The sequence below is a fragment of the Mustela erminea genome, chromosome 3, assembly GCF_009829155.1.
Source record: "Mustela erminea isolate mMusErm1 chromosome 3, mMusErm1.Pri, whole genome shotgun sequence".
NCBI lineage: Eukaryota > Metazoa > Chordata > Mammalia > Carnivora > Mustelidae > Mustela > Mustela erminea.
Genome location: NC_045616.1, coordinates 135,101,860 through 135,678,575, shown reverse-complemented (window position 1 = coordinate 135,678,575; position 576,716 = coordinate 135,101,860). Strand labels below are relative to the sequence as shown.

General features: G+C 37.6%; 3 protein-coding genes and 2 pseudogenes across 16 annotated transcripts; 2 read left to right on the top strand and 3 right to left on the bottom strand.

Moving 5' to 3' along the window:
• The first annotated feature begins 132,114 nt into the window (after nucleotides 1-132,114).
• NIPBL (NIPBL cohesin loading factor) lies at nucleotides 132,115-336,399 on the top strand. Of its 5 annotated transcripts, none has more exons than XM_032337583.1 (47): nucleotides 132,115-132,217; nucleotides 218,646-218,788; nucleotides 220,728-220,893; nucleotides 223,287-223,414; nucleotides 226,744-226,843; nucleotides 227,393-227,544; nucleotides 231,170-231,330; nucleotides 232,664-232,760; nucleotides 236,620-237,246; nucleotides 243,324-244,946; nucleotides 262,170-262,352; nucleotides 266,714-266,911; nucleotides 267,162-267,233; nucleotides 267,322-267,411; nucleotides 269,529-269,632; nucleotides 272,512-272,598; nucleotides 275,773-276,004; nucleotides 276,806-276,957; nucleotides 277,527-277,607; nucleotides 278,312-278,412; nucleotides 279,811-279,949; nucleotides 281,850-281,932; nucleotides 282,511-282,643; nucleotides 283,501-283,644; nucleotides 286,285-286,374; nucleotides 287,441-287,655; nucleotides 287,766-287,868; nucleotides 288,475-288,573; nucleotides 288,675-288,821; nucleotides 291,505-291,639; nucleotides 292,461-292,559; nucleotides 293,901-293,954; nucleotides 311,365-311,473; nucleotides 312,933-313,069; nucleotides 316,878-317,018; nucleotides 317,141-317,234; nucleotides 317,854-318,008; nucleotides 318,536-318,626; nucleotides 320,079-320,252; nucleotides 320,649-320,839; nucleotides 323,623-323,730; nucleotides 324,153-324,353; nucleotides 327,917-328,063; nucleotides 329,828-330,102; nucleotides 331,511-331,685; nucleotides 333,483-333,671; nucleotides 334,234-336,097. In XM_032337583.1, the coding sequence occupies exons 2-47, from the start codon at nucleotides 218,725-218,727 to the stop codon at nucleotides 334,597-334,599; spliced, it is 8,412 nt and encodes a 2,803-aa protein (XP_032193474.1). In that variant the 5' UTR covers nucleotides 132,115-132,217; nucleotides 218,646-218,724; the 3' UTR covers nucleotides 334,600-336,097. The 5 variants fall into 5 exon arrangements, with proteins under 5 accessions (XP_032193474.1, XP_032193476.1, XP_032193478.1 ...); XM_032337585.1 differs by having other exon boundaries at nucleotides 333,483-333,712; nucleotides 334,234-334,421; XM_032337587.1 differs by lacking the exon at nucleotides 243,324-244,946.
• Nucleotides 314,319-314,392, bottom strand: LOC116587449 (annotated as a pseudogene).
• Nucleotides 336,400-344,539: 8,140 nt separating the features above from the next.
• Nucleotides 344,540-345,568, top strand: LOC116586979 (annotated as a pseudogene).
• A 7,704-nt stretch (nucleotides 345,569-353,272) lies between these two features.
• CPLANE1 (ciliogenesis and planar polarity effector 1) lies at nucleotides 353,273-491,990 on the bottom strand. Of its 10 annotated transcripts, none has more exons than XM_032337574.1 (54): nucleotides 491,709-491,980; nucleotides 482,862-482,989; nucleotides 478,707-478,842; nucleotides 478,473-478,592; nucleotides 477,381-477,613; nucleotides 472,782-472,888; nucleotides 471,176-471,332; nucleotides 470,270-470,373; nucleotides 468,960-469,142; nucleotides 466,118-466,367; nucleotides 465,789-465,944; nucleotides 464,846-465,615; nucleotides 463,686-463,894; nucleotides 463,410-463,490; nucleotides 461,699-461,863; nucleotides 457,290-457,463; nucleotides 451,045-451,273; nucleotides 449,770-449,909; nucleotides 445,741-445,955; nucleotides 443,885-444,049; nucleotides 440,163-440,301; nucleotides 439,367-439,476; nucleotides 439,053-439,211; nucleotides 438,826-438,934; nucleotides 436,938-437,238; nucleotides 433,630-434,533; nucleotides 422,354-422,502; nucleotides 421,589-421,755; nucleotides 419,091-419,173; nucleotides 418,277-418,356; nucleotides 414,627-414,819; nucleotides 412,073-412,366; nucleotides 410,938-411,726; nucleotides 409,519-409,685; nucleotides 404,655-404,787; nucleotides 403,585-403,636; nucleotides 400,508-400,612; nucleotides 398,065-398,136; nucleotides 395,612-395,721; nucleotides 395,033-395,228; nucleotides 394,505-394,654; nucleotides 389,146-389,375; nucleotides 380,765-380,849; nucleotides 377,341-377,505; nucleotides 374,697-374,727; nucleotides 374,026-374,157; nucleotides 362,956-363,121; nucleotides 360,571-360,629; nucleotides 359,956-360,123; nucleotides 359,091-359,203; nucleotides 357,062-357,145; nucleotides 355,263-355,346; nucleotides 354,242-354,417; nucleotides 353,273-353,783 (listed from the first exon to the last, which is right to left on the bottom strand). In XM_032337574.1, the coding sequence occupies exons 2-54, from the start codon at nucleotides 482,940-482,942 to the stop codon at nucleotides 353,616-353,618; spliced, it is 9,798 nt and encodes a 3,265-aa protein (XP_032193465.1). In that variant the 5' UTR covers nucleotides 482,943-482,989; nucleotides 491,709-491,980; the 3' UTR covers nucleotides 353,273-353,615. The 10 variants fall into 10 exon arrangements, 9 of the variants coding, with proteins under 9 accessions (XP_032193465.1, XP_032193468.1, XP_032193469.1 ...); XM_032337577.1 differs by having other exon boundaries at nucleotides 421,589-421,752; XM_032337578.1 differs by having other exon boundaries at nucleotides 410,938-411,708; nucleotides 491,709-491,979.
• A 14,981-nt stretch (nucleotides 491,991-506,971) lies between these two features.
• NUP155 (nucleoporin 155) lies at nucleotides 506,972-571,274 on the bottom strand. The gene is made up of 35 exons (XM_032337573.1): nucleotides 570,712-571,274; nucleotides 568,080-568,217; nucleotides 567,431-567,527; nucleotides 564,876-564,946; nucleotides 559,756-559,848; nucleotides 558,814-558,980; nucleotides 558,278-558,383; nucleotides 557,430-557,503; nucleotides 556,801-556,892; nucleotides 554,764-554,861; nucleotides 554,118-554,270; nucleotides 553,288-553,388; nucleotides 550,006-550,176; nucleotides 548,172-548,282; nucleotides 546,516-546,610; nucleotides 545,687-545,775; nucleotides 544,505-544,567; nucleotides 543,831-543,978; nucleotides 542,549-542,615; nucleotides 540,792-540,907; nucleotides 535,160-535,257; nucleotides 532,150-532,280; nucleotides 530,575-530,766; nucleotides 529,769-529,907; nucleotides 528,558-528,693; nucleotides 527,792-527,945; nucleotides 527,480-527,584; nucleotides 526,118-526,272; nucleotides 522,478-522,607; nucleotides 521,018-521,131; nucleotides 520,176-520,296; nucleotides 519,209-519,319; nucleotides 516,424-516,560; nucleotides 507,729-507,835; nucleotides 506,972-507,174 (listed from the first exon to the last, which is right to left on the bottom strand). The coding sequence occupies exons 1-35, from the start codon at nucleotides 570,866-570,868 to the stop codon at nucleotides 507,036-507,038; spliced, it is 4,176 nt and encodes a 1,391-aa protein (XP_032193464.1). The 5' UTR covers nucleotides 570,869-571,274; the 3' UTR covers nucleotides 506,972-507,035.
• Between the last annotated feature and the right edge of the window lie 5,442 nt (nucleotides 571,275-576,716).

The window sequence follows — 576,716 nt, the reverse complement described above, 5'->3', positions numbered from 1 at the left end:
CATACAGAAAGGTGAAGCCAAAGATCCTGCAAGTCTGGACTGGGGGTAGCCAGTGAGCCAGAAATATCCAACTTGATTTCCATCCCTGCAACCTAACCCCACCCTGTCCCCTTGCAGTATGGCCAGATGACTAGTTTCCAAAGACCCTATGTGTAGAGACCGTCCAAGACGCTGGTTAAGGGTGCTTCCCTGCTTTTAAGATCAGATGAGTAAGTGGTAAAAATAAGCATCTTCTGGATAACTGTGGCAAAGCCAGAATTTACTCAAGAGACTGGGTCTACTCTAGCACGGCAACAAAGAAATGCTATGGTTGTAACATTCTATGCAGAGGCTCGTGGCTCTGATGCTCTTGGCATGGACCCTGCCTAAAGCAGGAGTTACCGATCATTTAGCAAGGTCAAAAAGAAAAAAAAAATTCTCAAATACTCTCATGAGCAAAAGCTTCGCAGTGAACCTGGCCGGATAAAGTAGCTGCACAAGGTGTTCCCTAGGGAAACTACGTGAATTAGCCCGCAGCAGCAGTTACCAGATACAGAGCGATAAATTTTGGAGGACATCTGCCAAAAGAATAATTTTCATTTTAGAATGGTTAATGTCAAATGGCTCTTAGAAAGAGAAAAACAATGAGTTCGCAGGACCACCTGTGTGTGGTAGGCCCCTCCTGGTTCCTAACAAGAGGCCACAGATCAGTAAACGGGAAGGTTTGCATGTTTGCATTCTCTTGTTATCTACAGCCAGGCATCTAGGTGATTGCACAGAAGTTTCAAATCATTGAAATATGATTTTGCATCTGGGTGAAAAGTAACAAAACCAAACAATCCCTAATTACTATCTAATTTCTTAGCAATCCATTCTGGCTAACCCCGCTTCTTACAGAAGGATGAATGTACAGGGTACCAGGCTTCCCATCACATCTGAATTAATAGTATGATAGTTTTTGAGTGACTTGGACCCTCCACTTGCCCCTTGATTCAGAAAGTGTAAGAAAGGAATCCCTAGGATGTCTCTTCTCCAGGGTTCTTGTCTTTTGTTATGATAAGCAGAATAAGCAAAGATATCCACATCCTAACATGAGGAACCTGTGAATATGTTGGGTTAAGTAGAAAGGAGGAATTAAGGTTGGAGGTGGAATTAGGAGGCTAATCGACCTTGAGAGGGGAAGACTCATGTGGATTATCTCAGCAGGCGTGATGGAATCACTGGGTCCGGGTCCGGGTCCGTAGAAGTGGAAGAGGAAGATAGTCAAAGCCAGGGAGAGGACAGCATGGGAGCCTTTGCTGGTTTTGAAGATGAAAGGGGGCCCAGAACCAACCAATGCAGACAGTATCTAGAAGCTGGAAAAGGCAAGAAAACAGATTCTCCCTTGGCACCTTCGGGAAGGAAACTGGCCCTACAGATGCCTTGATTTTAGCCCTTTGAGACCTATTTTGGATTTCTGACAGTGAGATGGTAAATTTGCTACTTTGCTAGTATTTTATTTTTCCCCAGCTGCAACTCCTACATAACCTGAAAATTCACCTCTCTCTCTTGAAACTTCCAAAATACTGAGTCCTGAGTCTCACACCCAGAAGTCTGATTTCATTGATCTGGGTACCGCCCAGGAATCGGGAACTTTGAGAATTCCCCGAATGTTTCTTCTGTGCAGGTGAGTTTGGGAACCGCTGTCCCAAAGGCTGGGACATACGTTTCCATTAACCCCTCTATCTCTGCAGTTTTTGGTCTCCTAGTTTACAGACTGTACTGTTTCTTATCAAAATCAAAAGCAGATGAAAGAGGAAGACATAAACTGACATGTAATTCTCTCCAGAATAGATAGGGTGCCTAACCAGCAGTAGTAAAGAAGCCACACCTGACCTTTGCTTGCTCCTCGTGTAAAGCGTTGGCCCAGGACAGTGGCCTCCTAAACCCTTATGCACAGAGATCAGGTTTTACTTGAAAAGAACAGAATCCATTGTAGCTAGTTTAAGCAGGAAAAATACGTATTATAGGCTACTGTGAAGGCCTGTATCATTGGGAAAGCCAAATAAATAGCATCCAAGTTGAGCTTAAGGGAACAAAAAGCCACAAGGCAGGAGTGAGCCTCCAAAGGAGTTTCTGCCTCTGCCATGATCAGGAAGCAGCGGCCATGAGGAGGCCGCCTCATCAGAAAGTTGCAGCAGGCCTGCGCACACACCAGCAAGAAGGGGTCCCCAGTGCTCTGTCTCTTAGTACTCAAACCAACTGAATTACTTGACACTGGTGCCTATGGCAAAGCTGCCACAGGAAAAGAGCAAAAATCTGTTCCCCACCCCCATGACTGTGCTTTTTAGGAAAAAAAAAAAAAAAGAACAAACCCCTCAGAGCATAGCCTCCACTCCACTTCTGTCTTCCAGATCTCGGACAAGTGTGCTTCATTGGCTCGGCCTACATGGCCCCCAAAATCTTAGTTCCAAGAAAGTCTGGGGAAAATGGATGTTTTACTTTCTAACTTGTACAGATCATGAAAGTTCACAGAAGAAAGCCCGAGTGCATACAGAGCACCAGTCCAGCAGAAATGCCACAGGCTCTTTCTCCAGCTCCTCCCCTTCCATACTGCTATTCTCTGCATTGTTAAACCTCAAATGAAAATAACGTAACTGTCTGTCCCTGTACTAAAAAAATGTACTCCCCTGCCCTCAAAAGAGGACACCCAAACTTCCATGAGTCTCTGCTTCTGTCTTTGAGAGATATTCCTTCCTTCTCCAGTTCAGTTTCAATTCCATCTTCATTGTATATAAATTAACTTGGAAAGTTAGCCACCATCGGTAGCCCATACATAAAATTGGTAGGAGGGAGAAGAAGGGAAATGACTAATTACGTAAAAAATATATATATATATATATATATATATGTGTGTGTGTGTGTGTGTGTGTGTGTGTGTCAGAGAAAGGAAGAGATCGTTGGTACTGAAGACAGTCCCAGTTTCAGGGGCAAGCCTTATAACTCTTGTCCCCCAGAGTCTGTTGTAGGTTACTTTTGCCCTCAGTCAGCATCATAGTTGGGTCAAATTATTTAGCTGGTGGAATCACCCAATCTTCCTTCCTGGTGAATCTGAACTCTAGAAGATCCTGAATATACTTGATTTCTGTAGTCTTTCATTAAAGGTATATATTGAAAACACACATTAAATATATAATTTAACTTTTACCACTAGGTATGGCACTCCTATGAAATGTCCCAGAGAATCCTCTCAATTCCAGAAATACTTCTCTCTGCTCCCATCGTATAATGGCAATCCTATTTCCTCTTGATAACCGGGTTCCATCACCCAGCTGACCTGATAATGACCCTTCATTTGCCTGTCGGATCACTTGCCAATGGCGCCCAAATGGTGAGGGGCAGTCTCAAATTTCAGTTTAATGGAACAAATTTATATCCTGGGCCTCCTAGTGTTTTCACTGCAGTTCCAATGTTAGTTATGTGATATTCCTGCCAAAAATGCATCACCTGAATCTAATGATGAGGAAGCACTGTCAGGCTGTGGAAAGAGGGGCTTACAGACATCCACAAAACAGCTCAGTGAGTCCAACTTCTTTTTTCGCAACTAATCCTCAGAACATGCCCTATCAAAATCAAATGTGAAGATAGGTGTGACCGTCCCCATAGCTCAACTCACATACTTCTTTCACAGTCCTTGACACCAGTCCTCCTATCTTTTTCCTTCCAAATTTCTAACCATCCCAGCTATTCCAGTGCCCATTAACTGTAACCGATGTATCTGTGTCAGCCTGGACCTCTGAACTTCTTTATTTTCAGGTCACATTGACAGGTCCTTCCCACTGAGAGATTTTTTTTCCCTACTGTCCTTCAAATTCACCACTGAGTGGGGCTAAGTTGACTTTCAGTCAACACAAATATATCATGTGGAACACATCCATAAGCCAGGCTTGATTCCCCCCCCCTCAATTAATGTGTTCATTGGGACCACCCCAAGAATCTATAGGTATTGATTAAGGGAGAGGATAATGCAACAGTAGGTGATACACTGGGAGTATGAGCTCTTTGTTGAGGCAATGTACTTGCATCTTCAAGACCGCTTAATAATGAAGCGTTGAAGAAGGAAGAATGAGAAGACCCATTTTTATAGCTTAATTAACACCACGCCCATGGACAGCTCAGGTCACATGATCACTTGGTATTCCATGAACAGCCAGGTCTTCTCAAAGGGAGCATTTTTTAATTACATGTATCAAGTGGGATCCTGATAGATCAGCCATCTATTCATTCCTGGAAGCCTCATGATCAGTTAACTACTTATGATCAATCAACTACCTAATTAGTTAGCCCAGCTCTATCACCAGAAGCTGCTTTGACCTCACATCTCCCATTTAAGTTTTGCAACTTGTCCTTGACCACTCCAGGATCTCAACAGATCCACTGCGATCAAAATGCCCATTTCAATAGAGCATCTCTCAGCATCATCCTCTTTACCCCTGATCTAGAAAAGATTCCACTGCAATACTTTTCAAGGATATATGTCTCACAATTTCATTTATCAGTGCCTTGGTGAAGAGCATCCTCTGAGATTCCTGAGTGAGTTACTGGGTTGTATATGAAATACCTACTTCGATAGTCCTTTCTCTTAAGTGTTTAGATTCCTCCCCCTACATTACACCATGGATTTCTGACACCTGAATTTCCTTCCACATAGGCCACCATTGAGTCCCACTTCCAGTCATTCAGCCAGGCCAAGAATTACAACCATTATCAGTTGTACCAACTAGAACAATGAACCCAGAATCTCTACGAAATGCACCCACACCAAAAAATTAAACCAGATTCAAAGTTAAGTTTCTTCCTCTCCGGTCTAGATTCTCATAATCCATTCCCACACCTGCTCCCTAGGTTTTTGCTGATATAAATGAGCAAAGTCTTGCAGTTCCTTGGGTATGTAAACAATTGCCTCATAAGCTAGACATTGTACTTGTCATTCTGGGGACATGGTATTTGACTACTTACAGACCTAGAAAAATGAGTGGTGGGAAATAGGGGCAGGAAGGAAATGGACACCCCCTTGCAAGGAAACTATCTCAGTAAGGTCATTACAGAGTCTCTAAGCAAGGCTGGACCAGCCTCTTCAGACAGGGAAGGACAAGATGTTTTTACTGGAAATGGAGGTTCAGTGGAATTCAGGGGATCTCGGTAGGTTCAACTGAACCCACTAAATAGTCCCAATTCTCAGGGTCCCACTCTTTCCCAATCAATACCCAAAGTTTTACATAAAAGACCTAGTGGTTCTATGAGTTTAGTTTATCTTTTAATCATTGACCCACAGGATCAAATGGTATTTGTTGTTAGAATGCATCAGCCCTGCAACTACATGAAACAAATGATTCTTCTAGAAAGTCAGGGAAGCTTCTCAGTCCTCTGATTATGCCTCATGCCAATAACTTTAAGATCCTGAGCATATCATTTTCTTTCTCGAAGTTCTCCAATATAGGTTAAACAGCCACCAAAATCCACAGACCTTACATTCTAATCTCACCATGATGGTCAGCAGGCATTCTACAAAAATTGTTGCCTTCACTGGGCACTTCATTCCAAGTGATTAATATTTCAAGTCACTATCTCACCACTCCATGTCTTATACTGCCAATATTCCACATTCTGACAGTATCAAAATAATGTCTACTTTCAAATCCCATCAAGTCAGAAAAAACAAATCCAAATTTCCATTTTTTTTAAGAGTCTGTTGCCTACAACCCTCCGGTACCAATCACAGTCATGGACAGGGTTCAGTTCCATAAAACATTCCAGCAAGTTGAAGAATGAAAAAAAAAAAAATTACAGGGCATTAAAAAACTCACTAAATCATCAGGAGAGCCAAGGATTTAAGTTGACATCTCAGAAATGGCTCCCCAAACTACATAGTAGGACTGTAGCACCAAGAGAGCGCTTGGTTCTCCCAAGATTAGGAAACTCTCATCTCCTAAAGATAATGGCTGCCAAAGTCCTGAAGTCACCACAGTTGGTTGGCCCTCATGGACAGGAAGCTGGTGCCACACAAAGCCAGACATCCTTTAATCCTCATTTGCAAAATGAGCTTTCTGTAACTGTTTCTTGACACCCACAAACTTCTGCTAATGCTGCTGCAGAAAATTCAAATACCTCTATGACCAAACTTTTAAAAGAAAAAAATAAAATCAGGAAGAGTATGGCCTTTGCCTAATTTCTACCTTCTAAACATTGCACCAGGACAACACAATGGCAGGACTTAAATCATAGCTGGAGCCCTGAGGGCAGGGTAGTCTGGGAAGTGTGGTGTTTGGCTCCCTGGCCACTACTAGTGCAAGAAGGCCTATTAGAAGGCAGGTGGAGTAGACAGCAGGAGCAGAGCTAGTAGCAAACCCATCACAAACCCCAAATACTAACCTCTAGTCTTAAGTTCTAACAAAGAACTTTTGTAGATGTCACTGTTTACAACCAGTGAGTCTGCTGCTTCCATTTCTTTATATTCTCTACATGCCTCTATAATCCCTCAAGTTATAATCCCTTTAGTTATAGATAAACTAAAATTTCCAATTGATTTAATGATTGATTTAGGATCTATTGTAACAGAGAAAGGTGCTTATTTTTATTTTTCTGACTCATTACTAGAAGTCACTGGATAACCTCTCCCCCACACAGCGCAGCACAAAATATTTGCTGTTTATCTTGATGAGATGTCAGAAGGTTTTCTGAATCATCTGAATAATAATAATAAATTATATTTGGTAGCATTGTAGATGAAGTACATTGTACAATAAACTCATTTCTGGAAACTGATATGGGGAACCAATACACCCCTTTTTTCCCATTCACTTGAGAAAACAGGGAGTTTACTGTCTTAAGGAAAGTCACTTTGTGGCCTCTTTCCTTGAAGTCAATAATATGCCTTACAGAAGAATCCCAGTAGAGATGAACAGTCTATCTTCTCCAAGATATCCCCTTTCTTATCATGCATTCAGTTGTCTTGAAACTCCCAAAGTCTCCGGAGTAATTGTTTTGCCTGAAACAGAGAACGTCTTTGTGTTTCTCAAAGGAACAACTGACCCAGAGAACTAGAGCCCCCTCCTTCAAATTCTGCTCTCAGCACCAAGACCTACTGGTTTGTGGTATATAAATACCCAATTCACACAGTGTGCCAAGTGTTGGCCAGAACCCAAACCCTGTACCGCCCCTGCTCAGAATTTGGGAGGGCAAAAGTCATCCTGTCCTTTCCCCCGGTCTTCAGTCAGGATTATGCAAAATTAATCCCAACCTACAAGAAACTGATCGTAACCTGGGAATGGAAGAAAAATTTGAAAGAAAAAAATCAGCTAATAAAAAGTGGAAAGGTTTCATTTCAGAAGCACCAAGGAGACCTTGACAAGACCCATAGAGTCCCCTAAATGATTTTTTCAATGACTATTGTGTTTTAGTCACGAAGTTAGGGATCTAGGAGGCAGTCTGTTGCAAGCAAGAAGAACAACATGTTGCCATGAGTTGACCAGATCTCTCTGCAAACAAAAATGGAAAGATAGGAAATGGAGCTCATTATTGTAATAATTCCTCCTGAAGTACTAGAATAATTGCCTCAACCTATAGTGGAGACTTATTACAGTTTAGTAGCTGTTCTGGGCATGGACCTTTAGAGCATTTTCAGAGTAGAAGAGTCTTCCATTCCACATCCCTGCTACAAACTTCATGCTCCTCAGCAATGCAGGTGTAAGCCCCTATACTTTCTTTCATTAAAAACAGTCAGATCCAAACTTTTCCTGTTTAACCCTAAAACTCTAAAAACTCTCAAGGCTTTTCTACCAAGGAATGCTAGACACCCTTCCCCTGTCCCCTGAAAGAACTAGAACAGGATGGAGAATAATGGTTCCAAAGGGAGGTGTTTAGTATGGCTTTATTTTTAGAGCAACGATAGATATGGTTTAGTTAATTAATTTGATGTCTTTTATACTCCTTTTTAAGGAGTCAGAGAAGGAGTAAGAATAACCTCTCAGGATCTCTTGCTAGAACCTTATGTGGCCCTCAAGGAAGGCCCAACTATGTCTTGTCCCTTTGTGGCACCAGACTGTCATCGCTAGCAACTCCCTCCCCAACATGCACCAATGGAGGCTTCTGCATATGCCTTCCTTTCTGACCTAATTTGTCCATTGCATTCTCCCTCTTTTAACTGTCCTACTCCCGATACACACACACACACACACACGATCCTTTATCATGACCCCAACATAGTCTTAAAAAGTAACAGCAATGACTTCAGGGGCACCTAGCTGGTCCAGTTGGTTAAACATCCAACTGTTGGTTTCAGCTCAGGGTCAGGAGATTGAGCACTGCATGGATGCTGCGCTGAGCACGGAGTCTGTTTAAGACTTTCTCTCCCTCTCCCTCTGTCCTCTCTCTCTCTCCAAGCCCCTAAACCACTCTCTTAAAAAAAAAAAAAAAAAAAAAAAGCAATGGCTTCAGAGTTAAATTGTGTGGGCTCCAATTATGGCTCCACCATAAGCAAAGTGTTGGAAAAGTCCAATACCTCAACTTCTTAGTCTGTAAAATGAAGATAATAATAGCATCTACCACAAAGAGTTGCTTTTAAAGGTTAAATTATGAATGCTATTCAAGTGCTCAGAAAAATATCTGGCATAAGGTGGTACCCAAAATATATTACCTCTTATTATTATTATGGGACATAGATATTATATTGAGTATTTACATTCCTTTCCTGTCCTAACAAATAGTTAAGTACTACATATTGGCTATGCCCACATCTCCCTTCAGAGGAGAGTGGTCATGGGTAGTTCTTTCTTTATTAAGATACTATAGTTGGCAATCATGGATCCAAAAATGAGTGTCCAGGACTGATGCAACCGCATGCATGTAAGATAACATAAGCAAGACTCATCACCAAGGAGATGACTTGATAGGTCATCATAGATACTATCTAATGGGAGTACTTCATTCATATTGAGTGGTGACAAGCCAGCTCAATCAGAACTTCCCTCTTGGAGAGTTGGAATGCAAAAGCACACAGCAAAAGGAAGCAATAGAGCCCTCTTGGAAAGACATTGAAAAGATGACCAAATCACTAGCTGGGCAACCATATTCTGAATGACAGTTATTTACTGAGTATTCATGAAGACAGCTGAACACTTAAAACTGGGAGGCAGAGGATCCAGTGATGGCATAGGTGCTGGGATAATTGCCCACATTACTTTCCTTCCAGTACATCTGTCTGTTTTAAAACCTATTCCTAACCTGTGCTTTTCAAACTTCAGTGTTAATAGAAGCTTGTGAAATTTGTTAAAATGTGGATTCCTGAGCTGCTTCCCTAGAGATTCTGATTCAGTAGAACTGGAGTGAAGCCTCAGACAGAGAGAGCCACTGTTTGTGGCTACGCAGGTTATCCACTCTACTCCAGGTACACATTCAGCGTGACAATGATGTGAATGCCTCCTGAGAGTTGTGCAGTGCACAACCTGCCTGGCTAAATGTGGCAGCCATCACTAGTCCTCATGTAAGTCGCTCCAAGTTCACATTAAAATATACTGAAGGTAACTTGGATCTGTTCCTTTTTTGCCATCTAAAAGAATCCTAACAAATACTAGTTTCCTGCTGATCTACCCAGGTCCTAGTTGCTATTCATACTTACAAGGTAGCTGCAGCTGGGCAGGACTGAAGCAGAGAGGGAAAAGGATAGGCAGAGAAAGGACCACTACATTTGTGTCTCATTATACACAGAAAGCTTCAACAAGAGGCTTGAAATCTAGTCTAAATATATGTCCCTTCTGAGTGCTCCTGGCTGTGAAGCAATTGGAATGAAATCAAATACAAAGAGTGCAGAATGAATTGCTGATGAAAACCTTACAACACCCTGAGGGCACCGACATTGTGTTCCCAGCTCCTTGCCCCTTGTAGACTTGTTTTCCAAACCTCATTCATTGGTGAGGGTTTCAGTGTAGTTAGAAAGTAGGAAGATGCCATAAGCCCAAAAAAAAAAAAAAAAATAGGTTGTGCTTTGGGAGAAAGGATTTTTTTAAAGTTTTTATTTAAACTCCAGTTAGTTAATATATAGTGTAATATCAGTTTTGAGTGTACAATACAGTCATTCAGCACCTCCAGACATCACCAGCACTCATCACATAAAGTACATTCCTTAATCCCCCTCACCTATTTAACCCATCTCGCACCCACCACCCCTCTGGTAACCATCACTTTGTTCTCTATAATTGAGTCTCTTTCTTGGTTTGCCTCTCTGTTTCCCCCTTTGCTCATTGGTTTTGTTTCTTAAATTCCACATATGAGTGAAATCATGTGGTATTTGTCTTTCTCTGACTTATTTCACCTAGCACAATACTCTCTAGCTCCATCCATGTCATTGTAAATGGTAAGATTTCATTCTTTTTTATGGCTGAGTAATATTCCATTATATATATAGCTTGCCTCTTCTTTATCCATTCTGAGGTCTATGGACACTCGGGCTTTTCCCATAATTTGGCTATTGTAAATAATGCTACAATAAACATCAGGGTGCATGCATCCCTTTGAATTAGTATTTTTGTATTCTTTGGGTAAATACCCAAAAGTATGATTACTGGACTATAGGGTAGTTCTGTTTGTGACTTTTTGAGGAACCGCCATACTGTTTTCCACAGTGGCTGAACCAGTTTACATTTCCACCAATAGTGCGTGAGGGATCCTTTTTCTCCACATCCTCCCCAACACTTGTTGTTTCTTGTGTTGTTGATTTTAGCCATTCTGACAGGTGTGATGTAATATTTCATTGTGGTTTTGATTTGCATTTCCCTGATGATAAATGATGTTTCATGTGTCTGTTGGCCATCTGGATGGTTTCTTTGGAGAAATATTTGTTCATGTCTCTGCTCATTTTTTAACTGGATTATTTGTTTTTTGGATCTTGAGTTTTATAAATTCTTTATATATTTTGGATATTAACCCTTTATCAGATCTGTCAGTTGCCAATAACTTTTCCCATTCCATAAGTTGTCCTTCAGCTTTATTGATTGTTTCCTTTGCTGTGTAGAAGTTTTTTATTTTAATGTAAAGTTTATTTTTTTATTTTGTTTCCCTTGCCTCAGAAGAAATACCTAGAAAGAAGTTGCTATGGCTGATGTCAAAGAAGTTACTGCCTTGTTCACTAAAGAAAGGACTTATCATCTATCAAGTGAGCTCAAGTCAATAGGTTTTGTTGAACACAGTTACATACTGATGGAATGAAAAAAAAAAATTAGAAGACTTCAACCCAAGATATTCAAACAGAGAAGTGTCTCTTGTGAAGAAGAGGGACACTATTAAAACACATAAAGAAACTAGAGGACAACCAAGAGAATATGTCATCAAGTACAAAGTACCAAGACTATACGTGAGTTAGAGTTCAGGAAACCAAGAGACCAATGAGGCTACATAATGCCACATGGAGGCAATTGAAGAATATTCTAGTGACTACTTTTATAAATCATAGAGGTATCTGAGTTTTGGGAGAAACACATTTGCTCATTTTCCTATTGACCAGCATTTCCTTTGATCCCAGCACTGGACTTGGTCATGTCCATTTCCCATCCTCTGAACCTGGTATTTTTTTTTTAAGATTTTACTTATTTTTTTGGCAGTGAGAGAGGTCACAAGTAGGCAGAGAAGCAGGCAGAGAGAGAGAGGGAAGCAGGCTCCTCACTGAGCAGAGAGCCCAACAGGGACTCAATCCCAGGACCCTAAAATCATGCCCTGAACTGAAGGCAGAGGCTTAACCCACTGAGTGACCCAGGCGCCCCTCTGAACATAGTATTTTACTCTGATTTTCCAGAGCACACCTGTTTGCCTCAGCTTCTCAGGCACCTGGTCTGGGACACCTATGGGAACCACCTAAGACTTGCAAGATTCCGGCAAGGTAAGGGAGATAACATGTGAGGGCAATCCTTGACCAGCTGGGGGTGAAAGCCTGCCCCACTTGTGTCCCTTGAGTGGAGGATTGATGAGGCATTTTTTAATGGCTCTCAGTCCCAGAAGGAGCAAGCCCCAGTTTCCCACAGCTGTGACCAAACTTGGTAACACATTTTGTATGAAATGGCTTCCCTCTTGCCCTGTTTTCCCTTTTCCCCATTCCCCACTCCAGTTCTCTGAGCTCACTTCCCAAAGGACCTGCATATAATCTCTTGTCCTAGTTCCTCTTTCTGGAAGGAACCCTGGTTTAAACAATATCCTAGAGAGATAATGGTTTCTGATTTCTGGTATTTTATGTTCAATTTACAGAGAACTCTGACCCAGGCCTTCTCCCCCAAGCACACTAAAATATGGAAGGTCTAAATCAAAATGTACTGTGTACTCTATTTGAGGTTTTGCCAAAGGTTCAGGATATGAGGACAAGTTGCAGAAGGAAGTATTTTATATTTCCCAGATCCCTGTTATGAACCCCTCCTGTACTATATGTGTTTGAATATTATTGATACATAAACCTAACAAGGTAGGTAGAATTTTTTCTTTTTTAAGAAGAAGAAACTTCTTGGAGAGAACAAGCAGTGACAGAATCAGGATACAAATTCAAGTCTAAAGACTCCAAAGTCCATTTTTCGTCCATTTACCTCGTATTTTCTCCCACATACTATTTAACACCTCTTTCTCAAGTGTTTCAGTGATCTTCATATTTTTTTGTTGTTTTTTTTTTAGTTTGGGAACTAGAAATTAGTGATCTGCAGCAATGAGACAGCATTTTAATCTCTCCAGGTTATGGGATGAAGTTGGTCCTTTAAGCAAGAGTGAAAGCTCAGAACGTAGAAAGCTGCTACTGTCTGCATGCAGCAGCCAACGATTTCAAGCCAGCTTCAGTCTGGCTCTGAGAAATACAAAGCAGCTGTCTGACTGGTAACGAACACAGAACGTGAATCAGGCCTATCATGGCTCTGGGCTCAGTGCTGAGCACACAGTAGGTACCCATGAAACATTTGCCAAACTACCCGTAAGCTCAGAGCACCAAGGCTCCACTTCCCTCCAAGTGCCCACTAAAAGTAAACTGTGGGGGCCACGTACCACATTTCTATGCTCTCTGCCCTGAGCCCCACTTGTACCTTTTACAGGTCAGACCCCAGAATAACAGGGATCTAAATATGTTTATGGAAGCCACACAGTAGAATTTTGAGACTGAGAACACCCCCCTCCTTTGTGATCACATTGCTTCTGAAACACAATTCACAGCTCTTTGAGCTGTCACTCTTAATATCGCTCCTACAGAATGAACTAGAGCCCCACTGCTTTATGTCATCCTCTGTGCTCTTCCTGCTTTTGTGTTTATTTACTAATTGGCCAACTCTGGTTGTTTCTTATTGATTCACAAGTCAGCTCAGAAAAAGTGATTCAAGCGTAGGGTATTGAAGGCTTGGATCTATATTCTCACACTGCTACTTTGGTCACTGAGACCAAGTCTTCTCTGGGAATACCCACTCACCTTGCATCGCCCAACCTTAATAAGGAAGAGATCAGAATCATTAAACCTCCTAGAGTAGGCAATGCCACATTCATTCATTCACTTATTGAGACAGAATGACATCATTTCTACACAAAGAAAAGTTGGGGACACCTGGATGGCACAGTTGGCAAAGCATGAGACTCTTAATCTCACGGTCATGAGTTCAAGCCCCATACTGGGTATGGAGTCTACTTAAACATTTTTTTTTAATTTCTTTAAAGTTTAGAACAAAAGAAAAATAGTGACTTTAACAATTCTAATCAATTTTCTAGAGCACTAGGGTGCCATGGAGTTAGAACTCTGTGCAGTGTTTCTCAAACTCCAGTCCTTTCCACCAACTGCAACAGAATTCCCTGGAATGACTATATAGATTCCTGGACTCCATCCCAGACTTACTGTAATAGAATTTGGGTTTTGGTTTTTTACAAGGTTATTGTTAACCAGGAGATTCTCATCCTACTAAAGTTTAAGACCCCAAAGATCTATGGTCCTATGTTGCCAAGCAAAGATTTCATTAGTGGACATCACCTCTGCCTTGTCCAGTTCAGACCCCCCCAGGCCAGTTCTGGCACTGTGGCACCTTATCTTCCTTCAGTACCTGAACTTGAGTCAATGTATGGGTAGGGGTGAAAAGAAACTGAGAAAAGAAGAAAAATCAAGGAATTACAATCCAAGAAATTCACTGCTGAACCCAGGAGGAAAATGCCCTAAGAATAACCCATGACAGTTAAGTCACTGCAAACACATATTTCCAGCTATTTCCCACATCTGTGTACAGCATTTAATAACCTCCTGCAGGTATCCCATTTTGGTTCCAAAACTATAGTTATCCAATTTATACTATGAAGTAGGGAAGAGTTAACCCCAACTGTCTAATTCCTACTAGGAATGTAAGAGACATTTAGCTTTATATCAGAGCTGTGTGTTATAATAACACCATCTTACATTTGCAGAGTGATTTACGGTTTCCAATATCCTTTAAGGATAATACCCCATTTAAACTTTGCATTGTTGGAGATACCAAAATATAATGTATAGACTAATAAGGTTAACAGCAAGCCAGGATTTAGTTATCTCCTCAAACAGTTTCTTTTAAACTCAATGGGGTCTTGAAAATAAGATCAGAAGACACTCTTCAGCAAAGATGGAGAAACGTACAAACTCTGAGTCACAGACTGAGTTTTCCCAGACGTCCTGATCTCCAGGCACGTACTCAATGGCAAAGAAAAAAAAAAATCATGATTTGCCAGAATGAAAATTAGCTTCTCTGATTCACTGGGTTTGAGTGTATGAATTTTGTTAATAAAAGTACCTGCTGTAGATCACATTCCAGGAGACATACCATGTCTTAAATCACTTCCTGAATTTATTCAAATCTGCCTGTTCAAGAAAGGTTCACTCTCATACATAATGCCTTTGACCACAAATAAAGTCTTTGCCATCTGTTTTCACACTAGGAAAACACTATTTGGATTCAGTGATGACATTAAAAAAAATCTTATTCACATAAATCCGAGTTTTGTTCTCTTACCCTGAGATCCCTCCCGCTGAAATTACAAGAAAAAGGACTTTGTTAATTAAAAAGATGAAGTGTGGACATGTGTTATTCAAGAATATTGATACCTTCACCTACATCTCCAAATTATTAACAATCATATAGCCCTTGGTTTTTATTTGCTTATTGGCAATGAAAGCCTTTTTAAAATCAGGGCTTCAGAAATTATATATCTGATCACGCTCCTGTAATACTTCAGAGGGTCGAGGGAGATGCCTCTTTTTTTTTAAGATTTTATTTATTTATTTGACAGAGAGATCACAAGTAGGCAAAGAAGCAGGCAGAGAGAGAGGAGGAAGCAGGCTCCCTGCTGAGCAGAGAGCCTGATGCAGGACTCGATTCCAGGACCCTGAGATCATGACCTGAGCCGAAGGCAGAGACTTAACCCACTGAGCCACCCAGGTGCCCCAATTTTTGTAGCTCTTTTTTAGCTCTTTGAACCAAATATTTCAAGGATATTTATCACCACTGGTATCTTACTGATATAGAAAAACATAAGCAGGTTAGGTCACTAAAGAACTAGAGAGGGAATTTAAACTGGTTAGACAAAGGAAGTATGATTCGCATTGTTGACAAAGATGGATGCACACCCTTCAATCCCACCCCACTGATGGCCTCTCCTCTAGATTATGGAGGACACTGATCAAGGACAAATACACAGTCTTCAATGCAGCCTGGAGTTTCAGTATCAAACTCTTAGCCCTACCTTGGGGAGCTGAGTTTTGAGGACCTTCCCCACCCCCTTTAGGACCAGACCTAGATGTAAGGCAGGCTGACCCCACCATGTTCCTGAGTCTCCCGTCTCACCATTTTCCCTCCAGAGAAGGAAGTATGGGAGTGTGTGAAAACGGGAGCACACCTCTTCTCTGAGCTACTCTCCAGGCATCTTTCCCTTGACCTCACCCACCAGGGAGTTAGAGGATCTCAAGCCTGGAGATGCCTGGAACCTGATCTTCATCATCCTGTGAAAGACAAGGGCTTCAGAGTGGCTCTGTCTATAATCTTTTCTCTCCTCCCAGCAAGAGCCCCACCTTCTAGCATGCTGGCCCCCTTGAGTCTAACTAATCCACATCAGCATCCTCCTTTCAGTGACAGAATATGGGGAGGTGGGAAGATGCTTCATCCCTGCAGCTTGGATACCTTATTAATACCTCAGGGCCATACAAGTCAGAGACCCTTTCTGCCACCTCTATTTCTGACCATGACACCATCATTCTCTCCAGGCAGAACATTCCAGGCCATGCTCTTCCATTTGTGTCCCAAATTAGTTCACATAAATCCTTCATACCATCTCTTACATCTATGGGTTTCCATATTCACTACTTTGAACCTAATTCAGACTTTAATATTTGCGCAGCAGGATATATTAGAAGAGGCTCTTATCAGATTCCTTGACTCATTTATCCATCGCTGTTTCTCTTGTTCCAAAAGTCTCTTCCTGAGCATCACTGTTTTTATGCCATGTCTACTTACCAACCTTCTGTAGCTCCCTATTACCTACAGATTGGGGTATAGGAAAATATAGAGAGGTATGGATACTGATGACAGTCTTTCTGGGCTCCAATCCTGAATCTGCCACTTACTAACTGTCACTTTGGGCAAGTTACTTAACCACTCTCTGCCACAATATCCTCCACCTAAAATAGGAATAATATGATACATAGTTCATAGGATTAATCTGAAGATTAAATGAATTAATACAGAAAAGGGTGTGGTATTTAATAAGCGTCCAATAAGCAGCAGCTATTATTACTATTATTATGGTAGTTAATACAGCTGATACTTCTCCAGCATCCACTGGCCTATACAACCTATACTCTGGAACCACACTCTTAAGACAGTGGATTCTCTCCTGCAGCTCCCTATAGCTTCCAAAAACACATTAGAAACCCACTAAAGGTGATAGGCATGGTGTCCAATGAACAAATATTTAATTTGAGCCAAGAGCCTAGAAGTACAGAAAGCTGGGAAGGAGAAGTGGTTTTCTCCCCTCTGCTGCTCCTGGGGACCCATGGAACGCTCTGAGAAGCCAGAAGGAAGATTTGAGCTGATTATAATCTAATGAGGCTGCCAAATCAGTTTTACTTTCCAATACAGCATAATGACTGGTGAGTCCCGTGGGCCCTGAGCCAGGGTTATTTTAACTGGTAGCATTATCTGGGTCAGAGCGGTCAGCCTCTATGGGGAACACTCTGGGAAATGTCATCTTCCAAGGCAGTGTGGGAGCAGCCCTTACCACTGACTAGATGTTGATAACCATGGAATTGGGAGGGTAATTTCTGAGCTCATGAGATATAACAAGGGAGCACAGGATGGGAAAAAAAGAAAGAAAGAGAAAGAAGAGGGAAGAAGGGTAATGATACAGCTAACAGGGAAAAAGAATAATACAAGAGCAATAGCAGTTAAGGGGTGGGGGGGAGTGATTTTTTTAAAAAAAGAAGAAAATAAAAAACAAAAATACAGATTAAAGGAACTGAGTGCTGGGAGACAGGGGCATTATCTGGAAAAAGAACTAAAACTGGCGGGGGCTTGAGTGCCTGATGGATTCTGAAGACCTAAAATACACAAGACAAGGAATCCAAGCAAAAACAAAACATGGACACACCTTTGCAGCCTAAGCAATGTCATCTGTATTATTTTTTAGTAAGCTTAGTGAAGTGCTAGACGGAAGAAGGATCTGGCAAATTCGAACCAGCCGGTTGGATTCTGAAAGCCTCAGACCTCTCTTCTTCAGCCCTAGCAGGTGGCGTGGGCGAGTTACTGGGGAGTTTCCCCACTGCTCTAGTTCCTTCTACTGCTTGGAAACAAGTCCGGTTCCCTATGCTTCGCACCCCCAGGCAACCCCATGGCTGCTGCTGAGAGGAAGTGGGAGCAGTGTGGGGTTTGCCCCAGGGTTAGCGGCACCAGGGTGGGGCCTCCGCCTCTGTCCCCGTTAACTGCAGAGAAAGGAGGCCTGGGCAGCATCAAATACCCTTTGGGGTAATGACTTAGCCGCCGCAAATTACGGGGTCTCCACAGCATGGTCATTATCTTTTCACACCACATCGTGGAGAGATGGTGAAAGAGCCAGTACTTCTGAGCTATCTTTGTCTCGTATGTAAATAATTTCATGAAAAATACACGTAAAAACCACGGCTACCACTTACAGAATCAGATTCACAGACCAGGTTATGGAGATCCGATTCACACACGAGTTTATCCTTCAGCATACCCCAAGGGAATAAAATAACGGAATATGGGGGAAATGCCAAGGTGTGACATTTATTTAGGCAATATTTTTCAGAAGCCGAGAAACCCTTCTCTATTACAAGTTCCAGACAGCAGATGGACGCGTTGAAACGAAGGAAGGGGGGTGGGGGCATTAAATCTGATGAATCTTTAGACTAGAGGCACTACTTGGTTTTCTTTCGCTTCTCCCGGAGTTTCCTGATGTTCGCCAATGGCAGTGTGGTTTTTGTTTTCCTTTGTTTTGCTCTGTTTTGCTTTTCCGTTTGCTCCAGGGCCGTGACGGGTTCTTGGGAGGGTGAAGTCCTGTTCCAAGGCAAGAGGTCCTTGGAAGGTTTCTGAGTTTTTTCCGCCTTTCTCCAACTCCAGGGTCACCTTCTAAGCAAGCCAGGACCAGCTCTCACCGGCTCTCCTGCAGCGCCTTCCGCTTACCCGCTCTGCACGTGGCGGCCGGCGGGCCGAGCACTGCGTCTACCACGTCCCCTCCACTTACTGCACCCTGTGCTGGCCCATCGTGGCAATGCCCCCGTTTGTAAAGGTGTGGAGATGAAATTATCTCACCAACGACCCTCTCCCACTTGATTGTAAGCCCGGGAGGGTAGGTACGGCGCCCACCATGGCTTCCTCAGGGCCTGCCACATAGGCCCCACCAGCCAGAGCTGTGCTGGTGGGCGGGCTAGGTCAGATCACGTGGGTGTGGGGGAGAAAGGGAATGGAGGAGAAGCTGCCAATCAAAGGCCCTTGAGCATGTGACCTTCGCTGGCCAATAAGAGTTTTTTCCTGAACTAAGAAAAAAAACAGACGCTGTGAGCAGCGTTCTGTGCTGGGTTGGGTTTTCCCAGAAGCTTGCCTGGACTCAGTGATTCAGCTATTAGTGTATTTTTTTTTTAGTATTTTATTTATTTATTTGACAGAGAGAAAGATCACAAGTAGATGGAGAGGCAGGCAGAGAAAGGGAGGAAGCAGGCTCTCTGCCCAGCAGGGAGCCTGATGGGGGACTCGATCCCAGGACCCTGAGATCATGACCTGAGCCAAAGGCAGCAGCTTAACCCACTGAGCCACCCAGGCGCCTCAGCTACTAGTGTATTTTTGAGGCAAGGCTCCCAAGAAGGCTTGGAGAAGAAACTAGTAAGGGAGAGGGGGAGCCAGGTTAGGAAAGAGGCCAAGCATTGGGGCAGGCGTCAGGAAAAAGAGTATGAGGCTACCCTGGAGCCCTCTTTTGGGCTGTTGAGGCGAGGTTAGATGCGACAGGAAGGTTGGTCCAGGTAGCCCTAAGTTTTCCGCTCCCATCTCCTTGTCTCTACCTGGAGCCACGGGTTGATGAAAAGCTAGATGAAAAGCTGCCACAGCCACCTGCCTAGGCTTTGGTTCTGGCTCCCCTTTCATCCACTTTATCCAACTCTTTGTGTCTTGCTTCCCTCAGCTGAGCCCACAGGTTTTGCATTTTGCTATTTTCCATCTGCACTCGTAACCTGGCTCCAGATGTTGAAAGCACGCAAATTCTCTGCTTGGCTCCACGTGCTGCATCCCAGCCATGACTGAGGTGCGTCCTGTTTTCTGTGTACCTCCTGGGAGGGAGATCCGAGGCCCAAAGACATTACTCAACTCCCAGACCCTGTGCTTATTTGGACTTTTTAAAAAATAATAGTAATTTACTTTATTGAAGGAAAAAACTGGAACCTACCAAAAATCTCTTGATATTTTTAAATTAACTAGAAACGTGGTGGGTTTTCCCCCAATATTTTCATCTAAGACAGCTTGAATGACTATGATGGGGGAAACCGCCCTTTTAAAATTCATTGCCCCATTGCTTTTGTCACTGATAACATAAGCTACCACATTTAATGGCACATTTAAGTCCAGGCTTTATGCATTCACACGCAAATTACATTCTCAGGCTTGGAGTCACACAGCTGGTATGTGGAAAGTCATGGGTTCCAGTTTGGGTCTCTTCGATTCCAAACCCATGCTTTTAACTGTTTCAGTCAACTTTCGCCAGCAATCCTATCTCCTGGGCTGAATGCCAAGACCTAAATCCACAGGGATTGGAAAGTGGAAGGAGGAGAAAGAAAGTCGGTCTTTGGAAATGCTTCGGAAATGGTTTCTGCATATCTGGGCAGCATTCCACGACCAAAGGATCCCAAGTCCTTTACCACTTGTACTACAATGTATTCATTCATTCAACAAATACTTACAGAACACTCCTTGTGTTAGGCACTGTTCTAGGCACCAGATGTTTGTCAATAAACAAAACAGACCAAGAAAAAAAAAAAAAACTATACTTGCTCACAGAGTTTACCTTCTGGGATGTAAGAAGGAGACTAAAAAGGGTGGTAGACAATAAATATTAAAAACTAAGTAAATTTTGCAATGATCACTATGAGGGGAGGGAGCAAATTAAAGGAAATTTGGAGTGCAATCTAAAATAGGATGGTCAGGTTAGGCCTCCCTGAGAAAGTGACTTTTGAGCAGCCTTGAAGGAGGTGCAGAAGTGAGGCATGTAGCTATCTTGGGGAAGAGTGGTCCAGGCATAGAGAAGCATCAGTGCAAAGTCTCTGAGGCATGTCCAAGGAACAATGACAAGGCCAGAATGGCTGGAAGTGAGGGTGATTGGAGATGATGACAGAGAAGAACAGTCACCAGAAAGACCAGAAGTTCTGGGCACTATTTCATGTGCTGGACTCTTGAAGTATCAGTTATGTGATGGTTTTTCCAACACTCACTAAGCCCTCAAGGTCTTTATATACTCACCATTTTCAGGATTCCAAATAAAAAGAAAAATTGGGCCTGATGGTAATGTATGGTGTTTTCAGTCGCTCATTAAGCCATTCCTGTCTTACCTACCCATCCAACACCCACACTCAGCTCAGTTTTTTTTTTCAAGAGAACTTTATCAAGAAGCTGGGGTAATTGGAAACCAGAAGAGGCAAAATTCCCCACCTCTCAGGCCATCTGCAGCTGCCACTCCTGCATGCCTTCTCTCCCTACAGAGCCTGAGCCCCTCCTTTCTCTCATACTCAGGGCCAGCCCCAAACCAAGGTCTTACTGACATTGACCTTCTACAAGAAGACTTTAAGAGAACTTCCTCACCCTGTGGCCCATTTGGGGTAACTTCTTTCCTTGTACCTGATTTTCAGCTATTGACCTGATAGCCCACACCTTCCAGGACTCAGATCATGCCTTTGTATTGACAGCCCCCACCCTGGCACATCTTCAAGATGTCCCTAATATCTCCAACCAGCCTGTGAGGAAGTCACAGTGATCTGTCAACCTATGGGGACCAGGCTTTCTCTAGGGACTGGGGCTCCCACATGAGGTCTGGGGAACCTTCAGAAGCTTCTTCCAGTTGGCCGAACTGGTCGTCCACCATGCTTTCTTATTGATTACTGCATTTATCCAGGCCATATCAGTTCCCTTCCTCACTGTGAATGCCTATTTGTGATGACAAACCTGACAGGCCTACAGCAAAGGAGGAGGGGTGCAAAGTACAGCAGAGAGCGGCTGCTTGCCAACCCTGCCCACTGTCCAGCTGTCACACACTTGGGTGCTGGGGTCCACCTCTGGTAAAGTCGGGGGCCTTGGCCAAGGTAAATCTGAGATGTGTGAGTGGAATAGGGAGTCCTGGGAGTACTAGATCAAATGGGCCTCAGATGTTACATGTGGTCTCCATCTGTGGTAGAATTTTCCTTCAATTTTTACTACAATTAATATATTAAAAGTATTAGCTTCTTAATTCTGAAACTCAGATATGTTTATTTTAAAAAATGCAAATAACCTTGAATTTTATAAGTAGAAAATAGATACTCCTGCCACCCTCTTCCGCTCCTTCTTCATTCCTGACCCCACTCCCCAGGGATTACCTTTGTAATTGTTAGCAGTTTGGTGTATATCATTCCATATATTTTTCCTATGAAGATGCAAAGTCATATAATTTCTCTGTATTTAGTAGAGAAATATAAACAACTTGTCTTTGTTTTTTAAATTAAACAGTACATTGTAGAACCACTTCTAGCCATATCTCTGGGGAACATTAACACATATATCCATGTCATTTTTTTAACAGCTGCTTGATTATAGTATAAACATACTATGGAATTGAGTGGTCTTTATTTGTTTAATTAGTATCCTGTTGATGGATATTAGAGGGTTTTTCCATTTATTTATTTAATTTTTTTGCTTTTACAAACAATACTGCCATGCACATTCTTATAAATGTATCTTTGAACATATGCATGAGTCGCTATATAGAATGAATTCCTAGTAGTGAAATTACGGGATAGCTACTGCCAAACTGCCTTCCAAAGAGTCTATTTACCCTCCTGCCAACAGCGTATCAGTGAGTGAGAAGATTAGGATTGTAAATATTTTTTACAAAGTACTTTTTCCAAGAAAGGGAGGCAGAATTGCTGTTGGGAGCTAACGTCATTAAGCAGGAAAGCACCAAAGTGTAGCAAATCTCAGGGACAGGATTAGCCCATGATGAGCAAATGAGTAGCAAAGTCAGAGGCCAAGAGAGATACCAGGTTAGGTGCGAGTTTGGGCTGGGTCTAGTTTCTTGGCAATGGGAAATTCCAGCTTGCACCATAGAAGTAGCTGCTGTGTTTGCAGAGTCTTGCCAGGCTGGACAGATGGAGCTCTGTGCAAGTCTCACCATACTGAGTGCAGGTCCTCGACCTTTTTTATCTTAACTTACTGGTAGGGGCAAGGCAGAGGTCGGAGATCTGAGGTTGAATCCCAGATCTGTCACTTAACAGCTGGGCGGCAAGTTACCTAAGTTCTCTGAGTCCCTTTCTTCTAGAAGATGAGGCTATAATCAGACCTCAAAGGAGCGCAAAGCTTAAACAGGATGTAAAGCACCTGACACCATGGCTGGCCAGTAGCACCTGCTCACATCACCTGTTTTGGAGGAACACTGTTCAGGATATCCTTTAGACCACAGAATCAGATGCCACATCTGAGAACCTCAGAGAAAATACGGACATTTCAGTGATACTCTCCATGATTTACTTTCAACTCCAACCTTCGAATCCTGACCATCTGAGGAAAAGTAGAATATTCAACCTCTAACCAAGGGCTTTGGAACCATGACTCCAAACAAACCCAAGCAAAATCTGACTCGGGTGTCTGGTTTGCTTGTTTGTTCTAGTGGATTTTATGGAGAAAAAGATATAAATAAATGAAGAGCTTATGCCAGTACAACATTCTCTAAAATGACTCTGTGGAAAAGGCAGCAAGTAAAAATCTTTAGGCAATATTTACTTTCCTTGACATTAATTCACCTAACATGAAATAGCCGATTTCAAAATATTTTCCCAATTATTTACCTAAAATAATTAAAGGCAAACACAACCAACGTTTGTGTAAAAGTCACCTCTTCTCTTACATTTTTGGACCTCTATAAAGATATTTTATACAAAAATAAAGATTCTAGGGTTAACTGCCTAATATATTAGCCAGAGAGTCAGAAAGATTGAGCTTTAAAGTCAGGAATTTTTTTTCCCCTTTAGTTCTGGTTCTGCAAGTAAATGATTTCCAAGATTTACCACCAGAGGGCACTGATGCAAAAGTGAGTCACAAAGTACCATACAGTGTGTTTGGTCTTGTATCACCAAAATGTTGCCCTTTGAACAAAATGCCCCTTTTATTTGAGCAAAACTTTGAATACAAATATCTCATGCTAGCATATACTGAGAGCAGAGTATCTAAGAACATGCAAACACTGGTATAAACACAAATGATTCCAGAATGGAATTCTTAAGTGTCGTTATTGTCTTGTTAAAAGTAGAAGTGCCTAACATAAAAAAAAATAGGGTGGAAGCAAGCACATGTTCAGAATAACCAGGCACTCATCTCTTGGGCTCATTTCTGCATTCCTCGAGTTCTCACCATATATACCACTCCCTTGGGCTTAGTGCCTAATGAGCTCCATTGTAGCATCTATCCAAGATCTGTGTTTGACTCCCAGCTTTACCACATAATAGCTTTTGTGACATTAAGAATGTCTCTAGGCCTCAGTTTTCTCCCCTGTAAAATAGGAATAGTAATACTTAGCTTGCAGAGCTGTGGTAAGGTGGACATCATACCTATACTTCAGTCCCTACCACATTCTGGAGGCCTAATTCTTTTACTAGGATTATATATGAGATTCACGCACACGAATAAATACTACTCTTATTCCTATATTATAGGCATGAAAACTAAGGCTGAATAACATGACAAAGGTCACGGAGCTTGTAAGTAGCAAACAGACGGACAAAGCTCATCTTACCGTTACTTTCTACACTGTTTCCCCTTGGAGGGTAGAGGATGGGTGGGCGGGTATGGCATATTCGGTTTCTTTGTCCCTCCAAGGCTGACAAACCTCGTTGGTATCACATGCCTAGTGGAGATGATGAATATGCGTATGTAGCAGCTTCTTTTAAAAATGAGATAGAGCTCCTGGGTGGCTCAGTGGGTTAAAGCCTCTGCCTTCAGCTCAGGTCATGATCCAGGGTCCTGGAATCTAGTCCCCCATTGGGTTCTCTGCTTGGCAGGGAGCCTGCTTCCTCCTCTCTCTGCCTGCCTCTCTGCCTACTTGTGATCTCTGTCTGTCAAATAAATAAATAAAATCTTTAAAAAATAAAAAAATAAAAATAAAAATGAGATAAAAATACGATTTGCTCTGAAAAAATCAGAAGAACTTTACCAAAGCAATGTATGGTGACCATTACCATTACCATCATTATCCTTACGATTAAATGTAATTCAGTTAGACTGTAATTCAGTCTAAAAGATGCTACATTTCCAGGAAAGAGAAGGAAAGGGAGGCCAGGCTGGGACCAGGTAGTTCAGAGACTCACAGGTGAGCCGGTCCGGGGCCCAGCAGGTAGCCACACCTGGCTCACCTCCCCCAGCAAGACCCAAAGAACAGGGTGAACCCAGAGTGGCTTCATGTTTTGCTCCTGATCTGTGTGTGCCCCACCCTGCCCCCACCCCATCACGTTCCTTGCAACCAAAGACCATGTCTAGCCCATCTTATATTCCCAATGCTAAGCCTAATAGCTCGCTCAGGAACTCTCTAAGCCTGAAAAATTAAAGGCCCCACACTCACCACCACCACAGGAAGAGCCTTTTGCCAGCATCCGTCCTGAAGCATCAGCATCAAGTGCTTTTAGCCACAGCACCCTCAGAGCTCTGGGACCAGACTTTTCTTGCAGCGAGAAGCACGGGCCTGCTGCTGCTACAGCAAGCCAGACAGAAGCTAATTACAGCAACTTGAACATGCCATGACTAACGTGCTTCTTTGATTTCAAATGAGTATTTGTTGACCTACAGAAATCAAATACAGCAGCCTCACAGGCCAGGCCACCCTCGGGGCGCTTGGGGCCACGTCTGTGGGCACAGCAATTACATAGGCCCACCTGGGCAGGGATTGACTTGCCTGGTGACACTCAGAACAGAATCTGCTCCAGGAAGATGTCAGTTCTGCAGGGAATGTCGCTCAACCTCAGCAGCAAAGGAAAGGCAGGAAGTTGGTCACGGAAGGCCTTTGGTCAGTGAAGGCTCTCCAGCATGAAGGCTAATTTGTGGAAATAATAAAATAGCTAATTCGTTTATCAGGATTCTACTGTGCATCATGTCCTTTATGCACAGTATCTCATCTTTATAAGACAGATATAACTTTTCCAATCTTACAGGTGAAAAAATTGAGTCCCTGAGAGATTAAATGGCTTACCCATGGCCATATGTGAAAATATCACCAGCAACAAATTATTTACTGGGTACTCCCTATAATTCTGAGGCAAGCTCTTCATGTAGCACCATTTAGCCCTCATACTAATCCTACAAGGTAAAGATCATCATTAACCCCATTTTTCAGATGAGGAAACTGAGGCTCAGGGAGATTAAGTAGCTCATCTAGGGAATAAGGATTTCAACATACACAGTCCTACCATATGACTCAAGCCTGAAATCGCTGTTCTATGCCGGCTCCTTGGGCTAGACTTCCTCAGATCATAAGATGTGAAACTAAGATTCAAACTCCTTATATCTGGCTTCAAAGCCCTTCTGGCTCATGATTACACAATTCTCCAAATGAGGCTCTTGTCTAAGAAGCAGCAATGGCCATTTAAATCCAAACAAATCAGTACAGGCTACTCCTATCCAAGGGCAGTCAATGAGAATTGAAAGTGCAGGGATCTAGAAGCAGACTAGAATGGAAAGAGGACTGAAGCTGGATGTTAAAGCCCAGGGCCCAGATCAGCAGCCCCCCCTCCAGGCTGTAGCCAGAGGCAGGTGTGGTCAACATGGGCAGTGAGACTCCCGCTGTGCATGGGGATCTGGAGTAGGCTTGTAACGATGCTAATGACCACTGACATTTACTGAGCCCCAGCTAGGTAGGAGACATGGTCTAGGCCCTACATACATTCTCTCATCTATTATAGCCCCATTTTACATACGAGGTCACTGAGGCTCAGAACGAGAAGACCTGCCCAAGATGAACCAAGTAGGAAGGGACAGAGCCAGCACGTGGACCGGGATCTCACCGTAGAGCCCCCAACCAGAGCTCTTTCTGCCACTAACATCACTAGGGGGAGAGCTAACTTAATGCCTGTTAATTAGGTTTTATCATCTACAAAATGAGCTCAGAAGTTCCTCTCTTCTTTTAATAGAGAGGGAATGTTTTAAGGCCGTTAAAAAAAAAAAAAAATCTGCCAAAGGCTTTAAAATTTTCCAAGCTGTCACTAAATGAATATACCTGTCACAGAAAGGATGCAAAACCCTTAAAAAAGACAGTAGCGACATCAAAACAGGATCCGTTTCCAGCGTTTACTGTGGTCAGTTACACCCACAAAGCTGGAAATGGAACTGCATCACATCTCATTAAAATACTAGTTACACACACACACACACACACACACACACACACACACACTTCTATTAGCCTATAATCAGTGGCAATTCCTTTCTGCAAGGAGTGGGCAGGACTGTATGGACTGAGCAGTGTGAGGTTCAATTCCAAGGTGTGATTAGTGCATTATAAGTCTCCTGTCTCCATAAGCTGTTTCTGCCCAGTATATTAGAGAGTTTCTAAGGAAATCCCTAAAGGATTCAGCAAGACTAGGAACAGATTTCACTGCTTTGTTGAGTATCTCAACACAGTCATTAGTCATGAGTCACCCAGAACAATGTAGAAGTCATCCTAGAAGTTCCCCATCACGAGATGGACTCTTTTCCCCCAGTAGCCTCTCTCCCATCGTAAGAAAAACCACAAAAGGTTCATGTGGATTTGATACTTTCACTTGAACTCGAGCAACCCATTTTACTCATGTTTGCCTCACTCAGAGTCACAGTATCAAGACCAAAATACGCTACCAAGTGTGTCTTCAAAAAGATCTACCAGGTGTGTCTTCAAAAAGATTCATTTCTGCATGTTTTCATATACCACTAGAATCTTACTGTAATTGTCACCGTTGGCACTGAAGCCCACATATTTAGCAATTCTGTGTGATGGGTTTATTACTCTATATACTGCTAAATCCCTAGAGAGTGTCATTTAATTAAATGCAGAGAAGTCTTCATGGATAGATTTCTAATTTACCGTTTCTATGCCAAGTCTCAGAGGTCTCATTTCCTTTCAGAAAACTCTACTGCCACAAAAAGAGACATTAATGAAATCTAATCGCTATTATGTCTCCTAAGACTGAGACCTGCCTGTATCTGAACTCTGGATTTAGGGCATAGGTCAAAAGAACACGCTGTCAGAAGGGAAAACCCCTTTCTTCCATTGACTTGGTCACCTCTCACATGCCAGTAATTGCCCCACCTGTGAGCATTCTTGGATTTGAAAATTCCCTATAGATATTGCAGGACTATTGGAACTGCTGGATTTAAAATTTAACACATTTCTCCCCTTTGGCCACCATCTTAGCAGAAATTCTCAAAAAACTGATTTAAAAAGTCAGTGTTTAGGGCATTTGGGTGGCTCAGTGGGTTAAGCCTCTGCCTTTAGCTCAGGTCATGATCCCAGGGTCCTGGGATCGAGCCCCGCATCAGGCTCTCTGCTCAGCAGGGAGCCTGCTTCCTCCTCTCTCTCTCTCTCTCTCTCTGCCTGCATCTCTGCCTACTTGCAATCTCTCTGTCAAATAAATAAAATCTTTGAAAAAAAAATTTTTTTTTTAAAGTCAGTGTCAAGACCTTGTGAAAACATGAAGGCTTGTCATGGAAGAATCTATGTGACATGGTTAGGTCGCGGGGACAGTTCCAGCTCTGGTCCTCCTGTTGGGTTTCCTCTTCTGAACAAACTAACGAGAATGTCTAATGTCTGGGATGCGGTGTTGGGCAACTCAAAACAGAACATGAACCCTGTTCCCTGTCTCACCTATATCCATCCTGCCCCAGACACAGCTTACCTTAGTCTGAGGAAATGAAAGATTTAGCTTTTGAAAAGACATCTTTAATAGAACAAAAGTTAGTCTCTTGAGCCTTCTATCGTCAGAGAGCTTTACAAGACAACTAGCCTGTCTACAAATATATAATTACTATTACTATTTAAATTGACAATTGTGGGGTGGCTGGGTGGCTCAGTCTGTTGGGCGCCTGCCTTCTGCTCAGGTCATGATCCCAGGGTCCTAAGATGGAGTCCCATGGTGGGCTCCCTGCTCAACGGGGAGTCTGCTGCTTCCTCTCCACTGCTTGTGCTCTCTCACTTTCTCTCTCTCTCTCAAATAAATAAAATATTTAAAATAATAAATAAACAATAAAATGACAGTTCTGAGGTCCTGTGGTCCTGCTGCATCAGCCAGCAGTCACTCAGTGTCTGTGTCCTGTGGAGTCTGTCCCCACAGGAACTCTGACTCCTCATTCACTCTGTTCTCACTGCCCTTCCTCAGAGGAGGGCTTCATCCCCTCTCGTCGGGTCGGTCATCATCATCTCCCAGCGGAGGTTCTCACCCATCTGTCCCACACATCACACGTTATTATTCATCCTAAAGAACAGGTCCAGTTTTTGTCATTCCTCTGCTCAAAAGCCCCCAGGAGCCCCCTGTTGCCCACCACTCTGCCATCTGCCATCGAGTCCTCTCCACAATAGTCCCCAACATCCGCCTTTCCAAACTTACCCTCCAGTGCCCCCTTTTATGTAGCTCCCTGTTATTTCCTATCTTCCACTGTTGACTCCTGAGATTTCCAATCACCTTCCTGCTCTGGTGTCTGCCTGTCCGAGTCCTACCCCCCCACCACCACCACCAAATACACACCGGATGAGATGATCTCATCCTCCTCTGAATCCGCATTGCCCTTTGCCCTTTTCTAAAGATGACACACCCTGCCCACGATGGGAGCTGGTAGTGAACTTGCCCTAACCACAAGGACCCCACAGCATCCCATGCAAATGTGTATTCTTGTAAGTTGTAGCACAGTGCACTGAGCACACACCAACTATTCAGGAAATATCGGTGGGAGCTATGGATTGATAATATGTCCCCCACCATCCATTCGTTGAAGCCTTAATCACCGGTGTGATGATACTTGGAGGTGGGACCTTTGGGAGGTGATTAGGTCATGAGGGTGGAGCCCTGAGGAACGGAATTACTGCTCTTATAAGAAGAGATACCACAAGAGAGATGATCGCTCTCTGCCCACCATGTGAAGACACAGCAAGAAAGCCAACCAGGAAGAAAGTTCTTACCACACACCATATCAGCTGGTGTCTTGATCTTGGACTTTTAGACTCTAGAACTGTGAGAAATAAATTTCTGTTGTTTGAGCCACACTAAATCTATGGCATTTTGCTATAGCAGCCCAAACTGACTAAGATGGTGGGCGGAGCCACGCAAGCGAACAATATACATTCATTTCGCTTTCAAAAATATTTAGATTTTTTAATTTTCATGCTTGTTAATAATTTAAAAACAAAGCGTTTGTGTTAAACGACTTAATAGTATATGACACCATGCAAAATAAATACAGTGTTTTGATCAACTGAGACACCTTGCCCATAAGTGATCCCGTGGATTGGTCAGTTCTGGATGTATAATATTGTGAATACTGATATTTAATATATCCCAATGATCCAAGGCCAGCCTTATGCCTCCATCTCCAATCCTTGTCCTTTTCCTCTGTGTAGTTTTTTTACAGGCTTTTTTTTTTTTTTAAACACAAGTTGGTACTGAATTTTTGGCACTTACAAACCTATCACTTTAAAAAGGGAGCTCAAAAAGTAATAAGCAGGCCCAGCTTTGGGTTCAGCGCCCAAAATAAAATGCAATTTCTCCACTTTAATCAGATCCAACCAAATGGCCAGTCCAATATGCAACATATGTCCAGCCAACTGGTTGGAGTCCATGCGTTTGGTTCCTTCTGCAGATTAATGAGATTATGGCATTGTTTAAAAGAGGCAGAAAATGCTAATTTGACATCTACCATGATATACTTTACAGTTTGGGGGGTTTCTGCATTTTAAGACATTTTTAATTACTTTGGTGTGCCGTGCCAATGAGGACCATATGCCCGTTCGTGGGCCTCCACGGCTGTCTCCATAGTCACCTGCACATTCCCAGGCAGTGCGCACTGTTGAGCGTTTGTTTAACGCAGGCTCTATCTAGAACAATCAAAGGGCAGCCTTCTCCTTCCACTAATGCACGCCCTTTCTAGTTAAAGCTGTTGCTGAAGAAAAGAAAAGTCACTTCATTTTCGGAGCTAAAGAATTAACTGACCTGTAACGAAAACTTTGTTCAAAACAATAGGAGTTCACCTGGTTTTAAAAGAACAAGCCACATAGAGAGAGAGGCACTCTCCCAAGGTACATTCCTCAGTGACTTGGAAAAACTTCAGAATTTTACTCATACAATGAACATTATCTGCATTTAAAAAAAAAAAAATCATGTGTGGTTCTGCAATTTGTTCCTGGGCGGTGTGCTATATGCCTGCCCCAGAAGTTTGCTGGGAATGATTGATGTGACATGTGTTAACATATAGGATATTATTTCATCCTTTGCAAATGCTTCTGAGTACTCTCAGAAGCTTTAGCACAGCCGAATTGTCCCTCTCTCTTTCAAGCTTCAGGGAAGCCTCATCCCATAATCATCCTCTTGTATACTGACGGGCTTCACATGGAGAGGGTGTTCAGAATGAAGGTCAACACTATTTAGCTCTCAAAGCTTTCCTAAAGCATATTTGGATCTGAGGACTAGAATAAAAAATTATGCAAACTAATTAATAAATAATAATGGTAGCTTGACACTATGAAGAACCTACTATGTACCAAATATTCTAATTAACTCATCTAATCCTCATAGTCATACTGTGATGCGGATCCCCTCATTATTTCCTTCTCACACATAAGGAATGGAAGACCCAGAAATGTTAAGTAATTTGCCCAAGGTCGCCTAGCCAGAAAGTGTTAGATTCAGAATTCAGACTCTGGGAAGAGCCTGCACCTTTATCCACTACACTACACTAAAAGAAAAAAAATGAACAAAGGCAGGCATCCTGCTGAAAAGATAAAGATGGAGAGAACAAGCTTACTTTTCCAAATTCACTTGAGCAATTGTTGAAAACATTTTGTTTACCATGAAAGCATTTTAACATTTTGGGGTTCCAAAATATGAAATAATGGCATGCAGATTTAGTTAAACATTGGCAAGATGGCAGTCCTCCACTGAGGAGATATGCAGAAAAACAATGCAAAACAATGCACAAGCATATGCACCTCGAATCCACCCGACAAGAACACAAATGGCGATGGAGAGCACGTGAGCCTCTTATCTTTGCATCCCACCCAACAACCGCTCCTCTTGCAAGCTGGGAGCCTGGTTCTTTCTCTTCTCGTGTTTTAGGAAGGCAGCAAAAGCTTCCCAGATGCAGCTTCCCCACTCTCTGGAGGCATCCTGCTGGTTTCTTGCACTGATGTGCAAGTGAACAGAAATGTCAACCCCAGGAAGAGAGGTGAAAAGCAGTCAAGAGACAGGAAGGCTGTCATAGAACGTTCCGGGGAGCCAGCGTCTCCCACCTGTTCTCAGGCTGAGACACACCCTCCCTGGGCTATCGCAGGCTACTGCAGCCCAGCTGTGGGGCTGGGGTAGGGAGAAGAGGTTGGTAGAAAACCACAAGTGAGTTTCCACCTCTTCTTCCCAGTGTGTAGACGGTTTTCTGGCAATGTGGGCCAGTGGTCATGGGATGAGCTTCCAAATTACATAGAACTTCATTTCCAATCCCAAGTTCCCACTTTCTGGTTGTGAGACATTGGACAAGTCACTTAGCCTGCTCGTGCTTTATTCAGGTCCCCAGCACCTTCACCTGCTCTCTGGTTGCCTTAAAATCAAGTCCAGGGTTTTTATGCTAATGCTTAATATCTGGCCACTGCTTACCCCTCCAGCCTTATTTCTAGCTCCCAATCCACATTCCAACCAGAATTAACTTTCTAGGGTCATGGTAGTTCTCACCTTTGGCCTGTGCATATTCTGTTCCCTAGAAACACTTTTCTTCCCCTTCCCCCACCCCTGCATTTTTTTAACCTGGCCAACTCCTATGCACTTTCAGGATGTCACTTCCTCTAAGATGCCTCTCTGACTGTCTTCTGTGGGCACACTTAGCACCTAGTGCTGACTCTGAGGCACACCTGTAACCAAGCCCACTATAATGGGTTTTTTGCTCCCCCGTATCTCCCTCCACAAGGAGCTCCTAATGGACACCCTCCTGCTATAAACGTCAACAGCGCCCTTTGAACAATCTCTCTTCCCTCTTTTCGTTTCTTTCTTGCTAGACTGTGAACTCTATAGAGGAAGGACTCTGTCTCATCAATGTTGTATCCTGGAGCCCAGCACAGTGCTCAGCACATAGCACAAAAGCAATAAATGTGGCTGACTAAGTGAATAAACAAACCTCTCTGAGCCTCTATTTCCCCTTCTGTAAAATTGGGGGGAGCAATATTCATCTCAAGAAGTGCGTGAAAGGGGCACCTGGGTGGCTAAGTGGGTTAAAGCCTCTGCCTTCAGCTCAGGTCATGGTCCTAGAGTCCTGGGATCAAGCCCCGCATCGGGCTTTCTGCTCTATGGGGAGCCTGCTTTCCCCTCTCTCTCTGCCTGCCTCTCTACAAACTTGTGATCTCTGTCTGTCAAGTAAATAAATAAAATCTTTAAAAAAAAGAAAAGAAAGAAAGAAAGAAAAGAAGTGCGTGAAAATTCAGTGAAGTAGCAGCATACAAAGCACTCGACACATGGTAGGAGTCGGTAAGTGGGCGCTAAATACTGACCACCCCGTATAGAGCCTCCCAGTGCGACTCACCTTGTAGGTCTAGGGGGAAAAGAAACGGGCACTCAGCAGGTTGCTCACACCCCATCTCAGAAATATCACTATGGTTATCCTTAAAGAGCTCTAGAGAGGAAGCCACACCTCTCCCTCTAGCCAGTACCTGTTTGTCAGCCTTCTGCTAGCCGATCTGCCAATAGGAATGTCTTCGTGGTCGGTATAGGCTAGATATTCAGCTTCACTATTACACACGTATTTGATATCCAGGGTAACAAACCATTTCCAAGGCCATTCGTGGTCTTTTTCACCTGTTCTTTCTTGGGCTCTCTTGCTCTCTGTCTCTGTCTCTATTTCTGTCTCTGTCTCTCTCTCTCTCTCTCTCTCTCTCTCACACACACACACACACACACACACACACAGCCTCTAGGACACTACGAAGTTTTTGAGGGCAGAGTTAGTCGCCCATTGACCCATCACCCAGGGCGCACTAGGAGCTGAGGCGGACGGAAAAAGATGGAAGAGACAGGAGCCATGCTCCCTGCGAGTTCCCGGTCTTCTGAGCGCACCCCGCACCTAAATAAGTGAACTCCACAACCTAGTACACAGACCTTGGGAAATGCAGGGTAATACTAAGGGAGTCCAGAGGAGGGAGCTAGAGCACAACCTAGTCAGACCTTAAAAATGGCCTTAGAACCAGGCTATTTCTGACAGAATGACTATTGGCTACAGCGTACTTCAGCCCACTTGCTCTCATTCTATCCTCTGTGAAGATGGAGAACATTTCCTCAGCATCTTCCTCATAATAACGGTCTTAATCCATCATAAAGGCCAGCTCTAATGAACACAGAAGTCACTAAGGACATGGTCCTGGTCTGAATATTTCACTGTCACAAGCCTACAACACAGGACTTGGAATCTGTCCAGTTGAATTAACAGGAGCTTTCTGGACACTTGCTATTCTAGCCTTTCACAGATAAGCTCTTTGTAGGTGGTTGTGCGAATATATCACTGTTTGTTTCCCTTGAGGGCTACTTTAAGAGCTAACTTGGGTTTCAGTGCCCATGTCCTTTATTTTGTGTTTTGAAAAACAAGACCCATCCAAGATTCAGAATCATTATTAAATGAAAAGGGAAAAAAGTATGAATTTGAAGTGCAGTAAAAGTCATTTTTCTGTTTTACTAATGAAGAAGGACACATTTTTTTTTCTGTTCTGAGCATGCTTTCAGAGGAAGGCACATGGAGGAATCCATTGCCAGAGACAGCCTTGGGAACAGGTGGCAGAACAGTTCTGGAACAGCTGTGAGCTGGGTGCTCAGAAAGGCTTCTTTGACCAACTCCCTCTTCCACAAGCTCTGCTCTGAACACCAGAGTCCCCACATGGGGAACCTCCCAAGACACAGAGCACTGCTATCAAGGAAGGATAACCTTGTTTTTAGTTTGCAGGGAACCACACTTCTGATAACCACTAAATACCACACACAATATATCCAGATAAGGAGGGGCTGGGATACAGCCTGTTAAAATATAAGCAGAGGGCTATGTTGGCAGCATGGGGTGCCCTTAGCTCCCACGGGCCAGTGGTACAAGGACACTGGTCCCTGGGGAGTGCATTCGTTCATGAGGGCAGCCATCAGAAGATGCCACAGACTGATAGGCTTAAACAACAGAGATTTTTTTTTTCCCCCCACAAATCTAGAGGCTCTAAGTTGGAGATCAAGGTGCCTTCAGGGTTGGTTTCTTCAGGGCCCTTTCTTGGTTTGTAGATGGCCGTCTTCTCCCTGTGCCTTCGCATGGTCCTTTTCCTCTGTATGTGTCTTTGTCTGAAACTCCTCTTCCTATAAAGACACCAGTCAATGGCCTCATTTGATCTTAATCACCCTTTTAAAGACACTGTCTCCAAATATAGTCACAGAGTGAGGTACTGGGGAATAGTATACGATGTATGAATTTTGGGGAGACATAATTCAGCCCATAACAAGGAGGTAGAGAGGGATGGGGCTAGAAATCCACCAGTGTGGACGCTAAAGCAAGTTTGATCGCGAAAGCCTGGGGGCAGGCGTGAGGGATTTCAGCCACTGCTGCTCGGCTAATGATTTCCAAACCTCATCATCTGGCTATGACTTCCCTCTCTCTCTTCCAGTTCCACATTTCCAATAGCCTACTGGACATGTGCCACCTGATGACCTGCCAACATCTTCCACACGGGAACACTCAATGTGAACTCATTTCTGATTTCTATTATTTCTATTACTAAACTTCCAGGAATTTTTTATCCTTTCCCTCTATCTCACTAAGGCCTCTCTTTGTTCTTGCTTTGTCATGTCTCTTGCATCCATTCCCTTTCCTGGGGCTGATGGCTATCACATCTCCTCCAGCCATTATTATCTGGACCACTGAAAACATCTCCCAACAGCTCTCCCTCCCTGCAGGCTCTCTTCCCACCAACCTACCCACACAGACTACTCTGGGATCAACCTTTCTAAACACTGCTTTCACTGGGAATCTACCTCTGCTCTAAAACTTTCCATGGCTCCCTGCTATCCCAGGGAAAAAATCTTAACTATACAACCTAGTATTCAAGCCCTTCCGGTCCAGCCTCTGTGAGTCTGATAGTCCACTCCTTCCCTAAACATTCTAGAAAAAAAAAAAATGGAAATGAATGAACACCCTGACACAAACCTTCCATTCCATAAGATGACATGTAAATCACCTTATTTACTGTCACCTTGCAATCTGTCATGTATAGGCTTATGTGCCCAACATTTATTTCCCCCTCTACCTGGTCTACATTTAACCTTTCTTTTAGTCCCAACATCAATCCTGTTTCCTTCATTCCTACATTTCCTGCTTACTGTAAATATCTTACTTCACTCAATAGCGCTTACTGTCTGTTATACCCCATTTAGCACAAAAGCATGATACTGTTCTATATCTTGCACTATCCCCGTGTATTACCTAACTTCAGGATTGCATGGGTCTTATTCTCCATGCTCCACAAGGGCAGGCACCATGCCTTATGCCTCTTTGCAATCTTTATGCAAATTGATAATAAATAAAATGTTCATTGAGGATTTACCATGTGCCAGGCTCTGTGCCAAGTGTCTTCTAGCATTATCTCATTTAATTCAAACAACAAAGCAACAAGGCACGTACTATTACTATCTCCATTTACAGATGAAGAGATTGAGGGCCAGAAACGTTGTGTAACTGACCTAAAATAATGTAACTAGTAAGTGGCAAAACAAGGACTCAGGTCTACGGGACGCAAAGTCCTTCTTAATGGCACCTTTCATGGAGGAAGTGTCGAGCATAGGTTTATGAATTGATTAAGATTATGCCTGCCACCAAAGCAACTGGGATGTGTGGCAGGCAGAATTATGGCCCCCAAAGATGTCCATGTCTTGAACCTCAGAGTCCACGAATATGTTACCTTACATGGCAAAGGGGAATTCAGGTGACACATGGAATTAAATCGCTCATCAGAGGACCTTAAAATAGGGAGGTTATCCTGGATTATCTAGGTGGGCCCAATGTAACCACAAGGGTACTTAAAAGTGGAAGAGGAAAGCAAAAGAGAGTCAGAAGTGATGCAGTGTCGGAAGAGTTTCACCTGCCCTTGCTGGCTTTGAAGATGGATGAAGGGGCCATAAACCAAGGAATATGGGCAGCCTCCAGAAGCTAAAAAAGGCAAGGAAAAAAATTCTCCCCTACAGTCTCCAAGAAGGGGTGCAAATCTTGCTTACTGATACCCAGGGAGACTTGTATCCGCTTTCTAACCTACCAAACTATTAGATGATGAATTTGATTGTTTTAAGCCACCGGATTTGTGGTAATGTGGTGTAGAGATTCCCAGGTAACCCCACATTGTCCTGATGAATGGGCAATGGTCTGGTGAAAGGTAAAACAGTCAGCTCTCTATAGAACCCAAATACCTGCCTTCCTCCCCCATGGCAATTCTTTACAGGCAGAAATTGTACCACTTCCAAAATCACCTGTTTCCTCTCCTTTCCCACCTTATCTGTGCACTATTCTGAAAATGGCCTTATCAAGAAGGAAGGACATGAAACTCTGAGTGAAAGCCACTGTTAGTGACAAAATTCTCCCAGGAAGCTTATTATTACAATCAAAACATGTATGAGATCCTTTTAAAATATCATTATCTAGTGCATTTACTCCGAGTCACTTCTCATATATTATCTCAGACATCTGTGCCAGCCCTTAAGTGTGCATAGATGACAGTTTCAAGTGCACACCATGGTTTTTGGATTACATTTTTTGTCATTTCCAAGAATTTTATTCTTAAGAGGCCCAAATAGCACTGTAGGGGGGAAAAAAAGTATTTTTCAAAATAGCAGGACCGCCAACAGTTTAGGATTTTTTTTGGTGCTGTTTTAAGTAAATGATATGCAGCTGGTAGGCGGCTTCAGTACAGACTCACGGACTCAGGCCCGTTTTCACGGGGCTGCCCTGACACCGTGGCTTCTGTTTTTCTAGGGTCTTTAATCATGTCTGGGCTGTGGACACACCTGGCAAGGTGCAGGAGATGGGACGCCTACGACAGACACACTGATGGGCTTGGCCTGGCATCCACGTTCCTATTCCCCAACCGCTGTTCAGCGGCCTCGGATGGATTTTCCATAACCACTGGACCCTCCCCCCGCGTTACTCCCCTTGTAAATCAGTAATGGGTCCACTGCACCTTAGCGAGGATCGGTTTCATGATTATGTCCCCGGCTCTTTTCCAGGGATTTCGCATACACAGTCTGATTTAACATGCCGTTTAGCATCGTGGTGAGAGCACAGACTTTGGACCTAGACCACCTCATTTCCAATCCCAGCCTGCCACTCCTCCCCTCTGTGGCCCTGGGCGCATTGGTTTAACGTGTCTAGGACTCACTTTTCCCGTCGGTGGAAAGGCAATTTGAAATTGTGTTGTGAGGACGGAACGCTTAGAAGAGTCCCGCCACGTAGCCGATATCACACGAAAAACGAGCGCAGTTCAGAGAAGTATCAAGTTGCCCAAGGACACATAAATTTAATGAGGGGCAGAGACAGGATTCGGGAGCCAAGTCATTCTGCCTGCAAGGCCCTGTACTTCCCACCCCGCCGCACTCTCCGACTTCTGTCCCTGGTTCCTGCTGAACCAGGCGCGCGCCCCCGCATGCTGCCCACCCAGAGGTGAGCCAGGAGGTCTCCCGCGCCCGACCGCACTCCGGGAGCCCCCCGGGACGCTTAGAGAAAAGCCGCGGATGAGCAGCGCGCCCTCCCGCCAGCCTCAGGCGTGCCCCGAGGCGAAGCCGGCGGCTCCGCCCGCTCCGGCCTCCCCGGCCCGGGCGGCGGCGAGCGAGTCCCCGTCCGCGAGCGCACCCGGGAGCCCGCGGTGAGAGGCGCGCGGCGCTGCGGGCCCACGGCGCGCACCCGGGCTGCCTGCTGCCCGGGGGCTGCCTGGTGGGAATCCCTCCCCAGCTGGGGAGAAAGGCAGTTGTTTTCCTCCTGGTGGAACGTTGCGCTTGAAACGGTTCCACGAGGGCTGTTCTCGCCTCCGACTCGGGGAAGAGCTGTAATTAACACAGCAACAAACGCCCACGACGCTAACTGGCAAAGGGAGTGTAACACGAGCCGCTTCTCCAACCGAACGGGGCCAATTGCTTTCCCTTCTTGCCTCCCCATTCGGTCTGTGTTGGTTCCGCAGTCATCCAACTGTGGCGTTTCTTAAAACATGTCAGTGGCTGGTGTTTGTGTTTGGGGTTGAGCAGTTTCGCACACGTCGCGGGAGACGGTGCTCAAGCAGCTGCCGCGCGGGGTTCCCGGCTTTCCGCGGCTCCGGGAGCGTCAGGTAGAAAAAGGAAGCGACTCGAAGGAGGGGGTGGAGACGAGAAAGGACGCCCGCCTCCTCCGACTGCCTGCCGAGGGGTCGGGAAGCCTCCTCCAGACGCGGACAGGTAAAACCGGTCTGCCCGGTTTCCGGGAGGGGCGGCTGGAGACGTCCCACGTGAGTCGCGTCGTGGGCTGGCGGCGGTGGCGCTCACCTGGCGGCTGCGCTCGGGCTGCGGCCGGGAGAGTAGGGAGAGGCGAGCCGTGCACCCCGGAGCCCAGCCGGGCGCGACTACAGGCGGGCTAACTCGGGGTGCTGAGCGGGCTGGGGGCGCGGCCAGGGTTGCGGGAAGCGCTCTCTCTGGCTTCTTTTCGGAGGTTATCAGGGTCCGGTCCCTGATGTGGCCACTACCTATAACCTTGCATCAGCCAAGCGTGATGATCCAGGGACCAGCAGCCCCGGCATCACGTGGGAGCTTGTTACAAGCACAGTGTCGGGCCCTGCCCCAAGCCTACTGATTCACAATCTACTCTTTAACGAGATCCCTAGGTGATTTCCAGGTGCACGGAAAGTGTGTGTTATGTATATACTTTTCTCTAAGGTCAGTTTGTGTTATGTATATACTTTTCTCTAAGGCCTTTTCGTCTGCGTCCTGTAGTGTCAACACGTCACCTTCAAAATGTGCGGGAAAGGCCTGGCTTTTGGAGAAATGGAGCCCTGCCCCCAGCAGAAAGTCTGCGCCCGGTTTGATGTTAGTAGACGCTCTCCTCTAGTTAACTGCTGAGGAGTAATGTAGAGGAAAGCAGAGCCTGCTCTACAGTCCCACCCAGAAGAGCTAAGAGATTGGGTGGGGAACCAAAACCCAAATAAGAACTAAGTAATTATGCAAGGTAATAATTCAAGAGGTTACACAAGGCAGAGTAGCTCATAGGAGCACTACATACTTAGTAAATTGTGCTAATTAGCTACCACCCATTTTGTATGTGTGTGTTCTCTCTAGATACAGAGTCATATATGTAAGCAAATACATGTGTATGTGTGTATTAGAGAGAGAGAGGATGTATCCTAACATGCTGCCCAAGGCAGAGCCGGTGATTAGTATTTACTGCAGGAGCTGGACCCTGTTACAACACATTCTTCTGGAAAAAGAAGAATGTTGTGTTTTAATCCAAACCAACGTGGATCTGTTCCAAAATAAAACGTGCTACCAATAAACCAACAGTCCATTTAATGTATCTTTTAAAACATTAACAACCCGCATATCACCAGAGATACATGGTCCCTATTTGGTAGGAGCCCAGAAGGGCCCAAGCTGGCTTCTTCAAGAATCCTGCTAAGTCTTTCCTGTCAGAGTAACCCAGTATACCTTCTACATGTCCATTCAGGCCTCCCAGACCTCAGTACCCTCACAGATCATAGACGAACTTTTTTCAGAGCCATTTCTGTCTTTTGAGTTATTGATCTGCAAGCCAAACATTTTCAAAGTGAGGCTTCACTAAATGGCCTGTAATAGCTCCAATTTATTCTGTCAAGTACTCGAAGTTTCCTAACTAGGCACTTAATCATATGGGTTGTACCTCGTGAATATCAGTGAGAAGCAGGGGTAGAACATCCCTCAGGTCTTGGTGATTAGAAAGACCTTTACAATTTTTAAAATTCATTTATTCTTTTTTCCTGCAATGTTTTGTTGGTATTAGCCCACCAGGACATGAGGGTAAAGAAGGGAAATTATGCTTCTGTCTAACACAGTTAGGACAGCAATTGGAAAACAAAAACCATCTGTAATATTTTTACCCCAACCAAATGAAGGCTTTCAGTTTTACAAGTCACATTTGATTCATGAGGAAAGTTTAGTAGAGCCCATCCTAACAAATACTGTTGAGGAAAGATGGAGTGTCAAATGCTAATGAATGAACATGTATTACGAAGCAGTTGATATCTAGAGTGTCTACATTCTGAAAGCTTTCTTTGCCTCCACCATTATATTAAAACAAAACCAAAAATTCTTCCCAAAACTTCCAGGATAACCAAGAAGCAAATGTTCAAACGGAAGGAGAGTAATCCATCTTTGATGGCAAGCCACATGGCTCCTGGTCCAGTACCACTACCATTTATTTTAAAATATTGGGAATCTTGACAATGAAAGTATGGGAGGTGTGCTTTAGATGGGAACTCTGAGATTTGAAGAGAATGCCTCAGGGAATTCTGTCGGTAAACTGTGCAAATCGCATTATTGGTTTGCAAAAGTCACCAACATATTGTCCCGGTTTTGGTAGAGCTAGGCACTGTACGCGGAAAAAAGAAAAGAAGGGGAAAAAAAGCTTTCGTCATCAGTGATGTTGAGAACCATAAAATGGGTAATTAGATTTAGAGAAAAGCCAATGGGAGTTAAAACCGTAGTGATGCAGTCAACGAATCCAGAGCTGGTTAAAGTTCTGTAATGGTAAAAGCACCAGTTGCTATCTTTTGCTGACACAAACTGAAGGAATAAAAAACAAACACAAATGCCTATTTATAATAATAAAGAAAAATGGGAAAAATATAATAATAAAGAAGCCCATTGTCACTTCCTACTGGCTTTTATGATTATCATTTTCCAAATATGCCAGGAAGAGGATTTTTAATGCTATATTAACAGGAAATATTCTGTAGGAAATATGTATGAAAAATATCTGTGAGGACAGTCACTAAAGAGCACAGAGATTAATAATGGAATTTTTTTATTCCAAGCAGAATTTAATTTTTATAAGCAGAAAAAGTAAAAATACATCTTTAAAACTAAAAACAGCTACATAGTTATTCCAGGGGAAGTCTAAGGAATCCAATGCACATATTTAGAGACTACAGGCCTGTTATTGTTATACATGGATGTTTGTCATTCCTCTTGGCCACTCAGCATCTGCACCTCTTCCCAGTGTTTGCAGAACACCCCTCCTGCATCCATCTGCACTCCTGAGGCCAAGCCCCTTTCCCGCTATAGAAATTGGAAATGTGGGGCCCAGGATTTCTGAGCCTTCCTGTGGCTCCATTCATTAGACTCCTCCCCCTCAGAGTTTAATTAAAAGAGGAAGGGCTGGGGCACCTGGGTGGCTCAGACAGTTAAGCCTCTGCCCTCGCTCAGGTCATGATCCTGAGGGTCCTGGGATCCAGCCCTGTGTCCAGCACCCTGCTGTGCTGGGAGTCTGCTTCTCCCTCTCCCTCTGCTTGTGCTCTCTTTGTCAGATAAATGAATAAAATCTTTAAAAAAAAAAGGGGGGGGGTGCTGCCCAAAATTATTGTGGAGATGGGTGTTGATGGTGGCGGCAGCAACATCTGATTTTTCAGAGGCAGCAGTGACCATTATGGTGGCAGCAGCTGGTGGTACCCATGTCAGGGATAGAAACAGTACAAGCTATAGGATTTGGTTTCCAGAGAAGGCACTTCTGCAACGTGATTTGGGCATCGTTTGGGGCCTTTGGCTTCCCCTCAGATTCTGTGAGCTGCCTGATAGCCTTTACATGAACTCTTCAGCTTCTGAAATAATCTGGGTTCTTTAACCGACAAAATTGTCGTTCACGATACATTGGAAAACAGCAAAACAATTTGGAGCAATTGTATCCACTGGAAAGAAGTGAAATGAAATTTCATCAAATCCCCTTAAGGATAAGGATATTTATTCTAAAGGTAGTTCCTTTTGCCTTCAAGAAAATTAAAAGAAGAAAACAGGAGGCGAAGCCTGTATATTTACAAATTTAAGTATGGAAAATAGAAGTGGCGACTTCTATTTTTAAGCAAATCCTATTTCTTAGTAAATAAATAAATAAATGGTCATTTCCCCCTCCTCCCAAAATCTTAATTTTTTTGGAATTGGTGAAAAAATGTTCAGAGAAGTAAAGGAATTAGAGAATTGTAAATCCATCACTAAGCACAATATTTCAAGGGGACCATGAAAGAGAGGCTTGAATGAGAACATCTAGGAAGCTGTGAGTGACATGACAAAAGTTTAGTTGAATGACCTTGGACATTTTATTTTTTATTGTTTTTAAAAAGATTTTCTGTACTTATTTAACACACAGAGAGAGATTACAAGTAGGCAGAGAGGCAGACAGAGAGAGAGAGAGGGGGAAGCAGGCTCCCCGCTGAGCAGAGAGCCCTATGCGGGTCTCAATTCCAGGACCCTGAGATCTCGACCTGAGCTGAAGGTAGAGGCTTAACCCACTGAGCCCAAGACTAACCAAGGCGCCTAACCGAAGGCGCCGCGACCTTGGACATTTTACAAAGTGAAATCGATTTGATCTCTCCAAGAAAAATTATCAAAATTCTGTGTGGAAACAGTTAAAAACAGGCCAGACGTGACACTTAACTATCCAGCAAATTATGGCACAAAATAATAGTTAACACGAAAATAGCAACAAGAGAAACACCTTTCATTAGAGGATCAAGGTTCAAGCAAACATTCCCTAATTAATCCTTTCAACTGCATCAGGAAGTCAGTATTTAGCATCTTCATAGATAGCATTCGATGTTTTTAAAGTGTTTTACCAACAGTAATTAGTTGTTCTCACCAACCTTTTGAAGTAGGTCAATATCATTTTCTCCATTTTAAAGAAAAGGGAGGCATTGAATAAATATGTTGAGACCACTAACATAGCCCTCATTGATCAATTCCCATTTTTCTATCACTTCTATCTTTAACATAGGTAAAAGCACCTTCTTAAAATGGCCTTATTTTGACTCCCATCAAAAACCCAATGAAGTAGGCAGCATTGCCCCCATTCTGCGGATGAAAAAACTGAGGTTCACACACAGTCCTCACATCAGAGAGCTGGCTGCCTATTTAGGTCTGCATGTAAGTCCTAACTCAACCATGTTCCCAGAGTCCAAGAGGACTGAAGTGGCTCAGACAACCTTCAACTTCTGCAGTTTCCTTTGAAACGGGAAGAAGTCCCCAAGCATCAGTGTCACACAGGATAACGGATTTTGCACATCTCTTCTCATCACGAACAATCCTGAGCTTATTTTATTAATAGCAGATCTGCGGCCCAGCAATCCCCTCAAGCAACTACAGAACAGAAAAATGACACTTGTTATATATGAAGAACAAAGCAAAACTTCCACATTCTTTCATGGCTTTTGGAAAAGCAGTCTTGTTGAGAATAGTATAAACGGATTGTTCTATGAAAGGGTTGTCTTTAAGAAGAGTAATTCAAAGCTGGGCCATCAGATTTGAGAAGAGTTTTGACCAAAAGAGAAACAACTTAACCCTATTTGCAAAGGTTTTTATAAATACAGTATTTCTTTGCAAAAAATACAAAAATTAACCATACAAGTATGTCTTTATTTTAATTCTCTGTAATGATACTGGACTTCACATTTTCTTTTTATGAGAAGAAATTGCAGCTGTGTATTTTATTTGTAATTTAGTTGGACTGTTTGCTAAATGTTAGCAATTATAGCAAAATATGAATAATAAAAAAGAAAAAGTTGTCCTATCAGAATCTGACCTCCCTTTTTATCCCTGCTGCATAAATCTTGACTATATCAAAGCAAGATAAATTGGAATTAGTAACGTGCTATTTTCCATTCATCTAACTGACAATTAAGCTAAGTGAAGCAAATTTGGCCTTGAAGTATATAGAATTAGTCTACATTAAACAGAAAAGAGCTAGAGCCAGTCAGTGTATCTTCAGTCACTACTCAGCAAATGATGTTTTGTTATTTTGGAAAAGCTACTTTAGGAAACTTAAGTTTTAATATACACCATTTTTTAAAACTCTCCTTTCATTATCAGCACATTATAGTAATTCTAGTCAAATGTTTATTTTCTTTAGTTATATCTTACTGAATGCTTCATCTAAGGAAAGCACCAGTTGGAGAAGCCAAACCTGAGCTGTGACAGAATTCTACAAATAGAAAATGCCTTAAAAGTTTACACTGGAGAAATTCCAAAAGAAAGGACAGGCCAAAACCCAGCAAATCAACATGAGGAATTTCCCTTTAATACCTTCCATGAGTTCTTGTTATTTACTTCACTTAGAAATTGAAGCCAAAGTCCTTCCATGATCCCTTGTTTAATGATTTCTTTTCCTAACTCAAGTACTCCAACTTTGAGCCGCAGTGTAACTGGAAATGTCTCCCTTCGAGAGAGTTCTGAGAGCAATGCCATTCTGTCTTCATCAGATGACCTTCTGTGGGCAGCTTGGTATATTGAGCACCATTTGGGAACACCATGAAAGAGCTTGGAAAGGGACACAATCCCCAAGAATGACGAGCAGTAGAAAGCAACAAGAATAAGGGGCCCAAGGTAGCTGAATCTGCGGCATGTGTAGCGGGTTAATCAAACTGTTACCTTTGCCTTTCTTCTCATTATACTGTCTACACTCAGCAGGCCATCTGCAAGGGCACTCTCCCTGTGTCCCAGTGTCTTCACCTTATATGGGCACCAGTCATATAGATTTAAGGGCCCACCCTTCTCTAGGAGGACCGTATCTTAACTAATTACATCTGCAAAGGCCCTATCTCCGAATAAGTTCACATTCTGAGACAATGAGGGTTAGGACTCCAACATTTCTCTTCTGGGAGGACACAATTCAACTCATAACACCTCTTAAGGGAACAAGGGTGCAGAATAGGGCAGGGAAAAAGTTTGGCGAAGGTATAGGTTCAGCTCAATTCCACCTGCAGCCTGATCCCACAAGAAGCTCTGAAGGCTGAATGGCATCACGAAGTTGTCCCCTATGAAGGGAAGGGACTAGCAGTCTTTCGTACTTCCTGAATCACTCAGCCTTTGTCTGCAGATAACCCCTGAAAGGAAGACATGCACTCACTCTAAGGTAGTGGTGGACCAACTTTAGTGGGCATCAGAAACAGAAGGTTGGACCCCAATCTCAAGTTTCTTACTCAATAGGCCAAGGGTGGGGCCTGAGAATTTGCATTTTTAACAAATGATCAGATGGTGCTGATGCTGCTGGTCCAGGGACCACACTTTGAGACCAACTGATATAGGGCAGTTCTCAGAAGGGAACAGCTTTTTTAAAAAAAAATCTTACTTTTATTTTTGAATTCCAGTATAATTAGCATATAGTGTTGTATTAGTTTCAATTGTACAATATAGTCACTCAACAATTTTTTACATTACTCAGTGCTCGTCAAGACAAGTGTACTCTTTTTTTAAAGAACTTTATAATCTCCACACCCAACATGCGGCTTGAACTCATAACCTCGAGATCAAGAGTCAGAGGCTCCACCGACTGAGCCGGCCAGGTGTCCCAAGATCAGTGTACTCTTAATCCCCTTCACCTATTTTACCCAACCTCCTCCCCCCTGGTAACCACCAGTTTATTAAGAGTCTGGGTTTCTTGTCTTGTTTTATTTTCCTTTCTTTCTTTTTTAATTTGCTTTGTTTCTTAAATTCCACACATGAGTGAAATCATTTTTGTCATTCTCTCACTGACTTATTGCACTTAGCATTATACCCTCTAGCTCCATGTTGTTGAAAATAGCAAGATCTCGTTCTTTTTTATGGCTGAGTAATATTCTATTTTTTGTATCTACCAAATCTTCTTCACCACTTCATCTACTGATGGACACTTGGGATGCTTCCATCATTTGGCTGTTGTAAATAATGCTGCAATAAACATAGGGGAGCATATATCTTTTTGGATCAGTGTTTTTGTATTCTTTGTGAAAATGTCCAGTGGTGAAATTACTGAATCATGGTAATTCTATTTCTAATTTTTTGAGGATCCTCCATACTGTTTTCCACAATGGCTGTACCAGTTTGCATGCCTACCAATAGTGCAAGACCTTTGCTTTTTCTCCACATCCTTACCAACACTTGTTGTTTCTTACGGTTCTTCTATTTGACACAGAGAGAGAGGGGGCACAGGAGCAGCAGAAAGAGAGGGAGAAGCAGGCTCCCTGCTGAGCAAGAAGCACTGCGGGGCTTAATCCCAGGACCCTAGGATCATGACTGAGCCCAAGGCAGACACTAAAGGTGCCCCAGTTTCTTATGTTTTTAATTTTAGTCTTCCTGACAGGAGTGAAGTGGTAACTTGTGGTTTGATTTGCATTTCCCTGATGATTACTGATGTTGAGCAACTTTTCATGTGTTTGTTGGCCAGCTCTATGTCTTCTTTGGAGAAACATCTGTTTATGTCTTCTGCCCATTGTTTAATTGGATTCTTTGGGTTTTTGTTGAAAGATTTATTTACTTATTTTAGAGAGAGATTGCACAGTGGGGCTGGGACACAGGAGGGGAGAGTCTCAAGGAGACTCTGAGCTAAGCAGGGAGCCCACTATAGGGCTCCATCTCACAATCCTGAAATCATGAACTGAGCCAAAACCAAGAGTTGGACACCCAACTGACTGTATCACCCAGGCACCCTTATTTTTTTTTGTTTTGTTTTGTTTTGTTTTGAGTTATATAAGTTCTTTATGTATTTTGGATACTAACCTTATCAGATATATCATTTGTAAATATCTCCTCCCATTCTGTAGGTTGCCTTTTTGATTTGCTGATTTTCTTCCTTTGCTGTGCAGAAGCTTTGTATTTTGGTGTAGCTCGCATAGGTTTTTTGCTTCTGTTCCCCTTGGCTTAGGAGACATGTCTAGAGAGATGTTGCTACAGAGAAGGAAGCAGCTTTGCATAGTCAGCGCCCCGACTTAGAGCAGCCAGCAGATGGGATGCGTGCATGAGAGGAAGGGGAATCTGGGCAGAGCAGCAATAGCGTAAGAACCGCACCATCTTTCTTGACAAGCCTAAGGTATGTGGAGAGCAGGAAAATAAACCCAAAAGGGACACAGGAGAATCAGAGTCCTTAGGAGAGAGCCAGGTTTTTGCTATAGTGAAGAAAAGGAGAAACATCTCAGAAAGAGAGACAATACCACCATAGACTGCCAAATTGTCTGGATAAAAAACCAGCAAAAGAAGTCTCTATTTTTCAAACAATCGGTGAGACAAGTGGGGTCCACAGTAATGATGCAGGTGATTTTAAAGTGAAAGAATCATTCTTGGATCTCCCCTGCGTGCCCTGTGACCAAATTGGCTGCTGCAAATTCACTCCTTTTTTCAATCTCTGAATCATTGGGTGGCCGTCAGCTATGCAGCAACAGCACTTAGTCACTCGGGAGGCCTGAAGAATCCCATCAAGTGTGCTCCAGTCTGGTTATTTAACTGGTAGAGACAAAGCTTTATGGCAGCTTTGAGCTGCAGCGGAATCTTACTTAAGGCTCCTCTAGTAAGAGTTATTGAAGATTGTATAAAATTGCAGCAATTTCACTGGACCCAAGAAAATGTTCTGTGGTTAGGAAGGGAAAAGGACTTGCTTCAAATGCATTATATGAAAGACAAATTAAAATAGGTTTTGCTTATTTGTGGAGCATAAAGAATAACACGGAGGACATGGGGGCCTGGAGAGGAGAAGGGAGTGGGGGGAAATTGGAGGGAGAGACGAACCATGAGAGACTGTGGACTCTGAAGAACTGAGGGTTTTGAAGGGGATGAGAGTTGGAGGTTGGGTGAGCCTAGTGGTGGGTATTAAGGAGGGCATATATTGCATGGAGCACTGGGTGTGGTGCGTGAACAATGAATTCTGGGACACTGAAAATTTAAAAAAAGAATGGGGAGCCTTGAAACTGATGCTAAATAAATCATGTGCAATTTATCTACTTCATTTAAAAAATAAAGTAGGCAATTTTTTTTAAATGGACTAAAACTAAGTAAAGGAAACACAGAGTAGATTAGCTTTGATATCTGCACAGGTTGCTGGAAAAAGAATTTGGAAATAAAGTGTGTATTAATTTAGCAGCATTAGCCTGAATTATGAAAATAAATGTTTGGAAAATAGAAGAATGTCTTCAGGTTGATAGGAAAGAAGGGAAAAGTTCTCTAAAAACATCTTTGCATTTCAAGCCGAATGGAGAGTAGATGAGAAAATCCACATAAAACAAGAGGGGAGCTACCTTCAGGAATAGCCTGCTTTAAAAGGGTCCATAGGTTCTGAAATTGAGACCCACATCTTATTAGGCAGCTCCCCAAAAAAACCTTATGGCACAAAAAGTTGGGATTTTCGAACATCTTTAATTTTGTATTGGAAGATTATTTAAATGAACAAATAAGAAAAATCCATTTGAGTCAAGTTATTACCTCTCTGCACCTCAGCTTATGGCTTGAAATGAGTTAATTTAAGCAATTAGAAAAGAACCGAGCATGTAGGGAGTCTTTATACTGGTTAGTTCCTATTATTTATCTTACACAAACTCAACCTTGGTAGAGAAGGAAAGAGCAATTTGAAACACATGAGCATTGTTCCATGCAGAGACCCTTGACTGAGAGTGAAATGGGAGATATGCATCTGCCATCTTGGATGCCAGGTACTTTTGTGAGAAGTCTAATGTTTAAAGATAAATATTTTCCCCAGAACATAGCCTCTAAACACAAGCCAACTACTTCACCTGGCAGCTCAAGTCGAGAGGCAGCCCTCTGTTCCACTGTGTGCTGGGGACAAAACTTGCCATATCGTTCTCCAGTGGGCTGTGTTCTGAAGTGATTTGCAGGAGTCAACAATTTATCTCTACATGATTTTTGCCTTAAATTCGGATAGCTAAGATGTCCCCCCACTATATTTCTGTATTCGTGTCTTTCTGCTGCTGGAAAAAATTGCCGCAAACTTGTCGGCTTACAACAGAAATGCATCCTCTCGTAGTTCTGGAAGCCAGAAGTCCGAAATCAGCTTCCCTGGGCCACAACCAAGGTCTCCACAGGCCCCCACTCCCTCCAGCGGCTCTAAGGGAGAGTCCAGTCGTTGCCTCTTCTGGTTCCTGGCAGCTGCTCACATTCCTGGGCTTGTGAGGCATCAGTACTATCTTTGCCCCTGTGGCCAGATCTCCCCCTGCCTCTTAGAAGAATCCTTTTATAAGAATACTTGCCATTGCATTTAGGCCCTCCCCCTTGGTAATCAAGGATATTCTCCCCATCTCAAGACCTTTAATAAGTTAATCACATCTGCAAGTCTCTCTTGCCATGTAAGTACCACTCAAGGATTTCAAGAATTAGAATATGAACATATTTGGGACCATTATTCAACCTACCCAAATACCCATTCCCATTTAAACTTTCTCTGTGTGTGTGTGAGAGAGAGAGAGACAGAGAGGAGAGGGAGAGACATCATGGGTGAAACCAAAGCTGTGGCCTGATTTGATTTGAGTATCACAGGGCCAACCCAGCTATGTTCGTAGGTACAAACCAATCTCCAGAAAAATTGTTGCTGCTCAACAGGCTTTATAATCTGCTTTGAACACACCAGGTGGATCTTCAATTACAATATTTCCCAAGCTTTAGCTTAACAAAGCAAGTTCTAGCTCCCATCCTCTCCATGTGTTGTTTTCAGTAAATACACATTTGGTCTTGTGTGAATAAAGAAGATTTCTCAAGCCCTGTTTCAGGATCTATATATCCTCTTGCATTTTCTGATTCTACCACCCTCTCCCCGCCCTTGCCGGTTTTTCAAATGCTTTCAGGAATGATAAGTTTTGCTGACACATGAAATCCAATTTTCTAAATTCTCTAATGAGATTAAATCGAGCCAGTAGAAGCCAGAAACTGCCTTTCATCAGAAGACAAGGATTGCATGTCTTCAGGCATAGTGTCAATTTTTTTGTGTTTTTTTTTTTTTTAAAGAAAATGGGAAGGTGAAAAACTGATTCTCATGCACATAACAATTAACCCATTTGTTTCACTCTTCTCTCGATTAAAATGAACAGATGTTTAAGAATTGGTGCTAAATAAGGGGCGCCTGTGTGGCTCAGTGGGTTAAGCCGCTGCCTTCCGCTCAGGTCATGATCTCAGGGTCCTGGGATCGAGTCCCGCATCGGGCTCTCTGCTCAGCAGGGAGCCTGCTTCCCTCTCTCTCTCTCTCTCTCTGCCTGCCTCTCTGCCTACTTGTGATCTCTCTCTGTCAAATAAATAAATAAAACCTTAAAAAAAAAAAAAAAAGAATTGGTGCTAAATAAATAAAATAATAGTACATTTGGAGAATTATATCCAGAATTTATACATGGAAAAGATCAAAAGATCAGAAGGTGCTAACATTTCCCTGTTCATACAAGGCAGATCTAATAGTTGGAGATAGTTCAAGAGACTACAGGTCATGTTCCCATTTGTTGTCAGTGGAATGAACAATAATATGAAAGACTACAGATATTGCAAAACTTCTAACTTGTATTCATTTTAATTCAGAATTTGTTGTTTTGGAAGTAGCTAGATCGAGGTCAAGATTACTTGAGGAAGGGCGCCTGGGTGGCTCAGTGGATCAAGCCGCTGCCTTCGGCTCAGGTCATGATCTCGGGGTCCTGGGATCGAGTCCCGCATCGGGCTCTCTGCTCGGCAGGGAGCCTGCTTCCCTCTCTCTCTGCCTGCCTCTCTGCCTACTTGTGATCTCTGTCAAATAAATAAATAAAATCTTTAAAAAAAAAAAAAAGATTACTTGAGGAAACTGAGTGGCAGGAAAGTAATGGTTGAAGATGGGTAGCTCACGGTATTCCCAGGAAACCCACCACAATAAACTTAACAGTCAATATAAACAGAAAACAGGAGGCTTCAAATAATATAGATAGATTAATCATGGATTTATCTAAACTACTTATACACTTGGGAATATAACTATACTCCCTCCTCTGACGGCCCTCACCTCCCTACTTTGAGACACATTAATATTAAAGACCCCTCACCCAGGAAAACTCACTCCTTTTTTTGTCTCCATTGGCTAAAAGCTACCCATAGTTTTAACTCTACTTCTTGTTTAAAATCTTCCTAAATCAGGGGCGCCTGGGTGGCTCAGTGGGTTAAGCCGCTGCCTTTGGCTCAGGTCATGATCTCAGGGTCCTGGGATCGAGTCCCGCATCGGGCTCTCTGCTTCCTTCTCTCTCTCTCTCTGCCTGCCTCTCAGTGTACTTGTAATTTCTCTCTGTCAAATAAATAAATAAAATCTTTAAAAAAAAAAATAAATAAAATCTTCCTAAATCATCCAGCTTATTTTGATTAATACACACACATGCACATCATTATACCTGATAAAAATCTATCAATTGTTTTTATATGTATCATACACTTCTTTGCATTATTTAATTACAAGGATCCCTGAATAGGTGATGAAGAAAAGGAAGTAACTTGTTGCCACCATCTCTGGTTGGGTTGGGATCCCATTCCTAAGCCAGTTGTCTGAGAGCTGTTTCTGTCTCTGGAAACTGCTGTAAAGAGGGGATGGATAGAGAAAGTGTACGCTCTGCGGCTGAAACTTGAGTCTATTCAAATCTTGACAGGAAGTATGGGAGCTGGAAAACTGCCATGTCAAAGCATCTCGCAGTTTGGTTTTATACAAGAAGTAGGGAGTTGCACACACTTTTCTTTGTTCTGGAAAGAAACCACCTGGATGGTATATTTACAAATGTAAAGACCACAGTCTGAAAAAATAAAAAAGAAGTTTGACTCTGGCTCCAAATGGTGAGGGGCTCAAGCTACAGTGGATGATAATATCTCTGTGGTCAGCAGTTATAGCTCAATAGAGCGATGTTCCATTGACAGAATATTTTCTTTCCAAGCGTGCATTTTACACGGATCCATTGCTGGAAAACTGTGGCACACCGTCTAGAAAGGATGTGAGTGTGTGTTAGGAAGATGCCGTCAAGGGCTCAGAAACTAAGTGTTAGAAGCTAAAGCAGCTCTTTGCGTGAGAGAAGTTCTGAGACTCTGGACCTGGATTGAGTCGCTTTGAAGCCGAGATCTCTTTACTGTCATTAGCATTGCTCTAGCCCATCAGGAAAGATGGCTTTGGGGAGATAGTATCCCTGGAAAATACTGCTAGAAAACTACACAAGAGAAGCACCCTCCCTTCTTCTCTGCCAACAGAACCTTGAACTAATTTGAGGTATCAATGAGTGCAGCCCAAGGAGATGAATCCTAATCGAGTAAGCCAGTTATATTTCTCCCATCCCCCTTTCCCAAGCAATCTCTTTCTCAGACTCCTTTACGGCAGTTCCTAAGACCTCGTCCTGGCCAATGAGATGTAACAGGGAATCTTCTGGGGGTGTTTATTTGGAGGTGGGAAGCTGACATATACTGCTGCTACTGCTGGAAAGGGTTTTCTTGTATGAATAAAAGAAAAGAAAGTCTCAGCTTTAGACCATTGTCTAAAATTGTGAAGGCCCCCCCCTGTAGCCACTAAGTGACTTATCCAAGGACAAGAAGCCAACATGCGGACAATGACACCGGGGAAAGATGCGGAGAGCCTGAGCTACAGATAATTGTTGAGCTGATTTCAAACCTAGAATTGCTTTCCTCCAGACTTTTTATTAGGTGAAAAAATTAAATATCTATATTACTAAAGATATGGTGGATAAAGATAAAGGAAAGTATTCCATTACTTACAGCCAAATGTATCTTAAAGAATAGAGCACTTCAGTCTTGTCATTGAAAATGGCAGCAGCAGAGGCCATGCTGGGATGACTTGGCTAACAAACCAAAGCGAAAGAACTGGAGTAAATTTTTCCTGAATAAATATGAGAGAGTTTTCTAGAGACTCACAGAAGCATGGCCAAGTTCTTATTCAGATAGTTGGAGCTCAAAGTCATCACAGTCTAGATCTAATATAAATATGATTTTAATTGGACTCTCATCCTTGTAAGTCACAGAGAACAGACACACACAGCTTTATCTCCCATCGTGATGAGCCGATTATACCCAAGTTATCCATCTCTGTGCTACTCACCATGCGAAACTGCAATGAGATGGGAAGCTAGTACCAGAATGTAAACCAGCTTACTGCTTCCTTCATCAAGAAGTCTTGCCACCAGGGGCACCTGGGTGGCTCAGTGGGTTAAAGCCTCTGCCTTCAGCTCAGGTCATGATCCCAGGACCCTGGGATCGAGCCCCGCATCAGGCTCTCTGCTCCGCAACGAAGCCTGCTTCCCTTCCTCTCTCTCTGCCTGCCTCTCTGCCTGCTTGTGACTTCTGTCTGTCAAATAAATAATAAAATCTTTAAAAAAAAAAAAAAAAGAAGAAGAAGTCTTGCCACCAAAAACTAAGTAAAGTAAGTAAGCTGAACTAAATAGTGTGCTCGGTGATGTACATTTGGTGACAGTTTCCTTATCGCCCTATCTCTTTGCTAAGTGATAATGTTTACAGACCCACAGCTGGTTCACAGACCACACAGGCTAATGAGCCAGAGGTCAGGCACCTGGGTAGCTACATGTGATAATTTACAAGGAAAAATACAAGGAATCGCATTATGCTTCCCTGAAAACTACTCCAATGATCAGAGTGGTAGATGTATTTACCTTAAAGGTGCTGGCTAACAAGTTATTGCTCCTTTGAAATTTTCTTGAATACTGAATAAGTACATTTGTAGGCATCATTGCCCAATTTGAATAAAAATTCAGAATCTCTCTGTTTAATTATCTCATTTAAAATTTGCTCACAAATGAGAAGGTGGGATCTGTGTAGCTAAGCAGATGGTTGGAAGTAAATAAATTCATGTTCCAGGTAATTTCCAATTAGACCTTTCACCTATACCCAATATAGCACAATTCTCTTTTTCATTACGTTAAAAATATGTAGGTACTAAATATCTGGGATATCATTTAGGAATTGCATTCAGCTACATGAGATAGAAACTTGAAAGGGAAAAAAGTAGCTAAACACATGAAATGTTTTTTCTCACCTAAAAGCTCCTGGAGTTAGGTGGCTCCAGGTTGGTACAATGACTCTGTGAGGCCATCAGGTCTCTTTTGTCTTTCCACTTGGCCATTCTTGGCTGTTGCTTCATGGCCCCAGGTTGGCTACTCTATTGTCAGATTTATGTTCCCATTCCAGGCAGGATGAAAGGAAAGGTCAAAGAGCAAAAGGCACATGGGAGCTAATTCTGATGTCTTCTAGACAGTTTTAGCAAAGGGTCAACCAAGGAATTTCTGCTTGTATATCTCCTTGGCCAGAATGCTGAGCCATGGCCACCCATGTTTGCAAGAAAACTGGAAAAAATAAATAAATAAAAAATAAAAGGTTTTGTTTACCCTTTATTTTGGTTTGCTAGGGGTGCCATAACAAAGTACACACAAAGTGGTTGGCCTAAACAACAGAACTTAATTTTCTCACAGTTCTGGAGACTAGAAGTCCAAGATCAAGGTGTCGGAGGGTTGGTTTCTTCTGAGGCCTTTCTCCTTGGTCTGTAGGTAGGTGCTGCCTTTTCTCTGTGTGTAATCTATATCCAAATGTCCTCTTATTAGGACACCAGTCATATGGGATTAGGGGCCATCCTAGTGACTTTATTTAACCTAATCACCTCTTTAATTATCCTATCTCTAAATACAGTTACACTGTGAGGTACTGGCAGTTATAACTTCAAATATGAATCTTAAAAGGACACAATTCATAGGACACATGAGTGGCTCCGTTGGTTGAACATCTGGCTCTAGGTTTTGGCCCAGGCCGCAATCTCTTGGGTTGCGGGATCAAGCCCTATGTCAGGCTCTCTGCTCAGCTAGGAGTCTGCATGGAGATTCTTTCCCTCTGTCCCTCACCCCTCTTTCTTCCTCTCTCTCAAATAAATAAATCTTAAAAAAAAAAAAAAAAGGACATGATTCAGCCCACAACACCCTTCCAAACATAATCAGGGCTCGGTTAGTAAGAAACAGGGGGAAATTGATATAGGACACTCCAACAACCACCAAACCTACTACATTGCCTGATTTTCTTCAAACAAATGAACAAAAAAAGCTTTAAAATTGCCCCAAATTCAGTTTAGTTATATATATGATGCATGATGAGGCCTCCCCACCCATAACAAAACACCTATTTGTTTATTTAAGATAATCTATTTGTCTTATAGTAAGACTTTACCCAGTTGCCCAGAGCTTACATTGGGAATGCTCTGGAAGGCACCAACAGGTGTCCATTATGGCTAGCAATTACCACAAATAAAGGAGAATTTGCTTCCTTGAGGATCATTATTCCTTATATTTGCTGAAGCTTTTATAATTCAATTTATGATCCAATGGGGAAAACTGTTTTGTTTTGTTTTGTTTTGTTTAGTATCAGAGGAGTTTTATGTCTCCTGACCATTAACTAAATTAAGTAAAAATCTTTGATTTTGTTGGTGATATTTTTCTTTTCCCTTTTATTAGATTATCCATCATATTAATTAAATGACCATGAAAAGAAACTACCTGCAATATTACTACAGAGGCCTGTCCTTCAAAGGCTTACAGATAGAAAGTTCGAGAAATGATTTGTTTGGCAAATTCTTTTGATATCTTGCTTTGATTTTTTAAAATAAATATACCAGTTCTGTTGAAATATAATTCCACCTATCAAAAAATTCCTACTTTTAAACTGTAAACTCAGTGATTTTTGGTATAATCACAGAGTTGTGCAATCATCATCACTATCTAATTCCAGAACATTTTTATTACCCCAAAAGGAAGTTCCATGCCCATTAGTAATCACCCAGCCACCCACCTCCCCTTTGCCCTTCTCCAGCGCTGGCAACCGCTGATCTACTTTCTGTCTATAGATTTGCCTATTCTGGGCATTTCATATACATAAAATCATACAACATGTGGTCCTTTGTGTCTGGGTTCTTTCATTTGACATAATGTTTTTGTTTCAACCATATTGTCACATCTATCAAAATTTCATCCTGGTTTTTGATTGTTTTTATTGTTTTGTTTTTCTTTGTTTGTTTTTAATGGCAATAGCTTTTATCTAGTCTTCCTGGCTCTTTCTTCTCCACTCCATTCTCTACAAGGCAACCAATGTGGTATTTCTCTAACATATCTCTTTTATCCCCCTTCTAATTTAGTTCCTATTACTCTTTCCTTCTTAGTTCTCCTGGAAATTATCCATTGAAGGATAAATATTCCAAGCACCTGGCTGTGTCTGTCAAATGAAGAAAGAGGATATTGCTCTGTATTACACTCCTCAGCTCTTAATGAGGGAAGACTTCATTCATCCAAACATACACGCAGTAAATGTGTGGCACTTCTATTTGTGAGCACATCTGGCTCAGAAATAGAAGGATCTTGTAGTCAGACCCACCTGCAAATTTCCCAAATACTAAAGAAAAAATATAAAAAAGACCAACTGTACCAATTCTTTCTGCATCTGGTTTAACTGAACTTTAAGAAGGATGCCTGTTATCATATTGTGCATTCTCATTCCAGAATGTCCTCTTTCATTCAATTCACAGGGGACACTGTGGGTGGGAATGGACGTCAGCATTGATTAACCCACCACTGTTTATTTTATTGTGAGGAAAAGAGGAAGAGACCCTGGGTGAGAAGTAAATACATGTGGAATTTCTGTATATATAAATAAAAATAAAGGGGTTTGAGAGAATATAGAGCAAATGGCTATTTGGGATGGAATGCTTTAGTCAGGGCACAAACGTGGCAGAGAAATTCAGGGACCTGCTACTTTAGAGAAGTTTCTGGGAGCCCAATAGAGGGAACATCTCAGAACATCTCCTCAAAAGAATGAAAGAAGAGGTGCCATGCTTTGTCACATCTTCCCACCAAGAAAGATACTTGATACACCTTCTGGGATTTGGAGATGATATATACCACATGTCAGTACATGGCTCCTGGCCATTCACTAAATGACCCTCAAGGCAACCTGTTTTACATGGGGGCAGAGAGAAAGAGAAAGTTCTCCAACTGGTCTAGGCTAGCATGCGTCCCTTACAACAACATATTCAATAAAGTTTGAAATGTCTATGGCAGATCTGAAAAGCTGCATTCACAGAACCACTGTCTAGGCTCCTAGGGATTCCTAAGGAAGCCATGCTCTCATTAAAAATAACTATTTTCCTTCTGAGAAACAGCTTTTGGCTTGCTACTGTACCCTAATAGAGACTTAGTACCTGCCTGTATTGTTTGCTGCTGTAACAAATTACCGCAAACTTGGTTGTAGTAGGCTAAATGGTGAACCACCAAAGATATCAAGTCCTAATTCCGATACTTTATAGGAAAAGGGGTCTTTGCAAATGTAATTAAGTTCAAGATCTTGAAATAGGTTGATTATCCTGGATTATCAGGGTGGGCCCAATGTAGTCACACATGGCCTCATAAGACAGAGATAAAGGACAATTTGAAGACAGAAGAGAAGACACACAGAGAGATGACAACATGAAGAGAAAAGCAGAGATTGGAGGGATGTGGCCACAAGAGACATGCCAGCAGCCACCAGAAGCTAGAAGAAGCAAGGCACTCCCTAGATCCTTCAGATGGAGTGCAGGCCTGCCAACACCTTGATTATAACCCAATGATAATGATCCAAGACTTTGGGGCTCCAGAATTGTGAGAGAGCACATTTCTGTTTTAAGCTACCAAGTTTGTGGTAATTTGTTACAGCAGTCACAGGAAGCTAATATAGCCTAAAACAATGCAAATTTATTCTCTTTACAATCCTGGAAATCAGAAGTCTCAAATCAATTTCCCTGAATTAAAGTCAAGGTGTTGGCAGGAGGACCAGTTATTTCCAGTAGCTCTGAGGGGAGAATCTATCTTCTTGCCTTTTTGGTTTCTGGTGACTGTGGCCCTTGGCTTCTGGCCCCTTCCTCCTTCTTCCCAAGGCATCACTCCAGTCTCTGTTTCCTCATCACACTGCTCTTTCCTCTAACTCTGCCTCAGGTTCCTTTTGCATTCCTCTTTTAGGGAATGTTATGATTACATTGGTCCCACTCAGATCATCTTGGGTAATCATCTCAAGATTCTTAATCACATATGCAAAGTCTCTTTTGCCACATAAGGCACCATGACGGGGTTCTAGAGATTAGGATGTAAATATACTGGGGAGCCATTATTTAGCCTACCACATTACCTAACCATGGATTTCAAGTGACTATGAAACCTGATCTTCCTGTCATGAACTGAAGTGTTATCTGATCCATCAAACACTAATGTTGTGTGCAACTGTACTCTCTCCTCAAGGAAAAAGATTAGGCTCAAGCAGGTTCTAAAGACACCAGATTTTCCACAAACATGTAGCTTACAATCTTAGTATTCCTACCTCTGATGTACTGCCATGTCCCCTCATCTCATCCATGACAATTGCTAGGGAATAAGAAAATTAAAGTTTTCAGATCATTCTGCATAACATGATGGCACCTTCCATTAATGGACTCCCTCAGCATTACAGTGCAAGTCACAGTGGTTATGAAGGACAATGAGGCAGATACATTCATTGACAAGAACTTTGAGCAGTACATATATTTTTCTTCTGCCTAGAAGCAGACATGCCCAGATATGTAGATCAGTATGAATCCATGTTCAAGGGCTACCAATTTGGCTATATGGTGTGGATCTTGGAAGCAACAAAAATGAGAAATTAGTGATGAGGAAGACTATAAAAGAAGTTGATGGTGGGGCAGATTTTTATTTTCCAAATATGGCCACACCAGTATATCTCATCCCATATGTACTCCTTAGAGCAGGACATTCCCCCATTGAAAGATGAGGTCTGTAATCCCTCTCCTTGAGTTTGGCAGGTCTATGACTATGGTAGAAGCAATGTTATGTGATCTCTAAGACTTTCATAAAAGGCCATACAGCTTTCTTCTACTCTTCTTGGGATGCTTACCTTTGGAACTCGGTAACTGTGTTGTGAGGAAACTAAGCACCCACATGGAAAAGCCACATGTTGATGTTCTAGCCCAATCCCAGCTGAAGATATAGCCAATAGCAGCATCAACCTTCAGATATGTGAGTGACCAAGCCTTTAGAATAATCCAGCCCCATCCTTCAAGCCACTTCTAGTGACACTAAGTACAGCAGAGATGTACAATCTCTGCAAGATTTGCCTAAATAGATTCATGAGCAAAGCAAATGTTTTCTTCAGCCATTAAATTTGGGATGATTTTTTAAACAGCAATAGATAATTGACAAATCTCTCAGAATTGGTCTAAAGTATAAAATTATTTGTGTCTTTGTGAATGCTAACTACAAGTCAACCCACTACAGATGAGGCACTTAAAAGTCTGGAGGACAGGTAGAACTCTTCATGGATGTAAGTCAGTCTCTTTCCCCAGCCACCTAGTACTTGCTGAATAGGCTTATGAACAGGTAGCAGTGGTGGTAGGGATGGACTTACCCTCACCCAGATTGATCTGGCTACTTCTATTGCAGAGCAATTTAATTTGCCAGTAGCAAAAGCCACCAATGACCTCATTATAGAGTACTATAAATTAGTACCTGGTGGTGGGTTGACCACCTTGGAAACCTTCCATCATAAGGAAGCAGAAATTGTCCTAATGGAATAGAAATGTGTTCCAGATATGTATTATCTTTCTATTTGCCATATATGTGCCAGTACTACCATCCATAGACTTACTAAAAGCCTTGTTCACTCAACTACTGACCAAAGTACTAAATGTACAGAAAAAAAGGTATGTGATGAATCAGTGCCTGTGGCAAACAATGATCTTGCCATGTATCCCAGCACACAAAAGCAATCAGTCTTATAAAACAGCAGAATGTCTTATTGAAGTAGACACTTATGGTGTCACCTGGGAAATAATACCATGTTATGTTGGAATGCTTTCCTGCAGGATGTGATACAGGCTCTGATCAAAAAATCAATAAGGGACCAAGATGTAATAATAGTGGCAGATTTATGCTATCGTCTGTAACAACAACAACAAAAGGAGAAAGTGGTTGAAAAAACAGTTTTGAAGACACTAGACATCAGGCAAGGAAGGACAGTGACCCCTGAGGAACAGGAAACAAATGAGGTGAACCCTATGATTACCCTTGTATACTGGTTTAAGAAAGTTTCTAGGCTCTAGTGTAGGGAGGAGAAACCCAGAGAGAACCAGATGGACTTCTGAGTTAAGGAGAAGGAACGAAAAGTGTAGAGAGGAAAAAGCGACAGAATTCACATGACAATATCAAAGAGAAGAGAGCCATACATAAATAGCACCCCAGGGATTCACAAAGGCTATTCCTTCAATGTTGAGTAATGATTATCCTGTGTGCGTGAGGAAAGTATCTTAGGAAATGGAAAGAATTAGAAAAACAACAGTGCCTGGCATCCACATTGGATGTGGTGCCCACAAACTAGATTGGAAGACCTCATAATCCACAGGGCACTGAGTAGAGTACTTGGAAGGTTTTTGCCTCAGTCATGAGAAAAAATTAGCCCTAGACTAAGCACAGCTTAACAAATCCTAAAAGCAAGACCTAAAGGGATCAATGTGTTCAAGCACATTGTTGAAGAACACAACTCAAGAATATTTATAGAAATACAAAAGTATCCAACACCCATGATGTGCCTTCCTGTGCTACAAGAAGCTAGAAAGCTATAATAGACATTGCTCAGATCTTCTTACATCTCGGATCCTAGAGGCAAGTTTTTTTTTTTTTATAAGATTTTTAATTTATTTATTTGACAGAGACAGAGATCACAAGTAGTTAGAGAGGCTGGCAGAGAGAGAGAGAGAGAGAAGCAGGCTCCCCACCCAGCAGAGAGCCCGATGTGGGACTCGATCCCAGGACCCTGAGATCATGACCCGAGCCGAAGGCAGCGGCTTAACCCACTGAGCCACCCAGGTGCCCTAGAGGCAAGTTTTTAATTTGGTTTTTGTTTTGTGTTATATTTTTCCCAACCAGGTGTATTTTCATACAACTTGGAAGGCAGAAGTAAAGCAGAAGCAATTTTTCCTGAAGCTTTGGTTGATTCTAGAGATACACATACTGCTTTTATTCTGCAGCAGCATTTCCATATCCAGGTAGGAGCCTTGTGGGTCTTGGAGCAGTGGCAATAGCAGCAGAGGCTTCCTGATTCATTTAGCAGAGCTCATTGAAGTCAGCAGTTTCAGGGGGAGCCTCTCAATTTTCAATTTCCTCATAGTGGCAGAGGTAGCAGCTCCCCTTACAGGTGAAAATGGTGGTATGATTCTGCAGATGTGGACTAAATACCAATTCTCCAGTCCTTCCAACTTCTTATATAATACCTCTTCTAGATCAAAACAGCTGGAATTAATTCAATTTCTTGAAAATAAATCTTATTATGGGACTCTATAATCGTTATCTATTGCTGTGTAACAAATCCCTTCCTCCCCAGTTTAGTGGCTTAAAATAACAAATAGTTATTATCTCATAGCTTCTGTGGGCCAGGAATTCAGGAGCAGATTTCCTTGGTGCTTCTGGTTCAGGGAGACTCTCATGTGGTTGCAGTAAGATAGCAGTTAGGGCTGCAATCACCTGAAGGCTGGACTGGGGCAGGAGGCTCCACGTCCAAGATGGTTCACCAACAAGGTTATTGACAATATGCTTCAGAATCCTAACTTGTTATTAGCAGGAGGCCTCACTTCCTCACTGTCTGGGTCTCTCTACCAAGCTGCCCGTGTGTCCTTAAAATATAGCATCTGGCTTCCCCCCAGAGCAAGCAATCCAAGAGAGAACAAAGAGGAAGCTGCAGTGCCCTTCATGACCTTGTCTCCTAAGTTGCATGCCATCACTTCTGCTTTATTTTGTTTGTTAAAAAGCAAATCCCAAAAGTCCAGCCCACACTCAGGGAGAGGGAATTTAGACTCCGCTTCTTGAAGGGAGGTGTGTCAAAGAATTTGTGGACTTATTTAAAAAGGCCACATAATTCTCCACAGGTGTGAGAGTATATGATTTTTGTCTGTAAATATCCATGCCATTTTTGTGTAATATTTAACATTTATAAAATACCTCTCATCATTAATAATAATTCCAGCAGCCCCAAATTAGGCTTTCTCATCTCTTTTGGCAACTGGTCACATTTCTTTAATTTTTCTTCTATCATCCTAATTTTTCTTCTTCAAGGCAAGTTTTCATGAAGGTTAATGTGCCTCTCCTTACTCAAACTAATGTAAAGATAAGATTTGCCCCTCTAGTCACTATGGATACCATGATTTTTCATACTAAATAATTATCAGCGACCACAGACCTATTTTATTGATGAGCAAAAAATAAAATTCTATAATTGTTTCAAGGCAGGAGGCCCCAAGTGTAATTAAAATATAGGTAGATCAGTTTTAAAGTGTCAGCGTGGGAGATACCTGGTGAATCTTGATCTCAGGAGTTGTGAGTTCAAGTTCATGTTGGGTGTAGAGATTACTAAAAATAAATAAATATTAAATAAATAAACCTTTAAAAAATAAATAAAAGTATCAGGGTAAGGGAGTAAGAAGGCATTGGGTTATCTTACTGAATTCATTGAAGAGGTGAATTCAAATATTTATGAATAATTTTAAGTCATTACACAATATTTTTTAAAAGAGCAGTGAAATTATTTTTAAGGGAGTCCCACTGAAAAATAGAAGCCACCCTCGCACAGCAGTATCATTTAGCAAAGTATTTCAGAAGTGTTTTGACAATATGAAAGAGACGTTCCTGATGAAGCTATGGCTATGTCACAAAAATTAAGAAATTGTATTAACCATTCATATTTGTTTTAATGTCCCAAACCATAACTTTGAAATTTAAAGAAGTTATGTATGTTTATGTATGTATATTTCCTAAACCCTATCGGTACAAGTGATACAGCACTTGGCATAGTGTTCAGCAAGAAGACTAGTTATAAGGGTGCCTGGGTGGCTCAGTGGGTTAAACCTCTGCCTTCAGCTTAGGTCATGATCTCAGAGTCCTGGAATCGATCTTGGCAGGGGCGCCTGCTTCCCCCTCTCTCTCTGCCTGCCTCTCTGCCCAGCTGTGATCTCTCTCTGTCAAATAAATAAATAAAATCTAAAAAAAAAAAAAGAAAAGAAGAAGAAGAAGAAGACTAGTTATAGATGTAGAGTTAGTGCCCACCATATTTCCTTGTATTAATTGATGGTTTCATGTGGCTAATGAGTGAGATTCAGTCACCTCAAGAAGAGTAGTATCAGCCTGGCTGGCAATCATTTCAAAGTTCATTAAAAATCTTCCAGCTCAGGGTGCCCGGGTGGCACAGTCAGTTGACTGTCTGACTGTTGGTTTCAGCTCAAGTCTGATATCAGGGTCATGAGATCAAGCCCCATGTGGAGCCCCGAGTCAGGCTCCATACTCAGCATGGAGTCTATTTGTGTTTCTTTCTCCCTATCCCTTTGCCACTTCCCTCTGTACTTCCTCTCTCCAAAATTAATAAAATAAATATGTTTTTTAAGATTTTATTTATTTATTTGTCAGAGAGAGAGAGTGAGAGAGCAGCAGGCAGAGGGAAAAGCAGCTTCCCTGCTGAGCAGAGATCCCGATGCAGGACTCAATTCCAGGACCTTGAGGTCATGGCCTGAGCTGAAAGCAGACACTTAACCAACTGAGCCACCCAGGCACCCAAAATAAATCTTTAAAAAATATATTCCAGCTCATTTCACTTGACTTGACTTCTTTTCTTTTATGCCCCATTTGTTAAATCCATAACAATTTTCAAGACTAATATGCGGGATACCACAAGACACAGCTCATATCCCCACCACCAACCTGTCAAATGAATGGAAAATATGAGAACAAGAAAGGTAATAGTGAATGAAGTAGGGATCCTGAATTCTAAAGATAAATTCCTAGCCCAGGTAACATCAAATTCTTATTACTGATTGTCTTTTCAAAGTATTTCATGTGGTCTGCCTGTACCTGGTGGGCTTCTTGTCAAGCTGTTCTCAACTCTTATTTACTCTAACTACATATATATAGTTTCCATTTCAAGAGTTAAGATAAGCTGGCCTATAATGAAAAGCATTGAATGAGATATGAGTGCGTTTGACATGACTTTAAAGGATAAAATTGACCTCAACAGATATATAGGAACAACAGATGGCATCTACTATAGACTATAGAAGGGTGAGGATAAGGAAACTGATGGAGACTAGAAAGTGCAAAGCATTTTCAGCACTTGAATACACTTTGATCCCAAGTAAAGAATGTTACCAGTTGTGAAAAGAGGCATATCAAAACACAATATGTAGGTACACACCTGCTAATTTGGAGAATGCTGTAACCCTGACTTACATAAGCCACCCGCCAACCAAGAAAAGGAACACCCAAGGAATGAGTCATGGCCTTTTCTTGACTCTTTGGCTGTATTGGTCACGCCTATTGCTTAAGAAACACACACCAACACACACCCCAATAATAAAAAATAGTCATTTGCTTTTTTGACAAAAGACACTTGTCAGGACATAGAAATTCTGAGGAATCTCTAGTAATCATACTATGAATACCACTAATACCTGGAGAAGATATGATGACCATAGCCACAATGTTCTCACCAAAGGCCTTCTAGAATCTAGTCTTCCCAGTAGGATGAAGCAAAATGATGCACTTAACCCTAACTATATGGAAGCTTGGAAATAGTCTAGTGTCCAAGAACAGTTGTGACAGAAATTCCTCTTGTAGCATTAAGTAATGACTAGTCGCACAGGCCTCTAATTGTATGTATAGTCCTCAGAAAAATGAAAAATATGTTTTTAGGTCTGACAAGCTTAATAAAGGATGTCTGTAATTCAGATTAGAATGTTTAGCTCACACATAAAATACACATGTTGATGTATTCAAAAACTGTTTATACACCTATTATTGTGTATCTGCTAGGTGATAGAGGCAGAAAGTGGAATAAAAAAGAAGAATAAGACTGAATTCCTCCCTGTACAACTGTAGAAATCTACAGTTGTATAAGGGAAGAAGAAAACATGGGAAGAAAAGTTCACATTGTCCTCCCTGTCTCTCTAATATATATTTTTTATTTTTATGTATACTTGATTCTTTGAACGAGTAGTTCTACAAGATTTCCCCTATGTCCTTTCACCTTCCACTTAATAAAGGTAGATGTGTCCTTCTTCCAGAAGGGCTCATGAAAGAAGCAGCACAGATTTTTTTTTTAGTTTTTTATTTTAATTCCAGTATCGTTAATATACAATGTTATATAAGTTTCAGGTGTACAATATAGTGAGTCAACAGTTCTATACATTACTCATGTATATTACACATGTATATTACTCATGATAAGTGTACTCTTAATCCCCCTCACCTATTTCATCCATCCCCCTACCCACCTCCCCTCTGGTAACCATCAGTTTGTTCTCTATAGTTAAGAGTCTATTTCTTGATTTGTCCTCTCTGTCTTTTTTTCCTTCACTCATTTGTTTTGTTTCTTAAATTCCATGTAAGAGTGAAATCATAAGGTATTTGTCTTTCTCTGACTTATTTCACTTAGCATTATACTCTCTAGCTCTGTCCATGTTGTTGCAAATAGCAAGATTTCATTCCCTTTTATGCCTGATATATAGATATCTCACATCTTCTTTATCCATTTATCTATCAACGGACAGAGTTTCCTTTCATAATTTGGCTATTGTAAATAATGCAGCAATAAACATAGGGATCCCTGTCTCCCTTTGAATTAGAGTTTTTGCATTTTGGAGGTAAATAGCCAGTAGTGCAATTCCTGGATCATAGGGCAGTTCTATTTTTAACTTTTTGAGGAACCTCCCTACTGTCCACTGCACCAAGTTGCATTCCACCAACAGGAGGCAGCACAAATTTCTAACATAGGGTTGGTATGGAAAGAGATTATCTATTTATAGACTCCTAAATAGGAGGGTTTGCTTGGGAATCACCATCTGGTCTAGATTTCACTAACAGAAAGATAAATAAATAAATAAATAAACAAACAAACAAACAAACATTAATTGACACCATACCAAACAGCAGAAGCTTTTTTTGTTTTCTGGACATCATCTGGAAGGCACTGATAATCAAATAGGCAGAAAATCCCCATGTGATAATCAAGAACTGGCTGCAAATGTATTGACATGTTTCCTACAAACGATTGTGATTTTTCCTGATTCTCCTGACTCACCTGAAAAGATCACAGTTCAGGAAATAAATGAGCAGTCAATCTTAAGTTAATGGTCCATCAACCACCACCCGCCTTCTTCGCACCAAGTACTGTGCACTTTGCAAACATCAATCCACTATATTGTCCTAGAACTCTTCAAATTAGGTATACATGGGTCCATTTTGTTACTCAAAAACTGAGGGTTGGTCTTCTGGGATATGATATAAGATTAGAACTTCCTCAAAGAACTTCTATCCTATTTCACCTAACAGAATGATCCAAAAATTTACTTGCAACCAGCAAACAAGAAAACATGTTTAAACTAGTGCTACAAGCCTCAAAAGTGGGCATTCAAAGAAAGAAACAGAAGATTCTGGACTTGAGCTGTGGAGCAAGTGGCTCAGCTCCTAACATCACCTCCACCATCCAGACATCGTAATGCATTTGAAAAATTCTCATTAATCTCAAGTCCGGAGAAAAGCAAACTGGATAATCACTCTCATCTTTCTCTCTCCTCCTCCTCCTCCTTTTTTTCTTCCTCTTCATCCTTTTCACAAAGCAATAATGGAAACTAGAAAAGAAGAGGATAAAATTAGGAGAGTGAAGGGCAAATCTGTTTGTTTGTTTGTTTGTTTGTTTTTTAAACAGAAGTGAAGATTTCAATGCTATACATGGTATGGCCCATTGGAATGGTGGGGTGAAGCTTGGTATTCGACAAAATCTCCACATACACAGACACACATTCGCACTCCATGCTACATTTCCTCAGGCTATAAAGGAGTAAATAAGGAAGCAAGCGCCCAGCACCACATTATCTTTCAGAGGGGTAAGTGGTCTCAGTTACAGCAGAATTAAGTCAAGAAATCACTTACATTGTCTCACAGCCAGTAGAATGTATTCCTGGACAGAACATGAAAGCATGAAAAAGAATACAGTAACAACCATGAAAACTTAATCTGGACATTTTTAAAAAGAAAGAAGGAAAGACTGAAAATCAAAAGAGAGAGACACATGGAAGAAGGAAACAATGAAGAAAAAAGACAAAGGGCTCAAACCAGAAGAAAATCTAATTCAAGGAAAGAAGGAAACTCCCAGAACTTGCATCACTGAATAAAAAATGAATAAGAATATCAACTAAAGAAAGCAAGAGATCAAATAAAAGATCAAAATAAAAATAAAAAGAGGAATTGAAGGGAAAATGGAGGACTAAAATAATATCATAAAAAGCAAATAAACATGTAAAGAAATAGTATTTACTTTAAAAATTGTGTTATTGAAATAGAGGAAAGCCCTGAGATAATCACAACATATATTGATGAAAATGAAAAGAAGTGAACATAGAGAGAAACTGAGATGGAAAATAAAGTCAGTCAAATATAAGGATAATTGTTGGCTCTTATTTAGAGAATCAATAAAGAGTTCATGAAAATATATCACTCAGATCTCCTCACTTGGGGAGTATGACTACTAACGCTTTTTCTTCTGCTCGAAATGTAGACAAAAGCATAGTTATAGTTGCTTTGCCTGTGACTTTGTTACCAATAGAATTAAATATGCTCGTACAACATTCCAGTTAGTACAGTTTTGTGAAATATCTTCAAAGTTCATTACAAGTTCAAAATTATGGTAGGTTTTAGTCTGATCACTAGATTTGATTGTTTAATGTGTAATAAAGAAGCATATAGATATTTCTATATCACAAAATTTTTTTAAGGTTTTGTTTATGTATTCGAGAGAGTTGTAGAGAGGCAGGAATAGAGGCAGAGGGAGGAAAAGGGAGAAAGAACCTGGAGCAGACTTCCTTCTGAGCATGGAGCCCCACGTGGGGCCCAGTCTCACAACCCATGAGATCATGACCTGAGCCAAAACCAAAAGTTGGGTGCTCAACCTACTGAGGCACCCAGACACCCCACTATATCACAAAAGTTTTAAAATATTTTGATGATTGATTTTTAATATAATTGACTTCCTTTTTAATCCTATGTATGATACTTTAACCTTTTAAAAAACATTATTCTGAAAAGGGGTCCATAGACTTCACCAAACTGCCAAAGAGGTCTGTGATACAAAAAGTGTCCCTACAGTCATTTCTCAGAAAAGCCTGCAGCCCCTCCAACATTGCATACCACTTGGGAAGGACCCTTGCAAGTGAAGGATCCTGAAGCTGAATCTTCATTATTTTTACAATAAACTGGTCACTGGTCGTAGCTCAAACAGCCATTTCAAACAAGGAATTAAAACCTAAGTGTTGATAATGTCAGAGTAACAAGAGAGTGTTCCTGACACCATGACATGGTCATACTGTCGCCAGAATGCCTCTCCAGACTTCTATGTGGGAGACAAATAATCTGTCTTGCTTACGTTACTGTATTTTGGGGTTTCTTTATAGCAACTAAACTCTTCCCTAACTAATACATTATATTTTCATTACATTACATTTTCAAACATGACTTCCAAAAGATAAAATAATTCCCCTTCATTGGCAATAAAAAGGTGGAGGAAGAAGAAGAAAGGAAATAGTGTTTGGGGCCAGAAAGGACCTTACTAACTACAGTAACCCAAAATGTAACTCAACTCACAAACTCCTAATAAATCGTAGAACTGGGGAGAGTTATGTATTCATTATTAGTTATTTTTCTTCACAGTACTTAATCTCCTAAAAATATCTAATGTCTTACAAATATCCAAGTGAAAATTTTTTCATTCAACGATAATAAGTACAAGGAAAAACAGTCCTAGATTTATAATCGTTTCCATCAAAAAATAAAGGAAGGGGGTCCCCAGTATATGTTTAGCTGTGCAATGAAAGTAACCCCATCACCCCCTTCTCTAAATTCTCCAAAACTTTCATTTTGCAGTGATGCTTTAAAAGAGGAAATGACTTCATAGATAATCCAGTATTTTTAGATGAATAATCAGGGCCTCAGCTGATATCTTGCCTAAACCTGTTTGATAATTACTTTTGGAATTTGAACCCTAGGTATTCCCTCCCTTTCATCAAAAAGCAATATACACATCAAGTTGATTTTGAACTTGTGCTTTGACCTCACTAATGTTTCCTGTGGGTACTAATTTCAACTTATTTGATTTATCCATTAAAGTTCTCAATTCATAAGAAATAAATGCCTGCATTCTTAGAAGCTACACATCAGAGGGGATTTCTCAGAAGAGTAAATTTTTAAAAAAAATTATTTTCTCAAAATGCTAACTTTCCAAATGGATTTTCTTCGCCCCAATAGCTGTTAAGGAACATAAGGGACCAATGCACTTTCGAGTTCGCCACCAGCCCCAGGATCCCAAGAATCACACAAATAAGAGAAGGCATGTTGATCCTTTCGTCTGAAATGTCTCTGCAGTACTTCCCAGCTTGGAAATCTTCTCTTCATCTCTCAAGACCTTTTACTCCATCTATCTTCAATGGCACCAGCTAGAATTAGCAGCTTTCTGTCCTGTTTCCATAACATGTAAGTTTTGTCCCTATTTTAGCACTTACTACCTACTATTTCAATCTGATTGTATGGCTGTCTTCTCAACCACATTATGAACTTCTCAAAGTTAGGGCCAGAGTTATCAGTCCTCTGAGTGCTACAGGGATAATGTGGGTATGGATTCAATAAGACAGACACAAGGGAGAACAAAGTTTGATAGGGAAGGTAAGAGGTGGAGTCTGGAGTAACTCCTCAAGCCAACCTTCATCTGCCGTGACTTTTCCTTTAAATGTATTCAATTTTAATTCAGAAGGTGAATGAGTAGGGTTCAGGGGCAAAGAATCTTACTAACTCTACTAAAATGATTTTTGTGTGGGAAAAAAAAAAAAAAAAAACAAGGTCCTTTAAGTTTTCCCTCCAATTGTGCCTTAATCAGTCTGGTTTATCATACACTCTATAACCAACTCGAGTGTTCACAAGTGAAAACTAGGTCCCAGGTTTTCTCTTCTAGCAATTATCTTCCACCCTTTTGCTTTGCTTTTCCCACATTGCTTCTTTGCTCCCACCATCTAGCCTATACCCATCTCAGTTTATCCCTCTAAAACTGGAAATCACTGGGAGGGAATTCAGATCCATTTTCGGGCTTCATAAGGCAGCTCTGAAAACTCAAATCTGAGATCCCAGTGATTTAGAGGAAAGCTGAAGAGGCAGCATTGTTCTTCTCCTACACAATAGAAGAGGCCAGGATGGATAGACTTACATGGAACATAGAGTCCCACCAGGGAGATCCCATGAGTTTCCTGGTCTTACTTTGTGTTAGGTATCATACTCTCACTCAAGTAGACACAGTTATCTCGCTCTTCAGTTGCAGAGGCAGGTACCAAGTGCCGGGACTCCCAGGAGACTTAAGGAACAAAGCTCCCATGGTGTCTTCATTGGAATACTACCTACACACAAGCATTTGAGTACAAGTGGTTTGTTTGGAAAATGAAGGTAACCCAAGTAAAGAATTGGGGATGTGATACAAAGAAAGGAAAGGAGGGTAGGCAGTTGCCACAATGGGTGGGAACTCTTAGAAATGGTACAAGACAAATGTCTCAGAATTATCTTAGCTTCAAGGTGAGGGAGCTGGAGTATTTATACATAAAATCTCAAGAGTCAATGATTGAGGACTACTCAAGTGAGGGGGCAAAGTGTTTACTCTTCTTCCCACTACTAGCCTACTCTATATGGGCAAAATGGGTTTCCATGGTTGTAGCTGGGGTTATGGGTGGAAGAAAGAACCTTCGGGCAAAGGTACTGGCAAACAGAAGATACCGGCAGATACTGGCAAACAGAAGTTCAGGAAAGGACACTGAATTCTCTAGGGACACAGTTAGGACCCTGACAGCATTCATTACACTTTGTCTACTAGGGGCTAAACTAATATCCTTTTTCTCATAGGGGAAATCCAGCCATTTTGTGCTAGTTCATTATTCAGACTATTACATGGATGGTAATGGGAGTAAACAACACTCTTGGCCCTACACCGTATTATTCTGATCCCAAAATGAGCCAGAGAGTGGAGGGTAGCCAGAGTATACCTATACTTTCTGTCTTTATGAATTTGATTACTCTAGGTAACTCACATTAATTTAATTTTGTGACTGGCTTATTTCACTTAACATGATGCCTTCAAGGTTCATTCATGTTGCACCAGGTGTCAGGATTTCCTTCCTTTTTAAAGCTGAATGTATGTACCACAGTTTATCTCTTTATCTATCAATGAACACATAGGCTGCTCCCACCTCTTGGTTATTGTGAATAATGCTACTATAAACATGGGTGTACAAATATTTTTTCAAGTCTGCTTTCAAGTCTTTTGAGTGTATACCTAAAAGTGGAATTGCTGGACCCATAATTCTATTTTTAAATTTTGATGAACTGCCCTAGTGTTTTCTATAGCAGCTGTACGATTTTTTTTATTCCCACTAACGGCGCAGAAGTGTTTCAATACTTTCATACCCTCACCAACACTCTCAATTTCTGTTTGTTTTTCTGTAGTAGCCATCTGAGGTGGTATAGTCATCTTAAGCAGAAAAAGAAATAGATCATTAAAAACTGTCTGAAGCACTGGAGCAGCAAACTCTAGACCAGTTTTCCAGAATGATCCCCAGACCACCATAAACTAATTCACCCGGGGAGCTATTACATGGGGCACAACCACAAAAGAGGGACTCAAAAGCTACTATTGGAACTACTGAGTTCAATAATAAACTACTGGTATTGTTGTAGCAGTTGACTATGGCTGCAACCATGAGACTTAACAAACAATCACAAATTTTCATTATCCTTACAATAGGTATTTATTTAGCCCATGAGCTCTTGGTTGGCTGATGAAGGCTGTGTCTGTTAGGGACAGTTTGACTGAGGCAGCTCTGCTCCATGTGTCTCTTCTCCACCTCCTGACACCAATGGGCTTACAGAGCATGTTCATCTCATGGTGATGTCAGAAGAGTGAGTGGAACTTAAAGAAAAGCGCCAAAACTTAAAAGACCGATGTCGAGGGGCCGGATGGTTCAGTGAGTTTAAACTTCAGACTCTTGGTTTTGGCTCAGGTCATGGTGTCTGGGTCATGAGATCCAGCCCTGGGCTCCACGCTCAGTGCAGAGTCTGCTCAAGATTCTCTCTCCCTCTGCCCCTCTCTCTCCTTTTGTCCCTACCCCCATGTGTGCTCTCTCTCTCTCATTCTCAAATAAATACATAAAATCTTTTCTAAAAAGACAGATGTCAACAACAATGCAATGCAAAGCAATAAATATCAGCACAGTACATTAACAAAAGGATTTATGTAATCAGCTTGAAACCTGCCATAACACATGCAAATATTGTGTCCGGAAAATACTCTTTGTTTTCAAAAACACAACTTCCATTAGAATTCTAAATATTGGTGAAGCTGATCACTATCTTTTAGAAACTTCGTAACAGGGACTTTCCTCTGGGAGCATATTTCACATTTCTATTCACATTCCTTTTCGTACATTGACATTTTCACATGGATATTAAAAACCAGATGCCAGCCTGTCTTCGAATGCAACCAGTCGATCAACACAGGAATGTTCATCTCAGTAGCTAGATTCTTCTGGGCAGGGGATGAATGACAGCAGAACACCTAATAGCAAGACAAAGCAACACACAAAAACTGTGTTGTGTCTGGTAGTTAAGATCCATTAAGTGCCCTGAGTTTCAGAAATTTATCTTTAAGAAATTACAAATGTATAGTTTCCAGAGAGAGCCCCTTCTTTACTGCATTTTTCTCCCTGAACCAGTTTTGCAGACACCTGGTGGCATGACCTTCAGGGCATGGAGGAAACATATTACTTATAAATCTAGTTTTTAATATATTTTTATGTAATGATTATTGCTCTGTTTTGAATGTTATAATTATGTAATTTTAAATCAGGCTTCAGGGAACACCAAGGTTATTAGTTAACTGTGTAAAGTAAGGGCTATAAAATTCCAACTATATTTAACTTAAAAACAATTTGCCTTCAGACATATTGGTAAACTCTATGTTAGTTAAAACAAGCAGAGACATCAACCAGATCTTTTATTTATTTATTTATTTATTTTAAAGATTTTATTTATTTATTTGACAGAGAACACAAGTAGGCAGACAGGCAGGCAGAGAGAGAGAGAGAGAGAAGCAGGCTCTGCACTGAGTAGAGAGCCCGATGCGGGGCTCGATCCCAGGACCATGGAATCATGACCTGGGCCGAAGGCAGAGGCTTCAACCCGCTGAGCCACCCAGGCGCCCCTCAACCAGATCTTTTAGAGTCTCGTCTTTCTCAACTATGAATTTTGCTGATGTTGTTCATCCTAAACAGAATTCCATATAAATGTCTCTTTGCCTAATTACAAGCTAACTAGTTTTAAAGACAGCTCAAAGTCTGCAGAAGTGTGTGTGCGTGTGTGTGTATGTGTGCGTACACAGATGCACAGGGTGTGCTAGTCAAGGATTCAAAAACACAGATAACAGATACCCAAAGAAGCTAGCCCCAGTGAAGATACCCTTATGGAAAGCATTTAAAGAATCTCCTGAAATGTGAGAGTAGAAATACAAAGTCTGGTCAAAACTGATACTGGGGAGTTGAAAGTTGTCTGGAACAAAGGCTATACTCTCTAATTCTCAAGAGCCATGTGACCTACTCTTTGGTCCTGTCTCTCAATGAGATTATTTTTTATTTACCAGAACATGGTCATGAACTTCATAGCTTGACTTCTCAGCCCCAGTGACAACCACTAGCTAGGATGTCCCTCTTTGTCCCTTAGTTCCAGTTTCTGAGAGAAGGATTGTGATTAGGTCAACACTGCCCTACGATGAGCCCCCTTTGGGTCCTCTAGAATAACCTGTTAGATCAAAGAAGACATGTCACAAGCACGGTCTCTCAGGCATTGTTGGGATGGGCAAAGACAGATACTTGTAGAATGACATCTGTGTATATACTCATATGGCATGTTACAGCTTCACAATGTTCCATTTTAAGATTTACTCATTGTCTTAGTCAACATTCAACCAGACAACATACTTACATATTTATACTAGAGGGAAGTTAATCCAGGAAACTGATAACACAGGTGATGGGAGAGCTGACAGTAATGAAGTAGGAGCAGAAAGGCAACCCTGAGATTAAAGCAACTCGGCAAGCAACCCAAGTCTTGAAAGACAAAAGGAAGAGGAGCTGGTGCTACTGGGATTTAAGGACCAGACATCCCCAACAGAAACTGGAAGCCAGATTAGCCTAAACACGGGGAGTTGAGGTGGCAAGAGGCTGGAGAGGCTGCTGAAGCAGAAAGGAGAGATGGACTCTGGCTTTTCCCTTCCTCCCACTTTTTACTCTTCTCCTGTATCTTCCATGGACCTGACCCTCCTGACTTGGAAACCCACTCTAGGAGTCCGCTCTGGCTGCCATAAGAAAATGCTACAGACTGGGGTCGGCTTAAACAGAAATGTATTTCTCAGAGTTCTGGAATCTGGAACGTCCAAGATCAAGGTGCTAGCATGGTCTGTTTCTGGTGCGGATTCTCTTCCTGCATTCTTGCTGTGATCTCCTCACATAGAGGAGAGAGACAGAGAGCTCTCTCTTCCCCTCTTCTAAGGCCACAGCCCTATTGGATTAGAGGCCCACTCTTACGCTCCCCTTTAACTTCAGTTATCGCCTAAGGAACCTAGCTCCAGATCCAGCCATCTTGGTGCTTGAGGAGCCCCAGTCTATGCATCTGGCAGGACTCTCGGCTCAGGGCGGAGCACTCTGGAAATGCAGCTTCTTGCCACCCCCATTCGACAGATAGATACAGAAAGGACAAGAAACAACAGGATCTGAGGACAACAGGACAGGGACCGGCACACTCGTTACAGTGCTGCAAGGTGTGTGCAGTCACTCCTACTTTACAAATTAAGAAACAGGCAAGTTCAATAAACTTGTTTGAAGTCACAAGTTAGTAAAGGACAGCAGCAGATTCTAACCTGGGCCTTCCGGTTCCGAACGCAGCTCTTCGTAACTTCCACTAAGCCCTCAACATATATTTCAACTACCCTGAGCTCACGTTTCTCTGAATTTTTATGCCACTTTCATTCTTTACCTTGCGGTTCATCAGGGGTTACTATCTTGTTTTATTTCCAGCATGTTTGTGAGGAATATTCCATTATTCTACATCTCTCCAAATGAACCAAAAGTACCTTAAAATCAGGGATCACATAGCTCTTCAGACAGCACCCTGTCCAAGCACACAGTAAGTGCTCAACAACTACTGTGACTGATTAATTTTCTCCCACAACATTTGCTGCAGTATCTTTGACAGTGGTCCTACTTATTATTTCATGTTTATAAAATCCTCCATCTATTTCCCAAAATGCCATCATTCTCTACTCACTAAGAAAAATGTTCTGCAACTCAAGGAAATCATCTGTATAAATATTGTTTATTATTTTAGATTCAATCCCATAGAATGGCTTATTGGAATGAATCGGGATCCTTAAATATTTTCCAATTTCCCCCTTAACTGAGTTCTCTGTCAAGGTCATCTTTTATCTTGTCCATTATTCATCCTTATTGTGAAATTGCCATCCTTTTCTGTCATAATTGTCCCGCAAATATCCAGCTTGGTCACTATCGATCAGCAATACGTTATACCATTCTTTGCAGATAAAACTTAGCAGAGAAGTCATAAATGTCTTTGCAAAAGCTCTTGGAGGAAAATAATGAAGATTTCTCTCATTGTCACCATCTATGTTATGAAATATGAAATGTATTTTGAAATCACTCAGAATATTATAAGCATAATGAGGTCTCAAACAAGGCCAAATTTTATAGGAGTTGCATTAAAATATCAAAACCATGCTACCTTTCTCTTTACCCTACCTCGATTGCCAGTTCTCATACCTCGTCGTAACTAGTAAAATTTTTTCCTCAGGTGTCTAACTCCCCAATCATGAGCACCTCTTTCTTAACATTACTTCTTCTGGCACCACAGTGTAAACCCCTTTCAGAACTCCAGTGCAATACCCCCACTACTTTCTCCCCATCCACGACCACAAACCCCACTCCTTCCTGTCTTGACGGCCTTTCTTGTCTGAAACGTTCTTTTTCTGCATCTTTATTCAAGCTGCTGAACATTCTGGGAGAAAATAAAATAATCTGACTAAATGATCTCTGTGCTTTTGTCTTTTGGTGGTAGAGGGAGTTTTTTTATCTTTTGTTTTTGTTGTGGGAGATATGGACTATACCTTCACCTAAGTTTTAGGGAAAGTTGATGGTTCTTGTCTAACCCAAACTGTACTTAACATTAAAGATTTTTTAATGATTTATTTATTATTTGAGAGAGAGCATGAGCAGGGGGAGAGGCAGACAGAGACAGAGAATATCAAGTTGACTCCCAGCTGAGCGTGGAGCCTCACATGGGGCTCGAACCCATGACCCTGAGATCACGATCTGAGCCAAAATTAAAAGTCAGATGCCCAACTGACTGAGTCATCCTGGCACCCCCCAAAATTTTTTAAAAGATTTTTTAAATTTATTTGACAGGGATCAAGGGTAGGCAGAGATGCAGGCAGAGAGAGAGGGGGAAGCAGGCTCCCTGGAGAGCAGACAGCCCGATGTGGGGCTCAATCCCAGGACCCGGAGACCATGACCTGAGCCCAAGACAGAGGCTTAACCCACTGAGCCACCCAGGCACCCCAACCCCCAGAATTTTTTAATTAAAAAAATTAACTTACATTGGAGTTTAAAGATTCAAGTAACACAAAAAGATAAAGAGAACAAAATAATTCTTGCTCCCACCCCTGACTCTAGGTTCCCTGGTTTTCCTCCCTCGGAGCAACTAGGGCTTTCATTTTTCTGTCTCCTTTACAGAATCAGATGATACTAGCCCAAGTAGGCTGGGTTATGCGGCAGTAGCAAGTTTAACCCGGTATCTCAGTGACTAGACACAGCAAAGGTTTTTGATTTTGCATCAGACTACATGTTTAAGCTACATCACCTTATGACGCAGCTGCCCCAGCGTGTGCCTTCCAGGAAGAGGGAGCTGGAAGGTTGCACAGGGGCTCTTCTCTCCTGCTCGGACTCACCCTGGCCAGAGCTAATCACACGGTCCGCTTCACTGCAAAAAGCAATCTTCTGTGTGCCCAGGAAGCAGAAGAAAGCCAGCATTTGGTAAACACTAATAATCTGTATTGCGTATGTACTTATATGTGCTTTTTACACAAATAGGAGCACAAACTAGACACTCTTTTCTATTCTTGGCTTTGGGTTTTTTTGTTTTGTTTTGGTTTGGTTTTTTTCACTTACAGCGTATGTTGCATATGATATTTTCCTGTGTATGGCTGTACTGTAATTTTTTACCTAGTATTTAGCTTGTTTCTCATCTTTTGTCACTATAAACAGTAGCTTTAACCAATATCCTTGTTAAGAGTAATATTAATAATAACTGGTAGGCATAGAGACCTTACTATGGGCAAAGCACTGTTCAAAGCCGATTGTGTGGTTTAATTTATTTAATACTCTCAGCAACCTTTAATACTCTCATATAGCAACCATATGTGAGACATGACAGATTGACGGGGGCCCCATTTACAGGGACAGAACCTGACCTTAAACCCAGGCAGTTGGCCCCAGAGCCTGTCACATTCACACAGGTATTTGCATCTTTAAGCACAAATTTCTGGAGTATAAATTTCTGTAAGTGAACTTTGTGGATTATAAAGTGCTCATGTTTTAAATTCTGCCAGGTATTTCCAGAAGTACTAGATAGCTTTGGTAGAGCCTTTCAATTCCACCCTGTTCTGAGGTTAACCCGTTCCATCCTGGGTTCTACAAGCTTCTTACAAATGTAACCTGACAGCAGCTTTTCTTGGCCTTCTCAGCACTCCTGCCCAGGAAACCCAGAACCACGGGGAGGCTGAATGGCTTTACCCTTGACCAATGAGAGCCAACTGATAAAAGCTCCTCTCTTGTTTCCCCAGGTAGAAACTTCTGGGATGCGTTTCTGACAGCCCCCTCAGAAGATTTCACAAAACGGAGGGGCAGTCTTCTAAACCAGCAGCCAGCTGACTAGCACATCTTTGCACTGGTTCTCCTTTCTCCTTTTTCACTCTCCTGTCGTGCCCTGAGATCACTGCCCAAATAGAGTATCTGCTACAAGGCACTTGCCTGAACTCTGCTTTCGCGTTAAGTGCACTAAGAGCAGCACACCCTCCAGATCTGCCCTGGGCCCCCACCATTCTCTGCCCCCCGCTGGGGCTGGCGACGGCTGGAGCTTCACCGCGGAGCACCTTTCGGGGTGTGGCCAGTGGTCAGAGGGAGGGGCTTTTCGCAGAGGACAGCCCCTCCCACAATCTAACCCAAGAATGGAAACAAAGTAGCCTTGCCTTGATTTGAGACGTCTCTAAAGGGGAAGGAGCGTCAGAGGTTTCCACGCACCTGCCGAACCCTTTGTGTTATAACTGCACCCCAGTCTGAACTTCTCCCTCTGCTCGAGCCTGCCTTCCTTACTCCCTCACCGGTGGTGTTCTCGAGAACACTCCCCAGTAAACTCCCTGCATTTCAGTACCCACATCAGAGCACATTTCCGAGGAAACATGATCTAAGACACTAAACCCAGACCACTGGGTCTGCTTTCTGGGAGCCCTACAAAACAGGAACATAAGATGGGATTTGGCAACTGGATCCATCACAGACAGCAAGAAGGCCCCACTGCAACGGCTGAGACTCTGAGTTGTGAAAAGACTGAGATGCGGGCCAAAGCCAAGTGTTGGAATATGCGGTAGCTATGGTATTTAATGGTGGTAATGATCGTGGTGGTCGCTTGACAGTTTTTGGAGGACCTGAACAAGTGGGTTGCACAGGGATATTATGGAGATGTCTAGTCCTGAATTCTTTAAGTATCGTGGGAGGTACTAGACACTGCATTTTCTCTGGACTGTGGTATTACTTCTGATTCACTATGTTGGCTGAGCTGGGAGGGGCGACAGTTTCAGAGGCTTCTAGAATGACTGCTCTATCAGCACAGCAAGTGACCCATTACCTCTAATGAAGGGACCCATCTTATGGCCAAAGTGATGTGTCAGAGAGCACATGAGCACGAGATATACTAGTTTTCTCACATACCTCTTGACTCCAGAGCATCTAACTTATTAGATTTCTAACTTATTAGATGCTTGAATAAACTTTTATAGGCTGAAGCAACTCTCCAATTCAAGGACAACATTCTGGGAAGGAGGGTGGGGGAGAGCACAGTCCCCAAAATGTAGTGAAAGTTTTAAATCAGTGATCTGTAAATGGTACTATCTTCCCCCATGGTTGGAATACATAGATCCAGAAAACAAGAAGTGAGATTAAACTCTTTCACCATCATTATCAGTGACACAGTTTCAGAATTCTGTGTTTGCTTCTCTGAAACTCTAGATTTTGCCAGATTAAATTCTCATTCTCAAGAGAACCCTTTTACCAGGGAACACAGTAAGAATTTCACCAAACTAGAAATTCTGACTACCAACCCATCTCTCTTTATTTAAAGATTTTATTTATTTATTTATTTATTTATTTATTTATTTATTTATGAGAAAGAGAGAGCACCAACCAGGGGGGAGCAGCAAAGGAAGAAGCAGACTCCCTGCTCGGGGAAGCTCCATCCCAGGGCTCCATCCCAGGACCCCAGGATCATGACCTGAGCCTAGGGCAGATGCTTAACAGACTGAGCCACCCAGGTGCCTCCCCACCTGTCTCTTTGGGCTCCTCATGCCCGTGGACCAAGTCAAAGAAAGAAGATGCTCTATTGTTAGAGAAAATAAACCCTGATTACCATGAGAAGCTAGGCAGGATTATGTTTATAACTCAAAGGATCCATGAGGGCATCTTTTGGTGTCTCCACGCCTAGAAATAATGATGAACAGGTGATTGTAGCAATCGTAGCTCAGTGGCCGATCACGGCTCAGGCCTCTCAGCTTGAAGACCTGAGTCCCCTCTATCCTCTAACCCAGTCAAGCAAACTGCATTAGCTGGAGATCTACAAACGGCCAACACACACACAAAAAGATGCTCAACATCACTAGTCATGAGGGATATTCAAATCAAAGCCACAGTGAGATGCTGCTCACCCACTTAAATATTTAAAAATGGAAAATAACAAGTGTTGGCAAAGGATACGGAGAAATTTGACACTTGTGCATTGCTGATAGGAATATTTATTTATTTTAAAGATTTTATTTATTTATTTGAGAGAGAGAGATAGCAAGAGAGAACATGACGAGGGAGGTGAGGGAGAAGCAGTCTCCCCATGAGTGCGGAGCCTGATGCTGGGCTCCATCCCAGAAGCTGGGATCGTGACCCGAGCCGAAGGCAGACCGACGCTTAACCAACTGAGCCACCCAGGCACCCTGCTGACAGGAATTTTAAATTGTGCAGCCACTGTGGAAAATGGTATGATGATTTCTCAAAAGTTAAACAGAATTACCATATGACCTAGCAATTCTATTCCCAGATATGTAAATGAGAGAATTGAAAGCAGGCACTCACACAGATTTTTCCACACCAATGTTAATAGTAGCATTGTTCACAACAGCTGAAAGGTAGAAACAACTCAACTGTTCACTAGTAGATGAATGAGTAAACACAATGGTGTATGTGTTTATTTTGTATATTTATATTATATTGAATACATTAAATTATTAATATTTAATATTACATATACTTATATTTATCTACTTATATATTTAATATACAGAATATTAAATATACTGGAATATATTCCATTAATAAATAATGGCATATTATTCAGCCTTAAAAAGGAATGAAATTCTGATACATGCTATAACATGAATGAACCCACAAAGGATTATGCTAAGTGAAATAAGCCAGACACACAAGGGCAAATAGCATATGATTTCTCTTATAGGTGGTACTTAAAATAGGCACGTTCATAGAGATGGAAAGGATAATAGAGGTAATCAGGGGCTAGGAACATGAGGAAATGGGGAGTTATTATTTGAATGGATAGAAAGTTTCTGTTAGGGATGATGAAAAGGTTCTGGACATGGGTAGCAGTGGAGGTTGAACAACATTGTGAATATACATAATGCCACCAAATTTGCACTTCAAAATAGTTAAAATGATGACTTTTATGTTATGTACATTTTACCACAATAAAAGAAAAGAGTTTTAAAAAGTAATACACCTAGATAAAAAATTCTAATCTAGGGATGTTTTATCTACATGTTACCAAGGATTCAATTAGGTAGGAAGTTAGACAAAACAAAAACAACTGAAGATTTCCGTTTTATTCAATATTGAGTGGCATAGTTTTCTGGAAGAGCAGTTAGAATATAGATAAAAGGATTCCAATTTTTCTTGTTTATCCCTTCATGTGAACATACTTTGGGCTATTAGAATAAGTAATTGTGCAGTTACAGTAGGAAGAGATAGCAACATTAGTCACTGAACCAATGTGTATTTTATACTCACTAATCCAGCTGTGGAAATTACACATGCCTAATAAATATTTATTTTACCAGTTTTACACGTTTTAGGGCACGCAGTCTTCTAAGAAATTTCCATGGGTAGTTAGTTCTCTTCTGTAATCATATCCCATATAGTAAATTCATAGTCTAAGTGCATAATTATATTTCCTAGGAACACCCTCAGAGGTTGATAAAAATGATAAATTAGCTACTGATGCAAGATCTGCCATTTTTCTTTTGTGTAATTCCACAGGAAATTCCAAAGATAAAACCCTGCCATATAACCTGCCATAGAAAATGTAACAGTAGAAAATACAAATGTAGCCATAAACTGGTGCAGAAAATGTGAAACTAGATGAAGTGGAAGAACTGAGAAGCAATATAAAAAGCATGTTTTTGTTTTTATGACTTACCTGAAATAGTCATAGGGACATAATCATTGCTTTATGAAAGTTATTGTTTCTGTATTTAGAATTTGGGTCTGGAACTTTGACTATTATTTCCCCATGATCATATAAACCTTCCCAAAATGCTGATGTGGTTAATATTTCACTAATGTAATACGTTTTTCACAGTTATAATTCAAGTACATCACTTATTCTAGCATGTTGCTTTATCTTCTTATTCTGTGCATTTTACTTAAAAATTACTTTTCTGTGATTATATGATCTTTTCTTTTGAATTTACCTTTTACACAAAATACATGGAATACAAAATTAAAGTATTCCAGATAAATTCTCTAAACGAGAGCTTAAAGGTAAAACATATTTGCCTGATAGTCCAAAGGCTCTGAATGCTCAAGGTTAGGAAACCTGTTCTACAGGGAGTTTCGTGCTACCCAAGAAGGAGCTATTTATCCTCAAGTCTGTTGATGTCCGTTGTACTAATTATTATAATTTTATAATGCATATATTTCATAAAATGAGAAATACAAGTGCAAGGAAATTAGGCTCTGATTCTATGAAAATTAACTCAAATGTTTAAAAGATGAGCTGCTAGGGGTGCCTGGGTGGCTCAGTCTGCTAAGTGTCTGATTCTTGGTTTTGATTCAGGGCATGATCTCAGGGTCATGAGATCAAGCCCCAGGTGGGGCTTGGCAGTCAGTGTCTGCTTGTCCCTCTCCCTCCCACTATGGTCCTCCCCCTGCTCTCTCTTTCTCTTAAATAATCTTTTTAAAGAAGTAAGTTGTTAAATAATTTTACCAAGGGGACGCCTGGGTGGCTCAGTGGGTTAAAGCCTCTGCCTTCAGCTCAGGTCATGATCCCAGGGTCCTGGGATCGAGCCCCACATCGGGCTCTCTGCTCAGTGGGGAGCCTGCTTCCTCCTCTCTCTCTCTCTCTCTCTGCCTGCCTCTCTGCCTACTTGTGACCTCTCTCTGTCTCTGTGTCAAAATAAATAAATAAAATCTTTAAAAAAATTTTATCAAATTACATCAAGTAAGGCAATTGTAAAAAAAAAGAAAGAAAGAAAGAAAGAAAATTAATTGTAAAAATCCAGAAAGATTCAGCACTCAGACGATTCTGCAATGTCTTTGTATTCTATTTCCATGTTAATGAAAACAACTATGTTCCATAGTTGCGTTATGTTTAAAAGACTTGTTTGCTAGTTTGTAACCACATTATGTAACGTTATTCCTGTGGGAAGATATATTCTAAACTCCAGTCATTTGGGTTTTTTGGTTTTTTTTACAAATCTCAAGGCTACAAACTGTTAATAAATTGGCAACTACCTACAGATTAATACACTTCCATAAATAAATATGGAATTTCTGAGTGTGTCTTAATAATAAAATATTTATTAAGTACACATGAATTAAAGCTCATCAATGACGCTCAGACCAAGCCATTTATAGACAATATAAAGGGTGTTTTCCTTCTCACTGGGTTATTTTGGGAGAGGAAGAAATGATAAGTATATGAAAGCACATTTAATAAAACAAAAACCCCATAATCCAAAAGGGGTCAAAAAGTGAGGCTCTTAGGTAGTCAACAAAAGAAAAAAAAAAGGAGGGAGATAATATATTACCTCATTTTAGGAAGACTTAGAACCTTCCTGTCATTTATGTGCTCACCTGAAACGTGTGTCAAGTTACCTCACTTCTATAAATGTCTGTTTCCCACTATTTTTCCTCAAAAACCAAATGAGCATCTATTAAGACTCTTAGTTACAAATAACAAGAGCCCAACATAAAGCAAAAAGGAAATTTATCCCCTCATTAGACTTGGAAGTTCAAAGAGTGAACTTCAGGCCCAGCCAAATCTAAGAATTCCAAGATAACGCCTGAATTCTGCCTTGCTCCAATCTTTCAGTTCTATTTTCTCCCATGTTGACTTAGGTTCTTTTCAAGAGGTGTCCAAGTTGGCTACCAGCAGCCCCAGGAGACAGAGCACCCCATTCTCTAAAAAGCTAAAGAGCTCATTCTCAGATGTTAAGATGGGCTCATGAAAGGTCACGTAGCCATCACCAATAATTCAGCGTGGTAGGATGGAGTGCTCTGCTTCAGTCTGCGGTCCAACCACACACAGGGCAAAAGCAAGGTGCTATTACCAAAAGAAGAAGAGAAAAATTCTGGGCAGGCAAATGATAGATGTCCACTACTAAACTTCTTTTTTTTCCCCCCATTATTCATTTTTATCCCTCCTCTCATTTTCCTTTCTGAGAAGGGACTTGAATTAAGTCCTCTGTGAACTTTTTCAAGTGGGCTCACTGTTAACTTGATAGTAATGAAAAGTAAGTTCTCTGTTGTTATAATTGCTTCTATCCAAATTTAAATGTTGAAGTCCCAACGTCTAGTACCTCAGAATGTGACCTTATTTGGGGATAGAGTCTTTACAGATTTTAATCAAGTTAAAATGAGGTCATTACAGAGGGCCTCAATCTAGTATGACTAGTGTCCTTATAAAAAGGAGAAGTTTGGAGATGCACACATACAGAAAGAAGACAGCGTATACCTGGGGGAGGGAGATTGGCAGGGAACTGGAATAAGGGAAGAGTCTTTAGGTAGATGTAAATTCTTGGTAGTACTTTGGGTCTTGGCTTGGCGGACTATCCCTCATAGCTTTTTGTGGGGAGGAGTGGTAAGTAAAAGTAAACTAAAAATATAAAATTAAAGGGTGCTTGAATAGCTCAGGTGGTTAAATGTCCAACTCTTGATTTCAGCTCCGGTTATGATCATGGGATCATAGAGGTTGTGGGATCAAGCCACACATTCTCTCTCCCTCTGCTCTGCCCGCCCCCACCCACCCCCTCAACTGGCTTGCACTCTCTCTGTCTCTCCAGATAAATAAATTAAATTAAATATATAAATATATAAATTAAAAGTAAAATAAAGAAAATAAAGATCATTTATGGATCAATGATGACAATGTATTGTAATTAATTCTGTTTACTGTCATCCAAATGAAATACAGGCTGTATATAAAATCAATAAAAGAACAGGATCAATGACTTCCAAATTACAAGGAAAACCAAGTAGCAGTTAAGAGGGGAAAGGGAAAAAGTACTCCCCAAATCCATTACTTTTGGGGGGTTCTTTATATTATTTTTTCTTCATTGCAGACTAGAGAAAATTTCTTTATGTACCAATTACTGGAAACCAGTAACCTAGACTAAGCCCCCCCTCCAGAGTCCCAATAGGGTTAGAATCTCATCACTCAACTCCACATACTGTCTTTGGAAACGAGCCAGAGGGTTTTGGGGGTTTTGGGGGGGGTTGACAGGTTGTTTTTGTCCCGTCTGAGTCCATATTCTTGAAAATGAAAATTCCAGTGACCATAAGTGTTAACGCAATTGCACCTCAGAAACACATGGCTTAAGATGTATGTTAGCAGAAAACAGTCTGAAGATGTCACTCAACAAAAAACATTTCCAGAAGCTTAACACTTAATTGGTCTTATTAGCACCATCTGCTCATCAATGCTGCTTGTGGAAAAGTGTTTTCATCAGATAGCAACAAGTTGAAAACAAGGCAGATCACCACACTTTGTTTTGAATTTGACACCACATTTTGCCCGCCTCTTATCACAGTTTTCAATTGTCAAATTAAATAAGTGAGTGAATCATAGCATTTGCAGTACTTGTTAGACTCTGGTTTTCTCTGATCCCTTGGGCATACACTTGGGGCCAGAAGTCCCCTTCTCTCCAGACCGTCAGACTGCTCAGCCAGATATTTGGAGAAGTCTTTGAGTAGTAGCATTCAAGCAAATTTCTTCACAAGCTCCATTTTTTTATCCTAAAAATCTGGTTGTTCCTACACATCAGGTGTAGAGGATCATGCTGAAATGGAGATCAGACACTGGGTGAAGATGAATTTTTATCTAAAATTACTAAATATACTCCTATTACGAAGGCATTTTGACAGCAAAGCGCTAAGGATAAGAGAGTTCACTGGATTTCCTGCCTTCAGTGTTTACTTTAATGTAACAGATTCAACCACAGTTTATTTTAAAGATTTTTATAGGGGCGCCTGGGTGGGTCAGTCGTTGGGCATCTGCCTTTGGCTCAGGTCCTGATTCTGGTGTCCTGGGATCAATCCCCACATCAGGCTCCCTGCTTGGCTGGAAGCCTGCTTCTCCCTCTCACCGCTCCCCCTGCTTGTGTTCCCTCTCTCGCCATCTCTCTCTCTCTCTCTCTCTGTCTACTAGATACATGAAAACCTTTAAAAAATAAAAAATGAAGATATTTATATAATAAACTAAAAAATGTATAATCGTTACAATGTTCATTTCAGAATTTGACTAAAAAATTAGAAGTTAACACTACGTCCTTCTTTCTTTAGACTTATACATCACTTTTACACGGACAAGTGTAAAAAAAAAAAATGGTCATTTGCCAAAGTGGCAATTTAGCCAAAGCAAACATAACACTTATTAAGAAAGAGAATGTAAACAGCAGCTTTCTTTCTTAGCCATCTTGGCTGTTGGTATAACAGTTCATATTACACCAAATTGATACTTTTTATTTTTATTCAAAAATAAAATGATAAACAAGAAAAATAAGACTATCCTCAGAGCTCTATTCAGGACATAAAAGACTACCAGGGAAAACAGCAAAAAACGAGTCATACAAAGACATAAATTTAAGTTTATTCTTCTCTTTTTTCATAACAAACACACACAGGTATACATAAACACACCTACCCTGGAGTTTAGCATATACCTTGGCATCAGTCAGTTTTTAAAAATTTGCATCTTGCTTTTATTTTTGTATTACAATATAACATCTTTCCAAATCACTAAAATTGTTTGAAAACATTTTTATTATTCTTTTATTGTGTGGATGATATTTTACTATTATTTCTCTTCATATTTATATATTTCTGTATTTATATTTATTATTGCTATGTGAATAACAATATTTCCCATATTATTAGACAGGTTTTTTTTCCTGTTTTTTTTTTTTAATTATCTAAACACTGAGAAGAAAGTCTGCACAAAAGTTTTGCCAGCATTTCTGATGTCCTTAATATAGCATTTTATTATGTGTAGTTAGGACTCTAACAGATCCTATGAATGAAGAGATGTGAACAAACTAAACCCCTCTGAATATGTTAGTGGATTACTTTCCTCAACAGCTGACCATCCTTATTAACATGTACTAGTTAAATTTAAAAAGAGGGAGACATTATTTTAAATTTTTTTTTTAAAGATTTTATTTATTTATTTGACAGAGAGAAATCACAAGTAGATGGAGAGGCAGGCAGAGAGAGAGAGAGGGAAGCAGGCTCCCTGCTGAGCAGAGAGCCCGATGCGGGACTCGATCCCAGGACCCTGAGATCATGACCTGAGCCGAAGGCAGCGGCTTAACCCACTGAGCCACCCAGGCGCCCCTAAATTTGTTTTTATGATCAAGAAAATGGAATTTTTTTCCAATGCTAATTAGTAACTTGTTATTGTTCTTTTGTAAAAAGCTGCATTTCCCTGTCCCACTTCTTGATAAATCCTCCCATCTTTTAGGATCTCTTCAGTGTACTGATCTTATCCCTTGTCTTATTTTTCCATTTACTTTTTATTTGATTTATACACTTTGCAAAACACAGATCTTTCGAGAACTCTCTTTAAAAAAAATCTCTTCACCTTTTCTTTCTTGGTTTAGTTCATTGCTTTTAGACTGACAAATACCTTCACAGAGCAGATTCCCCTATGTTTTAGCTCTTTTTACTCCATTCACCTGTGCCCCGCCCCTCTCCCCGCTCAGAAGCTTCTCATTGTCTCAGATCCCGACATACAGCGTCAATCTCCTGGCCTGGAAGCTGCCTCCTCCCCAACACAGACATTCTCAAGAGCCAGGGTCCTGTCGGGGGGTCAGCAGCAAACAAAGCAGATGCAAATCTTCATCCTCCCAGAGCTCCCATCCCCTTTCTGGGGCATCACTGTTTCCCCAGTGCCCAGCTTTTTTTTTATCACTGTAATTTTGCTAGAGTGCCCCTGCTTGGTTGTCCCCTCCTCTTCAAGCGCCCCAGTGTGACACCTCATCCAAGGGCCAGCTATCCCAAGAAGTCATTTCTGAGGAGCCACCTATATGACAATTCCCTTAGCTTGCAGGCCCTTGGATTACTGTGTTCTACTCTCCACAATGAGTTCTTTTGTACTATTCTCCACCGGTAACAATAACATGGCCACCAAGAGGATGTGTCCCCCAGGTGCCACTTTGCATAAGTAGTACTCTTTTTTAAAATTTTTTTGAAGATTCATTTATTTAACTGAAGGGGGAGAGAGAGAAAGAGAGAGAGAGCATGGGGGGTGTAATGGGCAGGGGGAGAAGCAGACTCCCCGCTGAGCAGGGTGCCAGATGTAATGGGGGGCTCCATCCCCCAACTCCAGGATCATGACCTGAGCCCAAGGCAGATGCTTAACCAACTGAGCCACCCGGGTGCCCCTTCTTTATTTTATTTTTACATCTAATTCTAAACCATGCCAAGTGTATTTTGGTTTATAGTGATGGGTTAGAAACAAGACTGATTATTTTTCAATGTCAGTCCACAGTTAGAGCACCAGTAAAAATAATATCCTTTGCCCATTGATTTGTGACACTTCTTTTATCACGAGTATTAATCCTTTCTCGAATACTAGGTTTCCGATTCTGTTTTAGTGATCTTTCTGTTTTACATCACAACAACAGTACAGGCTAGCCTTATTACATACTTTTTGATGTAAAGCAATATGGTTTGTTTACCTTAATCTCATACTATGGGTATTCCTAGTTATTTTATGTTTTTTATTGCTATTCTGAATGAAATTTTTTCTGTTCTGTTTTCTTACTTGACTTTACTGATTTATTGGAAGGGTATTTTAAAATATACGTTCATCTCTTGGGCACCTGGGTGGCTCAGTCAGTAAGCAGCTGCTTTGGGCTCAGGTCGTGTTCTCAAGGTCCTGGAGCCCCGTATCCGACTCCCTGCTGAGCCGACTGCCTGCTTCTCCCTCTCCCTCTGCCTGCTGCTACCCTTGCTTGTGCTCTCTCTGTGTCAAATAAATAAAATCTTGAAATACATATATATGTTTATCTCAAATCTAAGATTTCATTTTCAATAACTATTTGTTGATTTTATAGATTTCACCAATACCTAATCATAGTATCTGTAGATAATGAAAATTTACTTCTCCTTCCTAAGGGTTATGTCTGTGTCAACTGGTAATTCCAGAATAATATTAATTAATAATGTTAATAGTGGGTATTCTTGCCACAGAAAAACTAAATTCATGGCTAAGGAGAAACTATGGTCAATGTTCTATTAAAACCAAAGTAATGGTTGAAAACAAATTGTGCTTAATTACCCTAGCTTAGATGATCCGCTTTGCAAAATTTACTACAGATAAGGTACATCAGGATCCTGGGGAAATATTCATTTCTCCAGCAGGAGCACAACATCTGACTGACACTTCAAAAGGTAGCTTGGAAAGGAAAGGAGCTTCAGATCTAGGTTGCAGTTAGGAGGAGGAAGGCCAGAGGGAAGTTGGATGAGTTAGTCTCTAGAATCTCCTACTTCCTTTCCTTAAGAGAACTTTCTGGAACGGTGGCAAGGGGAGTCAGTCTCTTTCCAGGAGGACTATAACAGAGAGATGGAAGTGATCATCACTTAAGCATCCTGTAAGGCAAAGTATTTTTGTAGATGATAAAACTAAAAGGACTTAGTATGATGACTAAAAGTTGTTTTGTTTCTAACTTACAAGACGTAAATAATTACATCTCCCTCTGCAGGTTGTGTGCTAATTACAGGAGATACATGTGAAAGATGATAAACAACAACCATTATTATTGCAGAGCACATGTTAAATTTTTGTTAACAAATATTGAGCTATTTCAGTAATTTTTCTCTATTTCCTATTTCTACAACTCATTATTATGGCATTTCCTATCAAACACCTTGTTAGTTTTACTCCACATTGTAGCAAAGTCTTATTAAGACTTCTGTAACAGGGCGCCTAGGTGGCTCAGTGGATTAAGCCTCTGCCTTCCCAGGGTCCTGGGATCAAGCCCCGAATTTGGCTCTCTGTTCAGCGGGGAGTCTGCTTCCCACACCCCCGACCCCCGCCCCTCCCTGCCTGCCTCTCTGCCTACTTGTGATCTCTGTCTGTCAAATAAATAAATAAAATCTTAAAAAAAAAAAAAGACTTCTATAAAGGGTTCATATTACTGGAAATTCATTATCACCAGGACAAAATAGTATTGTGCATTTATTAGTCTTGTACACAGTAAATACATAAATGCTTTTTAATTTAAATTCAATAGCCAACAGATAGAACATCATGAGTTTTTGATGTAGTGTTCAATGATTCATTAGTAGCATATAAATATTTTAAACCAATTACATTCACACATTTTATGTTGCATTCATCTTTTTCTATATGAGATTTTATTTATTTATTTGTCAGAGAGAGAGAGAGATAGTGAGCACAAGTGGGGGGAGTGGCAGGCAGAGAGAGAGACACAGGCTCCCCGCTGAGCAAAGAATCTGAGGCAGGACTCAATCCCAGAACCCTGGGATCATGACCTGAGCCTAAGGCACATGTTTAACTGACTGAGGGACCCAGGCATCTCTGCTTCATTCATTCTTAATTTTAAAATTTGTCAAGGGGGCACCTGGCTGGCTCAGTCTATAGAGCATGTGACTCTTGGTCTCAGAATTGTGAGTTCAAGCCCCATGTTGTGTGTAGAACTTACTTTAAAATATATATATATATTAAGGTCTAAAATATTTCACTGAAAATACGTAATTTGCTAATCTGCAAAGAAATTCCTATTCGTGACAGTAGAATGCATCTCATCTCATTTAAGATTTAAGCAAAATCACATCATAAGCAAAGAAAAGAAATATTTAAAATGTACATATAGATCACTGAAGCAAAACATAGTTATAGATAATACATTTATTAAGAAAATCTTAATGTGTGTTAACATTCATCTTATTATCTATGCAGTGCTACCATCAAAAAATGTTTTTTGCGAATCTACTCATAAGAGAAAAAAATTAGAGTAATCCAAATTGAGAAACAGTCAGCAAAACAACTAGCTTAGACTCTTCTGTGAGGTCAATGTCATGAAAGACAAGAAAGGCTGAGAAAGGGTTCTAGATTAAGGGAAGCTCACAGGACACCTGAGTGGCTCAGTGGGTTAAAGCCTCTGCCTTCAGCTCAGGTCATGATCCCAGGGTCGTGAGATTGAGCCCTGCATCAGGCTTTCTGCTCTGCAGGGAGCCTGCTTCCCCCACTCTCTCTGCCTGCCTCTCTGCCTACTTGTGATCTCTGTCTGTCAAATAAATAAATAAAATCTTTTAAAAAAATAAAAGAAACTCAGAAGACTTAACAACTAAATGCAGTACCCTTGGGACTAATACAGTATATGTTTATCAAAAAAATTAAAAAATTAAAAAAAAAAACTAAATGCAGTGTAGGATCTGTGATTGGGTTCTGAAGCAGCGTTTAAAATGATTTGTGCTCAATAATATTGGAACAATGGGAGAATTTGAAAATAAACCACATAGTAGATAATAATGGATTCAGGTTAAATTTATTAAGTGTGATTATTTGGCTGTTATTATGTAGACTAGTCTTATTCCTGAGCACTACCTGCCGAAGACTCAGGATGTCTGCAACTAACTTACTTCTAAAATAAAGAAAAAATATAAATATTTGAAGAGAAGCAAATATGGCAAAATGTTCATTTTGGAACCTACCTTAACAGTATACAGTCATTCATCGGACTCTTCTTTCAACTTTGTTACAGGTTCAAAAAAACTTTTCATATAAAATTGAGAGGAGAAAAAGCTAAACTCCCTAATTTAGAAAGCATATTGTAGCTGACAATAAGTGGGCACTCCCTCTTCCTTTCTCATCCATGGCCTCCTCCCTACATACCCCTAAAGCTACCAGTTGTCTGTTGGCTAAATTGTCCTGTCATTGCCTGGGGTTTCTGGTGTCCTGCAGAAACCACTCACACAATAAATCCACTGTAGTCATTGACGTGTTCTCTTTCATAAGACGGAGTTCATTCTCAAGTGCACATGATTTATTTAGCTCAGACCATCTGCATGCATACTTTTTCTTGTGTTTGACTAGTCAAAGAATTTGTATGTTACCCTAATTAAAATTAAAATTTTATAAAACTCATTGGGAGGGCCTTTATTAAAAACACACAAAAAAATCTTTTTGTTGCTCAGTTGTCTTCCTGTAACTTAAGGAAGTCTACCTGCCTCACAGGATTGCTGTGAGGATTAAATGGATAATTGGATGAAAACACTCAACTGAGAACCTGGTAATCCGTCCGTTTACTGATGTTCAATAAATTGTGGCCTTAATTATGGAGCAGTGTCTTATCTGTTGTTTGTAAGGAAAATTGCCCAATACTATACATAAGAACTCTGAACAGAGTTCAAATTTATCATTTCTGGTGAGAGAAAATGTGGGAAGTCTCATAAAATAGCCTGTTCTGAGCAAAATGACTTCTATTACATATGTTACCTGAGCAATAGAAAGCTGGTATTATGGAAATTTACAGGTAATATTAAAGTACAGTAACTCATTATATCTACAGTCTTTAATTCTAAAATCTTTCTTAGCAAGTTCTAACTTTGGTCTGTAGGGGTAGTATGCAATGATTTTTTTTTTTTTTCTTTTTTCCATTCCTCCAGCCCTGGTAGATGCAAATGCTAAATGCTCAATAAACCTTTCCAGGGGTCCCTGGATTATTCAGTCTGTTAAGTGTCTGACCCTTGATCTCAGCTCAGGGCATGACCTCCGCTCAGGTCTTAATCTCAGGGTAGTAAGTTCAAGCCCCGCGTTGGGCTCCACGCTGGGCATGAGCCTACTTTAAAAATATATGTATATATAAGCCTTTCCAGATTGAAGTAAAGTTGAGAGAACAAAATGGAATGTTTGTATGCTCATGGGAATGACCTTGAAGAGAGGGAGGAAAAAATGACAGTGTAAGAAAGAGAGGGAAGAACTGCAAGTGGTGCATCTTAATAGACAAGAGATGATGAGATTGGTCTTTAAGGGGAGCCCATGCTATTCATCCAAAAGTTGTACTTGACTTGATTGATGATGTGAGAGGAGATGCTGGGGGTTTGAAGGTAATCAATTGTTATGTAAGAGAGTGAATGGACTGGGAGAATACAGGACATCTCTCAGAAATCGCTAAAGGCCCAATGAAGTTAATGATCATAGATTTAGGGACACCTGGGTGGCTCACTCTGTTAAGTATCTGTCTTAGGCTCAGGTTGTGATCCCAGGACCTTGGGATTGAGCCCTGCATCAGGCTCTCTGCTCGGCGGGGAGCCTGCTTCTCCTTCTCCCAAATAAATAAATAAATAAAATCTTTTAAAAAAATGATTGTAGATTTAAAATGAAACCAAAAGTAGGCAATAGCTGGGTTAACCAGGTTGTGCTTCTGTTAAGGCAGTATGATCTAGTAAGAGAGAGGGACATGGGATTTGCAGATGAATACAAGTGAGTGATTACAGTGCTTGTCTATGGAATTTGTACTGGGTAAGGAGGGAAAAGCGGTCAACAGGAAGCGGGGAGATGGCTAAAAAACGGTAGGGTCAATGGACTGTCGGTTCCGGTTTGACCCGAGCCTTGTTAGAGTTATAGGATAAAGAGAGGAGTTAGAAAAGTGGTTACCCGAGAAGAGTATGCTGTTGCAATTGTTGTAATGAAAAAGTCTAGGATATAATATAGTATATATTATATATATATAAATACTATATATTATACTATATATTAATATATATCAATTTTTATATATCAATATAGTATATATTAAATATATACTATATGATATCTATATATAGATATAATAATAGACATGGGGTGCTAAGGCAGGACAGAAGTCGAGATTATTAGAAGAGAGATGCGAAGGAACTAAGTAACCAGAGTGTTGGAGGGATCACCCATGCGCTGCACATTACCAAGAACTAAAACACAGGTCGCATGCAGAGGAATAAATAAAAGGAAATAAAATAACAGGAAATAAATAACAGGAAATATAACCAAGAAATCAGAGTAACCCAGAGAGCCAGTAGACAGATGCAAAATGGAGATAAGTGAAGACAGTCTAATGATATGAAACTCATACCTGAGTATCTTTTTAAATGTTTTATTTATTTGACAGAGAGCAAGCAAGCACAAGCAAGGGGAACAATGGGCAGAGTGGGAGGGAGAAACCGGCTCCTTGCTGAGCAGGGACCCTGATTCAGTTCTCAATCCCAGGATCCCGGGATCATGACATGAGCTGAAGGCAGCTGCTTAACCAACTGAGCCACCCAGGCATCCCCACATCTGAGTATTTTTTTAGGAAAGAGGGAGTGAGAACACTCTGAAAGTGATAACGGAACAGGGAGGACACCTACTCCCACCACAACCCCAATCCAGGTAATGTCTTACAACTTGATAGTGTAATAGTAGGCTCAGGAGAGAGCCAGGTTTTGATTAGAACAAGTAAGTAAAGGGAACTTTCAAAGAAGGTTAAAGGTATAGAAAAGTTTATTGATGATACATCACAAGTTCCAAAGGAAATGTTAAAGATTTCAGAAGTCACGGAAAAGTGAGGGAAAGGAATAAAAAAGGTGATATGAACAGTGTAGGAATTAGATGGGACTGAGAAGTACAGCTACTTAGAGTTTTAATATGAGATTAATTTTAGTGGGCTCAAGACAGATAAGGTGGGAGGGTGTGATCAGGGAGTAGTGGGTTTCCAGGGCATCCTCCTGACCCTACAGATGGAAGCAAAGACACCTAAGAAGGGGCAGTCTTACTGCAAGTACAAAGAATGCCTTTTTGGTTTCTGACCTGAGTTGACATTTAGTGTCCTTGGAATTGCATTATATCTATAAAATGGCTTGGAGAGAATACTAGATGGCTCAATAAATGCTCACTGAATAAACGAATAAAATGTGAATGATGGCTTCCTTTCCAGCATCTTAGCGGTATGAGCACATTCACACCATCAGACATTTCAGTGAATTCCCCAAAGCTACCCCTCTGTTCTTTTTTTTTTTTTTAAGATTTTATTTATTTATTTGACAGATAGAGATCACAAGTAGGCAGAGAGGAAGGCAGAGAGAGAGGAGGAAACAGGCTCCCTGCTGAGCAGAGAGCCCGATGCGGGGCTCGATCCCAGGACCCTGGGATCATGCCCTGAGCCTAAGGCAGAGGCTTTAACCCACTGAGCCACCCAGGTGCCCTTACCCCTCTGTTCTTAACACCCTTACGCTCTCTTTCTCTCTCCCTGTTGAATTTAAAGACTTGGAGTCCGGGTAACAGGCCTTAATTTTACATACAGATGTCCCCTTTAAGTAAAACATAACTCCGGAAGGAAAGGAGGAAGAGGAGGGGAAATTTTGTGACTACCCAGTTCTTCTTCTGAGAAAGTTAGATATTAGTCACCATTCTTTCTGCTTTATTTGTCCACCAGCAGCCCTTGGTCAGAAACTAAGAACCAAGCCATCTGTCGAGTTTTCACTCATCAGGGAGGATGCATTATTTATGCTGCTTTGAGTTCCTGCATGTGGGAATAAGCCCATTAGCCAGAATTTCCCAAAACCCCTGACCATAGGCAATCCTTGCAGCAGGAGGTAGTCACATGCAGCACTCCAGATGCCATGGGAGTCTTCTAGCGCTCTCAGCAGAACTTCCTGCACTGCTCAATCTCCCCTCACAGACCCAACCTCTTTCCTGTCCACCTCCTTCCAGTCCCTTCCCCATCCACCTCCATTAACCCAGCCCAGTCTGCATAAAATGAATAATGGTTCAGATATCCATTTTTGTGATCACATGACTCCTGTTGCTTAAGGACCAAGTGGCAAAGTACAATTATGGCTATTATTACATATATATCAGATGGACTTTGAAAGAATGTGATTACAGTACTAAGCTTTGAGTGTAAACTGCCCTTGCAATACACCTGACTCAGTCATGTCAAACATTATTAGTCAGGACAATAGTAAAACTAGGCCGAGCAAACCCCTCTTAACAATTATTATCTTATTCTGTTTCCCAAGTGTTTTTCTTTATTTCCTTAAAGTATGGCATTGTCTAGGAACTGTAATAGAGTGCTGCTCTTTGGTAACAGTGATATTACTATCATCAACAATGTTCAAGGTGTTTATTCATAACTGAATGATTCGGAGAATCGAATCTGCAGATCGTTCTGCTGCCCCAATTAACCCATCATATTCATTTCCAACAAGTACTTACTGAGCATCTACTATATGTCAATCACAATTGTCTTTTTACCTTAGGTCTATTTACCTGCGAAACACGTTAGATTGTAAATTTTCCAGTCCTTTTTTCCCTTTCCAAAATATAACTTCTTATAAAATACCTATATTCCCACAACACTGCTAAGTGAAATGATAAATATAAGGCACATAAAATAAATTTTGAAGAAAACAAGTATGTGGTACACTTTAGCGTACTTCTCCTTCTCATTAATATTTAACTCTCAACAGTCACTCCCTAATCTAATCTACATTTACCCACACTTGATTAGAATGCTCTTTTTAAACTCAACCTCTATAGAGTAACTTTTTATGCTATTTGATTTATGTGTTTCATTTTGCCAATCACGAGGCTAAAAAATTTAAAAAGTCCTTGAATGAATGTTAATTAGATAGTTATTTCAATTAATTCACTTTTCAGTTCCTCAAAATCATTTTAAATGAGTATGACAAGTTTTTCAGATCATATACATGTATATAGTTGGGGGGGAAAAAGCCCATTACTATAATTTAAGTTGAGTTTGTTTTCCATTATGAAGTCTGCGATGAAGAAAAAATCTTATATTCTAACTATTTTGAATTACTTAAGGTTAGAATTTTAAAGCCATTAACACAGATGGGATGGTTTTCATTTTTGAAGGAAAAGGACATGAAAATCTTTACTGTTGTTTAAATGAAAAAAAAATTTCAGATAAATCCCTATTTTAGGGCCATTTTCCAGCATTTATTTTCTAAAGGTAAGGCTTTAGTCAGTTTGGTTTTTTTCTTATAACACTTTTTCACTGAAACATTTTCCTCAGTTTGGAAAACTGTGTCCCTACGGGTGGACACTTGGTAAGGCTTTATTGTCAAAAGGCAATATTACACACTGCTGTCTATTTCTTTCATATTTTAAGAAAGGAAGATATTGTTAAAACAGTTACTAAAGTTGAAGAGCATAGCATTGCACTGATTATTTTGAAGCAACAGCAATTTCCAATTAAATGAAATTCAACTTCCTCATAAAAGGCTAACATATATCTGTTAAGATATTATGATGTTAGATGAACCAATACCTATTTCTTCATTATTCACATCAATAGAGCTTTTAAATGTTTAAAATGTCAATAGTTATTAAATATAAACTCTACTTCTGAAATAGAAATTCAATTTTTACAAAATAAAAATTTAAGTACCATTAAGTGTATTGACATGTATATTAATGTTCTAGTTTATTGCTCTGAAATTCTTACAAAAGAAATATTCCCTTGTTTGAAACAACTCTAATGAGAACAAGTTGAAAGCAAAGACTTCCCATTACAATAATTTTTTAAAAGATTTATTTATTTATTTGGGGACTGGGGCAGAGGGAGAGAGAGAGAGAGAGAGAGAGAGAGTGAATCCCAAGCACTCTCCATGCTGAGCGTGGAGCCCGACGGGGGGGAGCTCCATCTCACAACCTGAGCTGAATCATCACGACCTGAGCTGAAATCAAGAGTCAGATGCCTAACCAACGGGGCCATGTAGGCACCCCTACAGGAATTTCAATTTTAATTTTGAAATAATAATCCTTGAAAGTCTAACATTAGTCTCAGAAAAGGTAAAGTTCATTCTCGTCATTTTGCATTATATATAATTTTAAAACAGTAACCTTGTCCTACTTAGGTGTTAGGCTGACATTACCACTTATTGTTACTTGTTTGTATTAGGCACGTTCTTTTAGCCACTTCAAGTGTTTTGGAATAGAGCAAAACAGAGTATAAACAAAAGCATTACATCTATGGCTGACATTATTTTCCAACATGTCTAAATATCTTGTGTGATCTCCAGAGTTGAAGATAAAAGCAAACACTATGCAGTACTATTTACCATTGTCTTTCATAAGAGTTGTAAGAAGCTGAACTAATACTCTGTTTTATATTTAAATGGAAGGTGGTAAAATACTAGATTATAGCAATAAACAAACTGACAAGTAGGTTCTGGAAATAACCAAAAGTTATTAGTTTACAGAATGTTACAAGCTTATAGTCATTTTAAATTTATTATTCCTTATGGCAACACAAGCTTTACAAAGACTTCTAGTTCTTACAAAGGCATCTTCAACCAGGGCATGACTGACCAAAAGATCGAAAAAGAAAGACAACTCTTTCTCCAGGTCATCTCCACATACTTACTCCCCTCTCACCCCATCTACCATCCTCAGAAGCAGTTCTGACCAACCTCTCCCTCCCACTCTACCCCATCTCAATGCATTTCTAGGATTCTGCAACCACCAAAATCCAAGGAATATTTTAAAACCAAGGAAGATATGATTGGTTGCCTATCTATTGTTATTTCTGCATTTTTTTTAGTACACTATATATCAATTCAAAGAACCTTGAGTTTTTTCTAGCAACAGTGTATTCAGAGAAGGTAGACTCTCTCTCCAGATCAGGGCATGAGCCATAACTGGTATAAATCAAGAATAAAATTTCATTCTCCTTTGTTAATGTTTGGTGTGACCCACCTCTGGCTAGTTCTGATCAATGAGACAGGAGGGAAAGTCTGGTAGGTACACTTTTGGGAAGGATTTTGCTCAAAATAAGATGATCCTTCTTTTCCCCCTCAAATATTTGAAGATGTAGCCATCATGTAACAATGACATGATGAGTCTGGAACAACAGGCCAACATTCTGAGGATGGCAAAGAACAGGGTCATTGAACTCCATATCTAGAACTTCCATCTGTAAGCTTCTTGTTTGGTTAGATGATCAAATGTCTTTATGGGTTATATAATTGATGTTTGGGTAATCTGTTACTTGCAGCAGAAAATCTTCCTAACTGATATTCTGAAAATGAAAAGATGATACCTTGCCTATTCCCCTTATCTTCAAGCAGAATCTAAAGCCTTTTAATGATAACCCTTTTTAAAGAGAAATGTGTTCATCTCCCATTCTTATTCCTCTCTTGTGTTGTGCCTCTATTCTCATTTCTGAGATTTTATTCCTATAAAGGAAGCTTTATGAAATTATAAAGAATTAAGTACCCACAAAGTCCCCATCTTAAGTACCATTTCCCTACCACTGTGATGTGCCAACTTTTAAAGTACACAATCTCCTCCCAAATCCCACTATCAACACTAGAATGCGTTTTCAGGAAGGGATATTATATAATTATATCTTTAGTATGATTTTCAAATCAAGACGCTAGATGCCCTTATGCAGAGATTTTCCAATGGGTATACACAAATCACCTGCATCAGAATTACCTGCGAGCTTGTTAGAAATGCATACAACTTCAGCCCCAACCCAGAATGGTGAAAGCAGTCCCTCACGGAGGGACCCAAGAACATCTACCGTAACAAGCACTCCCACTAAAGATTGAGAGCCACCGGCTTAAGGTGAATTATTTTGAATGGAACTGGAGAAAGGAAAGGAGAGTTTGAGATCGAGATGTCCAAGATCCTTATACAATCCTGAAGAAGTGAACCAGCTGCCAGCTTTCTTGACCATTTGCCATGCTACAATGCTTCCTTTCCAGTGAACACATGAACTTCTATATTTTTAACAGGAGTGTATGGTCCAGTAAGACTTCTAGTGAAATTATTTACATAAATAGCACAGAAATAATGTAGTTCATGGACTACTAATTTTTTTGGCTTACATTGAGTCATTTCTTATAGAAAATCTCTGATAGAAGCTACCTTCCAATGTTCCACATGAGGAAAGTAAAACTATTAAGTTGATGACATTTTAGTGAATTAAAGAAAAAATGAATCATAAACAAATCAAATTTATTCACATGAACACATTTTAGGACAATGTTACATAATAACAAGGAAACAAAAATATGAATTCAGTGAAAGTCCGGGTTATTAAGCTGAATACCAAAGTGTTTATTTTGGCTAGCTAACTACAAAGGTTCTAAAGCAAATTGCAAAGAATACAAGTTTCGCTTAGAATCACTTTATTTATTTATATTTGTTTATATCTCATCTCATGCTACAAATTTTATTTAAAGCAGAAATGTGCCTTATATTTTAAAAGTCTGCCAATGGGAGAGAAAACTGTTGTATTTATGAGTTAGTGTTTCTGCAGATAAGGAAGACATTTATAGGTGCTTTCTTTGACCAAAAAGTCATGGTAAAATAATTACTCATGAAATACTAAATCCTTTATTACTTAGTATTTCTCATCAACAGAACAGTAGAAAAAAGTATGGTTCTCTTCGACGTAGGCATGAAAGAAATTTACTATGTTTTACAAATAGCATATGCCTTTAAAATGGTTATAGCTGTGTTTGGGTAACTCAGTTGAGCATCTGGCTCTTGATTTTGGCCCAGGTCATGATCTTGGGGTCGTGAGATAGAGCCCCAGGAAGGACTCTGCTGAATGTAGAGCCTACTTGGGATTCTTTTCTCTCCCTCTGCCCCTCCCCCATCTTGCAAACATGCACTTGATCTCCCTATTTACAAAAAAAAAAAAAAAAAAAAAAAAAAAGGTTAGGGGCGCCTGGGTGGCTCAGTGGGTTAAAGCCTCTGCCTTTGGCTCAGGTCATGGTCCCAGGGTCCTGAGATTGAGTCCCAGAGTGAGCTCTCTGCTCAGCAGGGAGCCTGCTTCCCTTCCTCTCTCTCTGCCTGCCTCTCTGCCTAACTGTGATCTCTGACAAATAAATAAATAAAATCTAAAAAAAAAAAAAAAAGGTTATATCTGTGTGGCAATTTCCTCCTGCAGGTAGTCTAATAGAGGAAGTGTCCTGTGCTTTCAAGAGCCCCAGAACAGATGAGCTGCAGGATTAAACATCGTGCATTCTTAAAGGGCTCTCTGTTGCCACTGATGCTAATAGCTGTTTCTCACCATTTCTGTATTCCTAACCTCTGCTACTTCTGTAGTTACTGCCTTCACTTTCTACTACTCTTGTTCTTTTTTTCCTCTTCCAGCTCTTTTCACTAAGCCTCTGCTTCATGCATTTAACTAACTAACTAACTAACTAAATAAATAAATAAAATTAACATGATGGCTTTAATAGGCAGGATTAATCAATTGGACCACTGGTGGTTTTCCTTTGTCTGTTGGTTGGTTGGTGTGATACCCAATCATCACGATACAGAAGGCTTGCGCTTTTGGTTTGACACTTTTCTCTGAAATGTTCCTTTTGTTGAGTTATGGGTTCAGAGTTGTTCTTGAAGAGTCAGAGTTGCTGAAGGATAGATGTTGGATAAGGCAAGGACTTACAGGAATTTTATTAGGATAACAAAATAATTCCAGGTAAATTATTTTGCTTAAAATAGAAAAAGTTGCACAAGTCCTAATGAAAAAGTTAATGATTTGAACACGTCCCCAATATTAATTGCCCTAAAACACATATAAAAATAATGCACAAAATAATCAGAAGCATGACAGGCATACATTATAAGCCTAAATCCATCTTTTTCTCCCTGAGTTGATATCAGAAAATAACCCTTCATTGATAAGTACAGACCAGTGGCAAGAATAAGAGACAATTTATTTTTTTAAAGATTTTATTAATTTATTTATTTGTGAGAGAGAGCACGAGCAGGAGGGAGGGGCAAAGGCGAATCAGACTCCCCGCTGAGCAGGGAGCCCAGAGACATGGTGCTCTGAACCCAGGATCATGACCCCAGATGAAGGCAGACGCTTAACAGACTGATTCACGCAGGTGCCCCCGATAGTTTTTTTTTTTTTTAAATCAGTTCATTAAAAATATATGTTGACTTATCTCTGTAATTTGGTAAAATAAGCTAAAATTGGACCTGAGTTTATAACAATTAGCTAAGTGGTACTAACAGAAACTTTCACTTAGGTATCACACAATTCTTAGAAAAAGAGAGCCAGTAATGATATTCTAGACAGGATAAAAAGAATGAAACTGAGGAAATATTTCTTTAAAAATACTGTGTAGTATTGTCATAAAGAGATACACTCTGGGGCACCTGGGTGGCTCAGTGGGTTAAAGCCTCTGCCTTCGGCTCGGGTCGTGATCCCAGGGTCCTGGGATCGAGCCCACATTGGGCTCTCTGCTCAGCGGGGAGCCTGCTTCCTCCTCTCTCTCTCTGCCTGCCTCTCTGCCTGCTTGTGATCTCTCTGTCAAATACATGAATAAAATCTTAAAAAAAAAAAAAAAAGAGATATACTCTGAAAAGGTAGTACAACATTCACTAGATGAATTAAGAATGTTTCCAAAAGAATCAGACAAAAATTCTGGCTTGGTAGTAATAATAAATGGATTCTTCAAATAGTTTTCCTCTGGCCAGTGAAGAAAAAACCTAAATCAAGCATAATTAAATTGAATCAAATGTACACAAACACTCCTTGGTCATATGGCTCATTATTACCTTACATGATTTTAAATCAATCTCCATTCCAAGAAAATTAAAACAATTTACAAATAAAGGCCACAACCACTAAGTCAGCCTAGAGGGAAGACCTATTTCCCAAAATCAACATTATAATAGGGACCACTTTTATTTTTGAAAATACATTGTGATATTATGTAACATTATGTCACAGATATTAGCAAGAATATTAATGTCAGAGTATCTGCTTAAAAATGTAATTTTTTAAAAGATTTTATTTATTTATTTGACAGAGAGAGAGAGAGCTCACAGGGAGGTAGAGAAGCAGGCAGAGAGAGAGAGAGAAGCAGGCTCCCTACTGAGCAGAAAGCCTGATGCGGGGCTAGATCCCAGGACCCTGAGATCATGACCTGAGCTGAAGGCAGAGGCTTAACCCACTGAGCCACTCAGGAGCCCCTAAAGATAGTAATTTTGAAGATTAAATATGATTTCAGACCAGCACCTTCTTGATCACACGTCCTCAAATCTTTGTATAGCGCCAAGCTTAACAAGTATTTGGTGAATTTGTTGCCAAGTGGTTGAATTAGAAGTATTGTTTTTATGAGCCAGATGCTAAATAAAAAGCAAAAACAAGAGAATTCTTTCTCACATTTCAATCAGAATTTTACATTTAAAAGAGCTTAGTTGAATGGATTGATCAAATCTGTATTTGTGTGATTAACATGTCTTTGAATAATAAAATGTACATCTTTCAAATTGAATTGCATTTATAAATACATAATTCTGCCTGGATTTTTGCAAGTGCTGTCCAGCTGGTACTTATTTTCTCACACCCCACAGCTAATCATTCTTCGATCCTGTCAGCTCTACCTTCAAAATATATCCAGACTCTGACCCCTTTCCACCACCTCCACTAATCCAAACACCTTTGTCTCTCACCTAGATTACCCACATGACTTCCTAATTCTCTCCCTGCTTCCACCCTTGTTCCCAAACAAAGCAGTGGGAATGAGCCTTCTAAAATGTAAATCATACCATGCTACTCCTCTGCTCATAACCACCCACGGGCACCCCATCTCTCTCGGGATAAATCTGAAGACCTCCAAATTCCAACCAATGCTGCCGCTGGCTGCAAATCCAACCTCACCTCCTACCATTTTTTCCTCTTGGCAAACTTTCCTCCACACTCTTTGCTTTTCTCTAAACATCTCAGGGCTTTTGCACTCATGGTTCTCCTGCGTTTATCTCTTCCTTGGATATCGGTGTGGTTCACTCCTCCTCTTCAGTGAAGGTTCTCCTTAAATATTATCTCCACTCAGGAGCCTTTTCTCACCACCACCCCCAACCACACCCGCCCCCCACCCATCTAAAACAGCACTTCTCTCTTTCTCCTTCCCCTTCTGATCTGCTCTTTCCTTCACACCACTTGTCACCACCCAACATATACTTAGGTGATGGTGTATTCATTGTGTCTCTCTCCCTCTGGTATGACATAAGTTCCAGGAGAATAGGGATCTGTCTTTCGGTTCATTCTTTCAGAAACTCTACTCTTCCAGAAACAAAATAGCCTTCTTGCTGTTCCTGCAACGTGCCAAGTTGTTACTCATCTTGTACATCTTACTCATCTTTACTCTTATTCTCCTCTGCTTGGAAGACTGTTCCCCAGACATTCACATGGCTCACCTCTCATTTCATTCACATCTCTCCTCCAGTGTTATCTCTATAGACGGCCTTGCCCTGACCATCTGCCATCATTCCCTATCCTCTTTATTTTTCTTCACAATACTTATTACACTTGTATATTCAATATTTATTTGTTCTTTTATTGATTGATTGTTTTTACACACTAGAAATCAAACTTTCTTGTTTACCACTGTATCCCTAGCATTTAAAATGATTCCTCAGTAAATATCTGTTAGGTGTTCAATAAGTATTTGCTAACTGAATGAATGAATAACTATGAGAAATACTTTGAATATAACTTTTTAAATTATAGGCATAATATATATTTAAATACTTAAAAATTCTTACGATGAATATCTATTATAGATTTGTTTTACTTTGAACTACAAAAAATTAGAATAAACTTTCATTTGCATATAAGTAAAGCAATTGAAAAGTAAAATAATAAAAATATTTCCTAACAGTATAGAAAAATGATACTCATCATTATGCCTGTTTGTCCCAAGCTAGTCCAAAAGCAGACTGCAAGGTCGGTGGAGTTTGTCTTCAACCTCGTCTCTCTCTCTTCTCCAAGAGACTGTCTTCCTGCCCTCTACTCAGCACACTGTCCTCTGGCCCCTTCTTCTCTACCACTTATCAACTGAATCTCTTTTTACAAGTACATGTTGTACTGAAAATCTAACAACTAACCAGTAACTGTCATTGACCAGAAAATCAGTCTCACCAACATTTCTCATATTGAATCATTTAACTTCTCTTCTTGGAGGATGCCCCAGGCTCATCAAAATATGTGTTTTTAAGAGCAACTACTCGCCTGAGAATGCCTGACTGGCACAGATCAAGCATGCAACTCACCATCTCTGAGCTGTGAGTTCAAGCCCCACATTGGGTGTAGAAACTACTAAAAAAATAAGCAAATAAAATAAAATGAATGCAACTAGTAGCCTTAAGGAAAAATATATCAATTCAAGCGAAATGTATTTGCTGTGGCTGATTCGTGCCCAATATAGACAGGCTAACATCCCCTAAAGAATAGAGTAGCTCAAAAATTAAATGATTAAACGATTAGGTCCATTTGTCAACCTAGGTAAAAATGTATCGATTCATTGAGATTAAATCTTTATCATTGCTCTTATAAAAATAAAGAGAATAGTCACTGTGTACTGCTTTAAATTTCAGGTTTTTTTCTGGATAGTGTTCTCTCTTTTGATCATCATGACCTTGTAATAGAAGTAAGACAGGTATTACACCCAGAGGTGAATTTACTGTGAAATCTAAAATTCACGGTGCCTCATTTGCATGAGGTTTCCTGGAGAAGCCCTAACTATGTGTTTCTGTATTATTTTTCTTAACCTGATCTCTGTGTAATTGTCCTTTAAAAGGAATTATTTCTTGATCACCTGCACCAAACTACACAATGTTCCAAGAGTCCCCTGAAGAACAAAGGTAGAAGACGGTACGGTAAAAGCTTTTAGGCTGAGGGAAGAGTGTCCTGGGTACTTAGAACAAGAGGTTTCCTCAACTAATATAACACACAGCCAATATTGAAAGGGAGGGTCACATACTGAAATTGAAAGGGTGAACAGAGGTCGGATCATGGAGAGGTTGAGAAGCAACGTTCCACATTGGTGATTTTTATTTAAGTGGGTTAAAGCCTGTATTTCTACAAGAAAATTCTATCTGCAGTGTGGAAAATACATCTTAGGCCCAATTCTAAATTTGATTACACATGTGAAATGACTTCAAAGATTAGAGGAAAGTGAATCCAGGGATTAAGGACAGAATTATTGTTTTGTATTTTTATTTCTTTTTCTGTTCAAAAAGTACATTTTCTTCCCTTTTAAAATGGAATTATTCCAGCTCTTCCTACCTATTTTGAATCTCTAGATAAAGACGAATTTATTCATGCTTTTTAAAAATTAATACAGGGGCGCCTGGATGGGTCAATCAGTTAAATGTCTACCTTGGGCTCTGGTCATGACCCCAGGGTCCTGGGATTGAGCCATGCAGTGGGTTCCTTCCCTGCTCAGCAGCGAATCTCCTTATCCCTCTTTCTCTCCCTCTATGCTCTCTCTCAAACAAATAAATAAAATCTTTAAAAATAAATACATAAATAAAAATTAATACAATATATAAAAGAAAATGGAAACCTAAGGTATGTGGAAAAATCAAAGAAATATGAACTAAAACTACAATGTACTTCTCTTAAGCTTAGTAAACTAACAAAAATAATTGTTAACAACACTCAGAACCATTAAAGTTGAAAAGGAACAAAAACACAATTTTAGGGGTATTTTCCACTTGATAGAAATTACTAGAGCTATATAAATATTTATTTCCTTTGACCCAATAATCCCACTTTTGTCATTTTTTTCCAGGACAACTTAAAAGAAGAAAAAGTTTTTCATAAAACAATGTTCATGGAGGTGTTATCTAAAACAACAGCGGTTGCGGTGCCTGGGTGGCTCAGTGGGTTAAAGCCTCTGCCTTCAGTTCAGGTCATGATCTCAGGGTCCTGGGATCAAGCCCTGTATCGGGCTTTCTGCTCAGCAGGGAGCCTGCTTCCTCCTCTCTCTCTGTGCCTGCCTCTCTGCCTATTTGTGATCTCTGTCTGTCAAATGAATAAATAAAATCTTTAAAATAAAATAACAGTGGTTGATAGTGACAATTAATGTCCTGAGAAAATGAGGCATAGACTTCATGCTGTTTATCAGGGTATAAAAGGTAACAGGGTCTAGATTTTGGTCTAGACTTTGGTATGATTTTCTTGGGCTGGGTCTTTGGAAGTGGAATGCTTTCGTCTAGAGTTTGGGTGAATGTTGTGGATACCTGGGAAAGATGGAGGTATGTGAAAATGAACCGTCTCTTATTGTATGTGAGCTACCCCTAGGTTAGGATTGCTTTCAGGTTACAGTATTGATTAGGTTGTGACACTGTAATGAAATTTTTATGGGTAGACTTTTGTAAAACGACTTTTTGGAGGACAGAGGATAAGTCAAGCAAATGAACCACCGGGACATATCTCAGAAATTGGTGGACAACTGGAGGAAGAGTATCTACTTTATGATTTTTTATATTCTCACACTTTAAAATTCTTTAATCAAGTAGTAAGGGTAATAAAAATATAGATTTGACAACTTTAAATATATGTCTAAAATACATGTAGGCAAGTTACAAGGTAACTCAGAAAAACATTTATATTTGTTAATATAAACAAGAGGTTAACATAATATATACAGTTCTTAGAAATAATTTAGATGGTTGCCATAATAGAATAATATGTAAGTAACATGAAAAATGTCAGAAGATGAAATTTAAATGAACAAATATAAGAAAAGATATTCAGCTTAATTAATAATAAAAATGCAAAAAAAGAGAAACATTCGGGATTATCAAAGTTTAAAAGGACTTATAATACTTGCTGATGTTGAGAAATGGACATTCTCTTGTACTGTTTGGGATTGTAAACTGATCTATTTTTTTTTACCAAATTTTTAAATGAATATAATTTTCTTTTGCTCCAACAACTCTACTTCTAGAAGTTTATTCTAAGGAGATAACCCAAAAAGAACCCAACAATTATAGATAATATAGATATTCTCTATAGTGTTATTATATGTTATAAAAAATATTGAAAACAATTTAGTTGTCCTTCAACAAAAGTTGAGTAAACAACCTGTTGTTCAATCATACCACCCAGTTGTTAAATGACATAAGACGTACACAACATAGTAATTTATCAGAAAGCAGTGTACAAGGCAGCATGCATATAGAATGTCCAGTTACATAAGATTATAGTAAATATGTATATATGTGTGTATGTGTATACATCATAAGATGACTAAAAAATTGTTTAATGAAATTTTAGTAGTGCTTATCTGAATGGTGAGATTTCAGGTGATTTTACTTTCTGCTCGTATGACTTTGTGCATTGTTTTGCCTTTTAAACCAATGATCATGTATTAAAATTAAGGTCAGAAAAATATAAATCAATTCTTATTTGAAAAAATATACTTCACATTTCATTTTTCACAAACTTTAAACCATATTTAATGAATTATATTTAGAAAGTATTCAAAGCAACCCACTTAATTTATAACATTGTCAATTATGTAAAAAGGAAAAATAAACGTTTCATTTGCAGTTTAAGTATCGTATTGTCTATGCAATTCTTTGAGTATTTTCCTTTTTTTCATTATATATATTCTCTAAAATCTCTTTTAGCGTTGACTTTAAATAAGAGAATTGTCCTCTCTGTGCTATAATTTACAGCCCCTTGATCTCCTCCCCAATACACACACACAACCATCCACAAGGCCAAATACAGAACCAAATAGAGCCACCGAGGTACACGGTGAGCCACTAGCTGAGCGGAGAGTGGACCACACGGAGCGCCAGTGGACGATTCCATTTTCCCGGAGCGGTGGGGGAAGATTTTCTTACAAATATTACTTCTTTCGTCCGTGCTGAATAAGAGAACTTCACCCTCAGCAATGAAATCAATAGAACAAGTTGCAATCAACAAACTTGTACAATAAAGTAAGTGTAGCTGATTTGAGAATTTGAAGTTGTATCCTCCTTCTTTCCCAAATAGGAACTCACTGGGAAGAATGGTTTAATCCGAGGCTTTCGGCGCAGGTAAGTGGCTTCACAGCTTTTCTCCTAATTACTAATTAGATGATACTCTAACACCGTGGCTCCGTTACTGAGTCTCCTTCCACAAATACAAACACTCACCGGGCACTCTTCATGGATCCCCCCAAAACTACCAATCGCTAATACAAATGCTTAGTTCTGGACCTCTTCCTCCAGGTGCCTAAAAGGTCAGGGCTGGGAGGGCAAGTGGGTTGTGCTCAAATACTATAAATAGAATCAGCAGTTAAACTTAACACCTGAAATATTTGAGACTCCTGAGAAGCTGGCTGTGTACAGTAAGAGGAGGAAAACTGTACGACTTGGATTTACCAGAACAGCTCTGGTTTCCTGCAAATGCATCATTTTCAATGAAGTTAGCTCATGATGTGTGTAATTACATTAAATGTCATTTGATTTTTGTGATTTTTAGTGCTTAAAATAAATAAAAATATCCACGTGCCCAGATATTTGGTTACTGGCTGAAATCAGTCCAAAGAAGAAGGCAAGGTTCTGTAAGAACGAGGGAAGTGTAGATTTGATGGAGAGATAGTAACTTTTCTTCAGCACCTACCTGGAACTTTACAGGATTTACTTCATTTACTTTTTACTGAAAAAAACGAATGAGCTTTCGTTTGGGGAATTTTCTGAAAGATACAAACTAGTAAGAATTACTATAATGCAAGGATAAAAACCCGGATGTGCTTTTTTTTTTTTTTTAAAGGATTTTATTTATTTATTTGACCCAGAGAGAGAACTCACAAGTAGGCAGAGAGCAGGAAAAGCAGTCACCCTGCATAGGGGAAAGCCCGACCCGGGCTTCGATTCCAGGACCCTGAGATCATGACCCCATCCAAAGGTAGAGGCTCAACCCACTGAGCCACCTAGGTGCCCCCAGACCTACCTTCTAATGCCATGCCCTCACCACAGATGCATCCTGCCTTTAAGTAAAAACGAACAGTTCCTTAAGTTATCTTCCTTATTTTAAGCTGAAAACAGTTTAGCCACAAAGATTCATTTAAAGTGGTCACATTACTAGGTCGTGGTAGAGCCAAATTAAGAATGTAGACATGGGATTCAGGTTGCTCTCCCACAATAGTGTACATATATAGTGATTACATCACTTTTTCTTTGGCTTTTAAACAAAGCAGAATTGAAGAGGTAGAAGGTTTTTTTCTTTTGTTTTGTTATTTTGGTTTTTCTTTAAATTTTACTTAGTTAACATACAGTACAAGGTGGTTTCTGGAGTAGAATTCAGTGATTCATCACTTACATACAATACCCGGTGTTCTTCACAGGTGCTCTCTTTAATACCCATCACCCACCTAGTCCATCTCCCCCCCCATCAACTCCCAGTTTTTTCTCTGTCATAAAGAGTCTAAAATGTGTGAAGTATTTTTTAATCATTTCTTTTAAACCAATTAAATCCTTAAGAACATTAATAATTTTTTTCTGGAACATGTAATAAGCAATAATTAATGATGTTGTAGTACATACACAATTTCTGTGATAACCTGAGTATAAGTAGTTGTATTATAGCCTGGGCTTTTATTACATGTGGTGATGAATTGAGTATTGGGACTTGCACAGCTTATTTTTGCCTTTTCCATAAATTCTCTGTGACTTGGGCCAACTGTTTTCAAACAGTTTATTTATCAATGAAATTGAAACAATCTTATGATATCATAGTCACAGCATATTCATTTCTAGTAAAGCCAAAGATGTTTCTTGGTTTATAATTTTAGTAACATAGGGAGTTTCAGAAAAATCTGTGAAAAGTTAATTGGTGATCCTCATTTTTTGGTAGAGGAGAGAAATTAAAGAGAAAGCATTTTTAAATTCTCAAGAGGAATTTGGGGATTTTTAAAAAAATATTTTCATTACAAAATATTTACATGAGCTCTATGAGCTAGATAGTATTTTAAAAATACAAAACTGGGTTGGGGCGTCTGGGTGACTTCCTGGGTTAAAGCCTCTGCCTTCTGCTCAGGTCATGATCTTAGGGTCTTGGGGTGGAGCCCTGCATCTGGCTCTCTGCTCAGCAGGGAGCCTGCTTCCCCGAGTGCTCTCTCTCTGCCTCCCTCTCTGCCTACTTCTGATCTCTGTCTGTCAAATAAATAAATAAATAAACCTTAAAAAAATACAAAACTTGGTTATTTGGGATAATTTGCCTAATATCAGAGTTAGAATTACACATTAAATAATCACATTTATTTAAAATTGATTATATGCTATGCATATTGCTAAAACATTACAAGTGTATCGCCTTTAATTCTTACCCTTAGCCATATTAGTTGGCCACAATAATGTCTAGCTTATAGATGAGAGAATAAGGGTTTAGAGAGTTAAGCAACTTAGTCGTAAGAGTTAAGTGATTAATCGAAGGTCTATTAATTAATTATTTAAATCTAAGTGTTTAAGGTGTGTGCTTGATGAAATTCTCTATTTCATATAGAAATGAAATTTCAACTTAACAACAAAGGTTAGACATAAAAATACAAGATTTGGGGATGTAATTTTGGCTTCTAATTTTATGAAAATAGGCTAAAAATTGACCCATTCTTGCTAAACTGCATTTCTTCTTCCATATAAATCCTGATCCTTTAAATTTTTAAAAATATCTTACTGATTATACCTTAGTAAATTACTTTATATTTTCACAAGTTACTTTTAAAACCTGGTTCAAATTGTTAAAAGTATTAGAAATGATGAAGTCCCAGAACCCAAGTCAGGTTCGGTGGGGTGAGGTTCGGAGCTGACGACTAAAGAAAGAATTCTTAAGACATCTTTGGTGCAAAATGGTGGTTTATTAAAGCACGGGGACAGGACCCGTGGGCAGGAAGAGCTGCTGCCCCAGGTTGTGAGGAGTGGCTGGTTATATACACAGGAATTGGGTAGGTGAGGACAAAGGGGTGTCCAGAAGGGCTATTGGGGCAAAGATAAAGGTAAATGTGAATATGTGTTGACTTACATACCAAACTTATTTTATAACAAAAACCCAGAAGCTCCAAGAATATGTAATTAAGAGACCGGCCCTGTTTTAACCATGTGGGCCTATTTGGTTTAGTTAGGAAACAAACTCTGAACAATGTCTATTCCTTCCATTTCCAAAATGTTTGCATAATTATCACTTGAATTTGGAATGAGGTAATGTGGTTTTCCACAGAAAAGTATTTTAATATTAGAGACAGTAATAGGGGTTTATGATAAAAAGGTTTCATAATCAAAAACATTGAATTAAATGTAATTTACTAGGTCTCTTGACTGAGGAACTTTTCAGAACATTCAACATGTTGACATGCATGATAAATTGTCAAGAGGGGAATATGGCCAAAGAATTTTTATTTCTGGATCATTTTGCAGAACTAATGTTCTGTGAAATATTTGGGTAATAGTGGTATAGTGACTCAGTGTAATTAATTAATGTTAAAATAGACTTGGTACAGACAATATCGTCAACCTAAAAAGTTAAGTGACTTGACAAAATGTGTAATATAAGTCCTATCCGAATTTACAGTCCATGGAGTTTCTCCCTAGATTTTATTCCAGGCTGTAGGATATTCCTTGCCCAGATAATGTATCAGTAGAGAGGGCAACCCAGATACATTTAAATTTTAATTAAAATTTGATCGTTTGTGGGTCATTTATTCAATAAATATGTACAACATGCTAGCCAAGCAGTGTGTTGCTGCTGTAACTGCAAGATTTGTTGGAGGGAAAGATACGTTTTTAAAAAGAATAGATTCTAGGCACCTGGGTGGCTCAGTCGTTAAGCCTCTGCCTTCGGCTCAGGTCATGATCTGGGGTCCTGGGATCCAGCCCCACATCTGCTCTCTGCTCAACAGGGAGCCTGTCCACCCCCTGCCCCCCGCGCCACACGCCCCCACCCCGCCTGCCTCTCTGCCTACTTGTTTTTTGTTTTTTGTTTTTAAAGATTTTGTTTACTTATTTGACAGACAGAGATCACAAATAGGCAGAGAAGCAGGCAGAGAGAGGAGGAAGCAGGCTCCCTGCTGAGCAGAGAGCCCAATGTGGGGCTCTATCCCAGGACCCTGGGATCATGACCTGAGCCGAAGGCAGAGGCTTTAACCCACTGAGCCACCCAGGCGCCCCTCTCTGCCTACTTGTGATCTCTCTCTCTGTCAAATAAATAAATAAAATCTTTTTAAAAAATAAATAAATAAATAAAAATAAAAAGAATAGATTCCATTAAGAATATATTATTATATGCGTGTTAAGTCCTGTGCAAACTACTAAAGAACAAATGAAGTCTCTGACTTATCACTTACTGTGAAAGTCTGCTTAGCTTATACCACTAGGATGAACTTTCCATTTAAAATTTAGATTGTGTTCACATTTAGATTTAAAATTTAAGTTGATCACTAATCCAAGAAATGTTGGATTGTTTAAATCAATTTAAAATTTAAATTGATCACTAGTCCAAGAAATGTTGGATTGTTAATAATAATTGTGAATAGTATATCTTAAAAGTTTTTTCTTTTTAAAAGTTTTTCAATACTTTCCTAAGCTTTGAAATCCTCAGTCAAAAATTTGGTAGAAATCACTTAAGTGCTGCTTGATTTTTAATTCTGCCTGTTTCAAGTAGATAGAATTATGAATGAGTCACTAAATACATTTTTGCTAATGTCCAGATTTCACATTGCTATTTATTGAATAATTTCCCATCCCCACTGTTTTGCTTTCTAAGAGAGCTTACATATGATGGATGTTGAATACCTTTTATGCATCTATTAATATGATCATATATATTTTTTCTGACTTAACCGATGTGATGAACTATATGTTATATTGATAAGTTCACATCTTTGCAGTCCTGTTATGAACATTATTATGGTGGATTCTCTTAATTACTATTGAATTAATATTTTTGTTATTTAATTGAGATTTTCTTTAGCTTCTGTTTCAAGATTTTTTTGGTTATATTTTTAGCTTCAGGATACTATTAGTCTAATAAAGATAAACTGGATAATTTTCAATCACGTTTAAGTTCTGAATAGATTATACATAACATGTATAGTTCTCCATTCCATGAAAGTTTAGTAAAATATTCTGTCTATACTCAGCAATATTCAGAGTAATTCTTTAATAACATTGTTTAGTTGTTCTTGGTCAGTAATAAAAAGTTTGGATTAAAGAAAGGTAAGTATGGAAAAGAAATCTACTTTTCAGAGATAATTTCTTGGTATACTTTCTAACCAATTTTTAAATTATAGAATTGGGGTCATTTTATACACACACACATACACACTCTCTCTCTCTCTCTCTGATTCTTATGCTCTATTATGTGTTTATTTTCCTATAATCTAATATTCTCTAAAACACGAGATATATAGATATATGTATATATTTTTTAAAAAAACTTCAATTGGAAGACATTTAAGTCTTTCTTTGATATTATGAAGTGTTGTTTCTTTCAAAATATTTATTTAAAAAATTTGTTCACATCCTTTACCAAGTAATCTTGTATTTAACAAGTAATCTATAATTTTTAAAAATTAATTTATTTTGTTTTAGAATATAAAATTTATAATTTCATCTGTAATTTATTTTAGTGAATATAATATGGAATCTAGTTTATTTTTTATTCATTGTTTATTCAGTTATACATTCAATGAATATTTATCACACATGTATTCTGTTAGGTGCTAGTAAACGAGACATGGTCTCTACTCTAGTCAAACTTGCAGTTTATATAGTAAAGACAGACATAAATCAAATAGTCAAACGAATGAATGTATAAATGCAAAGTGATATAAAAACCCTAAAGGAAAGGAATTGCAGAGTCCTTGGCAGCAGGATGCATGGTACCATTCTGAGCACTGGGAAGAGAGCCAGTGTCTGGAACATGAACTGCAAGGTAGAGATTAATGTGAGATGAGACTAGAGAAGTGGGCAGGGACGCACTATGCAGAGCCTTGCACAATGTTAAGAATTTTAAGCTTTATCTTGAGAGTAATGAAAACCAGTTAAGAGTTTTAAGAGGAGGTTTATATGGTCTAATTTATGTTTTCAAAATATCACTGTGGCTGCAGGAAAAAGAACTGGAGGGAGACTTTGTGGATGCCGGAAGCCCAGTAAGTAGACTATTGTAGTAATAGTTGAGCAATGATGGCGGCCAATTCTGGTTGCCAGTGTTGACTGACGACTCAGTCGTCACTGGAGACAGAGAAGGGAACAGATTCAATAGATATTTTGAAGACAGAATGAAGAAGATTTTGTGATTGATTAAACTGACTGGGTAAGGGGACCTAAAGGAGGGAGATGTTACGGAAGATTGCTAGGTTTCTGGCTTGAACAAAACTCCATTACATTTACAAAAAGACATTTCCCAGCATCAGTCATTAAATAGTCTATCCTTCCCCTTTGTGTTATGACATACTGGAATTTCCTCCAACTATCTGTAAATTCTATGAGTTGTGCTCCTGTTATTTTTAGCTTTATAACGTGTTTTTAATATTTAGGAAGAAGAGTTTTTTCCACCAATAACTATTTTTTTTTAAAGATTTTATTTATTTATTTGACAGAGATCACAAGTAGGCAGAGAGGCAGGCAGAGAGAGAGGAGAAAGCAGGCTCCCCAAGGAGTGGAGAGCCCGACGTGGGGCTCGATCCCAGGACCCTGGGATCATGACCTGAGCAGAAGGCAGAGGCTTTAACCCACTGAGCCACCCAGGTGCCCCATACTAATAATTTTTTTTTTTTTTTAAGTAAGCTCTATGCCCAGCGTGGGGCTTGAACTTAGAACTCCAAGGTCAAGAGTTGCATGCTTCACCAACCGAGCCAGCCAGATACCCCAATAACTCTTTTTAAAAATGTCTTTGTCCATTTTTCATCATTATTCCATATGAATTTTAGAATCATTTTTTCAAGGTCTAAAAAAGCCTATAATTAATTAACTTAAGGACAATTCTCTTCTTCCAGCTTTTTATAGTTCTGGGTATAAAATTTTATACATTTTTTCTTTAGATGTCTCATATTTCTTATTCAGATTACTCTAAGTATTTTGTTATTACAGTTATCATGGATTAATTTTAATGCAGTAAAATGGCTAGATTGCAGAAACTTGTTGAAGAGAGCTATACTAATGCTACTCCAGATCTAAAACTTTTTGTAATAAACGGGACCCAACTTTATCTGAGCCTGTCTTAGCCATCTTGGGCTGTTGTAACAAAATACCATAGACTAGGTAGGTTAAGGAACAAACACCTATTTCTCCCAGTCCTGGAGCCTGGGAAGTTCAAGACACAGTGCTAGGTCTTTGGTTCTTGGTAAGGGCTCTTTTCCTGACTGCTTTCTTGCTATATCCTCACATAGAGGCGAGAGGAGTCTTTGGTATCCCTTCCTCTTCTCCTAAGGGCACAAATCCTATCAGGGGGCTGTACCCTCATGACCTCATCTAAAGCTGCTTATCTTTCAAAGGCCCTTTCTCCAAATGGCATCATATTGAGAGGTAGTGCTTCCACATACGAATTTTAGCAGAGGACACAAATGTTTAGCCCATAGCAACACAAATAGCTTACATGATTATAACTCCTGTTTGGTGTTGTAAGCAAGATATTTGACTAAAGTGAACTTGAGACTGACTGCAGAGAAAAGAAAAAACAACTGCTGAGTCAGCGAAGGAACTATGATTATTAACACTGAAGCCAGAACATGGGGAATGGGTAGTTGTGACATGGAGTGTGCATTCGTGTCCCATATCAGAACTGCCTTGTGCTAAGTGGAATCATAGAATGTGAAGAACTGCCAAGCTATTTGGTAGAAATAAAGTCAGGATTTCTAACGAAATTCACAAATTTTCATAAGCATGAATTATGCTTTAAGTTTCTGCAGCTGACGTTAGAATGATGTATTTGAATATTTTAAGCATCTGCCTTGTCGAAATGGCTCTACTTAAGAGGAACTGATTGAGCTGAAGGCAAACTACACCTACCAAGAAACCTACGGTATCTCTAGTAAGTTGAAGATGGATGTATACATCACATATTGCTATTCTGGAATTTCTGGCTCTGTGGCCAAATTCTTGCAATATGAGTTTTCCAACTCCACTACTGTATGTTATATTCTCTTTCCCAAAACCATGGAAATTGAATCGGAGGGCCACTTTCAGTAATATAAACCTGGAGTGACAATTGAGATGTGCCCTGCCAAGATAGAGTCTTTTTGTTTTAACAGCTTTACTGATACAGAATTCATATATACCATACAATTCACTCATTTAAAGTGTACATACAAATGGTTTTTAGTCTACTTACAGATGCATGCAAACATTACCACAGTCAATTTTAGAACGTTTTCATTACCACAGAAAGAAACCTGGTACCCTTTAGCTATCACCCCCCCAAACTCACCCCCACAGAGTCCCAGCTTTAAGCAACTACTAATTTATTTTATATCTCTATAGCTTTCCCTATTCTGGAATTCAAATGAATAGAATCATATAGTATGAGGTCTATGGTGATTGACTTAGCGTAATGATTTCAGGATTCATTCATGTTGCAGCAAGTATCTGTACGTCATTCTGTTTTATGGACAAATAATGTACCATTGTGTAGATATACTACATTTTGTTTACACTTTTGTCAGTTGGTGGACATTTAGGTTGTTTCCACTTTTTGGTGATTCCGAATAATGCCACTGTAAATATTTGTGTACAAATTTCTGTGTGGACATATGTTTTCATTTTCCTTGGGTATATACCCAGGAGTAGAGTTGTTGCATAATATGACAACTAGATGTTTAATTATTTTGGGAACTGCCGGACTGTTTCCCAAAGTGGCTACACTATTTTATATTCCTACCAGAAGTGTATTAGGGTTCCAATATTTTATACAGCTTTGCCAATATTTGATGTCTGATTTTTTTTGTTCTAGCCATCCCAGTGGGTATGAGGTATCTCATTGTGATTTGCATTTTTCTGGTGACTAATGATGTTGAACATATTTTTACATGTTCAGTGGCTATTTGTATTTCTTCTTTGGAGAAATATATGTTTAGATCTTTTGTCCATTTTTAAATTGGGTTGTTACTTAACTTATTGATTTATAAGTTTTCTTTATATATTCTAGATATAGATCCTTAGATAAGGTCAGATATGTGATTTGCATATTTTCTTCCCATTCTGTAGGGGTTTCTTTTCATTTTCTTTTTTTGTGTGTCCTTTGAAGCACAAGAGTTTTTAATTCTGAAATCCAATTTATTTATTAATTTTTTGGTTCCTCGAGCTTTCGGTATCTAAGTATCCTCCCCCCTATGGGTGGTTTTTTTTTTTTTCCCTAATAGTTTTATAGTTTTTGCTTTTACATTTAGGTCATTTATCCATTTTGAATTAACTTTTGCATATGGTATGAAAAGTTAGGATTCAGCTTCATTTTTTTGCATGTGGTCATCCAGATGTCCCAGTACCTTTGCTGAACAGCCCTTCATTCTTCAGCATTGTTAGTCTGAATACCAACAATATCCTCTTTGATTTTTCAAAATTGGTTATAAATTGTACACCTTTTTATGAATAAAGCTGATTAAGCTATTTGGATACTATGAAACAATACTTTGAATAGTTTACAGACTATAATCCCATTATTGTTATTTTTTAAAAGGTTCTATTTATTTGAGAGAGCGAGCACAAGTGGGAGGAGGGGCAAAGAGAGAGGGAGAAGCAGACTCCCCGCTGAGCAGGGAGCTGGAAGCAGGGCTAGATCTCAGAACCCTGAGATCAGGACCTGAGCCGAAGGCAGATGCTTAATTGACTGAGCCACCCAGGCGTCCTATAATTCTCTTATTGTTGTGACTTAAACTGTGTGTGGCCCACATAGATTTCTAACTATTGTGGTTCACTCTTGAAAAATATGGATATCTCGGAATATGTTATGTTTTGCATAATTTTCATTTCCATGCTATGTCAGTTTCTACCTTACTTCTGGGTGACCGGAACAATGAAGACTGTGATATCACCCTTGACTTTTAAAGGAATCAGAATGTGTGGGGATACTGGAAACCCATGGTGACTGGGTAGATTTTATTAGAGGGTTAGTAGTAAGAGAAATGGGGGTTAAGAAGGAATGATTTAAGTGAAGCAGCAAGAACAATCAGGTAGAAGTGTGGATTGGATTGGAGTGGCATGTGGACTAGTATAGACAGAAATTACTTGGAAAGTTTAAAAGCTGTGACTAAACTTTCTAGATCTGAGTTGTAAGTATTATGTGATGTTAAGAAGAATTTGATGCTTTGGGGCACTTGGCTGGCTCAACCAGAAAAGCATGCAACTCTTGATTTTGGGGTTGTGAGTTCAAACCCCATGTTGGGTGTAGAGATTACTTAAAAAAAATAAAATCTTAAAAACGAATTTGTTGCTTAAAAGTAAAATGTCATTAACCTTTTCCATTATTCTCTTAGGAAATCCACCTCTGTTCCATTACTCTTCCATTTTTGAGTAAAAGATAAGAGAGAAAATAATTGAATAACTTCCAAAATTAGATAAAGTAACATTTTATGGCCTATTGATTTTAGAGCCAAGTATTTGTTATAATATTTAACTAAAGGTCTTGTACATAAAAAGGGTCCTTCTCAGATATTTTAGGGGGAAAGTGGTGCATTATTAAACCATAGCAAACTTGGGTAGCTTGCTTTTTCCTTAGTGGTCCTTATAATTCTTTGGCTCCTTTTCATTTCATAGATTCTCCCTGGTCTTCACCCTGTGTCTTCAACTATCATATATATGAAGATGACTCTCATATCTTTATCTCCAGCTCTGTCTCCTAATTATCATACGTATTTTCAGCTGCCTTCTGTGTATTTCTAATGGGAAGTCTAATAGGCAACCCAAATTTAATTGATCTCAAACTGATTTATTTGTACTCCTCTCCGCTTTCAGTCTACACTTTCTCCTGTATGTCTATCTCATTTAATGACACCAAAGTCCATCTAGAGACCTACACCTGAATTGCCAGAGTCCTCCCCACCCCACTTTCTCTTACCTTGCATCTCCATTGGTTCAACAAGTCCTAGATTCTGCTTTATCTTTAAAGTTTTCTTCCCCCTCTCCAGCCAGGCTACCATAGCTCAGCCCTCACATCTCACTTGAACAACTCCATTAGCTTTCTTTTTGATTCACATTTCTCCAGCCTCATTCACATTCCATTCTTCATTCAGTTGCCTATGCTTCTTCCTGTTTTGATTGAAATTACAAAAGTAATACAGCTACATGAGGAGGGCAGATGAGAACGTATTGTGTCAGAGTATGAATAGTCAGCTGGATACGCATTTTTAAATTGCATGAAACTTGCAGGTTAACCACGCTTTCACTAAGTATTTTGTGTTTTTCCCCCCATGTAATAGGTACTTCTTTTTAATGTGAATTTGCAGAGTTATTCTAAAATGCAAGTTTTATCTTGTATTTTATCTTGGATGTATCTATTATCTTGGATGTAAAATTATTTAATGCTTCCCTGTTGAGTGTGAGGTAATATCCCCATGCTTTCTGCCAGAGGACGGGATCCCATCGTCCTGACATCATCTGCACTCTAACCAAACCAATTTCCAGATTGTGAAATACAAGGAACTTTCTCATGCACCTATTTATTTTTATGTGTTCCTTTCTTTCTTTAGAATGGTTTGATTTCTTTTCTTCCTTTCTTTTTCTGCCTGGAAAATTGTTTATCCTTCACTGATGTTCAAATTTTACCTATTCTGTGAAACTTTTCTCAAGCCCTCCAGGTATCTCTGGTACTTTCTTTTCTTTTTTAAGAGTTTACTTATTTGACAGAGAGACAGAGACAGCGAGAAAGGGAACACAAGCAGGGGGAGTGGGAGCAGCAGGCTTCCCGCTCAGCAGGGAGCTCATTGTGGGGCTCCATCCCAGAACCCTGGGATCATGACCTGAGCCACCGGGCCCCCACTCTCTAGTACTTTCGTAGCACTTTTGATACAACTCTTGGTTATTTATCTCACTGTTTTAAATGTACTTGATTTAGTCTTCCTCTGTGCCAAGTTACAAGAGGAAAGAGACTGGTTATTCATTTGTATTCAGTTTACACTACACAGGTGCTGGGCAAATGCTTATTGAATGACTGATCTAGTTTATAATAATAAAAATGTGCATTCGTTAGTAAAGAAAACTTACCCCTCAATTCTGGATATACAAATTCAAACTTTCTTTAAGACACTGTGTATCGGGGCACCTGGGTGGCTCAGTTGGTTAAGCAATTGCCTTCAGCCCAGGTCATGATCCTGGAGTCCTGGGATCGAGTCCCGCATCGGGCTCCCGGCTCGGCAGGGAGTTCGCTTCTCCCTCTGACGCTCTCCCCTCTCATGCTCCCTCACTCTCTCTCTCCTCTCTCAAGTAAATAAATAAAATATTAAAAAAAAAAAAAAAGACACTGTGTATCAACTACACCTCAGTTGAAAAAAAAATAAGAAGTAAAATCTCTGTTTAGATGGTGAGACTAACAAATACTACCCTGTGATAGAACCTGGGGCTCCTGACCGGAGCTGAGAGTCACGGAAGGTTAACATAGGGTGGTGTGAATGGAGAACTACAGACCCACCACAGCACTTGTGTGACCTTGCTTGCTTGTCCAATACCCCAGCAGCTCCACACAGTCACAGTTCTGGACTTGCCCAGAATTTTATTAACACCTGCCAATCCAAGGCTCTGGAAATGCCTTCTGGTACTCTCACTATTTCATGTTAATTAAAACTAGATCTAGAAAAAAGCAGCCCCTTGTCTTCTGATACTCTGAGAAAACAATAATATTCTAAAATTACAGAGAATTAGAGACTCATTTATTCAGATGTCATACTTTTATTATATTAAATATAGCAGTTACATCATAGTTAGAATAGTTTCAAACCAGTTTTCTGGTGAGCATTTCTTAAAGAGCCAGATTTCACAGCTATGATGTCTTTACAGCAGTACTGTAGGTACAGTTAAAACCCACAAAATTTAATGTAAGCACAAGACTCCACTTTATCAATTCTAAGCTCCTAGCACAACACAGATATTCCACATTTTTCACAGAAAGCCTGTAAGATGTAAGTTCTTCAAATTAAAAATACTTTTGTATATCTGAAGTATTATCAAGTATTACTAGCTCTTTTAAATTCATAATGAAGTTATTTCCCCTTACATCAAGCAAAAGTTACATAGTTTGGACATGATTGTGAGGGATCATCTGCATATATTTGAGAAAGCTACTGTATGTTGATGATAGAATTAGGAAGGCAGCACTGAAAAAGTGCCATTAGAGAGGTGCCTCAGGAGAGCCGACAGAATTCAACAGTCTAAGATGGAAAGGGACTAATGAATGAGAAACCACACCACTAAACCATCTTGGGTTTTGGTACCGTTTTTTTCAAAGAGAAAATAAAATATTTCAGAAGTCCAAAAAGCAGTGTTAAAAAACAGTATTGAAAGTGGCTTTAAATTCCTGATTAAGATTTATATTTAATTTTTTAGGGAGAGCGACATCCTTTACTCAACCCTTTTTGTTCATTGGAAGTTGCTTTCTTGCTTTTACTCATCTGTCGTCATTCCCTACTCTGGAATAAGACAAGGATTGAGCTGTTTTCTTTTTCTTCCTTGCTTGGTTTTATCATTACAGTCAGAGACCTAGATTATTAAATAAAAATTAGGTAAAAAAAGGTTTTTTTTTTAAAAATTAGGTAAAAAGGAAAAACTTATCCTACGTATATATTTTTTTAAGGATTTTATTTATTCATTTAACAGAGAGATAGCAGGCTGAGTAGTAGCCTGAGAGAGAGAGAGAGTAGGCTGAGCTGCAAAGGAGAAGCAGGCTCCCTGATGAACAAGGAGCCTGATGCGGTACTCAATGTGGGGATGTGGGCTCCAGGCAGGGCTTGATCCCAGGACCCTGGGATCGTGACCTGAGCCAAGGGCAGATGCTTAACCAACTAAGCCACCCAGGTGCCCCTTATCCTACATAATTTCGACTGTACAATATTGACTTTGGTGACAATGTTCATAGTTTTTATTGGAATTTGATATGAGTTAACCTACTATTATGTTCATCAATAAAGAAATGGTTCAAGGCAATGCCACTTACTAATGTAATTTTTAAAAAACAGTATTTTTCCATGGGTGGAAACATTAACAGAATTTAAAATATAATTAGAAAGATCAGGCTTGGGGGGCCTGGGTGGTTGTTGGGGGAGCATTTGCCTTCAGGTCAGGTCATGATCACAGGGTCCTGGGATTGAGTCCTGCATTGGACTCCCTGCTCAGCAGAGTCTGCTTATCCCTCGTCCTCTTACCCTCCACCCACACCCAACTACCTCCCTACCCAGTTTGTGCTCTCTCAAATAAATAAATAAAATCTTTAAAGAAAAAAGTAATACTGATTGAATTGCTTTTTTGGCATTAGAATGTTTCTAAGGCTGATATGAGATGAATTAATATCATTGCCGGTGATTAACTGATTTGATACCAGATGCCAATAAATAGGTCAGTGTATTATACTGACCTAACCTATAAAGAACTGACCTACAGAGGTTTACGATCTACCTTTTAGTACTCAATATTAAATGATTTTCTTCTACATAATGTTTTCCACATACTCTACATACTTCTACATACCCCTTGGATTCAATGGGTATGTATTGAATATGTTCACATATTTTAATGAAATTAAATCTTTCAACAAGAATTCTGTCCAGTTCATACTGAAGGTAAGTTCCAGGTCTTTCTGGAGATTGTAAGTGTTCAAGAAGTATATTTTTTAGAATGAATAAACACATAATACGTGTACCTATAGCTAAAATTTGCCTGAATCCATTGTCCTTCTGTGCTTCAGACAGTAAGTTTCCACAAACATGCAATTAGTAAGTGGATAGGCTAGCATTTATTTGACTAAAATTGCTAGGGTTTTTTAAGCTTTTTATTTTGACGCAGTTAGCTAACACCCAGCTTTTACAGTTTTACCTTCCGATAATCATTGTATCAGGCACTTTGAGGTTCTTAGAAAATATTAAATAAGCTGACAGTACAATTATCATTTAGCAACTACATTCCTCCATACTTCTGTCATAAAACAGATATTGCTTTTATTGTATTATAAAGGGTAGTGGAAACAATTCTATTTTCTAAAGTGAAAAACCATCTCATTATATTACTTTGCTGTAATTATTTTTAATCAAAATTTATCCCTTTATCAAAGTGAACAGAAATTTAATGTAAGGTCAATTTGCTTATCTGTACCAACTTTATAATTTTTAAATGTGTCTATTTAGAGCCTAATTTCGGCTTTTGATAAAAGTAGGTTTATTAAAAAATGGTTCATGGTTTTATCTGACTGGTAATTCATCATCATCCTAAGGTAATGTTTTCTATGGTTTGCCATCTTAGGGGGCAATACTGAGACAGTTCCACTTTTATATTTCTCCTTGACTTTCCTCTGCTTAATTGCTTTGTTCTGATCCACATTAATTTCATCACCTGTATTAGAAAGAAAATCAGTATCTTACTGTTTGCATATTTTATTCAACTTTTAATGTCTGGTTTTTAAAGAATTCTCTTTTATGCTGCAAATTCCTCCCTGGGTTGTCCTTAATTTAAGCAGAAGTATGTTTTCTCTATTTGCTTCATGCAAGGCAATTTTGACAGTTAAAATTGTCACCCTGTCCACATCTGATACACTGGTAGCCTTTCTATCCTTTTACTTGGGTTTCGGTAGACTAAACTCAAAAAGAGAACAGCTGCCAAACAGTCAAACAAACAAACAGGAAGTCATGTGGTCTCCCTTTGTAATCCTACCCTTTCAGGACTGACTTGGCTCCCTCTGCTGGTTAGTAATATAATTGCTGTCTTAGTTCTATAGAGTATGTCTTGCGTTGGTGAAATACTTGGGGTATGTAAGTTTTGGTTCAATAACTGAATTAGAGATTCTTATGCTCTCTCAATTTTGTGTTAAGGTTTTAAACAAACTAGGTCTTAAATATCTATAATCGAAAGGAAACTGGAAGCATACGTCTGAAAAGAAACTTATTAATACTCTTAGACCTGTCAAGCTACAGTATTGAAATCTTTATTGAAATTAGGCCAAACAGTATGTAATGTTTAAATTTTATTGAAATGTCTAAATCCTATTAAGACATTCCAGTGTAACATAATCCTTATTTTCTGTTTGATAGTTATTTTCATTTTATACAGCATATTGCCTCCGTTTAAAACTCTATACACAATACTCTCCTTTAAAATTTCCCCCCTTAAATTCTAGTACACAATGTTAAGCACATTAAAATACACAGAGTAAGTTGGATGGCAAATGAAGGTTAACTATTTACTTAAAGAAATTATTTACCTGGGCTAGAGAGAAAGCCTTATTGACAGTTTGTTACTTTTGGGGGAAAGAGGAGTTTCTATCATTTTCAGAGAATAACCTGTTCTTGTAATTGCTCATGAAGGTAACATTTTTCTTTGCATTCCTATCGCTAGTTAATAAACACTTGCTTTAAGACTGAAGAGAGGGAGGGAAGAAATAGAAATAAACCCTTCTTTTGCCTTATATTTATTATTTTGCTGCTTTAGCATTTGAGATTAGAAAAATGTACTACAAAAAATAAGAATAGTCATAGATCTAAACATACCAAATTTAGCTCTACTAGGAAATTCTTTCTTACAACTTCAATTATATTTAACATTTCTACAGTTTATTACCTTTTACACCTTAAAAATCACCTTTCTGAATCACTGTCAAACCTCTTCTAAAATACCCTAAAATGTTTCCTCTAAAACGCCTCACTACATAGGCAATCAGAACTTTTTAACATTCTTCTTCATTTCTGAGGGGAAGTAAAGGTAGGTTTTAAAAAAAATGTACTTATTTGGGCCTATATCCCATAGTAAGAAATAGATTTTACATGTTAATTCAGCACATGCACACACAAAAATGGAATGTTTACTTAAAAATACACTTTACCATGTGTGATGTACTTAACTATTATAGAATCCAGATTCTATTCTTTTCTTTGTTTTAAATAAAAAATGCCAGTTATAACCCACTAAATTTCATGACCCATAATGGTATATGACCAAGTTTTAAAGCACTAGTCTCGTGGAGATGCTTTTAAGAGCATCATAAGCACTCCTTTCATAACTATTTTAGATGTTAAGGTTTTTTTGTTGTTTTTTGGTTTTTTTTAAGATTTTGTTTATTTATTTGACAGAGAGAGATCACAAGTAGGCAGAGAGGAAGGCAGAGAGAGACAGAGAGGGAAGCAGGCTACCTGCTGAGCAGAGAGCCCGATGTGGGACTCGATCCCAGGACCCTGTGATCATGACCTGAGCTGAAGGCAGCAGCTTAACCCACTGAGCCATCCAGGCGCCCAGATGTTAAGTTTTTAATGGATTTTGTATTTTTCCTTCCCAGATAAAGTCATTTTTAATCTGTTATTCCAGATTGATTAGGATTAAAATACATGTATAGTTTAACTATCTGGTTCACATTCAGCATATGTGTAAGTTCCATTAAGATTAGGCTTTAATGGGACGCCTGGGTGGCTCAGTTGGTTGGACTGCCTTCAGCTCAGGTCATGATCCTGGAGTCCTGGGATGAGTCCCGAATCAGGCTCCCAGCTCCATGGGGAGTCTGCTTCTCTCTCTGACCTTCTCCTCGTTAATGCTCTCTCTCACTGTCTCTCTCAAGTAAATAAATAAAATCTTTAAAAAAAAAAAAATTAGGTTTTAATGAAGATGACCCTAAATAATTAAAATGAAGTATTTTACAAATGTCTTTTTTAAGGGCCTTACCCTATGTAATGCAGTGAAATTTGTAATGTAGTATAAGCAGTTGCTTTTATTTGGGAGTATAAAGTACAGATACACAAAAATGTAAACACAGTAAAGTCATAGGATAAGTGGATGGCATGAATAATAAAATCCATGAATTTCGAGAAAATGAAGGATTAATGCAAGGACAAAACTTGTTCTTGAAGGCCAAGATCAAGAAAGTCTTTGAGCAGGGAAAACCCATTAATTTCTATCATCTTAAAATATAGATACTATCATAGATACTATCTATAGATACTTATAGATACTATCACAAATTTGATTAGGTATTCACTTTGAAAACTTGAAACAGGAACATATTTATAGACTGTTGATATTTTTGTAGTTCACCCTCAAATCAACATCTCTAATGAACTCTTTCTTCATCAAAGTTTCTTAAGATCAAAATCATCCTAACAGTTACTTAATTTCCTAAATATGAAATTTCAGTAGCGTATGAAATAGTCTACAAAACATACATACACATGTTCTTTACTTTTTTTCTATAAGACTTAATTATATCACTAACAAAGAATAGAACTAGTAGGCATAAAATAGTGTGATGATTTTCCAAAATTTTCATTTCTATTGTTTTATGGCAAACTGTATTTATCTTAAAGATATAAAAAAATTCGTAATTTGTGAACTGTACCAATTGCTGCTGACATTCGATATTTAATCCTTGAAATTTATTTAAAAATATTTTATTAAATGTTATGCAATTTACTGATCAAGAATACATATGGGAATATCCAGGAATATAAAATAAATATAATTAGTGCAACTCAGTACTTAAAGCAAGGGGGCAATATTAGGTCAGAGTAAGGGCTATCTACAAATTATTGACAAATCAAGGATATAACAATGAAATATAAAGCCACCATAAGTCGACTGATTTGGGACATAAATATTTAAAAATGTAAAAGCAAAATAAAATGGATGGTGATGATCAAAATAAGCAACCCCTTCCCCTCCCCCCAAAAAACCCCCCAAGAAACAAGACAAATCAAGAAAATACTAAAATTAGATTAAGCGATTCTACACAAGATCTCAACTTGGATACTTAAATGTAGGCAAGCAAAACACTAACGGATTTAATAGAAAAATATTCTGTCCGGATTGAAACAATTTCTTTAATTCTGTAACCTGGGAAAAAATTGATACAAACTATATAAATGTTAAAACTCTTAAAGGTACAGACCTTGTCTATTTTCTTTCCCTAATATATATGAGATGCTTATCATAAAGCTAATTAGCATCTAGACTTCAATAAATGAGGGAAGTGAAAAATAACAACTCTAAAATTATAAAGTAAATGCTACAATAATGCCAAGACTTTTGTTACCTAGACATGCAAAATTACTAGTTTACCAATAACATTTAAGAAAGTATAAAGGAAGATAATTGTGTTTCCTTAAGCAAACTGACATAATACTATTTTGAAACTAAGTGAAAAAACATATTCTGAGCCATCTGTATATTACTTAAAGCTATTCTTAAGATTAATGGGTAAACTTACAATGAACAGACTGTTGGATTTACTGAAGATCTAACTATTCGTATTAATGGTTTTAAAGACTGTCTTTTCTTCTCCAAAAAATTCAATACATGAAGTATGATGTGAAGTATCATGGCCAAAAGGTTATTGCATAGTTTCTAGTTTACCAGTATACATCCTCATTTTCAAACGCCTATTTTTTCAGGCAATAATAGAAAATAAATATTCTCAATTTGTTTGTTTTGAAAAATCATTGTCAATTAACTTACAGGTAAGTAAATGTAATAAACAGCAAACTAAAAGGTGAATTAAAATAACCACTCAGCTTTCACTGAGTCTTTTCTTATGGAGGAAACTGTAAAAATAAATCTCACTAGTATTTGCTTTGCTTGACAGCATAACTGAATAGTAACCAAAGTAGCCATATGTGGCCCTTTATATAAAGCCTCAGAAACAGGCACTTTTTGAATAATTGTGCTTGGCACACATATTTTTGCCCAATAAATGCTGAATGAACTTTTCCAGTAATGCTGGATTTAGACTAGGCCAACCAAATTCTCACAGACTTTAATTTAGCCTGTATTTTACAAGAAAAGAGGGGAGATGGGATAAAGAATGTAGTCTGTGGTTCACAAGAGAGCACAGCTAATTCGCCCCGTATGAAAATGATCATGTGACTACTAATCAACTGTCCTCTATCAAGCCCATTTACAGAAACCTAAAAACAATTATCACTAGTCTGTGGACTTCTGGTATTGTGGAGAGTGAATGTCTAGAAGTAGTGCCCTTTTCTAGAACTCTGTAACAAACTCGGTTTTCCCCCACTTTTTTTCCCCCCAGTTTTCACAAATCTTTCGTAAGGTTTTCTGTGGCATGTAAGTGCATATATTAAGGTCTAGAGTTCAGAAATTGCTGTGGCAGGGGGAGCTCAGGGCCCTTATAATTGTCACTTATTCATTAACCAAATATTAAGCATCCACTGTGTATGTCAGGCATTAGTCTAGACATTATTTTCTCCACAAAGACCAGTGAAGAAAAAACAAAACTTCTCGCCCTCCTGGGGCTTAACATTCTCCAGGGCGAAAACAGATACTAAGATCAACACGTAAGATACGTAAAATGCCTGAAGGATAAAATGGGAAAGGGGGACAGGGAACATGCAGTTTCGAGAGGGGGCCATGGAAGTCCCGAGCTGACATCAGAGCAAAATCCTGAAGGTGAGGGAGCAAGCCCTATGGATTCTTGGGCAAAAGAGTATACGGCACCTGGAATAGCCAGGGCAGAGGTCCAGCTCGCAAGAATGTTAAGGGCAGGTTCTCCCCCAACCGCGCGCAGTATTTAGGCCACGGTCAAGACTTTGGCTTTTCCTCTCGGCTAGATGCGATGCCATTACAGGGTCTCGAGTAAACGAGTTAACAAGACCCGATTTAGTCTCTCGAGTGATTTTTGAGGCAAATGGAATAACCTGAGTGCAAATTCCCCCCATTTACTTTAGCGTATTGGAAAACACACACGAATACATAAACAACACAATTCACGTATAACCTAAATTCATGAAACTAGAACACACATCTCGTCCCGCTTGAATAAAATTCGCTTACCTACTGCATTTTAAAAGAACAAAGCCCCCCCCCCTCCTTTAATTTCCACCAACTCAACAGAGAACTGCGCCAAGGTAAAAGTTTGTTAGAACAGGAGACCACGAGAAGCATGGCACTGGACACACAATCACATCTGTGCTCCAGCCTCGTGCAGTACCTCACTGTTTCACATGCAAAGAGGGCAGCGACGTTGGAAACCGGCTGGCCGCAGCCCCCGCCCCGGCAGCCCACGGTCGGCCGGTGGCCCGCGTCGCGGCGGGCGGCTCTCCCCCGGCGCCCGGCTCCACCCACACCTAGAGGGGGGCGCGGACCCGCGCGCTCCCGGCCCGCCGCCGGCCGGCTCCTCGCTCGCACAGCGTCGCCTACAGGCCTTCATCCCGACAGTTAGGGAAGAGCCAAAACCACCGCCAACAAAAAGACCGCATATTTCCAGAAACCAGAGCATCACAAACACGATCCCAATTCAATCCAGCGGGGAATCTTCTTCGCCTCCAAGGGTTGCGTTGTCACTCCGCAGACATAATGCAGACACGGGCGTAGAGCGCAGCCTCTCCGGGCGAGAGAAGGTGTACGATACATCCCATCCGCCAGACTGCAGAGACACCATTTAAAAAATGCACCGTCGCCGTCGAATCGCGGGCGTCCTCTACGCGGCCGCCCCGAGCTCGGCTCCCTAAGCTAACGACCACCAGCTGGGTTAGCGAGCCGGGCCTGCGAGCCGGGCCGGGCCTGAGCGCCCCTCACGCCCACGACCACCACCGAACTCGGGCCCCGCTCCGGTCGGCCTCCGGGAAAATAAGGACCGGGGAGAGCCGGTGCCGCCCGTGCCGCAGCGAAAACGCCGCTCCGCAGGATCGACAATAAAAGGCACCATCCGCAGCCGCTCTGACGAGGAGAAGGGCGCCAAGGAGAGCCGCCACCGCCTGCCGCCGGCCCCGGCCAGCCCGGGCGCGGGGTGGTGCGGCGCGGCCGAGGACGCGAGCCCAAGTGGCGGCGGCAGCGGCGGTGGCGGAAGTGGAGTGGGGAAGAGGGGGTGGTTGTTAGTGTTTGGCGCCGGCGGAGGGAGTCATTCCTGCAGCTGCACTTCCGGTCGGCATTTTGTTCTGAGAGGGAGAGACGGAACGAGAGAGAGACACACACAGGGCTCCTTCCCCCCCCGCCCTCCCCCCCCTCCCTCCGTCGGTACCGACTCACCCGACACCACCAAGCCGCAGGGAGGGACGCCCCCGCCGACAGGAGGATTGGTTCCCGGGCCGGCGGCGATGCCCCCCCGGTAGCTCGGGCCCCCGGTCGGGTGTTTGTGAGTGTTTCTATGTGGGAGAAGGAGGAGGAGGAGGAAGAAGAAGCAGCGATTTGTCTTCTCGGCTGGTCTCCCCCCGGCTCTACATGTTCCCCGCACTGAGGAGACGGAAGAGGAGCCGTAGCCACCCCCCCTCCCGGCCCGGATTATAGTCTCTCGCCACAGCGGCCTCGGCCTCCCCTTGGATTCAGACGCCGATTCGCCCAGGTAAATTCCTGCTCTTTATTTCGGCGGCGGCGGCGGCGGCGGCGCCAGGTCCTCAGCGTCTCTCCTCCTCGCTCCCCTCCCCGCCGTTTCCTTAGCGGCCCCAGGTCTCCTCCACGGGCGAGTCTAGAGTTCGCTCCTCTCTGGTGGCAGCCGCCCTGGGTGGCGGTGGTTTTGTACTCTCTCCCGGCCGGCTCCGGTGGCGGGGACTGGGCTCCTGCCGGGCGGCCGGGGAGGCGTAGGCCCGGCGGAGAGTGCAGGCCGCGGGCCAGCGGAATCTACTTGAGCTCGGGGATTAGGAGAGCTCCGGGCTGAGCGGAGCTACTGCTGGTCGGTGACAGGCCTCGCCCGGGAGAAGAGCCGTAGCTAGCGAGGAGGCGGAAACAATACAACTAACAGCAAATGTGCCCTGATCGTCCCATATTTACAACTTTTCCTGGTCCGGGAGTGGGGAACGTCCCAGTGAAACAAACACCCCCCTTCTTCCCCCTGTGACCCCATGAAGGGAGGAAGTAGTTTCAGTTAGTGAGACAAATGTAAATACTCAGACACGGATCCAGTGGTAATTCTTGCCCTGTGTAAAACTTGTTTGGACATTAGAAAGTTAATAAAGACTCGTTTTCTTTTTTGAAAGAATTAAATTGCCCACATGAATATTTAATACAGAAAACCATAGTGTGGTAGACACTGCATATGCCTCCCCCCCGCTTCACCAGAGCTTTTATGTTGTTGTTTGACAGTGTGTGTTGCACATGGACTTTTATTCAAAGGCGAGTGTAAGTACTTGACAGGTTTACCCTGCCACTTTAGATTTGTGTGCGTTATATAAGGGACAATTTTAAACGACTATACATGAAATACTCAGGTACTTCCTGATCGAAGCGTGTGCAAGCATGAGAAGAATATTGTTTTGAGAATTGTACCGAGGTACAGATAAAACCCATTTTCTCTAAAAGTATAGAAATGAAGTTATGCTTAAAATCCCAGGGAGGTTAAAAAAAAAAAAAAAAAAAACGTAGAAGGTGCCATCCTTTCATGTCAGGGCAGATCTTCTTGAGGTCCCAGGATTGTCATTGGCTGTTTGTGCCCATGATGTTTGACTGTGTAATGAGAGAGGTGTCATTTTAATAGGTCAAATGTATCTGTAAATGCTAGAGAAAAATATCAGTTCTGCCTTAACAAATTCTAGTTCACGAGTAAGTAAAGTGTTCAGAGGTTGTTTATTGAGGTGGTGGAAGGGTAGGTTGGTAAAAGGCAAAAACAATCAGCTTAAAAGTGCTCAGCCATACAAATTGCATAGAAAAAATAAATGTACCTGGCATTAGACTTTTTTGATACTTTGTCTCACATTCACTGAAGGAAAACTTTCACTGGTTAGAATGAAGCAACACTGATCAACAAAGTCCCTTGTTTTACTAATGGGTGTTACGTTAGTTCGGATTTTTTGTGTCTCATCAAATTATTATTGTCATTGTAGAATAAGTAACTTTTCTGAAGGTTATTTTTGAGGTTAGCCCTCTGCTTAAAATAAATTGTTGTACATTTCCAGCAAACGTATGGGTAAATGTTAAAAAGAGTGAAGTTAATATAGCTGTCACGTACTAGGCATGTTTTTAATGCTATAAATCCGTGTAGTAGTCAGTAGCGTGTCCGTGATTTGTATTGGTCAGGGAGCAGTTTGAATTTTAAAAAGCCTGAAGCTCCTGCTGAGCCCCAATCCCGGCCTCCCTCCCTCCCACTAATCTCCCATTCCTGTCTTTGTGCTGCCTGCTCCTGTTAGACACTGTTTGCTACAGGGCCTCAGGCCTACACTGGGTGGGGGGCAGGCGAATGGGGGCTTGCTGGGGGGGGGGGAATACAGAAGGGAGGAACACTTCACATCTTAAGCAGAGGGTTTGGGACTTGGCGGGGGCGGGTCGGTAAGGGTTTCAGTATGAATGTTTGAAAGGCCCTTAAATGAACCTGTGATGCCTTTACAACTTTTATTTAAATAAAATACGGAGATGTATGTCAAAGGATGAACGTGTTTCTACTAAAGGTAATGGAAAAGAGGAGTTCTGCTTGCTTAGTTTTCAACAACAGAAGCAACTTACTTTTAGAGTTTTATAGTTAAAGGGAGCTTTCTTACACAGATGTTTGAATCAATGTGTTAGATATGTTTCTGTGATTGATTTTTTTCTTGTGACTTTGATTAAAGTGAATTAGTTCTTACCAGATCTTATTTTCCCAATTCTACATATTTAGTGTTTTGTAAGTAATACAGGTTGTGTGATAGCTTTCATTAAGTTAGTGTAAACATTTTAAAGTAAATTGAAAATATTTTTTGTTTGATCCAAACCAATTATATGGGTTATTTTTAAAGGAGGAAACATTATAAAGCTCAAAAAAAAAAAAAAAACCCTAAACTTGAACTTTAAAATTTTTGACAACTTAGTTGGAAGGAATAATTTGTATTTCCCTAGAGATTATAAATACTCTGCTCTACCTCCCCTGTATTGGTTATATGGATAGTCAACAGTGGCTATTTTTGTATTTCTACTGTTATTTTTTTTAGTTTAGTGAAAGAAGACCCTGTAAGTGTTCCAGTAATCTTGTAATGTTAGTTGTATTATTTGGAGAAATAATTTCTAGTATTATTCAACAGTGTGGTTTATTGTTTCTCTCGAGTCTGCAGAGATACCAATAACTTATAATAATTACTTGAAAAGAAAGTAGCTTTAAAGTAGTAAAAGCCTAATATATCAAATTAAAATTGAATATTAAATACTTAATTATTTTTAGTGTTTTGTGAAGAGTATGTAGGATGCTTCTTCTTGGAACCATTCAGCAATTTGTTTACTAAAGTTATTGGAAAGCATTTTGAACCTGTGCTAGGGATCATTATAATACTGTCCCCTTTAAGAAGAAAGAAATTGTATTTGAAGAAAAACTGTCTATTTCAGATTATCTTTGGTGATGGAAAGTGAAAGTTTTTAGTATGGTAGTAAACCAGGTTTTGTTTTTGCATAGCAGTCATTATTAAATTTCAGAAATACTATGAGCAAAGCTATACCAATTTAAATATGAAGTCTTTTTTATTTGGAGCCAGACTAACCAACTCAAACATGTATTTTCTAAAACTATTATGTTAATTTAATGTTTAATATTTTGGTACTAACCCATCATCAAACTGCTATAGAAACATTTGAACCCACCATATTTTGGCATATCCTGTATTTATGTGAAAATCAATACAAGAGTAGATAAAGTTTGATTTTGATATAATTTCATTTAACTTTCCCCACCCATTGCTTATTAGGAAAAGGATAATTTGTGAGTAATTCTGGAATTTTAAAATATGATTTTAGCTTTATATGAAGTGATTGTGAATACTGGGGTAAATAAAAATTCCTTTTAGAAAAATGTGACTTCAATGCTGTTGATCACATTTATTTGCTATAAAATGAGTAGGAAATTACTGACTGGGAACTTTATAGAAACCTGGTAATGAACTGTTTAGATGCAGATACTTATTTTAATATCCTGAGCATATTAAGTTGACTTTGGTGGTAATTTATGGTACTACATAGCCTTTAAAAATAATTTCAAAATATACTTTTTAAGCACAGCTTTTTCTGTTTTTAGCAGTTGTCATTTATAATTATTCTTTGAGTTTTTAAAATAGTTCTTTTTCAAGGTGACCTGAGTTTATTTTTAAATATTCCCATTTCCCTATGAGAGAAGTGACCAGCATGATTTCCATTTTTGATGAAAAACTTGATACTCAGAGGCCATATGATTTGTGTCAATTCATGTAGTGAATGCCAATAAGAGATTTTCTTGCTCTTACTAGTTTTTTATTAGATTATTTACTTTAAGGAAAGTGTCAGCCCTGCCCATGAAGCTAGGTATTGCTGTTGCTCAGTGCTGACTCTGATACCTTATGTGACTTTTTCAATGTTCAGAGTCCAATGTGCTTTTTTCTCGTCTTTTTTTTTTTTTTTTTGAAGATTTTATTTATTTATTTGACAGACAGAGATCACAAGTAGGCAGAGAGGCAGGCAGAGAGAGAGGAGGAATCAGGCTCCCTGCTGAGCAGAGAGCCCGACATCGGGGCTTGATCCCAGGACTCTGGGATCAGGGCCTGAGCCCAAGGCAGAGGCTTTAACCCACTGAGCCACCCAGGCGCCTCGCTTTTTCCTTTTTTTAGGGAGATATGATACCTGTCTCTTCATTGTATTTTCCTGGTATGAAGATTGTGCTTTTACATTAGAAATCCTGACCTTGTATGCATGTTTGGTGTTTGAATGATTGAATTTATTTACATTTTGTTCCTCTTTAAGAATTTGTATCAATTAACTATATTTGTAATAAATATATAATGACTCATGCAAGTGTTTTTATGGAGTGGAATTTTAGTGTTTCTAGTTGATAAATACCATGTCTTGGGGCACCTGGGTAGCTCAGTCGGTTAAGCATCTGCCTTGGGCTCAGGTCATGATTCCAGGGTTCTGGGATAGAGTTCTGCATCTGGTTCCTTGATCAGGGAGTCTGTTTCTCCCTCTGCCTGTCACTTCCCCTGCTTGTGTGTGTGTGTGCCCATGCTCTCTTTCTCTTTCTTTCTCTCTCTGACAAATCTTTAAAAAGAAATAATAAGTAAAAATAAAAGTACTGTGTTTCTACTTGGTCGTTATTGTAATTTTAAAAAGTATTTTATGTGCTCAGAATTTTTTACCCAAGTAAGTAATAAAAATGATTTAGATATTTAGCTTACATATTATTTTGTTTGGCGTAAATCTGGGGTCAGTTTTAATGAATTGAGTTTTGTCAGAATGCATATGTTTTAAGGCATCTTTCTTTCTATTTCCAAAGTGATACTATTAGGAGAGATTATTTCTTAATATAGCATTGCCAGCTAGATAAGATTTTGAGGGCTTACTATGTGCCAGGAACTGTGTTAAGTATGCCCCGATAATATTATCTCATTTAAAATAAGTTCAGGAAATAGAAACAGTAATCCACAATCTACAGATGAAGAAACTGTGGCTGGAAAGGTTAGATTAGTAAATGATCAGTCTGATTTATATTTTTTCTTAAGGATTTAGGATTCTACATTTCTAGTTTTAATAAAATCTTCATTTTTTTTTGTTGCTCAGTTAATTCAGTACTTACAAGTCATGTAGTCAAGGAACCTGTGTACTTTGGGCAATGAACTAAAATAGAAGTCAGAGTGTATATTTTATATAATATTTTTGAAGTCACCAAATCTTTACTACCTTGTATTTTAGTGTTAAGCAATTTGTGTAATTTTTACTGTTTAAATTTTTTATTTTTATTGTTGAAATTTTCAAAGCAGTGATTTCTAGAAAGGGAAAATTCAGCTTCAGAGAGTGATTTCATTCATAGAAATGTATGTGACCAATTGTAATATAGTAGATTAATCTATAAATTAGTATAATTTAAAAAAATTTAGTGTTTCTATAGCCAAAGAATGTTAATCCTTTCAAAATCATCAACTTGGGAAGTTGTGCGCTTATTTTAGAACTTTTGCCATGCAATCTTACAGGGATTCCTTTAGTGAATACCTTTAAAGCCTTTGAGGTAGTCTTTTTTTTTTTTTTTTTTTGTCCTTAATGGCAAATCTTTATCTTCAGGGGTGATTTTGAGTTTTAGAGACAGTAAAAAGCAATTTAGAACTTCGTTTAAGAAAACTGAGATTTAATAAGATCTTTTTTGTGTGTGTCAGATACTGTATTGAGTGGTTTACATTTGTAATATGTAATTTTTAAAAAATATATTTTATGTATTTACTTGACACAGAGAGAGAGCACAAGCAGGGGGAGCTGCAGACAGAGGGAGAGGGAGAAAAAGGCTCCTCTCTGAGCAGGGAGCCCTTTGTGGGGCTTGATCCCAGGACCCTGGGATGGTGACCTGAGCCGAAGGCAGGCACTTTAACGGACTAAACCACACAGGCACCTCTGTAATATGTAATGTTATTGAGTGATTTCCATCTACCATGAGTCTTCAGGGTATATGAATCTGATTGTGTTTATTATTCTGAGGTATTTGAGAAAACTGAAGTATAGAATGATTAAACGACTAGCCGAAGGTCCCATAGCTAACAAGTGGAGGAAAGTAGAGGAAGGACTCCAGAGTTGATGCTTTACCTATCAGCCTTACCCACTACACTCTTTATCATGTTTTGAACCTCTTAGCTACCCAGTGAGGTTAGTGATGTGTTCTTTTTTTTATAGACAAGGAAGTTGAGGCTCTTCATGTTTAAGAACCTAGACCAGGGTGGCAAATCTAGTAACTTAGAGGTAGGACTGCAACCCAATATATCTAATTCTAAAATGTCTTTCCATTCTAGCACCCTGCCTCTTCAAGATACATAATACACTTTTTGATGAAAAGTGTAAGCTTCGCTATAAAGCAGTGAAACTTTTTATGTTGTATAAAGAGGAATTCTAAAATATTTTGGTTAGTTATAAATGATTATTTGATGACAGTCTTTTATGTAAAATACCTTAGTTTATACCTCATATAATATACAAAATGTATACACAAATATGCATTTAAGTAGGATATTTATTTTTAAATATATGCATATTGTATTTATGAAAATTGGCAAAATGTGGAAAAGCCACTTTCTTTTTCATGATATTGTATGATTCAGTTATAAAAATGTCAAGAATTAAAAACTATTTTAAAGAATACATTAAACTTCCAACATAGTTTATGTAGGTAAATTGTTTTGCTATCTTACATGTGTGTAACATCAGTTAACAAGAATGTACCAAACTCTTAACGTGTTCTTTTATATATGTTCTTTTATATATGTTTGGCCAGAAAGGAAAAACATTTTCAGTGTACAGAAACATGGAATTAGCATTAATTAGTTTACTAAAATAATTTTTTATCCCTGGTCTGTGAGTGGACGTTTTGAGAAGTAACACAGGTACGATTTTTATATCTCCTGAAAAATTCAGAAGCCGTGACATAATTTTGAAATACTCAATTCCTTTTTGTTGCATTTATTTGGGTCATTTGTACTTCTCAGTCCTTTGGTCTTATGCTGATGAAATGTATACTAGTTTTAATAGGAGTACTTTTTTTTTTTTTTTTAAGATTTTATTTATTTGACAGAGATCACAAGGAGGCAGAGAGGCAGGCAGAGAGAGAGGAAGGGAAGCAGGCTCCCCGCTGAGCACAGAGCCCGATGCGGGGCTTGATTTCAGGACCCTGGGATCATGACCTGAGCCAAAGGCAGAGGCTTTAACCCACTGAGCCGCCCAGGTACCCCAGGAGTACTGTTTTTTAACAAGTTATTGATTCTAGGTACCTGAAGAACTTACAGTGCTTAAAACACTAATGAATTATTAAAACTTAAAATATAGTTTACTCTAAAAATTTTAATCTTTGATTTTATATTTAATCTTTTAATTTGCAAAACAAAAATGTCTTTGAAATTAATCCTAATAAGGAAAATAGATCACTGACTTTTCTGAACACTTCTACTTCGCAACCTTTTCGAGAATTTTAAACTGGCTTTGAGTTGTCTTTATCTGATAGAATTGTAGGTTGCCAATTTCCCTCTAAAGAAATTGATCGTCTGAGTTAGGCTATATGTAATTTAGTTTTTCCTTGGTAAAGACCAAGTTGAAATTTTATGAGACTGAAAATTGTGCATAGCTCCACCTCCCTTTTTAAAATACCATTCTTAAAAAATTGATGCACATGGCACGTCACCCCCACCCCCGCATTTCTATGTCTCAGAAAACTCCAAAGTTTAAAGTTGACATGTAATGCCCTAAAAGATACTGTTATCATTCTTTCCCATTTGAGAAAAGAGTTAAGAAACCAGTATTCATGCCATAACCTACCTTCAGACATACATAACATATGCTTTTAATTTAACTCTATTATTCATTTTAATTTTTCCTTTTTCCCTTTCTTAAGTGTTTCCTCCTATCTCTTTCACTTTGTCCTAAGTGAAAATTTTTTATAGCACAGTGAATACAGTTGGTGGTGTTAATGTGGATGTTTCTGTAATGTATTATTTTCCTTCATGAAACATTGAGCATTTTGAAAGTCCTCAAATTCTGAGATCTTTGTAAGTTCAATATGCTAGTGAGAAAGTATTGATTATTAACTGTGAAAACATATTTTTGTGTACCAGTCCTGCTTTCTTACATAGACATGTATTACTTCTTGAAACGTCTACTCACAGATGAGAAATTTATTTTAAGGAGAAAGAGAAAGCATGGCCTTTTTTTGTGAAAGTTTCTCTGGTTATTCCATGTCATAACATTTGTTAGTTTATTACTTGTATCTCTTTGATAAAATAATTTGTTTCTGTGTCTGGAAGCCATACTAAGCCACCAGCTATCTGAGAGCAAGGAGACCTGCATTTCGTCTTTATGTCTGTAATATTATCACAGTGCTTTTCCTGTTTTGCTAGTATTCAGTACGTTTTTGTTGAACTGATTGATTAGTTGAGCTATATGATATTTACTAAAGATACATTTCTAAACCTAAGCTTAGTAAGTGGCAAGTATATGTGCTTATTTTGAAATATAATAGTCTTAGATATATATGTGTTCTTAACGCTTCTTCCTTCTTGGATAAGACCACTTTGTTTACATACATCTCAACAATGGACACATACAACTTGTGTGTAAAAATAAAAACTCAAAACAGAGTTCCTTTTTGAGTTGTTAGCAAGGACTGCAAAGTATACGAAGGGATTTTTGTTTGTTTGGGTCCCTTGGGTGATAGAATTTGGAATAAGATACTGAGGGAAGGTATCCAAATACTCTCGTTTTAAGCTCAATATTGATTTATTATAGTTTTAATCTTCTTTGCTAATTTATGTTTTGTGCATAGTAACAGTGTGGATAAGTTAACTATGATGAGACATACATTACAGTACATTAAAAATGCTATTCATGGATGCCTAGGATGCACAGTAAGCATCTGCCTTCGGCTCAGGTCATGATTCCGGGGTCCTGGGATCAACCCCTGCCTGCATTGACCTCTGCATCAGGCTCCCTACTCAGTGGGAAGTCTGCTTCCTTCTCTCCCTCTGCCTCTCCCCCTGGCTTGTGCTCTCTCTCTCTCTATCTCATTCACTCTCTCTCAAAATCTTTTTAAAAAATGCTATCCATATAAAATAGTGCTATTCATATAAAATTTTAGGTGACTGAAATTTGAAAGTTAAAGTGAAGCTTATTGAACTGTACTTTACACAGTAAAAGTCACTGTTTGAGGTACACAGTTTGATAAGTTTTGACAAACATGTTCAGTCTCGCAACCTCCACCACAATCAAAACATAGAATGTTTTCATCACCCCAAAAAGTTGCCTTATGTCCTTTTGCAATCAGTTTCCTACCTCTGTTCCAGCCCCAGCAACCACATGTAATTTCTGTCTTTATAGTTCTGTCTTTTCTAGAATGTCCTATAAATGGAATTGTACAGTATGTAGGCTTCTGTGGTGAGTTTCTTTTGCTTAGCAGAAGGCTTTTGAGATTCCATGTTGTTGCATGTATTAGTAGTTTGTTGGTGACTGCATTTTGAAATTGAATTAGAATACCTTTTAACTTTGGTACTACTGTCAAAAACTGTACGGCTTTGGATATTTCTCTCATCTTGTGGCTGTTTTACATATATACTGAACTTATGGATGTTTTTATGTATGCATTATGTATGTATGTATTGGACATAATGTTACTTGCTCATTTTTACCCCTCACCTCCAAAAAATTTGTAATTGTGTGTTATTAGTGACATTTATTTATATTAGTTAATTCTGTCAAGTTAGTGCTCCACCAACCAGGTAAAATAGACATTGCCCTCTTTTTCATCACAATTAAAATAGGTAGCATCACGTATTTTGAACATCTAGTACACAGAAACTGGAATAAGAAATGAGGGATGGTACAAGAATAACTTGTCAAAAATTGAGTTCATGTTTTAAGTTTAATGTTTGTTATTTATTCTAAAAATAGAGCATCAGTTATAGTGAAGAGCAGTTAATGCCTCTCTTTTAATGCTTAAAGTGAGAGAAGCAGTGCTGTTTACTGAAAGTTGGGGCAGATAATGAGTAAAGGACCATTTTCTGGTCATTTTATTTGACCACCTTTTTTGTTTCTTTGCCGCTCCCTTTTTGAAACCCCTTTCTCCCTTGGGTCCAGGGATATCTGTCTTCTATTTTTCTTCCCCTTTGTATTTGACCTCTCATTTGTAGACTCTTGATAGTTCTTCCTCTTCTCCTCACCCCTTAAATATTGGTATTCATTCCCAAGGTGGTTTGTAAGCTTTCGTTCTGTTCTCCCTTCCTGTTAATCTCATTTAGTCATACAACTTTTTATGTGTTTGTTACCTGGATGCTGATGACCGATAAATTTATCTCCAGAATGATATATTTCTCTCTGAGACAGATCCATCTGTCTACCAGGCACCTCCTGATGTCCTGTAAATACTGTGAATTCAAAAGTATATAAGTCTGCACTTATCCCTCAGTTGTTCCCTACTCTTACCACTATCCCCCCCAAAAAGAAAGAAGCCTATTCTTAGAACAGTGTGAAGTAGGTGAATGCTTCTACCGTCACCTCAGCTCCCTAAACTGAAAACTTGGTGATAATGCTTGACCCTTTTCCTTTACTGTACCTTTAACCCAGTTGTTCACCCAGTGCTGATGTTTGTTAGCATCTCTGAGTACCACTTCAATCCATCCCTCCTCTGCTGTTTTTGATTCATAGAGTGGGTGTATATATATAGCTTGTCAGTTGGAATAACTTCTAGCATTCTAAGAAGACAGCAGTTATGAAAGATGTGTTTAGTGTTGGGATTTTTTTTTTATATGCTTGGGCTCTGGTATTTAAAATTAAGGTATATACACGAAGCCTGGGGGACTCAGGTGGAAGAATATGTGACGAGCCCCATGTTTGGTATAGAAGTTCCTAAAAATTTTTTTAAAACTAAAATTAAGGTCTAATCCTTATTAACATTCATGCTTTATAGCCTAAATGAGACTGTTTTCTGTACACATTTCCACTAAATCAAATTTTTGGGGCTTCTGACTTATAGTCCAGTATATCGACTAGAGTAGTTTGCTGCCTCTGTCCTTTTAGAGTACTATAATTCATAAATGTGTACATTCATTTCAATACTGTGTTCACATATTAAGGAGCAAAATCTGAGAGGAAAATGGGAATGTTGGAGGAAAGAGTAAAGGAAGGGCTTTTAAATTAACTTTCCTAAAATAAATAAATAAACAAACAAACTTTCCTATACTATGGAAACAAGTTCACTTGATTAACTTTCACTTTTATTGCAGATAACAAAATTAAAGAAACAAATGCAGTGGGATATGATACCGTTCAGTTGCTAGGCATTCAAACATTTTTCGTGGCAAGAGTCAGATATATTATAACTGTATTACTTGTTAGTGAAGTTATTGCTGGTGGTTTTGTATAACCTTAAAATGTTTCCTCCTTAGAATGAGAAGTTACTCCCTTCACTCCCTATTTGAACAAAAGGGTCTGCTTAGAGTTACTGGTTTAAATGATCCTGAATATCTTTTGTGAAGGACACATTACAGTGTGATGCTAGCTTGAAAAAGTAAACCTGTCTTCATATATCTAGAGTTTATAACTTAAATAATAGGTGCTATATTTCACTCCAGTACTAATTAACATGTTTTTGAGAAAATGGGATCAATCTAAAGGCAGTTTATAAAGGCTGATGGGAGAACCCTGTCTTTATTGAGTCTTTGGTACCTTGTACATAGCAACCACTCAACAAGCAATTGTTGAATAAATGAATTTAAATTATGTTTCAGTTTTGGGGCTCAGGACTAATTGGACTGACAGAAGATAGGTGGGGCATGTTAAACATTAAGTAAGTTTAATGGAAGGAAGAAAGAAAGCATAAAGCCCAGAAAGGTCATACAACATTTAAATTAAAGAACTAGTATAATTTAGTTAATTGCTTGTATTTGGACAATTACATTTGCTTAGCTGGATAAAAGAAAAATCTGTATACACGTGTTTTGGATTCTTTCTATTCTTTTATTCCTGCTTCATCTTTGCTTCTGGTTTCATGTATTGTCTCTGTACTTCCATCTTCACTGCTAAGGGAGAGATTTGTAGATTCAAAGCTAAAATGACCTGCAAAATCCAGGTATACCTATTCAGAACCGGGAGTTGGCGGGAAAGGGAGTGAAGTGTAGTTTTTCAGTCTTTTCCAGTTACTCAAGGTTTGTAGTGTATGTCAGAGTGCCATTGCAGGTCTTCAGTATTCAGATGAAGAGGCCTAAAAACTAGAATTTAAAATGACTTACAATTTGCAACAAGTTTGTTTGTGATTGTCCTAGGCTGTAGTTTAGTATCTGAATCTCTGATATGCTGTCCATCTGTGGAGCCACGCTGCCACCTACATGAGTTATCATACGATTTTCGTGATTCTGATTGTTTTCAACTAGAAGATGGCCACCAGAATTTTAGTGTTTTTTATAAAGACTTCATAGTACATCAGTTCTCCGTTTCCTTAGTTTTTTTTGTTTTTTTTTTTTTTAACGTAAAACTACTTACGGTTTTCTGGTATGCTAAGTAAGGCTAAATTGTGGGATTTATAACTTAGAATCTTTTAAGAAGTTCAGAGTTAAAGACTTTTTTTTAAATATAAGTATGGTGTTTGGAAAATAAGAAAAATGTCTATAATCTCATATTTTACGTTTTTCCTACTAAGTTTTTAATAAAAATATTTATATGAATATAATTTTAGTTAAATATGTATTCATGGTATAAATTATACATACATTGTCCTGTTTTCTCAAGGTTGTCTCATGAAGGTTTTTTCCTTTCCTCTGTAGTGTTCATAATTATTTAAAATGTTACCCCAGGGCACCTGTCTAGCTCAGTCAGAGGACATGTGACTCTCTTTTTTTTTTTTTTTTTTTAAGATTTTATTTATTTATTTGAGAGAGAGAAAGAGAGAGAGCATGAGAAGGGGGAGGGTCAAAGGGAGAAGCAGACTCCCTGCAGAACAGGGAGCTCAATGTGGGACCAATCCTGGGATTCCAGAATCATGACCTGAGCCATGAGCCAAAGGCAGGCTTAACCAACTGAGCCACCTAGACACCCAGAGGACATGTGACTCTTGATCTTGGGGTTATGAGTTTGAGCTCCATGTGGCGTGAAGAGATTACTTAAATAATAATTTTTTAAAAAACTTAAATAAGTAACACAATAGTTTTGTCAGAGGATGAACCATAATTTCCTTAGTCATTCTGTTGGACATTTTATTTGCTCTCACTTTTTTCTGTATAAAAATAAGGCATTGGAACATCTTTACATGTACTGTTTTCCCCCTTTGGAGGTTCCCATAAGTGGAAGCTAGACCGAAAGTTTGAACATTTTTATGGCTCTTAATGTGTATTTCCAAAAATAGTATTAATATGTATTTCCGTAATCTGGACTTTTATTCATGTTTTAATTCATTCAGTAAATCCACTTTTTTCCCCATATAGATGCAGATTCCCTGCTAAGATTATTCTTAGGTTGTTTAACTGCTCCTCTTTCCCATTGTTGTGGGAACTTCTTGATGATGAAAATCATAGACTTTTTCAAACTGGGTATATCATTTGGAGATATGTAGTGAAATTAACATAGAATCTAATTTAAGCTAGCTACTGCCCAGGTGACATTTAGGCCAGTCATTAAGCTCATTTCTTCAACTGTAAACTGAAGGAGTCCTCAGGTATTCTCAGGTTTTAGGATTTTTATGGGCAAAGCAAAAGGAAAGAAAGGATTTAGATAAATGAAAGAAGGGGGTAGTCTCTAGAAGTAAAGTTGCAGTTAAAGGATCATCCATCTTTTATTAGCAGAAAATAAAACAAAACAAAATGGTAAGGAGATTTCTAGATCAGAACATACTAAAAAGAAAGGTAAATTTTTAGGTAGGTACTAGTACTTACTCCTAATATCTGAGGCATGAAATATCTAGTATAGTGTGGACATGGCCATGATCTCACACCATTCTCTTATTCATCAAACATTGATTGTTACCTATGTCTCAGAACATGTAAGATATTAGAGATGGTGAACTAAAAGACTCTGGCCTTGCCTTCAAAGATTTTTTTTTTCTTTTAAGATTTTATTTATTTATTTAACAGAGAGAGTCATAGTGAGAGAGGGAATACAAGCAGGGTGAATGGGAGAAGGAGAAGCAGGCTTCCCACTGAGCAGGGAGGCCAGTGTGGGCCTAGATCCCAGGATCCTGGGATCATGACTTAAGCCAAAGGCTTAACGACTGAGCCACCCAGGCACCCCAAGGATCTTTTTTTTTTTTTTTTTTTTTTTTTTTTGTAAGGAGAGAGAGCATTGGGGGAAGGGGGCAGAGGGTGAGGAAGAGAGAGGATCTTAAGCAGGCTCCAAGGCCAACATGAAGTGTGATGCAGGGCTCCATGCCAGGACCCTGAGATGGTGACCTGAGCGAAAATCAAGAGTCAGATGCCTAACCAACTGAGCCACCCAGGTCCCCTCTGGGATCTTAAAGTCTAATATAGACAGATAAAGATTATATTACAGTATTAAGATTGACTAAAAGGAGCGCTAAGAGAAGTCACCTAATTTGGACTAAAGATGAGGTGTAAACTAAGCTTTGAAAGCCATTAATTAGATTTCGGAGCCTAGGGGGCTGGGGCAACAGTTTGATTTTGGAAACTGCAGATGCTCAGATTCTTGGAACACGGGGCTAAAAAAGGAGCATGCCATAATATTTGAAGCTGCAGAGAGGGATAGAATTCATATTATGAAGGAATGTATATGCCTTTACAAACTGCATTTTACTTTAAAAGCATGGGGAACCAAGAAATTATTTAGTAATGAAGTATGTTTTGTATTTGAAAAGTATTTTTTTGGCAGCGATGCAGAGATTAGATAGTAGGCAGAGAAAAGAAGGCTAGGGAACCTGATTACAAATGGATGAGGTCCTTAGTTAAGACGGTGAGAATGTGGAGGAGGATGCTAAGGAAATAGCCTGGATGCAGTTTGGAATTTTTATGTAGGTAGATTGGGTAATGGAGAATGAAAGGAGTCAAGGATGCTTCCTTGATTCTCAGGTTTCATACTTGTGGGGCTTGGAATGTGGAAGTTTCATACACTAATATCAGGAATATAGGAGAAAGTTTTAAGAATTGTACAGTGGTAATGTGGAAGAAGGGAGGGAGGTGATACTACAAGTTTAAGCATGTCAAGTTTAACCAGCCTGTGGGACATTCATGAGTCAGGTGGATCTGGGAGTCTAAGTACTTCAGGTCTTTAGAACTCAGAAGAGATTAGGCTTTTCTTTGGCAAAGTACATAATTATGAATTGGTCTAGTAGAGGATTATTTTCATGAGGAAAACATTTCTAAATCTATGTAGACTCTTTAAAAAGGACATGTAAAATTTAACTTTAAAACCATGTTGAAATCCTAGGATTCCTTTGTTTTCTCATTTGAGAATATCCAGTATAATAATCATTTTGTTATTATAGTTCTGATATAGATATACACATTAGAATTAGCACATGGCTTTTAAAGCCAGCATAAGTTAAATGATATTTGACTGCCTATGAATAAGAATATAGTCCACCCAGAGAAAGACAAATACTGTATGATTTCACTTTTATGTGGCATCTAAAAAACAAAACAAATGAATAAACAAACAAAAAAGCAGGAACAAACCCACAAATATGGAGGACAACTTGTGGTTGCCGGAGGGGAGGGGAGTTGGGGGGATGGACAAAATGAGTGAACGTGAGTGAGAAATACAAGCTTCTGGTTATGGAATGAATAAGTCACGGGAATAAAAGGTAGAGCATTGGGAATACAGTCCATGGTATTATATTAGTGTTGTATGGTGACAGATGGTAGCTACACTTGTGGTGAGCATAGCATAATATATAAACTTGTCGAATATGTTGTATATCTGAAACTAATGTAACATTGTATATCAACTATACTTCAATACAAAACAATTTTTTTAAGAGTTTATTTATTTATTTGACAGACAGAGATCACAAGTAGGCAGAGAGGCAGGCAGAGAGTGAGAGGGAAGCAGGCTCCCCGCTGAGCAGAGAGCCCGATGTGGGGCTCCATCCCAGGACCCTGAGATCATGACCCAAGCTGAAGGCAGAGACTTTAACCCACTGAGCCACGCAGGTGCCCCACAGAAAACAAGTTTTTGTTTAAAAAGATACAAAAAAGAATACAGCCTAAGAAGCATTGTATCACTTTTCACATTTTAGACAGAATAGACAGTGAAAAATTCAGTGGCTTGGTCAAATTGTTGTACACACTAATGGTTATTAGAAAATGACTTTCGAGGCTGACCTAGATCTCTCTAATCTTACTTAAATCAGGGTAAAAAGTAGTTTGGGTGATATACCATGTGTTTTTGTTTTTATTTCTTAAATCTTACTTGGTTTAAATTACCAGAAGAGAACAATAATACCATTTCTTTTTGAGGTTTTGCTTTTCAGTTTATGGGTCATACATTACTATGAACTGAGCATAACAAAATGACTGTTTTCTATTGTACAAGGCTCTTCCGAGGGCCTTCCTTTTAGCTTAATCAGAAGACTACTGCTTTGGTTAGTTTTATACTGAATCCATATACATAATGAGACCTTTTAGTGAGAACTATGTTACTTTCTCATGGAGGGATTATCTTGACAAATATAATTAAGAATCTACTTTTAGAATAATTAAATGGCAGTGGCTTTTTATTTAAAGTTATTATCTGCAAGAATAAAGGAATGTGTGTGTGTGTATAATATATATATTATAAAGGAATCAAACTGATATATCAAAAATAATTGACCACATGTCATAATGTCAAAATGGAAATTATGCTTCCTAGAGCCTAAGTACATTTAAGCAAATGTACTTTTGTTTTGTTTGGTTTGGTTAAAGAGGTGGCATACCAGAATCATCTAGGAAATTTTTCAAACTGTAATCCTATTCTGGAGATTTAAAGTAAGTTTCTCTGTTAGTTCTTCCCTTAAGCTTTTTAACCATCCCACAAGAATTAATTGAACACTGTATGCTTAGCAATGAATTCTAGGCATGTGATATTAAGATTTTTTTTTCAGCCTCCGTCCCAAATTTTTTGTGGCTGCCTAAAAGATCCCTCTTTTGTTCTGTTCTGTAAAAGCATTATTTGTGAAGCATAAAGGAGCAAGAAACTGGTGAGTGGAATTATTAGTAAGTTAGAATGACAAATAGAATGGAGAGATGTGTTGAATCCTGAAGAATGGAGGGGAGTTGCTGGATACTAGAGAGAACATAGAATTGAGGAAAGAAGTTAGCTAGCAGATACTATAAATGAATTTGGCAGAAGAATTGTTAAGAAATTGAAGTAAAAATTTTAAGATTGTATTTATTTGAAAGAGTGAGAAAGCGCGCGTTCACACGTGCAAGCACAAGTGGGAGGAGGGGTGGAGGAGGAGCAGACTCTCTGCTAAGTGCAGGATCCCAGGACCCAGAGATCATGATCCAGTGGAAGTCAGATGCCCAACCCACTGAGCCACCCAGGCGCCACTAAAGTAGAAACTTTAAAATACATATTTGTAACAGTACTTAAAATACGGCAAAAAAGTATGAACTAACTGGTCTGTTCTTAAAGGTGGCTTATGTTTAAAAAGTTTTCTAAAAAGTCAAATGTTGGATACATACTGCTTCAGAGTAACATGTAGAATGCTTAGAAATAGTTATGTCCTCAGCAAATATTTCTTACTTTTATTAGTTGACAGCTACCTTTCTCTGTGATTTGATGAAAAATATATCCATGTCAAGTATATTCTTAAATGAGAATCAACTAATTTGTGACATGTATAATTATTAGGAAGGAAGATATTTGATAAGCAAAGAAAAAGTAATCAGATTGGCTCAAGTTCATATGATATTGAAATATGAATACTTCTTCCTAATATAACTTTGCTGTATACCCCAGATCAAGTGAGATATCCCAGATAATAACTTCCTATACAAGGAACTTGATTTAACTCATCTCTAATATCTAATATCTATCTAATATCTAAAGTTCATTATGCCTCCACAGGTGGTGTTACACTATTATGCATGACAGTATACATATATGTATAATATATAGATGTGTATCCACTATATTTTGATAACTCATTTTGTATTTTCTTGCTTTGTATCTTTTAACCAGAACATTTATCTCTTTTCTTCATCTATCCAAATCCTGCCTTCTTTCTGTTGAGATCTTACAGGTTTTTTGGTGGTGATAGAGGGAGGGTAGCATAACAGAATTACCTAGGCTTTTTTTTCTCCCCAAGCTTATAATACTTTCCCCCTTTTCTCTGCCCCCCAATTCATATGATCTCTTTCTTTTCTAATACATACTTGTGTGGCAGAGTTAATTATTTAAAGTTATATGTTGACTTCTTACATTTTCTTATTATATATCAAGCTACAGTTTGTTTTGTTTCATTTTACATAGTTTGTATTATCTTCTCAATTAGATGTAAATTTTTTTAGGGCAGGATCTGCCTTTGTTACCTGGTAAAGTGTTGTGCCTGGGGCAGCCCTTAGCTAGTGTTTGCTGATAATGTATGTGGCTCATCTGAACTAGATTTAGAAGATTTGGAAAATATCTCACATTCTCACAAACATAAAATTCACTCTTTTAAATTGTGCAGTGGTAAAAATTCAGTGGTTTTAGTTTATTCATAAAGTTGTGCAACCATCATCACTGTCTAGTTTCCAGAATATTTCCTCGACCAAAAAAGAAACCCCATACCCATTAGGAGTCAGTCCCCATTCTTCCCTTTCCCAGCCGTTGGCTACCAGTATTCTACCTTCTGTTGCTATAGATTTCCTTATGCATAAGTGGAATCACACAGTTTGGCCTATTTGTATTTGGCTTCTTTCATTTGGTCTTCTATATTGTAGCATGTATCAGTACGTCATTTTTTATAGTCAAATAATATTCCATTGTGGGAATATACAATATTTTGCTTAACCTTTTTTAGTTGATGGACGTTTGGGTTGTTTTTACCTTTTGGTTATTATGAGTAATGCTGCTATAAACATTCATATACAGGTTTCTGTATGGGCATATGTTTTCACTTCCCCTGTGTAGATACATAGGAGTGAAGTTTCTAAGGCATGTGCTAACCCTATAACTCTTTGCAGAACTGCCAGACTGTTTTCCAAAGAGGCTATATGATGTTAACAGTTCCGTTTTCAGTGTTTGAGATTCACATTTTTTCTCCATCCTCACCAATACTTGTTATTCTGTTTTTGAGTGTAGCTGTCCTAGTGGGTGTGCAGTAGTATCTCATTGTGGCTTTGATGTGCTAATGATATAGGAGCATCGTTTCACTTGCATATTGGTCATTTCTGTATCTTGTTTGGAGAAGTGTTTCTTCTTATCTTTTGCCCATTTTTAAATTGGATTTTCTGTGTTTTTATCATTCATTAAAAAGTTTTAATATATTCTGGGCCCAAGTCCCTTGTTAGACATATGATTTATAAATATTTTCTTTCATTTTGTGGGTTATTTTGCCACTTTCTTGATAGTGTCCTTGGAATCACAAAAGTTTTTTATTTTGATGATGTCCAATTTATCTGGGTTTTTTTTTGTTGTTGGTTTTTGGCGTGTGTGTGTTTTGTTTTGGTTTTTGGTTGGCTGTGCTTTTGATGTCCTATTTAAGACATTTTAAGACCTATTTAAGTCCTTTTTTTTTTTTTTAAGATTTTATTTTTATTTGTCAGAGAGAGTGGGAGAAAGAGCGAGCACAGGCAGACAGAATGGCGGCAGAAACAGAGGGAGAAGCAGGCTCCCTGCCGAGCAAGGAGCCCAATGTGGGACTCCATCCCAGGACGCTGGGATCATGACCTGAGCCAGAGGCAGCTGCTTAACCAACTGAGCCACCCAGACGTCCCAAGACCTATTTAAGTCTTGTTTAAAACCCTGTCTAACCCAAGATCATGAAAATTTACATCTATGTTTAGTTTTAGCTCTTACATTTAAGTCTCTGACCATTCAAGTTAATTTTTTGCATGTGGTATCAGGTAGGGGTATAACATCCTTCTTATACATGTGACTATTCAGTTATGCCATCACTATTGAAAAAACTATTCTTTTACCTTCACATAGTCTTGGCACCCTTTACCATAAGAGTTTATTTCTGGACTGTCAGTTTTATTCCATCCCATCCACTATAAGGGGTCTAACCTTATACAAGTATCATAGTGTCTTAGTTCCTGTAGCTTTGTAGTAAGGTTTGAAGATAGGAAGTATGAATCCTCTTGTTCTTTTTCAATTTTTTTTTTTTTTTATTTTTGGATATCTTGCATTTTCATATGAATTTTAGCATCAGCTCGTTCATTTCTGCAAAATAGGCAGCTGCAAGGGGTACCTGGGTGGCTCAGATGGTTGGGTATCTGCCTTCGGCTCAGGTCTTGATCGCCAGGTCCTGGGATCGAGCCCCACATATGGCTCCCGGCTCAGCAGGGAGTCTGCTTCTCCCTCTCCCTCCCCCTGCTCATGCTCTATCTCTCTGTCTCAAATGAATAAATAAAATCTTTTTTAAAAATAGGCAGTTGGTAGGGGCGCCTGGGTGGCTCAGTGGGTTAAGCCTCTGCCTTTGGCTCAGGTCATGATCCCAGGGTCCTGGGATCGAGCCCCACATGGGGCTCTCTGCTCAGCAGGGAACCTGCTTCCCTTCCTCTCTCTGCCTCTCTGCCTACTTGTGATCTCTGTCTGTCAAATAAATAAATAAAATCTTAAAAAAAAAATAGGCAGTTGCAATTTTGTAAGGGATTAATCTGTCTGTAGATTAATTTGGGGAATATTGCCATTTTAATTATATTAAGTCTTCCCATCCATAAGTTTGGGGTGCTTTCTCATTTTTTTAGGCCTTGATTTCTTTCACTGAAAATGTGTTGTAGCTTTCAGTGTACACGTGTTGCACTTCTTTTGTTAAATCTATTCCTAGATATTTTTTTCTTTTTAATGCTATTATAAATGGATTTTTTAAAAGAATTTCATTTTGAGATTATTTATTGGTAGTGTATGGCAGTACAATTGATTTTTTTGTATAATGATCTTGCATCCTGTAAGAATTCCTTTATTAGTTCTAATTCATGCCCCTTTTTCTAAGGAGAATTTATGCTTGTTCTTTAGTATTGCTCATTTTGCCCTTCTCCAACCTTCCAAATACTACTATGTTCCACAAGTAGCTACAAGGTAGAATTTTTACTATTTGTCTAATCTGGTGCCTTTGTGACTTGGAAAAACTTGTGCACATATGAAAAGTAAGATTAGATAGCTCAGAGGAAAATTTGTGGTCATATTTTGTCAGAATTTTCATTTTGTGGTATAGGATTAAAAATTGAGGAATTGTGGGCGCCTGGGTGGCTCAGTGGGTTAAGCCACTGCCTTCGGCTCAGGTCATGATCTCAGGGTCCTGGGATCGAGTCCCACATCGGGCTCTCTGCACAGCAGGGGGCCTGCTTCCCTTCCTCTCTATCTGCCTGCCTCTATCTACTTGTGTTCTCTGTCTGTCAAATAAATAAATAAAATCTTTAAAAAAAAAAATTGAGGAATTGTGGTTTAGTATTTGAAACAATTTGTTTCACCTGTAGTAAGGGCCAGCTTAAATGTATGTTGCAGAATAAATGTCTATCTTAGCAATATGTATAGATGGATGCAAAATAAATCTTCTTGATCCGTAATTTCTAAAGTCTTCATCTTCCACTAGTGATTTTCAGTAGTGTGTCTGGAAAGTTTAAGTTGTACAGGAAAAAAAGGAAAGAGTGACTAGGCAAAGAGGGTAATGTGACTAGGGAAAGGGGAGAGAGGCAGAGAGGCAAGATTAATAACTTGATTTTTGTTAATACAATATTAGGATTTAAATAGATATCTGCTGATTGGAAACAAAAGAGGAAACAGTGATAATGGATTATTCCTCAAATTCAAACTGCCGTTTTTTAGTCTGAGTCAGAGTTGAACCTAAATGGTAAATACATACATAAAAAGATGTTCAACCCCACTAACAGAAAAATGAAGAGGTATACACTAGTTCACTTTATGATGTGTTCTTTTGATCGAAAAAAGATTAAGTGCAGAAGTACTTTAAAAGTGTGCTTTATTTAATAAGTTTTAGCTCCCTTTCTCATTAATGTTGGTCTTATCACTAAGCTTTAGGTGTTATAATAGATATAAAGATGGGTAGTTCTTTCTCTTTTTTAAAATAAACATTCTGAAGAGCTTTCTATATATTATCGTATTTAATACTCCCAGAAAAAAAATCTTGGGATAGATTTTATTTGCTTTTCATAGGTGAGGAAATTGAAGCTTAGGAAGTCAAAGTTACACAGCTTGAAATAGGAAGAAGGCAAATTTTAACCCAAATTTTGTGATTCTAAGACCTGGGCTTGAACTCTTAATTGCTGTACTAATACTACTTGTCCACTCCCTTGAGGAGCTTACACCCAGGTTAATAATATTATGCATAATACTAACATGATCCTTAAACTATTAGTAACTATTACCCAATTTTAAAAGTGAATTTTTATTTTACTTCAGAAAATGTCATCTTTGCTTTTGGAAATCAAATCAAGTATTTGCCTATTCTTTTAATGTTGTATTAGTCAGTTGTTGTGGTTTCAGTAATTTCCTTGGTGTCCTCGCCTTGAAAAGTTGGTTCTTGAAACTTGTGGAGTAGGCCTTTGAGTCCAGAAGGTGATTGACAGATTCAGTAAAAGAGGAAGTCATGGGAGAGCTCCTTGAATAATTTTAGGACAAGAAGTTACAGCTTAAGGGCACCTGGTTGGCTCAGTTGGTTAACCATGGGACTCTTGATTTTGGCTCAGGTCATGAGCTTGAGCACCCGAGTGAAGCTCTGCACCGCCCTCCCCTTGCCCCTTGCCCCTCCCACCCCCAGCCATGGAATCTGCTTGAGATTCTCTCTCTGTCCCTTTCTCTTTCTGCAGTTCCCCCTGCGCATGCTCTCTCTCTCTCTAAATTAATTAAAAAAAAAAAAGTTATACCTTAAAGAGAGGGGGGGCAAAAGTTGAGACGAGAAGAGTAAATTAACTCGAGTTGTTTTGTCTATGTTGAAGATTTTTGTTTTATCCTCGATCTTATCAATTTAGAAGAATAACAGGTATAATGTGATTGCCTTATGGGTAGTTAAAAATGAATTGTTTATTGTATTTCTTTTTGATTGAACCTATATGGAAGTTTTATATAATTTTTTTATGTGTGTTACACCTTTTTGGGGGAATCTTGTATTCAGTGCAAACCTTTTGTATCAAGTTTGTATCAGATCAACTTTGAACAGTAGGATTTTATAGAAGGAAATTCAGTTTTTAAAAAATTATCTAAAACTTTGGATAGTGTTGTGCCCTTTTAAAATAAACTTTTAAATAGGTTTAAAATAACCACTAATAGACTATTTCCAAAGGATTGCTTCTGACGTCTTGGGTCAGAGACAAGGTTAGGTCCTAGTTCTGTGAACTTTTTCAATTTTAAACCTCAGTCACCCCTTCTGTGATCATTTGTTTATTCATTTCAGACCACCTCTTTTTTCCTTTCTTCTTACAACAATAACTGCAAATCTCTTTCTTCATGCCCTTCAGACATCCCTTCCTGTGTATATCAGCTTACTATTTTTAGTTCTTATTTTTCATATTTTAGAACCAAAGTGAATTAAGGCTTTTTGCCCGAGTTACTGAATGTACACATATATAGCACAGAGTTTAAAATCCTGCTAGTACTCCAGATCAATCCTGGATTATATCATCAGAGACCTTCTGCTTATAGATCACATTTTCAGTATTCTTTTTTGGGGAGGGCATTATGGCAGACTAGGGTACTTGATGCCCTACTTGATAATAAAATCACTTATACTGTGTTTATAGAATCTAAAAGGAGCTAAACAGAAAGGAGAAAGGAGTCCTTCTTTATGGTTTAGAAAACAGAAGAATTCTTCACTAAAACCTCTAATTGCCTTATTCTTAGCAATGATTTTGATGGTGATAGTAATGGGAACACCTAATATTTATTGAGCCCAGTGCTTTGAATATTTCAGTTGGTGTTATTTAATCCTCACTACATCCTTTAAGGTCTACATGTAATATCCCCACTCTGCAAAGTAGGAAACTGAAGCTTACAAACAATGTGACTCACCCATGGGCTAATCTAGGGAAATCCCATAAGTAGTTCAGAGTTGGCATAGTTAAAATGAATGTGTGTTTCCCCTAATTTCAATTAGACTGTAAGCTCCCTGAGGTCAGGAATTTAATATATTAATTAATTAATTTTTATTTCTGCTATTTAATAAAGGATTTGAATATTGCAAAAGTGCCAGGCATATGGTATATGCTTAGTTTTTTAAAATGAACAAATGTGGTTGGAGAGGCTGATTGATTAGCCTTAGCCATGAACCTCTTGGAGAATCCATACTAATCTCATTTGCATTGCATGACTTACTCTTTTTCCTTGGGCTACCATTTTTACTATCTCTGGCATGGTACCTGGCAAGTTACTATTCATTTTTCAAGTTCCAGCATAATTTCATCTTTTCTGTGATGCCTTCTTGCCTCTTTTAGACAGGGTTTGTTCTCTTTTCTACCCTCCCACTTTTTTTCCTTTAAAGTTTATTGTAATGCCTACTATATCATATTATAATTATCTTCTTTCCCTAGTCTGGGAATCCTTGATAGGTCAGGAGAGGGGGTGGTGGTGGACTGTGTCTTACTTATCTCAAATGCAACATTAAATCCAGTTTTTGGCACTTTAAGTGCTCACTAAATGTTGGACTGAATGAATTCATACAAACAAGCTAAAAATAGACTTTTAGGTGAGTGTCGAGGCATTTTATTTCAGTGTTGTCCTCTGATTTACAGTCATTTGCTTTGTGATTTTAGGATACTCCTTAGATTATGAAAGATCATTCCTCTAGGCCACTGTCTTTCAGAAATATTAATAATTGAGAAGATCCAGGATGCCTACGTGCCTCAGTCATTAAGCATCTGCCTTTGGCTTAGGTCCTGATCCCACCCCAGGTCCGGATCCTTGCTCAGCAAAAGGCCTGCTTCTCCTTCTCCCGCTCCCCCAACTTGGACTTTCTGTCTGTCTGTCTGTCTCTCTCTCTCTCTCTGTCAAATAAATAAATATATAAAATTTAAAAAATTACTGAGATTCTGTAGCATCTCATGTTTGCTAGTAGGGTTTTCTGTGGAGTTCCCTGACATCCTTATCCTTTGGGGAAAAATTTTTTAAGAAAGGAAGAAAAAGCTTAATAAAAGATGTGATCATAGATAAGCCAAATGTCTAAGAAAGAACCTGTTATTTAAGAATTTGAGTATAGTTGGGGGCGCCTGGGTGGCTCAGTGGGTTAAGCCGCTGCCTTCGGCTCAGGTCATGATCTCAGGGTCCTGGGATCGAGTCCCGCATCGGGCTCTCTGCTCAGCGGGGAGCCTGCTTCCTTCTCTCTCTCTCTCTGCCTGCCTCTCAGTGTACTTGTAATTTCTCTCTGTCAAATAAATAAATAAAATCTTTAAAAAAAAAAGAATTTGAGTATAGAAAGAAGCATATTAGATTAAATTCTAATATGATCCTAGGGCGCCTGCCTGACTCAGTTGAAAGAGCATATGACTTGATCTTGGGGTCAAAAGTTTGAGCCCCTTGGGACGCCTGGGTGGCTCAGTTGGTTAAGCAACTGCCTTCGGCTCAGGTCATGATCCCGGCATGGTGGGATCGAGTCCCACATTGGGCTCCTTGCTCCGCAGGGAGCCTGCTTCTCCCTCTGACTCTGCCTTCCACTCTGTCTGCCTGTGCTCGCTCTCGCTCGCTCTCTGACAAATTAAAAAAAAAAAAAAAAAAAAGTTTGAGCCCCACTTTAGGTGTAGAGATTACTAAAAAAATTAACTTTCAAAACAAAATTCTAGGATCCTTAAATACAGAGTATAAGTCAGAATTGTATGTGCTCTTACATGTATACTACATACTGTATAGGATTGCTCATGAGGTACAGTAGAGGCGATAGGAATAGATGTGCTTATACATAGGATAGTACATATGTTAGTTTCTGCAAAAGGAATTTGCTAAACTATTAGTATACTGTAAATTAAATGATTCTTAAGAATCTTTTCAAATACTGTGTTATCTTTGTTATATAACAGCTTACCCCAACATGCAGCAGCTTAGAACAGTAAGCATTTATTATCTCACTATTCTTGTGGGCTGGGAATCTGGGTGCAGCATAGCTGGTTGCCCTCTAAACTCTTGTCTCTTAAGGCTACAGTCTTCCTTTAGTCAGGTTATCAGTGAGGGCTGCAGTTATCACACACTGGAATTTGAATAAGGATTTGAGTATTGCAAAAGTTAAAAAGTTCAGCAAAAGTAAGCAGGATACAAGTTGAGTTTTGTGGGTTTTGGGTTTTGTTTTGTTTTTACATTTAATACTTAAAGGGTTAAGTTGTGTAAAAATTATTAGTCAAGAATGTGAGTATGTAGTTTCTCAGGACTTAGTTGGAAAAGGTATTCAAAGTGCAAATTTGAATAACCATGAAGAGACAGTGTTACTACAAAGTGTGTCTTCATGGGATAAGGTCATCTCTTGCTACATATTTCTTACTTGTATGTTGGTTCTGATGTGGAAGTCTTTTCCTGTTTGAGGGAGATCCACTAATGGAGCATACTGTTTGAAAATTTAGCACTATGAGATTGAACCGAAAAACTGACAATTTGCTTGTAAGGTCAGGATTGGACTGAATATGGAATGACTTCTTTAAATTTAGTTTTTCATGTTAATAAAGGGCAGTTCCCCTGTACTTTTCTCTGTCCTGAATCTTTCTCCTCCCCTCTGCCTCTGCCCTTCCCCATGGTGGTGACAGAGGGAGAGAGAAAGAATCTCAAGCAGGCTCCATGCTGCATGGAGCCCATTATGGGACTCAGATCTTATGGCCCTGAGATCAGGACAGCTAAAATCAAGAGTCGTATGTTTTAACCCTCTGAGCCCAAACATTTAACCCAGAGGTGCCCCTTTCCTGAGTCAGTTGTTTTTGTTTATTTTTGTTGTTGTTGTTTTATTTGTTTGAGAGAGAGCAAGCATGAAAGTGGGGAAAGATAGAGGGAGAAGGAGAAGCAGACTCTCCACTGAGCAGGGAGCCTGACATGGGGCTCATTTCCAGCACCCTGGGATCATGACCTAAGCCCAAGTCAGACATTGAACCAACTGAGCCACCCACTTTTGTCTCCTGATTCAGTCTTAATGAAGAATAAATATGACATATAAAGAAAACTTCAAAACTTCTAGAACAGCAAATAGAGAAAATATTTTGAAGATGTCCATTCCTAAATTATTTATTGGTTTAGTATATGTTCATCAAAATTTCAATTTTGAAACTTGAAATAATGTTTCTGTAATTTATTCAGAAAATAAATAAGAAATTTATGAAAAATAGGAGTTAATGAGGAGGGAAAAACAGACATGCCTTACTGTATGTTAAAATACATAAATATAAATATATAGTAGCTAAAACATCACTATACAGTCTATTGTGATAAATAAGTCAGTGAAACAGACCAAACCTTAAATAAATCCTACTTTCAACCTGTCTCTCCAAGTTAAAAATATACTCAATATCATAATATATAATGTGTAATGAATAATATATATAAAAAGTATAAAGAAATTGCGAATTTTTAGACCTCCCAAAACAATTTTGAATAGTGACCATTATGCTAATAATATATTTTGGGATTCTTTGTTGTAAGATTAATTTGAATAAGAGTGTGATCTGCTTACATACTTCTTCATCTTGTTAAAATTTTTGTGTTGGTTTTATTAGCCTTTTCTTTAAGAATGACTGTTTTTTCTGTCAAACTACTAATGCACTGGCTTTTAAAAAAATTATTTCTTCCTGTGCCCTTTGAGTAAATCAATAAAAATAATTAGTCCTGGTGTTCTGAAGTCTTCAGTGTACCGTTTGCTGTGATTCCATCTCCACTAACTTAAGTTATCCAGTAAATGATTTCTTTGGCAAAATGAGATATTCAGGTTCTTCCTGATGCTGCTCCATTCAGCTCCAGGTTCTGCTTCAGTGGGGAATCTGTATATATTAGTAAAGTGATTCAGGGCTTAAGACTTAAAGGTCTCCGCTCTGGCGCACAGCCCTTAAGGATGCCCAGTACACACTACATGGTGATATAGATTCATCAGTGGTCTTAAAATGATCTTAGGAGGTTCACTCTGTTAAGTGTCCAGCTCTTGATTTCAGCTCAAGTTGTGATTTCATGGTCGTCAGATCCAGCCCTGGGTTGGACTCTACGTTCAGTGCTTAGTCGTCCTGTCCCTCTCCCTCTGCTCCTTCCCCCAGTTGTGCTCTCTCTCTCAGAAAAAAAAAAAAAAAAAAAAAAAAGATTATCTTAGAAGCTGAAGCAAAGCCCTCCGAGTTAGTCTTTCTTTTAATATAATCTCAGACCTGGTTTTCTCCTTTCTTAAAAAAAATTGTTACCTGAACAGATTTTGTTTTACTTGTTGATAGCTTAAAATTGGTGATTTTCAGAAGGAAATGAGCTGAAAATTTGATTATAATCTATGGACTTTCTTCTCCACCTAATAATTTTCGTTAAAAGTAGCCACCTACATCAGTCAAATAAAACAATTGACTTTTTGTTGCATCCTGAGCTTTTATTTTGTCAAAATGTCAGTGTTCTCATTAAGTCTTCAGTCAAAGGTATAATTAATACTTAATGATTTCTAAGTCTGTTGGTTGGAGAAAAGGACACAAATTTCAAAAGTACTGGATTTTGAATATTTTCTAGAAGTTTAACCTTTATGTTCTCTGAGGAAATGATAGCTTCTTAAGCACGATGGTGGTGTAGGAAAATTGATCCACAAGAAATATGAATGAGTTTCAAAGTAGTGCTAAAAATGCTGTGGTATATTTCTTTGCACAGGTAGTGACAGGTAAGATGTGGATTTCACATATTTTATTTTGTCACTTTAGGTGTCTGCATTCTGAAACAGCAGTTTTTAAAACTTACTGCATATTAAAATCATCTGGAGGATGACTGTTAAAATCTTGATTCCTAGCTCTTATTCTTGACACTGCGTTCACTGTTTCCATGGATGGCACCCAAAGCATAAATAAAGTTTTCCAGGTGATTCCAGTATGTAGTCAAGTTTAAGAAGCACTGCTGTGAGGTGTTCACTGAGCATCTTTTTTAATGCAGATTGTGATTCACTATATCTAGAATGGGGTCTGAGAGTCTGCATTTCTAATAAACTCCCAGGTTGTATGATACTCCTGGTCTGTTTTCCAAGCTTTAGAGTAGCAAGATTCTAGAATACTTACTTAGTATGCTATTTGCCTAGATAGATTTTAGTTGTCGTGATGTCTTTAGTCAAAACAAAAACAAAAACAACCCAACTTTATTCTGTTCTTGGTCTCATAATTGCTAGATACTCTGTTAGGTGAGTCTTACATACTTTTTCTCATTTAACCCTCTCAACACCCTGCAAGAGTGTAATATGCGTTCTTTAAGGAAGATTCATGTAAGTGATAAGAAAAATAAAATTATGTACCCATCAGTAATTAAAGTAATATTTATGGTTTTTCATAAGACTCCAAGTGAAAGTTAAAACTTTAAGAAGTGTTTTCTCATATCCATTATCCCACCTTACTTAAGTAAAGAAAACAAAATACTGTGGGAGCAATAGAACTAGAACTAAGATGCGTTTGCTCAGAAAAGACCAGAAGAAAATACGCTAAAATGTACTGTAGTTGCATTAGAGTGACAGGATTATAGACATTTTTCTGCTTTTATCTGTATCCTAAAAATATTTGTAATGTGCATATATTACCTTTAGAATAAAAAGGAAAAAAGCCTTAGACTTCTCAAAAATGCCTCTGAAGAAAGGCCTGAAAGGTAAAAACTAAAATAAAGACTTGACAAATATGAAAATCAAGATTTCAGTAGAAAGATTGGCAAAGAACAATTCACACAAATGAAAGTGGGAATTATAAATGAGCAGTGGGAAAATACTTTGTAAAATCTAAAAGTTTGATAAGACATTTTTCATGTGGCCAGATAGGTACCTACCTTCCCCAAAAAGATGTGCTTCAGAGCTAATACCCAGTGCTGACATGGCACAGCAAAACCCATATATTCATTCAATTCCAGTGGCATTATGCGACCTTTTGAAAGGAAGTATGGCTAACACAAAGAAAGATTATATTTAATATAATGGTAGTAGAATACAAAATTATTATACACCCTCCAACTGCCAGTATGTAGGATGTGTACATGCTGAAAGACAGTAAAATAAAAGTCCTTATTTGAGTGTAAAGAGATGAGATCACAGAATGCTATAAGTATTTGCTTAGAAGTTCTTTAATTTTGCGAACTGTCTTTTCAATGAAAAAAAAAAAATCCAGTATGTCTGAGTTAACTTTACATATGATAGCTCTCTGACTAGGGGGAGAACAAACCATATTTCATATATTATTGATGTTTAGGCTTTATTCGTTTTCATGTTTTTGGCCCTTTTCAGATCATGTCCTGTCGAAGATTCTTAAGTCAGAAACCAGTCTTCATTGAGATTTGTTTTTAAAATTTCCTAGTTTTAAGCCAACCTTGTATTCAGAATTTATTGACCTGACCTTGTATATTGCATAGTTAGTTATTGTCCAGGTACTCTGTAGGGAACATGGAATTACAACCACAAAGAAATTACGATTTTAAGAAATAAAATGGTATTAAAGAGACTACTTTAGAAATAACTGAGGAACTTCAGACATCTTCTAATAAATAATCTGTAAATTCTATTTCCATTTTCCTCTTTTCAGTGTCCAGGGTTGCATCAAAATAGCACAGCAATTGCCAGGCCTGTGTATTTAATCTTAGAGAGCAAGAAAGAAACAATGTATACCAGTAAACCACAATATTAAACAGTTTTAGTACCGAATTTCAGAAGTAATCAGTCAGATACAGGCTCTTAAGAAACCTGATGTTTTACCTAAGAAATGAGTTAAAGGAAAATAAATTTGTAATATTCTAAATACTTCACAGAACTACTACTTAATGTGTATCCCATCTTGAAATTGTTACCATATTCCTGCATCAGCCTTGTTGACCATCTTTCCAGACTTTACAGGCAAAACTGAGCGGCATACCCCAGTTGTCTAGTTTCCCAACCAGAGGTGGGTGAGTGCTATTGCCATTTTGGGCAAAACATTCATTGTGCTGGAATATGGTTAAGTGTCCCTTTCACTTCTAAGTCACCCACTCACAACTGCCAGTTAGGTCTTTCAGGTATTATGAATACAAAAATGCTGTCAAAGTTTTCTGCAGTTGATGAGTGAGTACCACCGAATTGAGAATTTGTTGGTCTACTCTAGAGGAATGCCAGTTAGCTCTTTTAAAAATAGGTTAATTTCATGTCGTAGTGTTTAGATTGAAACTTCACATTGGACATGAGTGAAGAGGATTAGGGTTTGATGTTATTAGGGAAACAAATGGGAAGGATTTGGGTCTTTTTCATTCCAACAATTGATGGCTTGTAAATGCAGGAGAGGACTTGCTACAAACCTTTTTGAAGGGTAATTTTGCACTACTGTGTCAATCAGGATTTAAAATGCTCATGCCTATTCCTCATTAACTCCACTTCAAGGAATCTAGCCAATAGAAATCTTGGAGGGCATACAGATTCATCTTTTAGGATGTATATTTGCAGTGTTATTGGTAGTAGCCAAGAATAAAACAACCAAGAACAAAAACCCCATCCACTGAAGCGGTTATAAATGATGGTTAAATAGTTAATGAAGCATACCATAAATCTATTTTTAAAAAGAAAGGACTTTGTTTACTGGGTAAATTGTTAACAAACAATATATCATTAAGGAAAAAAAAGCAATTTAGAATAGTATGATTAGTATGATCCCAGTTTGGCAATAAAAATATGTGTGTACATGCTTGTGTGTATGTGTAAGTGAGGCCTGGAACGTGATATTTTAAAGGAATAAATTAAAAAGTAGAACCAAGACTTTCAAAGGTTGAGAAAGAAATAATGCTTTCTTTGTTCTTCTAGCATATAGTTTGTTCCCCCACCATTTACCTTTATTTCTTCCTCTAGACCTCCCAGTTGTGCTGAATAGAAAGCCTGCCTCTTGAATCTCTACCCAGAAAGACTTTTAAAAAGGCCTAGTAATTAATGGGGCAATAAGCCATACTATCTTCATGGGTACCCTAGTCTCAAATGTTTTGACTGTTTCTCTTTTCTCCTGTTTTGTTTTTTTGGTTTTGTTTTTATTTTTTTCACTTCAGTGGTAGGACCTAACCTGCAAAACATCTTTCCCATATATACCTTTGTTGTTCTTATGCTTTTACAATAGTTCATATCCTCATTACTTTAGGCTCAGATTATTACAGTACCCTATGAAACTGGTCTCCTTTTGTCAGCTTCAGCCCGTTCCATTTCCATGCTAAACAATGTCTTCTGAGTATATGATAGTGTTAGTGCTGTTATCTTAAATATGCTCACAGAAGGAGTTTTGTGTTTATAAATTTCCAGCTGTAGACAGTTTACTCCAGTAATTTGCACTTTGTGCTCTTCACTCTGTAAAGAAATAAACTTTTATTTTAACTTTTTTAAAAGAAAAGGGAAATATAGGAGCTATTACTGCTGTGTTTTAGCACTTTGGCTAGCCCTGAAAAATTATTATGTAAGTTGTACACTGACTCAACTCTTCCAGGAGGGAGGATGTTACTATAGCCATTATTTAAAATGGATTTATGGGACGAACTTGTGTGGTGAGTTGTGTTTTAGGATAGGAATTCTATAATGAATAAACATGTCTGCTCTTTTAATATCTGTAAATTCTTGGTTTGTTTATTCTTTTGTTGTCATTCATCTTCCTTTTGAGAAGTTCTTCACTGAACGAGGAGGAAAAAATATTTTGTTATTTTGATTCATATCTAGACTAGCACTGTATGAAGACTATAGGAATCTGGAGAAACTTGCTAGAATTTGGTCAGGTGTCCTCTTAAGAGCAGAGATTCCCCCATTTAGAGGAAGTAGCTTGGAGGCCAGAGCACCATGAGAGCTTTTTCCCAGAGGATATTCATGAGATTCTGAGAACCAATCCACTTATTACTGCTCTCCCTTTGAGAATCAGTTATTTTCTTAAGATTTCATTTTAAGTACTCTCTATACCCAATGCAGGGCTCAAACTTACAACCCCGAGATTAAGAGCCACATGCTCTACTGACTGAGCCAGCCAGGCGCCCCAAGAATCAGTTTTAATGTGCCTTTACTATTACAGGAACGTGTCATATTCCTTATGTGTGTAGGGGCAGAAAACTAATTTAGAATAGTTGCCTTTCAGAAAGTAAGTTGGCAGTAGCTATGATTATTTTGTTTACACTCATATCCAAACCTTTCAAAATCTTCAAGGTACCAGCTGCCACCTCCTCTAGGAAATCTTCCCTGATTTCCTTCTAGCTTTTTCTAGTCAAATAATATCTCCTTTCTTTGAACTTACTTGGATCTTGTTTATGACCTTTGTGCTTTTCTATTTACCTGTAATTATATATGTATCTTTTTTAGAAAAACCTATATTCTATACTGGAAACTTTCCAGAACAGGGTACATGCCTGACTTTTCTTGTATCTCTCCTAGTACTTTACGCAACACCCTATTATAGAGACTCCTGATCAAGCTATTTTTATGAAATTTACATAGGAAAAAGTTAATGAACTTTAAATGTTACTGTTCCTCTACCCCCATGAAATATCTTTTACTCCAGAGGAAAATTGGCAAAAATTATAAAAATGATATCCAGGGACGCCTGGGTGGCTCAGTTGGTTGAGCGGCTGCCTTCAGCTCAGGTCATGGTCCCGGCGTCCTGGGATCGAGTCCCACATCGGGCTCCTTGCTCCGCAGGGAGCCTGCTTCTCCCTCTGACTCTGCCTTCCACTCTGTCTGCCTATGCTCGCTCTTGCTCGCTCTCTCTCTGACAAATAAATAAATAAAATCTTTGAAAAAAAAAAAATGATATCCAGTGACTACAGTTAGGAAACCAGTGTAACTGAATAAAAACACCAAGAGTATGTCAAGAAGGAACTGGAGATATAGGTGGCCAATCAGTTTTATAAAGCCTTGTAGGGTGTGTTGAGTTTGAACTTAATTCTGTTTCTGAGAGGGGAGCCACTGAAAGATTTTAAGAGGTGAACTATTTGATTAAATTGTGTTTTAAGTATTAGTCTGGTACAGTGAGAAGGCTACATCTAAACATTCTAAGACTGGAAGATGGGATCCAGTTAGGTCATTCCAAGAGTCTGGGAAACAAACAAACAAAAAATCCTAAAATATTAGAACAAAGACAGTGTAGTAGGATAGAAGAAAATGGTTCTTAGAAGTACAGATTAAATTCATAGGTCTTTTTGGTGTCTTATTTCATATGGGATAAGGCAGAGGGAAGTGTTTTTTTTTTTAATTAATTTATTTATTTGACAGACAGAGATCACAAGTAGGCAGAGAGGCAGGCAGAGAGAGAAGAAGGGAAGCAGGCTCCCTGCTGAGCAGAGAGCCCGAGCCCGATATGGGGCTCGATCCCCAGGACCCTGGGATCATGACCTGAGCTGAAGGCAGAGGCTCAACCCTCTGAGCCACCCAGGCCCCCTGAGGGAAGTGTTTTGACTAGGCTTCAGAGATTGGTTGAAGTGCTGATACTTAATTTAGAAAAGGAATATGGGAAGAAGGAGAGTAGCATTAAGTTTTGTGGCTGAGGTGAGTTTTGAATATCTTCAATTTGAATTGTCTGTAGGATAGCCAGTTGAAGATGTCCAGCAGTCAGCTGAGGATATAAGCTTCAGATTTAGGGAGAAGTCAGGAATGAGAGTTCTCAGCATGCAGGTTCTAAGAGTGGTTAAATGTTTGCCCCAAAGACTATGTCTTACTCACAAGACTTCTAATGATGTCCCCACTAGCCAATATTTGTTGTGGTTTACTTTCTATAATTTTTTTAATTATTAAAAACACAATTTCTTTTAATCAGAATCATGAGGGAAAAAAATCAAAACAATTAAAATTGAGGAATACTCTGCAAAACAATTGGCAGTAACTCTTCAAAGTACCAGTGCCCTGAAAGATTAAAAATATACATATGGGGGGCACCTGGTTGGCTCAGTCAGTTAAGCATCCAACTCTTGATTTTGTCTCCATTCACGATCTCAGGGTTGTGAGCTTGGTGTCTAGTTCCATACATGCTGGGTATGGAGCCTGTTTGAGATTCTCTCTCTCTCTGCCTCCCCCTGCTTGCATATGCACTCTCTTTCTCTCTTTAAATAAAATTTAAAAATAAAAAATAAAAGGAAAAGGAAAACATAGGTTGGGAACTATTCTAAAAGTTATACGATAATTAAATACAGTGTGATCCTTGATCAGTTGATTGAGTGATCCTGTATTGCCCCTTTTGAGGATATTATTGGGATAATTGCATATGGCATGTATATTAGATAATTCTATCCAAGTTAAATTTAAGTGTGACAGTTTATTATTGTGGAGGAGAATGTCCTTTTTCTTCGAGTGTGTGTTAAAATGTAATTAGTTCAAGTGGTTTAGCGCACAAAAAGTGAGTATATGTTAAGAGAGAAAAGGATAAAACAAACATAGAGTATAAAACAAATGTGAGTTTGTATTACAGAGTTTTTCAGTTATGTGAAAATGTATTTTTATAAGTGTCTAATGTTCTTAATGTACTTTTTAGTACGGTTGCATATTAGAAGTTGAAAAAGATGGTATATATTATATGTTTGTTTTTGATCCATTGATTATGGGAAATAGTTAACGACATTAAAGCAACTGGCTTATCTGGCGTTCTTTGAAGCCAGGCCTGCTAAATAAAGTAGACCAGATTATTATGATCTATTATTAACAAATCTTGTAATAGTCAAAATAGCATAGGTTTATAGTACAGTCCACAATCAAAGTTTATTTTTGCTCATATTACTTAGCTGACACAATTTATCAGCAGGAAGAGACCTGCTCCACCTAGTAGCTCAAGAAGCCAGACTGATGGGAGTTTCTGACGACGTGTAATGGCACATCTGGAACATTAGACCCTACAGTGACAACCACAGGGAAAGAAAGAGCTAGAGGGTTCTCCCATTGGCTCTTCAATATTTTGGCTGTCATTTCTACTCATGGTATATTAGCCAGAACCAGTGACATGGGCTCTGCCCTTGTTGGTAAGGGTCTAGGATATGTGGAGAGCACATGGTATTTGGTGAGCATTAAATGTCTGTCACATTTTGTAGTTCACCTCAAGAAATAGTGTTAATAGTCTTAAAACTTTAAGTATGGGTATTGGCCATTGTTGCCATAATTCTGCTTATTAAAGTGTAGGAAAAACTACTAGTACCAGGAAATGGCTTACTGCTTTTGTATTGACTATTTCTCATAAAACCCATATTTATGTATTACCTTCAAAACTGTATAGTAAATATAAACTGAATTTGAGGAAAGTTTAGTGATTTGCTTGGTTATAGAGTGCTATCTTTTGGACAACGTTTACGTGGTTTCGAGATTTTTGTTTTGCTATTTTAATTTTAATGATAGCTCCTTTTTTAAAAAAGATTTTATTTATTTATTTGACAGAGAGAGACAACAAGAGTGGGAGCGCAAACGGGGAGTGTGAGAGGGAGAAACAGGCTTCCTGCTGAGCAGGGAGCCCCATGCAGTACGAGATCCCAAGGACCCTGGGTTCATGACCTGAGCTAAAGGCAGACACTTAACAACTGAGCCACCCAGGTGCCCCTAATGATAGCTACTTTTAAATAGTATTTTAAACTAAAAAATCTTTTGAGATTTTTAAAAAGGAGTTTCCTCAGAAAGTTTTTATATTTTACTTTTTAAAATTTATATGAATTACCTTTAAAATAACATTAGGTAGTGTTTTTCAGAGTGTAGTCTATCAAATACTTGTATATGTAACATTTCCTTATTTATTTATTTTGACATTTTTCTGGGGTATAAATTCTAATGTATTTGAAACAAATATTCAAAAATTTTTGTTTATCTTAAACATCCTTGAAATCTACATAGAGGGGTGTGTGGGTGACTCAGTCAGTTAAGCATCTGCCTTCTGCCTTCAGTTCAGGTCATAATCCCAGGGTCCTGGGATTAAGCCTATTCAGTGGGGAGCCTGATTCTCCCTCTCCTCCCCACTCATGTTCTTTCTCTTTGTCTCTGTGGCTATCTCTGTTTCTGTCTTTCAAATGAATAAATAAAATCTTAAAATAAACTTACATAAACTGTGTAGTATCATTTATATTTCTAAGGTATGGCTCAAAATTAGTTTCTAATAAAATGTTGGCTAGAACTACAAATAATAGCTTCATTTTGAATAATCTTAGGATGAAATCTATTAGACAAAATCAGCCAAATTCCTCAAATTGATTTGATTCCTATACAGACCCTTCCTACGTACTTCTTTTTATCAAATTTGGTAAATTATAGTCTAAAAGCTCTTATTAGATGAAGTTCTGAGGTCAGTACAGACAGATTCAGTATAATTTTTTTGCTCCAGTAACTCTTGATGGGAATTTTCTCAAAAACAATACCCTTATGAAGAAAACACTGAAGTTATATCCTAACTGTAGAATCAAAGGAAGAGGATTACATTTTATTTATGTTTTTCTTTCTTTTTAAGTTTAATTTTTAATTCAGTGTGGTTAGCATACAGTGTTGTATTTTTAGGTGTAAAATGTAGTGATTCAGCACTTCTATGTATTACTCAGAGCTCATCAAGATAGGTGTAGTCTTAATACTGTTCACTTATTTCACCCATCCCCCTGGTAACCATCAGTTTGTTCTCTATGGTCAAGAGTCTGGTTTTTGCAGTATGGAGGTTCCTCAAAAAGTTAAAAATAGAGCTACCCTACAATGGAGCAATTGCACTACTTGGTATTCATCCAGAGGATACAAAATTAGTAATTCAAAGGGGTTATGTGCACCACAATGTTTATAGCAATGTCCACAATAGCCAAAATATGGAAAGAGGCCAGATGTCCATCTACAGATAAATGGATAAAGAAGATGTGTATATATACAATGGACTATTACTCGGCCGTCAAAAAGAATGAACTCTTGGCATTTGCAGTGACATGAATCGGAGTTGGAACGTGTTATTGCTAAGCAAGTGAGTCACTCAGAGAAAGACAAATGCTTTATAATTTCACTTATATGGGATTTAAGAAATAAAACAGATGAGCAAAGGGGAAGGGAGGAAAAATAAGATAAAAACAGAGAGGTAGACACAGCATAAAAGACTTTTTTTTTTTTAAGATTTCATTTATTATTTGACAGAGACACAGCAAGAGAGGGAATACAAGCAGGGGGAGAAGCAGATTTTCTGCTGAGTAGGAAGCCTAACTCAGGGCTTAGTCCCAGGACCCTGGGATCATGACCTTAGCCAAAGATAGACACTGGATGACTAAGCCATCCAGGCGCCGCAACAGACTTTTTTTTTTTTTTAAGATTTTATTTATTTATTTATTTGACAGACAGAGATTACAAGTAGGCAGAGAGGCAGGCAAAGAGAGGAGGAAGCAGGCTCCCCGCTGAGCAGAGAGCCCGATGTGGGGCTTGATCCCAGGACCTTGATCCCAGTACCCTGGATCATGACCTGAGCCGAAGGCAGAGGCTTTAACCCACTGAGCCACCCAAGCGCCCCAGCCGCAAAAGACTCTAAACTATAGGAGCAAACTGAAGGTTGCTGGTGGATAGGTGCATGGAGGGATGGGATAGTTGGGTGATAGGCATAAAGGAGGGCACTGGCTGTTATATGCAACTGGTGAATTGCTAAATTCTACCCCAAAACTTACATATTAGCTAAATTGAGTTTAAGTTAAATTTTTTTTAGAAAGTCTGGTTTTTAGTTTGTCTTTTTTTTTTTTTCTTTGTTTTGTTGCTTAAAATCCACATAAGATTGAAGCATTGGTATCTGTCTTTCTGACTGGCTTATTTCACTTAGTGTTATACTGTCTAGATCCATCCATATTGTTAAATGGCAAGAATTCATTCATTTTTATGGCTGAATAATATTCCATAGTGTATATATTCCACATCTTCTTTATGCATTCATCTATTGATAACACTTGGGTTGCTTCCATAATTTGTATATTGTAAATAATGCTGCAGTAAACATAAGGGTGCATATATCCCTTTGAATTAGTGTTTTTATATTCTTTGGGTAATGCCCAGTGGTGCAATTCCTAGATCATAGGGTAGTTCTATTTTTAATTTTTTGAAGAACCTCCATTGTTTTCCACAATAGCTTTACCAATTTGCATCCCCACCAATAGTGTATGAGGGTTCTTTTTCTCCTCATCTTCACCAACACCACAGTTCCTTGAGTTCAGCCATTCTGACAGGTGTGAGGTGATATCTCATTGTGGTTTTGATTTGTATTTCCCTGATGATGCGTGATGTTAAGCATCTTTTCACATGTCTGTCAGCCTTCTGTCTGTAGGTCTTTGAAGAAATGTCTGTTCATGCCTTTGCCCGTTTTTAATTGGATTATTTGGCTTTTAGGTGTTAAGTTGTAGAATTTTTTAAAAATTTATTTATTTGAGAGGGAGAGCACACACAGGGAGGGCAGAGGGAGAAGAAGAGGTAGAGGATCTCCAGCTGACTCCCCGTTGAGCAGGGTGCCAGACAAGGGGCTTGATCCCATAACCCTGGACCATGTCCTGAGCTGAAATCAAGAATCAGAAGTTCAACTGACTGAGCCACTCACACACCCCAAGTTGTGTAAGTTCTTTATGTATTTTGGATACCAACCCCTTTATTGGGTTATGTCTTTTGCAAATACCTTCTCCCATTAGGTAAGTTATCTTTTAGTTTCCTTAGTTGTTTCCTTTGCTGTATAGAAGCATTGTTACTTTGTATAGTTTCAGTAGTTTATTTTTACATTTGTTTCACTTGCCTTAGGAGACATATGAAGAAAGATGTTGCTATGACCAATGTGAGAGAAATTACTATCTGTGCTCTCTTCTGTGATTTTGTTTTTAGGTCTCACCTTTAGGCCCTTAATTCATTTTGAGGGTTTTGTGTGTGTGTGGTATAAAAAGTAGTCCAGTTTCATACTTTTGCATGTAGCCTCCCAGTTTTCCCAACATCCATTTATTGAAGAGAGTGTCTTTTTCCCATTGCATATTCTTGCCTCCTTTGTCGAGGATTAATTGACCATATATTGATGGGTTTATTTCCAGGCTTTTATTCTGTTCCATTGATCTATGTGTCTGTGTTCGTGCTAGTACCATACTCTTTTGGTTACTGCAACTTTGTAATATAACTTGAAATCTGGAACTGTTATACCTCCAATTTTGTTTTTCTTTTTCAAGATTCTTTGTCTATTTGGAGTCTTTTGTGGTTTCATACAAATTTTAGGATTGTTTGTTCTAGCCCTGTGAAAAATGCTGTTGGTATTTTGGCAGGGTTTGCATTATATCTGTAGATTGTTTGGGGTAGTACAGACTTTTTTTTTTCCCCCTCTTAGGATTTTATTTATTTATTTGTCAGAGAGGAAGAGGGTAGTTTCCCACAAGCAGTGGGAGGGGCAAGCAGAGGGAGAAGCAGGCTCCCGGCTGAGCAAGGAGCCGGGTATGGACTTCACAGGGCCTTGGGATCCTGAGCTGAGCTAAAGGCAGATGCTTAACCATCTGAGCCACCCAGGCATTCCCAGGTTAGACATTTTAATAATATTTCCAATAATAGTCCTTCCAATACATGAGCATAGAATGTCTTTCCATTTCTTTTTTTTTTTTTTTAAGATTTTATTTATTTATTTGACAGAGATCACAAGTAGGCAGAGAAGCAGGCAGAGAGAGAGAGGAGGAAGCAGGCTCCCTGCTGAGCAGAGAGCCCAATGTGGGGGCTGGATCCCAGACCCTGGGATCATGACCTGAGCCGAAGGCAGAGGCTTTAACCCACTGAGCCACCCAGATGCCCCAATGTCTTTCCATTTCTTTGTGTCATCTTTAGTTTGTCTTCCTTTCTTTCTTTCTTTCTTTCTTTCTTTCTTTCTTCTTTTTTTAATAGTTTTCAGAGTACAGGTCTTTCACCTCTTTGGTTAAGTTTATTCCTAGGTATTTTATTATTTTGGGGATTGTTTTTTTAATTTCTTTTTCTGATGCTTCATTATTAGTATATAGAAATGCAGTGGATTTCTATATATTGATTTTATCCTGCAACCTTACTGATTTCATTTATTAGTTCTAGTAGTTTTTGTTTTTGTTTTTTTTTTTTTTTGGGTGTGTGTGTGTGGAGTTTTTAAGGTTTTCTATAGATAGTATCATGATATCTTCAAATAGTGAAAGTTTTTCCTCTGAAGTCAGGAATAAGACAAGGATGTCTAGTCTCACTACTTTTATTCAACATAGTACCAGAAGTTCTAGCTGTCAGACAACAAAAAGAAATAAAAGGCATTCATACTGGTAAGGAAGAAGTAAAACTTCCAGTATTTGCAGGATTACACTTTAATATTAAGAATGTATAAAGGTTTACTTATTTGAAATAGTTATTAGCTTAGTAACTTTCTTTAACCTTTCTTCAGTTGAAATCAAAAGAGGATTCTTAAAATATAGCCAACTCCTGTTCATCACTCTCGGTTAAGTGGTTTCTGACCTTTGTTTTGACATATAAAGACAATATAAATCTTATCACAGAGTAGTATGTGGTTAACACTTGCCTGAGGAGCTCCAGAGCTGCCTTCATCTTTTGTGGAATTGATGCTAATTGAACCACAGAAATTCTTTGCACAGTTATCAAATTCCCTAAGGATCTGGCTGTTAGCTTATAAGTCAGTGAAATCATATTTCATCATTTATTATCATTAGTAGAGCAAAGACTTAAAGGAAATGCATCTGGTATCCATTTCTTTACCACATTATTATCTCCCATGGAAAAATATGTGTGGAATGACTGCACTCAGTTGTTGCAAATGAATTGTTGTTGTCATTTCATTTATGGTAATTTCCTTTCTTTTTTTCCCAAACCATCTATTTCCTGATGAAAAAGAAAATTAGTGAAATTTCTTTTCTCAGTATACTTTATCTAGGTAAGAGGTTTCTATAGTAAAGGTAGAGTATTGCCTTCCGGAAGGTTTCTTCTTTTATTACAAGTTCCTTTAGATGTTAGGATTTGTTTTTTTGATAAGTTAGAGGATAACCCCTGTTCCAAAGTTATTTACTAAATTAATTGATTTAATTTGGAAGAAACTGACAGCTTTCTCTGAAATTTTCAAAAATATAACTAAGCATTTGGCCAAAATAAAGCCATATCTTCGTTTTTGTATTGGAAATGCCAGTGAGTTAAGTACCAATGTTTCACCAAAAGTGATTTTGTTTTTTAAGTGAATTTTACCAACCAGGTAAGTTTTACTGTTGGATTAGCAGCTTTTTATGCTGCTAAGAGGGGACATTTTAACACTTCAAAAGGTAAAGTAGGGGGCGTCTGGGTGGCTCAGTGGGTCAAAGCCTCTGCCTTCAGCTCAGGTCATGATCCCAGGGTCCTGGGATCGAGCCCTGCATCAGGCTCTCTGTTCAGCAGGGAGTCTGCTTCCCCCCCCTCTCTCTCCACCTTGTGATCTCTCTGCCTACTTGTGATCTCTGTCTGTTAAATAACTTTTTTTTTAAAAAGGGTAAAGTAGGAAAGATAACTTCAGAATAAAAGGTAGTCTTTCCATATGTCAGTTAACAGTATGACATTAATGTATTTATGTCTTGTATTATCTCTATTTCTCTTGTTTCACCATGTGCTACTGTAAACTTTATATTCATCCTTTATTGAAAAGCATGATTTTGAACATACCTTGTGATGAAGTTTACAGTATTTATTGCAATAAAAAAGGAGCTTTTGGGGGTGCCAGGATGGCTCATCTCTTGGGCAACTGAATCTTGATTTTGGCTCAGGTGATGATCTCAGGGGATTGAGCCCCACTTCACGCTCCATTTTCAGCAGGGAGTCTGCTTGAGTTTCTTTCTCTCCCTCTGCCCCTCCCCTCCACTCATGTGCACACACACTCTCTCTCAAATAAATCTTTAAAAAAAAAAAGATGCTTTTGATTTTGTGGCAGTCTTTATTGGCATGTGCATGATTGAGAAACAAGATACTTTCATCTGAATGTAAATTTTCATTTACATAAGCAAAGAATCCTCAACTTTTTCCTAACAATAGGAAGTTAATCCATATGCATGGTGAAGAGGCCTCTTCATGACCCTGCCATACAGATTCTTGTTAATTGCAGTGTTCACAGGAATAGATTTTTTTAAACAATTTTTATTTTTAATAACCATATAATGTGTTACTAGCCCAGGGGTACAGGTCTGTGAATCGCCAGTTTAGACACTTCATAGCACTCACCCTCCCCAATATCCATAACCCCATCACCCGCTCCCTGCCCCCCCCACCCCTGCAACCCTCAGTTTATTTTGTGAGATTAAGAGTCTCTCATGGTTTGTCTTCCTCCCGATCCTATCTCGTTTCATTTATTCTTTTCCTACCCCCAAACCCCCTATGTTGCATCTCTTCTTCCTCTATCAGGGAGATCATATGATAGTTGTCTTTCTCCGATTGACTTATTTCCCTAAGCATAATACCCTCTAGTTCCATCCACGTCATTGCAGATGGCAAGATTTCATTTCTTTTGATGGCTGCATAGTAAGGAATAGAATTTTTTTGAGTACCACACAAACAGGTATCTGTAGCCCTTAAGCCCAATATAGACTTAACCAGAACTGTCTTGGATATTTTCTAAAAACTTTTGTCAGTTATTCTGGTTTATCTTATAAATCCCAAAAATGGATTATGGTAGGAGTCTGCATAGTATTACGGTTAATGACTTGGACCCTGAAGCCAGGTTTCCTGGGTTTGAATCCCAGCTCTGCCACCTACTAATTGGGAAAGTTTGTGAAGATGGCTTGTTGTATTTGGAACTCAGTAAAGTTTCTTTTGTACATTTGATATTACTTTGCCATTTCCAGGGTACAGGTTCTCATTTTTTTAGTTATTACATCAAGTAGCTTTTCTGTGAGGGATAGGGGCTACAAATACAAGAAAAATATAACTACTATGCATTACACCCGTGATTTCATGGTGAAAAGGGGGAGTTTGAAAAAGAAATAAAAAGTTTCTTAAGTGACAGAAATGCAAATGTTTTCAAAAACTAGGATGGCATAAATTGATGATAGCAGAACTGAAGGGCATATAGGGTTGTATCACTTGAGAAGCTCTTGTTACAAGCATCCTGTTTTATCAAAGCATTTCAGTAAGTAGCCATTATAAAGAAAAAGATTAAGTAAATGATACACAGATGATACCCGGATATGGTGAAATCATACAAGCAGACCTTGAATGAGTCATAATCAAATTGTTAGGGCATATATGACACTCAACTTTTCATACTTGACTAAGTTTAGAGTTGATGCCTTATATTGAGTAGGCTGAACTTGGAAATTTGCTCTCTGGTATTCTTTACATAATAAGGAATATGTTACTACAGAATAAGAAGTGTTCTTAAATGATAATTACAAGGCTTTTTCATATATATTCTGAAAAATGGACACAGCAAAATTATTTTTTGCTGCTAGTGGCTATTAAAATTGTCTCATTTTGTAATTGATCTCCAGCAAAGAAAAGTGTCCTTGTTTCCATGACCAGTTCCAGCACTGCACTCTTCATTCATCTCAATAGCTTGGCTGCCTTACATACTTTCACTGGCATCTTTAACCTGTGTCAGGGACGTTACATATCTTTTTGTTAGTTTCTGATAATTTATTTCAGAGACTGTCTGAGCTTATTGTCTCATCTTAAAATACTTTATTGACTAGTTTTCAGCAGCTTTTGTAAACATTTAAATCCTAATATTTAACAAGGGTTTAACTATAATATTTAATGTTATGCTTAAATCACACTTGGAAGATGTTTATCATACCTAAACTCAGAAATAGAAATCTGTATTCCCCAACTTCTTCTATGTCACCTTAGCTGCTTTGCTCTCCATTCCATTTCTTTGCTCTGACTGCTGTAAAATTTTTGCTCTTGCTATTTTGACTTAGTCATTCAGGACCTATAAATTCCATTGTATAGTGGGTCATTTTTATCTCCTCTTTAAGAAGCTTTAAGATTACTGGGGTGCCTCGGTGGCTCCGTTGGTTAGGCACCTGTCTGCTTGAGGATTCTTTACCTCTCCCTCTGCCCCCCCCAAAATAAGTAAATCTTTCATGTATATATGAAATCTTTCATATATATATCTCATATATATATATTTATATATATATATAAACTTTCAGATTACTTTATTCTTTCCTCACTACCAACTGAGGTACTCTAATTCTAATTCCTCTAATTCCTAATTCTAATTCTAATTCCTCTAATTCTCTAGCTAATTTTTTAGTGCCTCCCTACCCCTTCACACCCAACAAAAGGAAGTCATTCCATATTACATTTTACCCCTGGGCCTAAAGTGCATTTACATGTACCTTCAAAAGTAAAATTTCATCCCCTGTAAAAACCATTACTAAAGGTTCCATGAGTACATACTGCTTTTGGTTTGAGCACTATTTTGAAAATGGAGTGAGAGATGTAACAGTCTTAAAAACTGTAGCAAAGTTGCCATTAGAAGCATAATGGTCTGATGACATTTATCTTGTTACAAGAGTCATACCAAAGCGAAGTAAAAAGGACTTTCTTTTTTTTTTATTTTTATTTTTTTTAAAGATTTTATTTATTTATTTGACAGAAATCACAAGTAGTCAGAGAGGCAGGCAGAGAGAGAGAGGGAAGCAGGCTCCCTGCTGAGCAGAGAGCCCAATGCGGGACTCGATCCCAGGACCTTGAGATCATGACCTGAGCCGAAGGCAGTGGTTTAAGCCACTGAGCCACCCAGGCGCCCTTCTCTTGGAACTATCTTGCAACACCATGCCTGCCTTCTTCCTTACCGTGGAATGAACATAATCATTCCACTGAGGATTATTTTTCTTTACATTTTTGCCAAGTCAGAATCAAAATGATGATTTAGGACTTGAGAACTTAGAGAAGTCCACACTGTCACTGACTCTTCCCAGTTTTCCAGCTTACACACACAAAATAGCAAAGATTTTAGTTTGCCTTCAGTTAAGTAAAGGAGAACTAGTTTACTCAGGAGTAAAATCCTATTATTTATAAGGTCATTTTATGAAATTTCCAGCTTTCCAAAATGAATGTGATTAGTACAAAATTGACTAATGCCTTAAAACTTTGTATTGAATATTGTTTTGATAAAGTGTAATTTATTAATAAAGGGAAATAAATGATTATTGTTGAAATACAGTGTTATCCTCAGTATGGTTCTTTAAAAGTATATTACATGTTTCTTTTACTGCCTATTTCTTACTCCCTTGTGTTTCAAATAATGACCTTGGCTTTTGACCCATTTCTTAAAAATTGGGTCTATATTATAATTTCTGTACTCTTGTCTCTTGTCCTGAGCATAACTGTTAATTTGGTATTTGAATAAGGAAAATCATGCTATTCATAGTGTAGGTTAAATCTCATTTTGAGGTTGCCCAGGTTAGGAGGATAGTCTTTTTTTTTTTTTTTTTTTAAAGTAAGCTCCGTGCCCAATGTGGAGCTAGAACTGAGGATCCTGAGATCAAGAGTTGCATACTCTACCGACTGAGCTAGCCAGGTACCCCAGGACTATATTCTTAGAAAGAAATTTTTGAGTCCATAAGATCTGTGTGCAAAAAAAAACTGTGGTTAGATTTTCCTTTAGTTATTAGTATGTATTTTACTTTTAACCTAGTATGTACTGTGGAAAGTATCAAGCACACATCTATCTAATATCTCTGGGATCAGTTTGGCTTTTTAACTGTGATGTTTGGGATTATTATACCTATATTAGGTTTTATTCCAGAAAGTCCTGGATTTGACTTTCCTACTTATTTTATGAAGTTAGGCAAATAACAACCTCTCTGAGGTCAACTTCTTTGTCTGATTCATATATCACCTGATTTATCTAGTAGTGTTGTTATGCCTAGACTTGATAATTTTATGTACTGTGGCAATTTTGTCAGGAGGATATATGACATGTCAAAAAGCAAACTCTTGTGAATTGGTTTACCTTTCCTTACCTTACTTTTGATAAGCGGAATTTTAAAGTGCAAATGATGATAGGTCAGGCAGTATATTTGTAGATTTGAACTACAGCTTCCTATTCTGCCACCTGGAAGTATTTTTAGGTACTTTCCAGTAATATCTCTGTAGACCAAGGTAAAGAAAAAATACATTTTAAAGAAAATATTTGTTGTAGCTAATCCAGTGAAACTGGCTTCTGTGAGCCAGTGATGCTACTCTCTCAGGTAGAAAGTTTACATTTCTTTTTCTTTCCCTGCATGAATAAAGTGAGGGTATTATCTTTACTGATTTCTCTTCATTTGGTAACTAGTGTAATCTTTAAATTCCTTAAATCTTTGGGGCACCTAGGTGGCTCAGTCATTAAGCGTCTGCTTTTGGCTCAAGTCATGATCGCAGGGTTCTGGGATTGAGCCCTGGCTCCTTGCTCAGCAGGAAGCCTGCTTCTTCCTTTCCCGCTCCCCCTGCTTGTGTCTGCTTGTGTTCCCTCTCTCACTGTGTCTCTCTCTGTCAAATAAATGAATAAAAACCTTTAAAAAAAAGTTTTAAATTTCTTAAATCTTTAAATTTTTAAATCTTCACATTTTAAAAAAATTTTTGTTAAAAACTACTACTTTACTACTTACTAAGATCCTTTGCAGAAATTAGCCAGTTTCATACATTCATATTCATTCTTTTTTCAGTGACCTGAAACATAATCAGTATTTGGCTATATTACTTTACATCTTAAGTATTCTGATAAATACTGTTTTGAAATTTTATTTTCTGGAGAAATTTTTTCTGAAACCATGGAAGTTACTTATAACTTAGTTTAGTCTTGACATGTTTTGGCTTTCTGTGTAATGTTTGTATTAGATACTAACTTTTTGGCTTGAATATGATTTAAGGGGTTGTATATTATGAAGCGATAAAACCCGACTAGCACTGGTGGGTGTGAAAGTGTTCACTACTATTTATAGAAGCTCACATATAATAGTATATAAGAATTAAAAATTGAGTTTCTAGTCTTATCATGTGTAGGATAAGATCAGTTTTTAGGGTTGTACTGATGAATAATTTTCATTCTATAAGTTCATAATGAAGATAGTTAAGAATTGTTTGCAAGTTCCAGTTAGTTATCTGCATTCTACTATTTGTCCTATAGATGGCATTGTTATAATTTTTCGGTGATTTCCAAGATTTGTTGTTTTTTTCTTTAGGATTTTTTGATTTGTTAATAGGAACACTTAAGTAATCAAACAGACTAGATCAAATAATGTTAACTTTGGATAACAGCTATTTTCCTCTTGAACTAATATCCAAGTTTTTAATCTTTTTTAAGTATTGTAGCTGCATTTAGTGTAGAATATTGAATTAAAACTAATAAAATTAATTATTCATAAATTATTAAATACAGTAATGTGATAGTTTTTATTTTTCTTGAAGAAATTTTATATCACTTCATATAGTTTTGTAGTGTGACATTACAGAGTTTATATTTTTATAGTGTTGAGGCAGTAAGTGTAGTTGATAAGAGCATGGGTTTTAGGTTTGAGTCCATATCTTCACTCTGTTCGTTATTAGTTATGTGAATTTAGGCAAACTGCTTAACGTCTTTGAAGGATTTTCAGTTTCTAACAATCTACAAGCTGTGAACAGGGCAAGGAAACTGTTTTCTTGTGATCAGTTGTTAACAATGCCTGACACCCAGTAAGTATTCAATAAATTTTTGATGAATGAATAATATTTACAATGCAAGATTGCCATGAAAGTTAAATTTTATTAATATAAAGCAGCAAGTAACATGCATAGCAGGCATTAGCTACTATTATTATTAATAATAGAAAAATCCCCAGTCTAGCTAATACATGAAATACTTTTTTCTTAAACTCTCATTTCTCAAATTCCCTTTCATGATTTTCTTTTCCTATCCCAAACGTTTTCATTTTGCTTCAGTTTTCTGTGATATTTCTCAAAGGGAACTCTCTGCAAAAGGCCTTTTTTCTTTGACTGTTTACAGCCATTATACCAGTAGCTTTGTTAATGTAATTTTATATACCTTTTGTCCTTAATATAATCAGGTCAAGACACAACACTTGCGTTTCTAACTGAAAATATTTTACAGTGTTATTAAGCAGCTATTTTGTCTACTTACATAGGTATTTCATAAACATAGAGAAGCTGGTATCTTTCTGGCAAGAATGTAGTGAAAATTAAAATTTTATATAAAGTAAACTAGCAAATGCCTAGCATATAGAAAGTATTCAGTGAATGATGCTATTCATTATTAATATTGAAATTAATATTTTAAAAACTTTGTTATACTATATAATGGGGCATCTCAAAACGTCTTTATTAAAGATTTTATTTATTTGACACAGAGAGAGCACAAGCAGGGGGAGCAGCAGGAAGAGGGAGAGGGAGAAGCTGGCTTCTTGATGAGCAAAAGACCCCCCCTGCCCCCATGTGGGTCTCGATCCCAGGACCCTCAGATCATGACCTGAGCCAAAGGCAGACACTAACTGACTAAGCCACCCAGATGCCCTCGATCTCAAAACTATAAATAATTTTTATTTATTGAGTATTTTCTATGTTGATTTTTATGTACACTATCTCATTTAATATTTAAAATAACTATGGGGGCACCTGCAGGACCATGATCTTATGGTGCTGGGATTGAGCCCCCTCTCGGGCTTCCTGCTTAGGGGGAGTCTGCTTCTCCCTCCTACCCTTCCCCTCCTCAAATAAATAAAAATCTTAAAAAAAATAAAAATAACTATGATTTGGGCACTATTATCCTCACTTCATATTTGGGGAAACCTTTAAAGAGGCCAAGTAAATAACCCAGAGTCATTCACTAGGAAGTGGCAGAATTATAATTAAACTCCATTCTTACCACTTCTCAGTATTGTTTGAAGGCCTTTTCTTCTTGAGGCTGAGCTAAGACAAAGTTTATAATCCTATATAACTTTGATTCTTCTTGTCTGTTCGTTTTCTTACATTCCACTTTCATATTTCCTGCTTTTTTCCTTTTGTCCAAATAGACCAAAACATAGTATTTCGTACTCTCTCTCCCAGACTTCTAAGTCATAAATTTGTTTTTAATCTCCTGCTTTGCTTGTTTTGCTAGGTATCATTTATGAATATTGTCTTTTCATTCTCATACCCATTCCTAAGTCCAGTTCATTGACTTATTTCAGTAATTTTCTCATCCCCTTGGCCTAACTTCCTGGTTGTGAGAATAAACGTCTTTCCTGACTTAATCCCTTTGACTCATTTCAATACACCTTATCACTTTTGAGCACTTCTTCAGTGCATCTTTGCTGATGTTTTAGTACTCAGTTTTGGAGATGAGAGTTTATTCTTTTGTTTAAAATTATTAGGATTTTATGTTGATTTTAGTTAACTGTACTTCTCCTTCTCAAGACTTCATTTTTGTCAGTGATAGAGCTGCTTCTGTAATCATCTATCATATGTTTAACCTGTACTAAAATTGAGTTTAGCCTAAAATGCTTCTGTCAGTTTACACCTTTCTTATGGTCCATATGGTAGTATAGCAGGTGTTTAATACTAGTTAACTAAATGTGACAGCTATAGCATTTCATTTAGTTACACTTTAAAGAAATACAATTTAATTGCCTGGTAACTCTGGTTTTGTTGTTGTTGTTGTTGTTGTTGTTGTTCTTAACTTTTTAAAATTAACATATATTATTTGCCCCAGGGGTACAGGTCTGTGAATCATCAGGCTTACACATTTCATAGCACTCCCCATACCACATACCTTCCCCAATGTTCATAACCCAGCCACCCTACCTCTATTCTCCCACCCCCCAGCAACCCTAAATTTGTTTTGTGAGATTAAGAGTCTCTTATAACTCTGTTTTCATTATTTGGTTGCTGTAAGTTTTATATATTATTTTATGCCTTTTTCTAATAATAATAGTAGTGATTCTAAAGCCATACTTACTGAACTTTCATCCACCTCTGTGGCCTATCTGTGCAAGATGCTTTGTGTATGTTGTCTCTAAATCTCAAGTGACTATATAAAGTTGTGGGACTGTCTTCATTTTTTAAATAGAGAAATGGACCTCAAAAGAGTTCCTTGACTTGCATAAGTAATATGTGTATTACATTTGTATTCTTTGGTCTCCAACCCCTCAAGTTCACCAATGTTGATGTCACTTTTTAAAATTCCCATATTTAGTTGTTAAATCAAGTAATTTTTAAAGACTTTCTTAGAGCAGTTTTAGATTTACAGCAAAATTGAGGGACAGAGATTTCCCATATACCCCCTGTCCCCACACATGTATAGCTTCCCTATTATCAACATCACTCACCAGAACACTTTTTTTTTTTTTAACCATGGATGAACCTACATTGACACATGGTCACCCAGAGTCCACAATTTACCTTAGGGTTCACTCTTGTTTTTTTAATATTTTATGGGTTTGGACAACTATATAATAAACCTCATTATAAAATCATAAAGAGTATTTTCAGTTCTGTATAAATAAATAGATGTGGTTTCCAGAAAAAAGGAAAAGAAAATATAAATAGTATTAAATATGAAAATTTTTTGTTGCCACTTAATAAAAACGTTCCTGAATGTTCTACTTACCTGTTACTCTTAACAAAGTACCCCATAATTAAATGTGGCTTAAATTAACGATTTCTTACCTTGTGGTTTTGTGGGTGAAGAATTCAAATAGGGCTCATCTTTATGCATGTGGTCTTGACAGAGATTACTTGGAGATATTCATTTGGCTGGTCTGTACAGTCCAAGATGGCTTCATTAAATGAGTGCCACCTTAGGAGATGGCTAGGAGCTGGAACATCAGTCAGAGCACAGAATCACAGAACACAGAATTACCTGTGTGGCTGTGTTGTGGTAGTCTGACATTTGGCATGGTGAATCAGGGCTCCCAGACAGTGTAATACGACTGAGTGAAAGCTGCAGTTTCTTATGACTTAACTTTGGGAATCCCAGGGCATTTCTCCTGTATTTTATTTACTATTAAAGTGAATATAAGTATAGGGAGTTCAGCCCAGATTCAAAGGTAGGGAAATAGACTTTACCTTAGTGTGAGGACTAGCAAAGAATTTGTGCCTGCTTTAAATCTGCCACAGTGAATTACACCAGTTGTTCTAGATAGTGTGAATTCAAGTGAAAAATGAATTGGTGGTAGAGTGGGCAAATGGGTTTCATGTATTTTCTACCATGAACAGATTTAAACAATTATTGTTAGAATCAGGGCAGCTCTAACTGAAGATGATCTTTTCCTGGAACTCAAGCAAAATGTTTATTGGTTTGATTTGGAAGGAGGAGTTGGTCTTGTTAACATTAGAACTATAAATGTTTTTTTCCTCTAAATATATATATTCTCCCTCTAATATTTTTGTGATTAACAATATAAAACCATATGCTTTCATCTGACATTTCTTGAGTTCAGATATATGAATTGTAGATGTATGAGATCTGAGGAAAGACAAAGAATCCTCTGCTTCATTTCTTAGCTTCTGAGCCAACATTACATCTTTTCTTACCAACTTATATAATGCTTAAATTATATAAATAATGTTTTCTAAAATAAGATACTGCTTGTATTTTACTGAGAAAAGAATACTGAAGTAAATTTCTGCTTAAGAAATATAATTCATATATAAAACCTGTAGATCATTTTAAGGATTTTTGCTTTTATTCTGAATGAGAAGAGAATGTATAAGAAAGGAATGTATTGAAGGATTTTGATCAGAGAGGAGTGACATGATCTGGCCTATATTTAACAGAATCTCTGGCTGCTGTGTTAAGTTGCCAAGGAGTGGCAACGGTAGAAAAGACCAGTTATGAGACTATAAGGAAGTTTGCTTGGCAATGGTTGAATTCCAGATATATTTTGAAGACAGAGGTTCATGATCCAAAAGAGGAGGGTGAGGGGCACCTGGGTGGCTCAGCTGGTTAGGCATCTGACTCTTGGTTTCAGCTCAAGTTTGTGACCTCATAGGTGCTAAGATGGAGCCCTGTGTCATGCTACGCACTCAGCAGGGAGTCTGCTTGAATATTCTCTCTTCTGCCTCTCCCCTACTCTCTCTCTCTCTCAAATATATCTTAAAAGGGGGGAGGTGAGAAATAAATTAAGGAAAATACCAAGATTTTGAGCGAAAGCAGCTGGAAAAATGAATTGCCTTTAACTAAAATAGGGAATGTTGTGGAAGGAGCTGGTGTGAAGAACAATGTAAAGAAAAAGTTTTGAAAATATTCAAGTTTGAGGGGTGCCTGGGTGGTTCAGTTGGTTAAGCATCTTTCTTTGGCTCAGGTCATAATCCCAGGGTCCAAGGATCAACCCCTCATCAGGCTCCTTGTTCACTGGGGAGCCTGCTTCTCCCTCTCCCTGCTGCTCCCCGTGCTTGTGTTCTCTGTGTGTCAAATAAATAAATAAAATCTTAAAAGAAAAGAAAATATTCAAGATTGAAATAGTTGTTAGATATCCAAATGGAGATGTCACATAAACAGTTGGACATACCAGTCGGGAGTTCAGGCGAGAGGTCTGGGTTCCGGCTGGAGTCATTGCATATATAATGTTTAAAATCCGTGAGGCAGAGAAATCACCAAAGGAGAGTAAAGAAATAAAATGGTTGAGGATATGCAAATAATGAGTTGGGCTAAGGATGTGAAAGAAAGTGAAAAAAGAAGACAAGAATGCCAGTATTAATACCAGGCAGGTTGGAATTTAAAGTTAAAATACTAAATCAGATAAAAAAAGACACTGGAAAAATGGGTAGATAAAAGCCTGTCAAGAAAATACGATGGGCAAAAACTTTTATAAGTTCAACAAATAACAAAATAAATAAAGCAAAAAATATTTGGAAATGGAAAGACAACTTGACAGAATACAGTTGTATTGTGTGTATTTGAGAGATTTAATACAACATTTTTTAGTTTTAGATCTAGTAGACACAGTAGGGAGATTAGAGGTATTGAATAGCATAGTGAAGCTAAATAAAGAGATATATATAAGCTCAAATAAAGAATATACTTTTTTTTTTAAGATTTTATTTATTTACTTGAGAGAGAGACAGTGAGAGAGAGCATGAGCGAGGAGGTCAGAGAGAGAAGCAGACTCCCCATGGAGCTGGGAGCCCGATGCGGGACTCGATCCCGGGACTCCAGGATCATGACCTGAGCCGAAGGCAGTCGTCCAACCAACTGAGCCACCCAGGCGTCCCAAGAATATACTTATTTATTTATTATTATTTTTTTAAAGATTTTATTTATTTATTTGACAGAGAGAGATCACAGTAGGAGAGAGGAAGGGAAGAGATCACAGAGAGAGAGGAAGGGAAGCAGGCCCCCTGCTGAGCAGAGAGCCCGATGTGGGACTCGATCCCAGGACCCTGAGATCATGACCTGAGCCGAAGGCAGCGGCTTAACCCACTGAGCCACCCAGGCGCCCCAAGAATATACTTTTTTAAAGTGAAAATATCCCCTTTTGTCTCAGGGGAAAGTTAAAATTTTGCTGCCTTTTAATTCCATTTCTTTCTATATGATGCTAAGAAATGACCCTTTATTCCTTCCTTCAAATATTGATGCATGTCGTGTGCCATGCTTGATCAGCATACAGTGATGAACAAGAGATACCCAGTCACTAAGTCCGGTGCAGTTTTCAATCTCTCTCTCTCTCTCTCTTTTTTTTTTTTTTTTTTTGTTGTTGTTGTTGTTGGGATGCCTACCCTGACCAACTCCTTTTCTTCCAACTTTGCTTTTGCTCTTTTATGTTTTAAAAATATTGTAGGAACTCATTCAGGAACGTAGTTTCTCTTGGGTAATAGAAATATAATTTCTTTATCTACAGTTTGTCAAGTTATTTATAAAATCGGTCCTTGTACAATATAATATAAAGTTTTGTGAAAGATATTTTAGAACATGTGTTCTCAGTGGGGTCATTGCCACTCCCAAGGGAAGGAAATACTGGTTGGGAATGGGGAATCTTAAGCATTTGAGAAACATTGGTTTATAATGAAGTGGGTATATGTCACTTTTTAAGGGAACAGTTTTGATTAGGAGGAAGATTCTAACATCTGGAAGGAATTGGACAATAAAAACTGAATTTGAGAAGCAAGATTTTATTTCATATTGAATTATATGTCCTATTGGTAAAAGGCAATCCAATACCAAATCTATTTAAGCATCTTAAACTAGAAATATTTTACAGCACACTTCTAATGAATCATATTGTAGAGTCATTGAATTCTAATGAAGTATATACTGAACCTGATCACTACCATCATCATTTCTTATAACAACAATCAGCAATTGTCTAAGTGAATTTTATTTAGCTTAGAAAACAAATTTTACTTTTTGTGAGATTTAGAGATTGCTTGCTGCTTTTATTAAAAAGCCAGTGTTGGAGTGCCTGAGTGGCTCAGTCAGATGAGTGTCTGGCTCTTGGTTTTGGCTCAGGTCATGATGTCAGGGTCGTGAGATCTAGACCCTGCATAGGGCTCTGCACTCAGCTGGGAATCTGCCTGAGATTCTCTCTCTTCCTCTTCCCAGTTGCATGTGTGCTTTTTCTCAAGTCATACATAAATAATACATACCAGTTTTAGTATTATGGAAGTAACTCCTTTTTCCTCACCTAAGTCTTTTTTTCTGACCTAAACATTGTAAACCTTTTGGCAGAAAACATCCAATCTTTCAGAAACATTATAGTTTCCAGTTCTTCATATAGTTTTTTTCTTAGTCATTATAAACTGTAATTTTAAGTAACAATGCTTAGCTTCATTAAATGGAGCTATTTGAGGCACCTGGTTGGCTCAGTCGGTTAAGTGGCTGCCTTATTAGCTCAGGTCATGATCCCAGGGTCCTGGGATCGAGCCCCAAACTCTCTGCTTCTGTCCCTTCTCCCCGCTTGTTCTCTCTCTCTTTCAAATAAATAAAATCTTTTTTTTTTTAAATGGAGCTATTTGAGATTTTAAGTAGATGTATTTCCAATTTCAAGAGCCAGAAATACAAGAGAATAAGAATAGAAAAACAAAAGTTTAATAGAGGAATTAAATTAGATACAGGTATTAAAACTTTTAAATGAGGATAAAGTGTCAAGAACAGAAGAAAATTTCAAAGGAGGATCTTATTCAATTCTGGGAAGATTCAGTAATAGCTAGAATGGTGGTTTCCAAAGTAGTATATGTATATTGGAAAAGATGTAGTAAGATAAAATGGGTGTGTGCAAGTTCGTTTAGCTCATTGCCCAAAGGAAATTAAAACCTCTAGACATATTTCTTTTTTTTTTTTGAGAGAGAGAGAGAGAGAGAGAAAGAGAAAGCGTGCGCATATGTGCAGTGGTGGGGGGAGGGAGAGGGAGAGAGAGAATCCCAGCCAGGCTCCACACCTAGCCAGAGCTGAACTGTAGGGCTCCATTTCATGACCCCAAGATTATGACCTGAGCTGAAGTCAAGAATCAGATGCTTAACCAACTGAGTCACCAGGCATCCCTCTAGACATACTTTTAAAATCTTACCCTTTTTAAATGCCTGTTTTGTGACTTTTCTAATAAAATTCGTATATATAAGACACAAATAATAGTTATTGAAAGGGGTTGTTTTGGGGGTCACTGCTGTAAGTATCTCAAAGAACTGGGAAAATGAGCCTTTGAAATCAAATAAATAGATAGTTTTTATATTCTGGCTTTATCATTTACAAGCTTTCTACCTATGGCAAATGAGAGATTAGTTCTTTTGAATCTTTAGCTTTATCTCTGATTATTAAATAAGTTAGTGAAGATTTTTTTCATGAGGATGTTTTAAGTACTAAATGAGGTAACATATGTAAAAGGCTCTGTAAACTTTTCTTCCTTTTTTGTAGAATATAAAAAGAACCAACAATTTAGGGTTAGAAGAGATTTGTTCATATGATGAAAAATTAATCAACTGTTTAGCTGTTAACAGGATATTTCCCTGTGGTTATTTTTTATAATCTATCATTTTCTTTTTTAAAAAAAATATTTTTAAAAATTTTATTTATTTACTTACTTATTTCACACAGAGAATGTGCACAAGAGAACACAAGCAAGGGGAGTGGCAGAAGGAGATAGAAGCAGGCTCCCCATTGAACATTGGAGCCTGATGTGGGTCTCCATCCCAGGGTCCTGGGATTGTCACATGATCCCAGGGCAAATCCTTAACCGACTGAGCCACCCAAGTGCCCCATTTATCATTTTCTTCTTTCTGTAAAACCATAGTCATTGAACAGAGAAAGGAAAGTCAGAAGATTGGGAAGGACTGGGAAGCTTTGCAATTAACTCTGAAAGTGTGCTCCTGAACACATCATTTCATTTCTTTGCTTCCTCTCATTCCTTTTGCTTTCTACTCTTATATATCAGTCATTCTGTTCAAAACAAGTAATTATATTGAATGTAACTGCCATACTAGGGTAGTAAAATAGTCTTTACATACAGGTGACAGTGTGTGAACTTGTTTAAATATTATAATTGCTTTCTTTATTCCTCACAGGAAATTTTAGTCAAGTCCAAATTAGAGCTCATTAATACCACCAAATCATAGTGTTTGTGTTTGAATTCTCAGATATTTTTAGTATATGAGTAATATGTACAATAAGTTTTTTATTATATATGATTATCTTTTTTAAGAAAAAATATTGAACTATGGAAAAATGTTAGTTATTAAGCGAGGGTAATATCTCCAATTGCATTTTTTTCAGTTTCATTAAGGTGCAGTTTACATATAGTAAAATTACCTATTGTAATTGTATAATTCAGTGGCTTTTAGTAAATTTATAGAGTCATGCAAATCCAGTTTTAGAACTTTCCCATCTCCCCCAAAATTTTCCTCAAGACTGGTCAGCCGTCCGCTCCTACGTCCTTTCATCAGCCTCAGGTAACTACTGATCTGGTTTCTCTTTCTATAAGTTTTTTTTGTTATTTCATCCAAAAAGAATCATACTATATGTGGTCTTTTGCATCTGGCTTCTTTGACTTAGCGTAATGTTTTTGAAGTTCATCCGTAGAATAGCATGTATCAGTATTTCATTTCTTTTTATTGCTGAGTGTTATTTCATTGTATTGATACACCATATTTGTTTACTCTTTCACTCCTTATCCACTTGGATCATTTCCAGTTTTTTACTATTATGAATAAGATTCCTTTAAACATTCATGGAGAAGTCTTCGAGTGATAAATATTTTCATTTTTCTTAGGTAGGTTCCTAAGAATGGAATTGCTGGATTGTATGATAAATTAACCTTTTTTCAAGAAACTGCCCAACTGTGTTCAGAAGTGGCTGTACCATTTTACATTTCTGCCAGCAATGTATGAGGGTTCCAGTTTGTGTGACTTCGTCAGTTGGGTGTCTGCCTTTGGCTCAGGTAGTGGTCCCGGGGTCCTGGGATGAGTCCTGCATGGAGCGCTGTGCTTGGTAGGGAGCCTACTTCTCCCTTTCTCTCTGCCTGCCACTCTGACTACATGTGATATCTCTCTCTCTCCCTTTCTCTCTCTCTGTCAAATAAATAAATAAAATCTTAAAAAAAAAAAAAAAAGATGGGGGTTCCAGTTTCTTTGCATTCTCACCAACACTTGATATGTGTCTTTTTTTTTAATAGCCAGTTTAGTGGGTATGTCTTGGTGTCCCATGTGGTTTTAATTAGCATTGTCCTAATGACTAGTGATGTTGAGCACTTTCTTGTGGTTATAAATCATTCATATGTCTTCTTTGGTGAAATGTCTCTTCAAGTCTTTTGTCCATTTTTGAAATTGGATTTTTTTCTTAATCAGTCATGAGAGTTCATCTATATTCTGAATACAAGTGCATTGTCAGATAATGTGATTTGTTAATATTTTCTCCCAGTCTGTGGCTTGTCTTTCTATTTTCTTGTTGGTGTTTTTTAAAGTGCAAAAGTTTTTTGAAGTCCAGTTTATCAGTTTTATCTTTATGGCTCATGCTTTTGTCGTCTGAGAACTCTTTGCCTCACTGAAGGCCAAAAAGACTTTCTACTGTATTTTCGTTTAGATGGTTTATCATTTAAGCTTGTACATTTAATCTCTGACCCATTTGAATTAATTTTTTGTATGGTGTAAGAAGGGCCTTAATTCATTTTTTTACTTATGGTATCGAATGGTCCCAAAACCATTTGTTGAAAGAATATTCTTTCGGGGTGCCTGGGTGGCTCAGTGGGTTAAAGCATCTGCCTTTGGCTCAGTTCATGATCCCAGGATCCTGGGATCGAGCCCCACATCGGGCTCTCTGCTCAGTGGGGAGCCTGCTTCCCCCTCTCTCTCTGCCTGCCTCTCTGCCTACTTGTGATCTCTGTCTGTCAAATAAATAAATAAAATCTTAAAGAAGAAAGAAAGAATATCTCCCATTGAATTACTTGATGGCTTTATGAAAATCATTTCTACTATAAATATAAAAATTTATTTTTGGATTCCCAGGTCTCTTTGTTGATCTTATCCTTACACCTAGACTTTTGCTAGTAACATACTGTTTTGATTACTGTTAACTTCTTACCAGGTTTTATGTTGGTATTATCAAGTCCCCTAACTTCATTGTTCTTTTTCATATTGTTTTGGCTGTACTGGGTCTTTTGATTTCCATGCAAAATTAGAATCAGATTATTTCTGTTTTCTTAAAATGCCAGCTGGGATTTTGAAAAGGATTGTTTTGAATCTGTAGATTAATTTGAGGAAAACTTCCATATTAACAAGATTGAGTCTGCCAGTCCATGAGCATGGAATGTTTTCCTTTTCCTGTTTATTTAGATGTTTTACTCTGAGCATTGTTTTGTAACATTGTACAAATATTCTACTTCTTTGAAAAAAATTTTTTTCCTAAGTATTCTTTGTGGTACTATTTTGAATGGAATTGTTTTCTTAATTTCATTTTCACAAGAGTATAAAAATGCAATTGATTTTTGTATATTAATCTTACACCGTATGACCTTATTAACCTTGTTTATTGGTTCTAGTAATTTTTAGTGGTTCCTTAGGGTTTTCCACATATAGGGTAATGTCATCTGGTAATAAACAGTTTCACTTCTTTTCTAATCTAAATGCATGTAATATCTTTTGAATTTCTTAAATTTTAAAGTAATTTGTTTTTTTTGTTTTTTTGTTTTTAATTACTAGAGCCAGTAGAAGTAGTAGAACCAGTAGAAGTAGTAGAAATAAACATCTTTGTTCTGGTATTTGGCGGAAGACTTCACCATTGAGTATGATATTACCTATAGACTTTTCATAGGTGCCTTATAATAAATTGAAGACATTCCCTTCTATTGCTAGTGTTTTGAGCATTTTTATAATGAATAGGTATTGGATTTTTGTCATGTGCTTTTTTTGCATCTGTTGAAATAATCATGTGGGTTTTATTTTCATTCTTTGAACATAGTGTTTTACATTAGTTAATTTTCAGGTGGTTAACCTATCTTGCATTCTGGGGATAAATCTCACTTTGTGATAATGTATAATACTTTTTTTTTATATGTGCTGAATTTCTATGTTGCTGAATTTAGGTTTCTAAAATTTTTTTTAAGATTTAAAGATTTTTTAAAGATTTTAAAATAAAGATTTTATTTTAAAGATTTTAAAGATTATTTTTTATTTCCTTGAGAGAGAGAGCCTGTGTGGGGGTGGTAGGGGAAAGTGTAGAGGGGGAGGGAGAGGAAGAGGGAAAGAATCCCAAGCGGACTCCTGAATGCGGAGCCAGCTCAGTCTCAGGATCCTGACATAGTAACCTCAGCCTAACCAACTGAGCCACCCAGGCACCCTTAAGCTGCTAATTTTTTTAAAAGGATTTTTGTATCTATGTTCATGAGGGATGTTGATCTATAGTTTTCTTGTGTTGTCTAGATCTGGCTTTGGTATCAGGGTAATAAATAATCTCATAGAATAAATTGTTTCTTATATATTTCATAAGCTTCATCAGTGAAACCATGTCTTCCTAAGCTTGTCTTAGTTGAAGATTTTTATATGTAGTTCAGTGACCTTATTTGTTACAGGTTTATATTTCTTATAGTCAGTTCTGGTAATTTGTGTCTTTCTAGGATTTTCTTGATTTTAATAGAAGTTCGCATAATTTGTTGGTTTAAACTTGTTCGTAATACTCTGTTACGATCCCTTTAATTTCTAGGGTCAGTAGTGATGTCCTCTTTCCTGGTTTTGGTAATTTGTTTCTGCTTTTCTATCTTATTTTCTTGGTCATTCTGTCTAAGGGTTTGTCAATTTTATTTTTTTATTTTTTTTTAATTTTTTGAATAAAATGAATTCATTGATATTTTTCTTTGTTTTGTTCTTGTTTCATATATTTTTACTCTTCTTGCTTTGGATTTAATTTGCCTTTTCTAATTTCTTAAGGTGAGAAACTTAGGCTATTCATTTGAGACTTTTCTGATCTAGGCATTTAAATTATAAATTTTCAATAAACACTGCTATAGTAATTGATATATTTTTATTCTTACTGAGTTCAAAATATTTAATTTCCCTTTGATACCATCCTTAACCCATGGATTTCCCCCAGATTTCTTTCTGTTACAGATTTTTAAATTTTATTCTGTTATTGTCAGGAAACATCCTTTTTTATTTTAAACTTAAATAGATTGTTTGTGGCCCAGCATGTGGTCAATTCTGGAAAAACTTCTATGCGTGGTTAAAAGCAAAGTGTATTCTGAACAGTCTTTGGGTGGAATGTTCTATAAATGTAAGGTGAGGTCAAGTTAGTAGTGTTTTTCAAATCTTTTACATCCTTGCTGATTTTCTGTTTCTTCCTTCAGTTCTGCCAGTTTTCCTTCATGTATTTGGTGGCTCTGTTTTATAAATGTTATGCATTGCTGACATTTTATTGACTCTTATGTTTATGAAATAATCCCTCTTTGTCTTCAGTACTATTTATTTTAAAGTCTATTTGATCTGCTATTCTGTAACCACTTTAGAGTTCTCATTGTTACTATGTGTTTGGAATACATTTTCATTCTTTTATTTCAACCTGTTTGTATCTTTGGATCTGAAATGTTGTCTTTTGTAGAAGTAATGTCCTTGGGTCAGTATGATAATCTCTGCTTCTTGAGTGGCATGTTTATTCCTATTTAATATGATTATTGATATAATTGGATTTATGCCTTCCTCATCATCTTTTACTGACTTCTGTGTTAAATGTTCTTTTTCTGTACCATTTAAATTTCTCTGTTGATTTTCTTTCTTTGGTTTTTTGTGTGCCATTTTTAAGAGTTATTTTCTAAAGAGTTTGCCTTAGAGATTACAATACAATATACATCGCAGTTTATCACAAACTACTTTTTAAATTGAATTTTTATCCCAAGATAGCATATTTTTAAGCTATGATATCGTTGGTTCTAGTTACATTTTCTATGGTGGTTAACTGTCCAGGTCAGTATTTAGTAGAATTTTTATCTAACTAAATGTGGTGTGAGAACCAAAATTGAGTTTTGTTATTATGTGAATTTCATACTTATAATAAATTCCCAGTTTCTTTATTACACTAGCTGTAGTGATGATATTTTTCCCCACTACTGATCCCCAAAAGCTTTATAAACATGAAGCATTCCTGTTTCTCATGTAAAATAGACAAGTTGAACTAGTAACTATAAATTTTCTTCTGCCTTTAAAATACTGTGATTCTATTTGGCCAAAAGTGTCTGGAAATTATAATATTTAATTGTATATGTTTGCATAGTGGCTATTTAAAACTTACCTTTTTCTTTAAATTATTTTTTTATTAACATAAAATGTATTACTAGCTCCAGGGGTACAGGTCTGTGAATCACCAGGTTTAAACACTTTACAGCACTCACCATGGCATACACCCTCCCCAATGTCTATAACCCAACCACCCTCTCTCCCCCACCCCCAGGTCTCAGTTTGTTTTGTGAGATTAAGAGTCTCTTATGGTAAAACTTACCTATTTTGACTGACATTTGATTAGATAGCAGTAGAGACATTTTTCATTTCTGGGCTTTGGTATTAGAGGAATGAGAATCTAATAGATTTCAAGAAGGAAAACTTAAGAGTCATAACATGTTGAAAGCAGAAGTTTGTTTTTAATATCAACTTAATGGTAAATAAAAGAAATTATTTTTTAATGTAAAATAAATAATTTTAATGTTAAATAATTATTTAATAATTAAAGCTAGGCAAGTTTTTAGTTATGGTTTCAGAAATTAATAGTAAAAATTACCAGATTCTATTTTATTTAGCAAAAACAAGATACCAACTGGATTTTATTATTTCACTTCTCTTGTTCCCGCAGCATTTCTTTCTGGTAAGTGAGAAGTTAGTAACACTACCAGCTTTTTATGGATATGTTTTGGGTTTTAATCTAGATTTCTCCAAAAATTTTGAATTACCTGTCCATGTACCAGTTCAACTCTAATTTTTTTTTCATCTCTGATTTTTTAATTCTTCTTAATAGGAGTGCTGAAAAGGAGGAAGAAGGGAGTTCTAGAATGTAATTGATACAGGTCTCTGTTAAGATATGGTTCTCTTTCTAATAAAAACAAACATGAGGGGCTCCTAGGTGACTCAGTGGGTTGAGCCTCTGCCTTCAACTCAGGTCATGATCTCAGGGTCCTGGGATCCAGGCCCACATTGCCCTGCACTAGGCTCTCTGCTCAGTGGGGAGCCTGCTTTCCTGCCCCTCTCTGCCTGCTTCTCCGCCTTCCTGTGATCTCTGTCTGACAAATAAGTAAATAAAATAAAAAATAAATAAAAACTTAAAAACAAACAAACATGAGGCCGTTCATATAAGCTTAACATGTAAAGATTGTAGTTTTAAGATCACCTGGTTATGTTTGATTATGACTTACTGATCTCATTTTAAAAATATGAACTTGCTCAGCATTCATATTACAAACTCTTCTTACTTAGTGCTTGTATAGGCCTTGAGTTTTTCATCTGATACCATCTTCTAACAGTTTCTTATTGTTTTCATTTCAGTTTAACCTACTAAGCATATGCCATCATTGTGCTAAGTATTATAGGGGGCAAAAAAAATTAATGAGACAAGATTTTGCCAGTAAAGTGCTAATGAAATGATTAGAGAAAACAGAATTATACATGGTCAGATCCTGACTTGTTGTGTACAGGTGACTCAGGAGTTTATTAAAAGATTGTGAGGGGGCTCCTAGGTGGCTCAGTGGGTTAAAGCCTCTGCCTTCGGCTCAGGTCATGATCCCGGGGTCCTGGGATTGAGTCCCACATCAGGCTCCCCTGCTCAGTGGGGAGCCTGCTTCCCCCTCTCTGCCTACCTCTCTGCCTACTTGTGATTGCTGACTGTCAAATAAATAAATAAAATCTTTAAAAAAAATTTTTTTTTTTTTTTTTTTTAAAAAGATTGTGAGGTGGGGCGCCTGGGTGGCTCAGTGAGTTAAGCCGCTGCCTTCGGCTCAGGTCATGATCTCAGGGTCCTGGGATCGAGCCCCGAGTCGGGCTCTCTGCTCAGCAGGGAGCCTGCTTCCTCCTCTCTCTCTCTCTCTCTGCCTGCCTCTCTGCCTGCTTGTGGTCTCTCTCTGTCAAATAAATAAATAAAATCTTTAAAAAATAAATAAATAAATAAATAAATAAATAAAATAAAAATAAAAAAGATTGTGAGGTACAGTAGTGAGGAGGTTTTCAAAGACTTGGATTTTGACAGGCAGGTAGAATTGGTTTAGGTATAGAAAGAAAAAAACATTGTAAGGAAATTTATTGGTGCAAGATTTGAGGATAGCATGTTTGCAGAAAAGACCAATCTGGAAAGACTGGGGAGTTTATGTTGAAAGCAGGGAAAATATAATTGAAGTGGTAAATTATGGAGGAGACAGAATGTGAAAATAAGAACTTTAGAATTAAGTTTGTAGATGTTTTTATTGTAGTTAATTATGGAAGTAAATAATAAAAAGTTTAGAGGCAGTTCATTGCATACATGAAGGACAGCTGAAAGAAGTTTTTTTAAAAAAATTAATTAATTGGTCATTTTAATAATCCAGGTGCTTGATAGTGAGATTTTTAAGATCAGAATTAGAATAGAATGGGAAAGAATTGACTAATCATATAGATAACAGGATTTTTTTTTTTTTTATATAACCTGAGAGTTTGGATTACTAATGAATGGGAACAGTGATAGAAATTGAAGAGTACAGGAAGTGATTTCCATTTTAGAAATGTTATTTGAGGTGCCAGCACTTTGAAGGAAATGATTGTTGAATGTCAGGCATATTGATACACTGGTACTGTAAGAGTTTGTATTGTCAATGAAGATCATGAATTAATTCTCACATAATGAAGTCATACAGGTCTCTCAGAAGCCATGAGAATAAATGAGTTTTGGGGAGATATATAGAGGGCCAAGTAGCTGGACCTTGAAAAATGATGGAAGAGGGCGCCTGTGTGGCTCAGTGGGCTAAGCCTCTCTGCCTTTGGCTCAGGTCATGATCTCAAGGTCCTAGGATTCAGTTCTGGATTGGGGGCTTCTGCTCAGCAGGAAGCCTGTCCTCCCTTCTCTCTTTCTCTGCCTGCCTCTCTGCCTACTTGTGATCTCTCTCTCTCAAATAAATAAATAAATTCTTAAAAAAACAAAAAGAAATGATGAAAGATAATAAACCATTGGAGAAAGTGGAGTCAGTGGAGTCTGTCATTAGGTTACAGGAGAGAAGATAGAGCTGCAGAAGCTACAAGATTAAATTGTTGCTGGGTAGAAGGTCTTATTCACAAGTATTGGATGTCACAGTACTGGTTTTCTTCACCCCTGCACCCTTATTTTCTTTCCTTATACCTGGAATTCATAGGCCAATCATAATCACTCCCTTGCATATATCTTCAGTTCCTCTGCCCCTCTCTGTCTTACATGGTTCAGACTCAAATGATACTAGGAAGGTATGGTCAGAAGTCTTAAAATTCTATTCAAACCTCCTCCGTGGATAAATATTTCATTACTTTCATCTTTTCTGATTTCTTTTTGTGATTAAGCAATACCTATGTATCTTCCTGTTTCTCCTTCATTAAAGGAAGGTTGTACTCTGTATACATTTTTTTTTGCACTTTGCGTTTTTCACTTAGTATATCCTGGGAATTAATCCATATCAGCTCATAGTCATTTCTCATTCTTCTTAACTGCTGCACAATATTCCATAATGTGGATATACTATAGTTTATTCAGTTTCCTTTACTTAGACATTAGATTGTTCACAGAATTTTTCTGTTGCTAATAAATGCTGTAATGGTTAACGTTACATGATGCATATGGTCTACATATATGTGGAAGGTAAATTCCTAGAAGTAGGATTATGAGGTCAAAAATTTACATTAATGCATATATAATTTTATTAGATATTCCTAAATTCAACTACATTTTACATTCTAACCAGGAATGTAGGAGAGTGCCTATTTCTCTATAGCTATAAGAACAGTGTCTTTTTTTTTTTTTAAGATTTTATTTATTTATTTGACAGACAGAGATCACAAGTAGGCTGAGATGCAGGCAGAGAGAGAGGAGGAAGCAGGCTCCCTGCTGAGCAGAGAGCCTGATGTGGGGCTCGATCCCAGAACCCTGAGATCATGACCTGAGCTGAAAGCAGAGGCTTTAACCCACTGAGCCACCCAGGTGCCCACATAAGAACAGTATCTTAATATTTCTCATTTATCTGCTTGGCCAGAATTGAAAAGCTTGCTATCCCAGTGTAGTTTTGTAATTGTTTTTTAGGATTTTTATTTATTTCACAGAGCGGGTGGGAAGAGAGGGAGAGAGGAGAGAGCAAGCACAGGCAAGGGGACTCCCTGCTCAGCAAGGAGCCAAATGTGGGGCTCAATCCCAGGACCCAGGGATCATGCCCTGAGCTGAACACAGCTGCCTAAACAACTGAGTCACCCAGCGCCCCACTCCCTCACCCCGGTCAGTGTAGTTTTAGTTCGCAGTGGAGCATATATTTTTTCTCTTTGAGAGTTATTTTATAATTTTTGGTTCTGAGTGATGACAAATTGGTTGGGAGCCCTGATTTCACATCTTAACTAATTATTATACTTGAAGCAGTTCACTAATGTTTGTTCTCTTCCCATCTTTAAAATGAAAATAACGAGCCTTACTCACTGGGTTATTAGGAAGATTAAATGAAAAAAAATACATACAAAGCAGCTAACACAGTGCCTGGCACATAGCTGGCATGTAGTGGATACAAATTCCTTTCTCCCCACTTTCACCTCAGAATATAGGCAACACACTGCCTGCAATTAGGCAGCCTAATAAAATTATATATACATAGTCTTTTCTATGAAGGGGGATTTGTGGTATGTTAAATAATATAGGCAGTACAAAGTTTTGCCTAGAGTAAGATGTTTTATCAACTTTTGGACTTGCACGTTGTGAAAATTGCAGTAGATAACGTTTATCTGCAGTTAGTAGCACTGGTTTTGAATTTTGAGACTGTGATCCACTCACTCATCCTTTATAGTAAATTCAGACTTTGTGGAAGAAGATTCTAACCTGCCTGAGTCTTCTTTGTAGAAGTGGAACAAATTTTAGGTAGGTTTCTTTAAACTTCATAAAATTATCTTCTCTTCATTTGCCTTACCTTGATTGATTGATTCATTGATTGAAAAAAATATATTTCTTCTCTTAGTAATACCAGATGTTTTATTCAACCACGTATCCTTGGCCATCTCAATTTTTCAGAAGCCCAGTTAGGAGAAGAGACATTAAAGGAGGACTGACTATTGGCTCCCATTCTGTCCATTCCTACTGCATATTCGATATTTTACTCTGAGGTTAAACCATACCATTAGAGATTTGTGTGCTTAGATTGCATGATTTTGGCCCCTTTTAGGCTTGCTTTTACTGAATTATGTATTTAGGATGCAGTTTTTAAAAAAAGTAAAGAGTGACCCCAAATAGATTTGGTTTCTTAGGAATGCTTTCAGCAACTTTCTCCATAACCTGTATCATCCACAATTTTCTTTATAAGAACTCACTGGGGAAATTTCTCTCAGATTACAGTATCTTGGAAAAGCTGTACTTCTAAACAACTGATTTACTCTTATTTTACAGACACTGTGTATTTTCTCCCTTTCTCTTGCTAACTAGGAAACTTAAGCCACATTTGATGGCCAGTTCTTGGGGTTTTGGAGAGCAATATAATGTGCTTTTTTTATTTGTCTGAATGTATCCCTCGCCCTGAATCCTTCACCTGTTTGTTTTGTATCCTGTATTTTTCTGGTAAACTGCCTCATATCCTTATGGATTGAAGCAGGATTTAATATGTATGCTTGATTTCGCATGTGTATACGTGTATTACACCGTTAGTTGCCCAAGCCACATTTAGTTGCCCAAGCCAGAACCTGAAAGTTGTCCTAGATTCTTGCCCTTCACATCCAAGTTGTCACCAAGTTTCTTTCTTTTATTCTTGTATATCTCTTTCTTACTATTAACCTTGTTCTGTTTTGCTTCAGGGTCTCATTGCTTCATCGATATATTTTCTGCCTTATTGTTCTTCCTACCTACAGTCTTGCACCTTCTGCTCCTCCACTGCTGCAGGATCTGTTCATTTCATTTTCTCAATATAAAATTCTTCGTGGTGCGCACGATGCCTGGGTAGCTCAGTCATTAAGTGTCTGCCTTTGGCTCAGGTCACGATCCTGGGGTCCTGAAATCTAGCCCTGTGTTGGGCTCCCTGCTCAACAGGAAGCCTGCTTCTTCCTCTCCCACTCCCCCTGCTTGTGTTCCCTCTCTCACTTTCTATGTCAAAAGAACAAATAAAATCTTTTAAAAAAATAATATAAAATCCTTCCATGGTCATTGTAGCAATGAGGCATATTTGGACTCCTTAACACTGAAGGCTTTTTCATGATCTGCCTTCTGCCTGTTTAGCCTCCTATTTAACCTCCACACCTTCATTGTATTCATGCTGAAGTACTTGGAATTTCTTAAAATCCATCATGCATTTTTTACACCTTTCTACTGTTTTTCCTTCTGCCCAGAACACCCATACCGCTCCTCTTCATTTGACAATTCCTGCCAAGCTTTCCAAAATTCATTATAGGAGACATTTTCCTTAGAAGCCTTCCGTATCTCCTATCCCAGTATTTACTATATGATCCCTGGATCAGTAGCATTTGCAGCATTTCAAGAAAATTGTTAAAAATGTCAAATTCTTGGGTATTACTCAAGACCTACTGAATTAGAAACTTAGCAATCTGTGGAACCCATTTTCAAACTTTAGCATGCATCAAGATCACCTGGAGGACTTGTTAAACTACCAACTTCCATTCCTGAAAACTTGGGTTAAGTGGGATAATAGATTGCATTACTAGTTCCAGTTTTTGCCCCTTCCTGTATCCATCCAAGTTATCCCATGTGATTGCTTAGATTTTCCCACTCCTAAAAAGACAGAAGAGACTATTTCCTTATCACTGGACTTTGTGTTTGTCTATAGGACTTGCTTTGACCATTGGGATCAGTGGGTATGACAGGACCAAGGGCTTGCAGAATTGTGAGATTGGGCTTGCACTTTTGTGCCTCTGGCATCTCTAAGAGATCAGCATGTCCAGCCTGGCCCACTGGTTCTAGGAGGATGTTGAGAGACTATTGTTTTAAGTCACTGAATTTTCTATTGGATATATGTACCTAGGACGTATAGATAATGTCAGTTACCCAAAGCAATTATACCAATTTTGTATACTTCTGTCAGCATTGTATCAGAGTTCCTGTTGTTTACAGAGTTGCTGTCTTTTGAACAGTTGAAATGATTTTTAATTTTAATGTAGTCGTATCTCATTGTGGTTGTAATTTGCATTTCCCTAAAGGCAGAAGAAATGAAGCAATTGATCCAGTTTCCCATGTTATGATCTAAGTTCTGTGAGGACACAGAGATTATTGTCTTTTTTGTTCACTGCTCTATCTGTAGCCACAACAATGCATATTTTTGTATAAATACCAGTAAATAGTTTTGAATAAATAGTATAAGAGCAGAACTTGATGAACATAGAATTGAGTCTTTGGCTAGTAATTACTTTTGTGATTTCAGTCAGGATACCTAACATCTCTAGGTCTTGGTTTTCTTGTTTGTAAAGTAAGAGAGTTTATCTGTATTATCCCTAAGATAATTTTCAACTATAAATTGTGTGATTCTGGAATTTATACATGGCTATTCACATGTTTATATTATTTTGAGACACGCACTTTAACACACTTACTTGCTCCTGATTCTCCACTTTTCATTTAATGTTCTCATTTCATTTTCATTTAACTTTATTTTCTTTTCAAAATAAAACCGTCTGTAGTCAGATACCAGTAGCAGAGAGCAGAACTGGCACTAGCTCTAAATATGATTCACCACTAAATAGAACCAGAGCTCCTCCCTTAAGAAAGGGCTGATGTACACTACTCGGGTAGGAAAGGTATGAGATGAGATTGGAGCATTTTATTGCCTTGAAAGTAAGGAATTGCTTAAACGATGACGTAACAGAAGGATACAGAAGTCAGTTTGTAGGAGCTGCTACTGTCCAAATCTGGGACCAGAAATTTGACCATCAAAATAAATAATGATAATAAAGGATTGTAACCCATTGAATAAGAAAGAAATCCTGAGTCCATACTGATGGGAATGAAAGGGGAAGATGGGAAATGCTATATTTCAATAGAATGCTAATTAATAAATATAACAGATTGATAGAAAATCATTAATGATGTTAAAATTAGGGAGTAAAAGTTTGATTACAGTCAGATGTTTAGGGGTTTCTGGATTTCTTAGTTGGTTAAGCATCTGCCTTCAGCTCAGGTCATAATCTTGGGATCCTGGGATTGAGCCCTCCATTGGGCTCCTTGCTCAGCAGGAAGTCTGCTTCTCCCTCACCCTCGGCCTCTGCCCCCACTCATGCTTGTTTTCTCTCTCTCTCAAATAAATAAAATCTTAAAAAAAAAAATTAGATGTTTATATAGTCTCAAACTATCTCTCCACAAATTACTTATTAACTAACCCAATGGGTAACTTTACAGTGGTGATCATGGCCCAGGCCACCTTAAATGATCAAAGTTAACATCAGCAGTATCAGGAGAAAACTGATAATCAGATGCTTCCTTAAGTAATGCTCTAAGAAGGACATAAAGGGGTGTCTGGGTGGCTCATTGGGTTAAGCCTCTGCCTTCGGCTCAGGTCATGATCCCAGGGTCCTGGGATAGAGCCCTGCATCGGGCTCTCTGCTCAGCAGGGAGCCTGCTTCCCTCTCTGTGCCTGCCTCTCTGCCTACTTGTGATCTCTGTCTGTCAAATAAATAAATTAAATATTTTAAGAAGGACATAAAATCCACCTTTTTGGTATTCCTACCAAGAGCGTATCACCTGAAACTAATAATAACATCAGATAAACCCAAATTAGTGGATTCTTTAGTAGTTTTCCCATACTTTCAAAAGATATCAAGGTCAATAAAGAAAGTCCAAAGAAGTACTCTAGAATCAAGAAATCTTAGGAGACATGAAAACTGAATGCAATATGTGATCCTGGATTGGTTCCTGAACCAAGAAAAAGGAGATGATGAGACAATAAAATAGGGACTATAGATTAGATATTTTAGATTATTTAAAATTTTAGATTATTTTAGATTTTAAGATTGTTTATTTAGATTATATCTACTTATATTTGATATGGTTAGACTTTACAAAAGTTAAATTTTCCCAGTTTTGTTCACTGTCATGTGATTTCCTAAGAAAATGTTCTTGTTCTTAGGAAATACATACCAAAGCATTTAGAAGAATGGACCATATCTTCTGTTTGCTCTCGGATAGTTCATGGGGATACACACACACACACACACACACACACACACACACACACACAGTGGCAGGGAAGAAGGAAGGATTGTGAATGTTAAAGCAGATTGGGCAAAATGTAAGCAATTGGTTTGTGTGGGTAAAGGTTAATGACACCTACTTGTACTTGTGTGGCAGTTTTGTATTAACTTTTTGTAAGTTTGAAATTATTTCAAAATTTAAAGTTATCTTCCCAACCTAAAAATGTAAAGCTGGGGTGCCTGGATGGCTCAGTGGGTTAAAGCCTCTGCCTTTGGCTCGGGTCATGATCCCACGGTCCTGGGATCTGAGCCCCACTCTGTCTCTTCCTCCTCTCTCTCTGCTTGCCTCTCTGCCTACTTGTGATTTCTATCAAATAAATAAAATTGTTTTTAAAAAGTAAATAAAAAATGTAAAGCTGTCAGCACAAATTTTTAAGTAACTTTTAAAAGTTTTTAAAAATAAAAATTTAAGGGACGCCTGGGTGGCTCAGTCAGTTAAGCTGCTGCCTTCAGCTCAGGTCATGATGGATCAAGTTCTGCATCCAGCTCCTGCTCGGCAGGGAGCCTGCTTCTCTCTCTGGTTCTGCCTGCCACTCTGCCTGCTTGTGCGTGCTTTCTCTTGCTCTCTCTCTGACAAATAAATAAAATCTTTAAAATTAAAAAAAAATTTTTAAGAAAAAATATTCTGCCTATAAATTGTTCTATAGTTCTAAATCAACTTTAACTTTGTTCTATAATAAAAGCCAGTAATGTGAATGAACTAGATACTATATAGAACACACAGACTCTAATTGCTTTTTAAATAATTTTTTATTGTGGAGTGATTGTAGATTCATAGGAAGTTGAAAAAAAAAAAGTTTTAAGTATAGGGACCTGAGGTGAACCCTTAACTCAGCCACCCCCAACAGTAACATTGTATATAATTCTAGTATAGTTTCAGAGTCAGGAAAGTGACATTTGTGCAATTGAAGAGTTACTCAGATTTAGCCAGTTATGCATACACTGTGTGGTTCTGTAAAGTTTTATCATACGTGTTGTTACATGTATCCACCACCACACTCTGCATATAAAACTGTTAATTATCATAAGCACCACTCCCTTGTACTATCACTTCATAGCCACACGTGCACTCCTCATCTAATCCCTGGCAACTACTGATCTCTTCATTTCTGTAATGTTGGTATTTCAAGAATGTTACATAAATGAAATCATGTAGTTTTTGAGATTGGCAATTTTCACTTAGTATTAAATTTCCTTGAGATTCATCCAGCTTTTATGTATCAATACTTTTTTTTTTTTTAAGTCAGTGGTGTTCCATGGTATAGATCTACCACAGTTTGCGTAATCATTCATGCATTGAAAGATATCTGAATTGTTTCCAGTTTTTAGCCATTACAGAGAAAGTTGTATGAACATCCAGGTGCAAGATTTTGCATGAAAATAAGTTTTCATTTTCAAATACTTGAGTTAATTTTTTTTTTTCTTAGCACTTAGGTTTATCTTTTAAAGTTTATTCTGAAGCAGTTCTTTTTTTTTTTTTTTTTTTAAGATTTTATATATTTGAGAGAGAGAGAGTGCAAGCAGGGGGCAGAGGGAAAGGGAAAGGAATCCCAGACAGACTCCCCACTGAGTGCAGAGCCCAGTGCGGGTCTCAATTTAGGGCTTGATCTCATGATCCTGAGATCACAACCTGAGCTGAAACCGAGTCAACCGCTCAACCGATTGAGCTACCCAGGCTCCCCAAAGCAGTTATTTTCATACTTTGTGACAAATCATTGTTTCTTCTCGTATTTTAAAACTGTGACGAATTATACAAAAATAGTGATTTTAAATTCAAGTTAATATTTTTAAGGAATATATATATAGGCTGTGTGAAAAGGGAGAAATAGTTTCAAAATTAAGCAACTATAGTTGCCATGCTCAGTAGCTAAGATATATATATCAGTGGCTAGTATATTACTTTTTTTTTTAAAGTGGCATGAAATGAAATCAAAAGGCCCTTGACAGTCCCTCATTAAGTACCAGCCACATATAGGTTTTGTCACTCTTAAGGGACTAGAATATACTAATCATTCCTTGTCCCCAATTCTAACCCCTTTGCCTAACTCTTACTCGTGAGATTTCCTTAATGAAATACTCTGTGACTGTCTACACCCCCAACATAAACTTAGTCACCATCGTTTTTTCTTTGAAAACGCCCTGTTTTCATTTAGAAAAGAGCATTGACTCTGGAATGTTTAGAACAGAAATTCTGGAATCAGACATCTGCCAAGTTACTTAACCTTTATATGCCTCAGTTTTTATTATCTTAAGATGAAGGAGGGTAATAGTAGTGCCTGTTTAATAGGATAAGGATTAAATGAACTGAAGTATATAAATAAGAATTAAATGAACTCAATATAAATTAATATGAAATTAGATACGTAAATTCTTTAGAACAATTCCAGACATATATTAGGGGCTAAATATTATTTATTATTGCTGTTGTTGTGGGATTTATCATTATGTGTAATTATATGTTACATGGTGATTATTCATAATATCACTCCTACTTGACTCTATAAGCTTCATGAGGATTTTTTACCACTGTATGGATGGTAACCACTGTCAGGTCCTGTTCTTGGTGTTGGGTGCTAAGTGCATAATTGCGAATACACAAAATATTACTTTCTTTAAAAAAATGAGAAATCAGATAAGTAAGAAAATGGAAATTAGTCACTTACAAATTTCTTTACCCAGTGACAAGCATACTTAATATTATCAAGCACTGGTAAAGAGAAGCTGAACTACTTCCTTAAGTCCTGGCAATTCAGTATTCTAATCAAAATTGAAAGTGTTTTATTTCCATTTTAATAGTTTGCTTTTGAGCTTATATGTAATAGTTAATGGTGTTTAAAACATTATTTGAGAAACCTTTTTATACCCCTCTTTTCTGTATACTGCCTCCCAGTTTTACTTAGATTTCTTAAGCAGCAATAAAAGTCCCCTGAACATGAGGTAAGTTTTCTCTTCATCATTTCTTGTAGGTACTTTAAAAATCGGTAAGCTGTAAAATATTCTGGTCATAGGAAATCACTATCTAGTTAAAAGCCCAAGACTTTCTAAACCAAGGAACAAAACAAAGAAAGAAAGAAAACATTGAAATGTTGTTTTGAGAGTTTAAGATTTAAAGAGTTCAAGTGCTTTTGCTGTTTAACATCTTTATCTTGGAGATTATAATATAACACACAAAGTCACTTGATTCTGCATTTTATTAACCTTCTATCTCAGTATGTATTGCTCTTATTTTCTTTTAGTATTCTAAGTTTCATAGAAAGTTTACTTTTGTGTAACTGTGATTATTAAATAAATTTAAAACCTCACTTAAAATTTTAAAATCCGGTGGCTCAGTTGATTGAACCTGTCACCCCCACTCACACATATGCTCCCTCTCATTCATTCATTCATTTCCTTGAGACAGAGAGAGAGAGAGAGAAAGAGAATGAGCATGAGCAGGAGAGGCAGAGAGAGGGGGAGAAAGAATATGAAGCAGGTTCTGCTCGAAACGCAGAGCCCATCCTGGGGTTTGATCTCACAACCCTGAGATCTCAAGCCAAAATCAACAGTCTGACACAGGGGCGCCTGGGTGGCTCAGTGGGTTAAAGCCTCTGCCTTCAGCTCAGGTCATGATCCCAGGGTCCTGGAATCAAGCCCCGCATCGGGCTCTCTGCTCAGCGGGGAGCCTGCTTCCTCCTCTCTCTCTGCCTGCCTCTCTGCCTAGTTGTGATTTCTCTCTGTCAAATAAATAAAATATTAAAAAAAAAAAAAGAGTCTGACACTTAACCAAATGTACTACCCAGGTGCCCCGCTTTGTAAAATAAATTAATCTTTCTAAAAAAAACTATTTAAAATCCACTTCTCCTAATGAAAGATTGACTGGTAGTGACAGAATTTAAAGAACTTTTTTTCATTTTATATACAGAAAGAATATGGCATTTGATGTTATAAAAACCTGCATTTTATGATTAGTTCATTGAACATGAGCTTATAAATTTAGAAACATATACATCCTTAATTTACATATTTGTATCTTATAAAATAGTAGAGGGACTCAGTGGAAATCATGAAAAGGTTACTGTGGATAATGTGAATGAGAAATCACTTCTGTTTAGTGCTCCTTTCCATGTAAATCAATTTAAAATAATTTTGAAATGTAACTCCTTAGTCAGGAGCTGTTAATGATTTAAATTAACTTTTTAAAAGTTTATCTTCCCTGAAAAGCTGCCCCAATATCTTTTTCCACATTCATTGATCATATTATTTAATGGTTATGTTTGGGTCTCTTGGATTCTTTTATGAGTTTTTAAAATCAATTACAGAAATAGATATTGAAGGGATATAGTGTCTCAGTCCATTCAGGCTCTGATAACAGATTGCCATAGACTAGGTGGCTTATAAACAACAGAAATTTATTTCTTACAGTGCTGGAAGCTGGGATGGCCGATATCAGGATGCTGGTAGATTGATGTCTTCTGAGAACACACTTCCTGGTTCATAAACTGTCTTCTTGCTGTGTCTATATAAGGCAGAAGGGGCAAGGGAGCTCTCTGGAGTCCCTCTTATGAGGGCATTAATCCCATTCATGAGAGCTCCACTCTCATGACCTAATCACCTCTTAGAGGCCCCACTTCCAGATACCTTCACCCTGGAGAGTAGGTTTCAACATAAGAATTTGGGGGCAGGGGCACAAACATTTAGTATATAGCACATTGTTTAGCAGTAATAAAACTGGAAAAAATAAGGCTTTAATTAATACTGATCTCATATAAGACAGTGATATTTTGCATCTAATACAAAAAGTTCCCTTAATTTAAAAAAAAAAGTTTATTTTGAAAAACTTGAGTATGTGCTACATAAGTAGAAGAGTATAATGAATGCCCAGTACCCATCACCTAACGTAATCAACATGTTGTCATTTTAATTTCATCTCTAGTTCTGCCTATTCTCCACTGCTTAGTTATTATTACTTTTACAGTTTTCTGGAATTTGGTAATACTTACATATACTGAAAAACAGAATTCTTAGCTTCATAATTTTCACAAGTGGGGACACTCATGTAACCAGTATCCCTTCATGATACAGAACATTTCGGGGTGGCTGGTGGCTCAGTTTGGTGTCCCGACTCGATTTTAGCTCAGGTCATATAATCTCACCGTTTTGAGATGGAGCCCACGTCAGGCTCTGTGCTGGGTGTGGAGCTTTCTTAAGATTCTCTCTCTTTCTCACTGACGTTCCCCTGGGGCCTGCTTGTGTGTGGGTGCACGTGCGTACATACACACATACACTCTCTCTCTCTCTTTCAAGGAAAAAAAAAATTTCATCACCCCGGAACATTTCTACATACCCTTTTGCAGTCAAATGCTACCACTAACTACCCACCACCGCCCCCATAAAGAACAAATTGATACACTGGACATCATCAAAATGTATTAAGAGAATGAAAAGACAAGCAAACAACTGGAATAACACATTTGCAAAATACATACCTAATAAAGAATTTTTATCTAGCACATACAATTCATATTCTTAAAAGTCAAGATTTTACCTGTGCTCTCTAGACGTGTGCTTGCTTACTAGACATCAAAGCAGAGATCTTGACTAGGCAGTTGGATATGTGAGTCTACTATACAGTGGAGAAATCAAAGCAGCAGATAAAAACTGGGAGTCATCAGCACACAGGTGCTATTTTAAAATCATGATGTTGGGGCACCTGGGTGGCTCAGTGGCTTAAAGCCTCTGCCTTTGGCTCAGGTCATGATCTCAGGGTCCAGGGATTGAGGCCTGAGTCGGGCTCTCTGCTCAGCGGGGAGCCTGCTTCCTCCTCTCTCTCTCTCTGCCTGCCTCTCTGCCTACTTGTGATCTCTGTCAAATAAATAAATAAAATCTTTAAAAAAAAATAAAATCATGATGTTGGATGAGATTAAAAACAGAGTAAGGATAGGAAGATAAGAAGGAAGCCGTACAAGATTTAAGAGTGGCCAATGTGGTATGAGGAAAAACCAGGAGGATGTGCTGGAAAACAAAAGAATTGTTCAAACTGGAGAGTGATCAACTGTGTTGAATGCTAGGTCAAATCAGATGAGACCTGAGGCTGTCCATTGTATTTATTTAGCAGTATGGATGCTGTTACTCACGGGGCAAGACACCTGGTGGAACCATGAGAATAAAAGCACAGGTAATATAGTTTCAAGAGAAAGGATGAATGGTTAGGACAGAAAATGGATCAACAATGCAGATTGTGTATAAGTGATCATGATTTTTTTTTTCATATCTTCCTCTGCTCTTTCTTGATTACTCTTTTGGGTATTCTAAGTAATGTTCTGTTGAATAAGAAAAATTTCCTGAATAAAACATTTCATTTGGTCTCCTTCTAAGTTGTTTTAAAGAATTTGTTGTTCCTAGGGACTGTGTCACTTAATGAGATCATAAATCAAGGTAGCTAGAGTTTGTTGAAAAGATTTTTAGGGCAGCCAAATTCAAATAGTTAACAGAACCAATATGACTGATAAGACTGTTACATACTTTTGTAATTTAATGTTAATATAGAAGTTTTGATGTAAGGAGGGATTTCTTATATTCATCCAAAAAAAAAAAAAAAGTTTCTTTGTGTGTGTTTAAACAAAAAACTGCAAACTTCAGGATCTGTTGCTTTCTAATGGTGTTGAATAATCAGTTTAGAAGAACTTGGCCAACCTTTGACGGGCTTGGTAAAAAAAAATGTGAATTTTATAAAAATAGAACTAGCATATAGTCCAGTAATTACACTACTTGGTATTTATCCAAAGAATATGAAAACACTAATTTGAAAAGATGTATGCGTCCCTGTGTCTGATGTTTATTGCAGCATTATTTGCAATAGCCAAATTATGGAAGCAGCCCAAGTGTCCAGTGATACATTGGTAAAGAAGAAGTGGGGTGTGTGTGTACATGTGTGTATATACACACACTTACACATCACACATACACACCATAGACTATTACTCGGCCATAAGAAAGAATGAAATCTTTGTTTTCTTCTCTTACAGATTTTGTTTATTTTTAGAGAGAGCATATCCATGCACAAGTGGGAGGGGGGCAGAGGGAGAGGGAGAAGCAGAATTACGCTGAGCAGGAAGTGCGATGAGGGACTCAGTCCCAGGACGTTGGGATCATGACCTGAGCAGAAGGCAGATGCTTAACTGACTGAGCCACCCAGACACCCCCCAAAAGAGTGAACTCTAAAAAAGAACGAAACTTGCCATTTACAGTAGCATGATGAATGGATCTAGAGAATATAATGCTAAACCCAGAGAAAAACAAATCCATATGATTTCATTTATATGTGGAATTTAAGAAACAAAGCAAATGAACAAATAAAAAAAGAGAAAAACAAAAAATAGTCTCTTAACTATAGAGAACAAAGTGATGGCTACCAGAGGGGAGGTGGGTGGAGGATGGGTGAAATAATTGAAGGGGATTAAAAGTACACTTATCTTGATGAGTACTGAGTAAGGTATGGAATTGTTGGATCACTATATTGTAAACTAATATAACACTGAATGTTAACCATACTGGAAATAAAATTTAAAAAAATAAGCGATCTTTTTAGGAAAAAAAGTGAATTTTAAATTTTTGTAGTTGAAAGTGTGCCCTCTTGTGGGCCATTCAGTGATTTCACATAAAAGTATTTTCTCTTATATTTTAGATTGAATCAATCATGTGTCATCAAGAGTTATTTGAGACCTGCATCTGAATGTCATAGTTCTTTAAGACCTAAACCTCGTTTAGAAAGAAATAAAATCTCCATTGTTTGATTTTTCATTTCTAATACCTTTGTATAAAAAATAGTCTCATGGTATTATAAGGTACAGTCTCAACCTCTATTAGGGGCTTAAAATAGACTGTTTCTTTTGCAGTGGAGAAGAAGGTGAGAAATAATTTTTGGTGTGGGGACATGGATTAGTAACCCAAATCATAGCAGCACTTGGAAATTTTTTCTACGGCCTTTCTGTAAAAGAAAAGGAGAGAGAAAAGAAAAAAAAAATAACTTCAGGACTATTTTTTACTGATGCAGCTTGTATTTTTGCATATTTTGTTAAGATTAAACATTGTATACCTACTCAGCAGGCCTCTGTAGTCAATTTAACTATAATAATCAGCTTGGGCCTTTTAAAGTAATATGAGCTTTTGTTAAAGTTGGTTTGTATAAAAATGCATGTAAAATAAATTGATAAGAACAAGGAAGAAAACTGACTACAGAAGTACATAAAGTTTTACTAATCATTATACTTCTCAGTGAACATACGCATACTCTTTAAAATGAGTTTCGAGAGACTCTAAAATTTCAGCCTGATTTGTGACTTCTCTTTCTAATAGTACTTAATAATGTAACGATATTCTTCTATTACATATTATATACATTAGGATATAGCTACATTATGGGAATGCACAGAGGAATAATACACATTTATTGGTAAGCAGCATGGTGGCTGCAGGGAGCTCAGAATTACAGAAGCAAAGCATGTGTCCAAAGAGAACATAAGAGCTGTACTGTGCTTTTTGCTTTTGTTTGCATTTCTCTTATTTAATGGGGATAACTTAGAACTATAGAAAAATAGAAACATTTTAAAGAAGTGAGCATATTATCAGTGTGGCTGATTGGAAGCTGTTTTTGAGCTAGGATTTGAGGATCGTCTTTTGGAAGTATCTTAAACAGAATGTGAAAATTTTGTTCTTGAATACATTTTAGGCAGTGGAAAGGATTCTGAAGGTAGCTTGACTAAAGTGAAAGAATTCTGCTAGAGAGGTGCCACCCTCAAGAGAGTCACTGTTACCGGTTTAATATAGTATGTAGTACAACATAGATTTATTTATTTACTTATTTGGCTATTTAGGATTTACATTCCACTTGTTTCCCAAAATAATTTGAAGTGGCTTATATTGTTCAATGTAATATAAACTGAGATAAATAAAAATATGCTAGTTTTAAAGCCCTCCATCCCTCCCCACCCAAAAATAATAAAATAATAACATTAGCAAGGAACAGTGGTGTTCATTAGCTAAAGATTCCACATGTATAGAATTTTGGTTCATTCAAATGTTATAATCCTGCCAGATGACAATATAGTGTAAAAAATACTGAACTAGAAATCCAAACATTTGTATTCTGGTCTTGACTCAGTCAGTTACTAGCTATGAGACCTTAAACACACATTTAGTTTCTCTGAGGGACTGTTTCCTTACCTTTTATTGGTTTATCTTTCTGCCATAGCAATGTAGATATTTCTTAGTTTTATGTTCTTCGGATATACATGAGAATATAAGATTTGGTTAGAAATATCTGTATAACCACAGACAAAGCACTTAGGCTCTGAGTCTTCATTTTTGCATCTGTGAAGTAGAGATAAACTTCATAAACCTGTCACTGTGATAATGATTAAGGAAATGTATATGTTGGGACACCTGGGTGGCCTATTCATTTAGCCTCTGCCTTTGGTTTGGTCATGATCCCAGGGTCCTGGGCTCAAGCCCCACTTTGGGCTCCCTGCTCGTTGAGAGGTCTGCTTCAGGCCTCCTTCTCTCTTTGCCACTCCTCCTGCTTGTGTTCCCACTCTTGCTGTCTCTCTCTGTCAAACAGATAAATAAAATCTTTTTTTTTTTTTAAAGGAAAGTTCTATATTAATGTCTCATACATAAAAAGTGCTAAAAAAAAGTCTCCCCCAACAATGTTACCTTGCATCTTGCCTGTCTCCTGTTATTACAACTTAACTGTTATCAATCCTCTGTGGATCATTTTCATAACTATAGCTATAATTCTGACTGCTTTTGTCAGTTCAAAAATTTCCAACTTTCTATTTTATAGACTTCTCCAACTAGATGCTCAATAAATGCTATCATTTCTAGTGTTTTTCACTAGTAAAGTCTTCAGACAAGATTGTACACATTTCTTGGTTATGAGTTACTTACACTGGCTGTCCGGGAAGTTTATCTACCATCAAATTCTGAGAGCACCTTTTATTCCAGATCCATCCCAATTTGAATATTATTATTATAACTTCTACCAATAATTTTATATTTGCATTTCTTTTGTTTATATACAGAAACCATAAATTTTAAGTGAAATTAAATGAGCAAAGAACCAGGGCCTTTAAAAATCTTGTCAGGCGCTAAGGTGTCCACATCAGATTCATTATAATGGGTTGAAATGAGAATTTACCATATCTTCTACTAATTAAGAATTATTTTAATTAACCCACTCTAAAATAAACTAAATGATTTCTTAGTTTGCGTTTTATTTAGTTCTTGGTATTACAAAGATTAGGTTTTTTCCTTACTCTTCACTGCCAGTATTTACTTCAGGTACCTTATCATTTAAGTAATTGTGGGTGTGTATGCCTACAGCTGGTATACATGTTTGTAATACTATGTGAAATATATACTGAAATTTCAAATGATTTATAATCTTTCTGAAAGTAAGGATTTATGTATATTATTGGAAAGATACCTTCTTCCTAATTAACCCCTGTTTCTCCTCTGTTTTCCCAGATGTGTGTTTTTCAGTTTGTAATACTGCTAACTTTCTGGATAACTTATTATATGCCAGGTAGCGCATCAAATGATTTACATGAATTATTTTGTTGCATTCTCATCAGCGCTTAGGAGGTGGGCTTCACGGTAACTCTTCCATTTCTTTAGTTGGCAGCTTTGAAACTGCTTTTTCTTGGTGACCCACAATTAGACATTTTACCTGGAGTCACAAATCAGTGTGCAATGTAAATTTATATTTCTGTTCCTACCATCCCTCTCAGTGTTGATCTCAATCCACTAATTTTATTTTATAATTCACTAATTGGACACCATTCACAGATTTTAAGTATGTAAATAAAGCACTGCCTTAAGCGACAGTTCTTCAGCACTCATTATAGTCTCCTTTCCCAGTTGGTTACCATTTCCTTCTGAGCACATTGTTCCCCAAAGATAATGACTTTCAGCTTCAGTTTCAGCAGTTTCATGAAAGACAGTGTACTTTCACAGAGCCAGGTAGACCAAACATTGCCCAATCCAGAGCTAGAAGTGTCATGACTAATTAGTTAGAGTTCTGCATATTCATTTTTAGAATTCTAGGAATGCTCTTTCTTGATGTACTCTGGTCACTTTCCAGTATAGGCAGCAGCATTTTCACAAATTACTCATATTCATCAACATCTGTGACTTTAGTGAAAATTATGAGTCCATTTCTACCAAAGTCTTCTGCTGTCCTTCAGAAGCTTGGCTTCCAATGAAATCAGCATAGTTCAGCAGTGAGGTATAAATATATTTGTCAGTAGTCCCCTACTCAGTCTATACAAGCACTTTAAACCAAACAAGCATTGTTGCTCTCCTTTCTCTCCCCACTTCCAGTTTTCAGTTGACACCACAGTATTAACATGCTTTGTTATATCAATAAGAAAAGCACAACAATCTTTTGGTTTGATTTATTGATCTCCTAATTTGTACATGGTAACTAATTATATCATTTTTGTACTAAAATATTCCTTGTTAGCGTTGGGTCTGCTTTACTTGTTACCTGAGGGAAAACAGAATGAAGTTGGTTAGCTCACAATAGACTGTGGCAGATTGTTCTCTATTGGTTCCCATCCTCCGAATTTAATAAATAACATGGTTACTTGTTAATCTGCTTGAGTATGGCAATTTACATTTATAACAGTCATACAGGAATAACAAGATGTTTTTGTTTGTGCTGTTCTGTACATAATTTGCACGCAGTTGTTTTTTCCCATTAATTACTAAGCATCAACTGTAACTTTTTTATTAGCCTAAACTTAGAAAAAAAGCCTGGGGGCACCTGGATGGCTCAGTGGGTTAAAGCTTCTTTAGCTCAGGTCATGATCCCAGGGTCCTGGGATTGAGCCCCACATCAGGCTCTCTGCTCCGTGGGGAGCCTGCTTCCTGCTTCCTCCTCTCTCTCTGCCTGCCTCTCTGCCTACTTGTGATCCCTGTCAAATAAATAAATAAAATCTTAAAAAAAAAAAAAAAAAGAAAGAGAAAAGTCTGTTGCGTTTTGCATTTTGATGACTTCTGTCAGGTTTTAAATTCTTTTTTTTTTTTAAGTGCTTGATACAGCTGATAAATTTACAGTGTTTACTTAAATTTATTTAGTGTTGTTAAAAAATCAAATTGATAACTTCAAAGAGTAAAGTCCACAGTGTAGCAAGGACAGTTGTAAGATAGCCAGTCATAATTATATTTTTCCTATACCTTCTCCTGTGCTATTTCCTATACTGTTTCCTTTTAGCAGGCTCCTACTAACAAACTTTATGTCATTCATTCCTCAAAAGAAAGCAGTGTTGTTTCCTGGGCTGGCTATTAGAAAAGAACGTACATATAAAGGACATAACTTTAAGGGGGGGAAAAAAAGGAAATAATTATCAAATAGACAAGGTGGTTGTTACCTGTAGAAGGAACTAGGATGATTACTTTTCAGATGGTTGTTGTATGGATGTTTACTTTATAACTCTGTTAAACCGTGCATACATGTTTTATGAACTTCGGTCAACATGTATCAATAATAAAAGTGAGGAAAAAGAAAACTCCTGAGTTTAGCTGCCTATATACTTCTACTTTTTAAAATTGTTCTAAGATTTGTTTATTTGAGAGAGAGAGAGTAGGGGGAAGGGCAGTGGGAGAAACTCTTTCAAGCAGACTACCCACTAAGTGTGGAGCCTGTCACGGGGCTTTATCCCACAACCCATGAGATCATGACCTGAGCTGAAACCAAAGGTTGGACACTTCAGTGACTGAGCCACCCAGGTGCTCATGTATATTTCGACTTTAAAAAAAAAAAATTTATTTGCAAAGCTGCATTAAGATAGATGAGTAAGGGGAATTATTAGTGTTTTGAAGTTTACAACTCAAAAATCTTTTTTTAATTTTTTTTAAATTTTTTTTAAAAGATTTTATTTATTTATTTGACAGAGAGAGATCACAAGTAGGCAGAGAGGCAGGCAGAGAGAGAGGAGGAAGCAGGCTCCCCGCTGAGCAGAGAGCCCAATGTGGGACTCGATCCCAGGATCCTGAGATCATGACCTGAGCCGAAGGCAGCGGCTTAACCCACTGAGCCACCCAGGCGCCCCCCAACTCAAAAATCTTAAAGGGTTCTTTTAAATAACAAGAAAATAGAGCCTCAAAAAAATGTTTAAACTGCAAAATTATAATTCAGTTTTCTGTTGTAGCACTATCTCTCAGTTGACATGCAGTAGCCTTGTATTTACTGATGAACTTATTTATTTATTTATTTATTTATTTATTTATTATTTAATAAAGGCATATCCTTGATTAATGTGCATATTATTAAAAATTGTATATTTCCAAAAAGGTTGTTTAGCTGGTACACTGTTAAAGGAAAGATAAAGTTTCCAGAAAGCCACATGTTGAAATTAAGATGAGAAAAATTTGGGAACATTGAACAGAATGGAAAACGTGTTTAGGAGTTTTACAGAATGTCTGTATACACAGTCAGACACAGAATTACATTATAAAAACTGAATTTTTAAGTCAACTAAGTCATAAAGCAACACTCAGATGTTAACACATTTCTCTGTCCTTCCTGTGGTTATATATTAATTATGTGATTGGTTGATATTAAGAAGCTTGCAGTGGTAATTGGGAAGACAAGGTAAGTATAGTAACATTATAGAAGAACAAAACACAACTTTCAAAAAATGTCACAAAGGACTATGTATTTACATATATTACATATTTTATTAATATATTGTGTAATATATTAAATATATTGAAAATATTCAATTTATTTTATATATTTATATATTTTTTATGTTATATATTTTTTTTAATCTGCGGTTTCATGAAGTACTAGGAACTTGCCCTAGATCTTGAAGAATTAAAGGATTTGAACTAAAGTAAGGGTGGGCTATCGAGGTAGGGAGATACATAAGGAAATAAATAAAAATGTGAAAACACAAGGTAGATTCAAGATAATCTGTTCAGCTTTGTTGAAAAGGATGGTTTATGTAGAGAGTAGTGAGAGACATAGCAAGGCAAGTTAAAGCTGGGTTTTAATGTGTCTGTGATATGGACTATTATAGTGCTTGTCAAAATTGAGTATCCCAGTTTAGTAATACAGCCTACTGGTTACACAGACTCTTGAGCCAGATTGCTTGGGTTCTACTCTTTCCTCCACAAGTTACTTTAAACTCTCTGTAAATTAATTCCCTCATTAGTAAAATTCAGAAAATAATAGTACCTGCCTTACATTGTTGTGAGAACTAAATGAGTAAATACATGCAAAGCACTTTGCAGCACCTCATATGTTGGAAGTGTATATGAATGGTAGCTATTATTGTTATATAGGTTAACAAACAAGAAAATCAGAAAATCTTATTTTTTGTAGGCATTTCCCCAATGGTATTATATTTGACATATTTTTACAAATAATTGTCTGTTTTTGTTGCAGTGTTTGGGAAATGGGAAGTAATGACAGCTGGCACCTGAACTAAGTACTTTTATAGGCAACACCATTCCAGAACTTCAGGATGAATGGGGATATGCCCCATGTCCCCATTACTACTCTTGCGGGGATTGCTAGTCTCACAGACCGTAAGTTTGTTAATTTATCTAATTTATGTTCTATTCTGTGTTAACAAGGATTTTAAGAGAGACTGTGGAAAAAATTATTTGTAGTTGTCATAAATAACAAATTATTTCAGATACTAGATTTTGAATGACAAGCATCATTACTTTCTTTGGTTTATTGGCATACATGTGAATGAAAATAACAAAGTGTAGTCAGCTAATAGGTAATCAGACCTTCATTTCTGTTTCATCCTAAAGATGCATTAAGAAATGGTGGCATTTGTTTGTTTAAAGGTCTTAACACAATGAAGGGATAAATGCAAAAGTAAAGACCAAAGATGAGACAAAGCAGTAAAGAAAAATCAAAACTGAAGAAGCATGGATTTATATATAGGAGCAAATACAGACTTTTTAAAAAGCATTTCTAGAAATGGTAACTGAAACTGTCCTTTCTAGAAGAAGGTTTGATAGCCCAAGTTAATCTAATTTCTTAGCAATGTTCATTTTGGATGTCCTCTTCAGTAATCTGTTGGAGTGTGCTATAGATATCAGCAGCCCATTTTACTCTGATCATTTAAGTTTAAAGAATTTTGTCATTCTTTTGAGATTTACTTGGTGTAACACAGTTTTTTAGGGACTCTATCTTATGGTAGCCAACTCTAACTTTAATTCTTAGTCCCTGGGTAATGGCACAAAAAGCAACCCCAATGTTAGTCCCTGTGTCATCCTATCTGAGTAAATAAAGAGAAAAAGAGATACAAGAGGGAAAAGTAGAAAGTGAGAACATGACATTATGCAAACTTTGGGGCTTTATAGTAAAGGAACTATGAGAAAATAACTTTAAGAAGTGTTTTTATCTGTGTTCATTAGTCTTTACTGAATAAGAAAATAGCTGGTGGAGTTAGGATAATACAGGTAAGAAAACTTCTGAAACTGTCTTTAGTTTTTGTTGTCATTTTGTTACAGGTAAGACACAAATTCATAAAATATGTAAGAGTGCCAAATCAGATATACTACCAGGAATTTACTTTTGGTTATCCTCCCCATTATCTCAACTCTACCTTATATTTTAAAAGTTAGCCCAATAAACACTACTTATTAAGTAATAATCTGTTTCCTGTATTTTTATTAATAAAAAACCTGTTCTATTAGCCACTGGGATGAGCAGCCTGTAGCACTGTGTATAGGTGATTAGAAATTAAGCCAAAAACAAAGGTACGTTAGTTAACTTTCTTAACTTTTACTTTAGACAGATGAATAGATTTCCATTATTTGAAGACAAATAGCTGAATTTAAACTACTATTTAAACATTTATGTCCTTTTGTTTTCTGTTAGACTAGAATGAAGAGAGGAGAGAACTATTTAGGAATTTATAACTGAAAGCATAATTCCTTAGTTATTTGGCTTCCACTAGAACCCCTATTCTATAATGAATGTTCTTCTGCTGAAGTGATCTATTTATTTTTTTATATATACTTAAGCTTTTTAAAAACTTATTACTTGTCTAAATATCAGGTGAGGAGTTGGGTGTAGTTACTTGGTTTATTTGTATGGGATTACTAATGATTCTGATAAATCTCAGAAGCAAAAGTAAATGAGATCAATGAATGTATTCTTAATTCTTAGAAGTTACCTTTTAACCCTACCTTTTTGGCTATTCGTTTTTTAAGTGAATAAAGATTTAAGGTACGAAAAGTCATGCATATAAGGAGTTGAGTTTTATTCTTAGGGAGTAATAAACTCTGTTATTGCCCAAGTGATGATTCGGGGTTTTACAGAGTTGATTGGGGTTTGGGGGGGATGGGTGGAGAGGTAGAATGCCTTTTAATAATTTGTCCCATTGATATTTATAACTTATTTTTAGTCCCAAAGTATTTGTAAATAAGTATTTTATAAGCAAATATTATAAAAAGTCTTCTTATAGCCACTCAATTTCTAATAATGTGATTTTATTCCAAATAGTCCTGAACCAGCTGCCTCTTCCATCCCCTTTACCTGCTACAACTACAAAGAGCCTTCTCTTTAATGCACGAATAGCAGAAGAGGTGAACTGCCTTTTGGCCTGTAGGGATGATAATTTGGTTTCACAACTTGTCCATAGCCTCAACCAGGTATCAACAGATCACATGTAAGTATAATTTAAAAGTGAAAGGTTTGGTCTAAGAGAGTCTGTATTCCTGTTTTTTTTCTTTATTTCAGAAAATTAACAAACACTATTTTATTTTAAAATATATGAATAGGGACGCCTGCATGACTCAGTGGGGTTAAGCATCTGCCTTCTGCTCCGGGCATGATCTCGGGGTCCTGGGATTAAGTTCCCGCATCCGGCTCTCTGCTGAGCAGGGAGTTTGCTTCTCCCTGGCCCTCTGCAGCTCCCCAAGTGTGTGTTCTCTTGCTCTCTCTAAACAAATAAATAGTAATAATAATAAAATTGTAAAAGGTAATAAAAAAAGGTAAACCCTTTATTTAAAAATAATATAAAATATATGAATCTAAGTGAACCTTACAATGAGATTTAAATAGGCCATAGTTATTTTGAGACAATAGTGCTGACCCATGTAGCTATATGAAGGTCTTTTCAACTCTTTTTGAATAGCTTTGGGGTTAATCAAGGTAGATCTGTGCAAGGGGCTCTAAAGTTGCTCAAGAAGCTATCTCCTCCTTGGTATTGCTAGAGTGGTTAGAATTCCCAAGTACCAGGGACTGTACTGCTAGTTTTATTTGGAATAGGCTCACATGCATTCCATGGGAACCTAACCAGAACTCAATGACGGACTCCATGGATGGCTACTACAAAATTGGGAGTAATTTTCCCCAAGATTTATCATACCATCTGAACATAAGTGTGTATTTTCACACAATAGATTTTTTTAAATAATATAAATTATATAGCTTATTTATAAAATTTTTGCATATGAATATACTTTGAAAAATTTTTACTACAGAACTAGTACATACTTATAATATCTTAACAATACAGAAATATAAAAAAGTTAAATCTCTCAGGATGCCTGGTTGGCTCAGTCGGTAGAGCATGTGACTCTTGATCTCAGAGTTTTAAGTTCCAAGCCCCACACTGGGTGTAGGATTATTTAAAAATAAAATCTTTAAAAAAAAAGTTAAAACTCCTATTCCTATCCCTTCACATCTCATTATACAGTGGTACTCATGTATCCTTTCTTTAGTTTTTGCTTTTTATTTATTTATTTTTTTAAGATTGATTGATTGATTGATTGATTTGAGAGACAGTATGTGAAGTGGAGGGGGAGGCATAGGGAGAAAAAGAATCTTGAAGCAGGCTGCCTGCTAAGCATGGAGCCTAACACGGGGCCCAGTCCCAGGACCCTGAAATCATGACTGAGCCAAATCAAGAGCTCAACTGACTGAGCCACCCAGATGCCTCTAATTTTTGCTTTTTAATTTAAAGATTCATTATTTAAAGGAATGAGGATAAAGCACATTATAATGGAGATGTGATAACTTGTCACAGTAATATACTAAATTTGAATTTTCTGATGGAGAAAAAGAAATAATTAGTAAAAATCAGAAGGAAATGTAATACTAATACTTTGTCCCTCCAGAAATTCATCAGTGTCTAAATATTGTATCAACAATTATCACCAAATATTTAAAATATTTAAAAAGGGAAGTAGCACATACACATTTGTGATTTATTTTATGGAAAGCTGCTTTAAGACTGCCCCCAGAAATTTATTGAAATTTATCATTGGACACCATTTTTATAAATCTTTCTTATTAGATTTAATTAGTGGAACAGAGACATGTAGAATATAAAATTAAAAACACTATGTATATTTAATTTTATCATTTATGTTCCATTGTTGTAAATTTAATTTGCTACTTACTTTTAAGTTCATTGAAAATTACAACTATGCTTGACTAGTTGCGTGGGGTTTTTTTTTGCTCCCAGATGACTTTATTTGAGAAAAGAATATTAGATGGAAAAATTGCGTAACCTCTGGGTCTTGTCTTAACCAATGTGGCAGCATTATTTTATTCAGAGGACATACTCAAAAATGCAGACTCATATTCAAATGTAAGAGAGAAAATATATTCTAAGCCCAAACCTCAGCTTCTATGCATAATTATCATCTCTGTACCCTTTCATTATTTTAAATAGTTTAGAGTTGATTCTATTTTCTACTTTGAAACTAATGTGAACATTCTTAAATAAACTCATAGTTCATAAAATAATGTTTGAGGCTTTTTTTTTCCTTTTTAGGGGGGCTTTTTTCCTCTTTTTAAAATAAAATGGGGGAAAAAGTTTTCCTTAGAAGAATTCCTAACATTTTTGATAATTCTGTTCCAGGAATAACATCTTCAAAAATCCATGAAGTTTTTGGACATCTTTTGTGATTTTTTTTTTTTAATGCCATAGATTTTTTATTTTCTACTTAAATCTTTTCTGAATTTCACTAGTGAATTGCTATCTAACTAATATAGAATAGGGAATTCTTATTCACTATTCTGATTTTTGATGTTTATCTTTTTTAATTCCAGAGAGTTAAAAGATAACCTTGGCAGTGATGATCCAGAAGGCGACATACCAGTCTTGTTGCAGGCCGTCCTGGCAAGGAGTCCTAATGTTTTCAGGGAGAAAAGTATGCAGAACAGATATGTACAAAGTGGTGAGGTTTTTCATTGAATTTCATATTATATTTTTTTGTGGGTCTCTTGTCAGAGCTTGCTTCGTATGTAATTAAATTCAGGTGTCTCCTTTAATAAGGTAGCCTATCATCTATGAAGTTGATAACTTGAATCCAGCCAAGAATAAGAAGGAAACTAAATGGCTGTTAATATTCTTACAGTTTAATATGTAACTAAATTCCTTGGGAATTAGACAAAGCTAAAGTATATTTTGTTAGATATTTCAGAATGCATTCATTCACTTAATCAAAGAGCTTTAGAAGTCTTTTTATTTTAGAAAATCATGGAATTGGTATGAAAGAAGTCTTTTCATTAATCATATAATAAAAATATTTGCAGAGCTTTTCAACATGCAGTACTTGTATAATTGTACCAAGTTTTAGTTTTAGTACTGATGATTAATCACATTCATAGTTAAATAGTAAATTGGTGTAACACTTCTGTTGCCTTAGCAACAGAAAAGTAGGTTATAAGTATTATTGTTATTAAGGAAAAAAACCTATTTATAATAAATACCATAAAAAGCATAAAAATATGATATTCAATATAGATATGATTTTTATGTAGTCAGGGAGTACCCATGAGCATTTGTACTGAATCTCTCAAGCCCACGTACTTATTTGGCTCTCAAGATTAAAATAGTCAGAAGGGAATAGTTCAGACAATTCAAGTCCAACTTAGTTAACAGACAAATTATATTCAAGAATATTGCCAGATTGGGGCACCTGGGTGGCTCGGTGGGTTAAGCCTCTGCCTTCGGCTCAGCTCATGATCCCAGGGTCCTGGGATCGAGCCCCACATCCTGCTCTCTGCACAGCAGGAAGCCTGCTCCTCCCCCACCCCACCCCCCATAGCTCTGCCTGCTTGTGGTCTCTGTCAAATGAATAAATAAAATATATTAAAAAAAAAGAATATTGCCAGATTTATTGGCAGTACCTCTGTGAAGCCCTCCATTCCATTTCCTAATCTTGTATTTGAGTGTGAGTTGTGTTTTTAAAGCAATTGCATAGTTAACTCTTCATTCTCCAAAGTGGGTCTGTGGAAGTTCTTCTGCCCAAACCCCCGTCTGCAAATCGAAGGCAGATTTGCAGGACACTGTTTATTCACCAGAACCAACAAGATAGATTGCAGTAGGAGGAGACAGATAGGAATGGTGAAAGTAAATAGAGAATTACTTTGATAATTGATTCTTCACCAGAACCAACAAGCTAGATTGCAGTAAGAGGAGACAGATAGGAATGGTGAAAGTAAATCTAGAATTAAAGGCTCTGGAAGAATGTTGCAATGAAAGAAAATATGGAGAGATCATTGATTGGAAGAGAAACTTACAGGATAGGAGCATTAAGTATAAGATAATGAGTAGATATAAAATTGAATAAAGGGGACACCTGGGTGGCTCAGTTGTTAAGCGTCTGCCTTCAGCTCCTCATAATCCCAGGATCCTAAGATCGAGTTCCACATCGGGCTCCCTGCTAGGCGGGGAGCCTGCTTCTCCCTCTCCCAAGCCTTCTGCTTGTGTTCCCTCTTTCACTGTGTCTCTCTCTTTCAAATAAATAAATAAAATCTTTAAAAAAATAAAATAAAATTCAATAAGGAAAGTCTTCCGAAATTATTTACAATACATTTTATAACATTTTAAAATATTTAATTTGGGTAGTAAATCACCCTAATAAAAAACATTTTGTAACATTTTAAAATATTTAATTTGGGTAGTAAATCACCCTAATAAAAAACATTTAGAGTATTTACCTTTCAGTCACACATTTTGTATTTTATACTACATGTACTTATATCTTAGTCAAAAACATTGACTTCTTCATATCATACTTCGTGAAAACATAAACTTAGCATTAAAAAATGAATTGATACATTGCATATTACGATTTTTTTTCTAAGCGTTTCCCTGGTGATATTTGGCTTTAAAACTTGAAAAGGTGATTCTTGGTTGCTAAATGTAAATGTGAGTCACACATATGGAGCATATTTAATAATATGCAAATCACTTTATTCATAGTTCTTTGGAACTTTGAGATAATCAGAAAGGACTATTAGAAATTCCATTTGCCCCCTTTTTAAATAAAGCCATTGCTGTCAAACTAGTAATTCCAGCTTGTTCCAGACTGTTAATTCAGGGGAAACATTTTTTAACTCTCATCTCCTAGAGGATTGCCCTCCTTCTCAAAAAAAAAAAAAAAATCAATAATTATAGTAATTAAATTATTAAGCTGTGGAACGTATGATTTACTACTGAATTTGAGTTGGAAGAGAAAGCTTAGAAGTTAATTTTGACTGCATGTAAAAGAAAACACATTATTAGTGATAAATTCTGAGGTGATTTTGAGCCCTCATCTCATTCAACTGCTGTTTCAGAACTAGAATCCCTACTGCAGTATTACTGGCAAATGAACATGTAACTTCTGTTTGAATGTTTTTGGTGAAAGGCAATTTTCATATCAATAGCAGGAAATGGAATTTAAGAATATAATGTGATGCTTAAAGCTCCCCAAAAGATAAGCTATACATAAGAAAGTTCAGGGTCACTGATTTTTTATTTGATTTTAAAATGTCTAAATAACTGAATTTTTCTGTATCTCCTGTATAACAAAATGTCATTTGTGTAATAAATGAACAGTGTCTACCTTAAAAAGAAATATGAGAATCTTAAAGCTATCCTCACAATTTTATTCTTTAATCAAATATTCATTTAATCCTTACTGTGTGGCAAAGAATTATTGTGGAAGAGGGAATAGGAGCATTCTGTTTCACATCAAAACATTCAGATGGAAATTGCAGCAACTCAAAACTTTGGGCCCCTCAATAAAATAGTATTTTTTAAAACTGAAATCTGTGAAATGAGTGAAACAAGTGGTTCTTTGAAATAAAGCCTTAAAGACTGGAGATGTCTGTAATAAAGTAGTTCATGTAATGGAAAAAACACCTAAGGACCAACTGTAGGAGGAATTGTGTAGTATTTGTTTACAGGTTAGATAAAGTGACTTCTAAAGGTTCTTTTCAATTGTAAGGCTAAATGATCAGACATTAAGTAATCAAGTAAAAAAAATTTTTTTTATTAAATCTCTGTCTCTGGTCCTGGATTAGTTACATGGTAAAAAGATGTTTTGGTAAAATTGGTTGTTCTTGAAACTTAATTTCTCTATTTTGCTCTTCAAAATGAATATGCGGGTCAAAAAAGGGAAAGAACAGAAAGAACTTTTGAATGTTTGTGATAGAGCAGTTGCTTTAAATTATTTAAAAGATATTTTACCATTAAAAGAAAATAACATGCTTTTCATTTTTATGTGATATGTAGGAATGATGATGTCTCAGTATAAACTTTCTCAGAATTCCATGCACAGTAGTCCTGCATCTTCCAATTATCAACAAACCACTATCTCACATAGTCCCTCCAGGTAATATATGCATCATTTTATGAAGTATTATTTTCTGTGATGAATATGCTTTTGAATGTACACTGTATACATACCTTTAGGTAATGGTGAATTATATTTAGTTGAAAAATTAAGATGCTTTGCTTCTTAAGTAGTAATTCACATGAACATTTGTCTTAAAATGTCAGATGCAGAAATGTTCTAATATACTAATTGAACTATCATCTTAGTAACTTAAACTCATACAGACAAAGAATGTATTAAAATAATGTGTTTGAGATAATAAGAAAATTTATAGAGTAGAATTTAGGGAGAATGACTTTATCTTAAACAAATGGATGCTTTTATGCAAGTAAAATAAATGAATTACCTGTTTTTACAAATTGTTCAGTGTAACTCTTAAATTATGAATCAAGAATAATTTTTATATTCTCTGTTTTTCAAAATTCACTGTTTGCATATTTTGTTTTATACAAATCAGAGTTTGGAAAATTTTATGGCTGTGAAATTTCAAGGAATAACGTATTTATTTCATTTCCTAATATTGTTTATTTGGATTTGGGGTTTTAGCCGGTTTGTGCCACCACAGACAAGCTCTGGGAACAGATTTATGCCACAACAAAATAGCCCAGTGCCTAGTCCATATGCCCCACAAAGCCCTGCAGGATACATGCCATATTCCCATCCTTCAAGTTACACAACACATCCACAGATGCAACAAGGTAAGAAGTTCGTTGTTTGTTTATAGGGAATGCCTGTTATTTCAGCAAATTTATTTTTTGTTTTTATGATTTTTAAAATACAAACTAAAACACTATCCTGAAATTCATCATTTGGGAGGTAAAAGGATCCCTGTTTTATGATTCTTTGGATTAGGTTATTATACAACTGAGATACAACTAGATACCTAGTTATGAAAATAGGAAATATTCTTATTTTTCTTAATTAGGCTTTCTTCTTACATAGCACTAAAGCTGAAGAAGAATTATGTTTTAAATGGTAGAGGATATATAACGTGAAAATTTTACTATAGACTAAATACAGTCTATAGTATATATATAATATATACTATATCTATATATAATATATACTATAAATGCTGATAGAGAAAATAATCTTAGATGTAAATATTTATAGAATTAGATTACTAGTTCTCAGTTGAAATCAGTTGGTAATGTCTTTTTAAGGTTAAATTGCTTTGGGACATATGTCATGGCTTCTAAAATAATTTTTTATTGGTAATGTAAATAAAGTATATACTTAAATTTTTTTTAAAGTATGCACTTTTTGGAAAATTAAGTACAAAAGGGAATACAAAAATTTGTGTGTTTTGTCCCCCATAATTAACAGCAAAATTTTTTTTTTCTAAAGATTTTATTTATTTATTTGACAGACAGAGATCCAAGTAGGCAGAGAGGCAGGCAGAGAGAGGAGGAAGCAGGCTCCCCACTGAGCAGAGAACCCGATGCGGGGCTCGATCCCAGGACCCCGAGATCATGACCTGAGCTGAAGGCAGAGGCATTAACCCACTGAGCCACCCAGGCGCCCCTTAACAGCAAATTTTTAACATTTTCATTCAGTTTTTAGTTTCTGAGTGTATTCTTTTCTATATTGCATGGAGTCAAATGTTCTTTACATAAACGTTTTAACTAACAGACTTCTAATTTAGTCATCAATCAAAACCGCCATCTTCTGGTTTCCCAAAACTAGTTAATGAAATATGAGGTTGAGACTATTTTATACACTAATTTAAGGGAAAATTAGGAGGCAGGTCACACATTTGACCTCCAACATTATAGAATTTAGAGTGCCGAACATGAGTATGTATGTATTTTGTATGTTCTTGTTACTTTTGAAGTATTAGTATACTCTGGCACACAAAGGTGTAAGGAACATTTTAACTGTAATGAAAGAAAAATGTTAAAAGGACACATTTGTTTCTTAAGGAAATATCCACATACACATTCATACATCTAGGAAAGAACGTCAACTTTTACTCTGATTGTTGTTTTTTCAACAAGATAAACCTAGCTTTTCCAGAAGTTGAAATCACAAAATCAAAAGAGAAATATTAGTTTGAACATTTACCTGTTCAGTAATGAAACAGAATTATTGGAAATTCACTGATACTTGAGAAACTAAAAATGTTACTCAGGGATTAGCTCCACCTAGATACTAAGGTTATCATAAGTAAGAAAATATAATGTGGAAGGAACAAGTGGATAGGTAAATGGGACAGAAAAGAATCCAGAAATAAAGCAAATATATATATGGAAATTTAGAGTATGTGGAAGGTAACATTTAAAACTTTTTTCAACTTAATGTTACAAAAATTTTAGCTGTGTAGAAAAGTTGAAAGATGAGCTCAGTGAACCCCTTCATCAACAGGCATCATAACTCTTTGCCATTAAATACATCTGCTAAGAAGAAGGAAGTTATATAAACACCAAATGTAATAATTCACCTCTAAAAAAAATAAGAACAGTTCTGTACAATCATTTAATATGCAATCTATATTCATTTATCACCAGTTGTCCCACATATGTCTCTCTTATCCCTTTTTTCTCTTCAAAACATTATCTGATTAGAGATGTGAATCAAAATTAAAATGAAATAAAATTTTATATTAACTCTATTAGTAAACATTTTTTAGTTGTGTGATACCTTAGTATCAACAAATGTGCAGGGAAATTTGCACTTCCTACATTCTTCATAGGGATATAAATTGGTACAATCTTTTTAGAGAGTATTTTGACAATATCATAATTCAAAATGTATATGCATCCTTTAGTAGTTCAGATTCTCTCTCCCTTAAGAAAAGGGAAGAAGATAAAACATACCCAGTTGTTTTTTTTTTTAATATTTTATTTATTTATTTGACAGAGATCACAAGTAGGCAGAACAACAGGCAGAGAGAGGGAGAAGCAGACTCTCTGCTGAGCAGAGAGCCCGATGTGGGGCTTGATCCCAGGACCCTGGGATCATGACCTGAGCCGAAGGCAGAGGCTTTAACCCACTGAGCCAACCAGGTGCCCCAAACATACCCAGTTTTATCTGTAAGTTCTACCATGTGCTGAGACAATTAGTTATCCATATGGAAAAAAGTAAAATTGAATTCCTGTCTCAACTACACAGAAAGATAAGCTGGATTAAAGACCTAAGTTGACAAAAACAAAACTGAAAATTTTTAAAAAGAAAATGTAGAAGACTGTCTTCTTATGACTTGTGTTAAGGAGGAAATCTGAGTGGCTAGTAGACCATGAAAAGATGTGTGGCTTCACTATTAATCAAGGAAATGTAACAGTTAAAGTGACAATCAGACACTTTCCCATTCTCAGGTTGGCAAGGATATAAAGCAGTAAGATCTCTGATATACTGCCAGTGGAGTACAAATGGACATAAGTAATTTGGAAAGCTATTTGTTAATATTTAGTAAGGTTTAAAAATGGACATATCCAGGGGTACCTGGGTGGCTCAGTCAGTTAAGAGTCTGCCTTCAGCTCGGGTCATGATCTCAGGGTCCTGGGATTGAGCCCCAAGTTAGTCTCCCACCTCAGTGGGGAGCCTGCTTCTCCCTCTCTCTCTCCCTCTGCTGCTCCTGGTGCTTGTGCTCTCTCACTCTCTATGTCAAATAAATAAATAAAATCTTCTAAAAAAAATTAAAATGGGCGTATCCAGCAGTTTCACTCCTAGACACAGTTGTAAAAAAGTCATGTATAAGAATACAATACAGGTACATATATACATGTACAAGAATATGCATTGTTTATGACAGCAGAAATACTGAAGCAATTAAAACATTGAATGTAAGAATGGAATATTCATTTTTTATGTAATATTTACATTATGCAGCAGAATATATCTGTTTACTTAAAATATGTGAATTTAATACTACATATAAAAATGGATAAAAAGCAAGTTAGAGAAGGATATATACATACATATAGTATACCATTTATATAAAGTTATATGTGAAACAGCGCTCTGAATTATTTAGGAAGATATTCATTTATAGTAAAGGCATAAAAATATTCATAGAGTAAACTGAATTCAGTATGGTGGTTACTTTTTTATGAAGTAAGGGGAAGGGAACAGAGGATAGGAATATGCATGTATATGAATATGATGCTCTCCATAAAGCATCAACCTTATCTGATGTTTTCTTTTCAAAAATGGATCGGAATGATGTGTTACAGTGTTAAGATTTGATCAAGCATTAGAGAGTACGTGAGTGCTCAATATATTATTTTTTCTTTAATTTCTGTATGCTTAAATATTTTGTGAACAATCATTATTTTAACAGTTTATTTTTATAAAGCTTTTTGTTTTTATTCTTATTAATTTCAGCATCAGTATCAAGTCCCATTGTTGCAGGTGGTTTGAGAAACATACATGATAATAAAGTTTCTGGCCCGTTGTCTGGCAATTCAGCTAATCATCATGCTGATAATCCTAGACATGGCTCAAGTGACGACTACCTACACATGGTGCACAGGCTAAGTAGTGACGTATGTAATATATTAGTTGTCATTGAGGTAATAAAATAGTGCTAATATTTGTTTCATAACCTATTTTGTGTTTTTTGGGGGTTTTGCTTTTTTTTGGGGGGGGGGATTTACCTGGTCTTTATTTGGCACTTAGTATGTCTTTAATAAATGTATTCTTGAGGCTTAATCCCTCAAACTGCAAGTAACATATCTATCTAAGGGTTTCACAGAACAGGATTTTTTAAAATTATTTTTATTAATGTGTTATTATTTGCCCCAGGGGCACACGTATGTGAATCCTCAGGCTTACACACTTCACCGCACTCACCATATCACATACCCTCTCCAATGTCCATAATGCAACCACCTTCTCCAAACCACCCTGCCACCAGCAACCCTCAGTTTGTTTTGTGAGATTAAGAGTCTCTTATGGTTTGTCTGCCTCCCAATCCCAACTCGTTTCATAACCTATTTTGATTCCATGGTTTAAATGGTATCTACTGTATTTCAAGGGTGATACCAGGTCTGAGAATCTAGCAATGAACAATGTGGTTCCTATGTTCACAGAGCTTAGTCTCTAGTGAGGTTGGTAAACTGGCCAGTAGTTTGACCTACAACTAAGAATGGCTTTTACATTTTTAAACAACAACAAAGAACAGTATGTGACAGAAATTACATGTGGCTCACAAAGCCTAAAATATTTATTGTCTGTCCCTTTACAGAAGACGTTTGCCAGTCCTTGGCTGTAGACATGTAGACATTTTGGTTCTTAATGAAATACAGTTTCATTTTTAAATACTTGTTCACACAAAAATGTTCCTTTAAATAATGAACCTTTATATATTAATACATAGTTCTTCTTACCTCTAAGACTTGCACAAAACTTTATTCCCTGAAATTTAAGGTTGCTTTGATGTTTTAAGATAGTCCATATACTGGAATTGGTTTTGTGGTATTATCAGATAAGTTATATGTTATAGGTTTGGTGGTATTATCAGATAAGTTATATGTATATAAGGATAACAAAGATGACCGTGCACTCTGCCCTCTAGACGTTTATAGTCTGGTAGGGTGTTCACAGCTCCTTATGTAGAAAATAGTTAAAAAAAAAAAATGGAGCATAGTAGTAATACCAGTTTTCTTATTCATTGCCACGCATAGGCTGTTGATTCTTTTGGATACAGTTTCAATTCTTCTAAGATTTACCATGAAGAAAACAGGAAAGTGCAGAAGAATTATGCTTTTGAATACCAACACTTTACTTGTCAGTAGTTTATGTCTTTTATTGGTCTGTTTAAGATTTCTCTAAAGCCTCTCCTATCGTTTGGGTATAAATTTTATACTCTGTTCTTAGGATGGAGATTCTTCAACAATGAGGAATGCTGCATCTTTTCCCTTGAGGTCTCCACAACCAGTATGCTCCCCTGCTGGAAGTGATGGAACTCCTAAAGGTATTATTGTAACTAAAATTTCCATCATCATTTCATATGCACATATATATATATCTATATACATATATATAGATATATATATATATATTTTTTTTTTTTAATTGGGGTGGCAGAGAGAGAATCTTAGCAGGCTTTGCGCCCAGTGTGGAGCCCAACACAGGGCTCAGTCTCACAACATTGAGATTGTGACCTGAACTGAAATCAAAATTCAGGCACTTAATCAACTAAGCCCTACAGGCACCCTAGCATTTCCTATTTCAAGTTGAGTGAAGAACTCAAACTTCTTAGTTGCAGATACTGAAAACTATTCTTTATTTTTCCATTTATTAAGGAAAGAAACAAACCTGTAGTTATCCCTGTAAACTATTGATAGTGTTTTCAGATATATATACAGTATTGTTGTCACTGATAAATCCAATGGTCTTTTCAAACAGCAGCCTACTTATCCTCTCTTAAACATTTGAAATTATTGATCTGCTTTCCCCATCATCCACCTTCCTGAAAAAAACTTTTTTCATATCAAGTCCATTGGTTTTCCTCATACTTCTTTCATTTTTGTTTTTTTTTTCACTAGCTCTTCTATCTGTTCTCTCATTCCTCAAGATTTCTGTTGTTGAACTTTTAATCTCCCATTGTACCTTTCTCCTTCGCTCTTTCACTTTCAGTTTTGGTAATAGCATTGATTACTTTTGTGAACAGATTGCCAAATCAATGTCTTTGGCTCCAGCCCTGTGTCCCAAGTTGTAATTTTTGGTTCAATTTCTTCATGTCTAGCTGGTATTTCAGATTCATTTTCAAGATTGTTCCCCCAGTTCTTTTTGCCATTCCAATTTAGTTTAATGACTTTATAGTCCTGAGCCATTGTTAAGTTGTCACTAATCTCCGGTGCCTGGCTGGCTCAGTTGGTTGAGCAACTGCCTTCAGCTCAGGTCATGATCCTGGAGTCCCCTGATAGAGTCCCGCCCACATCCAGATCCCTGGCTCAGCTCAGCAGGGGGTCTGCTTCTCCTCTGACCTTACCCCTCATACTTGCTCTTTCTTATTCTCTGTCAAATAAATAAATAAAATCTTTTTTAAAAAAGGGAGAGAGGGGGGAAAAAACGTTGTCTTTCACCTCTCATGTAGCCACTTGTCAAAATCAAGACCATTCTATTTTACCTCTCTAAATCTCTTAGATTTAGAAAAAATCTAAAGATAGATTTAGAAAAAAATCTAAAGATAAAAAATCCTATCTTTTCAAGTTCTAAGTTAAATGGGTGATCTTCCGTGGATCCTTCTCCCATAATCTTCTTAAACCATTCATTAGTTTATATTTTTTCTAATAACTTATGCTGTCTTATGGACATGAATTTTATCTTCAATTTTCCAAAGAACCTTGTGTGGACTTTGGTGTATACTAGACTCATAAAATTTTGAATTTAAGTCCAAGTTTGGGCTTTTTTTAGAAGTACTTAAAATTAAAGTATGATAATTTGAATTACCAGAGTTACTGGAAGAGAATATTGTATTCCATGTTAAAGAATTAGCTTTGTAATTAATTGCGATATAGCTAATAATAAATTTTCTCTATTCCTGAGAATTTCTAATTATAGCCTTCTAAATCATGGACTGGTGTGCCTCTTATTATAAAGATTTTTTTTTTTCACAGATTGTCTCTAATCAAAGAGTTGGAACACATTCTTCCTGGGGTGAAAGTTGAACTTTTATGAGCCATTCTTATTCTAGAATTCTATGAATTTTCAGGGATAAAAATAACTCAGCTTGTAAAAGAGAGAGCAACTTTCAGAATAACTCTATTTTAGGGTAGGCATCAAAGTTAGGTACATATCTCACAAGTATTGTCAGGTGTGAGAAATTATTCAGACTGCCAGGGAGGAGTAACAGTGGGATAGCTGGTTGATCTAGATAATCAGCCTATTTTTCCAACTAACTCTTGAGAATGGATGGATGGATGGATGGATGGTTGGTTGGATAACTTTAGATAGAAAGAAAAAACTTGAGAACAACTTCTTGAGCACATTATTCATCAGAAACCTCTACTACTGTTCATGAGGTTGTTTTCCAACTAGTTTTTAAATGCATTGTCAGTCTAATTTGATTTTTTTGGTGAACTCCTGGAATTTTAAGTCTGTTCTAAAATATATATGATTTGTCACAAAAATTTTAAATACAAAGGCAATGTGGTGTATTGTAATTCAGATGTTAGAAAAATGTGGGTTTAAATTTTTCAGATTTGCCAGCTATATAACCTTGGGCAGGTTTCTTAACCTCTGTAAGCTTCATGTTTCTTTCTGCACAACAGTGATGATAATACAAATCAAGGTTCTTGTAAATTATTTAAGTGACTTGATATACAAAGCACCTTGCACAAGCTCTGACAAAATAGATTGTCCAAAAATGCCCTTTTCATTTCTTTTTAACTTCCCATATAAGCTGTCTAAGAACACCATCTGTTGACATAACTTCAAACTAACATTTCTAGTAAATTGCTTCAGCTACGTCTGGGTGGCTTAGTCGGTTAAGCATCTGCTTTCAGCTCAGGTCATGATACCAGGGTCCTTGTTCAGTGGGGAACCTGCTTTCTCCCTCTGCCTGTTGCTCCCCTGCTTGTGCTCTCGCTCACTCTCACCCTCTGACAAATAAATCAAATCTTAAAAAAAAAAAGAATTGCGTCAGTTGCTTCGTTTGCATGTTTTATCTAATATGTTCTCTAAAAAGTTATTTTTCTGTATCACACTTCAAATATATTAACATTGCTGATTGAAAAGGGCAGATTTACATATCATGGAAAAATTTTATGTATGCAAGCACACACTCACATATATATGACCTTAATTTAAGTCTAGGTTTAAGTTCTTTCTAATAAAGCACTTTCATCCTGACTGATTTTATAATATCCTATGGGTTTTTAAACATTTTGCCTCTCTGCCTGCTTGTGATCTCTGTCAAATAAATAAAATATTTTAAAAGGGGGGGGGCGCCTGGAGGTGGCTCAGTGGGTTTAAACATTTTATAGTCTAAACAATAAGAAATGTAATAGTTATATTTCTGAAGCATAGCAATGCATTTTCTTCATTTAATAGCTTGTATCTATGGAGAATTTTTCCATTTGATTAGCTTATTTTTACCACTTCCTTGTATCATATAGCATTTTTTAAATTAATGGGATCTGGGCTGGAAGATATTTTATGAGCCTTGATATTTGCTGGACATGCATATTTTTCTAATAAAAGGAGGATTAGCAGGCTGAAGAGAGTATGTGAACTGATGTTAAGTGGAGGGAGAAAGAGAACACCACATAAGGTATAAATCAGTATTTAACCACCACTTTGTAAAGTAAGTGAAGATTCTAAAAATTGTAACTGTTCCCACTTTCTTTTTCTTATACCAGTAAATATTCATTTGAGTGTAGTTTCTGGCATTAATTTGCTATTTTTTAAGTTGACAGACTTATTCTTACTTTAGTCTTGTCAGTTTTCCTAGATAATAAGTGAAAAAATAGAGAGTATTTGCTCGAAATATTTGTGTTGTGTCATCTTTAGAAACAATGAACTCTTTTCTGTTTTCAAGCTAAATATATTTTATAGGGACAGAAATAGAAATAACATAATACTGATTTGGAAGATGGAATATTCATACTTAAATTTAAACCTGGATTCTCAATGAGCAAACTAAAAGATTATGGGGGACAAGTCTTTAGACTTTCTTTTTGTATTTTGTAAATAAGGTGCTGAGATTAGATAATTTCCTAATTTTTTTTCTTGCATTACGATGTTGTCACTTATTTAATATTTCTAGCACAGTGTAAGAAAATGTAAAACTAGTACAGTTGTTCATTCCTGTTGAATTGCTTTTCTAGGATCAAGACCACCTTTAATCCTTCAGTCTCAGCCTCTACCTTGTTCATCACCTCGAGATGTTCCACCGGACATCTTGCTAGATTCTCCAGAAAGAAAACAAAAGAAGCAAAAGAAAATGAAATTAGGCAAGGATGAAAAAGACCAGAGTGAGAAAGCTGCAATGTATGATATCATTAGTTCTCCATCCAAGGACTCTACTAAACTTACATTAAGACTTTCTCGTGTAAGGTCTTCAGACATGGACCAGCAAGAGGATATGCTTTCTGGTATGGAAAATAGCAATGTTTCAGAAAATGATATTCCTTTTAATGTGCAGTACCCAGGACAGACTTCAAAAACACCCATTACTCCACAGGATGTAAACCGCCCACTAAATGCTGCTCAGTGTTTGTCGCAGCAAGAACAAACAGCATTCCTTCCAGCAAATCAAGTGCCTGTTTTACAACAGAACACTTCAATTGCTACAAAACAGCCTCAGACTTCTGTGGTACAGAATCAGCAACAGGTATCACAACAGGGACCTATATATGATGAAGTGGAATTGGATGCATTAGCTGAAATTGAACGAATAGAGAGAGAATCAGCTATTGAAAGGGAGCGCTTTTCAAAAGAAGTTCAAGACAAAGGTAAACTAACCTCATTACTACCACTTCCACATATTTACTCTGGGCAAATATGTAATTATAATGTGAAAAAGTTTTTTGGTTTTTTATTTCAGTTACTCTCTTTTTCCCATTATTTTTCCATTATATTTTATAATGTATTATGTCTTTCAGGTGTATTTTTATTACTAATGCTTATACCTCAGAAGTTAAAATCTTGCTTTCATTTTTTATTTGAAACAATTATCTGAGATTTGATAATTCTGTATCACAGGTCTACCGCCTATTATGTATCAAATGATATTATCTGTGCTTGTCACTAAAATGAACGTTAGTGTTTCTATCACATGTATTTTCCATTAGTTGTGTTAGTACAGTTTTGCATCTTCACTTTTTTTTCCTGTCAAAATAAGGGTAACTGATACAGAATTATTTTGAATAGTACATTTAAGAAAAGTTTATTCAGTTAGATTTTTCACTTTGTTCCCAATCCCGCCATCTCCTAATAATACAGTTTAGGTTTGGTTTTTTGTTTTGTTTTGGTTTGTTTTAGTAAAAAAATTTGTGGAAAGAATTTTAAATTAATATTAAATAGCAATCTTTAAAGATCAAGGATCCTTTTGTTTTTGGTGATTAGAGTTAAGTATCCCTTTTTTATTTGAGTAGTGTGTTAGGATGGAGTGTCACACCTTCTATGAATTCATGGGCTTCTTCTGTGCTCTATAAAAAATTATAATCAGATGAAAGTAACTCCCTAAAATTATTGATTATTTGGTGAATATTATGTACAAAACTCTTGAAAATCTTGACAGCCTGATGAATCAGTGATTGAAATTAGTAATGTAATTTATGGATTTGATGTCTTTACTGATTTATATACACATTTGAGTACCCAATCCAAAGCATACTTTATGCTTTAATTCTATAGTTAAATATTCCAGATTGATACATAGTTCTGATACTTTCTTTTTGGTAATTATAAAACAAAACTTTGTAAAGTTGGATAGAACCCTCTGTATATGGTCTTGTTCATTATGTGACAGGATCATTTCTAGATTAATTGTGTTTCTAGGCTAAGAAGCATGTTGAAGATTTGTATTATGTTTCCTATCATGATAGATCTTTTTAACATTACTGAAAAAACATTATTTAGTAATTGTTGTATGATGATGTTTGCTAAGTGCTTAGATCATAGGTTGGTGCAAATAAAGTCTTTATTTTACTGGCTAGGGAACTGGAATTTTTTTTAACTATTGATGTTAAGAATGATACACAGTAAGGCTTCAAGAAAAAAAAAAAGAATGATACATAGTGTTCTTATTTGGTTTAGTAATGTGGGGTTCAGGAAATAATAACTATATGGGTTCCAAAATGTATCTCCTTCTCTAATCTCTTATAAAAGTATATGCATGTCAAATGAAGAGAGCAGTATTATTTAACTTCTCTTGGTGGTATTAATCCCAAATTCCTGAGTCCTATGACAGTTTTGCAAGAAACATAAAATTGTAATTTCTTTCTTTTTTTTTTTTAATTGTAATTTCTTGACTGAGAAATATTAGTTGCCTTGAGAACTGAATTTTTGCATGACATTTTAATCTGTGTTTTGGAAATTTTGTTCTCAAAAAGGGGCTTAATTTTGTAAATGCTTTTTTAATAGTTGGTAGGAACAAAAACAGGATATGGTGAACTTTTCTTTTCTTTTTACTTTCCTGAAGTTTTATTGTATCATATTTGTTGAAGCCGAATTTTTACTTTTAAAAGTTGCAAGAAAATAAAGGTAGTAAATGAAGTTAATTATATAATAGCAAACTTATTTTAGGCTACTTTTTTAGGAGAAATAAAACAAATTTAGCAAACAGCATACTGTTCTTTCAGAAACTTGTAGTATATATTTTACTTTTAACTCTCTCTTCAGTTTTCTCTGTAATGTATGATAATGTGGCTCTACAAAGGTTAATTGAAAAGTTGAGAGCAGAATTGACTTAAAATTTTGAATTCTCTAAGTTGACTTACAGAGGTATCTGGTACTATAAGGATTAAAGGAATAAATATTCATTGGAACTACCTGATTTTTAGTTTGATTTAGATGATTTAGTATGTGTATTTTCCCAAATTCTTAATGCTGGTTTTGCAGATCTCATATTAGTACTCATTTCTAACTTGTTTGCTGAAAGCTATGCTCCCATTATTTTGTGGCTTTATTTGAATACCTTTGGAATTTAGGTGCCACTTAACACTTGTGATTGGAAACTTCTCATTTTGTATTCAGTTTCTGCACCGTGTGATGGGATAGTGTTTTATATTATAAGCAATTATATTAAGATTTTGGAACGATTAAAGGTCTGGTGTGTTGCTCTAAGACCCTAGGTGAGGTCATAAATAAAAGCAACACTTTCTGAAGTGGTTGTTTTATAGTCAGCCCTTGCAAATTGAAATATTTCCTTGAAATGAATTTATTACTAGTTAACCACTGCACTTTAGGACTAAATTATGATATTGACATTTACTGCATTCTAAGGTATGGCCCTGAGAACTTTTTTATAATTATTGGCAACTATTGGTCGTGGTAAGGAACAAAAAAAGACTACTTGTTTTACTAAGAGCTCTTTTATAGGCTCTGAGCTTGTTTCGTATTATATTTGTTTTGAGAGAGGCTTCCTTTCAATAGACCAGAAATGAAAAAATTATGCCTTATAAGTAAAATTACAAAGTTTAACAAACATAGTTGTTTAATCATTATGCAGCTTAAGAAAAGGGATAGAATACTTTTAAGTATTTTACTTAGGTTATGGCAGAATGTAACATAACCTCTATTCCACACATAGAGGACACTTTTCGGGCAGCTAGGTAATTATGTCCCTTGGCCTGTTCTCCCTTCTTTGGGTAGTTTCATATACACTGGTATTTAAATCTCTGTAACCTGATATTTTATTATATTCTTAAAGGACCTTTTTGCTCAACCTTTGCTCATATTTTCAGTGTCTAATTACATAAATTAATTTTAAAAGGCTGTTCATTTTTGCTTCTGGGTTGACCTATCATAGACATTAATATCTTCTCCATGTGCTGAAAATTCCTGCTTTCTTTTGTCAAAGAGGGGGTTTCTTTGTTCATCTTTGCCTATTTCATCTTTTCTTAAGGTCCACTTTCCATGTTAGTAAGTATGAGGAATGGCCTAGACTAGCTACTAATGTCTTTTATAATGTTATGATATTCTTAAACTATAACCCTTATAAAAAGTAAATTACCTACTGTCATTTGGAATAAGAGACTAGATGGAAATAGGACAGTTAACCACTTAGTTTATACTGCAGTTTAGGGGTAGGATGTTTTCATTTTTCATAATTGGCTACAGTTGTGTTGTTTTAAGTGTTTTCAGTTATCACTGGTAAATTTAAGCAAGTGATACAGTTTTTTTTCTCAGCAGAATAATGAAGTTCAGAATTTCTTTAACAGCTGGATCTTATTTTCGTATCAGCATCTAGATGACAAGTATTGTTGGTTTTGAAACTGTGGTATCTTTTTGTATGCATTTTCTTCAGGACAAAATGCACTCTGATAGCTAAACTTATAGCACCCAGTGCTGAAAAGGGCTTAACGATAATCAGTGTCCCAAATATTGAAATTATTCTTTATAGAGATGGCTTTCCATCATTAGGTGAAGGTTATGATGTAATGAAGACTGATAACAAAAGTGGATAGACAAAAGTGACGTGCAGATTCAGAACCACTTTACAGGAATAAGTTCATGGTGGAACTGAATCAGATCAAGTGAATCAGACCTGCGTGCTCTTAACATATTCAAGAATCCTTGCAGCAATAATGGAATTTTTCCCGGTTTTACAGAAGAGGTGACGTACTTTTCAATAGTTGAAAAATTAAAACTTTGTATTTAGCAATATATTGTGCATAACAGAAAAAAATTACAAAATCTTTCCTAATTTTAATATATTACTCATGTGCAAATGCTTTCATACATTTTTATTACAAATAATCATTGCATCATAGTGGAAGATAACTAAATCAAACATAACATTTCCTTTGAAATTAACTATGTTAAATTTCCATTTTAATGATAAACGATAATTTGAAATGAGGTTAATTATCTGTAAATTCCTAAGTATTTTGTAATCCTTTAAATTTAGCCTTCAAGATATTTTGATGTTACTGTTCAGAAGAAAGACTGATTGCTCATATTAATAAAAGGATGAGCCACAGATTTCTTAAGAGAAATCTTTGAGATGCCAGAGATTTGTGATGTCATTATGGTTCTTAAGTACACTTAGGTTACCAATTTAATGACTTTCACAAGCATGTTTCGTTGAAAAATACAAAAATCTTCAACTAGATTATACTCTTTCGATTTCTAGATTCTTGTCCTAAAGGTTTAAAGATATAAGGTGATAAAACATCCCATTTATGAGGTAATAATTATTTGGTGTGCCCTATGACAAGATATAAAGATTATTTTATGTGGCAGAACATTACAGAATAAAACTGAGACAAATTTAATATTCTGAGTGCTTTCTTAAGTATTGAGGCAGAAAGTTTCATGTAAGTTTTGGCAGGGTAGTTTTAACTAGGGAAAATGGTTAGATGTTAAGATACTTTATTATCATGTAGTTATTTTACAAATGGAACATATATGACAGTAGACTTGACTTCTGAAAAACTAAGAAGCAGAATGACTTACTTCTACAAAAAATTACTAGCAAATATTTGAGTTAAATTTTAGTAAAATATTTTACTAGATTTTAAGCTGGAATGGACTGCTGCTTCTCACTCTGAAAAGAAAATGACGCAACTTTGGTGTATAAAAGCAACATTACCATTAAGGTTTTTTGTTTGTTTGTTTGTTTGTTTGTTTGTTTAATTCCTAACTTGGTTTTCAGCAATAAGAGGTTATTTTTTAGTGGTCATTTTGACTTTTAACCTTCTTTTCCTTAAATTATATTCTATCACATTAATGACTATCATAAGGGTATCTAGAGATTCACTATAAAAATTATATAAAATGAGCTTTAAAACTAAAGCCAGGCAATTCAGAAGTAAGTATTAAAGCAGACAGAACCTTAAGGTGCTATAATATAACTATTCCCAAAAACTAACTAGAGATTCGGTTTGTAGAAAATGACCTAGCAGCCTCTTGAGTCAAGTGGAATCATGCACAGAAATACATAACTTAAAAATACCTTGACATTTTATTGTGGTGGTAGATTTGTGTTTCTGTGTCTTTACATTTTAGAATACCATAAATTATTTCTTACTGAGACCAATTTATAGATCCCTAGAACTTTACATTGAAGAACCAAAACATTTTCTTAAGTGGAGGTTGCTTTTAAGACAGGATTTATCTAAAAAGTCCTTTTATGCGTCTCATTTTTATATTTATGTTAATGTTCCCTTATTTTAAATATACTTCTAATATGTGTTAGCTTTTAAATTCCATTTGTGCTGTTGACACCTTGAAGGATTTGAATCCTGGATCAAAGGTTAATGACAAACTATTAAACTGTCTTTTTTTCCCCCCTTGTTCTCCTCATTTACCTTTTTTTCAGTGGCATCATTTCTGCTTTCTTTTGGGTTTTATTCCTTTTCATACTAGTTTTACATGTTGTAAAAGCTTATGTTTCCTGTTTAGTATGGTAGCAGATATGGGGCACTTAGTTTTTGGTTAATGGTTAAATGATCTTAAATGAGAACATGTAATTTGTAACTGGTTGCCTTATTCTTATGTAAAGAATCTGGTTTATCCTTTACATATACAAACATAAATATATTTTTGTATTTAATGTATTATAAGTTCTATTTATTTTCTATTTGGGCTTATATTTATATAATCAAGAGATATGCTGTTAAATTCTTGTTACTATAGTTACTAATATTTATTGAGGTACAGCAAGCATGAGTATTTCCTTAAACCTTGGTTTAAAAGTATTCTGTGATTCATGCCTGCTATTTTATACATGCATATTGACATTTGAATTCACCACATTTCAAAAAACATTGTGATTTAAAGAAATATCAAAGTCCATATGGCTTTTAGTAAGATAAGAATATATGTCTATTACTGATACTGAATATTTATCTTTAAATTTCAGATAAGCCTTTGAAAAAAAGAAAACAAGATTCTTACCCACAGGAGGCTGGGGGTGCTACAGGAGGTAATAGACCAGCTTCTCAGGAGACGGGTTCTACGGGAAATGGGTCAAGGCCAGCATTAATGGTTAGCATTGATCTTCATCAGGCAGGAAGAGTGGACTCTCAGGCTTCTGTAACTCAGGATTCAGACTCCATAAAAAAGCCTGAAGAAATCAAACAGTGTAATGATGCACCTATTTCTGTTCTTCAGGAAGATATTATTGGAAATCTTAAAGCTACACCAGAAAACCATCCTGAGACTCCTAAAAAAAAGTCTGATTCTGAGCTTTCAAAGAGTGATATGAAGCAAAATGAAAGACTGGCAGAATCTAAACCAAATGAAAACAGATTGGTGGAGACAAAATCAAGTGAAAGTAAGTTAGAAACTAAAACTGAGACTCAAACAGAAGAACCTAAACAGAATGAGAGCAGAACAACTGAATCCAAACAAAATGAGAGCACCACGGCCGAACCTAAACAGAATGAAAACAGACTGTCTGACATAAAACCAAATGACAACAAACAAAATAATGGCAGATCAGAAACAACAAAGTCAAGACCTGAAACCCCAAAGCAGAAGGGTGAAAGTCGACCTGAAACTCCAAAACAAAAGAGTGATGGGCGTCCTGAAACCCCAAAACAGAAGGGTGATGGACGACCTGAAACTCCAAAGCAGAAAGGTGAGGGCCGACCTGAAACTCCAAAGCAAAAAAATGAAGGTCGGCCTGAAACACCAAAACATAGGCATGAAAATAGGAGGGATTCTGGAAAGCCATCAACAGAGAAAAAACCTGAAGTGTCTAAACATAAACAGGATATTAAATCTGATTCACCTCGGTTAAAATCAGAACGAGCTGAAGCCTTAAAGCAGAGACCTGATGGGCGATCTATTTCTGAGTCATTAAGACGTGACCATGATAGTAAACAAAAATCAGATGACCGGAATGAATCAGAGCGACATCGCGGGGATCAATCGAGAGTTCGAAGGCCAGAAACATTGAGATCCTCTAATAGAAATGAACATGGCGTTAAATCTGATGGTTCAAAACCTGATAAACTAGAAAGAAAACATAGACATGAATCAGGGGACTCAAGGGAAAGACCATCTTCTGGGGAGCAAAAATCAAGGCCTGACAGTCCTCGTGTTAAACAAGGTGATTCTAATAAATCAAGACCTGATAAACCCGGTTTTAAATCACCAAATAGTAAAGATGAGAAAAGGACAGAGGGTAATAAGACTAAAGTAGACAGTAATAAAGCGCACCCTGACAATAAGGCAGAATTTCCAAGTTATTTGTTGGGGGGCAGGTCTGGTGCATTGAAAAATTTTGTCATTCCAAAAATCAAGAGGGATAAAGATGGTAATATTACTCAGGAGACAAAGAAAATGGAAATGAAAGGAGAACAGAAAGACAAAGTAGAAAAAATGGGACTAGTTGAAGATCTGAATAAAGGAGCTAAGCCTGTAGTTGTCCTGCAAAAACTGTCTTTGGATGATGTTCAGAAACTTATTAAAGATAGAGAAGATAAATCACGAAGTTCCCTTAAACCTATCAAGAATAAACCATCAAAGTCAAACAAAGGTAAGAATACTTATACTGAAGTCATTTTTATTCTAATGAGTTTTTGCTTAAGTTATAGGGTTAATAAGGATTAAAAAAATGGAAATTTACAAAGATTGAAACACTGCTATAGGAAAATATAACATTTATATAAAACAATAATGAATTATTTTCAGTAATATAGATTAAAAAGTTGTTGCTGAAAATTCTTTGTCTTCCACCCCTAGTTGCACAATTCACTGTAGTCATGATTTTTACTTTGGTATACAGATAAGATCTTTGGTTGATTAGTTATTTCAGGTATTTTTGGAAGTTGTTTATTAATCAAATGAGTGGTTAGAATGAATATATGTAACAACTTTGTTGAAAGTTAGACTAAAGAGGTGTCCCAGTCTACAAGGAGGTAGTAAATTGAATTTTAATTTCTAACATCTCAGTAAAGCTAAATGGTGTACAAAAATCAGTGTTATAAGCTCTTAAGACTATTGGGTCTTACATTATTTTCTTACATACCTATCTCTGAGTTAATTATTGATACATAGTTTAAATTTATATAATTTAGAAAGTTATAGAAAGGTTATTTCCCTTCTTGTGGGATAGGTGGTCAGTTATAGATACTTTATTTAAAAAATACAAAGCTTTGCCCTTTGGTCTTAAGGAATAGTATTCACCTCTTAAATCAGGTTAAGTCATTAGTGGGGTTTGAGGATGATTTTTTTGTTTTGTTTATTGTATAGTTGCTGAGTTAAATTCTGTGGCTATTTGAGTAGTAGTATTTCCAGGAAAAAGTCTTAAGTGTTAAATATAGTGGCAGTCTGTGCACAAAATACAGTTTTGTGTTCCTTTATATACTCCTTTAAAAATATCTAAGACATACATAATTTGATGGTATGTGGCAAGACGTATCTAGTCCATGCAGTATAAATACATGAAGATACTGATTTCAAGGCAATAGAGGTGAAAGTATGATTTTTAAGTTCTCATTCTGTGAGAGATTCATTAAGAACTTAGGTTTATATTTACTTATTAAATATATGAAACTCTTGAATTGTGCTATTCTGTGGGATAGTCACTAGCCTCTTTAGCTATTTAAATGGAAATTAATTTAAATAAAATTAAGAATTCATGTCCTCAATAGCCATATGTGGCAACTGGCTTCCTTATTAAAACAGAGAACATTTGCATCATCACAAAAAGTTGTATTGCATGGTATCTATAGTGTTTTAGGAAATCCAGAAGATGTAATGATTATTATTATTTTTGTAAAATGTTATGTCTTGTCTACCAAAAAAAGGTCAATGAAAACATAGTGTCATTATGAAGAACTGTATTCAAAGAAGTGACTTGTCATAATCTTTTTTATTATTACTTGGTTATCAAATGTTTGCTTTTTTACTTTTTTGGTTTTATTTTTTAAAAATAAAAAAAATTGTCTTTATCACTAATACTCGTACTTCTTTAGTGAAGCTTTCAGATCTTAAATTGTAGCAGTCAGACTTAACAAAAAATTAAGACTTCAGCTTTAACTAATAGTCTTTACTATTTAACTTGAATGCATCTCTTTGGAATCACTTGTGTACATAAAAGAAGTTAATAGAATGTAGTGGCCAGTGCTAGAATTGTTTTCTTTTAGATATTGTTTTTAAAACTTTCACTGAAACTTTGGGAGTGGCTTATATACAGTATAAACTAGAGAGTATAGGTATACAATTTTAGAAGAGTCAGATGGAAAGATGGAAAGTGGTACCCTTTTGTCCCTTGATCTGGACCATCTTTTTCTCCTCTTCCTTCTGTCAGCTTACGCTAGCCTTGCTTTCTAAGCTCTGTCCTAACAAAGAATCTTTACAACTGAACATCAAGAAATGAGTATAGCTCCTAATATAGTACTCCTAATAGTAATTGCTATACTCTTTCCCATGTTTTTCTGATTGCCTATGAATATAAACTTTTTAATACTTATCCTTGTTTCTCCTAAATGTACTTTTAACACAAATGTATATACTTGATATGTTCATGTTAGTAAGTAGGCTATCTGGGTGTGTCTCTCTGTTAGAGTAGAGTGTGTGTAGTGTGTGTGTGGGTGTGTACATGTGCAGGTATGTATATATACACACATGTATTATTACTAGATCTGCAATTACAATTAAGTGGGCATTTTCATCAAAAATATTACTTTAATGCTTAGATTTACTTCAAGACTCCATGTAGATAATCATTTGGCTTTATTTATACCTTAGAATTCCTATCGGTTATTTTTTAATGTACTAATTTTGGTTTTGTTTTAGGTCTCTGCTACTAAGTTAGCAATAGCAGAGTTACATAATAGTAAGTTTTTTAAATTACAAGCATGGGAAGCACAGTTGTAGATTATTGGCCCTTTGTAAAATACACATTACTTGGGATTTTCTTTTCGAGAGAGTCACAGAATCACATATTCTGACATGCTGGTGGTGTATTTCTGAGTAAAGGAATTAAATTGAATATTATTGAGATACTTTTGTGGTTGATTTCTCAAGCCAAAATTCTTGGTAGGTTTTCCTTTCTTGGAAGAGCCATGAAATTCCATCTTTTTAAATAATTTACCTGATGTCCATATTTAAAATATTCATTCTTTAGGATTGTTTAAAATTCCTTGAGTATGCTTTAAGCTAATTTAGAATGGTAGGGATATAGATTTATGACTCAATATATATTTCTTATTTTTGTCATTTGTGTGAACATGTTAAATGTAAAAGTCACATAGTCACATTTTATTTGATTTCTATGGGGACATGTGTATGTACCTAGCATAATACCTAGTACATAATTAGAGTACATTAAATAGCTGTTGAATGACTATTGACACCATGTTTTAGAAAAGGCTTTGTATGCAGATTAAAATTGTGTATTCATCTTTTATGCTTCCACCAAAAGACCCTAATGTAAGAGCTACACAATTTACAACTTTCTGTTCACTCAACTTTGTAATAACTGTCAACTATGTACTTTTTGTTAAGTTTCCAAGGAGATTTACCCTTTCTTATGTTTGTTTAGTTATCCTTTCCCTTTATTTTTCTGTTACAGATTGGCTCATTATCACTTCTATTCTCACTCTGCTTCTGTCATCTTCTGTCTTCTTACCATTCTTGTTTTTTCCTTTTCAAGCAGGGGATGGTTATGGAGAACCAACATAATCTTTGTAAAACCTTTTAAATTTTTTAAATTTCTTCTATTACAATATACTTCTGTCAGTATTTTAAATGCCAGGAATATTATCTTTATTGAAATATTTTTATTCAGAATATTATCCTTATATCCCCTAATGTTCAGTATGTCTCCAATTTAAAAAATATAAAATTACAAGGTCTTTAAGACAGGCATGTTATGTGTTGGTAACAGCTTAGTAATTACAAACATTAGCAATCTGATCTGGGTTATTTTCTGTTCCAGGGTGTCTCACAGTATTTTACCTTTATATCCAAGGAAATAATTTTTGTTTTTTCTCCACCTACTTCCTTCCAACTAGTTTATTGTTTTATATCATTTGCACTCAGTACTTTTAGGAAATATCCCATAGCACCCATATTTCAGATCATGGCCTTTTAAACAGTTAAGCAGTTACTGAAAATGGTTTTCACTGGGTATGTGTACTAATGTAGCAGCTCAAGTAGTCAATAGTGTTTAAAACTGTAGTGTTCATTTGCTTAGGATTAGGTAATAGTTGCAATCACATTTGGGCCAGTTATTCTCCCTCAGTTATTACTGTACCAGTTACACTACTCAGTGTTGATCACAGAAGTATTAACTGGTTGCCTTTTATGTGGCACTGATTGTGTTTAGGATTCCAGGCTTCTGTAAGTTTGAGAGAAACTACTGTCTCTGAGTGAATTTTTGGCATAGTTGATGATATTTAAGTTGAGGAACTTTTAGTAAAGTGGATATGATTGTAATATTCAGAATTTTTAATAGTGCTGCGGTGGGAATTTAATTTGGCTCATTTGAATAGTTTTATAAAATGCTTTTCAAAAAATTAAAATATTCAGTTTCTGCAAAGACCTTACTATCATTGGTATCTTTGGGAAACATTGGGAGAATATTTACTGCAGAAGTTGGCATAATCTATACCTAACTGTTATTGGGTATGATTTTTTACAGCAGTATTTTGGAAGTTTTTGTCCATGATTTCTGTTCATAGAAAATTTTTGATTCACATTTTGCTTAATAGATAATTGATAGTGATTTAAAGAGATTAAGTAGAGTTTTTTTAAATAAGAATTAAAGTATTAAAACTTACTAGTGGTATTTTTGTTCCTTCTCATTCCATTTCTCAAGCCAGCCCAAGAACATAGCTTCTATAAGGTGTTCCTGTATATTAAAAATAGGCGTATGGTTGAGGAGTAAATAAGGTAAATAAATAATGTGGAAGAACCTCCTATTTATGAAGAAATAGTCATTACTCTTACATACTGAATTCCTTCTTACTCTAAAAGAAAGTTTCTGAAATCCTCCTTTACAAAAGCCTGATACCTGTGCTAAGATAATGAATATCTATTTGATAGATGATAGTATAATATTATGTCATTAACATAATATTGTAATATGTCAATATTATTATATAGTATTATTAATACTATGTTAATATATAGTACATATTATTATATATATTATTATTATTATATAGTCTAATGTATCGTTGACATAGAGGTTAGGGGCACTGACTCTCCCACACTTGAAAATCGACATGTAACTTTTGACTTTTGTTGGCATTGGGGAGGGTATGTGCTATGGTGAGTGCTGTAAATTGTGTAAGACTGATGATTCACAGACCTGTACCCTTGAAGTAAATAATACATTATATATTAATTTTAAAAAAAATTAACTACCAGTGGCCTACTATTGACCAGAAGCCTTACTGATAACATAAATAATTGATTAACACATATTTTGTATTTGTATGTATTATATATTGTATTCTTACAATAAAGTATGCTAGAGAAAACATTATTATAATCATAAGGAAGAGAAAGTATATTTATAGTGCCATACTGTATTTATTGGGAAAAAAATCTGTGTGTACCTACACAGTTGTAGGTCGTACCCATGTTATTCAAGGTCAACTGTATATTATAATACATAGCATAATTTAGTATAGTATAATATCAGGTAGGTATTTATTTTCTTAATAGCTATATGAGCCTCTTATAGAGAAAGGTTTCAGTAACTTTTTTGTTTTTTTAGAATAAGAGAGTTCACTATATTCGGATAGTAGAGGGAGCGCTTGGGTGTCTTAGTGGGTTGAGCCTCTGCCTTTGGCTCAGGTCATAGTCTCAGGTCCTGGGTTCTCTGCTCCGGGAGGGAGCCTGCATACCGCTTTCTCTCTGCCTGCCTCTCTGCCTGCCTCTCTGCCTACTTGTCATCTCTGTCTGTCAAATAAGTAAATAAAATCTTTAAAAACAACAACAAAAAAAGAATACTAGGGGACGCCTGGGTGGCTCAGTTGGTTAAGCAGCTGCCTTTGGCTCAGGTCATGATCCCGGCATGCTGGGATCGAGTCCCACATCCGGCTCCTTGCTCGGCAGGGAGCCTGCTTCTCCCTCTGCCTCTGCCTGCCATTCTGTCTGCCTGTGCTCGCTCTCTCCCCTCCCCCTCTGATAAATAAATAAAATCTTTAAAAAAAAAAAAAAAAAGAATACTAGAGTAACAGTATATAAAACACTGTAATATAGTACACTATAATATGGAATTTTGAATCTGGATCCCCTCCTCTGCTCACAGAAAATTTAGCTTTCTCTGGCTTCTGATGTTGAAAATTGAAAATTCTCTATTAAGTCCATTATAAATGTTAGTACAAAGAGCACTAGTATCAGAATCTTGAATAAATTGTAGCCTTACAAAGCTTTGGTTCATTCATTTTTGAAAATGGAGAAACCAGTTTTCCTCCTATCTTTATTTAGTTATGAGGACCAAAATCAATATTACAGTAAGAGCCAAAATCTGTCCAGTTTTTTAATATGAAGAAATCCAACACGCCATTTTTAACTGAATTTATCTAATGAAGAGAGTAATTTTTTAAAATCTTTATATGTATATATACTTTATAATCAGTATATTTGGAGACATTGCTGCCAGAATTTCTTTCTTTCTTTGCTTTTTTTTTTTTAAGATTTTATTTATTTGTCAGAGAGGGAGAGAGAGCAAAGCAGGGGGAGCCACAGGCAGAGGGAGAAGTAGGCTCCATGCTGAGCAAGGAGCCAGATGTGGAACTTGATCCCAGGATCCTGGGATAATGACATGAGCTGAAGGCAGACGCTTAACCAATTGAGTCACCCAGGTGTCTCCATTTCTTTATTTCTTGAAATATATTTAACATAACATTTTATTAAAGTGTAAAAAATAATGATTTTCTCTATGTTTATAATGTGAAATGATTACTACAGTAAGTTTAGTTAACATTCATCACCTGACATAGTTCTTTTTTTTCCTTGTGATTGAAACTTTTAAGATCTACTATTGTAGCAACTTTCAAATATATAATATAGTATTGTTAACGACAGTCACCATGGTGTACATTACATCTCCAGAAGTTATCGTGTAACTGGAAGTTTTTACCTTTTGACTACCTATACCCATTTCACCCACCAGTCACCTCCCACCCCTGTCTCTGGCAGCCACCAATCTGTTTCCTGTTTCTGTGAGTTGTTTTTTTAGATTCCACATATAAGTAAAGATCATACAGTATTTGTCTTTCACTGTCTGACTTCTCTTAGCATAATGCCCTCAGGGTACATCCTTGTTGTTGCAAATGATATGATCTCCTCCTTTTTGGGGTAAATAATACTGTGCACACAAATACACTCATTTTCTTTATTCATTTGTCAGTAGACTAAACAACTTAAGGTTATTTCCATGTCTTGGCTTTGGTAAATAATGCTTCAGTGATCTTGGGTCAGGCAAGCTATGGAGATAACTCTTTGAGATAGTGATTTTATTTCCTTTGGATATATACCCAGAAGTGGATATTGCTGGATCATATGGTAGTTCTATTTTCAATTTTTTGAGGAACCTCCCTACTGCTTTTCATAGTGGCTACACCACAATTTACATTCCCACCAATAGTACACAAGGTTACATTTTCTCCAAATACTCACCAACACTTGCTATTTATTGTCTTTTTGCCATTATAACAGGTGTAGCTCCTTACGGCTTTTGATTTGCATTATCTTGATGATTAGTGATACTGAGCATCTTTTCATATACTTATTGGCCATCTGTATGTCATCTTTAGAAAAATGTTTATTCAGATCTCTGCTCATTTTTTAATCAGATTGTTGTTTTGGTTTGCTATTAAGTTGTAAGTTCTTTATAGATTTTTGGATATTAACCTCTTACCAGATACATGGTTTACATATACATATTTTCTCCCATTCAGTAGTTGCCTTTTCATTTTATTGATCAGTTTCTTTGCTGTGTAGAAGCTTTTTAGTGTGATATAGTCCCACTTGTTTATTTTTGCTTTTGTTGCTTTTGCCTTGGTATCAAATCTAAAACAATCATTACAAAAACCAGTGTCCAGGAGCTTACCACCTATGTTTTCTTCTAGGAGTTTTGTGGTTCCAAGTCATATGTTCAAATCTTTAATTCATTTTGAGTTGATTTTTGTGTATAATGTGAGATAGTGGTCCAGTTTCATTCTTTTGCATGTAGCTGTCCAGTTTTTCAGCACCATTTATTAAAATGACTATCCTTTCTTCGTTGAGTATTCTTGGCTCCTTCTTCATAAATTAATTGACGATATATGCATGAATTTATTTCTGGGCTCTCTCTTCCATTAATATATGTATCTGTTTTTATGCCAGTATTATACTGTTTTGAATGCTGTAGCTTTACAACACAGTTTAAGATCAGGAAGCATGGTGCCCCAAGGTTTGTTCATCTTTATTAAGATTGCTTTGCCTATTTGACTACTTCATGGTTCTGTACAAATTTTAGGGTTGTTTTTGTTGTTCTTTTTCTATAGGTTATTGTTCTTTTTTTATAAAAAATATTGGAATTTTGATAGAGATTGCATTGAATGTGTAGATGGCTTTGGGTAGTATGGACATTTTTACAGCATTAATTCTTCTAATCCACAAGCATAGAAATTTGTTAGCATTTATTTTCCTCTTCAATTCCTTTCATCAATGTTTTTTAGTTTTCAGTATATAGATCTTTCACCTCCTATTTTTTTGGATGCAACTATAAATGTTTTCTTAATTTCTCTTTTGATAGTTGTTGTGTATCAGAATTCAACTGATTTTTGTATATTGATCTTATATCCAACCTTATTTAATTTGTTTAATGTTTTTTTGGTAGAGTCTTCAGGGTTTTCTATATGTAATATCATGTAATCTGCCAATAGAGACAATTTACTTTTTCCTTTCTGGTTTTGGAGGTCTTTTCTTTTCTTTTCTTTTCTTTCTTTTTTCTTTCCTTCCTTCTTTCTTTCTTTTCTTGCCTAATTGCTCGCTCCGGCTTGGACTTCCAGTACTATGTTGAATATAAGGGTGAGATTGGGCATCTTTATCTTGTTCCTTATCTTGGAAAGCTTTTTAGCTTTGAGTATGATAATAGTTGTGGGCATGTTATATATGGCCATTAGTATGTTAAGGTATATTTCCTCTGTATATAGTTTGTTGAGAGTTTTTTGGGTTTTTTTGTTTTGTTCTATCATGAATGAATGTTGAATTTTCTAAAATGCATTTCTGTATCTATTAAGATGATAATGTCATTTTTATCATTCATTTTGTTAATGTATATCACATTGATTGGCAGGTTTTGAACCATTCTGCAATAAATTCCACTTAATTATGGTATATAATCCTGATTCTTTTAATGCATTGTTGAATTCTGTGTGCTGATACTTAGTTGAGGACTTTGAATCTATGTTTATCACGAGTACAAGAGGATTGGCTTGTAATTTTTTTTTTTCAACATATGCTCCATGCCCAGTGTGGAGCCCAATGTGGGGCTTAAACTCAGGACCCTGAGATCAAGACCTGAGCTGAGATCAAGTCAGACGCTTAACTGATTCAGCCACCCCCAGGCATCCCTTGGCCTGTAGTTTTCATTTCTTGTAGTGTCGTTTTCTGGTTTTGGTATCAGGGTAGTGCTGCCTTTGGATGTTCTCTTCTTTCCTTCCTCTTCTGGAAGGAAACATTTACTAGAATGCTCCAGAGAAGTTATCTGGTCCTGGGCTTTTCTTTGTTGGGAAGATGTCTCTTCAGATTTTCTGTTTTTTCATAAGTCCATCTTAGCAGGTTATATGTTTCTCGGAATATAAATATATATTTATTTTAGGATCCTTTGTGTGGTATCCATTTGATGTCTCTTCTTTTGCTTTTAATGTTATTTATTTGAGTCCTCTTCCCTTTTTTTTGGTAAGTATAACTAAAGGTTTGTCTATTTTGTTTATCTTTTCAGAAATTCAGCTCTTGGTTTCATTGATATTTTCTATTATTAGTCTATTTCATTTATTTCTGCTTTAGTATTTAGTATCTCCTTCTATTAAATTTTGGCTTTGTTTGTTTTCCTTTTCTAGTTCATTGAAATATAGTTAGGTTGTACTTCTGCCCTCTGTATATACATATCAAGGAAAGGATCATTTGATCCCTGTTTCTTCCTGTAGTTCTTCCCCATAGTAATACAATATAATGCATGTTGATGAAATCTTTTTATTACCAGTGTCAATATCAAAACTATGGTACTTAAAACCAGATTTTTCTTAGAATCTTTTCTTCTGTCTGCTTCATTCATAGTAGTGTTTTTCAGTTGCTATAAACTAAATCCTTGGTTTTTGTCGTCATTAAATAAATTAATTTTCAATGACCTAAAATGTACAGAACACAACTATAGTGTCTATACTGGCAAGGTGGGTACTTTGTTCCAATTTGGATTAAAGTATGACATGATACAGATGAGGGGTCAGCAGACTTTCTCTAAAGGCCCAGATCATAAATATTTTAGGCTGTGTGGGCCACTTACCTTTAATATTGTAATACAAAAGCAATCATAGACAGCATATAAATAATTGTGTGTCAGTGTATTCTAATAAAACTTTATATAAAACATGTGGTGGGCAAACTTGACCCCAGACGCTATAGTTTGCTAAGCCTACTATCAATATGAAATTGAAATTTTAATGTACGTGAATCTGATAACTAGATTATTTATTCTATAGCAAATGAGACCTAAAATTTGGATTTTACACTGCCATTTGAGTATTTGTATGTGTATATAAAAGGACTCATCTAGAATGAGTTTTGAAGTAGTTTTTCTAGTTCTTTTCCAGTACTTATGAATATAGTATGGAATTTACCAAATATAATATTTTAAGGAGGATATTTAAGATCTGAGAGTACTTCATTTATTGGGGTTATAGGTATATTATTAATATGTTAATATAATTAATATATAAAATATAAATATATAGCAAGTATATACAGACTTAAATTGCTTTTAAAATATTTTATACTTGTCACATGTCAGTTATTAAATCTTTTCACTTTGTGGGTAACCTTCTCTATAATTATCAATATAGAACACCTAAGAACTGCTTTCAGGATTTAGAAAAGAATTTTCAGCTGGGAAAAGATGTTACAATAGATAAAACTATCTAAACATCTTTCTTCATAGAATTTTTTGTTGTATTAATTTTCTTGAAAGAAATTTTCATGAATAGTATAAAAGGGTTAAAGGATTTTGACCCCATTTGCTGTGTGTTATATATTCTATGCAAGGTAGCTGATTCTGAGTATGTACATTTCAGCAAACTGTAAGCAGACCTACAGAACTCAGAATCAAAGCCTGAATCAATTCATATCATCTCAAACACTTTATGCATAGCAGTTAACTCCTAAAGGCATTGCTGTGTAAAGCATTGTGGAAAATTGATCTTTTCAATAATCATGAGTCAAGAAGTTGTCTTGCTGTTTTTCTTGGGGGATGGTTGGGGAGTTTGGGTTTTTGTGGATTTTTTTTTTTCTAAAGATTTATTTATTTATTGGAGAGTGTGAGTGGAGGAGCAGAGGGAGAGAATCTTTAAGCCGACTCCCTGCTGAGTGCAGAGCCCAGTGCTGGGGAAGGTGGGGCCGGTTGTCAGACTCAAAACCCCAGAGATCAAGACCTGAGCCAAAACCAGGAGTCCGACTCCTCATTAATGGAGTCACCCAGATGCCCCAAGAAGTTGTCTTATTAAAAAAGGGATGAATACAGGACTTATTAGAAAGATTTACATGAAAAACAGAAGAAGAATTTCTGAGTAATCCAAGATTTTATTACAATGACTTCAAAAACGAAACAGCAACTTTTATATCAGAATTATAGGTATAGATAATTAAGCTCTCTGATACAAGATAGTCACTATCCTGGGGCACCTGGGTGACTCCGTTGGTTAAGCATATGCCTTCTGAGGTCATGATCCTCGGGTTCTGGGATCAAGCCCTGCGTTGGGCTCCCTGCTCAGGAGGGAGTCTGCTTTTCCCTCTTCTCCTTCTGAGCTCTCACTCTCTCTCTCTCAAATGAATAAATAAAATCTTTTTTTAAAAAACCACAGTAGTCACTGTCCCATCAACTTATAATGAATAAAATCAGTTTAATTTTGAATGTTTTATTCAAATTATTCTTTATCTTTAATCAAACCTATAGGTTAAGAAACCATGGGCAGAGTCCACAGACTGAATTTGAGTAACCTAGAAGGGCCTTTTCAATCCAAATGGACTCAGCTATTTTGAAAGAAGTGGCAACCATAAAACTTGAAAGACTTTAAAAATTTTGTGATTATGCCCTAAGAAATAAAATGCATGTTGTGGCCTAATGCACACAGACAGGCACATATTAACAATCCCATTTTCACTTTCATTTTAAAACAACTACTAGTCAAGACCCACAAAACTGATTTCACAATGTACGAATGGGCCATAATCTGCAACTTAAAAATTGCTGCTTAACATTGTAAAGGAGATTACCTGTTCTTAGGTTGTAACGTTCCTTGTGTAGTGATTATATAATGGTTCTTTGCATTCGTTTCAGTATTCCTCAAAGACCAATGGAAAGAAAAGAGCTGCAGATTTGAACCTGACCACTCCTCCCTAGCCAAAGATGAATAACTACTAGTCTTCCCTTAAAAAAAACCTTTTTTTAAATAATCCTGACTAAGCATTATTAGGCCTCCAGCCAGTACCTGAGGTCTCTCTGTCTCTTTATCAAAATCAAGGCAACTTTATACCAGATTATCTCATTATACATGACTTTCACTTATCCTAAAACATTACCAAAAAAGCAGACCTATTTCCTGACTCTTCTCTTCTAGAGGAGGTAGTCTGCCTGATGCTCTCCTCCCTTAAATTTAGACTTCATCCTCAGTTACAAACAGATCCTCCCTTCTTATTACCCTAACGAGTATTAACTCTGGTAGAAATCTCTGTGTTCACTTCCCTCATTTTCACTCAGTGAAGGAATCTTTGTACTAAAAAGTACAGTCTAACTTCTCCTAGTTTGCTATTTCTCCTTCCAAGTACAGCTGATACTTGGAACAACTTGAAGTCTAGGGGCACTCACCCCCCAACACAGTCAGAAATCCATATATAACTCTTGACTCCTCTCAAATTTACTGATAGCCTAAAGTTGACCAAGAAGCCCTAAAAATAATACAAAGTTGACTAATACATATTTTGTATATTACATATATACTATACCCTTACAATGAAGTAAGCTAGAGGGAAAAAAAAAAAACGTTATTAAGAAAATCATAAGGAGGGGCGCTTGGGTGGCTCAGTAGGTTGAGCCTCTGCCTTTTGCTCAGGTCATGATCTCAGGGTCCTGGGATCAACCCCTGCATTGGGCTCACTTCTCCGTGGAGAGCCTGCTCCCCACCCCACCCCCCGCCTGCCTCTCTGCCTACTTGTGATCTCTCTCTGTCAAATTATATAAAATCTTTAAAAAAAAAAAAAAGGCATAGAAATGGACCCATGCATTTCAAACTGAGGATTTGCCACAGGTTTCCTCTTTACCCATACATAGTACTGCCATCAGGCTATAACCTTGAAGTCCTCGTGAAAGGAACATTCAGTGTCCTAGTCTCATAGTTGAACCACTTTTTTTTTTTTTTCCTAGTTTCTCTTCAGGTGCTGCTTTTTGTTTCTACCTCCCAACTGTTACCATATTTCAGGGCTATATAATCTGCAATTTATGCTCCTTGAATTTACTTCTTCTTAACAGTGATTTCAAATAAAGACGTAGGCTTGCATTTAGGAACCATTTCCACCAAAAAATATGTATCTTCAAACCATATTAACCCATTTAGGGTCACAAGATGGGCCGATTGACAACATACACAACTAAATTTTTATTTTCTTTTGCCTCTCATTAAATTTAAAGATCCATTTGATGCTACTACCCTGTAATTGGTATAGGTTGTTCTAAGAATTGTCACTGAATTACATTATACCTAAGATGTTTTTTATGACTTACATAATTGGCAAGTTTATGTGAGTTTCATGGTTTCTGAATATGACTGGTTTCCACTGTCTGAATCTTCAGTCCTAAAGAGTTCATTAATTGAGATGGTTTATTTTAATCTTGGTGTGGTTTTTCACTTAAAAAAAAATACACATTGTCAGTTATCAGATTAGTGACTCTGAGATTTAGTAGTTCCAGTTTTAGTAATCTGTTCCATGTGCTAATATGAGTGATTTATAGTTGAAATCCAAGATTACGAAAATGTAACACATCTAGAAGTAAATGTATTCTTCTAGCTTTAGGACGGCTAGGAGATAGAGGTGCGTCTATCTATATATCTACAAAAGCTGAAAGTGTAGTACTTCAAAAAATTCATGACTAAATGACATTATCCCCTCAAGCCAGTAACTTAAAATTTATGGTAATTCAAACACACGATTTAAAGAATAAAGTAATTGGGATGGGAGAAATGAGGTGAGAAAGATAATCATAAAGTACTAGCATTCTGAAGTTTTTAAGAAAAAATAACTCCACGAACAACAATAATTTATAAAATCATTGTGATGAGAAGTAGACATTATTTTTGCATTTAGAAGATTATTTCCTAATTCAGGGAAAAGAATATAATCAAATACGTCATAAGCATCATTTGAATTACTCACTGTTTATTCAGATCTGTTGAGGCTGAGTCAGTTATTCAGTCCTTGGTAATGTATTAAATATGCTGATTGTGAGTACAGGAAAGTCAAATATTTTCTCTTAACCTTTGTAATCAAGGACCTGGCTGAATCAATTTGTAAAGTGTTTTACTAAAAGGAAGAAAGGATGTTTAATTCAGAAAATGCATAAACCTGTGGAGTAAGTATTTCTATTCGAAATGAAACAGGGTTTACTTTTGGAAGATGGTACATTGAAAGATTTACCCATTACTGGATTTTTTTTTCTTAAGTTGGATTATCTTCAGAAATGAAACATTTGGTCTTTGAATTATGTTGCTATAACTTTGAGAGTTATACAGATGTAAAAATCATCTACAGAATACAAAAGCTCTTAAATTAGATAGCATTCTTCTTAATTTAGGGAATAAGAGACAGTAAATTACAGGGAATAAACTTAGATGCCTGCTCTATCAAATATATGACATAAGTTTTCTATGTCTGGCTATTGTAAGGATTTTTTTTTTTTTTTTTTTTTTTTTTTTTAAGAGAAAGACGAGAGCAGACTCCTTGCTCTGGGGATCTGATAAACCATTGTAAAGAGAGTACAAGCATCAGTACATATATTGACCCTTCATTGTTTTTGTATATTTATCTGCAGGATAATTTTAATTCTAGGATATTATTATCAGGTTGGTGTATGCCTCTGAGAATGGGAATTTAGTCTAAGCAGAACATAATCAGGGAAATTTGTTTTTAAAAAATTTCATGATGGACTAAAGGCCAAATACTTTGGGCTGCCTATAAATACCCAAAACATTTTAGGTAGTACGAAAAAGAAAGCATTCCCATTTTTTAAAATTTGAGAAACGTCTTCATTTGCCTATAAAATATAGCAACTCAGAAACTATACGGGGAGCATACTTCTAAGTGATCATAGGAAATTATGAAAGGTAATCAAAAAGCATTTAATGACCATTAATATATACATACTTAATATTATAGGTCATTAGGGGCACCTGGGTGGCTCAGTCGTTGGACGTCTGCCTTCGGCTTGGGCCGTGATCCCAAGGTCCTGGGATCAAGCCCCGCATCTAGCTCTCTGCTCGGCGGCAAGCCTGCTTTGCTTCTTCCTCTTCCACTCCCCCTGCTTGTGTTCCGTCTCTCACTGTGTCTCTCTCTCTGTCAAATAAATAAATCTTTAAAAAAAAAATTTTTTTAATATTATAGGTCATCTGGAAAGGGGAAGATAAATACTAGAAAACATAATCCTTCATTCAAAAAAAAAAAAAAACCCACACACATTTAATTATAAGTGTTCAAGACATTGAGGAACGTGTTGTTGTTGATGTTGTTGTTGTTGTTGCTGCTGCTAGAGAAAGGGAGGGGCATAGGGAGAGAGAGAATCCCAAGCAGGCTCCACAATTAGTGTGGAGCCCATTGCAGGGCTCAATCTCAGGACCCTGAGATCATGACCTGATTCTAAATCAAGAGTCGGATGCTTAGCCAACAGAGACATCCAGGCACCCCAAGACATTAAGGACTTTTAAATGAGATGCATAGTGTGTTTACCTTCGGGCTGAGGACAATCCAAAGCTAAAGTTGGTTTCTTTTACCTGTATTAATATTCTAAAAAGTGTACCTCACTATAAAATACAGTTGAATTAAGAAAGCCAGCACAAAGTAGTGTCGCATGATTTGAAAGTGACATAGATAAGTATACTCAACATTAGTATGTCAGGATTCTCAGCAATGAAGTCTTTGGAATATTACCAGTCACAAGTATTACATCTTTGTTAGGTGAAATTTTTGCTGTATGTGTCCTTAGAAGTATAAAAGACTAAAAGTTAACTGAAATAACTCCTTCATGATGTTGAATAAAAGTTGCACAAAGAATAAAAAGGGATTATTCTTCCATCAAGATTAATAATTTATGTTTTATATTCTTAAATTATTGGGATTGTGTATTGATACTTTGAAATTGTCTTAATCAGTACCCACTCATTTTGTCATGATTTACTTCATCCTTCACGTTAAGTATTATTATCATTTGAATGTTGTAGTGGAAGGTTGCTTATAGTTACTAATATTCCCTGCTGTACACCACTAAGATACTCTTTGCTCCCAATTTCTAAAATTTAGCAGGTAAGGCATCATTTTTAATACTTCCACTCAAAGATTTACAAGGGTAAGTAATTTAAAATTGTCATCTTTCATAGTCGTCAAGGACAAATTATCCTGAATGGATAGCTTTTGCTACCTCTTCATTTTTAAGCTCTCAGTAAGATGTTAAGAATTTATTTATTTTACGACAGCTGTTATTTGTGTATGTGTGTAGGATTAAATAATAAATGTTATGTTAATGTTACTATGTTGATACATTTTTTATCCTGTCTTAGTCTTTCATGGAAAAATACAAATTTTATTTCATAACAGACTTGAATTTACTATTTTGGTTATAGACACTTACATTTTAATATGTTTTTATTTATACTGCCTTTCATGTTTTTATTTTCTTCAGTTTAATGTATATATTGGTTTATCTCTTCGAGGAAATTTTTTGTATTACTAAAGGCATTACTATACTTCTCAAATAGATGAATGATAGGTAAAAGCATATAAAACTCTTGTCCCAGCCACAGTTCACGAGCGTAGAGGAAGAGAAGGGTATATAAGTGTCTTCCAACTCTTCATATTTGCACTGAGAGAAGTATACTTTCAGACTAAGTGATCCAGCCCTCTGTAAAATAAATTTGGGTGCTACCAAGAATGCGAGATGAATCCCTTACTACATATGGACTGAGTAATGCCAGTGAATCTCTTGTTTTAGAAAGTTTTTAGTCTATACAGACACATGAAGGCATTGTGTCAAAAATTGATGAGGTAACTAGCCTTTTTATGTTTTTTAAGTTATTACATAATGATATATGTATAAAAAATACATTACCAGTTTGGGGTGAAGCCTATTAGAGTTTTAAATATGTGTTTTATCAAAATACAAAGCTGGCTTAGAAAACTTATATAAATACTAGTATTTCATTTTTATTGTGCTAATTAAGTTAAAAATTCCCTTTTATCTTCAGATTTAAATTATTTTCTTACCTTTCATTAATAGGTAGTATAGATCAATCAGTGTTAAAAGAATTACCCCCTGAACTTCTGGCAGAAATTGAATCCACCATGCCACTTTGTGAACGTGTGAAAATGAATAAACGCAAGCGTAGCACAGTTAATGAAAAGCCAAAATATGCTGAAATCAGTTCAGATGAAGATAATGATAGTGATGAAGCTTTTGAATGTAAGTATCACATAACTTTATTATTACTTTAGAATTAAGCAGATTGATGTGTTTGTCTCATTCATAATTTGGGGGGTTAGGAAGAGGACAGTGATCTTAATTCATAAAAACATAGTATAGCAAGCTTTTTTTCTTTATACTTAAAAAAATGCAGAAGATGAGATCAGTTGGCACCAAGAAAAAAAATTTAATGAGCTATTATTAGTGTCAAATAACACAGGTATGTGTCTATATTTAGCAAACATTTATTGAGCTCCTACTAGATATGCTAGGCACTGAGAATAAAAATACAAATAAGATATGGCCCCTGTCTTTGAAAAGCCTTCAGTCTAATGGGGGAAATATGTAAACAGTTGTAGCAGTGAGAAAAGGACAGTGATAATAAGTAAATCCAGGGTGCTATGGGAGCACATTGGATTGGCATCAGAATTATACTTGGGGGTTCAGGGAATGCTTACTGGAAGAGGTGACACTTGAGTTGAGTCTTGAAGGACACATAGGAGATAGCCAGGTAAAGAAATACTTAAAACCATACTATCACTAAATTATGAATGGATTAGCCACATTGCCAGTTATCTGTGTGGTTTGGACCTGGCTTCTCCTTTTTGCCCAGCTGTGTCCTGGAATTCCTCCCTTGTTTCACTGTTTTCCAGAGCTGGCTTCTTCACTACACAGCTACCTCTCTACAACACTGTGATCACCTGTCTTTGCACTAGACTTGCTATACCTCGCCTGTCTTCCTACTGGTCCACTGAAAAAGTTCTTCTCTTTTATCCCTATCTTCCTTCTTCTGGAGCAAGAGAATTGAGCCTAGCCAAGAGGGGTCAGCAACCTTGTTTGACTTAAACGACATTCAGTGGAAACAGACTATGGGAGATCTTCACTTGTGTGCCAACTGACTTAGTCATTATGACCAAAAGAAGTGGGAAGACAACCAGTGTGTTCTACCTTTTCCACCTAGTTTCCGTAGATAGAGGTGTGACAAGCAAGGGCAGGAAGGACAGATGCATGCTGCCAATTTTAAATGTATATTGCTGATGGAAATCCTTTACCTCCTCCAAAGTTTTCAATGTTCATTTATTCTGATCTTCTTTAAATTGTGAGCTCTTGAGCTATGAGGAGTAGACTATGAATACTGAACAAATATGAACAAAGTTTTAAAATTGAAATAAAATATATAGCAAAGTTAATCTGACATTTAATTATATGTATAATTGTCATAACTTGTTATTATCATGAGATGTATTTACATGCAATATATTTTAATGGCTAAAGTTAATACTCTTTTATTATAATCAAACATTTTGGTCATATGGGAACATATGCTCTGGAAAGGGAGAGAAGAAAGGAGATCTGGTGGCCCTGAAACTCATTCCCCTTTATATATACATGCCTCTCCTTCACTCCTCCTCCTCCCCCATCCCCCAAACATCACCCATTTCTAAAGGGAATAGTTAAGGAGTTCCTTAATTGCAGATTGATTTCAAATCACACTTCAACTCCATTTAACTGAGAGTGGCTCTCTGCATTGCTAAACTGATGAGAATTTTGAAGCTACCTTACAGTTCAGTAGAAAGGATAGCATAATCAGAAATTCCCACCAAGTTTAAAACAGGGGAGAGAGCCAGCCACACATGCCTTATGTTTGTCTTCAATGCAGTCACTATTCTTTTCCTTGCCATTATGAGAGCTGTTGTTTCATTTTATGGGACCACATAGTGTCATCTTAAAGCCATGGATCCTGTTACAGCTATTCCCAAATACGTTGAAAGCGGATATTAATTAGAGAACCTCAGCTTCAACCTGATAGGTGCAAGAAGTTTCTCTGGATTTTTCAAGAGACCTCAGAGTAGCTTCCAGTTTTTCTAAGTTTATTTCTATACAAGTAACTAGAGAAAAAGTGACTCTGGAGACACTGGAGAGATGAAATAATTTCAGTTGGTTGTTGACAGAAACAACCACATTGTCATTATACCATGACAAAAACAATGTAGTGAAAATATAGTGAAGTACAAAATGTAGAAGTATTATGAGAACATAAGCACAAACCTTATGCTGCTTTCAGAGACTTTTTGAAACTTAAGGTTTTGCTGCAGTTTAATCAAATCGGTTTCCTAAAAATCTTAAACTAGGGCAATTGTTTTGTTGAAGAATGGGAGAAGGGTTGAGGGATAACTTTGAAAGTCAGGCCACATAGATCTGGGTAGCCATAACGTAAATACAACATCATTGGGTTGCTGGAGAAAGGAAGGAAGATGTAAGCTAAGGAACGATGTTGATAAAATTTAGAAAGGAAAAGTGGAAAACACTGAAGGCATATTTTACCTACCTGTCTGCTGAGCTCCTCCCCTAGTTCTTTAGGGCTATGAGGGCAATAAAGAACAAACTAGTAACAGTGAATTGGGATCCTGAGAGCCTTATTACAAACACACTGTATCATAGAAATTGGGTGGGTTTTTTTTTAATTTGCCATCCTATTTTTATCCAAATTTCCTAAAGCTTAATGAATGTGAAATAAAAATCTTGAAGGCCTCTAAAATTTTTCACAAATACAGTATATTGTAAGTTCTTGCTAACAATTGTAAGATTTTTTTCAAGTGTTTCTAATCAAAGAATTAAATGCTTGAAATGGATTTCTTCTGAAATTAGAATTCAGAAGGACTAAGTCATATTTGAGGTCACAGAATACTACTTTCTGCACATTTCTGAAGAAGCTTATTAGTTGTTTTTCCTCATATCTGGTAGGTATTTTAGTACTTGTTGAAAAAAATATTTAGTGAATGCTACATAAATTACCTGTTTCTCTGATACACACATGCATGCACACACACAGACACACCTTATATTAGTTTATAAGGCAGCCTCTCACAGAATGTACTGGGGCATACACTAATTGTAAAGGGGGGGTCCTTCATCCTCATATGTCAAATTTATGCACAGTTACAAAGAAAATCATTGAAGATTTAAATATATGCACTCATGTTTGTCTTTTTACGAACTATCTTGCTATGCCAATCCTATGACCAAAAAGAAGAGGAAACAAATTTATCTTTCTCTACTATGCTGTCAGTAGATTGGACAGTAGGGTCCAAAACCAGAAACCAAACTAGATTCTTGAATAGGTATAGCTAAGGCAGCATGTAACGGTAGTATTAGCCAAAGTACAGACATTGCTTATGCACACCTAAAGGCACCAACACAAGCATAGATAGAGAGCATTGGCCAGAGGGTTGGCATCCTTAAATTTTAGGATTTAAGGGGACTTAAGTAAGAGTTTTGTCTTAAGTATTTGGGTATTGATCATAGTTGGGAATTCAAAATACAAGCCAGTTCAAAGAAAGCAAGAGAGTCAGACTTAGTTCAGCAGACTAGAAAGTATTTCATTGTCACCAACAAGTGGTCAAAACAACAGGATGCCTAGATAATGGGACACATTAGTTCTCTATCTTAGTTTTAAGTTGATGTTGCTACATCCTAGAGCAGGTATGGTAAATATTTGTCACTTGTACTGCCCTCCAGCTCTCACAGGACAGACATTTCTATTGAGTCTTTCTTGCTGAAATATGATGCTTTCTCAGGGAAATACAAAGCTCTAGGCAGCTATTACCAGTTGATCAGAGTTGATGTGTCAGATGAAATCTGTTTGCCAGTTCTTCCTAGAATTTCCTGTCATTACTGGTGTTTTTAATGGAATGCTTAGACCCTTGGAAGGTTGGGGAAGGGACTGAAGGTAACATATATAAATATGTTCATGAAGCATGTATATGCTTAAAAGCTTTTCTCCTTGGGTTTAAGCAAGTACATTGTTGGAGAACCGAATTCAGTATATGAGTATTTACAACTGTACAGATTTATTCTATCTCTGTAGGTCTGTGATTTTAGATTATCAGAGTCTATTGAATTTATACCCAAGTTTTGGGCTTAATTTGGCTTTTCATTGTTGGTATACATGGTTACTCCATATGCTATAGCACTTTCTCAAAGGTTTACTTTTCCTCCAAACCCTGCTCCCTATCAATAATCCAAATGCTTTAAAGTGTTTCTGTTTTTCATCCAAATCCTAGATTAAAGATTGTTTTACATGCCTTAATTAAACCTGATGGTTAGATATTATCTTTACCAACTCACTGAATACCTTCCAAATTCATGTAGAAATCTTTTTAAATCTAAAATAATATGATAATGCTAAAATAAGTGATACCATTTCTATACCATAATTAATGTGTCTGATTAAATACAACGGCTCAGTTTTTTAGACCCACACAATGATTTTCCTTCCCCTCATGTGGTTCATTTGTGAAATACAAGTTTTAGGTCTTTTTAAATGAGGTAAATTATTTGTCATGGGGATTTGCTTCTAGCCTCTAGGAAACGACATAAAAAAGATGATGATAAAGCTTGGGAATATGAAGAGCGTGACAGAAGAAGCTCTGGGGATCATAGGAGAAGTGGCCACTCTCATGAAGGAAGAAGGAGTTCGGGTGGTGGTCGTTACCGAAACCGAAGCCCATCAGATTCTGACATGGAAGATTATTCTCCTCCTCCCAGCCTTAGTGAGGGTAATTCATCAGTGTCAACAGATTTCTTACATAAGCTGCTTTAAATTTAGGTCTTTAACTTTGAAGAATATTTGATACCTTTTTATGAGTTAATTAACCACTCCTAATTGTTAAGACAGAAGTATATATTTAGTTTGGAATGGTAGTGGTTATTGTTTAAGAATTTAAAGTTCTGGAGGAAACTAGAAGCAAAAATGGAAATATTTTAAATTGTCATTCCTGTATTTCAATATTCCTTTGTTTATTTTAGTTGCCAGAAAAATGAAGAAAAAAGAAAAACAGAAGAAGAGGAAAGCTTATGAGCCAAAACTAACACCTGAAGGTAACTTTTTAGTTTGTCTTTTTTCATAGTCTTCAGCTTCAGTTTTCTACATGTAATGTGATAAGCTCTTATTTTTTCTTTCTTATAGAAATGATGGATTCTTCAACTTTTAAAAGATTCACAGCCTCAATAGAAAATATTTTGGATAATTTAGAAGATATGGATTTTACTGCATTTGGTAAAATCATTTTAAGATATATTTATTTACCTCTAAATACAGTGTCCGCTTTAAATATATTTATTTACCTATGTGTCTATGTTTCTGCCAGTTCTCTAGTGCAGATAGAGGCATTGTCTGTGCTCTGAAGAAACTTAAAATCTAGTTGTAGAGTCAAGTGCAGTCTATGTTTTTTTGTTTTCTTTTCTTTTGTTTTGAAGATTATTTATTTATTTATTTATTTGAGAGAAAGAGAGACAGACTCCCCACTGAGCAGGGAGCCTAATGTGGGACTCGATCCCAGGACCCTGGGATTATGACCTCAACCAAAGGCAGGCACTTAATTGACTGAGCCACCCGGGCTCCCCCCAAGTGAAGTCTGTATTATTAAGAAATTGAAAACTTTAGTGTAATAATCAAGTATTATTGATACTGTCTTTGGAATCCTGAGAATGCAGCTACCAAAGTAGGTGATAATAATTTATTTTATTTTATTAACATATAATGTATTATTTGTTTCAGGGGTACAGGTCTGTGAATCATCAGTCTTACACAATTCACAGCACTCACCATAGCACATACCCTCCCCAGTGTATGACAGTAGTAAAAGAAACCTTTTTTAGATGAGACATGAGTAGGTGCTAGATAAGGAGAATACTAATATGACCAAGGATGCAGAAATAGGAACCTATTCATCTGCTCATTTATTCTTACAGCCAATATTTATTGAGTACTTACTCTTTGTCAGCAATATTTTAAGTGCTAGAGATGCAAAGGTAAATACCCTAGCCACTGGCTTTAAGTAATACAGAATCTAATATGGAAAACAAAACCAATTAGAATATAGTAGGATTAATATATTCATATATTTCTTTTATGATAATATGTAAAGATCATAACTTTAAATAAAGAAATGTGGGACGCCTGGGTGGCTCAGTTGGTTAAGCAGCTGCCTTCGGCTCAGGTCATGATCCCAGCGTCCTGGGATCGAGTCCCACATCAGGCTCCTTGCTCCGCAGGGAGCCTGCTTCTCCCTCTGACTCTGCCTTCCACTCTGTCTGCCTGTGCTCGCTCTCGCTCGCTCTCTCTCTGACAAATAAATAAATAAAATCTTTAAAAAAAAAAAATGGGGATAACTTATAAAAAAATAAAGAAAGAAAGAAAGAAAGAAATGTAACACTGCTTACAGTATTTAGAGCTACTCAACAATTCCGTACCACCTGTAGCTGGTATAAACACTAGTGCCTAATTTATACAAAAGCCATATAATATACAATGATTCTTATAGGAGTCCACCTATTTGAAAATGTCTTAAAAGGTATATTGCCCTTTATATTATATTAACCTTTATTTTAAAAGTATTTGTTTTGGGAAAGTTACTTGCCTAAGTATCATTAATGCATGTCTCCATTATTTGGCATACCAATTGTGTGCTGAGAAACCGTCTTCCATGTCATCTAAGGTCCCAACAGGAGGACAGATGGCAGTCTCAAATTAGGATAATTTGAGTGGGACTTACTTACAAAGACACCAGTTACAGAGTTGGGGACAGAATAGTACCAGAATCTAGGATTAACAGCCATGGAATTATTACCATCCCTACTCCAAAAGGAACAAGGGTAAATATAAGTTACCAGAACTCAATTCTGTAGGGAAAATAATGTCATAGACTTACTTGGAAAAAAAAGCACTAACCTTTTGGTCAGAGAACATGGGCAGCCTGAGACCTTACAAGGAAGGAGTCAGAGATATAAATACCCTGACCTCACTCTCCTCTTTGATCTTCTGACAGGGCACCCCACTAGCTGAACCCAAACAGAAGCTGGAGGGGATAGGAGACTATTGATGTAGTCCATACAGGTCAGCCTTCTAGGGCAGAGAGCTTGGCTGAGAAGGGTCAACAGTATATCTAGAGTAGTAAAGATAAGAGATCTAACTCCTCCTCCCATCTTCATCAAAATCCCATTTTAATCCCTGTCCTTTCATTCAGGGTTTCCTTCAGGTTTACATAGGCCTCTTAGGTTGTTATTTGTTTAGTTTGTTTGTTTTTGTTTGTGTGTCCCTAGATTTTATTTAAAAATTAAGCTTACTGTTTTAAGCTATTTATTGTACCTAAACTATCTGGTTTGATTTTTCAGGTGATGATGATGAAATTCCTCAGGAACTTCTTTTAGGAAAACATCAGCTTAATGAACTCGGCAGTGAATCTGCTAAAATTAAAGCAATGGGTATAATGGATAAGGTATCTCACTAAAGAAAAATTTTTATATTTACTATGTACGGTATAATGTTTGAAATTAAAGTTTTCACGATAAATTACAAAGATTGCATAAATAATAATGAAAACAATTTATGGTTGCCTTCTGAGAGTCTAAATTAATTATTTTTTATTTAAAAACAAGACTCAAGTATTCTGTAAATTATTCTAAAGAAAATCATATCCCATTGAAAGTAGCATGGGCCTGGATTTTTTTTTCCACTGTTTTTATTTTTCATTGTCTCAGGTATTTATATTATTTAAATGTAAAAATACACTAAAAAATTTTTTTGGCATTTGCTTTAGTCTTTAAGAGTGGTGAAAGTAAAGCTACAGTCTCAACACATAGTAAATACATTGTAGTAAATACATAGCCTCGTTACTATAGGCTTTATAGTAATTTTTGTGAGTTGACTTTCTTGTGAGCTCTCTGTTGCTGAATAGTCTCCTTCTATTCTAATGGAATGGCAGAGTATTTTTTCATTGATAATGACTTCTTATAGTGACAGCATCAAGGGATGGCTTCCTATAATCTTTATGAGCCACCATTTACTCCCTAAACTACTGTGTGATTGCTGTGCAAATACAGTTTCAAGATGAATCCTCCCTCCTCTTCTAAGCAGGGCAGGCTCCCTATTGTTTAGATTTAGCTACTCTAAGTCTCCTAATTTCCTATTCTATAATATGGAGGTAATGTGGTGTTCTTTAAGAATAAGTAGAATAATGAATCTAAGATTATTTACCTACAGTTTATTCTAAACATTTCTAAACTTATTTCATTTATTCAATTTTATAATTTTAAAGTAGACTAGAAAATATTTTGATGTTTTTACCAAGTTAGAACATATTTTTTGTTTATATATTGCCTGTATTCTAAGTAATAAATGTGCTATGAATTTTGATTTTTTATTGAGATATAATTGACATTATGCTAATATCATGTTAATCACATAACCAGTCGATATTTGTATATACAGCAAAATGATCACAACAGTAAATCTAGTTAACTAAATCCATTATCATACATGGTTATAATTTTTTTTCTGTGATGAGACCTTTTAAGTTCTACTCTCTTAGGAACTTTCAAACATGCAGGATAGTTTTAACTACAGTCACCATGCTATATATTACATCCTGAGGATTTATTTAATTTATAACAGGAAATTTGTACATTTTGACCATCTTCACCTACCTTAGCCCTTATCTCCAACCCCTGTGGCAACCACCCATCTGTTCTCTGTGTCTGTGTGTTTGGTTGATTGTTTTTTTGGTAGTGGTTTTAGACTCCACATGTTAGTGAGGTTATCTGGCATTTGTCTTTTTCTGACTTATCACACTTAGCATAATGCCCTCAAGGACTAATCATGTTGTCACAAATGGCAAGATTTCCTTTTTTATGGCAAGATATTTCATTGACATTGTGTGTGTGTGTGTGTGTGTGTGTCGATATCTACACACACACATTGTACTTTCTTTGTCCATTCATCCATCAGTGGATACTTTGGATGCTTTCATGTCTTGGCTGTTGTAAATAATCATGCAGTGAACATGGGAATGCATATATCTTTTTAAGTTAGTGTTTTCTTATCCTTCAAATATATTCCCAGAAGTGGAATTGATAGCTCTTATGGTGGTTCTATTTTTAGTTTTTTGAGAACCCGCCATACTGTTTTCCATAGTGGGTGCACCATTTTACATTCTCACCAACAGTGCACAAAGGTTTCCATGAATTTGATTTTTTAAGCCAGTTGTATCACATTGTTAACCAATCATTGATGTGCTGTTAGTTCACAGTGGTATGCAGTGAGGGATATATTGATTTATTTTTTATTTAGGAAAATGGCATCAGTTTTCTGAAATGACACTGCCAGTCTGAGCTTCTATTTCATAAATTCCATAATTGCATATAGCTAAAATGATTTCATTTTCACCAGGTGAATTTGCTGAGTATTTTCAAAATATGGAAAGTTTAGCAAAAGTCTGAGTATTTTAATCTGTTATGAAATTATCTAAAGTAGCATTTGGCGGAACATGTTTCTGTACTCTGGCAAAATGATCAAAATGTACTTAATGTCAGTTACTCTAGTGATCCTTCCATTTGACTCTTCTGGATGATTTGGTTGAGAGTCCTAGTTGCATGCTAGGAGTCTAAAAAGAGACCTGTTCAGTCAGAAGAGTATGAGTAACAGTTGCCTCCTTACAGAACCTTTAAATCGGCTACTAATATTTTAGGTAGAGAAAGCGTCCTTTCTAAAGAAATGAAATAGGAGATAATTTTTAAAATAAGAAAGATTTCTTCTGGGAAAAATGTTACTTTACACTTGTAACTTTTACCATTTACAGTTTTATGCTTTATTCATAATACCACCTTGAATTTTAAGACACCTGCTGAATAACACTGTAGTGTAGAAACCATATTATAATTAAATCAACAGATGAAAACTTAAGAGAGAGAGAGAGAGAGTGTGTGTGTGTGTATGTGTGTGTGTGTGTTCATATATGTGTGTGTGTTCATATGTGTGTTCAGTATCACTGCCACAAGTACAGGCAGCCAGGCATCAGAACAGACTAAATCTTGACTAGCTATATGGTAAGAGTTTAGTTAGTAGTGTGCATATGTGTCCATTCTGTGTTTACTTTTCTGTCTTTCAGAAATAAGTGATTAATTCTACATAATTCAGATTTAAGTAGAGTCTGGGAAAATTTTCTTTTTCCACTCTTTAAGCATGTGGTAATTTTGTATGTTCCATAGCCCAAAGGTGATAATTGTACAATATGTTTCTTGACTAATTTATCACTTTTACCAATGATTGATTTAAAAAAATAATATATATGTATATATGTAATATATGTTGCTGTTTTAGCTTTCTACTGACAAAACTGTGAAAGTCCTAAATATCTTGGAGAAGAATATTCAAGATGGGTCAAAGCTTTCCACTTTGTTAAATCATGTAAGTACAAAATCTGTATTGTTAATTTTACCTTTGCTATGGTTAAGATACAGGTCTTTCTCAAAAGAACTCTGATTTACAGAGGAAATCTCAAATGTCATTTATTTGAGCTTTTTACATTCATTAGTAATGCTACTAAATTATATTTTAAGGAATTCAGAATTACAATGTTGATTCACAGCTTTGACATAAACAGACAACAGATGTAAATTCATTTCACTTTACAGGACTGTTCTTTAATTTTACATTATGCTCTTCCTTGTGTTTGATTGTATTTAAAAAATTTTTTCACTTATGAAATGATAGTAGTTCTTTTTCTTGACCTCCCTGGAGAATTAAAGAGAAACCTTATACTGCTTTCCTGATGTATCCTAAAACAGTAATCCTTACATACCTTTTCTTTCTTTCTTTCTTTCTTTTTTAAGGTTTTATTTATTTATTTATTTATTTATTTATGAGAGAGAGGGAGAGGGAGAGGGAGGGAACGCACGCACATGAATGGAATGGAGGGGCAGAGAGAGAGGGAGAAGCAGACTCCCTGCTGAGTAGTGAGCCTACCTTGGGGCTTGATCCCCAGATACTAAGATTATGACCTGAGCAGAAGGCAGACGCTTAACCAGTTGAGCCACCCAGGCACTCTTGTACCATTTTTATTCCTAGTTCAAATTATCATTGAAAGGATTAAATAAATTAATTAATGTAAAGTGCTTAACAGTGTCTCCACATATTAAGTTCTCAATAAATGTTAACAGCAACTGTTAATATATTTGAGTACCTTTATGTCAAACAGCAACATAATGTAATGGTTTATATACTGATCAAAGTAAGTTGCCTGGAATCTACCTTCTTAGAATTGTAGCAGACTTTCAAAATCACGTGTATGTTCAAATTGATCCTGATAGCTCTACCATTATTGAATGCAAACATTAATATGTATAGACATTTAATATGAGTTAAGAATTTGGGAAAGTATTAAGTTGCTGAATTTTCCTTATTGCATAAAATTTCCAAAACACAAACTCAAAAACGTCCATATTCTCATCTAGCAATAACCACTATTAACACTTTTGATATATTTTTCCATTATCATATTTGCATATATATATATTTAGTGTATCCACTGGATCTTATGAGAGAAATGTTCTTGAGTTTGCCCAGGCCACAGGATTGCTAAGTGATCTACGTGGAATAAGAAATGTAGAAAAAGGGGCGCCTGGGTGGCTCAGTGGGTTAAAGCCTCTGCCTTTGGCTCAGGTCATGATCCCAGAGTCCTGGGATCGAGCCCCGAGTCGTGTCAGGCTCTCTGCTCTGCAGGGAGCCTGCTTACTCCCCTCTGTCTCTGCCTGCCTCTCTGCCTACTTGTGATCTCTGTCAAATAAATAAAATCTTAAAAAAAAAAAAAAAGAAAAAGAAATGTAGAAAAATAAACTCAGATGGTATTTCTGTGGTTTCTTAAATATGTCTATATTTTTCCAGTGCCCTTTTTAAACTAGTTCTTGAATCGGAAACAAAGGGCTTAGAGAAACCCATAGTGGCAATCTACTACATCCTTAGTCTACAAATTTTATTTGAAAGACTTGACAGGAAATTGTAATAGAGCTCAAGAATCTAGAGTTCTGGAGAGCTGGCTGACTCAGCCTTAATGAAATTATTCTAATTCCTGAAGACATAGCATTATTTAAAGTTTTTCATTCAATGACTCTTTCATACAGCAATTTTAATATTAAAGAAAAGCTACTTTATCATATTTTTTTGAATAGGTATGCAAGCAGTAAAATGGAAGAAAGCTTAGAGAGTTAGGAAAAAAGTAATTGAGTTTGTAGGCATTAGTGCCCTTCTCTGCTATACATATATTGTGCTTTTACTTGCTTCATTTCCCAGTGTATATGCTTTGCATAGCATGCATTTGAAAATATTCCTAGAGTTACTATTTCCTGGGGCCCCTGGGTGGCTCAGTGGGTTAAGCCTCTACCTTGGGCTTAAGTCATGATCTTGGGGTCCTGCATCAAGCCCCGCATCGGGCTCTCTGCTCAGCGGGGAGCCTGCTTCTCTCTCTCTCTCTCTCTCTCTCTCTCTCTCTCTGCCTGCTTGTGATCTCTGTCAAGTAAATAAATGGAATCTTCTTTAAAAAAAAAAAAAAAGTTACTATTCCCTAAGTAAACATGTGAGGGAAGGATTTTCATTCTCAAAAAATTAAAAGCATGCCTTCCGGGTGCCTGGGTGGCTCAGTCAGTTATAAGCATCTGCCTTCCGCTCAGGTCATGACCCCAGGGTCCTGAGATCAAGTCCCACATTGAGCTCCCTGCTCAGCAGATTTCTCCCTGTACCCCTTCCCCCTGCTCATGCTTGTTCTCTCTCTCTCTCTCAAATAAATAAATAAAATCTTTAAAAATAAAAATAAAAAAGTAAAAGCATTCCTTCCCATTTGTAATGTAAGTTGCCAGTGTATAAATTAAGATGCAATCTTCTGTCAGTTGTCGAATTATCCATTTTAGAAAATAAATTATGTTTTCAGTAGTCTGCATAATAACTACTTTTTAACCTCTGTTTCAAAAATACTGTTTCTGAAAAACAAATATGGGAATGATTGAGTGAATAACATTTTACTACTTTTTTTTTTTTACGTTTTACTACTTTCAAATGTAGCTCTACCATTCGTCATTTAAATTTTTACTTTGTTCTCAGCAACAGGCAGAATTTGCAAAGTTTTGACTATAGTGTTCATACTCCAAGCATAAAATTATTTATATACAATTATAGTTGTTAGCTAGAATCTTAGGTTTGGATAAAGTACATTGAAGATACTATAGTTTTGTTATTGGAGTGTCATCTAGTGGTGAAATCAGGAGATAGAGTGTGTTATGTTTGAAAACTTTGAAAGAAAAATCTTAAAGTAATATCAGTATTTGTACTTCATTCTTGATGTTCCTGAACATCCATGAACAAGCATCAGAACACCTGGCTGGCTCAGTAGAGTACTCAGTAGAGTATATGACTGTTGATCTCAGGCTCATGAGTTCAGGCACCACATTGGGTGTAGAGCTTACTTAAAAAAAAAAAAAAATGTACATACATTAAAACATTTACCATGAAAATCGAACATACCATAATTTCTTAATATTTCACCTATAAATGCATTTATTTCCATTTCATTAACAATGTGCTATCTTATAGAATAACGATACTGAAGATGAAGAAAGATTATGGAGAGACCTTATTATGGAGAGAGTTACAAAATCAGCAGATGCCTGTCTTACAACTATCAACATTATGACATCCCCTAATATGCCAAAAGCTGTATATATTGAGGATGTAATTGAAAGAGTTATACAATACACTAAATTTCATTTGCAGAATACACTTTATCCTCAGTATGATCCTGTTTACAGATTAGATCCTCATGGAGGTTAGTTTGCCTTTTTATATTAAAGTTTTGAGTATTATGTCAAAATTACCTGTTAAATAATGTTCTTATGTTGGGTCAGAATGCAGTAACTTAAAATAGCACAAAAATTACTAGATCATGAAGATGGTAATAAATATTGACTTTTGATTTGACTAGAGTATAGAACTTTTAGTTAATCCAGTACTTGTTCAGGTATAATTTCTTTAGCAAATATTTACATATAATGGAAGTAATTTCTACTGGTTAGGAAAATCCCAGATAATTTTAGCTTCTAGTTCTCTTTATCACTTCACCCTAATTTTATGCAGAATATTAGTTATTTACAAGGTGGATTGATTCAAGATGTTTAATCTTTCCCTCATTTATTACCTTTATAAATAAATGAACTGTGAAATAGTTAATGTGTACATTTAATGAGAGGGGGACACACTTGGTTTATAAATAATCTATAGTTAATTACTTATTTTTTAATAATTGCAAGTTAATTTAAAGGGAAGTAAATCTTACTCTTCCTGCATCAATGAGAAAAAAATAGAAATAAAGATACATATTTTACGAGAATTTTATAGCCTCTGGAATGTGCCATAGATTATCTGTTACAAGAATGATTACTTGCTATCTAAATATCCCTAGAGAATAATTTTCTGTTTCAATAAATAACCAGCTTTATTTGCCAGGTTATATTTTTATGTAGCACCCATCACCTTCCCAAAAATGTGTTCTCTTAATGCAGAATACTGTTTTATTACTGTTTATTGAAAGTTGATAAATTACTTGTTTGAAATTTTTCTTTCATTTTAGGAGGCTTGTTAAGTTCAAAGGCAAAACGGGCTAAATGTTCTACCCATAAGCAGAGAGTAATAGTAATGCTTTATAATAAAGTTTGTGACATTGTTAGCAGCTTATCAGAATTGCTAGAGATACAGCTTCTTACAGACACAACAATTCTTCAGGTAAGGTTTTTTTTTTTTTTTAAGCATTTTGTTATATTTCTAGACCAAATGATGTAAGAATAGAGAGGCTAGGTGAGTTCAGCATAACCTAGCTCACTCAGTAATAATGCCAGCATGATGTTAATTTTTTCCATTCAGAAGATGTATATAAAATGAAGAAATACAAGTCCAGGGAAGTTTTAAAAAGAAACATTGAGGATAAAAGGTGAATGTATTATAAACTCTAAACTCTTAAGTTCTTTGAAAGGTAAATGATTACTTCCTTTGAAATATGTCATAATATTTTCATCCAGAGTAGCAAAATATATTGTTTTTTTAATTGTGACATTTATTAACTCAAAATGTGGAGTTCAGAGGAATGGTGGCTATGAAAAGAAAGTATGTACTAATGTGCTTGAGGGTGAAAGGAGCAGAGAAAAAACCCAGATCAATACTAATGATTAATGAGAGGAAAGAAAATGTCCTCTCAGTTTCTTTCAGTAAGTTTATGAATATTTTGGAATTTAGTTAAGGTAGAATGTTACTGAAATCAACTAGAGATGTATACTGATTACTTTTTATGTGTGCAGGTATCATCAATGGGAATTACACCATTTTTCGTGGAAAATGTCAGTGAACTACAATTATGTGCCATTAAGTTAGTCACTGCAGTAAGTATAAAGTCATACTTTTAGTTATTCCACCAGAAAAATAATATTGATATCATTTAATTCAAATTTGTAAAAATGAAGATTGAAGTTTTCCGTAGATTTATTTCAGCATAAGGACTATTTTTTGTGTGCCTTCTATTTTAAATTCTTCTAAATTTTTATTTTATTCAATATAGTATATTAATAGTTTCAGAGGTAGAGTTCAGTAATTCATCAGTCTTATATAATACCCAGTGCTCATTACATCACATGCCTCCTTAATGTCCATCATCACCCAGTTATACCATACCTCCACCTTCCTCCCCTCCAGCAACCCTTAGTCTATTTCCTAAAATAAAGAGTCTCTTATGGTTTGTCTCCTTCTCTGATTTTGTCTTTGTTTTATTTTTCCCCTCTAAATTTTAAAGAAATAGTTAATAATTCCTTAATATCTATAATTAAATCAGAATTATTTAAAATCATTTAAATTTTGTTTTTCCATCTCCAAGATAGTATAATCCTCTAACTAAAACTAGTATATGCTAATTCTACAAGAATGTTATAATTAAGGATGGAAAAGTACTGTAAATTAAGTTTATTGTCATTGAAGATGTTGAAAACATTTTCATTATAAATGACATAATATTTTTTATCGTGTGATACAGTATTTTTGTTTTCAAATAATTATAATAAACTAAATTTGAGATCTTATAATTACTAAACAGGTATTCTCAAGATATGAAAAACATAGGCAATTAATTTTGGAAGAAATTTTTACTTCACTTGCAAGATTACCAACCAGCAAGAGGAGTTTGAGGAACTTCAGGTAACTAATTATAGCAAAGGCTAATAAGTACAATGAAGAATTACATTATATTGTAGTCCTTATAAATTTATTCCTAATCATCTGTGATTTTTATTTTAATGATCAAATAAAAGAGAGGCAATTCAGTAAGAGCAGCATGAAGAATAGCTTAGATATGTGAAAAAGCAGTGCATATATGGGGGACTTAAGGAAGTTCATTGATTCTCATGTGTAAAGATCTGTGACAGGGTTTTTCAGTCATGATGCTATGGACATTTTGGGCAGTTAATACTTTGTTGTGAAAGGCTGTTCTGTACATGGTAAGATGCTTAGCAGCATCCCTGACCTATAACTTCTAGATGATAAGAGAACCACCCACCTACTCCCTTCAATTGTGACAACCAGAATTTTCTCCAGACACTGGCAGATATCCCTTGAGGGGCAAAATCATCCCTGATTAAGCCATGATAGGAAATACGGCTTGAAAAAGTCAAAGGCAGTTCAAGTGTTTTATACGCCATACTAAGGAACTTGGACTTAATCCTTTATACAGTAGGAAGTCATCAAATATTATTTTTAAAAGCTGGAAGATTACTCTGGCAGCAAGATGGAGAATAGACATGGAGATTAAATGTTCTTAAGTCACTAAGCACAGGGTAACTAAGAAATGTTATCCACTGCTGTAGTCAGCAGTGGATTATTGTCTTTGTTGTCATAGGGAATCATCATCATTATCATAACTATTATAATTTCCTAAGTGATTAAGTGTGTTGACCTGGCACATAGAACCCTAAATGCCAGGTATTTAGATTGTTTTGAAGGTTGTCTTATGTAAAATAGTTGTTCTTACCTTAATTTTTTGGACTAATTGTGTATAGTCTATTAAACCTGAAGAAAAGCTATGAGCATATACGAGAATTCTTACACCTTTATAGTATCTTTAGACTTAAATATTTAAATTTGTTTTTTTATGTTCCGTTCCTCTGCCTGCACACCCTAGCACAAACAATCAAGAGCTGACTGTGTAGCAGATTTTAATAAGAAAATAAGTACCAGAATGTATGGGCATTTGGAAATCTTGAAGACTTTTCTCATTTTAAAAATCATTTTGAGAAGTATTTGATATTTTTCGTGTATAAATCTTTGCAGTGGATTTAGAGTATAGAAATTTGTGTTAAATGTGTGTTAAATATTGCATTTTCCTTTGACTAATTTTAATTATCTAAATATGTATAGATATTAAAGTGGTACTTTTTCTAATTTAATAAAAATAATTAGACTTAAAGACACTATTACAAGCACTAAAATAATGTCTGGACATATTAGTAAAGCACCTGAAATTTTCAGATGATAGATGACATATAGAGTGAAATTCTCTTCATTCTTTGTATGATTTAAATATTTTCTTCTCCATTAAAGGTTAAATAGTAGTGATATGGATGGAGAGCCTATGTATATTCAGATGGTTACAGCCTTGGTTTTACAACTAATTCAGTGTGTGGTACACTTACCATCATCAGAGAAGGACTCTAATTCAGAAGAGGACTCAAATAAAAAAGTAAGGAATCTTTTATAACTTTGTACTTTTATAGGAAGAAGCACCTGAATTCTCTGCCATTCTTATAAACCTGAAGTTCTTAATTAGAGCTTTATGGCTGGACTTTAGGATCCTTGTAGAGCACTAGACTAATTTTTAAGAAAGATTAGTTCTGATACTGACTACTTTGTCTGCCAGTCACAAGACATGTGGATCTTTTAAGCCAAGTTTGTTTCTTTAGGTATAAAATGAGCATGATAATAGCTAACAGGCTTTTCATTCCAACCACTAAGTCTGAAGTTAGATAAGTCATTGTGCAAGCGAATATTATTATATATAATATCTGTACTGCTACATAATATATAATTGTAATATAATTAATGTAATTCTCATGCAGAAGATGAATTTATACCTCATCGTTGAGTAACTGTAGCTAAGATTTGCTTTTGGTTTTGTAGCTTTTACCCATTAAAGCTTACAGTTTTTCTAGGTTCTTATAGTACTGTAAAAGCTTAAAAAGAAACAGGGGTGATTTTGTTTCTTTTGTTATTTTCAGAATTTTGCATATGTATATAATTAAGGAAGTAAGTAAGTGAAAAATGCCTATCAAAAAAGTTGAGGTCGCTCTCCCAATCTGGTTGTTTTCTTTCCAATCTTTCTTTCCTTGTCTTTGGTGACAGGTATCAGGAGAATATTTATGTCCCTCCATTTATTTATTTAGTTAGTTAGTTCTCTGCATATAATTTTTTAAACTTACGTAAATGATACAGTGACATCATAGCTGTTTTCTTCAGTCAACATTGTTTTTAATACATAATAACTAATAACAGATTCTCGTGACTTGGGTTAAACATACACAACTGTATCACAATTTAAGAGTTTCTCTAGGTATACTTAGAAGTAGAATATTAAATCATAGTATACATTTATTTTTTTACAAGTATTTTCAACTTTACTAAAACTTGTCAGTTTACTCAGAAAAGTAGTACTCTAGCTTAGTTTGTTTAGATTTTGCCTAGTCTAGTCAGTCTGCGATGATACCATGTAATTTTGCATTTTCTTGGTAACTAGTGAGCTTTTTCATGTATTTTTCACCTTTGGGTTTCCAAAACTTTGAATTGACTATATATCTTAATCTTGAAATTTCCCATGAAGGATTTGAGTTTTGCTTTGTATTGTATTGCAGCATTTCCTAAACTTTGAACTTTAAATGCCTTTTTCTAAATTCTTTTTTCTGGGGCGCCTGGGTGGCTCAGTGGGTTAAAGCCTCTGCCTTCGGCTCAGGTCATGATCCCAGGGTCCTGAGATCGAGCCCCGCATCAGGCTCTCTGCTCAGCAGGGAGCCTGCTTCCTCCTCTCTCTCTGCCTGCCTCTCTGCCTCCTTGTGATCTCTGTCAAATAAATAAATAAAATCTTTAAAAAAAAAATAAATTCTTTTTTCTAAATTCTTTTTCTAAAGTCAATTTCTTCTGACCTAGATCAGTAAGAAATTAGTGATACTGCATTTGCTAACCACATTTGTTACTCTTTTATATTTTAATAAACTAAAATGAACTGTATTTAGTTTTTATAAAGTATTGAAACGTGTTTACCAATTGTAGCTTTTGTCTGTATACATAAAAGAATAGTTTAAGCTTCTTTTTTTTAGAGAGGAAAGAGGGGGAGAGGCAGTGGGAGGGAGAAAGAGAAACTTAAACAGGCTCCATGTCCATAGAAGGGCTCAGTCTCATGACCCTGAGATCATGATTTGAGTTGAATTCAAGAGTCGATGCTTAACCATCTGAGCCACCCAGATCCCCATAAGCTTCTTACTGTTTAAATGTATTTCCCCTATTCAGTAATAACATGACAGTAGCAACTGAACAAACTTATGTTTTTGATTATTTCTTGTATTCATGTAAATTCACTTTTCTCAATCTAGGTTGACCAAGATGTTGTCATTACCAACTCTTACGAAACAGCCATGAGAACAGCCCAAAACTTCCTTTCCATCTTCCTTAAAAAGTGAGCAAAACTAATGTAATCTGATTTTTATTTCCCCAGCATAGAAAATAAGTTTATTTATTTTAGGCAAATGGTTAATCCAATTACCTACCATAACCTGAACCTTGAATATGTCACTGTGGTCCTTGGTCTCCTGATCTTTAAAATGGGGCATTTGAAATATTAAAACCTTCTTGGGAACTTACGTATTTGACTCCACAATTTAAAGTACTGGATTGAAATTCTGTAGTTTTTCTTCAGTAAATTTTGGAGAATTCTAATTGAATAGGAAAATTTGTAGAGAGAAATTTAGTTAGGCCTTCATAAGAATTTATGGTAATTTCAGAGAAAGGGATTTTTAAAAATGTGGTGTACTTGCTGGAAAGTAATGTTTATATGAGGCAATAAATGAATTCGCTAGCAAGGGGAAGAGTGAAATTCGAGAAATAGAGTCATTTTATGCCATATTATATTTAATGTACTCTCTTATACCTTGTTATTACATATGGGGAAAAGAAAACTTAGTTAACAAAATTGCAGTCATATTGGTGGACATGTCACCTAAATTCACAGCCTTTTCACTATTTATTTTCAAACAGATGTGGTAGTAAGCAAGGTGAAGAAGATTACAGACCACTATTTGAAAATTTTGTTCAAGACCTTCTTTCAACAGTCAATAAGCCTGAATGGCCAGCTGCTGAACTACTCCTTAGTTTGTTAGGGAGATTGTTGGTAAGAGTATAGCATTTAAAGATTATTAGATTACTAGAAGACAACATAATGAGGATGTACTCTGATTCACAGATGATGAATTCTTTAAAAATGTGTAAGGAAATATGACCATTGCATCTTTATTTTTGCATGTGCATAACTGTACACAGTGTTGTCAGTACTTTGTAGAAAACTTTGAAATCTTGTGATTTTGGTGCCTTCATTTCATTACTTGAGATAGCAGTGCTTTAAAAAGTTTTTTCTTTGGTTTGGAAGTGCTGTATTGTTAGTTAAAAGCACCTCAACACTGAGTTGTAAGTTAGTGCCATAAACTCGTTTCAAAGCATGAAACTGATGAATATGAACACTTTGTCATCATTAAGAGTATTTCTAAAAACATGACACTTCTAGTTCTCATGTAATATAATAGGACAATGCAAAGAAATATTATGATATCTCTTTTTATTTTTAATGTATATTTAAACTTGTGCAATGCAAATTGTTACAAAGTTTTGGGGACCTTATGTTTTGTGAACCAGAAAAATGTATTAATACTATTCTGAAACCAAGATAACATTTCATAGGCATTAGAATTCCAGCATAAGAAATTCTTACTCAGTAATACCCCATTTTTCACAAGTAAGCAGTTGAGCCTGCATTTAGAGAAAATAACTATGTTCTTAAGGAGGATTAGTCTATACTTTTTTAATGAAAATGTTCAGATTCCAGAAACTCTCAGAAGGCAGTCACTTATGAAACAGTATCACAAGAAAAAAAAGTTTACATTTCAGATAATACAACATAGATTTGGTATTTTTGTGATAAATTGCTATTAAAAATTTATAAATTGATTAAATAAAAATTGTTTTTATGTTTAGGTCCATCAGTTCAGTAACAAGTCAACAGAGATGGCTTTAAGAGTGGCGTCTCTTGATTACCTTGGAACCGTTGCTGCACGATTAAGGAAAGATGCTGTTACAAGCAAAATGGATCAGGGGTCTATAGAACGAATTTTAAAACAGGTATTGAGATAAAAGATTAAAATTATGGAGATAAATATTAGATATTAAGTACTTCTTTAGGTATTCTTATATTGGTGTTATATTGCATTTTATAGATTCAAAGTAAGATCTAACATTTACTTTGTTTCTGCAAACTGCTTCTACGAATGTATGATGCTGTTTTCTGTTTTGTTTTACTAAATTTTATTTAAATCTTTAGTTTACTAAGATTATTTAACATTCCCAATCAAGTCATTTTATACCTTTTAATTTTGATCATTTTTTTATATTGGGGAAAGGTGAGGAGGACTTCCTTTCATTTTATTAGATAGTTACAGCATGTCTGGCAGAAAAAGTGTTTTATTGCTTCACTTTTTAAGTGTGGGTGAGGTGGTAGTAATGCTAAAAGTTACTTAAGAACATGGTAGGTAAATGACCTCTAATCCTACCATATACAACTTTTTTTCATTTTCTTTCTATCTTTTTTTTTTTTTTAACATTCATAGCCATATTTATTCTGACCATTAGAAATGCCTCTTGTATTTTTTAATATACTTTGTATTTTGAAATTATTTATATTCATAATATAATAATTTATATATTAAACTTGCAAAAAGTTAGAGGAATAGTACAAAGAATTCCCACAAACCTTTCACCCAAATTCCTTAACTGTTGATAATTTATAACGTTTGCGGGGCGCCTGGGTGGCTCAGTTGGTAAAGCTGCTGCCTTCGGCTCAGGTCATGATCTCCGGGTCCTGGGATCGAGTCCCGCATCGGGCTCTCTGCTCAGCGGGGAGCCTGCTTCCTCCTCTCTCTCTCTCTGCCTCTCTGCCTACTTGTGATCTCTCTCTGTCAAATAAATAAATAAAATCTTTAAAAAAATATATATAACGTTTGCTTTATCTTTGCACAACATTTACATGCATGCCTATCTGTGTGTTCATTTTTTTTTCTGAACTATATGAGCAAGCTTAATGCCTTCATTACCCTTGAATTTCAAAGTATGATTCCCTGGACAAGAAGCACTAATATTAACATCACTTAGAAACTTGCTAGAAGCGCACATTTTTAGGACTCTTCTGCTGAATTGGAAATTCCTGAGGGTGGAGCCCAGCATTGTTTTTTGATAGACCCTCCAGGTGATTCGAATGAATGCTAAAGTTTGAGAACCGTGCTTAGTGTATATTTTCTATGAATAAGAACTCTTGCTTAAATATCCCAGTACACTTCTCAAAAGCAGAAAATTACCAATAATATGACACTCCCATCTAATATAAATGTTGCCATTCCTATTCTATTTCATAGGTTTTAATTTGTTGCTATCATTATTTTAATGCTCAGATTGTCCTAACTATAACCAGTGAGAGCCTATTATAGCTGGCTTTTGTATCTTTCTGATACATTCCCATATTTCTTTGAGAACTTTGTGGCACAAGATGTTTCAGGATCCTCCATCCTCTTTTACTTTCCTTGCCTCAGCCCTGGAATCTGCCATTTCACCAGTTGCTACTGGATCTTTTTATTTGAGAATGGTAATTTAGAAACCAAGATCTAGGTGCCAAGTTTCGGTATTTCTTAGAGTAGACCTAGGAGTTCTTTGTTATACATGACTGTGTAGGTTGTACACAGTAAAACTTGAGGGGAGGGGTCATTTGTAAATATTTTTTTGGTTCTTGACATACCTCTACCTTGCTTTTGGGCATTTACAGTGCCCTAATTTACAGTGTTATGATGAATTTCTCCATGTATCCATTTCGCCATACTCTTACAACATGGTTTATTCTGATCTTTGTTTTTCTGCTTAGAGATACCCTAAATTATATTGGCATTTTGTGTGGTAAAGCTAGAATATATGTAGGCATGAATGTCAGCTCACAGTTTCTGGCTGTGTATTGTTCTTGACAAGACCTAAAGATTCAGTATCTTTCTGTTCCTAGATGAAGGGAACACCCCACATATTATATATTTAATATCCTACATGAAATAAAGTACTGTTTTGTATTGTAAATAAAATAAAAATATTTATCTTCCAGAATGTTTTTAAATATCCCAAAGACACTTATAACACCATGGCAAGACAGATAATAACAGTTTCCATTTTTGAAGATTTTACTTATTGTCTCATAGGGAGAGTACACAAGCAAGGGGAACAACAGGTACAGGGAGAAGCAGACTCCCTGCTGAGCAAGGAGCCCCTTGCGGAACTCAGTTCGAAGACCTTGGGATCATGACCTGAGTTGAAGGCAGATGCTTAAACAACTGAACCAACCAGGCATCCCAATAGTTTCCATTTTAAGATTAAAAGTTTGGAATTGAAAAAAAAAAAAAAGTTTGGCCTCTTTTTTTCCATACAGAAAACCAATGCTGGGACCTTCCTATCTCGGAATACTTAACACACTATTCTGATAATTTTTATGCCTACTAACTGCCCCTCTTTCAAATAAAGATGACATGCAGTTCATAAAAATAAAGGCCAGTCTGATCAATTAATAGTATGGTTTTCAAAAATAGCATTTTTTTCCCTTTAAGTTGCTATACTTATATTTTCAGTTTTTATCGTTTATCAGGTTTTTTTCCACTCAGATTTGTGTCTACAACTAGATAAATTATTAAGTATACTAGTAATATCTTTTTTCTTCTTACTTGCTTTATTCTGTAGGTTTCAGGAGGAGAAGATGAAATACAACAACTGCAGAAAGCATTGCTTGATTACTTGGATGAAAACACTGAGACTGATCCTTCACTAGTGGTACGTATCTTTTCTCCCTTTTTTGGAAATAACACATCAAATTCAAATTGGGTCTAAAAGAAAATCGGGAAGTATCCTGAAAAGGAGAGTTATTGGGAATACTGATTTTTGAAACAAAAGGATAATTTGATGATCTTTAAAAAAAAAGAATGATTATAGATTCATTTGTCTTATATGAAATTCTGGTACAGGTATTATATTACACTAAAATGGTGTGATGACATGGGAAATAGACATCTTTTCATAGTTACCTTTGAGACTGAGCTAGATCATTGCTTCTCATGGTGGACATGGCCCAGGTTGTGCTTGAGGTGATCTATTAGCATATGAAAAGAAGGTATTAGAATTCCATATGTTTGATTATATTTAAATATAATCCTTAATTATATTTTTATGTACATTATATATCCAAATTATTAGTATAATAGGTTCATGTATAAAATTTATAAACTCTATTACGAAACAGTGTGCATGTATTTGGGTACTTTTTTAAATTTTTTGCTGATAGGATATGCAGCCTAAAGAGAGAACTAAACTTTTCAGTCAACTACTGCTGGTTTTCAGTCTGCATTGAAAGAAACAGATTATAGGTGTGCCTCCGTGTTAAAATATTTTGGTAATAACTGGCTGTATATTTCTTGAAGAAGTAAGGTGGTATTTTGAAAGTAACTAGAGTTTTTACCTTTAGCTTTATATCCTATTGTTCTAAACTCTCCCTGTTGACCTATCATCTAATTTTACTGGCCTATGAGTAATACTGTCCTTTGTTAGGTAATTGATAGTAGTAGTCTAGATTTAATACAACTATATTTATCAAATTATCTTTTGACATCGTTAATATAAGTGCTAAGACAAAGTAAAATAGTAAGCTTTATATCATTCGATAGTCAAACCTTCCAGCTTTCTCAAAATCTCTTTTTATCTGCTGGAGTTTGCTTTGAGGTACACCTTAGTATTTATTCCTGATAGTAAGCACTTTATCAATAGATTGGAAATTTTGTTACTAATTCATTTTGAAATTTTGTTAATTTCATCAACCTCAAGTCTTAATCTATTTTCTCTTCAGTTTTCTCGCAAATTCTATATAGCCCAGTGGTTCCGTGACACAACTCTGGAAACAGAAAAAGCAATGAAATCACAAAAAGATGAAGAATCATCTGAAGGAACACATCATGCAAAGGAAGTTGAGACAACTGGTCAAATCATGCATCGAGCTGAAAACCGGAAAAAGTTTCTAAGAAGCATTATCAAAACCACACCTTCTCAGTTCAGCACATTAAAGTAAGATCTAGAGAAAAAGCATTTTACATGTTTAGTCAGTTATGTCTCTGATATCTATTTTATCTACTTTGCAAAAAATTAAATGTAAATTTAATGACTTTTTGTTGTAGGATGAACTCTGATACCGTGGACTATGATGATGCTTGTTTGATTGTTCGATACTTGGCCTCTATGAGGCCGTTTGCCCAGAGCTTTGATATTTATTTGACACAGGTAAACTGGACCAGATTTCCTTATACAATGATACTGATTTTGGGGATTATGGATATTTGTGGGGTAGTTTATGTCTGTTCACTGTTGGAAACAGATATTTTAAAAGATAATGAAAGTAGCATTTGTTTCTGTGTTCCATATATGTTAAAGGTCTTTTTTTTTTGCATGCTTTTTACATATTGATTGTTGTTTTACAGAGAAATGGGTATATATCTATATGAATATACATACAGTATAGGTAGAATGATGTTATAAAAACATTCGATTACCAAATTATTACTTAAATGATACTAAATATCCTGAATTAGTTACTCATAGCAAGGTTTTAGTAGGGCTGTGTGTCCTTGCAAATGAAGCATAGCTATAAAAGACAGGTTTAATCGAGAATGCCAAGATAAAAGAAGGACCCTAAAGTATAGAATGCCTCACTTACTGTACTGAACTTCAAGTTAAAACTTTGGATCAGTAAGATAACATCTTTTCCTCATATAAAAGTTAAAGGGATGTAAATATAGTATTTATTTTCATTTATTTGCATGTTTTCATGCTATTTTGTTAAATGTTCCATGTTCTAAAATTTTGAAAATATCAATGTTTGCTTGGCAGATCCTTCGAGTTCTTGGTGAAAATGCAATTGCCGTTCGAACAAAAGCAATGAAGTGTTTATCTGAGGTTGTTGCTGTAGACCCCAGTATTCTAGCAAGGGTAAAGAAGAGTACAAATGATTCTTCTTATTTGCCTACTGCATTCAAGTTAAAGTATTAGCTCTACTTAGTATAAATTATATTTTCTTCATTTCCCTTTAGCTTGATATGCAACGAGGAGTTCATGGACGTTTAATGGATAATTCCACTAGTGTTCGAGAAGCAGCAGTAGAATTATTAGGTCGATTTGTTCTTTGTCGACCTCAGCTTGCTGAGCAGTATTATGATATGCTGATTGAAAGAATATTGGTATGTTTGTTTTGTCATTTTTATTATGATTCATAGTACCTGTGATTTCTAGTATCACATTTTTTGTTAAACTAGAAAAGTTAGAAAAGTAGATATCAATCATATATTGCCTAATCTCCGTACTATAGCAACTTCCTAAAGGGGGACATGTTTCTTCCACCCCCCACCCAGCCCCCCCAAGAAAACCTGTCAGTGTCTATTTTACATAGCCACCTTAAAGACAGTTTAAACCAGATTAAATATTAAAAGCTGTGGTTTGTGACTCTATAGTGCTGATGAGTCAGTGGGTTTGAAGGCAGGGGAAGCTAATAGGTACTTCTGGTGCCAAGAACTGAATCCAGAAAGGGGTGGCTGGACAGCAGCAAATTCTAATCTCCAGTCTCCCAGATTTAGAAAGCAGAAAAAAGGTCCTCCTTTCCTACCTTAACCTTGAGCTGAGAGCTAAAAGTCCTAATGATTGGACAGAGTGCCAACAAGGGCAGGAGACACCGATTTCAGGCCCACTCATCCCCAGACCCAAACAAAACTGTAGAAGAACATGTTTACTGCTTGATACAGTAAAACAAATCATTGTCGAAAATTGGATTCCTTTTTTCAGTTACTACTGCCTTTTAATGGTGCAAGTTTACATTAAGTAAATGATAGGAACTACAATGGCATAAATATTTTGGACAGGAATCTAGAATAAATTTGTATGTATGTATGAACAGGAGGAACTATTTCATTGAGAGGTAAGTGCAGAATTTTGGTATCTGACCATATTTTTGGATCCTTTGTATATATCTGCCTGTTTCCTTAAAGCTGAATTACGACAAGTTTTAGGTAAAATGAAATGAGAAAGCCATTTGAGTCTTAAGAACAAACTTAAGAAATGCTATCCTAAGATCATCTTTTTTTGTATGTCATGGAATTCTCTGGCTCTGAAGCCTTTTTCTTGGAAAATAAAAAGAAACAGGAGGGGCGCCTGGGTGGCTCAGTGGGTTAAAGCCTCTGCCTTCAGCTCAGGTCGTGATCCCAGGGTTCTGGGATCAAGCCCCGCATCAGGCTCTCTGCCTAGCGGTGAGCCTGCTTCCCCCCTCTCTCTTTCTGTCTGCCTCTTTGCCTACTTGTGATCTCTGTCTGTCAAGTAAATAAATAAAATCTTTAAAAAAAGAAAGAAAGAAACAGGAAGCATTGGCATTACAGAATATCTGTGGAATTTCCACATCACCCACTGCAGGCATACTGACTTCTGTTAGCAGAAGTCTATCAGGCACCGGATTGGGTATTCCCCACAGTGATAAGAGTTTATCTACCTTTAGTTTGCTCTCAGAATATTATGTGACTGGGAGTTCAAGAATTTCAGCTTCCACTAGCATAAAATCTTGATTGAAACAAAGAATTTAAGGAGAGAGTGGAAGAAATTTTTTCATTTTAGTGAATTAGTCTTTTCAAGAGTGAAAGGCACAATCAGTAAGATTCTCAAAGCTAAAGAACTGACAGCACCTACCCAAGTAGTATATCCTAAAACATTTTCATGGTTGTCAGACTGCATAATGGAAATAATTTTGTACATTAAGTGTCCAGTGCTTTTTATTTCTTTTTAAAACTCTTTAATTATGAAAATTTGTGAACTTAAGAGTAATAGTGCAGTGAACACTCAAGTATCTAGCACCATATTTCATCTATATTTTTTGCTAAATTAGTTTAAATTAAATAAAACATTTGTCTACTTCTTCTGTGGATACTTCAGCCTACCTATCCAAAAAAAATGTGGGTACTGCTCTTATAAACAAAAACTACTGTCTCATCCAACCAAATTAACAGTCTGTAAATATCATCTAATAACCAGTTTATATTCAGATTCTACAATAGTCCTAAAAACTGGTGGAAAAAACTTATTTTCTAGCGCTTTTTTTTTTTTTTTTTTTAAACAGAATCCAGTCAAAGAGCATACTTTGCATTTGGTAATCATGTTTTAAAATTTAGAGTATTCTCTTTTTTATATACTGCCCCCATGACAGTGACTCATTTAAAAAGACCAGGGTCAGTCTTGTTATTTCCTCAAGGTTTTATTTAATTTGTTCTTTTGTTTCTTGTATTTCTTATTAACTATAAGATGATAGGGACAGTGGTTCAGTGGGATTTAGGTTTAACACTTCTGCTAAAAATACTTCATATAAAAAAAAATACTTCAGGGGCGCCTGGGTGGCTCAGAGGGTTAAGCCTTTGCCTTCGGCTCAGGTCATGGGATCGAGCCCTACTTCGGGCTCTCTGCTCAGCAGGGAGCCTGTTTCCCCCTCTCTCTCTGCCTGCCTCTCTGCCTACTTGTGATTTCTCTCTGTCAAATAAATAAATAAAATCTTTAAAAAAAAAATATTTCATATGCTGTTTAAGTGCCACTATTCTAAAAGCTTCATGTTTATTATTCCACTTAATTTTGGTGAGCTTATGTTCTAGTCTTGTGTTCAGTGCTGTTTAATATTTTTTTATGTCTTGGATTTCATATTTTAAAAGTAAAACAACATAATAACCCATATTTATAGTACCGTTAGTAAGAAAGCATAGAGGGAGGAAATATATAGACCATCTTTATCATGTTAGTAGTTAATAGACTGCCTGATAGTGTTTATTCTTTAATTTTATTTTATCATATTTCATCCATCAAGCATTCTGATATTTAAAAATACTTTTCTGTTCTTAGGATACAGGTATCAGTGTCAGGAAAAGGGTAATAAAGATTCTAAGAGACATCTGTATTGAACAGCCAACATTTCCAAAAATTACGGAAATGTGTGTAAAAATGATTCGCAGAGTCAATGATGAAGAGGGCATTAAGGTAAGATGAAATGGTGACTTCTTTAAAATTTTTTCTTTTGTGTTTTAAGTAATTTAAGTGTTCATTGTGTCTAAATTTTGTTGATGTATATGTAAAATATGACTTATAAAACCTTTATAAGCGAATCAACATTTTTAGATTATAAATTCAAAAAAGGCATACTTTCTTACGTTTTTATTTCTAGATCTTATGTTAATAAAATCTGATCTTTCTCAATCAGTTGAATTATAATATTTAATGTCATCATAGTGATTACATTATATGCAGGAAGTTTATTATCGAATTAATTTTCACATGGTATGTATTTGGTGTTCTAAGTTAAGAAATACTTCTTTGAAAGTTCAATCTTATTCATTAATTTATTTATATATTATTGTCCCCTGTATTTGTTCTTGTGTTTGTTTTTAACAACTTTTCCCCAAAAATAGTAAAAATATTTTTTAGTTTGATCAAAAACATTTGAGTGTATACTATGCAGATTCCGTAGGCTAGGCATAATATCACCTATTTAAAATTTTTAACAATTGTAAAAGATTATAAATTTAAGAAATTAATTGATGAATGTTTCTAAACTGAGAAATTCATGCCAAAAATTCCTGGTGGTTTATGTTTTGATTAGTTATTTATAGCTTTGGGACAGGTTTTTTTGTTTGTTTGTTTTGTTTTAATAAATTCTTTTCTCACCATGGGGCTTGAACTTATGACCCAGAGATCAGGAGTTGTATGCTCTACTGACTTTGTTTTGGGTTTTAATAAGAATTTGGGATTGATAATTTTGCCGTTTGTTTTAGTTGTGTAGTTTGAAATTTTCTTTCTTCTAGAAATTAGTAAATGAAACATTCCAAAAACTCTGGTTTACTCCAACTCCGCACAATGACAAAGAAGCAATGACAAGGAAAATTTTAAACATCACTGATGTGGTAAGGACTGGAACAAAGGTGTGGTCCCTGTGGTTGCAAACCTAGTTTAGGCCTACCCACTCTTACGAATATAGAGACAATGATGAGATATTTGGTTAATCTTGACATTTAATACTATGGTTGACCCTTCAGCTGTACAGGTCCACTTATACACGGATTTATTTCAGTAAATACAATATAGTACTATAAGTTGTATTTTCTGTTCCTTAGGATTATTTTTTACTACTATTTCCTTTCTTCTAGCTTACTCCATTACTGTAAAAGATACATATATCATACAACATGTGTGTTAATCACCTGTTTGTTATTGATAAGGCTTCTGGTCAGCAGTAAGCTATTAAAAGTTAAGTTTGGGGGAAATTAAAGTTATACATAGATTTTCCTATGTGCAGGGGGTTAGCATCCCTAAACCCTGCATTGTTCAGGGTCAGCTGAACTTCCCTTTACATTTCTGGAGATACTCAGGGGATGCAAAGAAGATGAGATTGGTATTTCTACATAATCACTTCTTGGCATTCATTCACTTAAGCACTGATACTGAAATTCGCTGTATTCCTCCACTGATTGAAAACAGAGAGGGGGAAGAAGGAAAAGTGGATGAGGAGTAACAGTAGCCCAGGGATAGCCACCTAAAATGGGATAGTACTTTTTCAGACACCATGAGTTAAGATAAGTCTCATTACTTTTAATTATATGCACAAGCTCCAAACCTTTTCAACCCAAAGTACTTTTTGTTTTGAACATACATTTTGTATTATCATTTACAGGTTCAACTTTGTTTCACTCATGTCTTTCTATCTTCTATCTAGAAGGAAAATAATAAGCAAACATTTCTATTTGTATTGTTTTAAATCTTACAGGTTTTTCTGACTAATTGAAGTTATTATTCAAAATGTGATATCCTATATTTTTTAAAGTTTTTATTTAACTTTAGTTAGTTAACATACAGTGTAATATGAATTTCAGGTGTACAGTATACTGATTCAGCACTTCCATACATCATCCAGGGTTCATCACAACAAATGCTCTCCTTAATCCCCCTCACCTATTTCACGCATCTTCCCATCCACCTTTCCTCTAATACCTTATTTAATTTCAATATATTCAACCAATTTGTGGAATATCTTCTAAAGTGTTTTTAAAATAAAATTGTTTAGCATTGGTAAATTACTGGTCTACTAAAAGAATAGTTTACTTTAAAACTAATTTTTTAAATGAGAACATTGAGACATTAATATACTTCAAGCTAAAACATAGCAAAGATTTGGTTTTTGTTTTTGTTTTTTCAGATTTTTAAGTAAATTTCTAATTTTGATAGTTTCACCATATTTTCCCGCTTAGGTTGCTGCATGCAGAGATACTGGATATGACTGGTTTGAGCAACTCCTTCAAAACGTGAGTGTTATTTTGACTCCTGATAACAAATATCATGAAATTTAATAGAAGGTTAGTTCTTTATAAGCTTTATGATTTAAAAGAATCTTTTCATTTATTTTTTAAGAATTTTTCTTTTGAGGGAGAACATTTATTTCAGTATATTAGGCTGAATGTGCTGGTTAATATCCCTATTTAATAAATTATTTGATGCCTGATGTAAGTAAGTTTTCTAAATCAGTAATTGAAATTCTGTCTTCTCTGCCTTCCAGATAATTATTTTTTTCTTATCCCTTTAATTTGTATGTTAGACATGAAATCTACAGATTTACTGATTGCATTAAATATATATTTACATTAATAGTGCAGAATTAAACTACAGTTGTTCTTAAAAATTTCATTTGTAAAAATGTTTATCTCCCTATGAATTTTTTTATTTCAGAAATTTTAAATCGTTAGAAATACTCATCACCCAGCTTCAAAGTTATCAGCATTTTCCCAATCTTATTTTACTCTAATCCTTCGCTTATATATTTTTTTTAATTATTTTTTCTTGGCTGTAGTACTTTAAAGCAAACCCCATACTTTATATCATTTCACCATAAACATTTTAGTGTCTAAAGAATTTCTTTAACAGAAATTACTTTTAAAAAATAACCAGAATATCATTATCATCTATATCAAAATAAATATTAATAAGTTTTCCTTAATATTTAATTCCTATTTAATGTTCATGTTTCCCTGATTGTCTCAAAAATGTATTTCTGTATTTGGTTTGAGGTTGCTTTGGTTGGTAAGGCTTTTAAGTCTCTTCTCTTAATCTACGATAGTCAACCCCTTACCCCTCTTTTTTTTCATGTCACTTATATGTTTTCCTATAGAATGTCCGACGTTCTAGATTTCATAGATCTTTTCCTTCTGGTGTCATTTAAGTTATTCCTCTATTCACCATATTTTTTTCCTTAAACTCTTAGATCTAGAGCCTTAATAATATTGAAGTTCAGTTTTGGGAGTAGGAGACCAGGATGATGCTGGATGTTAGTGATCACATTAGGAGGCACATAATGTTTGTTTATCCCACTTTCAATTTAGATGTTGTCAACCTAGTACACTTATTATAACGAGTTTGTTCATTTTTTTAATGTCAGCATGAATGAATAGATTTGTATCTCTTTATATTTTATTTTATTTATGTTTTCAGCAGGGGAGGGGGCAGAAGGAGAGGGAGGTAGAGAACCCTTACCAGGCTCAATGCCCAGCATCAGCCTGTTGCAGGGCTCAATCACATAGCCATGAGATCATGACCTGAACCGAAATCAAGTCAGACACTTAATCAACTGAGCCACCCAACTGCCCTGTCTTTGTATTTTAAATGTTATAATCATAATTTTTTTGAAGTTAAGATTGTCTCATCTTTGGCCAGTGGTAGTCCCTTCAGGTTGGTCTTTTATACTTTTGATATAACCTTATTACTCTTTTGTAACCTGATCACTTTTTGGCCTCTACAAGATGCCCTAGACTCAACTTGTACATTTTCTGTCCCAAACCTGAAATCAGCCATTTTTCCAAAGAGCCCTAATTCCCTTTGCAGAGAAAAATTTAGATGCTGCAGATGTTCTTTGCTAATAGGTTATTATAGCTTTGGGCCTTTTCCAGAGGATAGAGCTATAAAATATGTATTTTTTAGAAAGGCAAAAATAAATCAAGAATTAATATTGATAGTTTTATTCAAGTTTTGTATTATGAAAGTCTATTTCTTTGGTTTTATTCTTTCCTTTAGGCTAAAAGTCTTGGTTCCCAAGGAAAGGAACATAATTTACTTGCTTTGTCCTCCTATATTAACAAAAACATTGAATACAGTTTATAAGATTTCTTTGCATTTCTTTTTATCTATAATTCACTAAAGATATATTACTAAAAGTCCATTTTTTTTTTTTTAAAGGGGGGTGGAGGGCCAAAGGGAGTGGGAGAAAGAGAATCTTAAGCAGGCTCCATTGTGGGCTCCATCTCACAACCCTGAGATCGTGACCACCAAAATCAAGAGTCACACACTCAACCGACTGAGCCATCCAGGCACCTCATTAAAAGCCCTTCTTGAAATAAATTTTTTCTGTTTGATTATATCAACAAGCTCCTGTCTAGTTAAGTCCGTTTATTTCTGTCTACTATTGTATGTTTAGCAATATTTTTAATAGTCAACCAGAATTGTGTTCTTGAGGCACAATCAAGATCTAGAGTATCCTTCAAACTTCTTTGCATCTCTTTATAGTTGGTACTCTTTCCTTGGTCCCAGGAAACAACCAATCTACTTTTCGTCACTTTTTGACCTTTTGTAGGATTTCATATCAGTGGATCATACAGCATGTAGTTTTTTTATGTTCGACTTCTTTTAATTAGCAGAATATTGCTGGTATATTAATATTTTATTCATTTTTATTGCTCTCAATTGTCAGTAGTACATACTTATGGTAATTTCTTTATGAACTCACTAATTTATGGATTTGTGTTTCCACTTTAGACTTTCCTGAATAATGCTGCCATGAATATTTGTGTGCAAGTGTTTGTGTGGATGAGTGTTTTTATTTTTCTTGGGTAAATTCATATAAATGTGATTGCTGGGTCATGTGTTGAATGAGAAACGGCCAGACTCTTTCCAAAATGGCTGAACCATTTTGAATTTCTACCAGCAATGTTCCAGTTGTTCTACATTCTCACCAATACTTGGTTTTGTCATTCTTTTTAACTTTAGCCATCTGATGGTGTGCAGTAATACGTTGCTTTTAAAAAAAATTTTTAAGATGCCTTTTTTAAAATCTTCATGGTATTTTCATATGTTCTTCAGTCTGTAATATCTTAGGTTCTCTTCCTAAATCATGTTCTGTATATTATCTTTTATTTCATAAGTTTACATAATATATTTGGTATCATTTCCCTCCTAAGTCAAATAATTAGCTCTATGTTACAATGCATTGTGACCATCTTACTTATATTTATGTCAGTCATCCCAGATGGGACATAATAATTTCAAAAAGGCTTTACAACCACATGTTTCATCTGATAATTACAATAAGTGAGTAAGAATTAATTGTAGCTATCAGAACTATCATTTAGTATTACCAAAAAGGACCCAAGATAATATCCATATGTATAAGTTTACATAATATATTTGGTATCATTTCCCTCCTAAGTCAAATAATTAGCTCTATGTTACAATGCATTGTGACCATCTTACTTATATTTATGTCAGTCATCCCAGATGGGACATAATAATTTCAAAAAGGCTTTACAACCACATGTTTCATCTGATAATTACAATAAGTGAGTAAGAATTAATTGTAGCTATCAGAACTATCATTTAGTATTACCAAAAAGGACCCAAGATAATATCCATATGTATTATTGGCAAGTTAGAAGCAGAAAGGAGATGACTAGATTTGTAATCTCTTAGCAGTAAATTCTATGTTCTTATATCTTTACTTTCTAGTCCTCTTTGGCTACTTGTTCATTCAGTCCTTTTTCCCCATTGTGTATTTTACTTTAGTTTCTGAAAACAGTTTATCAGTGACACTGTGACCTCGTGATACAGTCATTAGATTAACAGAATTTAATTTATTGAAAGAAATAAGGCTTACAAATATTTATTATAGGGGCACCTGGGTGGCTCAGTGGGTTAAAGCCTCTGCCTTCAGCTCAGGTCATTATCTCAGGGTCCTTGGATCAAGCCCCGCATCGGGCTCTCTGCTCAGCAGGAACCTACTTTCCCCACACCCACCGCCTGCCTCTCTGCCTACTTGTGATCTCTGTCTGTCAAATAAATAAAATCTTTAAAAAAAAAAAATTATTGGGACGCCTGGGTGGCTCAGTCGGTTAAGCTGCTGCCTTCGGCTCGGGTCATGATCCCAGAATCCTGAGATCGAGTCCCACATGGGGCTCCTTGCTTGGCAGGGAGCCTTCTCTCCGCCTCTGCCTGCTTGTGCGCGCTCTCTCATCCTCTCTCTCTCTCTCTGACAAATAAATAAATAAGTAAAATCTTTAAAAAAAAAAATTATTAAGGGGTGCCTGGGTGGCTCAGTGGGTTAAAGCCTCTCCCTTCGGCTCAGGTCATGATCCCAGGATCCTGGGATCGAGCCCCACGTTGGGCTCTCTGCTCAGTGGGGAGCCTGCTTCCCTCTCTCTCTGCCTGCCTCTCTGCCTACTTGTGATCTCTGTCAAATAAATAAAGTCTTTTTAAACAATTTATTATAGATGCATTTAAAGAGACAAAACCACTTTTAGCAGTTACAACAACATGTATGCATAATAAGAGAGCTTAGGAAGGATATAGAGAATAGACTGCCAGAATCATTGGAAATTCTTGAGTCAAGAATAATTAATGTACATGGGTGCACCAGGCTGGCTCAGTCGGTTAGAGCATATAGCTCTGGATCTTGGAACTGTGAGTTTGAGCCCACACTGGGGGTAGAGTTTAAAAAAAAAAAAAAAAAGATTTTTTTTTTTAATTCCCAACACTTGGGTGCCTAGATTGCCCAGTTGGTTAAGTGTCTGCCTTCGTCTTGGGTCATGATCCCAGTGTCCTGGGATTGAGCCCCATATCAGGCTCCCTGCTCAGTGAGGAGCCTGCTTCTCATTCTCCTCCCCCTGCTGTGCATGCTCTCTCTCTCTCAAGTAAATAAAATCAAGAAAAAAGAATTAGCACACTTCAGCTATTTCCACTTGATCTCATATACACATTCTACTCGATCTACTTTCCATTACTTCTCATTCTTATTATTTTTGTGTTGAGTTTCTTATGGATTAGTGATTCTCAACATATGGAATGTAGTCATCTTTTAGGGAAACTTATAGTACTATAGCTTCAAATTCAGACATGCATCAAACTGTCAAAATAAATAATTTTGTTAGTATATATACACACACACACTTCAAATGTATGAAGATTCACTGCCTTCATAACCTTTAATGAATTCATAGTTTTATAACTTTAAATGAATTCATAGTTTTTTTGCCATTTTTCAGTAGTGCATGAAAGAGAAATTTCTATCATGAAAGTCCTTCTATTTTTTAATTTCTATAAAGTAGTCTAATTAGTTTAAAGAACTGTCAAATCACTATGATAGGTACACAAAAATTGAATTGATTGTTTTAGTGCCACTCATTTTCATTGCTTATGAACCAAGAGTATGATCCTTTTTAGTTTATAAGAAAATACTGGTGGGGTGCTTGAGTGACTCGGTTGGTTAAGCATCTGCCTTTGGCTCAAGTAAATGATCCCAGGGTCCCGAGACAAACCCCACATCTGTCGTACTCCATGCTCAGGTGGGAGTCTACTACTCCCTCTACTCTGCCCCTCCCCGACATGTGCTCTCTCTTGAGTGTGCCTGCTCACTCTCTCTCAAATAAATGAATAAAATCTTTCAAATTATTTTTAAAAAAAGAAAATGCAGACAGTGAAAAAAACTTGAATAACATATATTTCATATGTTCCTGGCCTAGTACTCTAAAACAATATCTCCTTGAAGTTTACAGTCAAATACTTTATCAACCAATGAATGAACAGGAAAATTAATATACTCGTGTAATTTAATAGTACCCCACATCTTAAAGGAGGAGACTATTGAAACATAGAGCAACATAGATGAATAATAAAAACATTACAAAGAGTTAAGAAGACTTACACAGTAGAGTACATATTCTGATTCCATTTATATAAAGTTCTAAGAGAGTCAGAAACTAGTCTATATTGGAAAAATTCAGAAGAGTGTTTGCAGGGGGCCAGGGATTGATATGGAAGGGACATGTACTAGGGTTCTCCAGAGGAACAGAACCAACAGAATACTGAGAGGAGAGAGAAAAGGATCTATTATAAGGAATTGGCTCATGGAGTTGTGGTGCCTCTTAAATCCCCAAATCTGCTGTCTGCAAGCTAGAAGTCCAGAGAATCTACTGGTGTAGTTTAGTCTTTGTCTGAAGATCTGAACCAGGGTACACAATGGTATAAATTCCAGTTGAAGTCAAGAGAAACCTGATGTCCCAGCTCAGACAGAGAATAGTCGGTTTCTTCCTTCCTCCACCTTTTGTTCTTTTCAGGCCCTCAGTGGCTTCTATGATACCCACCCAAATTAGAGAGGATAATCTGCTTTACTCAGTCCACCATTTCTGGGTTTTTTGTTTCTGGTTTTTTTTTTTTTTTTAAGATTTTGTTTATTTATTTGACAGAGAGAGGGAGAGATCACAAGCAGGCAGAGCAGCGGGGGTGGGGGGGGCGGAATGCAGGCTCCCTGTTGAGCAGAGAGCCCCATGTGGGGCTCGATCTCAGGACCCTGAGATCATGACCTGAGTTGAAGGCAGAGGCTTTTAACCCACAGAGCCACCCAGGCGCCCCTCAGTCCACCATTTCAAATGTGAATCTCATCCAGAAACATCCTCAGCAATACCCAGAAGTAATATTTAGCCGAGTAACTGGGTATTCTGTGGCCCAGTCAAGCTGACACATAAAATTAACCATGACAAGTCCACTTTGTCAACTTGGCACATATGTATATCTCTTTAAACCATACTTCATGGGCACCTGGGTGACTCAGTGGGTTATGCCTCTGCCTTCGGCTCAGGTCATGATCTCAGGGTTCTGGGATTGAGCCCCGCATCAGGCTCTCTGCTCAGCAGGGAGCCTGATTCCCCCCTCTCTCTCTCTGCCTGCCTCCTCTCTGCCTACTTGTGATCTCTATCAAATAAATAAATAAATCTTTAAAAAAGAACAAAACATACTTCATCTCCAAAAACAATAACAAGGTCATAGTTCCACCTAACATGATAACAGCTATCCTGCATACAACCAAAAATGCACTAATCTCTTTCCCAGGAGAAAAAAATGAAGCTCTTGAGTGATAGTTACTCTTCTTTTTGATATCCCATAACTTAAATATACTGTGATATGAAGTCAATACATCTTGTGTTCTATGGTAAGGGAATAAGAGGGGAAAAAATTATTCGCTCTTTCCTCTCTCCCTCCTTCTCCCTCTTACTATCCCTCCCTACATACACACATAAATACACAAACACACACACACACACTAATGTATTCATAGCAAAATAAGTAGAAAATGCTCATGGCAACTTTTTTTTTTTTCCTATATCTTGTAATGTGGTCATGGCTGCCTTCTTCTGCCCACTGTCCATTCCCCTTTGCCTTCAACAAGGAGCTCAGCTGGTCTTGGTTCATGGTGGAATGACTCATAACTTCACTCTTTTTTTTTTTTTTTTTAAAGATTTTATTTATTTATTTATTTGTCAGAGAGAGAGAGAGAGGGAGAGCACAAGCAGGCAGAGCGGCAGGCAGAGGCAGAGAGAGAAGCAGGCTTCCCACCAAGTAAGGAGCCCGATGCGGGACCCTGGGATCATGACCTGAGCCTAAGGCAGCGGCTTAACCAACTGAGCCACCCAGTCGTCCCTCATAACTTCTTTCTTGAAGGGTCTTTACCACTAGTAGTCCTGCCTAGCTTGGGTTGATACAGTTTTACATTGACCTTAATCACAGGAGATGGTGATACTAAGAGTTGCCATAAGGGATCTCCTATATTCCAGACATACTCTTCCTTATCTCCATTGTAGAGCAGAATTCCAGTCTCTCTCTGGTAGTCAGGATCAGTCACTCCAGCCAGTACCCTAATTCCCTTCTTTGCCTGTTGATTTAGAGGCATGAGGAGCCCAAAGTAGTTGGGTCATCACCTTAACTTCCAGTTCAGTGGGACAGTTGTGTCTCCAGGTGGGAGCTCCTTCTGGAACTAAGACCTCTAGGTCAGCAAAGCATAAAGTTGCCAGAAGTAAAAATTTTGCTAGCAGGTTGCTAGAGGTAATAGTGAGTGATGCCACTCCCATTTCCACCCCTTGCAAATTTCTGGATTGTGAATCCTCGTTGTGGGCTCAACAGCACCAAATACTAGATACTAATTCAGAGCATATAGAGCCTTCTGGAGAATCTTGCCTCAGCCGTGCAGGATATTGCCACCTATCTGGTGCTATATGTAACCCTTCAAAAGTCCATTCCATGTTCTATCAAACCACTTGGATTCATTGATCAAAAGTAATTCTGTGTAGAATACCATGACAGTAAATAAGGCATTCTATAAATCTACAGGTGGTAGTTTTGGCAGAAGCACTGCATGCAGTGAGCAAGTCTGTATCCAGAGGGTCTGTTCCAGTAAGAATATTATGAAAATGGTCCTGTGTAATCAACCTGCCCATGAGATAGCTGACTATTCACCTAGGGATTGGTTCTATGTCAGGGACTCAGTGTTGGTCTCTGCTGCTGGGAGATTAGTCACTCAGCAGTGGCCATAGCCACACTGGCCTTCATGAATAGAAGTCTGGGTCACTGAGCCCATGTATAACCTCCTTCCCTGCCACCATGGACAGTTTGTTCATCAGCCCATTGAGCAATAAGGGTAGTTGGGAAAGAGGCTGATATCCTCCAAGAAGATACCTACAAAAATGAGTCTTCTTATCCACTTGATTACTTAATTATTCCTCTGCTGACATCATCCTTCGGTGAACATTCATGTGAGACACAAGTATCCTCATGTTTTTTGCCCAATCGGAGATGTCTATCCACATGCCTATTTTCTAAATTTCCTTGTCCCCAGCTTTCTAATCCTCTTCCTTCCAAGTCCCTAGCCATCCAGCCAAACTGTTGGCCACAGCCCATGAATCAGTGTAATACAAAGTCACATTTCTGGTCGTTCCTTCTTCCAAACAAAGTGAACAGCCAGGTACACTGCTCAGAAGTTCTGCCTGGTGGAAGAATTTCCCTTCACCACTGTCCTTCAGGGATGTTCCAGTCAGGAGCTATAGTGCTGCAGGTGTCTACTTTGGAATGGTCCTGTGTATCGTGCAGACCCAGATGCAAACCAGGCTGAAGTCTTCCTCTCCTCTGCTGGTTGATCATAGGGGATGATCGTAAGGATCTCCGCATGAGTCCATAGGTACAGGCTGAAGAGAGACCCTATAGCAGGAATGAGAACCATAGGCATTTGGGCTGCTCTCACCCAGTCACATCTATACCACTTACATTCGATGATGACTGCTGCTGTGCATACCCAGCTTTATATCTTGAGTTGGAGGGGTCAGGTAACACCCAGTTCATCACAGGTAGCTCAGATTGCATGGTAGTGTGGTGACCCATAGCTAGGCATTTAGTATCTACTAAGCCCCAGTAGCATGCCAGGAGCTCTCTTTAAAAAGAGAGTAGTTATCTGCAGAGGACAACAAGGCTTTGCTCCAAAATCCTAAGGATTTGTACTGCATGCAGTCCCCCTATGGGATCCTTCCAAAGGCTCCAAACCTGCTGCTGACACTTCAGACACCTGTGGATCATCTGACCCATGGTGCAGAGCAGCTTGCCCAGCAGCCTGGATCTTGTGCACGGCCTTCTTCTCTTCTAGGCCCTACTCTAGCACAGGCAGCATCTCAGGTCACTCAGCAAATGAGCGAGAGTAATACATTCAGAAAAAGAATTTGTTGCCTCTAAAATCAAAAGCCCACTAGGCATTGTGCCTCTCTTTTTGATTATATATAGGAAAGGCCAGATGGAACAGTTTATCCTTTACCTTAGAAGGGTTATCTCAACATACCCCACACCACTAAGACACTAGTAATTTCACTGAAGTAGAAGACCCCTGAATTTTTGTTGGATGTATTTCCCCACCTTTTGACACACACAAGTCTTACCAGTAAGTCTAGAGTGGTTGCTACTTTTTGCTCACTAGGTACAGTCAGCATCGTACCATCAGTGTAATGAACCAGTGTGATAATCTTACTAAAGGAAGAGGTAATCAGCTGGCCTTGCCTGCTGACAGCAGACTGCTTCTGGTAGGCCTTTGACAGGGATGGAGAAAAAGACATCTGCCAGAAGGTCCCAGGCAACCAGGGAATGTATTAATTCACTCAAGTAATACCTTATCTGGTACAGCAGCTAGAGTTGAAGTCACCACATGGTTAAGCTTATGCTAATCCACTGTCATTCCCCAAGATCCATCTGTCTACTGCATAGGCCAAATAAGTAGGTTTAATGAGAAGGTGGTATGAATTACCATCTCTGCATCCTTCAAGTCTCTGATGATACCACTAATCATGACAGCCCCTCCAGTAGTGTAGTATTGCTTTTAGTGTACTATTTTCCTGGGTAGAAGCATTCCTCATGGCTCCCACTTGACCTTCCCACCATAATAGCCCTCACTGCATGGATCAGAGAACCAACGTGAGGATTCTGTCAGCTGCTGAGTATATCTATTCCAATTTTGCATTTTTGTACTAGGAAATAATCACAAGGTGTATTTGGGGACCCACTGGACTCAGCGTGAAACAGACCAGAGTTATACCTCCACTGACCACCTGACCTCCAAACCCCACCCCTACTCTGACTTATGGGCTACAGCAACCTTTAGGGTCTCCTGGAATTAGTGCCAGTTCAGAACCAACATCTAATAATCCCTAAAAGGTCTGATCAATTTCCTTTTCTTCAGTGTACAGTTAACCTGATAAAAGACCATAGGTCCCTTTGGGCAAGGTTAGGTAAAGAAGAACACAGGCAGCAACCTCTTTGACCTCAGCCGCAGCAATATCTTCCTAGGAACAACGCCAAAGGCAAGGGAAGCAAGGGCAAAAATGAACTATTGGGATTTCATCAAGATCAAAAGCTTTTGCACAGCAAAGGAAACAGTTAACAAAATCAAAAGACAACTGACAGAATGGGAGAAGATATTTGCAAACGACATATCAGATAAAGGACTAGTGTCCAGAATCTATAAAGAACTTAGCAAACTCAACACCCAAAGAACAAATAATCCAATCAAGAAATGGGCAGAGGACATGAACAGACATTTCTGCAAAGAAGACATCCAGATGGCCAACAGACACATGAAAAAGTGCTCCATATCACTCAGCATCAGGGAAATACAAATCAAAACCACAATGAGATATCACCTCACACCAGTCAGAATGGCTAAAATCAACAAGTCAGGAAATGACAGATGCTGGCGAGGATGTGGAGAAAGGGGAACTCTCCTACACTGTTGGTGGAAATGCAAGCTGGTGCAGCCACTCTGGAAAACAGCATGGAGGTTCCTCAAAATGTTGAAAATAGAACTGCCCTATGACCCAGCAATTGCACTATTGGGTATTTACCCTAAAGATACAAACGTAGTGATCCAAAGGGGCACGTGCACCCGAATGTTTATAGCAGCAATGTCCACAATAGCCAAGCTATGGAAAGAACCTAGATGTCCATCAACAGATGAATGGATCAAGAAGATGTGGTATATATACACAATGGAATACTATGCAGCCATCAAAAGAAATGAAATCTTGCCATTTGCGACAACATGGATGGAACTAGAGCGTATCATGCTTAGCGAAATAAGTCAAGCAGAGAAAGACAACTATCATATGATCTCCCTGATATGAGGAAGTGGTGATGCAACATGGGGGCTTAAGTGGGTAGGAGAAGAATCAATGAAACAAGATGGGATTGGGAGGGAGACAAACCATAAGTGACTCTTAATCTCACAAAACAAACTGAGGGTTGCTGGGGGGAGGGGGTTTGGGAGAAGGGGGTGGGATTATGGACATTGGGGAGGGTATGTGCTTTGGTGAGTGCTGTGAAGTGTGTAAACCTGGTGATTCACAGACCTGTACCCCTGGGGATAAAAACATATGTTTATAAAAAATTAAAAATTAAAAAAAAAAGAATTAACAGTATATTTTCCATAGAGTATGGGACTCCTTCCATACTTAAGGAATCAAGAGGATTCCTCAGAGAATGACAGAATGTGTGTGTCACCAAAATTCATATGTTGAAGCCTAATCCCTAGTGTGATACTAGGAGGTGGGGCTTTGGGGGCATGATTAGATCATGAGGGTGGAGCCCTTGTGAATCAGATTAATGCTCTTCTAAGAAGAAACACAGAGAGATGATCTCTCTATTCTCTGCCACATAAGGATATAACAAGAAGACCATCATCTGCAAGCTAGGAAAAGAATCTTCACCAGAAGATGCTGGCACCTTTGTCTCAGATTTCCCAGCTTCCAGAACTATGAGAAATAAATCTCTAAGCCACCTAGTCTATGGTATTTATTATAGCAGCCCAAGCTAAGACAGAAATTGGTACCAAAAAGTAGGATACAGCTGAAAACAATGTGAAAGTGGCTTTGGAGCTGGGTAATAGGTAGAGACTAGAACAGTTTTGATGTGCTAATACTAGAAAAAGCTGATATTTTGAGGGACCTTGAAAGGCAGTTCTGGTGAGGGCTCAGAGAGAAAAGAAGCTATAGAGAAAGTTTTTGTCTTCTTAGAGAATACTTATATTCATGTACAGTATGTTGGTAGAAATACTGACAGACCCCATTCTGATGGGGTCTCAGACGGAACTGAGAAACATGCTATTGGACAGCGGAAAAAGCAGTCTTTGTTACAAAGGGGAAAGAACTTGGCTGATATATCCACACAGTTTCATAGTATTCCACATCATAAAGGAACAAACTGTTGATACATACAACTTAGGTGAATAATGAAAACATTATGCAGAGTGAAGGAAGCCCTACACAGAAGAGTACATGTTCTGATTTATATGAAGTTCTAGGAGAGGCAAAATTAGTCTGTATTGGAAAGACTCAGAAGAATGATTGCAGGGGGTCAGGGATTGACTGGGAAGTAACGTGAGGGAACTTTCAAGGATGATGGTAATATTCTCTACCAGTGGTTCTAAGAGTTAAAGTTACTGAGAGTACCTGCAAGTTGTTAGATACACGAATTCTAAGGCTTTACCCCAGTAACTCAGGGTGGGCCCCCATTCTATATTTTATAGCCTCTCCAGATGATTCTGATATGAGCTAAAGATGTAGATCACTGTTCTGTATCTTGATAGGAGTTTGAGTTCTAATGGTGAATGCACTTAACAAAACTGAGGAAATGAGCACTGAAGATTTGAACATTTGATTTTGTGTAAATTTTATCTCAAAGGGGAAAAAAAGTATACTGTTTACAGTTTACTTTGAAATACATCAAAAATAAGACAGATAAAGATGTATGTGTATGTGTACATATGTATATGTATATACATGCGCTTATGCATATATAAGCATAAGGCTGGTTTAACATCAGTGTTTGTGTATGATTTAACATCAAAGTAGAAGAAATAAGTAATCACTCCAGGGAGCACAGGACAAATTTTTGATAAAATTTAATAACTTTGAATGGTAACTTCTTTTTTTTTTTTTTTCTTTTTTTTTTTTCTTTTTTTGAATGGTAACTTCTAATAAAGTAGGAACAGGGGCGCCTGGGTGGCTCAGTGGGTTAAGCCGCTGCCTTCGGCTCGGGTCATGATCTGAAGGTCCTGGGATCGAGTCCCGCGTCGGGCTCTCTGCTCAGCAGGGAGCCTGCTTCCTCCTCTCTCTCTCTGCCTGCCTCTCTGCCTACTTGTAATCTCTCTCTGTCAAATAAATAAATAATTTTTTTTAAAAAGTAGGAACAAATTCTTTTTTCTTTTTTTTAAAGATTTTATTCATTCATTTGACAGAGATTACAAGTAGGCAGAGAGGCAGTCAGAGAGAGGAGGAACCAGGCTCCCTGCTGAGCAGAGAGCCCAATGCGGGGCTCGATTGCAGGACCCTGGGATCATGACTTGAGCTGAAGGCAGAGGCTTTAACCCACTGAGCCATCAGGCACCCCAAGTAGGAACAAAGTCTAACAAAATAACTATAAACCTAAAATGAAAATCATGTAAAATGGGAATAAGTTCAGAGATCTCATCAAAATAAAAAATAATCGGCAAGGGGCACCTGGCTGGCTCAATTGGTAGAGCATGTATTTTTGAGCTCAGGGTCTTGAGTTCAAGCTTCATGCTGGGTGTGGAGCCTGCTTAAAAATAAAAGAAGAGGGTGCCTGGGTGGCTCAGTGGGTTAAGCCTCTGCCTTCAGCTCAAATCATGTTCTCAGGGACCTGGGATCGAGTCCCGCATCGGGCTCTCTGCTCAGCATGGGGCCTGCTTCTCCCCCCATCTCTCTCTGCCTGCCTCTCTGCCTACTTGCAATCTCTCTCTGTCAAATAAATAAGTAAAGTCTTTTAAAAAAAAATTTTTTTAATAAAAGAAAAAATACAGTCATCAGATATGTTGAGATGATTGTAAAATGTATGTGGAAAAGCAGAGAACTAAAAATAATTGTCATTTTTAAAATGCAGGAGAACTGGGGCGCCTGGGTGGCTCAGTGGGTTAAGCCGCTGCCTTCGGCTCAGGTCATGATCTCAGGGTCCTGGGATCGAGTCCTGCATCGGGCTCTCTGCTCAGCAGGGAGCCTGCTTCCTCCTCTCTCTCTCTGCCTGCCTCTCTGCCTACTTGTAATCTCTCCCTGTCAAATAAATAAAAATAAAATCTTTAAAATAAAATAAAATAAAATGCAGGAGAACTGACTTGCCTTACCAAATATAGGACTTATTTTAAAGATACGGTAGATAGTGTGGTACTAAATAGACCAAGAGAACAAGATGGAGAGCCCAAAAATAAGCCTCCATGTATTTAGGATATACTTTTAAAATAGAAGTGGCACTGCAGCTAATGAGGAAAGAACAGAGTTCTTAGTAAATGGGGCTGGGACGATTGGCTATCAAAAAAGAATTTTTCTCTTCTTTTTTCTTTTTTCCTTTTTTAAGATTTGCTTCCTACTCTGGGGCCCCTCAGTGGCTCATTTGGCTAGGTGTCCAACTCTTGGTTTCTGCTCAGGTCATGATCTCGGGGTAATGAGATCAAGCCCCACGTCAGGCTCCGTGGTCAGAGACTGCTTGAGATTGTTTCTCCCTCTCCCTCTGCCCTCCCACCACTCCAGCACACACATGCATGCTCTCTTTCTCTCTCTCAGATAAGTAAATCTTTAAAAAAATAAAATAAAATTGATTCTTACTTCCAACTGAGTAATCACCTCCATATAAAGAAAATCTTTAAATCCTTTAGAAGATAATATATGTGAATATATTTTTGACCTTTCTGTAGGGAAAGATTTCTTAAACGAGTTCCAAAGCCATTAACCTTAAAAGATTGATAAATTTCAGTGTATTGAAAGGAAGTACAAGAGAACAAGATGGAGAGCCCAAAATCTTTTTAATTTTAAATCTTTTAATTTAAAGATATCTTAAGGCAAAAACACAAGTCACAAACTGGGAAATGATATTTGACACACATGTGACATGGAAAAAAGGATCATTATTAAGAATATGTGAAGAACTCCTCTTCTATAAACCAACATAAGGCAAGAGTCCCAGTAGGAAAATAAGTAAAAGGCATGAATAGGCATTTCATACAAGAAATAGCACATATAGCCTATACAGTGTTCAACTTCATTAATAATATGGAAATTACAAATCAAAACTGTGTTTTACATTCATTTGATTAGTGGAAATTGAGAAGTCAGATGATAACAAATGATGGAAAAGAGATGAATTAAACAGTATCTCTTAAACTATTAATTGAGAAAATACTACAGCAGTTTGAAAAAATATAGCATTGGGATGCCTGGGTGGCTCAGTCGGTTAGGCTGCTGCCTTTGGCTCAGGTCATGATCCCGGGATCCTGGGATCGAGTCCTGCATCGGGCTCCTTGTCCAGCAGGGAGCCTGCTTCTCTCTCTGCCTCTGCCTGCCACTCTGCCTGCGTGTCCTCTCTCTCTGACAAATAAATAAATAAAATTAAAAAAAAAATATATATATATATAGCATTATTTCATAAAGTTGAACAATTACATAATCTGTGACCTAGTATTTCCACAAAAAGGTACTTCCACTTAAAGGTATATACCCAAGAAAGTCTTGCATATGTGTGCAAGGAGACAAAAGAATTTTCATTATGCCATTAAAAATGTCTAATTCTATCTAAATTAATTGCAGTATATCTAAACTAATAGCAGTATTAACACAGTAGCCTGTTGCTTATCAGTTAAAATGAATAAAATACAGTCATTTGCAACACCCTGGATTACAAGTATTAGGGACATAATGCTGAGTGAACAAGGCAAGTCCCAGAAGCCAACATCTAGCATGATACGTTTTAGAAAGTTGAAAATCAGGCAAAACTATAAGCAGTATACAGCTTACACGATTTTTTTAAGCAAAGAAATTAGAAAATTCCTGATAATGGTTACCTTGAAGTGACACAGAAGATGAAATAAGGGAAGGAGCACATTGGGAAAATAAAAGTCCATGGACATATTCTTGTTCTTGAGAACCAAAATACAGGATTTATACTTTTGTGTATACTTAATCTCTTGGAAAGGAAAAAGAGAAAATAAGGAAGAGAGGATTGTTTTCTGCTCCTTCCTGGAAAAGACTAGTATGTGATTTTAGTAGCTGCTTAAAGAATCGAGTTGTGGATCAGGACAAGTAGAATTTGCTGTACAGAGTTGAAACTGAAAATTGAAGTTTTCTTTGATTTATTTCTTTAAGTTGAAGAGGATGTGGGCAACATACATGTTATGTTATACTGATTGCTGTCAATTGTTTTAATCATTTGTGCATCTTGTAGTGAAAGTTTAAACTTGAGCTATCCCAAACTAGCCACATGTGTTTTTGGTTTTGTTTTTGTTTTTGTTTTTTAACTTAATTTGAATTTTTGTTTTTATTTGATTTTAATTCTTCGGTCATGCTAGCAACATTTCACATATTTAGTAGCTGCACATGTCTTTTGGCAACCATATTGGACAGCACAGATAAAGAATATTTCCATCATTGCAGGAAGTTATATTGGACAGCACTAGAACTCTTCATGAAAATCAAATACACATTTCAACTTCCTTAATATCTCCAGAGTTGTATTAGCTAGTCTGTATTAACAAAAATATACCAAAGATGACTTTACAACTGACCTATGATTATAAAAGTTTGAATTTGTATAGTTAGACTGATCTTTTCTCCTCATCTCCTCATTCCTAATACTTTTCTTGCATTGTTGATTAATAATTTGGCAAAGGATAATACAAAAAAGAAATCTAGGCTTGTGTTTTGTAATTTTAAAAATTGAAGGTGCAATTCAGATGAAGTTATATTAAAAATGTAATTAACTTACACTTTTTTGAGCTATCAAAGGCCTTGAAATAAGGAAGAATAGAAATTCTTTAAAATAATCCAGCTAGCACTGAGCATTAAGTAAAGTTACCGTTCTCATTTCTCTCAGGTCCTACATACAGCAGTTAAAATACTTCATACTAACATTGTTTGAAAGTGTTTATTAGATATTTTAAAACATTTGCTATAGATTTTTTATTTATTTGCATTTTCCATATTAATTGTTAATGACAAATTGAAAGCTTTTTATGGACACATTTAATGCATTTATATTCCTATTGCCTAATGAATAATTATACCGGGATTTTTTTTTTTTATATATATACATATATAGTTGTTGAAGTCCGAAGAGGATTCCTCATATAAACCTGTGAAGAAAGCTTGTACTCAACTTGTTGATAACCTAGTTGAGCACATTCTTAAATATGAGGAATCTCTAGCTGGTAAGACATTTTATATATTGGTAATTAAGTTGATTTTATAAGATATTTTAAAATACTTTGGGCACATTTCTCAATTTTGCTTCTGGTTCTACTTAGCCTAATAATTAATGACACTTTTAAATGAAGGGGGTTTTTTTGTTTGATGTTGCATCCTAGATTGTATTGTTTAGGTTGACTAAGATTATCTAGAGCAGTATAATAAAAGCATAGGTCTCATCTCTTCTACATCTTTCAGTAGCATAATTTTAAATGTTATATTGAACAGACATCAAAGTCCAGGTGCTAATACGGGTTTAGCTAGTTGCACTCATCCAAAAACCGCTTGATATCTTTTAAATGATACAGAATTTTCTCTCAAAAATGAAATTGTTTTAACTATGATAAAAATGTTTTTAAAAGATTTGTAGTACATTCCTAATATCATTTATAATTGTTATATAAAATGTGTTTAATCTTGAGCTACATAAAACGGTTAATATTTTTTAAGTTGACAAATTCCTTAAATACTTAATATTTTATATTATCTGTTTCATTATTTACCAGTCACAGATTTGAAGTTTATAAATAATTATATAAAACTATAAAAGTAATTGATAATCTATTGCTTAAAGCGCCCAAGACTAACATTACTTCCCATATCCTAATGTACATTGATGAGGAACAATAGTCAGCCTTGGTCATTCTCCAGAATTGGGAGCCTTATAGAGGTACCATTATGGCACCCAAGGAAATTGTTGCTATCCTTTATATTTTATATGCAGTTTATTTTCTTTAATTTTTTTTTCATTTTCCATGTGTACCTCTTTTTCTTTTTATCTCCTAGTTCTGTTTCCCCTGTTTTAGCCTATCCTAGATTTTAAGGGTGATACTGTTGTCAGTGTTGAAAAATTGCTGATCTCTTCTAAACACTAATTTGCCTCCTGAGAAGCACTATATCTCCAAACCAGCAGCATTTTCCTCCCACTGGAGCATAGTTTACTTTTCTGAGGTGGCACTGGTCCAGCTTCTTAATTTGTCATGCCAGTCTTTTAACATTCTTCTACCATGGTAGCATCTCTCTTTTCCCAGTACCCTCAAACACAGTATCACCACAGCTAATTTGTTGTTGTCCCCCTTTGCTCACTTTCCCTTACTTACTTCCATCCTTTACAGATACCAGCAACACCATGTTTATTCCCAAAACCCCATCCCTAAACTTAGCTTCCATTCTACTTATTAACTTCAACCCTATACCCCTTAGTGTAAAATTTGTCTTCCATAGCACAGCCTCTTTGTCTTCTTAATATATGTAATATGTATAATAAAAGAAAAAATGTAGAAAGTCTAGTATCATAAGAAATGCTAATCTTTTATTGAAGCATGTATTAAATCAGTTGAGGGGGTGATATTGACTAACTTAAATAATTGTATAATTTCCACTGCCTTGTCATATTTTAGTATCTTATTTCTGTTTTTCCAGACTCTGACAATAAAGGTGTGAATTCTGGAAGATTGGTAGCTTGCATAACCACTTTGTTCTTATTCAGCAAGATAAGACCTCAGCTCATGGTTAAACACGCCATGACTATGCAGCCATACCTTACCACTAAATGTAGTGTAAGTATAGAGCTGTCCTACTTTTCTGTCTTACCATGTAGTATTTTCAATTTAGAATTCACATGATGTCATCCACACTTTCACTGACCAGCTGTGTCTTGTACTCAAATATATATTCTAATATTTGTGGCAAGTTATCTACAGACATTTTCCTGATGTATTATAAATGAAGTTCAGGCTTCATTTCCTTTATAAGCTCCTCAGTTCAAACCCTCAGTAAATGCTTACTAAATGTTGTAACTACTGCTAAGACTTCAAAGAAGAATGAGGCAGAGTTCCTCTCATTGAGAAATTTACTGTCTTTTGGATTCTAAATTTGCTTTTCATTTGTTATTTCAGTATATTTTCTTATATTGTATTTATTTTCTAATACATCAGTATATTGAATATGGAAAACCTAGTCTATCAGAGATATTAGGTACTTGTTTTAAGTTAATCTTGCACATACTCTGTTTTTCTAAGGTTAAATGTGAAAATCAAATAAAACATTGCTTATGTAAAATCATCCATCAATTTATATGACAGCATGGTGAGTTAAGTGGCTTATTACAAACACTAAATTTTGAAGTAGTCCAAAAACTTTAAAATGTAAATAGTTTTTTTACTTGCTATGTTTCCAGTGTTCCTAAAGAACTAATTTTAACTGTTTTCTCTACTAGATTTGCTTTGCTGCTATGGTCTCGTTTTTTGGTGATCTAAAATTAACAAGTTCTAGATGAAAAACCTGAGAAATTTTAACTACGGAAAGTACCAGAAGATAAATATATAAAAACAACATATAATATTTCTGAGATCCTCATTCTATCTTTAGGGCTTGTATTTGATCCAGAAATAAATTGATTAAACATAATCTATGGCCAGTAGTAATAGCTAATATTTATTGAGCACAGTGCCAAGTACTATGAAAAATTTTACATGCATTATCTCATTTACCTTTTGAAGTAGGTATCATTATTATCTCAGTTTTACAAATAAGAAACTAAAGCCTTGAGAATATAAATAGCTTGCCCAGTGTATCACAGCTGAGACACTGTGAGGACTTTGGGACTTTGCCCAGTCCCAAAGCTAGAATTCAACCCCATATCTGTCTGCTTCTAAGAACTGGTCTATAATGTAACTTGCATGAATAGGCCATGCTTGAACCAATATTTTTGTAGCAAGATTACTTTGAAAACATTTTATACAGTTTTTATATATCTGTTTGTGTGTGTGTATATACATATGTGCGTATTTATGTATTTTTTTATCATGTCAGATGGGTAATGTGCCAAGGTTATAACAGGGTGTAAGGGAGGCACATGTCCCATAAGAGTGTGAACACCCGGGGCGCCTGGGTGGCTCAGTGGGTTAAAGCCTCTGCCTTCAGCTCAGGTCATGATCCCAGGGTCCTGGGATCGAGCCCCACGTCCGGCTTTCTGCTCGGCCGGGAGCCTGCTTCCCCCTCTCTCTCTGTCTGCCTCTCTGCCTACTTATGATCTCTGTCTGTCAAATGAATAAAAAAAAAAAAAATTTAAAAAAGAGTGTGAACACCCTCTCAACATGCTTATGAACTAGAAAAGGATCTATAAATATATTTTTTATTGAATCCTGTGGGTATGCTAAAAGGAAGGATGAATGTTGGAAAGTTTTATACACATACACGCAGAGTTTTATATAAATGAGGCCATCTCCTATATATTAGACACATTTAAATTTTTTTGTTTTCTTTATCCTGCCTCCCTCCATCTTTATTGTTCTTCATCTCGGGATGAACAACCTGGAGTATCCTTACATACTGTATCCATACTTCTGTAATTGTGCACATATACGTACATATATAACTGGTTGACCAGTTTTTTTAAAATCAAGTTATATGCATATCATATTAATATATATGTATTATATATGTACACAGTATCCATCTTATAAGTGTTCTATGATTTATTTAACCATTTTCCATTTTGGCAGGTTTTTACATTGTTTCCTATTGATAGGCACTACAAACAGTTTCTTAATAAACATTCCTACTCATATACCTTTAAATTGGGGTGCTTTTTTTTCTTTGGGATGGATCCTAAGAAATGGACTTGTTAGATTAAGGGAATGTTCTTTTGGGTTTGGGTTTTTTAATAGATTTTTCCAAATTGCTGATGGACATGTTTTATAGCTCTATGGAAACCAGTATATGACAATCTATGTCATTTTTACACTCTTTGCCAGTAGGGTATAAAGGAATAGTTCATTCTTGCTTCATTTTACCTTCCCTGATGTCCAAGAAGGTTGAATGTCTTTTTTATGATATTAACCAGTTGCACTTGATTCTCTGTGATTTGACTATATCATTTGACCATTTTACCTTTGAATTGTGGAGCTTTTTTTTTCTTTTTTAAAAATTCTTTACTCTTAAATTTTTTAGATTTGAAGCATCTTATGTTATAGTCATTTCAAGTATTTTTCTTAGTATTACATTCTTCTGCTCTTTTCCTTCACGATTTCTGCCTTTAAATTTTTCTTTTAGATTTAAGTTAATTCTTTTACTTGACTTTTTAGGTGAGAAATGTTAAGAGTAGTTTCAAAAATTTTAACTATGATTCTCAGGTGAATTTATCTTAACAAAAATTCTTCATGCCCAGTCTACTTTACTCCATGCACCTATTATTTAAAGCAGGTGGGAGTGGGAAAGGGCTGGAAATGACAGGATTTCTATGTTACTTAGACTATTCTTCTTACTTATGTTTTATTTAATCCTCTGGGTGTGCTGAAAGGATGGATGAATGTAAGATGGGGATTTTTTTTAAGTGAGAAATAATAAGCTCAGTGTCCAAAACGAGTGTTAGTAACCTGTTGCTAACACTAAAGAGTGATAATCTGACTAGATAAAAACATGTTGAATGCCTTGCTTCACAAAAATAGCTAGTAACTTTGGTTGCCGTAGGGCAGAGGAACTGGGTGACTGGAGGATACTGGATAGAAAGAAACTTTTTTTTTTTTTTGAAAGAGACTTGATTATAAATTCTACACTAACCTTTTAGGTGTTGTTGTTGTTGTTGTTGTTGTTGTTGTTGTTGTTTTTAATGTTCTACCTATTTTTTTAAAACTGCTTCATTTTTAATCAAAGTTCTAAACTTTTTAAAAATTAAAGACCTAATATTTCAAATTTTAAAATAAGGAAGTCTTATAATTAGCTTTGGGATTCTCTATTTGCATCTGTCAAAAAAAGCAGTAACACAAGGCTTCTCAACCTCAGCACGATTGACAGGGCCAGATTATTCTTTGTTGTATAGAACTATTCTGAGCATTGTAGGATGCTTGACAGTATTCCTGGCCTTTATCCACTGGACAGTAGCATCCCCCCAACTCCCCTAATGTGACAACCAAGAATTTCTCCATATATTGCTAAGTATCCTGTGGGAACAGACTTACCCCTCCAGTTGAGAACTACTAGATTAACATACACAGTTTGAAAAATACTAACCTTAAAACAGTATCAATCTTAGTAAAGTACTTAATAAAGTACTTAGTAAAGTAAAGGGTATTTAAATACCCTTGTTCAGAATTGGCTTATGTTGCATTTTAGGGGGGAAAAAATAACTGTAGCATTGTGACTAAGTGATCCAAAAGTTACATGATAAATTGGTGGCAGAGCTAAAATCCAGGTTCCTGACACTGTCTGATGTTCTTCCTTCCATATCTTAAAAAAGCTCTTTTCTAATTTTTTTTTTCAACTGAAACTTTACATAGGTAATACCTCAACCCCTAAATACATAAGGGTATATATAGTTTCTTGTTAGATTTTGATATTCATAAAGCACTGATTTTATCATTGTAGACACAAAATGATTTCATGGTTATCTGCAATGTTGCAAAAATCCTGGAACTGGTTGTACCACTGATGGAGCATCCAAGTGAAACTTTCCTTGCCACTATTGAAGAAGATCTAATGAAGCTTATCATCAAATATGGCATGACTGTAAGCATTCAGTTTACATTCAGTCTGCATTGATTAGTATAACATTCATAAATGCTAACTAAATCATGTTTTTACCTTTGTCTTCAGCTTTTATGTAAACTAACATTTTCTGTATCTTTTAGGTGGTGCAACATTGTGTGAGCTGTCTTGGGGCAGTTGTAAATAAAGTGACTCAAAATTTTAAATTCGTATGGGCATGTTTCAATAGATACTATGGTAAGTTCAGTGCCTGGGCTTTAAAATTATCCTTCTACATCCTGTACTAGCTCCTCCTTAAAAACACATCTGATAGGGGCGCCTGGGTGGCTCAGTCATTGAGTGTCTGCCTTCAGTTCAGATCCTGCTGCTCAGTGAGAAGCCTGCTTCTCCCTCTCCCACTCCCCCTGCTTGTGTTCCCTCTTTCCCTGTCTTTCTTTGTCAAGTAAATAAATAAAATATTAAACACACACACACACACAACACACACACACACACACACCTCTGATAAAGACAGCATTAAGTGAATTTTAAGAGGTGTGATTGTCCTCTATTGCATTCTCAGAAGCAATATTTTCTAGTATCTTATATTTCCTTAAGAATTCAGTATAATTACTTCAGGAATTTACCTCATATTAAATGTTGGTAGGTTTTTTTGCCTTCTATGTAAAATAAAATTTAAATATCTTTTTTTTTCTTATATTCGTTCAGCTGTAAGTTATGCCCTCATAATTCTAGATGTGTGTGATACTTAGAAACATTAGTAAAATTTAATTCTAACAACCTAGCAGTAATTATTTAAAGATAATAATTCAAGGATAAAAGGTTTCTTGTAAATAAATATTACTTATCTTAATAGGTGCCATTTCAAAATTAAAAAGTCAGCACCAGGAAGACCCAAATAACACCTCACTTCTAACAAACAAACCAGCACTTCTCAGATCCCTTTTCACTGTTGGAGCTCTATGTCGGCATTTTGATTTTGATCTAGAGGATTTTAAAGGCAACAGTAAGGTAAAGATTCTAATATTAATTACTTAGTATGCTATAAAAAATAGGACTCTGTGACTCTGTGAACTGAAAATTACTAATGACCCAGGATAAAAGCAGCATTAGAGTAGTCTGGTTTAATGAGAATTCTGAAGCAGTGCAACCCAAAACATGGTTCTCAGACTAGCCTCTGATCTACACACTGTTTGTTACTGGTTCATAACAAGAAGTCACACAAGCTCTATCAGCTCTGTAACAGAAGACATGCTGGGTAAGCAGCTGACTTTATTTACTTATTTATTTTTAATTTTCTCAGTGATGGAACAATCTGTTAATTTGTGTTCTTACACAAACTTGTTTGTCACAGACTTTTATTTTTAATTCACTGTTCTAAAATCTATGGATTTATAAAGATTATGGATGATTTATTCCTTAGTAAAGTTTACATGTGGAAATTCTCACTGTTTGCTTTTAGGTTTTTTCCTTTATGATTGAAAGCTGATTGAAGTTACTCTTCTTCATTTGCTTGAATGTGTTTTTTTCCCCCTTAGGTTAATATAAAGGATAAAGTACTTGAACTATTAATGTATTTTACAAAACATTCAGATGAAGAAGTACAAACAAAAGCCATCATTGGTCTAGGTAAGTTAAATCTAAATTTCTTTATAGTTTTGGTTGTTTGAGAGGTTGGACAAATTTTACAATAATGTGAATCTAAACTGTTGTTTTATTTAAATATGTTTCTATTCACAGTAGGATTTGTTGTATAGAATATAGGACTAGGGGTTAAGACACCTGGGTTCCATTCTTGGCTCAGCCAGTGACTTTCTGGATGACCTTGAGCAAGTCATATAACCTCTCTGTTCATCACAAAAACTTTTTTTGGTAGCATTAACAAGTTTTAGAATTTAATATGCATGAGCAATTGTTTATATTAGTCTTTTGAACAAGAGTGAGTAATAAATGTTTGGTTACCTAAACCTCACTAAATACTTAACTGATTTCTTTAAATAAAGTTAAACTTAATATTCCTTCTTCATCCCCTTCAGAAAATTACATATAGCAAATTTACTAAAAATTCAGGTATCACTTACTTTAGGGAGTTAAATTAGTACAGTGTTACCTTCAAGCCAAATGTGCACCTTTTAATATTCAGTCTGGACGTAAGTTATATGAAGTGACAGAACTTAAAAGTGTTAATTCAAAGAACAAATAGTGCAAATTTTAACTTGAAAAAGTAGCGCTTTGTAGAAAATAATGGCTTTAGACCAGTTAATAAATGACATCTTGCTTGGGCCATAATTATACTGTGTGACCTTGGATTAGTTATCTGATCACTCTATGCTTTGAGTTTATTTTTTTGGCATCAGTAATACTTATCGTTATTAAGGATCTTCATTTTATCTTACATAAATAAGCGTTTTGTATAAGTAAGCATGAATAATATTATTTTGCTGCTTATTAACTTATGATTATAGGATTCAGCATTGTGGCTTCATTATAATGCCATAAAAAATAAAAGGAAGATATTGTTAGCTCTAGTTTATTCTAGAATTATTGTTTCATCAAATGGATAAATATATATTATTTTTTAATAATGCCAATGTAGTACTTTCAGCTAGGGCTCCAAAAAATGTTTGCAGACTTTACCTCTTAAATCCTGAAAACATCCCTTTGAGGTAGGTGGGTGGTAAATATTATTGTCCCCATTTTACAGATGGAGAATTGAGGCACAGAGAGATTATGTGACTCACCCAAGGTCACACTACAAGTCAGTGGTGGACCAGGAATAGAACCCAAGACACCTGACTCCTAATCCACTCCCCTAGCCAATAGGCCCTGCTCCCTCCTCAAGGTTTCCTCTTGTGTGAAATTCTCCTTTGAAATGCAATTTCTTGTTTTTAATTCATGGGGAAAGAAGTACCTGCTCTAATACTTCTCTGGGTAAGGCCATTAGCATATATATTTTTCCAGTCATTTTAAGTTTTAATTTTTGAAATAAGGAACTCTTTATATAATTTATCAATATTTTCATTAAGTATTATATTTAATTTTAATATGACTATATCAAGATACTTTTTTCTCTCTCATTAGGATTTGCCTTTATTCAGCATCCAAGTCTAATGTTCGAGCAAGAGGTGAAAAATCTATATAATAACATTTTATCTGATAAGAACTCTTCAGTAAATTTAAAAATACAAGTGTTAAAAAATCTCCAAACCTACTTACAAGAAGAGGATACAAGGATGCAACAAGCAGATAGAGACTGTAAGTAAAAATTTATTTTTAAATTTCACAGTTTGGCAACAGTTAGAATACTCTCTGTTTTGTAATTCAGACACCTGAATTTCCTTACCTAGTAAATGAAGACATTCTGTTAAAGAAGAATCTTAAGACCATAGCTAGCCTTTAGGGTATTTATAAACTCCATAAAATAGTTTTTGAAATTTAGTGTATGTACAAACATTAACATTTTGCAGGAGGATAGAGATTATAGTTCTCCTCAGGTTCTCAAAGGTGTCTCTGGCAGAGATATACACACACAAAAGATTAATAGCCACTGAGCCAGAGCACTAGCTATCGTTTTTGTGCTTTTGGTTGTGGCCTAACTTGGTGTATTTCATGAAGGTAATATACATGTCCTTAATATGTTTACTTTTGTAGGGAAGAAAGTTGCAAAACAAGAAGATCTAAAAGAAATGGGTGACGTGTCCTCAGGGATGAGTAGTTCCATCATGCAGCTTTACCTCAAACAGGTGCTGGAAGCATTTTTTCACACTCAGTCAAGTGTACGCCACTTTGCTCTGAATGTCATTGCATTGACCCTAAACCAAGGTCTCATTCATCCAGTTCAGGTAAGTATGTTTTATAGTGGAGCACTTACTAAAAGAGCCAAATTTGTTACCATTTGATGACATTGTGATTAAAGAATAGATAGTAGTTCTTTTATCTTACTTGTTAAGTTTCTTTGTCCTAAATGCTTAAGAATCCATCTCCTATGTTGTCATTACTATAAAATACCCTTCTATTCATGATTTTGTCTCTTCAACAGATTTCCAGTTTATATTGGCAGAATATGAACTTGGAATCAGTTTTCTAAGTAGGGATGATTTGTTTTAATCCGTATTGACTCATCCCTAAGAACCAATAGCCTGTAATGTCAGGAGAGTTAACTGGGGGTAAGATTATTCTCTAACTGTTAAGCAGGGGGGTTTTAGTCCATAGAGAAGTAAATTATATTACCTAAGTTCAGGTCCTTCATCTGTACATTGGAGGTAGTATCAACTACTAATACCTCAAAGCATTGAAGTGAGGACTAACTGACATAATAAAGACATGTCAGCGTCAATAAGGATTGTCACCTAATGCTGCAGTAGTGTGTACACCATCCATCTGACATGTTCAGGACAGTACCATAGGCTACAGAAGGGAATTTATTAAATAACCAAAAGCCTGTATCCTTTAAAATTTTTATTTTGGCTGTTTGTTATAGAACTTTTCCTAAAATATGCTATATGTGAATATGTTATGTTCTTCCTATGTCCTGAAATAAAACACCCTAATGAGTATTTAGCCAGTTCATGATCCAGGGTCATCATCAAGATCACATAAGAAAATGTAATGTGTTGAGACTCTTGAATTTTTGAGATACTTAGGAATCTTTGCTGGTATTCTGAATGGCCTTAGTTGGTTGTGTTTTTTATTATTATATTTGCTTTTTAAAACTTTTGTTTAAAATTTCACACTTAAACAAAAATATTACAAGAGCGCACAGCGAAACTCCCTTATATTCTCTTCACTTGTATTCATTCAGTATTAACATTTTGCTATATTTCCTTTATCTCTCTCTTGATACACACACTTCTTTCTGAATCATTTGATAGTAATATTGTGATATCACTGTAACTGTTTACCTCTGAACACTTCAGCATATATATATTTTCTAAGAACAGAGACATTCTCTTACAAAATCATAATTCAGGGGTGCCTTGGTGGCTCAGTGGGTTAAAGCCTCTGCCTTTGGCTCAGGTCATGATCTCGGGGTCCTGGGATTGAGCCCTGCATTGGGCTCTCTGCTCAGCGGGGAACCTGCTTCTCTCTCTCTCTCTCTCTCTCTCTCTCTGCCTCTGCCTGCTTGTGATCTCTGTCTGTCAAATAAATAAATAAACTCTTTTAAAAAAAAAATCATAATGGAGTCATCAGATTCCGGAGATTTAACATTGATGCAATCTTATCTAATAATAGTCCCATTTTCAGATTTTGCCAGTAAAAGCTTTTATTTTTGTGTGTGTGTATTTGAGTGAGAGAGAGAGAATGCAAGCCAGGGCAGGAGCAGAGGGGGAGGGAGAAGAAGAAGGAAAGAATCTGAAGCAGAATCATCACTGAGCATGGAGCTCATGCAGGGCTCAGTCTCAATGACTCTAAGATCATGACCCAAGCTGAAACCAAAAGTTGGATGCCTAACTGATTGAGCCACCCAAGTGCCCCAAGTCAGTAATATTTTTTATGGACCTACTCCCCCTGATTCAGGATTTAATCCATGATCATCCTTTTCAGTTAGTGCTGTGCTTTTGTTTATTTTTAAGCTGTTTATTGTTTTCAGGTCTCACCATTGGTTCAGATTCTTTGAAAATAGTATAGGTATTTTTTGAGTTTAGAAATCCAGTGGAGGGGCGCCTGGGTGGCTCAGTGGGTTAAAGCCTCTGCCTTCGGCGGGTCATGATCCCAGGGTCCTGGGATCGAGCCCCACATCGGGCTCTCTGCTCGGCAGGGAGCCTGCTTCTCCGTCTCTCTCTCTGCCTGCCTCTCTCCCTACTTGTGATCTCTGTCTGTCAAATAAATAAATAAAATCTTTAAAAAAAAAAAAAGAAATCCAGTGGATTTGCTATTAACAAAACAGTAGCTATCAGACTGACTGATCATTAAAGCCCTATATAAAATCAGTACTGTGGAAGAATTTATATTTTACCAGTTTTGAAATTTGGAAGACAAGTTACTTTGTGTCCTATGTTATCTTTACATACCAAATTCAGTCAAGCTTGAAAAAGTATTAGATTATATATTTGTATTATATGTCATAATCTTAAGTGGATAATCTTAGTGTAGGAGCTCTATGTTTAAAGAAACTTTGCTTAACACTGAAATTGTTTCAGTTTCACCACATCAGTGTTTTTGCTGGTGCTTCGTTGCTTTTTTTTTTCCCCCTTTAAGATAAATCTAAGGGAAGATGAATTTTTTTTTTTTTAAAGAATTTATTTATTTGACAGATCACAAGTAAGAGAGGCAGGCGGGTGGGGGGGGAGGGTGGGGATGAAGCAGGCTCCCTGCTGAGCAGAGAGCCCTATGCGGGGCTTGATCCCAGGACCCTGGATCATGACCTGAGTGAAGGCAGAGGCTTTAACCCACTGAGCCACCCAGGTGCCCCAAGATGAATCATTTTTAAAAGAACACTAAGATATGACATTTATAGGAAGGCCTGTAAAGCTAAATATATATATCCCAGTATACAGCAAGTTTTATATATGTCATGACCATACAGAGCTTTTACTACTGTGATGTCTTACAAATCCTTTCATTCACTTATTTATTTATTTTTTGATTGATTTACACTGCAAGAATACCTTTATTTTTATTTTAGTGTGTACCATATTTAATTGCTATGGGAACAGACCCGGAACCAGCTATGAGGAACAAGGCTGATCAGCAACTTGTGGAAATAGACAAAAAATATGCTGGATTCATTCATGTATGTGTTTTTAAATTGTATCCCCTAAACTTAAATGTCTTTCTTTGGTATACCATTACATTGATAAATGTCCTGTCCATATTCATATTAAAATAAAACCTTTTGCATAGTATTTACTTCCAAACATGAAACTAAGTTTCTCACCCAAGGTGTTTAAGACTAACTCTTAAGATTGAGCTAGAGGTGACTGGACTAAAAATAAGGATGCATGGGTTCTAGTCCCTACTGTGTGAAGTTGACAGTAATGGCTCTTCTGGTTCTTGATATTTTTTTCTTACATAAAACAAGGGGGTTGCAATAGGTAATCTCTGGTATTCCTTCTGCCGCTTGAGTTTCATGATTTTATTATTTTAAATAAGAAAGCCAAACATTTGATTCTTAATTAATTTCCATGTCAAAAATGAGGCTTTTATTGATTTCAGATGAAAGCAGTGGCTGGTATGAAGATGTCTTACCAGGTACAACAGGCAATCAACACATGCCTAAAAGATCCTGTAAGGGGTTTCAGACAAGATGAGTCCTCTAGTGCTTTGTGTTCACACCTTTACTCCATGATCCGTGGAAACCGCCAGCACAGACGGGCCTTTCTGATTTCTTTACTCAACCTCTTTGATGACACAGCTGTAAGCATAAAAACTTACTATTTTAAGAAAATAAATGTTCTATAAATTTTATGCCTAAAGTAGTCACCATTTTGAAAATATTACCATTTTAGTAAATAATAATGACTGTATTAAGTATGTGTTTCTCTACGTCTCCTGTAGTAAGTATAAGGTATATAGTCAAATTGGGAGGGAAAATTTTGCATGAGTACAAATACAGTGAGGGATAAAATATAATTGTGTCTCCATACTGAATGTCTTATAAACTTCGATAACAGTTCCTTTAAGTATAACTTTCAGTCACTAAACTGTCACTTGGGAGCGGGGGATAGGTTACTTCACTAAATAAGGTGAAATTGCACTTATTTCTGTCACGCCCAAATATTGTTAGAATAACTGTTGTAGGTTTTTGGCTGCTGAGATCCTAATTTGTTCAACTTGACTTCCTTAATGAAGAGCCCACTTTTGTGTAATTACAGTTTTGATCCTTTGGGTTATTGTACAAGTTGCAAGAACAACCTGTTCTTTAAGCTTATCTCTTAATTTATTCATTCATTTTGCATAAATACTTATTCAGCACCTGCCATGTGTAGTAGTCATCATGCTAAGAGATGAAGATAAAATAGTAGATGGAACAGATGTAGTATCTGCCCACATAGAGCTTACCAGTTAGCCTATGTGTGTGTGAAGTTTTGAAAAGAACAAAAGAAGGGTTGTGGGGTTTTTTTTGTGTTTTACTCACTTAAAGGTTGACTTTGTTATTATCCCCAAACTAGAATTTTTAAAAATAAAACAAAATTTAAATTGCCAGAATGTAGATACATACTAGACCTCTTCTTTTTAAGTGCTACGTGAAATTTTTTTGTACGTGATCTAGCAAATAAATATTGCAGGCATCTATTTCAGAAATACTTGAAATATAATTTAATCATCATTGTCACCACCACCACCATCATATCATCATCAGTATTAAGTTTTCATTGTGTAGAGGGCATCATCATGCTAGGAGTGGAAATGGTGTGATATAGTAGTCTTCCCTCACTGATCTTACCTCCCTCCAATTGTGGTGATAGAACGCAATATAAAGGAAGTAAAAACGTTAAGGTTGACATACTCTACGTGCCAGGTGGTTTGTACTGTTGATTCTGCTCTAGTCCTTATCTCATCTCCTGAGCTTCATTCCTGTGTGGTTTCATTGTCCTGCTCTCTGTCATTAGCTCAGTATTCTGTCACCCCGGCATGCGCAGTGCTTAGCTGATAATTCAGCTGTCATAATGCAGTGCTACGTCCTGACTAGTCCCAACAAAGGATGTCAGAGGAGGAACAAATCACTGAAGGCCTGGGAGGTTAAATGAGATAGATCCACTGCTTAAGCCAGGGGTAAAAAGATAATAAAGGTTCAAAGATAAGAATGTGTGGAAGATAACAAATAGATGATTATTTGACTGGAGCAGAAAGGTCATAATGAGGCATGGTTTATGGAGGATCTGATAGACGGTGAAAAACCAAAAACAGCATTAAATAAAATAAAGAGGAGAGATGCCAAAGAGCATTTCAGGAACATGGATTTTTTTTTTTTTTAAGCATTGTGTTCACACTGGAGGCAACAAGGGATTGATCTATTATATGACAGTAGGGAAGGAAAGAAGTTTTGTGAAGAAGTAATAAATCAAATAAGGCTGTGTGAGAATCGTCAAAGGATAACTGGAATATTTTTGTCCTGAGCACCTGAGAAAATAATAGGATTGTTGAAAAGGAGTTGAGAAGGACATAGAGGATTAGTCAAAGAGGTAGGAAGAGAAAACTAAGGAAGAAGAAAATTTCAGGAAGGAAGGGGTGGACAGTAATGTCCGGTACTACTCAGAAGTCAAGGAGAATAAGATATTTAAAAAAAAGAAATGGGGCGAGATTAGGTAGCAGCCATCAAAGAGTGAGGGACACAAGCTTGATTGTGACTGAAGAGTGGTGAGGAAGACATGGCAGGAGCAGCTCTAGAGTATTCTTTTAAGAAATTTGATTTTTTGGGGCGCCTGGGTGGCTCAGTGGGTTAAAGCCTCTGCCTTCGGCTCGGGTCATGATCTCAGGGTCCTGGGATCGAGCCCCGCATCAGCCTCTCTGCTCAGCGGGAAGCCTGCTTCTACCTCTCTCTCTGCCTGCCTCTCTGCCTACTTGTGATCTCTATCTGTCAAATGAATAAATAAAATCTTTAAAAAAAAATAAATAAAAAAAAATAAAAAAATAAATTTGATTTTTTTTTTTTAAGATTTATTTATTTATTTGACAGAGAGAGAGGTCACAAGTAGGCAGAGAGGCAGGCAGAGAGAGGAAGGGAAGCAGGTTCCCTGCCGAGCAGAGAGCAGGATGCAGGGCTCAATCCCAGGACCCTGGGATCATGACCTGAGGTGAAGGCAGAGGCTTTAACCCACTGAGCCACCCAGGCGCATCAGAAATTTAATTTTTTAAAGGAACGAGCAATACAGGACTTTTTTTATGACCAAAGTTGAAGAATTTCAGAGTTTTAGAAAGGTTTATTCAGAATAGTCCTGAACATTTTCAGTTTTAGGAGAAAAAAATACGTATATAAATTAGTGTTAAAACTAATAGACAAGGTGGAGTCCTATGTCTGCATTTCCCCAACTTTAACACATAGGAATTGATACATATTTAAAAAACAAAAAATAGAGTTAGCAAGTTTATTGCATTTGTCCTTTGGGATTTTGTTGTTGCTGATGCCACAGCTGGGTTTGGGTTGTTTGCATGGCAGGATGGTGAGACGGCAGGAGAGGGGAGTGTGTTTTGACTGCGGTATTTTCTCTTTCCTTTTTTTTTTTTTCCCCTAAGCTGTGTTTTAAAGGAATTTAAATTTTAATGTGCGTTTCTGTTTATATTCATTCTATATGATTATGAAATACTGAAAGTCTCTATTACTTCTTTTTAAAGCAAACAACTAGTAGTAACCATAACTTTTGCCTTAAATTTTGCCTCCCTCAGAGTTTTTATCGTGTGAGACTATGATATGGCCCTGTCAGAATGACTGATACTGGATATGTAGGAAATGGACAAATGTTTTTAAATACATGAACTTTGATTTTTTTTTTTTTTAACGCACATGTTAGTACTATGATTACCACTTATTTTTGAGGGCAGAATAGTAACTGTGTGTAACTGATCTCCATATGGGTTAAACTCCTAGAAGCACAATGACAAATCATTATGAATTCATATGTATACTTTCTGATGTGGTATGGATTTATCATAAAAATCCCATATACTTTATAAGAATACTGCAGGGAGTTCCACTTGGGTGCACAGAAAAATTTCACCTCTTCCCTTCTTGAGGTCCATGGTATAAGTCATTATGAAATCTCTTTAAATGGGTGTAAGATTATTTTATAAAATCCAGTTATGTGCCCCCTCCTCCCTTGTTCTTACCCCTCCCTGCTCTCTCCCTCCCTCCCTTACGCTTCTCTTTCTGGAACACTGACTGAGGTGGAAGTGCCCTCTGATACTTTTTCTAAAAAGGCTTTTTGGATGGATTTCTAGATTATCCACTAAACATGTGTACCTTTTTTTAAAATTTACAGAAAACAGAAGTGAATATGCTCTTGTATATAGCAGACAATCTAGCCTGTTTTCCATACCAGACACAGGAAGAGCCGTTGTTTATAATGCATCATATAGACATTACACTCTCAGTTTCTGGTAGTAACCTACTGCAGTCATTCAAGGAGGTAAGTTACACACATTACTATTCTTAATGCATCTGTCAAAGTGCAGGCATGCTCTTTTCACTGTTTTGTTTCCATTGTTTTTTTTTTTTTTTTTTTAATTTTCACAGGTAAAGTCTTTCTAAATGAATTTATTAAAATTGGGGCAGTGTTTGAATTGGGGAGAAGAAGTGGGTTGCCATTTCATTTCTATTAAGAAAGACCTAAAACCATTCCATTCCAGATCATTTAAGTGGAAATATACACACACACACACACACATATATATATATATTTATAGTGTATAAATATATAAATATATATTGTTCTTTTGATAAGCCATCCCACTTCTTTTTTTCTCTTACTTTAAACACTGATCTTAAGTGTTTGGTGTCCATTCATATATTCATTTAAACCCCATTTTAAAGCACCTTGCTATTCTAGAAGTCTGGTAATGCTGTAGATCACAATAGTATACTTGAAGAGATATAAATAGGTACCTTACTTATAAGGAAAAACAAAATGTATAATACTGTTGATCTCCTATCCCTGAACACTAGTATCCTAACGGAACTGGCGTATTTTGTGCCCAAAATGTTCACCCAGTTTTCTCTGTATGTCTTCTCTTACCGTTTGTAGGAGGAAATGTAATTGGTTTCACTGTAACAGCACCCAGTATAGCACTTGAACACCTAGTAGGCACTCAGTTAATTATTTAAAAATTAATTGGAATATTTTCGTGTGCCGGATGATGCAAGTAGATCTCATTTTACAAAATTGTTTTGCTCAGAGCTCCCCCTGATCACAGTAGTACATCAGGGAGATTATTATAATACCCAAGGGTTAGAATTATAGAGGTAACTAAACCCTTGCTGCTTAAAATGTGCACCAAGATCCAGCAACACTGGCCTCACTTGAGATCTTGTTAGAACCAACAGAACCTCAGGTCCCACTCTGGACCTGCTGAAACAGTCTGCATTTTTAACAGAATTCCTAGGTGCCCCTTAAAGTTTGAGAAGTTAATCATTTCCCAGAAACTTTAGTCATCATATTTTTATTTCACTTCACTTACTGTTATAAATATACTTATAAATGTTTCTCCAGTTTTATTTCTTCTTAAACAGTAATAATTGCTTTGTAATCTGGTCTTTTCCCCTCTGTTAAATCCAGCGGACTTTCTTTTTAAGAGCTAACAGTTCCATAAAGTACAAAAAAAATACCCACAGAATTTAACTAATTTAAGAAAAGTTGCATATTATTGAGAAGTTCTTAAAAGGGAGAGTTTGATAGAAGTTGGGGTGTTAAAGCCTGTTATATTCTCTTCAGTTAAATTACATGTAACACTGTTTTTTTAAATAATGAGTATGCCTAACGTGGGGCTCAAACTCATGACCCTGAGATCAAGAGTCACACACTCTACTGACTGAGCCAGCCAGGCACTTAAATTAAGCGCCCTTACTTAAATTATAATTAGTGTTTTTCCTCTAGTGGCTTACCTATACCAAATCGATATTTTTATAACTAATTTATATTTCATCTCTATCCTATAACAAAATTGTTTCTCTTCGATATTTGAGAAGAGCTTTTAGGGAGGGGGGCATCAGAGCAATGGATTATATAGATTATATATGACTTTGTTTAGTCTTGGAACCTAATTGTTGTTCATGGAAAGTCAGAAGGTTTCAATATATAAAATATTAATGTAGAGATGCTTTTTGATGATTATGAATAGAGCACAATTATTTATTAGTCGTATTTTGTTACTGTTTTTCCTTTTTTTTCCCCCAGTCAATGGTAAAAGACAAAAGGAAAGAGAGAAAATCATCACCTAGTAAGGAAAATGAGTCAAGTGAGAGTGAAGAAGAAGTTTCCAGGCCTCGGAAGTCACGAAAACGTGTAGATTCAGATTCAGATTCAGATTCAGAAGATGATATAAATTCAGTGATGAAATGTTTGCCAGAAAATTCAGCTCCTTTAATTGAATTTGCAAATGTCTCCCAGGGTATTTTATTGCTTCTGATGTTAAAACAACATTTGAAGAATCTCTGTGGATTTTCTGATAGGTAAGGTTACATAACCAATGAGAGGAAAACCTTTACCCTGTTCAAATTACAAAGAACTATGAAACCCAGGTGTTTTGTGTGTTTGTGTGTAATCTTTTTTTTCCTCACCATAGCACATACCCTTCCCCATGTCCATCACCCGGCCACCCCGTCCCTCCCACCCTCTTCCCTCTAGCAGTGAAACCCAGTTTTGATTGCATGTTTACTTACATATTTAAAATGTCCCTTTTAAAAGAAGGAGTTTGTTCCTTATTGTTGCTGTATAATATTTTGTTCGTAATATACCACAATTTGTTTGCTCTTTAAGAGAGGAAAAACATTCACTAATTGCGTTGTTAAGTGAAAGAACTTACTTTGATTTCCTTAAATAGATCTTACTAGAAAATTAGGCTGCAACTATTAAAATAGGTCGTAAATTTAAGTTTTCAAAGAGCTATGAATAAAGAATAGATGCAGACCAACTAGACTGAGCTCCAAGAGAACCCAAATGGTCTTTAATGTACTCTGTAAAGAGACAGGAAAGTGCTGATTGTTGTGAATGCCCTATAAGTTTACCCCTGATTAGTGACTGATTAGCAACTATATATTATAGTGCCCTATAAGTTTACCCCTGATTAGTGGCTATAGGTATCTTTTTTTCTGCCTATACCCATGAAACTTTGGTCATTTTTCATATTCATGGAAACCTTTACTAGGAATCACAAAGTCATATGTTCTTAGAGGACAGATCATGAAACAGAGTAAAGTAGATTTGGTAGAAATTCTCTGGCAAGCTAGAAAGAGAACGTTTTATTTAAGGGGCTCAGGTATTACTCAGACATTCATCAGTTTGTTACCATGGAAGAAGGTGGGCATGATGTGGCCAGGAGCTTCCACTTTTTCAAGAGAAGCTAGATAATCCAGGTTTTTATGAGAAATACCTTAATGTTAAATATTGGCAACTAGTTCAAAATAATGTAAAACCCTGTAAGGTCTTGGAGCAGTGCTAGAGAGTTGAGAAGATTTTTGAGCCAGAGTTGTTAATAATATGAAACAGGTTTGTAAACATTCTGGCTGCTGTGTAGAGGATGAATAGTTGGAGGATAAGAAAGTAGGAGGTAAACCAATATTTATATTGATACTGTTCTCCAGTCATTATCATGGTATTCAAAAACAGACTTGAGAAATTACTTACATTTAAATGATCCCTCTATTCAAGACAAATACTGTTGGAAACGAGCATATTATTCTTTTTAATCTTTGCCTTTATGTCTTTATGTCCCTTTTTAAAATTATTTTTGTGTAGAAGTTCACTGGTTGAAATCTCTGTGACAACAAGTTTATTAGTAAGTGATGTTTAACTACAATCACTTTAAATATAAATGCCTGAAAAAATTTTAAAGTCAATGACTTTGTTTTCCCAAAACAGTAAAATTCAGAAATACTCTCCATCTGAATCTGCGAAAGTGTATGATAAGGCGATAAACCGAAAAACAGGAGTTCATTTTCATCCCAAACAAACACTGGACTTCCTGCGGAGTGATATGGCTAATTCCAAAATCACTGAAGATGTGAAGAGGAGTATAGTAAAACAGTATCTAGACGTGAGTACTAAAGCCAAAGTATATTTTCTAATAATACTTTTTTGAAAATTAAATTCTTTGGACGGAGATAGCTCCCTCCCTTACATGGAAGCTTCATGAACCATCAGGATTATTTTTCTCTATGTGGTTTTAACGAGTTACTTGAAGCCTGCCTGCCTTTCCCACTTCACCCATTGCATCATATTTCGTCCTTGAAAACGCTGGTCCACCACTCACGTTATTTTAGTGAGAATGAGATTCTATAGGCAAGTTTCAGGGAAGAGCCATGCCCACTTATGTATTTCTTTTTAATTCAGTAGATTACATGGTTTATAGTTCCTAAAAGCAAAAATCAGGAAAAGTCATCCTCCTGCACTCCTCAGCCATTCTCTTGCTCTCCTTCCTGGCAACCAGTGTTCCTGCCTTTTCACGTGTTCTTACAGAAGGGTAATACAGGCTTATGTACTTGTATGCATCCTCCATAAATACTCACTTAGCAGGTATGTGAGAGTATGTGTATGTAAAATGTGCTTTTTAAATATCTTTAAACATAGGCAAATTCCTAGAGACAGAAAATGGAAAAGGTTATCAGGGGCCCCGGTGGGGGAGAAAGGAATGAGGAGCTGTTGTTTTAATAGGTCCAGAATGAGTTTCTGTTTGGGGTGAAAAAAGTTCTGGAAATGATGGTGATAATGATTACACAACATTGTGAATATACTTAATGGCAATGAATTGAACACTTTAAAATCACTAGAATGGCAAGTTTTGTGCATATTTTATCACAGGAAAGCTTTATGTTTAAAAACATGGGGGGATTGAGATTGTCCCTAAAAAAATAAAAATAATTTTTTTATTTTAATCTACTTAAAGAGCTGAATATAACTAATAATATTTTTGACCAAGAATGAAACTTACACAGGGGCACCTGGGTGGCTCAGTCAGTTAAGTGTCTGACTTCTGGGTACAGCTTCCATCATGACCTCCGTATCAGGACATAGAGCCCCACCTTGGCACTCTGCTCCCTGCTTAGTGGAAGTCGGCTTCCCCTTTTCCCTTCCTCCCTCCCCCTTCCCTCCCGCTCCTTATTCACACACTGGCTCTCTCTCCCTCCCTCTCTGTCTTCTCGCTCTCCAAAAATAAATAATGTTTTTAAGCGATGAAACCTGCAAAGTGCTTTTCATGTTATTCATTGACTGCAAACCTTATATTGCAAAGCTGAAAATTATTTTAGTTCTCTTTTTAAATTCTTTAACATCCTTTTCTTCCTCTTGTATCTTCTTATTTTAGCAGAGGGCAAAGGGGGTAGGGAACTTGAAAGATGTCTATCAGTAATTAATTTTTTTATCAGTAATTAATTATTAATTATCTGGTTACTTGATAACTTGGACCAGGGTCAGCAAACTCCAGCTTATGGGCCAAACCTGGTCCCCGCTGCCTGTTTTTTTTGTTTGTTTGTTTGTTAATTTTATTTTTTCCCCCACTGCCCATTTAAATAAAGTGTATTGAAATAGCCATGCCCATTCGTTTAGATGTTGTCTCTAGTTGCTTTCACACTATGATGGTAGAGTTACGTAGTAATGACAGAGACCATATGGCCTGCAAAGCCAGAAATATTTACTATCTGGCACTTTATAAAAAATATTTGCCAGGCCCTGTCTTGGACAATAGCTAAAATCTATTTAGCCTCTAAACTAGAACCCACACACAACTACTGCCTAGAAAAGATTTAGGAAAAAATTAAACAGGAAATATTTAAGGACTTAACAGTCTTCTTTAAGATTATTTACTTAACTCTAAATTCATATCTAATTTTTGTAGTTCAAACTTCTCATGGAACATCTGGACCCTGATGAAGAGGAAGAAGAAGGGGAGGTGTCGGCTAGTACAAATGCTCGGAACAAAGCAATTACCTCGCTGCTTGGAGGAGGCAGCCCTAAAAATAATGCAGCCGCAGAGACAGAAGATGATGAAAGTGATGGGGAGGATAGAGGAGGAGGCACTTCAGGGGTGAGGCGGAGGAGGAGTCAACGTATTTCGCAGCGTATTACGTAAAATGATTTTTATGTGCTTATATATGTCAGTCTATTAAATGTACACCAAGTAATGTAATACTTATGAGAGAAAACATTTTGTAGATAGAGATTCTCTACTTAACCATTTATACATCCTTTTGTAGAAAGTTTAACATAAAAGACAATAAAAAAGAAAAAAACAGAAATGAGACTTATCCAGCATAAAGGGTTATTAATTTTTCTTTGGATTGTATTAATGTGTGTTATCCTTTTTTATTGTTGCTAAGTTTTATGTAGCTTTATGGTTCATATGTATATATAATTTTATATATCAATAAGAGTAAAGACACGGGTACAAATTAAGAGTTATATGGTTTTACAAGTATATGTTAACCCCTTGGCGCTGGCGGTCACGGTGCGTCTCATTGCCGGCAATGGAAGTGTGCTGGGAAATCCCAACTCCCGGCGTCAAGGGATTAAAAGCAATAAAAACAAAAATTTCACTAAAATTCTTTTGTGTAACACTTCGTCTTTTTTCCCCCCTCCCAATGTTTTAGTCATTGAGAAGGTCAAAACGAAATTCAGACTCTACGGAGTTGGCAGCACAGATGAATGAAAGTGTTGACGTCATGGATGTCATCGCTATTTGCTGTCCAAAGTACAAAGATCGACCACAAATTGCAAGAGTAGTACAGAAAACCAGCAGTGGCTTCAGTGTTCAGTGGATGGCAGGCTCCTACAGTGGCTCCTGGACTGAGGCTAAGCGCCGTGATGGCCGCAAACTGGTGCCTTGGGTAGACACTATTAAAGAGTCAGACATTATTTACAAAAAAATTGCTCTAACGAGTGCTAATAAGCTGACTAATAAAGTTGTTCAGACTTTACGATCCCTGTATGCCGCCAAGGATGGGACTTCCAGCTAATGAATTTGTACATGCAGCCAAATTTACAGGAATTTTTTTAAAAGGCAGAAAAACTTGAAATATCAACATTCTGGCAAAAAAAAAATCAGTTTTATGAAGAGTAAGAATGGAACCTGGGATGCAGGAACAAAAGAAGGAAATGTTGGGCAAACATTTTTGTGGGAGCTCCCTTCGCTGTTGTGCAGCAGAAACAGATTCTCAGTTCATTTTTACTCCCACTGTATTATAGTTTAACAAAAATTGTTTATATCTTGGAAAAAAAAACTTTCTGTTTAAAAAATAAACAAGTGAATGTTGGAAATTAGTCTGTTAATGTTCTTAATAAAGTGTTCTTGGAGTTTAACCTAGCAGCGGATGGCTTTCTTTAGCTTAGCCCAGTTTCCAGGGAAGCATTGTTTTTTTCCAGGCTGTAAAATGGCAGAATCTCCTGGATATATAATTTATTCTGTTGAAAAAAAAAAAAAAAAGCATGCAGTATCTATGACCTATCTGCAGAAGGAGTTTTTGTAAATGTAGATTTTGATGTATTAGGTCACCCTGAAAACAATACAAGAAAAGGGATCCCCAGGCAATCTGGTGGAGCGAATACTGCAATAAATTTTTTTACTTCTCTTTGTTACTTGTCTGTTTCCATTTGAATTTCTTATTGTAAAGATCTGTTTAAATCCATTTATATTATTTTGCAGTCTTTTATGTAAAATTTATTATATCACTGGTTTTCAAAGCAAAACATAAAGTATTGTTTATACAGTTTGTATAGGCTGACTTCTGAATAATTGGTATCTATTATTTTCATTCCCATAAGAGGGTGTAAACAATTAACTCCAGGGTTTTATTGTATCCTGCAATATTTAGTATTAACTATATATGATTTAGCACTGTGCCAAACACATTTTCAAGAGTACATTTTGATATAAAAAGAAACTATAGTTTATTCCTTGTATGCTTCAATTTCTTTCTAGTGATGTCATGATGGTAATATTTATATTTTAAACCTCGGGAAAAGGTAACAATCATGCTATTTTGGGAAACTAGCATTTCTCTTAGTTAAAATTATGCCGTGTATTATTTTAGAGATAGAATTGAGTATGACACTTCGTAATTACATTGCATTTTTCACAAGTTATTTTTTAATGCAGAAAAAGGAGTAATTTTACTAGTTGAGATGTTTATTCATTTTCTATTCTAAACATTTTATACCTCTTTGGGGAGCGGTTTGTTACTACAAATGGGGAGAGTTGGGTATTTAATCATTTGATCTGCTTAGTTGATGCTCAGAAATAGTAATGCCTAAAATTATAGGGGAGAAGGTCTGTTTGAAATTTAAGTCTTTAAACAATGTGTACTTATTTTTAAGTTCGTTTTTAAAAGTTAACCTCTTTAGAATGTTAAGTTTTATGAAATTGGCCAATAAATGAAAATACTCAATTTGTGAGGAAGAGTGACATTGCCACAAAATACCTTTTTGTCAACACCTATTAAACCACAATGAAAATAACTTTTCAGGATCTATTTCCTATGTGGAATTCTTTCAGAACATTTTCTTGAAGGAAATGTTTTCCCACTCTTCTTTTTTCTGCTTAGTTGCCTGTTTCCGCTTCCTTTTTACTGTGAACTCTGTAGAACTAAACTAAATTGGGTTTTCCCCCCTTGGGATATGCTTAATCAGCAAAAGACTTGAGGTAGCTTATGAAAATAACAGTGATTGACCAAAAAGAGTAAAAGACTAATAGTTAGAAAAAATATAAGAATATAAAGTCCAGCCTGTAGAATACTAAATTTAGAATAAAGATGTGGTTTTTAAAAAAAAAAAAAAGCCAATTTTGAATGCTGTGAGCCTGACAATCAATCATGCGTGCTATTTAATTCTTAGAAAAACTCTGCTAATTAAATATGTTATCCCCATTTTGTAGATAAGGAAAACTGAGTCTCAGATTCAGCAATTTCCTTATAAATGTATAATAGGGATTTGAATTTGAAGTTGGAATAATTGTCTCACTGTTCTGGCTAACTGAACATCAAGCATTAAAGGAAATGGTCCTTACTGAAAGTAAACTAGATCCTAAAGGATACTTAGTGTGTATGTAAATACTTGGGGGTCCCACTTAGAGTGTGCTTCAGGGGAGGTACACAGTAGTTAAGGCTTTTCATTGGCTCATGAATTGCTGTGTTTAGGAATTTCCCATATTTTCTAAGCTCCAGTATTTCAGCTATCAATACAAGCCAAATGTTGGTGTAACTTGTAAGCCTTAACACTTAAAATATACAAACCAAAGTTTTCAAAAAGTAGATTTCTCAGATACAAATTTTTTTAGCTCTTAACAGTAAAATAAGTTAAGGCCTTGACAGTCAAATCTACAAATCTACAAAATCTACAAATCTACAACAAAACTTTTCAAATATATTAAGGATTTGCAAAGTTCATTTTTTTTTTAAGATTTTATTTATTTATTTGACAGAGATCACAAGTAGGCAGCAAGGCAGGTAGAGAGAGAGAGGGAAGCAGGCTCCCTGCTGAGCAGAGAGCCCGATGCGGGACTCGATCCCAGGACCCTGAGATCATGACCTAAGCCGAAGGCAGCAGCTTAACCCACTGAGCCACCCAGGCGCCCGCAAAGTTCATTCTTAATCTATAGTTTGTTGATACTGTAATATGCCAAGTCATATTTTACTGACTTGTATTGAAAAGATGTTATATTTGATTAAAAAGAAAACTGCCAAATACCTCTTAACCTTTTAGTAGATGAATTTGAAATTTTTGTATTTTCTTATTTAAATTGTTTTTTACTGATTTTGAAAAAGAATGGGTAATTTTTTAAATTACCCATTTAAATTTTTTTTTAATTTTTAAAAATTACCATACCAAAATACATATGCAGAAAACAATTTAGTAAACTCTAATAGAAGAAATTCTGAACTTAAAAAAAAAAAGTAATATGTAGATTACTTTGTTGATATGTTGAATATTTGAAATGTTAGCAGGTAACTGAAGCACACAGGCAATTGTGGACGACTGTAATGCATGAAGAGAGGTAAGTCTAGCTTTTCTGTCCAATGTGGATTTCATGAGCAGTGAGCAGAGTTCTCATATAGTCATTTAGAAAGTGAATTTAACCAGGGAGGTCTATGGTTCTCTCACTACACGCACCACTTTTGGTTGCACATAGTTCATCCTGGTCACTAGCATGGCCCCCAGGCGGTCTGCATCTCCAAAATACTGATGTAAACTAGAATAAAGTTACTTTTGCAAAGATAAAACCCATTTGACCATTCACTTAAAATGATCATGTAATTTCAAGCACTTGATAGATTTTGCTCTACAAAAATCCTTCTTGTTTAAACTTTTGGTCTTTGCCTTGCTCGTTTTAAAACTTTTAGTTTTGTTTAACTCCTTGGCTAATTTTTGCCATAGGAAGCACATTATTCATTACTTAAACAAGTTGATGTAATTATTTTTATTTAAGATTTTCCTAAATGCACTCCTTCCTCGTCCTATTGGTCCTAAGAAACAGTTGAACGTAAACTTGGTATGACAGGTCACTGACCAACAGATTCCAGTTTGCACCGTTTATTGACCAAGTGGTCATAGAATCCTTGTGTGTTTTGTGTGATAATTGAGTGAATACCACCGACCCACCCTTCTTTGGTGAGACCACTTGTGTCTGGTGTCGTTCACAGTGATGTAGTGTGCACACAATTTTTTTTCTTATCAATATTTTTTTTTAAGATTTGTATCACTTGACAGAGATCACAAGTAGGCAGAGAGAGAGAGAAGCAGGCTCCCTGCTGAGCAGAGAGCTGACGGAGGTAAGATCCCAGGACCCCGACACAATGACCTGAGCAGGAGGCAGAGGCTTAACCCACTGAGCCACCCAGGCGCCGCACTCATTATCAGTATTTTTTTTTAAGATTTTTAATTTTTTTGTTAGAGAATCACAACATACCCACCACTTAGTTTCAGTCATTCTGAATTTCTGACCAAGCTTTCATCAGCTGTTCTCCATATACTCTCCATATTTTTCTGAAACTTCCCAGATACATCATTTAATCTTTAAATATGTCATCTTTAAATATTAATACTTCTTAACACCAAATATCCAGTTAGTGTTCAAATTTTCGATCTTCTAAAAATGTCTTTTAGGTCTTAATCTATAGATTTCTTCATCTGACTTTTATTCTTTACAAATTTTTTAGGAAGAGTCTGAGTCATTTGTCCTTAGATTCTTAAAGAAATAGTTGATTCTAAATAGAGGAACAACAGTTATTTTCTGGTTTGTAATCCTTTTTTTTTTTTTTTTAAGATTTTATTTATTTATTTGACAGAGAGAAATCACAAGTAGATGGAGAGGCAGGCAGAGAGAGAGAGAGAGGGAAGCAGGCTCCCTGCCGAGCAGAGAGCCCGATGCGGGACTCGATCCCAGGACCCTGAGATCATGACCTGAGCTGAAGGCAGCAGCTTAACCCACTGAGCCACCCAGGCGCCCCTGTAATCCTTTTTGTGTGAATTTATTGTGGGTTTGAGAGACATTGTCTCTTCCAAATTCAAAAGTATTGATTGTTAAGCCTGCATAACTCCAACAGGGCTGCCATAATAGAATGAAGTAAGGGGGTCGGTCCAGTTTTAAGAAAGATGGTGATAAGCCTTTAATCCTTTGAATTTTAGTTAGCCAATGCCAAGAGACAACTACAGATGAATTGAAGGGAAAAGAAGCCTAAGTAGCCTGCCCTATGATTCAAGTTCTCATGTTAGTCAGAAATAATGCTATCTACTGCTTGAAATAAGTGGATGATATATTGTGATTATTTTTTTATTATATAGTTTATAGGCATTGCAGTTTTTGCTGAATGTAATTTTGGCTCTATGTATTTTTACATACATAGAAAAATACATAATATATTTTTACATTTTATTATCTTATTACATTTTTCAGTCCTTAATCTCAGTCATTTAGAACTTTAGAAATTAAAAGTTACTTTGTGCTACTTTGTCATCTAGTACTACTGGCTTCACCCTTTTTTCTCTGCAATAAATGGCAGTGTAAATTTGTCTTCATAACTTGCCTAGAATTGTAATTTAGGCCTAACCTTACTAGCTTTACAGCATAGAACAACAGGAAAAAGTAATTATAATCTAAGGTTGTCATAGAAAGCCCAAATCGATAGTAGATCCCTACATCCCATAATTTTAAAAGACATAGAATCATACAATATGCAGGATCTGAGAAATCACTTTTCTAAAAAAATATTTTATTTATTTATTTGGCAGACAGAGATCACAAATAGGCAGAGAGGCAGGCAGGGGGCAAGGGACACTGAGCAGAGAGCCCGATGCAGGGCTCGATCCCAGAACCCTGGAATCATGACCCGAGCTGAAGACAGAGGCTTTAACCCACTGAGCCACCCAGGTGTCCTTCATCACTTTGGAATTCACGAATCTCTAACTATCTAATGAGAACCATGAAATCTCTACTTAGGAAATTGAGAGAATTGTGTGTACAATTTTGAGGGATACATGGTCACTCCCATCCCATTAACCTGTGTGATCTGCCTTGAAATCTATAGGTGAAGAGAAATTGAGGCTCAAATAAGTGAACCGGTATCAACAAGCTGTAGTTGACCCTTGAACACACAAGTTTGAACTTTGCAGTCCTCTTAATATGCAGAGACTTCACTGTATGGTCCTTGTGATCTTAATATTTCTCCCCCTAGCGTCATTGTAAGAATACAGTATAAAATACATATAACACAAAAACGTGCTAATTGAACAGTAGTGTTACCAGTAATGGGGTTCTGGTCAACTGTAGGCTATTAATAGCTAAGTTTTTGAGTCAAACTTTGCACACAACTGGGTGGAAGGGTGGGGGGGTCAGTGTCTCAAACTCTGCATTGTGCAAGGGGTCACCTGTACATACCTACTTAGTACCAAGAGCAATCCTCAGGGTTCTTCCCTCCCAGATGAGTTGTTCTTTCAAAGAAGATTCATCTGGAAAGCCCTCATTCAGTCACCTGTAAGAGCTGAATGTAGACAATGACTAAATGTGGATTTTTTAATACATTTTCAAAAGATCCCCTTTATAGTCTCCGATTTTGAGATGCCTACCATCCTATGAGATAAATAGAGAAGGTAAAATGTGGCTTTCTATGTGTTCTGTTTTTATTTTAGTTACCGGTATTACCTGGGCTGATGTAGAAGACAATTGAATTGCCAATTGAATTGGCCAAAAGAGTATTAACTTTGAATTCAGAACACAGTCTGAAGCCATGTGTTACAGAAATAAGTGTAATATTAAGTTTGGCAAATAAAATCACTTAGCATGGGGATTCCTGGGTGGCTCAGTTGGTTAAGCAGCTGCCTTGGGCTCAGGTCATGATCCCAGCGTCCTGGGATCGAGTCCCACGTCGGGCTCCTTGCTCCGCAGGAAGCCTGCTTCTCACTCTGACTCTGCCTGCCACTCTGTCTGCCTGTGCTCGCTCTCATTCTCTCTCTCTCTCTGACAAATAAATAAAATCTTTTTTAAAAAAATCACTTAGCATGTTCTGCAGGAGCTGATTTAAAGAAATCCATAATTGGGGCACTTGGCTGGCTCAGTCAGAAGTTAGAGCATATGACTCTTGATCTCAGGGTCATGAGTTTGAGCCTCATGTTGAGAAGAGATTGCTTTTTTTAAAATCCATAATTATCTTTTGTGCATATTTGGATCATCAGAATGGTATAGCAGGGACATGGGGATGGAATTCTGAACGTGTGGATAGCACCGTGGGTGTGAGGAGTACAACATCAAAAGATGAAGCTATAGAAAGGGCGAAGTATTACACTTTCTGGACTGAAATCTTACCATGTAGGCATTGGAAGTACTTCAGGCAAGGAGTTGTGAAAGCTCACTCTGGCTCCTACATGGACGGCTAGATTTGTGGGCGTCAAGAAGAGAAGACTGATGCGGTTGTCTCAGAGATGGGGAGACCCTGAATGAGGAGGGTGATGGGGGCTGGAAGATCAGAGAGGCGGTGGGTGTATTTAGGAAATACAAAGAGCAGGACTTGACTGTTGACCGAATGAGGTCAAGGAAGACAAGAGGCATCAAGGACAGCTATTCTGTTTCTCTACTTCTGTTAACTAGGTTTAATCACGCTGGAGGTGAGGCTCTCTGGGATGTTCGGGGAGGTCCAGAAGGTGGGAGTATGACACCTTCGGTGGGAGGCTTTGGGCTGCGGCCAGTTGGGACTTCTCAGCATGTCAGCTGTTGAGTGAGCAGCACAGAGCCGAAGCAAGGACCTTGGAGACTTAGAAACGTTTAAGATGCAGCAGGAGGACAGTGAGTTGTGGAGGAGACAGAAGAAATGCTTAGAGAAGGGTGGGAAGAATCCAGGAACCAGCAGTTAGAGAGTTTCAAGAAGGACAAAGAGCAACCCGTGAAATGCAGCGCGAAAAGCTACTGCTCCTGCCTTTCGGAATGTAAAGGGGACCTTGAGGGAGAGTAGTTTCAGAAAGAACGAGAGCAAAGCCAGTTACAGTGAGAAATGCCTGAGTGAGAAAGAGAAGCGAATGGGACTCTCTCGGGGAGAGGCCAGGCAGGAAAGGACAGCAGCGGACGGAAATGCTGAGCAGGGAAGCCGGGTGACAACGGGCCCGACACGCCACGTTTAAGAGTTCGGTTGGGCGTGAACTAGGTATGGTACACTCGGGTTTGTGGGTCAGAAGTATCCCTCACTGGCTACACCGGGGGGAACTGTGATGATGCCCAAACGCACGCTCGTGTCGCTTGTCTCCTGCAGGGCCCGCGGCGCAGCAGAGCAGGGCGTCCCCGGAGCCAGGCCCGGGAGCGGGGGAGGGGCGCGTCCCTGCGCTCGGTGGAGAGAGAGGGGAAGGACCAAGGTTCAGAGGCCTCCGCGAAGTGGAAAAGCAAGTGTGACGGCAGCGGCAGACATGCAATAATGGGGCGACAAGTCAGAGGAAGGAACGTGTGGGGTTTCTGAGGTGGAGTGGTTCTGGAAATGAGGGGTAAGTGTGCGACCATGGAATGGATTAGTCCGGTGGAGAGGCGGTGTTGGGGAGATCGAGAAAGCGACATGCCGCACTCCTCTCCCGTGCTTAAGACACTGGATCCTGGGACGCCTGCGTGGCTCAGTCAGTTAAGTGGCTGCCTTGGGCTCAGGTAGTGAATCCAGGGTCTTGGGATCGAGCCCCAGCGGGGAGCCGCTTCTCCCTCTGCCTGCCACTCCCCCTGCTTGTGCTCGCTCGCTCTCTGACAAGTAAGTGAAATCTTTAAGAACAAAAAACATTGAATCCTTCTTTCCTGTCATACTAACAATTTGTCTTGGGGATCACTTGGTACTGACACTGGTTACTATTCGTTTCTGCAAATTTAATCACTTGGCAAGTATGTGCTGAGTGTTTACCGTAAGCGATGACTGTGCTGGCCCAGTGGCAAGAAGTCTGTGTTCCCGTGAGAGAGTTGGGAAATGAACCCCAAAGTACACAACTACATAGTTAGTAAGTAACAACTGAAGTGAGTGCCTGAGAGGAAAAGTAACAAAATCCATGCTGGTGTGAAGCACTGAAGTAGTCTGGAGGGCTGCGGGGGTGAGAAAGGCTGTCTTCTCCGAGTGAAACTGATGAGTCCTCAGATAAAGCCTGACCTGTAATAGCTGTAACAGACACCAGCTAATGTTGGTTGAGCCACTAAGAAATGGGAAATGACTTTTAATTTCTCCCAGCAGTTCATTCCTTTAGGGACATGGTGGTTGAGGTCTGAACTCTAGGGGGAAAAAATAGATGGAGGAAGGGAAGCAAGGGGACTCCCCAAGTGAGGCGCAGCCGTGAAGCTTCATGGTTCCCAGGGATGGCAGAGAGCAAGACAGCAGAGCAAAGCTGATGATGGAGGTGGGCCCAATCATGCTTTTGCTGACCAAACCTCCTTAAAGACGTCCTGAAAGCAAATGGAAGCCATTAAAGAAATGAAGAAGGTGGGAGTAGAATAGGGATTTGCTTCTGTGAAATCAGAGTTGCGTTTTTTGTTTGTGTTGTTTTTGTTTTTTTTTTTTTAAAGTAGGCAGAGAGGCAGGCAGAGAGGGGGAAGCAGGCTCCCTGCTGAGCAGAGAGCCTGATGCAGGGCTCCATCCCCCGGACCCTGAGATCATGACCCGAGCCAAAGGCAGAGGCTTTAACCCACTGAGCCACCCAGGCACCCCCAGAGTTGCGTTTTTAAAAGCTCACGTCAGCGCGCCTAGGTGGCTCAGTGGGTTTTAAAGCCTCGGCCTTTGGCTCAGGTCATGATCCTGGAGTCCAGAGATAGAGCCCCAAATCGGGCTCTCTGCTCAGCGGGGAACCTGCTTCCTCCTCTCTCTCTGCCTGCCTCTCTGCCTACTTGTGATCTCTGTCAAACAAATAAATAAATAAAATCCTTAAAAATAAATAATAAAAGCTCACTGTCTACAATGTACACAGTGCTAGAGGAGGCCATAAGGTCCATGTGAAAGACAACAATAACCCGAGTGGGGGCGGCCGGAGGAGAGAAGTGGCCTCATTTGTAAAACTTTACGATAATTACATCGGTCACATAGCTTTGGTTGGATATTGTTTAAATTGTGATAAGGAGAGAACAGGTGTGAATTTCCTTACACGCAGTGAGACCAGCCTTCCTGGGTTGGTACCACGCAGAAGAGAACATGATTTATACGGGATTCATCTGGAGGACAGACCATGAGGAATAACCATGATTTGAAGTGAGGAAAGGAATCAGAAGATGTGACATTATTCAAAAAGAGGAAAAGACGTGTCGGTAGACTTCTGCATAGCTTGAATCTTTAGAATCCTGCCTTTTATACAAAGCAATCCCAAGATAAAAATTTTACAAAGAGGTAGGCTTTTAATGCAATAATACAGTTTCTATTATTTACTGGTTTGATTTTTCTAATTAAATTTAAATAATCTCCTTTTCTGCCTGTGGACGCCGCCGAGTAAGCATCGTTAAAGTCTCCCCTCCCACCGCCGTCATGTCTAAGTCAGAGTCTCCCAAAGAGCCTGAACAGCTGCGGAAGCTCTTCATCGGAGGTCTGAGCTTTGAAACAACCGATGAGAGTCTGAGGAGCCATTTTGAGCAATGGGGAACACTTACGGACTGTGTGGTAATGAGAGATCCGAACACCAAGTGCTCCAGAGGCTTTGGATTTGTCACATATGTCACTGTGGAGGAGGTGGATGCAGCCATGAATGCAAGGCCACACAAGGGGGATGGAAGAGTTGTGGAACCAAAGAGGGCTGTCTCAAGAGAAGATTCTCAAAGACCTGGTGCCCACTTAACTGTGAAAAAGATTTTTGTTGGTGGCATTAAAGAAGACACTGAAGAACATCATCTAAGAGATTATTTCGAACAGTATGGGAAAATCGAAGTGATTGAGATCATGACTGACCGAGGCAGTGGCAAAAAGAGGGGTTTTGCTTTTGTAACATTTGATGACCATGATTCTGTAGACAAGATTGTCATTCAAAAATACCATACTGTGAATGGCCACAACTGTGAAGTAAGGAAAGCGCTCTCTAAGCAAGAGATGGCTAGTGCTTCATCCAGCCAAAGAGGTCGAAGTGGTTCTGGAAACTTTGGTGGTGGTCGTGGAGGTGGTTTTGGTGGGAATGACAACTTTGGTCGCGGAGGAAACTTCAGTGGTCGAGGTGGCTTTGGTGGCAGTTGAGGTGGTGGTGGCTATGGTGGCAGTGGGGATGGCTATAACGGATTTGGTAATGATGGAAGCAACTTTGGAGGTGGCGGAAGCTATAATGATTTTGGCAATTACAACAATCAATCCTCAAATTTTGGACCCATGAAAGGAGGCAATTTTGGAGGCAGAAGCTCTGGCCCTTATGGTGATGGAGGCCAATACTTCGCCAAACCACGAAACCAAGGTGGCTATGGTGGTTCCAGCAGCAGCAGCAGCTATGGCAGTGGCAGAAGGTTTTAATTACTGCCAGGAAACAAAGCTTAGCAGGAGAGGAGAGCCAGAGAAGTGACAGGGAAGCTACAGGTTACAACAGATTTGTGAACTCAGCCAAGCACAGTGGTGGCAGGGCCTAGCTGCTACAAAGAAGACATGTTTTAGACAATACTCATGTGTATGGGCAAAAAACTCGAGGACTGTATTTGTGACTAATTGTATAACAGGTTATTTTAGTTTCTGTTTTGTGGAAAGTGTAAAGCATTCCAACAAAGGGTTTTAATGTAGTTTTTTTTTTTTTTTGTACCCATGCTGTTGATTGCTAAATGTAATAGTCTGATCATGATGCTGAATAAATGTGTCTTTTAAAAAAAAAATTTAAATAATCCCTTGTTCATAAAGGCAATCACTTTGAACTCCTTTTAGCTCTTTCTTTGCATAGTTATATTTCTAAAGAATATACTATTACAATTTATTAATTCTGGACTATGTATTATCTTATGACCTATTAACTTTTGTATGAAAGATGAGGACATAGTTCTTATGCTCTTCCCCTCTACTCCCAATATGGATATCACTATATTTAATCAGAGTTTATGCAATAGAAAACTATGTAAATATTGTTCAGTCAGAGCGCGCATTTAGTGTACTAGATTTAGTGTACTAGACGAATGTTTCCTTTCTTGTATACTCAGTTCCCTTCAGTGAAACTGCTTTGCTTTTCACTCACAGAAGTTCCACGCAGTACTCTGTAACTCTTTGTATGCTCTGTTGTATCATTCGTGTCTCCTCCCCACCCTGCCTCCCACTCCCCAGCCCTGTTCCTCCGTCAAGAAAGTCCTCCTCTAGCTATCCTGACGTTTCCCGTCAGTATGGACCGATTTTCCAGGACTGTGGCAAAGTTATTGTACTAGACTCTTCCCACCCCTGTTTTGGTTGGATTCAGAACCTGTGTCTGGAATCCATGCCTTCTTCCTTTTTGCCTAAAAATGTTCCGTTTGCTTGAGCATAGCCTGCCATAGCTCCCTAAAAATGGACACAATGGGACAAACTTGCTGAGTCATTAGGTGTCTGAAAATGTCTTTATTCTCACCTTGTAATTGATTGATAGCTGGATCTAGAATTCTTTTTTTTTTTTTTTTTTTAAAGATTTTATTTATTTATTTGACAGAGAGAAATCACAAGTAGTCAGAGAGGCAGGCATAGAGAGAGAGAGAGAGGGAAGCAGGCTCCCTGCTGAGCAGAGAGCCCGATGCGGGACTCGATCCCAGGACCCTGAGATCATGACCTGAGCCGAAGGCAGCGGCTTAACCCACTGAGCCACCCAGGCGCCCTGGATCTAGAATTCTGAAATGAAAGTTTTCCCTTTGAAAATCTTTTCATCATCATCTAGCCTGTGCTGTTGCCATTAAGACAGGTGATACCATACTATTGTTCCTTTGTATACAACTTGTGTTGTCCCTCTCTAGAAGCTTTAAGGATATTTTATGTATTTCCCATATTTTGAAATTTCACTATGATGTCCCTTAATGGATCTCTTTAAAATTCATTTTGCGGGGTACATACAGACTTTTAATCTTTTAATCTGTGTCCTTAGCTATGGAGAATTTTTCTAATTTCTAAGTTTTCTTTTTTTTTCGTTTTTTTTTTCAAGCAGGCTGGATGCTCAGCATGGGGCTTGAACCTAAGACTCTAAGATCAAGAGATCAAGAATTAATATGAATTAATTAAGAATTAATTAATTAATTAAGAATTAATGCTCTACCCACCGGGCCAGCCAGGCGCCCCTCCCGGCCCCCTTCAGTTTCTTTGGTCTCTCTGCAGTTTCTGTTAGTCAGGTAATCTTCCTGGACTGATTTTCTCAGTTGTTGTTGATGTTAAGATTTTATTTAATTTATTTATTTATTGAAGCCCGAGAGCAGGAGGAGGGGCAGAGGGAGAGAGAAAATCTCGGATTCCTTACAGAGCCCGATGCAGGGCTCCATCTCGCAACCTTGAGATCATGACCCAAGCAGACATCAAGAGTTGGCCGTGCTGACTGCGTCACTCAGACACGCTTCTCGGTTGTTTTTTGTCCCCCTGTGGGTGGGGCGAGAGGTGTCTCTTGGCTCCGTCTTTGAGAGCTTTTCAGCTTTAACTCTTCCATTACGTTTTTTATTTCAGCCGTATTTTAAATTTCAGTTTCTTCTTGTTCTGATTGTTCCTCTTTACAGTTAACTTATTCTTACTTTATGGATGCAATATCTCCTTATATCTGTCAGATTAAAAAGTAGATTTCTCACTTGGCATTTGGAGGCCTTGAGCTCAAGGCATCGTATGTTCAGATTTAAGGAGGCTGATAAATCACTTTCCTCACTTCTTCAAATTCTGGTTAGAATTATAAACTGGTCTCTGAAAGATGGAGGTAAAATTAACAGCTTTATTGTCAGTAGAGCCGGAGTAGAGAACAAACCGTAGCCTGGACCTGCAGCCACAGCGGGCTTGCCGCCATGCGCCCCAAATCTACACCTTGCAGTCCATCTGTCGTGTGGGATTTTACAAGGTAAATACTTAATCTGCTCAGCCTACTGAAGGAGACATTGCTGTCCATCACTCAAAAGCACTAAGAACAGGGACAGAGAGAATGAAGTCACAAACACACCTGCTTGGTTTTGTTTTTGTTTTGTTTTGTTTTGTTTTAGTAATCTCTACCCCCAACAGGGTTGAGCTTGAGCCCAGGACCTTGGGATCATGACCTGAGCTGAAGGTAGAGGCTTAACCTACTGAGCCACCCAGGCACCCCTCATTGTTTTGTTTTGTAAGTTTTTTTTTTTTTCTTTTTTAAGATTTTATTTGAGACAGTCCAAATTGGGGGGAAGCAGAGGGAGAAGGCGGCTTCCCAGTGAGCAAGGAACCTCTTGTGGGACTCCATCTCAGGACTCTGGGATTATGACCTGAGCTGAAGGCAGATGCTTAATGGCTGATCCACCCAGGGGTCCCAAGGTTTTATTTTTTTAAGTAATCTCTACATCCAATGTGGGACTCAAACTGAGAACTCCAAGGATCACAAGTCACACGCTCCACTGACTAGGCAAGCCAGGTGGCCCTTCACTTGGTTTTTAACTCCTAGACTGCACTCATTTTAAACATGGGAATCGATGTTAACTCTTGACATTCACCAATCAGAAATAAAAATCTTTATTAACAGAAACAACCTCACAGAAATGTAAGAATAGAGTTTCCTCTCTCATGGAGTTTCCCAACTTGTTTTAAAGAAAGATTTCTTTGGGGCGCCTGGGTGGCTCAGTGGGTTTAGGCCTCTGCCTTTGGCTCGGGTCGTGATCCCAGGGTCCTGGGATCGAGTCCCGCATCGGGCTCTCTGCTCAGCTGGGAGCCTGCTTCCTCCTCTCTCTCTGCCTGCTTCTCTGCCTACTTGTGATCTGTCTGTTAAATAAATAAATAAAAATCTTTAAAAAAATAAAAAAATATAAAAAAAAGATTTCTTTGAGGGGTACCTAGCTGACTCGTCTGTAGAGCCCCACATTGGGTGTAGAGATTATGTAAAAATAAATAAGCCACATCTATTTCCTACATAATCCGTTCTATTATTTTGCCCACTTACCTTGTATTCCCCTTGTCATGATGAAGTCTTTCTCTATGTGTCTGGTGATACCTAAGTGTCCATTCAGGTTTTAGAGCAAAGTACTAAAAAGTTTGTTGAAGTTCTGAGTGTATAGGTAGATTTCATCTGCTGAAACTTTTTTTCTAAAAGGCCAGAAAGTATTTTAGTATTTGAAAAATCATATAGTCTGTGTAGCAACTATTCAGTTCTGCCACTGACACAGTGCAGGTTGTGTTTCAGTAGAACTCTTATTTCAAGGCGCCTGGGTGGTTCAGTCAGTTAAGCACCAGAATCAGATTCAGCTCAGGTCTTGATCTCAGGGTCACAAGTTCAAGCCCCGCATTGGGATCCGCTCTGGGCATGGCGCCTACTTACAAAACAAACACCTTTACTTCCAGAAGCGGAGAGTAGGTCCGATGTGCTGACCTCTGCTCTGCGGTAATCAGTTAGAAAGCTGGACTCCTGCCTGGGATCGTTATTTTTTAACCCTATAGAGAGATTTTCCCTCCAGCCAGGCAACTTCTGTCACAGATCTTGGCCCCAATCCCACACATATAGGAAAAGTCTAGGCCATCCATTCCCAACTTATAAACCAACTTTAGCTAATAAGGACTTTTTCCTCCGTTATTCCCCAGACTCAGTGTTTTGTTTTGTTTTTAAAGATTTTATTTGACACAGAGAGATCACAGGTAGGCAGAGAGGCAAGCAGAGAGAGAGAGGAGGAGGAAGCAGTCTTCCTGCCGAGCAGAAAGCCTGATGTGGGACTCGATCCCAGAACCCTGAGGTCATGATCTGAGCTGAAGGCAGAGGCTTAACCCACTGAGCCACCCAGGTGCCCCCAAACTCAGTGTTTGTATGGAAACTAAAGCATTTGTTTCCACCAGGGTGTCCTTAATGGCAAAGAGCCATAGTCCAGATGCTGAACATGAATGATCAAGGTATGCGCAATGCTTACAGGAAAGTGGAGTTCTGGAGAGCTACCCAGTGTGACTTCTGGGCTATTATCAAGTACATTTTCCTTTTTCTCGTATTTCCTCAGCAAGATTCAAGGTTTGATTTCTTAGAGGAAAGCTAAGCGAGACGCAAAGCATATACCTAATAATTACTTGAACTGTTGACAGATGGAACATTGTAGAAGTAACAATGGCTTGTCGTTAGTGCATCCACGTATCGATTATGGGCTCTGGCTGGAAACGGTGCGCGGAGAAGTGAGAAAGCACAGAAGTCTGAAGTCAGTGTTTTTTTTTTGTTGTTGTTTTTTTTGTTTTTTTTTTTTTAAAGATTTTTTATTTTATTTGTCATAGAGAGAGAAGCGAGAGCAAGCACAGGCAGACAGAGTGGCAGGCAGAGGCAGAGGGAGAAGCAGGCTCCCTGCCAAGCAAGGAGCCCGATGTGGGACTCGATCCCAGGATGCTAGGATCATGACCTGAGCCGAAGGCAGCCGCTTAACCAACTGAGCCACCCAGGCGTCCCCAGTGTTTATTTTTTTAAAGATTTTTATTTGAGAGAGACAGAGCCCAAGACAAATGCTTAACCGACTGAGCCACCCAGGGGCCCCAAGTCAATGTTTTAAATCTAGGTCCATGTATATAGCTTCTCGGCAGAAGCTTTGAGTTTCCTTTGCTGGTGGATTCCAAGTTCAGCCAGAACACTTTGGTTTATGATAAATCATGCTAAATGCTGTATTAAATTTTTAATAAGAATGTAAGCAAAGATTCAGTTTTGAGAAACTGGGGAACACTTTTAATAACTAGAGGCGTTTCCCAAGCGTGCTGTTCAAGACCTGCGTGTGGGAGCTGCTTCTCTACAGTCCGTGCAGGAAGGGCAGGAGGTCTAGACCCTTCCTTAGGAGGAGCTAAAATGCTCATTTGGATGAGTCCTCTGTGTTCAGATACACTAAGCAAAATCATCATATTGCAATTTTTAAAATTTTTTTCTTAAGATATATTTATTTATTTGACAGACAGAGATCACAAGCAGGCAGAGAGAGAGGAAGGGAAGCAGGCTCCCCGCTGAGCAGAGCACCCGATGCGGGGCTCGATCCCAGGACCCCGGGATCAAGACCTGAGCCGAAGGCAGAGGCTTTAACCCACTGAGCCACCCAGGACCCCATCATATTGCAATTTTTTGAATACTAAGGGTGATCTCAGGCTATGGGTTGAAACTACCTAGGATTATCTGTCCTCTGCTGTTGGTCTCCGCCCTTGTTCCTTCCTCATTTTCAGGTTTACTATATGGATATTCCCCAGAAGACTTCCACTTCCACCTATGACAAGGACCCGCTACCTGACTCGCCTGCCTGTCTCAACCATAAAGCTGGCAGATGTGGGACAATGTGCAGCACAAAACAGTGGTCCTGGAGAGAAGGGCAACTCATGAGGAAGTCATCTTGTGAAGGCCTCGGTGCCTGCTTGAGGACAGTACTCTCATGACCGCAACGTAACGAGCTAGAGTCCAAGCACGCCACTGTGGTCCGACTCATCTGAAGAGGCAGAGTTCAGGGCTATCAGTGGCGGGGAATCTGCCGGGTAGGGCCTCAGGGGGAAGGAAGCTGCACAGAGGAACCCCAGAAGCCTGTGTGCAGACAGGGTTGAGCTGCTCGTATTAGTACCAGTGTACCTGAGGAAGACCAGAGAGTACTGACCACAAGGTCGAGAGCCAACAGACCTACCAGAGGTGGAGCCCAGCTGCGGGGGTGAGGCCAGCCCAGCCAGAGTGGAGAGACCTTGCTGGTACCTCAGTAATACTCCAGACATCCAATCAAGACACCAGAAAGACGCATCTTAGAAGAAAAGATCTTACCCTAGAATAAGAGCTACGAAAAACACCCTTCCGATGAGGGTAAAACCTATAGTCCGTCAACGAAACCTGAGAGAATTGCCAGAAGATCTGTACTATAAGAAATGCTAATGAACTTGAGGCTGAAGGGAACTGCTAGATAGAAATCTGGATCTACAGGAAGAAATGAAAAAGTACTGGAAATGATAATTGCCTTAAAAGGTAACTGAATGTTTACATCAGAATAGGAGCAGGTAAAAGGGATTATACTACTGTAAAACCTCGTTACTTCTGAAGTGGTGTGAAATGTAGAGTTGGTAAGTTAAGGGTTCACACCGTTAGCCCTAAAGCATCAGTTCTCAAACTCTTTACTCATAAAAATTATTTAGGGTCCTAAAGAGCTTTGTTTTTGTTGGTATATCTGTGAATATTTATCATGTTAGTAATTAAAACCGAGGAAAGTGTTTAAATAGCTTTAATTACAGTTACCCATTCAATGTTTATTTTTTAGGGAGAGAGAGAACGCACATGCACACACACATGCACGCGCGCAGAGGGCAGAGGGAGAACCTTAAGCAGACTCCATGCCCAGCATGGAGCCCAACATGGGGCTGGATCTCACGATCCTGAGATCATGACCGGAGTCAAAATCAAGAGTTGGACACTTAACCAACTGAGCCACTCGGGCACCTCCCATTCAATGTTTGTAACGCATATTTACAAAGGTAACTATTTTCCAAAACAAAACTTAGTGGGAAGAGTAGCACTGTTTTATAGTTTTACAAATCTCTTGAATGTCTGGCTTTAATGGAAGATGGCAGAATTCTCATACGTGCTTCTGTGCGTGGCTTGTTGCAGGATGTTATTGTGGCTGAAGGACATAAAAACATCTGGCCCCACACAGGTATGTAGCTGGAAAAGGAGGCACATTGAATTGCTTTTTCAGACAATAGTATTCTTTGATATTATACCAAAAATTGACAAATGAATGAAGGTTTTTAGTTTCTTCTCATTAAAATTATCTCCAAAATTATGACATTATTTGGGGGCAACACCGGAAACCACCCCAGTCTCCGCACCATGGTCTTTAAAAAGTTCACATGAGCCTTCTGGAGTCAGGATCCTATTTGCCACGCAGAGCATTCTTCCCTGGTTCTTTTCCCAAGTGTTTGAAGGCTGGAGGGCACAGGACAGGTGGGAGGTCGTTGGTTTTTTTTTCACTCCAGGACCAGGCCTGCCCAGATGAATTTTAGGCCGTGTTCTGAAACGGAGTTCGTTATTGAGTTTCGGGGTGAGATTGTGACTTTCTAATTCCCCTCAGTTATCCATATAAGTTTGTTTCTCAAAACTCAGGAGATAGTAAAGAAGGAGACGAAAGAGATTTTTTATTAAAAGTAACTTAAATATTCTGTAAACTTGACTTGAAAGTTACTTTTCATTTTTTCAGCATTTAAAAAATGGTGTCTAAGGATAGGTCAAATGCAAAAGCATGTAACAGATCTATAGTTAAACAACCCTTTACCCACGAAGGCGAAATTATTGAGAAGTGTTTATTTTCCCTCTTGCCATGGCTAATCTGGGTAAGATATGGTTGCTGGTGGTGTGTACACATGGCTCCCTTCACTGCTTCTCTCTCTCAAACGCACAAATCTTTCAGAACGACTACCACTGAGGTGCCGGGCTTTCCTTGGCAACAGATACTCGGGTCTTACAGGTCCCAGGCCCGGTGGACAGACAGGCTCTTGTCCTCCACACCGGCCACCATGTCTTCAATGGCCTTCCAGTCAAGCTTGCTGAGGATGCTGCCGGTGCTCTCAGACACACTGTCCGCGCCGCGGGAAGGAGGCTCTCGCTCTTCCTCAACGGCTGACAAGTCCTATCAAATTAAGAAAGGCAGTAAGTTGTGATCTGAGCCTGAGGAAAAAATAAATGGAACATGAACTAAGCTTTCCAAAGTTTCCAGGGCTGCTCATCCCACAGCTGGGGAAGCAAACTAGGGCGGTGGTTGCCCAGCACATCTGGAGCGACCATGGGCTGAACAACGTCTGACACAACTAGATGCTGGCACCAGGTCTGAAGAATGGGCACAATGGATTTTTATACTTGTACTACAATTATCTGTTCTTACTTTTTTGGTTATTCTTTAGTTGAAAGGAAAATACAAATTCAAGGAAAATTCTGAAAGATAAATGCTAGAGTACTAAGCCAAAAGTGTAGATGCTTTGAATGACTGCTTCAGGCTTGCAGGAGCTCCACACCCCACAGAGAACAATAAGCAACAACAGCAGGAGACAACAGAAATCACAGCAGGCGGAGATGGGGAAGAGCGCTTACCTGTAGAAGGGAACCGTGGCTCTCCTGAAGAATGGTACGGATGCGTGAAGGTACCATCCAAGGACTCACCATGGTCTCCTCCCTCTCGTACTCTACACACACCTGCTTTGACTGAGGTGAAAGCTCGGCCGTGACGTGGTTTCTCGTACACTGCACACGGCATGGAGCACCGGAACCTTTCACAGGAAAAGGACAAAGCTAGTGGGACTGATTCACTTATAAACTGGCTTGTTTATTCTGACTTTTATGATCAAATCCAAGGCAGTCACGTTTTATCTAATATTTAAAGTTTTTTTTGTGACTTATTTTTAAGAAATCTCTGCACTCAACACGGGGCTTACACGCACAGCCCGGGATCGGGAGCTGCCCCCCGCCCCCCACCCGCTGAGCCCGCCGCGCGCCCCTTCCCTGACAACTGAATCACAGGGTCTGGGTATGGTTTTAACGATTTCTGCCCCGTCAGTGTGACCGAAGGAAACTGAATTCTGGCCATCTCGTCATTTTAAAAATAACAGTAACCTCTAGGACAAGAGAGTCCTAGAGAGAACAAGTCTAGAAGTAACCTCTAGGAGAGGAGAGGCCACAGATGTCACGGAACTGTGCAGAAGTTCCAGCTGCGAAGAGTACGGCAAACACTGCGGCGAAAAAGAAAACAGCCGGTAAAGCAGGACTTGAGACCCAAGGCTGACAGAGAGAGAGAACACCAAGTGGTTAAGCAGCATGATAACCACGAGGCAGGGGTCTCTCCAAGGAGACGGCAGCACACGGAGATGGCGCTGGGGCGGCCGTGAGAGATCAGCCAAGGCTGTGACCGCCTGGCGATCCCCCCTCGCGGCCGCCACAGCGCGTGTGCCAACTAGACTTCGATACTCATCCAATGGACCTCATTATTGCCATCAAGAAGAATGACAAAATCATCACCGAAATTAAGAAATTAAGGTTAACGGTCCTGGACTTCAGGATAAGCCTTTACCCGCGGGGGATCTACACACCTGGAGAAGCTGCCCTGGCTTTTTCTCACCTTGCTTTCGGCAGGGATGACTTGGTAATCTCCTCCGCTTCAGATCCGAGTGCGTTTCTCTAGGATTTGCTCGGGGTAGCCAATCTCAAAGTAAAATATGAAAACGACGCTGTGAAACTGAGCACGTGCGAAGCTTTTCAAGTGTGGGTGTTCGTGCCCCAGTGTGGACAGCGGACGCGTTCTAAGGTAAAAGGTCAGTGAGCCATCGGAAAGAAACCCCACCATGGAAACTAGGCTGGCAAGTGCACCGGCTTCCCTCCGAGAAGCGCTCTCTCTGACGGCCAGTGACCACCACCCCCCCCCCCCAGTTCTTTATGAAACCTACTGCCAAACGTCTATGGGCTCCAGCCTGAGGAATCTGAAACTGAACAGAAAACCAGAATCCATTCCCTGTACCACCTCCAGAAGAAAACCCTGTCCCTCCACTTGCCGGTCTTGGGCCATACTCTAGACACACAGCCACGCTAGAAACGTGGAGACCTACCAAGTTCATCCTGTCACAGGCAGGGCTACCCCTGGACAATGAAAGAAATACTTCTGTTTGCCCTTCTAAGGGCAAAGCCTCATGCTAGATCATAATCCACTTCACAAAACCCTGGAGTTCTGGAGTTTCCATAAAATAATATCAGTGTACATATAATTTCAGCTATTTCTAGGGGCCACATTGCATTTTGGGGGTTTTATCTGTTAAACTAACATTACCAGGTATTTTTTTAGAAAAGAATAAAATAGTTTTGGAGTACTCTAACCTAAAAATTTTACAGAAGATTAAAATGAGAGACTTTGAAATAAAAACAAAAGTCTGGGGTTATACAATTAATAGCACAGGAAATGATGCTTCTAGCACTCAAACTGATCCTAGTTAATTACAGCCTTGGGTTTTAAGGGATTCAGTGGGGAAAACTATGGAAAAAGAACCAAAGAGAGTTCCTAGGACATAGAGCCATCAAAATAACACAAACATGACAGGGTAAAGAGCAGACGTGGCTGAAGACAAGAGGCAGTGAACTGGAAGGTGGCGGCATTGGAGAGAGGCCTAAAGGCAGGAATAGACTCATTCATGTTTCTCATCATTTTTATACTACGTGTAATCAGTGATTGCATTATTGTCTCTAACAAATGTAGCCATTTCTGTGAATCAGGATAATGCCAGAGAGCTCAGTTACTGTGAGGACGAAGTGAGATCACTCACAGGCCGTGTCAGTACAGGGCCTGGCATCAGGCATCACTTCCCCGAGGCTCCCTGGCTTCAGCAGTAAAATGGGGATAACAGCTGCCCTGCCCACCTACCGGGGCCGTGACGGAGAGTTCCCAGGAGAATACTGCAAACGTTCTTTTTAAATGATGAAGAGTAACAAGGGGCGAGGGCTGGGCCGGGGCTAGATCTTAATTCTTAGGCATTAAGATCATGGCCATTTCCCTCTCCAGTGGATCAGAGCACAGCTCATTCAGAGTCCCCAAACTTATCATGACTCTGTGACAATGGCCGCCTCTTCAGTACTTGCTTTTATGTTCAGTTCTCTGCTAAGCCCATAATAGGGGTTCTCACTCATAACAATCAGGATTTTGCAGGCGCGAAAGTTGAAGCTTACACAAATGGGTTAGGAATTTGCCCAAAACTAAAGAATAAGTGGTGAACTAGGATTCCAAAGAGAGCTAACTAACTCCGCAGCCCGTTCCCAAACCACCATACCACACTGCCACACCCGCACTCTGAAATCTGCAATTGAAATTTCTGAGATGCCTTACAACTTTTAAAAATTTAAGTTGAAGAACTTTATTCTTTATTTATCCCTTACCTTTTTGGAAGGTAACTGGAGATGCCACAGCCTTCCTTACTTGGCCTCTGCCACCTTTGCTCTGTATGGTGTAAGTAGCAGTTCCTAGAAGAACAGACAAACTCCTTTAACCTCTGTGATGGGGAAAGGAGGCTCAGAAGGCAGGAGGAGGGGCCGCCTTGAAGGCCGGGGACAAGCTCCAGACAGATCTGTGGGATGGGGGTCCCCACGTGCAGGAGCACCTTTTCGAGGACAGTCTCCCCGGAGTAGGGGAGCTGACCAAAGGAGGGCCAAGCCCTTAGCCCAGGCAAGTGCAACGTCATCATACAGGCCTGACTCTGGACAGACCCAAGCCAGAGACACATTTCCACAGAATCCAAGACTTTTCCATCTGATATTGAGAAACCATAGACTGAAGTTTAAAATCCTTGCCAATTTTTGGCATTTCTTTACTTAACTTTGACAACTGCATCAGGTATAAAATAAAACTTCAAAAAAAACATGGTTACTGCTTTGAAATTATAGTTTAAAAAGAGACTCTTATTAAAATTTGTTAATTAAGAGCAGGAGTTAAACTATGAAGTTTTATTAAGAGGACTGGAATTCACAGAAACTTCAATTTTCTAATTGAGGCAGCATAATGAAGCGTAGATTCTAAGTGTGTAGGCTCTAGACCCAGACCGGGTCTAAATTCCTAGCTATCTGATCTAAGGCACGTATTTCAACTTTCTCTGCCTGGGTTTTCTCACCTGTAAAATGGGACTATAACAGTACATGTCTCACAGGGTTGTAATTAAAGAGCTTAAATAGAACCTGGCACATTAGTTTATTATGCAGCTAAAAGCTCTATGCATTCATACTACATATTAACCATGATTATATATTTTTTAAGATTTTCTTTATTCTTGGAGAGAGAGAGTGCGAGCTGGCGGAGGAGCAGAGAGAAAGAGAGAACCCCAAGCAGACTCTGCTGAGCGCGGATGAGAGGCTCAATCAATCTCATGATCCTGAGAATCATGACCTGAGCTGAAAATTAAAAAAGCCAGACACCTGGGGCACCTGGGTGGCTCAGCTGGTTAAGTGTCTGCCTTTGGCTCAGATCATAATCCCAGAGTTCTGGGATCGAGCCCCGCATCGGGCTCCCTGCTCCATAGGGAGTCTGCTTCTCCCTCCCACTCTCTGTGCTCCCTCTCTAATAAATAAATAAAATCTTAAAAAAAAAAAAAAAGAGCCATACCCTCAATTGACTGAGCCATCTAGATGCCCCTATGATTATACATTTTTAACGTGTAATCATTTCACAAAATAAATATGTTTTATTCTGGTAATCAAAACCCAAATATGGCTAAATTAACTAAAGGAAAGCTAGCAATAAATAACAGATGTTATATCTTCAAATGTGCAAAAGGATATTCAAAAGGTAAAAACATGATATTTCTTTTTTTTTTTTTTAAGATTTTATTTATTTATTTGACAAGCAGAGATCACAAGTAGGCAGAGATGCAGGCAGAGAGGGGGGGGGAAGCAGGCTCCCCGCTGAGCAGAGAGCCTGATGCAGGGCTTGATCCCAGGACCCTGGGATCATGACCTAAGCTGTAGGCAGAGACTTTAACCCACTGAGCCACCCAGGCGCCCCAAACATGATATGTCAATATAAGCCTCTTATTATTCCCCTTCTGTGACATCCTGGTATCTATCTAGTCCATCTGATGTCTATAAGAACTTGGCTTGTAAAATGCCTGCCTTTTCAGCCAGACACACAAAAAGAAACATATTCCCAAATAAGTCTTAATCTAAATATTGACTGTTCAAATTCTATTATAAAAAGGCCATTTGTTTAAGAAGATTTCTGGAGTCTTCCTATTTCAAAGCGGCAGAACAAACAAAATCCCAGCACAGGTGAGTCTTTACCAGTCCTGCAACTTGCATTCTGCTGACATGAGAACTGCTTTTCATTAAGATCTCATTTTATTAATAAAAACCAACTCTGGAGACAAGGAGGTCCAAATTATACAAAATTTAAAATTTTTAAAAAAGCTTAAATTCTTACCACATGGCCAAGGAAGGCCTTGAGGTTTCTCCTTTCGGATATAACTTGGTCTGGATATATATCTGAATTTTCCAGGTTCATTTACTGGAATATTGTGACCATGCCGATTCTCTCTAAAGTAGAAATTATGTAATTATTATATCCCTAGAATCTCAAACCAGTAATGAGCTATAATTCAGAAGGCCCAAATTCTAGCCCTGATTAATACATTCACTTGACACTGCTTACTCTGTTCTTCAGCGGTATGTTTCACGTTATAACAATTCTCAACAAGTCATTTTTTGTTTAAACTTAAACTTCATTTGTTTTTTTCAAGGAAACTGTTTTTGGTTATCTGCCCAATTCAAATTATCTATGTATTTGGCAGTTACTTATGTATTTAATACCCTGCTTTATTTTAGAAAAGATTCAAGGGAGTCTCTTGTATTTTGAGTAGACCCCAAACTACACACACACAAGTGACCTGATTCCATGTGGGTTTGTGCTGGGAAGAGCGAGCGGAGGCGTGAGAGGCCGGTGGGGACTAGTTGTACAGGCGGGGAGCCACGTGGAGAAACGAGGGGAACAGTGAGGCGGCAGAGCGCAGAAAAGGAGGGAACAGAATCGAACAGACAGCAGCACTGTGTCAGGTATGCCCAAGTGCTCTGCCTTCTCTAAGAGGTATGATGACATTGTTGTCGTTTTCCTTGGTGATTCTATAAACTTATAAAGACCTTGTAATCATAGGACCATGTTTTTCTTTACTTGATTTTCATATTTCTGAGCAACGTAGTTGCAAAGACACTGAACTTGGGTGACAGAAGCACCACATTCTTCTTACCATGCCTGACCTAATCTCGCCGAATGATATGCCAAACTGTCTCACCTTCTTGGCGAAAGAGAATGTTGCTCTTGGGAAAGGGGAGCAGCTCTGGGTTTGTTAGGCAGGGCTTTCTGTGCAGCTGTTGGGAGCTGTACTGACTCAGTTAACAGTTCATTCATCAGACTGTACGCTTGTGAGATCCGCCGACTATAGTGGTCAGAGAGTAGCAATCTTCAGACAAAGAATTAAACAACATTTAATGAAAGAGTCATTTTCAATTCATACCTCTAGGTGGTTTGAAAGACCACCTAGCATTTTTTTCCAAGCTTTTCAAATGCAAATTCATATTTCAGATTTCTGAAAAACATTGGGTGGAAATTAGTAAAGGTACCTACAGTTATGGCCCTTTAGGTATTTTCAAAACATACATACCTATCTGGATTGGGAGAGGCAGGACAAGAGAGGAAGTAAAAGTCATCTAATTCAACAGAATAAAAGACATTTGAAAGCAAATTCCTAAAAAGTCTAGTGGAGTCTACTTTCCTTGCAGTTATCTCCCATAATGTTCTGTTAACGGACAAAAAGGGGCTACTGTGAAGACCAGAGTTCCTCAGGCGTAGCCTGCACCTCGGGTGCGCAAACCGGAGCGGGCGCTGGGGGTACCGCTGCCCAGCTCACCTGTCCTTTTCCTTCTTCATCTTCTGTCGCAGCCGGATTTCCCTTGAAGTCATGTAAAACTGCACGAGAAACACCCGGTTAGTCTGTTCCTGTTCAGTTCAAATAACTAAGCCTTTTTGATGCACGAAAAACATGAAAATTCCACTAATCAATTTTAATGGGAGCTTAAAACATGGTTTTGCTCTTCAGGAAACAGTGCAGAACACTGTCATATTTGACGAAGCTTCCTATCCCAAACACAAATCATGAAAATGTTAAAGCATCATGTGATTAAAATCTAATTCAGTAAGTGGGAAGCAAAATCTATTTTAGCAGCTAAATTGAGCATTTTATCCAAAGGAGAGAACCTTATCAGCTGCATTTATTTTTCCTTTTTTTTAAATTTAAATTCAATTAATTAACATACTATGTCAGCCGCATTTGAAATGGGAAACAACATTTTAAGGATGAAGACACAGACTCTTCATACTCGGTCTTGTGGTTGATAGTGTACTTGATCAAGCAGAAAGGAGTCAGACCTTGAAAACTATCATGTTAATGTTTCAAAATGTCTACCAGCAACCTACTGTAGTATGCTCACTGTGACTTGTAAACTCTTCAAACTTATGCACCAGGAGGCAAACTAGTGTCTTATTCCAGAACCCTAAGAATAACTACTGAGTTACTAATGAAGTCAAGTCCTTTTAGACAAAATTGTGTATATAAAAATGCACATAGAAGTGCATTCACTCTCTATAGGCCCTAAATGGAAGTCGTCAGTAACAAACTAAAGGTCTTATTAATTTCTGATACAAATTCAAATGAAATTTTTAATTACATTAACCCCTCACTAATCTCAATACCTTCACCTGAATAGAAGCTACAAAGAAACAGGTGTTTGCACTTGTGGAGGAGAGGTCATGAAGTCGACGAACCAAGCAACGCCAGTGCCCTCAGAGTTAATCTGTTCCAAAATTGGACACCATCCTATCTATCTTGGGTATCTGCTTGGTTGACAGATAGGGTGATACCAGAACCCACCCCCTGTGGGTAGAAGAACACACACATAAACACATACACTTGAAGATCCTAGTCAGGTACCTCAGCAGCCTTGAAGGTCATTAACCAGGTCTTTAACACTATCCACAAAATGTTCTGTTAATTAACCTCAGGCCACCTCGGTGGCTCAGTTGGTTAAGTACCTGACTCTAGATTTTGATCCAGGTCATGATCTCAGGGTCATGAGATCAAGCCCCATAGTGAAAGATTCTCTTTCTCTCCCTCTCCCTCGCCCCCTCCCTCCAGGTTGTGTGCACGTGCCTGCACTCTCTCTTAAAAGAAAAAAAAAATTGATATTAATATCTCCAGACACAGGGTCCTGGGATGGAGCCCCACATCGGGCTCTCTGCTCAGCGGGGAGCCTGCTTCCCTTCCCTCTCTCTGCCTGCCTCTCTGCCTACTTGTGATCTCTGCTTGTCAAATAAATAAAATCTTTAAAAAAAAATATCTCCAGACACAAGTAAAGTATGCCATTTACTTAACAGTTCACCTACTTTGCGCCATTTGGTGCTTAACTGTGACAGCCCTGTCTGGGAAATTCACTTTTATAGAACATGTTCCTCTAATGATGCTGAATAAAATTAAGTACTATATATTTTATCTCAAATTACAAAGTAAAAGATAAACTGTAAGTATAATTCAAATGTAATTTTCATAGTAATGTGATTATCAAAGTAACAGGACCCTGAGATCAAGACCTGAGCTGAAGGCAGAGGCTTAACCCACTGAGCCACCCAGGCGCCCCCATACTCTATTTTTTGTAGATAACTTATGGATACAAAATTGATTTTTTAAATGGCTTTACTACACACACAATTGTTCAACTGCCATTGACTCTGACTGAAAATCAAGGGAAAAGTTCCAGTTGGTCACCAATCAGTTAACCTCTTCACTTAGTTAAAATTAGCAAGAGCCATAGTTAGCCAGGGGAAGAAAAAGGATTCAAGATAGTTCAACAGAGGGGCACCCAGGTCGCTCAGTTGTTAAGAGTCTGCCTTTGGCTCAAGTCATGATCCCAGGGTCCTGGGATCAAGCCCTGCCTGGGCAGGAAGCCTGCTTTTCCCTCTCCCACTTGCCCTACTTATGTTCCCTCTCTGTCACTCTGCAAATAAATAAATAAATAAATAAAAATCTTAAAAAAAAAAAAAGAAAGAAAGTTTAATAGAACATGGCTTACAGAATACCTTGCTACATTTTGTTAATTAACATTTTCTGACAAGTCAAACGGTGACATTTCTATCTAATAAAAAATGTATCCAAATTAGGTTAATCCTTTTCTTGAATATTTGCCAGGGAAAACTGCACGTACTCGCTGCTAATCCCATCGCCCCGATCCTGCACACTTACTGGGTTGCTCCTTGGGCAGAAAGGGTCATGCTCTCGCCCTCTCCTCTCTGCCAGCTGGTGTAAGTACTCCGCCATTCTTTCCTTGCGTTTTCTTTTCATCCACACCTGAATTTCTCTTCTTTCCTTCTCAGTTCTTTGTGTTCGTCTACCAGAAGAATGCTGAATTCTGAGAAATTTAACAGGCAGGGCATCACTTAATTTTACATTTTTTATGGATCTAAGTAGTATCACAACTAAATACTATTTATTTGGAAAGGGATTTTTTTTTTTTAAGATTTTTCTAAAGTAATTTCTATACCCAGCATGGGGCTTGAACTCACAACCTTGACATCAGGAGTGACACGTGCCACTGACTGAGCCAGCCAAGAGCTTTTTCCTGTTCTCAAAAAGCAGTACACAGGGATGTCTGGGTGGCTCAGTTGGTGAAACGGCTGCCTTCAGCTTAGGTCATGATCCCAGCGTCCTGGGATCGAGTCCCGCATCGGGTTCCTTGCTCGGCAGGGAGCCTGCTTCTCCCTCTGCCTCTGCTGCCACTCTGCCTGCCTGTGCGCGCTCTCTCTCTCTCTCAAATAAATAAATAAAATCTTTAAAAAAAAAAAAAAAAGCAGTACACATTCATGTCCCTATCAGCTTGCTCCAACCTGTTCCCTGAAATCCACTAAAAATGATCTCAGAAAGCTCACCACCACCACCACCACCAACAAAAAGCTCACCAATAGCCTCTTCCTCCCACGGTACTTCTCTAGAACATTTAATACAACTGACCCTTCTTTTCTTTGTTAAACTCCAACATGGGTCATGATAAAACTCTGGAAACACTGTGCAGCCTCCTACGTTGGCTCCTTTCATGTCTGCTCACCTCTTCAATATTAATGTCTTTAAAGGTTCCGTTTTGGACTTCTTCACCAATCATCTACTCCTGGAATACCTCAAACACTTCCAAAACATGCCACCGAGATGACTTCTAAACAGCTGCCCTTGAGGGTCTGCCCCCACTTCCGTGTCCACACCGTACTTCCCCCCGGCTGACCTGAGCTAACGACTGGGCATGCGGGCATGTTATGGCTGGCCCACTCCTGCAAGACACAGGACTCCTGTGATGGGCCTCGTTGATGGACGTCTCACCGCTGACCCCGCTGAAACGTCCCTAGAACACCGTATTGCAACACTGCACTTGCTCGACCCTCTCCCCTGCTCCTCCACAGGGCGCGATGACACACTGTGATCTCATGCTTCCCCCACTTCTATGTTTCCCCCCCCTTTCCCCTCACAGGCCTTTCTCCCAATAAATGTCTTGCACATGCCTTCTGCTTCTCAGATGACATGAACAGACACAGGTAGTACTAAAGAATGGTCCACGAAAACAGGTGGTGTGAGGCAGGGATTTGGGACAGACTCATTACCCAGCACGAGAGGAGAACATCATCCGGGAAGGAAGGTCACTGGTACAAACGATGTGGTTTACACTGAAAACCTGCTTTTCCTTCTGGAAATGTGGATTTGGAATGTGCTTAGGAAGAGGCTGCCTACTCAACCAGTCCCCAAGAAAAACTCTGGGAACTGAGGCTCTATAAATGAGTGTCTGTGGTGGACATTATCTCATGTGTGCTGTCACAAACTGCCGCTGAAGGAACTGTGTCCTGTTGAGACCACACTGGGAGAGGTTTCTTAGGAACCTGTGCCTGGTTTCCCTCAGGATTCGCTGCATGCACTCCATTCCCCTTGCTGGTTTTCTTTGAATTCTCTTGTTGTAATAAATTGTGAGTACGACTCTGTGAGTTTTCTAAGTCCTCCCAATCAGTGAACTTAAGGTGATCCTGGGGACCCCTAACACAGGATCAAATCCACACTGGGACTGTAGTCTGACAGCTGTCCCCACTTCCTCTGGCTCGTGCCCCTTTCTCCCTCACAGGTGTTTCCCCAAATAAATCTCTAGCTCACCTAAATCTCATTTTAGCATTTGCTTCTGGGATGACCTAAATCTAATGTGCCAATGAATATTACTGAATATTCTCCTAACACCTTATAACAACTGAAACTACATTCTCTATCTTGCCAAAGAAATCCCCATCAACTCAGTCACCCAAATAGAAAATCATTCTCACTTCCTCCAGGTTTACTCACGATTATTACCCCACACGCTCCATTCTGAACCCCTTCATCTTTAGACTACTAAGTAAGACCTCCCGTTGGCTCCCATTTCTAGTTTACAGCCCTTTGCTGACCGCTTACTGCTTACAGATAAGAAATGGGTGCCTTTGGTCCCGAATCTACAGCCAGCACACCCAGCCAGACCTCTCTCTCCTTCTACGACATAACTCCAGTCACATCTAATTCCCAGCCCACTTCTGATCATCACTCCTTGGTATTTTATATTCTTGCTGTCTCGAATACCCTTTCTATTATTTATAAGCAACACGAATTTCTATTTGTGCTTTGAAATACAGCTCAAACACAGTAACTAGTGAAGCTGCTGCATTGGACTGACTCTCCCCACAGGCTCCCATAGCACACTGATATAATCTGGCCTTATGTCACACTGTTTTTATAGTTCCATCTCCATTCAAAAATACAAACCATATTTTTATTCTAAACTTGATACTTAATACATTATTGATGAAATATTCATAACATTCATAAGGTTGACTCTCTTACATAAACAAGCCAAGAGGTATATGTATCCCAAGGAAGCATGAGTAGAAGAGCCAGACTTTATTCTATCAGGAACCAGTTCTTGGATCACACGTTGCAAGGAAAAAAATATTTTAACCTAATATTCCAAGAAAAGGCTATTAAATATGTATTCTAAGGATTAATATTGAGGGCAAAGTATTACAGGGCGCCTGGGTAGCTCATTTGCTTAAGTGGCTGACTCTTGATTTTGGCTCAGTTCATGATCTCAGGGTCATGAGACTGAGCCCTGCATCAGCCTCCACGCTCAGCTCAGAGTCTGCTTGTCCCTCTCCCTCACCCTCTATCCCTCCCCCGCACTTGCATGCATGTACACACACACACGTTCTCTCTCTCTCTCTAAAAATGAATGGGTAAATAAAATGTAAAAAAAAAATCTTTAATTACTTCTAAAAAAAAGGATTAAATTTATGTTGTACTTAAAATGATAAGAGCTTCCCGGGAAGAGTAGGAGAACCCTAAGGCCATCTCATCCCACGGACATGACTAGATAACACTCATATCAGTGTAAATAACCCAGAAAATGATAAACAACTGGAAGAACAAACTCCATCCACAGCTAAATGTAGAGAAGATGCCATATCAAAGAGGGCAGGAAGGGTGGAGACTCAGTCAGAGGCTAAATGGAACCGCAGGACTGTCTGCTGGAGGGAGGGATGCTGCGGGCATAGAGTAGAGAGAAACAGACCCTCACTCTGAGGAGCCCACACAGGAAAGATGAATCCTCGTAACACTTGGCTTTGAAAACCACAGGGGTTGAATTCTGCAAGTTCTTATAATCAGAAGGACTTAAAACCTGGAACTTTAAAAATAAGCAGGCTCAGGTCTGGGAGAGCCTGGAGGGAGAGAGGAAACTGACTCCCTGTTCTTAGTGAGCACAAGAGACAGCCCTCTGGGATACAGCAGACAATCAGCAGTTTGAAAATCACCTGGGACACAGGGGAGGGAGGTCTGTTTACTAACCTCACAGCATGTGTTGGAGGGGCAAGGATCTTTGGGAGACTTCTCCAAGAACAAAAGACCTGGCAGGCACCATTTCTGTCCCCTGCCCCCGAGTCTAGACACAAGGACACTGGGAGGAACAGCACAACACTGACACCTTCTAACTAACTTGCCAACAGTACACCTGCTCCCATGTTTTCCTGCAGACCCATCGCCTCCAGTCAGGATTCCAACTTGCCTCCAATAGCAAACCTATTCACATCATGATAACCACACACATCCCAGCCCAGTGCTCTCCTGTGGACTTGGCTCCTCCAATACGCTCTTGGCCAGAGCCCACTGAAGCTGTGCAACAAGCTTGGCGTGTGCAAACAGCTCCAACAGGAGCCAGCAGCACTCCAAAGTGACTCCTGCTCCAGGGAGAGAGAACCACACACAGTGATCAGACTGCAGCCCCAGTGGTGGGGTAGAGGCAGACAACGGATCTGATTATAGGCCCCGCCCACCAACAAAAGCTTCTCTGGGGACAACAAAAGGAAAGTGCCCTGCACTTCGGTGCTCCTGCATCTCTCGCAAACACTTGGTCTGACTCAACTCAAGCCCAAGGGGACCCCAGACTGGCCCACTAACAACCCAGGGACCACACCCTGTCCACAACAGGTAAAGAAAGACATTATAGATAACTGGACTGAAGGGAAAAGTGGCTCAACCACAACATCAGGGCACGTGCAACACACAGAGGAGATGCCCCTGAAGCGCCAGGTGCTGGCGATCAGGGCCACTGCACTGCAGGGCATGACAGCACGTTGTCTTCAGAAGGCTACTACTTGCAAGGCGGGAGATAGAGCTGACTTCCCTAACACAGAAAAACAGTTACAGAGAGTAGGACAAAATGAGGACACAGAGGAATATGTCTCAAATGAAAGAACAGAACAGAGTCACAGGAAGAAACTTATGTGAAATGGACATAGTAATATGACTGAAAGAGAACTTAAAATAGTGGCCAAAAAGATGCTCTCTGAAAAAAGAGTGAAGGACATCAGCAAGACCCTTAACAAAGAGATGGAAAACATAGAACCAATCAGAGATGAATAACCCAATAAATGAAATTAAAAACACAGCAGATGGAAAGAATAGTAGACTAGAGGACATAGAAAAATGGATCAACAACTTGGAGGACAGAATAATGGAAAGCAGTCAAGTTGAACCAGTAAGAGAAAAAAAAGTAATACAAAATAAAAACAGTCTTCGGGTCTCAGCAACACCATCAAGTGTAATAACATTTGTATAATAAGGATCCCAGAAGGAGAAGACAGAGAAAAGGGAGCAGAAAATTTACTTCGACAAAATAGTATCTAAAAACTTCCCAACACTGGAGAGGGAAACAGAAATTCAGATCCAGTAGGCACAGAAATCCCCCAACAAAATCATCTCAAGGACGTCCACACCAAGACACATAGTAATTAAGATAGCAAAAAGTAGTGATAAAGAGAATTTTTAAAGCAGCAAGAGAAAAGAAAATAGTTACATACAAGGAAAACCTCATAAGGCAATCATGTGATTTTTCAGCAGAAACAGGGCAGGTCAGAAAAAAGTGCAATGATGTATTCAAAGGGCTGAAAGGAAAAAAAACCCTGCAGCCAAGAATACTCCATTCAGCAAGGCTATCATTCAGAATAGGAGAGATAAAGAGTTACCCAAACAAACAAAATTTAAAAGAATTCATGACCACTAAACCAGCCTTATAAGAAATATCGGGTGCCTGGGTGGCTCAGTGGGTTAAGCCCCTGCCTTTGGCTCAGGTCGTGATCCCGGAGTCCTGAGACTGAGTCCTACATCAGGTTCCCAGCTCCATGGGGAGTCTGCTTCTCCCTCTGACTTCCCCTCTCATGCTCTCTCGCTCTGTCTCTCTCTTTCTCTCAAATAAATAAATGAAATCTTAAAAAAAAAAAAAAAAAAAGAAAGAAAGAAAAATGCTAAAGGAGACTCTTCAAGTGGAAAGGAAAAATTTTAAGTAGAAGTAAGAAAAGTAGGAAGTCCATAAATAATAAAAATAAGTATATGTATAAAAATCAGTCAAGGAACTCACAAAATAAAAATAAAAGGATATAAAGTATGACACCATACACCTAATACATGGGAGGTGGGAAGAAGGGTAAAGAATGGGTTCAAACTGAAGCACCTGCCAACTTCATATAGACTGCTATATGCATAAGATGTTACATACAGGGGCGCCTGGGTGGCTCAGAGGATTAAGCCTCTGCCTTCAGCTCAGGTCATGTTCTCAGGGTCCTGGGATCGAGCCCCGCATCGGGCTCTCTGCTCAGCAGGGAGCCTGCTTCCTCCTCTCTCTCTGCCTGCCTCTCTGCCTACTTGTGATCTCTGTCTGTCAAATAAATGAACAAAATATTAAAAAAAAAAAGATGTTACATACAAACTGAATGGTAACCACAAATGAAAAAGCAATAACAGATATGCAAAAAATAAAAAGAAAGGAATCCAAATATATCACCAAAGTCAGCAAACCATGAGAGAAGAGAGCAAAAGAAAGAAATAGAGAAGCAGCACAAACACAACCATAAAACAAGTAACAAAATAGCAATAAGTACATATCCATCAATAATTACTTTGAATATAAATTGACAAAACACACCAATCAAAGATACAAGGTAACAGAATGGATAAAAAAGCAAGACCCATCTATATGCTGCCTACAAGAGACTCATTCCAGACCTAAGAAACATGCAGACTGGAAAGTCAAGGGATGGAAAAGAATTTATCATAAAAATTGGAAGCAAAAAGAAAGCTGGGATAGCTTATAAAATACTTATAAAAGCTTATAAAATACTTATAAAAGACAAAATAGACTTATTTTTTCCTTTTATCTAAGATTTTAATTATTCACTTGAGACAGACAGAGATATATATAGAGAGAGAATAAGCAGGGGAGAGGGAGAGGGAAAAGCAGACTCCCCATCAAGCTGGGAGCATGACATGGAGCTCAATCCCAGGATCCAGAGATTATGACCTGAGATGAAGGCAGATGCTTACCATCTGGACCACCCAGATGCCCCCAAAATAAACTTTAAAACAAAACTTATAACAAGAGACAAAGAAGGACACCATATAATCATAAAGGGAAGAATCCAACAAGAAGATACACAATTGTAAATATTTATGCACCCAACATGGGAGCACCTAAATACATAAAGGAGTGAATAACAAACACAAAGGAAGTAATCAATAGTAATACAGTAATAGCAGGGGACTTTACATCCCACTTACATCAGTGGATAGATCATCCAAACAGAAAATCAAGAAAACAGTGGCTCTGAATGACACTTTGGACCAGATGGATCTAACAAATATATCCAGAACATTCCATCCTAAAACAGCAAAATACACATTCTTTTCAAGTACAAATGGAAAATTCTCCAGAATAGATCACATATTAGGCTACTAAACAGGTCTTGACAAATTAAAAAAGATCAAATTCATACCATGCATCTTTTCTGACCACAACAATATGAAACTAGAAATAAACCAGAAGGAAAAATCTGGAAAGAGCATAAATACATGGCAGTTAAATAAAATGCTTCTGAACATGAATAGGTCAACAAAGAAATCAAAACATACATGGGATACATATGAAAGTGAAAACACAATGGTCGCAAATCTTTGGGATGTAGCAAAAGCTGTTCCAAGATAGAATTTTATAGCAATATAAGCCTACCTCAAAAAGGAAGAAAAATTTCAAATAAACTCCTAAAGGAACTAAAAAAAGAACAAACAAAACCCAAAACCAGTAGAAGGAAGGAAATTACAAAGATCAGAGCAATAATAAAGAAACAGAAACTAAAAATCAAAAGACTAGATCAATGAAACCAGAAGTTGTTTTTTTGTTTTTACGATTTTATTTATTTACTTGAGAGAAAGAGTGAGAGAGAGCACGAGAGCAGGGTGAGGGGCAGAGGGAGAAGCAGATTCCCTGCTGCAGGGGGCCTGATATGGGGCTCAATCCTAGCACTTCGGGACCATAACCTGAGCCGAAGGCAGACACTTAACCAACTGAGCCACTCAGGTGCTCCCAGAAGCTGGTTCTTCAAAAAGATCAACAAAATTGATAAAACTTCAGTCAGATTCAACAACAACAACAACAACAAAAAGAGAGAGAGAGAAAGAGATAACTCAAATAAACAAAAGGAGAAATGAAAGAGGAGAAACATAACCATCACCACAGTAAGAGAATATTATATGCCAACAAACTGGACAACCAACAAAAGAAAGGGAAGAATTCCTAGAAACATAAAACCCCCTAAAACTGAAACAGGAAGAATTGGAAAATTTGAGCAGACTGACTACCAGCAATGAAATTGAATCTATAATCAAAAAACTTCCAACAAGGGACACCTGGGTGGCTCAGTTGATTGAGCAACTGCCTTCGGCTCAGGTCATGATCCTGGAGTCCTGGGATTGAGTCCCACATTGGACTCCCTGCTCGGTGGGGAGTCTGCTTCTCCTGCTGACCTCTCTACTCTCATACTCTCTCTCTCTCAAATAAATAAATAAAATCTTAAAAAAAAAAAAAAAAGAATTCTCCTAGGGACTCTTTCAAGTCCCCCATACTTAAAAAAACAAAAACAAAAAAAACTTCCAACAAACAAAAGTCCATGACCAGACAACTTCACAGATAAATTCTACCAAACATGTACAGAAGAGTTAGTATGTATTCTTCTCAAACTATTCCAAAATATAAAAGAGGAAGGAAAGCTTCCAAATTAATTCTATAGGGCCATCATTACCTTGATACCCAAACCAGATAAACATACTACAAAAAAAGAGAACTACTATGGCACCTGGGTGGCTCAGTTGATTAAGTATCTGACTTTTGATTTCAGCTCAGGTCATGATCTTGGGGGTTGTGAGAATGAGTCCTGCATTGGGCTCCATGCTCAGCGGGAGTCTGCCTAAGATTCTCTCTCTCCCTATCCCTCTGCCCCTCCCTGTCATGCTTTCTCTCTAAAATAATAAATAAACAAATCTTTAAAGATTTTTTTTTTTTAAATTTCACAGACAGAGATAGGCAGAGAGGCAGGCAGAGAGAGAGAGAGAGAGAGAGAGGGAAGCAGACTCCCAGCCGAGCAGGGAGCCCAATGCAGGGCTCGATCGCAGGACCGTGGGATCATGACCTGAGCCAAAGGCAGAGGCTTTAACCCACTGAGCCACCCAAGCGCCCCTAAACAAATCTTTATAAGGAGAGAATTACAGGGCAATATCTCTGATGAACAGGTGCAAAAATCCTCAACAAAATATTAATTAGCAAACCAAAGTAATAATACATTAAAAAATCATTTACCACAATAAAGTGGGATTAATTCCAAGGACATAAGGGTGGCTCAATATCTGCAAATCAATAAATGTGATACATCACATCAACAAGAGAAAGGATTAAAAAAAAAATCATTTCAATGGATGCAGAAAAAACATGTGACAAAGTATAACATCCATGCATGACAAAAACCTTCAATGAAATAGGATTAGAGGAAACATATCTCAACATAATTAAGGCCATATATGAAAAACTCACAGCTAATGTTATACTCAATGGTAAGAAACTTGAGAGCTTTTCCCCTAAGTTCAGAACAAGACGAAGATGTCCATTCTCACCACTTGCATTCAACATAGTACTGGAAGTCCTAGCCACACAATTACACAAGAAAAAGGGAAAAAAGTATCCAAATTGGCAAGGAAGAAATAAAACTTTCAGTATTTGCAGAAGACATGATACGATATATAGGAAGTCCTACAGACTCCACCAAAAAACTAGAACTTATCATTGAATTCAGTAAGAGGCAATCAATATATAGAAATTCATTACGTTTCTATATACTAGTAATGAAGTAGCAGAAAAAGAAATTAAGAAAACAATCCTACTTATAATTACACCAGAAATAATAAAATACCTAGGAATAAATCTCACCAAGGAAGTGAAAGACCTTGTATTCTGAAAAGTATAAAACCTGATAAAAGAAATTAAAGATTATGCAAACAAATGGAAAGATATTCCATGTTCATGGACTGGGAAACAAATATTGTTAAAATGTCCATACTACCCACAGCAATCTACGGATTTAATGGAGTCCCTATGAAAACACCAGTAGCATTTTTCACAAATGACCCCCCAATGTGTATGGAACCACAAAAGACTCCAAGCCAAAGCAATCTTGAAAAAGTACAAAAGTGTAAAAGTATCACAATACCAGATTTCAAGATATACCACAATGCTGTAGTAATCAAAACAGTATGGTACTGGCACAAAAAGAGCCACACAGCTCAGTGGAACAGAACAGAGAGCCCAGAAATAAACACACTATTATATGGTCAATTAATTAATTAATTCATTGGCAAACAGGAAAGAATTTGCTATAGGAAAATATGGCCGCTTCAACAAATGTGTGTTGGGAAAACTGGACAGCAACATGCAAAAGAATGAAACTGGACCACCTTCTTACACCAAACAGAAAAATAAATTCAAAATGGATTAAGGACCCAAATGTGAGACCTGAAACCATAAAAATTCTGGAAGAGAACACAGGCAGTAATTTCTCTGACATGGATTGTAGCGACATTTTTCTACATGTCTTCTGAGGCAAGGGTAACAAACAAAAATAAATGACTGGGACTACATCAAAATACAAAGCTTCTGCACAGCAAAAGGAACAATCAACAAAACTAAAAGATGACCTACTGAATGGGAGAACATATTTGCAAATGACATGTCTGATAAAGGGTTCATATCCAAAATATATAAAGAATTTATACAGCTTGGGCGCCTGGGTGGCTCAGTGAGATAAGCCGCTGCCTTCGGCTCAGGTCATGATCTCAGGGTCCTGGGATCGAGTCCCGCATCGGGCTCTCTGCTCAGCAGGGAGCCTGCTTCCCTCTCTCTCTCTCTGCCTGCCTCTCCGACTACTTGTGATTTCTCTCTGTCAAATAAATAAATAAAAATAAAATCTTAAAAAAAAAAAAAAGAATTTATACAACTCGACACCAAAAAAACCCCCAAATAATCCAATTTAAAGGTTGACAGGAGACATGAACAGACATTTCTCCAAAGAAGACATCCAAATAGACAACAGACACATGAAAAAAAAAAATATATATATATATAAAATAATGACAACAAAAATAAAAATAAGTGATGAGACTTTGGGAAAACTCCCAGGATATAGATGTGCTGCTGTATTAAATACACAAATCTGACTAATGTTGGAGAAAGGGAGTAAAGACACATAAACATCACAAAAAGTATTTATGAAGAAAATAACTAAGTTTTGTGTTTGTTTCATAAAAATCACATTAAAATATGGTCAATTTTTAATATTCCTGAACCATAAGCATTTTAAATGAGTTAAAAATGATTTATTCAAGGATTACCTGCAGATACTCTTAGCTTGTTGTTCTGTTAAACCAAGCTCCTCCCTGGAAACTCCGTCTTTTGTTATAAGGTCCTCAATGATGTCTCCAATATCAGTTAACCCAGTCAGCTGGAGTGGATCTACTGAAACGCTTCATTTTCAAATCCAATTTGAGAAATATTAGTTAGTATCTACAGTGTAATTACATTAATCAAAAATGAACAAGTAAAGTTGAAAAAATGAACATGTAAAGCTATGTCCTCTAAGAGCATAAATGAACACAAAAATAATAAACACAGACCTAATGTTCCTTCTATTTTCCAGGAATCCTCAGCAAAAGTCTAATCATCAGTCATTGACGACTTCTTTTGTGCTCTTAAAAAAGTGAACCTACGGCTCAGGAGATAACCTCTACCTGTCCTGCCTACTGAATACACACGCAGTAAAGGATGCAGCAAACGCAGTCTACTGCATTCTAATTACCTATGCTGAAACAAAACCATAAAGGATATAATAAAGCAATCCTCAGCTTCTTAAAACATCCCATTCCCAATGAGAATTATATTCCTTTCAGTCCATGAAAAAATATGTAGTGTAGAAGCTCACATACACATGAACAACAGAGTTTCCAAAACACACAGTTTATACCCAATCTTAAGTAAACCTGTGAATTATTCTGAAGATATTTACCTCTCAAATAACTCATCACTGTTATTCACACCTTAAAAGAAGAGAAACATTATTAATAAAAATTTGGGGCCAATATTTTTTTTATACTGTCATCTATTAACCTCTTTAGAAATTATATAACCAGAAATTAAAATATTTTAAACCTCCAAATAGGTTTAAAGATATATATGTGTAATTTATTTATCCTCCCCTTAAGTGTGCTATTTGGTAGTGTATACTCTGCATTTTCAGATGATTACTTTTCTTTTTTTTTTTTTTTTTTAAAGATTTTATTTATTTATTTGACAGAGAGAAATCACAAGTAGATGGAGAGGCAGGCAGAGAGAGAGAGAGGGAAGCAGGCTCCCTGCTGAGCAGAGAGCCCAATGCGGGACTCGATCCCAGGACCCTGAGATCATGACCTGAGCCGAAGGCAGCGGCTTAACCCACTGAGCCACCCAGGCGCCCCCAGATGATTACTTTTCTATCCAGAATACTCTGAATACTTTAGGAAGTACAGTTCTTCTTTGCTTAGTACACAGTTTGAAATACTAAAGTGTGGGGCGCCTGGGTGGCTCAGTCCTTAAGCATCTGCCTGGGATGCTCAAGGGTCCCAGGGATCCCAGGGTCCTGGGGCCTGCTTCTCCCGCTCCCACTCCCCATACTTGTGTTTCCTCTCTCAATGTCTCTCTGTCAAATAAATAAAATAGAATTTTAAAAAATAAACAAACATAAATACTGAAGTGCAATTTACTGAAACAACAACAAAACAAAAAATGTTCTGATGATCTAAAAGTAATACATTTAGGAAAATAATCTAATTTCATTCAAAGAAGCCATTACTTGGAAGAACAGGACCCAAAAGAATAATTTTTAAACCTTGTCCAATATTAACTACATGTCTTTAAAGCAAAACACCTAATCTACTCAATTTTTGATATGTTTACTCCTCAAGGAGAATTGAGTTACTATGGGGGAAAGTGTTCTGACATCTCTTCTCAAAAACATTTCCTTGTTAAGATCTCATTAGATGAATCCACCCTGACCGAAGACTTATATATCCACAGGTTTTTAATACCAATTTTGCTTTCCTAAGCACATGTTATTTTGTTTAATTTATTAATCCTCAAATCAAGGATTTTACATATCTTTGTTTTCAGAGTTGGGGCATTTGTGAGGTTTTAATAGCAATTAATTCAATTTAACTATTTTTTTAAGATTATTAAAGTAGCATAAGCAGTAAAAAATGCTTTTTTAAAAATGGCATAGTAGGGACGCCTGGGTGGCTCAGTTGGTTAAGCGGCTGCCTTCGGCTCAGGTCATGATCCCCGCATCCTGGGATTGAGTTCCACATCAGGCTCCTTGCTCAGCGGGGAGCCTGCTTCTCCCTCTGCCTCTGCCTGCCACTCTGTCTGCCTATGCTCACTCTCTCTGACAAATAAATAAATAAAATCTTAAAGATTTTTTATTTATTTATTTGACAGAGAGAGATCACAAGTAGGCAGAGAGGCAGGCAGAGAGAGAGAGAGGAAGGGAAGCAGGCTCCCTGCCGAGAAGAGAGCCCGATGCGGGACTCGATCCCAGGACCCTGAGATCATAACCTGAGCCGAAGGCAGCGGCTAAACCCACTGAGCCACCCAGGCGCCCGAAATAAATAAAATCTTAAAAAAAAATTAAAAATAAATAAAAATGGCATAGTGGTTATTAAAAGGAAAACTGTTAATAAGCTCGCTTTAAGTCTTGTAATTTTTTTCTCTAAGTTCTTCCTAGATTCCAATTGTATTTTGGTCGTCATCCTATGGGGTTGATCATTTCCACTTCACAGAGTTGTGGAGACTGAGTGCAGTACCTAAAGCACCTAGCTGAGAACGTGTTTGATTCCTGTAGGTTCTCAGTCATCTGTAGCTTTTGCTTGACTCTTCCGGGGGAGAGCTGACAGATGAGGTTAAAGAGGTTGTACAGGGTTCTGACTGCTTATGCTACTTTAATAATGACAATAAAACATACTATAAACACTTAGAAAATTCATCATTTTTGACCATCAATAGCTGAGAGAGAAAAAATATTTCAAAGCCACTGTCAGTAGCCCATGCACTTTCAAGCAAAAAGTGCACTTTCAATTGCCAGCTCCACATGAAATAGAATGAAAACTGGCACTAAACTTGTCTAAGTCTCAAAATTCTCAACCGTACAACTGAGATATTAATGGCATCCCCTTCGCAGGCTAGGCTCACATCAGGGTCAATGCACGTAAAGCAGCGTTATCTGGAACGTGGCAGTCTCCAGAATCTACAGCCGTTATTTTGTTTTCATAATTAAAACTCCAGGTTCTCAATATTGGCTGAGTCTGAATTTCTCAAGTTTTATAAAAATCAGATAGAATAGTAAATCCAGTTTCTCTATATTTAACATCAATAAATAACTTGGAGATATCTAATCATACTTCTTATTAGAGATAACGATACAGGCTTGCAATAGATCTTAGGAAGATGATAAGACAACATAGTTCTTCAAGCGAACGGCACAATTTTAACTTCCCTCCCTTGAAATTTATAAATATTGCAAAATGGCTTCACAAATCTTTCACAAATGTGTTCCCAATAAATTACTCTTCAGTAACAGTATGCGGGAAAACAAAAGCGTAAATGAAAAAAATGAACAGTACCAGGAGAAGTTGTATTCTGGTCACTGAAAAGGCTGAGAGCTGAGTCAGCAGAAGGAAACACACAAGTTTTCTGACTAGAATGAGTTTCTGTCACTGAAAATTCAGCTTCTGAAGTCTCCTCTTTGGCACATTGAGCATCCTTATTCGTATGAGTCAGGAAATGTACTAATCCAAAGTAAAATGGTTGAGGAAGAAAAGCACATGGGAAAAAAAAGATACAAAAGTTAACACTTTCACATGGCAAAAGATGTATCAGAAGTTTACAATATATTATTTTGATAACTTTCTATTCTATAACAGAATATAATTTAATATATTTAAATTTTAATCTCCCTCATAGTAAAACTATTAAATTTACTATCAATTTCAGAAAACATGGTGGATGAGTTAGACAGTCTCCTGCCCTGTTATAAAAACACAGAAGAAATGTTAAATTAAAAAAAATAGATTAATATGTAACCAAGCCTTGTAAATAAAGAAATCCCCCAGTCCCAGAAAAGAAAAAGGAATCAAAGCTGGGCAATATATGGGCAATGATGCTGGGATAGTCCATACAAAAAAGGAGTTTTCTGTCATCTGCAGTGGAGAGAACTGATCTAACTTCATATGGCCTAGAGCACTGAAGGATAGCTCTGCCCATAAAATGAGGGTAAGAAGGATAGCTCTGTCCATAAAACAAGGATAAGAAAATCGGAGACCAGCAAAGAAGTTTCCTGAAGAGCAGATGGGAGAAAAATAACTCAGCTGAGAAATCAAAACTTCTGTTGTGCCATAATCAGGAATGGGATCTGAATTTATACTATCTATGTACTAATAACAACTACAAGCCAAAAATGTATATAAAGATTTGCACCCCAAATTTTTCTACTTCAGTAGATCTCAAGAGGCAAATATAAAACCATATTAAAGGTGAGTATATACAACCGAGCACAACTCCCCTAAAGATAAGTTCATGATTAAAAAAAAAAAAAAAAAGAAAACACACAAAAAACCAAATTGCACAAAGAAACCACCATAAGAGAGAGCTGTATGCAGATCTGATAACTGAGAATATACACGCATGAAGTAAAACAATCTGAAAGGGCATAAAATATTACTAAAATCATTAAGCAGATAAAGAAGAGAGAAACCATAATAAAAGAACAGGACAGGGGCGCCTGGGTGGCTCAGTGGGTTAAGCCTCTGCTTTCAGCTCAGGTCATGATCTCCGGGTCCTGGGATCGAGCCCCGCATCGGGCTCTTTGCTCAGCGGGGAGCCTGCTTCCCCCCCCCCCCCCGCCTGCCTCTCTGCCTACCTGTGATCTCTCTCTCTGTCAAATAAATAAATAAAATCTTTAAAAAAATAAATTAAAGGAGTAATAATATTATATCTGTGTTTAAAAAAAAAAAGAAAACCTTATCTTTTTAAACATATTTATAAAATATTTATAGGTAGATAATAGACTGTCTGTAATTTGCTTCAAAACCATCCAGGAGGGACGCCTGGGTGGCTCAGTTGGTTAAGCAGCTGCCTTCGGCTCAGGTCATGATCCCAGCGTCCTGGGATCGAGTCCCACATCGGGCTCCTTGCTCGGCTGGAAGCCTGCTTCTCCCTCTGCCTCTGCCTGCCATTCTGTCTGCCTGTGCTCGCTCTCTCCCACTCTCTCTCTGATAAATAAATAAAATCTTAAAAAAAAAAAAAAACATCCAGGAAAAGGTGGGAAGAGTAGGTGGGTGTATAGATAAAAGAGGATTGGCCATGAGTTGATAATTGTTAAAGGTGGTTATAGGGTACATGAACATTAATTATACCATTCTGTCTTCTACTGAAATTTTCCTTGATAAATTTTTAAAAAATAAAATGTATCAAAAAAGATACACCAGGGAAAACCAAGCAGAGAAATACTAATATTAGACAAAATTGAATGAGTATAAAAACATTATTGGAGATAATGAGGTTCATTAATGAGAAAAGGGGAAAATTTCAACAAAAAATGTAGCAATCAAGAACAGAATCATTTTATAACATAGCCTCTACTATATAATGCAATATTTACAGAATCATAAGAAGAAATTCCACAATCACTGTGGGCAATTTTTAATGCACCCTTTTGAGCAATGAACAGATCAAGCAGACTAAAATACCAGAAACATAGAAAATGTGGACAATTTAAAAGCTTGATTAAACATATATATATGTATACATAGACAATCTAAAGGTTGACAGAACACACACACACACACACACACATGCATGCACAATACCCACATACAGACTACACAAAACAACAGAAAATTCATATTCTTTCCAAATAAACATTTACAAAAACTATACATCCCAGGCCACAAAGGAAATTTTTGTTTTTAAGATTTTATTTCTTTGGCAAAGACAAACGCAGCGAGAGAGAGAACACAAGCCGGGGGAGTGGGAGAGGGAGAAGCAGCCTTCCTGCTGAGCAGGGAGCCCGATGCGGGGCTCGATTCCAGGACCCTGGGATCATGTCCTGAGCCAAAGGCAGATACTTCACGGCTGAGCCACCCAGGCACCCCCACAAAGGAAATTTTAACGAACATCTAAAAGTTGCTATTATCATACACTCATCTAATCAAAATGCAATGAAAATGAGAGTAAGTTAAAAATATAGTCAAAACCGCATAATATTAATAAGTTAAAAATCCCTTTCATGAGCAAAAGAAGACATCTTAATACAAATTACAAACTAGATGAAAACGACGCCAGAACACATCAACACTTGTCTGTGTCCCTGCAGGAACATGCTTAGCTTCAGATACATATATTAGAAAAAAAGAATGAAGTCAGGAAAAAGTCAATAGTTTAAGCCCTCAAAAACCGAAGAAATAATAGAGTTAAGGGGTAGAAATTTATGAAAAAGAAAATTAAATGACAGAATCAAACCAAAGTCTGTTTAAAAAAAAAAATAGAAAACTGTTAAGTTGCTGACAAGACTGAATTAAAGAGAATGTAGAGATAAACAACTATAGGCACAGTAGAAATTTTTTTAAGTAACTACCCTAATTTCATTCTTTCAGTAAGAAACACAAACATATTCTATTGCACCACTGCCTGGCCATTTAACCAGAGCCTCAAATTCCAGTTCTGCAGTTGACCAGGGGCAAACAGCAACCTCAACACACAAGCTCTGTGCAGCCCTCAGCAAGCGTGTGGTGGGCAGTGCCCCACTCTAGGAGGCTGGGCACTGGTTTCTGGGGTGGGGTGGGTGTGGGGGAATGGCCTGAGTGGGAGCCAATCACATTATCACGAGAATAATCCTAATCTAACAAGGGACTGTGGGCTTCAGCTCACAAATGAAAACTATTCCTAGTTATGTAGCTCTCAAAGGCCAATGCTTATTCTTTCAAAGCAAGGCTTCAGTCTCCTCTACCAACGCCCCCCCCGCCCCCCCCCCACCTGTAACACACAGACCTTCAGAAATGCCACTGGCTTTTGAAGCCAATGTTCTTTCAGATTCAGGACTAGAAGACAATTCAATGTGATCTTCAGGTTCGACCTACAGAAAAACACACAACAAAATGACTTAAAAATTTTATAGTTTGATAATTTCACAATATTGTTAAATAAGCTTTTATTTACAGACAGAAATCACAAGTAGGCAGAGAGGCAGGCAGAGAGAGAGGAAGCAGGCTCCCTGCTGAGCAGAGAGCCCAATGTGGGGCTTGATCCCAGGACCCTGGGATCATAACCTGAGCGGAAGGCAGAGGCTTTAACCCACTGAGCCACCCAGGCACCCCTTAAATAAGCTTTTAAATATTAGGGTTATGTACCTTTTAAATATTAGGGTGACAATGAAAGAAATGTGACTAAATCCAGTAAGAGCTAAATGCGGGGATGGATGAAGAGAAGCAAATTTTTACTTACTTGTAATCTAAATGATTTAATCATTTAGGCATCTTAAGGAAAACAACATCGTATTAAGTTTAGATTGGGAAGGAACATTAGCTACCATTTAGACAAAACCTTTCATTTTATAAATGAGAGAACAGGACCCAGAGAGATTCAATGACTTTCTTCGCGGCAGAACATGGATTTGAACTGAGGCCTTCGAAGCCCCTAGTCGGTGCTTGTCCACAATTATTCCTCTGTTTCTTCCAGCCTTAAAGTCTGTTCTCTTAATTAAAATAGATAAGTCAAAATCTTTGTATTTATGTGTGCATTATAATAGGATGAGAGCATTGTGAAACAATATCCCAAAATCTTTCATTTAAATCAGTGTTAGTTCCTTCAAAGTAGTCACCTTAGTGGACTAAATACTTATAGAGTTTGATCAACCTTCCTTTGAGAACTCTTCCTTTGAAATCGTCTCCTAGGCTTGCATACTATTATTCGTTCAGGTATTCGTTCAGGTGATAATCTTTATTATATAAATGGGATCTTATTACTCTCAGAATCTAAAACCAAGAGAGCAAAGATAACCATTAAATAAGCATGTATTGAATGCCTGCCATGTTACCAAGCAAAAGGCAAGGTCCCTATCCTCTAGTATTAAAAGGCTTGGGTGAGAGGGGAGCTGTAACAGAGCTTTTAGGAACTTTATCACAATGTCTGTGTGTGATCTACACATTCCCCGCTGCCAAGCCACTGGCTCCTCCTCTGTCCCCAGCCTACTGCCCCAGATTCAGCAGGGCTGGCATGTATATTTTTGAAAAGATCACAACATGCATAGCTGTCCTTTTATCTAATGGATACAGATGTGTGGAAATTCCTTTTTTTAACAAATTACGTTATGTTAGTCACCATATAGTACATCATTATTTTTTTTAAAAGATTTTATTTATTTATTTGACAGAGAGAGATCACAAGTAGGCAGAGAGGCAGGCAGAGAAAGAGGAGGAAGCAGGCTCCCTGCTGAGCAGAGAGCCCGATATGGGGCTCGATCCCAGGACCCTGAGATCATGACCTGAGCTGAAGGCAGAGGCTTTCACCCAGTGCGCCACCCAGGCACCCCACGAAGTGAATGATTTTTATCTAGAGACTTAGCTGACCAGAATAAAGACTCCAGCTCCCAGCCCCCCTAGCGGCCGGGTGTGACCATATGACTTGCTTTTGACAGGGCGATGTTAACAGAAGTATCTTATGGTTCTGGGTGCTATTGTAAATGGAACTGATTCTCTAATTTCTTTCTACACTTACATTGTTAATGGATAAGAAGGCAACTGATTTCTGTGCATTGATTTTGTATCCTGCCACAGTACTGAATTACTGATCCAATAATTTGGGGGTGGAGTCTTTTGGGTTTTCCACATAAAGTGTCATGTCATCTGCGAAAAGAGAAAGTTTGACGTCTTCTTTGCCAATTCGAATACCTTTTATTTCTTTTTTTTGTCTGATTGCTGTTGCCAGGACTTCTAGTACTATGTTGAACAACAGTGGTGAGAGTGGGCATCCTTGCTGTGTTCCTGATCTTAAGGGAAAGGCTCTCAGCTTTTCCCCACTGAGAATGATATTCGCTATGGGTTTTTCATAAATGGATTTTACAAAATTGAGGAATGTTCCCCCATCCTTATACTCTGAAGAGTTTTAATCAGAAAGGATGCTGTATTTTGTTAAATGCTTTTTCTGCATCAATTTAGAGGACCATATGGTTCTTCTCTATCCTCTTATTAATGTGTTCTATCACAATGATTGATTTGCAAATGTTAAACCACCCTCGCATCCCAGGGATAAGCCCACCTGGTCGTGGTGGACAATGCTTTTTATGTAGTGTTGGATCCTAGCTAGGATCCTTTTATGTAGTGTTGGATCCTAGCTAGGATCTTGAGAATTTTGGCATCCATATTCATCAGGGATATTGGTCTGAAATTCTCCTTTTTGATGAGGTCTTTGCCTAGTTTTGGGATCAAGGTAATGCTGGCCTCAAAGAAAGTCTGGAAGTTTTCCTTCTGTTTCTGTTTTTTGAAATAGCTTCAGGAGAATAGGTATTTTTTCTTTTTTGAATGTTTGGGAGAATTCCCCAGGGAATCCATCAGGTCCTGGACTCTTTTTTTTGGGGAGCTTTTTGATCACTGCTTCAATCTCGTTACTAGTTATTGATCTATTCAGGTTATTGATTGCTTTCTGTTTCAGTCTTGGTAATTTATAGATTTCCAGGAATGCATCCATTTCTTCCAGGTTGCTTAATTTATTGGCATATAGCTGTTGAAAATAATTTCTGATAATTGTTTCTATTTCCTTGGTGTTAGTCATTATCTCTCCTCCATTCATTCATAATTTTATTAATTTGGGTCCTTTCTCTTCTCTTTTGGATGAGTCTGGCCAGTGGTTTAATGACCTTATTAATACTTTCAAGGAACCAGCTTCTAGTTTCGTTGGTGTGGTGGTTCTACTGTATTTCTGGTTTCTAATTCATTGATCTCTGCTCTATTCTTGATTATTTCCCTTCTCCTATATGGGTTAGACTTAATTTGTTGTTGATTTTCCAGGTCTTTCAAGGTGTAAAGATAGTTTGTGTATTCAGGATTTTTCTACTCTTTTGAGAGGCTTAGATGGCTATGTATTTCCCCCTTGGGGGAAATCCTTTGCCGAATCCCATAGGTTTTGGACCAATGCGTTTTCATTCTCATTGGTTTCCATGAATTGTTTAGTTCTTCTCTGATTTCCTGGTTGACTCAAACATCTTGAGCAGGATGGTCTTCAGCTTCCAAACGTTTGAGTTTCTTCCAAACTTTTTCTTGTGATTGAGTTTCAGTTTCAAAGCACTGTGGTCTGAGAATATGCAGGGAATAATCTCAGTCTTTCGTTATCAGTTGACACCTGATTTGTGATCCAGTATGTGCTCTCTTCTGGAGAAAATTCTATGCACACTTGAGAAGAATGAGTATTCTGTTGTTTTAGGGTGTAATGTTCTGTATATATTTATGAGATCCACCTGGTCCAGAGTGTCATTCAAAGCTCTTGTTCCTTTGTTGATTTTCTGCTTAAATGATCTATTGCTGAGAGTGGAGTGTTGAGGTTTCCTATTATTAACATATTATTATCAATATGTCTCCTTTATTTTGATTAACATTTGGCTTATATAGTTGACTGCTCCCATGTTGGCGGCATAGATATTTACAATTGTTAGATCTTCTTGTTGGATAGACCCTTTAAGAATGATTTGGTGCCCTTCTGTATTTCTAACTACAGTCTTTAGCTTAAAATCTAATTTGTCTGCTATGAGAATTGCTACCCCAGCTTTCTTTTGAGGTCCATTGGCATGAAAGATGGCTCTCTGTCCTTTCATTTTCAGTCTGGATGTATCTTTAGGTTCAAAAAGAGTCTCTTGTAGACAACATATGGATGGGTCTGTCTTTTTATCCATTCTGCAACCCTGTGCCATTTTATGGGAGCATTTAGGCCATTCACGTTGAGAGTGATTATTGAAAGATATAATTTTATTGTCATCATCTTGCCTGTCAAGTCCTTGTTTCTACAGATTGTCTCTATAGATACAAGTATCACTCTCGGGGTCTTTCCCCTTTTATAGAACCCCTCTTAATATTTTTTGCAGGACTTAGTGGTACTTGCTTAGTGGTCACATATTCTTTTAGTGTCTGCCAGTCCTGGAAGCTCTTTATCTCTCCATTCATTCAGAGTGACAGCCTTGCTGGATAAAGAATTCTTGGTTGCATGTTCTTCTCATTTAGTACCCTGAATATGTTTGCCAGCCCTTTCTGGCTTGCCAGGTGTCTGTGGACAGGTCTGACACTATTCCAATGTTCCTCCTTCAGTACATAAAGAATCTCTTGCCCCTAACTGCCCTTAAGATGGTTTCCTTGGTTCTAAGATTTGTGAGTTTTACTATTACATGCCGTGGAGATGGTCTGTTCTCATTGATCTTGGGAGAGGACTTCTCTGCCTCTAGGACATGAATGTTTTTTTCCTTCCCCAGATTAGGGAAGTTCCTAGCTATGATTTGCTCAAATGTATCTTCTGGTCCTCTCCCTCTCCACCCCCTCAGGGATCCCAATAATCCTGACACTGGAACATTTCATAGCATCATTTATTTCTCTAATTCTGTTTTCATGGATTTTAAGCTGTTTGTTCCAGGCCTCCTCTTGTTCCTTCTTTTCTATCAGTTTGCCTTCTAGATCACTAATTGTTCTTCTGCCTCGTTTACCCTAGCATTAGAGTATCTAGATTGGATCTTAATAATAGCATTTTTAAGTTCTGGCAGATCAGCTCTCATTTCTGTTCTTAAAGAATCTATGTTGCCATTAATGGTTTTCTCCATCCTAGCTATTGTCTTCATAACTGTTATCCTGAAGTCTATTTCTGACATCTTGCTTATACCCATATCCATTAATTCTGTGGCAGAGGTCACAGTCTCTGAATTTTTCCTGTGTTAGGGGTTCCTTCTCTTAGTCATTCTGTTGACGGGTGGTTGAGGGAATGTATAGAGTCCAAATGATTGACTGCAACCCAAACAGGATGCACCTTTTTTATAGGGACCTTAGGGTTGTTGGCCTCTTGTTCTTTCAGACTGTCTTCTGGGGGAGGGGCCTGTCCTGCTGTTACTCAGGCAACCCTGTTTGGGCAAAGCTGCCCTGCCTCCTGTAGGGAGGAAATGGGCTCAGTGAAAACCAGTTTTGGTGGGCTTTTGTGCTCTGGCAGCTTTTCCTGGCAGCTTTCCACCACATCTCTTCTGAAAGTCAGAGTAGAAGTGACTATATCCATATCTCTCTCTCAGAACACAGAAATCACAGTCTGTTCTTCAGTTAGTTCTCCAGGCCACATTGTCTCCATTTTTGTCTGTACTGCTAAAAAACACAGTATTCTGGGTTGTACACCCATAGCAGCTCTGCTAGCCCTTGCTTCCAGGTCCAGGCATGTCTCTGCTTTTTGTGCTTCTAAAACCACTAGTCGCCCCCGGTTCGCACGTGCATCCCTGCAGCTCTAGGTTTCAATCTGGGGGGCTGTCCTAACGTCCTTTCCCCACTGCTACCAATCAAAGTTCCCCGCTTGAGATATTCAGCTTGTAGAGCTCCAGATATATCTTCTTACACCACAGGGTGATTTCATGGGTGTTTAGAATGATCTGGTAGATATCTAGCTCAGTTTAGAGGACAGGTTGAAACAGGGTCCCCTACTCCTCCACCATCTTTACATCTCCCCTGTGGAAATTCCATGAGACTCTTTCTTTGCTTTGCTTTCTCCTGAGTCTCTTAACTACTTCAGAATGCTCCTTCTCAAGCTTTATTGTCGAGTCATCTTTAAAAGTTCATGCATCCACAGAATTCTGTCCTTTACCCTCTTTTTCTCCTCATTCAGTGTATACTCCTTGGGTGAGAGCCCTCTTATGATTTGAACTTCCTTGTAAGGAGTCTAAAAATCTGTACCATCAACCCAACTCTAGCTTCTAAGCTCCAGAAGCATATATCCAACTGCTACTAATCTTATACTCCAAATTTAAGATGTTTCTGACCAAAATCACTGTGCTTCTCTTCCCCCAAAACACACGGTCTTCTTCTTCCCTGGTTTGGAAAGTGACTCCACCATTTACCCAGGCTCAAAATTTAGATACCACTGTGAAACTATTCTTTTTCACATTTTCAGAGCCAATCACCCTCTGAGTCCTGCTACATCCTTTTCCAACTCCAATCCTAAAGTTCAGGTTATCATTACTTCTTAGCTTGGTATACAGTGAGTCCCAAACATCAATCAGTAAATGCAGTATACAGCTAGCTGCATAAGAGTCATTCACGAAGCATATTAATTACACAAATTACTGGGTCCCACCAAAGAATTACTTAAAATCAGAATCTCAGGGTTTGGGCCCACAGCTCTATATTTCTTTTCTTTCTTTTTTTTTTTTTTTTTTTAAAGATTATTTATTTATTTATTTGACAGAAAGAGAGAGAGAGAGATCACAAGTAAGTAGAGAGGCAGGCAGAGAGAGAGAGGGAGGGAAGCAGGCTCCCCGCTGAGCAGAGAGCCCGATATGGGACTCGATCCCAGGACCCTGAGATCATGACCTGAGCCGAAGGCAGCAGCTTAACCCACTGAGCCACCCAGGCGCCCCACAACTCTGTATTTCTAACAAGCTCCCAAGATGACTCTAAAGAGCAGCCAGTTTAGAACCATTGTGACCCAACCACCTCCCTGTCCTCAGGCTTAACCTCTCCAATCTGCCATCTCCGCTGCTGTTGCCAGAGCATCTGATCACACCACTTCACTGCCCAAAATTCTTCAGTGGTTCCCTCCTGCCTATTTATAGTATAGAAAAAAACCCTAATCACTTGACATAGCAAACAATACTTTCCATCATCACTTATCTACCCTTACCTACCTTTACTGCCAGATGTCCTAAAGCCCAGTATCATCAACCTCTACCTCGCAATGTTTCATCAGCTTTTCCTTACCTAACTGGTGAATATCAATTCATTACCAACTCCAGAGTCACCTCTATAAAGGCATCACTGATGCTATAGCTTCCCTGTCCAGCCACAACCTGTCCTGTGTACCTGTGTTCTCACCGCACCCTGTTCATATGTTTTTACTGGTATATACAGCTATCTTCTTTTGTTAGATTCTAAGCTGCTTGAGAGTAATGACTATGTATGTCTTATTTATCTTTCTATTCCCAAAACTTAGCAGAAGCTTAATAAATGTTTATTGATGAAAAAACCATTCTTGGGACTCTGGAGCAAGCCAGGATCAAGACATATTTGGCTCTGGATATGCTTAATATACAAGAACACAAGGCCATTTTGAAAGTGATTCCTTGGAATAAGGAGTTCCAAAGATGACTCTAACACTTAACACTTATTTTGAAGTGCTAGATCTAAGTCTGGATTAAAAACAACAAAAAGGACACAATTAAATAAACATCATAATATCATTACTTAATAGTAGTCCCACCTCATGTTTTTTCTTTGTGATTTCACTTGTTTAATCTTAACTTTTTAATATGTGCTAAATGTTTGAATTAAAGAAGTACTATAAACCTAATAAACGCATCTTTTAAAATATCAGCCAGCTAGCAACCTAGAATATTTATTAGGAAAGTCAATGATGAAATTTTTATCCTGCAGACCAATTTGCATTTCCCAATATAAAGCTTTAACACATTCAAGGTATTTTTACTGTTTGTTCCCTAATCTTAATTTTATGTAAATTTTATTTCCTAAAAAAAGAGTTTGTGAAAAATAATTAATTCATATTTGAGACTTCCTATTTGTCTAACTACCGTGATATATCAATACACATAAATAATCTCATTCTTATACGTATTTTTTAAAGATACAGAAAATGTCTAAGGACTACTATTCCCATTGTATAAAATATTTAAAAGAAACTGAGAATTCTAAATATAAAGACAACAGAATTTTATAAAGTTAAAAAAGTCCTGCTGAAGAAAATGATACTCAATTATGAGCAGGGTTCATTTAAAACCACATTCTTGTTTTCTAACTCATATATTTCTTTTCCTGGTAGGAAGCACTGGTTCACTTCTTAGAAGTTTAAGGCAGTGGTTGTCAACTGGGGGCTATCTTGCTCCCCAGAGAACATTTGGCCATGCCTGAAGACATTGTTTTATTATTACAGCAAAGCTAGCAGGTAAAGATTAGGGATGCTATCAAATATCCCTGTCAAATAAATAAAATCTTAAAAAAAAATCCTACAGTGCACATGACAAGTCTTCCACAACAAAGAATTATCTGGTCCAAGTATCAATAATGCTGAGGTTGAGAAACCCTAGCTTAAAAAAAAACCCCTATTATATTGAAAAACCAAATGTCTAAAATCACATCAAATTCCAAATCTAATAACTCAGTAACAAACGAATAGCTAAAATAAAGACAGTCTACCTTATCACAATGTCGATCTAGCAGTTTGTATCTGGGGCAATCCTGCTCTATGTTTTCAGCAATGTTCTGTATTGCTAACAGCTGTTCATCAATTTCCTGAAGCTTAGATGTGAGATGCTCTAGGCGGCGAGCTGCAGACACATCCTGCAGGAGCTCCCATGGCGGGTCATCCTCGGCAGCAGCTGACTTCAAGTTCTGTTTTTTGACTTGAAAATCTGGCTTTAGCATATCTAAATATTAATAAAGGTAATCAATATTAGAATTCAGTAGAATTAAGGGAGAAGTAAATGCTGATGATCTAATTTTTTTCAAGACCGCATTTTAAGTCAAAATAACCTTCCCTTCCAAATCTGTTTCAATACACTCAGAAATAACACTTCAGCTTCTCGACTTCAGAGAGCTGTCTGTTGTAAGATAAGAATACATAACAGTGTTGCTATTACCACAAAACTCCACACACAAGGCAGTTTGAATGATACTTTACCCTCTGCAATAAAAACATACTTCATTAAAAAGCAACATTATTTAATATTTTTTACTTTTTATTTATTTTAAAGATTTGCTTATTCATTTTGAAAGTGAGTGAGAGAGAGAGAGAGCATGAAGGGAGAGGCAGAGGGAGAAAATCTCATGCAGACTTCCCACTGAGCACAGAGACCAGTGTAGGGCTTGATTTCAGGACCCTGAGATTATGACCTGGGCAGAAATCAAGAGTCAGACACTTAACTGACTGAGCCACCAAGGTGCCCCTATTTTTGACTGTTTTAAAACTCTACTTGAAAACCACCAATGTCACATAGTAAAAGCTAGGCCTACTGTGGGCCACTACCAACTCTACGTGGGATCTCAAGCTATCATTAAACCTCCCAAGACCAGTATCGAAGCCAATGACCCTCCCAACTATTAAACTCAATTGATCCTTGTTCCAAATTTGAAACTTTTTTTTTTTTTTTAAGATTTTTATATTTATTTGACAGAGAGAGAATGAGAGAAGGAACACAAGCCAGGGGAGAGAGAGAGGGAGAAGCAGGCTTCCTGCTGAGCAGGGAACCTGAGGTAGAGCTTGATTCTAGGACCCTGGGATCATGACCTGAGCCAAAGGCAGATGCCCTATGACTGAGCCACCCATGCACCCCTCAAACGCTTTTAAAAATGTGTTCTTTTTCCAGGCTCTGGGTCTCCTCCTCCCCCTATTGCTCTTCCTTCTTCATTGTCTTGTCATTTTACTCTTCACCACCCACCCCCCCGCCCGACCCATCAGCACTTCCAGGGTGTCAGTCTCAGCTCACTTCTCACTTACGTATTCTCCCTGGGTGGTGTCACCAATGCACAGATGACTCTCAGATTCACATGGCATCTTCATGAGCGCCAGCCCTTAAATCCACCTATGTCCTGGGTATCTCATTTAGGTTGTTCCTAAAGCCTATCAACTGAAATTCATCACTCTGTCCCTCCAACTTTCTCCCACTTCCGGATTCCCCAGTTCAGTTAGTAGTTCTCATTCAATGTGTTCCTAAGCCAGAGAATCATTCAAGGTTCTTCTCTTTCCTTCAGATCCAAAGTAACACCAAATATTGATGATTACCAACCAAAATCTCCATTCCTATTACCATTGGTTAGCTGAAGCTTTCACAATAGCTGGACCCCAAACAACATCTCTATCTCTATTTTACCCCTATTTAGTCCACCTTCCACACGGATCTTTTAAAACACAAATGTGATTTTGTTCCTTTCCCACCTCAAATTCTTCAGTGTTTCTCTAATATCTCATCGTAAAAGTTCAAAGGCCTCAGTATAAGGACAATGCCATTCAGTCTTTCCTCTGTCTCCCTCTCTAGCTCATCTATTGCTGTCTTAAACAAACAAACAAAACCACTTCACTGCCTCCAAGCAAACTTTAATTCTCTCAGCCTCTGCAGGCTCCATCGAACCTCCACATCACTGCACAATTTAGTCTCTCACTCTGTGTGACCTTTCTCTAAGTCCCACTTCCCCTTAAGATTCCACTGAGGTGGGCGCCTGGGTGGTTCAGTGGGTTAAGCCGCTGCCTTCAGCTCAGGTCATGATCCCAGGATCCTGGGATCGAGTCCCGCATCGGGCTCTCTGCTCAGCAGGGATCCTGCTTCCTCCTCTCTCTCTCTGCCTGCCTCTCTGCCTACTTGTGATCTCTCTCTGTCAAATAAATAATAAATAAAATCTTTAAAAAAAAAAAAAAAGATTCCACTGAGGTGTCTCAGTGGAATAAATGGGGATAAATGTCCCATCCTCCCTAGAGATGGAGTAGATGCTGCATTTCCCAAGAATCTCATCCATACCACCTCGAAAGCACTTCCCATGCTGTATCATAATCCTCTGCTTCTATGCCTTCCTTTCCTCCCCGAGGTGAGTGCCCAGGCAGAGAGCCCGATATTAATTACACTCTTCTTAAGTTCCAAGATCTGGTCCTTGATTGTTTATTGACTAGTTGGTCAAATGAGGAGTATGATGCCTGACCTACCTAATTTAGAGAGGCTTTGTGAAGACTGAATTGTGCAATAAAATACTCTGAAAAATGTGACTCACTAAACAAGTGTAGGTAGTGCTTCTTACCTTTCAGTCCCAGTCTAGTGTGAGGTTTCCCATGACAGGATAATGTCAAACTGCGATGCAGGCAATGGCCACTGTATCACTTTCCACTAACTGTTCTGGCTTTACCTTTTTTTTTTTTTTTTAAGGAATCTCTACACCCAAGGGGCTCAAACTCACGACTCCAAGATCAAGAGTCACATGCTCTACTGATCACGCTCGTCAGGTACGCTTGGCCTTACCTTTTTCAGCTTGACTCTCACAGTACTTTACCATCTGTCCTTCCTGTTTTCGGGAGCCTGAAGTATCTCCCTTAGTCATTCTCAGGAGAGAATTTTGTATACAAACTTCAAGGAGAAAATTTGGCAAAAGAGCTGGACATGTTCAAAATCCAGAATGGTCTACCTACATAATGAAAATAGCTTCCCTTTCTTTGGAGAATCTGCTCTATTCCCACTGACTAATAGGGGGAGAAAAAAAAGGAAAAATCACCTAAAGGGTTAAATACTGAGCTCCACTGATGAAAAATTCTTCCTCTGGCCAGCAAAGCTCTGCTTGCTATTAATAGCTGAACGCATTCCTATTGGAGATAGTTTCTAAAATAGGAAACTACTATCATTCAAAATGGTGAGCAAGTATCACTAAAGGTAGGAATTTATTATTTGTCTTGCTTTTGTTTTAAATACCTAGGGAATCTGTCCCTCCTTCTCCCAACCTTTTTCTATAATACAAATCCCATTCAACTCTATTATGTAACAAGATTCTGAATCTTTATGGTATATTATGTAAATACCATAATGGAATTTATTTTCAAAATATGAAACACATCTTTTTAAACTGGCATTTTAAAGTTGTTCTCTTTAATAAGGGACACTGACATATATTTGTAACCAGTCTCCCTAGAGAATGATCTTCCAAAACATTGAATAGACTTGATCTAATGAAGGAAATTAACCTGTAGCTAGCTTATGGTCACTTAAAATGCTGGCCAAAGATATTCAGGGGTCATGGAGAGATGGATCTGGTTCCAGTATGGCAGAATTTCAAAAGTTGACTGGTGTGAAAATGAAGGGAAACTAGCCCATAGGCATTTTTTAAAAAGATTTATTTATTTTAGATAAAGGGAGAGAACAAGAGAGAGAGTGTGGGGAGCAGGGACAGGAGATGAAGAGAGTATTTAAGCAGAGTCTGCACTGAGTGCAGAGCCCCACACAGGGCTCGATCCCTTGACCCTGAGATCATGACCTGAGCCGAAACCAAGAGTCAGATGCTCAACTGACTGCACAGCCCAGGGAGCCCACAGACATTTGGCTAGATGTAACCCACATGACAACTCTATGAAGTTGTCCCACAGAGATATAAGTAAGGATCAGATAAAGTTAATATACTTGCAAGAAGTATCCAAACTATGGAGTGATAGAGTTGGGACCAAAACCCAGGTCTGTTCTACTTGAATCTAGAAGTCAAGCTCTTTTCATTTCCCACACACTTTCCCAGCCTAAAAGACTTGTTAGTCTCATACATTCTCCCTTCAATACCCATGCACCAAACAGCCCCATAACAGGAAAGAGAATGGGCCAAGGCTTCAAAATCTGAAATTCTGGCACTTATTGGTATACACAGCTATAACAGACATGCCCTAACACATCCTAAGGTGAGGTTTCCCTGCTACCCATCCGTTCCCTACACCTTCACATCTCCTGAGTGCCCACTGTTGATATACAATTAGCAGACAGGGCTGGACTCTGACCCCAAGCATCTGAAAACCCCAAGGCTGGGTGTCCTTCCCAGGACCTGTGGAACCCAGAAGACATACTGGCTTTCAATTGGAAGAAATCTGATGGCTTATTAAGCTTAATCTATTCAGGGCACATGGGTGGCTCAGATGTTTGGCCATCTGCCTTCGGCTCAGGTCATGATCTCCAGATCCTGGGATCGAGCCCTGTGTTGGGCTCCTGGCTCAGCAGAGTCTGCTTCTTCCTCTCCCTCTGCCTCTTCTCCTGCTCAAGTTCTTTCCCTATATCTCTCTATATCAAATGAATAAATAAAATCTTTTTCAAAAAGAAGAGTAATCTGGGACGCCTGGGTGGCTCAGTTGGTTAAGCAGCTGCCTTCGGCTCAGGTCATGATCCCAGGGTCCTGGGATCGAGTCCCACATCGGGCTCCTTGCTCGGCAGGGAGCCTGCTTCTCCCTCTGCCTCTGCCTGCCTCTCTGTCTGCCTGTGCTCGCCCGCGCTCTCTCCCTCTGTCTCTGAAAAATAAATAAAATCTTTAAAAAAAAAAAAAAAAAAAAAGAAGAGTAATCTAATCATTCATAGGATGTAATAACTTTAGGTTTTGGAAAAATATTCTTCTAAATCTTGCAAATATTTTATAATAATGCAACCTAATTTATAATTCTAAAACTGAGTATTTTACTTATAATATTTTACTGTTGGCTAAATACCTGTGTATTTTCTACGTGCTATTCTAGAATCACCCACTTTTTTTAAATATGAGAATTCCTTTTTAATACCAAAGCACTCATGACATCCCATAGGATGTTTATTTTTAGCCTCCTCAATTAAGAAAAGACCTATGTACAAATAGATCTGTAGTCTCCTCGCGGAATACCCAGGGGCCCCAGCTTTGGAACCATGACGCTACCTAATTTAACTATCTGACCACACTCTTCTTAGCAAAGGAAAAAACTTTTCCTGGTTTCTTTTGCAATTACCAAGTTTTAGAACTCATTTCTATATATCAGTAATTTGGAGAAAATGTGAGAGTCATGTTAGACATTTAGGGTATTCACCTTTGTCCTGCTGTAATTCTGATGGTATAGGTGAGGCAATCCCAGGGTTCTTCACCTCTGTACTGCCTGCTCTCCAGCTTCCTTCATCCAGACAGGGTGGAGACATTTTTGCAGATTTAAAAAATAAATCCATAGTGGAATTGGCTGACTCTATCAAGAATATGAAAAGCATAAAAAGAATGATTCTAAACAAGGTAGTTAGAAGATTAATAGAACATTTCTAGGGGGACCAGGTAGCCCATTCAGTTAAGCCTCCAACTCTTGATTGTGGCTCAGTTCAGGATCTCAGGGTCGTAAGATCAAGCCCCACATCAGGCTCTACGCTGGGCATGGAGTCTGCTTAAGATTCTCTCTCCCTCTTCCTCTGCCCTCCCCCACAAAAGAACATTCCTAAATGTGAATATAAACATCCAAAGATATAGTGGGTTCGCAGGAAAAGAGCTAAGAGACTTAAGAAGGGGTAAAAATGTTATATTATAGAATTTTTAAAGTGTTTTTAATCTACTTAAAAACAAAAAAAATTATTACCTTCAGTCTTAACAGTGTGCAAGGGAACAGTATTTATAACTGAAGCTGCCATATAATGTAACTCTGCAGAAGATGGGATCTCCAGGTGATCACTTGGCTGTTTGGTAATAGTATCATTTGAAGGTCCCTCTTTAACAGGCAGTTCCTGTAGATCATCAGCTTTAATATCAATCACATTTATGTAAGTGTTTCTAACCTGAAACAAAACACGTAAAATCAAAGAGGGTTATATTCTTTTTACTCTGTACAACCAGTCTGCACCATCCACTCTTGTAAAAAATAAATAAATAAATAAAATAATAATAATAATAATAATTAATTTTAAAGGCAAAAAGAGCTTATATGAGCTTATATATTTCCCTAACTTAGGGAAAACTGCAGGAAGTATGTGTTATGGTCTTAGTTTACAATACTTTGGGGCATAGTATTTAAATCTTAATTTTTTGATCTTTCCAACAAAGCTACATAGATGCCATTTTAGCCTCATTTCATCTATACAATTAAATGATGCAGATGACCATAATAAATTTTAGCAAATGTATTATTATAACCTCTGAATAGAAATATCAAATTTAGTACCAGACCAGACGGTGAAGGTGATGAAGGTTCCTCTGATATTTCAGTGTGAAGTTTGAGATTTAGACATACGTCGGGAGCCAACACTTGAGGAACATTCAAAGGTTCATGTTCTGAAGATTAAGAAAATTAAAAAATCAGGAATATAAAAAAAATCTGTAAATAGCTCCAAGTCATTAGCATTTATAACAAGTCAGCAACAAGCAACATAAATTTTTTTGTTAAAAATCTAAGTAGGAGGTGCCTAGCTAGCTCAGTCTGTGGAGTGTGTGGCTCTCGATCTCAGGATTCTGAGTTTGGGCCCCACTTTGGGTGAAGAGATTACTTAGAAATAAAATCTTTTAAAAAAAATCTAAGAAGTTTCACAGGTATAAATAAATTCTATTCTATTCTAAAAACAATTTACTGTAAAGTAATTCATAGTTGAATAGAGACTGATTATTGCTTTTCTCATATAAATGATTCATGGGGATAATAAAGTATCTAAGTCATGTCAAGAAAATGCTGTTAATTTCCTAGGTGGCTCAGTCAGTTAAGTGTTCGACTATTGATTTCAGCGCAAGTCTTGGTCTCAGGGTTGTGATCTCAAGCCCCATGAGAAGAAAGAAGGAAAAAAAGAAAAAGGAAAATGCTGTAATTTCCTATTTCCATTTCAGATATATTAAGTCATGTTTGTTTAGGAGATTGCAAGAAAACCTGTTTAGGAAATTAACCTATAATTAATTTGTTTTTTTACTGTCAACGCTTTTTCTTGTTACTCATTTGTTTTAACAGATATATTGAGATATAATTTAGACCCTTTAAAAGGGCACAATTCTGGGTGACTCAGTTTGTTGAGCAACTGACTTTTGATTTCTGCTCAGGTTGAGGTGGAAAAGCCCAAAATGGCCACCTCACTGAGATGAGGAGCCACTGAGGATGACTTGGCACTTCTCCACCAAGTCACTTCCGCATAGCTTTAAGAACTACCTCGTGACCCCGAGCCAATCAGCTGTGCGAAACCATGAAAAATCCCTAGTTTGCCTATAAATATCTGTCCCAATAAAGGCTGGGTGCTCAGACTTTGGGAGTGATCCCACTGAGCCCACTGGTGTTAATAAAGCTCTCCCAGTTGTTCTCCCAGTTCTCTGTGTGCTACTTGAGCTTCTCCGATGCCTTCGAACTTCCGCAACAAGGTTATGCTCTCTGGGTCATGAGATGGAGCCCCAAATCAGGCTCCGTGCTGGGCATGGAGGCTGCTTTAGATTCTCTCTCTTCCCCTCACTCTACCCCTCCCCATCCCCCTGCTAGGGTGTGCACCCTTCATGAAATAAAAGAAACAGAATAGAATAGAATAGAATGGCACAACTCAGTATTCAGTAGTTTCTAGTATATTCGCAGAGCCCATAGCTTAATTTTACCATTAAACATTAAAAAATGTCTAACATCTAAATTTTATAAAAGTCATTAGCTTCTTATTCAAAAGTACACTAAAGAAGCCTATCACAATACGTCAGCAAATGGTCTCTGTGCCTTTTGCCCTAGTGATGAGGGAAAAGATGGAAAGCTGGGGACAAAGCAGAAGCGGACACCCCACAACACCCCCCCCATGGGATATAAGTGACATTCCTCATGTACTCTTGGCCACCCTAAAGCTAAGGAAAGGAAAAACAAATAGCTAACTTGTAGAGATCACAATCCTGCAAGAACTGAGTCTCCCTCAGTTTATAAATGTCAGCAATTTACAGAAATGAAGCATTTTTATCAATGGCCTAGCTTGCAGGAGGAAATGTAGATATAATATCATTATAAGCTGCAGCCCATTGACAGATACTGGAAGAAGGCAGAGTGATCCTCCAGGAAGTTCCCAACTATCTTCCTATTAATGCCTTGCTAGAGGGAAAACAACTTTAACTTGACAGTGGCAAGGCCTCCTGTATCCTGTGAATTTTCTTTAACATACAAAAGACCTCAGTTTTTCCTTACCTCCCACAACCCCATAATATATAATAAGCCACCCCTCTCACAACCCTGAGGCAGCAGCTCTTTCTGCCCACGGGTCCTGTCCTCATGCTTTATTAAACCACTATTTTGCACCAAAGATGTTTCAAGAATTCTTTCTTAGGTCATCGGCTCCAAACTTTACCCCACTAAACTTCACCAATATTCCAAACTAGAATAGTTCCTAGCATTTTATTTTTAATAAAACATTACTTTCAAATTTCATATGCAAAATATAATTTCTTATTATATTGAACACTGGAAACTCGGTACCAAGGCTTGAATTTAAACCATGTAACAACCCAGAAACTAGAAAAAAGGAAAGTGAAAATACTTAAATTATCATTCTATCTCTATTCAATCAATTGATGGGTTTTATTGCTTTTTTATGGATGGTGGTAACTCTTGTTTGGTCATCAGAACAGTCTTTAATTAGTAATGTTATTCTCAGGAAAAAAAAAAGAAAAAAAGCACACCTGATATGGAAGAAATGATTTGTTGATTTTTACCACATTCAGAAACAACTTCTTCAGAAGTAGCTTTTTTATCTTGTAGTCAGTTGTAAGAGTTGAGGCAAAAAAAGAAAACAAAAAAGAATTTCACAAACAGAAAAAATTAAATGTATGAATGCGATTTTTAGATATTGTGTTTAAAGGTAGTAAAGTAGATTGACCACTTAAAAATTTAATTTTTAAAAATTAGTGCTAATTTATGATTTTATTATTGTTCATCCTGGGCCTGATTACCTGGATGATAACAGACTTCTGGCAAACAGGCTGCCAAGTCTCGAAGACTATCTAGCAGTAAAGTACCTCCAAGGCTTTTTCAAAGGTTTTTTCTTATAAGAATGTTTCTCAAATACATATGCACCATTTGCATCAAAAACATCTTCTGTAGGCTAACCTCATTCAGATAAAAACAAAAACTAAATAATGAGATGCCTTTTTATGACATATTAAATGGGTAAAGATAAAAGAATTAGCTAAATCACAGTGGTAACCAAAACAAAGGCTCACATGTGGAAAGATACTGAAAGATACAGAAAAATACTGGAAACCACCTAATGCACTCAACACTAAAAAATTAGGTAAATATTTTTTGTCACAACTGGAAGAAGGAATATGTTTACCAAGTACTTTTTGATGACACAGGGAAATGTATGACATAAACAGAAATCAAAGTGAAAGCAAAGGATACACAATATAGGTAAATTTTGTTTTCCAAATCCAATCCATTCTTATAAATGTACTGCACAGATACCTTTTTTAAAGGTGGAAAAAAGGTGTCCCAGACCAGCCCATCTAATACTCCCAAACACTAAACAAGTCTGAATAACTATGCATCTAGGATTATTAAATATAAATTAAATATATTAATATATAAATTAAATATAAAGCATTTTAAACATCACTTAATTAAAATTCATTTAACTAATTAGTTTGTGTACATATGCAATACTGACCATATCAGATAAAATATTGACAGTATTGCAAACATATACTATAAGGTAAGTAGAGTATAATATAAATACTATACTGTAATGTTAAGTATGTACTACAATATATATGCTACCTACACATATATACTACATATGTATAAACTATACTATGTAAATAAATAATGCAATATGTTAAAGACACAGTCTAACTAGAGAGTATCCAAAGATTGCTACGCAAAAGCAAACACTGGGACCCATGAAGGGCTAAATTCTCAGGGAAGAAAGGAATACTATTTGGAAGATTAAAGTACGGATAGTGAGGCAAGACACCATATACTGTATCAAACTATGTAAAATGGGGGTGCCTGGGTGGCTCTGTGGGTTAAAGCCTCTGCCTTCAGCTCAGGTCATAATCCCAGGGTCCTGGGATCCCAGAGCCTGCATAGGGCTCTCTGCTCAGCGGGGAGTCTGTTTCCCCTACTCTCTCTCTCTGCCTGCCTCTCCGCCTACTTGTGATCTCTGTCTGTCAAATAAATAAATAAAATCATAAAAAAAAAACCAATTATGTAAAATATGCAAGAGAAGACTGAAAGAAAAATCATCAAATTGTTACTTCTAGGGTAGCCTGGTGGCACTGCTGGTTAAGCATCTGACTCTCAGTTCTGGCATGGGCTGTGATCTTGGGGTCGAAGGATCAAGCTGCATACTGGGCTCCACACTCAGCATAGGGTCTGTTTGAGTTCCTCTCTCTCTGCCCCACCCCCTAAAATCTTTTAAAAACACATTAATTCTAAGTGATATGATTATAGTTAATTTCATCTTCTTCATAGCTTTGCTATATTATTCAAATATTCTATAATGATATTATTTTGAAACCATATCAATAAATACTATTTTTAAATAATATAAAATTAGAGATTTAAGAAAAGCACTTGAAGGTTCTGAACATAGTTGAAAGCAACTGTTTCCTAAATATCATAGAAAAGAATTTCTACAACACAAAGGTCAGAGTACTTACATGAATAAGGAAGTCTTTCAGGCAAAATTCCAAATAACAGTTCCTTCAAATTTTATTTCCTCTGTTCTTGGACACAGTTACATGTGCCCTTCCCATACCAACCCAATCTAGTCCTCTTCCTAAATAACTTCAACAGCCATAGCTCCAGGCTTCTTGGTCTTAGGCATGAAATCCCAGTGAAGGCAATTAATGGCATAGAGAACCCAAATTTAAAACATGGATGTAGTCCATGGTATTTTGAACAAAAATTTCTATTACGTTTTAATTAAATTATCATAAATTCAACTTAAAGTTTAAAATTTGTGAAGTATATACCAAGGTTGAGGATAAGAACTTGGGAGGAGTAACTATTATCACTTAACTAAAATTCATATTAAATCATTATTTTGAATAAAAAGTCCAGATATGTTAAATATTGCACAAAACATATGAATGTTAAAATTAAGGTAAAATAGCATTTTACCTGGGTCTGTATTTGTACTTGCATCCTGACATTCTACAGCTTTCTTTCTCACAGAGGCCATAAAGTGCAATCCAGCTGAAGTATTAATATCCTCTTGTAGCATTTCTTAAACATAACAACAAAACATTGAAAGTAATCACTGAGAAGCCAACATATTATCTGGAGTCCAACAGCAGAGCACCTAACTCAAGAGAGGTAAGGCATGGGGTGCCAAGATGTTATAAAAATGGAATTTCTGAATGAGGTGCTGTCTACGTTAACTCCCAAAGGCAGCTCAGTGAAATCAAAACCAAAATTGTGGAGAATTCTGTATGTCCAACCTAGAAAACTAAATGTTCTTCTGGCTGATGAAGATCCAGTAGAAAATGTTAAACAAGAAAATGATATGGTCAGGTTGATGGTCAAGAAAAACCACCCCTGCCAGTATATGGAATGCAGATTCAAGTGGCTCCAGACAGATGAGGCTGCTGTCACGGTTCAGATCAGAACTTCAGTAATGGTGAAAATGGAGGAGAGATGATAAATTTACAAATTTCAGTGGAAGTAAAACAGACAAGATCTGGTTATTGTCTAGATGAGGTGGGAGAAGGCAGAATTCAGTTAACCTATGTTTTGGTGTTGAGTTGGTGGTGACACCAGTGGGGATGGAGAATGAGAGAACAAAGCAGCTGTTGGGGAACAGACATCAAATTCGGACAGCACATGCTGCCCTTGAGGTAATTTCCACTTAGGTAGAAAAGTTTAACGCAAATAGAATCGAAGTCCAAAGTCTATTATGGGAGTTTGGGTTTAGATGTGAATTTTCCTGGGAGACCATCCAGGACAACAAAGTAGCATAAGAGATTATCAATTATGGCACATTATAGTATAATTATATATATATATATATTTGGTCTTCATCCTTGGTTGTAAGCACAGAGTTCCTTAAATCTTTGGAATTTCCTGAGTAAATTCCTGTCATTATTCATGTTATGACCCTTTTGATCATATCTGAATTTATGCTTAATGAGGTGACTCTTGAAAGGCCCCTAGATAGCTTCAGGATAGGTGCTGGTCACCAGAGGTAAAAAGCCACATGGTCAGAGGGTCAGAACCATCATCAGCCTCACCCCAACCCTACCTCTGGGGAATGGAGAGCAGCTGGAGATGCAGTTCAATCATCAATGGCTAATGATGCAATCAATCATGCCTATATAATGAAATGTCAATAAAAATCCTGAAACAATGAGGTTAAGGGGACTTCTGGGTTGATGAGCAAGGGGATGTGCTGGGTATGTGGCGTACCCAGAGAGGGTGTGGAAAGACTGTGCCCTCAACCCCCATACCTTCCTTTATGCGTCTCTTCCATTTGGCTATTCCTGAATTGTATCCCTTATAATAAAAGTATAATCATAAGTGAAGCACTTCTCTGAATTCTGGAATCACTGTAGCAAATTAGTGAACCTGGAGGGTGAGTCATGGGAATCCCTGAATATGTAGTTGACTGGGCAAATGTGCAGGTGTATGGGGTAGCTGATATCTGAAGTGGTCTTTTGAGACTGAGCCATTAATCTGTGGGATTGGTGTTAACTCCAGGTTATTGTCAGAACTGAATTGGTGTCAGAGAATTGGAGAATTACTGTTGTTTGAAATGACACATACACATATTAATCATATATTTACTAAAATATAATTATTAAATACATATTAAATATTATTAAATATATAACATTACATTATATTAAATAAAAATAAACAAAACATTTATATAAGAGTATTTAACTACATATATATGTATTTACAGATATATATGAGTGGAGATATTTAAAAAATAAACCTTGGAAGAAAACACTGGCCACCTCTAGACAGAGAAATTATGGGAGTTTTTCTGGGTGGGGGGAAGAGTTTATTATTCTTCCTATTCCTGATTTATATTTTCTCCAGTGAACATGTACTACCTCCACAAAGCAAAAACTCGAAACAAAACACTGTTAAGAATGAAAAAGAAAGTGGTTTTTTTTGTTTTTTTTTTTTTTAAAGATTTTATTTATTTGCCAGAAAGAGAGAGAGAGAGCAAGCGAGTATACACAAGCAGACACAGAGGCAGGCAGAGGCAGCGAGAGAAGCAGATTCCCTGCCAAGCAAGGAGCCCAATGTGGGACTCGATCCCATGACCCTGGGATCATGACCTAAGGCGAAGGCAGCGGCTTAACCCACTGAGCCACCCAGGCATCCCGAGAAAGTGGTTTTAAGACAAGTGAATGGGAAAGAATACCAGATGGGTTAGGAAGCTGAGAGGTACAAGCTAAGCAGGTCAGTTAGGGAAAAAACTGCTTGGTTTAGGCATACAGAGGCTTGATGCAGGGCAGTGGCATCAAGGAAGGTGGTGGGGGTGGGGGATGCCTGGGTGGCTCAGTCGGTTAAATGTCTGCCTTTGGTTCAGGTAATGATCCCAGGGTCCTGGAACAGAGACGACCCCTGACGGCTCCCTGCTCAGTGGGAACCCTGCTTCTCCCTCTCTCTCTCTGCCCCTCTGGCCCCCACTTCCCCACTGCTCAGGCTCGCTCCCTCTCTAATAAATAAATAAAATCTTTAAAAAAAATAAAATTTGGACATGCTAAATCTAAGATGAAAGTAGAAAAGAATGATGAGAGAGGGTAGATGTGTATTTGAGTGTCATCAAAAAAATTTAAGAGCTGGGGCCGCCTGGGTGGCTCAGTGGGTTAAAGCCTCTGCCTTTGGCTCAGGTCATGATCTCAGGGTCCTGGGAGAGAGTCCCATATCGGGCTCTCTGCTCAGTGGGGAGCCTGCCTCTCTGCCTACTTGTGATCTCTCTCTCTGTCAAATAAATAAATAAAATCTTTATAAAATTTTTTTTTGATTTACAAAAACAGGCATGGCCTGGATCTGGCCTGTGGGCCATAGTTTCAACCACTGCTCTACCAGATAACACATCAAAACACACACACACATACACACACACTCTATTTTGTTGAAGATAAAATTAAAATAATTTAGCCTCATTTTTACATACATAATTCTAGAAAACTGATTTTAACTTTGAACTGAGATACTACATTAATCATGATTATACATACCAAAAGGAATATCGAAGTCATCCAAAGGCTGGGAACCAGGATGTTCTTGCTCCTAAATGAATCCCCAAATGATCATTCTATGATTGTAACTCAAAGACAATCGTTACTTTGAAAAAAAATTAAATAGCTAAAAGGATTGTCGAAAGTTTATGTATAGGCTTGAATCCATTCAATAAATATTTATTTACTCTATCAAAGTAACTTCACTAAGAAGTTCACAAAACTCATAAACCAAGCAATAAAAAAGAACATTACTAACTTAATGCAGTCACTAAATTACAGTGTGCTCTTCTCCGCTGCAGAGCAGCTCTAACACTCAAATAGTCCCCCCACTGTATCAAAACTGCTCAGGGACTCAACAATGGTAGCAAATGCCTCCAGACATGCCTTTGAGGCTCAAGACAGTATGCTTTTAAAAAATCCTTATAAACAGGGCGCCTGGGTGGTTCAGTGGGTTGAGCCGCTGCCTTTGGCTCGGGTCATGAACCTGGGGTCCTGGGATCGAGTCCCACATTGGACTCTCTGCTTGGGCAGGGAGCCTGCTTCCCACCCCCCCACCCCGCCTGCTAATGCCCTCTGTCAAATAAATTAAAAAATCTTTTTAAAAAAATCCTTATAAACAAAACTGTTAGTGTTTAATCAGTCACAAAAATATGTAAACAGTCACCAAACTTAGAAGCAATGTTTGAAAAGATCTGATTTCAATATATAGGTTACTTAACAAACCTGTGTGTGGGAAATGCTGGAGGGATTGAAAAAGGGTCAAACTATAATAGGAGCAACCCAAAGAACCTATATGACATGTATTAAGAAGTCACAAAAAAAGCAAGAAGTGATTTCAAACATAAAAAAGTCACACAGGCAGGTAAATCAAAAACTTTTCACATTTGCAACTATATGTCCACTATTCCAAAGAGGAATGCAGCAGGGCTTATGTACTTAATGATGTGAAGATTCTCCTGGTCATAACTGGAAGCTTCCAGCAATCAGAAGACTAGATAAACCACAAAGACATTTCCAACTCTATGTACAGGCAGACCAGAGAGGCATGTATAATACTGTTTCTGTACCTTGGGTTTCATAACTATTTCTGAATCATTATCATTCACAAGGGAACCCTCTGGTTGGAAAGCCACCCTTGGTTTTCTCTTCAGTTTCTCTGATCTTTTTTCTTGCAGCTCTTTCTCAGCTCGTCGTCTTTGTCTGTTAAAAAGAATAAAACATGTTACTATTTTAGTAACAGTTTTTCACTTATATTATGCTATATAGGGAGAGGGTTATCAAAATTATGGCAATAAATTATTCTATGGCATATAATTAAATAAGCAAGATCCTTTGGTAGTATTCAAGCAAATAGAAGCAAATGTCAGGGACACATGAAAGTTATTTTTAGTTCCTCTACTAGCGAACTGACTTTTTCTGTGTTAGTCACTGGAATCTCAGGTCAGAGTCACACCTGTTAAGTAATTTTCAAATGCTCCTTTCTGGAGACTCTGACCTGCCCCCAGAAGCCCTACAGGATGTCTCCAATCACCCTTTTGAAGAAGTTAAGTACACTTAAGTCACCTCAGCAAAATCCCAGCAAGGAGGAAAGAGGGCCCAAAAAGCTAAGGAGAATACTTATTTTGATGAGGGAATACCTGACAAAGATGGAAGGAGGAAATATTTCTGGAAAGAGAGCACTGGTAGTAGACTTTAGGGCCTGTAAATGTGAAATTATTATTATTATTTTTTTAAGATTTTATTTATTTGCCAGGCGCCTGGGTGGCTGAGTGGGTCCTGGGATCGAGCCCCACATCGGGCTCTCTGCTCAGCAGTAAGCTTGCTTCCCCTGCCCTCTGCCTGCCTCTCTGCCTACTTGTGAACTCTTTCTCTCTATCAAATAAATAAATAAAATATTTTTTTAAAAAAGATTTTATTTATTTGAGAAAGAGGGAGAGATAATATGAGAAAGGGGAGGGGCAGAGGGAGAAACAGACCTCCTGCTGAGCAAGAAGGTTTGACTCCCTCCCCCTGGGCAAGGGGCAGGACTCGATCCCAGGATCCTGGCATCCTAAGCTGAGCTGAAGGCAGACGCCCAACTGGCTGAGCCACACAGGTGCCCCTAAATGCGAAATTCTTACACTATTTTTGCTAGACTCAGTAGTAATCTACCAGTCAATACATCTTTGAATACCCATTATGGGTAAAACACTATAAATGCTCTTCATCAGAAGTCACAGCCTTTTCATAGATTGATTTTATGAAGTTAAGGAATGTTCCCTCTATTCCTATACTTTGAAGATCATCCTCAATGGGGAAAAACTGACAGCCTTCCCTCTGAGATCAGGAACATGACAAAAATGTCCACTCTCACCACTCTTGTTCAACATAGTGTTAGAAGTCCTAGCAACAGCAATCAGACAACAAAGAGAAATAAAAGGTATTCAGATTGGCAATGAAGAAGTCAAACTCTCTATCTTCACAGATGACATGATACTTTATATGGAAAACCCAAAAGACTCCACTCCCAAAAGACTAGAACTCATACAGCAATTCAGTAATGTGGCAAGATACAAAATCAATGCACAGAAATCAGTTGCTTTCTTATACAATAACAATGAAAATACAGAAAGGGAAATTAGAGAATCGATTCCATTTATTATAGCACCAAGAGGCATAAGATACCTGGGAATAAACCTAACCAAAGAGGTAAAGGATCTGTACTTGAGGAATTACAGAACACTCATGAAAGAAATCGAAGAACACAAAAAGATGGAAGACCATTCCATGCTCATGGATCAGAAGAATAAACATGGTTAAAATGTCTATACCTAAATTCTACCGGCATTTTTCAAAGAGCTGGAGCAAACAATCGTAAAATTTGTATGGAATCAGAAGAGACCCCGAATTGTTAAGGAAATGTTGAAAAAGAAAAACAAATGGTACTGGAGGAGATTATGCTGAGTGAAATAAGTCAAGCAGAGTCAGTCAATTTTCATATGGCTTCACTTATTTGTGGAGCATAAGGAATAACACGGAGGACATGAGGAGATGGAGAGGAGAAGGGAGTTAGGGGAAATCAGAGGGGGAGGCAAACCATGAGAGACTGTGGACACTGAAAAACAATCTGAGGGTTTTAGAGGGGTGGGGGGTAGAAGGTTGAATGAGCCTGGTGGTAGGTATTATGGAGGGCACGTATTGCATGGAGCACTGGGTGTGGTGCATATACAATGAATTCTGGAACACTGAAAAGAAATTTTAAAATAAATAAAAATTAAAAAAAAAAAGAAAAACAAAACTGGGGGCATCACGTTGCCTGATTTCAAGCTTTACTACAAAGCTGTGATCACTAACACAGCATGGTGCTGGCACAAAAACAGACACATAGACCAGTGGAACAGAGTAGAGAGCCCAGATACGGACCCTTAACTTTATGGTCAACTAATCTTCAACAAAGCAGGAAAAAATACACAGTGGAAAAAAGACAAGTCTCTTCAATAAATGGTGCTGTGAAAACTGGACAGCTATCTATAGAAGAATGAAACTCAACCATTCTCTTACATCATACACAAAGATAAACTCGAAATGGATAAAAGACCTCAACATGAGACAGGAATCCATCAGAATCATAGAGGAGAACATAGGCAGTAACCTCTTCAATATCAGCCACAGCAACTTCTTTCAAGATATGTCTCCAAAGGCAAAGGAAACAAAAGTGAAGATGAACTTTTGGGACTTCATCAAGATCAAAAGCTTCTGCACAGCAAAGGAAACAAGTCAACAAAACAAAGAGGCAACCCACAGAATGGGAGAAGATATTTGCAAATGACAACACAGACAAAAAGCTGATATCCAGGATCTATAAAGAACTTCTCAAACTCAACACACACAAAACAAATAATCATGTCAAAAAATGGGCAGAAGACATGAACAGACACTTCTCCAATGAAGACATACAAATGGCTATCAGACACATAAAAAAATGGTCATCATCACTAGCCATCAGGGAGATTCAAATTAAAACCACATTGAGATATCACCTTACACCAGTTAGAATGACCAAAGTTAGCAAGACAGGAAACAACATGTGTTGGAGGGGATGTGGAGAAAGGGGAACCCTCTTACACTGTTGGTGGGAATGCAAGTTGGTGAGCCACTTTGGAGAACAGTGTGGAGATTCCTCAAGAAATTAAAAATAGAGCTTCCCTATGACCCTGCAATTGCACTACGGGGTATTTACCCCAAAGATACAGATGTCGTGAAAAGAAGGGCTATCTGTACCCCAATATTTATAGCAGCAATGGCCATGGTTGCCAAACTGTGGAAAGAACCAAGATGCCCTTCAACGGATAAATGGATAAAGAAGATGTGGTCCATACACTATGGAGTACTATGCCTCCATCAGAAAGGATGAATACCCAACTTTTGTATCAACATGGACAGGACTGGAAGAGATTATGCTGAGTGAAATAAGTCAAGCAGAGAGAGTCAATTATCATATGGTTTCACTTATTTGTGGAGCATAAGGAATAACACGGAGGACATGGGGAGATGGAGAGAAGAAGGGAGTTGGGGGAAATTGGAGGGGGAGATGAATCATGAGAGACAGTGGACTCTGAGGAATTAACTGAAAGTTTTGGAGGGGAGATAGGGGATGGGGGATGGGGGAGATAGGGGATTTGGAGGGGATGAGCCTGGTGGCGGGTATTGTGGAAGGCACATATTGCATAGAGCACTGGGTGTGGTGCATTAACAATGAATTCTGGTACACTGAAATTTAAAAAATAAAAATTTAAAAAAAAGAAAAAGAAAAGTCACAGCCTTGGGGCGCTAGGTGACTCAGTGAGTTAAGCCTCTGCCTTTGGCTCCAGTCATGTCCTCAGGGTCCCAGGATCAAGCTCTGTATCAGGCTCTCTGCTCATCAGGGAGCCTGCTTCCCCCCTCTGCCTGCTTCTCTGCCTACTTGTGATTTCTCTCTCTCTTTCTGTCAAATAAATAAATAAATAAATCTTTAAAAAAAAAAAAAAAAGAAGTCACAGCCTTACTTTTTACATGGATGTTTCTTAGTGCCCTAAAACAATTCACAACATTTACCCTCCTGCTTCTTTTGTAAGAATCTGGAGGATATGGTAAGATGAATAACAATATTTTAGTGCATTAGGTAGTACATGGACTATTTATTGTATGAGATACCAAATATTTGTCCTACAAAAAGAAAACTGCTTATAATGTTATAGAAAAATGTAAAAGAGGAGTGCCTGGGTGCCTCAGTGGGTTAATAACTCTGCCTTTGGCTCAGGTCATAATCCCGGGATCCTGGGATCAAGCCTCACATCGGGCTCTCTGCTCAGTGGCAAGCCTGCTTCCCTTCCTCTCTCTCTGCTTGCCTCTCTGCCTGCTTGTGATCTCTGTCTGTCAAGTAAATAAATAAAATTTTAAAAAGAAAAAAAAAGAAAAATGTAAAAGAATCTTCCAGCCTATGGATTCCAGTGAAGAATTCCTTAATAAAATGTAAAATATAATATTTCTCCCTCACAGTACAGGAATTTTCCTAATCAGAATATGTGTTTATTTTTTTAAAGATTTTATTTATTTATTTATTTATTTGACAGAAAGAGAGATCACATGTAGGCAGAGCAGCAGGCAGAGAGAGAGAGGGTGAAGCAGGCTCCCACTGAGCAGAGAGCCCGACGTGGGGCTCAATTCCAGGACGCTGAGATCGTGACCTAAGCCGAAGGCAGAGGCTTCATTCACTGAGCCACCCAGGCGCCCCAGAATGCCCCAGAATATATGTTTAAATGCATGACACTTGATAAGAAAATTGAATATGCAATTGTGTATAGGCTGGGAGGCTGAACCAGGTAACTTTCACCTTTATAACTAGGATATTTTAACTAATAAGACACTTGCAGGTAAGTGATATTCACAAATAAAATTTCACTTAAAACTTGCCTTTTTTTACTGTCCTTTCCTTGTCTCACTTCAGATGGTTCTATTTTGACATTTAGTAGCTGAAGGTGTCCAGAATCGCCTCGTTCAAATAAATTATGTGTTAGTTTCTCTTGGCTTTGTTTGAATGCAAGGAGGTTTTCAAGGGGAATAAGTTGTGGGGTTTTGTACTATAAGAAATAAAGCATAATAATTTAAGATTACAAACCTCAATTACATAATATGTTAATAAAAACTGAGAAAACATTTGTTCAAATTAAATTAAAATGTGCAAGAGATAGAACACATCAAGATAACAAATTAATTTGGCCCAGTATGATGAATATCCAAAGCTTGAAGAATAAATGATTTTAGAGGGCTAGAAATGCCAAATGGGTCATCTTAGTTCAGAAACTAAGCTACAAGTCCTAATCTTCTTCTTTTCTATATTAAAAAAAATCTTCCTTATAATTATAAATAAAATATATAATTTCTGCCATTTGACTTAAAATTCTTTCAAATAGGAAGTATACAGAGAAGTGGAGATTATGCATGGAACAGATTAGCAGCATGTTAATAAGTACTGATGTCCGGTAATATAACTTAGGGCTTCATTATACCGTCCTAATAAAATTTCTCCCAAGCCATCTCAAAAAGTCTACTACTTTCCCACACCTTTAATCTTTTCTTTTCTGTTCGTAGTATGTTCAGAATAAAAGAAGGCATGATAAGTACTTCCTCTCAAGAATGACCATTTCTTTCCCCCGTACCATCTTCAAATCTTAAAATCAAAAGTGTATCACAGCATTAATTATTCAATTACCTTCCTAAGATGGTAATACTGACTTACAAGATTAGAGCCTAAATAATATGAATTTCATAAACCAAAGCTTACAACTTTAAAGAGGATTCTGTGGGTTTATAAAGATTTAATCTTTTTAAGTACTTTAAAAATATACCATTATTTAAATATACACAACTATTTATAGATCTGGGGTCTATTTAGCAGTTTTAAAGTATAACAGATTTGAAGGCAATCATATCACAATTACTAGAAACATGCATGTGTGCACACTTACACACGCCCCCTCCCTTTCTCTCAACAGACACATACATACCCTGACCCATATGAATAAGAATACTGGTCATTTTGTTTTACTTCTTATTTCTTCTCTGCACAGAAGAAATACTACTATGAAAAAGCCTCATAAATTCTAGTATTGCTGTACAAAATAGACCTAAAATCTTTAAAATACCTAATTACCATTTTAAACTGAATTTTATGTTATTTCCAATAACAAAAACATTATTCCTATTTATTTTTAATTTTTTAGAAGCATTGTTCTTTAAAAAGAAATGTGTAAGAGCTTTTCATCTCATGTATAGTATTTGTGGTATGAAAAATGCAGGACTACTTTTGCATCACTCTGCAAAAATCATTACCATAGTTTCTGGGGATAGGCAGGAATGAAGTAATGACAGTCTTGGGTATCTTCTTTCTTCTCCTCCAGTTCTGGTTGGTATTGAGGGAATTGTTCCTGATGCTCTTGAGGCAGAGGAAACTATATAAGGAGGTTTAAGTTGCAGGTGCAATAATGGAAGTCCAAAGGAATTCTGTGGAGATATCTCAAGGGGCCCTGGCTTAATATCAAGTAGTTTTCCTGGTTTTATAAATACTGAAGAGTCCTGTTGAGGTGTCAAGTTTTCTTGTCCAACACACTGATCTAAGTTCACATGCTTAGGGATTTCTGTAATTATAGGTTCTGCCCATTTCTTCTGCTCAACTGCTTTTTTTATGGCTTCAGTATTACAGTGGCTTAAATTCAAATGGGACATGGAAGTGGTGTGCATTGTTCTCTGTGGCAAAGGAGGCTGGAAGGAATCAGATAATCCCCATGCCTCTCTTGGCTGTGGCAGGAGCCTGAAGGGAACTTGTGGAACTCTTCCTGTATGGAAGGAAAGGGACTTAAATTCATGCTTAGACTGAAACTGAAGCAAAGGAAAACCATCACCAGGTCTGAAACTTTTTGCAGCTGGGATAAGTCTAGGTGTCTTCGGAATGGGAGAAGATGGAGACAGAAGGTAGAAGGGAGTATTTCCAGCATTAGCTGGAGACAGTGCAGTTGCTGGTAAGATTTGAGATGCTGGAGTTAATCCTGTATTGGGAGGCGGGTCTTCTAACTGACATAAAGGAACACTCTCATGTGGTACATTCTGGAAGAGAAAAAAAAGCTATTACACAAGTTTATAATTTTTAAAGATTTTATTTATTTACTTGACAGAGGGAAAGATCACAAGTAGGTAGAGAAGCAGGAAGACAGAGAGGGAGAAGCAGGCTCCCTGCTGAGCAGAGAGCCCAACTCGGGGCTCGATCCCAGGACCCCATGATCATGACCTGAGCCAAAGGTGTCCCATAAATTTAGAATACATTACAAACTTCGTATTTTGTACATGATGTTCAATATGTTTTGGAGGTGGTAGAACACAGTAACTGCCAAAAAAATCATTTGCTCAAATAACAAAAAGCCAACAACTGAACTACTAGAACAACTTTAATGATATCTTTAAAATGTATTACCTGTAAATTTCCATTACTATCTTGATCAGACTGCACAATTCCTTTATGGCAATGTGGACTCTTCTTGCCAGGCTCTGTGGTGTCCTCTCCCCTGGACTGTGGTTTAATAAAAGAGCTCTCCTTAAAATTTCTACTGGTGTCATCAGCATCATTACTCCCTCTTGTAGGATTTGATACTTGACTTCCCACCAAAGGCACAGGCTGAGGCTGCTGTAGATGCTGATGTATATCTGGGAAGTTAGTAAACGGTGATCCTACTATTTGCATTAGGCTCATGAAGTTGATCTGTTGCAGCTAGAATAAAATATAAATTAAATATTTGAAAGTGTAGTGAAAAAATCTAAAGAATCAACAACTATCATCTGAGTATCCCACTAACAGTCATACTTCCGTAATATATGTCAGACCCAGGAAGCAGAACTAGGAGATTTTTAAAAAAAAAAAAAAAAAAAAGAAGAAGAAGAAGAAGAAAAAGAATACCTTCCCTTTTTCAAGGAGCTGTCAACTGGAAATATAGACTCATAATGAGACTTGGGACTATCTATAAAGCAGTTTACATAAACATCACAGAGATCATAATGGAGTGATCTGATTAAATGTAATGACAATCAAAGAAGTCCTAAAATGAGTGTGTTGTGATCAGGTTTTCAGGAAAGAAAAAAAGGAAAGATTGGCAAACAGGTGAAGAGTGAGGAATTCCCCTGGTAATGCTGATGAGGTGAAAGGCAAAGGCATTTACCAGTGCTTGACAAACTGGGGCACAACAGAATCACCTGAGAAGCATTTAGAAATCCCCTTGGCCAGAGCACACCCAGACCAATAAAATCAGAATATCTGGGGATGGAAGCCAGGATTAATATTTTTTTTAAGACGACAGGGTGTTTCAGTGTGTGGAAGAGCATGGGAGCCACTAGCATAAACACTGGTTCAGACGGAACAGGAAATTAATACAGCTGTGAAGAGAGGACAGACAAGTACAGGAGTTTGCAAACTTGAGCATGCAATCAGAATCACCTGGAGGACTTGTGAAAGCACTCTTTGCTGAACCCTATCCCCAGAGTTTCTGATTTTAATAGGTCTGGGATGAGGTCTGAGGATTTACATTTCTGTCATCTAAGTGATGCTGATGCTACTGATCCAGAGACCACACTTTGAGAACCACTGGACTTAACGACAGTACGATGGGAAAAGAGGGAATGTAAAAGCTGGTGGTGGGTCTTTCAAACACAACAGAAGAATTTGCACTTAATAAAACATACCAGTGGAAAAACACTGCAGGTTAAAATAAAATGTAAGTTCCCTTTAATTATGAAAAAAAAGCACAAAAAAGAATATAAAAATCACTTATTATCTTATCTTCAAAGATAACTAATACTGAGATTTTTAGTGTATCTCCTTTTACTCTGTATTTTGAAAAGAAGACTGATTTCGTATTATACAAATTGGTACCTGAAATTTACCGAATATTTTAAAACAGGAAAGTAACAGTAATAAAAGAGCATCTGAAGAAGAATGTCTTAGGAAATTCATCTATAAGACAGTTGGAGGTATGAAGTTCTGACTCTAAAGCTGGCTTAGCTATAGAAATAGCAAGTGCTATACTGACAGTGTGGGCAGAAGAATCAGGAGGGCACAGAACAACACTGGATAGAGTAGGGGAAAAAGGCAAAGATGTTTCTAAGACAGTGATTCTCAATTCTTTGTGTGCATCAGAATTATTCAGAGAATTTGTTAAAAATACAGGGCAGCTACCAGCAAAGTCCCTTGGTTAAAAAAGAAAAAAAAAGTTTCAGAAATGCTTCCAAAATTTTAAGCTGGTAGAATAGTTAACGCTACTAAATGGAAAAGGGTAAGAAGGGACGGGGAAAAATCAAGATAAAATCAGTTTCAGTAAGTTTCATGAGACAGTGAGACATGCTGAAAAAGTATTCTCATCAGGGCACTTAGTTGAAAGAGAAAATTAGTGCCAAGCATCAATATAAAAATGGTATATTATACCACATAAAAGGATATGAAAGTGAGTGTAGAATACATGAATGAGGATTAAGTTTGAGGGAAATTAATGTTTAATAAATAAAATAGAAAAGGGAAATAACTTAAAATTGGTGGTGAAGGATAACCAATTGAGAAAAAGGTGAAAAAATTCAAAGCGAACAGTACTTTAAATGCAGCTGACAATTTCAAACCAAGCCAAAGTTCAGTTTGAAGATAAGAAATATGACGTGACAGATTGTGTTAAAAAAATTTTTGGCTACCTCTGAGCTACAGTCCGCTGATCTGGTTTGACTGTCACCCTCCTGACTTACCTGAGCAGCGCTGCATCCCAAAGAGATCAGGTGTAAGAAGTCACTTTGAGAAGTAGGTAGCTCAGCCTGGACCCTAGGCCCTTGAGATAGGAACCTCTGAATAACAAAGGAAGAGTGCCCAAAGCAGAGAAACCAAGCCAGCAATTTCATTTCAACTTGGCCATTTCTGGAAGTTTGTTCGTATTTAAAATCCTTATATATATATATCACACATGCAGATTTACTTGTTTATAGGGAGAGGTGCTTACCTGAACTAATTTAAACATTTCATCTTGGAGCATCTGCCTAACAGAATCCGAAGAATCTGGCAACTGTACCCTGGGTTCATTTCTCTGGGTCTGCTGCAGTGGTGGCACAGGTGTTTGTGAAGCAACACTGACTCCATTTGATACAAAAGGTGGAACTGAGGAAGATTCATCTTTAAATGCAGAGATCTGTGCACTAGGTGGAAGCACATATATATATATAATACACTTAATAAAAAATCAAATCAGATATCTACAATTTGAATATTTTTATCTCATCTTTTTCTTCTAAAGGCTTTCTGGAAGTTTTCAGGAAATTTAAACTGTAAAGCCCATCACTCTCTACTCCTTAGCCACCAGACAAATTTGTTATCAGCACAGGGCTCAAGTGAATGCTGTCTTATTAAAGGAGATGTAACCTCTAGTTAGCCACGGTCCTCTCCCTGTGGTGTTACCACCTAGAATAGTTCACACGTTTATCTGACTTGCCTGGTCCCTGCAAGCACCTGACTTTGAAACCTACAACAATAGTCTCATGAGTTATACTAGGAGTATTTTTTTTTTTTTTACTAAACTTAATGATCCAGAATGGAATTAAAACTAGAGAAAGTATGGGTTAAAAAAAATGTTTAAATTAAGATGGGTAGTGTGAATTCCTGTTGATCGTCATTAAATGTGAAACAATAGTATTATGAACATTTCTTTTCCAAACTAATCTTTAATTAAACCCTAACAAAAAATGTCTATATAGGAATAAAAATTAAAGATCAAAGTAAGTTTTTGGTCTTTTTAAATAAAATGATTGTTTGGAGACGACACAGCAGATATTCAAATGTTTTCTAAGCAAACTGATTTCAAAAACTAAATAAGGGAGCAGCCATTACTATATCCAAATAAAGTGATCACTGTCTCTAAAAAGAAAAGAATATATTAAATCACATTTAGATTATTTGGGTTTATATTCATTCCTTTTCAGCAATAATATTTGCCATCTCAGTAACAAAACTCATTGCAAATCCATGAAAAACAGGCATTACAACTGACTTGCCTAGTTTTTTTAAAAAACTATTTTATTTATTTATTTGAGAGTGAGTGAGTGAGTGCAAAAGCAAGAGAAGGGGCAGAGAGAGGGGGAGAAGCAGACTCCCTGCTGTGCAAGGAGTCCAGTGTGGGCTAGATCCCAGGACCCTGAGATCATGACCTGAGCCAAAGGCAGTTGCTTAACCTACTGAGCCAACAAGCCACCATTTCCCCCTTGACGTGCCTATTTTAAGACAACTTTATTGGCCTTTGTTTCCAACAAGTAGCAATGAGATAAATTATAATAATGGAGAATTCTTCTAAAGTAAGGCTATGCTATGTTATTCTATTTCAGCAAGATTTCTAAATACTAAACACCCTGTTCAGTCTCTGTTAAAGAAGTTCAAAAGACAGAACTGGATGAATCTGTTCTGTAAGAGAATTAAAAGCATTTCATACACTATTAGAAATCTGTTAGAGAACTAAAATAAGCAACTTTCTAATATATCCACTACAGTTGACTCTTGAAAAACAAGAGGGTTGGGGGTTTAATCCTCATGCAGTCAAAAATCCACATATAACTTGACTCCTTAAAAACTTAATTACTGGGGTGCCTGGGTGGCTCAGTGGGTTAAGCCTCTGCCTTCGGCTCAGGTCATGATCTCAGGGTCCTGGGATTGAGCCCCACATGGGGCTCTCTGCTCAGTGGGGAGCCTGCTTCCTCCTCTCTCTCTGCCTGCCTCTCTGCCTACTGTGATCTCTGTCTGTCAAATAAATAAATAAATAAAATCAAAAAAAAGACCAAAAACTTAATTACTCATGGCCTACTGATGACCAGAAACCCTATTATAAACAATTAACATATTTTGTTGTTATGTGTTGCACACTATATTCTTTTTTTTAAAAAAAGATTTTATTTATTTTTAACAGACAGAGATCACAAGTAGGCAGAGAAGCAGGCAGAGAGAGAGGGAGGAAGCAGGCTTCCTGCTGAGCAGAGAGCCCAATGTGGAGCTCGATCCCAGGACCCTGGGATCATGACCCGAGCTGAAGGCAGAGGCTTAACCCACTGAGCCACCCAGGTGCCCCTGCATACTATATTCTTACAATAAAGTAAGCTAGAGAAAGGTAAATGTTATTAAGAAAGTCATAAGAAAAAAATACATTTACAGTACCAAACTATGGTTATCAAAAAAAATTTTGTATGTACGGGGACCCAAGTGACTCAAAACTATATTGTCCAAGGCTCAACTACACTTTTTTTTCAAAAAGACTATTCCAGACCAGTTTCTGTATATCTAAAGCACAGCTGCTATAGGAAAATCTTCCAATAATAAAGGTGTCAGAAAAGTGTACCTACATTGCTCTTTCAATGCTTCATGTTGCTTTCATTTTGCTCTTAGTTTTTAGTCAAAACATTCAGAATTATTTCAAAATGGCACAATAGGCATCATTTCATTCTATTATCTACTTATAAAATATGATTATATCAAAATACTAGAGGACACAAAAATACTTACCTAGAAATTTCTGACCTTGAATCTACACAAAATGAATAAGGAACAGTGTATTCAGGATTTGAAAAGGCTTCGATCATACTATAATTAAAGACTGATAACTGATTAGGAAATATTCTTCACATTTCCTAAGGTACAGGTGATCTAATGCTCAGCCACCTAAGAGTCTAAACATTCTCTAATCCTCTACAATGCTTTGCTCATAATTACAATCTGTTTATATTTGTCTCCATAGCAATTAGTAACAGATTCAAACAAACAGCAAAGAATACATCTGAATGACTGAACATAAAACTTGAACCCTGTTCACTGCCCAGCAGAAATAAAAGAATCTAAAACGGGGAAGTGAGGTTAGCAGTGACCTCAAATTCCACCTATGGCAGAAACAGACACTTTGTTCAGAAACACTACAGAGAGCCCTTATTACATTGAAAACCGTAAAGGCTAGTTTTTTAATAGAAATATCTATTTGTAAAGGCACATCACATTTAAAATATTCTTTTGTTAACTGTCCGAAGAAATGAACAAATTTGTATATTAAAAAGAGGAAGAAAACCTAATGATGGTGCTTCTCTTATTCAAGTTAGTTCTAAAATTCTGAAACTTCAAAAATTCTAAAAATTAAGAAATCATGTCCCACCTGCAACAGATTACAACTGCTTTTGGATCTCCTTGAAGCAATAATATGCTAGCCAGTACAACAGCCCTATGATGTGCAGTAATATACCGTAACAGTGAACAAAATTACACATACAATTGTGATTCATAATGGTTCTTTATTTGATCCAAGAAAAATGGAGTCAGTTTGACAAGGTGTTTCCCTAATTAGCAGCTGAATAAACTCTGGTCTATTTACAGCTGTATTTTACTTTGATAAGGCTGATAGTGATGGGAGAACAAAAGGCATTCGAGATACCATTACTTCTTTCATTCTACCAAGATTAAGACATCTATAACATTTACTAAAGATTATCATTTACCACTGCTATAAAGTTAAATTTCACTAGGAATACAAATCACCTTAAAACATATATTATAAATTATAAGAAAAATAACCTCTTCATCAAATGAATCCCAGATGGCAGTAACGATCACTTCCTTATTTTTCCCCCTTACCATTTATGTTCAGTTGATTTTTTCTCCATACATGACTCCAGTGGTTCTTCCCTTGGACACTGAACCTCTCCTGTGGAATGCTGTTAAAATTAATAGTACCAAAAAAGAAAAGGGGTCATATAAATAGGTATTATTGTCTTAGGTGTCCTGAGTGTCACATTAGCCACTCACCTGGGTAAAAACAGTCTAAAGGTAAGTGAAAAACCAAGCATTAAATGAATTCCCAGTACTGCTCTAATCAGATTTTTAACTGTGTGAACTGCCTTTGGCCTGTCACCCTGAGAAACTGAGCATATAAAAATACAGAGATAAATGATGTCAGTGGAAATTATTTACCCTACATTCAAAAATAACCTGTAAATTACATATATCCATCATTACCTGATTAATAAGTACGTTCTGAAAACAACTATAGACAAGAAAAACTAATCCCTTTTGAAGGAATTTTTTTAATAGTTAGAAATGTCCATGTTCCAACTGAAAATGCAGTGTAGTTTTGAGAACACAAATAGTGCATTAAAGTGGTAGATGTACAAAAACTATTCTACAGCTAAATTAAACATTTTGCATATAGAATACCTCTAATATTTTAAGTTAATTCACTATAGCAGTTTATGAAATAAAAATTTCATTGCCTGAAATCATTAGACATCTTACTAATGATGGAATTTCAGTGAAAGAAAAATGCTGCATGGCCTGGATATTCTCTACAACCCACAGCACATTTTTAAAAAGATAACAGCCTTGGCTGGATGATTAAATAAAAACACTTAAGTATAATTTAAATAACATTATCCACTACTTATTGACTTACTTCTTCTAAATGCTGTGGTAAAGTCTGCAGGTTAACAGCAATATTGGAACTTTTAAGACTTCCAACAGGCTCTTTGGTACCTTCTATAGGGAAAAAAGGAGAAAGAGAAGAGTGACAATTTGAAAAAAATCAGTTTAGGGGCACCTGGGTGGCTCAGTTGGTTAAGCATCTGCCTTCAGCTCAGGTCATGATCCCAGGATCCTGGCATCAAGTCCCTCATTTGCTCCTTGCAAAGGGGGGGGGAAGTCTGCTTCTCCCTCCTTCTCTCTACCCTTCCCTGCTGTTCATGCTCTCTCCATCTCTCTCTTTCTACCTCTCTATTAAATAAATACATACAATCTTTAAAAAAAAAGAAAAGAAAAGAAAAGAAATCAGTTTACTTTTTAGAAGGTTCAGGAATATTACAGGAAACAAGTATAATGGCAGAAATATTTTCTATCCTCCTTATAAAAAGTTTTTAAATTAAATTCAATTAATTAACATATAGTTAATTAACATATAGTTAATTACTTCTTTCATTCTACTATTCAAATAACATATAGTGTATTACTAGTTTCAGAGGTAGAGGTCAGTGATTCATCAGCCTTTTTTTTTTAAAAGATTTTATTTATTTATTTGACAGACATAGAGAGAGGGAACACAAGCAGGAGGAGTGGGAGAGGAAGAAGCAGGCTTCCTGCTAAGCAGGGAGCCCAATGTGGGGCTTGATTCCAGGATCCTGGGATCATGACCTGAGCTGAAGGCAGACACTTAATAACTAAGCCACCCAGGCACCCCTCATCAGTCTTATATAACACCCAGTGTTCATTATATCACATGCTGTCCTTACCGTCCATCACCCAGTTACCCTCCTTCCCCCCAACCCCACCAGCAACCTGTTTGTCTCCTGTGATTGAGAGTCTCTTATGGCTTGTCTCCCTCTCTATTTCATCTTGTTTTATTCCCCCGCCTTGCCTCCCATGATCCTGTTTTGTTTCTTAGGCTCCACGTATGAGAGAGATCATATGGTAATTGTCTCTCTCTGATTGACTTATTTCACTCAGCACAATACCATTCAATTCCATCCACATCAGTGTAAATGGTTAAGTATTCATCCTTTCTAATGGCTGAGTAATATTCCATTGTGTGTGTGTGCGCGCGCGCGTACCATATCTTCTTTATCCATTCATCTGTTGATGGACATCTGGGCTCTTTCCATAGTTTGGTCATTGTGGACATTGCTGCTATAAACATTGGAGGGCGGGTACCCCTTCAGATCACCACAATTGTATCTTAGGGCTAAATACCTAGTAGTGCAATTGCTGGGTCGAAGGTAGCTCTATTTTCATCTTTTTGAGGAACTTCAATACTCTTTTCCAGAGTGGCTACACAACAGACTGCATTCCTACCAACAGTAAAAGAGGGTTCTGCTTTCTCTGCATCTTTGCCACACTGTTGCTTCCTGACCTGTTAATTTTAGCCATTCTGACTGGTGTGAGGTAGTCTCTCATTGTGGTTTTGATTTGTATTTCCCTGATGCCAAATGATATTGAGCACTCATAGAATGGGAAAAGATATTTGCAAATGTCTTTACAGATAAAGGGCTAGCATCCAAAATCTTTGAAGAACTTATCAAACTCAACACCTAAAGAACAAATAATCCAATCAAGAAAAGGGCAGAAGACATGAACAGACATTTCTCTGAAGAAGACATACAAATGGTCAACAGACATATAAAAATGTTTTTTAAAAAACACCAGGAGAGGAGGGGGGTGCCTGGGTGTCTCAGTGGGTTAAAGCCTCTGCCTTCGGCTCAGGTTATGATCCCAGGATCCTGGGATCGAGCCCCACGTCGGGCTCTCTGCTCACCGGGGGAGCCTGTTTCCCCTCCTCTCTCTCTGCCTGCTTCTCTGCTTGCTTGTACTCTCTCTCTCTCTGTCAAATAAATAAATAAAATCTTTAAAAAAAAAAATAAAAATAAAAACACCAGGAGATAACCCCTCTTCATTAAATGAATCCCAGATAAGACTTGAGTGACCTCATGTCAGTGTGTTTAACTCCAATCAAAGCTCTGAAAGTTTCTGTTTTATCAAAGACTTCCAAGGAAAGTTTCATAGAATTGGTTCACAAAAATTAAGAGGCCCATGATAGTTATATAACCAAGGCAAAAGAATTGTAAATTAAGGTTATGAGGTAATGCATTCAACATTTCATAAATATTGCACTTTTTAAAAAAGATTTGTTTATTTTATGCAGGGAAAGGGACAGAAAGAATCTCGAGCAGACTGCCCATCAAGCATAGAACCTGCCAATGGCCCTGAGGCCACAAACTGAGCCAAAACCAAGAGTTGTATGCTTAACCAACTGAGCCACACAGGACCAAGAGGTCTCTTTTAACTTTTGGATTTAGGTAATTGTAAACATCCTAATTTAAATATATGACTAAATAAATTATCTCAGATAATCATTCCCCAACTTAAAATTAATAAAAGTCAAAAAGATTAGCCAAATGAACTGACCTTCATAGTCTGATAGGTGTATTTCCATTTCCTCTTGGTTAAATGTTTTTACTTCTAAAAGATCCTCATCAATATCTATAAGTTCTTTTTCAGTATCATCAGTATCAGAAATAATCTCATCTTTGGTTTCTTTTACTTCAGGATTATATGCTTCGGTTGGCATTCTACTGACAAAAATAAAGCAGCTAGAATTCTAAGTCATTCTTAGAAAAAAAAAGCTTGCTTTCAATTGATCCCATTTACTGAAAAGGAACATTAGGTTTCATATTTATTGTGTTCTGTTTTTTAACCATGTGTGGTACATAGTAGAAGCTCAATAAAATGTTGTTCAACGAATGACTAAACATCCCCATTTTTATTTACTCAAGTAACATAATCAGTCTATGAAATCTGCCATTCTCACAAAGGAATCTCCCTGCTATTAAAGTTTCAATCTTGTTATTCAAAGATATATTGCTTCATATGTAAAAATGGATGAAATGATTAGCTCAACTTCCTCTGACACAGGAAATTAACATAATAAGAGAGGATCTCTCAGAATGAGAATTAGCTCCTCTCTCAGAAGATATAAGCTAGACCAACAGGGAAAAAAATATTTTACAATGAATTGTTAAAGCACTACAGAAAGTACTCTCTTCCTCCTTCTCCACAGCTCCAAGAAATGTTCATTTCTTTATCTTTCAAGGGTTCGATTCTTGCCATTAAGCCCAAACAACATCAAATGGATATCATCCACTGAAAAGGAATGTATAATCAAAAACTTACTTCAAGATACTTTGATGAGACTCATTTTGATCATTTCTTTCCTCAGTCTGATCTTGAGTGGCTACTGTGACAGAACAGCCAGCATCTGTTTTGCAATCACTCTCTATGCTGGGTACATTCTGAGACTGACAGTAATGATTCTCTAGCACCTAAAAACAAACCATTTCCATTAGTTAGAATTCACAATTGAATCCCCTACTTTTCTTTCTTTTTTTTTTTAAAAGATTTTATTTATTTATTTGACAGAGAGAGAGAGAGAGCATAAGTAGGCAGAGAAGCTAGCAGAGATAAAGGAGAGAGCCCAATGTGGGGCTCGATCCCAGGATCCTGAGATCATGACCCCAAGCTGAAGGCAGAGACTTAACCCACTGAGCCACCTAGGCGCCCCTGAGTCCCCTACTTTTCATTATATTTTTAGAGGCACCCCAGAATGAAGGCACCTCAAAATAGAACAAATGTGGTTCTTTCTTTCTCTCCCCACTAAAGAAAACAAGAAAATAAAATGAAATGAAAGAAGACAAATATAGAATTAGAATGAGTGGAGGTAAGTCAACCAAGATGGTGACAATAGGAGGTTTCTGAATTCCCCTCCTCCCACAGACACACTGAATGTACAACTACACACAAAGCAATTAATGCTGAAAGAAATCTAGTTACTACCTGATGGATTCCTACATATCAAACAAATGAGAAAATATCCCCACAGAGATACATAGAAAACAATGAGACACACTCACCATAAAGCCTACTGAAGCACAGTACCCTATAAGCAGGAGGGAACTCCCAACCTCACTCTGAGGAGTGAGGTTCAGACTCCACACTGAGCACTCTAACTTTTAAGATGCCCACTTGAGGGAGGGCCTCCAAAACACTAAGCTCTGAAAGCCAGTGAGGGTTGCATCCATAAGTCCCACAGGACCATAGCAAACAAAGCAGCGTCTATTAACAGGAACATGAGCACTCCTTGCAGCTATCCCCAAAAGGCTCAGGTGAAAACACCCATCTCCCAGTCTTCCCCTGGAAGGAATCCAGCTGCATACTTCTAGGGGCTAACTATGATACCAAGGAGACTGGGATGTTGATGGACAATTCCCCTGCTTTCTCTTTCTAGTCCATTTCAAGTCACCAGTATCTCCCTGCAAGCAGCTTGCACACACATTTGGGTGCCCCAGCTTTTGCAGCTGCTGCCTGAAGGAAAGGTCCCCAGATCACCTGTCTCTGACAACCAACTGAACTTGCGTTTATGAGTTCCAAAGGAATGTAACGAAGAAAGAAGAACCCCTGTAGCTATTTACCTGGGCCTCACAGAGTGAGCAAAAACACCCATCTTCCATCTTCCATCTTCTCTTACCTACATATTTTGCCACATGCTGCCTGAGAGTGTAATTTCTAGTCACTGTGTACCTACATGCTAAATGTGACCTACACCTCTGGGACACTGATAGGTCTTGGTTACCCCCAATTACTGGGAACCACTAAGAACAAAGAAGAAGACTTAGACCATCACAAAGATTTCAGAGCCAAACAAAAGCTCAGGTGAAGCTAATTGATGAGGTTTATCTCCTACATGAGACCACTCTATCCAACCTGGGAGGTGTGACTGTTTTATTTAATGGACAGAAACCAACATAGAATGTCAAGTAAAATCAAGAAACAGGAATATGTTCCAAACAAATGAACAAGATAAACCTCTAGAAACAGATCTGAATGAAATGGAAATAATGATATATCCTGAGAGAGATTCAAAATCATGGTCACAGAGGTCAGGGGATGAACAAAGTGAAAATTTAAGTGATGCATGAACAAAGAGAATTTCAACAAAGAGAAAATACAAAAAGTATCAAACAGAAATAACAGAGCTAAAGAATATAATTGAACTGAAAAATTCAATGGAGAGCTTTAAAGGCAGATTGGATCAAGTGGAAGAAAGGATCAAAAAACTCAAAGACAGGGCAGTGGAATTCATCCAATCAGAGGAGAAAAAAGAAAAAAAATTAAAAGAATGAACATAACTTAAGGGACTTATGGGATAGTAGCCCCAGAGGAAGGGGAAAGAGAAAGGAGCAGAAAGCTTATTCCAAGAAATAATAACTGAAAACTTCTAAAATCTGAGGAAAGAAATAGACATTGAGATCCAGGAAGCCAAGAGTTCTAAATAATATAAATTCAAAGAGACCTACACTGAGGCACCATGGGGCTTAATCCCATGACCCTGAGCTGATGACCTGAGCCTAAATCAAGAGTCAGACACTCAAGTGATGAGCCACTTAGATGCCCCTATTTTTTTTTAATCATGTCTTTTTTTAAGTTTTTATTAAATTCTAGTTAGTTAACATTCAGTATAATATTGGTTTCAGGAGTAGAATTTAGTGATTTATCATCTATATACAATGCCCAGTGTTCATCACAAGTGCCCTCCTTAACACCCATCATGCATTTAACTCATCTCCTGTCCACTTCCCCTCCAGCAACCCACAGTTTGTTCTCTATAGTTAAGAGTGTGTTATGGTTTGTCTCTCTCTCTTTTTTTCCCCTTCCCCTATATCTATCTGTTTTGTTTCTTAAATTTCATGTATGAGTTAAATCACATGGTATTTGTCTTTCTCTAACTAACTTTGGTTAACACAATATGTTCTAGCTCTGATCCATGTCATTGAAAATTCAAGATTTCATTCTTTTTTATGGCTGAGTACTATCCCATTGTATGTATATTCCACATCTTCTTTTTATATTTTATTTATTTATTTGACAGACAGAGATCACAAGTTGGCAGAGAGGCAGACAGAGAGAGAAGAGGAAGCAGGCTCCCCGCCTGGGCAGAAAGCCCTTTGCAGGGCTCAATCCCAGGATCCCGGGACCATGCCCCCCACATCTTCTTTATCCAGTCATTAGTCAATGAACATTTGGGCTCTTTCTATAATTTGGCTATTGTTGATAATGATGCTATAAACATCAGGGTGCATGTGCCCTTTGAATCAGTATATTTGTATCCTTTAGACAAATTCCTGTAGTGTAATTGCTGAGTTGTTGGACAGCTTTATTTTTAACTTTTCGACGAACCTCCCTACTGTTCTCCAGAGTGCTGCAACAGCTTGCATTCATATGCATAGTCTAAGAGGGTTCCTTCCTCTGCATTCTTACCAACATCTATTGTTTCCTGTGCTAATTTTAGCCATTCTGACAGGTATGAGGTAGTATTTCATCATGGTTTTCATTTGTATTTACCCAATGATGAATGATGTTGAACGTTTTTTCACATGTCTGTTAGCCATCTAGATGTCTTCTTTGGAAAAATGTCTGTTCAAGTCTTCTGCCCATTTCTTGCTTGGATTATCTGTTCTTTGTGTGTTGACTTTGATACGTTCTTTATATACTTTGGATATTAACCCTTCATCAGCTCTGTCATTTGCATATATGTTCTCCCATTCAGCAGGTTGCCTTTTAGTTTTGTTGGTGGTTTCCTTTGCTGTGCAGAAGGTTTTTATCTTGATGAAGTCCCAATAGTTCATTTTGCCTTTGTTTCCCTTGCTTCCAAAAATGTGTCTAGTAGAAGCTGCTGCAGCTGAGGTCAAAGAGGGTGCTGCCTATGTTCTTCTCTAAAATTTCGATGGATACCTGTCTCACATTTTGGTCTTTCATCCATTTTGAATTTATTTATTTTTTTGTATGGTGTAATAAAGTGGTCCAGTTTCATTCATCTGCATGTAGCTGCCCAGTTTTCCCAACTATTTGTTGAAGAGACTATCTTTTCTTTCATTGGATATTCTTTCCTTCTTTGTTGAAGATTAGTTGACCATATAACTGTGGGCCCATTTCTGGGCTTTCTATTCTGTTCCATTGATCCATGCATCTGTTTCTGTGTCAGTACCATACTGTCTTGATTAGATCTTTGTTATATAGCTTGAAATCTAAAATTGTGGTGACTCCAGCTTTCAAAATTGCTTGGGCTATTCACAGTCTTTAGGGTTCCATACAAATTTTAGAATTCTTTGTTCTAGCTCTGTGGGAAAATGCTGTTGGTATTTTAATAGGGATTTCATAAAATGTGTAGATTGCTATGAGTAATACAGACATTTTAACAATATTTGTTCTTCCAACCCATAAGTATGGAATGTTTTTCCATTTCTTTGTGTCATCTTCAATTTCTTTCATAAATGTTCTATGGTCTTCAGAATACAGATCTTTTACCTCTTTGGTTAGGTTTCTTCTTAGCTAGCTTATGGTTTTAGTGCAATTGTAAATGGAATTGATTCCTTGATTTCTCTTTCTGCCACTTCATTATTGTTGTATAGAAATGCAACAGACGTCTGTGCATTGATTTTATACCCTGCAACTTTGCTGAATTCCTGTATCAGTTCTAGTAATTTTTTGGTGGAGTCTTTTGGGTTTTCTATACAGAGCATCATGTCATTTGTGAATAGTGAAAGTTTCACTTCTTCCTTATCAATGTGGATGCCTTTCCTTTCTTTTTGTTGTCTGATTACTTAAGCTAGGACTTCCAGATCTATGTCAAACAACACTGGTGAGAGTAGACATCCCTGTCTTGTTCCTGACCATAGCAGAAAAGCTCTGCTTTTTCCCCCAGGGAGGATGATAACTGTGGGTCTTTCATATATGTCCTTATGATATTGAGGTGTATTCCCTCTATCTCTACTTTGTTGAGGGTTTTTATTAAGAATGGGTACCTGGGCACCTCTGTGGCTCAGGTGGGTGAGCATCCAACTCTTGATTTCAGCTCAGGTCATAATCTCAAGATTGTGAGATCAAGCCCCTCATTGGGCTCTATGCTGAGTAGGAAGTCTGCTCGAGATTCTCTCCCTCTGTCTCTGCTCCTCTCCCCACTAGTGCTTTCTCTCTAAAATACATAAATCTTAAAAAAAAAATTTTCTAAGAAAAAAGAGAATGGGTGTTGTACTTTGTCAAATGCTTTTTCTGCATCTACTGAGAGGATCTTACGGTTCTTACCCTTTCTTTTATTAATGTGGTGTATCATGTTGATTGATTTGTGAATATTGAACCATACCTGCAGTCCAGGAATAAATCCCACTTGATCATGGTGAATAATTCTCTTAATGTGCTATTGACTTTGATTTGCTAGTATCTTGTTGAGAATTTCTGCACTGATGTTCATCACGGACACTGGCCCATAATTCTCCCTTTTTAGTGAGGTCTTTGGTTTGGAAATCAAGGTAATGTTGGTCTTACAGAATGACTGGAAGTTTTCTTTCCATTTCTGTTTTTTGGAACAGTTTGAGAAGAATAAGCATTACTCTTCTTTAAATGTTTGGTAGAATTCCCCTGGGAAGCCATCTGGCCCTGGACTTTTGTTGTTGGGAGACTTTTAAAAATAATTAATTAATTAATTAATTAAAGAGGGAAGGGGAGGAGCAGAGGCAAAGGCAGGGAATCTTAAGCAGGCTCCACCCCCAGTGCAGAACCTAACGCCGGGTTTGATCTCACAACCCTGAGATCATGACCTGGGCTGAAATCAAGAGTCTGACACTTAACTGACTGAGCTACCCATGTGCCACTGTTGGGAGATTTTGGTTACTGAATAATTTATTGAGTGAATAATTTATTTGCTGGTTATACATCTGTTCAAATTTTCTATTTCTTCCTATTTCCATTTTAGTAGTTATATGTTTCTAGGAATGTATCCATTTCTTCCAGATTGCTTAATTTGTTGGCATATAATTAATTGCTCATAATAGTCACTTATAATTGTATTTCCATGGTGCTGGTTGTGATCTCTCTCTTACTCATTATTCCATTTAATTGGGTCTTTTCTCTTTCCTTTTTGATAAGTCTGGCTAGGGGCTTATCAATTTTGTTAATTCTTCATACAACCAGCTCCTAGTTTCACTGATCTGTTCTGGTTTTTTGTTTGCTTGTATGCTTCTCTATCATTTATTTTTGCTCTTAGCTTTATTACCATTCTTCTGCTAGATTTAGGCTTCATTTGATGTTTCTTTTCTAGCTACTTTAGGTGAAAGGTTAGGTTGTTTATTTGAGAATTTTCCTGATTGTTGAGGTAGGCCTGTACTACTATGTATTTCCCTCTTACGACTGTTTTGGTCTATCATGTTTTCATTTTCATTTGCTTCCATGTATTTTTTGTATTTCTTCTTTCATTATCTGGTTAACCCATTCATTCTTCAATAGGATGTTTTTTAACTCCCATGAATTTATGGTCTTTCCAATTTTTTTTCTTGTGATATACTTCAACTTTCATAGTATGGTGGTCTGAAAATATGTATGGTATGATCTCAATCTTTTTGAGGCCTGATTTGTGACCCAGTAAGTGATCTATCCTGGAGAACCTTCCATGTTCACTAGAAAAGAATCTGTATTCTGATGCTCTAGGATGCAGTGTTCCAAATACATCTGTTAAGTCCATCTGGTCCAGGGTGTCATTCACAGGCCTTGTTTCCTTGAAGATTTTCTATGCAGATGATCTGTCCATTGCTTTAAGTGGGGTGTTAAAGGCCCCTAATATTATATATTGTTATCAATGAGTTTATTTATGTTGTTACTATTCATTTATATATTTGGGTGTTCCCAAGTTGGGGGGCATAAGTATGTACAATTGTTAGATCTTCTTGTTGGATAGACCCCTTGATTGTGATGTAGTGCCCATTTTCATCTCTTGTTACAATCTTTTGTTTAAAATATAGTTTGTCTGATGGGCATTAAGGAGGGCATGTGACATCCATTAGCATGATAAATGGTACTCTATCCCTCACTTCCAATCTGTAGGTGTCTTTAGGTCTAAAATGAGTCTCTTGTAGGTAGCATATAGATGGGTCTTGGTTTTGTTTTTATTTTTATCTATTCTGAGACTCTACGTCGTTTGACCAGAACATTTAGTCTATTTACATTCCAAGTGATTATTGATAGATAAGAATTTATGCCGTTGTATTAACCATAAAATTGTTCTTCCTGTAGATTGTCTCTGTTCCTTTCTGGTCTTTGTTACTTTTGGTCTTTCTTTCCCACTCAGAGTCCTCTTTAATGTTTCTTGCAGGGCTAATTAAGTGATCACAAACTCCTTTAGTTTTTGTTTGTCTAGGAAATTCTTTATCCCTCGTTCTATTCTGAATGACAGCCTTGCCAGATAGAGTATTCTTGGCTGTATATTTTCCCCATCAGCATGTTGAATATATCATGCCACTCCCTTCTGGCCTGCCAGGTTTCAGTGGAGAGACCTGCTAACCTTATTTGTCTTCTCTTGTACATCAGGATTTTCTTTTCCCTTGCTGCTTTCAGGATTTTTTCCTTACCTCTGTATTTTGCAAATTTTACTATGATATGTCTTGGTGTTGGCTTGCTTCTGTTGATTTTGATTGGAGTATTCTGTCCCTCCTGGATTTGGACGTCTGTTTCCTTCCCCAGATTAGAGACGTTTTCACCTATAATTTGCTAAATAAACTTTCTGCCCTTTTTTTCTCTCTTCTTCTCCTGGGACTCCTATGATACGGATATTATTACATTTTATGGAGTTTCTGAGTTCCCTAAGTCTATAGGCATGATCCAATTTTTCTTTCCCTCTTCTTCTCACCTTTATTATTTTCCATAATTTTATCTCCTACATCACTATTCATTCCTCTGCTTCTGCCAGTCTTGTAGTCACTACATCCAGTCAGTTTTGCATCTTGTTGTAGCATTTTTTATTTTGGCCAGACTAGTTTCTTATGATTGTTGTTTTAAATTCTGGTTCAGGTGTATTACTTCTATCAGTTTTGATTAGATCCCTGGCAGTGACCTCTTCGTCTTTCTTTTAGGGTGAATTCCTCCATCTTGGTATCTTGTCTAGGTCTCTGTCTTCTGTGTGTTAGAAAGCGAGTCATGTTTCCTGCTCCTGGGAGTAATGGCTATATTAAGAAGAGTTTCTATATCATCCAAGGCCTGGTGCTTCATGAAGTGTTTCTGGTATATGCTCTGTGCATTCTGCTGTCATGTTTTGGCTGCTTTTTCCCTCAGGTCAGTCCTCTGCAGAGTTTCTCCCTTCCTGCAGTGGGGAGTATTTGGACTTTTTCCAGTTGTGTGACAAGTTTTAACTAGGTGTGTTTTGGTCGGCTTAAAAGAGGCTAGGTCCGGGGCGCCTGGATGGCTCAGTCAGTTAAGCATCTAACTCAGATTTCGACTAGGGTCATGATCTCAGGGTTGGGAGACTAAAGCCTATGTCAGGTTCGACTTGCACCATGGAGTACTTGATATTCTCTCTCCCTCTCCCTCCCCTCTGACCCTCCCTGCATGTGCTCTCTCTGAAAGAAGGAAGGAAAGAAGAAAAGGAAGGAAGGAAAGAAGGCAGGAAAGTTAGAGCCTATTTCTCTTAGTGCTTAAATTTTGCAGCACTCTATGGTCAGTAGGCTTGATGCATGCAGGGGATCTGTGTGATCTTCTGCAGGGGGATAGGGGGAGCCTGATGCTCCTATGACTCTCAGGCACATTTGCCCTAGTTCAGAAGCACCTGCAGAGTGCAGAGGAGTGGGGGTTGGTGTAAGTGGCTCAAGCCTCCACTATGGGGTGCCATGCTGCTCAATGACGTTCACCTGTGTTGATGCAGGGGGAAGAGGAAATGACATCAGCTTGCTCTCTTGTCCCCAGAGAGGGGAGTTTATGCCCACCACTGTACAGGAAGCCCTCAGAGATGAGCAAACAATCTCCCCCGCTGTGTCCCAGGCTTCTGTCAGATCCTTGCCTTCACTCTGTCTGTGTCTGAGCTGTCTGTCCACATAGTCATCCTGTTTTATCTCAAGTATGCCCGCTGGGTTTCAAAACTCCCAAATTTTAGGAACCTGGCATGGCATGGACCTATGCTGACCCTCTGTGGGAGCATCTTGCTGTGCTGTGGCTAGGGACACTTTATCCCAGAAGGGCAGCTATACAAATGCCCCGGGACTTGGAGTTTATGGTAAAGCTCAGCAAAAATCTGGGGTCCAGTTAGCTGCCCTCAGCTCCCTCTGCTTGTATGCTAATGAACAGGGCAGCTCAATGGCACCTGTGGGAGAGTCAGCCTGTGTTTTGAATCCAGGCATTGACTTTACCTTTATTGACTTTAGTAAAGTCCTGGATGGCATCTTCTTCCAGTATAAGGTTATCTTGTCTACAATGAAAATCTGTTGTTTAGTGTAACCACCTTCATTAACTATTCTAGCTAGATCTTTTGGATAACTTGCAGGATCTTCTACATCAGCACTTGCTACTTCATCTTGTACTTTTAGTTATGAAAATGGCTTCTTTCTTTAAACCTTGTGAATCAACCTCAGCTTAGCTTCAGACTTTTCTTTTGCAGCTTCCTCACCTCTCCCGGCCTTCACAGAATTGAAGAGTCAGGGCCTTGCTTGGGACTAGGCTTCAGCTTAAGGGAATGTTGTAGCTGCTCTGATCTTCCATCCAGACCATTAAAACTTTCTCCATATCAGCAATAAGGCTGTTCCATGTTCTTATCATTCATGTGTTTACTGGTCTAGCACTTTTAATATCCTTTAAGAACTTTTCCTTTGCGGAGCGCCTGGGTGGCTCAGTGGGTTAAAGCCTCTGCCTTCAGCTCAGGTCATGATCCCAGGGTCCTGGGATCGAGCCCCGCATCGGGCTCTCTGCTAGGCGGAGAGCCTGCTTCTTCCTCTCTCTCTCTGCCTGCCTCTCTGCCTACTTGTAATCTCTGCCTGTCAAATAAATAAAAAATCTTTAAAAAAAAAAAAAAAGAACTTTTCCTTTGCATTCACAACTTGGCTGTTTGTTGCAAGAAGTCTAGATTTTGGCTTATCTCACCTTTCAACATACCATCTTCATTAATCTTAATCGTTTCTAGCCTTTGACTTAAATTGAGAAACAAGTGACTCTTTCGTTCACCTGAACACTAAGGGGCCATTGTGGGATTATTAATTAGTCTAATTTCAATATTGTTGTGTCTCAGGGAAAATGGAGGTTGGAGGAGAGGGCAGGAGATGGGGGAACAGCCAGTTGGTGGTAGAGTCAAAACACACACATTTATTGATGAAGTTCATCATCTAATATGGGCATAGTTTGTGGTGCCCCAAAGCAATTACAATAGTAACATCAAAGATTACTGATCATAAATATATAACAAATATAAGGATAATGAAAAAGTTTAAGATATTGCAAGAATTGTCAAAATGTTACAGAGACATGAGGCAAGCAAATGCTACTAGAAAATGGTACAGACAAATTTTCCCAGTGCAGGGTCGTCATAAGTCTTCAATTTGTATAAAATGTAGTATCTGCAACGTACAATAAAGCAAAGTGCAATAAAACTAGGTATGCCTATACAAACTTTCAGTTATAAAATAAATGAGGTCTGAGAAGCTAATGTAATATGATAACTATAGCTGACAACACTGCATTACAGAAATGAAATTTGCTGAGAGTAGAACTTGTATGTCTAACCAAAAAAAAAAAGTATGTGAGGTGTTGAATGTGTTAATTAGATGAAGGGAATCTTTTCACTATATATATGTCTATTAATTCATCACATTGTATATTTAAATATCTTACAATTTTTCAACCATACCTCAATAAAGCTGAGAAAAAAAACAAAAAATTAGAAACTATTGGAATTCTCCAAATATTAAAAAAGCCCATTCCCATTTTTCAACTACTTTACCATACATAAACTAGTTTTCCAAAAAGTTCATCTCCATAGTTTTTTTTTCCAGTGCAACAGCAACCACCCAAGCAAAAGATATTTATGTAAAAATATTTATTCTTGCAAATGGGTTAAAAGAGCAGTTTGCTAGTTGCCACTGGTTAAAGAAAAGAAAAAACAGTTAATAAGCACTAACTTCTCTACTTATACCCATCTGACTCTCCAGTATGGTTCCCTAAATTCTAGTCCAGATTGTAAGAAAAATGATTCTCTATTGCATATGATGAGACACCAGTAATAAAAACTCTATAGAGGCCTAGTCTTCTATCTGAACCAACCTGAGACTTGAAAGAGAAAGAATATAAAGGTACTACCACTCATAGTATCACTTAAAATTATCTCCTTTTTCCTCCTTTTTCTTTTTTTAATAAACACACATAAAATCACAAAACCTCATAACCTCTATGAAAACACTTTTACCCTAATTAATTATTTTTGAGAATTAAAGGAATCACTTAAAGAAAAATAATTAATTATGCAGATTATAATCAACAGTGTCATTAACTTTGTTACTTAGTGACTTTTTAATAGATGGAGAAATATAAAAATAGTTTCAATCTACAATGAGAATTCTCATTTGTATTCAATAAAGAATTCAAGTTCTTACCTTAAAAGTGACACTTTTTGCCTTATATGTAGCAAAATATGGTTGTTCCAAAAGCCACAATGATGTAAGAATGGCAGCTGTAGAGGTCTTTACACGAATGACAGGACTATACTCCCAGGATAACTCAGTGAGAGTAGGATCAGAGGGCAGTCTTTTATTAGACCACCTTATCATCCATTCCAGCAGCCTTCTTATACTGCCAAATGTGTTATTTAGTGCTAGAGGAAGATCTTCTTGAGGGTTAATATCATTGCACTGAATTGCTTTAAAAGTATACCTTCTAGTTTTGTTAGACTTGGGAGTCCAAAAATTATGGTTTGACAATTTCTGGATTACAGGTTTCTCTGATTTGTCATCTTGTATTCTGTAAACTGACTTTTTTTTTAAACCAAACAATCCACTTGTCCCATCCTTTTTATCGACTTCATTCAAAGGGGTCTCTAAAAATGGCCCGATTTCTTGATTAACCGGGACTGAAGCTGAAAGTTCTTGGTTTTCTGATTTTTCAGACTCATAAGACTCAGAAGCAACAAAGCAGGAGCCAGCTCTAAACACATTCTGGCTTTTGGTTTTGCCTTGACGTCGTTTTAATGTTGTATGCACATCAAAAAGTAAAGAATTAAGTTCGTTTTCTCTAAGATGTCCAGAAAAACTGGTTAGAAATGGAATGCCAGGATCCTTAGAATCAAGTAGGTCTCTTTCAAGAACATAACTCAAGAAGAGATTAAGGAACTTAATATATTCATCATCATCACGTTCAAATTCCCAAACACCTATTACAGGAAGTGCATTTTGTGATAACTTTTCATGATCTTTTCTTTCAAGATTTTGTTTCTGATTACATATCTTCTTTTTTTCATTGGACTTATCAGTCAATGTAAATTCCATGTGATTTGGGGCATTTCTAGCAAAACAAAGTTGAAAAAGACAAAATTAATAACTAAAATAGATAATAGAATTAACAACAAAAATTCTCTCCACTGATTGAATCATGTATCTTTTTTTTTAATGCCTCAATGTCTTTCAAATGAGGGGGTCAGACCAAATGATCTCTAGATCATTTTACTAGAGCTAAACATTCTGATTCAAAAATATAACACATTAGGGGCGCCTGGGTGGCTCAGTGGGTTAAGCCGCTGCCTTCAGCTCAGGTCATGATCTCAGGGTCCTGGGATCGAGTCCCGCATCGGGCTCTCTGCTCAGCAGGGAGCCTGCTTCCCTCTCTCTCTCTCTCTCTGCCTGCCTCTCCATCTACTTGTGATTTCTCTCTGTCAAATAAATAAATAAAATCTTTAAAAAAAAAAACAAAAAAAACCAAACAAAAAAATATAACACATTAGTACCCAAAGGGATAAATTTTTATTAAAAAAAAAGACTGAAATGGGGGCGCCTGGATGGCTCAGTCAGGTAAGCATCTGCCTTTGGCTCAGATCATGATCCCAGAGTCCTGGGATCAAGTCCCGCATCAAGCTCCCTCCTTGGCAGCGAAGCCTGCTTCTCCTTCTCCCTCTACCAGCTGCTCTCCCTGCTTGTGTTCACTCTCTCTCTCTGTCAAATAAAAAAATAAAATCTTTTATTTAAAAAAAAAAAAAAAGACTGAAGGGACGCCTGGGTGGCTCAGTTGGTTAAGCAGCTGCCTTCCGCTCAGGTCATGATCCCAGCGTCCTGGGATCGAGTCCCGCATCGGGCTCCTTGCTCAGCAGGGAGCCTGCTTCTCCCTCTGCCTCTGTCTGCTATTCTGTCTGCCTGTGCTCGCTCCCTCCCCCTCTCTCTCTCTGACAAATAAATAAAATCTTAAAAAAAAAAAAAAAAAGACTGAAAAAAAAATTTTAAAAAAGACTGAAATGTGTTCACAGAAATTCACTTTAAAAAATATGAATTTTTTTCTGGAACAAAAAAATGTTCCACTAATGTGTTGGAATTTAGGAATATAAAGTCAATAAAAATCATAAGCCACCAACATACATATTAATTTAAGGTTTCTTGTTTTTTGCATCTGCCCCTTTCAGCTTTCCCTGTACAATGTGCAACAAGCAGGACTGCTCTCAAGATTCTGCTACACAAAAGTCGGGAATTTTTTCAAAACTTTCTGCTGCTACTAAACCTGTTAGGCAAACCCTTTAACTGCCAGTCATAATTACTTTTAAATCTGTTTCCTTTCAACATGGTCCTTAGGGAAGAACACAGATTCCCAGTTCCCTCAATAAAAGAAAGAAAGTGTTCGTATTAAGGCACCTGACTGAAGGCACCATGTCTCTCCTTATTAAAAAGTCACAATAAGCAGCCTTCAGTGTAACCAAAATTGGTGAAACAAGCTCACAATTTATAATACTATTAGGTATGATTTAAGCAGATGTTTATGTTTGAAGTAGATAAAATTATTTCATTTGACAAGATTATGGTTGATTTTGTAGACTTCTAGTCATGAAAAGGATAAACTGAATGGCAGGTAATGGAATTATAAAGAAAATTTAGCTAGAGCAATAGAAGTTTAAATTAGAATTTCTCAACAATTTATAGACAAGTTTCAAAGATGAATGTGCAATTTCCTTTCCCTGGAAACCTTTAAAAATAATTTAGCTGAGGCACCTGGGTGGCTCAGGGGGTTAAAGCCTCTGCCTTCGGCTCAGGTCATGATCCCAGGATCCTGGGATCGAGCCCCACATTGGGCTCTCTGCTCAGCGGGGAGCCTGTTTCCCCGCCCCCCGCCCCCCCTGCCTGCCTCTGATCTCTGTCTGTCAAATAAATAAATAAATAATCATTAAAAAAATAATTTAGCTAACCTAATAATTCTAAATTACTTAAATCTAAAGATTACTAAAAAAACTAAAATGGGGCGCCAGATGGCTCAGATGGTTAAGCATCTGCCTTCACCTCAAGTCATGGTCCCAGGGTCCTGGGATTGAGCCCCACAAGGGTCTCCCTGCTCAGCTGGGAGCCTGCATCTCCCTCTCCCTCTGCCCCTCCCTCCATGCTCATGCTTTCTCTCTCTCTCAAATAACTAAATAAAATCTTAAAAAAAAAAAAAACTAAACTAAAATCTCCCCAATGAACTCTAGAATTTCATCTACTGACCTGATTTTATACTATCAGGTAGCAAAATTATTTCATATCTCAATAATATTTTCAATTGTACATTTTATAGTCCTAACATCCTTGTGAGTCAGGGAGGGTAGCATTTATTGTTCATATTGTTAACAGTACAATCAGTGAGAGACAAGAAATCAGCTCCTCTGTCACATGAACATACTGAAAATATTTTTTTCAAAAGAAAGTGAATACTTGCTATTAAGAGATCTCAACAGTACCTTTGGTAGACATGTATCCTATTTTTTTCTTCAACTGACAACGCTTCTGAGAAGGTGTCTGCAGTATCTGCATCACTATGGACTAGAGAATTCCCCAGTTCCGTGAGTGTGCTCCTGCTCAAACTAGTTCCTAAGGAAAACCTATCAAAACCTGGAACCTCGGCTGGTTTTTCTTCTTCAAGTGGTTCCCAGATATTCATCTCAAAAGAGCCTATATTTCTTTGCACACGTTTTAGGGCTTTCACTCTCACTTTATGAATAGAATGCATAATAACAGACATCATTTCCTCAGTTTGGGGACCTATAAAAGAAAAAAAAAGAAGGTCTTAGAGTAAATTAAAATGTTTCCTCTCAAGACAAAGGGGGACCCAATTCCAGTCCCTTGTGGGAACAAGGAATCCAACTGATGACTAAGATTTATTTCCACATTCTTACAGAGCATGCTTTCTTCAATATTTGTTAGAAGGCTATGGTCCACATTTTAAGGCAGAATTGCCAAAGTTAGAGAAGGTCCATTAAAGAACAATAAAAGGGACAGAATCCAGACTCCATAAGAATGTATGCCCTAGAAAACAAAAACTTAAGAAGTAATTTCATTGTTTTGGGGCTCCTGGGTGGCCCAGTTTGTTGAGCTTCCGGCTTACTTCATGATCTTTGGGTCATGGGATGGAGCCCCATGTCAGGGTCCCGTTGGGCATGGAGCCTGCCTGAGAGTCTCCCCCCCCCTTCCTCTGCCCCGCTCCCTGCACTCACTCTCTCAAATAAACAAATAAATCTCAAAAAAAAAAAAAAAAAAGTAATTTAACTATTTAAAAAATGAGACAGATCATTACAAAAAGAATCGTGACAACTTTTCCATTCCCAAGAGTGGTAAATAAGAGAAAATGAATATAATTTTAGCCAAAGAAACAAAAACACCTTTCTGACTTTAAATAACAGGAAACATTAGAAAGGGAAGTTTTTCAAGGTTGCCTACAAAAAATAATTTAAACATTATTATACATAAACAGGACATTTTAGAGAATGTCAAGAAAGTATTAAGAAAAATATAAACCAGAAATATATTAATATAATAATGCATAATCATAAAACATAACTAGACTTATATACTATAGTTATAAAAAAGAGGGTAATTTGAATTTTTAAAAAATTTCCACAATGTGAATGTAGTTAATATCACTGAATTATATATTTAAAAGTGGTAAATGTTATATTATGTATGTATTTTAACCACAAGAAAAAAAATTTCTACAAGGGCATCTTGACTGTAGAGGATAAAATTAGAAATACAAATAACCATAAAGGAAGAGGAAGAACACTACTTTTCAATAAAATATCGGCATTATGCAAAGCTCCATATGCTCATTTTATATATTTTATCCTCATCTTTTTGTTTTGTTTTGTTTTTTGAGAAAGAGAGCATGTAGAGGGCACTGTAGAGGGAGAAAAAAAGAATCTTAAGTGGGGTCCATCCCCAGCAAGGTGGGGCTCGATTTCATAATCCTAAGATCACGACCTAAGAAAAAATCAAGAGTTTGGCGCTTAACTGAGTTACCCAGGCATCCCTTAATCTTTTAATACACATTCGCAAACTAGGTATTAGTATACCCATTTTACAAATAAGGAAATGAGATCCATAGAGACTGAGCAAATTGCCTACAGTCACACAGTTATTAAATGACAGAGCCATGATGTGAAGTCAGCTTTGTCTGGTTCCGAAGCAAAACTGGTGCTTCAGTGATGGAGGAGTGCTTATTTCTGCCTTCTCGTACTATCTTCAAAGAAAGAAGAAATGCATAAAAATATAAGCACTAGAAATCACATGCTTTCAAAAGAAAACAAGAATCTTCTGTAATTCATCACATACGTAAGAAATGACAAATACTACCTTTTACAACACAGTGTCTGAGTCTCTGCTGAAGAGAGTGATATTTTTCTCTTAAAGGAACCCTTATGTCCTCAGGATTGGGAAATGCTCTCACAAAAATTTCAGCTACCTTCAGAAAAATTTAGAAAATGAGTTTTATGAGCAACATCATTCTTAATTAAAATAAAGCAAAAATCCTTTGAAGTCTCTGATTTTCATTTAGTTTGTTTTCACTACATTCACATTACCTTTCTGATTGGTGGCAATTCTCCAATAAGGCTCAAAATTAGATCCTGAATAAGTTCTTCGATATTAGCAAATCGAGAGAAGGGCAGCATTCTGTATGCCCACTCCACTGCACTGAGACAGTGCTCAACCATGCAGGAATCAAACTCCACTTTGAGGTCCTAAAAGGATATTGAGAAATACATTTCCTTTTCAATTTAGATGGACAGATCAGGAGTCCAAATGAAAGACTTTTATAAGCAGTAAAATCTTCTATCAAGCAATAACTTCTCAAATAATATTTGTTCACTTTCCTTATTCTTATGCAAGTAAATACCTTTTTTCCCTCCACATTTTCTCTTGCTTTCTGATACTGCCTGCAACTGTAAGATAACTTATCACGAATATGTAGCATCCAACACAAAGCACAAAGTTCTCTGAAGCAACCTAAATCAGGAATACAAATACGAAAAACTGGATGAGTATGTACATTCATATAATAGCAACTTCACCACTGCTCATTTTCTTTCCAAAATAAATATCTTTATTTTGTTGATTATAAAAGAAACATATGTCCATTGCCAACACCTTATATAAAAGTCATGAGAATCCTTTCAGAACTTTTATGTACATTATTCTAGAATATTTCATGCATGGGCAGTTGCATAAAAATATTGAAAACATTTTTGGAGTAAATAACTTACTCTATTTACTAGTAGTTTACTTGTTTTAAGCTTCATAGCCTATTGTAGATAATGTTCAAAACGAATACACACAGCTCTACTTAATACTGGATAGTTAGTTTATTTGGAAAACCCCTTATGATAGGCAACTAAGTTTAAAAATTTTCAATACTAGAAACATACTTTCCACTACTGGACAATTTTTTAACTAAAAGCAATAAAAGTACACAAAGATATAATATAATCATACTATGTATGCTGGGCTGAAATTAGGTCTTCTTTTCACTTAATGTATCCTGGATATCTTTCCTTGGTGGTAACATACACATACTGTCTTTTCATTGCCAATATAGTATTCCGTTGTATAGAAACTTCCTCAAATGAATTGTATATATATCATTATTAATATTTAGGCCTAATTTCTAAGCAAGCAGTTAATTTTGGACAAACCTATTGCTTTAATGGAAACTTCATCAAGCTTGTGGTCTCCAGCAGCTCCAGGTCGAAAGAATGCTACCCCTCCTTTACAGTAATTAAGTAATGACTGAGGGAAAGGACTCAATGAAGGAAGGGACCCTTTCATTCGAATCTGAAAGAATGACAGAATATGTTAATTATCAGTCATCTGCATCTATTTCTAAGGAAGGTATAATGGAACAAACAGGGCAGGTAAGATAAACCATATAGAATGGAAAACACCCCATGGTTCCTATATTATGTAAGAAAATATCCCTGACATGAGCTGTACTTTCAGAAATTTAGCTCACAAATTTAATTCAAGAAATTCACTAGACTACGGATGCCTGGGAGGCTCAGTTGGTTAAGCATCTGCCTTCAACTCAGGTCATGATCCCGGAGTCCTGGGTCAGGCTCCTTGCTCAGCAGGTTCTTGCTTCTCCCTCTGAATACCACTCCCCTTGCTTGTGGACTCTCTGATAAATAAATGAATAAATAAAATCTTTTAAAAAAAGAAAATCATTAGGCTAGGTCATAAAAGAGAAAAGGTTTCAATCAATTTTTTTATCACACAGTTTTGCCTATATAGAAAGAATTTAATGCTATTTGTCCTGACTTTCCCCAAAAGCATAATAAAGAAAAAAAAGATATTTAAGCATCTCTCCTCCAAAAATAAAACTATGTGCAGTATCTAAAAATAAATATGACAAAAGTTATATCTACCTATATAACTTTCAAAAAATTTAAGTGAAAGAATTAAAGTCACCATTTGGCAACTCCTAATAAAGAAATGACTCCAGCAAGGATAATGAGTAAATGTTCAATTAGGTAAAAAGTTGCTGGCCTGATGGAGAATGTGAGTGGGTAAAACACAACCCGAACTCGTGAATCCATTTCACCGTCACTAAAAGTGAGATAAAAAGTCCTATGTGTCACATGATATGAAGCAACAGGGAAGTATACCACGCCATTTATGAAGGACCCATTTCTAAGAAAATGTGAACCTGATCAAGCCTCTGTACCTCAATGAGTGTAGAGTAATTACTAACAGGGAAATAAAAGGAAAGAGGAATAAGTTAAATGACACCAAAGAGATAAACTATCAAACACATGCACAATACAGTAGACTTACCATGTTTCTCTACAAATCAAGGAGAGAAAAGAAATTAAAGAAAATTGCTATAGAATCTAAGAGACATAAACCTGAAAATGAAAGGATTAGCAGCAGGTTTCTAACCTGCTTTCTCCCTCTTCTATTCACTTCCATAAAAAGAGAATCTCATCAAATCCCCTTGTAATCATGCTAATAACGGACATTTTGTCAAACAAATGCACAGTATTTACTAGATACACAGAGCCTAGCTAGGTTGGTTATTATAAATAAACATAGAATGCATGGATTTATGGAGTAAATTGTGTGGAAATGTCACACAAGCTCTATAATTAAAGGAGATGTTCAGTAACTGATACTCTCTTACGTCATGATGTTAAACAGAGGTCAGATCACATTCTCCCACAGCTGTAAAACCTTGGTAGCAACATATGCAATTGCAAGCTTCACCGAAGTCTTTTAGTTATATCCTTGAAATCATTGGTATAAAGTTTGATACTGGATAAGTCTGTTGATTCTTATGAGTCAGACTTTATAATATAGACCTTCCTATAAGCTCATAACCAAACATGGGTAAACTTTGGTTGGACTTTAATTCTAAAAAACCTACTATTAAAAAGACATTTTCAAAATCAGGGAAATTTTATTATGGCCCAGGTATTAGACATTAATAAGTAATTATTGTTAGCTTTGGTATAATAGTATGGTGGTTTTAAAATATGTCCACAACTTCTTTAAAACTCATCCCTTCAGTGTAGATTATACTAAGTAACTAGTTTCTAATTAGCAGAATACGAAGTGGTTGTACTGATTTCTGGGATTAAATCACAAAGGCATTGTAGCTTCCACCCTGCTGTCTTTTGGATCACTTGCTCAGGAGAAGCCTCCAGCTAACCAGCACAAACTTCTTAGCCATGTGCATAAGCTATTTTGTAATCCGATCTCTGCTTCCTGTCAAGCATTCAGATTCCTGCAGCCAACAGTCCCTATTTTGTTATGCAACTTTAAGAGAAAAGTGATTTTTTTGCTTTCATGAATAAAGACCCTATAATTTTGGTAGCAACAAGCATTCCAACATTCCAACCAATTAGAAAATATCAATTTACTACAACCAAATTTGTAATTAAATTATACGCCCAATAAAGTCTGAATGAAGGAGGTAGAGAACACAGCAATATAGGGAATCACTTATAAATTGTACAAATTTCTGTAAGAATGGATCTCCACATTTTTGGAACTTCTCCCAACATCAGTAAATTCATGGGCTAACAATAAAACAATCAGAAAAATTTGAGGAATAGTGAATTAGAGGGAATTTATGTGTCACTTCTGTATATAGACTAAGGGTTGACAACAGGCCTAAAGATAAACTGCAAGTCACACACGGCACTGGGCAATCAGAGTAGCAATGACTACACACACAAAGGCTCTAATCTATGGACTGCTAGTTATAGGAGGCATGTCTTCAACTATGTCACTAAAGTCTTAACACAGTCTTTATGCTAGCTAAATTAGTTAAAGCTAGATTAAGTGAGATTACTGTCAGGATTTATTCTATGTGAATCTAATTTCCAAATTTATTGTAGAAAACTGTTTACTTAAACAACTTTTAAAAAAGATTTTATTAATTTATTTGACAGAGAATGATGACAAGCAGGCAGAGAGGCAGGCAGAGAAGGGGGGGCAGGAAGGAGGCTCCCTGCTTAGCAGAGAGCCCGATGGGGAGCTCGATCCCAGGACCCTGGGATCATGACCTGAGCAGAAGGCAGAGGCTTAACCCACTGAGCCAATAAGGCACCCCTTAAACAATTTTTTAAAAATGAAGTCTTCTATAAAAAACAGACTCAGTAGATCTTGAAACTATTAAAAGCAGTCTTTGAATAACACAGGAAAACTCTTTGCCCTACTTAGTAAACATGCTTTGAAAATAACTTTGGGATGACAAGATACAGAAAGGGTACAATTTCATGTTATTATTCCATGATAGCTGTAAGCAAATTTTACAAACCTTTCTTTCTAAAAAAAAAAAATGTCAAATTCTCAATAAGAACTTGGTAACTTCTCAAAGTCTCTCTAAAGGTTCTACTAAGAAAAGTTGTAGATTCTTGTTTTAAATATAATCAAGGATTGGGGCACCTGGGTGGTTCAGTCAGGTCCAACTCTAGATCTCAGCTCATGTCTAGATCTGAGGGTCATGAGTTCAAGCCCCATGTTGGCTCCACACTGGGCATAGAGCCTACTTAAAACCAAAAACATTTAAATATAATAAGGGGCCGAATTAAAGATGTTTGGCACTAATAATATTTATTTCCACATTTCAAAGAGACAGACAACAAGCTTATAAAGGGCTTGCATCTGGATAAGGGACATGTGAGCAGATGTCCAGTCTGGCCGCTTATCAGGTAAAGATGCACCTATGGCTCAACGGAAGTCAGCGTAGAAGAGGATGACAGTCTTGCTTATTATAAGCAAACCTGAAATCTATGTCTTTATAAGATAGGATTCCTTGGAAATTTGTCATAATTGTAGGTATTTGTAAATATGAATAAATATTACTAGATTTAAATAGTTTAACAGTACATAAATGACTAAGACATTTCCAGACCTTCTGCATGACTTTTCTTGCCCATCTCAACTGCAAGATGTACCACTGTGCCACAGGAAAAGAACACCGAGCTGCCCGGAAAAGCAAGAGGACCCGTTGAAGAATTCCAGACACCTTTTGGCGGTTCTCTTTCTCAGCTTTTAAAAGAAGATCATCACCATCTTCCTGAAGAAAATATAACCAATGATTTTAGTAGCTAGTAATATGAAAACTTTAAGGGGTAAAGAGAAAATAAATACAGTGTTTCTCAAACTAAAATGTGCCTGGAGATTTATAAGCGAAATTTTGAGGGATGGCCTCAGATTTCAACTATAGCTATTGCTAGTGTCAAAGAAATATTTCTCATCTCAAACAATGTAAAGGGCTAAACTGACCTTAAACCCAAGACTTCCCCTACAACAGTTAAAGCCTACCACTCCTGACTCCAAAGGTACTAATGGACTGCCAAACAGAACCTTGCATCCTCCCTAGCCAAGAGTGAATCTCAGTACCCTGAGGGAGAGAAATAATGGGGGAGAAATAATAATTCTATTGTTTTTCTTTCTCCACCTTCCTCTCTCTCTCTGGACATAGACAAGGTATCCTTAAAAGCTGTTGGGAGCCACCCTGCTCCCACAAAGGGAGCCAGACTTAAACTGAAGCTAAAACTTTAGAAAACAAACTAGAGAGGAAGCGCTCAAATCTATGTTAACATAACTGAGTCAGAAGACTACCCTATTACTGGGCTTTTTAATTAGGCCAGCCAATTTGGACCAAGTTTTCTATTATTTCCAACCTAAAGAATTCTAATTGATACAGAGTGATATTTAGGAGAAATCCTACTCCTCAGGATTATTTTATTAAAAAGTAATAAAATGAATCAGTACTAAGGATCGCAACCACTTGAACTAGAATCAATGTAACACATTCCAAAAATACCTTAAATGATATTCTTAATTTCTAAACTTACTGAATTATTTGTACTGAAGACTCAGAATGTGAGATGTGACAAAAAAGATGAATTACTAAGAAATATGATGGACAATTTACTCCTTCCATGTATAATATATGACATTTGAAATATCAATAAATGAAATATTTTAAACCTATTGAAACATAACTATAACAAATAAGAATAGAACAAAACCTCTTAAAAAAGAAAAAAGCAGAGAAGTTGCTCATACTAAAACAGTAAGTAGTGAAGAAACAATACTAGAATCACTTCAAAATATTAATCAGATGTAAAAAATAATTTAAATGTAAATAATTTGCATTAATACTTTAAATCTTAAAACCAGCTAATTCTGATACCATGAGAGCAGAGAAAAAGTTCCTGAGAGGAACACCATATTGCTATTTATGACAGAAGAGTGCAGGAGAAAAAAATGACCTACCAACAAAAAAACACAGTAAGTCTTTCAAAAGAGGCAAAGACAATGAGGTGAATAAAAGACTGAAACAATGTATGGCTTCTAAATTCTGACATTCGTTATGTATTACCCTAAACAAATGTCTATTTTTTAAAAATCTGGATAAAGAGAACTCTTTCTTGATTTTGTTTTATTATTGCAATAATTTTAACATTTATTGACTGCTTACTACGTGTCCTACGCCCTAAGGTAAAAGCTTTTACAGGATATCTCATTTAATCCTCACAATAATGCTATTACAGTTCCTATAAACATCAGCATTTTACAGATAAGGAAACTTAAACAGCTTAGTACATTGCTTAAGATTATACAATTAATAAACAGCAAAGCTGGGATTTGAAAATTTGTCTTCAGAGCTTGCATTCTTATCTTGATAATTATTATGAAGTTGATTATTTTAAAATTTAGACAAAATCAATTTTAAATTAATTAAAAGATTAAGCTTACTTCACTAAGAACAGCTGGCTGAGGACAATACAATGGAGGAGCTGGAAGATACAGGCCAACTGGCACTAAGCCCCACAGTCTCCTACTGAAGTCTTTGGCGGAGTTTACCAGAAGCTGAAATGTCTCAGATAAAACATCTGCATCAGCCATAACTGCTGCTTTCAGTACTTCCTGCACTGAACCAAATAGCAGATTTACATCTTCTTCAATGGGATCTGCCAAATACAAAATTAGTAAGAAAGTTAAGATTTATACTATGCTGATCCTATTTTGTAGTGTAAAATTTCCTATTTGAAAAAGCAGATCATCAAAAGTGAACATACTGGTTGACATGCAAAATAAGCCAACTTCTAGCCAGAAATTTAGTAACTATTCTGCTACTTCATTCATTCATTCATTCATTCATTTATGGAGAGAGAGATTGAGCATGGGTCAAGAACAGGAGGAAAAAAGAGAGAGGATATCTTCTTTTTTTTTAAGATTTTATTTATTTGACAGAGATCACAAGTAGGCAGAGAGGCAGGCAGAGAGAGAGAGGAAGAAGCAGGCTCCCCGCCGAGCAGAGAGCCTGATGTGGGGCTTGATCCCAGGACCCTGGGATCATGACCTGAGCCGAAGGCAGAGGCTTCAACCCACTGAGCCACCCAGGTGCCCAAGAGAGAGACTATCTTAAGCAGGCTCCATACCCAGAGCAGAGCCCAATACAGGGCTTGATCTAATGATCCTGAGATCATGACCTGAGCTGACAGACTGAGCTTAACCAAGTGAGCCACCAGGTGTACCTACCACAGTATATTTTAAATAAAAGTTAGTAAAAATGATTTATGTCATGCAGCTAAATAAAATAAAAAAAGAAAAGCAAAAAGATACAAAACATTCCCACCAACAGTGTAAGAGAGTTTCCCTTTCTCCACATCCTCACCAACGTTTGTTGTTTCCTGTCTTGTTAATTTTAGTCATTCCAACTGATGTGAGGTGGCATCTCATTGTGATTTTGATTTGTATTTCTGTGGCAAGTGATGTGGAGCATTTTTTCATGTGTCTGTTGGCCATTTGTATGTCTTCTTTGGAGAAGTGTCTGTTCATGTCTTCTCATTTCTTGACTGGTTTGTTTTTTGGATGTTGAGGTTCAAACAGACTGAGGGTGGCAGGAGGGGAGGTGGGAGCGGATGGGGTAACAGGGTGATGGGCATTAAGGAGGGCACATGAAATGAGGAGCACTGGGTGTTCTATGCAACTAATGAATCACTGAACATTACATGAAAAACTAATGATGTGGGGCGCCTGGGTGGCTCAGTGGGTTAAAGCCTCTGCCTTCAGCTCAGGTCATGATCCCAAAGTCCTGGGATCAAGCTCAGCATCAGCCTCTCTGCTCAGCAGGGAACCTGCTTCCCCGCCACCGCCCCCTTCTCTGCCAGCCTCTCTGCCTACTTGTGATCTCTCTCTCTGTCAAACAAATAAATAAAATCTTAAAAAAAAAAAAAAAAAAACTAATGATGTGTTGTATGTTGGCTAATCGAATTTATTTATTTATTTATTTATTTATTTATTTATTATAAAGATTTTATTTATTTATTTGACAGAGACACAGCAAGAGAGGAAACACAAACAGGAGGAATGAGAGAGGGAGAAGCAGGCTTCCCTCAGAGCAGGGATCCCGACGCGGGGCTCGATCCCAGGACCCTGGGATCATGCTCTGAGCCGAAGGCAGACACTTAATGACTGAGCCACCCAGGCGTCCCGGCTAATTGCCTTTAAATAAAAATTTTTTAAAAAGACAAAAAAACATTTAGCTTCAACTATATAAATACGTATATAAATGTGGATATGTCCCAAAAGGTAAAGTGCACGAAGATGTAGATGATAGAAATAGAGATTTAGGGACTTTTATATTATGAAATATTTAAAGCATGCTTTAAGATACAGAATATAATATGAAAGCACTCATGTATTGACTTTTCATTCTTGTCTGATATTAGCATTATTGATATATTTAATATTTTTTAAAAATAAAATGTTTCAGATATAGCTGAAATTTCTGTACCAATCATATTCCATTCACTCTCTCCAGAAATAGCTACTATCCACAATTTGGTATGGGTATAAAGGAACTCTTTTTATACATAAGCTGTGTCCTACACACCTAGAGAGTTCAAATTCATCTTATACTTCACTAACCATCTGCTGAGTTTGCTCTTAAATCAGTTTAAAAGGTATAATTTACATATGTTAAAATTCATCCTTTTTAAGTATATAGCTCAATGAGTTGTGACAAATTTATTCAGCCTTGTAAGAATAATGCCATCACCCCCAAAAAGTTCTTCTGATGGCAACCACTGATCTGTTTCTTGTCCTTACACTGTTTGTTTTAAAGATTTATTTATTTGAGAGGGAGACTGAGGATGAGGGGAGGGGCAGAGGGAGAGAATTCTTCAAGCGACTCCACGCTGAGCCCTACACTCGACATGGGGATCAATCCCACAAACCATGAGATCATGACCTGAGCAGAGACCAAGAGTTAAGACACTCAACTAACTGAGCCACCATGGTGCCCCTTATAGTGTTACTTTTAATAAAATATCACATAAATGGAATCAAACAATATGTAATCTTTGTTTCTGACTTCTTTCATTCCCTACAATGGTTCTGCAATTCATCCACGTTGTTGCATGTTATCAGTAGTTTGCCCCTCTTCATTCCTGATTATTCTATTGTACAGATACAATGAAATTTGTTTATTCATTCACAAGTTGACAGGCACTGGAGTTGTTTCAAGTTTTTGACAATTATGAAAAAGCTGCTATGAACATTTGTGTACAGGTCTTTTTGTGGTTCTATGTTTTTATCATGCTTAAATATCTAGGGGTAGCATCCACTGAGTTTCTATTTCTTCTGTCTTTCTGACTCCTGGAAATTTTCCCCACTTTCTCTATATATTAGCTTTAAAACATCTATTTTTATGTTTTATCTAGAAACACATTTTATCTATCTATTTATTGTGGGAAAGTTTTGCAGATTATTTAAAACAACATATTCCCAGAACTATAAGTTCAGACTAAGACTTTTTTAGTCCTCTTTTTTCAAAACCAACTTTCATGAGGTTACATTATCTTTTTATTTATTTAAAAAATATTGACAGAGGCTCAGTCAGTTGAGTCTCTGTCTGCCTCCAGCTTGAGTCATGTCCCAGGGTCCTGAGATCAAACCCTGAGTTGGGCTCTGCTCAGGGGGGAGCCTGCTTCCTCTCTCTGCCTCTGCTGCTCTCTTGATCTCTCTCTCTCTCTCTCAAATAAACAAATAAAATCTTTAAAAATAAATGAATATTTAAAAATAAATTTAAAAATATTGACAAAAAACTAGCAAAGAAGTTTTTAGTCAGATTTCCAAGTATTATGAGTTCTTTCTGAAAAGAGGAGTTATAATTAGTAAAATCTAAGAATCTATAGAGTTAGAAGTCTCACCACTTAATAGAGACATGCACTAACAAAATCAAAGGGTCCTACAGTAGTCATTAAACATATATCTTTAAATACCTGACTTCATTACTTTTCATCTAAATTTCTCCATTTATAAAACAGACAAATTTTATAAGGCTTCTGGATAAATCTATGAAATATATGTGATATTACATTTTTTTTAATTTTGTCATGCCACTCTGAACTTTTCAAACTAAAAACAAAACCAACCCTGTGATTTATGCACTCAGCAAGACTTGAACTAAATACTCTCTTGTGTGCTATGAAATTCTACAGCTATGACTACAAGAGAAAATAATCCAAATGGAGCAAAATATAACTGGTAAAAAGATATGTATAGAAAATCAGAGTCTCATTCAGTTACTACCCATCATTTTTTGAGCTGGCTTAAGTTTTGAATGCTCCCATGATTAGGAATAAATAGCAAACTTTTATCTTTGATAAGCTTACTGCAAAGTTTAATATATTTGTGGATATTAACAAGCTTTTTAAAATATCATAAGGTTTATATTAATTAAGCTGATACACTGTCGAACAAAAGTAGGTAACATACCTGTAAACTGTTTGTGTCTTGAGCCCATTTCATTTTTTGCTTCGGAAGAGGATGGCCGACCTAAAAAACACTGCAGTTTTTCCTGGAAAATCTGTGCTGGAGTCAAATTTATAGGTAAATTCAGACCCTTTTTGTTGGACCTGAAATCACATCAAGTTAAGAGAAATGAATCCAAACTTTAAAAAAAAGAAATATTAACACACTAAGAACTAAACATGAAATTTTAAGGAACAGTGAAATTTATTTTCTTTATTCATCCTCTATTTTAAAAAGAAATAATTAGGGGGAAATAAGAAATAATCGAGGAACTATCACACTAAGAAAATTTTTAAGGCTTTCCATGATTATGATACTAATACATCATCCCATCATTATTTCTCATTGCTACCCTACAGTCTACTCTATCCAAACTGTACCAAACTCATCTTTAGCCATATGCCTTTGCTCATGTTTGGAATGTTCTCCCTCCCTACAGCTACTCCATTTGTCAAGATCCTGCCTTCCCTTTAATGCCTATCTCAAATGATATCTCCTACATAAAATATTTCCTGTCCTATGCCCATTTCATAATATTGCTCTCTCCACTGTATCACTGGCACTTCTTTTACCACACTACCTAAATTATAATAATGTTTTGTCCTAATGTCACTATTAAACTATGAATGTTTTAAGCATGAAGACTATGTGGCATCTATGTTTATGTCTACTAAAATATCTGGCAGAGAGCTTGGTATAGAAAGGTCACGTATAAATAAATATATGTTGAATTACTGAACTGAAAAATATCAAAGATACAGAAATATCATAATGTTCAAAAAAGTTTAAATACATATATTAGATTGATTAGCTTAAAATTTAAATCCTACTTAAGACAGACAAACTCTCCCACTGACTAAGACTTTTGAGGGAATTACTAACAAATGTGCTAAATAAACGTGGTTTTTTTTAAAGTTTTAATACAAGAAAACTGTGAAGCTGTCCAACATAGTAGCCACTAGCTGCATATTTACTATTTAAATTTGAATTAGACTGAAAACTCAGTTCCTTGGTCTTACTAGCCACATTTCAAGTGCTCAATAGTTACATATGACTAATAGCTATCATACTGGACTGCACACATAGAACATTTCCAGCACTGAAAACAATTTTATTGGACACCTCTGGACTAAGGATTCCACAAAATGTGCAAATGCCAGCAATGAGAGAAATAAAAAGTTAGATGTCACTATGATACTATTTCTTAACCTAAGTTTGCCTACCTAAGTTTGTACATACCTTATGAAATTGCTATCATGTTTACAGAACAGTTGGAAGGCCACACCAACGGAAACAGATGTCTTCCAGTCTCCAAGTTTATGTGCCAGCCACACAGCCTCTGGAACTAGGCCACCAATAAGTAATAATTCAAAGGCATATTCAACTGTCCACACATCAGAAAGATTCTGATCTCTTACAACACTGGCCACCTTAGAGTGTTGTAAAGGAATAAGTCGAAGGGAGTATTCTATGAGTAAATAAAAGAAAATAGATATTACAATTAATTTATCATAACTCACTTCTCCTCACGTAGTTATTTCTCTCTCTCTCTCTCTTTTTAAGATTTTATTTTTAAGTAACCTCTACACTGAATGTGGGGCTGAAAATTTATAAATCCAAGGTCAAGAGTCACATGCTTCACTGACTGAGCCAGCCAGGAGTCCCTATCGGTTTAATTAGCATTTTTTACACAGAATCACAAGAAAGATGGCTTAAGATAGGGATGCCTCAGTGCCTCAGTCAGTTAAACATCTAACTGTGGCTCAGGTCACAATTTCACCGTCCTGGGATCGAGCCCCAAGTGGAGGCTTCAGCAGGGAGTCTGCGTCTCACTTCTCTCTCCCTCTCCCCTTGCCTCTCTCCCTGCTCATGCTTTCTCTCAAATAAATAAATAGAGTCTTTCCTTTGTCTTTTTTTTTTTAAGATTTTATTTATTTATTTGATAGAGAGAGAGTGAGAGAGCACAGGCAGTGGGAGGAGCAGAGAGAGAGAGAAAGGCAGGCTCCCCGCTCGAGCAGGAAGCCCGAAACAGGGGCCCGATCCCAGGACTCCCAGATTAAGATCTGAGTGGAAGGCAGATGCTTAACTGACTGAGCCAGCCAGGTGCCCCTAAATAAAATCTTTTAAAAAATGGTTTAAAATGGGGGCACCTGACTGGTGCCATCGGCTGAGTGTCCAACTCTTGGTTTCAGCTCAGGTCATGATCTCAGGTTCATGAGATCCAGCCCCACCTTGGGTTCTGCACTTAGTGCAGAGTCAGCTTAGGATTCTGTCTTCTTCTCTGTCTGCCCTTCCCCCGGCTCATACTCTCTCCCTCTCTCTAAATAAATAAATAAATAAAATATTTTTTAAAAAGTGGTTTAAATAATACTTAACATACTCTAGGTTTTGTTTTTAACACTGAAGAAAATGCCTCATTAGTGGATCATGAAGTAAATGCCAGCATTCTTAAAAAATGAAACAGAACTGAGTAGATACAGAAAGAGACAGCATTGAGTACATTACATAAAACAAATATAAATACAGTTTAATGAAAACTTTGTCAGATAATAAAAACATACTTATATACACTAAAGTATACTGGGCCACAGTGTACAATTTATTACTGTGGGCTAACTGAAATACATCTCTATTTCTCCTATTAGAAATTTGGAGACCAGAGATGCATTTTACATGAATCTGTATTTCTCATAGCATCATGCAATAAATAACTAATTTGAAGTAAAACTCAAGCATTAAGTGTTCAATATATTAGTGTTTATAAAAAAGTAGAAAAGAGTGGGGCGCCTGGGTGGCTCAGTGGGTTAAAGCCTCTGCCTTCAGCTCAGGTCATGATCCCAGGGTCCTGGGATCGAGCCCCGCATCGGGCTCTCTGCTCTGCAGGGAGCCTGCTTCCTCCTCTCTCTCTCTCTCTCTGCCTCTCTGCCTACTTGTGATCTGTCAAATAAATAAATAAAATCTTTAAAAAAAAAAAAAAAGTAGAAAAGAGTGATTTTCAATAATCCTGACTAAATGGACAAGATTTCTGTCTGGCCTGGGATTAAATACAAAGGGTGTTATCCTTCTCCCTAGCCTTTCCTACCTTTCCCTAATTAAAGTAACATGAGTAAGCAACTTGGAAATATGATGACTTAACTGTTATTTTATACACTATGGAGTATTATGCCTCCATCAGAAAGGATGAATACCCAACTTTTGTAGCAACATGGACAGGACTGGAAGAGATTATGCTGAGTGAAATAAGTCAAGCAGAATCAATTATCATATGGTTTCACTTATTTGTGGAGCATAACAAATAGCATGGAGGACAAGGGGAGATGGAGAGGAGAAGGGAGTTGAGGGAAATTGGAAGGGGAGGTGAACCATGAGAGACTATGGACTCTGAAAAACAATCTGATGGTTTTGAAGGGGTGGGGTGGGAGGTTGGGGGAACCAGGTGGTGGGTATTAGGGAGGGCAGGAATTGCATGGAGCACTGGGTGTGGTGCAAAAACAATGAATACTGTTATGCTGAAAAGAATTAAAAATTAAAAAAAAAAAAGGAGACTAAGTATGCATTGGCACCAGCTCAGATTGTCACTTCTAAACTTTTGTGACGTAAATAGGTAAAATGTATGAATTTATGAAGAATTAATGAATTTTATAATTAGAGCAATCAGTTGTATAAAATTTCATAACAATATTAATTATAATTTAAGAAATTAGAAATAAAATTTAAGTCCCCTTTATTAAAAAAAGATTCCCAAGAATTCTCAATGAAAAAAAATACATATTGCTAACATTCCCAATCACTTCCTCAAAATAAAACTGGCAAATGGTATACATGGGTTTCTGCTCCTTGAAATGATCAGTTTCTCATGTGACCTAGTCTCTGCCCATACCAAACACTAACACTTTAGCTTTCTGACAAACATGTTTGGATAGAAACACAAAAATTTGCCATTCACTTGAATGTTTGATTCTGCACAGGCAAAGAGCCCAGAGACTGATGAAATTTTTCCTACTTTTTTATTTACTATGAGCAAAGTACCATAATACTAAAAGAATTTGAATGATTTAATTTTCTAAAAATTTTATTGCTTTCATACAGCAAACTTCATGCCAAATAAGCAACTCAAATCCTCAACACATTCTGCCATTAGTTCTGATTAAAATGATTAACATAAAAACTATTCTAAGTCAAGCCTGCAGATGCCTTTTTCAAGATACTAGAAATTAAATGCTATATATATCATGTTCAGGTATTTAACTTTTCAATAATCACAGTCTCAGGCTTAGGAAGAGATCACAAAACTTTCTTTCCTAGCCTCTCCTCTCACTGGGAAGATATGTACACAAGAAATAAATATGTGTCTTTGAGCTTTTATGAATGGTTATGAATATGCCCCAAAACAATTCAATAATTCTATCACCTTTCTTCCTACAATGTGATAAAGATCAATCTTATCGGGGCACCTGGGTGGCTCAGTGGGTTAAAGCCGCTGCCTTCGGCTCAGGTCATGATCTCAGGGTCCTGGGATCAAGCCCCGCATCAGGCTCTCTGCTTCGCAGGGAGTCTGCTTCTTCCTCTCTCTCTGCCTGCTTCTCTGCCTACTTGTGAACTATGTCTGTCAAATGAATAAATAAAATCTTTAAAAAAAAAAATCAATCTTGTCTAGGGATGCAAAGTTATCTGAAAAGACAAAGATCATGGCAAACAACTAAAGTCCTATAAATAATGTAGGATAGGAAAGATAAGAAATTGAGACAGGGCGCCTGGGTGGCTCAGTGGGTTAAGCCACTGCCTTCGGCTCAGGTCATGATCTCAGGGTCCTGGGATCGAGGCCCGCATCGGGCTCTCTGCTCAGCAGGGAGCCTGCTTCCCTCTCTCTCTCTGCCTGCCTCTCTGTCTACTTGTGATCTCTGTCAAGTAAATAAATAAAATCTTAAAAAAAAAAAAGAAAAGAAATTGAGACAAACTTTCTAAGTCAGGATTTGATCTTTTTTTTTTTTTAAAGGTTTTTCAAAAAAACAGAGGGAGTACTACCTTTTCTCTTTAGTAAAATAATGTGGATTAAGGACATTTGTTGTCAGAAACATTACTACCAAAAATAGAAAACACAGGTGATAAATACCTAGGGATGTAACAAAAGAGAGCTTAAATATAAAACCACTGCAATGATAATAAATGCAGGTGACCCTTGAACAACATGGGTTTGAACTGTGCAGGTCTACTCATACACAATTTCTCTGGATAAATACAGTATAGTAATATAAATGTATTTTCTCTTAGGATTTTCTTTTTTTTTTTTTTAAGATTTTATTTATTTATTTGACAAACAGAGATCACAAGTAGGCAGGAGCAGGGGAAAGCAGGATCCCTGCTGAGCAGAGAGCCCAATGCAGGGCTCCATCCCAGGAACCTGAGATTATGACCTGAGACCAAGGCAGAGGCTTAACCTACTGAGCCACCCAGGTGCCCCTCTCTTACGATTTTCTTAACATTTTCTTTTTCTAGCTTACTTTATTGTAAGAATACAATAAATAATACATGTACAAAATACATATGAACTCTTTATCTTATGGGTAAGACTTGTGGTCAATAATAGGTTATCAACAGTTTACTTCTGGGGGAGTCAAAAGTTATATGTGAATTTTTGACTGTGCATCGTGCTGGCACGCCTAACTGCTGTATTGTTCACAGGTCAACTGTATTATCAAATGTACAAGGAAATAAGTCACACGTATCTGAGTAATATATATTCTGGGGGAAGGCATAAAGTGAAAGGAGTGCATGCTGTTAGAAAGAAAAGGCAGGGAGCACCAGCTGAATCTGAATTAGGACATGGTCGAAAAGGACAATGGTGGACAGGGACAGGAAAGCAGACAGAGCCTGGTGGAAGCTGAGTACATGTTCCTATTTGTACCGCTCCCTAAAACAAGCCATAATCAGGTTAGGAAAAACTCTTCTTCCCAGAGAAGCAGGGATCTACTAGAAAAGAAACCATGAAACAAGTTCTTCTGATCCTACCTCACAAACATGACTGTCTAGGGAGCAGAACCTCCTGAAGAACCCCAGGTGAGAAGAGAGACTAGCACTACTGCTAAAGTGTTGTTCAAGTGGGCATAGGCAGTCCTCTGCTCCTTTTTCTCTTAATATTTATTTATTTGAGAGACAGAGAGAGCACAACGGGGAGAGGAAGGGGGAGAGGGAGAAGCAGACTCTCTGCTGAGCAGGCAGCAAGATGCAGGACTCCAGCTCAGGACCCCTCAATTATGACCTGAGCTGAAGGCAGATGCTTAATGGACACAGCCACCCAGACACCCCCCCCATTAAACTTCTAATTACCTTATATCTTGTACTATTCTAATATATGTGCATCAGTTCATGCTACTTCCTGATGAAATCCCACTGTACTTGAACGGCAGGTTCCTTCCCCTGGCTCACAACAACTGGCTCCTGTCTCTGCCTTCACGTCTTATCAGTCTCCACCTCATCCTCTACGCTCCAGCCACACCAGCCTTTCAGTTTCTCAAAGGCATCAAGTTTATTCTTGTTCTGGAGCTTTTCCACAAGCTCAGGTTAGAATGCTTTAAGTACTGATATGTCCATGCTGTTCCTCCTTGTCATTAAGAGTTCATCTTAAATGTCCCTTCCCCCCAAGAGAGCATTTTCCCAAATTCACCATCTGAAATAGCCACTCAGTCATCACGCATTACTCTACTTCAGTTCTCTGCATGCCAATTATTACCACTTGATATATCTTGTTTATGTATTCATTTATTTAACTTTCTGTTTCAAGCTATTAGATGTTATTTAATTAGATGTTATATTTAAATTCCATAAAAGAACAGGCATTTTAACTGTTTTGTTCATGGCAGTCAGAATAAGTCTATTTCATACATCAAAATAAAAGAACTACAAATATCTTCATATTGTTAATCTCATGTGGTGCATGTTAATATATTTCTAGCACCTATAACACTGCTTGTTACACAGCAGACACTTAACAAAATTAGTGGAATAAAATGAACATCACAGAAATCTCTGTACATGTTTCTCTCCATGAGGGCAGAGCAGTTCTCTACGCACTGATCTGTGGTACATATTGACATTAATAAAATGATTAAATAGAACAAAGTAAATGACCTAAAGGAAATTATAAAAGTAAATCACTTAAATAAAATTAAATTCTAAATTAACATACTCAAATTTTTTTAAATTTTCACATTTTTATGTAAATGACAGTCCTTTTACTTTAAAAAATGGAAACTTTATAAAAACACCAATTTGTCTAAAATTTATAATTAAAAATCCATATTCAATAAAAACAAACCTAAGCAATATCTTTCTCAGATTTTATTCATTTATAGGCACTGAGAATCTATATGTCACACACTAAGCTAGAACAGTATTATTTCCATAGAATAATGATCACTATATAAGTTGATTCTAAATACTATGTGAAAAAAAAAAGTGAGATTATTATTTGCTTACTGTATTACCTGTTTTAACATGAAGGGGAGGAAGATCATTCACATTGTGAGGTGGCAAAATGTAAAGCAGCTGATTGGCGAAATAGGCGGCCATGAAACGAGCCATGGACTGGATAACCCTCACCGCCACGTCAGGACGAACATTTCTCGTTATTCCAAACTCACAGTGAGACTTCTCGGGAACTAAGGAATACAGCAAATGACCAAAGGAGATTCTGATCAAACTATCAAAAAGTAATAATATTTAAGTTCCCAACACTATACAAGAAGAAAATTACAATTAAAAATTGTTTGTGAGATGTGCACCCATGACCTGTATGAGCTAATTTATAATGGTATCTATACTTCTTGAGGACAACTGAACAAAAATAATTAACTCACAATTATGAGCATATGTACTCCAGAACTACTGATGACTTCAAGTTACCAGTTTTATTTTTTTTTTTTAAGATTTTATTTATTTATTTGACAGACAGAGATCACAAGTAGGTAGAGAGGCAGGCAGAGAGAGAGAGGAGGAAGCAGGCTTTCTGTGGAGCAGAGAGCCCGATGTGGGGCTCGATCCCAGGACACTGGGATCCTGACCTGAGCCGAAGGCAGAGGCTTCAACCCACTGAGCTACCCAGGCGCCCCACCAGTTTTACTCTAAAACATGGAAGGAGAAATACAAAACAATCCAGTCATGAAGGACTTGCAAGCTTAGATTCATTCTTTTCCCTTTTCTTCCTTTTTCTAAGGCTTTTTCGTTGATGAAAGGAGACAGAGCTTACTACAAAAATAATCTGTAAAGCACTAGAACAGTGATTCTTTTTTTTTAAGATGTTATTTGAGAAAGAGTGAGTGAGAAAGAGAGCAGAGAGGGGCAGAGGGAGAGGGAGAAGCAGACTCCCCTACTGAGCAGGAAGCTGATGCTCTATGCTCTATCCCATGATGCTGGGATCATAACCTGAGCCAAACCAGCCACTTAACCAACTGAGCCACACAGGGGTCTCTCAAATAGTGATTCTTAATGCTATTTTCTGTACCGTTAGATCTGGGGATTAGGATACAGTCCCTATTTGAGAATCAAAACTTTGTATTATAAACTGGCATTCAGAAATCTGAAAATAGTTAAGCTAGTAAATACAGAAAAATACTAAGTTAACATTAATTTTTATGAAATTCATGGTCCCGGGGCACCTGTTTGGCTCAGTTGGTTAAGTATCCAGTTCTTGATTTAGGTGCAGGTTACCATCTTAGGGCTATGAGATCAAGCCCCAGGTGGGCTTAAGCTGCGTGTGGAGCCTGCTTGGGATTCCTTCTCTCCCTCTCCTCCCCTCTCTCTCTCCCTCTCCAATTAGTAAATTAATTAAAAAATAAAATTGGGGCACCTGGGTGGCTCAGTGGGATAAAGCCTCTGCCTTTGGCTCAGGTCACGATCCCAGGGTCCTGGGATCAAGCCCCGCATCAGGCTCTCTGCTCAGCGGGGAGAGTGCTTCCTCCTCTCTCTCTGCCTGCCTCTCTGCCTACTTGTGCTCTCTGTCTGTCAAATAAATAAATAAAATCTTTAAAAAATAAATAAATAAAATAAAATAAAATAAAATGTATGGCCCCAACAATAGCAAAATACTTCTCTTTCCCAAAAGTCACTTAATAATATTCACAAGAATATTAAGCTCTATATGCATATGAACCACTTCTATCTTGTCATGGTACACCTCAGCAGGTAACATTCTTCCTCTCACAGAGTAGGTACTCAAGATTATTGTTAGTAAGCTTTTTTAAATAAAGGGAATCTTGAAAAAATATGATTAGCCTTCAAGCGGTATTCTTCATTTGGTCAGTTAAAGTCTGGAAAAACAATATTATTTCTTCACTTCGAACTTAAATGACTCATAGGTATGAATCATTTTCTCCTGCATTAAACTTACTATGGGAATTATACAAAGGCAAGATTTCCAGTAATTTTAATCATATAAAACTCATTATTATAAACTCAGAAATAAGCTCCTTAAAATGGGAAGCAACCTAATTCTAAAAGATGGTCACAAAGTAAAACTGTATCAATTCAGAAGTAAAATATTTGAAACAGTAATTTGTATGTGGCACCCTGAAGATGGTAATAATGGCAACCCTACATACTAAAAATTAAATTATCACTATATACAATGATTAACAAGGTAAGTGTGCAGGAAAGAGAGAACAGAACAGGTCTGAGTACTTGAAATGCTTGTGTATAATATTGGCCCTTGAATGGCATCTGGAAACTTGGATTTGGAAAAGATTTCCACCACCTTAACTGATGAGAGAATAGCTTACAGACCTGTTTGTACAAACAATGTTGTTTATGCTGAATACCTGTTTTTCTTCTGAGAGTGTAGAATTTTGGTATGGACTAGGTGGAGTGGGTGACTAGCCAGCGTCTAGTTAAAAACCTGAATCTCTAAATGAGTTTCCTTGGGGCGACTGGGTGGCTCAGTCAGTTAAGCATCTGCCTTCAGCTCAGGTCATGATCCCAGGGTCCTGGGATCAAGACTCATATCAGGATCCCTGCTCAGTGGGGAGCCTGCTTCTCCCTCCCTCTGCCACTCTTCTGCTCATTCACTCTCTCTCTCTCAAATTAATAAATAATATCTTTAAAAAAATAAATGCGCTTCCTTGGTAAAGAACATTCACATGTGTTGACACAACCCGTTCGTAGAGGAATTAAATGTGTCCTGTGTGACTTCACTAGGAAAGGAGTCTTAGAAACTTGTGCCTGGTTTCCTCTGGACTTCATCCCAAGCAGCTGCTGTCTATGTTAATTTTGCTTTGTATCTTTTCACTGTAATAGATCATAGACTTGCATATGACTATATACTGAGTCCTGTGTGTCCTCCCTGTGAATCACTGAATATGTTAGGCAGTTTTGGGGACCTCCAACCCAGTAGGGATATACTTAATATATTTTAAACAATAGTCATTAAAAATTAAAATATATTAATATAGGTTCAACTTATTTTAAAAGTTAGTGACACCACTGAGAAATGATGAAGAATATTCAATCAGTTAAAAGTCACATAGAAAAGTTTTTCACTCATAAACAGCTAGTAGACCTTTCTGAAGGGCAATATGATACCAGTCCTAAAACCATGGATTCTCTTTGATCTAATAACTTCATTTTTAGAAATTTATCCTAAGGAAATTATTAGTAATGCCCACAAAAATTTATGCGAACTGCAGCACTATTTAAAATAGTAAATAGGTGGCAACAACCAAAATGTGCAATAATGGGGGAAAGGTTTAATAGGCTTTCAAAAAGCATACTATTTACATTTGAAAATATTCATCAAAATGTTAAATTTTAAAAGATTATAAAAGAGAGGAAAAAACGAAACAAGATGAAACTAGAGAGGGAGACAAATCATAAGAGACTCAATCTCAGGATCAAACTTGAGGGCTGGTGGAGGGGAGGGGGCTGGGAGGGCCGGGGTGAAAGGGTGATGGACATTGGGAGGGTCTGTGCTATCGTGAGTGCTGTGAAGTGTGTAAGACTGATGAATCATGGGTGCCGGAGTGCTCAGTTGGTTAAGACTGATGAATCACAGACCTTTACCCCTGAAACAATATATTATATGTTAATAAAAAAAAAAGATTACAAAAGACAATACACAGCTCTAATAATATACATATATAAATGTATACATACAAAAAAGTGTTAGAATTATAAGTTAATTTTCTTTATACATTTCCATTTTTCAAAATTATCTAAAATGAACACACCTACTTCCATAATAAATACAAAAATTTTGAAAGATAAAAATACAAAAAATAAGAGATCTATAAACAGTGGCTGGAACAATAAAAACCTAAGCTGGCATGGACTCCATTTAGAAAGTTCTGATACACTGGGCATTTCAGACCCACTCATAAACATATTATACATTTAATGGTCTACTACCTTACAAATAATATACATATGTGTTCATATATATCTCACCCTGGTTATTGCTTAATTTAAATACACCCCTTTTAAAAAGGGCAATCCACATACTCTGCAGCCTCTTAAATGAATTAAAAAAAAAAAGAGTTGGAATACCTCAGAAAGTGATTTTCATCACTTACTAAACCACCTTAACCAATAGTTAAAATATAAATATATTAAGGAAAAATACTTGGATATCTGATATTATGTCTAAAAAATATGACTGTGAGAAAATAATTCTGGCAGTTCAGCAGGCAATTATTGCTAAGCCCTCAGGATCCAAAGATTTAAGAAAACAAACAAACAAACAAAAAAACAAAACAGAACAAAAAACCCCACAATCCTTGCTATTGAGAAGCTGACAGATCAAAATTCATTGTAACATAATTAGTCAGCTCAATCAACTTTCATGTTTTATCTAAACCTATGAATACAAATTAATGAGATGAAACATACTGATTGTCAAAATACATACCTGAACAATCCTCATTTTCTTTTACAGGTAGATAGGACCACTTCAAAATTATTCTTACTAGGTGATCACACAATCCTTGAGCATCATTTAAATTATAGCTATAGAGGTAGCAGTATAAAAGAGAAAGATAATAGCGTATCTGAAGAAAACATGTTCTTCTTCCTCCTTAAACAAGAAAGAATTAAGCTTACATTAAAAAGATGTTAGCAAGGTAATGTTCCTTTTTTAAGTTAATTTATTTAAGTAATCTCTACACCGCGTGAGGCTCAAACTAATGACTCCAAAATCAAGTCACATACTCCTCCAACTAAGCCAGCCAAGTACCCCAGCAAGGTAATGTTCTCAATCTCGGAGCAAGGTAGGCAGGAATGTTCAGTTTATGAAAACTGTACACTGAGGTTATGTGAATTTTTTTGTATTTGTTTTATACTCCAATAAGTTTTTTTTTTTCTTAAAACAGGTCAGCAATACTTTGTTCTCTATCATTTTAAGTTCTGAACAATTTTATTATCTTTTATCAGGCACTAGGACAACTAAGATTTTATCCCAAGGGTGCTGAAAATCTTCAACATCTCAGCACTAAAGTCCATTAACAATATCTATCTGAAGTGTACATGGTATAAAACAGAAGGAAACATGCTAAAAAAAGAAAACCCCAAGAAACCATACGTATATCAAACAGTTAGTCAAAGAGACTTCCCAAAGGAGAAACACTATCCAACAAGATAGGTGCCCCTGACCACGGCGCCCAAGTATTGAAGAGTGTTTAGAACTGATACCTTATCCATTCTTTCTGAGTAAAAAGAATTTCAATTTTATCTGGGTTTAACAATCCACCCAGGGACACCTGGCTAGCTCAGTCAGCAGAGCAAGACTCTTAATCTCAAGGTTGTAGGTTCAAGCCCCACACTGGGTATAGAGATTACTTAAAAACAAAAAAAATCTTACAAAAAAAATAATGCACCCAGATCATAATTTCTCACTTAGATGTGGCCATGTGAAAAAAACAACTTAGCTCTGGACCAAGAGATAACACTGTGTAGAACTTCCAGAAAAGCTGGAAGGGAGGTAACTCAGAACTTCCAGAAAAGCTGGAAGGGAGATAACTCAGGTAGGAGGTACACACTTTTCTTGCCCTTCCTGCTCCCCTCCTCTCTACTGTCTAGAAATGGATGTGATGGCTGGAGTTTCAGTACCCATTTTAGCTCATGTAATGGTCTTAAGATAGGAAGCAGTACACTAAGGACACCTGAGAAGAAAAATTAAAGGACATGTGTCCTTACTTAGATCCCAGAAACACCAAATCAGCCCGACTATCAACTTCTGGTCTCCTTTTATAAGAAAGAGAAATAAACTTCTTTCATGTTGAAACCACTATTATTTTCAGTCTCCATTATTAGAACCCATTCTTAGCAGATAGAGTTGGAAAAGAATGAAACGTAAAGGTCCATAATGGAATTATGAAAACTTTTCTCCATCAGAACTTCTCATCTCCTTGAATGCCACACTACTTCATCCAGTGGACAAAAAGACTAAAAATAATTTTAAATAAGTATTTCTGACAGTCAAGGTACCTACCATTGTGTATTCTATTTGAGCATTGAGAAATTGTGAGCACTTGGGAATCTGGAATTATTTTTAAGCTGTCCAGCATGCCAAAATACATTCCTACCAATATTATGGCGACTATTACTTTTCAACACTCTCCTACCTTTCTCCTGAGTTTCTTGTAGAGCTTTCCTCCACAGTTGAACAGATTTTTCATATGATCCTAACAGGAAACACTCTTCACCTATGAAGTTTTTAACCAACAGTCAATCATGGTTAATGATTATACTTTATATAAATTTACTTCATTTTAAAATTTAGTGGATATAGCTCAGCCAGAAGCTATTTTAAAACAATTAATTGCAACCAATTAATAAAATCAAAGCCTAGTTAACCATATTGCTTATTCACAGTTAGAAAATGTTTATAAACTACTGACCACTGATAGATTTAAGTTCCAAGGCTTGGTTCATGTGAGCTCCAGCAGTCTGCAAGTTAGCCTGGATATGACATAACAGAGCCTTGACAGTAGATGCTTCCTGTGTCATCTTTTCAGTTAACTGTCTGTCACCTTCAGGAAGTCTTCGACTTAGTTGTGTTTGATACCATAAAGTTTTTTTGTACAACACTCTCCAGAGAAAAATCAATCTGCACACAAAATTAAGCGATCATCAAAACCAAATTTCAGACTAGGAATAAAAATGAATACAGCCTCCTACTTAGCCTTATTATCTTTGCCTGGATTCTTCATTGATAAAGTAATATAAATACAAACTGATCAGATTTAAATATAACACAAAATCCACTGATCAAAATATGCAAAATACATTTTTTAAAGCCTTCAGTTATTTTTCTATAGTGCTTACCTAAACAAAAATCATTCAATACTTGGGCATGTATCAGGGCTGCCCAAGACTAATAAAATATATGTGTTGAATAAAATTTGGCATAAATCCTAAAATATTTTAAAATAATATAAAAATCTATTAACGCTAACTGGTAATGGATACGGGGTTTCTTTGGGGGATTATAAAAAGGTTCTGGAGGGGCTCCTGGGTGCCTCAGTCAGTTGGGCATCCAACTCTTGGTTTCTATTCAGGTTGTGGTCTTTGGGTTGTGGGATCAAGTCCTGCATTGGGCTCCATGAGGAGTGTGCTTGGGATTCTTTTCCCTTTTCTCTTCTTCCCCCTCTGCTCCTCCCTCCCCCCACCAAGATAAATGAATAAAATATTTTTTTTAAAAAGCATTCTGGGGGCGCCTGGGTGGCTCAGTGGGTTAAGCCTCTGCCTTCAGCTCAGGTCATGATCTCAGGATCCTGGGATCAAGCCCTGCATCAGGGTCTCTGCTCAGCAAGGAGCCTGTTTCCTCCTCCCTCTCTGCCTGCCTCCCTGCCTACTTGTGATCTCTCTCTCTCTGTCAAATAAATATATAAAATCTTAAAAACAACAACAACAACATTCTGGCTTAGTGCTAATAGTTCTACAACCTTTTTTTAATACTTCTAAATGATGTATTTTACAGTATGGGAATTATATCTCAATTTTTCAAAAAGGAAAACATCTATAATATTGATGGTATCCTAATATAAAGTAATTATACCTGCATCCTGGTTGTTGAGCAAGGTTTATTACTTGAGGACAAATCTTGAAAGATGAGTTCCAAGACCACTTTTCCTGAGAATCACTATCTTGAAATATTTGAAAAATGGGTACCACCCATTTGTCTTGATCTGCTGTTTTACTTCCATCAGTTGATGCTGAAATAACTTCAGGTTGAAGAATGTATATGCCATTTAAATTATCAGCTACCATTTTAAGTAAATGAAAACAAGCCAAAAGCTTCTCTGAAAATAACTGACCCTGTTGCTGCTGAGTCAGCAAAAGCTTTATAGTATTTGAGGTCAGCTTTACCAAATGTCCCACATCTTGTTTGTATCTCATATCCCAATAATGGAATGATAAACACTGATGAAAAAGTTGAAAGATACATAGTACCCATGCATTTTGTCTTGTGCTCTTGCTTAAAAAAAGATCTAGTTCAGGGAAAGGACATTTTATAAATTGAAGAATGTAGAAAAAATGAGTGATACAAACTACTGTGTAATTTAACATTACATTTTTTTCTACCACATTTTTTGAAATTCCTATAGCCCATGCTGCAAGGAGATTTTTCTGGACAGAATGCAGTTCTGTAATGGTTTTATCTGTCTCCTTGATATTATCTTTTGCATGTATTGTATCAAACATAGACGCAAATTCCAATCTTCCCTCCTTGACACTACTGAACAGTGAATCATTTTTTTGGTTCCAAAGTGAAAATAAGTTGTCCGGAAAGTATATGCCTTCATTAGTTTCTTCTGCTTCAAAATCCTAAAACATGGGTGAAAAAAAATTATACTTAATGCCATTTAATACCTTACATGTAAAATCACTGGCGTTCTCAAATTTCTCTCCCTTTAACAAGAGAGAAAAACAAAATACATTTCTTGGTATAAAGTCAATATGAACCTGTTTGAAGTAAATAAAACACTGCAACTAAGTACCTGGAAATCTGCTGTTTTTTCAGTTAAGTTCATTGTTTCTTCTGCCTGTAAGAATCTGGGGACAGTAGAATCAGCTAAACTTTGATTTCCTTGGTGTTTTAACAGGCTACATCTCAGGGAATCCAGTGATCGCAAATTCAGCCCTTTGCCTTTTGGCTGCAGAAGAGAAAAGATTTCCAAGAGACAAAGTTTATCTGTAATTATATCACAAGCAGTTAAAAATTCTATAGACAACTGTATATGATCCAAGGACATTACTGTCAGTATGGTTTTAAATCTGAGAAAACTAAGAAGCCATCTGTTACCAATGATACCAAAAAGCACTATACCTTAGACAATATCATACTTTGGTATGTTTTCTCAAGCCTCTGGGTTGAATCAAGTAGAAGAGATCTCATGAGCACTGATGGAGACAGGTTATCAGCAAATCGAAGAGTTGTGACCATGTATCCATCAGAAATAATGAGGTAGGGTAACCGTGAGTGTGCTTTTATAGAAAATCTCTGTCTCATAGGGTCATTATCAGAAGCTGATGAATCTACAGAATTATTCGAATCTTGAAATGTAAATTGCTGTGGTCTAGCAAACAAAACAAAATTAAAGAATTAGTTAAGAGAAAAATCTTCAAGGAAACAATCATATTATTCCAAAGAAAAGCAAAACAACAATTAAAAGCTACAGAATGATAAAAAAGCCACTTAAACACACTAACATTAAATTGTATATATCTGTAAGGAAAACATAAATGACTAAATAATATGTAGGTTTATACGCTTTTTGAATATTTCCTGAATTATGGCATTTACTCTATTTTGTTTTTAATTTAGTTTTATATAAACTATTTCAGAGAAGAATTAAGGCAGTTCATTTTTACTGTTACAGAGTTAAATAGTTAACCTTCCTTCTCATATATTTAAATATACTTATAAGAATAGAATTATGAGATATGAATATACTTGTTACTAAGGAGGAGAAAGAAGGGGGGCCTGGGTGGCTCTGTTGGTTGAGCATCCGAATCTTGGTTTCAGCTCAGGTCATGATCTCAGGTTTGTGGGATTAAGCCCTGAGTCAACCTCCGCGCTACGCACGGAGCCTGCTTAAGATTTTCTTTCCCTTTCCCTCTCCCGCACCCCTTAAAGAAAAAGGGAGGAGAAAGAAAAAAAAATGAGAAAGACATTTGGGAGAGATAGTAGTGAGTAAAATTTATCAGCTTAAGATTAAATTTAACTGAGTTTCCACATAAATGTACACACTTACTCTTATGGTGGTATACCTGCTTACGATTACTTAATATCACTGCTTAATAACTTTGGGGCTTTATAAAGAGAACAGATAATCAAAAATATATTATAATCTCTTTCTGGTTAGGAAACTATTCAAATATAGATTTTATTAGTCAAATGGTCAACAGGAGACTGGTTAATTACAGAATATCTATACCACAAGGAATCTATAAAACATTAAAAAATTACTTCATGGAAAGATGTATAATATAAACAGTTCAATTAAAAAAGCAAAACAAACAGTAAACAGCATTTATCACAGAACTTTTGCTTTAAAAAAGAAACTAGGGGCGCTTGGGTGGCTCAGTGGTTTAAAGCCTCTGCCTTCGGCTCAGATCATTATCTCAGGGTCCTGGGATCAAGCCCCACATCGGGCTCTCTGCTCAATGGGAAGCCTGCTTCCCGCTCTCTCTCTGCCTGCCTCTGCCTACTTGTGATCTCTCTGTCAAATAAATAAACAAAATCTTTTTTAAAAAACCCAAATATTGTTATTATTATAAATGTGATTTTTTAAAAACTTCTTTTAATTTAAGACAACACACTAAAATGTTAATAATTGTTATTTCAGAGGAATAGGAATACAAGAATGTTTCATTTTCTACACAATTTAGTTTTATAGCACCTGATTTTTTATTAGTTAATTTTCTCACATAATAAATATGTATTACTTATGTAAACATTAAAAGTAATCTGTTTTAAAAGGTCCTACATTAATTTTAAAGAAGAATATGAGGAAATTTAAGTCAATTATGAAATAGACCATAAAAATAAGGAAAAAAATACTTCCACTGCAGGAAATGACAAATTTTTCAATTAGGATTTTCTAATACTAAAAATTAAGCATCATTTTTGCTAAATATAATCAAGGACATACCCCTCCTATATTATCTTTCTGTGAGACAATGGCAATGGATTAATTTCAAAGGAGCTTTCCAATTTTTTTGTATTGTAAATACCTGTGTATATATGTCTGGTCATATCTAATATCAACATCAATAATAATAAATATTTACTGAGCACTTACTTTTTATTGGAACTGTGCTAAGCAATTTATTACTATTTATTATTTTACTTCTATCGAGTCTTGTTTTCTTTTTTTTTTTTTTTAAAGATTTTATTTATTTATTTGACAGACAGAGATCACAAGTAGGCAGAGAGGCAGGCAGGCAGAGAGAGAAGAGAAAGCAGGCTCCCTGGTGAGCAGAGAGCCCGATGTGGGGCTCGATCCCAGAACCCTGGGATCATGACCTGAGCCGAAGGCAGAGGCTTTAACCCACTGAGCCACCCAGGCGCCACCCAGGCGCCACCAAGTCTTGTTTTCATAGTAAAAGAAACAGAGGCTTAAAAGTATAATTTTCCCAAAGTCACGCAACTAATAAGTAGAACCCAAGATTTGAATTTACATCTGACTCCAAACCCAAACTGCTACCACACCCCACAACTAAAAATTAAAATATGGCTAAATTCTGAAGTCTTCTATCCATTTCCCACAACTTTTTCCTTTTTTCCCTTTGGGGAAAAAAAAAGATAAATCCATTTGTCAAGTTAAGTTTGAGTTACTAATTTATTTAAGTATTCTTCTTTTAAAACAATGAAAGACATATCATACTTCTTTGAACTTTTACATAAAAGAAGATAAATGTTTTAGTGTTACTGAATATTTAAATAACTCATACTTACATGGTCACAATGTCAAATTTTCACCAGGATTAAGCAACAAAAAGAAATAGAAGAAAACTATAAATAAGAAACAGATATTGAGAAGACAGACGCAAAGAAAGAATAAGACAATGTGAAAGACAAAATTATTTTAAAAAAACATACATAGTAAAGTAATACCAAGGAAGAAACCTTCTGTAAACAAATTGTAACAATTCAAATGTCTCACCTATATGTTATTAGAGGGTGAAATGGAATAAATTCTGCTGGCCCAAATTCTATGGAGCAACCAAATGTAATTAATGTTACCAATTCACCTTGACAGGTCAATAAAACCAGGGAGCCACGTTTTAACATGCAAGCCAGAAAAAGACTATCATGAGTCCAGCTGATATCACCCACCCAGTAGGACCTAGAAAAAGCAAGACAGTATGTTTAGAAAGGACTCTCTATAATGTCTTTCACAATTTAAAATGACCAAGAGTGAAATATTCCAAAAATAAGGGGAAAAGAATGAACAGTAGACAACTAGCACATATATTTTGTGTATTTTACTTCCCAGGAAAATGGTAAGAAACAAAGATGTTTGCTCATAAATACGTATTCCATGCAACATATCAACTAGAAATTCACAGATACATAAGCAAGTAAGATGAAAATATTCCCTAAAAGAGTTAAGCCTTTTGGTTACTCATATTTAATTAGAACAGTTCTAATCATATTGGTGTCTACAACTAAAATCCACTGATGGATTTAAAGGTCAATACCACACCTATCCTCTCTGCAGCTTGCTAGAGTCCATGAGCAGCAGACTTCCTCCTCCCAAAGCCATCTTTTCTACTCCTTAACTATCTGGTAATATTAATCTTCCATGAAAACAAAAAGTAGCTCCTTAGGTAAATTATGACAGAGATTCTAAGTCAAGCAGACCACTGCAACTGAGACTAGTAATACTTTATCAAAGTATAGTTGAGACATGGTGTTATAATAATTTCAGGTGTAAGAATGAGTAATACCTTTAGAGACAAGGCTAGATAGACTAAAAACTTTGGAAATTCAGAGAACAGCACAGAAAAGTGTTTAGAAAAGGAAATTACAGAAGTCCAAGAGAAAATCTGGTAGTGGCTCATGTGCCATTCAAAATTAATTCATGTGCAGAGCACACCAACTTTGTTTAAAAAGCTAATACCTCAGCCTCCCTGGGTATATAATGGTTTTCCCAGTCCAGGCTATTTCATTTTGGTCTCTAATTAAGCTCAATTATTTCCCTACCTAGTTGTAATCCCACTCCTCCTGAGATAACACAGGAGAAAAAGGAGAAAAGAAAATATGTTCATTATCTTCTACCCTACTGAGACCCTTTCTTAAAGTAGGATTTTCTTAATAAAGCAATTTTTAGAAGTTATCAAGCACAAATGCTGAAAGTAAATTCATTATCTATCTAAATATCTATTTATATAGCTTTTGAATTATTGGAGCCTTAAACTTATCAAACCATTGGAAAATCAAAACACTACATAGAAACACAAGAGTTCTTACCTGGTAAGTGTAGCTGGGACCACAGGATTCTTATTACTACATCCTCTCAGGCTACCACAGAGAGTAACAAAATTCAGTGTGTTTATAAACAATACCTGAGTTGCCTAGAAAGGAAAAAAAAAAAGACAACAAAGCCATTAAGTTATTTCACTTTAATCATTACTTTTAATTCTAGAGACCTAGAGGCGTCTGGGTGGCTCAGTTGGCTAAGCAACTGCTTTCAGCTCAGGTCATGATCAAGTCCCGCATCGGGCTCCCTACTGGACGAGAAGTCTGCTTCTTCCTCTGCTTCTCCCCTCTCATGCTTTCTCTCTCTCAAATAAATAAAATCTTTAAAAAAAGAATTCTAGAGACTATTATTGTATAAATAAACTATTCTTGGAAGTTTGTCCCAGCTGGAAAACAATACTGAAAACTAAAACTCCTCACTTTTTTAGACTATATTTTAAGGCTATCAGTTACCACTTTGTCTTTTTTTCTTCCTTTATGCTACCCTTTTTTCTTTTTTTAAATATTTTATTTATTTATTTGACAGAGAGAGAGAGAGAATGAGATCACAAGTAGGCAGAGAGGCAGGCAGAGAGAGAGGAGGAAGCAGGCTCCCTGCCAGGCAGAGAGCCCGATGCGGGTCTCGATCCCAGGACCCTGAGATCATGACCTGAGCCGAAGGCAGAGGCTTTAACCCACTGAGCCACCCAGGCACCCTATGCTACCCTTTTTTCATTTCTCAAGGCCAAGTTTTGGAATTACAGCAGCTAGTTTAAACAACCTTACCAATCTACAACATTAAATTGGCTCAGAAAACACCAATTTAAAAAAACATAAATTAGTATTTAAAAAATGAGAACTCCAAACGGGACTTAAGTCTTTTATAGGTCACTTCCAAGACAAATTACATTTACCAACCTTTGGATCTTTCTGATTAAGAGTTACTGCCAAGGCAACACCATCTCTTGAAAAGGCAGAAAGTAGAGCTCCTCTTGACTTCACTGCTTCACATTTAGGAACCAGATTGCACAGATGGCAGTTTTGTTGTGCCCAATGAACATGGTATGGCAATGAACTAGAAAGCAATGAAATAATGGAAATAGGAAATACGGTAACTTTTAAAGTAATATTTAGTTCATCACGAAAAACTTAAGGAGTACAACTAAATTCCTACATGTGCACAAATATTAGGAGCCTCTTAGCTACTGTTCAGAAGTTTCATCCACGGCACAAAGAGCAGTGGCTAGTTAAACAAATTCACTATGAGCGTTTTGTTAGTAAAGGCATGTTCCACAGTCAACCCCAAACTCATCTGTTTTGATGAAAGGTTTAGGTGACACATATTTCTACATTATTATTATAAACATTTTTACAGAAATTAAATAGGTAGAGAAGAAAGGATTTTTTTAAATAGTGCCAAAGATTTTGCTGCTGGGGTGCCTGTCTGGCTCAGTTGGTAGAGCCTACAATTCCTGAACTCAGGGTTTTAAGTTCAAGGCCTACCTTGGGTTCCATGCTGGGTGTGAAGCTTTCATACAAAAAATTAGAAGTTAAATAAAATAGTGACAATGCCCTATATTTGATATTAGGATGGTTATACACATATTTATCAAAATCCATCTCATTATACACTTAAGATCTATTCATTTTACTTTATATAAATTATATTTTAAAGTACTGTTAGTGTATGAAAATGAAGAAAATAAATTTTAAAAAACCCACTATTTTACTAAATCCTACTTAGGCATTCAATGCTTTTAATGCACTCTGTATATTACTGGGCTTTTTAGAATAAATAAAACTTTTTATTTTTATTTATTTATTTATTTATTTTATGTAATCCCTATTCCCAACACGGGCTCAAACTAAGGACCCCAAGATCAAGGGTGGCATGCTCTTGTAATAGTCAGCCAGGTACCCCTAAATAAAACTGTTTTTTAATATATTTTTTAATTCATTTATTTGAGAGACAGAGAGAGAAAGCACATGAGTGGGAGTAGAGGCATAGGCAGAGGGAGAAGGAGACTCCCCACTGAGCAGGGATTCCCTGGGGATGCAGGGCTCCATCCTAGAACCCCAGGATCATGACTTAAGCAGAAGTCAGATGATTAACATACTGAGCCACTCAGGCACCCCAATAAAACTATTTCTTAATTGATTTATTTTATTTTTTTAAAGATTTTATTTATTTATTTGACAGACAGAGATCACACGTAGGAGAGAGAGAGAGGAAGAAGCAGGCTCCCCGCCGAGCAGGGAGCCCATTGCGAGGCTCGATCCCAGGACCCTGGGATCATGACCTGAGCAGAAAGCAGACGCTTAAGTTCTGAGACACCCAGGCGCCCCTAGAGTAAACATTTAAAATGAAAACTAAAATAGCAAAGTAGTATTTATGGGAAGAACAGCTTTGTAAGCCTCAGAAGTTCAAATTCACATTCTATTTAACTAATGTTATGTTTTTATGGGGGAAAAATACTGCTGTAAAAGGGATAAAAAACAAGGAAGAAGGAAATCTTTGCCTTACCTTATAGGTGTAAATACATTTTCATGCCACCGAATTGCTAGAAATGTCAACTTCAGACATTCTCCAGAATAAAAAGTAAATGAACACAAGCAGCAATCTCCAAATAACTGTAGATAAATTTAATAAACTTTAGTATATAATTCATCTAAAATTTAATCAAGGTATATAGAACATACATTTCTCATCATAAATAAAATAAAATATGGAAATCTTGTTTGTATTTTTATTCTTAAAGATTTTTTATTTATTTGACAGAGAGAGATCACAAGTAGGCATAGAGGCAGGCAGAGAGAGAGAGAGGAGGAAGCAGGCTCCCTGCTGAGCAGAGAGCCCGATGCGGGACTCGATCCCAGGACCCTGAGATCATGACCTGAGCTGAAGGCAGCGGCTTAACCCACTGAGCCACCCAGGCGCCCCTGTATTTTTATTTTTAACATTAGGCTACAGAATAAGTAATTTCAAAAAAAAAAATGAGTAAGTAATTTATTTCTGAGCCAGAGGCATGCCCAAGCAAACACTGCCATTTACTGTGACTATTACTGGAAAGATTCTTATATATTCTTACATATTTTTCTCTTATCTTATAGTTATATATTATTTAAATTAGGGCACTACCCCTACAGTGGAAGATAATAGAGGAAAATAAAATTTCAAAATGCAATTTTTTTTCCAAGTATAATGTTCTTTTTTTTTTTTAATTTTTTATTTTTTATAAACATATATTTTTATCCCCGGGGTACAGGTCTGTGAATCACCAGGTTTACACACTTCGCAGCACTCACCAAAGCACATACCCTCCCCAATGTCCATAATCCCACCCCCTTCTTCCAACCCCCCTCCCCCCTCAAAATGCAATTTTTAACAATAGTGGATTGGGTAACAAACTGTTGGTCCATACATACAAGGAATGCATGTAGCTATTTATAATGTTTTTTAGTTAATGACTATGTTCTTTCTTGGAAATTAAATGTCTTACTTAATATCACCAATTCTAGCTTTTTAAATTATTAAACTAATTAGATTTTAAAAGCAAGGAAAACTAAGGAAAAGTACAGAATCAGACCTATAAATAGAGAACAAACTGCTAGTTGCCAAAGGGGAGGAAGAAGGGGGCTGGGCAAAATGGGTGAAGGGGAGTGGGAGGTACAGACTTCTAGTTATGTGTAACGAGTCATGCAAATAAAAGTTAGAGCACAGGGTATATCATCAATGGTACTGTAATAGTTTTGCATAGTGACAGATGGTAACTATACTTGTGGTAATCACAGCATAACATAAAGTGTTGTTGAATCACCATGATGTATACCTGTAACTAATTTAACACTGTGTCAACTATACTCAAATAAATAAGTAAAAATAAATAAAATTTTCGGGACGCCTGGGTGGCTCAGTTGTTAAGAATCTTCCCTTTGGCACAGGTCATGATCCCAGGGTCCTGGGATTGAGCTTGCTTCTCCCTCTCCCACTCCCCCTGCTTGTGCTCTCTCATGGTCTCTCTCTGCCAAATAAATAAATAAAAGTTTTTAAAAAAATAAGCAAATAAAATTTTAAACCTAGGGAAAAGTGAAACTAGGGAAAGAAAAAGGAAGCTCTAACTTGAGCCACATTTTAACTTAAATATAGTTTACAGTGTTGTATTACTTTTGAGTGTTCAGTATAAGGATTCAACAATTCTACACATTTCTCAGTGTTCAAGGTAAGTTTGCTCTTAATCCCTTTATCTATTTCACCTATACCTCACCCACATCTCACCCACTCCCCTCTTGTAACCAACCACCAGTTGTTCTCTGTATTTAAGAATCTATTTAGTTGTTTTTGTTTGCTCGTTTTTATTTTTATTTTTTTTAAAGATTTTATTTATTTACTTGACAGACAGAGATCACAGGTAGGCAGAGAGGCAGGCAGAGAGAGAGGAGGAAGCAGGCTCTCTGCAGAGCAGAGAGCCCAATACAGGGCTCGATCCAGGACCCTGGGATCATGACTGGAGCCAAAGGTTGAGGCCTAAACCCACTGAGTCACCCAGGCACCCCTGCTCATTTTGATTTTTAGATTCAACATGTAAGTGAAGTCATGGTATTTGTCCTCTGACTTATTTCACTTGGCATTATACTCTCTAGGTTCATCCGTGTCATCACAAATGGCAAGATCTCATTCTTTTTTATCACTGAGTAATATATATGTATACATATCTATCTATCTATCTATCTATCTATCTATCTATCTATCTATATCTCCACTTCTTTATCCACTTACCTATTTTTTTTAAAGGTTTATTTATTTATTTGAAAGAGAGAGACAGCCAGAGAGGAAACACAAGCAGTGGGAATGGGAGAGGGAGAAGCAGGCTTCCCACTGAGCTGGGAACCTGATGCGGGGCTCAATCCCAGGACCCAGGAGCCTGGGATCATGACCTGAGCCAAAGGCAGACTCTCAACGATTGTGCCACACAGGCGCCCCTATCCACTCACTTATTGATGGACACTGGGTTGCTACCATAGTTTGGCTACTATAAATAATAATGCTGCAATAAACAAAGAGGTACATATGTCTTTTTGAATTAGTGTTTTTGTGTTCTTTGGGTAAATATCCAGTTGTGGAATTAGTGGATCACATGATATTTCTGTTTTTAATTTTTTGAGGAAACTCCATACTGTTTTCCAAGGTAGCTGTACCAATTTATATTCCCACCAACAGTACATGAAGGTTCTTTTCTCCACATCCTTGTCAAACACATGTTATATCTTATCTTTTTGATACTAGTCATTGACAGGCATCAGGTGATAGATCTCAGTATAATTTTGGTTTGCACTTCCCTGATGATTAGTGATGATGAGCAATTTTTCATGCAGCTGAGGCCTTCTGTAGAGAAATGTCTATTCAGGTCCTCTGCCCATTTTTTAATTGGATTATTTGTGGGTTTTTGGTGTTGAGTTGTATAAGTTTTTTGTATACTTTGGATATTAACCCTTTAAAAAAATTTGAAAATTATCTTCTCCAGTTCAATAAACTCTCTTTTTGTTTTGCTGATGGCTTCCTCCTTCCCTGTGCATAAGCTTTTTATTTTTGTGTATTTCCAATAGCTGTTTCCTTTGCCAGAGGAGATACATCTAGGAAAATGTTTCTAAAGCTGATGTCAAAGAAATTACTGCTTATGCTTTCTTTTTTTTTTTTTTTAAGATTTTATTTATTTATTTGACAGAGAGAGATTACAAGTAGGCAGAGACGTAGGCAGAGAGAGAAAGGAGGAAGCAGGCTCCACGCTGAGCAGAGAGCCCGATGCGGAACTCGATCCCAGGACCTTGAGATCATGACCTGAGCTGAAGGCAGCGGCTTAACCCACTGAGCCACCCAGGCGCCCCTGCTTATGCTTTCTTCTAGGAATTTTATAGTTGCAGGTTTCACTTAGGTCTTTAATCTATTTTGAGTTTTTGTGTGTGTGTGGTTTAAGAAAATGGTCCAGTTTTCTCAACAGCATTTGTTGAAGAGACTGTCTTTTCCCCCACTATATATTCTTTTTCTTTTTTTTTAAAGAGAGTAGACAATTATATAAACAGAAACTTATAGTTTAAGCAAATAGTTGATGTGCACTAACTCAATTTTTTGTTTTCTTATTCTTAGATTTTATTTACTTATTTGACAGACAGAGATCACAAGTAGGTAGAGAGGCAGGAAGAGAGAGAGAGGGGGGAAGTATGCTCCCCGCTGAGCAGAGCCTGATGTGGGGTGCGATCCCAGGACATTGAGATCATGACCTGGCTTAATCCACTGAGCCACCCAGGCGCCCCCCCACCCCCACTATATATTCTTGCTTCCTTCCTCATAGACTAACTAACCATCTATGCATGGGTTTATTTCTAGGTTCTCTGTTCTGTTCCACTGAGCTATGTGTCTATTTTTGTGCCTGCCCTGTACTGTTTTGATCACCTCCAGCTTTGCTCTTCTTTTCCAAGACTGCTTTGGCTGCTCGGGATCTTTTGTGCTCTGTACAAATTGGGGTTTATTTGTTCTAGTTCTTTGAAAAATGTTGTTATGTTGATAGGGATTGTATTAAATCTGTAGACTGCTTTGGGTAGCATGGACATTTCAACAATACTCGTTCTCCCAATTCATGAGCATGGAATATCTTTCCATTTGTTTGTGTCATCTTCAATTTCTTTAATCAATGTTTAAAAAGTTTTCAGAATACAGATCTTTCGCCTCCTTGGTTAAGTTTATTCCTAGGTATTTTATTCTTTTTGGTGCAATTATAAATGAAATTGTTTTCCTAATTTCTCTTTTTGCTACATCATTTTTATTGTAGAGAAATGCAAGATATTTCTATATAACCACCTCATATCCTATGACTTTACTGAATTCATTTATCAGTTCTAATAGTTTTTTTGGAGTTCAAACCATTTTTAATAAACATTTTAAAAAATATAACTAAGAAATGTAAAAATATTTTTTCTACAATAATTTCATAATTACTCTGACAATTAATGATGACTAAAGCTATGTAACAGTGCTTTACACACTCTGCTCAGTAGCTTCACAAAGAGTGCCTGCTCTTAGAGTCAGAGATCTCAACTCCTGTAGCACCCTGTCTGATTTGGATTTTACCTCATTTTTTATAAAAACAGCATGCACTACAGCTTCTTTATCTTCATTTGAAGGCAAATGAACTGCTTCTTCAGGTATGATCTGGGACCACTGGCCTACCAATGAAGGGCTTTTAGAAGAGAAGATATTCTTGAATTCCAAATATTCCCAAAGAAATATGCATCCAGAAGGAGTTATAAGCAGAACTCTCTTCCCATTTCCAGATACATAAAAGTACAGTCTCAAGGAGCTCGCTGAAAAAAAAAAAAAAAAAGTTAATTAAACTTCTGAAGTCTGAATTCTTCCCAGAAAGTACATAATTCATCTCTTCTGACAATAAGAAACCTAAATGATGCTTCCATTCAGGATAAAACTAAGGCACTACTAATAAATTAAAAGTACAAATAATAGTAACATTTATCATGTACCTGTTATGTGATTTTAGGAACCCACTGTTGTTGTTGTTTTTAAGGCTGTATTTATTTATTTGACAGAAAGAGACACAGCAAGAGAGGGAAAACAAGGAGGGGAAGTAGGAGAGGGAGAAGCAGGCTTCCCGCTGAGCAGGGAGCCTGATGTGGGGCTCCATCCCAGGACCCTGGAATCACGACCTGAGCCGAAGGCAGATGCTTAACGACTGAGCCATCCAGACACCCAAGGAACCCATTGTTATCAGATATGTTAGGCCAGACATTTCTTCAAGATAAATCTAAGTATCACAAATAAACACCACCAAAAAAAATTCATATACAAGAAAACATAGAGGGCGCCTGGGTGGCTCAGTGGTTTAAAGCCTCTGCCTTCGGCTCGGGTCATGATCCCAGGGTCCTGGGATCGAGACCCACATCGGGCTCTCTGCTCAGTGGGGAGCCTGCTTCCTCCTCTCTGTCTCTCTGCCTGCCTCTCTGCCTTCTTGTGATCTCCGTCTGTCAAATAAATAAAATCTTTAAAAAAAAAAAAAATGAAAACATAGATATGTATATATTCTCTATATATACAGATATATATATGCACACATACAGAGATATATTTTTAAAATAGTAATAGGAAAATGTTTCATCTTTTCTTTCTATTTACCAAGTAAACCAATTTAAGCAAATAAAAAACTCCTACCTATTGCAGCTTGAATCATTTTCTTAGGCTCTTCAGTTGTCTGTATAGTTTTTAAGCAATCTTGATCCTTGTTCCAAAGAAAAAGCTCCCCTGTAGTGAGTACCCCAGCCAGCCAGGCATCTGTTTCCAAAAAGGAAATACAACACTTATAATCTAATATTTCCCTTGATATTGCCCCAAATTATGAACAAACACAATTAATCTAGCCTTTTGAAAATATTAGTACTACTTAACCATTAATGGATGTTGTTAGGACAATAGCATCCTTCAGTAAAGGCTGCAGACAAGGAATTTTCTTCTTTGTTCTTCCTGATAGCAAATTAATTTCATTTATGAATTTATCATCCAAAAGAAAAACAGCTTCATTTTCCTAAGAGAAGAAACATGTGAGACTTAAGAGGTGCCAGAAGTTCGTTCAACCTCTAACCTAAACAATCCCAGAAAGGGAAATAAAGTAACATTCAAGAAAGATTATACACTTGTACCACAAATAATAAAATTATTATTATATTATGAATGTTATATATTATGATAGTATAATAATAAAATGATTAGGTAACCTGGAGATTTTTTTCACTCTGTCTTAAAATATTTCTTAATAGAATTACTAGGTAGGGGGGTGCCTGGGTGGCTCAGTGGGTTAAAGCCTCTGCCTTCGGCTCAGGTCATGATCTCAGGGCTCTGGGATCGAGCCCCGCATCGGGCTCTGCTCAGCGGGGAGCCTGCTTCCACCTCTCTCTCTCTGTCTGCCTCCCTGCCTACTTGTGATCTCTGTCTGTGAAATAAATAATAAATAATCTTTAAAAAAAAAAAAAAAAGAATCACTAGGTAGGATAACCTAATGTTTGCATCTAAATCTTTTTGATTTTTAAAATTATAGTAGTATCTTCCAATTCTGCTAGCCAAAATGGAGTTATGTGTTAATTTCATCAATATGAAAAGTAGTATGGGCAAGTTTTTAAACTATTTACCTAGATTAAAACAGGTATGGCTTCTGAAATGTATAAACCCCAGGCTCTGATTATTTTTTATTATCTAGAAAAAGCATGCTGTTTTGAATGAACCTTGTTTTCATATATTTTAGGGCAGTGGTTTTCAAAGTACTACCTAACCAATACTATTAGCAACACGTAAGACCTTGTTAGAAAAGCATCCTCTCCACCCAGACCTACTCAATCAGGAATTCCAAGAGTGGGGCCCAACACTTGTTTTAAAAAGATCACCAGCAAAAGGGGCAGCTGAGTGGCTCAGTTGGTTAAATATCTGACTCAATCTCAGCTTAGGTCTTGATCTCAGGGTTGTGAGTTCAAGTTCTGGGTTGGGCATCAGATGACTCTGAATCACTGGAAAATTCAAGAGACACTGTTCTAGAGGAAGTTAACAATGTAATTTCCCACAGGAATGATTCTAAACACCAAGTTTTTAAATTTTCATAATTATTACATTTTCTAAGAGGATTTTATAGGTTTGCCAATTTTCCCTAAAGAAAATGTGAATGGTGTTCCTGGATTGCTGGTATATTCTGGCCCATCTTTATTCTAAGTTCTACGAGGCACTTTTATTGAGTACTCATGCAAATCACAATGGGAGGAAACACTTCACTGATTATTCCAGTAAAGAAAGGTTCAGAAGATTAAATATTCTCTTTTGGTTACACAAAAAAGCTTTTGCACCACGCAGGAGGAAACCATCAACAAAACAAAAAGGCAATCTGCTGAATGGTAGAAGATATTTGCAAATGATAGATCTGGTAAGAGGTTAAAATGCAAAGTATAAAAAGAAATTATACAACTGTACACCAAAAAACCCCAAATAATCCAATTAAAAAATGGGCAGAGGACCTGAATAGACATTTTTCTACAAAAGACATATAGATGGCCAACAGATGCATGAAAAGATGCTCAAAATCACTAATCATCAGGTCAGTGCAAATCAAAATCACACTGAAATATATCACTTAACACCTGTCAGCATGACTAAAATCAAAAAGATAAGAAGGGGGCCACCTACATGGCTCAATCAAGCGTCTGAGTTTTGGTTTCAGCTCAGGTCATGATCTCAAGGTCCTGAGTTCAAGCCCTGCTTTGGGCTCTATGCTCAGCGGGGAGTCTGCTTGAGATTTTCTGGCTCTCCCTCTGCCCCTCTCCCTGCTGGTTTTCCCTCTTTAATAAATAACCAAAATCTTTAAAGAAAAAAAAAAAAAGACAAAAGGGGCACCTGGCTGGCTCAGTCAGTAGACTATGCAACTCTTGGTCTCTGGCTGTGAGTTTGAGCCCTACGCTGGGTGTAGAGATTACTTACAAATAAAATCTTAAAAAAACAAAACAAAACAGAAATAACAAGTGTTTGGCAAAGATATGAAGAAAAATGGACTCTTGTGCACTGTTGGTAGAAATATAAATTGGTTCAGCCACTGTGGAAAATAGTATGGAATTTCCTCAAAAAATTAAAAATACAAATACCATGTGATCCACTAATTCCACTACTGGATTTTACTTTATTTTTTAAAGATTTTATTTATTTATTCTTCAGAGAGAGAGAGAGCAAGAACAAGCAGGGGAAGTGCCAAGCAGAGGGAGAAGCAGGCTCCTGACTAAGCAAGGTGACTAATGTGGGACTCCATCCTAGGATGCTGGGATCCTGACCTGAGCTGAAGGCAGCCACTTAACAGACTGAGCCACCCAGGCATTCCTGAATTTCTTTTTTAAGATTTTATTCATTTATTTGTCAGAGAGAGAGAGAGAGAGAGAGAGAGCACAAAGTGGACTTTCCCAGAGGTGAGATAAGTGGGGAGATGGGCAAAATTGTTGAACGGGATTAAGAGGCACAGAAGTCCAGTCACAAATAAGTTATAGAGATGAAAAGTACAGCATTGGGTATGTACTCAATAACATTGTAACAATGTTATATGATGACAGATGGTGACTATTTGTGAGGAGCAACAATTAATGCACAGAACTGTAGAATATGTTATACACCTGAAATCAATATAACATCATTATGTTAATTATATTTAAATTAACATTTTTCATTAAAAAGCTCCCTTTGGGGACACCTGGGTGGCTCAGTGGGTTAAAGCCTCTGCCTTCAGCTCAGGTCATGATCCCAGGGTCCTGGGATCATGCCTCGAATCAGGCTCTCTGCTCAATGGGGAGCCTGCTTCCCCCTCTCTCTGTCTCTGGCTGCCTCTCTGCCTACTTGTGATCTCTGTCTGTCCAATAAATAAATAAAATCTTAAAAAAAAAAAAAAACTCCCTTTGAAGGGCACCTGGGTGGCTTAGTCAGTTAAGTGTCAGACTTCAGCTTGGGTCATGATCTCGGGATCCTGGGATTGGGCCCCAAGTCATGCTCCATGCTCAGCAGGGAGTCTGAATCTTCCTCTCTCTCTCTCTCTTTCTTTCTCCCTCCCCCTGCTCATGTTCTCTCTCTCAAATAAATACAATCTTAGGGGCGCCTGGGTAGCTCAGTGGGTTAAAGCCTCTACCTTTGGCTCAGGTCATGATCTCAGGGTCCTGGGATCAAGTCCCACATTGGGCTCTCTGCTCAGCAGGGAGCCTGCTTCCTCCTCTCTCTCTCTGCCTACTTGTAGAATAAATAAAATATTTTAAAAAATAAATAAATAAAAATAAAAATAAAAAACAGCTCCCCGGGCACCTGGGTGGCTCAGCTGGTTAAGCGACTGCCTTCGGCTCAGGTCATGATCCTGGAGTGCCGGGACTGAGTCCCACATCAAGCTCCCTGCTTGGCAGGGGAGTCTGCTTCTCCCTCTGACCCTCCCTCTTCTCATGCTCTCTCTCTCTCATTCTCTCTCTCAAATAAAGAAATAAAATCTTTAAAACAAATGAACAGGGCACCTGGATGGCTTAGTGGGTTGAGCCTCTGCCTTCGGCTGGGTGACCTCGGGATCCTGGATTCAAGTCCCGCATCAGGCTCTCTGCTTGGCAGGGAGCCTGCTTTCTCCCCTCTCTGCCTGCCTATCCGCCTACTTGTGATCTCTCCCTGTCAAATAAATAAATAAAATCTTTTAAATAAATAACTAAATAAATAAAACAAATGAACAACAACAAAAAAAACTCCCCTTGATATACGCCATTTCAACCTTAAATGTAATAAGACGAAAAAAATTTTTTGAAAGTAAAATATTTCTTTTAGACTAACCATTTAACCTTTCTGGAAAAGCTAACTTGCTCACCATAAAAAGAAAAAAAGAAAAAAAAAAAAGAAAGAAAAAAAGAAAAAAGAAAAAAACCCACAAAAAAATCCTGTTCTGTGAGCACATGATTCTTCTAAATATGGTGGTTTAAGACCAGAGAACATTCTATCTTAGAGGCAAAGTATACATTTAACACATTATTACAGCTGTTACTATATGAAGAAAGAAAAACCCACCTGTCCTAACCAGGAGACTCTTGGCCAAGGCTTTTTCTGGTTGATACTTGTTGATGTCAAAACTTCTAATCTTATTTCCATGCTTGTCAAGGTAACAATGACCAATTAAGTAAACAGTCCCCGAGATGCTGTAAAAAAATTACAATAATAATAAATAGCCCAAAAGATTTACTGAGGATTCTAATTTAGAATGTTCACATAGTAAATTGCTTTTCCATCATCTCAAATTAACTCACTTCTTAAGGTAAGATACTGAGAATACATTTAGTATCTCGTATCTCAAACAGGCAAAAAGCATTTGCTTTTTTTTTTCATAAGTTTTTCCTCAGACTAAAAAGATAAAAATAAACTAGGAAAAGATCTTGACAATAAAATTTCTATGCAATATGCTTTTCTTGGTGTCATAGGTTGTATTTCCCAAGGTTGGCCACAATAGTATCTCCATCCCACATGCTCTTTTCATACTGTGACTTTGACACTTCTCTCATTGAGCTATTTGAGATATGAGATACTAAATGTATTCTCAATACCTTACCTTAAAAAGAAGAAACCATGACTCTATATAATTATGAATAAGTAATCAATTGAACATTTTATTTAAAATGGTATATTCACATTGTTTCAAAGTATAAAAATACCCTATAAAGTACTCATTAATTGCAAAAAAGAGTAACTTTATAATGAAGAAGCCAGGCAGCCTCCGTTTAATCCAGTGATCAAAATGAAAATTATTGGGATATCTGGGTGGCTCAGTCAGTTAAACGGCTGCCTTCAGCTCAGGTCATGATCCCAGAGTCCTGGAATCAAGTCCCGCATTGGGCTCCTTGCTCAGCAGGGAGCCTGCTTCTCTCTCTCCCACTGCCCGCCACTCTGCCTGCTTGTGCTCTCTCTTTCTCTATGTCAAATAAATAAATAAAATCTTTAAAAAAATGAAAATTATCAAAATGGATCAACTGGAGAATGTGTCGCCTAATAGGTAAAATGAGAAAAATGTCTCTGTGACATATGTGCAAAAGATACATAACCTGAACCTAATCACAAGGATGTATTAGGCAAACCCAAATTGAGGGACATCCTACAAAATAACTGATCTGAAATCTTCAAAAGTTTTAAGGTTATGAAAGTTGGGAAAAAGATCAAGAGACTGGTCCCAAGTGGAAAACCTGATAACTAAATGAATTGCAATAAGTAACTGTACATTTTATCTTTTCATGATAAAGGACAATATTGGCAACTGGAAAAACTTGCATAGAAAGAGAAACTGAGGATGATATGGTTGTAATGTAGGAATCTTAATTTTCTGATTTTGATGGGTATCTTCCATATATGTAGGTAATGTCCTTGTTTGCAGAAAACACACACTAAAATATTCCGAGGTAAGAGAACATCAGTTTGTCACTCACTCTCAAATGAGTTATGAAAGATCCTTGTACTATATATGCAATTTTCCTGTAAGTTTCTGAGTGTTCCAAATTAGCTTTTTTCATTTTTAAAATCAAAAAATCATATGTAATTTGGCCATGACCTATATTCAATCATAGCCTTATTCTTTCTTTTTTTTAATGTTATATTCCTAATTCTATTTAGTTTATGACATCCAAAAATGCTGAATTTATTTGGTATGATTAATGTCATCTTTAATAAGAAAGTAGCTGAACTTTTTTTATAAAATAAGCTTTAAAAGAAAAACTATTCAAGTACACCAAAGAGGACCTATTAAGATGCTAGACATCCTCATATTTTATACTGTAACAGTTTTTCAATTGCTTAGAACCCTAATAATCTAAATGACCATGTCCTGAGATACTATTTTTATAAACTTTAAATATAAATAAAACTATAAATAAAAATAAATAAAAGAAAACCTTTAAAAATAGGTAACCATGGGTGCATGGGTGGTTCAGTCAGTTAAATTCCTGACTCTTGATTTTGGCTCAGGTCATGATCTCAGGGTAATGGGACAGAGCTCTGATTTGGGGCTCTGCACTCAGTGGGGAGCCTGCTTTCAAGTCTTTTCCTCTCTCTGTACCCCTCTCCCACTTGTGCACACGCACTCTCTAAAATAAATAAATCTCTTTAAAGAAAAGCTAACCAAATGCAAGAGGAATGATTTCATCAGAAAAGCATCATTTGCAGTTCCTAATAAAATAACAGATCTAGATCTACTCAACAGTGTCAGTGATTGCTAAAACTATTAGATGAAAGTAGACGGAGAAATTTATTAGGTGAACTGACATGGCCTACCATCTTAAAATTACTAACTATGAGACAAAGACATTATATTCCTCCTGATACGTTGCTACATAGTTGGGAAGTACACAAAACTATCTATGAAATATTCTTTTTTTTTAAGATTTGAGAGAGAGAGAGAGAATGAGCAGTGGGTGGGGGAGGGGTAGAAAGAGAGGGAGAAGCAAACTCCCCACTGAGCAGGGAGCCCAACACCGTGCTCGATCCCAGGACCCCCAAGATCATGACCTGAGCCAAAGGCAAGACATTTAATCAACTGAGCTAACCAGGCGCCACTGAAACATTCTTAAAAAGATAAAAAGTTAAAACTGAACCTTAATCTGTATCTGACTCTAAACACCAATTGACAAGAAATAAATAAAGTAAAGGAACATATTAAATACACCAAGGAGAATAAAATCAACCAAATTCAGAGTGTAAAAAATGCTCCAGGAGGGCGCCTGGGTGGCTCAGTGGGTTAAGCCGCTGCCTTCGGCTCAGGTCATGATCTCAGAGTCCTGGGATCGAGTCCCGCATCGGGCTCTCTGCTCAGCGGAGAGCCTGCTTCCCTCTCTCTCTCTCTGCCTGCCTCTCCATCTACTTGTGATTTCTCTCTGTCAAATAAATAAATAAAATCTTTAAAAAAAAAAAAAATGCTCCAGGATAACTGATGCAGTTTCAACAAATAAATGGTACTTTAAAGGGAGAGGGGCACCTGGGTCGCTCAGTCAGTTAAGCATCTGACTCTTGATTCCAGCACTGGTAATGATCTCAGGGTTATGCGATGGAGCCCCAAGTTGGGCTCCACACTCAGTGGAGAGCCTGCTTGAGATTCTTTCTCTCCCTCTCTCTCTGCCCCTTCCCCACTCACACATGTTCTAAAACAAATAAAATCTTTTTTAAAAAGTGGGAAGGGGAAGAAACTGCTATATATGTATTATATATAGATATACACATATATATATTTATAAGGGGGGAGTGTCAAGAAACATAATAACCAAATGTAATATACAAAGATCTTTTTGGACCTTAATTTAAATAAAAACAGTTAGAAATAGATATTCAGCAGCTGCCAAAAAGAGTAAGATCTCAAAAAAAAAAAAAAAAAAAGAGAAAGAACTCTGTGACCTGTGATTTCTGAAATACATTGTTAATTGAAAAAAAGTAAAGTGCAGGGATGCCTGGGTGGCTCAGTCTGTTAAGGCATCTGCCTTTGGCTCAGTTCAGAACTCCAACGTCCTGGGATTGAATCCCACATCTGGCTCCTTCTGCAGCAGGTAGCCTGCTTCTCCCTCTGCCTGCCACACTTCCCCTACTTGTTCTCTGACAAATAAATAAAATCTTTTAATAAATAAAACAAGCTTCACTTACTATTTAATAAAAAGAGAGAGAAAAGTAAAGTGCAAAATTGCATATGTGAGGTGTCTACCCGGCACAGTTAGTACAACAAGCCACTCCAGAACTGGGGTTTGAGCCTTATTTGGGTGTGGAGTCTACTTTTAAAAAAGAGTATACCTAGGGGTGCCTGGGTGGCTCAGTCCTTAAGTGTCTGCCTTTGGCTCAGGTCATGATCCCAGGGTCCTGGGATCCAGCCCCATATCAGGCTCCCAGCTTGGCAGAGAGCACACTTCTCCCTTTTCCACTCCCTCTGTTTGTATTCTCACTCCCCCATTCTGTCAAATAAATAAATAGAATCTTAAAAAAAAAAAAAAAAAAAAAAGAGAGAGAGATAGAGAGTATACCTAGTATGCAACTTTGTACGTAAGCAGAAGAAAATAACATAAGCATCATTTAACTTTGTAAAAAGAAACAAAAATAGAACAAAAATTAACAAAATAGGTTAACTACCATGGGGTGGGGGTGGCAAAGTGAAAAGGCTGGGGAGAGGATACTTAATACACCTTTTTGTACAGTTTTGGCTTTTGGAATTATATTAATAAACAAGAATTGGTGGGGACATAAAACTTAATACAAAGAGATGCAAATCTGGCTATATTTCAAATGAGTAAAATAACCACAATGAAAAGAAAAAGGATTAATTCAAGTAACTTTTAAATACAGTATTTTGATGATATACTCTCAAACTGAAGAGAAAAAAAACTACAAACAAATCTCAAACTTCTTAGTAGGTTTGTTTTTACCAGGGGTAAGAGTATAGAAATTATGAAACTATTTTTTGTATATTGTAGGAGTGAGCAAATGAATGTGTGTGTGTGTGTGTATTTCATATATATATATATATATGGGAGCCAGCATTTTCATTGTAGAAGAAATGGAAACCAAAGAATGGGGAAACATAATGAAGAGCCCTAAAGGGCTGGATAGGAACTAGATGTGTCAGTATAAAAACTCATGATTTCAGGGGCGCCTGGGTGGCTCAATGGGTTAAAGCCTCTGCCTTCGGCTCAGGTCATGATCTCCGGGTCCTGGGATCGAGCCCCACATTGGTCTCTCTGCTCAGCAGGGAGCCTGCTTTCTCCCTCTCTCTCTGCCTCCCTCTCTGCCTACTTGTGAACTCTGTCTGTCAAATAAATAAATCTTAAAAAAAAAAAAAAACCCTCATGATTTCAAGTTCTGTCTTCTAAAGGGGCCTATAGAAGCAATGACACTCTAGTAGCAATGAGCAAACCTAGCACCCAGATTTTGGGTTCTTTTCTTTCTTGTTTTGTTTTGCTTTTTTAAGATCCAACTTACTCATTTGAGAGAGAGAGAAAAACCACAAGTGGGGTGAGGGGCAGAGGGAGAAGGAGAAACAGATTCCCTGCTGAGCACAAAAGCCCGATCCAATGACATGGGACTTGATCCCAGCACCCCAAGATCATGACCTGAGCCGAAGTCAGATACTTAACTGACTGAGCCACCCAGGCACCCCCAGACTTTGGTTTCTAACTACCATTCCTCAGTCAGAGAAACCTTGAAAAACAGCTGATTTCAGGGCAGAGATAGTGAAGGAAACAAATGGACCTGCAACATCTTATTCCAAAGTAAGGAAGCAAACATATAACGGGGGCATGTCAAAAGCAAACAGGACCAAGGAGTGCCTGGGAGGCTTAGTTGGTTAACCACCCAACTCTTGGTTTCAGTTCAAGTCAAGAGTCTCGGGATCACGGGATTGAGCCACACTTAGGGCTCCATGCTGAGAAGAGTCTGCTTGGGATTCTTTACCTCTCCACTCTCCCCCGCCCCCAACCCTGTGAGCACACATGCACACGCACTCTCTTTCTCTCTCTCAAATAAATAAATACTCTAGAAACTTTCTTTCTAGAAGGAAGGGAAGGACCGACCAAGACTGATGGGCCAGGGGCGCCTGGGTGGCTCAGTGGGTTAAGACTGATGGGCCAAATCCCACAGGTCATATTTGAGACCATCTTAGCATCAAAATAAAGATAAGCAATAGGTTACAATCAATTAAATAAAGAATAAACAAGGCCTCACTGATCTGAGGGTAGATGTAGAAAATCACCATTTTGCAACTGTCATAGTTAAAACTGCTTAGGGATGAACCATCAACAGATGCTAAACCAGGCAGAGGGAGAGGGAGCATTCTGATAAAGCACAGGATATTTACATAATCTGGAGGTACTGGCCCACAATTGCAGCTGACGCTTGAACAACACAGGTTTGAACTATGAGGATCCACTTATACACAGATTTTGTTTTTTAATAAATATGGTATAGTATTGTAAATGTATTTTCTCTTAGATTTTATTAATGCCATTTTCTTTTCTTTAGCTTACTATACTATAATCCAGCATATAATACATACAACATACAAAATATGTGTTAAATATTTGTTATCGGTAAGGCATGGCCAACTGTAGGCTATTAGTAGTTTAGCTTTTCTGTGGTCAGCAGATTTTCAACTGCATGGGGATGGGGGTTGAAACTCCTAACCCCCAGGTGCTTTAAAGGTCAACTGTACTTAAGTTTACAAAAAAGGGGAAAATAATAGTGGAAAGGACAAAAAAATGATAGTGGAGAAAATAAATTAACATCTAACCTCTAAGAGGGAGACATTATGCTCCTCTGATTATGAAATTTGAAAAAGACACAATATTATTTATATTGTATTCCAACCAAAAATTTCAAACCTAACTCTATTCATGAGGAAACTAATTCATATTGAAGACTTTGATATAAATAGGCTATTAGCCCTTAAAAATATCAGTATCATGAGAAAGAAAGGCTCAAGAACTATTCGAAGTTAAAGAAGTTTAACGATATAAGACAGTTAAATGAAATGAAATATCCTGAACTGTATCTTGTACTAGAAAAGAAAATTAGCTGTAAAGGATATTATTGTGACACTTGACATAACTGGAAATACAGACAATAGCACAGATAAAAGTAACATGTCAGTGTTAAACTTGGGGAATTTGATAAATGTACTTGTTTACATAAAAGAGTATCTGAATGAATGAATGAATAAAATCTTTTTTAAAAAAAAGCATCTGGGACGCCTGGGTGGCTCAGTTGGTTAAGCAGCTGCCTTCGGCTCAGGTCATGATCCCAGCGTTCTGGGATCGAGTCCCACATCGGGCTCCTTGCTCGGCAGGGAGCCTGCTACTCCCTCTGCCTGTAGCCTGCCACTCTGTCTGCCTGTGCTTGCGCTCTGTATCTCTCTAACAAATAAATAAAATCTTTAAAAAAAAAAAAAAAAAGCATCATTGCTCTTAGGAAATACATATCGTCCTACTTGAGTAGTAAGGCAGAAAGAGGCATGATGCATGCAATCCACTCTCAAACAGTTCAGAACAAATAAGGTGTGCGCACATGTATAAACAGAAAGAAAAAGCATGCGTAAAATATAAACAAGTGGAGGGCGCCTGGGTGGCTCAGTTGATTAAGTGACTGCCTTCAGCTCAGGTGATCATATTGGACTCCCTGGGATGGAGTCTTGCATCCGGCTCCCAGCTCCATGGGGAGTCTGCTTCTCCCTCTGACCTTCTCCCCTCTCATGCTCTCTCTCACTCTCTTGCTCTCTCTCAAATAAATAAAAAATAAAATAATATCTTATAAATAAATAAATAAACAAGTGGGCAAACTGGGTAAGAGTATAGGTGTTCTTTATTATTATTTTTGCAATTTTTCCATAAACCTCAATTTCAAATTCAAAAAAGAGGAAAATTAATATGACAGAGTATTAAATACCATTAAGGAATTAATGTTATTTTTGGTGGTATTTTGTAATTCTATTATAGGTTTGGGGTTTTTTTCCAAGGGTGCTTACCTCTCCTAGGTATGAGATATACAGTATATACTTAAGTATTTATGCCAGGAATTTGCTTTAAAATAGTTCAGAAGGGGGCACCTGGGTGGCTCTGGCTCAATACATTCAGCCTTCCGCTGAGGTCATGATCCCAGGGTCCTGGGGTTGGCTCCCTGCTCAGCCGGGAGAGAAGCAGAGTGTCTCTCCCTCTGCCCTCTACACCTAACCCCACTCTTGCTAGCTCTCTCTAACAAGTAAATAAAATCTTTAAAAAATAATAATAAATAAAATATATCAATAGTATGGACATATAACCTTTCATGTTAAGGATAAAAAGATGGCTCAAGGTGTAAAGACGGTCCTACAGGATTTGATGATGATGGATGGTCTTTCAGCTTTTGAAGTCTAGTGGATGTTCTCACCTCCTGTTTCATGGCAAAGATTACTTCTGCCTCAGAGTGAACTGGCAGTCAAAACCGAATGCTACAGGGCGCCCGGGTGGTTCAGTGGGTTAAAGCCTCTGCCTTCGGCTCAGGTCATGATCTCAGGGTCCTGGGATCCAGTCCCGCATCGGGCTCTCTGCTCCGCCGGGAGCCTGCTTCCTCCTCTGTGTCTGCCTGCCTCTCTGCCTACTTGTGATCTCTCTGTGTCAAATAAATAAAAATATTTAAAAAAAAATTTTTTTTAACCCTAATGCTACAGATAATAATAAACATCACGAAACAAAATCAGTTAATGGAAAGAAGAAATAAAAAACTCAGTAACTCACAAAGTAGATTAGGAGGAAAAATATGTTGTCTTACCCCAACAAAGTACCTTTAATCAAAACTCACTGGCGAACGCAATTCCCAGAGAATAATTCAACTTCTGCTTTTTTCCCACCAGAGACGAGCCTAAGACACCGCACCTATTCCTCAGTGCTCTACTGATACTGAAGAACGTCAAAGAAGTGTCCCCCACGACCACCTCGCCAAAGTCCCTGGATCAGCCCCAGGGACCCCTCCGGGGTTTTCCGCCCCACCCCGCGGCGTAGGCTTGGTAGGGAGGGCGGCCCTCTCCCGGGCGGGGTGCTCGCCGCGGCGCCCCCCGGGACCGCCCGGGACTGGAGGACCAGCGCCCGGCCGAGGGCTGGCGCTCCCCGGGGTTCGTCCCACGCCGGCCGGAGGGCGACGCGGCCCCGGGAGCTCCCGCGCCTCGGTCAGCCCGAGGATGCTGCGGCGGGAGGACGACGCGGGGCGGCTGGGCAGGGCCGAGCGCGAGGGAAGGACGTGGGGACGGGGTGCGGCGGGAGGAGGGGAGTAAGGAGCAAGGAAAATCGCGGACGGGCACGACGCGAGGGTGGAAGGGGCGGCCGAGCCGTGCCGGGAGGGGGCCGGGGTCGTGAGCGGCAGGAATCCGCGGGCAGTTACCTCCGCCGGGGACGCCGCCCGTCCGAGGCGAGGAAGGCGCGGCGAGGCGGAGGACGAAGCGGGCAGCGTAGCGAGGAGGCGGGAGGGCGACCGCCAGAGGCCCAGACGCGAGCCCTGCGCCCCGGCGACCGGGGAAGGCGGGGGAGGAGACGCGGGCACCGCCAGGGCGCCTGCTCCGAGCGCGGGCGGGAAGCTCGTGATGCTCCTCCCTCCCTCCGCCTCTGCACCCGGGCGCTCCGAGTTCCCGCCCCTCTTTTCGAGCCTAGGAGAGCTCCCGGCTCGAGGCTTCCGCCTCCCGCCGCGGGACTGCCGCGGTCTCCTCAGCTTCCGCCGGCACTTCATCCGCCGGGCGCGCTTCAGACGCTCGCCGCCTGAGCGCCCCGGCGCTGCGCAGCGCTTGCCTGGGAACTGCTTGATAACCGACCGACGTGGAACTCCCGGCACGTCCCCTCCGCTGTGGGGACCTCTCTGGACCCGTAAAGAAAAGGGTCGCACACGGCTCTTCACAGCCCGGGTGGGCAATCTACAGCACTAAGAAGGACAGTATCTGTACTCGCCGTCCTAGTGACTTTTTTTTTTTTAAGATTTTGTTCATTTATTTGACAGATATCACGAGTAGGCAGAGAGGCAGGTGCGGGAGGTGGGCGAGGGGGTGCAGGCTCGCCGCTGAGCATAGGACCCCATGCGGGACTCGATCCCAGGACCCTGCGATCACGACCGGAGCCGGCTTCCTTTGCCCCAGTCCTGGTCCCGCTGACTGACCGGGGACAGAAGTCCCCGACAAGCAGATCTCGAGCTCTGTCTAGCCTGGAAAAGCATTTTTTTCGGAGGCATGCTGCGGCTCCCTCCTCGCCCTCCTCTTCACACGTTGATGCCATCGGCCTGGTCGGAGCCTTTTATTTTGTATTCTACAATGTTTCTTTTTCTTTTATTTTTTTTAAGATTTTATTTATTAATTTGACAGAGAGAAATCACAAGTAGACGAAGAGGCAGCCAGAGAGAGAGAGAGAGGAAGGGAAGCAGGCTCCCTGCTGAGGAGAGAGCCCGATGCGGGACTCGATCCCAGGACCCTGAGATCATGACCTGAGCCGAAGGCAGCGGCTTAACCCACTGAGCCACCCAGGAGCCCTACAATGTTTCTTTTTTGAGCATTTGCGTCATTTCCCATTTACACTGTAATACCATTACAGAAATTCTCATAAACATTTGTGTACAATCCAGTTTCATTCTTTAACGTCAGAGACAATGAGTCAATATATATTTTAAAGTTTTTGACTTAGTGTTTCTCGATTCTGGCTGCCTATGAGAATTATTTGGAGAACTTTTAAAAAAATACTGGCACTTGGGGTTCACTACTGAAGATTCTGATTTGAGTGATCCGGGATAGAACTCAGTATTGCGTTTAGAAATTCTGCAGTTCGGGGCGCCTGGGTGGCTCAGTGGGTTAAGCTGCTGCCTTCGGCTCAGGTCATGATCACAAGGTCCTGGGATCGAGTCCCACATCGGGCTCTCTGCTCAGCAGGGAGCCTGCTTCCTCCTCTCTCTCTGCCTGCCACTCTGCCTACTTGTGATCTCTCTCTGTCAAATAAATAAATAAAATCTTAAAAAAAAAAAAAAAGAAATTCTGCAGTTCTGGGTGCCTGAGTGGCTCAGCGGGTTAAGACCTCTGCCTTCCACTTGGGTCATGATCTCAAAGTCCTAGGGTTGAGCCCCACATAGGGCTTTCTGCTCAGCGGAAAGCCTGCTTCCCCCTCTCTGCCTGCCTCTGCCTATTTATGATCTCTGTCAAATAAATACATAAGATCTTTTAAAACACACACACACAGACACACACACACACAAAACTTTTAAGAAGTTCTGCAGGTCTAGTAGTGCTCAGTCCCTTGAGTGTGGACTCTTGAGCCAAATCAAGTCATCAAGTCATGATCTCAGTGGTGAGATGAGTCCCACATCAGGGTCGCTGTGAGCATGGAGCTTGCTTGAGATTTTCTCCCTCCCTCTGCCTCTCTCCCTGTTTGTGCTCTCTCTCCTTTTCCCTCTCTCAAATAAAAAGAACAACAACAAAAAAAAAAATCAATCAATCTCTAAAAGTTCCCCAGGTCTTTACTAGACTTAAAATTAAAAAAATAATAATAAAATAAAAAGAATCACACTTAAAAAATAAAATAGGGGCACTTGGGTGGCTCAGTGGTTAAATGTTTGCCTTTGACTCAGGTCATGATCTCAGGGCCTTGGGATCTAGCCCCGCATGGGGGCTCCCTGCTCTGAGGAAATCCTACTTCTCCTTCTCATACTCCCCCTGTTTATGTTCCCTCTCTCCCACTCTCTGTGTCAAATAAATAAAACGAAACATTTTTAAAATAATAATAATATGGGGCGCCTGGGTGGCTCAGTGGGTTAAAGCCTCTGCCTTCGGCTCAGGTCATGGTCCCAGGGTCCTGGGATGGAGCCCCGCATCGGGCCCTCTGCTCGGCAGGGAGCCTGCTTCCTCCTCTCTCTCTGCCTGCCTCTCTGCCTGCTTGTGATCTCTGTCTGTCAAATAAATAGATAAATAAATAAATAAAATAATAATAATATTATTATTATTATTTCCCCAGGGGATTCAAGTGTGAAGTCAAGGTAGAGCCTGATACGTATATTACAAAATTGACATTTGTCCTCATTTGAATCTATGTCAACTAGGTGACAGTGGTAACTCATTATCTCAATATGCATTTTTGATTTCTAATGAGATTGAACATTTTTCAAATATTTACTACCCATTTGTAGTTTAATTCCTTTTTTAATGAATTGTCTCTTTATAGTCCCTGATCATTTGTTCAATTGCACTGTTCAAGTTTTATTATTACAAATAATTACTTATGAGAATTAATTATTCTGCCAAATAGAGCAAATTTGCCATTTATTTTTAATTTTGTTGATGTAAGTTATATGAAAATATGAAATAACTAAACCTATTTTTATAAGATTTTTAAATTATTCTTATCCTCTTTTTTTTAAAAAAAATATTTATTTGACAGAAAGAGAGGGAGATCACAAGTAGGCAGAGAGGCAGACAGAGAGAGGAGGAAGCAGGCTCCCCGCCAAGCAGAGATCCCGATGCAGGGCTCCATCCCAGGACCCTGAGACCATGACCCAAGCGGAAGGCAGAGGCTTAACCCACTGGGCCACCCAGGCACCCCATTCTTATCCTCATTTAAACTGATGTCACTATACCTTTTCTTCTCACTAGAATATAAAAAATGCATACAAAGATTTATTTATTTTAGAGAAAGAGCACATCCACATGCAGGTGTCAGGGGGAGGGACGGGGGAGAGGGAGAGAATCCCAGGGAGACTCCTGCACGGAGAGTGGAGCCCTTCTCATCACCCCCAGATCATGACCTGAGCCAAAAGCAAGAGTCAGAGGCTTAATCAACTAAGCCACCCATGGGCTCAAGAATACTAGTTCTTATAAGAATGTCCAAGGGGTGGAAGAGAACCAAAAGAAAACCTAAGAGGGATGAATCTAGGAAGGAGTAGCCAACCATGGGAAAATCCAAGTAAGGTCAAATAAAAATAAGCCTCAGAATTCCCACAGCAGCAGTTTTGATATTTTGTAGTAAGGGTTACAGTAGCCATAAAGTAACTAAAATCCTTTTGGTAGTAGATAATAAAAGCAAATCTGATTAGCTTGAGCAAGAGAAGGAATTTATTGTAGAAACTCTGGTGTATCCCACAGAATCTAAGGGAGTGGTTTTAACAACCAGTTCTTGGGAAGAACTATAACCACGACAGATCATGGGTGTTCTCTGTAGAATAATGCTCTCTAGTAGAAATTTCTGTAATGGTGAAAATAATCTATGTCTGCTTTGCCCAAAATGGTAGCCATTAGCCACAATGGTATTAAGCACCTGAAATGTAACTAGTGCAGCTGAGACACTGATTTATTTTATTATGTTTTATTCCATTTTAATTAAATTCAAATAAACACGTGGCTAGTGGTTCCTGTATTGTACAACACAGCTTTAAAACCTTGCCACTAACATGACTCAATTCCAATTATTCTCAGTTCAAAATTCCAAATCTCGGGTGCCTGGGTGGCTCAGTGGGTTAAAGCCTCTGCCTTCGGCTCAGGTCATGATCCCAGAGTCCTGGAATCAAGCCCCACATCTGGCTCTCTGCTCAACAGGGAGCCTGTACCCCCACGCCCCACCTACTTGTGATCTCTATCTGTCAAATAAATAAATAAAATCTTATTTTATTTATGTGTGTGTGTGTGTGTGTGTCAGTTTTAAGTTATTATTTTTTAAAATCAGTACTTTTTACTGGAAACAACTTGATCAAAAATCTGTCCCAGAATTTTGAGACCCATTAAAACAAAAGTTTAATGAGAAAAAAAAGAAGATAGATATCACCTAAAAAAAGTTTTCATTTTCAGTTTCAAGTTTCCAAGTAAAATTAGTTTTTTCACAAGACAGCTGTCTAAACAGTTCAGCTTTATTTCTTTTATTTCTTGTTAAATATAAAATTCAAAACATTAAAGTCTGAATATGGCATTTTGCCATAAGCCACAATGCAGGGGCAGTCCAGAGAAGACCCTGTATATGTGGAAGAGGAGTACTGTGCGGGCAAGAAGAGGCAGCAGCCCCTCTGGCTTAGTGGAAACAAGGAATCAGAGATGCATGTATTTCAAGATAAAATCTCATGAGGATGAGATTAAGAAGAAAGTGGAAAGCCAAGTAGTTTTCCTCTGTCATTGGAAAAAAAAATTGTCCTTTAGAATGCCCACTCCCAATATGGGGGTGATCCCACCAGAATAAAACATGGTAATATGATAGGGAAAGGAACTGAGCTGCTCTCAGCTCTTACATCAAGTTCAAGGCATATAACTCACATACTCTGGGGAAGTTGAGAGCAAGGGGAGCCACCAAAGAGACACAAAATGGAAAGACAAAGGCTGAGACTTGGTGGACAAGTGTAGCACCATCAAGGGAGAAAATTGTTTACTAGCTGTACTACAGTAGATACCAACCCAAGAGATCAGGAGCAAACATCAAACACCCTGAAGCAGTGGGTAAGAAAATAGAAAACAAAGTCTGAACACAGGTACTCTCTCCCCCATTGCCTTTAGGGCATGTAACCCCTCCTCCCAATATCATAATCTACCCTGTAGATTAAGTAGAATGAGAAGAAAAAATCCACAAGATACAGCATTTATTTGAAATTCTTACCAAAGAAGAAATGGAAGTACTATAAATTGTCAAGATAAAGACTTTCCCTGCTATACACTGGGGTGGAGCTTTATGAAGAATATTCAATTACAGAAAAAAAATTATAAACAACATTTTCTCTGTGAAATGGTAGATTTGCCATCTTCTCACTTTACCACAAAAGAAGCCAACTTGAAGACAAAGGGCAGAGTGAAGTGAATTAGAGAAAAATAGAAACAAAACCCCACTTGATCAAAACTTGCAACAAACCTGCTGAATCCCTACATTATCGAGCTAATCATTTATTGTTTGGCTTGTTTAACTGTTAAACCCAGTTTAGGTTCTCTGTTACTAAAAATCTTAAAGGTCTTGCTTAAAGGTAAGCAATTTAAAGCAGCCAGTAGATCACAGAGTTTGGAATAAAACATAGGACGTCTAACATCCAAATCTGGATTCCCCCCTTTTTTTTCTTTTCTTCAAAAGATTTAGTTATTTGTTTGAGAGGGGGAGGGGCAGAGGGAGAGGAAAAAACCATCTTAAGCAGACTCTGCACTGAGCGTGGGGTGGGGTGTGATGCTGGGTGCAACATGGGGATTGACCTCAAAACCCCAAGATCACAACTCCAAGATCACCATACCGAAATCACAACCTGAGCCAAAACCAAAAGTCATATGGTTAACCTTCTACGCCATCAAGGCACCCCACCGAACTTGGACTCCTAATCATCATAACACATAGGTGTAGTTCAACTGCCATTTTCTCTGCTGAATCTGCAACTACTTTCTACTCAAAGTATGGTCCAAGGACCTGAACTGTGGCATCACTGGGAGCTCGTTAGGAAGGCAGATCTCTAGGCTCCACCCACCCAAACCTACTGAGTCAAAATCTGCAATTTAATAAGAGTCTCAAGTAATTCATATGTACCTTAATGTTTGAGTCTTCTATCTCCTTACCAAAACTGTGATAACTTTGAAGGCAGAAAATACATATTAGTACTTTTTTTTTTTTAAGTTTTTATTTATTTATTTGACAGAGAGAGATTACAAGTAGGCAGAGAGGCAGGCAGAGAGAGAGAGGAGGAAGCAGGCTCCCTGCTGAGCAGAGAGCCCGATGCGGGACTCGATCCCAGGACCCTGAGATCATGACCTGAGCCGAAGGCAGCGGCTTAACCCACTGAGCCACCCAGGCGCCCCACATATTAGTACTTTTAAAATGTAACTACTTGTAATAATTGTCCACCAAATTAATTATCCATAATAATAATAATAATAATAATAATTGTGCACCAAAACACTCTTTCAGTATTACTGGGTATATTGCCAATCTGCATTTCCCAGCCTCCCTTACAATGCCCATGTGATTAAGTAAGTTCCCTCTAATGCAACCTAAGCAGAAATATGGTGTACAACTTCTGGGCTCAGATCTTATTATCATGGACATACTTTCTCATTTTCCTCTTCCCTTGGCTGAAATCCACCGTGACCCAGTTTGATTATGCAATGAGACACTGAAGAATGCCAGAGCCAGTATCCTGAAGGAAGCTAAATCTCTGAATAATTGTATGGATGAGAGCTACTCCTCCAACTGAATCAGTACCTTGTAATAGTAGTATAAGAGAGAAATAAATGTCTCTCTTCTTTAGGCCACTGATTTATTGTAGGGGCTTTTTGATACAGCAGCCTAGTCTTATCTTAAATAATTCATACTCCACGGGGCACCTGGGTGGTTCAGTGGGTTAAGCCTCTGCCTTCGGCTCAGGTCATGGTCTCAGGGTCCTGTGATCGAGCCCCGCATCAGGCTCTCTGCTCAGCAGGGAGCCTGCTTCCCTTCCTCTCTCTCTCTCTCCACCTGCCTCTCTGCCTACTTGTGATCTTTGTCTGTCAAATAAATAAATAAAATCTTTAAAAAAAATAATAACTCACACTCCGGTACCTGGGTGGCTCAGTTTGTTGGGTAACTGCCTTCGGCCCTGGTCATGATCCCTGAGTCCAGGGATCGAGTCCTGTGTCGGGCTCCCAGCTCCACCGGGAGTCTCCTTCTTCCTCTGACCTTCTCCCCTCTCATGCTCTCTTTCACTGTCTGTCTCTCAAATAAATAAATAAAATCTTTTAAAAAATTCAAATCAGAAGCTTATTTAAAAAAAATAATTCACACTCCATCTTGTAACAAACCTCAACTTAAAATGTTTCCTCTTGTGCTAAAAGGCCTCCAATAAGCACGCAGCAGCCATTTCTGTGCTATGTGATACTAGCTATAGGTGACTGGTTGAAAAATGGATCCTCTACCCAAACTGCACTATTTGTACTTTCCCTCCAAGAGATTTGGAATTTTTTTTTTAAGGTTTTTTGTTTTCTATTTTTTCCTTTTTTTAAAAAATAAGATTTTATTTATTTATTTGACAGACAGAGATCACAAGTAGGCAGAGAGGCAGCAGAGAGGCAGGCAGCCTCTCTGGAGTCTGGAGCAAAGGGGGCCACCATGCCAGGTTGAAGAACACCAGTCTCCACTCGGCCCACAAATTCTGTAGATGTCCTGGAGAGGCAGATGCAAGGGCTTGTCAGTTGGACGAGCTGGTGACAGAATGCAATCCAGAGCTTCAAGCAGGGTGGTTCCAAGGGCACTCCCATCTTTTCGGGTGACTTTCCATCCTTTGAACCAAGGTGTGTTAGCACTTGCTTCCAGCATGTTGTCACCGTTCCAACCAGAAATTGGCACAAATGCTATTGTGTTGGGGTTGAAGACAATTTTCTTAATGTAGGTGCTTCTTAACGATTAACTTCTGTTAACTGATTAACGATTCATTTCCTGAACCATCTCCTCATATCTCTCCTGGCTGTAGGGTGGCTCAGTGGAATCCATTTTGTTAACACCAATAATTAGTTGTTTCACACCCAGTGTGTAAGCCAGAAGGGCATGCTCTAGGCCTGCTCATTCATGGAGATACCTGCTTCAAATACATCAACACCACCAGCAACCATCAGGACAGCACAGTCAGCCTGGGATATGCCCGTAATCATGCTTTTGAGAAAGTCTCTGTGTTCTGGAGCATCAAGACATAGTACTTGCTGGCCTCAAATTTCCACAGGGATATCAATGGTGATACCACATTCACGTTCAGCTTTCAAGACCCAGACATACTTGAAGGAGCCCTTTCCCATCTCAGCAGCTTCCTTCTCAAATTTTTCCCGATAGTTCTTTTGTTGATCCCACCACATCTGTACATCAGATGACCAGTAGTGGCAGATTTGCCCAGGTCTATGAGTCCCCGATGTTGATGTGAGACTTTTCCTTTCCCATTTTGGTTTAGGTTTAGCAGTGTTTTTCATGACACCTGTGTTTTGGCGACAAACCCGTCTGGAAAAAACTGGTTGGTATATCTAGATTTTTTTTTTTATGATTTTATTTATTTATTTGACAGAGAGAGCGCAAGCAAGGGAAGCGGCAGGCAGAGGGAGAGGGAGAAGTTAGCTCCCTGCTGAATAGAGAGACTGACACGGGGCTTGATCTGAGGACCTTGGGATCATGACCTGAGGCAAAGGCAGATAGACGCTTAACCGACTGAGCCACACAGGCACCTCGGTATCTATCTTCTATATAAAGAAGTGAACGTCACTGATTCAATGAATGGGTTGTAAAGATAGATTTGTACTGTGTCAACTTGGATAGGCTGAATCCCCTCCTGGTAGGTTTCTAGCCAGAGTAGACCACAGGGAAGATTCTTCCCCGCCCCCCGACCCCCAAGGGAGATTTTTTTTTTTTAAGATTTTATTTATTTATTTGACAGAAAGAGATCACAAGTAGGCAAAGAGGCAAGCAGAGAGAGAGAGGAGAAAGCAGGCTCCCTGCAGAGCAGAGAGCCCAATGTGGGGCTCTTTCCCAGGACCCTGGGATCATGACCTGAGCCGAAGGCAGAGGCTTTAACCCACTGAGCCATCCAGGCGCCCCCGCAAGGGAGATTTTTATGGGAGATTTCAGGGGCAGAAGTGAAGCAGCTGTCTTAGAGCTCACATAGGTGGTCACTTATCTGCTGGCTTTGCAGCTGCTCTAACTTCCCTTGAGTTAGTTCCAAAGTCTCTTTCAAAGTCTCCAACTCCTGGGCCAGATGTAAGTATTTAGCTCCATGAAGGACTCAGCTTCTGCAGGACATCAATACCACCATGGTCAGAAGCAACAAAAACTGACAAGGATTTTAGTCCGTCCTCATGAACTTCAGTTCATGCTTGTAGGGTCCGACCTGGCTTTACCCTCTTTTTTTTTGCAGCCATCTTCCCTTGTTGCCTGACAGCTCTATGAACTTCAAGCTCCAACATCTGATGCAAAGAAACAGTCTTACTGAGACTTAAACCAGCTCTACTGATTCTGTAATATCAAATTCCTATAAAAATACACACCACAAACCCATTTTCTTGTGTTTTTCTTTCTTAGAACCGTGACTGATACAATATGTAAGACAACAAATTTTAATGAATATAATATTTCTTGCCAAGATATTATTTAAAAGTATCATTTCTGCTATGGTACCAAAAGGCTAGAGATGTCTCATACCCTACACTGTCACACATCAAGGAAAAAAAATCTATTTCCTCAATCTGTGCTTCATTCTGATTCAAACAATTCAAGTCACATACCCACTTTGAGTTAATCACTTGTCCTAAAAAAAGAAAAAAAAGCATTGATTGGTTTAGGCTTTAGTTAAGTGTCACTTATAGACTAATCACTGTGACAAGGTGAGTTACGAGATTGTAGTAGCAATAACTAATCATGGATTTTCCCTGTCACCTGAAATGTGGACATTTTGTACTTATGCTTCCCTTTGCTTGTCATTTGGAGGGTCAATTTATCATGTACGTGGGCAGACAACAAGTGAGTACTCAGAAGCCATTTTGACCATCTTCCAGTTCAACAGAAACTATTAAACTGAATTACACAATCCGTTAGAGTTGCCAGAGTTGTCAGAGAGAAAAGACTATTTCTCATGGCAAGCACTTGGCATTCACATGTCATCTCAGTAATAGGGACTCACCCTCTCACTTCTCTTCTGAGGTTGTACTTCAGAAAGAGACCTACAACAACTGTGTAACCTGGCAGATGGACTGTGTGGGGAAGCTTTGATAGTTTACCAAGCTGCCGTTCGTTCTTTATCTTCAGATGAGTGTAACAGTACTGTTGTAACATGCATCCTTTTAATTTCAAGTCCTAAATTCTCCTCTTGTTTATTTTATTTTTTAACATTTTACTTATTTATTTGACAGAGTCACAGCTAGAGAGGGAACAGAAGCGGGGAGGCGGGGAGAGGGAGAAGCAGGCTTCCCGCTGAGCAGGGAGCCCATGTGGGGCTCAGTCCCACGGCCCTGGGATCATGACCTGAGCCGAAGGCAGATGCCTAGAGACTGAGCCACCCAGGCATCTCAATTCTCTTGTTTAAAGAGAAATTGGAGTTATTTCTACTTTCAGAAAACCTATCAAGGGGCGCCCAGGTGGCTCAGTGCGTTAAACCTCTGACTTCAGCTCAGGTCATGATCTCATGGTCCTGGGATGGAGCCCCAAGCCTCAAATCAGGATCTCTGCCCAGCAGGGAACATCCTTTCCTCTCCAACCTCTGCCTGCTTCTCTGCCTACTTGTGATCTCTCTGTCAAAAAAATAAATAAAATCTTAAAAAAAAAAAAACTATCAAAAGGAAAAGGGGAGGGAAAAAAAGTAGGTAAAAAATTAAGGTTGGCTCCAATTCCTTGGCATCAATACTAGACATAGGAAAGAATATACATGCTTTTAGGTAATATATCTCCACCCAGTGGTAAACAAGTGTGTTCTTTATGAGAAAACTTATCCTATGATTTGTGTGCTATTCTCTATATTATTTCAATTAATATCAGGGTTGTTTTGTTTTGGGGGAGGGCATGCAGGGGAGAGGTAGAGAGAGAATTCCAAGCCGCCTTCACACCTAGCCCAGAGCGTGACACAGGGCCTAATCTCAGAACCCTGAGATCATGGCCTGAGCTGAAATCAAGAATTGGATGCTCAATCGGATGCCACAGAAGTGCTTCAAAGTCAGTTTTAAAAAAATCGTATATTGGGGTGCTTGGGTGCTTCAGCTGGTTGGGCGACTGAGATTTCAGCTCAGGTCATGATCCTGGAGTCGCAGGATCGAGTCCCGCATTGTGCTCCCTGCTCAGGGGAGTCTGCTTCTCCCTCTGATCCTTCCCTTCCCATGTTCTCTCTCACTCTCTCTCTCAAATAAATACATAAAGTCTTAAAAAAGATAAATAAATATCATATACTGGAAACTACCTCTTATTTTTTTGAAAGCTACTGTTAGGTTTTAAAAATATTTTATTTATTTGAAAGAGAGAGAGAGCAGACACACATGTGCACATGCAAGGGGGGCTGTAGAAGAAGAAGCAGGCTCCCGCTGAGCAGGTGGGACTCAACCTCAGGACCCTGGGATCATGACCTGAGCCGAAGGCATTTAAAAAAAAATTCTGCTTGACTAAAATAAAAGAGCTCTATCAGAGCCCAAGCAGATTCACTTTTAAAGGATGTAAGATTTTGATAACAAAGTGGAGAAAGATCATGAGTTCAGGATTGGGTTTTGTGGGGTTTTTTTTCTGTATTATTTTTTTATTTTTTAAAGATTTTATTTATTTATTTGACAGAGAGAAATCACAAGTAGACGGAGAGGCAGGCAGAGAGAGGGAGAGGGAAGCAGGCTCCCCGCTGAGCAGAGAGCCCGATGTGGGACTCGATCCCAGGACCCTGAGATCGTGACCTGAGCTGAAGGCAGCGGCTTAACCCACTGAGCCACCCAGGTGCCCCTTTCTGTATTAATTTTTAAGGGGAGTATGAGGTCAAACTATTTGATAAATCTGAGGGTGAAAAGTATCATATCCTCGGATGTTCTGATGAGGCTTCTCATATCCTTGAAAGGTCATCCTAATGCAAAAAATGGGAAAATATGAAGCTGCCTGCAAAATGACAGGAGTAGAAGGCTATTGCTCCAAAGCAGAGTCTCTTTATTTTTTAAATTTTATTTATTTATTTGACAGAGAGGCAGTGAGAGAGGGAACACAGCGGGAGGCGTGGGCAGAGGGTGAAGCAGGCTTCCCACCAAGCAGGGAACCAGATGCCGGGCTCGATCCCAGGACCCTGGGATCATGACCTAACTGAAGGTAGACACTTCACCAACTGAGCCACCCAGGCACCCCAAATTTGTTGTTGTTGATGTTTTTTAGAGATTTTTAGTTATTTATCTGAGAGAAATAAATAGGGGGAGCTCCTAGAGGGAGAGGGAGAAGGAGATGCAGGGTCCTTGCTGAGTAGGGAGTTTGGTGCGGAGCTGGATCCCAGGACTTTGGATCATGAGCTGAGCCGATGGTGGGCGCTTCACTGACTGAGCCACCCAGGAATCCCGAAAAAATTGTTTCTTAGGAAAATGAAAGTTTGAAGAGTTTAAATGATTAACTGGAAGACTCAAAAATATTCTGGAAAAAAATTTTATTATTAAGAGAATTTAAAATGAAGAAACTGATAGAAAATGAAAGAAAATTATGTGCCCTTTCAAGACCTTTACATTCAATATTCCAGTTCTTCATTTTCTTGATACAACTGTATCACTATCACAATTTTTCCTCTCATGAATAAGAGGAAAAATGAGGTGGGAAGTATCCTGAGGAAGAGAATGAGCAATCTGTGAATCCTGAGACTGAAATTAACTATATAACATAAATGTGGAGGAAATGCATGTGATCAGCAGAGACGTGTTCAATGAAAAAGTCACTAGTAAGTCACATATGTTATAACTAAAGAAATGCTGAACATAATCACATGCATTTCACGGTCAATATCCCATACCCTGCACAATTACTCAAAAACAGGTTCTTTCTCTTCTTTCCTGACCATTTTGCCAAATGAAAATGATCTATCTAAAACTAATATGTCACAATCAAGGTCTTCAGTGACTTGTCATTGCCTACAATGAATGCACTGTTTCATAAATAATGTTCAACTTATTATTCATTGCCTATATATGTTTAATTGTCAGTATAAAGAAATAATGTGTTGACTAAACATCAAGTATGAGATATATTAATACAGTGATAAATGTGTGAGAACAATGCTATTCCAAGCTTGATCCACAGACCACCAGTATCAGTATCACATTAGAGGTGGAACACCTGGTTTTAGCAGGTTATCCAGGTGATTCTTATGAATTACAAGTTTTAGAAACATTGTTCTAGAAAGCTGAAAATGCACTAATTTCTCTTAGGGATCTCACCCTCCCCAAAAGTATGGAAAACATTTGCTGTGCAGCTAGAACTGTTAAACCTTCTCAAAAGTGCTCTGTGATAGAAAGAACAGGGTTCAGATTTCTGACTCCTAAGGACCATTACAGTCCTTTTGAAAGATCTAGCTTCAATATCTGAGTTGAGTATATTTAACATAACATATATATTAATATGCTTGTGTGTAAATGGGCTTAAAAAATACATATATATAGTAGAATTGGAGTCATAGCTAAATACCATTTAAGTAAGACTTTCATTTTAAGTAGACGTAACAAAATTTTAAGTTTATAGAGTTAACAATGCATAACTTACATTCGTTTTACATATTCAAGAAAACTAAACTTAAGGAACTAAAAGCCGAAAAATATGAGAGGTAGTGGTATCTAATGAGTGACATTTTGATAGTCTATTAAATATTATGAATTAGATATAGGAAAAAGGGAACTAAATTCTAAGAGAATAAATACGAAAAGGTCAACCCATGGCCTTGGGAAAAAAGAAGGGAAGGAAAACTATTTTCAAAATGTACTATAAAAATTGTTATACATGCTTCAGTGACAATAAGTAGAAGGCAATTACTCTTGATGGCATAAAAGATGAGAGGAAAGAAGTCCATGTCCTCGCTTTTTTGTCAGTCCTGGACATTCCTACTCTGTTCTCCTTCCTTGTTGTTGCCATGACTTGGTTTAGTTATTCCAATTTGCTGAAGACTAAAATCTCCATCACTAACAATTTTACTTTATATATTGTGTCTTGGGTAAAACTCATTTGTTGTGGTTATTGATTGGGAGGAAAAAGAATCAAACAGGGAGCAAATTCCCAGATGATGCTTCTCTGCTGGTTTGGTGCATACATTTGAGAACCACTGCTTTAATGTGGTTGGTAATCAGTCGCAAGGACTGGTAGGTAGACACTTAAAGGAAAACAGTATCCTGGGATCGAGTCCCACATCGGGCTCTCTGCTCAGCAGGGAGCCTGCTTCCTCCTCTCTCTCTCTGCCTGCCTCTCTGCCTACTGTGATCTCTCTATGTCAAATAAATAAATAAAATCTTAAAAAAAAAAAAAAAAAAGGAAAACAGTATCTCTCTGTGTAGGTTTTTAGGACATAGAGTAGTAGTTACACATTTGCTACCTGCTTAAAAAATAGCCAAGTATATATTAATCTTTGGCTCAGTTGGTTAAGCAGCTGCCTTCGGCTCGGGTCATGATCCCAGCGTCTTGGGATCGAGTCCCACATTGGGCTCCTTGCTCGGCAGGGAGCCTGCTTCTCCCTCTGCCTCTGCCTGCCATTCTGTCCGCCTGTGCTCGCTCACTCTCCCTCTTTCTCTGACAAATAAATAAAATCTTTAAAAAAAAAAAAAAAAAAGAATTACAACTGACAATATTAGTAGTTGGAAGAAATTTCTTTCCAAAGATGAACCGAAACCTAAATAATTTTTTAAGAGGCAGTGTTTATTTGCCTCTATTAGGACTGTTGTAGAATCCAGTGTTATGGAACTTGCTCAGCTAGCCTATTTAAGTTTTGATATCAACATCCTTGGACTAACTTGAAAATGAATACTATAAGTTCAAAATTTCTGCCTTTATTAAATTAAAAATAAGAATTTCTAAATGTTTATATTTGTGTTACGATCGTAAGTAATCTTATTTCAATTGTTTTTTTAACCTGATTATTAAAAAGCAAAATAATAATAAAAAATAATTCATCTGGCAAATGTACTGTTTGTAGATATTGCCACTTATTTCTATTAAAATTGTTCTTAAATTCTTAAATTAGAGCACCTGATATCCGGACCCAGCTGAGCTTTTATTTTACAGATTAAAATGCATGGACGACAATACACTACAATAATTAATGAAGCCGTTCTAGTTTAGCCTGAAGAGATTTAAAATTTCCCGTGATGGCTTGTACTGCAACTGAAGAGCTCATAGACTGAAGCTCAACCAGATAACCACAAATGGCATCCAGGCACAGATTTGTAAATCTTCTCCTGTAAAGGAAAAGATACCTGATCAACTGTTGATACATTTAGAAACATTTCCTCCTGTAAGACTTCTCTCTAACTTCTGCTAACATTACTATCATCCCAGAAAGAGCAAGGATCATATGATTAAGTAAATGGTAAATCAATGAAAACAGACAAGAAATGCAGGGGGAAGGTGAATTACCACATGACCACCATGTTCTTTTGGGAGATTATTATAATGGAAAGGAGACAATAGGGATGGCTCTTTAAATTAATATTGAATTACTTACATTCTTTTGGTCTTTTTAAACAAATATACCTTGAAATGGCCAATAATCTCACAAAGACATAACTGAACTGAAGGAGTTTAGGAGTAATTCATAAATTACATCATTTACCTATAGAAAATATTCAGAACAGGGGTTGAAAAATGGAAAAAACTCTAACCTTTCATATATGCTAACTGATACCATTCAAATAGTAATTCTCCATATCTTCCCCCATCTAACTTTGTTGTTCAGATACTTATTAAAAACATTTAAGGTTTTGCTATAATGTAATAGCTAATTCATAGTTACCTCTCACAATTTAAAACCTGGCTAGGATTCTCAACATATCTTGCCAATAGTACATGTATACAATCCAAAAGGTGCAGTGGCTTCTTCATTCTGTTCCAGAATGGATCCTATAAAGAAAGCATACACCATGAGTTCTAACGCAAACTGTGTCAACTGATTTTTCAACCATTTATATTATTAGTTAAACCAGTCTTCAGAGTCCCAGGCAAAATTTCTCAATACTAAAATAAGCATTTAATGCAGAAGCACTGTGACAATGGGTGTGTTGACGGTTCTCACTATTTTGAGGGCTTCCTGAACAGCATGGGGTGTAAGATGCCCTGTTCTGGGCAGAGAGAGTGGGTGGCACTATTTTCCCCCTTACCACCAATACAAAGACTTCAGAGATCACTAGTGGAGGTGCGGTTGCTTACATCAAACCCTACCTCTTGTGGTGCTTACTTACTGGGAATGTTCTGACTCTGAGTCAGTGTGGCAGGTCTTTCCCCCAGAAGACCAGCACAGGAAGCACGCCTGCACCAACTCTAATGCTCACAGAGTGCTTCAAAGCATCACCTGAGTACCAGTAGAACTAGGACTAGGCTTTAGTTTTTTGTTGTTGTTGTTTGTTTTTTTTCATTTCCTTTTCTCTTTTGGGGGATCAGGCTTCTCACACCCCCTTCTTTTTCCTTGGAATCAGGCTTATAGTTTTTTGATTGTCTATTCGATTTTTGGGGGGGAGGGGTCTTTTTCTTTTTCTTTTTTGGAACAGGCCTATTTTTTCTTCCTTCTTCTCTTTTGTTTTTCTTTTCTTAAGATTTTTATTTATTTAAGAGAGAGAGAGTTCACAAGCAGGGAGGAAGGGTAGAGGGAGAAGCAGACTCCCTGCTGAGCAGGGAGTCTGATGTGGGACTCAATCCCAGATGCTGGGATCATGACCTGAGCTAAAGGCAGACACTTAACTGACTGAGCCATGCAGGTGTCCCTCCTTCCCCACCCCCCACCAGGTTTATTTTAACAAATTAATCAAAGCACATCTAGTTAAAAGGTCCATACACTCCTCATGACAAGAAGAAGCTCTGCAGAGGACTAACCAGTGGGAAAGAGCAGTGAAAGCACAACAGCAGAGGCCACACAGCATACACCAGAAATACTTCTTGAAGTGCCACGCGCTGGACAGTGTATGACTCTGCCACACTTTTTTTTTTTTTTAAATTTTTTAAAGAAAGGGAGGGGCACCTGGGTGGCTCAGTGGGTTAAAGTCTCTGCCTTTGGCTCAGGTCATGATCCCAGGGTTCTGGAATCGAGCCCTGCATCGGGCTCTCTGCTCAGCAGGGAGCCTGCTTCACCTCCATCTCTCTCTGCCTGCCTCTCTGACTACCTGTGATCTCTGTCAAATAAATAAATAAAAATCTTAAAAATAAATCTTAAATCTTAAAAAAAAAAAAAGAAAGGGAAAGAGAGAGAGAGATGGAAGAGCAGAAGGAGAGGGAGATAGAATCTTAAGCAGGCTCCATGCCCAGTGTGAAGCAGGACATGGGGTGCGATCTCATGACCATGAGGTCATGACCTGAGCCAAAATCAAGCTGGATGCTTAATTGACTGAGCACTCAGGCACGCCTGACACCTTTTTAATATAGTATTACTCTCAGATTCAAGAAACATAATAAGCCTTCAAAACATGCAAAAGACAGAAACTTATCCAAAATGACAAGATAGAGAAATTCAATAAGAAATCATAGCCAGGGGGCGCCTGGGTGGCTCAGTGGGTTAAGCCACTGCCTTCGGCTCAGGTCATGATCTCAGGGTCCTGGGATCGAGTCCTGCATCGGGCTCTCTGCTCAGCGGGGAGTCTGCTCCCTCCTCTCTCTCTCTGCCTGCCTCTCTGCCTACTTGTGATCTCTCTCTGTCAAATAAATACATAAAATCTTAAAAAAAAAAAAAAGAAATCATAGCCAGGAACCTGTATAAAACAGATATAAGCAATATATCTGAATAAGGATTTAGAAAAACAGTTATAAGACTTCCAGCTGGGCTTGGAAAAAAGCATAGAAGACACCAGAGAAACCCTTGTTGAGGAAATAAAAGGACTAAAAACTAGTCAGGCTGAAATAAAAAATGCTATAGCTTGAGATGCGAAACCAAGTGGATATAATTACAATGAGGATTGAAGAAGCAGAAGAGCGAATAGGTGATATACATGATAAAATTATGGAAAATAATGAAGCTAAAGAGAAGAAGAAAAGAAAACTATTAGACTGTGTAGGTGGACTTAGGGAACTCAGCAAGACCATACAGCAAACCAGGATCTGTATCAGAGGAGTCCCAGAAGAAGAGTGGGAAGAGGGGACAGATGGGCTATTTGAACAAATTATAGCTGAAAACTTCCCTAATGTGGCATAGGAAACAGGCGTTCAAATCCAAGCGGCACAGAGAACTCCCCTCAAAATAAAAAAAATAGGCGAATACCACAAAATATCATTGTGAAACTTAAAAAATATGAAGATAAAAAGAAAATTCTGAAAGCAGCTAGGAACAAAAAAGGTCCTTAGCCTACAAGGGTAGACACATAAGGTTAGCAGTAGACATGTCCACTGAAACCTGGCAGGCCAGAAAAAAGTGGCATGATATATTCAATGTGCTGTGAATGGGAAAAATAAGCAGCCAAGAATACTATATCCAGCAAGGCTGTCATTCAGAATAGGAGAGATAAAAAGTTTCCAAGACAAGGGGCGCCTGGGTGGCTCAGTGGGTTAAAGCCTCTGCCTTCGGCTCAGGTCGTGATCTCAGAGTCCTGGGATCGAGCCCTGCATCGGGCTCTCTGCTCAGCGGGGAGCCTGCTTTCCCCTCTCTCTCTGCCTGCCTCTCTTCCTACGTGTGATCTCTGTCTGTCAAATAAATAAATAAACTCTTTAAAAAAAAAAAAAAAAGAGTTTCCAAGACAAGCAAAAACTAAGGAAGTTCATGAACACTAAACTAGCTCTGCAAGAAGCATCAAAGGGGATCCTCTGAGTGGGAAGGAGACCAAAAGCAACAAAGAATAGAAAGGAGCTGAGACAATCTACAGGAACAGAGTCTTTACAGGTAATACAATGGCACTAAATTCATATCTATCAATTATTATTCTGAATGTAAATGGACTAAATGTTCTAATCAAGAGACAAAGGGTATCAGAATAGATTAAAAAAAAAAACCAAAAAACAAGACCCATTGATATGCCTGTTTATAGACTCACTCTAGACCTAAAGATACCCCCAGACTGAAAGTAAAGGAGTAGAGAACCATAACCATGCAAATAGACATTTAAAAAAAAAAAAAGAAAGAAAAAAAGCAAAAAAGAAAGCTGGAGTAGCCATGCCTATATCAAATTAGATTAACTTATATTTAAGATTTTCATTATTATTTATGTATTTGTCAGAAAGACAGAGAGCGAGTGAGTGCACACCAGCACAAGCACAAGCACAAGCCGGGGGAGCTGCAGGCTCCTGGATGAGCAGGAAACCTGATGTGGGACTCAATCCCAGGACCCTTGGATAGTGACCTGCACCAAAGGCAGATGCTTAGCCAACTGAGCCACCCAGGTGTCCTGACAAACTAGATTTTTAAAAAATTTTATTTTTAATTATTTTTTTCTTTAAAGATTTTATTTATTTGACAGAATGAGAGAGCACAAGCATGGGGAACGGTACAGGAAGAGGGAAAGGGAGAAGCAGGTTACCCCCAAACAGGGAGCTTGACGCAGGGCTCAATCCCAGGATCCTGGGATCATGACCCAAGCATAAGGCAGACACCCAACATCTGAGCCACCCAGGCACCCAACAAACTAGATTTTAAACCAAAGACTGTAATAAGACATGACACGGGCACTGTATCATAATAAAGGGGTCCATCTAACAAGAAGATCTAACAATTGTAAATATTCATGCTTCTAACTTGGGAACAGCCAAATATATAAACCAATTAATAACAAACTTAAAGAAATTCATTGATAGTAGGGGACTTTCACATCCCACTCACAGCAATGGACAGATCATTAATGTGTAAGATCAAGAGGGAAAGAAGGGCTTTGAATGACACCCTAGACCAGATGGACTTAACAGATATATTCAGAGCATTTCATTCTGTAACAGTAGAATACAGATTTTTTTCAAGTGCACACGTTAGATTCTCCAGAACAGATCACATACTGGGTTACAAATCAGGCATCAAAAAGTACAAAAAGGCTGAGACCATACCACGGATATTTTCAGACCACAATGCTATGACACTTGAAATCAACCACAAGAAAAAAATTTGGAAAGACCACAAATAAACGGAGGTTAAAGAACATCCACTAGGGGTGCCTGGGTGGTCATTCAGTTAAGTGTTTGCCTTTGGTTTAGGTCATGATCCTAGGGCCCTGGGATAGAGTCCTGCATCAGGGAGGCTCCCTGCTAGGCATCTCCCTCTGCCCCTCTCCCTCCCCTTGAGTGCACGCACATGCGCTCTCTCTCTCCTCTCAAAAAAAACCAAGCCAAAACAAAAAAACAAAAAAAACCTTAAAAAGGAAATAAAGAACACCCTACTGAAGAATGAACCAATTAACCATGAAATTAAAAAAGAAATTAAAAAAATACATGAAGGCAATTGAAAACGAAAACACTGTGGTCCAAAACCTTTGGGATGCAGTAAAAGCAGTCACATGTGAGAAATACACAGCAGTAGAGGCCTACCTGAAGAAGCAAGGGAAGTCTCAAATATACAACCTAAACTTACACCTAAGGGAGCTAGAAAAGGAACAGCAAATAAGGCCTATGCCAGGAGAAAAAGGGTAATAAAGCTAGGAGCAGAAATAAATGATATAGAAAAAAAACCCAACCAGACCAGATCAATGAAACTAGGAGGTGGTTCATTGAAAGAATTAATGAAACTGATAACCCCCTAGCGAGACTTATCAAAAAGAAAACAGAAAGGACCAAATAAATAAAATCACAAATGAAAGAGACCACAACGAACACTGCAGAAATACAATTACAAGAGAATATTATGAGGAATTACATGCCAATAAATTAGGAAATCTGGAAGAAATGGATGCATTCCTAGAAACATAAACTACTAAAACGGAAACAGGAAGAAACAAAATCTGAATAGATCCATAATCAGCAAAGAAACTGAATCAGTAATCACCAAAAATCTCCCAACAAGAATCCAGGGATGGATGACTTCCCAGGGGAATTCTATCAAACATTTAAAAAAGAATACCTGTTCTTCTTAAACTGTTCCAAAAAACAGAAATGGAAGGAAAACTTCCAAACTCATTCTGTGAGGCCAGTATTACCTTGATTCCAAAACCAGATAAAGACCCCACTAAAAAGGAGAATTACAGGGAGCTCCAGGATGGCTTAGTGAGTGGAGCACTGGACTCCTCTGATTTCTTCTCTGGTCATGATCTCAGGGTCATGAGACTGAGCCCCGCGTTGGGCTCCATGCTCAGTGCAGAGTCTGCTTGTCCTTCTCCCACCCCCTCTGGTACACTCTAAAATAAGAAATAAAATAAATTTTTTAAAATGGAGAATTACAGACCAATATCCCTGATGAAAATGGATACAAAATTCTCAACCAGGGGCTCCTGGGTGACTCGGTCAATTAAGCAGCCAACTCTTGCTTTTGGTTCAGGTCAGATCTCAGGGTCTCAGAATCAAGCCCTGCATTGGGCTCAGCTCTCAGCTGGGAATTGGCTTGAGGATTCTCTCTCCCTCAGCCCCTCCCCCTGCACACACTCTCCCTCTCTCAAATAAACAAATAATTTTAAAAAACCCCAATTCTCAGCAAGATACTAGCTAACTGGATCCAACATTACAATAAAAGGATTATTCACCACAACCAAGTGGGATTTATTCCTGGGCTGCAGGTATGCTTCAATATCCACATATCAATCCACGTGTATACCACATAAATAAAAGGATAAGAACCGTATGATGCTCTGAAGTACCTGGATGGCTCAGTCACTAAGTGTCTGCCTTTGGCTCAGTTCATAGTCCCAGGGTCCTGGGACTGAGCCCCACATAGGGCTCCCTGCTTGGCGGGAAGCCTGCTAATCCCTCTCCCACTCTCCCTGCTTATGTTCCTTCTCTCGCTGTGTCTTTCTCTAGCAAATAAGTAAAGAAATAAATAAGAACCATACAATGCTCTACATACAGGCAGAAATAGCATCTGACAAAACACAGCATCCTTTCTTGATAAAAACCCTTAAGAGCGTAGGGATAGAAGGAACATACTTCAATATCATAAAGACCATATACAAGAGACCCACAAGTAATATCATCCTCAATGGGGAAAAAACAGAGCTTTTCTGCTATGGTCAGGAATAAGACAGGGATGTCCTCTCTCATCAGTGTTGGATGACATAGAACTGGAAGTCCTAGCCTCAGTAATCAGACAACAAAAGGAAATAAAAGGCATCCAAACTGGCAAGGAAGAAGTGAAACTTTCACTATTCACAGATGACATGATGCTCTGTGTAGAAAACCCAAAAGACTCCACCAAAAAATTGCTAGAACTGATACAGGAATTCAGCAAAGTTGCAGGGTATAAAAGCAATGCACAGATGTCTGCTGCATTTCTATACAATAATGAAGCAGCAGAAAGAGAAATCAAGGAATCAATCCCATTTACAATTGCACCAAAACCATAAGCTAGCTAAGAAGAAACCTAACCAAACAGGTAAAGATCTGTACTCTGAAGACCACAGAACACTTATGAAAGAAACTGAAGATGACACAAAAAAATGGAAAAACATTCCATACTCATGGAATGGAAGAATAAATATTGTTAAAATGTCTGTATTACCCAAGCAATCCACACATTCAATGAAATCCCTATCAAAATAACACCAGCAATTTTCACAGAGCTAGAACAAGTCTAAAATTTGTATGGAACTAGAAAAGACCCCATATAGCCAAAGTAATGTTGAAAAAGAAAACCAAAGCTGGAAGCAGCACAATTCTGAACATTAAGCTCTATTACAAAGCTGTAATTAAGAAGACAGTATGGTACTGGCACAAAAGCAGATATATAGATTAATGGAACAGAACAGAATGCCCAGAAAGGGACCTGTAACTGTATGGTCAACTAATCTTCAACAAAGTAAGAAAAAATATCCAATGGGAAAAAGCCTCTTCAACAAATGGTGCTGGGAAAATTGGACAACAGGCAGATGAAGCTGGACCACTTTCTTACACTATACAAAAAAAAAAAACAAACAAAAACAAAATGGATGAAAGACCAAAATGTGAGACAGGAATCCATCAAAATCCTAGAGGAGAAGACACGTAGCAGTCTCTTTGACCTTGGGCACAGCAACTTCTTATTAGACATGTCTCCAGAGGCAAAGGAAAGAAAACCAAAAATGAACTCCTGGGATTTCATCAAGATAAAAAGCTTCTGCACAGCAAAGGAAACAGTCAACAAAACTAAAAGGCAACTAATAGGAGAAGATACATGGAAAGGACATATGTGATAAAGAATTAGTATCCAAAATGTATAAAGAACTTATCAAAATCAAGACCCCAAAACAAATAATCCAGTTAAGAAATGGGCAGAAGATATAAGAATGGCTAAAAGACATATGAAAAAATGCTCAACATCACTCATCATCAGGGAAACACAAATCAAAACTGCAATGATACACCTCCTCACACCTGTCAAGAGGAAACACAGGTTCCTCAAGAGGAAATTTACATGCTCCACAGAATAACATCACAATGCAGTTTTCAAGGATGTTCAAATATTAACCATGACCAGATAAATAATCTAGAAACCACAAAATATTAAATGCTATTTTATTTTTTTATTTTCTTCTTGTCAGCTGTGATACCTCTTTTGTTTTAAACCTATGCAGACTTAGTCTGATATTATAAATAAAGACTAAACCAGTAAACAATCTTAATTCTCATTCTGGGTAACTAGACATGAGCAGGTTATTTATTTAAAATCTCTACCCTTGTCAGATGCTCATTTCAAGGTTTAAATGAGATATACAAGTGTCTTGTAAAGCACCATATAAATGTTTTGGTGGTGCTATCTTAAGAGACATCATATAGGTCAACAAGGTTTCATTTGGATCTTTTATCATAGGATAAAAATGATAAAATATATAGTCTGATAAGGTTCAATATTATCAGAAAGATTTTTTTTTTAATCGAGAAAGAATTTTTTTAATTGAGGTATAACTGACACATAACATCATATCACTTTCAGGTGTACAACATATGAGTTGTTATGGGAATCAGTATGGGAAATGATCACTATACTAAGTCTAGTTACCATGCATCACCATCATAGTTACAAAGTTTTTTTCCTGTGGTGAGGAAGATCTTTGAGCACTGACATTTTAGATGAAGTTATAGAGAAAAAATACAGTATTATTTTGTTCTGATAAAACAAACGGTGATTCTTAATGTAATGGGCTTAGCCTATTCCACCAAGAGTAAAGAAAATATGTTTACTAAGAAATATTTGATTTTTATCATGAAACATGGCAAAACAACTCATTATCAGTTTTAGAAGGTTAAAGTATGACAATTTCTTATATTGAACCAGTGAAGCATGTTTCTGAAGTAATTTTTATCATATGATGAGACACTTTCATAAACATACAATCAAAATATTCTTTTATCTAGAAAACGTTTAACTTTAACTAAATAAATTATTTCATTTTATTTAATATTTTTCTTACCCGTGACTTGAACAAGTGATCATATACTTCTAATAGTCTAGGTAATGGCACTCCAATTTCATTCATTGTCTGTATTACAAAACCTACATCCCAGTTCAAAGTACAAACTTGCTGTTCTAAAAACTGCACAATAAAATCTGGAGAGGGAAAAAGATCAGAAATTAGAATTGTTAACTCTCCCCCTCACCCCAGCTTATTGAGAAAAAATAGCCAAACATTATGTAAGTTTAAGGTATAGAACATGAAGATGTTATACATATACACACTGTAAAGTGTTTACTCCAGTAAGGTTAGTTAATGTGGTCCTTCACCTCACATAATTACTCTTTTGTTGTTAAAGAATTGTTAACTCCTGGGGAGCCTGGGTGGCTTAGCTGGTTAACTGGCTACTTTCAGCTCAGGTCATGATCTCAGGGTCCTGAGACTGAGTCCCGCATGGAGCTCCTGGGTCAGTAGGAAGTCCGCTTCTCCCTCTGCCCCTTCCCCATTTGTGCTTGCACTTGTTCTCACTTTCTCTCTCTCTCAAATAAATAAGATCTTTAAAAAGAGAAAACCAAAAGTAAGTGATATATCAGAATAGGCAATACAGAGACATAAAGTAGATCAGTAACTGTCTAGGGCCGGAGAGTGGGAGGTATAGGGAGTGACGGCTATTAGGTACACGGTTTCCTTTGGGGTGATGAGAATGGTCTAAATTTTTTTTTTTAAAGATTTTATTTATTTATTTGACAGAGAGAGATTACATGTAGGCAGAGAGGCAGGCAGAGAGAGAGAGGAGGAAGCAGGCTCCCTGCTGAGCAGAGAGCCTGATGTGGGACTCGATCCCAGAACTCTGGGATCATGACCTGAGCTGAAGTCAGCGGCTTAACCCACTGAGCCACCCAGGAGCCCCGAGAATGGTCTAAATTTAATTGTGGTGATTGGTGCACAACGATGAACATGCTACAAAATTTAAAGCTATTAGAAAAAAACTACATTTTGCTGAGTTTGGAAAATATAGAAAGGTACAAGAAATAGAGACCATTCACAATCCCACTAATGGAGAGGACCCACTGGTATTTCTTCAGTATCTTGATATATTATATACTCAATTTAACAGTTTTTCAGAAAAGAAGGGTTACTGCATCCTGATTTTAGAAACATGTAATGGGTTTTTTAAGTGCATCTACCCCCTCAGATGTGTAAGTTATTTATTTGATGGTTCTAATTTTGGCCCCATTCTCACTTTTTACTACCTATCATATCACAAATAAGATCGTAATAGTAACAATCACATTCATATTTATGATAGTCAAAATCTGAGAATGACCAAGGTGAATGTCCCCAGGTAAGAAGAATTACTGAAAAGACTGCCACTGACTGAACCTGCAACTACCCTAGAATCTACCATACAAAAATTTTGCATAGATAATCAAATTCCTAAAAACTCTAAACTTGCTCTAGTTTGTAACCCCCGGAGCTTGTTTGACATTGAAAGATGGACAATTAAAGAAGGGGAAAAAAAGGCCTCTTCTACCCTAGACATTATTGGGTTCAAAAATTAAAAATCTAAGCCAAAGCAGAAATACTCTCTAAAGAAATTATGTATAGTGTGGCCTTTTTATTATTAAAATTGTTAAGTTTTTATTTTCTCTTTATTTTTCTCATTAATAAATAGTATGGCAGTTTTAAACACTATACTTACAAGAGAAAAGGGTATGATTATAATGACTTGATTTCCTGACATTTCCAGGAAATAAACTGTAAATCAGAGATGGTCTATAAAAAGGGCTCTATCCTCATTAAATAAACAAACAATTTAATGTTATGTTGTGAGCATTTTCCTGGTTCTCACCATTTTTCAAAGACCCTAGGTGCTTAACATCTTACTTTATGGATGTATTTATGTTGATTCTATTCTTGTATTTTTATTTTTTATTTTTTTTAAGTAGGCTAAAAGCCCAGCATGGAGCCCAACATGGAGCTTGAACTCATGACTCTGAGATCAAGGCCTGACCTGAGAACAAGAGTTGGATGCTGAATCAAGTGAGTCACTCAGGCACCCTGATTCTACTGTTTTACAACTGAAGAAAAATACTACACATTGGCAAATGGCTAATAAGTAGAGTCATGTACATAACAATTATAGTAATATAGTTGATTAAGGGGTTCAAAAATTGCATTTTAAACACAGTTATTTGCTATTTAATTTTTTTAAAGATTTACTTATTTTTCTGAGAAAGAGAAAGAGTGTGAGCAGGGGGAGGGGCACAGGGAGAAAGAGAATTCTCAAGCAGGTTCCCTGCTCAATGGGGACCCCAATGTGAATCAGGGCTCTATCCCAAGACCCTGAGATCATGACCTCAGCTGAAATCAAGAGTCAGCAGCACAACCAACTGAGCCACCCAGGTGCCCCAACTATTTGTTATTTTAAAGAAAAATGTGTCCTCAATATAAGAAGAGGAGTTGAAGCAATCACAGATTGCCCATGCAGAAAATCAATCATTTTTCTTTCCTCCTTAAAACTTGTAGAGGGTTACCAAGAATATAATCATTACTAAGGTCTGTTAGCACTATCCCCAGATATGGAAACTTGCAAGGTCAAAGAAAGTTCCTTACCTAACTACCAACAAATTCTGCTATCTTTGGAGGTTTTTCTTTCTGGAGAGGTAGAATTACACTACTGAGCTAAACAGCAACAAAGACACAATTCCACTCTGAGGATGATAAATTTTTTCCATGTCAATGAAGAAAACCATCAAAACAAAACAAAACACCCATGATAGCACATAAGATTACTGCTTACCTAAAGGAAAGAAGCGAGGTGTGCCAGCGTAAATTTTGCCCAGGAGCACAACCTTGAGACTGAGGGCATGCATTCTATCTGAGGAGCTCAGCGCCACGCTTTCATTCAATTCTGTAAGAAAAAGAAATGCCATGAGAAACCAAACGGCTTTTCATGTGAAATATTTAAACTGGCTATTTCATTCTATTTCAAGGTAAAAAGTATCCTACTAATGATATTCTAATATAATGAGCAGATACTGTGTTTCTGTTAGTGTCTGAAATACTTTTGATTTAAATAGGTCACAGGTTATGGGATTCTGAGGAAAGTGTCTCAGAATCCTTTATTAAGAAGAACAACCAGGGGCACCTGGGGGGCTCAGACATTAAGCATCTGCCTTCGGCTCAGGACATGATCCTGGGAGTCCTGGGATGGAGCCCTGCGCCAGGCTCCCTGCTCAGTGGGGAGCCTGCTTCTCGCTCTCCCACTCCCCGTACTTCTATTCCCTCTCTTGCTGTCTCTCTCTGTCAAATAAGTAAATAAAATCTTTTTTTTTTTTTTTAAGATTTTATTTATTTGAGAGAGACAGACATAGTGAGAGAGGGAACACAAGCAGTGGGAGTGGGAGAGGGAGAAGCAGGCTTCCCGCTGAACGGAGAGTCTGATGTGGGGTTCAATCCCAAGGCCCCGGGATCATGACCTGAGCCAAAGGCAGACACCTAATGACTGAGCCACCCAGGTGCCCCTAAATAAAAATCTTTAAAAAAAAAAAAGAACAACCAAAAAATAACTATCCTTTTCTCAGAGATTTCTCCAATATAAATTGAAGTCATTCTCTACAGGACTACCTCTGCCATATCCAGGTACCCACCACTTAGGTATATTCAATTTTCATGAGCTCTAAATATATGAAAGCCACTAATAGCTTGCATTCCTCTACCAAGTCACTAAATAATGTATGCTAATATACCTGTAAGTGAGCACTTACCTTTCTCTATGATATCTTGCCAAAGTGTCTGCACCAATATAGGGTCTGAATAACCAGCACAATGAATTATTGCAAGTTTACACTCTGCAAGTTTAAACGGGTCAGCAAATTCCCCATAAAGCTGTTGGAGAAAATGCCAACATTATACATACAACCAGGGGTCAAGAGTCAGAAATTTATAGTGATGCACTCCTTGAAAATTAAAAATGACCAAAGATTTTATCCAAAGTTCCTAAAATAGGATATAAAGATGTGATGACATGCAGGTGGTCATAACTCCAGATTAAGAATGGCAAAGGCTTGGTAAAATTAAATAGATTTCAACATGTGTGCCTCTCTGGCCCCCTTGGCTGGCAGGGAGATACTGTAATAACATGTCTTTTATAATTAGCACTGTCTAAACCAGGGTTTAAAGAATCCTGGAAACACAAGTCTCAGGGTGCTTCACGGTTCTTGGAGAAATGTCCAAGAATTATTGAAAAAGGGACTGCTCTGAAGTATAGAGTGGGAGAGGCTCAGAAAGGTAAGCAAAGATAAGTTACTTCTCCAAGACAAGATGCAGGGCCATAAAATAAATGGCATGAGTTTTAACAAAGCTTGGTGTGAGGCTGATAAGAGTCTTGATAGAAAATGGCCTGCACAGAGCAAGTTAGCTGTCCCTAAGAGTCAGATACCACAGCAGTCATCTCTCAGCCCAGCAACATGCTCCCCAGGATGGGTTATCTTAATTTTGTGGAGAAAGATTAATCTTTCTCACGAAATGCAAAGTAGAATGCAAATGAAACAAGGAATTTATAGGTATTATGTGACTGCTAGAGGAATTCAACTTGCTTTTTTATTACCTTAGTTATGTCCATTAGCTCAGAATCCAACTGAGAAATTGCATCCTGTACAGAAGAATGGTGGGAATACTGTCTTTGTAGTGTCTCTTGTATCTGAAGTTGGATCCTAGCAACCTAGTTTGAATTAAAAAAAGCAAGTCTTAAGTTCTTGATGATAAGTCAACAAGTACTTGAAGGAATGATTCCTAGTATCTAACTTTAAGTTGGTTAAAGTAAAAAAAATGTATAAATAACAGCATAGTGACTATAATTAACACTGTATCACATATTTGGAAGTTGCTGAAGAAAATAGATTGTAGAAGTTCTTACCACAAGAAAAAAATTTTGTCATTATGTATATAGTGATAAATGTTAGTAAGATTTATTATGGTGATCATTTTGCAATACCTAAAAATACTGAATCATTACACTGTATACCTGAAACTAATATAATATTATGTCAATTATACCTCAATAAAAAACTGTACAAATGAAGACTTCTATTGTAACAAACTAGCAGCTCTTCATCACAACCCAAAGATCTCATAGGAAGTATACTATGGCAGAGAGCCTTTGCTGTCACTGTAATACCCATCTCTCCCATGACTGCAGCCAGAAAATGGCTAGACCATATTTTTCAACCTCCTCTGCAGGGAGATATGGCCATAAGACGAAGTTCTCTTCAATGGACTGTAAGTGGCTGTAAAGTATGTCACTTCAGGACTGAGGTCTTTAAGAGAGCTTCTTCTTTTTTTTTTTAAAGATTTTATTTATTTATTTGACAGAGAGAGATCACAAGTAGGCAGACAGGCAAGCAGAGAGAGAGAGAGAGGAGGAAGCAGGCTCCCCGCTGAGCAGAGAGCCCGATGCGGGACTCGATCCCAGGACCCTGAGATCGTGACCTGAGCCGAAGGCAGCGGCTTAACCCACTGAGCCACCCAGGCGCCCCTTTAAGAGAGCTTCTTACATGTGATTTTTTCTCTTACTCCCTCTGACAGAAGAAAAAGTTAAGGCCATAGGGAATGGCAGAGCCAGAAAATAGAACTTGGGTATTAAAATCAATCAAGTGGAAGAAAGCCAGTGGCCAGTCAGGAACACCAACTCTGGATATTTGTGAATGAGAAATAAGCTTTTGTATTTGCACCATTATATACTCTTAGGTCTCTTAATTAGGGCAGTTTAGCCTACTCTACTTCACGTACCTACTCATTAGTTTCTAGAATAAATGGTAAATGTGATAATCTCCTTTGTGTTGGAACAGTTGGGGGAAAAAAAAAAAAAACCTTTAGAAATGCCACAGAGAAAAATCTAATTATAGCAATGTCCTGTGACCCAATAAAAGATGTATGCCTAGATATGAAAATAAATACATACAGGCAGAAGACACTAGAATATTAACTGCTACTGACCTATGAGTCACTAGAGGGAAGAAGGGAAAATGAAATAAATGCAGGCAAAGGTTAAGTATCTTTAGCGCTTACTTCCATTTTTTCTTCTAATTCATGAAGGAATTCACCATCTGCAGCTATCGAGGAAATAGCAGTAGAACTTTTGGCACTAAGAATGGCTCGAGCAATGTACTCTAGTCGCTGCTGAAGTGAAATTTCTGTGCTGGGGGAGAAAAACCTTACTTTTATTTATATGAACTCTTAAGGATCCCATATACAAATATATTAATTATGACACACTATTTTGTACATACCAAATGAGCCATAAAAGCCCATTTGAAACTTGAAAAAACTATTAAAGGAATTCTAATGAAAGAGATCTACAGTTTAAGGCAACAAATAAAAAAATGCTTAAGTTTACATCCAAGAAAGTAACTCCTGATTTTTTTTTTTTTAAAGATTTTATTTATTTGACACAGAGAGATCACAGTAGACAGGCAGGCAGAGAAAGAGAGAGAGAGAGGGAAGCAGGTTCCCTGCTGAGCAGAGAGCCTGATGCAGGACTCGATCCCAGGTCCCTGAGATCATGACCTGAGCTGAAGGCAGTGGCTTAACCCACTGAGCCACCCAGGCGCCCTGTAACTTCTGATTTTAAAACTTTAATTCAGTATATTAAAACTTGGATTCTTCAAAACACTAAAGTAAGGAAAAAGTTCTTTATCACTCCTCATATTCTTCACTTCTCTACCTTAATACGGCTAATACGGTATGTAATCCTCCATAAAGCAAATAGAGTGACCTCTTAAAAACAGAAATCAAATTATGTCACATGTCTTTACCTACTCCTTCAACTTCCTCTCCGTTCACCTGCTCCCATGTTCACCATCTCCAACCCCACTGGCTTTCTTTTTTGTATCCTAAACATGATAAACTTGAATCTAAACTACCTCTGCAGAGACTATTGTTCCCAAGCTTGGGCCATTTCCTCCACATCTTTTTTTTTTTTTTTTTTTAAAGATTTTATTTATTTATTTGACAGAGATAGATCACAAGTAGACAGAGAGGCAGGCAGAGAGAGAGAGGGAAGCAGGCTCCCTGCTGAGCAGAGAGCCCGATGCGGGACTTGATCCCAGGACCCTGAGATCATGACCCTAGCCGAAGGCAGCGGCTTAACCCACTGAGCCACTCAGGCGCCCCCCTCCACATCTTTAATACTGTACTTTCTTGTCACTTGAGAATCAATTTTCTTTTTTAAAAAAATTTTTAAAAAAAATTTTATTTACTTATTTGACAGAGATCACAAATAGGCAGAGAGGCAGGCAGAGAGAGAGGGGCAAGCAGGCTCCCCACGAGCAGAGAGCCTGATGCGGGGCTCGATCCCAGGACCCTGAAATCATGACCTGAGCTGAAGGCAGAGGCTTAACCCACTGAGCCACCCAGGTGCCCCAAGAATCAATTTTCATAACAATTTGTTTGAGGCCTTCTCTGACCAATCTTAACTAAAGCCACTCCTTACCCCCACTTCCCAAGGCCCTTTTTATTATATTATTCTATTTTTATTATTTTTATAGAACCTGAATTTGTTTGTGTCTGCATTCCATACCCACTGGAATGGGAGCTTTTGGGAACAAAGGTGGTATTTGCATTGTTCACTATTCCTTTCTGCATGCCTTGAATATACATCACTGGTGCTCAAAATCTATTTGCTGGCTGGCGGGCTGGCAGGTGTCAGAAAGCCCAAGCATGTATCCACCTTGATGGTTACCACCTTCAGTCCTTTCTAATCTCCCATCACACTTGGTTCTTTGATATTACAGAGTGACTTGGCATTAAAAACAAACCCACTAATTCATTTAGTTGCTGGCAACCTCTCATACTAACCAGTATTAAATGTAACTTTTGATATCCCCATTACTTCCAGTTTGAATCAGGAAAAAACTAGCTTTCTTTTACTTTCAGATCAAACTGTCCTTCTGTATAGCTATGGCTCCCATATTTTTCCCCTTTAAAAAAAAAAAAGAAAGGGAGGGAAGGAGAAAGGAAGAATTAACTCCTCTCTCCTTCTATCTTTGAAAGTACTGGTGTAGATGACAGTTACTTAGCACTGACCATCTCTCAGTGCTGCACGTAAAGGACTGTTTAGTACATTTAGGACCCGTTTCTAAAAGAGCTTCCCTTTCTTTCCCCTCTCATCTCTAAAAAAAGCCCTACTTGAACCAAACATATTATAAGTGGGTAACATTTCCAAATAATTTAAAATACAAATTCTATAGCTGCCAATTTATTTGCTGCAGCCTATATATGCAAAGAGAGTGTGGTGAGAAAGAGAGCAACATTATAGTTGGAAAAATATTTTATTGTGGAAAAAGAAGGTTAAGCTGAGAGCTAGAGTAGAAGGACAGTGTTTCTCACATGAGGAGGAAATTAGGTTGTATGTGTTATGTACAAAGTAGAAATGGATAATGAGTGTTCTTAAAAGTTAGAGAATTTGTGAATTTTTTTTTTTTTCGATTTTATTTATTTGACAGAGAGAGAGCAGAAGCAGGGGGAGTGGCACACAGAGGGAGAAGCAGCCTCCCTGCTGAGAGAGGAGCCTGATGCAGACTCAAACCCAGGACCTGGGGATCATGACCTGAGCCAAGGTTAGACACTGAACAACTGAGTCACCCAGGCATCCCTTCTGAATATGTTATAATCACAATATAACAAGAAAAAAGGTCAATAAATATTAATGGAAGGCCAATTAAGAATAAATACGTACATACTCACACTTGCTATTACAGTCACATCTAGACTATTTAAAGTAGGCTCTATGCTCAATATGGGCTTGAACTAATGACCCTGAGATGAGAGTCACATGCTCTACTGACTGAGCCAGCAAGGTGCCCCATAAGTTACCATTCTGATTAACTTCGTTTAAAAACAACTTTGTTTCCACAACCTCTTCTTCCTAACTTAATTGAGCTCCAGTTTTTAAAAATAGAACTTGTGCTATTTTGGCAAAGAAGATTCCAAATGAAAATACAAGGTCAAAATAATGATCTGTCCAAAATTATATTGTTTTATGATATGATAATCTAACTAGAAATTTCAATGCTTTCTTTAATAAGATTCTTAACAATCTTTAACATAAATGCTCAAAACTTTTTTGTAATTTAAACCAACAGTGCAGAGGAAATTAGTCTAGATTTAGTAAAACATTTAAAATTATAAAGCCTTTGAGAAATTTTGTCCTTTCAATTAAGAATAATGATGAACTGTTTAGTAGTAAAGAATCTAAAGACATACTTTATTTTTTATTTTTTTTATTTTTAAAGATTTTATTTATTTATTTGACAGAGAGAGAGGCAGGCAGAGAGAGAGAGAGAGGGAAGCAGGCTCCCTGCTGAGCAGAGAGCCCGATATGGGACTCGATCCCAGGACCCTGAGATCATGACCTGAGCTGAAGGCAGCGGCTTAACCCGCTGAGCCACCCAGGCGCCCCTAAAGACATACTTTAAAGAAGTGATTTAGAAGTTAGTCTGACTAAAGACAACCTTGGGTATTTAGTACCTCCTATACACTATTAAAAAAGAAAAAAACTGTAAACTGTATGTAAATCCAAGTAAAAGCATAAAAAACTGTACATACTATAACCTGAATAAGGTTTTATTTAATTTCTGAAATCCAGATGTGTCTAGTTATAGGTCAGTTATCAATCATTATTCATAGAAGTAAGAGTATTATACCATACCTATGCATGTCAGCCAATTTGGACAGGACGCGAGCAGCATTACTAAAGCTTCTGTTCTTTTCATAATACCTCCACAGTAAATCCATATAACGAACTTTGTTTTGATCAACTTTGGCCATTCGGACTAGATGTGGCTCCAGAAATGGAGAAGCAATCTGCAAATTATACAATCACTCAGAAACTCTCCTGGGCTAGCTGCTTGCTCTTTATGTAGTAACTACAACATTTTTATTTATTTATTTATTTTAAAAGATTTTTTATTTATCTATTTGATAGATAGAGGTCACAAGTAGGCAGAGAGGCAGGCAGAGAGAGAGAGAAGAGGAAGCAGGCTCCCTGGAGAGCAGACAGCCCGATGTGGGGCTTGATCCCAGGACCCTGGGATCACGACCTGAGCCGAAGGCAGTGGCTTAACCCACTGAGCCACCCAGGCACCCCAACTACAACATTTTTAAAACAACTACAGGTATGCCTTGCTTCACAAATACATAAGCAAAATTATAATTAAGAACAGACAGAGGGCAATTTTTTTCATTATACATGATATTTGTTTTACTAGAGTTAACCAAAGAGTTGCTATGATAGTTGAATTAGGCTAATTAAACTAATCATAATCCAATTACAATTTTTAAATTTTTCTTTTTTTTTTTTTGAGACAGAGAGAGAGTGAGCATGAGCATGGGTCAGGGGGAACTCCAAGCAGGCTCCATCTCACGACCCAAGGATCACAACCTGTGACGAAATCAAGAGTCGGATGCTTAACCAAATGTGCTACCTAGGCATCCCCAACTACAAATGAAAACACAGCTATTGATTGCTCAAAGACTTCCTTGCCATTGTCAAATGCCACACATTTATTTTACAGAATGAAGAATACTGAGACTTAGGATAGTAAAAAGACATGTATGAAGTCACATACTGAATTAATGGCAGAGGTTACGCCAAGTTTAGGACTCCTAATTCATAATCCAATGATTTTCATCCCACAATATTAGAAAATTAGAGCAATAGTTTATTTTGTCCACCAGGAAAGGATATTACATGACTTGGATTGATGCTAACACATAATAATAGGTTCAGGTTAAGAAAATAAATTTCCTGGTATCTGTGTTTTTATTTTTTTAAGGATTTTATTTATTTGACAGAAAGAGAGCGAGTGAGTGAGCACAAGCTTCGGAGTGACAGGCAGAGGGAGAGGGAGAAACAGGATCCCTGCTAAGCAGGGTGCCCGATGCAGGGCTTGATCCCAGGCTGAGGCAGACACTTAACCAAATGAGCCACCCAGGTGCCCCTCCTTCAACTAGATGCATGCTAATTGAAAATACAAGTTAGCAATATTGGAATAAAAAAATATTTTTTTACCTGCAATAGCTTATCTGCAAGATCAGCTTGTATTAGCCAATTATAAAGGGCAATACTAAAGAGCTCGTCTTTGGATCGTTGAGATAATTTAAGCATTTGTTCAAACTAAAACAAAAACAAAAACAAAATTAGCAGTTAAAGGCTCTCCTGCTGGACATCATAACCATCAGCCTTATAAAATGCTGAAACCAAGAATCTTTGTAAATGCTTATTTCTAAGATCTACTACCTTTCCCAAGACGAGCTGTCTCCACTATTACACAGAACATCTAAACAATGTATTTTCAGGATAAAAATATGCTATGTCCCTTACATGATGTCCTGCTTCTTCATTACTCAGCATATTGGGATCAGATGACAATACTGGAGGTCCAGGTTTTTTGGGTACACTGGGAGACTGAGGAGCAGCCTTACTTTGGTTTACCAATTCTTGAAGCGTATCTGTAATACACTTATAACTGTTTAATCTGAAAAAGAACAGAAAAGGAGCAAATGCATTGTTTAACTAGATAGCAACTGACTAATCTAATTTAAATACACAATAATATGTAGACTATTTTGGGGACTAGATATATGTACACACACAAATATAAAGGGTGAAGTTATAAAAATTAATGTATTAATAAAAAACATGTTTTAGATAGGTTATATATTTCCTTTATGGACACACTTTTTTTCTTAACAGTCACTACTAATTTGTGAACATTTAAAAATCATCCCATAAAATAAAATACTAATCATCACCCAGAGCCAGAAATTAGGTAGGGGAGAGATGGTTCCAAATAAGTTATTGCATTTAAAGCTGACATTAGTACAGTGTTATAAAAACCAAAGAGGCAAGTTCAAAAACATTTATAAGTCCTTAAGAATTTCAACCAGAGTAAAAGTTGACCCCTAAGGCAAGAATTATAATCCTAATTTAGGCCTGTGATAAAACAAAACATTTTTAAGTGAAAGCATAATTCATTCTTATAAGTGTTGTACTTAGAATATTGTTTTCCTAATATAATCAATCAAACTGTACACCAAGGAAAGTCTGTATCCAAAAAGTTGACAAGCCACTAGGGTGATAAACTTGCCTTTCTTGGAAAGCCTGCAGTCCCACGATGTCTTCTTCTGGTTCTCCATGTTTATAGAAATGAAGTCCAAGACCCTGAGGATCTTTTTTTTCTGCAGCAGTAAGAGATAGTTCCACTACACCCTCATAAAAACGGACTAATGGGAAAGGAAAAGGACAAAGAGATAAGGCTTATTAAGCTGGATGTGTTTTTCCTTAGCTGGTTTATAAAAGTACTGATCAAGGTTTCTATGTCTCTACTGTATGCTAGTCACCTTAATGACACAATCATATATATGGTGAATCTACCAAAGAACAAGGTACCAACATGCCTAAAAGGCAGCTATTAAGTGTATTTTCTTTATTGGAAAAATGTTTTTCCAAAGTTAGAATAACAAAAGGGAAGATTTCTGTTCCCTGATGGGAAAAAAACATCTTAGAATTCAAAACAATATCTGTGCTAACAGTTACTACTTTTACATTGCGCTAGATTTGATTTAAAGTAATTTAGGGGTGCCTGGGTAGCTCAGTGGGTTAAAGCCTCTGCCTTCAGCTCAGGTCATGATCCCAGGGTCCTGGGATCGAGCCCTGCATCAGGCTCTCTGCTCAGCATGCCTCTCTGCCTAGTTGTGATCTCTGTCAAATAAATAAATTGAAAAAACAAAAACAAACAAAAAAGTAATTTAAAAGCAAGCAGACAAGTACTATTTTAAAAATTAGTCAAAAGAATTGAAAGCATCCAAAAATAAATGTAATCCACGAAGCTATCTAATATAGATAGTATACAAGGACAAGGATTGAAACTCCTGTGTTAAAAGTTATCTATTTCAAGATATAAAAAGAACATTATAGTTTTTGCAGAGGCCAGCCATCAAACACTAAAACACAAGGCATGAGTTTCCCAAGTCCTATCACTTGGGGAAGTGTTGTTTATGTTAAGAGGCTTTTTATCAGTAGCTTAAAATAAAACAGTCATAGGGGCGCCTGGGTGGCTCAGTGGATTAAGCCGCTGCCTTAGGCTCAGGTCATGATCTCAGTGTCCTGGGATGGAGCCCCGCATCCGGCTCTTTGCTCAGCGGGAGCCTGCTTCTCTCTCTCTCTCTGCCTGACTCTCCGCCTACTTGTGATTTCTCTCTCTGTCAAATAAATAAATAAAAAATCTTAAAAAAAAAAAATAAAAGTCATTTGTCTCCTGAGTTAAGAAAAAGATGTGAAGAACATTTTGTTTCTCACCTTGTCTATACTGAGCACAAACATTGGAAAGGTCCACTTGATTGCTGATTTTCTGATACTCCTTTAAGGATTCTCTTAACATTCTTTCCTTTTCAATCTTATTCTGAACTTGTCGGGAACGCTGGAGGAGTTCATTCGCCTAGATTAGAAATGACAAGAACTTAAAAAGACATAAAATCCAGCACATAGACAATATTACCAACATAAGTCTTGGTCTATGTCTCAATTAACATCTGGTTTATTATCAGAAAAAATAAAAACAACTCTACAAACTTATTTCTTCTTAATTTTAGGCAGAAAAATTTTTGATCAAAAAATTTTGATCAAAAAAATCTTTTAACTCCTCTCACAAATATTTTAAGCAAGATAGCTTTTGACTGGTAAATCTCTTGCCTAGTGAATACATTATTGGTCAGCAGGCAGTCCATGTGATACTGATTTAAATTATTTTTACCTGTAAGAAAGGATCAATAAAAATTGCCCAATCAACTCTTAATACAGACTTAAAGTTTTAGTAATTTTTAATTTCTAAGGAGATACGTGTTTAACCACTTAAAAAAATATGGTCTAGAAATGTTATATTCTTTATGAAAAACTTCAGTATACAAGGATTTTAAGAAATGATGTATTCCAACTCCTTTCATCATATAGATAGAGACTCTGGAGGCCAAGAGAGAGGTTAGGAGACCCACCCAAGAGACGTCATATGTTAAGTAAAAGATGGTTTCTGATTCCAGTTCTATTGTGCTTTTCATACTATGAAACCCTCTTTAAGAGACATTGAAAGAGCTGATAAAGCATCATACCTTAGAACAAATTGCATCATCAGTGCTATACAGAAGTGGGCAGATATCCTGTAAGTGTAAACTAATGCCATCAACAGCAGCATTATCTCTGATGTAGCAGTTGATAAGAGAAGCGATTAACGCCCCGGTCAGTTCCTTGTCCCTGATTACCAGATCTTTAAAGGTGGTGATTTTCAGCTGCTCTTGAAATTCCTAGGAGTATAATACAAAGTCCTTTTTTTCTACCAAAAATACAGAAATATCCTATTTCTACCCACAACACAATTTCTTTAGCAATTTAAAATAAAAAATGAAAAGACTCTATAGTTCAAAAGAGAAAATATGCTAAACTATACAGATTAACACATTTTTGCAAACTTCCATAGAATCATACAGAATTGTTAAAGAACCCACAGTATGACCAGTCGAAATCTCTCAATTTACAAGTGAGAGAAGTAAAATGTAGGCAGAACCAAAATTAGAGCCAGGTTTCCTGATTTTAGTCATAACCAGAAAGAATAATCACTTAGCTACATTAAAAGATTTTGGGTTTACAGGGTGCCTGAGAGTGGCTCAGTTGGTTAAGCATCCGACTCTTGATTTCAGCTCAGGTCCTACAAATGGACCTTGAGAGCTCGTTTGGAGGTTCTAGCAGGGACACTCAACTATTTGTATACCCTTGACCAAAGAATGGTCTACCTCTATCAAGGAAGATCATCCTCTTCGAGCACAAAGCTTTGGAAGGGATGCACATGGAGTGGTGAGGGAGAAAGGGAACACCCGCTTAGCCAGTCAGCTGAGTCAACATGATCAAAGGGCATGACAGATTCACATCACACCTTTCCTTAGAGAACATAGTACACAGGAATGAAATGACACGATATCTAGGATCATCTTTAAAGTAATTTGGTAAAGAAAAAGAGAATAGATTAATGAAAGTTGATAAAATCTTGAAAATGCTGAATGCAAGTGTATATGAAGATTATAATGTAGTATTTACTCTATTTTTGTATATGTTTAGAAATATTCACAATAGGAATACATTCCCCCCAGTGGCCTAACATTTAAGTGAATGCAAACTGCCATCATACTTAAAAAGGATTCAAATGAGGACAGCAAGAGAAATCTGACCCATTCATTTCTCAAATGGTAAACCTTTTTAAAAGTAAGAATATTTAAGTCATTAGACTCTGAAACTACAGGCAAAAATTTTGTGGATGTATCTGTATGCATTCTTTGAGGGTGGGAAGAAAGAGTTTTGATCAAATTCCCAAAGGGATCTGAAATCCAAGTAACGGTTACAACCTACTGTATAAAAAAAAACTTTTTGTAAAGATTTCATTCATATACCATAATAAAATTCTCACATACTGTAAAAACTTGTGGTTTTGACAAAGTGGATCCCTCAAGTTTTCATGATTTAGTGCAATTTTCCATTAAGATTTCCATTAAGCAGATACTAACTTCATCATAACACCTAAATGCTTCTCCCTGAAAGTCTCCTCTCAAACCCAAGTGTAAGATTAAAGCTAACTCAAAAGAAAACAAACCAAGCACAGAATTAACAATATGATCTTAAAGGAAAAGAAATCCTACCTTCTGAAGTTCTCCTACAATGACAGTGAACTGATGTTCACAAAGAAGCTTCCATAAAGCCAGAGCCTGGTATGATTTTCGAACCAACTGCTGGATTGCCTGAAGTGAAACCTTTTCACTCAGTTGAGCCTCTAATTACAAAACACAACTGATGAAGTTTTATACAATGACATAGGTTGTTTTGTTTTAAATAAAACAACATTTTGCTTTCAATAAGAACAACTATAGTTAAGGCTGAAATCCTCACTGGTCTCCCCTCATCACAGCCAACCATGATCATGACTTGTTGAAGTCATCCTTTCATCCAGTCATTATATGTATATGTGGTTCTATGTGTCTGCGTGTGTACACATAAAACAAAAACTGCTGTTTTTAAACCATTTACACCACTTTTTCCACCCAGCTGTATTTTAATAAGTATTTAATATTAATCTTAATATTCTAATATATATTACTGGATATTCCATCATGTAAGTATACCACAATTAGGTCCATTTTCCACCTTAAGGACATTTATGCTATCTCCCATGCTTTGCTACTAAAACAATAATGCAATAAACATCCTGAAAAGCACCATCAGATTTCTCTAGGACTATGTTCCTCAAACCCTGGATTAAGATAAATTGGTGAAAATAAATAAATAAATAAATAAGTGGGCAAGTCATGAAATCAATTCAGTCAGTCATGACAGCTACCTTCCCCCCTTTAAAAAGGAAAGAAAATTGGAGTGCCTGGCTGGCTCAGTCAGTAGACCATGCAACACTTGATCTCAGGGCTTTAAGTTCAAGACCCACACTGGGCATGGAGCCTACTTAAAAAAAAGAAAAAGGGAATAAAATAAAAAAGGAAAATATTAGAGTATAAAACAGGTAGTTATTTCCTATAATTTTGTTTCAGTTATGTATATATGCTTTCAAACATTAAGGTCATAACATAAAATGTATTTCTTACCATAAGAAAAAAAGTCTGATAAAGATTGCTATACGATGTATCCTTAGAAGTGAAACTGCTGAGTTTCAATATACATGCATTTTCAGCTTTTATAGACTATGATCAAACTGCTCCCTAAAGTAGTCATTTCAGTGTACATGTGCCAGCAATCTGAACCCTCCTTTTGTTTTAATCCTTACCAATGCTTGGTATTGTCAGGCTTAAGATTTTACTGAAGTACCAACAGCAGTAATGAAAAAATGTTTATGAAACAGTAAACAAAAAACTAGATTTAGCAGGAAGGGACAAGATTAAATGGCTGGGTCTTAATTAGCAAGGATCTATCAGCCCGAAATGGCTTAAACAGAACACAAAAATTCTTTTAAAAAACCAAATGGCAGGCAAAATTTAAGCAATGATTTATTATTATTCCAAACTATTTCTGGAGTAATTGATGATTCTAAGTTTTCCATTACCTTGCTCCTTCCTTGTTACTATTTATAACAGAAAAAAAAAAAAAAAACAAAAAAACCAAAAAAAAAAATCCCAAAACCAACCAAAAATTTGATTCACATTTTTAACTTTATAAAAAGGTGTGCCACTAATCATTAGGAAAATGCAAATCAAAAACCACAATGAGATACCACACTGTAACCACTAGGATGGAGATTATAAAAAGAGAAAAATAACTGGTGAAGATGTGAAGAAATTGAAATGCTTGTGCACTACTAGCAGAAATGTAAAATGGTGCATAGAGAATAGTATGGCAGTTTTTCAAAAATTAAAAAACTGACTACCATATGATCCAGCAATTCCATTTCTGGGTACATAACAAAAAAACTGAAAGCAAGGGCTCAAATTTATATTTGTACAACACGTTCATAGCAGAATTATTCACAATACCTCTAAGGTGGAAGCAACCCAAGTGCTCAAAAACCCAAGCTTTTTTTCCTGGTTTCAAGATACAATACCCTAAACCCAGTATTCAGTGTTTGTTCTGCAGTGAGCCTTTACAGAGGCAGCACGCATCCTGCCAAACCCCTTTCCCAGAAACCACACACATCACCTCAGCAACAAGCTGCCACAACTTTGAAATGTGTCTGTGGAATTCTATGCTTTATCTCTAAATGTGTCCTAAGGTTGGCTGCGCTCAGTTGGAAGAGCATGTGACTTGATCTCATCAGGTTCGTGAGTTCAAGCCCCACAATGGGCACAGAGATTACTAAAAAAGGTAAACTTAAAAAAAAAAAGAAAAAGAAAAAGAAAAAGTATCCTAAGGAACAGAAAAGCCTAAGAAAGGTTATTTTTTGGGGTCTGGGAATGCTCAAAAATTTTTCCATATAATTTAATGGTAACTGCTTCCTAACTTTATGCCACCATTCTGGCTTATGAAAGGTTTCATAGGAACACTACTTTCAGATAGCAGGGGGGAAACCTCTGTAGACATACAATGGAATAATACTGTCTTAAAAAAGAAAGGAAATTCAGACATATGCCGCACCATGGATGAACTCTGAAGACATATGCTAGCTGAAATGAGCCAGAGGCAAAGGGAAAGGGGGTCACTGTGTAATTCCACTTATATGAAGTATATTAGGTAGTCAAATTCAGACAAAAAAACCAAACGAATGGTTGACAGTAGTAGGGGCTGGGATGGTGTGGGAAATGGGGAGTTACTGTTTCGGTACAGAGTTGTTTAAGAAGATGAAAAAAGTTTTGGAGATGGATAGTAGTGACATTTGCACAACCAAGTGAATGTGGTTAAAACTATAGTCTATTTTATGATTTAAAAACTTATTTTAAAAAAGATTATCATGTTTCTTGTAAAGGAAAGGAAAAAACTTAATGGGCTGAAAGTTATGGAAATATATGAAAGCCATACAGTCCCACTTTTCTTAACCACACTGTTATTTGAATAAAAAATATATGTGTTATCAAAAACCAGATCTTATTAAGGGAGGTTCACTGATCTTATTAAGGGAGGTTCACTGTTTTCTATTCAATCCACTGTTTCCTACTTGATGAATAAAACTCTTTATGGGGGTCATGTACAGTCAACTGATCAGAAGGAATAACTTACCATGAAACTTCCTTTGCAGCTCCTGTTGCATCTGCTGGGTACTTCCATTTTCAGGACGCATGAATCCTATCAGCCTCTGCTGCACTTTGGCAGTTGTACTGAAACAAATTTCAGAATGTGTATTTGTGTTTTTGACAGCTTTACTGAGATATGAATCATACATCATACAACCTTTAAATTCAACCATTTAAAGTACATAATTTAGTTTTTCAAAATACATTCACAGGGTTGTGCAACTATCACCACAATCTGATTTTAGAACATTTTCACCCACTCTCTATTAGCAGTCAATCCCTATCTCTCCACCCCTACCCTAAGTAACTGCTAGCCTACTTTTGTCTCTTTAAGTTTGCCTATTCTGAATATTTAATATAAATGAGGTGGGATACATTGTTAATATTCTTTTCCTCTACAGAATAGTGAAGTAGTAGAATAGTAAAGCAAATAAATGATGATTTAAAACTGGATCATTTTAACCTCCTGGATGCTTAAAGTTTCAATTATTTGGTTATTGTGATGTCCATTTTTATTCAGAAAGGCTAGATAAGTGGTTGCTTCTTTCTCTTTATCCGCCAAATTTAAAAGTAATGAATTGGTTTCTAGCATCCTTCAAAGATGAGCAACATTTTGGTTTCAAGTTACATAATAAAATCTACCTTTTCCATGTGTAGTTTTATGAGTTTTGACAGATGCATAGTGTCATATAACTACCACCACAATCAAGATACAGAACAGTTCCGTCATGCCTCAAATTCTCTTGTGCTGTTTCTTGTATCCAAATCCTCTTCCCACCCCTAAGCCTGGCCACCACTCATCTCTTCTTTACCCCATAAGTTTTTTGTGTTTTTCTTTAGATTTTACTTATTTCTTTGACAGAGAAAGGAAATGAGAAAGCACAAGCAGGGAGAGTGGCAGAGGGAGAGGAAGAAGCCTCTCCCCGATGAGCAGAGAGCCCAATGAGGAGCTCCATCCCAGAACTCTGAGACCATGATCTGAGTCCAAGGCAGATGCTTAACCTGGCGCCCCCACCCCTAGGTGCCCCTACCCCTACAGTTTTTGCCTTTTCCAGTATGTAATATAAATCTATTCTGGCTTCTTTTCTATAGCATCATATATTTGACAGTCATCCATGTTGCTGTATATATCAGCTCTCTGGAGAATGTCAGTCTTGTTTGTTTTAGCAGGTAATCTATCGCGTGAAATCTGGTATTCACATTGTAAGTGCTAAATCATGAAAAATGGAAAATAAAAGAGATCTTAAAGATTTTATTTATTCATTTGACACAGAGAGATCACAAGTAGGCAGAGAGGCAGGCAGAGAGAGAGAGAGGAGGAGGCAGGCTCCCCGCGGAGCAGAGAACCCGATGCGGGACTCGATCCCAGGACCCTGAGATCATGACCTGAGCCGAAGGCAGCGGCTTAACCCACTGAGCCACCCAGGCGCCCTAAAAGAGATCTTAGAACTAAAAATATAATGGCCAGGAAAAAAATATATCAGAGAAATTGAATAGATGCTATTTTTTAAAAAAAAAAGATTTTATTTATTTATTTTTTTGAGGGGAAGAGAGAGTGAGCAAGCAAGAGCACAAAAACAGGGGAATGGAGAAGCAGACTCCTTGCTGAGCAGGCAGCCTGATGCAGGACTAGATCCCAGAACCCCAGGTTCATAATCTGAGCTGAAGGCAGCCATTCAACCGAGAGAGCCACCCAGGTGTTCCTAAACAGATGCTATTTAAAACATACTTGGGGCCCCTGGTGGCGCAGTTGCTTAAACGCCAGACTCTCGATTTCAGCTTAGGCCATGATTTCAGGGTTGTGGGATCAAGCCCAGCATCAGGCTCCACGCTCACTGCGGAATCTGCTTAAGACAATCTCTCTCTCTCACTCTCCTATGCCCCTGCCCAACAAAGTAAATAAGTAAATCTTTAAAAAAAAAATATATATATATATATATACATATATATATGTATTGAGATTGAGAACATCAGTGATTGAGAACATCAGCTCTAGGAATTCTGTAATCTAGAGAACCACCACCACAACAAATGGAAGGAAATTATGGAAGAAAAGAGAAGAAACTGAGGCTAGATCCAGGAGAGTTAATAGGATTTTCCCAAGAGAAGGGAACTAATCAGATAGTATAATAATAAAAAAAAAATAACAGAAGAAAATTCACCAAGGCTTAAGTCTAGTTCTAAATGCTTACTGAGAAAGTTTAGTTCTCAATACTCACCGAAAAAAGACATACTGAAGACATGGTGAAATTGCTAAGTTTTTAGTAATAAAGACAAAGGCATAAAAACCTTCGAAGCTAACACAAGTCATTACAGAGAAACGAGAATCAGAAAGGCAATGTATTCTTCCTCTGCAATATTAAAGTTTAGGAAGAAAATGGAACAAACTGTAAATGAAAATCTGAGAGAAAATGACTATGACCTTATAATCCATATCCATTAGGCAATAAAAAGGGAAGAAGTACTGATTTATGTTGCAACCTGGACCTCGAACATGAACCTTAAAATAATGCTAAGCAAAAAAAGCTAGATTCTAAAGACCACAAATTATATAATCCCATTTGTACGAAATGTCAACAATAGGCCAATTTGTAGATAGGATAGATTAATAAGTGTTTGAGGCTAAGGGGTGGAAATGACTGCAAATGGACAAAAGAAATGTCTTTGAGTTGAAGAAAATGTTCCCAAAATGGATTATGATGATGGTTGCACAATTCTATATATTTACTAAAATTTGCAGAATCAAACATTTAAAATAAGTGAATCTTGTGGCATATAAATTACATCCTAAGAAGCTATTAACAAATACTCAGTGAAACTAACGTTGGAGGCATGAAGGGTTGGTTGAAATGAGAAAATCTGTTAATAAAAGGAAAAAATATCATCTCTGCAAAATGCAGATATTTGACAAATTCCAATACTCACTTTATATGAAAACTCAATAAAACAGAAATAGATGAATACTTTCTTAGTATGATGAACTATCTACGTAGGCACAATCTTTAATGCAGAAACACTGTAAGCTTTCTCACTGAAGTCAGGAGCAGAACCCAGATGCCCACTGTATTTCCACTACCATTTAACACGGTGTTGGAAATATCAGCCTATATAGACAGGAAAAAGCAACCAGAGCTAGAAAAAAAAGGTAAAATTATCTCTACTTGTAGATGACAGGACTATGTATCTGAAAAACCCAAAACACTCAATGAAAAAAGTACTAACTGAAGAGAAATTAGTAAAGTAGCAGGGTATTAAATTAACAGACAACTTCAGTTATAACTGTAAACTTCAATGAACTGCTAAGAAACTATTAACATAAGAATATAATGTTAAAAAAAAAAAAGAAAAAGAAAAAATACCTTACAACTAAAATTTCAGATAATTTCCAAGAAGGATACTGGTGGAGGGTAGGGGGAAAAGGAGTAATAATAGTTCTGTCCAATTACTAATGCTGACAGAGGTATGTATTTTTCAGAATTTAAAACTAACTACTAGAGAAAGAAAACTTCTAAATCTGTGTTTGGGGTAGGAAGAAGTCTGATCAATCCAGTAAAATAAGGGAATGGGGAAGGAAAGAAAAACAAACAAAACATACAACAAAAGGCAAAATTCAGGATGGTGAGAATAAGATCAAACATTAAATTAAAGCGAAACATGGGTAGAGGTTAAACCATCTTATGAAAAGATAAAGACTCTTAAACTATGTTAACAAAAGAAGGGAGAAATCAATTTATATGTTAAGATATATTTTACAGAGTGTTCCAAAGGCTCAAAATAAAACTGGTATAACTTTCTCAGGAGACAATACTACATATCAACTTTTTTCTTTTTAATGTTAGTCCTTTTTTTAAAAAAAAAAAAAAAAAAAGATTTTATTTATTTATTTATTTGTCAGAGAGAGAGAGAGAGAGAGAGAGAGAGGGAGAGCGAGCGCACAAGCAGGCAGAGGCAGAGACAGAAGCAGGCTCCCTGCCCAGCAAGGAGCCTGATGCGGGGCTCCATCCCAGGACCCGGAGATCATAACCTGAGCTGAAGGCAGAGGCTTAACCCACTGAGCCACCCAGGTAACCCTACATATCAACATTTTAAAAAAAGTCCTTACACCCAATAATTCTATTTCTCAAGAAATTCATTGAAGATTACTGAACAAGTACACAAACATGTATAAAGAGGAGTAACCACTGCACCTTGTTTATAACATGAAAAACAGAAACACTACAAGTATTAGTAGAGTTATACATTAAATGTTTCCATATAAATAATGGCAAAATATGCAGCCAATATACAAATTATTTTTTCCACTGATTTGGAAAGTTCTAAACTACATAGTGAGTATATACAGTAGCTACAGTATATAATACAATGAGTGTATACAATGTTTCATAAAAGTGTGCCTATTTAGATTCTATTTGCAGTTTTTAAAAAATTTTTTCTTAATTATTATTATTATCTTTTTTTTTAGGGAGAAGACCTAAGGTTCAAGCAGCAGGAGAATGATACAATGTTGAATATGATGTCACAGAACAGTCCCTCTGTCCCACTGAGTGACAGCGGCAACTGGCACAGTCACAGGGCAAGGGTGCAATCAAGGGTTTTCTTTCAGCAGCAACTACCAAATCTTGGCCCCAGGGTTTGTCAGGGGAGGACCTATGAAAGTGTCTATTAGCAGTTTTAAATAAATACCTTTATATGTTTCATATAGTTTATACTCATATTTCAGATTATAAATTTTCTGGTAAGTAAAGTGAAATCTTTACAAAAAGCCCAAATTATTTCTATAATAAAATTTTTTTTTTATCCTAAGTGTACCCCCACACAAAAACTCTATAAGGTATGTTCACATCAGCATTTTTCATAGCAACCAAAAAGCTAATAACATAACCCAAATGAGCATCAGCTGATGAACTGAAAAATGAAACAAAGTACAATACACATTAAAACACATGAAACTTGAAAATATGCTCAAAGAAGCCAGAAACAAAAGGCCACATTTCCATTTACATAGAAGATCCAGAATATAGCAGGTCCACAGACACAGACAGATCAGTGGTTGCTAGGGACAGGTAATGAGTGCTATGGACTGTTTGTGTCCCACTGTATTTCAATATTGAAGTCCCAATTCCCAGAGTGATGGTATTAGGAGGTGGTAACTCTGGGAGGTAATTAGGTTTAGATCCGTTGATGAGAGTGAAGCCCCACAATGAGATTAATAGCCTTATAAGAGACCAGAGAGCTTGTCACTTAGTTTTCTGTCTGCCATGTTAGGACACAGAAAGAAAGCGCTGCCTTTAAATGAGGAAGAGGGTCCTCACCAGAACCCAACCATGCTAGCACCCTGATCTCAGACTTCCAGCCTCCAGAACTTTGAGAAATAAATGTTTGTTGTTTAAGCCATTCTATGGTATTATTGCTACTGTGGCCTGAAAGAGGGAGTAATTGCTAATGCGTAAAGGGTTCCTTTTTGGCATGATGAAAATATGCTGGAATTAGTAGTGATAATAGCATCAACTTATAAATATACTACTGAACTAAAATTTTAAAGGATGAATTTTATAACAAGAATTCTATCTCAGAGAGAAAAAGGAAAAAATAGGCAAATAAATCTTATTTATTCTTACTTTGGATTTCCTAAGGGTCCTCCTGCAAATTGGGAGTTTCTGTCTAGAAACTCTTGCAAACCTTTTAGTTCTTGCAGCACTGACTCCAACAGTTGGGAGGGAACACTACTTTCAATCTGTAAGAAAAAAAGTATTTTCAAAAGCTTTAAAACACTTGAAAAATTGTATATGTAAAAAACATACTTTATAATTGAATGTCAAGTTTCAATTTTTAAGTTTCCTATCTTCATTAATAGTAATCATTTATGCTTGTGACCAGAATAAAGGGCTAGATACCCACATCCCTCCCATCCCGCTCTGTTTTGTTTTAGGTATAACTGACATACAATAATTGATAGCTTTTTATGTTTTAATACAGTCATCACCCAAACCACAATATAGAATATTTCCAACACCCAAGAAGTTCTCTAATGCTCCTTTCTAGTCACTAGTCATTCCATCTACCAGGTAGCCATTTTTTTTTTTTTTTTAAAGATTTTATTTATTTGACACAGAGAGAGAGAAATCACAAGTAGACAGAGAGGCAGGCAGAGAGAGGGGGCGAAGCAGGCTTTCCGCTGAGGAGAGAGCCTGATGTGGGGATTGATCCCAGGACCCTGAGATCATGACCTGAGCCAAAGGCAGAGGCTTAACCCACTGAGCCACCCAGGTACCCGGTAGCCACTTTTCTTATTGTCAACAACAGTTAGTTTTGCCTGTTCTTGAACTTCATATAAATGGAATCATAGGGACACCTGGGTGGCTCAGTGGGTTAAGCCACTGTCTTCGGCTCAGGTCATGATCCCAGGGTCCTGGGATCGAGCCCCAAATCGGGCTCTCTGCTCAGCAGGGAGCCTGCTTCCTCCTCTCTCTCTGCCTGCCTCTCTGCCTGCTTGTCATCTCTCTCTGTCAAATAAATAAATAAAATCTTTAAAAAAAAAAAATAAATAAAATAAATGGAATCATATACTATGTTAAATAAATACATTCTTCTTAGAAATGTGAACTTTAAAAAGTATCAGAATTGAAAAAATATTTGGTATCTTTCAGATTTAAAAAGAAAAAAGTTTAAATTGCATTCATATTTCATGTTGAAAAATTTTTACTAACTGAATTTATGATAATACAAAGTTTTACAAAATCTATTCTTTTTTCTTTTTTTTTTTTAAAGATTTTATTGATTGATTTGAGAGAGCACGAGTGAGAGTGAGAACAAGAGAGACGAGCAGGGGGAATAGGGAGAAGTGGGATCCCCGCCGAGCAGGGAACCCGAAGTGCGGCTCCATCCCAGGGCTCTGGGATCATGACCTGCGCCAAAGGCACACCTTAACAGACAGAGCCACCCAGGCGCCCCTACAGGATCTATTCTTACAGCACTCCAGAAAGTATACTAATGCATGGAAATCAGTAGTGGGTTCCTGGAGTTCGGGAGCATATAAGCAAAACACTAAATAATGGCTCTGAGTAATATTAAGTATTAGGAGTTATTCTGTTTAACACTCACAACAACCTTAAGAAGAAGAGGTCTTATTGTTCTCTTCTTATAGTGAGGTATCAGACTAAAATATTAAGAAAATGACTCATCATTTATGTAAGTGACAGAGCTGGGACTTCACCCAGGGCAAGGAGAGTTTATCAGACATGTACACAAACCTGTACATAAAGAATAACCACTGCATCTTGTTTATAACACCAAGAAATGTGAAATAATCTATTAATACAATTAAATCATAAACTGGTTACACACAGCAATGAAATGCGTTATACAGTACACTTACTGCAGTGATTTCTCTGTTGCCACTCTTGAATACTCTCTCCACAACTAAACTAGCATCCCAGATATTTCTGAAATAAAAAATGTTTTAATAATTATGCTGTGCAAACAAAAAACAAATACACTATGTAGTAAATTCCTTTGTGTGTTTGTCAAAGTACGGCAATGATTTAACACTTTACAAAGTTATCCAAAAGAATAGAAAACAAGATTTCTAAACCTGATTTATCTAAGTTATTTCACATAATGAAATACTGCTAGAGAAAAATCAAAAGACTATGGGCAATGAATTGTAAACAAGTGTGTTGCACTGTTTCACATTTTAAGCAAATGATTCTAATGAAAGCATCCACTTCAAATCTAAGACAAATATAGAACAGACAGGATAATTAACTAGATGATATGGTAGACTAATGCAAAAATGGCTGTAATTCTTTGTTCCTCATTATACTTATCCTTTTTACAAGATGACTTTGATCTGTCTCTCATAATGAGTGCATTTCCCATTTTTTACTGGATTCTATTTTTGAATCTGGGCTGGCATGGAGATGTTTCTCTGGTCCAGTGAATGAGGTTAAAATGACGGTAAGCCAACTCTAAACTTAGGTAGGCATCAAGAAGCTTTGAAAATGTCTACCCCTGTCTCACCGCATGGAGGTGTTTCCCTGGCCCAGTGAATGAGGTTAAATTGATGGTAAGCCAACTCTAAACTTAGGTAGGCATCAAGAGGCTTTGCAAATGTCTACCCCTGTCTCACCTTGCCATCACCAAATGAATAGTAATCCTTATCTAACCTGCCAGGGGATGACAGAGCATATGAAAACAACCCAACTGCCTCAGCAGAGACCATTCTAGACCAGCATACAAACATGACCCTAAATATGTGAGAATCCAGCCAAAATTGACAGAACTCTCTTCAACCTGACAGCTGAATGTATATAAATGAGTGAGTCCAGCTCAGTCAAACCAGAACTGCCTCGCCGACTTGCAGATACACTTCACTGAGTTAATGGGGTGGTTTGTAACACTGTATGTTAATACGTATGTGTATGCATATATATAAAACACAACACCACATATAGATGGTTAGAGGATTTAAAAAAAAAGCTAAACAATCACAGATTGTTTAGAAAATAGAAAACAATCATATTGATAAACAAGTGAGCTAAAACAACGATAAGTAAAATTTAAAGGGAATAAATGATGTCCCAAATTTAGTTAAAAATATCCAACTACACAAAACAAGACAAGGTAAGCAACAGTTGGTTATTCCATGCAAAACTTACCCCATGATTCGAGAAAAGTAAATGCAAATACCATTGTGTTTTCCAGAGTACACAATCTCTGGTGCAGCCATACAACTCATACTTGCAGCCTGAGTTGCTGGGTTTCCTGAGATACACACCGGAGTCGACATGGCAGGAGGATGCACACCTTGTACGCAATGTAAGAAAGACAAATCTTTAAATTTAACCTTAAACATTCACCATCCACAATAACCAAAGCCTCTTTATCTAGGCCTAAAGGCAAGAAAATTTACAAAAATACTGGAATAATCAGATACTGAATTTGGTTTTTCCTAGTAAGAAGACACTCAGATTGGACGGATGCTCCCAGGTAGGCTTTCAAGTGTCGGCATGAAGGATAAAAGGCAAAAAAACTTCTGGTCACCCCTCCTTAACGTTGGGTATCAGAGAGCTAATCATACAGATTTCATGGCTAAAACTTGAATCCTGGTACCCAAATAAGGAGCTTTCAGGTATACTACTACAAGTGTTCCTATGCAAAGGCACTCATGGCCAAATGTCAATACTTGTTTGGATGTAACTTCTATTCAATTACATTATTTGCAAGAGACTAGGGCAGGTTAGTACTTCTCTCACTAAGCTTTAAGGATAATAGTGTTAGCTCTTCAAAAAGACTAGTAGTAGTAGCAGTATAAAACAAAGAAAAGAGGTACCTTGAGATGGTGTTCCCAAAAATGATGGATTTGGGTATGGACTACTACTAGGAATAGGAGAACCTAAAAAGAAAAAAAAAATCAACATTTATAAAATAACCTCTAAATCTTTTAAATTTGATTAAATTAGGCAGAGAAGCTGTTTCTAAGCATGAGTGAGGAGTGGCACCATCCGTGAAATATTTATTTATTTATTTTTAAGGATTTTATTTATTTATTTGACCAAGAGAGACACAGCGAGAGAGGGGACACAAGCAGGAGCAGGAGAGGGAGAAGCAGGTTCTCCCTGAGGAGGGAGCCTGATGCGGGGCTCAATCCCAGGTCCCTGGGATCATGACCTGAACTGAATGAATGCAGACGCTTAGTAACTGAACCACCCAGGTGCCCCCATGAAATATTTAAGATTTAGGGACTCCACTCATTTCCCAGGAACTTTCTAACAATTCCCACTTTGGAAAACACTGAGGTAGAAGTTTACTTATAATTTAATCATTCACCTCCTTCCTTTTGGATAAATAACAAATGAGTTCTGTAAATACTCATAGTTACATGTTATTTTGTTCTCTAACATAAAGAACTCAGTATACCATCACTTTTTTTTAAATAATTTTAATTTTTTAAAAGATTTTATTTATTTATTTGACAGACAGATATCACAAGTAGGCAGAGAGGCAGGCAGAGAGAGGAGGAAGCAGGCTCCCTGCCGAGCAGAGAGCCCGATGCAGGGCTCGATCCCACGACCCTGGGATCATGACCTGAGCTGAAGGCAGAGGCTTTAACCCACTGAGCCACCCAGGTGCCCCTATACCATCACTTTTAAGAGTTAGCATCTATAGGGGCACCTGGGTGGCTCAGTGGTTTAAGCCTCTGCCTTCAGCTTGGGTCATGATCTCAGGGTCGTGGGATCGAGCCCCACATTGGGCTCTCTGCTCAGCAGGGAGCCTGCTTCCCCCCCTCTCTCTCTGCCCACCTCTCTGCCTACTTGTGATCTCTCTCTGTCTATTAAATAAATAAATAAATATCTTAAAAAAAAAAAAAAGTTAGCATCTATAGAATTATTCACCCAATAAAATAGTAGCAGTAAATAAAATATAATGAAAAGGTTTGTTCATGAAAATGTTCTACATAGTTTCTAAAATTCAAACTATTAGAAATAGTCTCATTTCAGTATTTTGTACTCACTAGAGTAGACAGGAGACCCCAAGATGGGACCAACGTTACTTGGAGCAGGAAGAGTGGTTGGAAATCTCATCTGTGCTTCACCACCGTACCTGTTTTTATGACAAAGGAGGTTGAGTTTATTCAGTGAAATTATCCACCTTAAAAGCTGGAATTGTTCCAAGTCCTGCTAGCTCCCAAATAAATGCTTTAAACATTAGAGACTTTATGGTATTGTGTTTACAGTGCTTGCATCTATAAGCATAGATACAACATTTACTTAAACACTGTTGACTTGAATCTCCACCAGAAAGAATTATAAAGTACTCTAGCAGTTTCTAAGAAGGGTTAGCAAAGCACAGAATCTACTTAAGAGTGTATGGCTCTGTAATTTTCATGCCAAATTGTGGTGAGACAGCACTTGAAAAACTGTTTTAAACAAATCACGTTTCAAATTCTTACATGCAGCTATTTTCCAAATAAAAATATTGTTTTGATACCAAGTTTCCTTGAAGTGATTCAGAATCCCTCAATGCCACTGATACAAATAAAGCAGAATTGGTATAGTGTTTTAGGAAGTAAAAAAGATATGGTAACTGAAGTAGAAAGAGGTGTAAAAAAAAGATTAGACAGAAGAAATTGGAGAACAGAACCCAGAGCAAGGGAAACAATTCATACATTGTGCTAATCTACGTACTTCTATTAGTATTATAGTCTTTCCAGATTTCAGTCTTGCAAAAAGATTTTAGTATCTTGCTTATATAGTTCTTCAACTGTTTGGTAAGCCCTTAAACTATCACACTGACCAAAGCAATCATTAAAAAAAGTGGCTGAGAACAAAAACCTGACATACCTGAAGAAAGCCCGAGTGGCCCATGCAGATACTTCTCTATCACAGGCAGCAGTAGAACAAGCAAGGATAAGGCAGGTTGCACAAGCCTGGTCTTCCTGTTAAAAAAAAAAAAAAAAAAAAAAAAAAAAAAAGTTTTCTTCCCTTTAATTAAACAGAAACATTTAAAAGGTTTTGGTTATTTTTGTATCCAGTGTTTCAGTTTGTGCCTAGCACAGAGTAGGTGCTCAGTATATATTTGCTAAGTGAATGAAATCAGTTGGTATGAAAAAGGAGAAAGTTTATCATAGGCACTATCCTTAAAGGATGCTTTTTCTTTTTATCTAGATTCTATTTTAGTTCGTAGTTTAGTCCCCCAATTTTTTTTCTCATAGTCTTTTTACCTTTACAAAAATAACAACAACAATATAGCTATTTATTAAGTAACTGTCATGTGCCAGGTACTATATTAAAAGTTAATTCTAATCAATGAAACAAGATGGGATTGGGAGGGAGACAAACCATAAGTGACTCTTAATCTCACAAAACAAACTGAGGGTTGCTGGGGGGAGGGGTGTTGGGAGAAGGGAGGTGGGGTTATGGACATTGGGGAGGGTATGTGCTTTGGTGAGTGCTGTGAAGTGTGTAAACCTGGCGATTCACAGACATGTACCCCTGGGGATAAAAATATATGTTTATAAAAAAAAAAGTTAATTCTATAGTAAATATAATAACCATTGAAGTTATTTTAGTTAAAATAATAGTTAATAAATAAAAAATTAATAAAGTTAATAAAATAAAAATAGTTAAGAATAACTATAATAAAAGTTAATTTTTATATTAAAAATTAATTCCCACATCATACACTATTTTAATGCCTGTTTTAGACATGAAGTTCACAGTTCAGGTAATCACAGTTCACACAGAAGTTCACAGAATTCAGGTAATCTAATCTACCCTGGTGGTAGAGCTGGTAATTTGAATCTAATGTCTCTGTATTTAACTCTGATCTGATCTTCTATTTTTTTTTTTAAGATTTTTATTTATTTATTTGACAGAGAGATGGAGAGAGAGCACAAGTAGGTAGAGAGAGAAAGGGAAAAGCAAGCTCTCTGCTGAGCAGGGAGCCTGATGCGGGACTGGGATCAAGACTTGAGCTGAAGGCAGCCACTTAAGCATCTGAGCAACCCTGGCACCTTGATCTAACAGTCTTGATCTTAAGCTTCCTGAGTTTTACCTTCTCAATTCTAGCAATGGCTCTGAAATACTAATGGCCTTATCACCATTGCCCCAAATTTTTTCATCAGCTCATTGGCAAAATATAAAAAAAATTTAAAAATTAAAAAAAAAAAAAAAAAAAAAGATTTGTCCACAAATATCCCTTTAGTAAAAATGCATTTATCATGTAACTTGAACATGAATCTCTTACTAGTATACTTTAATAAGAACTTATTAATAATAGCAAATAAAAATCTGAGTTTATTGTATAAGCTTTACTTATTAATACTGCTCCCAAATACTAGCATACACATAATGACCAACGTAAAGAAAGGAAGAGTGCTAAGATTACCTATTAATTACAGTATTTTGATCCTAACTTACATAAAATTCAGGCATTATTCTCATTGTTCTATTCTTTAAAATACCATAATATTTTTTTAAAAAAGTACAAATAATTACCTGATGTAATTTAAAGAATCTTTCGATCTCTTCTCCATCTCCACCCACATTACTCACAAGTAGATGCCTCAGTTGATCTACAGGTCTAAGTTTATGAAACATAAGACTTCCCTAAACAGTTAAAACAAAACAAAACAAAACAAAACAAAACACTACCATAAATAACAGATTTATCAGCATGCCTGGCATCAACTGATCCTCCTATCTTATCTAATAAAATCAATAAAACAAACAAAAAAACTCCTTCAATAATACAAAGTAAACTGGGCAAAAGAACATCTACATTTCAACTCCCAACCTATACTAGATCTATATATGCCTAAAGAAAATTTAATAAGAAAACACTGCTCTGTAACACACAAAACATATTCGCATTTGCTATTACCATGCATAAAACACAGGTTTATAAAACGTTGTATCTACAGAGCCAGAACCTTATTTTATTTTTTGGTGGAGGTCAGTGTTTTCTTATTAAATTTAGAAAGTTGTTATATAGGTTCAAGTAAATACTTACATTTAGAATATGATAAAAGCTGTCCCTCAAACCAGAGGATTAAAGTTAGATTATCCATTAATTATGTTGGTGTAAGTATGTCCATTTAGAAAAAACTGAAGCTGGAGATCCTTAATCATGTATCAGGATAAATTCCAAATAGATCAGAGATTTAAAGGACAAAAATAAAACTATAATAGTACTAAAAGCAACTATGGGTGAATTTTTTTTTAAATAAACCCCACAATGAGGAAGTTTTTTTTTTTTTAACTACTTTTATAAATCTCAAAAAAAAACAACAACCAGAAAATGTTGACTACTTATATGCTTACCTCTATGGGGAAAATCTCAATAAACAAAATAAAATGAAATACCAGGAAAAATACGATACTAGAATTATAAAAAGTTTCATTAATAAAGAGCTTCTATAAATCAAAATGAAAAAGAGAACTTAGTAAAATAGGAACAGATAGTCCATAGAAAAATAAACACTTGTAAAGACCATCCATCTTACTCTTAATAAAATGGCATATTATATTTGGACAGGATGTAAAGTAACAGGCACTCAATATTTATCGATAGTGAATGTATACATGGATCTATGAATACAGGGGAATTTGGCAAAATCTATCAAAATTAGAAACACACATATTCTTTTGCCCAGCAGATATAATTCTACAGCTTTATTCACACACTTAGAAAATGATACACACTTAAGGTTGCAGCATTACGAATAGCAAAAAATAATTCATTAATAGGAACCTAGTTAAATAGGGTACATTCATATAAAAGAAAACCTTTCAAATACAAAATAGAATGAGAATGTTCTTTAATGATATGGAAAGATTTCTAAAATATATATTTGAGATATAAAAAACAAAATATAAAACAATGTATATAATACACTACCATTTATTTAGAAATATATTTCGTTGTCTGTATATCTACACCTCTCGAAGGATACACAGATGCTGATGACATGGCTGTCTGTAGGAAAGGGACCTCGACTGGAGGGGAGATATTGCTCTGTATACTCGTTATACCATTTGGATTTTAAATTCATCACTATTCCAAAATCAAATGTTAAAAATGTTTTAATAAGTGAGTAGTATAAAAATAAACTTAGGTTATTTTGTTTTATGCTGCTGAACACTGGTACTAGAAATGCTACTTTAGAAAAAGTGTAACACTTTTTAAAACAGCAAGTTCTTTTCATCGCGAATACTTGCAGAAGTAAACATTCCTAAAGTACTTAATGACTCTATGAAGCAAATATAGCAGAACACTTAACATTAAATATCGCTTCTTTTTTGTCTCCACCTTAACAGAGTATGTACATACCTGTGCTGAGAGGAGAACAAATTTCTTTGGAGGCAACATGTGCTGCTGTACTACAACTGGTGAGTCAGTTATTGGAATATGATCCTTATTTAAGGGTGTAATTATTTTATCTACTTTCAATTCATCTATTGCAGAAAGAGCCCAGGAATGACCATCAACACGGGTTGTCATCTATGCAAAAGAAATAAACTTTTTATACCTGTTATTAAAGTTACATAAAGCAAATCTTCCAAAAAAGAAAAAAAAACATGTAGACCTAATTTCTAAGGAAAATCAGAATTTTACAAATAACACATGAATGTGAACATTCCCAAGTTTCTATTTAATGCTCTACAGTCTATTCCTTCAATTAAGCCAGCTTCTATGACAATAATCCTTCATAAAAGAAGGCAAAGGCAAAATTTTCTTAAGATAAACTGTGAATAGGGTTTATTAAAACTTTAATTCTTTCGATAACCAAAAACTGTATTTTACCATCTTTCCAGGATAGACTGGATAGGTTAATACTTACATTTTGCTGACGTTTAGATTTTTGTTCTCTTCTGAAGGTTCTGCTTTTTAAGCTATTTTTTAAAGTGTTTAAATTTATAAAAAATTTCAAGCATCTAAAAATGTTTCAAGCACAGTAACTATCCATATGCCCAATACGTAGATATAGTAATTGTTAGCATTTTGCCATACCTGCTTTCTCTAATATATAGATTCATATATATATATATATATAAAAATCTAATATACATATATTATCTATCTATATATATCTCTTAACTGAACCATTTGAATGTGCTGGATAACATATGTCACTGCCAAATACTTTTGCATGCATTTCCTAAAAATAAGAATGTTCTCTTATACAGCCACAATACTGTAACATTAAAGAATATTAACAATAATCTAATGTCCAACCAATATAGAATTTCACATTGTCCCAATATCTTTTATAGCTGTTATAGGCAGAATACAATTTGCACGACATTTATATTTGTTAGTTATTTTTCTTTAAAAAAAAAAAAAAAGGCCATATTTGGGAACAATTCAAGTACTATACAAATGAGATGAGATGCTGTACAGCTTTAGCTAAAAAAATATTCATAGTTATCATTTATTGTTTCCTGTGTGCCAGGCAGTGTGTTGAATGCTTTATACATATGAACTCATTAAATCCTACAACAAACTCATAGAGGTAGGTTTTATTACAACTATAATAGACAAGGTAATTGAGAGCCAGAGACATACTAAATCTGTTGAGCCACAGTTTTAAGGAACTGGAGGCAAAATCCAAACCTGCATTCCCTAACAGTGTGCTCCCATCAGGACAGGGTTCGTATCTTATTGAGTTCTGAACCCTCGCAGTCTATCACTGGTACTAGAAGTACCAGTAGACTCAGACCAGTGATAGACTATCAGACCAGTGATAGACAGAATGAGACTCATGATCAGTGCTCGGAGAAGTTTAAAGGAAAGAATTGAGAAAAGTGCTTCCTGCCTCCATACCTACCTACCACCTGCCCCTACCCCAGCTCCTTGGGCCATGTCAGAAACTTGTAAGAGTCTATTCAAACCACTCCCCCATCCCTAGGGATGGTTTCTACCTCCTCCCATCTATGTACCTCTTCCTGCTCTCCACAACAAAAAGGGCTTAAATTTGAGAATAACCAGAAGTAGTCAGCAGCACCTGAAAACAAAATACCTTTAAAGAGAGGATTCCAAAGGGAGTCTCAGACATTCATGCCCTAGTGGATGTTGGTCTATCTGGTTTGATCAGCATCCTCAAGGGGGCAGGCAGCATGGGCTATGCAAGGGCATTTAGAAGAAATAAATGGGGTGGAATAGGGGATACCAACAGTGGGACCCAGAGCCAGTCTTCCCTAGCCATATCCTTGGAGGTGCTGGACACTCCTTAGCTCCTTTTGTGCTGAGGGCTGAAATGAGCAGCCAAGGTGTGAGACTGGTCTGGGATAGGCAGGGGCTGCACCCCTATCCAGCACCTGTACATCAATTTCATGGAATGTGTGATAGTATCTGCTTTTAAAACACAATTATGTGTTTATGTGTAAACATTTGTATCTGTAGGGAAGAGAGATGAAAACAAGATGGGGATAATGTTGGTAATTGTCTAATGTGGGATTCACTTTATCATTCCTCTATTCTTTTGTATGTTCAAAAATTTCTATAATTAAGGGGCACTCTTAAATAAACAAAATCTTTAGGCAGAACTATAAATTAAAGGCATCATTAAGATAAAATTCTAAGGGGTGCCTGGGTGGCTCAGTCAGTTAAGTGTCCAGCTCTTGATTTTGGCTCAGGTAATGTTCTCAGGGTGATGAGATGGACCCTTCATCAGGCTCGGCATTCAGCAGGGAGTCTGCTTGAAATTCTCTCTCCTTTTGCCACTTCCTCACCCCACATACATACACACTCTCTCTCTAAAATAAATAAAATATATTAAAAAAGACAAAATTCTTTTATTTATTTATTTTTTAAAAGACATTATGTATTCATTTGTCAGAGAGAGAGAGAGTGAATGAGCACACAAGCAGGGGGAACAGTAGGTAGAAGGAGAAGCAGCTCCCTGGTGAGCAAGGAACCTGACAGAGGACTTGATCCCAGGACCCTAGGATCATGACCTGAGCCAAAGGCAGATGTCCAACTGACTGAGCCACTCAGGCATCCCAAAAAAGATACAAATCTAATCATAACTGTAGTAGATGACCTCATAATTAAGTGACTAAAAACATATTTAAATGGCACAAAAGTAATTTCAGAAAATGTATATGCATTTTCGGGTACATTATAAGAAAGATTCTAAAACGATTCCAATGTTTAAAGATATATTTAATGATTACCACAATAACTTCTGACCTCACAGAAGAAAAACGACAAATTAATAGGATACACTTCTTTTCTTTTCTTTTTTTTTTTTTTTTTTTTTTTTAAATTTTTTTTTAAAGACTTTATTTATTTATTTGACAGAGAGAAATCACAAGTAGATGGAGAGGCAGGCAGAGAGAGAGAGAGAGGGAAGCAGGCTCCCCGCCAAGCAGAGAGCCCGATGCGGGACTCGATCCCAGGACTCTGAGATCATGACCTGAGCCGAAGGCAGCAGCTTAACCCACTGAGCCACCCAGGCGCCCCATAGGATACACTTCTTTTCAATATGATTTCTAATCATATATGATTGCTCAACATAAATGTTATCACAACATAAAGATTCTTATAATTTTATTTTTTACTTAAAATAATAAATTACATAAAAAAATTAAGATTCTCAGGATAACTTACCTGGGTTTCCATCATTGGCTTTTGGAAAGGAAATGTATCATGGTTGACACACCACAAGATGTCATTATCTTCATTCTCTGAAGCTGCCATCAGTAGAACGCCTAGAAGTTTAATACATAAAATCTTATTATATGATGCTAAATAACATGCATCCCTAATGATCTTAAAAATATTAACCACTAACATTAATATGTGTAACATACATATATAACATGCATTGTTATAAGTAAACAAGTCACAAAATGAAAAAAAATTAATCCCTTGAAAGGACATATAATCATTGATAGGATAGAGTCAATTAAGTGTTCCAGATCTTATACTTCATTTCTTTCAAGTAAACACTTTTTCACATCTTAAAATTTCTGACATTAGGATATATTTTCCAATCAATGAGCTTATGAATTTAACTGACTTATAAAAGTATACTTAGTACATTAAAAATGTGACTTTCAATCAGTGGTATCTAATATTCAATGAATAGAATTTCATGTACTGATCATCTCAATATATCATGAATAAAAATGATGAAGTTACTAGTGGAATGACAGAGTAAACCATAAAAGTATCATCTTAGCAATATTAGTTGATTTTGAAATACACTCTCCTGTGCTCAATTTCAGCTCCTTCTGCTAACTTATTCCCTTTATACTGACTTTAGTGATATCAGCCTTAAGTCCACTGGATGGTTATAGGTGATAAGGGCGTAATTAGTGTAAGAAATTAAAATATTCCAAATTTTACTGGAAAATTTATTATTTTCAAATGGCTCAGATGACACTTTAACAATTTGAAAAATCCAATCTTAAATCTGAAAGGATAGCAGAACCTACCTTTACTGTAAAGAGCTTTATGTACTTTTGAAGGTTTTTCCACTGTTGAAGACGCTGAGAATCCAGGAGGTAAGCGGACATGAACCAGTGTCAATGTATTAGGTCGTGCTAATGGTTGTCTGAATGGACAAGTGCTGAAATATAACCTTACACCTAATGACGGGATAAAATTATACGTCAGTAACAGAAAATGAAAGACTTGAGGTACTTGTGCTACTGATGCAATTCCACAGTGAAATACAGACACCTGTTAAAATGTCATAGAATCACTTTCCTGACTAATCTTAAATCACCACATGTAAAAACACCTGAAGTAGAGTTCCAAGAAAATGTCACTTGGAATTGACAGGTGAACCAACGCATTTTAGCAGAAGAAATCTGCAACTAAAAGCCAGGAGAGCCCTTTTTCCTATTCAGGCTCTGTCACAGAATATTAGCCACTTTACTGTTCTGGCTTAGTTTTTCATCTATAACATGAGGAGACAAAACCAGAAGAATCTTCCAATTTTCAAAATCCTTAATTTTATGAATTATTAATATGGCTTGAAAATTGATACGGAAGTAAAATACATTCCTAATAAATTTCCAGATCTAAGGATCATCAAGTTCTAAACGCAAAAGCAGACATATAAATTAAACAACATACCTGCATGTGTGACTGCCAGTAACTGACAGTCCAGTGATTCAGAATTTTCAATCACTGCTATTTGAACAATTGGCTTAAAAACAGAACGATCTATGGTCCTACAAGAAAGGAAAAAAACTAAAGTCTAATATGCTAAAACAAGACTAACTTCTTAAAAATATAATTGCAGCAAGAGCAGGCAAAAGTCCCTGAATACGAGTTTACCTTGTTAGACATGACCCTTTTCTCAAAGATCATAAAAGTAGGCTAACTCCACTGGATAACTGGTTAATGAGGAATGGGGTGTCTCAGAGCATCAAAGTATCATTATAAAGATTAACACTAACTAAAAAGAAAGAAAAATGAAACTTTATTGTGGAGAAATCTGGTAAACAGCACCTTAACCAACTATTCTAGTGGAAAAACTTGTGATTATGTGCCTACTGATGTAATGCTGCAAGGAGTTCACATCACCCATGTAATAAAAAAAAAACCCCAAATTCAGAAATTGGAATATTCCACAAGTAAGACTCTTGCCCCACCCCACCAAATGTGAGTATTTAGGGAAAAAAGAAAGATGATGAGACATTTGTTGTATATTAAGACAAATGACCAATGTAATTCATGGGCTCTGACTGAATCTGGGGAAAAATGGAAAGAAAAACAGCTATGGAAGATTTTTGGGACTGTTAAGTAATGTTAATATGAACTGTACAACTACAGGATAATACTACAAAACTACTAAGGTTTTTTAGGTGTGGAATTGGTATTGTGCTTAATAGAGACTTAGGACATGGAACTTGAAGGATTTAAGGGTGAAAGTCATGTCTGCAACTTACTTTCAAATAGCTCATAAGAATGAAAGTGAGCAAATAAGGGAAAACAGTAACAACTGCTGAATTTGGATAATTTGATAGGGTGTTATCAGTTTTACCAATGCTCTTCTAGTTTTTCTGTGGATTTGAAAACAAAAAAAAAAAAAGTAAAGTTGGAGAAGAAAAGGAAATGCGTTTAGATTGTCTGCCTTAAGAATTTTTTTTGTCACTGAAAACCTACGAAAGCACTGAATTTTTGCTAGGATAGGTGAACGCAGCAATGACCTAAGCACATAGAAAACTGAAGTTAAATATTTGAGGTCTTTGTTATGTAAAGAGAATTTCTGCAGCTGAGCTAAATTAGTTGTGATAAAATAAATCACAGCATGGGACGCCTGGGTGGCTCAGTTGGTTAAGCGGCTGCCTTCAGCTCAGGTCATGATCCTGGCGTGTGGGATCGAGTCCCATATTGGGCTCCTTGCTCAACGGGGAGCCTGCTTCTCTCTCTGTCTCTTCCTGGAACTCTGTCTGCATGTGCTCGCTCGCTCTCTCTGACAAATAAATAAATTAAAAAAAAAAAAAAAACACAGCATACAGTGTCTGAAGATTTGGTTTGTAACTTGGGTACCATTACTTATCTAGGAATCAGACATCAGACAAATCATAACGTCCCTTAGTTTCAGTTTCCTCAAGAATACAATGTGAACACAATACAACTGTAAAGTTCTGTGTTCCCAAACTGCCCCTGTGTCAATTATCAGACCAACTAAACTCATACTATACAGGCCTGTTAAAAGGTTGAATGGGTGATTCCAGGATCCTGGGATCAAGCCCTGCGTTTGTAGAGAGTCTGCTTCTCCCTCCTTCTGCCCTCTCTCTCAAATAAACAAATAAGATAAATAATGGTTGGAGTAGTTACTAGTGGGAAACTTTCAGACATGTAGTTTCCTAGTGACAACTCCTGTAATTGCCTATACAGATCACCTAAAGCTTAAAAATCCAAGGAAAAGTCAAGCTGTACTTTACACTGTAAAAAAACCAGTCTGCCTTATGTTTCAAACCATCCTACATTAGAATTAACATAAGTCTTTCTCTAGGAGCTGTTTCAAACATAACCTGTAGCGCCATCTTCAACATTTCTTACCCTTTAGAGATATTTTGAAGAGGAAATAATTTTAGTATGCTGCACATATATAGTATAATGATATACCTTGTACAAACAAAATGCCTAACAATTAATTACCTAGCAATGTTTCCAGCAGCAGAGACAATAGAATTCTGTGAAACTGAGGCAACTCTGCTCATTCCTTGTCCATCCTGGCCCAAATCATATACCTGTGAATAAAAAATTGTACCCACTTAAACATAACTATAACCCACATACTTAGAAAATAAACTTTTAGAAAAAATTGTATTAAATAGACTCTTCCTTTTTAGGGATCGTTTAATTTAGGCACTTTACACAGATATGGAAACATCAAAGGTCTGAAATTTCATAAAGAGAGGAGCCCTAAAAAGATTTTTTTAAAACTTAACATATAATGTATTATTTGCCCCAGGGGTACAGGTCTGTGAATCATCAGGCTTACACATTTCACAGCACTCACCATAGCACATACCCTCCCCACTGTCCATAACCCCACCCCCCTACCCTACCCCCCCACCCCCCAGCAACCCTCAGTTTGTTTTGTGAGATTAAGAGTCTCTTATGGTTTGTCTCCCTCCTGATTTCATCTTGTTTCATTTTTTCCTTCCCTTAGAAAGTTCTTTAAAAAGCACACAGCTCATAGGAAAAGGTAAGAGTAACTGAATCTCTTCCTTAAAAACAGGGATGTTCTTACCCCCCTTATATAGTAGTGTATTAATACTTGCCTGTATTACTCCTTTCTCAGAACGTGTATATAAAATGTTTCTAGAATTATCAATTGCAATTTGAACAATAGGATCTAAAAATAAGACAAAGAAAAAAAACCTCTAAAGATTAATGAATTAAACAGAGTAGCCATTTGTAACAAGTTTAAATTCGCTGAATTAGAACTTTGCATTTAGGGGCTTTCTCTTGCTTTGCAGGTAAGTCCCACGATATTTGCATGAGGATAAAGGTAGGAAGCATTTAAATCAGACAATATATGAAAAAAGTAGACATCAAATACTGTGACTAGATGAAGAGTCTCACAAATAAATAACTGTCTTCTTAATGAATTTTAAGCCAAATCAAAACCAAGGTCTAAATTATTTCTTCATTCAACATTTAATGAATGTCCACTATATGCTAGAAACATAGGAAATAATTACACTCAGTGCATTACTTCAAGAAACTTCCAATTTAGTTTAATAAATTATTATGTGAGGACACCTGGGTGGCTGAGTCGGTTGAGTATCCGATTCTTGATTTCGGCACAGGTAACGATCTTGGGGTCATGGGATTGAGCCCACTATCAGGGTCCATGCTCAACATAGATTCTGCTTATATCTTTTCCTTTGCTTTTCCCTCTGTTCTCCACTCCCCCCCAACCTCTCCCTCTCTCTCTCAAATAAATTTTTTTTTTAAAAAAGGGAAGAATAAAAAGAAACCTTATGAATATATAAAAATGTTATTTATTTGATAAGACATCATTTAGTAAGACAAACTTTCAGTTAAGAATGAGAATTTCTGAAGAAAATGTTAAGCCAACAATTTTAAAAAATTCTGTTTGCCAAATTTATTGTTTTCTACTTACCGTCTTCTGAAAATGTGAATTGTAGCAATGAAGGAACAAGGAAAGAAAGTGTGCTCTTTGAGTGGTTTATTTTCCTACATCTTTGGCTAAACCAACCTGCTTCTGCCTTAAAAGGAAAAATTGAAAGGAGCAAGACTTGTAAATATAGATATATTTGTCATAGAAACTAACCGTATTCCCACATATACAAAAATTCTCAAATCTTAGCAAAGTACAAATAATTATAAATAAAGTGAGACATACTATCTGGAATAAGTATTGAGTTTAATCTTTTAATTAATAATAGAAAATGTAGTTAGCCATAATCAAATCACAGCTCTCAATGAAATCAGCTATTTCAAAACCTCATAGTGCTATGTTAATGAACTCAAATTTTAGTTACCTTAAAAACTCTTTTATTTGAAAGTTTTACCTGTATGTTTGAATACTTTCCTTAAGAATATATTAATGTGCTTACATAATTAGAAAACAAAAGTACAGTCTATCCTTACTTTATCCAGAGGGAGGAAAAATATGTTTATAAATGCCAGACTTACTTGGTATGCTACTTCATATAAACAGCCATCTTTTCCAGCCAAGAAAATTCTTCCATTATCAGTGGAAGTTATTGTTAAAAGGTAAGTATTATCAGTGGGAAGAGAATATAATGGATCTGGAAGCAACTGCATTCCACCACACATACTGTCATTAAGAACACCAGAACCTATATTTTTAAAGAAAGAATACAGGAATCAGCTTACCAGCTTTTTTAAAGGTTGAAACAATCACTGCATTATTTTCAGAACTGGTATTTTTACTGAATTCTTTTTGACACACCCCAAAATTTCTTTAACATATACTTTCAAATTATTATAAAAAGTATGATAGAATTTATTCAAGTTAAATAAAACCTACAATATGTACATATATATTTTAAAAATACATAACATATGTTTTATATATATAACATCGTAAAACATCAATTGACAAACTATCCTAAATGATTAGATTTTGGGAAAGAACCCAAGGATTTGATAGTAATAATCACTAATTTGAGTCACTGAAATTCAACATTATTTCACTCAAAACAGATGCCAGAAAGCAAGAGAAACCACTGAATGTACTAATAATAAACTGAGGGCTTCTTATGTTAAAAGACAGAATAATTTATATTTCAGTGTTCCTATGTTAAAACGTCCATTTGAAAAAAAGAAACAAACTGAAAGCATTACAGAAAAACTCCCTAGTGTCAATGATTTCTCTTCTACTACCCTTTTATAGTGTACATTTAAGGAGCGCACACTGATATGATGAACGTATTCAAAATACCTTCTTGATGGAGCTGCTAAACCCAAAAGATATCATACCTATAGGGAAGTATTATTTTCCTATGAACAAATAGTCTGGAAAGTTAAGTTAGTGAAAAAAATCAGCTTTTAATTATATTAAATTGCCTAACATATTTTTATTTTAAAAAGACTACATGTGGTTTGCTATACCTGTTTGTAAATTAGCATAGCTAAGTCCAAGAATCACTATATCCACGGGGGTTGCCAAAACCAGAAGATGTCGTACATGAGGTTGAAAGATGCCTAAGATAAAGCAGACATGGGTTAAAGATTATTCCAAAAAAAATCCACTTCCACTATTTAAGCACTGACAGACTAATGGTTTTATCATTAAAATGAACTAGTGACTAAACAGTATATGAAAAATGTGTCTGGCTGGTTCAGCTGGTACAGTATGCAACTCTCGATCTTGGGGTCATGACTTTAAGCCCCACGTTAGGCGTGGAGCCTACTAAAAACTAAGTAAACAAACAAACAAATAAATAAATAAATAGAATATGAAAATTCTGAACTCACTTTAGTTTTGATGTTAAGGTATTACTACCTATGGTTATTTAAATAAGTAGTTAGTAATAAAAAAGAGCCATCTTAGAAAAGAAACACTTCAGTATTTAATCCAATTGAAATCAGTATTACATTATAAAATAGTTTATTAAAATATAAAGCCTTGGGGCGCCTGGGTGGCTCACTGGGTTAAAGCCTCTGCCTTCGGCTCAGGTCATGATTCCAGGGTCCTGGGATCGAGCCCCACATTGGACTCTCTGCTCAGCCAGGAGCCTGCTTCCTCCTCTCTCTGCCTGCTTCTCTGCCTACTTGTGATCTCTGTCAAATAAATAAATGAAATCTTTAAAAAATATATATATAAAGCCTTCTATTTGTATACTTTCACTCAGAGCAGCATAATTCACAGTACACCAAAGGTGGAAGCAACTCAAGCGTCCACCAATAGAGGAATGAATAAACAAAATGTGGTGTGTGTGTGTGTATACACACATACATACATGTGTATGTACACACACACACAAACACACACACACAGAGAAATATTATCCAGTCTCAAAAAAGAAGAAAATTCTGACAATACTACAACAGGAATGAATCTTAAGAACACTGTAAGTGAGAAGAGTCTGAGTGGCTCAGTTAGTTGAGCATCCTGGATTCTTGACTTTGGCTCAGGTCATGATCTCAGGGTGGTAAGGTCAAGTCCCACATTGGACTCAGTGCTCAGTCCAGAGTCTACCTGAGATACTCCCTCTCCCTTCCCCCGACATTTGCACTCTTGCACTCTCTCTCCCTCTAAAAATAAACAAAATCTTTAAAAAAAAAAATAATAAGTGGGGCGCCTGGGTGGCTCAGTGGGTTAAAGCTTCGGCTCAGGTCATGATCCCAGGGTCCTGGGATCGAGGCCCAAATCAGGTTCTCTGCTCAGTGGGGAGACTGCTTCCCCCCAGAACCGCCTGCCTCTCTGCATAGTTGTGATCTCTGTCTGTCAAATAAATAAATAAAATCTTTAAAAAAAAGGAAAAAAAATCCTAAGTGAAAAGTCACAAAGAGATAAATATAATTCCACTTTTATCAGGTACCTGGAGTAGTTAAATTCATGGAAACAGAAATGAGTTCATGCTAAATGAGTTTCCCAGATGAATTTATATATCAAAACCAGATAATTTATAGTTTCAGAGGGGACATTACCAAGTACACAATTTTTTTAAATTAATTCACATGCTAAGGTACCGTTTAACTTTATTCTCTTTTTTAACATTAAAAAGTATGCATTGGTATGCGATTCTATGTATAATTACTTAATACCATTTCATAATAATGTTATGCTATCCAAAAACAGTGTCTTATTGACAGTAATATAAGAAAATATATCTTATGATTATGGACATCTCTTCATGTGTATACCTTTGGCCTACTTAAAGGTATTAAACACCATGGAAAGTATGACAAAACTTTTACTTTCACAGATGAACATCAAAGGGTATAAAAGACATTAAAAAAAAAAAGATTTTATTTATTTATTTGACAGAGATCACAAGTAGGCAGAGAGAGAGCACAGCGTGGGTGTGGGTGGCAGTGGGGTGGGGGGTGGTGGTGAGCAGGCTCCCTGCTGAGCAGAGAGCCCGATGCGGGGTTTGATCCTGGGAAGCCGGGATCATGACCTGAGCTCAAAGCAGACACTTAGTGACTGAGCCACCCAGGTGCCCCCGTCAGCTCTCATTTATCTAAAAAGTACATTTTATTAGAACTTTTTAGAAATTAACGTTAAGTTTTTTCAGTCTTTGGAACAGTTCAGTTTGGGCTTCTGAATGAAAAAATTTTAAAGTTTTGAAAAACTTTAATACTTGTGCACAAACATGAACACTTAGGGTCCCTTGGTAACACATCTGTTTTTGCCTTTTTTTTGTTTTTTTTTAAAGATCTTATTATTTGAGAGATAGAATGAAAGAGAGAGAGAGAACACAAGTATGGGGACGGGCAGAGGGAGAAACAGATTCCCTGCTGATCAGGGAGCCCGACACGGGACACCATTCCAGGATCCTAGGATCACGATCTAAACTGAAGGCAGATGCTTAACTGACTGAGCCACCCAAGCGCCCGTTTTTGCTGCTTTGATGAAAAAAAAAATTCAACAGAACCATAACCCACTGCATTTTATTTTTATTATTTTTTTATTTTTTTAAAGATTTTATTTATTTATTTGACAGACAGAGATCACAAGTAGGCAGAGAGGCAGGCAGAGAGAGAGAGAGAGAGAGAGAGAGGGAAGCAGGCTTCCTGCGGAGCGGAGAGCCCGATGTGGGACTCGATGCCAGGACCCTGAGATCATGACCCGAGCCGAAGGCAGCAGCCCAAACCACTGAGCCACCCAGGCGCCTCCATTTTTATTTTTTTTAAAAGATTTTAGAAAGGCATGCTTTGGCACCAAAAACTTGCCCAATGGAACCTTCAACTTCTAAGGCAACTTCAATGACAGTATGAATTGATGCCTTTTCAAAGATGTTGGTTCAGTAATATCAAAATATAAAGTTCTCTTCTACTGAAAAGTCCACTGAATTTCCAGAACTAATTGAGTGAACTTGAGGTAGGAGGTTTACTGTTTTAGACAAGGAAAGACCATTCCAAAAATAACTTCCAGGAAGAAGTTTACACATGATTTGACTTTGGTGGTAGCCCTAACTGGTCATACAGATGAGGTCAAATGACTCATAATCACTAATTACTCATAACCACTATAATAAATAATGTCCCAAAGCCATAATTCAGCTAAGTTACCTCCCTGGAAAATGCAAATGAAGCTAGACAACACGTGACTCTTTCAATACATGGAAAATGCTTCCCTGAACTCAGAGAAGTGTGATTAACTCTTGTCAATTTCTCTGCAGACAAAAACCTGCAAATGCTAGAAAACACTGAAGAACTCTGTTTTATTCAAACAATCATAAAATTGAAACATGTATTCATACTCTTCTTGCCAATGAAGCAAACTCTTGCCAAAGAGGTGAACTTAGAAAACAATGACTTTAACAATAATATTTTCCTGGAATAGGCGAAATAAGATATGGACTTTGTTAGCTTTAACATTAGAATTATTCAAGTTAGAATTTTCAGTGCTTATGGACAGCAACGTCAGAGTTGTTTTATAATCAAGGTGGCTCATTCTGTTAAGTGTCTATCGCTTGATATTGGCTCAAGTCATGACCTCACGGTAGTGAGATCCAGCCCCAGAGTCCAACTCTTTGCTGGGAATGGAGCCTGCTTAGGATTCTCTCTCCCTTAGCCCCTCTGTGCCCCCTTGCACACTCTCTCCCAAAAGAAGAAAGAATTGTTTCATTATTAAAGATCACAACTTCGTTGTCATATCAAAGACTCATCATAATTTTAATTTTGCACTGAAGTTTAGAGTTAAATTTTACTTTTTTTTAAGATAGACAATTTATATTTATTAAAATACAGAGCAGGGACAGCCCTCCATTGTTACTATGAATAAACTTTAGACAGTAACTTTTCTTAAAAAAAAGATCTATTTATTTTGAGAGAGAGCACATTTGAGAGTGAGCACATGTGAGCAAGCAGGGGACAGGAGCAGAGGGAGAGGGACAGTCTTAGGCACTCTGCACTGAGTGTGGAGCCCCATGCAGGGCTCAATCTCATAACCCTGAGATCATGACCTGAGCCAAAACCAAGAGTTGGATGCCTAACGGACTGCACCACCCAGTGAATAAATTTTTTTTTTTAAACTTTTAATGTAGAAAAGAGAGATACATATCTCATGGTGAAGAATACCTTGAGGTTCTATGTTAAAGAAGTAAGTTTCCAGTGTAATCAAGTAAACAGTGTATAAGACTGCATGTTTGCACCATGTGAATATCATTTCAAAGCAGCTGTGACCTCAAAAGATTTTATTTAGGCCTTACAAACAATTTTGTGTACTATTTCCCATTGTAGAAAGATTTCTCATACATCAAAAAAAAATGTATATTAAATTTAAATCAATCTATTACTATCATTAGCTCTGATTAAAAAATCTGGCACAATGAAGTTAACTCTTAAACAAAGCTTGCCACTTCTTTAAGACTTATTCTGAACTCTTTTCATTTCTATTGGCTATCAAGACTAAAAAAACACAGAGATAAAAATGGCTTTTACATTAAATTCAGTGACTGATAAAAATGTATAAGCGGGGGCGCCTGGGTGGCTCAGTGGGCTAAAGCCTCTGCCTTTCGCTCAGGTCATGATGCCAGGGTCCTGGGATCAAGCACCGCATCGGGCTCTCTGCTCAGCAGGGAGCCTGCTTCCTCCTATCTCTCTGCCTGCTTCTCTGCCTACTTGTAATCTCTGTCTGTCAAATAAATAAATAAAATCTTTAAAAAAAAATGTATAATGCAAAAAATTTAAGTAATTCAATGAGAGTAATAAAAAATAAGCAAAACAAAATTCAAAAATTATAATTTAACAATTTTATTTATTAAAAATAATTTTTTTAATGTAACCTCTATACATAAGATGGGGCTTGAACTCATGATCCTGATATCCAGAGTCACATGCTTTACCAACTGAGCCAGCCAGGTGTCCCAGTGTAACAATTTAAAGACAAACTCACCTCTACCATTATGTGAATAAACTGTTAAATATTCCTAATCACTATACATATTTCTAATTAGAATTCAGACCAAACTTCAAAATTTCAACTATATTAAAATGTGCTGTTATTCAGTTCCATGTATATACATATGTAAAATATTCATTACATTTTTATTTCTTACCAGGTTTTGGTTTCACAAGTCCCACAGCAAGAATGGTCTCACTGAGTCCATCAAAATAGGCAAGGTCTCCTCTGTCAACAGTTAAAGAAAAACATGTTACACATATAAAGAAAACAAAGTTTTATCTAAAATGTTCTTTAAGGGGCGCCTGGGTGGCTCAGTGGGTTAAACCTCTGCCTTCGGCTCAGGTCATGATCCCGGGGTCCTGCGATCGAGCCCCACATCGGGCTCTCTGCTCAGCAGGGAGCCTGCTTCTCTTCCTCTTTCTCTGCCTGCCTCTCTGCCTGCTTGTGATCTCTCTCTCTGTCAAATGAATTAAAAAAAAAAAAATCTTAAAAAAAACAAATGTTCTTTAAGACATCAGAATATAGTGAAAAATAAATCAGCAAACAAAACTGTTTAAATTCCAAGATCTAGACACACAGGCGTATCTAAGGCTAATAAGCACAAACCAAGGAATGCTGCTCCCCATCCCAAACTTTCCCCCAACCAGGTTGCAAGGCTCAAGTAACAGCCATTCTACTGCTGGGGCAAGACCTCTTCAGAAAAATAAGTTTTTTTCTTAGGGGAAAGAATAAGTTTGAGAGTAGAAGAGAAACATTAAGAAAAAATCTCCAGCATCCCAACCTGTATCCTAAGTACAAATAATTCTACAGGAATTTGAAACTTATGGTCCACTAAAGGTGACTACAGCAATGACAAAACCAAACTCAGCTCAACTCTCCATTATAAAGGCTTAACCTGCTAGGCCTATTTCTAAGGATAAATACTATTTACTGCATTATCCACTGTCCTACACATGATACCTAGCTTTCAAAAAACACATGAGACACAAAAAGCACAGGGAAAAAAAGCCTGTCAAGAAACAAAGTAATCAATAGAAATGGACTCAGCTATGATCCTGATGTCTGAACTACAGATAGTAAAGTTAAAATAAATAAATCTGATTAATATTGTATAGGTGCTAATGGAAAAAGTGAACAATATAAACAAACAGATAAGGAATTTCAGCAGAGAGGTGAAAATTGCAAGAAATAAACAAGTGAAAATATTAGATATAAAAAGTACAGCACAGAGAAAGAGCATTTTGTAAGAACTTTTGAAGTAGACTTGACATAGCTAACAAAGGAATCTGTGATCCTGAAATTGGGTCAATAGAAATTGTCCAAACTGAAACAAAAATAATAAAAAAAAAGGAATGAAACAAAAATAGAGCATCCAGGGGCGCCTGGGTGGCTTAGTGGCTCATAACCTGCCTTCGGCTCAGGTCATGATCTCAGGGTCCTGGGATCGAGTCCTGCATCGGGCTCTCTGCTCAGCAGGGAGCCTGCTTCCCTCTCTCTCTCTGCCTGCCTCTCCCTCCGTCTACTTGTGATCTCTCTCTGTCAAATAAATAAATAAAATCTTAAAAAAAAAAAAAAAAGAACAGAGCATTCAAAACCTGTTGAAGAACATCAAAAAATCTAACAAATCTAACAAAGAGGGAGAGAGTGGGGCAGAACTAATATTTGAAGATAACCACTGAAAAATTTCCAATTAATTCAATATTTTATTATGATGGATATGTTAGATGTTAATGGAAATATGCCAATTTTCATTAAAGGGAAAATCCTTTTTAGGGGAATTACTCTTACATTTATATATTACATAGTTTTTTGGCATTTGATTTTCTTAAATACACTCTTGCTTAAATGAAGAGGTTTTATTCCTTAGTATCAAAATGACCATGTTACAATAACACAACAAACTAAAGTTCAGGGTATATGAAGAACAATCACAACCATGTATTACTGCTATTAGGACTACGTAATAATTCAGTCATAACTCTAGCTATGAAAAGTTGTAATCGAATAAAAATCAGTAAACAAAAATGGTTTCACTTAAGCTACAAGTTCAAGTAGTCACATTTAGTGTCACTTCAACTCAATGATACAGTGTATATGTGTGGTTCCTAACAGATGTTTTAGTCACCCAAGGAAAGAGTAACAACTACATGGGCCCTCCTTTCATTAACCCACTTATCTCCAGAAAGCCTGGTGAGATTACCAGAACAATAAGCTTTATTTTAGCTAGAATGTCTTGGACCTTCACTCAGACTATGACATACATTCAAATTACACAAAGATTAAGTTCACAGACCAGCAAAATTGGTTAGTCACTTCAGTAAGTTAAGAGACTTTCAATGCATAGAAATGCATCGAAAATAGAGATCCTCAAAACGTCAAACCATCTCTCTAAACACTACTGATAGGCTATCTTATTGGATGGTAAGAGCTTGGCAACTAGCCCCCTGCTACTCAGAATGGTACTTAGACTGGCATCATCACGGGGAGTCTGTTACAATGTAGACTCCTGAGGCTCACTCAGAACTACTGAAACAGAACCCACATTTTAAGCCCCTACCCAGGTGATTGTTATGCATACAGAGAAGCACTTATCCAGATGTTACATGAATGAAAGAGAAACCAGGCAGCTTCTGATGGGTGGAACAATAGCTGCAGTTAAGATTATCTAAATTCTAATCATGCTACAGCAAACCAGCATTAAATACATACCCATCTTCATAGTTCCACATGAATATGTCACTGTCGATTGTGAGCCAAGCTCTGCTGATAGGAGGAAACACGCCCATCATGCAGTTACACTGCATATCTGAAGTCGTGTGGATGTAAGGCAAACAACTGCAATCTTATCTTTCTTAAATTTGCTTAGATTTTGATTTAAAATTTGTGATTAAAAAGTCACAACCTAAACACTCTTTAATAGAAAGAGAAAATAAAATATCTTAATTTCTAATGAGTTTAACGAAAAACATAGCCATGACAGAAATAAGCCTGTAATTTATAATTTCTAAATAATGCTATCTGACCACTTAAAATGTATTCTAAAGGACAAGTGAAATGTTTTTACCATTACTGACTTACTGATTGCGAATAACACCATTAAATTTTGATCATGAAACCAAATTTTGACCATAACACCATGAAAAACTTACTGGAACTCGATCCCAGGACCCTGAGATCATTACCTGAGCCAAAGGCAGCGGCTTAACCCACTGAGCCACCCAGGCGCCCTAAAATGTTTTTCAAATAAAGCTCTTAAATGAACTGATATACACACACCAATTAAACACAAAGCAAGAATAATAAGAAGAATAGCAATTTTAAAAAATTTTAAGGAATTAAAAACAAGGTAACAGGATACGTCCAAACTGTTCAACAAGTTCAGGTGGGAGAGGAACTCTTCGGATGGAACTGATCTCTGGAAGGTTGGGTACTGACAGCAAACCAGGTCCTTGTAGAGGATAATCCATATCTGACATGCCAGAAACAGTGGGATTATCTGCAAGTAATAAAACAAAGCATTTATTAAAATAATAATGTTTTGGGCACCAACTAGGCATACTGAAGCACTGCAAGCTACAAAAGAAAACTGTACATCTGGTGGTTGTAAAGGTAAAAAGAGAAAATAGTTCTGACTCAACACAAGGCCAGGGAAAATCCAGTGTTAACGTGGGGGCAATTACAGGTTTCAGCCCTAAACAGAAGATTATCTTTCACAAAGATTCCATAAGAAAGGAAATACTTGGGGCGCCTGGGTGGCTCCGTGGGCTAAAGCCTTTGCTTTTAGCTCAGGTCATGATCCCAGGATCCTGGGATTGAGCCCCGCATCCGGCTCTCTGCTGGGTGGGGAACCTGCTTCTTCCTCTCTCTCTCTCTGCTTGCCTCTCTGCCTACTTGTGATCTCTGTCTGTCAAATAAATGAATGGAATCTTTTAAAAAAAAAAAAAAAAAGGGAAATACTTAGTTCAATAATTTAGGTTTTTTTCCTATTATTTTACTAATCTGAAATGGGCAAATATTTATAAAACCACTTTGTGATTGTCATATAAAACAACTGTGAACAAAATACTGATTGGGGGGAAAAGAGCTATTTCATTTCCCACTTAAATATTAATAGATTAAAACAATCTATGCATTTTTCTGTTAGACCACCCCCCAAGACCAATAAGAAATACAAATAATACCACATATGCAATATTTTATTGGGGGAAACCACAGACTGCTCTATAAAATGTTCACATTGGGCAACTTGCTCTCAGACAGAGTCAACTAAGGGCAGAAGTGGGCTATTCTATTCAGCCTGTCCTTTCTATGTCTTGAACAGGGAGGTGTTCTTTAGATCTGACCGATAACTTATATTTATCCCAGGCACCTTTCCAGGCTCTCTTTAAGTACAAAGATACTGGGGAAACGGATATATAAAAGAAATTCTAAAAGTATCATGGAAATTTAAAATATACAACTAGGGAGGAAAATGCAATCAATTCCTATGTACTGATTTGATTACCCAGTTTCAACAATTACCAATACATGACTGATCATGTTTCATTTATAGTCTTAGCTACTACTTCCCTACTGGATTTTTTGAAGCAAATCCCAAACATCCTATTTAATCTTAAAACATAATTTTAATAGGATATTGCGCATGTTAAATGACAATGGAAACACAAAGGATGGAATTAATAACTCTGGTGAAAGTGTGAATGGTTAAGAAAGCCCTCACAAAGAAGTGATATTCAAGGGAGTCTGGAAGAATGCCAAGCAAAGAAGAAAGAACATTCCATAAGTGATGAAGTAAATGATGATATAAAATGGAATCCTGAAAGGGAGCTTTTTATGAAAAACATGTTCAATTCTGTGTGACTGGAACAAAGAGTTTGAGAATTGGATGGAAGAAAAGGAGGAGATTAGGTTGAAGAGGTTGGTGTTAAGGTGGATAGAATCTATTTGAATCAGATAAGAGGACAAGAATGTATGGATTGTTTTTACATCTTGCTTTTCAAATCTAAGGAGGTCAAAGGGAGTAATGCTGTTCAAGATGAGAGTTGCTAATAGGCCACTCAGTTCTTATAAACATTGGTGAGCGAGCAACTGCCAGAAACAAATACTACATGTGTTTCACTTCTATCTTTCTCTGACTACAAGTCTACTCAATTTTTATAAATCGTCAGAAGTGTCTTTTAGGTTAACATTGCACAGATTATCCTTACTACTTTATCTCGGTTATTGTTTACCGAAAACCTTGTCTCTGTATTAAGCTTCTTTTCTCCAATATAGGTCTCAAAAAGGGGCCACTTTTTTTTTCTTAAACAACTTATGTAACTCCATGCCTTGAGGAACCTGGTCATTAATTTAAAACCATGATACAAAGTACTTTTCCCCTCACCTCTCTTTTGTTGGCCCATACACTGCCTTACCTTCCCTGTCCATCATCACAGCTAATATCCCTGCTCTCTTCCTTTATTTCACAGGTAATGAAATAACAAATATTTATTTCTTTAATAAATACGGGACCCTGTATTTATTTATACAGAGAATTCCAGTTCTGCGTATTACAGGACTTCGTATTACACTAACTCTACACATAATAAAGGCTATCTTTGAGAGAAGATGGTAAATTTCCAAATTTCGTTTGCTCTTCTGTTTTAGTCTAAAGTTAATGAGGAATCAACAAGAATGAGACTTGGATCAGGCGATCCTACTCAACTGGCCTTAGCGATGAACACTTGGTGGCAGTGAGCAGCTCGTTAAGTTTGGGGTCTTTGCTTCAAATGGGTTGCTCGTCACTCCTCCCCTTTCAATTATCGGCAATGAAGTGAGGACAGGAAAATAAAACGAAAAAGAGACTCTTTTTCGCTCTTAGAAATGTAGCAAACAGCTCAATCTCAAAATGTTTTCGCTGGGCCCAACCTGGGGATAAGGCCTAGTTAGGAAGTCAGGCGAGAGTCCTTTCGGCTGAGAAAGCAGTCACCAAATGGGCACTGATCACTCACTTGGGGCAGACACCATGAGAAGCTCGGAAAGGTCCGGGTACATGCGGTCTTCTTGCAACTGACGGTCGATGAGCCGCCCTGCATTTTCCAGAGCTTCCTGCAAGGCTGAGGCCGACGTGGAGGCCGGCATCGCCGAGCCCAGTAAAGAAGACGGCATGTCGCGACTCGGAGACACCAGCGTCTGGAAAAAGTAAAAAACCAAGAAGAAAAGAGAGAAAATCCAACACCCCAGCTCAGACCCACAGCTTAGAGCGCGCGCGCCAAACGAGCGCCTCGGCGCTTGTGCATGACGCACTTCCGGTCCATCTGGAGGGGAATTTGAAGGCTGCGTTTTGAAGCCGAGGAGAGGAAGTTGTGGAAGGGGTGCTGGACGTTAGGGGGCGGAGCCACTGAGCCGAGGCGCTTTCCAGGACTTGGGCCGGGAGCTTGAGGGTGGGGGAGTAGAAAATCCGTGGAGGTTATCTAGGGAATGGAGAAAAGAAAGGGGAAGGACCCGGGAAGGAGAGGGTCGGGGTGGGGGGTGGGGTAGGTGGAAGGGAGCAGGGGTCGGGTAAGTGGCAGCTGGGTAGAGCCCGGCAGCGCAGGCTGCTCCGGTTCTGGTGGGTTTCGCGAGCGCTGGATCTTGGTGTCTCGAGCTTTGCAGGTTAGACTCTCCCAACTGCAACTACTTAATCTTTGGCATTCCACACAACTTCTTTTCAAGAGTGGATAGGAGTCGGTAGTTTGCCAGAAAGAGTTTACGTGTGGGGGCGCCTGGGTGGCTCAGTGGGTTGAAGCCTCTGCCTTCGGCTCAGGTCATGATCTCAGGGTCCTGGAATCGAGCCCCGCATTGGTCTCTCTGCTCAGCGGGGAGCCTGCTTCCTCCCTCTCTCTCTGCTTACTTGTGATCTCTGTCTGTCAAATAATTAAATAAAATCTTAAAAAAAAAAAGTTTACGTGTGAACCAAAATTTCACTACATTTGTTATGGGCTTCACTATAAATTCATCAGAATTTACTGGCTGGGTCAGTCAGTAGAGCATGTAATTCTGGGTGTCTGGCTGGTGAGTTCCACCGCAAGGTGGAACCTAATTCAAAAATATTCAGGCTTTTCTATTTGTGTATGGCTACTGTTACCATGAAGAATTGTGTGTTTATTGAGGCATTCGTTGCATGCAGGAAGCTGATGCCTTCCTTTATTTCTCATTACAGAGCGGAAGAAGAGTGTTCTAATTCATTGGTGGATTCCCAGCACAAAGTAGGGACCCCTGTAGGACCAAGTCCTACAGACATTGAATTTATAATTTGTGTCAGGCGCTGTGCCTGGTGCTGGGAATATCAAATGACCCATTCCTGTCCTCAAGTTGCTTCATGCAGGCACACACAGGTAAAGCAATAAAGTGCATCACCCTAATTTTTATGGGGTATGTATTAATTGCAGTAGGAGGATAAGATGAGCAAGAAGAAGTAATATAGGCTTCATTTCACATAGAAGACAACTGGGGTGGCCAAATCAAAGCACTCTTTCAAAGTGCATTCCTCATTTAGAAATACTAGATTTGTCCTTATTTAGCGTTCATTTAGAACCACACTTAAGCTTCATCTGCTTACATTCTTAATAGTTCAGCTAATCAGTAACTGAATTACCCCTTATTAACAAGCTAAACTGAAAGAGGACTTCAACTACCTCCATTTTGATCTCAAACTTTCTAATTGATTAGGTTTTTCTTTCCAGCTTGTCTTTTAACTCAGGCCAAAGATCCTGCTGGCAAAGCATCCTGTGATGGGAACTAAAGTACCCCCTCAAACAATTAGGACTGCCCTGAGCCAGCAAAACCTGCCTGTAGTTGACCCCCAAGATAATGATGGATCTGACTTCTACTGCCCACTTACTGAAATTTACCGAACTTGGGCCCCCATTTTCCTTATATGAACCTAGGAGTATTTTCAGCAGTTTAGAAACAGTCTTTGAAACACTAGTCTGCTGTCTTCACAGTGTTGGCCTCACTCAAATGAATTCCTTTCTTGCTTCATCACCACTTGTTTCTCTGCTTTTCGATTTTTCAGTGGTGAGTGCTGAACCTTGTGTGTTTGGGACCCCTTGAGCCAGGTGCTCTTGTTCCCCATGCCCAGGATAAAAAAACTCTAGTCTTTGCTAAACTATGGTCTTTGCTACTTGAATTATATTTTGCTTCCTCAAATGAGGGGTTGACTGAATTTCCTAATATTAAATTTCTGAGATGTTACAGATCTATAGGTATAACTTAAAACTTCATAGGAAATATATCAGGAAAAATTAGATTTGTATTATTGGTGAGTAAATAGGCAGATGGTTCTCCAGCCATCAACTTTCTTTTATTTGGGAGAACACAGATTGAAAACTGATGGTTTGGAGCAGGGTTTGTTTGTTTTAATTTAAGATAAAACATATGACTGAGACTTTTTAATTCCACAAATTGGATGATCTGGCAATAGTGGTCTAATGTTCCTGCACTCCAATAATATTCCCAGGGGCCCAAGTCCAAGGACTTCTGTTCATTTGTATATTGCTTATGGTTGCTTTTGAGCTACAGCTGCTGAGTTGAGTAATTGCTACACAGACCACAGGGCCCCAAAGCCTAAAATACTTACCATCTAGCCCTTTACAGGAAAAGTGTGAAGTCTTCCCTAACCAGTGATTTTAAAACTTTTTTCTCAGAAACTCTTGAGACTTTTATTAAGGATTACAAAGAGTTTTTGTTTTGTGTGGGTTGTATTTGTTAATAATTGCTAATATCTCCTAAAAACAAGAAATTTAAAAAGTCATTTAAAACAATAAGCCTTGTGGCACCTGGGTGGCTCTGTAGTTAAGCGACTCCTTTAGCTCAGGTCATGATCCTAGGATCCTGGGATCAAGTCCCATGTTGGACTCCCTGCTCCTTGATCAGCAGAGAGCCTGTTTCTCCCTCAGCCTGCTGCTTCCCCTGCTTGTGCTTTGTCTTTTTCTGTGTCGTTTAAGTAAGTAAAATCTTTTAAAAAATAAAAGAATAAGCCTAATCCATTTTAATTTAATCTAATCCATTTAAATTTAATTTAAAATTCATTTTAATTAAATGACACAAATTTTATGGAAAACCACTATAGTTTCTAAAAGTAGATATTAGAAGAATGCATTATCTTTCATTTTTCCAAATCTCTTAAATGTCTGGCTTAATAAGACAGATAAGATAGCTAGATTTTCATATCTGCATTTGCGGTATGTTGTGATCTGTTGTTTACTTGAAATATACGAAGAAAAGTGGGCCTCTCACAGTTTTGTGATGGGAAAGGGAGAAGTATTTTAATGACCTTTTTAGATAGTTGTGAATGTTATTCTCTGATAGATTACCAAAACTTGACAAGCGGTATAGTGTTGTTTTGTTTTGTTTTTTAAGTGGGCTCTACTCCCAGAGTGGAGCCCAACACAGAGGTTGAACTCATGACTCTGAGATCAAGACCTGAATTGAAACTAAGAGTTGGCCACTCAGTTGGCCAACTGAGCCATCCAGGCATCCCAAATGGTATAGTTTTTCTTTTTAAAAAATTAAAAAACTTATTTATTTGAGAGAGAGTGAGAGCTCACGAGTTGGGGGGGGGGGGGAGGGAGATGGGGAAGCAGGCTCCTCGTTGAGCAGGGAGCCTGATGTAGAGCTCAATCCCAGGAACCTGGAATCATGACCTGAGCCAAAGGCAGCCGCTTACCTTGCTGAGCCACCCATGCACGCCACCCCAAGTAGTATAGCTTCTTAAAAGTTAGTTATGATGTGGAATTTGAAACCATCAGTGAATTTTTTTGAAATTGTTAAATTAAAAACCATTTGTCTAATATTTTGGACCTTCTATCCATGCACGATTCTGTAACTTAATGTGTTGGTCATTTGGGAAATATTGGTTCTCTCAGTTATACAGAACTTCCAAATGTTGACGTATTTCATTAACTAATAGAAAAAAAAAAGAAAAATCTTTAACAAAAAATTTTCAAATATTAGGAAGTTGTCAGGCTTATGGTTGTTGATACAACCTTGATACAATCTTGGTAAGTTTCTCAGGAGTCTAATTTTATCTTAAAAGCTCAAATTTCCTTTAGTAGCAAGTATATTTTCCTTGAAGTGACAAACTCATTTCATTCATTTGTGTTTAAAGTGGGAATGTAACAGGAATACAAGAACTACTACAACAATTTGCTTGTAACTGCCTTGATTTATGCTGAGGCAGTTTTACCCACTATTGTTTCTGCATTGTAAGTGCAAATGGCAATAGCATGAAAAAAGCAAATGTCTTAGTATTATTATGAAAACAATTTTTAAAAAGATTTTATTTGGCAGAGAGAGAGAGATCACAAGTAGGTAGAGAGGCAGGCAGAGGGAAAGGGGGAAGCAGGCTCGATCCCAGGATCCTGAGACCCTGACCTGAGCAGAGGCTTAACCCATTGGGCCACCCAGGTGCCTCATTATGAAAATAATTTTGATCTCATGCACCCCTTTACAAGAATCCACAGAATACACTTTGAGAACCACTGCTCAAGTAGCTCCCTATTTAAGTAGACTAGCCTTACTAGCTATTTAGGGTTTTTTAAAAGTATCCTCATTAGGGGCACCTGTGTGGCTCAGTCCTTAAGCATCTGACTTCAGCTGAAGTCATGATCCCAGGGTCCTAGGATTGAGCCCTACATCAGGCTCCCTGCTCAGCTGGAAGCCTGCTTCTCCCTCTCCCATTCGTCTTGCTTGTGTTCTCTCTCTCGCTGTCTCTTTCTCTGTCAAAAAAATAAAGTCTTCAAAAAAAAAAAAAAATCAAGCGAGTTCTGAAGGTTGAGTAGGATTCAATAAACGGCATGGGGACTGGTGCAGAGTCAGAGTTTTCCAGACATGATATTCTCTGAGGCTGCTTATTGAGCTGAAAGAAGACTGGTTAAGTGGAAAATAGAACATCATGAGGTTGGAAAGGCTTTGGGGGCCATGTGAATCATTTGCATTTTAAGAACAATGGAAGTGATAGTAGACGTGATAATTATCATTTAGGGTGCGTAGCTAAAGCATAATTTGAGATTGGACACTAAGGTGTAGTAGTTAGGCTAATGAGTAAGTCTATGAAAATACTTTTATTCAGCAACATTTATTAGGACTATATATGGCTTTGCTAGAATTTAGAAATATAAAGATTAATACACCATTAGTTTGTAGCACAGGTAAGGAGTTGTGTTGTAAAGAAATTAGAATCAAATATGAAGTAAAGATATAAATATGTTAATAAAGGGCTTTGGGAACCCTTGCTGTGGACTGGGAAACTCTATAAGCAATCATGACTGATAGCCAGAGGGAGGCTTGGGCTAAGAATACAAGATTTAGAGCATTTATTGTATTTATCTATCTTTTAAAAGATTTTATTTATTTGAGAGAGACTGTGCACAAGCAGGGGTAGGGGCAGAGGCAGAAGGAGAGGGAGAAGCTGACTGCCTGCTGGGCAAGGGAGCCCCGTCCAGGACTCCATCCCAGGACCCTGAGATCATGACCTGAGCTGAAGGCAGACACTTAACCAACTGAGCCACCCAGGCGCCCCTAGAGAATTTTTTTTTTTTTTTTTTTTTTTTTTTTTTTTTTTTTTAAGTAGGCTCCACTCCCAGCATGGAGCCCAACACAGGGCTTGAACTCATGATCCTGAGATCAAGATTCAGGCACTTAACCAAATAAGCCAAATGCCCTTAGCGCATTCTTGCCAATCTTAGCTACACAGGCTTCTGTGTACTTTTCAGTCATGTAGTAAATACTATTTTTTTTTCCTTAAAATATACTCAAAGGGTGGAGAACTGTGAGCATTTCCTCATAGAAAAGGACAAAATGCTAAGAGGGAGTTTTTTGGTTTTTCTTTAGAATTCTGTGAGGACTGTGTCACCTTGGCAGTAAATGCATCTTAAAAATAAAGGGTGTTCACAAAAATGTATGAGATCTTGACATTTGCAACAACGTGGATGGATCCAGGGAGGCTTCTGCAAAGTGAAATAAGTCAGACAAA

What these genes read in the sequence shown, in the direction of transcription:
- NIPBL (XM_032337583.1), top strand. Translation starts at nt 218,725, where the DNA reads ATGAATGGGGATATGCCCCATGTCCCCATTACTACTCTTGCGGGGATT. An exon ending in CCATTAAGTTAGTCACTGCA is followed by an intron (nt 277,608 to 278,311) that starts GTAAGTATAAAG and finishes ATTACTAAACAG; the next exon opens with GTATTCTCAAGATATGAAAA. An exon ending in TACTGCAGTCATTCAAGGAG is followed by an intron (nt 328,064 to 329,827) that starts GTAAGTTACACA and finishes TTTTTCCCCCAG; the next exon opens with TCAATGGTAAAAGACAAAAG.
- CPLANE1 (XM_032337574.1), bottom strand. Translation starts at nt 482,942, where the DNA reads ATGGAAATAAGATTAGAAGTTTTGACATCAACAAGTATCAACCAGAAA. An exon ending in CACCCTCTAATAACATATAG is followed by an intron (nt 466,368 to 468,959) that starts GTGAGACATTTG and finishes TTTGTTTGCTAG; the next exon opens with ACCACAGCAATTTACATTTC. An exon ending in CCAGAATACAACTTCTCCTG is followed by an intron (nt 374,728 to 377,340) that starts GTACTGTTCATT and finishes TCTTCTTTTAAG; the next exon opens with GTGTGAATAACAGTGATGAG.
- NUP155 (XM_032337573.1), bottom strand. Translation starts at nt 570,868, where the DNA reads ATGCCGTCTTCTTTACTGGGCTCGGCGATGCCGGCCTCCACGTCGGCC. An exon ending in GCCACTCGGGCTTTCTTCAG is followed by an intron (nt 545,776 to 546,515) that starts GTATGTCAGGTT and finishes TCATAAAAACAG; the next exon opens with GTACGGTGGTGAAGCACAGA. An exon ending in TTTGGGAACACCATCTCAAG is followed by an intron (nt 543,979 to 544,504) that starts GTACCTCTTTTC and finishes ATTGCGTACAAG; the next exon opens with GTGTGCATCCTCCTGCCATG.